Below are 486,420 nucleotides of genomic sequence, written 5' to 3' on the forward strand. Positions count from 1 at the left end.
ACGACCTTCAAAAACATAATATTAAACAAAATAAGTAATTTCAGAAGAAAACTACTGTATGTTCTATTTATATAAAACTCAGCAGTATATTATTGAAGGATAATTAATTTAACTACCAAGGAGAACAACACAATGTTTAACTAAAATTTAAAATAGTAGTTGAATGGGGAGGGAGAGGGAAGGAATTCAGGAAGGCCACAAAAATAGCATCCAAAGTGCTACTTATTTTCTCTTTTTTGAGTTGGCCACAGATTACACAAATATTCATTTTACTGCTATTTTTAATATATACATATGAATTTATTCACTCTTTGGAATGTGTCTTAAATTTTATAATTACAAAAATTAAAGGTTAACTAGGCAGTAGATGTGGTGGTCTGGCATTGGAAATAATGGCTATCAGCCATGTGGAGCCCCTACATTTTTGCATCCCTTGTTGTGTATTTATAGATGCCTTCTTAGGGTTGAAATGTTGAGGACAGCTTCTCACATGACTTTCCCAACGTTTGGGAAGGTTTAACAGCTCTTTATTGAAGGAGTTGGGAGTGGGGGTAAGTGAGTGGTAAGTACTAATAGAGAGGATATGGGTTTTGCATTCCTAATCTAGTTACTAGTTTCCTTGCAGTACCATTACAGTGTTACTCTCTAGGCTTTTTGCGAAGAGTGTGGTGTGGATGATCTCCAGCTCTTCTTCCTGTCCTCTCCCCTGGGCCTTCATTCCTTACTCTCTACTTTCCTTATCTTGCCAAAGCACTCTTCCTTTAACATTTTCTCCCTCCTGTGTCTCTAGTATTTCCATCTCTGCACTGCCCCCTAACCTTAACCAGAGTCTGATTCCAGCAATCTCTTCTGCATTTAACAAATTTGCCACCTAGTGTGTTAGATTTCATTTATGTTTCTCTTCCATCCAATTACTGCAACTCCATACAGAGGTATGACTGGTTTCTGGCTGGATGTACCTTTCTGCTTTTGGGAAAAAAAATGGCAGAATATGTTTTAGTCCTGTGGAGGGTAACAAGCCTATGGGGCTGCAAGGGAAAGGCTTTCCCTCTGGGCTGCAGCTGTTCCTTTCCTACAGTATCCAAAGTCAAACATATCTCACTACAGTGCAGGTGGATTTCCTTCCAAAAACTTCATCTAGTGTGCATGAAAAATTCACATTCAGCCCATAGTGTAACTTCAACCTTTTTTTCTGCCTACCAATATGGGATACTAGGGACTAATTACACTAAGAGAGGTTTGCCCCATCTTTGCTCTGAGCTGCATCATGAAGCACTATCCGTGAACTGACACTGGATGTTAAGAGGAAGGACAGCTAAGGGGTAGATGTACAGCTTTTAGAATCAGGTTGTCTGGGTGTGAATGCCAGCTTCCCTCTTTCCCAGCTGGCTATCCCAGCCAAGTGATCTGACCGCCCTGCATCAACTTTCTCCATCACCTGGAAATAACAATACTTACCCCCACCAATTAAATGAATAGTCCATGTAAAGTACCTGGCATATGGCCAAGGTTCAATGTTGGTTATTACTATGTCATGTGCAAGCCACGTCTATCTAATTACAGGATTTTTCCTTGTGAACAATGAAGTGTGTGGGTGGTGGGAGGGCAGAGCCAGGCAAGGCAGAGAAAAGTTAAGCACTCCTTTTAGCATGGGGTGTTTTTATCTCAATTGATACGTACTTTAGAAATACAGCGCTCATTTCTCTGGAGGGACAGGGTGTTAGATGTATAAAAAGCACAGGAAGATGAGTAGTTTTAAAGTAGAAGTGTTTCTTGGATATAAATTGGACCACTTAAAAAGAAACAATCAAATCTTTTACTTGCTTTTTAAAAATTTATGCCAGAAGCCATTTAAATCTGCCTGCTTTTAGAAACAGGCTTACAAATCTGTCTTCATTCTAAATTTTCCCCTGAAGAGCAACAAGGAAAATGTAAATAGTTAAGGGTTTCTTATTCCTTGTGTGTTTTTTTTTTTCCTGTCAAGAAGACAAGGCCAACACTTGTTAAATTTCAAATTGGATTTGGAACACAGATTTTGGAACTGTACCTTGGGTTCTGTCAGCTCTCAAAATTTCAAGAGACTACTGGGAGGTAAACATGAATTAGGTTAGGAGGGCACACCAGTGCTGCCAGACCTGCCCACAGCAGCAGACTTGATTTTGCCCTGCTTTGCCAACATTGGAGAGAAGAAGCTCACTGCTGCTCTAAGCAGAAATAGACAATAGCATCTGACAGGAAGGCAAAAGTGTGTATAATGAAGGTGCGGTAGAATATGATGCTCCATTCTAGAAGTTCCAGGAAGTACCTCTAAGGTTCTTGTAGAACTGTACATGTTAAAGAAGATATTTTAATGCATTGTTTGGAAAACTCTTCTCTAGCCAGTGCTTGTATTTGATACCTCTTTAGTGATTTTACCCATAGACAGTAGCTTGAGAATTATGAGGTGATGATCTTAAGCTGCTTTCTTTAACTTTCTAACTTCCCTGAGGTAGTACTTTGGCAGTCTAGGGTGATAATAAATTTTTTCTGGAAATGTATTTCTCCATCTCACTCTATGGACATTGAGAATTGAATGTACATGAAAGGCTCTGGCATAAACTGTGAAAGGAATCCAGACAAAAGAGGCAGAAGAAAGAAAAAGAAAGAAAGAAAGAGAAAGAGGAGAGAGGGAGAGGAAGGAAGGAAGGGAGGAAGGGAGGGAGGAAGGAAGGAAAGAAAAGAAAAGAAGGAAAGGAAGAAAGAAAGAAGAAAGAAAGAAAGAAAAGGGAGAAAGAGAGGTAGGAAGGAAGGAGTAAAGAAAGTGAGGGAAGGAAGGAAGGAAGGAAGGAAGGAAGGAAGGAAGGAAGGAAGGAAGGAAGGAAGGGGCTGTCCTCTGCCCACTTGCCGAAGGTGCGCTGGCAAGGAGCTCAGAGGTAGTCACAGGATGCTCCTAACTTGGGAACACAAGTTCAGCACTGGGAAAACAGACCTTTTAATATAGCATAAAGCACTGTTATCCTGAAGAGCTTACTGAATGGAGCTGGATCCAGATTTCCAAACTTGAAGAGAAAAAAATACCTTTCAGGAAAGCCAAGAGATCAAATGGCTTTCTTGCACAATATTTGGGCCTCAGATTCTCAGAGAAAATAAAGAGACTGTGGCACATTTCTTAGCATGGAGGTGAGGTAGAGGCATGTAAGCACAAGCAGCCATTGGTGAACTTGTGCTGTGAGACCACCAAAGAAACAGCTTAGGAGCTCCAGCTAAACACTTTTCTGATTATGACCCTGAGATCCTTCACTTCTATAACCAATGTGGTCTCAAAGACACAGAAATATATAGGAATATATTGATCAGCATAATGTATGGTCTCAGAGTCAACTCTGGGAATATTTTAAGCCAGACATATCTTGGATTTGAAAAAGTATAAAATGGGGCCGGGTGCGGTGGCTCATGCCTGTAATCTCAGCACTTTGAGAGGCCAAGGCAGGTGGATCACCTGAGGTCAGGAGTTCGAGATCAGCCTGACCAACGTGGAGAAACTCCGTTTCTACTAAAAATGCAAAATTAGCTGGTGTGATGGCACATGCCTGTAATCCCAGCTACTCAGGAAGCTGAGGCAGGAGAATCATTTGAACTCGGGAGGCAGAGGTTGTGGTGAGCCTAGATCGCACCATTGCATTCCAGTGTGGGCAACAAGAGTGAAACTCCCTCTCAAAGAAAAAAAAAAAAGAAAGAAAAAGTGTAAAATGAATATTTATTTTCTTAATATACCTGAGGTAAGATGGTTGAGATTTATGCTGGGTATACTAAGAATTAAATAACTGATTCCACAGATTCTCTTTGGCTCTTCTATAGATTTGACGATATGTAAGTGGTTACTATGCAAACGTATTATTCATTTATTTCCCCAACTCTTATTGTGGGCATTCTTTACAGTTTGCTAATTTAGCCAGGTCCATTGCCTCTCCTTTTCCTGGACATCCATATTAGTGAATAAAGTGGGACAAGTCCATTTCCACAGCCTAAACCAAACTCACATACACATTTACACATGTAAACTTCTATGCACACATGGACACATATTCATTCCCATCCCAGTAATTTGGTACATGGGCTGGGAGGCAGGAAATATGGACTCTAGACCTGGCTCTCTCACTAATAAATTGGATGACTTAACATGTTTGTGATTGTTTTTTCATAGTGGAATGAGTGGGTTTGGAGTACCCAAATACAAGCTTTTTTTTCCCCAAGAGAATGTAGATAAAAGGGGGTAGAGTGGGAGATGGATAGGCATTTAAGATGTTCTAAGCAACAGAGAAAATAGAAATATAGTCACCTCATAGGAAACTTACACATTCAAACCCATGCAGTAACTATAAGTCAAATTATAAAATTTTGGGGCCCTACTATTGATAGACTCTTTCCTTAAAACTCTTCATTTTATAATTTTTAATTGACACATAATAATTTTACATATTTATGGGGTATAGTGTGATATTTCAATGCATGTATACAATATATAATGATCAGAACATGGTAATTAGTGTTATCTATCACATAAAACACTTATAATTTCTTCTGTTCTCTATTTATACGAGATCAATAATTTTGGTTTTCACATATGAGTGAGAATATGCAGTATTTATCTTTCTGTGCCTGGCTTGTTTCACTTAACATTATGTCTTCCAAGCTCATTCACATTGCCACAAATGACAGGATTGTATAATTTTTTATGGCTGAATAGTATTCCATCGAGTATATATACTGCTTTTCTTTATCCATTCATCTGTTGGTGGACACTGAGGTTGATTCCATATCTTGGATATTGTGAAATAGTATTGCAGTAAACATGGGAGTGCAGATATCTCTTTGATGTACTGACTGCCTTTCCTTTGGATATATACCCAATAGTAGGATTGCTGGATCATATGGTAGCTCTATTTTCAGATTTTTGAGGAAACTTCATGCTGTTTCCCATAATTGCTATACTAATCCACATTCCAATGGACAGGGTATAAGACTTCCCCTTTCTCTGCATCCTTGCCAGCATTTGTTATTTTTTGTCTTTTTGATAATGGTCATTCTAACTAGGGAGAGATAATATCTTATTGTGGTTTTGATTTATATTACACGCAAACATTGTCCCAATTTGCAAACAATATAATCTTAGAAAACCCTGAAAACTTGATAATTAATGATGTTGCATATTTCTTATATACCTGTTAGCCATTTGTATGTCTTCTTTTGAAAGATGTCTATTCAGCTCACTTGCCCATTTAAAAAATCAGATTATTTTTATTTTTTGCTATTGAGTTCCTTGTATATTCTGAGTATTAATCTCTTGTTAGTTGAATAGTCTGAACATATTTTCTCCCTTTCTGCATTGACTATAGTTAACAATAACTTAATTGTACATTTTAAAATAACTAAGGAGTATAATTGGATTGTTTGTAACTCAAAGGATAAATGCTTGAGAGGATGGATACCCCATTCTTCATGATATTATTAGTTCACACTGTATGCCTGTATCAAAACATCTCATGTTCCCCATAAATATATATACCACTGTGTACCCACAAAATTTTTAAAAAGAACATGGTATGTTTCTACATTAAACCAAGGTATTTTTAACGTTACTCAGTATGAATTTGTAATTTTTTTCATGCAGTTGTTCCTTAAGGGTTTAAAAATTATTTTGCTGCTATGGGGGAATTGGATTGTTTTCCATTATATTTTCTGCTTATTGCTTACATACAAGAAATAAATTGATTTTTGTGTACTTAAAAATGTAGTTGTTTATTTGTTCTGTTTGTCTTTCTTAGGGGGACAAGCGTTAGGTGCTTTTATTTGGCCATCTTGCTAATGTCGCTTCCCTGATAGAATCTTGCATGTCATGGAATTATAATGCTTAAATAGCCATATTTCTCTTCTATCCATCGGATATTTCATTCCCCTCTATAGCTTCCCAAGTCAGCGTATTCATTGTTGGTAGCTCTAATCATTGTAAAATTCATTCTTAAATCGAGATAAAGTCTGCCTATTCTCAATTCTTCTCATTATTATTTAAATCCATTCTTTCCAAAACAGAATATGGAATTGTAGGGAACAATAGTGGGTGACAAAAATGGATAAAAGATAGCTTCAAAAGAGAAAATCCAAATAGCAAAGCAAATGAAAACATGCATACCCTCTTAGTCATTAGGAGAATGCAAAATAAAACTGGAATAAATTATCTCTGCACAAACATCAGAATGGCAAAAACCTAAAAATCTAACAATACCAAGTGTGAGTGGGAATATATGCAACAGGAACTCACATACATTGCTAGTTGCAATGCCAAATAGCACAAGCACTGTGGAAAGTTGTTTGACAATTTCTGCTAAAGCTAACATATGCTTGTCTTATGATCTAGCAGTTCACACTTAAGTATATGTACACCCAAGATAGATAAATATCTATGCCCACAAAAGTATGTGCATGAAAATGTTCATAGCAGTTTTATACACAATAGCCCCAGACTGGAAATAACCCAAATATCCATCAACATGAGAATTAGTAAATACTAGCTCATTCATACAGTGGAAAACTACACTGTGGTTAAAAAAAAAAAAAACTACTGAAAGACACAACATAAATTAATCTCACTGAAACTATGTTCAATGAAAAAAACCATCACAAAAGACCTCATACTCTATGATTACATTCATTTGAAGCTCAAGAAGCATTAAAACTCATCAATGATGATACAATTCAGAACAGTGGTTATCTCCGTGAGGGTGGAAGATGCCTATAGAATTGGAAAGTGTATGACAGAAACGTATGGGATGCTGGAAGCATTCTGTATCTTGATCTGCATAGTGATTATAGAAAGAGATGCATGTGTACAAATCTCTAAGTGTATATTTATTATTAGTGCACCTTCTGCACTAATGTTTATACTTAAATAAAAATAAATGTAAATAAAACAAAAACGATATGAAATATGAAGGAGGGAGGACCAGGTTAGATACGGAGATGAAGATAGGGAGACTCCTATGTGCCTTGGGTCCAAAACAGGCAAAGAGGGAGCTGGAAATGTCAAACATAACTAAACCAGAACCAACCTAGAACATGCAAATAACATAATGAGTTAGTATATTTCTCTCTAGTGTTTCACTCTGACTAAAGGATGAAGAAGTTTAGAGTTGTGTAAGGCAGGTTCTCTGGGAATAGGCTCTGAGATGGAGATTTATGTGTAGGAGTTTCATTAGGGAGTGTGCTTAGTAATAACACTGGTAAGGAAGTGAAGGAAGCAGGACTGGCCAGAGGAAGAAATAGAATGGTGACGTGATGCATCTTTAATAGAGGTCTCAGCTAATTCACTGGGGACCTCTGGAGCTTGGGTGGTCCTTCAGTGTTCTGAATTGAGACAAACGGGCAAAGCCTTTCCACTCTGCAGCTACCATTTATGCGATGCGGACTTCCCTGGGAAGGGGTGTAAACTTGGGTAAGGTACTCTCTTTGGTCAAGAGAGTACCCAGAGAGGCAGCCAGCTATGAAGTATCAAGAGTCAGCCCTCCTGGCAGCTGGGAAAACTATTGCATTAGTCTGAAAGGGACAATCTGACCAATGCACCAGAGTGTCTACCCCCGGCACCATTTGTTCCTTATAGTAAGTTCACCCCATCTGGGACCAGCTGCTCTAGAGCTCAGAATCCTAGATTCTGATTGGTCTCATTTCCTGGGTAAGCCCACAATAAGAAGGTTAGTGGGATGAGCTACAGACACTAACATTCTACTTGGCTTCAAGGTTATGACTGATTCTCATCATCTCTTTATTGCTAGCCATTCTAGATTATCTCACTGTTGGCTAGCAGCTATACTGGTCTGGGTGGCTTTCCTTATGGGGCGACTGGGACCCACATCCTTGAGGGATTTGAACCCCCAGCCACCATGCCCATCTCAGACTGACTACTTAATGTGCCCATTTACTATTAAAATTAGATGGGAATGTACCAAGACATATCCCTGGGAGCAAATCTATTTTTCCTTGCCCTACTGGAAAATGGAAGCATAAAGTTCCAAAGTGGTCATATTGGTAAACAAGGCCACTGCTACTTCAGTCTCCTTGGATCCTGGTCCATACACTCTACCTATTGAAGACACGGCACCATATAATGTTCCTTTAATTTAGTGTATACTCAGCTTCATCAAAGCTGGCACTCTGTCCTTGCAAGGTGTCATCTTCAGATTGGTGCTTTAGCTTCACCTTTACAAAGTCATTCCATCATTTTATCCACTTTGCAGTTCCTGAGTGGTGCAGTCTATGACAGGATCAGCGGGTTCCATGTGTTCACAGCTGCATCCCTTTTGGTGAAAAGTGGGTCTCTTGGACCGAAGTGATGCCTTGCATTATCCCATGTCAGCAGATCAAACATTCTGTAAGTCTTCAGGTTTGGTGCTGATTGGGACCCAGAGTGAAGGAAAGGTAAACTCATACCTGTTACTATTCCAACCAAAATAAATCCATGCCCCTTCCAGGGTGGAAGAGGTCAAAAGTAGTCAATTTGCCAAATGACTGATTTATTCCTTCTAGGGATATTTCTGTATCGGGGTCAGGGTTGATCTATGTTGCTGGCAGTTTGGGTGTTCAGAGTGACAGAAATTTAGATCAACCTTATGTGTAGGAGTCTATGCTTTTGGCAGCCTTCTTCTCTGACATCATGGGTACTCAACACATGCACTCATTGTGCCAGAACAGGACGGCTGATGACAGAAACCAGCGGACACCAACTGAGTTATTCGGTTTACTTGGTTGTTTGGTGTCTTTTCCATGGGGAATGATCCCAGATGGGTGTTAGAATGCAAGACAAGGTCTTTACACCTTGCAACCACTCCCACAGGTACGCCTACATGCCTCTTCCAAGCCCTCATTCTACCTGTGCTTCTCCTTCTAGACTCCCGACCAACAAGCCTTTGCTATTCACCAAGCCATTCACCGCAGCCATTCATACACAGTCATAGTCCAGATATTTTTATAGCAGAGCACTTCTCTTTCCTGACAAAGTAGGTGACCAGGAACACTGCCCATATCTCTGATAACTGGAATGATTTCCCTTCACCTGTGTCTTTCGATGCCATCTGGGAACGGGGCTATATGAGAGCAGCGGTTTATTTTGGCCTTGCACCCAGATACCAAGCCAACCCCTTCTTAAGCCTCTTTCCTTTTCTGTCAGCTGTCCTTAGGGGACCTACATATGTAGCCATAGATACAAGTTGAAAGAGAGGCAGTTATTGTAGTAAATAATCTAGGGGTCAGGGTTGCTATACTTATACTCTCTGGCTCTGGCTCAGGTCCAGAAACTGAACAAGGATCATAGCATTTTATTGAGATATCTGCCTCAGCTTCCTAATCTTTCTCATTGATTTCTGTTGGTTATACAGAATGAACAGTACACTTGCTGGTTGTCTGTCTACCTTGTCCCGAGGGATTACATGTATTATCAACCAGCGCTCTGTAGGGAAGGCTCCCCTAGTTGCCACTTGACCTTGGCACTTCTAATGATCATTTTATTCACTTGCTTTTGGCTATTCAGCACCTCCAACTTGCCTCAATTATTTCAATATTCTATTGTCCTTGCCGCTATCAGGGACAGAGTTCTGTGACAGCATCACCTATCATCACCCTGGCCTAGAGAACACAGACACCACTGAGCTTCTCGGCAAGACTGGTTTCTTCTGGGTCCTGCCATTGAATATAAAGTCAACTTGTGGGCTTTTAACTTCTATATAGCATGTAAGCATTTTTTTTCTAATATGCCTACTTCCTTGAGTATTTTGATTCCTTACACCACTGTTTGCCACAACCATCTGGTGTTTTTACTTGTTTTTTTTTTTTTTTTTTTTTTTTTTTTTTTTTTTGAGACAGTTTCGTTCTTGTTGCCATGGCTGGAGTGCAGTGGCGTGATCTCGGCTCACTGCAACCTCCGCGTCCCAGGTTCAAGCAATTCTCCCGCCTCAGCCTCCTAAGTTGCTGGGATTACAGGCATGCACCACTATGCCTGGCTAATTTTTGTGCTTTTAGTAGAGACGGGGTTTCACCATGTTGGCCAGGCTGGTCTTTAACTCCTGACCTCAGGTGATCCATCCACCTCTGCCTCCCAAAGTGCTGGGATTACAGGCGTGAGTCACAACACAGGCTAGTGTTTCTACTTTATACAGTGTGGACCATCATTTTCCCTAGGCTTTCCAGAGCCAGCCTACTGACATATGGGCATTGTCTCGTGAGATCTCTGCCATGGTGTTACATTCTGTGCCCCAGAAGAGTACTCCAGTACATGACTTGATCAGCACTCCCTGGACCCAGTCCCATCTTACTCTCCCAGCTCCTGTGGTCTGTGCTTCTTCAGGGTATAGTCCTTTCCCTCCCTTAGGAGGTTCAGCACTTGCACTGTCATCAAAAAGGTTGGTGCTAGCATTTAAAGGAAGGAGTGGGCCACTTCTGCAGGCCCAAAGTGCAGAGAATGACCTGGGGTTTCAAAGTTGCTGAGTGCGTTGACCCAGATGTTCAACCCAAATTCCACCCTCCTCTTCCTTCCTAATTAAGGCTCTGACCTTGGCATAGCAGACTTGCTGAGGTTGATCATTTAATATTCTCTGGACTCCTGAGGCTGATCATCAGCTTTGTTCTGTCCTCTAGCTATAGAGAAGATGAGAGTCTTTTAAAATGTGATAAAGGGGACCCTCTGACTTTTACAACTTACCTTAAATTAGTGATTCATCATTCCGATGGGTTTAAACATATCAGCAGATTTTGACATCTCGGCCAGCTGTTGTGGCTTACTCCTAACAAATATAACGCTGGTAGTAAATGCTGCATGATCTCAGAGGCAAATTCATAAAAGGCAATGCAGCTTCCACGTCACTCTCTTTCCCCTCTTGGGACTTTTCCCCCTAAAAATTCAGCTACCGAGGTGTGATAAATTGAAGCAGTCATGTGAGAGGGCCATGGGTAGGTGTTCTAGCTGAGAGCTAGCATCAACTGCCTGACATGTGAGGGAGCAAGACTTTGCATGATTCCAGATTCTAGCATTTAGGCCACCCCGCCTGAGGCTGATTTATGAACAAAATTAATGTTTTGGTTGCTACTAAGTATTGAGTTGGTTTGTTACAGAGCAATAGATAGCTCTGTAACATTTTTCCCATCATTTTTCTCCAGCACCTCAGTAGCCCTTAGTAACTGCCACCCAGTTCTGCAGGCTTTATCATTACTATTTTCCTAGTATCTTTCGAATGCTTGAGATATTATACCAGCTAGCACCTTCTCTTCCACTTGTATCCCTTCCCAGTTCTTCATTAGTGAAAATCTTTTTTTTTTTTTTTTAGAAAAATAGAAAAGTTGACTACTTTGAAAAGGAAACTATGACAAACAAGTATATATTCAGGAAAGGGACTCCTAGAACTTGAGCAACAAAAAAAAGAGTTCAACCTCAGCACAGTGGAGTCTGCAGTGTCTTTGCAACTACAGAAATGAACTTGTGTTCCTCACATCCTTGAGAGTCGAGATTTGCATTTCTCTACAGAGCTCGGGCTGAATGAAGCAAAGAGACCTCTGCCACCCCCACTAGCTGGCCCAGTCCTGGAAACGGAAGCAGTCACTTGCGATCTTCCACACTGTATTCCTGGGTGAGGCCTGGGCGGTCAGGATGAAGTTCTGGTTGAAGTCCCATTGTTTGTTCCCCTTCAAACTTCACTGATCCACAGATCACAACAAGGACCGTGGTCTGGCTCATTGTGGCTTCATCATGAACAGGCTGACAGTCTACCACGCTGATTTGGAACTCGCTGGAAGGCAACATTTCAAAAAACTCACTCAAAGATTCTTGTCCTGAAACAGCATTGCCGTTCCAGACCAGGGTGGCTGTGCCCATGTACAGGCGGGACAGTGCACAGCTATAGCATGTTGCATGCCAAGGGACATAAGGACTCCACCTACTGCCAGAAAAAGGATCCTCATTGTCATCTGGGCAGAGAATGACACAGCTCCAAAATCCCACTTTAAATTCTGTTTCCAAGGACCACTTGACCACCTTTTGACACAGAGTCCCTGGAGATGAGCTTTGTCTGAGAAGAAAATTTGTGTACAGAAAGTTTATTGGCAATCACACTCAGAAACAAGACACTTAAGAAAATGATGGAATAAAAATTGCGTAGAGATAGAAGCTGACCTGCGATACATACTCAAATTAAATCTTAGTTAATAACATGAAGTTCTCTGCAGCTGAGATGGCTAATGAGAATTGTTCTAAATTCAGAAGAGGAAGCTTGGCCTTTGACCCTTATATCAACATGGCAAGGGGCATGATCTTGAGTGAGGCGTCTCCCAGAGGGCAGCCCCCGGAGAAGGGCGCAGGACTAGCCATCAGGAGCCAACACTCCTAGCAGCTGGGTGAACAAACTCCAGAATGGGTCCTGTAGAGAGGACCTGGGTGATGCACCACAATGCCTGCGACAGGGACGATATCTCTGGGTTAGAGAGGATGGGGATGAAATCGTGAAAACTGGAAGCTTAGAAATGTTTACGACTGGGTGAAAGGAGGTAGTCAGTGGTTATACATTATTTACATGATCAATTCATCCCAGATCATGGAACCCCCTGACGCTAAATCAAACAGAGATCAAACAAATGTGTTTTATTTTCTGCCAGCTAATGAATGCTCACACACATATATATGTAATCATTGTTGTAAATTATTCAGTCTCCTGCCCTGGTAATGCACCGCTGCTCTCTGAGCATGCTCAAGAGTCATTTATCACATCACTTTAGAATCAGCTCCTCCAGAAGATTTCCTTTAATATCTTTACTGACTTTTCAAGAGTTCAGCAACAACCGATTAATTCCTTTTTATCCTGCCCCAAATGTCCCAAATATTTTCATATTGCCTTAAAATATTTATCTTGGGCCAGTTTCCAATCTTGCTTGATTCTTCATCTCATCTTGCTTCAAGGAGAAATTTCCTTTGATGTCCATAGTAAACTACTTCCTTGAAAGGCTACATGTGGTTGTTTAAGAGGATTAGAAAGAAACTTGGTCAGATCACTCTGTCAAGCTGTCAAGGCTTTCATCTTTTCAACCTACCTCCTGTGAATTCCTTGAGACCCTCTAACCCGTATGAATATGTTTTCCATTTTTTTGTGGAGGGTGGTAGTTTTTGTTGTTGTCTGCCCTTTAAAAAATTATTCTCATCACTGAATGGCACCATGGCCCCAAATATCTGCATTAGAAATATTTACCCAAAGGTAATCTTCTACCACATGCTCCCAATTTAGTGTAAAATTACATAGTAAATTCTGACTAATGACTGTGTTTGAAATAATTTTTCTTTGCTCTTTTATTTTTTTTAACACATTTCTACTCATCTTTCCATAGCTTCTACAAATACCACTCTCTCTTGTAAAACCTTTCTTTATTTCTCCTGGGCAGAATTAATCACATTTTCTTCTGGATACCTCTACTAGTTCATTCATTCATTCATTCTGCAGTTGCTTATTGAAGTCTACTATACGTCACATATTGTACTGATTCTGAGTACAGATATAAGAAAACTCCCTGCTTTTTTAGATCAGTGAAAAAGAAGAGTAAATAAATAGTTATTACAGTGTCATAACTTCGATGATAGAGGAAGCAGAAGATGCTGTGGAAAGAGAATGGGGGAACTCAATTTGGACTGAGTCTCAAAGGATGAATGACGGTTTTCCAGTTGTAGGGGGCAAGATGGACATTTTGGTGAGAGGAAGCAGTCTGAGCCGGGCAGGCCTCTTTAGGAGAATTATATGTAGCTGCAAAAGGCTAGAGCACGATACATGTGCAGGTCTAACTAGGCACTTGGAAAGGAAGGCAAAGCCATGCTGAGTCACTTGGGAAGCCACTGAAGGTTTATTCCTAAGAAAGTGACATGATATACCTTTTCATATTATCTTTCTATAAAAGAGTTAACCAAAGGGGAAGAAAAAAGACAATATAAGGAAGTAAAAGCTAAGAGTAATATCTGTAACAAATAAAATACGTGGATTAATATTCTTAATAAATGCCTTAAAATCAGTTAGGAAAAGTACTAACATTCCAGTAGTAGGCAAAGGACACATTTTTTGCTTATATTATTCTTTTTAATTGACACATATTAATTGTGCATATTTATGGGGTACAAAGTGATATTTTGATATGTGCATACGATGTGTAATGATATCCACCACCTGTAAAATTTATGATGTTTTGTGTGAGGAACATTCAAAATCCACTCTTCTAGCTATTTAAAAATATACAATAATTTATTGTTAATAATTGTCACCCTACAGTGGTATAGAACACTAGAACTTATTCTTCCTCTCTAGCTATAATTTTGTATTCCTTAACCAATTTCTGGCTGCCCTCCCTTTCTTCTACCATTCCCACCCTCTAGTGACTCTTATTTTACTCTCTGAGATCAATGTTTTTAGCTACATATGAGTCAGACCACACAGTTGTTTTTTTTTTTTTTTTTGTGCCTGGCTTATTTCATTTAACATTACGTCCTCCGAATTCATCCACATTGCCATAAATAACAGGATTATCTTCTTTTTTATGGCTGAATATCAATAGTATTCCATGGCATATAGAGAGAGTATATTTTCTTTATCCATTCGTCTGTTGATAGACACTTAGGTTGGTTCCATATCTTGGCTATTGTGACTAGTGCTGCAATAAACACGGGAGTGCAGATATATCTTCAATATTCTGATTTCCTTTCCTTTGGATATATACCCAGTAGTAGGCTAGCTGGATCATATGGTAATTCTATTTTTAGTTTTCTGAGGAACCTCCATACTATTTTCAATAATGGCTGGACTATTTTTCATTCATATCAAGAGTGTGTGAGAGTTCCCCTTTCTGCACATCTTCACCAGCATTTTTAATTTTTTGTCCTTTTGTCTACAGCCATTCTGACTGGGGTGACATGGTATCTCATTGTGGTTTTGATTTACATTTCCCTGATGATTAGTGATGTTGAGCATTTTTTCCTATTCCTGTTGGCCATTTGTATGTCTTCTTTGGAGAGATGTCCATTCAACTAATTTGCCTATTTTAATTTTTTTTTTTTTTAACTGTTGAGTTGTTTGAGTTCCTTGTATAGTATGGATATCAATCCCTTGTCATGTGAATAGTTTGCAAATATTTTCTTCCAGTCTGCAGGTTGTCTCTGCAATATGTCAATTGTTTCCTTTGCTGTGCAGACACTTTTGTTTGATAAAATTCTAGTTGTTTATTTTCTCTTTGGTTGCCTGTGCTTTTGAGATCTTCTCTATAAAATCTTTGCCCAGCCCAATAAAAGGAAACATACTGACAGTTCATAAAACGTTAACATGGTTTTTCTTTACATGCTGGAATTAATGCCTTATTTTTAGTGTCTTCTGTATCTATTTCTGTACTTTCCAAATTATCCATAATGATCATATATTACTTTTAAAGTTCTTTCTTAATGGAAAAAGAATAATTTAAAGGATCGCTCTGGTAATGTAAACAAATTTGAGGAGAGTCAGATGAAGGAGTGAATCATTTTGCAAAGCAATGAGCATCTCAAAAGAGGTGTGGCTGCAGGGTGAAGAAGGGGAACCAAACTAAAGAAATGTTTAGAGAGGAAATAAGATATGGTGATTAATAATATTCGATGTTGTATATATGGATTTGGAGTTTGGGAAAATGCTTATGGATTTATCAGCACTGTTGTTTCCTAAATTATTGTAGAAGGATCTATTTGTATAGGAGGCACATCAATAATCCAGATCATTTTCAGAAATCTGGTTTGAAATTAAGTGATCAAAGAAGCACACAGCACATGTGATTACATCAGTGTTTTCTATGAGATGTTAACAGATGTTACAAGATGAAGGACTTCCCTGGACAGAAAATTGGGGGAACATCAGGTTAACAAACTTTATATATGTATTTAAGGCATAGAGTTTCTCAGATTCTTTAATATGCTGAAGTGCACTATGAATCATTAATAGTGGCATATAGTATGCAGCATTTCCCAAAACTGTTTTACAGTAGGCCACTTTTTTCAGACTATCTCTGGGAAAAATGTTTTATAATAGCAACCAGAAACCATGGATTACACATTTGCAAATGTATTCTAAATACAAAATTTTCACTGGAACTAGAAGTAAAAATAATAAAGTAAGAAGAAGCAGGGAACATCTATTATACTACATACAATAGTAACAAATCTAAAGAAGGCTTATGTCACGAGAAGTGAGATGGTTACCAATAAAGCATAGAAATACAGACAAAAGAGGAATAGTTAAGAATTCATAAGGGAAAAGAATGGGGTGGCCTTCTCTATGGACTTGCCCAATATAGTCTCTAGAAAGAATTTCCCTGCTTTAAGGGTGGATGCATTATGAGGCTATCCCATTAATTAAACCTGGATTCAGTGTGTAGCAGTATCTCTCTTTATAAAGTAATATATTAATGAATTAGCGTTCTCCTTGTATATAATATACTTATACACCTCCATGAAGTATGCATGTATGATTAAATCAATTGAGCTTGCTTAATTCTGGGGTTTGAAAACTGAGTTTCTGGATTTACAAAATAAGGGTCAAACAATAAAGCACTTATTTATTTATTTATTTATTTATTTTAGAGACAGAGTCTCTCTCTCTGCCACCCAGGCTAGAGTGCAGTGGATGATCATGCTTCCCTGCAGCATCAAACTCCTGGGCTCAAGCAATCCCCCCATCTCAGCCTCCCAAGTAGCTGAGACCACAGGTGTGTGCCACCACGCCCAGCTAATTTATGTTTTAATTTTTGGTAGAGATAGGGTCACTATGTTGCCTAGGCTTGAACTTCTGGCCTTAAGCAATCCTTTCACCTCGGCCTCCCAAAGTGTTGGGATTACAGGTGTGAGCCACCATGTTCCACCAATAAAACACTTTAAATCCTCCAAGATAATTCAACTCACTTTCCTCTGCCAGCACCCTCTACTTTCCCACAGGCTTTCTTCTGAACTTCAACAACATCTTGGGGTGGAGCTTTTTCATCTTGATATCACCACTTTGTAGAAAAATGATAGACACATAATTGCTACCAGAAGAACATAGCACTTTATTTGTCATGGAAAATTGTAGCAAGAATAATTGTGGTCTTTGTTTTTAAGAGTCTTGTCTGTGATAAACAGCCCAGTGATAGGCTATGAAACCACGAAACATATGATCCAACTGTTCCTTTTAGTCAGGATATTTCTTGGCTAGCTCCATAAAGGATATGATCCTATTTCTGGGTTGTACCTGAGTTATGGTATGAGTCTTAAATAAATAATGAGGCTGTTCTTTGATGCAGAATTTGCCTTTGATTCATCTTCTAATAATTTTCACTTTGTTAACAGATATATGCAGCCAACTGCAGGAAAAAGAAAGTTGCATTTGCAGTGCTTCCAGCTCTCACATTGGCCATTGCCTCAAGAATGGATGATAAATGTGTCACTTTCTGTTCTTGTTGTAATCTCTGTAATAAGAGCTGATTCGTGTTTTTCTGTTTTGCATTCTCCTTGTATTCTCTGTCAGGAGAAATGGTCATTTGTGTTTTTCAAAATGGAATATGAGCACCTATGCACTTTTAATAGGCTGATAAACAGTTGTATTCCACTTGGTAAATATTTCCTGCTTTGAGTGACTGTCCATTCCAGCTCATCCCCATTCATGTAGCATGAGGAAAGGCAAGAGCTAGGTGAGCTGGAAATAGACAATGCATCAACACTTAAAAAGCTGAGGTCAAAGCATTAGTTTATTACCATCATGTTTCACGGAATGTATGAACCATTAAAATTCTAGCATTGTGCCATATTATCGTGATAAAATTTGTAATGGGAAAAAGGAATGATACCAAATGAGTATGTCCTAATGGTACTGGTGATATCATAAGCAAGAAATGGTCCAAACCAAGACCATTCTTTCTATAACACTAAAGTGAAAAACTAATGCTCCCGATCTAAAGCCCAAGACTCTACCTATATACCAGAGACAGTAAAAATAACATCAGAATGATAAATAATGTCATATGTTAGTGGACAATGGGAGGCAAGTAATTGTTCTTAATCCAACAACATGATAACTATTTTTAACATTTTTTGCCCAGTTTTAAATGTGTCTCTTCCATTTCTTTTGTTTGTAATACAACAGTAGTAAGAATTTGTGCTATGTATACTATATTTGTTAAACATTCAGTCAGACATTGGTGTCAGAAGTCTAGTTCTGCATTCACTAGTGGTACAATCCCTGTATTACTTGCTCTTTCCACATCTCCATTTCCTCATCTGTAAAATGAGATAAAGAATATATCCACTTCAAAGGGTTGCTGTGAAATTAAATATAAAGCATAGCTCATAAGAACTGAAATAAGCAACAATTACTATTAGTAATAGCAGTCATCATGTAATAGGGGGAATGCTTTCATCATTTTCCCAGCTCAGTAGGCAATTTCAAGGCAATTTTATAGGGTTGCACTTTGCTCAAAGGCAAAATTCACCCTTTACATCAAGGTGTCCCGACCTCCCCACCTTGTTTGGGAAGGTGGAGTATGTAAGCATGTGGGCATATCTGACAGAGATTGCCCACATGAATGGGTCAGATGGTGAGCTGGGCAAGCTTCCAGAGCTCAGTTGAGGCTAACTCCCAAGGAGGCAATTGATGGACAAAGTGCTAACTCTTGAAGTTCAGTGGTCATAAGTGGCCACTAAGACCAGGGTACTGTGCTAGATTGCACCTGCCCCGTGGTCCTGCTAGTGAGGGAGACTTCCAGCCCTCTGTGCCCTCTTGGCCTCTCACATGCTGCTCATGCACACGGGCTCCCTATCTTCCACACTTCCTTCTCCTAGACACTGAAAGTCATTTAGCTTCTTGGTGTGGAAAAACATCACTATACAAGTATACAACCAAATATTTATTTCTTTTAGGTCAGATAGCTGTTTGCTTGTCCATTTTGTTTTACTGTTTTTGCCTTGCTTTGGGGCCTCTTTTCTGACTCTGCTGTGAATGACTGAAACTGATTGTGGAGGAATAAAATAATTTTCAGTGAACTCAGAGACATGCAAAAAATTCTCCATGTTAATACTTTAAATATGATCCCATGATAATAAGAAATAAAGATTTCTACCTTCAATCCAGATCAAAAACCAAATATAAATATCCTCTTTAACATATATTTGGTATTTTGACATATGGACAACCCCTTGTAACAGGATTTTAAAATAACTTTCCCCCCTAATCTTAAGAGTAATACATGTTCATTGTTTCTTAATTTGAATCCCCCAAAGCTGACCCCGATGCAAGAATTGAGATGCAAGTTGTTTATTTGGGATGTGATTTTAGGAAGTGGGAGTGATCCTGAGGGAGTAGGGGAAGAAGGCCGGTGAGGGATCCCAAGTTATTTATTTGGGATGTGATCTTAGGAAGTGGGGTGATCCTGAGGGATTGGGGCAAGAAAGCTAGGGGAGGGAGGGAAGCCAATAAGGAGTGCGTTCATGAGTCAGTTTCTCACGTGGGCAACTGGACTTAATCTCACTGAGGACTCTCTCGGAGATGGTATCAAGCCCCAGAATCAATCCAGAGGGACAAGAAATGTGGGGTCTTTACCCACTTATCGTCACTCATAGAACATCATCTCTCCAGCAGTTCTGACCCACCACATTCAAGCCAAGCATATTCCCACGTTAGAGGCTTGAGGTAGGAAGCTGTAGGTGTGTTATGAAACCGTTTATTGAAACCACAGGTGATCCCAGGTGGGCCAATCAGGTATAAACAGTGAACCTACAGCATCTGCTACATTTGTTAAAACAAGCACACAAAGCACCGTCATTTCATTGCACAAAGATCACTACTATTCACGTTTCTTTTGGGTTTGTTTGTTTGTTTGTTTGTTTGTTTTTGGGGACTGAGTTTCACTTTTGTCGCCCAGGCTGGAGCACAATGGTGCGATCTCGGCTCACTGCAACCTCCACCTCCTGGTTCAAGAGATTCTCCTGCCTCAGCCTCCTGAGTAGTTGGGATTACAGGCGCCTGCCATCACGCCCGGCTAATTTTTGATTTTCAGTAGAGATGGGGTTTCGCCATGTTGGCCAGCCTGGCCTCGTACTCCTGACTTCAGTTGATCCTCCTGCCTCGCCTCCCAAAGTGTTGGGATTACAGGCGTGAGCCACCACACCTGGCCTATTCACATTTCTTATATGCCCTTCCAGGAGCATTTTAAAACATAAAATGAGGTGGCAAATGCAATCTTTTTAAACTTGCCCTTTCCCCGATAGTAGGACCTGACAGTAATAAGCATGTGTTATTCTCAGTAGAATAATATTGTACAACTGAGTCAGGACCTGAACCTTGACTTATACCAGTTAGTGTTCAAGTTGATAAAGCTTCGGCTTCTGTGGTATTTAAAATGAAAGAGATTTAAAACTGGAAAATAGGCATTTATAAAAGTATTGGGTGAGTGCAAAAGTGAGTGCTAGAATGGGCCTCCCGGAATAACTTTCAGAAAATCACCACTGAACTGGCTCACCAGTGGAGTTGCTACCTCTACCTCAATCAGGAAGGTGGGAAATTTAGAAAACACTGGAACTTCAGGAATGCACCTCACTAGCAGCAATCTAGGGACCAGGAAGCTGATATCACTACAGTGAAGTCACACCATATCTGTCAGATATATTTCTTTTAAAAAAAGAAAAAGGAGGTTGCCACCCAGTCTCTATCCCTATAAAGCTGATAACTAAAATCTACTTCAGAATACAGCCTATTGCCAGGGTTGTGCTGCCAACTAAAATGGTAGAAGTATTCCAAAACCTAGTCTTTTACATTATTTCTGCTTTCCAAATCTCCCATAAATGCATCTAATTGGCAGAAACTAAAGCCTAGCTGCAAGGAAGCCTGGAGATGTAGCTTTTAGGTTTATTATTCTGAAGTAGAGGAAATTGCACTAGAAGGGCCCTGGAATGATGCAGAGGAAGCAAATCCACAGTGTCCTCCACAGATATTTTTTCTTCAAAGTAAATGCATCTGTACTCATTCAACCACACTCTCTTGATCCACCGATGATCAAAGGTATAGCTTAGACTTAAGATGCAGCCTGCATAAAGTCTTAGGGCAATGTAAAGTTAATTGGCCCACAAATTGATCAAAATTTTAACTTTGGAATCATTAATGACACTAAACATATTTGCATACTTTAATATTAACAACCTAGTTTTTAAATCCATAGATTTAGGCTTGCAGAATTGAATGAAGATCAATTCACTTAACAATATTATCTAGGATATATTTGAGGAATCAGGAAAATGACTATCTTCCCAGAAGACTAGAGAGATGGATCAATATTATACCTGTTTTCAAAAATGTGAGAAGGCTGGATTCCAGAAATTTGCCACTAGAAAGTTTGATTTCTATCCTTGCAAGAAATAATGGAATTTAAGTACAGCTTGGTTCCATGAGAAGAGGGATGCTGTTAGGCCCTAAGTAAGTTCTTCTTTCATCTCTGTCTTTGAATCTGTCTTGTCTCTCATCTCTGCCTCTTTCGGTACATCCTTTTCATTCTTTTCACCTGTATTTATTTCTTAAGGCTGCCATAACAATTTGCTATAAACTAGGCTGCTTGAAACAATTTATTTTCTCACAGTTCTAAAGGCCAGAAGTCTAAAGTGAAGGTGTTGGCAAGGTTTGTTCCTTCTGGAGATGCTGAGGGAAAATCTGTTCCATGCCCCTTCCTGGTTTGTGGGAGTTGCTGGCAATCCTTGGCATTCCTTGGCTTATGGATGTATAATTTTAATCTCTGCCTCTGTCTTTAGGTCACTTTTTCCTCTTTGTTTTCTCCCCTTCTCTCCTCTTGTAATAGCATTTGTTTTTGGATTTAGGCCCAATCTAATCCACAATGATCTCATCTCCAGATCTTAATTACATCTGCAAAGACGCATTTGCCAAATGTCACACTCACAGGTTTGGGAGGACACCTCTTTTGAAGGACCTCCAGTCAACCCACTACATTATCAAAGATGGGTTTCCTAAGCATGCCCATGGGGCTTGATTCCCTGTAACCTGAATTCACATGTAATTCTTTGGTGACCACAGTTAAAACCAACATTCTATAACTCAAGAACTTTGTATCCCTAAATCTACATGATTCAATCAATTATTTGTTAGAGCACTGCATTCATATTTTTTTTCTAATTTGTTGTTTTATAAACTTGTTATTATGGAAAATTTCCAACATCCACAAAAGTAGAGAGAATAGTATAATGCACTCTGAATGTACTTAATGTTCAGAGTCATTCTTCCTTCATTTTTCCCCTCATTGTCCCATACCACTGGAATATTTTATAGCCAAACCCAGCCACCATCACACTTGAAAATAACAAATTCCTTAACATCACCTAATGACCGCCATTGCTTAAATTGTTTTTTTTCTTCATTTGGTTTATTTGAACCAGGATCTAAACAAGGTCCACACATTGCATTTGGTTGATATTTCTCCTATGTTTCTTTTAATCTGTGAAAGTGCCCTTCTTTCTTTTTTCTCTTGTCATTTATTTGTTGAAGAAATGGGGTCATTTGTCTGATAGCATATTCCCCTGTTCTGGATTTTGCCTTAGTGTTTTTGGCATGTTCCTCTATCCCTGAATTTCCTGTGAAGTAGTAACTAAATATTTTACCAATAGTTCGTTCTGTGTACTTCCTATTGCAACACATTGAGAGTCACACAATGTCTATCTCACTTTGTGACAGAGAGTTCATGTATTGTCAGACTGATCCATCAATTATAAAGTTCTTCATTAGCTTCTTATCTAATGGTTTCAGTCATCATTTCATGATTGTTATCTAAGTCCATTATTTCTTTAAGGATTGCAAAATGATGATATTCTAATTCTAGCATTGGTTTTTCTTTCTTTCTTTGTCTGATTTTTTGAGATGGAGTCTCGCTCTGTCACCCAGGCTGGAGTGCAGTGGCACAATCTCAGCGCACTGCAACCTCTGCCTCCTGGGTTCAAGCAATTCTCCTGCCTCAGCCTCCCGAGTAGCTGGGGCAACAGGTGTGTGCCACCACGCCCAGCTAATTTTTTGTATTTTTAGTAGAGACGAGGTTTCACCGTGTTAGCCAGGATGGTCTTGATCCCTTGACCTCACGATCCGCCCACCTCGGCCTCCCAAAGTGCTGGGATTACAGGTGTGAGCCACCATGCCCACCTGCTTTTTCATTTGTAACTGTCCTATTTTAAAAAAGGACTTTCCCTTATCAATGAATTGCCCTGAAATGGAGTTCACACAGGAAAGCAAGCAATGTATTTTATTACTTTTCTCATCAATTGTCAGCATAATGACTTGATCTGGCAACTTCAAAGAGTCACTATTTTTAAGTGTTATTATTAACTTATGGATTTTAACATGTTTGACTGTGTTTCAATCCACTTTGATTATTATTCTTTTGGCTACTCAAAGTGCTTCAGCTTTGGCCAGCAGGAGCCCTTTCCATTTGGATCCAATACCTTTTTATACGTCCTCAGAAATCTTTGATTATTAATTTTTTTCTTTCTGCTGTAATTAGATATTCCAGGTTAATCTTATACACTTTCTTTCTCATTCTCAATAGCAAATAAAAGAGACAAAATACCTGACATAAACTTAATAAAAATGTGCAAAATTTGGTGATTAAAACTTAACACCCTCCAGGCGGATGTCTAAATGGAAAGATGTATCTAAATAGTAAGATATACCATATTCTTGGATAAGTAGATCCAATATCAGAATTCAACTCTAAGTTGCCCTAAATTAATTTATAATCACTAATTCATACTATCTTAATGAAAATACTAAGACTTTTTCTGAAGTCAGGAAAACTGATCCCAAGTTTACTTGGAAAATTAAATAAGCAAGGAAGACCAGAAAAAAATTCCTTTAAAATCTGAAAGTAGTAACAGAGCACAGGCTTACATAGATATTAAAATATATCATAAATCCTCATTAAGTAAAGCATTATGTCATTAGCACATGAATAAATAGACCAATGGAACAGAATAGAAGGTTCTTAGCTAAATCTCAAAATATGCCAAAATTCAGTATATGGATGAACATGACATCTCAAGTAGGATAAATATGGAATTTGTAATAAATAATCTTGGGATAGGAAGTTATCCATTTGGAAAAAGACAAAAATGAATATATACCTCGCCTTACAAACCAAGAAAAACTCCAAATTCGTCAAATATATAAGAAGGGAAATGAGACCATAAGATAACTAAAAGAAAATCTAAGTTAATTTCTTTATAACCTTGGACCTATAAATTTGATGCAAAATGCAGAGACCATACAAAAGGAGATAGAAAATTTGACTAAATAAAAATCAAAAACTTTTGCAAGACAAAAGAAAAAACTGTAATCTGAGGAAAAAACACAAAGGGTAAATAGCGACCATTTCTTTGCGATTTATACTACAGACAAATGGCTAATCTTCCTTATATAAACCAGTCCCAGAAATTGAGATGAAAAAAAACCCAATAACTCAATAGAATAATAAGCATAATGTATAAATAGATGGTTTACCCAAAAATGCAGATGATTCTTAAATATATGAAATCATGCTCCTCCTCTTTTATAAAAAGAAAAATTCCAATTAAAACTAGACTGACAAATCTTTTATTACCTGTGAAACTGGCAAAATCCAAAAGTATGAATCTATACGCTGTGGAGCTGAGGGAAAAAGATGACTCTCTTGCATTGTTAGTAGAAGTACTAGATGGTACAATACATACAGGGGGAATCTGGCAACATCTAACAACAATTAAGTACGTATTTTGTCGACTAAGTAATTTTGCTTTCAGAAATCTATTCTACCAATACATAGGAATAAAAAGACATGTGTGCAAGGTTGTTTGGAAATAACTTCAAGTTCAGCAAGGGAACAGATTTAATAAACAATCCATAGAATAAAATACTATGCATCCGTCAAAAAATGAGTATGGGCTTAGTAAAGTGATTTGAGAAATCTCCAGAATATATTTTAGGAGGAAAAAGCATAATGTTTAGGTAAAATACAAGATGAGTATGGAACATCTATTTGTGCCAAAAAGTAAGACAGTATTCAAAGACTAATGGAAATAGGTGAACTGAATATAGGATCAGGTCAAATTTAAAACATCGAAGTTTGAGAATCAGAAAGAATAATGACAGTAATGTACTATAATATATGAGTTAAAAACATCCATGGGACCAAAATGTTACTAAATTTAATAATGTGTATATGGAAGGCAGCTCTTGTTAGTAAGAATTTTAGCTATAATAATTGTAGAAGGAATGACAGAATTTGAAAACTACCATTTTCCCGCCTCAATGCGATAATTAATTCAGACAAGAATCATCAAAGAATAGTAAGAATTATTAGATGAAAGTCTGGGCCATGGGAAACAGGATAATCATAGAGTCTTAAGGGAAAAGTTAAAAAGGGAAAGGTGACCTTTACAATGGAGAAATTCGGTGAACAACCTCAACCAAGTAATCAAATGTAAGGAAATCAATAAAGGAAAAAACTGGTTCAGGACCTCCTGATGTGCTGCATGGGAAGGACATAACATCACCTATGTAGTAGTCTTACCAAAATAACTGTCCTAAATGTAAAATAAGAAAACCATCAGATAAATAGCATATGAGATGTTCCACCAAACATCTGGTATAATATCAGGAAAGACAAGAAATTTGTGGTAAATTTTTCCAGGTAAAAGGCTACTAAAGAGACATAAAACTAAATGCACTTTGTGATTTCCTGAATCAGAGAAAACGTAGAGGACATTTGTGGCACGATTGGGGAAACCTGAATAAGGATTTTATATTAGATGTTATTGAATCAATATTAACTTTGCAAGGTATAAAAAGGTATTTTGCTTACTTAGAAGTTACACATTGATGTATTTAGGAATAATGTGTCATATTTGCAACTTACTTTCAAATGGTTCAGTAAAACAACAAAAAAGATGACTAGACAGAGAAAGGTAAAGGTGGCAAAATGTTAAAAACTGGAAAATCTAGGTGAAGTAGATATGTGTTTATGCTGACATTCTTTTCTGTTTTCTTTACTACTGATTTTATATTCTTTCAAATAAACACTGAATAGTGAATATTTAAAACTATGACTCTTTTTCAAAACAAACTGAACAGTATATCTAAAATGCTGCCTTTGTGGCAGAAATAAAAAGAAACAAAAATATTCGTATTTACATAAAGAAATCTTGGAAATATAAATTTTAAAATCTAATAAAATTTTTTTTAATAGGGAGGAGAGTGTGAGGATAAGATTCTCAGTATATCTCAGTATATAACTTTTTACATTGTTTGCTTAAGTATGTAAATGTAATACCTATTCGGAAAGAAAATTAAATGTAAAATACAATAAATTATAGAAGAAAGAACATGGACTCTGAAGTTCAAACTTCTTACGCTTCATCCAGTTCAATTACTTACTGCTTCAGGCAAATTTCTAAAGTCTTGCTTCAGTTTCCCTATCTGTAAAATGAAGATAATAATACCCAGCTGCTAGAGTTGTTAAAGTAAGTGTTAAAGTACTTAAACATGCCTGGTATTCAGCAAAGGAAGTTTCCCAAAGGAAAGAGTCCTCAAGCCACTAGTAGATAAAATAGAAAATGTCTCCTTCTTTTTTTTTTTTAACAAAAGCTAAACTTAGTATCCTAAAAGAAAAAACAATTCTAAGATTTTAGAATTTCCACAATGGCAGGGGCTGCTTCATGGCATGAGTTTCCTAGAGTCACGGAGTGATGAAGCTAGACATGTCTTTAAATATCACAAAGCCTACCCATTCTTTAACAAAGTTCCATGGATGGTGGCAGAGATGGGCCAAGAACTCAGACATAGGTTTCTCTGTTCAGCATCTTGTTATGTGTTACGGGAGTCACTCAGGCTGAGACCACACTCTTTCATTTAATAAATGGGTTTTGAATGGCTACATGCTGGGTGCCTGGATTTAGCGATGAATAAAAATGTCTGCCCTCTGCGGAGAAGTGAGGGGTGGGGAAGGGAGAAGAAAGAGATTAAAAGATCACAAAGGGGCATGATGAGGCTTTTGGGGGTGATGGATATGTTCGTTATTTTTACTCTGGGGTGGTGGCTTTACAGGTATATGCTTATGTCAAAATACATCAAAAATACGTCAAACTTAACACTCTAAATATGTGCAGTTTATACCACAATAAAGATGTTAAAAATAAAAGTAAATAAAAAGAACTACCAAACAAACCAACAATAGAAAAAAAAATCACACTATCCAAAATTCAGTGCCAAACACTATTTGGGAATGGAATATGTAATTGAAGGAACACTAGAGACATGACTTTGGTCAAGTTGCATAACTGCTCTAAGTTTCAACTTGCCTATCTGCAATGGGAAAAATAATATTAACTCACGAGATTATTAAGAGCATAAGTGAGAGAAAGCGAGAGAAAAATCATCACAGTTAGCACTGTGATTTTGTTTTCAGACCTCAGTTGTTACACAAGAGTGAATCACCCCAAAGAGAGTCAATTGTAACCATAACTCACTCGGTGGAACTAACCATCCACATTCATTCAGATGCCAACCCACTCATTTAGAGGCAACCATTGCATATAGAAATGCACATGCAGCCACATCCCATGCAGAGGATTCAGGAAGGAATTGTGGCCCTGGAAACTTCAAGTTTTATTTGCTGAAGAATCTTGCGTGGTGGAAGTTTTGCCTTTTTTGATAGCTCATTTAGAAAGGCATTGTGATCTCCAAGACCTATCATCTTTGCTTTCCACCTGGGCTAATCATTATACTCGGCTTTATCACATTCAACAAATGGTCCTTTTAGCTCCAGAACCCACCATCTTCAGTAACTCACATGTATGCACCTTGAGGCCATGCATTTGATTGATCTATCTTACAATAATCTTAACCACAGTCAATACCAGTGATCTGTATAAGCAAGACATCATCACGAAGTAAATCTGTGTGCCCATGCCTGCCATCTGCAAATGCATGGGATTGATTTTTTTTAAGTCACTATGGAGATAAGTGATAAAATACAGGACATGCTTCCTCATTATTACAGAAAAATGAGTGCAAATGGCCTAATAATAGTGGCTAAACAACATCATAATTATATTCCAATTACATCTGGAAATATATCCTCTGCTCTTGAGGCTTGCTTGTTTTTCTTATTTTCCCAGTCTTATGATCATTGACTTCAGGGGTTGGCAAACTTTTCCTGCAAAGGGCCAAGTCATAAATATTTTAAGCTTTGCTGGCCAAGCATCACAATCAAAGACATTACGAAGGTACTTATGTAACCATTTTAAATGAAACCATTTAAAAATTTAAAAGTCATTCTTAGATCATGGGTCATAAGAAAAAAAAAAAGAACAGGTGCAGGCTGAACTGGCCCCCTAGCCATCATGTGCAAATCTCTGATTTAGTTGCATGCGATTTGGCTTCAGAATTTAACACTAGTTGAATCCAGTTTTAAAGAGTTATTTTTTCTAAATTAATTAGAACATGACAACCTTTTGGTGTGTCTTGGTGATTTATTTTAGGATGAGAAGGGTTTAAACCTCTGACAAATCTTACTGGACTTATTCCAGTGGAATTACTGGGAAATTGGAGTCCCTCTACTGTTTCTGTTGGAAATGTTTGTTACTTCAGTATTTTTGGTTTTCTTCCATAACCTATTTAACAGAAAACACATTTTCATCAGTGCCTTTAGTCTTTCCCATACTTGGCATCCTTTTAGATCTTAAAAAAATAAAAAATTGTTGGGCTAATTAATTATAACTATTTTGTGAGCAGATAGAAACCAGCATTCGTTGGTGGATGTTGGCCTAAATTATTAGAATTCTTTTAACATATTAATATTTCTTAGACGAGTAGATATTTCTTTAGAGAAATGCCTTTTTGATATCCAGACTTTTCTCGAGGGAGAAATGTTCACAGGGAAACTTATTTTTTTTAACCTAAGTATTTAAAGTGAATGAGATAATTTTGTGTTCACTCTTTTTCCATATTTGGATCTCTACTCCAGTGTTTATTAATTCTTATTTATTCCCCTATTAATGTTTTCCCTTTTTGTTTTGTTTTGTTTTGTTTTGCAACCTGATGTGTTTAAGAATCTTTCCTACTCTAGAATCTTAAAGTTATTATCTTCCAATGACTTGTAATTTTCTTTTTAAAAATATTTTGGTCTTCAATACATTTAGAGTTTATTTTTCTGTATCATATTAGTTAGGTCCTAATTTTATCTTATTTTCCCACATGGAACTTGAATTATACCAACAGCATTTATTGAACAGCTTATTATTTTATTTTGCTTGGATTGTCTTCTCAATTCTACATCAAGGAACTAGATATGCTTGGGTCTATTTCTGGACTCACTATTCTGTCCTAATTTTCTGTTTGTCTATTGTTAGATGATGGTGCATTGTCTTAATTATAATATACATCTCTATATTAATAAATTTTTGACATCTGGTAAGGGATGTCTCCCTTCCCTATTTTGCTTCTAAATACTTATCTTGATTATTATTTGACTTTTTTCATCCATACATATCTTAGAATATCTGCTTTATTTCATGGAAAGCACATTTGGAATTTCTATTGGAATGACATTTATTTTGTCAATTAAGCTAGGGAGACTTATCTGTATGATATTGAGTCTTTGTGAACATGTATATTTTTCTACTTATTTAGATCTACTTTTATGCCCTTCAATAATGTCTTATAATTTTCCCCATAAAAGGTTTGTAGTTTTAGTATTAGATTCATTTTTAGATTTGTTTTTGTAACTATTCCCTATTACATTTTCTTACTGTTTACTGCTTGTTTATAAGGCTGTTAATTTTTATGTTGATTAAATATCAACTGGCCTTCATTAAATCTCTCATTAGTTTTGATAGTTTGTACACATAGATGATCCAAGAGAATTTACAATCATCTTGTCAGGAAAAAAAATGTTAATTTTGTCTTCCCCTTTAGAGCATTCTATAGCTTCTGTGTTTTCTGTTATTATTGCACTGACTAGAAAAACCTATATATCGAATGGCAGGAATGACAGTAGACATACTTGTCTTTTTTCTTACTTTAATGGGAATCTTTTTATTGTTTCATCATTAAAATTTATGTTTACTGTACATTTGGGAAAATATACTTTATCAAATAAGTGAAATTTATGAAATTTCCTTCAATCCTAGGTTTCTAGGAATTTTTAATCTTTTTTTAGGTTTTTCTTTTTTTTTTCTTCTATTATACTTTAATTTCTGGGATACATATGCAGAACATCCAGGTTTGTTACATAGGTATACACGTGCCATGGTGATTTGCTGCACCCATCAACCCATCATCTACATTAGGTATTTTTCCTAATGCTCTCCCTCCCCTTGTTCCCTACCCCCGACAGGCCCCGGTGTGTGGTGTTCCCCTCCCTGTGTCCATGTGTTCTCATTGTTCAACTCCCACTTATGAGTGAGAACATGTGGTGTTTGCTTTTCTGTTCTTGTGTTAGTTTGCTGAGAAGGATGGTTTCCAGCTTCATCCATGTCCCTGCAAAGGACATGAATTCATCCCTTTTTATGGACGCATGGTATTCCATGGTGTATATGTGCCACATTTTCTTTTTTATTTTATTTTATTATTATTATTTTTTTTGAGACAGTCTCGCTCTGTTGCCCAGGCTGGAGTGCAGTGGCACGATCTTGGCTCACTGCAAGCTCCGCCTCCCAGGTTCACGCCATTCTCCTGCCTCAGCCTCCCGAGTAGCTGGGACTACAGGCGCCCGCCACCATGCCTGCCTAATTCTTTGTATTTTTAGTAGAGATGGGGTTTCACCATGTTAGCCAGGGTGATCTCGATCTTCTGACCTCGTGATCCACCCACCTTGGCCTCCCAAAGTGCTGGGATTACAGGCGTGAGCCACCACACCTGGCCAACATTTTCTTTATCCAGTCTATCATTGGTGGACATTTGGGTTGATTCCAAGTCTTTGCTATTGTAAATAATGCTGCAATAAACAAACGCATGCATGTGTCTTTATAGTAGAATAATTTATAATCCTTTGGATATATACCTAGTAATGGGATCGCTGGGTCAACTGGTATTTCTCGTTCTAGATCCTTGAGGAATCGCCACACTGTCTTTCATAATGGTGGAACTAATTTACACTCCCACCAACAGTGTAAAGGCGTTCCTATTTCTCTACATCCTCTCCAGCATCTGTTGTTTCCTGACTTTTTAATGATCACCATTCTAACTGGTGTGAGATGGTATCTCATTGTGGTTTTGGTTTGCATTTCTCTAATGACCAGTGTTGTTGAGCTTTTTTTCATGTTTGTTGGCAACATAAATGTCTTCTTTTGAGAAGTATCTGTTCATATCCTTCACCCAGTTTTTGATGGGATTGTTTTTTTTCTTGTAAATTTGTTTAAGTTCTTTGTATATTGTGTATTAGCCCTTTGTCAGATGGATAGATTGCAAAAATTTTCTCCCGTTCTGTAGGTTGCCTATTCACTGATGATAATTTCTTTTGCTGTGCAGAAGCTCTTCAATTAGGTCTCATTTTTCAATTTTGGCTATATGTGCTGAGGCTAGAAGATCTTCAGCTAGAGGAAGAATTACTTTTCTAATTCAAACCAAGGAACTATTTGATACAGGATGTCTACTTCTTTCCTTAAACCTAGTAGAAGGACGATCAACAGGAGTACTCTGAGAGTTTGCTATGTGTCACCCGAAGTTAGCAGGACAGAGGAGGCTAATGTCTCATTCCCACCTAAAAAAAATCTAAGGGACTAAGATGGGCTGGCTTGCTGCTGACAGCTGAGGCTTCCAGGGTCAGCCTTCCTCCAAGAGTCAGTCAGGGCAAGCCCTGTTGTATGCAGGACAGAGTTGATGTGGGATTACCTTAGGTGATGCAAAACAGGACCACCTGAAGGGCACATGAATGTCAGCAGAAAAAAAGCTTAAGGTATGACAAGATTCCTAGGGCTACAAAAGGAGTAAGTGAGAAGCTGAAATAGAGACATGTCTATCTGCACCAAGAAAACTGCAGACAAGAGGTCTCTAGCAATAGGTAAAGGGAAGGCACTACTGAACACACACACACACACACACACACACACACACACACACACACGAAAACCTCACAAGACAAAGCATTAGCTTTAAACATCCCTTACGTCCAGAGAGCACATGGCCAGGTTACAACAGTGACAGGCATAAAAAAGAATGCTAGGGTTCTCTTTATCTCCTCTTCTCACCCTACTTTCTCAACTTCAGATCGGCTATTAAATTATGAAAGTACGGAAGACAATGAATAAGAAAAAGAATGAGCCAATTCTGTCTCCCCTCCCCAACCTTTGGTTCCTTTTCTTTTTATTTTCTTTTTTGAGACAGAGTCTCTCTCTGTCACCAGGCTGGAGTGCAGTGGCACGATCCCGGTTCACTGCAACCTCCGCCTCCAGGGTTCAAGCGATTCTCCTGCCTCAGCCTCCAGAGTAGCTGTGGCTACAGGCACCCACCACCTCACCCTGGATAATTTTTATATTTTTAGTCAAGACAGGTTTGCCATGTTGCCCAGGCTGGTCTCGAACACCTCAAGTGATCCACTGACCTTGGCCTCCCAAAGGGCTGGGATTACAGGCATGAGGCATGGCGCTGGGCCAGATTTATCCTTAAAGAAAGTTTGAGTTTTAATATGAGACTTAATATCCAAATTTCTGAGTTGAGACAATATCCAAATTTCTGAGTTGAAATTATGTTTGATTTAGGGTTTTTAATTACCAAGGAATAATCAGAAAAAATCATGAGATTGCCTGAGTTTTTATCCAGGGAATGTTAAGCAATCCATCTCTCCAAACACACTTTAAAGGAACAGAGGGGAAAAAAGTAAAGATATTTTGTGATCACATCCTGTGATTCCTGCTTGTTTCATGTACTGGCTATACCAGTACTATATTTAGGATTTTTACATTTATGTTCATTGATAATATTAATCTTCAGTTTTCCTTTCTGATAATGTCTTTATCTGGTATCTTATCAAAGTTATAGTAGCCTCATAAGAGAAGGTAGGTAGCTTTTAATCTTTTAAAAAATGTTCTTAATTATATAAAAGAAGCATTACCTGTTTCTTGAAGATTGGGCATAGTATTTTTCAGTGGGAGAAAATTCTTGACTACTGATTCAGTATCTCTAATAATTTTGGCTATATTTAGGTCCTCTATTACTTTTTAAGTCAATTTTAATAATTTGTTTTTTTCAAAGAGTTTGCATTTCATGTAAATGTTTATCTTCATTGTCATAAAATTAGTCATAATTTGGGTAGGCATTATTAATGTTTGTCCATATTTCCCATTCTCTTCATCTCAGTGTGCTTTCAGAGGTATTCTATTTCCTCCCACCCCCCTGACATCAAGCCTGGCAGGCTGACTTTGTTTTTCCTGTGCTGTGTGAGAAGGAGTGGTGTATTGTCTCCATTTGCCAGTGTGTGGTTCATAGTGGGTATATCACTGTCTCCTACAGGGTGATCATGGAAGCAAATGTCAGAAGAGCAAAGCAACGTAGAACGCTCAGCCACCTCAGGAAGAACCTTGAAAAGTCACCTGGATATATTTTTGTGAACGTAAATCAGCTTTTGCTTTGTTAAGCTACTGAAGTCTTGGTATTGATTTTACTGCAGCACAAACTACCTTAGCTTGACTAATAATGTCTTTCCTTTTCTTGCATTTCATTTCTTTACATTCATACTAGGGCCTTCTCTCTCTTTTTCTTAATACATGTTTTTAGAGATTTACTAACTTTTTAATTAGTCTCTTTGAGCGTTTTTATGGCAGGTTAACTCTATTTTTTTAATTTAGTCTTTATTTATTTATTTTTTGAGACAGGGTCTTACTCTGTCACCCAGGCTGGAGAGCAGTGGTGCAATCTCGGCCCACTGCAACCTCCACCTCCCGGGTTCAGGCAATTCTCCTGCCTCAGCCTCTCAAGTAGCTGGGACTACAGGCATGTGCCACCACGCTTAGCTATTTTTTTTTTTTTTTAATAGAGACAGGGTTTCACCAAGTTGGCCAGGCTGGTCTTGAACTCCTGACCTCAACTCCTGATCCACCCTCCTCGGCCTCTGCTTCCAAAAGTGCTGGGATTACAGGCATAAGCCATGGTGCCTGGCCTGTATTGTAGGTTAACTCTAAATATTATTTTTCTCATTGCTTTTTAGTTCTATCTTTATTATTTTCTTTGTTCTGATTTGTGTTTACTCCACTGTTCCTGCTGTAGCTTCTAGAGTTGAATATTTAACTGGCTTATGTTTAATTTTTCTTGCTTTTTAAAATGTTTATAAATATACCTTCAAAGCTATAAATTTTCTCTTAAGTACTGCTTACCTATATCCTACCAGTTTAAAAAACTTTCTTTGGAAATTATTTTTAAGAAATTCATGGCTGTGGCTCATGCCTGTAATCCCAGCACTTTGGGAGGTTGAGCCAGGAGTTTAAGACCAGCCTGGGCAACAAAGGGAGACCCTGTCTCTACAAAAAATCAGCTGGGCGTGGTGGCATGTGCCTGTAGTCTCACCTACTTGAGAGGCTGAGGAAGGTGGATCGTTTGATCCTAAGAGGTTAAGCCTACAGTGAGCTGTGTTTGAATCACTGCTCTCCAGGCTGGGTGACAGAGCAAGACCCTGTCTCAAAGAAAAGGGAAAAAAAAAAAAGAAAGAGAAAGAGAAAAAGAGAAAGAAATTCATAGTTTCCACTGTGATTTACTCTTTCCCATCTTTTATTGACTGATAATGAATCTAATTGCATTGTAGCCAAAGGACATGGGCTATAGGTTATAACCTGGATTCTTAAGAGCTTAAAACAGTCATTTTCAAAACTTTTCATGGATGTTTGAAAGGGACATATATTCTCTATTTAGTAGTTCCATAACTTATAGGCAACAATAGATTAAGTTTGGGACTTGAATTGATTGAATCTCCTGTGTCCTTACTAAATGATCCTACTTGATCTTAATTTCTGAGAGAAATATGTTTAAATCTTCCTACACGACTATAGATATATCAATTTCTATTCTGTGTGATTTTGCTTTATGCATACAATTTCATGAGAATTCTATATTTTGGCAGATTGTTCTTTTATCATTAGTAGTGTCTTTCTTTAACTCTAGTAATACTTTTGCCTTTACTTTTCCCTGATAATAATAGTTATATCTTTGTCTATGTTCCAGATATGTCTTTTTTTACATATCTTTATTGCCTTTCTGTTTTATTTTTCCTTAAGTTTGATAAAAAGCATGGTAGAGCTGGATTAAAAAAAATCATCTGATAGAATTTTCCCTTTCCTATAGACTTGCTGTTATTAATTTTAAACAAAAATAAAAGTGGTATAATGAATTCCACAAGCTCATCACCCAGACGCAACACTGATAGGTTTTCCATATTGTTTCATCTATCCATTCCACATACTACTTTCTTTCTTGTCCTTGTCCTTCTTCACTTTCTCGTCCTCATCCTTCTTTTGTGTGAGTTTTTAAAACCAATTCTACTGCTAACTAATAAGGATTTTTCCCTCAAGCATAACCTTGACTCCATCATCAAATCTGAAGAAAAAAAAACAATTATTTTTAAACAATATATAATAGTCTGTATTCAAATTTCCCAAATTGCCTTGAATTTATTTAAGAATGTTTATTAAGGTTGTCAAATAGGAGATTACTTTATAAAAATTAGCAGTATTCATATATATATATATTTATATACATGCATCAGCTACAACCAATATTTTTGTCAAAGAAAACAGTACCTATGAAGAACCAGACCTAGAGAAAATGAAGATGATTATGGCTGGAGTGCATGAAGTGGTTTGACAGAGGGGATGATAGTTGATTGGGCTGGAGGGAAAGGTAAGTGCCACATTATCAGAGAGCCATGCTAAGTCATACCAAGGAGTGTGAATGTAGTACTGAAAACAACCTGGGGCCGGGTGTGGTGGCTCACGCCTGTAATCCCAGCACTTTGGAAGGCGAGGCAGGTGGATCACCTGAGATCAGGAGCTTGAGATCAGCCTGGCCAACATGGTGAAACCCTGTCCCTATTAAAAATACAAAAAATAAGCTAGGCATGGTGGTGCATGCCTGTAATCCCAGCTACTCAGGAGGCTGAGGTAGGAGAATTGCTTGAACCCGGGTGGCCAAGGTTGCAGTGAGCCAAGATCGCACCACTGCACTCCAGCCTGGGAAAAAAGAGCAAAACCCCATCTCAAAAAAAAGAAAGAAAACAACCTGATATCCAATGAAAAGTATTAAGGAAGAAGCAAATGATCAGATATATTGTTTTAGAAAGACACATTAGGCTGAAAGATATAGGATTAGAGGAGTCAAGATTGAAGTTAGAGAGTTATGAGAAGGCGGGTAAGAAATGCTGATGGCCTTAAAGTGGACTGTGGAAGTGAGGAAAAATGGGAGGGCAACTACTGGAAAATTGTAGAGGAGGTAGAATTGATTGAGAATGAAGTAAGGGAGGAATCACAGGTAATGACCAAGATTCTGGTGTAGGCAATTGAAGGAATGGTGGGGTCACTCCCAGAGAAGGATCAGCATCTAGTTTGGCACATGTTGAATTGGAACATCCTGTAGGACTGCTGGGGGACAATTTAAAGAGAAGCTTGATATGTGGAGCAGTAGCTCAGGAGAGGGATGCAGATTTTCAAACTCATATTGGGAATAACTGTACACAGATGGTGCAGTGGATAGAAACTGGGCCTAATGTAGATGAAAAATAGTACATTTGCAAGACAAGAAGAGAAAGAGCTATCAATAAACCATTTAAAAACGGGAGGTCAGAAGAATTGAAGCAAATCAAGAAAGTTCATGTAACTAAAGCCAACAGAAGGAAATGCTTCAAGACTCATTTTTCTCCCCTACTGTATTCTCAGCACACAAATCAGTGTTTGTCTCTTAGAAGGTAATCAAGATATATTTTCTGAATAAATGAATGAAGAAAAGACTAGTTTTCAGAGGCTGCCTAGAGGCCAAGTAAGATAAAGACAGAGAGATGTACATTAAATTCACTATCAAGAATTTTGCTGGTGACTTTGGCAAGAATTGTTCCTGTGGAATGGTGAGCCCCGAGTCCAGCCTGCAGGTGTGTTGAGGGGTGATGAATAGCGCTGAAGTGAAGGTGGAAAGTATAGGCAATTATTTCCATAGAAAGAAGGAGGGAAATAGCAATGCCTGGAAGGTATTGTGTGTTGAGAGACATTTTTATTTGTATGATTTTTAAGATCTGGGACATTTGACTGTTTAAGCGCTGGTGGGACAGAGCCAGTGAGCTCAGACCATGCGAGAGATAGAAAATGAAGATTGAAGATCAGAACAAGGAAAAGAATAGTCCTTCAATAGTATAGTCCTAAGACGGTGGAGGGAATAGAGTTCAAAGAACAGAGGAGGCAACAGTCTTAGACAAAGGAGGGGCACTATATCCCCTCCAGGTAAATGCAAGCCAGATACGGTCAGGGAAGCTAATGAAATTCCCATTTGATGATACCTCATTTTTCTGTAAAGTGGGAGTCAAGACCATTTGCTGGGAATTAAGGAAAATGATTAATTTCCTGGGTTGCCTGGAATTTCTTAATTTATATTTCCATAGAACATATGTCATACCCTTAGGACCTCCCAGGAACCATCACTAATTAAGGCTTTTTAATAGGCCAACTGTAAGTGCTGATTTTCATTATTTATTTCCTAATTTATGCTGCTTTCCAGCAAGAAAATTGTCATGTTATTTAGCAAAGAAGACATTCATCCCTCTCCTTGAAACTGTTGGATATGGAAGTTCCTAAACTGTTTACCACCAGGGATGCCTTTTAGAATATGTTTTTCATTAGCCCTTAGGTATTTGAAAGATGCTGTCTAGCAAACAAATCATATTTATAAAGTAAAAAAATAGACTTCTATTTTTTATTAATTTGATGTAATATTTGCTCTTAGCCTTAAAAATTAACTGATCACCATGCACAATCATGTTTGATTAATCTAATTCCAATCAAAATCAAAGGAGTACGACATTTCAGTTATTCTGTGAAATCTTACTGAGGGGGAGTGTATGATGCTTCTTTCTTTTTAAACAATATTGAAAACAACTTTTGGACTCATTATTTCTTAACAGAATCTTGTGGAAAAGACTACTAGTATACTGCAACCACTTGAGCCTTGCTTTTCATTGCATTTTTAATTGCAAATCTTAAGGCATTCAATACCAAAGTGTTTTCTTTCCCAAGCCGAGAATGTGAACCCCCATTTTTCTTCATGTATATTAACATTTTAAGTGGAAATTTTGATTTATGAGTCTCAAACCCTGAAAATAAATTGGTACCTATTCAGCAAATCAAACCATCATTTACAAAATTACTTTGTTCTTGAAAGAGGTATGTCAACAATCCCAGTACCTAGAAGTAATTGAGAGTGTTTTGTTTCTCTTTGAGAATAACGGTGAGTGACAACTTTATGAAAAAGCTACCAAGGGTGTTCTTATCTACCTAAATTCTAATGCCTTAAAATAGAAGATATTAAAATTATGTAAAAAAAGTCTATTTAATAAACATATCTTGAGCTTCATCTAATGAGCCACAGAACATTCTGAGATACAGGTGGGGATATGATAGATGCAAACCCTGTTCTTGTGTATATTACATGAAACAAATAATAATACAAATAAGCATGGTATAAATTGCTACAATATATAGGAAAATTATAACAAATTGCAACATGAAGGGAAAATATAGTGTGCAATGAGGGATTATAACAAGACAGCCTAATTTAAATGGATCAGAAGGCCCCAAGGAAGTGTCATTTAAGCAAACGTTTTAAGTGGTAGTAGATTTCAGTTGGAGATGGACAGGGGTGGGAGGGATTTCCAGGCAGAAGAAATAGAACCTTTGAATGCTGCATGGTGCAAACAAGCTTTCTTTACCCGCTCTGTGCCCTCACCTAGAGCACAAGAGCCAGATGGGTACTTAGGGGACCTCAGGAGATATGAAACAATTACAGTGAATTTATTTCTGTTAGGGTTGTATTTGCCAAAATGATTTCAGCAAAGGGTGACTCACTTACAGTAAACATTTTCCTTTTGACAGTATCTTAAATTAGATTCTGAAGAAGGACGTGACAAAAGAAGACTAAGTAACCTGCTTCAGCCACAAAGAATGCACAAACTCCTTAGTGCACACTGTGTTACAAAAGCAAAACCCATTAGCTTCAGGAAAAACAGAAAACCAATCATGATGATAAAAAATTTAAATATAACTATTTCTTTTCCTCGTATATTACTAGTGAGCCACACAGGTATTCACTTTCAAATCATCACTACCAGAAAGGTCTCATGATTCATTTGTGTGTTCATTTCCATTTCTTATTTTGACTAAGGAAATGAAATGAAAACATTCGGTTGTCAGCTTCATTCTGGTTCATCATTGCCTCTGGAGTACTCTGAGGATGACGTAGTTTCCTTAGCACCAGCTAAAGCATCCTCTTTAGGAAGGACATGACCCTAATTATAGATGTCACATATCTTCAATTTAAAAGTTAAATTACAGAGATCAGTGCTAATATTTATAAAAGAAAAGCAGCACAAAGCTAATGCAAGTAATATTTTCAGTGTATGGTATTTAAAAGACACTTCCTCATCCCCTGAAAACCTCAATAGACTTTACTGTCCCACACTTGAGCCATTTATAGCACACTGTTCACTTCCTGAGAGAGGAGTAACTCTGCTAAGCCATAGGAGTATTCCCTGGTTAAGGAAAGGTTTACTAAAGAGAACTTCCTGAGAGAGGAGTAACTCTGCTAAGCCATAGGGGTATTCCCTGGTTAAGGAATGGTTTACTAAAGAGAACTTTCTGAAATGTATATGTGCTTTCTAGTGGGATTCAGTCTTACCATTCCTCATACCTCACTTTAGACAGTTAATCTCCTTTTTAGACAAATAAGTTGCCAGATATATTTAAGGCTGGGAACCTAAGACCTTATAAGGCACACAGAAAGAAACATCCTTCTCAACTGTTGCTATGCTGTTGTTGCACTCCCTGGGGAGTTCATAAATTAATTGCAAAATATCTACAAATGTAACATAGGCAAAGTACGTATTTTGCACATAGATATACACTACTATTTTTCCAATGTGCATAGGCCACAGCGATAAAATACATTGCCATTTTCAATAATTACTGAATTCATAATATTCTATTTTTTCAAACAATATGTAGAAGGAACATTATTATTATGTCATCAATTCTGATGATCCAAATATTTAGAAATTAGTACAGTACTACATGTTGAGTTGATTGATTATAGCAGTATTTTTTTCAGGTTTTGATCACACAGCACTAACAGTTTTTAAAAAAACTGAGCTCATACAACTTAATATATGTATATTAATAGACAACATACATGCACTGCTATACATATATATTATATAATATATACACATACATGTTGTATATACACACACATATATACACACAGCCAATAATATTTTGGACAACAACAGCACATATGATGGTGATCCTATATGATTTCAGTGGAGTAGAAAAACTCTTATTGCCTAAGGATGCCATAGCCATCATAGCATTGTAGTATAACACATAACTCACAGGTTTATGGTGGTGCTGGTGTAAACAAGCCTAGTGCACTGCCAGTCACATAAGAGTATAGCACACACAATTATGTACAGTACATAATACTTGATAATAAACAACTGTGTTACTGGTTTATGTATCTATTAGATTGTTTATCATTATTTTAGAGTGTACTCCTTCTACTTTTATATACTTTAAAAAGTTAACTCTAACACAGCCTCAGGCAGGTCCTGCAGGAGGTATCCAGAAGAAGGCCTTGTTATTATAATAGGAGATGACAGCCCCATGCATGTTATTGCCCCTGCAGACCTTCCAGTGGGACAAGATGTGGAGGTGGAAGACAGTGATATTAATGATGCTGACCCTGTGTAGGCCTAGGCTAATGTGTGTGTTTGTGTCTTAGTTTTTCACACACAAGTTTATACAGTAAAAAAATAAGAATAGAAACAAGCTCCTAGAATAAGGATATTAAAAATATTTTTATACAGCTGTACAATGTAATTGTGTTTTAACCTGCTATTACAAAAGAGTAAAAAAGTAAGGCCAGGTGCGGTGTTTCACGCCTGTAATCCCAGCACTTTGGGAGGCCGAGGTGGGTGGATTACGAGGTCAGGAGATAGAGACCATCCTGGCTAACACGGTGAAACCCAGTCTCTACTTAAAAAATACAAAAAAATTAGCTGGGCGTGGTGGCGGGCGCCTGTAGTCCCAGCTACTCGGGAGGCTGAGGCAGGAGAAGGGGGTGAACCGGGGAGGCAGAGCTTGCAGTGAGCCGAGATCGCACCACTGCACTCCAGCCTGGGTGACAGAGTGAGACTCTGTCTCAAAAAATAAATAAATAAATTAATTAATTAATTAATTAAAAGTTTATAAAGTAAAAAAGTTACAGTAAGCTAAGGTTAATTTATTATTGAAGAAAAAATATTTTTATAAATTTAATGTAGCCTAAGTATACAGGGTTTATAAAGTCTTTAGTAGTGAACAGTAATGTTCTAGGCCTTCACCACTCACTCACTGACTCATCCGAGAGCAACTACCAGTCCTGCAAGCTCCGTTCATTATAAGTATCCAATAAAGGTTTACCATTTTAAATATTTTACACTGTCTTCACTACACCTTTTCTATGTTTAGATAAATAGTGATGTGCCACATAGTAACATTTCAATCAATGAAGAACCACTATAAGACAGTGGCCCCAAAAATTATAATACTGTATTTTTACTGTACCTTTTCTATGTTTAGATATGTTTAGAGACACAAATATTTACCATTGTGTAATAATTGCCTACAGTATTCAGTACAGTAAAATGCTGTACAGTTTTGTAGCCTAGGAGCAATGGTGTTTAACACTAGGTGTTTAGTAGGCTGCACCATCTAGTGTGTAAGTATACATCATAGAGTGTAAGTATACTCTGATGTTCACATAATGACAAAATCACCTAATGCATTTCTCAAAATGTATCCTTCTCGTTAAGTGATGTGTGATAATATATATATAATATTATATATAATGTACTTTATAAAAGTTCTGTAAAAGGAAGTTTAAAACAATTGGCTAAAAATAAATGTATGTGTTAAAAATTTCTTCCAGCACCCCTGAAATCTGGTGGCTTCGTTTTGTAAGATCATTGACAGAAAGAGGGAAAGATATTTAAGGGCTGTCTATAGAAATAAGTGGAATTATGTCATCACTTCCTGGGAGAAACTGTACAGGTCAGTCAGACCTTGTGTAGAGGGCTGTTGGTTACTGCTGACTTGTTCAATTTTTTACTGACTCTGGCCTTTAATACAGCAATAAATCACAAAGTCACACATCCACATTGTCTTACCTGCTAAACATATCAGCACTGCTGGAAAGAATTATATGCTGGAAAAGGCAAAAACTACTGTCCGGGTGCCCCATAAAAACTGACCTGTATTTGGAGCAACCTTGGCAGCCTGCTGCACCCTTTGATTGCTGTTCACACTTGACCATGGCTATAAGGGCTGGGTCTGTTATAGACACGGCAGAGTGAGCAGTGTGTGCTTAAACTGGTCTCAATGAAGACACACTAGGGCTGAGAGGGACATGCCTGGCATGATCTCATACTATGAAATTTCTTACAAGGACACTAAATCCGGTTGGTATAAATTTGATTTATCCATTTTCAAGTTTTGGAGAGAGGGAACTATTTTATAACCTTCAAGAAACTTGACAGTGGTGTTATGGGGGTGTTCCTAGTTGTAGAATGCAAGGAGCTATCACTAGATGGGGGTGGGGGTGGGGAGGTTGAAAAGCCAGGGGACCAGGAAAAAGGGAACCTGCTGCAGAGGTTAGCCACAGAGGCAGCCAGGAAGATGAAAGTTTTGAAAGCTGATTCACCAGGACGAGTGGACTCTTCCAAAGAGTTTGACCCAACGTATGGACCAGAGGAGGAAAATGACTTAGAAGCAGGAGTCTTAAGATAAGAAGGCTCTTCTTTTTGATATGGTCAGGGTAAAGGTCAAAACAATGGGAAAATGAGAATACCCAAGTAAGATCCCTAGCTAGTCTTTTCTGGCTGGCGTTGGAGCTATGCCAGGCTTGCAAAAAAGCTTGGGAAGACAGGAAGCAAATAGACTTTCTCATGTTGGTTTGTCACCAAATACGGATGGTAACTGCTAATGTTATGGGAACTGTGATCACTAGGGGATACAGCAGGAAATAACTCCTCATTTGCAGATCACAGCCACTGCCACATGCAACTGACCTCAGACTCAAGGGTGAAAAATTGGGTTTGTCAGGGAAGGCCAAGTTATATCTGCTAGAAAGAGTTTGCATGCTTAGAGATTAGGGCTCCTGAGCGATTACCTAGGTTCTGTTTCACGCCTTCTGGGCATTCTTTAAACTCAAAGAGCCAAGAGAAAGATAAGACTAAGGAAGATAAAAGAACTGACTTGGAAAAGGTCTGGCACTTCACAACAGATCCTGTCCTCAGTGGGAAGTGACAAAATCTCTCGGTAGGCAGAAATGTTGGGACCACTCAACAGGGGAATCGTAACATTTAGGACAATGAAACAACACATATTAGGACAAAATTGGCCGTCAAAAAATAGCTTCTCAATGCTTCTAAAGAAGTGGATGCAAATTTTCAAATAATTACTGGTTTTTATGTATCAGGATTTAGCCTTAGTGAACAAATCTAAAGAAATTTAATTAAAGGAATTAGATGCTTACAGAACCCTTAAAGGCTGAGTATGGAGGATTAACTCCAAGAATAATACCACAGAGCTGCTCCTCTGGGATAAGAACTACCTCTAGCACCATCAGGGAGGGTGGGAGTCAGGAAGTTGCAAGAGCAACTGATGACCACAAGACCATCATGTCTCAGCCACAATCTAGGAAGCAAGGACCCAACTCCAAAACTGTTAGCTCCAGAATGACACCTAACCTCCCAGACTACCTCAGAAACACAGGTGCTTGTACGCCTTTTTCTCTTCATTTGACTTGGTTTCCAATTTGAATCATGCACAGGTACATCTGAATGGGAGAAGTCAAATCATTTAATATAATTAGAGCTTTTAATATTTTGCCTGATTTTTGTAGGAAAAATTATATAAGTAAAAGGAATATTATTATTCTGGTAGTGTTATAGTGTTTTAATAACAAATACATTAAAGAAAAATTAAAATGACAGTAACAAAACCACACTTAAAATTGTCCTTAATTAAAAATATGAAAAATAAAGAGATATAAGTAGGGTGTGGGGAATATTGAGTGAGAATTATCAAATAGGGGGATGATTATTTTATAGGAGGTAAAGCTCCAACTAGAATTTTAAAAAGGATTTGTTGAGCTAGTAGTAAATGTTACAGTACCAGTCAGACACACCTTGTGGAGGTGGCATTTGGGTGCAGCTAATGGGTTTTTTGTTTCTTTTTTAATTTTTGAGAGGGAGTCTTGCTCTGTCGCCAGGCTGGAGTGCAGTGGTACCATCTCAGCTCACTGCAACCTCTGCCTCCCGGGTTCAAGCGATTCCCCTGCCTCAGCCTCCCAAATAGCTGGGATTACAAGCACGTGCCACCACACCCAGCTAATTTTTTGTATTTTAGTAGAGACGGGGTTTCACCATGTTGGCCAAGACAGCCTCGATCTCCTGACCTCGTGATCCGCCTGCCTTGGCCTCCCAAAGTGCTGGGATTACAGGCATAAGCCACCATGCCCGGCCAACAGGTTTTATCTGTCAATAACTCTGGGCAATGCACTGCTGGCAATAGATCATGTGATTACACATTTGCATCACCTTGCCTGCTTTTCTCATCACATGTGGGCTGAAAGGAGTCATGGAATGAAAAAGGCAAAAACTTGCCCTTCTAGTATTTGTAGAAAAAAAATATATAATAAAAGCATCAGTATTCTTCTGGTAATATTATAGTGTTACGTTGTAACGGCAAATAAATACAAAGAAAAATTAAACAAAATGACAGTGACAAAACTATAGAAGAAGTTCTCTTTAATTAAAAATATGACTTTTTTTGTTATATCTTTATATCTATCCCTGGGTTTCAAGCATTACATAGTACCAAAGTCTTCAGTATGGCCAGAGTGGAGGAGAAAAAAAAACTCAACAAAAATGCTTGCCACTTGGAGTGGATGCAGGAGTGGGCCATACAAGTCCCACCTTCTGGATCAAGGCAATTATTCCCCCAGTGGCCAGGAGTATTAACTAGAGACTTCCTCTTTGGGAATTGCCCTCCAGTGAAGGCAGCTGCCTTGCCCAAGGTCCTACCCTTTCCGGGGGTGTGACTGGCAGTCCACATGCAATGACTGGTAGATTCAGTTATACAAAAGTCTGACCTCCTTGCCTCAATTCTGGACAAATCTGAAAGACCATCCCAGCTTCAGAATTCCCCATGGAATTGGCTGTAGTCTCTGTTGCAACCACCTTGCAGTTTTCCCCTTGCATTCTTCCCTATCTTGCCACCTTGCTTTCTTACAAATATTCCCAAGAGCACCCCCAATAACTCCAGCAATCCGATCTTCAACTCAGAGTCTGGTTCCCTGAGAATTCCATTGAAGATATTACACAAAACTCAGGATCGTTTTAGTGATGTCAAAGCTTCAAGAAGACAAAACATGAATCTCCGCACATGGCTCTAGATAATATATCTTTATCCCATTCAGAATATTCTATTGTATCTGAAGGGTTGGCTGAGTTACCCCACCAGGGTATATTTAAAGAAGAAACAGAAATTGGGAGGAAAGAAATATGAGTGAGCACCAAGAAGTCGACTGTCAGCTTCAGATTAAGAGGCCATAGCTCTTTTAAAAACAAGAACCAGCCAGGCACAACGGCCCACGCCTGTAATCCCAGCACTTTGGGAGGCCGAGGCAGGTGGGTCATGAGGTCAAGAGATCAAGACCATCCTGGCCAACGTGGTGAAACCCTGTTTCTACTAAAAATACAAAAATTAGCTGGGCATAGTGCCGCGTACCTGTAATCCCAGTTACTCGGGAGGCTGAGGCAGGATAATCGCTTGAACCTGGGAAGTGGAGGTTGCAGTCCAGCCTGGTGACAGAACGAGACTCCATCTCAAAAACAAACAAACAAAAATCAAGAACCATCCTCCTATTTTTCCATGCCCTCTCTCCTAGCCTTCAATCTACCAAATAGGGAAGGAACTTAGATGGAAAAGAGATGGGAGAGAGACTCAGGGTGTATGAGATTGGTCGAGGTGAAAACTCCTGAAAGTATCGCCTGAAGGCCAGCTGCAGACAGAGGAACAGCCTGATTCATTAGGGAGGATGACAGAAACCTAAATGAGAGGACGCATAACTGAGAGTAGTCTCTACTACTCACTAAAATTTCTCATGGAAACCAAGAAAACTTGTGACAACCCAGAGTTTAGTCCTAATGGTTTTCTCCTTTGATACCACTTCTGGAATTGTTGGAATGGACAGAAGCAACTAGAAAAAGGAGAGTCCCACAGGCATCAATGTTGGCACTCACTGGCAGTAACAGCAATGCTTCAATCAACTCCATTTGGAGCATCAGGACCACTGAACACCAAGAGTATGAGGAATAGCTTAGTATTGCCATAGGGATTCAGAAACCTGGGTAGATTTAGATAGGACCGGAACTCCAGGCATCTACCTAGATGGGGTAAACGAGGAATAAATTGGTGAGTGCCTATGTTCTTACTTTATTGTATCATTACACTCTGGGACTGCTAGGTGATACCATTTTACCCCTGATAGGAGAATCTTAGAGGTTCATCTCTAACTGTTTTGACTGACCTGCCTGCAAACTTTTGGAGGCTTAATCAGTGCGGACATGGGACCAGAAAGATGATTGTTCACAAGTTCACTTTCTCTCTAAAGCAATTGTCAACATGGCAGTTTATGCTACCTCTCAAATTCCAACTGCTCAAATGGTGATTCCATTGCTGAAGCCAGGATTAAATTTACAAATTGCATGTTGCTGCTGGATGGCTACACCCTGGATGGGCAACAGCAGAAAAAAAAAATTTTTTTTTCTAAGAAAGGATTTTTCTCTGTCACCTAGAGCTGGAGTGCAGTGGCATGATCACAGTTCACTGCAGCTTTGAACTCCCGGGCTCAAGCAATTCTCCCATCTCAGGCTCCCAAGAATCTGGGACCAAAGGCACATGCCACCACACCCGGCTAATTTTTGTATAAATTTTTAAATAAATAAATAAAATAATTAAAAGGCCAGCCAATTTCTACAGTCTTGGAAAGCAGTGGCTATGACCCCCAAATAGAAGCAAATCTTATCAGTAACGTTTTTACTACTTAAAAAAAAAAAAAAAAGACCAAATTCCTGACTTGTAAGCAATGAGAAGTGTTACAGAAGCAATGGGGAGTTAGGTAGTTGGCATCACAGGCTCTGTGACTATTTTGGAGCTTTATTACTTGGAACACATTCATCTAATTGCAATCAACTTTCTATAAAATACAAGCATAGCTTCTTGAAGAGAAGAGTAAACATGTGTAAGTTGAAGGGGCACATAAACAGAACCAAGAAATATGAAACATACTGGGAAGAACAACAAGAGCATCCTACCTGAATGTGTACCCTTGCTGCTGTCCTGGAGCTGTTCCCTGAGCTGCACTGTGTGGACCGACATCACTCCCTGCATCCTCTCCTTCCCCATGGGCCTTACCAACACACCAAACAGGAGTCATTGCTTGGTGACTCCTTCTTACTTTCTGATTACCTGTTTCTTTGTGTCTTCTCTGTACCTTCTTGGAGTGCTCAGAGTGTCTCATTAGACTTTTACTTTGAGCTTGTGGTTGTCAATCCCCTGCTGATGACAACTCACTTTGGGCTGGTAAGGTGGGCCACTGTTTGCAAACTCATGGCACAGCAGGTCTGGATAAAAGAGGAAGTTCTGTGTGCAAGTGAGAAATGGGCAACATGCGCAGAGGAGAGGCTGCTGATAGATTGCCTCTCACACTAATTAGCTGGACAACTTCAGAGAGCACCACAGCACCTCTGGGGGGCCTCAATTTCCTTCTGTCTAAAATGAAAAGGTAGGTCTTTTAGGAGTCTCCTTAGTGCTAACATTGTATGACAGAAGACTGCTTTTTTAAAAGTTCTTTTATTATTATTATTATTATTATTATTATTATTATTATTATTATTATACTTTAAGTTCTGGGATACATGTGCAGAACATCCAGGTTTGTTACATAGGTATAAACATGCCATGGTGGTTTGCTGCACTCATCAACTGGTCATCTACGTTAGGTATTTCTCCTAATGCTACCCCTCCCCTAGCCTCCCACCCCCTGACAGGCCCTGGTTTGTGATGTTCCCCTCCCTGTGTCCATGTGTTCTCATTGTTCAACTTCCACTTATGAGTGAGAACATGTGGTGTTTGGTTTTCTGTTCCTGTATTAGTTTGCTGGGAATGATGGTTTCCAGCTTCCTCCATGTCCCTGCAAAGGACACGAACTTATCCTTTTTTGTGGCTGCATAGTATTCCATGGTGTATATGTATATGTGCCACATTTTCCTTATTCAGTCTATCATTGATGGGCATTTGGGTTGGTTCTAAGTCTTTGCTATTGTGAACAGTGCTGCAATAAACATACGTCTGCATGTGTCTTTATGGTAGAATAATTTATAATCCTTTGAGTATATACCCAGTAATGGGATTGCTGGGTCAAATAGTATTTCTGGTTCTAGATCCTTGAGGAATCACCACACTGTCTTCCACAATGGTTGAACTAATTTACACTCCCACCAACACTGTAAAAGCGTTGCTATTTCTCCACATCCTCTCCAGCATCTGTTGTTTCCTGACGTTTTAATGATCACCATTCTAACTGGCGTGAGATAGTATCTCACTGTGGTTTTGATTTGCATTTCTCTAATGACCAGTGTTGATGAGCTTTTTTTCATGTTTGTTGGCCACATAAATGTCTTCTTTTGAAAAGCGTCTGTTCATATCTTTCTCCCAGTTTTTGATGGGATTTTTTTTTCTTGTAAATTTGTTTAAGTTGTTTGTAGATGCTAGATATTAGCCCTTTGTCAGATGGATAGATTGCAAAAACTTTTTCCCATTCTGTAGGTTGCCTGTTCACTCTGATGATAGTTTCTTTTGCTGTGCAGAAACTCTTTAGTTTAATTAGATCCCGTTTGTCAATTTTGGCTTTTGTTGCAATTGCTTTTGGTGTTTTAGTCATGAAGTCCTTGCCCATGCCCATGTCCTGAATGGTATTGCCTAGATTTTCTTCTAGGGTTTTTATGGTTTTAGGTCTCACATTTAAGTCTGTAATTCATCTTGAGTAAATTTTTGTATAAGGCATAAGGAAGGGGTCCAGTTTCAGCTTTCTACATATGGCTAGCCAGTTTTCCCAACACCATTTATTAAATAGGGAATCCTTTCCCCATTGCTTGTTTTTGTCAGGTTTGTCAAAGATCAGATGGTTGTAGATGTGTGGCGTTATTTCTGAGGCCTCTATTCTGTTCCATTGGTCTATATATCTGTTTTGGTACCAGTACCATGCTTTGTTGGTTACTGTAGCCTTGCAGTATAGTTTGAAGTCAGGTAGTGTGATGCCTCCAGCTTTCTTCTTTTTGCTTAGGATTGTCTTGGGTATACGGGCTTGTTTTTGGCTCCACGGGAAATTTAAAGTAGTATTTTCTAATTATATGAAGAAAGTCAGTGGTAGTTTGATGGGGATAGCATTGAATCTATAAATCACTTTCACCAGTAAGGCCATTTTCACAATATTGATTCTTCCTATTCATAAGCATGGAATGTTTTTTCCATTTGTTTGTGCCATCTCTTATTTCCTTGAGCAGTGGTTTGTAGTTCTGCTTCAAGAGGTCCTTAACATCCCTTGTAAGTTGTATTCCTAGGCATTTTATTCTCTTTGTAGCAATTGTGAATGGGAGTTCACTCATGATTTGGCTCTCTGTTTGTCTGTTATTGGTGTGTAGGAATGCTTGTGATTTTTGCACATTGATTTTGTATCCTGAGACTTTGCTGAAGTTTCTTATCAGCTCAAGGAGATTTTTGGCTGAGATGATGGGGTTTTCTAAATATACAATCATGTCATCTGCAAACAGAGACAGTTTGACTTCCTCTCTTCCTATTTGAATATGCTTTATTTCTTTCTCTTGCCTGATTGCCCTGGCCAGAACTTCCAATACTATGTTGAATAGGAGTGGTGAGAGAGGGCATCTTGTCTTGTGCTGGTTTTCAAAGGGAATGCTTCCAGCTTTTGCCCATTCAGTATGATATTGGCTGTGGGTTTGTCATAAATAGCTCTTATTATTTTGAGATATGTTCCATCAATACCTAGTTTATTGAGAGTTTTTAGCATGAAGGGGTGTTGAATTTTATTGAAGGCCTTTTCTGCATCTATTGAGATAATTATGTGGTTTTTGTCATTGACTCTGTTTATGTGATGGATTACGTTTATTGATTTGCATATGTTGAACCAGTCTTGCATCCCAGGGAGGAAGCCAACTTGATCATGGTGGATAAGCTTTTTGATGTGCTGCTGGATTCAGTTTGCCAGTATTTTATTGAGGATTTTCACATCAATGTTCATTCGGGATATTGGCCTGAAATTTTCTTGTTTTGTTGTCTCTGCCAGTTTCAGTCTGCAGCTCCCAGTGAGATCAACGCAGAAGGCTGCCTTTAAACAAAGTCTGAGAGGTCAGAATGTTAGACAAAGACCAAAAATAACTGAAGGGAGAAATGCACAAGCAGATCAAAGAGAAGGACAAAACTCAGGCCCCATTCTCTGTTTCTCCTATTAAAATGAACGATAATGGAGAAATGAAGCGCAAACAACATGCAGGTGTAGGGGCCAAGGGAAAATGTCCCCTTCACCCTCTGAAGGTTTGCTGAAAATCAATTGACAAAAAGCAGATTAATAGTAGAAAAGGCACACAAATTTATTAACATCCACAGGGTGAACCACAGTGATTACCTCATCACACAATGGGGTACAGATGCTTCTATACACTTCTCCTTAGAGAAAATGGAAATGGGAAATTGTGGATTATTTCAGCACAGTAGTAAATAATGTTTAGGGCAATTCAATGGGCTTAAAAAACATACAATGATCTGGGACAATGATCTGTTGGGCCCATTGAGCAGACGACGGTTTGTGACAAAAGTTTGTCTGGGTGTGTTAACAGACTTTAATCTTTCTTCCTGTAAGAGGAGTTTAGTTAATGAAAACCCAGGGAAGGAACCAGGGATCATTGTTTTCATCTTTGATGGGTCTGGACTTTAGGCAGATGAGGGAACTTCAGGGAACAACTTTATGCTGCACTTTAGGAGAGAGAAAGGATTGAGAGGCAAGAAGTGGGGAGGTGAGAGAGACCTTGATGTTTCTTCTTCAGTTTAACATCTCAAACCACCACATTTTGGGGGAATGACCTTCTCAGCCCCATTACAAGTTTAAGCAGCTCATGTAGATGGTCCAGTCTTTGGCTTGTGGGTCCCTGTTTTCATGGCTTATGTGTACCATTTTTTATCGATTAATTGAGCCACTTCTTATTTTTAAAAGTGCTCAGCACCAGGCAGCCCTGTTGCCTGTCACTTTCAGGGGCCCAAGGCTGTCCATTTCTGCCTCCTGAAAGTTAGGGGTGGGCTCTGATTACTACCCAGTATTCTGTCCCTGTCGGAGCATTGTCAGCCTCTATATGTACTCAAAGCTTGGGCCTGATCCTCTCCTCCATGGGCAAGAGCCAACAGAAACCATGAATTATGTTGATAGTGAGGAATGGAATCCTGCCTCCCTGGAACAAGCCCAGATGATGTCTTTGCATGATTTTGATCCCTAGATTTCTGAAGCCCATGCCTGAAGAAATACTTATCCTAGTAGCATTTCCAGTGTTATTCATTCCCTCTTGCTTCCTTTCTTCCTCCTCTCACAATTTTCTTACCTGTCAATCAGTAAAAAACAAACATATGAGGAAGATATCTTTTCAAAGAAAGGTAGTTCTTTTTTATCTTTTCAGGCTAAACATGCAAGCTGGAAGTATTCATGAATACTTCATAAAGTCATTTATACTGGGCCTTCAGCCAAAGTTCTCAAAGGGATTGGTAAGCATTAGCTCACAAATTTTCATCCAAGAACATTATTATTATATCAAAGATGAAAAAAACAAAACAAGAAGTTGTTAAGAGAATGTCTCAATGTTCCATGTTGAAAGAGATCCCAAAATGCTTAAGTACTCTCTGTACCCTTAAGCCATTAAGGCAATGGAGAGAATGGGGTCAGTGCTGAAGTCAGCAGTGCCAGGCTCTGGTCTCTTCAAATGTGGCCTGATGTCCCTACACATTCACAGCTCACATTCTCTTGGAAGACAAGGTCTCCCTGGAAATCTGCTGCCTCTCCTGAATTCCCTATCACCAGATAGTGGATTTCCAGACATCTGGGTAGTTCTTTAACTTCTCTCTCTTCCCTCCTCTCCTGTGTCACCAACTCCAATGAATCCTACTTCCAAAATCTCTCTCAAACTCCATTCCTTTTCTTTTAACTTTTGCTGCCTTTGATCAATCCCTTATTATCTTCAATGTGGACATACTATAAATATCCTAATTAATTTTCTACTATTCCTGTCCTCTCTGAAGCATCTTTTATTCCACCTCCTGGAATGACACTTCTAAAATGTAAACCACAGCATGTCACTCACCTTCTTATAAAGAGGTATAGTCTACCTGTAACCTTAGCAATCCATTGAGCTAGTGAAGTTGCATTAATAGTATACACCCAAATATTGCAAGCTTAAAAAGGCTCTTTCTCTTCTTGTTTTCTGTGAGTGCCTGGAAATGTTACATTACACATGTGCATCATGTGGTTCATCTTTTGGGCTACCACCTACAACACCAGACTTTTCACAACCAACATACCTCTATTGCCCCAGGCACAACTGCTCCCAGACCACTGTCCGGGCACTGTCTCATCATTCCACTTGGGCCACCACCCATAATGCCTGGTCTGCCATCATTGGCTCAGAATTACTCATACATTTCTTTGCTGTGATATGTATTGGAAAGTGAATTCCTGTGATGAATGTTAGGCTCTGTCATAGGGTCCTATGCTTGTTTTCTGATGTTTTAACATTTTGTTGGCTTTTCACACAGTGTTTGTACTCTATCTTCTACCTCTAGAGGGCCTGTGCACCCCTTTAGGGTGGCCAGGTCAGGGATACATTTATCATATACCTGGAACCACTTCTCTCCCATTCTCTCATTCTGTTACTAGTTGGACTCAGAGAACCAAATCTTTCTTCTCTTGGGGTGGATTCTCTGTCAGGCATCCCTGCACCTTCTGTGGTTAGCTTCCACTGGTTGTCTCCAGTGTGTTAGGCATTCCTGTAGATGTCTAGAACCCAATAGTTGTCATTATTTGAGATATTTTCTCAGAAGTTTCCTTAGCTCCCATGAATTTTAATCAAATCAAGTAAGTCTTAAGAGGACTTCCATCAAGGGCTTCGCATACCTTATCTCTTAGGTTCAACTGGGTCCCATAGTACATTTTCATTTCCTCAAAGTATTTACAGGATTAAAATCCAAAAATTTCTCAGATAATATAGAGTCCTTTAAAATCTAGCTCTTCCTGACTGGGTGTGGTGGCTCACGCCTGTAATCCCACCACTTTGGGAGGCCGAGGTGGGCAGGTCACCTGAGGTCAGGAGTTCGAGACCAGCCTGACCAACATGGAGAAACCCCATCTCTACTAAAATACAAAAATTAGCCGGGCGTGGTGGCATGTGCCTGTAGTCCCAGTTACTTGGAAGGCTAAGACAGGAGAATTGCTTGAACCCAGGAGGCGGAGGTTGCAGTGAGCCGAGATCACACCATTGCACTCCAGCCTGAGCAACAGAGCAAGACTCTGTCTAAAGAAAAAAAAAAATCTGGCTCTTCTTGTTTCCAGTTTTGTCTCATTCATTGTCACTGTCCTGACTCCCCAGCCTCAAAATATGTCTCCACTCATCTGACCCTTCCTGGATGCAGAGCCTTATTTGTGTTCTTCTTCGACCTGGAGTGCCTTTTCTGAAACCCTCGTCCACCAAACTCTCACTCCAATTTCAAGACCCAATTCAAGTGTTAGGTCCTTGTGAAGCCCTCTGAGACCCCTCCAGGCGGTGCTCATTGCTGTTCACTCTGCGTTTACTCTCTGCCTGCATCATCTTGCGTTCATCCTAATATGGTATCAGTATGACACTGCCACACATCTTGTCCACCAGCTGTGAGCTCCTTGAGCACAGAGAAGAAATTCGCTTTTGGGAAACATCAGCATTGAAAAAAAATTGAGAAAGAATAGTCAGAGAAATAATAGGGGAACCATAGAAACTTTTCAGCTTAAGTCCTCTGTGGAACAAGGCAGGTATAAAGAAATGAAATATGTCACATAAAGAAACTTTAAAAAATATTAAAAACAGTTTTGAGAATAAACTGGGATTTCTTTTAGCACTTTTAGTAAAAAGATAAATTTTATATAGATGCTAGTGATGGATTAGCAAACAATAGCAGGATGCCTGCTAGTGATTAATATAACTTCTTCAGGATGAAAGGAAACTGTCTACGCTGATAACTTCTCTCTTCAGACAAATCGTGTGGAATGAGACTATAATTACACTGCACTAGTCTTCAAACCAAGGAAACCCATTAGTAACCAAGGATCTTGATTAAATCCTGCAACAGAAAAAGGGGTGATGGAACTGCCTCAAGGCCTCAGTGAGAGAGACTATTCTCCCCAAATCAAGTGTTGGGATGGAGAGACTTGTTTTACGGAAAATCAGATCAGAGAAAGATCTTTTAGATTAAGATTACTACTCATCTTCATGTAAAATTTTTTATCCCCTTAAATAGTTTTGTCAACTCTAATTTATTGTTATGCTGTGGTTTTAAAAGTTATATTTTGTATGATTGGGAAAGCATATATAGCTAGTGTTGAGTTAATTGCTTCTTTGTGAAAACTAACTTTGATCATAAGGCCAATAGCCCAGGCGTCACTATAACCTGTTTGAGCATCACATCTCAGGTACATTGCTTAGGAAGGAAAGTCAACATGAAAATGTACTATTTCTGTTTCCAATTCTGGTGAACCCAAAGATCTCCCTTTATTTTTTCTAAAAACCAAGCTTAAGCAACCAGCTTTATGTTTGCTTTGTTTCTCCTAAAACTTCAGTCCTCCAAGGTCAAGATCATCTTTTAAACAGAAAGTAAATTCAATCCAATTTTATACCCCAAAATCAGGACACAAACAAGATCTTGAAGGAGTAGGAAAAACCCTAGTCTTCAGCTCCTTTCTCAAAAACTCTAACCCCACAAGGGTGGGGTTAGAGTTTTCTTTATGATTCTCTTTGCCCCTTGGTGACCACAAGAGTTGGATAGTAATGAAAGTGGCAGTGGCCCTAGTGGTGATAACTACCGTTGAGACTCAGTTATATGCAAGGTATAATGTCAAGCATTTCCTCTTTCAAATTTCTTTTTTTTAATTGACAAGTAAAAATTGTATAATTTTATGGTGCAAAATATGATGTTTTCATGTATTTATGTGTTGTGGAATGGCTAAATCAAGCTAACTAGCATAGGCATTACCTCACATGCTTATCTTTCTTTGTGGTGAAAATACTTAAACTCTACTCTTTTAGTAATTTTCAGGTAGTCAATGTATTGTTATTACCTGTAGCCACCATGATGTACAATAGATCTCTCAAACTTTTTCCTCCTGTCTAACTGAAATTTTATGTCCTTTGACCAACATCTCCCCAATTCCCTCCTCTCCCAGCCTCTGGTAACTGCCATTTTACTTTCTGTTTCTATGGGCTCAAGTTGTTTAGATTGCACATAAAGGTGAGATCAGGCAGTATTTATCTTTCTGTGCCTGTTTTATATCACTTAACATATTGTCCTCCGGTCTCATCTATGTTGTCACAAATGACAGGATTTTCTTCTTTTTAAAGGGTGAATAGTATTCCATTGTGTATATATACACCACATTTTCTTAATCCATTTATCTGCTAAGGGACACCTATGTTGATTCTGTATCTTGGCTATTGCGAAAAATGCTTCAATGAACATGGAAGTGGAGATTAACTCCTTAACACACTGATTTCATTTCTTTTGGATATATATATATTTAACAGTGGGATTGCTGGATCATATGATAGCTCTATTTTTAATTTTCCAAGGAACCTTCACACTGTTTTCCATCATGGCTGTACTAATTTACATTCCCACCAACAGTGTACAAGGGCTCTTTTTTCTAATGTCAGGCATTTCTAAGACAACAACTCTAACTTTTTTAACAACACTGCAAAGTAGATTTTAGTATCTCTATTTTATATAATACAATCATCTGTGCTTCAAATACACACACACACACACACACACACACACACACACACTGTCCAATTTAATCTTTACAACAATTCTCTAGGGTAGATATTGTTATTTTTATTTTATAGCCAAAAGTAATTGAGCGTCATCGAGGAGAAGTAACTCATCTTGGCTCATTTAAATATGAAGGAGCAAAATGAGAATTCACACTTAAGTCTCTATGATGACCTAGTCTTAAAAACCCAAATCCATACAGAGTGGTCTCATCACTGTATATCTGAATATGCATCCTCATCCTTCCTTATAAATTTTGAAAGTCCTTGAATATAATTGGAATTAGATAACATTTAGTTTAGATTGTTTTTGAAGATGAATGAATTAGTAATAATGGCAAACAAATGAACATCCCTATGTCTTTATCTAATTGTCAAAACTTATTTAATTTTGAGTTAAATAGAATAAATATTTAAAAGTCAGTTAAGTGTAAGAAATCATTCAACATTTTTATAATTTAGACAAAATGGCAGTTATTATTTGACATGGCAGATGTCCTGTGTACCAGGCTGTCTCACCCCTTGCCATGTTCCTGCTTAGTTTTGTACTTGTAACATGTTTCTCCACCTCCTGCCCCACAGTGCTTGGCATATGAGAGGAAATAACTGATCTCTTGTTTTACACCTGTGTTTGGCTGCATGCTTTGTCTGTTTGCAGAGGGTCTTGCTTGGCTGCTCTTGCCAGTGTTCCCTGGTTTGGTCCAGGGCCACTACTAACTCAGGTCTTCCTTCTGTCATAGCAGGTGTAATAAATTTCTATGGCTGCTATAGCAAATTGCCACAAACTTAGTTGCTTAGGCAATACAAATTTACTATCTTTCAGTTCTGGAGGTCAGATATCAAAATGAGTCTCATTATGTTAAAATCAAGATATCAAAAAGGCTACATTTCTTTTTTGGATGCTGCAGTAGAGTGTATTAGTCAAGGTTTTCCAGAAAAACAGAACCAAGAGGAAATATATATGTAGTGAAAAATTGGCTCACACAAGTATGGAGGCTGAAGAGTCTCACAATCTGCTGTCTGCAAGCTGGAGACCCAGGAAAGCCAATAACGTGATTCCAGACCAAGTGCAGAGACCTGAGAGCCAGGGTGCCAATGTTGTAAATCTCATTCCAAGGGCGGAAGACGGCATGTCTGCTCAAGCAGCAAAGCAGAGCCAGCAAATCCTTCCTTCCTCTGATTTTTGTTCTACTCAGGCCCTCAAAGGATTGGATGAGGGCCACTCACACTGAGGAGGGCCATCTACTTTACTGAGTCCACCGATTTAAATAAATGCTAATCTCATCTGGAAACACCCTCACAGACATGCCTGGAAATAATATTTAATCTGTGCACCTCATGGCCTCAATCATGTTGACACACAAAATTAACCCTCACAGAGAGAATCTGTTTTCTTACCTTTTCCAGTTCTAGAATTTGCCGGCATTCCTTGGCTCGTGGCTCCTTCCTCATTCTTCAAAGCCAGCATGGCAAGTTGAGTCTTTCTCACATAAAATCACTGCTTCTGTCATCATACATTTTCTGACTCTGTCCTCTGCCTCCTTCTTCCTGTGATCACCCTGGACCCACCCTGATAACGCAGGATAATGCCCCTATCTCACGATCGACTGGTTCGCAAACATATTTCCACCTGCCACCTGAATTCCCTGTTGCCATGTAACATAACATATTCACAGGTTCTGGGGATTAGGATGTGGGTGCCTGTGGGTGTTTGTTATTCTGCCTACCACAGCAGGGCACATGGTCATGCAGACGGAGAGGCTCATCAGGAGTGGGTGGCAGGTTGGAGTTGCGGTTGGAGAGTGTAACATATAGACAGAGCATGTGGTCCCTGCACTCAGAACCGAGCTCAGATGCCAGCCTCATGATTTGCAGCCGCATGACATTCAACAAGTCACCTCACATCAATGAGCTCAGTTCCATCATCTGTAAAGTTGGAAGGGACCATGTTAATAAACGATATGATACATTTAAATTGATTAGCACAGAGCCTGAAACTTAAGAATAATTATAGCACCTAAGATTTTTGAGCTCTTGTGAAGTGTTCAATGAAATTACAACTATGATTTGGATAACGATGATTTTGATGATGTAGCTGAGAGCCTGAGGTAAAGTTTGGCCAGTCAACAGTTGCAACAGGGACTTAAATCAAGAATTAATACAGCAGAGCTCTGGAGTCTGGGGTGGTCTTAGTAATAATTATTCAAAACTGGCCAGACAGCATTTGCTGCTGTTAAAGCCTAGGACAATTTGCCCTTTCTGCTAAATCATCTGCTGTGTCTTATCCTCTTCTCCCTGCCCTTTTAGGACTTCAAAGATTATTGTTCACCATTTAGCTGACTCTTCAAAGTCAGTGTCCCCTGGCAGCATTTTAAGATGCATAAAGAAGTTCAAAAGCAACTCCAAATTATCAGGGCTTGGGTCCTGTGTCTTCAGATGTCTCCTTTTACCTACATGGTTCAGTAGAGACCATAGCCTTGAAGTCCTTAAAATGAATATCCCTAGGTATAATACACCCTCTTCATCTTAGAAAGAATAACCTTGTGAAATAGCTTAGCTAATGACACACATATTACCTGATAGAAACAATTTAGCAACTGTCACCATATAACAAAATAATGACATCCTGGGTTTCAGGGAGAGACTGACTTACTAAGGGAGAGTATCTCAAAACTAGACAACGCAGACAATCAACTGATTATTACATACACATATCATTTAATAGCTTAATAGCAAATATTTCCAGTTTTGTTTTTGACAGTATAAAATAGGTTTCTTATTTAAAAATTAGTCTTAGGTGCTAAACTATCAACCTCTTCTCCCTGGCCCTGGGATCATTTAAAATAGTGTAATACAATTATAAAGTCTAAGTATCTAAAGCAGAAATGGTCACTGGTTGGCATTTATGATGTCCCTCTGCTCTCCCAACCCCCATCTCCATGACAATCAGCACTGATAAATCAGTTCCAAAATTATAGTCAACGCTCTTCTACAGGTAGGCATGAAAAATCAGCTGGAGATGGCCCACGAGATGAAACCTCGCAGACCTCCTTGAGCTACAATGTTTTAGTCAGATGGGGGGAAGGTTGCTGAACTCTGCAGTTATTGCTACTAAAGAACAAAGAGCCATTCATAACTTACAGAAGCCAAACTAGCAGCTGAAGTCATACAATGAACTAGAATATTCCTTTGAACAATCAATTTTTAATTAGTTAAATACATAGACAATTAAAATATTTCATGTAAGCTTGAAAATCTCCTTAGCCACTCACTCCTGTAATTTCAATAGCTTCTCATATTTCTTATGTATCTAAACTTATAAATCTATATGCAAGGAAATGTATGTTGTTATTATATATTAGTTGGAATCCTAAATACCAAGTTGTAACTCTAAAAAGTTAATGAAGAAAGCATAGAGACATAAGTTACAAAATAAGAAATACAGATGGTCAATAAACATTTGAAAAATATACAACCTTTTAAAATCAAAGAAATGTAAATTAAAATCTTTTCATTTTTGGCATCAAATTTCCACAGGTCTGGTTATACTGTTTTGCTGTGTATTTCATTATGCTGACAAGAGCACAATGAATTGGGTACTCTCATTAAATATTGATGGACTGGCAAATTGATAAAACTTTTCCAAAGGCATTTTACAATAGACATCAAGGAACCAAATATTTAGATCTCAGATTTATTAATTTTTAATAGATATTTGGTAGGTGTAGTTCAAAATATATGTACATAAATACTCATCTCACGATTTAGAATAATAAAGAATTACACATCATATATACAGTATTTATAATGGCCTCTTTATATGTTCTGAAATCTTAACAGAATACATAATCACTAAAAATAAGAGGCCTTTGAAGAGTTTTAAATAATATAGGTGAATGGTTAAAAAAAAAGAGCTTGATACAAAAGTGAGTATGTACATGGTCCCCATTATGTAACACACACATACACACACACGCACCAAAGACTAAAACTAAAATGATAATTGGTTGGGCACGGTGGCTCACGCCTGTAATCCTAGCACTCTGGGAGGCCGAGGAGGGTGGACTACCTGAGGTCAAGAGTTTGAGACCAGCCTGGCCAACATGGAGAAACCCTGTCTCTACTAAAAATACAAAAAATTAGCTGGGCATGGTGGCAGGTGCCTGTAATCCCAGCTACTTGGGAGGCTGAGGCAGGAGAATCACTTGAACCCAGAAGGTAGAGGTTGCAGTGAACCGAGATTATGCCATTGCACTTCAGCCTGGATAACAAGAGCAAAACTCCATCTCAAAAAAAAAAAAAAAAAAGGATAATGGTGACTGCCTTCCTGGTGGTGAGAGTGCTATTGATTTTTATTTTCTTCTTTGGACTTTTCTATTTCTTCTTTGGACTTTTCTAAATCATACACATTTTCTATAATGAAGAGTTTTTGTTTTATAATTTAAAACATTTGCAAAACTAGTTAAGATATCTTGTCAAATTTGGAGTAAGTAAAGATTTCTTAAACAGGATACAGAACAAAACACACTGAACAGAATATGAAAAAAAAAATTGATAAATTGAAAAACGTTAAAACTAAGAATTTACACTTATAAAAAATGTAATAGTGAGTAAAGAATGGAATCTACAGAGTGGGAAAGTATATTTTGCAATACATATCCAACAAAAGAATATGTCGAGAATATACCCCAGAATACATAGAAGATAATCAGTAAGAAAAAGTCAAACAGTTTAAAATGTTAAAATGGGCAAAAGACTTGAGCAGTTACCTTACATAAAAGGATATTGAAGCTGGACATGGTGGTGTGTGCCTGTAGTCTCAGCTACTCAGGAAGCTGAGGTGAGATAGCATGAGTCCAGGAGTTGGAGGCCATCTTGGGATTCCCGCCTGTGAGTAGCCACTGCTCTCCAGCCTGGGTAACATCGTGAGACCTCCATCTCTTAAAAAAGTATATCCAAATGATTAATAAATAAAAAATGCTCCTGACTGTAGACTTCAGAAACAGGTACATAAAATGCAACAAGGTGCCACAACACACTCACCAGCATAGTTAAAATGAGAAAGATGGAAAGTATCAAAAATCTATGTAGAATAACTGTAACTCTCACACACTGCTAATAGGATTGTATGTTGGTAGAATGACCTTGCAGATGTGTTTGGTAGTTTCTATTAAAGATGACTGCATGCACATTCCATGACTTAGTAAGTCCACTACTGTAATATATAGTCAATAGAAATGCGTATATAAACTCACTGAGATACAAGTGCTGGAATGCTCAGGCCAATACTGCTCCAGTGTCCTCAACCATAGAATAGATAGATAAATTTTGGAATTCAGGAATAAAAATAAACAGTCACCCACCACATGGACAAATCTTATAAATGTAAGTTTGATTGAAAGAAGCTATTCTCCAAGTAGTATACTGTATGATGCTATATTAGTCTATTTTCATGCTGCTGATGAAGACATACCTGAGACTAGGTGATTTATAATGAAAAATAGTTTTAATGGACTCACAGTTCCACATGGCTGAGGAGGCCTCACAATCATGGTGGAAGGCAAAAGGCACATCTTACATGGTGGCAGACAAGAGAGAATAAAAACCAAATGAAAAGGGTTTCCCCTTATAAAACCATCAGATCTCATGAGACTTATTCACTACCATGAGAACAGTATGGGGGAAACTGCCCTCATGATTCAGTTATCTCCCACCAGGTCCCCCCCACAACACATGGGAATTATGGGACTACAGTTCAAGATGAGATTTGGGTGGGGACAAAGCCAAACCATATCAGATGCTATTTACATAAAGTATAAAAACAGACAAAACTAATAATGATGGGGAAGTGATTGGAAAGGGATATGGGAGGTTTCTGCGCTGCTGGTAAAATTATTTTGTGAACTGAGTAAAGATACAATACATAGGTCTTTTTAGACTGGGAAAGTTTATGGAGCTGCCTTTTGTAGTTATCATGTCATGGCTTCAGATCTGGAAAGAGTATAAGTTTTGTTGCTCACAGTATCTAGTCTCAGTCAACTCAGTGACTCTTACTCAGATTACTTGATTCAATTTTACATGTCCTTGGTTCTGAAGAAATGTACAGGTATTTTCTGTCAAAATCTAAAGAGCTTTGAATTTGATAGACTCCTAAGATGCATATGTGTTTTCTATCAGCATGATAAAGAATTTTGAGCCAGATGAGATTTTACATTTTCTCCTACATTGTACATTTTTCCTACATTTTGGGGACCATACAACCCTTCTGTCTTTAAGAGATAAACAAATAAATTTGGACAGCTCCAAGGGTTTCCATAACTGTGGTGACAACTTAAGATGCCACTCTACCGAATGAGAACAAATTTACGTCATAAATGCTTTTGCTTAAAGTAAGTTTTGTCAAAACTTATACTGCAAAGTATTTTTTAAACTAAGTTACTTTGACTTTTTAGAACAGTATATAGTGGTTGTGACTTAAGCTTAACTACAGAAATGGATTCAGATCCAAGTTCTATTATTCAAGAATTATATAGCTTGGGGCTTTCTTTTTTCTCAGCTTTAACCAAGATTCATCTATTAAATTAGGATAATAACATCATTTTATTTTATATAACTTTTAAATTTTATTTATATATTTTATATATGTAAATATATTTATATTTACATATTTACATATATGCAAATATGTAAATATATTTATATTTACATATTTACATATATGCAAATATGTAAATATTTTTACATTTACATAGAGAGAGACATGGGCTCCCTCTGTCACCTGTGCTGGAATGCAGTGGTGTGATCATGGCTCACTGCAGCCTCAAACTCTCATGAGCTCTAGCAATCCTCCTACATCAGCCTCCTGAGTAGCTGGGACCAAAGGTGCACACCAATATGCCTGGCTTTTTTTTTTTTTTTTTGGTAGAAATGAGGTCTCACAATGTTGCCCAGTCTGGCCTCAAGTGATCCTCTCACCTAGGCTTCCCAAGTAAATGAGACAACAGGTGTGGATGACCATGCCTGGCTAATTTTTCTTTTCTTTTCTTTCTTTCTTTCTTTTCTTTTTTTTTTTTCTTAAGAAGTGGTGTCCCAGGACAGATTTTCAGCTGAATTCTACAAGAGGTGACAAAGTAGGGCTGGTATCGTTGATACTGAAACTATTCCAAAAAATTGAAAAGGAGGCACTCCTGCCTAACTCATTCTATGAAGCCAGCATCATCCTGATACCAAAACCTGACCAAGGTACAACAAAAAAAGAAAACTTCAAGCCAATATCTTTGATGTACATAGGTACAAAAATCCTCAATAAAATACTGGCAAACTAAATCCAGCAGCACATCAAAAAGCTTATTCACCTCAATCAAGTTGGTTTCATACCTGGGATGCAAGGTTGGTTCAACACAACCTCACTGTGATCAATAAATGTGATTCATTACTTAAACAGAACTAAAGACAAAAAAATCAATAAATGTGATTTATTACTTAAACAGAGCTCAAGACAAAAACCACATGATTATCTCAATAGATACAAAAAAGGCCTTTGATAAAATTCAACATTCCTGCATGTTAAAGACTTTCCATAAACTAGGTATTGAAGGGATATACCTCAAAATATGTAAGAGCCATATATGACAAACCCACAGCCAATATACTAAATGGGCAAAAGCTGGAAGCACTCCCTTAAAAACTGGCACTAGACAAGGATGCCCTCTCTCACCACTCCTATTCAACATAGTTTTGGAAATTCTGGCCAGGGCAATCAGCAAGAGAAAGAAATAAAGCGTATTCAAATAGGAAGTCAAATTATCTCTGTTTGCAGATGACATGATCTTATGACTAGAAAGCTCCATCTTCTCAGCCCAAAAGCTTCTTAAGCTGATAAGCAACTGCAGCAAAGTCACAGAATACAAAATCAGTGTGCAAAAATTGCTAGCATTCATATACATCAACAACAGGCAAACAGAGAGCCAAATCATGAATGAACTCCCATTCACAATTGCTACAAAGAATAAAATACCAAGGAATATAGCTAACAAGGAAAGTGAAGGACCTCTTCAAGGACAACTACAAACCACTGCTCAAAGAAATCAGAGAGGATACAAACAAATGGAAAAACATTCCATGCTCATGGATAGGAAAAATCAGTATTGTGAAAATGGCCATACTGCCCAAAGTAATTTATAGATTCAATGCTATTACCATTAAACTACCATTGACATTATTCACATAATTAGAAAAAAAACCCTATTTTAAAATTCATATGGAACCAAAACAGAGCCTGAATAACCAAGACAATCCTAAGCAAAAAGAACAAAGCTGGAGGCATCATGCTACCCAACTTCAAACTATACTACAAGCCTACAGTAACCAAAACAGCATGGTACTGGTACAAGAACAGACACATAGACCAATGGAACAGAATAGAGAATTCAAAAACAAGACCACACCTACAACCATCTGATCTTTGACAAACCTGACAAAAACAAGCAATGGGGAAAGGATTCCCTATTTAATAAGTGGTGCCCAGAGAACTGGCTAGTCATATGCAGAAAATTGAAATTGGAGCCCTTCCTTACACCATATACAAAAATTAACTCATGATGGATTAAAATTTAAATGTAAAACCCCAAACTATAAAATCCCTGGAAGAAAATCTAGGTGATATCATTGAGAACATAGGCACAGGCAAAGATTTCATGACAAAAAATGCCAAAAGCAATCACAACAAAAGCAAAAATTGACAAATATGATCTAATTAAACAGCTTCTGTACAACAAAAAAAAACTATCATCAGAGTCAATAGACAACCTACAGAATGGAAGAAAATTTTTGCAATCTATCCATCTGACAAAGGTCTAATATCGAGAGTGTACAAGGAACTTAAACAAATTTACAGGAAAAAAACAAACAAAAAGTCGTTGAAAAGACAGTTCTCAAAAGAAAACATACGTGTGGCCAACAAACATATGAAGAAAACTCAATATCACTGATCATTAGAAAAATGCAAATTGAAATCACAATGAAATACCATCTTATGCCAGTCAGAATGACTATTATTAAAAAAGTCAAAAACCAACAGATGCTGGCAAGGTTGCAGAGAAAAAGGAGTGCTTTTACACTGTTGAAGGGAGTGTAATTAGTTCAACCATTGTGGAAGACAGTGTGGCAATCCTTCAATGACCTAGAGGCAGAAATACCACCTGACCCAGCAATCCTATTACTGGGTATATACCCAAAGTAATATAAATCATTCTATATGTTCACTATAGCACTATTCACAATAGCAAAGACATAGAATGAATCTAGATACCCATCAATGATAGACTGGATAAAGAAAATGTGGTTCATATACATCGTGGAATACTATGCAGCCATAAAAGGCATGAGATCATGGCCTTTGCAGGGACATGGATGAAGTTGGAAGCCATTATCCTCAGCAAACTAACACAGCGACAGGAAACCAAACACCGCATGTTCTCACTTCTAAGTGGTAGTGAATGATGAGAGCACATGGACAGATGCGGGGAACAACACACACTGGAGCCTGTCGAGGGGGCGGGGGAGGGAGAGCATCAGAAAGAATAGCTAATGGATGCTGGACTTAATACTTAGATGATGGGATGATCTGTGCAGCAAACCACCATGGCACACATTTACCTATGTAACAAACTTGCGCATCCTGCACATGTACCCATGAAATTAAAATTAAAGTTGAAAACAAACAAACAAAAAAAATGGGGTCCCACTACGTTGCCCAGGCTGGTCTCAAACTCCTGACCTCAAGTGATTCTCCTGCCTTGGCCTCCCAAATTATAGGATACAGGCATGAGCCACCATGCCTGGCCTATACGCCTGTTTTGATGATTAAATGAATAGCATAATTTTGGTCCACTATGGAATCTTAATAAATATTAGCTATTATCACTATGATATTCTCATTACAGAAAACTTGGTAGATCTGTTTTCTAAAACAGATAAAGAAAAAATTATTTTTAGTTCCATGATCATAGATCAGTGTAGCTACGGCTTTGATCCTTTGCCCAAGATGGCAGTGACCATTTTCAAGACCCCTTCATTTGTGCTCTTCTTCTTTACACCCTCAGCTGTATTGTACCTCCTCCACCTAATGACTACGACTGCCACTGTGATATTGAGTGGTAACTACAGGATGAGAAGGCTAATCAGGAAATCCAAGGCCTTCTTTGGTGTCTCAGAAAAGTACAAGTTCAAAGCTGGCCAAGTCATTCATATTCTTAAAACCCCTTCCAATTATGACATTCCATGATTCTGTCTCCTCATCTATCGGTAACTTTGCCATGGAAAAGTCAACTTATGTCCTAGTCAAATCAATTCCCTGGCATTTTCAGACTAAACATGCATTTGATGGATGGAATCCTTTTCCATGATGCCAGACACCTGGTTAGAAACATTTCATGTCTGTTTGTTTTGGCTTCATATATGCACGGCCTGAATTAGTCACTTTGTAAACTTTTTGTTGAGGGATTAAGAAGGGATACATTTGAATGACTAAAAAGGTAAGGCTCCTGAGATCTTTATCTCGTATTTTCAACAAGATGTTCAGTATCTTAGCCTATTTTTCCAAAAATAAAAGTCTTAGATAGTAAACGTCATGATAAATAACTACATTTTAGTTTATGTTTTACAAGGAAATTTTCTTTTTTATTCCTTGATTCAGTCACTCTCTTGTTATATATGCTCTTGGCAATCTGCATATCTGCTTCCTAGCACTTTATTAGTTTTAAAAAATGAGTAAATTTTGGATTTCGTTCTTGTCACTAGACTGTGGCTCCAGGAGAACAGCAATTATGTCCATGTGTTTATTTTATCTCCAGAGCACATTACAGTACCTGGCACATAGTATAAAGCTGATAGTGTCTCTTTCAGTAATATTTATAGTCCTCTGTGCTGAGGATACAAAGATAAATCATGAATAGTACCTGTCCTCAACGAACTCACAATACAGTAGAAAAACTGATCATTGTATTGATAAAAACACCCACAGGGATTATAAGAACACAGAAATGGAGCATCCAAGATACAGACAGAAATGTAAAGAGGTGCTGGGGAGCGCTTTTTCGAGGCAGTAAAACCTGAGTTGTTTGTTGCAAACTGAACCAAGTCAGTTTAGTCATGTACAACTCTTAGGTACTTTTTGGTAGATATATGTAGCTACCCAAAAAGTCTGAGATGGGAAGGGTTAGCCACCCTCCCTCACCCTTGCTACCAGCTCAGAAAGCCTCAGAACAAATTCAACCACAATTTATTAGACACAACACCCTTGAGCAACGCAGATACAAAACATCCATACAAATGTCCTGTAAGTCGGTGAAGTTCTGAAAGTTTCATTCCAGGAAGACAGGAAAATCTTCCTAGAGCAGGATTCCATTGCTTTTTCTCTGCACCATTCAGTCAAAACACATCCTAAACCAATGCTGGATAGAAGGCCACTGGAGAGTACGTAGGGCACCATGCCTAAGAATACAGGTTACAAATGTGCTGTTTACTTAGAGCCTGTTCAGGCTAGTGCAGAGAGTGGAGCTCAACTCTTTTAGTGAATCCACATAATTAATAGTGTTAATTTTGTAATGAAAGCTCATTTCTAACAGTCATCATGGTAATAAGTCACCAGCTTTTCTTGACACTCATCATGGTAAAGCGGTATCACTTATGGATCGAGAGAGTCCACAGCAGGCTTGTAGTAGTTTCCCCGGGGAGGGAGAGCTACTGACCACCCTTAGCCTGGGCGTTTGGGTGACATGTTAGCTCCCCATTCCACAGTGGAAGCATAAACTAACTGGCACATACATAATATCACTTTGATAAACTGAAGCATTTTAAAATGAATTTGTGATACTGTAACAATCTGTCCAATGCTAGTGTTAAAAAAAGAGTAGGAACTCCCTGGGGTGGGGGAAAGTAGTGCCGTCCAGGCAGAGAGGAACATGTGAGGTGCCTCAAATAGCCCAAGCTCATTCCCACAGCAGAGCCCTCCCACGTGCTCCTCCCTCTGCCTGGAATGCTCTGCCTCTATGTGTTCTCATGGATCCCTCTCTTACTTCACTCAGGTATTTGCCCAAAAGAAAAGGATCCCAGTCTTTACTATTGTAAATAGTGCTGCAATAAACATGCGTGTGCATGTGTCATGGACACAGGGAGTGGAACATCACACATCGGGGCCTGTCAGGGAGTAGGGGGCAAGGGGAGGGAGAGTATTAGGACAAATACCTAATGCATGCAGGGCTTAAAACCTAAATGACGGGTTGATGGGTGCAGCAAACCACCATGGCACATGTATACCTGTGCAACAAACCTGCACGTTCTGCACATCTATCCCAGAACTTAAAGTAAAATAAAAAATTTTAAAAAAAGAGAAAGGGATCCCACAGAGAAGCTTTTGGTGATGAATAAAAATTTTTCCTACCGTAACTATTCTTGTATCCATTTGCATTTTCTTCAGATCACTTTTCCTATCTGAAATTACCTAATTTTAAAAATTGTACTTTTCTCTATCTCCCGCTCCAGGATAAGCTTCATGAAGGAAGGAACTTAGTCTTGATCATTTGTGTCCTCAGGGCTCAGTATAGTGGCTGGGATACAGTAAGTGCTTAATAAAAAAGAATCTATGCCTCTATCCTCTCTGAATATATGCATAGAGAAGTGTCTAGAATGGTGATCATCTAATGTCAATGATTCTTTTGGAAAATATATTTAATATATTGAAATATAATACAATACATTGTTGATGCAGTATATTAAAAATGTCTATTTAAGTACATTTTGCTGTGGTTTTAAATTGATATAAAATAGCTTTCATTTCTGAGAGCAATATCTGAAGGTCAGGAAGTCACTTGCATTTTTATTATTTTAAACATATTTTTCATTAAACCATATAGCTGTGCTTTGCCATTAATTAGACATTAACCAAAGAACCTATCACATTCAAGCAAGAGCTATACTTAGCAAAAATCAATATTTTAAATCCTAGCCTCTAGCTCTTCATGTAGAAAGGTCTTGGGATGCAAGCTGCCTTACACTGGAAGGAAAATGGAATGCTGAGAGAAAAATCAGAACTAGCTGTGAAACTGTTGCTGCTACTTTTCAAAATCTTTAATCTTTGTAATACAGTTGACCCTTGAACAACACACGGGTTAGAGGCACAAATCCCTGCACAATCAAAATCTAAGTTTATCTTTTGACTCCCCAAATAACTACTAATAGCTTACTGCTTACTGGAAGCCTTACCTGTAACATAAATTGTCAATTAATACATATTGTGAGCCGAGATCGCGCCACTACACTCCAGCCTGGGCGACAGCGAGACTCCGTCTCGAAAAAAAAAAAAAAACGTATTGTGTATGTTACATGTGTCACATGCTGTGTTCTTATTATAAAATAAGCAAGAGAAAAAAATTATTAACAAAATCTTAAAGAAAAGAACATATGTTTACAGTATTGTACTGTATTTATTGATACCATAAGTTTATGTTGACGACAAGATGAATGAATTATCTATCTGAAATGGTGGCAACTACAGTTGCAGATCAATCTACAATATGTATCAAGCAATTAAACTTTTTCTTGTAATGTCATGACTTTTCTCTGCTTCTTTAGAGCACTGCAAGCATAACTAGTGGCACTTTGTATAGGTCCCACGTTGTCATTCAAGGTGTAAAATATGAAAAATATGTGAGAACCACAAAAGATCACTTTTGTTTGTTTGTTCTTGGTTTTGTTTTTGTTTTGGTGACAGAGTCTTGCTCTGTCACCCAGGCTAGGGTGCAGTGGTATAAACATTGCTCACTGCAGCCTTGCCCTCCTGGGTTGAAGTGATCCTCCTCCCAAGTAGCTAGGACCACACGTGCACATCACTTACAACACTTGAGCTCACTGCAATAGCAAGAGGAGGTAGCTATAAAATTCTTAGTAGTACAACATGGACTACAGTTAATTTTATGCCATTTTCATTTAATACTGCTTCTTCATGTTTACTTTTCTCTTGACTGTGAATAGAGCCCTGTACAGTCTATAAGGGTGTGTGTAAGTTTTGATAAATTTTAGCTTTTTATATAAGATTTGTGTTTACTTTATGGTAGGAGATGATAAAATAGACTCATATTTGCATTTTCTACTTCGCCAGCTGCAGCTTCGACCTCCCCAGCTCAGGTGATCTTCCTAGCTCGGCCTCCCAAGTAGCTAGGACTATAGGAGTATGTCACCATGCTTGGCTAATTTTTGCATTTTTTGTAGAGATAGGGTCTCACCATGTTGCCCAGGCTGGTCTTGAACTCCTGGGCTCAAACCATTCTCCGCCTTGGCCTCCCAAAGTGCTGGGCTTATAGGCATGAGCCATAGCACCCAGCCTAGTATCTGCATATTTTATGCATCTGTGACATACTTAAGTTTTTCTTAATTTTTTTGACATTTGTAGGCTACCTGGTTTGTCTTCAGGTTTTTTCAAATTGTTACAAATCTCCAAAACATTTTCCAATTTATTTATCGAAAAAAAATCCACATATAAGTGGACCCAAGCAGTTCAGAACAAGACTCATGTTGTTCAAAGGTCCAACGAAATTCACAGAACTGTCTCCATATTGTAGACCTCCAGGGAATTTGTGATATCTAACATAGACCCAGGTGATCCTATCTTACAGATTCATTATGGTTTTGTTGATTCAATCTTTAAAAAAACAAACTGATGCATATAGTCCAGTCTACTCATTTCGAAGGGTGGGGGCAGAGATAATGCTTAGAATGTCAAGGACGTGCATGAAGTCACATAGCCAGAGAGTTACTAAAATGATACTAAACATGCATTATCTACTTATCAGACTAAAATTGTTTCCTCCATCCTGCAAATACTTAAGATTTGCATTTTAAAACGCCCAATTCATTTTTAACACTAATTTAATTTTTTTCCTAGAGACATTTTGTTCTTGCCTTGGTTAATGTTATTCATCAAATTGGCTAGGCTATGGTGCCCGGTTGTCTGGTCCAACAGCGTCTAGATGTTGCTGTGAAGTCATTCTTCTTTAGATGTGATTAACATTTAAATAGTAGACTTTGAGTAAAGCAGATTACTCTTCACTGGGTAAGTCTCATCCAATCAGTTGAAGCCTTTAAGAAAAAACTAAGGCCCATGAAGGAGAAGGGAATTCTGCCTCCAGAGGGTCTTCAGACTTAAGACTGCAAATCAACTCTTGCTGAAATTTCCAGCCCATCGGTTTGCCTTACATTTTTGAGACTTACCATTCACAAAAACCACATGAGCCAATTCCCTAAAATAAGTTAATTCCTTCTACACACACACACACACACACACACACACACACACACACACACACACCCTATTAGTTCTGTTTCTCTGGAAAATCCTGACTAATACAGTCCCCAATATAGGAACAGATGAGCAGAATGAAAATGCTGTTGGCTGTCTGTCCCTCATGGTTTCCTTTCATTCTTTTTTTCTTTTTAATTATTGTTTTGCTCTTTTTTCACCTCTACACAGAGAACAAAATGAAGCTAAAAAGGGGAGGGGCTTTCAAATTCCCTGCTGGCTCTTGCCTCTCAGCCCTTATAGAGGAATGGGAACCCTCCATCTCTGAACCCCAGCCAGCCTTCTTTATGAGAGAGGGGGCACACCAAGCAGTTTTCTGGGCTCTGGGTGGTAAGAGGACTTCAGGGGTCATCTTAAAGAGTTGTGAGGCAGAAAAGGGACCATGCTGTGGCCTCAGCTTGAGGTGGATTGTGCTGAATGTTATACACTCCACCAGGCAACATCATGAAGAGTGAAGTGGTCCATTCTTTTGCCTGGTTGCCTGGACTGGCAGTCCGCCCTCCCAGATCTCTGGCCATGTTGGGGGTCCTTTAATCCTTATCTTTCTACAGACCCTCTTTACCATCTTCTCAGGATTCTGGGCTCCCTCTTTCCTGATAGAACACTTTCTGTAATTTTCTCTAGAAACCATCTCAGCTCCAAATTATAACTAAAATTTTTCACTAAAATCCTTCCCTTTCGTTATAGTAAGCAGTTTACATAGGTGAATTTAAGCCGTATATATATATATTTTGATGAATACAAATCCGTCCCATTTAAGGATTTTCACAAACAGCAATCCATACACATTTCACAGCACCAAACCAGAGATCAAATTATTCTATAATTCAAGAAATGCAGAAGAAGGGGCTGTGAAGAGCAAGAGTCCACCCCTACTATGCAATTTCCTCATTATTACAATATAGTGACATCTCAACTTAAGTAGAAACTGTTGGAAACCAGCCCATTGGCATAAACAAAGATTTTCCCTATTCAGTTGGTTGCTTAGGTAGATATAGCATTTGTGAGTCCTGCTAACCTCTTGCAAAGCTAGCTTTCCCCAACCTCAGAACTGCAGACTGCTACCCATCCCAGAGACGATCTATAATAAATTTCTGAAGCAAGCCCATTATAGTCCTTTAGGCAATGATCTTCCAACAGCACCCCTCTCCCGGGAGACCACCTGTGAAAGTACCCTCTTAGCCCAATTCAGCAAACTTGGACTAGGGATGAAATATGAAAATATTATTTTCCTTAGAGAAGTAGTTTTCTCTCCTCATTACTCCAAGGATGTCAGAGTGACTGATAGCTGCTAAGTCCTCATCAGCAAGTCAATTTATCTCAAATCCTGAAGCAGCCAGCAGCCTGGATTATAAGGTTTACCTCCAGAGAGCAATCTTTTTCCTTGATCAAACTTCTGTGTGATCTACAGACCTGCCGGCGCTCATGATACACAGTGTGATTGCTTGAACTTCACCAGAAATAGAGAGAAAAGATTGTACTCCCACAGAGAAGAAACAATGAGAATGAAACAGAAACTCACCATTTCTCCTGGTCTATAGCGCTGGTCCTAGATGTGCTTTGCAAACCTTAAATCTGAGCTCACTCACAAACAATAATCCACACACACGGATTTTAGCTTGTCTACACTGTACACATGCACATGATAGCATGCAGCCCAGCCTTGCTACATGTAAACATGTACCACAGAGATCTCTACTCCCCTTGGCTAATGGCACCAGTATATGAGTAATGAGGGCTACATGTTTAGATACTGTATTAGTCAGGGTTCTCAAGAGGGACAGAACTAATGGAATATATATATATATATATATATATAGCAGAGTTCATTAAGTATTAACTCATATGATCACAAGGTCCCACAATAGGCCATCTGCAGGCTGAGGACCAAGGAGAGCCAGTCTGAGTTCCAAAACTGAAGAACTTGGGAGTTCTATGTTTGAGGGCAGGAAGCATCCAGCCTGGGAGAAAGATGTAGCCTGGGAAGTTAGGCCAGTCTCTCTTTTCAAAATTTTCTGCCTCCTTATATTCTAGCCGTGCTGGCAGCTGATTAGATTGTGCCCACCCAGATTAACAGTGAGTCTACCTTTCCCAGCCCACTGACTCAAATGTTAATCCCCTTTGGCAATACCCTCACAGACACACCCAGGATCAATACTTTGTATCCTTCAATCCAGTCAACTTGACACTCAGTATTACCCATCACAGATACATACATATTTTCCCTAAATGCCAGCTTCTAACACTGATAGCAGATGATTTTATTTCAAGTTTATTTTGTTTCTTAAAAAAGAATTTCTTTAATCTGCAGGAACTTTTTATTTGCATGTGCTACTCAGCAGGAGAAATATAATGGACTGGAGATCTTCAGCAGTTATGCTCAGAGAAAACAGCTTATGGTCTTATAGACACTCAATATTAGGATCATTTGTTATACAGAGTTTCAAATTGAGTTTTTATTATTCTGGTTTATAAGACAAGGATACTCTTATTGAAAAATAGTCAATGTGTTGCTACCAAATAACTACCTAATCCCTTGTATCATTAAGGGTTTATCCAGAGAAGCAGAACCATTAGGTCTTATATATCAAGAGATTTATTGCAAGGGATTGGCTTGCACAGTTGTAGGGGAGAGCTAGACAGTCCGAAATCTGCAGGCAGGTGGCAAGGGCAGGCTGCAAATCTCAGGCCTGGAGGAGCTGCTGTCCACTGGCAGAATTGCTTCTTTCTCAGGGAAATCTCAACTTTGCTTCTAAATTCATTCAACTGACTGAATCAAGCTCACCCAGATTATCTAGAATAATCTCCCTATTTCAAGGTCAGCTGGTTAGCAAACAATTTCATTGCAACCTTAATTCACTCCTGTTGTATAACATAACATATGACAGATGGTAGACCTCTGTGGGGACTGTTATTCTGTCTATCACATCCTTTTCTGAGAGAATCTCCCCAGCCAGTTCAAGAAGACTACTCCTAGCACCTTTTCTCAAATGTTCCCAAATATGTGATCTTGACTTGTTTTCTTTCTAAGATCCCTACTGAAGATACCACAGAGAACTCATTACTCCCCTTGGCTAATGGCACTAGTATGTGAAGAAATCTGTCAGGATTTTCTCTACCTTCACTCATTCTGTATGAATGATTACTTCTAGTCTCCTGGGGAAGTATTTTAAACTGTTATTTAATTTTGGAAGAAGACAACATTTTTAAAAAATGGATTAAATATTGGTACAAGGTTGAGAAATGTTCTGATGTGGGGAGACATTAAAGCATTTGTTTATTTGGGCAGTGTGGGCTGTAGGTCTTTCAGTTCAAAGTTCAAAATAATAATTTGCCAAGAATGATGATTAAAGGTTAAATTATACAATATACATGAAAATACTTTTAAAAGGTTGAAATTCTATAATATCTCTAGTCCATGAAAAAAGATTTAAATTTTAGAGTTTCAAAGCAACTAGTGATCATCTAATTTAATTAAAGTTATGATAGACACATTTTTTTCCACTTCAATACTTTTTTTAATGAGTTTTCTGATATTTCAGAGGAAAGTTTTCTCCAGAGGTTTGAACTTTTTCTAATGCTTCATATCCTAAGAAGTCAATCTTATTTTAAAAGCAAAATAACTTTTATATAATTCATTTTTATATTTCTAAAGTAATAAAAATGACTTTTTTGATTTCCAAAGATTAGTAAAAACAAAGTAAGCATTGCGTACATTTCAACATATCCATGCCTTTTAATGTTCCTGTAAATTTTTATCTCTTAGCCAACTTCCCTCATTTTACAGATAAGAAAAGTGCAGCAAAAAGAAATTTTGGTTTAGGGCCGAGCTGGAGTGCATATGTGACTTTCCTGAATTCTATTTCAGAGTTCTTTTTTATGCTATCATTTTGTGTAAGTATTTATTATTGCTCCCATTGTTTTTCTAGCTCTTCAACAAACCTGCTATATGCGGGAGTTGTGTGTTTGGAGGTGGCCTTTGAATGGCATTATGTATTTTTGCTGAGCAATTCATAATCATGCCTGGTCTTTTATGGGCAGAGGGACCAATTTCAAGGCAGTCATTCAACTAAGTCTATATGTTCAGAGCTTTAAGACACATCAGAAAAACCCAGCAAAGGCAACATACTGCTGCTTCTTAACTTTCATAATCATGTCAATCCCTATTTAAGATCCTTTGTGGCTCCCATTTCCCAAAGGTTAAATTGCAAACTCCCTAGGCAGCCTGCAACACCTCCCATGCACTGGCCCCTGCTAACCACTCCATTATCATCGTGTACTCCCCTTTCCTCATCCCAACCCCAACCTGTGCTACAACCTCACAACACCACAGCCAAGCCTTGCACCTTAGACCTCAATGCCTAGAGTAGCCTTCCTTACCACTTGATCACTTGAGATAAGTGCCAGTCATCTTTCAAGTATCAGGTTAAATGTCTCCTCATCTAGGAAGCATTCCCTGACCACTCTTAAACTGACACAGTTTCATCTCCTGTATGATCCCTCAGCATCCTGCCTTATCTGCCTCATGCCTTATCTGGCCCTTGCCAGTGCATGAACATTTCTTTTCTTTTTCTCTGTCTTCTCCACAAAGACTGTAGTATCTTTCTATCCCTAGTGCCCAGGACAGTGCGTGGTACATAGTAGGCCCTCAATACATATTGTGGAATAAATGAGCAAATGAGGAATGAAAGAAGGAGGCATGTGGTCTAACACCCCGGCCCTGTCCATAAAGTTGTCACACCTCCACTTACTTCTCTGCTCCTTTTGAGAAGTGTTTGCAAATGCTGCATTTATTACACATGTTCCGTAGCCAAGAAGAGTACATCCAGAGACCTGAATTTTGTGTGCACCTCTAGTTTGCAGGTGACTTTGCCCTGGAACTTTCAACATTACCTGTGACTCATAAGAGATACTGAGAGCGTGGTACAAGGAGTTAGATGTCATGACACATGGAGCTTAGAGCAGTATGCACACCAGGTAGGGCATGAGTTGTAATTAATACCATCTATAGAGTCCCATGAGAAATCAATTTACATAAGGCTTTTTAATAAGCTTAAATTGAGAGAGACAAAAATCAGGATTTGGGTCTTTATTTGAGGAAACATTCTATAGCACCTAAACTGTTTTTACTTACAATGCTTCTGACACCAAATGTATGGAGATTTTTTTTACTACGCCAATCAATTCTCCAACTCTCCAGCACCAAGTGGGTGTCCAGCAATTCAATTCTGTCACTAACTACCGGGAGTCAACACAGTCCTCACAGGTTAATGGCTCAGTCCCACAAGACTTCCCCCTCTCACATGTCAGATGCCAGTTGCAAGTCTCAGATTATCACCTGTGCTTGTGACCGACTGGCTATAAATCGGAGGTTCCTATGACTCCCTTTTCAGGATTGATAATTTGCTAGAACAGTCCACAGAACTCAAGAAAACACTTTACTTACACTTACCAATTCATTGTGAAGATTATAACTCAGAAGCAGCCAAATGGAAGAGATGCATAGGGCAAGGTTTGAAAGGGGCTCAGAGCGTTCATGCTGTCTCCAAGAATACCAGGCTCCCAACACCTCAATGTGTTTACCAACCCGGAGGCTCTTCAAACCCCATGACTTAGGAGTTTTACAGATATTTCATTATGTAGGCATGATGGATTAAATCATTGTCTTTTGGTGATCAACTCAATATCCAGCCCATCTCTCCTGCCTGGAGGTCAGGGATGGGACTGAAAGTTGAAACCCCCTAATCTTTCCTTAGTCTTTCTGGCCACCAGCTCATAACATGAAGCCACCTAGGGGCCCCAACCACCAGTCATCTCATTATCATACAAAAGACACTCTTACCACTCCAGAAATTCCAAAAGTTTTAGGAGCTGTGTGCCAGGAGCCACGGGAAAGACCAAATATATATTTCTTACTATATCGCAGAATCTTAGAAGCATCTTCTTTTAAGCAAATTACTGGAAAGAATTGCCATTGTGTGATATACAATTGCAGTGTTGAATAATGTTGCCCTAAAAACCGTTTTTTTATTGTCTTCACAAACGCAGCGCTGGTCCTTAGTAGTTTTTCCTCATTAATCACATTTAGCCTGCCTGGTGTTGTGTTTAGCCAGACTCTTGTGAAACACATTCTTTCTTTCTTTTCTTTCTATTCTTCCCGCTTGGGGTAGAAGAAAGAGAAATGTAGGAAGAAGAAATAGATTTTTGTTAGTGATTAATGTAAGAGAAAATCAGTCTCTCCCTTGCTTAATTTGATAGTAGACTTTTTTTTTCATCAGTAGCACTGATTTATGTTGTAAACACATGCAATTGTTTCAAGCTTTCATTCTTGATTTTGGCATGCAGGTGACAGGAAAATCCAAATGACAATTCCCAGAAAGCCTTTCTGAAAATGATCACAAAAGTCTCTTTGGTTACTATTTGACCAATACAAATTAGAAAATTTAATCTTCCTGTTTTCTTTCTTCTGTTATTCATCTGTCAGCTTTTGGAGAGATCCTTAATTTATTTATGTTTTTAAGAAGTATTTATTGGGTGCCTGCTCTATGTCAGATTCTGTGCTGGGTGCTGGTGATGCAGCACCTTCTTGGTTACCACATGTAGGTTTTAGTGGTGAAAAGATATTTTTAATCACATAATAACCCAACTAAATCTAAAATTACAACTTTTGCAAATACTGCAAAAGAGAAATATATGGTGGTATCAGTTATTGCTAATAGCAAATAACAAAATACAAATTCTCAGCAGCAAGGAATAATAGCCATTTCTTTAGTTCTGTAGGACAGCTAGGGTTGGCTTATCAGGAAGGACTTTGTTGCGGTGGCTCTACTCTCATGCTTTTTATCTTCCTCCTGGAACCAGTAGGCAGCCTAGGAGTGCTCTTCTCATGGCGAGGGAAGAGGCAAAAAGAAGACAAAACTAATTGTGCAAGCACTTTCCAAAATTCTTCTATGTTATATATGCTTTCATGACACTGGCCGAGGGAAGTCAATACTAAGTCCAACATCAATGGATGGGGAGCTATATTCCTCCCTTGGAAATGTGGAGGGGTATATTTCTGAACAATAATCCGACCTACCACAATGGTTCATGGAGAATATATAGTGGAAAATTTGAGTAGGAACTAAGTCAGACAGAGAGGGAACACTTTTGACTAAATGCTCTGTAGTGAGAAGGAGCATGGTGGGTTGGAGATACAGAAAATATGAGTGGGGCCAGAGCTCAGAGAATGAGCAGCAACATGGAGCAAGCTGAGCCTAGAGAGATTAAGAGGAGCCAAACCACAGGGTGACCTGCAGGCTATCTAAAGGATCTTGAACTTAGAACAAAAAGGAAAGCATATAACTACTATTAAATAAAAGTACAAAAATGAAATAAAGGATCTAAAGGATCTTGAACTTAGAACAAAAAGTTTACTGATTTGCATATGTTGCATATGTTGAACCAGGCTTGCATCCCAGGGATGAAGCCAACTTGATTGTGGTGGATAAGCTTTTTGATATGCTGCTGGATTCGGTTTGCCAGTATTTTATTGAGGATTTTTGCATCAATGTCAATCGGCTATATTGGCCTGACATTTAATTTTTTTGTTGTGCCTGCCAGGTTTTAGTATCAAGATGATGCTGGTCTCATAAAATGAGTTGGGGAGGATTCCCTCTTTTTCTATTGTTCGGAATAGTTTCAGAAGGAATGGTACCAGCAATTCTTTGTACCTCTGGTAGAATTTGGCTGTGAATCCATCTAGTCCTGGGTTTTTATTGGTTGGTAGGCTATTAATTACTGCATCAATTTCAGAACTTGTTATTGGTCTATTCAGGAATTCAACTTCTTCCTGGTTTAGTCTTGGGAGGGTGTATGTGTCCAGCAATTTATCCATTTCTTCTAGATTTTCTAGTTTATTTGCATAGAGATGTTTATAGTATTCTCTGATGGTAGTTTCAATTTCTGTGGGATCAGTGGTGATATCCCCTTTATCATTTTTTATTGCGTCTTTTTGATTCTTTTCTCTTTTCTTCTTTATTAGTCTGGCTAGTTTTCCATCTATTTTGTTGATCTTTTCAAAAAAACAGCTCCTGGATTCATTGATTTTTTGAAGGGTTTCTTGTGTCTCTATCTCCTTCACTTCTGCTCTGATCTTAGTTATTTCTTGTCTTCTGCTAGCTTTTGAATTTGTTTGCTCTTGCTTATCTAGGTCTTTTAATTGTGATGTTAGGGTGTTGATTTTCGATCTTTCCTGCTTTCTCTAGTGGGCATTTGGTGCTATAAGTTTCCCTCTAAACACTGCTTTAAATGTGACCCAGAGATTCTGGTACATTATGTCTTTGTTCTCATTGGTTTCAAAGAACATCTTTATTTCTGCCTTAATTTCATTTTTACCCAGTAGTCATTCAGCAGTAGGTTGTTCAGTTTCCACGTAGTTGTGCCGTTTTTGAGTGAATTTCTTTATCCTGACTTCTAATTTGATTGCACTGTGGTCTGAGAGACTGTTTGTTATAATTTCCATCTTTTGCATTTGCTGAAGAGTGCTTTACTTCCAATTATGCAGTTAATTTTAGAATAAGTGCGATGAGGTGCTGAGAAGAATGTATATTCTGTTGATTTGGGGTGGAGAGTTCCGTAGATGTCTGTTAGGTCTGCTTGGTCCAGAGCTGAGTTCAAGTCCTGAATATCCTTTTTAGTTTTCTATCTCATTGATCTAATATTGACAGTGGGGTATTAAAGTCTCCCTCTATTATTGTGTGGGAGTTTAAGTCTCTTTGTAGGTCTCTAAGAACTTGCTTTATGAATCTGGGTGCTCCTGTATTGGGTGCATATATACTTAGGATAGTTAGCTGTTCTTGTTGCATTGATCCCTTTACCATTATGTAATGGCCTTCTTTGTCTCTTTTGATCTTTGTTGGTTTAAAGTCTGTTTTATCAGAGACTAGGATTGCAACCCCTGCTTTTTTTTTGCTTTCCATTTGCTTGGTAAATCTTCCTTCATCCCTCTATTTTGAGCCTATGTGTGTGTTTGCACATGAGATGGGTCTCCTGAATACACCACACCAATGGATCTTGACTCTATATCCAATTTGGCAGTCTGTGTCTTTTAATTGGGGCATTTAGCCCATTTACATTTAAGGTTAATATTGTTATGTGTGAATTTGATCCTGTCATTATGATGCTAGCTGGTTGTTTTGTCTGTTGGTTGATGCAGTTTCTTCATAGTGTCGATGTTCTTTAAAATTTGGTATGTTTTTGTGGTGGCTGGTACCGGTTGTTCCTTTCTGTTTAGTGCTTCCTTCAGGAGCTCTTGTAAGGCAAGGCCTGGTGGTGACAAAATCTCTCAGCATTTGCTTGTCTGTAAAGGATTTTACTTCTCCTTCACTTATAAAACTTAGTTTGACTGGATATGAAATTCTGGGTTCTTTAAGAATGTTGAATATTGGCCCCCACTGTCTTCTGGCTTGTAGGGTTTCTGACAAAAGATCCGCTGTTACTCTGATGGGCTTCCCTTTGTAGGTAACCCGACCTTTGTCTCTGGCTGCCCTTAACATTTTTTCCTTTATTTCCACCTTGGCGAATCTGACAATTATATGTCTTGGGGTTGCTCTTTTCGAGGAGTATCTTTGTGGTGTTCTCTGTATTTTCTGAATTTGAATTTTGGCCTGTCTTGCTAGGTTGGGGAAGTTCTCCTGGATAATATCCTGAAGAGTTTTTTTCCAACTTGGTTCCATTCTCCCCGTCACTTTCAGGTACACTAAGTAAATGTAGATTTGGTCTTTTCACATAGTCCCATATTTCTTGGAGGCCTTGTTCATTCCTTTTCATTCTTTTTTCTCTAATCTTGTCTTGTTGCTTTATTTCATTAAGTTGATCTTCAATCTCTGATACCCTTTCTTCTGCTTGATTGATTCGGCTATTGATACTTGTGTGTGCTTCGTGAACATCTCACACTGTGTTTTTCAGCTCCATCAGGTCATTTATATTCTTCTCTAAACCGGCTATTCTAATTAGCAATTCATCTAACCTTTTGTCAGGGTCTTAGCTTCCTTGCACTGGGTTAGAACATACTCCTTTAGCTGGGAGGAGTTTGTTATTACCCACCTTCTGAAGCCTACTTCTGTCAATTTGTCAAACTCATTCTCTGTCCAGTTTTGTTCCCTTGCTGGCGAGGAGGTGTGATCCTTTGGAGATGAGGTGTTCTGGTTTTTGGAATTTTCAGCCTTTTTATGCTGGTTTTTCCCCATCTTTGTGGATTTATCTACCTTTGGTCTTTGATGTTGGTGACCTTCAGATGGGGTCTCTGAGTGGATGTCCTTTTTGTTGATATTGATGCTATACCTTTCTGTTTGTTAGTTTTCCTTCTAACGGTCAGGCCCCTCTGCTGCAGGTCTGCTGGAGTTTGCTGGAGGTCCACTCCAGACCCTGTTTGCCTGGGTATCACCAGCGGAGGCTCAGCTGGAAATGCAGAAATCACCCACCTTCTATGTTGACCTTGCTGGGAGCTGCAGACCAGAGCTGTTCCTATTCGGCCATTTTGCCAGCAAATCCTCCACAACTTGTATAGAGTTATTGTGAAATTTTGATGAAATAATACCTAACACACAGCACTCAACAAGATTACTATATGCATGAAATGCAAAAGGATATATAAAGGATTATGAAACCAATTTCCAGCTCCTTATTAGTAATAAATCTGGTGATAACCCTTAAGTGACCAAGAGACAGTAGTCTCTGGTATGGCCCCCTGGGTACCCCATTCTCTTTGTCCCCTGAATCATCTGTTCAGAGACACCTGCTTCTTGATCAGAGGTCTTATCATTCATTTCAGGAATTGCCTATTCTTTATATTGCAGATGTTCCAAGTAGACACTGTTCACTGAGTCTTTATGAATTGCCATTTCTTCTCTCTAGCATGCTCTGTAGAATACTGGCTCCCTATGCCACCTGAGGATGGAACCATTGCCCTTTCTTCTAAGATCAGAATTTGTTGCAAGGTGGAGCTGCAAGAAGGTTTTCAAACCTATTTTGAAGGATATTTTAGGCTTAGATCCACTGAAAATGGATTCTCTTATACAGCTCCATGATACCTCCTGATAACACATTAAATATGCTCTAATGATAACAGCTCAAATATATTACTGTTTACTTATTTCCTGCCTCTACATTTAGGGCTAAATTATGCCTACACCTAGTTTTGTTATATAGTCATTCTCAAGGTGTTATCAGATACTCAGATGCCTGCCAGGATTTCTCCTAGAGGTACCATGCTGCTGTCTGTAGTGATGTTTCCAATGTATTCAACAGAGCACTACCTTCCACAGTGCACCCACTCTCAAGGTCAGACGAGGTTGCTATATATTATAGCTTCTTCTAAGAGATTCATAAATTATTAGCATATGAAAAACTGATATTTCTCACAGTAAAGAAATCAGTTTAATTTTGTTTGACTCCACATTAACCCATACATATTTGACCATGGGACCCTTTAGTCATCAACAACTTTTAACACCCATGGCACTAGTATTTCAGGGAACACCTTTTGGAAACTGCTACTCCATAGGATATATTTCTATTCCTGTTCATTTCAGATGTTGTTTTTGTAAACATTCTGTTTTTGAAACACCATGCAGAGGTGATCTGCTTTATTCCCCCTAGAATGCATATAAGATTAAGTAAATTTAGCTCCTAAGTGGTTTACATGATTATGTGATAAATCTTAAGCACATGCAAATTTCCCTGGAGTCTGTACAGCATTAGACCTGTCATAAAAGAAATCATGCTATGGGTGAGCAATTAAGTAGTTTAATAAAATTTGTAGGCAGAATGGATAGCACAAGGCTACCAACCAGTACTCAATTCATCTATTACACCCTCGTCTCCATGAAAGGGATAAGCATGATGTAAATATGAGGTTACAATACATATTATCCCTCTTACCATGAGACAAATCTGTAATTTAGGAGACTGAAACTGGGAGTGGGCTGGTCAAGTAGATGAAGTTAGGATAATCATAGACCATGGTCACACCCTCAGCTTTACACGTTCAGAAACTTAACTTTATTCATTTCTCTAGGAGAAACTAAATTCCAAGGGATTTATGCAGATTCATGTGTCTTATAGACATAAATCTAAATATAAATGTATTCATTCATAATTGGGGTTATTTATTTTAAAAACGGGAGTTTTTGTATTATGAAGGTAAAATTTGTAGAGAGTGAAATGCACATGTCTGTGGCATACTGTTGGATGAGTTTTGATAAATATATTCCTAATTAAACCTGAATTCAGGCTTCCTTTCTCTACCTCTTCCTTCCTGCCCCCATTCCTTCCTATCTCCATCCCCCATTTAGCTCTCCTCCAATTCTGCTACAAAGAACAATTCAACATGTTGTAGTATCTAAGCAGGGGCAAGAGTAAAGAGAAGCTTGTAATCTTATAATTTACCTCAACTGTTGCAAAATCCAAGAAAATATCACTTATTCACTTTTTTAATGACTCAAATGTCAAATCTTCCATATAGCATATCTCTTCACTGGAGATGGATAAATACTAAAAATTCCTTCCTATGACATTTTATTTTTTTATTGTCCATGCAGACAGACATCAGTCTCACCCCTCAACACACCCTTTTTTGCAATTGATGATTTCAGAAACTCCCAGTTTCGTCAACAACACATTTATAAATAATTTCAGATGATAACACTGTCATTTATTTACTTATTTATTTAATTGCTCATTTTATTGTTGTTTACACTGGCATCAAGCTCTCAGGATATATCCTGTGGTAGACTTGAAGACCGTTAAGTAGTAACTAGAGTAATGTTCTCTTTTATTTGTTAGAACATTCTCTTGCCAATAATGAATCCTAAATCAGTCACCTTTGTTCTACTCAGGTCATCTGATATCTCTTTAGAATAATTTTTTTAAATTTTAATATAGTTTATTAGAAGATTCACTGGGAGTGGTGAATCTAGGTGGCTTGTTGCAAATCTAACTTGCACTCACTCAGTTCTTTGAAGAATCAGACTCTGATCTGACGTTACCTTTACTAAAAGAACAGATCCCATATTTCAACAATTAGCATCACAGAATTTAAATTCAATGAATAATATCACAAAATTTAAACCGAATGAATAAGTAAATGGTGATTGGAATTCATGTGTGAAACAAGCAGAACTTTGAAACACCAGTGAATTTTAAGCATTATTTGGTTAATTCATTTGAATCCTTGGCCAAAAGTGAAATATATTCTAAAGACCCATTATTAATGTAATTTATGTCATTTCTGGAAATGGAATCATTTCAGGCTCTAATGTTATTTAATGATTTGACAAAGGAGATAGCCAAACAGGATTTTTTCCAGGCAAAATTGAAGGAGCGCAGGGTTAACAAGTAACCTTGTCCTTGTGTTACTGATACTTGGTCCAAGGATGAGAAATAACAGCTGCTTGCATTTTTAAAATGTTTATTATTTTTGTTTTAATTTGAGATGGAGTTTCACTCTTGTTGCCCGGGCTGGAGTGCAATGGCACCATCTCGGCTCACTGCAGTCTCCGCCTCCCAGGTTCAAGTGATTCTCCTGCCTCAGCCTACCCAGTAGCTGGGATTACAGGCGTGCACCACCATGCCCGAATAATTTTGTATTTTTAGTAGAGATGAGGTTTCACCATGTTGGCCAGGCTAGTCTTGAACTCCTGACCTCAGGTAATCTGTTCGCCTCAGTCTCTCAAAGTGCTGGGATTACAGGTGAGCCACCGTGCCTGGCCTTAAAAAATGTTTCAAAGTAGATGCAGGAGCTGGGCAATGTCTGGCATGCACTTGTTTATAATGTTGCAGCTGTGCACTGTAATTAGAAAATCTTTGGTGGAAAGTTAGTTAAGGCTTTTCCAGATGCAGTATGACATTCGTCAAATGAGAGAAAATGTCCCCTGTACTTTTGAGAAGTGTAGGAGAAGATAATTCCCACAACCTTGAGCTGGAAAATGGCTTTATACTATTAAAGCCTCCTTCATTTCCTTAAGGAGCATATTCAAAGGACACAGCAGCTAACACCACCAGCGTAAGTGAAGGATACAACAAAAATAAAATACATAAGTCTAAAGATCATTCTTAGCACTCTCAAAATCAAAATAGACAACAAAGCACATTTATTGTGTCCTGTTTTAAAAAATGCATTTGAATGGATTACAGGTGGGACTATTGAGGTGATTTGTGTGAGCAAATCCTTACTTCCATGGAGGAATCTAAAACCTCACATGCCACAGAGTGCATGTCTGAATTGAGGAGACATTCAAATTTCCTTTCTCAGAGCCCAGGAGAGAAGATATTTGGAGCAGTCATTGCAGGACAAGCTGCCCGACTTTGCCTTTTTATGATTTACATTGATTGCTGGCATTAAATATGGTTGGCCTGTTAATTCTGGCAAAACTGAAATTATTTGCACTGCCAATTCTGTCAAACAGGTTTAATTCATACAGAGATACAATTGACCTCTTCTTAACTGTGATGTCACGATCACATGATCACATGATGATAATTCCTTAAAAGTATATAGTACTTTAAAAGTTACTGAGTGCCTTCACACCTTCTTATTTACTCCACTTCCAATAAATAAGCATAACCAGCAGCGGACACCAGGAGGAGGAGAACATCAATCCTTGGCGTGTTATAATATTCTTGGCCCACAATGACCTGGCCTCTGCCAACCTTCCAACATCATCTTCTTTTACTCTCTGTAAACACCTATGTCTCAGAACTGCTAAATCGCTCACGGTTTCTTTAGCAGGCGCTGCTCTCTGTGGTTTTCCTTCCGTGCATCTCTGATGATAATGATGTTTGTCTGGCTTACCACGATATCCCAGTCCCTAACACAGGGCCTTGCACACCACAGGAGCTCAACAAATATTTGTTGAAAAAATCAATGAATAACTGCTTAGAATACACTTCCTCTCCTGGTCCTTTAAAACTCAGCTGAGATATTAGCTCTTCAAAGACTCTCGAATCTCCCTCATTTCTAATCAGGCACCCTGCTCCATGCATAAATTTAATCTAGCTCATAAGGCACTATGATGTCATTACTGATTTATTTCTCTCTATTTATCTCTCTCTCTCTCTCTCTCTCTCTCTCTCTCTGTCTCTCATTCTCTCTCTCTTGCAGATGTGACTGCCTGGTGAGCAAAGATTGTATCTCATTCACATTTGTCATCTGCAGCACCTAAAAAGTCAAATAGGAGGCTCCTGAAGACAGGTTGCTAATGGAATATGGGCCCCAACAAGTAGCCTTTGGTTTATATCCCTCTATTGGTGAAATCACTGAAACTTCAGCCTCCCAGGTCCCAGTCTTTATAGGGGTCCCCAGAATGAGTCATGGGTGCCACTGGGTAAACTTTACTATTTACCTCTTCTCCTCCTTTTAATGGCACTTGCCTCCCCTCTGCCCTGATGTGTACCAGGGCTGAGCGCTTTGTAACGTACATCTTCTGGGCCTGGCTCTGCATCCAACAGTTTTTCATTATATCATTGGTGTTGATTTTGTCTTAATCAATCTTTCTGCCATCTTTTACTGCACAGACTTGGAAATATGCTGAATCTCACCAGTGTTCAAAACCTTTTCCTTCCATCTCAGCAACGGGACTACCACATGAAGTATAGCCTGCTCATTTGACTCAGTTTATTCAAACCTTTTTCTCCAGGACTTTGATGAACCTTCCATGGGTGCTGGGCTCCATGTGTTACTTCATTTAAATCCACATGCCTCACTCACATTCTGGTTTCCTGGACCTGGCGAGGACAATGACCTCTTGCTCCCCTGAGGGTGAATTTTGCTTCCATAAAAGTTTGCTGCCTGAGAAGTTAAATGGCAGCCCCTTGTGCTATTTTTACTTGAAAACCTTAACCCTGTGGACAACTCATCAACGAATCCAATCACTGCCTCTCCCATGAGACTCATTTGTCCTCACATAATGGGAGCCCCTGTCAATCTTTCAGCTGGTTGGCACAGACCTGCCTGTACATGCCTGATTTCACAGCCCATAGCCAGTTTAAGTCCTCACTCAAGGATCCTAGGTAAAACAGTAAGGAAAATATTTAGCTAGTTATGGTTTCATCATCGTTAATTACAGCATTGATAAATTTGGAAAAAAGCACTGAGACGTTCTAGGGCAATAGCTATCATACACAATTTCTTCCCCAGAAGTAATTAATGTTAGACATAGTCAAGTGGATGAGTGTCAGTTTTCTCTATACACACATAATAGCATGTATGACATAGCTTTGAAACTGAGTTTTGTGTTCACCTAGTGTGCTTCAGAATAAAAGATGAATTAAGCCACTTTTACCTGTCTTCATTTACAGCTTTCATCTTCTGAGTCTTTTCATCTTATTCTTATCTCTTCTTTTCAACCTGTACATTTTGAATATGAAATTGTGTGTTTCTGAAGAAGTTCCTAACACAGCTGTAAATTAGCCACACATTGTGACTATGTGATAGTAAAGTAGGAAACGTAAGTTTATTTTCTAGTGCGAGACATTACCAAAAGCATGTTAATGCAGTGCATGAAGACAAAGGGAAAATTTTGGGGGCAAATACAGAGCTCACACATGTGAGTTCACATGTGAGCATAAAATATAGCTATTCCCATCTTCCTGGGAAACATATTAGACATCCTCATGCAGGTGTCCATGCAAAGAACAGGACAATCAGGTGTGAAAGGATCCCCCAGACCAGCCCCACACCAAGCTGACCTACAGCTTCCATCCCCACTTTGAAATAGAGCTGACCTTCTGGGGTCTGTCTTTACCACCAGCACTACTGCCCAGACCACTAGGTCTGATAAGCTACCTGTGGTCGAAGATCAAGGCTTATTCTGTAAACTTAGGAATAATTCAGGCATAATTCAGAGAGGTAAACTGAATCAGTGGCCAGAGGTAATGCATAGAGTTCTGGTCAGGAAATCTGAAAACCCAGGTATTCTTACAGGTCTAGTTAGTCAAAATTTCCAAATACTTCTCTACTAGATTGAGGTTAGGAATAAACAAAAAAGAAAAGACAGTCCCTACCTATGAGGTGTTTCTATCGGTGGCTACCGAATGATTATTTTATTTATCACCCACTGTATCTAGGCCTGAATTGACTCATCTGTTAAATGGGTTGCACTATCCTATCCTTCCTACCTTGTGAAGTAAGGTGACTAAAGAGTGAATAGGTGTAAAGTGCATGGAGTGTAATGGGAAAAAATGTGCCAATAGATTTTACTTTGGATATAAAATGTCTACAGCAGCCCTTCTGCTCCCAGGAAAAAATATAAGAAACTAACCATTCCACTTATAAAATAACTCGATTGCAAGCACAGTAATTGAATACTTTGTATGATCTAGAAAATTAACCTCAATTCCTACATTATGAATACAGCATACTTAGTGATGAGAAGCAGCTAACAGGCCACCAAGACTTTCAAAACAACTAATAGACTTTAATATCTGAGTGAAAAAGTATGTAATAAACAACAAAATGCCACTAAACACCTATTAGAATGGCTAACGTCCAAAAGTTTGACAATACCAATTGCTGGCAAGGTTGCAGAGCAATAGTAACTCTCATTCATCAATGGTGAGAATGCAAATAGTACAGCCACTTTGAGAGTTTGGCAATTTACGATAGAGCTAAACATAGTCTTACCATATGATCCAGCAATCATATTCTTAGGTATTTATCCATTTGATTTTAAATCTTATGTCTACACAATCTTGCATGTACACAAAACTAAACAAAAATGTTGATAGCAGCTTTATTAATAATTGCCAAAACCTGGAAGAAACAAATTCTTCAATAGATGAATGGACAAACTGGTACATCCATGCAATGTAATATTATTCAGCAACAAATATATGAACTACCAAACCACAAACATATACAGATGAACCTTAAATGCATATTACCGAGTGAAAGAATCCCATCTGAAAAGGCTGCATACTATATGATTCCAAATATATAACATTCTGGAAAAGGCTAAACTATAGAAATAGTAAATTGGTCAGTGATTGTCAGAGAAGGAAGGAGGGCTGAATGGGTGAAGTACAGGATGTTTTAGGTGGCGAAATTATCTTGTATAATACTATAATGGTGGATATATGACATTATGCATTTGTAAACACCCATAGAATTTTTCACCAAGATAGCGAATTTTAATCTATGAAAACGTTTTAAAAAATTATTTAGGAGGCCAGAAATCCCGGGATGGAACACAGAATGTGCTAAAATAGTCTAACTTTATTGCAAATGTTTGGAACAACCTCACTGAAAGGAGAGTGGCCAATAATTGTGATATACTATACATGTTTACTGAAAATTAACAATTAATCAAATGGATGGCAGATGGTGGGAGCCATGTTTCTCACTGTTGGAGAGTGAAGTTACAGGTACGCAAGGGGAAATGGCTAGAATGATCTCTGCTGACGGCTTAGGACTGAGATATTAGAATGACATATATCTATACATCATATATATATATACATATATATATGTGTGTATATATATATATAGACACACATAGGCACAGGTTAGTATACACAGGGCCTAGAAGCAGCCATACCCCAATATCAACAAACAAACCTACCACACAGATCTTTGTTTCTAATGCCATTCTGTAATAAAAGAAACCAGGGTTCTTTGAAGAAATGTCTAGGATCTGGGCAGGAAATACATACGATGATCCTAGTGCATCTTGTAATGACAGAAAAGCTAAAGCAAAGAAAAAACCAACCAGACAAAAAGCCACACGCTAATCGGAGTATAACACAAGGACACAAGAGCCAACTAAAAGATGTCCCAAAGGCCAAAGCTGGAATAATTTGACCAACGAAATAAAGTATTATTGGATTATAACTCAAACTCTAAAATAAATGTCCATGAATCCATACTGGTGTAAGTAAATGATTGAATAAAGAAATAAATGGCAAAGAAAAGACACATCTCTCATATAGAATAATTCCAAATAACGTATGTAATTGCTTTCCTTCTCCTTAAGTGTGCATGGCACATAGTGACTTTCTTCACAGGAGTACACTCTGGAAAGGAGAACAAACAACTGAACAGTTGAGAAACTCCAGGCCAGACGCAGTGGCTCATGCCTTTAATCTCAGCACTTTGGAAGGCCAAGATGGGAGGATCGCTTGTGCCTAGGAGTTCAAGACCTGCGTGGGCAATAAAGTGAGACTCCATCTCTACCAAAAAAAAAAAAAAAAGAAAGAAAAAAAAAAAAAGGAAAGAAAGAAAAGAAAAAAGAAAAATTAGCCTGTGTTGGTGCGTGCCTGTAATCCCAGCTACTCAGGAGGCTGAGGTGGGAGGATCACTTGAGTCCAGGAGATTGAAGCTACAGTGAGCTGTGACTGCACCACTGCACTTCAGCCTGGGCCACGGTGAGATCCCGTCTCAAAAAACAAAAAAAAAAAAAGAGAAACTCCACAAACTCTACCTCAGTCAAGCGATCGAGGTTAACACTATTACATCAGTCACGTTGATGGCACGTACCCTTGATAGGATGTAACGTGGATGGCACTTTTCTTTTGTGGTCTTCTTCCCCAAAATTTACAACCTGTTTAATCAGGAGAAGCACGTTAGGCAAATACCACTTGAGGGGCATTCTACAAAATATATAACTAGCACTCCTCAAAACTTCTAAGGAAATTCTGACAAACTGTCACAGCCAAAAAGAACTTAAGGAGACATGATTACTAACTGTGATGTGGCATCCTAGATGTTTCCTGGAACAGAAAAAGGACATTAGGTAAAAACTAAGGAAATCTGAATAAAGTATGGACCTTAGTTAATAATAATCTATTAATATTGGCTCATTAATTGTGACACATGTACCATATTAATGCAGTATGGATAATAGGGGAAACTGGCATTTACGGGAGCTCTCTGTACTATATCTATAATTTTTCTGTCAATCTAAAACTGTTCTAACACAAAAATTTTATCCAAAAAATATATGTATATTTCTTCTGGTGCCATATTCCGTGTCAGATAAAAATCACCAGTTACTTATATATTTTTTTCAAGTAAGAAAATGAAATGGGGGTCGGGGTGATTGTTTCAGACAAGCAGGAGTAGAAATTATGGAGTCTCATGGCTGGCAAGAGGAAGGATACGCGCTGAATGCAACATGCACACACACGGCCTTGAAAACCAAAATCAAATGTCGTATGACATAAATGCGCATGGCAGAGGAAAAGGAAGCAGATCACCCCCCTGCCGAATGCATGATGTCTGCAGCTTCTCGATGGCTCCAGGACCTTTCCAGACCTCCAGGGCAGCAGATGACAGATCATTTCCATCACCACAGAGCATTTGGCAAAATCCAAAGAGCCCGGATTTGCACTTTTTAAAAGTTGTTTATCCACTCAAATTCTTCCCATTATTCTCAGAGAAAAACTTAGAAAATACTAACATTCTCATAAAATATTTAATTATATAAAATTAGATAAAATATTTCATTCTGATTGGCAGAGATTTGATATATCCCTGCTTTCCCCATTTCTGTAACTTTAAAAGGAAAATTTAAAAAGAAAAACAACAGTGCCTTAGAAATGCTCCAAAAATTATAACTCTGATTAGAGTAGAACCATATGTCCCTGCATGAATGTTGGATCATTAATGGCCACTTCTTTTCAGGGCTATTTTTAAGCCAAGATAGTGAGGGGTTGTCACTGCAAATACATCACAGTGTTGTCCTTTACCCTCTAGCTCGCCCTTAGGCACACTGCTTGTGAAAGCTGGAATCTCAATCAGGGCATTTGTGTTCCATTTGAGTGAGTTTGGCAGAACACTATTTAACCCTACGGGCTAATTACTAAATATCTGTCATGTAATCGGTGGAGACTAATCCATCTATGAATTCAGGTCAACTTGGCAAAAAAAAAAAATGAAGGTCTTTTTCTAAGAGGTATTGGTAAACCACTGAACACAGCTTCAACTTCAGGCATATTGTCAATGGTTCATGCAACATCACCAGTCATATTCTGGAAACAAAACAGAAAACCTTCAAGATGGGGTGGCAGAACTCCTAGGCTGTGGCCCTGGCTCTGCCACTAACTTTGCCTATTTGGACCTCAGAATCTTCAACTGTAAAATAAGAGAGTTAGTTTAGATGGACTATGAGAGCTTCACAAACCTCACTCCCTAAGAGGAACATGAACATTTATTCCCAGGGTCCTAGGACTTTGTTGCCTAAGGGAACCTCAGCAAGTGGATAAAGTCTGGGAATTCTTAGGTTTTATTTGAAAATTTGTGCAGTTTATATACTTTTCATAGTATATATCAATATTTTTAATATAAAAATGTTTCAAATTAGTTACTATTAAACTAGCATCATTAAATTATTTGCCATTTTCCTTCTACATAACAGAGTAAAATTGATATTTATGGGAGATCCATGCCATGCATACTCTACGGCTCCTCCGATGCTTACGGTCTTTCTCTTCCGGTTTGAGTCGGCAGGACCAAGGTTTTCTCTAGCTCATAATTTCCTGACTCAGTAAAAAATTTTAATGATTTATTACATTCTGAAATCATGACATAATCAGACTTGCAAATTACAACTGTACCAAAGAACAGATGAAGATGTGTCGCAATGTCTGTGCCCACCATCAGAGGACATGTGTAGTCTGAGCCTCATAGGTTCTAAGTGCCTCACCATCTTTGAATGCAAATCAATGAGACTTTTCATCACCCGATAACCAGAACATTACCACTTTTACAGTTTAAATGGCGTTGGCCAATGTATTTGAATCAGGTACAAGTTTAAAGAGTTTATGGTTATTGAAGAGTTAAAGAACAAAAGAGCCCAACTTATTCAGTCAAAACATCCCAAGCCATCCTATTAAGCACCGCATTAAATTTCAGAATTTATTATTCCTCTTTTAAAAAACAACAGCAAAAGAGCATCAATAAATAAGTGCTCTGAAGTTGTGCAGAGGGCTTCCCATACAGAGACAACTGTTGGGCCAACAGCTCTTAGTCCTTTGAGTGGCAATAATGATAGTATTAACTATTTGCAAAAATTTTAAAGTACTGTTTATGAGCCTTGTCTCCTCTAAACCTTACAATAGCGATAGGTTGTGCATAGGATGGGTTGTCTTTCTTTCTCTGACTGATTTGTAGGAGTCTATATTTCAGGATAAGAGTCCTTTGAGAGATATATGTGTTCCAAAAACCTCCTCCCAGTTTACAGCTTGTCTGTCCATTGTCTTAGTGGATCCATTCTCTTAATGTTCTTCAACAAACAGAAGTTCTTAATGTGAATAAAATCTAATTTTCCTATATTTTCTTTTATGATTAATGCTTTTTTGTGTTCTATTTAGGAAATGCTTGTGTGCTCCAAATTCATGAGGATGTTCTTCTTTGTTGTCTTCTAGAAGCTTGATTCATTTAACTCTTCTTATGACCCATGTTGAATTAAGTTTTGTGTATGGTGTGAGGTGGTGTCAGTATTTCTTTCTTTCTATATGGACATCCTGTTGATTCAGCACCTTTTATTAAAGATATTGTAATTTTCCCCACTGAATTACAATAAAGCATTAGTAATAAATCAGGCGCTTGTATATACATGTATGGACGCTTCTCTCTGTTACACTAGTCTATTTATTTATCCTTAAGCCAGTTAATTTAGAGTCGATAATAAAGTATATGATTTGTAGCAGGTAGATTTATAATAACTCTTGATTTTGACATTTGTTTTATTTTTTAAAATATTGCATTGGCTATTCTGGATCCCTTGTTAGGCTACAAAAATTTGAGAATGAGCTTGTCAATTTCTACAAAAGAGCCTGTTGGTATTTTCCTTGGCATTGCCTTAAATCTATAAATCAATTTGGGAAGAATAGACACCTAACAATATTGAGACTTTCCATCACTGATTATGGTATATATTCCCTGCATTTGTTACTGTTTTATTGATTTTTTTCTCAGTAATATTTTGTAGCTTTCCATATCTTGCATACCTTCCGCATCTTTAGTTAGATTGAGTCTAGATAGCTGATATTTTCTAACGCCACATGCACAGGATTGTTAGTTTCTCTTTCATTACTTATTTTACCATTTCCATTATTGTAAAACATTCAACTTCCTTCAGAATTTTTATTTTCTGATTAATGTTATGATGAAGATGTTATAGTTGTGGAGCTGCAAAGTTAGAGGTTCCTGGGGAAAATCTTGGGACCTCCACTAAAAGCAAGCAATGGAAGTTATAAATATACATTTCAATGGAGGGTAAGACTCAGGACTATGGAGACATCTGAGCTTATATTTCCCCTGGGGACATTTATTTTCATTCCATAAAATTAGAGTAAGAACCCAGGATCCTTACCAAAGAGACTTTCTGGAGAGGGGAAACAGCTGCCTTTCCTATAATAAAAATTAGGATTATTTTCTTTCAGGGTTCCTCACCTACAATCCCCTTTATGTATAGGATGCATTTGGCTCTCATTTTGTCACACTAGATGTAAGAATTAAGGCACAAGGGAACCCTAAAATTATATGCCATGAGTAAATAATAATAATATTCTTAGCTCCAGAAAACCTTGTTTGTGCATTCAGGTTAATATTAATAAATATGGATATTTAAAACTTAATAATAGTTTTTTTTTCATGAGGATGAAGTATTTGTCTGGTTTTGATCGTCACAGTGTATTCCCTGACATCCCTTAGCACACAGTAGGAACTTGGTAAATATAGGTTACGTGATGTATTAGTTATCTATTTCTGTGAACAAATTACCCCAAAGTTTAGCATATGAAAACACAAACATTTATGATCTCATCATTTCTATGGGTCAAAAATCCAAGGACAGCTTAGCTGGGTTGTTCCATTTCCGGTTGTCTCATGAAGCCCCAGGGTATCTTGGGGCTGCAGTTATCTGAAGATTGACTGGGGCTGGAGGAAGTACTTCCAAATTCACTTATGCAGCTGTTGACCAAGGCTTTGGTTCCTAACCACGTGGGCCTCTCCATAGGGTTATTTGTGATGAGGCAGCTGACTTTGCCAAGAGAAAGTTATGAGAGGAGAAAGAGAGCACGCTGTTTTATGATTTAATCTCTGAGTTATGTGCATACCATCATTTCTGCTTTTTTCTATTTATTAAAAGCATGCCACTAAGTCCAGCCTACATTCAATAGGAGGAGATTACATGATTACACAAAAGCATGAATACTTGGAGGCAGGGATCACTGGGGCTTTCTTAGAGGCTGACTACTACACATCAATAAATGAAGTACAAGATGTGATATTATTTATCTGTTTGACTAATTATGCACCTCCTGCTTCAGCTCTAAACTCTGGATTGAGTAGAATTTACATAGGCATGGAAAAGAACAAAGGGGTTCCCACTGGAAGAAACACTGTACAAAATAACAGAACATAAAAGGGCATGTTCTCTGCAGGGAACTATAAGTAGATCTCCAAGGGAACACAGGATACTGAATAGCACTCCTCCATCAGAGGACGTGTATAGTCTGAGCCTCATAGGTTCTAAGCCACTCACTAACTTTGAATGCAAATCAATGAGACTTTTCATCACCTGGTGGCCAGAACATTATCACTTTGATAGTTTAAATGGCATTGACCAATGTATTTGAATCAGGTACAAGTTTGAAGATTTTCTGGTTATTAAGGAGTTAGAAAACTAAAGAGCCCAATTTACTCAGTCAAAACATCCCATGACATCCTATTAAGCACAGCATTAAATTTCACAATTCATTATTACTATTTTAAAAGACAACAGTAAAGGAGTGTCAATAAATAAGTGTTCAGAAGTTGCGCAGACTGCTTCCCATACAAAGACTAAACTATTGGGCTGACAGCCAAGGTGTTTGCCTGTCTCTGCCCGTGACATCTAACCTCTTTGTAATCTAAGATGGGTTCTGTCCTGGGCAGCACGTACACAAGGAAATGCACCTCAAGGGGCGTTTTCCTCGTGCTGATTCCCTCTTACTGCTGTTTTTTCATCTCTATTACCCTAATGCCTTTGCTTTTGTTCTCAATTTTATATTCTAAACTATTGATTTCTGCTGCTAGGTCTTTTGGATGCTAAAACACATTTAATGAATCTACAGTTCCTGCCTAACATTCCTGGCTTTGCCTGGCTCAAATTCCTTCTAGCCAAAACTGCAGTCTAGATTTAGGCAGCTCTCTCTTTTTAGGTCCCTAGGAGTGGGAGGTGGAACTGATCTTCCTTTCTCCATGGGAATCCAGGAACTCTGCAGAAGATAACAACGGCTTCCATGATAAGTGTAAAGTGTGTGTGTGCACACGCATGTGTGTCCTGCACAAGTATGAAAGTATGACTTTCCACTTTTCTTGGATATCATCTACCCGGTTTATGTCTTTAGTACCTCTTAGGACTCACTCAACAATTTAAGTGTCAAGGCAATGTCACCAAAAACTTTATTTAATGTCACAACTCTGGCAGCTCCATTCTTGAATGATGAATCTTGTAAAGGCACTCCAAGCGTTTTTCAAAGAGAAAAGAGAAATGGAAAAATCTCAACTGTGCCCGCATAGAGGACTCTAAAGTCCAGGGCTAGGCCACAACATTTACTAAAGTCTACTGCGTGCTGGGCATTGTGCTAGGTGCATGGAGAAAGTAATAATGCCTTCGCTCAAAGGAAGTGAAGTCCAGGAGAAGACTAGACATCAGTGAAACAATCACACATATAAACATGTAAAGTCAGACAGCCACAAATTGTACAAAGACAAAATACCCTCATAGGAATGCAGAACTCTGCACATTACTGCAGCCTCTCAGAATACATGAAAACTGTGTGTGTGTGTGCCTGTAGACATGTGTGAGCCTACGTGCCCATTTGAAGTTGTACTGGGCCAGGAATGAGAATAAAAACATCGATAATTCAAAGATTCTCTAAGAGACAAGGAATTGGGGCCTGCTTGGGGCCTTCTTTTTGTCACTTCTTTGACACTCCATGGTATGACTAGAAATGCTGGAACCAGAAGCTAATTCAGAATTTCTTTGCTTGGGCTTGGCATGTGCTTGTAATGAAAGTGAAATTAGGAGTAGAGGACATGCAAATAAGTTTGCTCTCCATCAACCTTGACTTCCCAGTGCATAGGCAATAATAAAGTCACGGTGAAGGAAGTTTATAATAAAATTACTTCTCAAAACAGGTACGTTTGCTAAATAATGTGCCATTGAACCAGTTTTGTTGAATTCAATTATGTGATATTAAGTCGTGTGCTGCATGCAAGGCCCTGTTTTAAACATTCCTGTGAGCAAATGCGGAGGTTTACAATCACTCTCTGCCCTAAAGAAGCAATGATTTGAAACAGAATTGGCATCAGAACAAATTACTGTAAAGAACAATTCAACCCTACCAGTTAGTTTTAATAAATGTGTTTATCAAGTTTTTAATGGGGCCAAGTGGAAAGGCAGTGCCTTATGTGCAGCCTTGTGACATAATGGAAAATATAATTTCATAATGAGTTAATAATAAATGTGTATGGGCTAAGCAAGAGCACAGTTCATTTTAAAGACTCATTAAGTAGAAGATTTGACCGTGTCTCTGAAATGAAAGTGTGCACACACTGTTTCAAAATGAAGTGGAGTTGAAAGCCTGGGATTGCATTGCTTGATCAACTCTTCCTGGAAAAGCAACAGAATTTGTAACACTTGTTTTGTCACTCTTGCTTTACTCTTTAGAGAGTGATAAAATTATTAATGCTCTATTTTTTTTTAACTAAACAGAAACTTCTGTTTAGGACAGACTACATGGAAATGTTCAGGAAACTGATTTCTGCATAAGCATATGTGGCTGCCTCTAGGGCAAGAAGACTGGGGATATCACCATGGGCTCAATGTTCATTGTGAAGAAGCCTCAAGGAAATTGTACCTTATGATTAAAATTTTACAAATGACATATTTCACAAATTATAATGTTGCCAATTAAATGTACACATTTCTATGCAAACATGCATTACTTGAGTTGTTCTAAGCTCACACCTTTACAGCACTGTGCATATGTGTACTTGCAAATTTGAAACTAAGTAGTATTTCAAGGATACAAACTACTCACGAGGTGCAGTTAGAGGGCTTCTGTTGCAGGGAAGGCTTCCTGGGAACTTAGTGAGCATGATGTTTCTTAGGGAGAGCCCTTAGTAGCCACACCTGTGGAAGGGTGGGGACAGAGGCAGGCAGAGGGAGAAGTGAGTTGTAATGCAGGCCAAATGAGCTCCAGATGACCTCACTGGAAGCTATGAAGGTCAAATAACCCATCAGAGTTACTTTTGAGTTGAGTCAAAATAGCCAATGTTTATCCCTCTGCCTTGGTCAGTCATTGGATACAGACCACCTGGAAAAGGGATTTGACCTTGAGTGAGGGAGTTGTCTGCAGCCAACTGAGGCAATCCCAGAAAAGCCTAACAGGGGAAGCCTGTCAGCTGACAGCATGCCCAACAGGTGGGGGAACAAGTCCTTGAAGTGGGATCTAGGCCGTGTATCACGGTGTCCACATAGGCCATGTATCACAGTGTCCACAAAAGACCAGAGGCAGGTCCTGCTAAACAAGTGATCCCATGAATCTTTTCTCATGATTTAGCAGATCAGATCCCAGTACTGCTCACTGGTAATACAATATCCCAAACAGGCGGCTCTCATGCAAGGCCTCTTCTTCTCTGCTACTGAGAAACAACATGCAATCTTGGAAAATTTCAAACACAACACATCCAATTCAGGGGAGCACCAGAAAACCAGCAAACCTGCAGCAAGCGTGATGTAACTACAGTGTTGTACAAGCCACGACTCATGCATTAAGGTCAAAATGTAGATTTATTTTTGTCACTCCCTAACCCTTCCCAAAGTCTCCTCATAGCTCCAGGAACAAGCTCTACATTTATCCCACATTATCTCTTCCCTGCTCCCAAGGGTCTGTCCCTGACCAGGCAGTGCTCTCTCACACTCAAGGGTGCAGTGAATCTCAATCGGTCCACAGTCAGCTTTAGTTTTCTTAGGCAAGAATTGGGCCTCCTGAGGTTGCTACTGAGGAGAACACATTTCAAAGCTCTCCAAGTGGCTTTCCTAAAACTCTCCTCCCTAGGCTTGGAGCTGAACCACAGCACCCATTGCACAGCACAGAAAGGCTTTAGCTTTCTTCAAAGAAGTCTGTCTACGAGTCTCATCTCAAAGTTCTCCCTGGGACTTCTATCTCTGGTCTGGCTGAGGCAGTCAAGGGTTGAGTTGTGGAAAGGGGTCTTAAAACCGTTTGCTTTGGGTATCTGAATATATATGGTGGAGGCCTGTTGTATTCTGACTTTGATATCTTGATATCTATCCTGTGAGGCCTTGGTATCTCCTGAAGCAGGGAGGAGCCCCAGTAACACCTCCTTCTACACTATAATGAGTAAAGTTGCCAGTGGAATCTGGTGGTCAGTGAAGGGCTGTTGGACGGGCTGAGAGCTTGTGTTCAGATCCAGCTACCACATACAGAGTCTCTCCATTGCAATCTCCTTTCCGAGTACATGGAGTTCTTAGCTTCCATGCCAGCCAAATATCTTCTAAAGAATAATTTTCACTAAGTTAACATAAATAATCAGAGAAATTAATTGAATTTTTTCAAAAAAGGAAATTGTGATATTTTAGAAGTTTCTTTGAGCTCAAAAGTACTTTATAGAACATCTAAGTACACATCTTTATTTTATAAATAAGGAAATTGGTCTCCCAAGAGGTTTTTAAATCATCACTCATTTATTCAAAATATTATTTAGTGTGTACTCTTTGTCAAGTATGATACTGTGATATAAGAAATATATTTCACCTATAAGTGAGATCATGCAATGTTTTTCTTTCTCTGTCTGGCTTATTTCTTTTAGCATAATGTCCTCCAGGTCCACCCACATTGTGCAAATGGAAGGCTCTCTTTCTTTTTAAAAGCTGCATAATATTAGGTTGTGTGTAATGTACGTGACATTTTCTTTATTCATTCTTCCATCAATGGACATTTAGGTTATTTCCACATTTTGGCAATTGTGAATAATGCTGCAAGGAGCATAGGAGTGCAGGTGTCTTTACAAGGTGGTGATTTTATCTCCTTTAGGCATATATGCAGAAGAGAGATTGCTGGGACTTTCGTTAAATAAGTAAATTTTAGCTGTTCTTGTCATTTTGTTAAATAAGTAGATTTTAGCTGTTTTGTGTGTTCTTGCCATACACACAAAAGTAACTATAGGAGATAATATGTTAATCTGCTTCACTATAGTAACCACTTTACTATCTATATGTCTCCCATAACATGTAGCCCTCATATATATGAAATAAAATTAATTTTAAAAATAAAATGATACTAAAGAAGAAAAAATAGACATGTTTGTATGTATTTTGGTCTTGGTCCCCAGCTCCTGGCCTGAACTCCTAAAACCCTTGTAACTTCCTAAGTGATAAGAGTGATAGGAATATCTTTTATTATATTATTTGTTTTGTTTTGGGTTTTTTTTGCCTCCAATTTCTGAAACAGCTCTGGGGAGATAAAGGTGAAAGGAACAGCCTCTGTTGTTCTAACAAGCTCCTTTCAACCACATCTGAGGTTCTGTTCATCAGGCAACATCTGGAAAGCCCCTAAGCATGAGGCAGTGAGGAGGGGGTGGTTGCCAGGGGAATCAACCATGATTAAAGGGTTGGAAATTTCAGTGACATCCCCTGAACCCTGGGGGGAGGGAGAGGTGTTGAAGGCTGAGCTGATCACCAATGGCCAATGATTTAATCAATCATGACTATGTGATAGATCCTCCATAAATATGCTAACCAAAGAGGTTCAGAGAGCTTCAAGGTTGATGAACTAGAATGCATCTATTTGTGAAGAGGGTGACACCCCCAAATTCCACAGGGACAGAAGCTCCTGTGCTCAGGACACTTTTGGGCCTCACCCTGTGTATCTCTTCATCTGGCTGTTCATTTGTGTTCTTTAAAATTTCCTGTTTAATAAGTGAGTAATGGTATGTAAACTTTCCTTGGATTCTGTGAACTATTCTGGCAAATTATCAAACATGAGGAGGAGGTTGTGGGAACCTCTGACTTCTAGCCATGTCAGACAGAAGTTTGTGGCAACGTGGGGACTCGCTACTTGCAATTGACATCTGAAGTGGGGGGCAGTCTTGTGGCACTGAGCCCTTAACCTGTGAAGTCTGGGCTAACTCTGGGCAGTTAGAGTTAGAATTGAGTTAAACACTCACATTTGGCTCAGAATAAATCTCTTCAAATATTATCAGAGTTTGACTCTTTTCATCGACAATCCTTAGCTTCAAGATGTCAATTCTTGGTATTTGATTGAAATTCCTAATTAAGGAAAGACACATTCATTTCAGGACTTAATTCTTAGCTGAATGCCACCTTCCAGCAGACATTAAAGAGAAAGCTCTTAAAACTCTATAATACTGAGAAAAGTACTAGCAGAGATGAAGTGGTTACCTCAGATTCTGAAAATATTTTCTATTTAAGATACATTTTAAACTTCTTAGAAAATATGAATCACCAGATTTCTACATATTGCTATTGTTTATCAAGGCATCTGGAGAGGACTTTGTTAAAATCTTCTGCTTCCCTTAGTATTGTTAATATTAATTGAAACTTTTTGCAATAAAGTGCCAGTCATGAATATGTATTAGATGAATGTATACATGTCAATGGAACTCTGTTAGAAATGCACTTTTTTTCATTCATTGCCTGCTTTGGATGTTGTATAAAACAGTTTTCTGGGCTGATTATATGCAACATATACTGAGTTGATGAAATTGATTGGTATTTGCTCTTTTTCACAAGGAACTTATTTCAGCTAGCTAGTGAGGGTAAAACTATATGTATCTTTGCAAAACCATCCACATTTACCCTTTGAAACAGATTGTCTCAAGGATTCTGACTCCATCTAAGAATATATCCATATATTTGGAGCTATGCACCTTGGAATGTGTGACTTTCTGTCCACGCTTTGCTGGGAGAGCCTGATCTGAAGGGAATGTCTTAATGCAAGTGCAGGCTCAGTGATGTGCACTTGGGAGAAGGGAGGGGTCAGTAGAAACTTCTTGACAATGACAAGATGTTGAAATTTAAAAAAAGGATTTAAAACCACCGAAGTGTCTGGCCTCCTCTCTTAGTGAAAGTTGATTACCACAGATGATAATATTTAGTTATATTTTAGTTAAAATACTATTTAATTATTAATAAAATAGTAAGAAATGTGATTAAAATATGCTGGGCTGATAATATATTATTGGTTTCTGTTTCATTAATAATAATTTATAAAAATGGATGAATACATCATCTCAAATGAAGATATCAATTCCTGACACAAGAGGTTTCTTTATTCACCTTTGGCTGCTTCAAGGTTTAATAATAGAAAGCTAAAGAAACCAAGAGGACAGAAGACTTTTATCACCTTCTAAATTTAGGGCTTTGAATGATAAGGACTTTATGTGTCACAACACTAAACAATTTCACCTACAGAGTGCTACAGTGAAATTACCACTTATTTGGGGTCCCCGAGATAGCACATTTCATTTTTACCTTGTTTTATTTTACCTATTTCCTGGGAGCAGGCTTAGTCCTACAAGGGAAATACAAAAGCTCCCTTCACACTATGATATGAGAACTGTAAATAGCCCTGCCTGGGAAAACTGATCTTATCCAGAAAGTTTACTGGGCAGACATCTGTACTGTTACATTAACTATGACTACATAGAAAAGCTCCAGTCTAAAATGTGTAAATACCATCTGACCAAGGCCTTTGGGCCCTCCTCTCTCACTAACACCCTAGGAGACGTTATCCTCCACAGTTAAGATGCTGATTTCCTGATGATGGGATGGGAATGGAAAGAAACATGAAGGCCAATCCGAGGAAGCAGCCCGCAGATGAAGAGAAATCTATTTCCATTAATATTTGCTAGGGCCAGGCTTGCAGGGAAGAAACTGGGTTTTAGTAGTTTCTCTGCTGATCCGTACTCATTATCAGCTGTAACAGACAAAAGATGAAGATGGGAAAAAGAGAAAAAGAAATTTAAAAGATGCAAAGGCAAACCATCAATACTCAACTTTCAAGATACTACAAACCAGAAATTGTGTGAGGAGCTTCTAAGAGCTGCAGTTTCCTCTCTGATTCTGGAGAGAAGAACAGTTCAGGAGAGATCAGAGTATTTTCTCATTTAAAAATGATGTAGCAGTTGCTAACTCTAAAATATTGCTGGGAAGATAATGATGCTCATTTGCCTCAGAACCAGACAAAGTGAGATTGGACTCCAACAGGAGGACCCCACGGATCCTATACTGCTTTAGGTAATATCACAATTCCTATATTCCCTTAAATTTTATTTTATACTTTAAACACAAATGCCATTGAACATCATGTCTATTCAGAGCTCACTATTTTTCTGACTCCTCATCAAGCAGCAGAGTTAATGGATTTTGCAAATCAACTGCATCATATGGCAAAAAGATTCCTGAAGTTAGAACCAGAACTAGGCTTGGTTGATTGGTATTGATTATCTTTGTAACCTTTTGTAATTCATATAAACTCATTGAGTCACACATAATATGGTGAATATCCTTATCCACATTAAGGATTTTTTTTCATGAACATTAAGTTGGACCTGGTATTGAGCAGAATACTTAATAAGTTAAATACATTATGTTATAAAAGTTGGGTCCTCCCTAACTACAATTTAGCCTATAATCAAAGGCGGAACATCAGTCACTGACTCTGTCCTAGAGTGTGGGAAAACACTGGGAACATTATCAATCCATCCAAGTGTCCGAGAATAACAGAAACCCCCGCTTTCAAAAAACTCTTTAGAATGAAAAACGTCACATAGAATCACATCGGCATCTTTGAGGGGAGATTTTTCCTGCATATCCTCTTCTGAACAAATTAAGTAATAAAAAGTAAGGCAGATGGGAAATCAAAACTTCATCTTTATAACTAGAAGTGAAATTGGGAGATCATAGTTTAGTGGGAGAGCCTGGTATAGCTGCTGGCTGAACCCACTAATTAGAAACACTTACCCACCCAATCAAAAGAGCACTGAGGCAGATCTTTTGCCCTTTCACCCTTCATGGGCAGAGCGTGTCCCAGGAGGAGCAGAGCAGAATGCATGTTTCCTGTAAATGGCTTGCTTTCAAGAGAAGGGTAAAACTGGGCTATGTATGCTCAATGTAGTTATCCATAATTAACCAATAGAACAAATCACCACACCACTGCCACCTTGGGGTGAAATGAGTAAATGGCAGACAGAGACCAGGAGTGAGCATATTTTGTCCCACAATCTAGGACAGAGTCAGAGTCATTTAACTGTGTTCCCAGCATAGGAAGGAAACATCAAAAGTAGATTAGGAAACATCCCTCGTAACAATTCTCTTTTTGATCTCTTGACCCCTTGGGCTTAACTCTCAATCCCCCATGGGAAAGGGACCAACAATCCTTCAGGATATTTTTGTTCCCATCTTGAGGCCATTTCCTCAATAAAACCATTGTTCCTTCAACTGACTAGAGTTCATATTTATTTACAGTGTGTTTAGATAAAATTTATATACACTACAAACCACTTTTGTGTTTGTATTCTAAATTTTTTTCTGCAACTAAAACTGTTGCTTTTTAAAGAATATCAACAAATAACATTTCTCTTTTCTGCCCCAATTCTGAGTAAATTGAGAAATAAAACAAATAGTAAGGCAGATGGAAGATCAACACAGAGGTAGCTTAGTGATCGAGTCAAATGGGCTTGCCAGATGAACTCCAGAAGTGGGCACAGTTCCTTGCCCAGCCAGTGCCAATCCTGCAGGGAGAAATCCTGTCCTGGAAGAAATGGAGCAGAATGCCTGCTCCCTGATGGCATTTTATTTCCAAGGGGAAGAGGAGCTGAATTGGGCAATGTCTGCAAAGTCAGTCTCCCCAGGTCGATCAATTAGTACATCTTCTAATCCTACCTTTCATCTTGCCTTGGGGTGAGCAAAGGGGCAGGGATAGTCTAGAAATTATATCAGCTTCCTTCACAGAAAGAAAACAGCAAATACTAGGGAAAAAAGTGCCCCCACCACACTATTTTAATACTGTGTTTATTTAGAAATTTTATATATTTCATTTTTTCTCAAATTCCAGTGGTAATTCATGCTACTTGCAACAAGTAAAACAATATAATACAACACTATATACGGGCAAAGGTCATCACTGCTGTTCCCATGTGCCATTACAGCTCTTCCTAAGATGATCAAACTTGTCAACCTTTCGATGTATGTATCCTTCTAATCATTCTGATTTTTCCTTTTCTAAAATATTTTCTTCATTTTGTTAATAATGCTTCTGCTATCCATGGGTAGCAAACGTATGTTCCTTGATATTCTTGCAAGAAATAACAGTTATTTCCCAGTTTCTGTTGGTCAGAAACTCAGGCACAGTTTAACTGGGTCTCCAACTTCATGAATTGTCACAGGCTACAACCATGCTGTTGGCCTGGGCTACTCCATCTCAAGGCTCAAGTGAGGAAGGACCTACTTTCTTTTTTTTTCTTCTTTTGAGACGGAGTCTCGCTCTGTCACCCAGGCTGGAATGCAGTGGTGCGATCTCGGCTCACTGCAAGCTCCGTCTCCCAGGCTCACGCCATTCTCCTGCCTCAGCCTCCCGAGTAGCTGGGACTACAGGCACCCGCCACCACGCCCGGCTAATTTTTTTGTGTTTTTAGAGACAGGGTTTCACCGTGTTAGCAAGGATGGTCTGGATCTCCTGACCTTGTGATCCGCCGGCCTCGGCCTTCCAAAGTGCTGGGATTACAGGCCTGAGCCACTGCGCCCAGCCAGGAAGGACCTACTTTCAAGCTCACTCAAGTTGTTGCTGGAAAGAAACAGATCTCTGTAGGTTGTTTGTTCCTCCCTGGCTGTTGCCTAGAGCAGCACTCTCTGACCTTTTTAGCACCAGGGACTGGTTTCATGGAAGACGATTTTTCCATGGACCGGGATTGTGGGGCATGGTTTTGGGATGATTTAAGCATGTTACATTAATTGTGCACTTTATTTCTACTATTATTACATTGTAATACATAATGAAATGATTATACAACTCACCATAATGTGGAATCAGTAGGAGCCCTGAGCTTGTTTTCCTGCAATGAGATGGTCCCATCTGGGGGTGATGAGACACAATGACAGATCATCAGGCATTAGATTCTCATAAGGAGCAAACAACCTAGATCTCTCACATGTGCAATTCACAGTAGGGTTCATGCTCCTGTGAGAATCTAATGCCACTGCTGATCTGACAGGAGGCAGAGCTCAGGTGGCAACGCGAGTGATGGGGAGCAGCTGTAAATACAGATGAAGTTTCACTGCCTCCTCCGCTTCTCACCTCCTGCCATGTGGCCTGGTTCCTAGCAGGAAACAAACAACTACTGGTCCATGGCCTGGGAGTTGGGGACTCCTAGTCTAGAGGACTTCAATACAGCAAGCAAGCAAGAAGAGTCAAAGAGAGCAAGAGTGCTAGTAAGACAGAAGTCACTATCTTTTGTAACCCAGTCTTAGAAGTGGTAGCCCATCATTTTTGCCATATATTTAATAAAATTCAAAGCAAATCTCTAGGACCAGCCCAGACTCAAGAGAAGGGAATTGCACAAGGGTGTGAATTCCAGGAGACAGAGATTATTGGAGACGATATTAGAAGTCAGTCTACCACACAGCCCTAAAACATTGTTGCTTCATTGTTTAAAGCAGGCGTCTTTGGCTTCCAATTTTAGTGTCTTACCATTCAGAGTAATACTTGTTTTTCTTTCATAAATAGTGTTTATCTATTCTTATATAACTTAGAATTTTTACATTAAGGATACCTGTTGCAGACCATTAAATACATTTTCAGCATCTATTCGTGTAATCATATACTTTTTCCTTTAATTTAAATGAATTGAGTTAGGTTGACAGATTTCCCAATAATAAAAATAAAATAAGACTTGCATTCTTGGAATATGACTCCACTTAGTCATAGAATATTAATCTTTTGCTATACTGTTGATTTTATTGGTGGCTTTTTATTTATAATTTTTTAATCTACATTTAATACAAATAATTGTTTATAGCTTTCTTTTGTATATTATCTTTATAAAATTTGATATTCAACTTAAGCTGGATTTATGAAAGGAATACTTAGTTTTCCATCTTTTTCTGAAGTTGAAAATGGTTTTAACAAATGATAGAATCATCTGTTATTTTAATGGTTAGATAAAATTCAGCCTTGAGCCCATCTGGTTCTGACATCATTATAATGGAAGTAGTTCTTCAATCATCTTTTCATTCTCTTCTATGGTAATTGATTTAATCATGTTTTTTATGTGTTAATTTAATTTAGGCATTTTATATTTTGTCAAGAAGTTTTCTATTCTATATTTTTCAAATTTGTTACTCTGGAGTTACATATTATTTTCTAATTCTTATCTTTCCAAATTATCACACTTCTACTTGATTTTCTATTCCCCGTTTTATAATCACATTAGATGCCAAAGTTCTTTTGGGAATAAAGTAGTGGATAAGTATACACACACCTACATAGATGCATAAATGCATTAATGAATCAATCACAACACCCTGGTCTATGGGATCCAATATGTAGCATAGTACTTAGCACATGGCAGTTCACTGAGAACTACTGAATACATAAATCACCTCATACCTGCTGTATTAGTCACCTCAGGCTGCCATAGTCAAATACAACCAACCAAGTGTCTTAAACAATAGGAATTTATTTCTCACAGTTCTGGAGGGTGGGAAGTCCAAGATCAAGCTGCTGGCTGATTTGGTTCCCTAGTCAGGGCTCCTTTTTTGCAGCCTTCCTGCTGTGTCCTCACATGGTAGAGACAGAGAGAGAGGAAGTAAGCTCTGTAGCATTTCTTCTCATAAGGGCACTAACCTCATCATGATCAGGCCCCACTCTCCTGACCTTGTCTAAATCTCATCACCTCCCAAAGGCCCCATGTCCAAATATCACCACACTGGGGATTAGGCCTTCAATATATGAATCTGGGGGTGACACAATTCAGTCCATAGCACTTACATTACTACCTAATCTTCATGTTGTGGGTTTGTGTCTTCTAAAAAAGTTTCTTTAAGCCCTAATCTGTGGTACCTGTGAATAGGACCTTATTTGGAAATAGGACCTTTGCACATGTAATCAAGTTACAATGAAGTTATAGCAGATTAGGGTGTGTCCTAATCCAATGAACGATGTCCTTAAAAGAAGAGGGAAATTTAGATGCAAATATAAATAGGGAGAGAGCACAATGTGACCACAAAGGCAGAGACTGGAGTGCTTCATCTACAAGCCAAGGAACACCAAGGAGCGCCAGCAACTGCCAGAGCTTGAAGAGAGGCATGGAACAGACTCTCCCTCAGTGCCTCCAGGAGGAAGCAATCAAGTCGGTATCTTGACTTCAGACCTCTAGCCTCTAGAACTATGAGACAATAAATTTGTGTTGTTTCAAGCCACCTAGTTTGTGGTACTTTGCTATGACACCTCTAGGAAACTAATATACCTCATGTCTATTGTCCTTAATTCTAGCTGTTCTACCTTTGAACTATTCAGCTTAATTCAGACAGAAAAATCTTTCCTAAAAGTTATTCACATGATGTCCCTTCTTTGTTCAAAATGACAAATGATACACCATTTCCTCCAATTATTACTAAATGCTTGTTTGCCTTATTTTCAAGATCTCGAACAGTTATATATTTTTCCATGCTTTCCTCTTTTGAACCAAGCTAACTTTTTACTGTCCCCAAACACTCCACATTCTCTTCTGCTTTCACGGTTTGCTCCCTTCATGCAGTCTCTCTACCATCCTTCTGTTGAAATCACATGCTTTCTTTAAGGTCAACATTAAAATTAAAATCAATCTTTTCATTTATCATGCCAACACTTCTTATCTCTTTGCTTTGAATTCAAAGAAACGCTATCATCTATACCACAAAATTTGGCTTGTTATTAAATATTGTAATTACAAGGGTTTTATCTGTGTTTGTCTTGATGACTACTCTTTAAGGTGAACACCATTTTATACTTCTGAGCATCTTTCATTCCTAGCACAGTAATAAGATATGCAAGAAAGAGTTTCTAATTAATGTGTGCCCACCACATGCATACTAAATATTGTTCCCACCCCCACATACATAATAAATATTGCATTTAATCATACATGCATAAGTCCTGGCTAAAGACAACTCTGTTATGACCTACTTCATTAGTAATGCCTTTGTCCTAAATTTTTTGCTACTTTAGAAAAACTCAGAGGAAAAGAAGCTTCATTTAGTCAAAATTCAAAACAAGATCTCAGGTGTGGGGATGATCCAGCAGGTCATTTTGAAAGTGCTCTGGTTTGAGGTAACATAGTGTTTCTTTCACAAACATAATAATCCATTATAGTCAGAGAGCACGATATGGAAACAGAATTTCTCTTCTGTCATTCATGGGAGTCGAGAGCTACCTTGTAGGAGATGTGAACTATCTGCTCCTATGTCTGTCCCTAGTTTATGCCTTTGACAATAGTTATTCAGTATCTGGAAAAGTGATTATCTAGATTTTGCCTCTCCCCATTGACAGTCTAATCACTGGCAGTTTCAAATGAAACTCAGCACCTGTGCTCACGTTAACCACTACTGCAGCCTCCTTCCTGATGGATCTGTAGTGTTCTCTCCTTTGCTCACTCAGCTCTGACCACAGGGCCAACCTGCTGCTCCTCAAACTTGCCCACGAGCACATGCAGTTCTCTGACTGCAATGTTCGTTCTCCACATATCCTTAGTCTCCTTACTTCATTCAAGTCTCTCCTTCAATGTCACCCCCTCTGTGTTAAAATACAGTGTATTAATAGAAATGTGGAGGTATTGTAAGGGCAATAGACCAGGAGGTAAATTCCACTGAAAGGACAGTTTGTTACTCACAGTTGCCAAGAACAGGGGCATGACCCACCATGGTGGACCCAGCGGGGAAACACTAGGGCCAATCAGGAGGCAGAAGGTTGTGGGGACAGCTGTGGGTAAAAGCTTCTATTACAGTGTCCAGGGGAAGGGAAGCAAGTTTAGGATGGACTAGTTTGAATAATTTCAGTGGGGTTGTCCCTAGTTATCTGGTGTCTGGCCCTGAGGTGATGAGAGCAGATGGATAGTGGACTAGAATATGACAAACGATAAAGGAGGGGGTTAGGGTCTGGGATCTGGATTCCTTGGTTTGGATTTGGAAAGCACATCCATGAGTTGTTTACTATCTCTAAGACTTGGCTATCCCTGAGAGAGGCAGTCCCTCCAGGATCAGCCAGGCCCCAGGGATGAAAGCATCAGAATACAGAAAATAAAGGATGCAGTTAAGGCAACCCTCAAAGAGGCATTCCCTTATACCTTAAGGAAGCATCTCACTCCCCACCACCAGTCTCCATCCTCTGCTCTTTTATTCGACTTTATGGCACTTCATGGAATGTATCTGATAAATATTTTTCACGTCTTTCTTCAGTAGAATAACTTCATCAGAACTTACATTTCAATGCAAGTCAAAACCACACCAGTAAGAATGGCTATTATTAAAAAGTCAAAAAACAACAGATGGTGGTGAGTTTATTGAGAAAAGGGAATGCTTGTACACTGTTGGTGGGAGTGGAAATTAGTTTGGTCATTGTGGAAAGCAGTTTAGAGATTTCTCACAGAACTAAAAACAGAACTACTTATTCAACTCAGCAATCCCATTACTGGGCATACACCCAAATAAAATAAATCATTCTACAAAAAGACACATGCACTCATATGTTCATCACAGCACTATTCACAATAGCAAAGACATGGAATCAATCTAAGTGCCTATCAATGACAGACTGAATAAAGGAAATGTAAGTACATATACACCATGGAATACTATACAGTCATAATGAAGAGCAAAGTCATATCCTTTGCAGCAACATGGATGCAGCTGGAGGTGGTCATCCTAAGTGAATTAATGCAGGAACAGAAAACCAAACACCACGTGTTCTCACTTGTAAGTAGGAGCTAAACATTGGGTACTCATGGACATAAAGATGGGAACAGTAGATACTGGGTACTACTAGAGTGGGGAGAGGGACAGGGAACAAGAGCTGAAAAACTCTACCTATTGGGTACTATGTTCACTACTTGGGTGATAAGATCATTTGTACCTCAAACCTCAGTATCACACAATATACCCATGTAATAACCTTGTACATGTACCCCCTGAATCTAAAATAAAAGCTGAAATTATTTTAAAAACCCTTTTATTTCAAAAGGTTATTACTGTCTTCACCATAAGAAGAGGACTTAAGCTCTGTTCCCAGCCCACAGTACATACTCGGCAATACTTATTAAATAAATGAATAAACATATAAATGGGTACTTATAGCTCAGGCTATAATTTTCCATCCGTAATAGTATCATATGTGAATTCTGTTTCACAAAATATTACATGAAAGTAAAGATGAAATACTCCAGAAAAATGTGTTTGATGATACTAAAATGTGTTTAGTAATGACAGAGATTGTTATAAAAAGTATATGTAAAGGGTTCAAATAAATTTTTTCAGAAAATGTAAGAATAAAAAAGCAATATTTCTAAATTAAACAACACTATGATATATATTATGCAATATTCTATGTACTTATAATACAGACGTGAACTGCATAAAAACATTTTGGTCAATGATAGACTACATTCACTCTGGCGGTCCCATGACATTATAAAGCTACATTTTTACCATACCCCTTCTATGTTTATTTCTATGTTTTGATACATAGATACCATTGTATTACAATTGCTGCAGTATTCAGTATAGTAACATGCCATATATTTTGTAGTCTAGAAGCAATAGGCTGTATCATATAGCCTAGGTGTGTAGCAGGCTATACTATTTAGGTTTGTGTAAGTATACTCTGTAATGTTTGCACCACATCAAAATCACCTAATGACACATTTCTCCAAATATGTCCCCACTGCTAAGCAATGCATGGCTGTACATGTTAATTAAACATTATTTTATTTATAATTAACATGTGTACCACAAATTAACACATCAAGCATTGTAAAAATGCATATATTCAACTTGGTCAAAAAATTATCCTTGGGAAAATTATCTTATCAGGATTACGTTATGTTCAGGCATATAAAGTATTCTTTGAGTCTACTTAACTTAGGATTATATTCATGTCAAGGCATTGTTTTAAAGAATTTTTGCTGGAAAGTCATTAAAATGTCAAAAAGAGAAAAAATTCTTTCCAGAGTCAATGAATGTCAGTCATGGAAACAACACGTATATCATCAATGCCCTATCTCCTTTTCTGTTCTCATCCCAGAAGTGAAGAGATCAGTTCTTCTTTGCAGAGCACCAGAAGCAGTAATCACTTGCAAAACAAACTAAAGTGCTAAGAAAAGAATTACCTTCCCTTCAGTACAGCTATGCAAGTAATTAAGAATGACTTCTTGGGTTTTTTAAATTAAGAACTTTTTTTTTTAGAGACGGGATCTCTGTTTTGCCCAGGCTGGAGTGCAGTGGCTTTTCTCAGGGGCAATCATAGCACACTGCTGCCTCCAACTCCTGGCCTCAAGAAATCCTCCCGCCTCAGCCTCAGCCTCAGGGATAGCTGGGACTACAGGTGGGTACCACCCAGCCCAGCTTAAAGGCTTCTTCTTAAAAGTCCTGGAGGAAAAAAAAACCTTAAAATTTGGAGGCTCGATGAAGCCCGAAAGAATGATAGTCTGTTGGTGAAACTGAGATAAAAAAGGAAGGTTTGGGAGATGGTGTGTCTGATAACTGGATCATATATTTTGAGTCTGAAGTGGTGTGGTACAACTAACGGGCCCTGAAAAGGAGTGTGTTGAGCAAGACTGAAGGTTCTCAAACTTAAAAGCACATTAGAATCAATCGCAGAACTTTTATTGATGGCAGCCCATCTCCCTTCTCCAGAAGGGGAATTCAGTGGGCCTTGGGTGAGGCAAAGGCATTTTTTAAGTGCCCTGGCTTAGGGTGGTAAATCTCTTGGACAGATACAGAAGTCAGGTTCAGTCTGTTGAGGTGGAGTAATTATTCCCAGCTTAAGTCAATGTGGTTGGTTGATAAGAAAAATGAGAGGGGGTCAGACCCAGGTTTACATTCCATTCTGCCACTTCCTGGGTGTTGGGATCTTTGACAAGGAAATTAACTTTTCTGAGACTCCCTTCCCCTATTCTGTATTATATAGATAATAATATCTCTTTTATAAGACTGATGTGAAAAGATGGAAGGCTGCTGGCTTATGTCCCCAAATATTTTTATTCTTTTTTTCTCCTGTTCCTACATTGAAGTCTTGGAAAGGTGGTTATTTTTAAGCCATTTGGATAGTTACTGATTTGTAGCATGTACTTACTTTTCTGTGAAATAAAAAAGTTAATGACCAATTATGATCTTCTGTGCTGACCATGTTGCACATTCTATTTACTGGATGCCAAGGGGGCAATGATAGCCATGGTACTGATTAATAGAGTCTTGTGACAGATGGGATTCATTTAAACTTCTAAGACAGTAATTGCTTACATTCAACTGTGGAAAGTCTACATTAAAAATCCAGATGGAACATGGAACTTACTTTCAATGTGCGTGTATAATGTATACTGGTATTAAACATGCAGACACATACATATCTCTGTGGCCTTCATATATATCTATGAAGACTCATGTGTACTTCATTTCCTTGTACACATCATAGAACTCAAAATTCTCCATTTTCCAAGTTATGCAGGCTATTTTGACAGAAAAATAATAATATTGTAACCAAGAAATAGTCTGTGAGCCTTAGTGATGAAATAAAGGATGGAAAGGAAGGAAGGAGGGAGGGAAGGAAGGGAGGGAGGGAGGGAGGAAGGAAGGAAGGAAGGGAGGGAAAGAGAGAGAAAGAGAGAAGAAAGAAAGAAAAAGAAAGAAAGAGAGAGAGAAAAGAAAAGTAAAGAGAAAAGAAAAGAAAGAGAAGAAGAGAGGGAGGGATGGAGGGAGGGAGGGAAAAATGTAAAAGAGAGAGAAAAAGAAAGAAAGCAAGAGAGAGGAAAGAAGGAAAGGAAGGAAAGAAAAAAGCCCAGTGAATTGGACCAGAAAGAAATATCTAGGGAGGCCTTTAAGGTAATTTGTGCTAATGATGTAGTTTGCAAATCTAGCTGAATTAAACATTCAATCTGCCCACTCCCATATGGAAATGTTTCTACTGACATTGTTCCCTTGGCAAACACCCATCTTCTCTTAATCATTAGAATTTATTAACTACAGTACTAGGAAAGAGAGCCAAACGCATGTGGCCACAAAAATGCCTTCTCATTGTTATTCAACTTTAAATAATAATGTACAAAATTATATAATATAATCCAATAATAATCATTATTATTGTGGTTTTCAAACTTGGCCTTCCAACTCCTCATTTTTATTTTCCCTGTCTTGAGTTCCAAAAAACCAAAGCTGAAGACAAAGTTCATATGAAATTGATTTATTAAAGGAATGCTTATGGGGGGATACTTTTTCACTGGTCTCTCCTATTTCTGTGTATGTTATAAATAGAGACACTGGCTGCATTTATTCTTAATTGTTTTTTCAACGTATTTATATAGCAGAGCCATGGAAGCTAGAGACACTGTCTTCATCCATAACAAAAGGTAGGTGTGTTTATTGTTTAGTATAGTAAAGATAACATTTTCTTCCAAGACAAAGGTTAGGCAAGTTTGCTTAGTTCTCAATATAAAAGATTGAGGTTCCCTAAACTCAAGTTTTCTCTTCTGTAATGCAACCTACCGTGTATCCAAGTGTCATCCGGCTCTCTTTGCATCACCCTGTGGATAATGCCACTTGCCATAAACTGTTCTTTGTCTCTGACACAAGAGTCTCCTTTCTTCTTCTAGCATCCATGAAACTGTGGCAGGTTAACTTATTAGCTTGCAAGTAAAAACCAATCTCAGACCTTTAAAGTCCTGACCGCTTTAGCAATAAGGATGGGGTTCTGCTAAAGACATGATTTCTGAAAGGGGAAGAATGAAGGCTTCTTGAACCAATTAAGAGAATGTGAAATACATTCAGGGGAATCTGTAGTGAATATCCTGACCAAGTTGTATGGTCAGCCAGGCAAAGAGTAGTCCTCAATTTAATACCTGGTAATGAAAATGAGGAAGGTGGTTGCAGGTCGAATCCTGGGAAGTAGGTTAAAAGACAGCTGCCAGGTGGCGCCTTTGTTGTTGCTAATTTTCCTCTGCGTGGTGAGACTTCCTTAGCAATTTAGCCGTCAGCCTCAAGTCCACCCCACTGTCACAACTAGTATAAAAATGGGCAGCAGAAATTTCCAGCACTCTACAGAAAACAGTTATAAAGATGCACCCCTACACTAAAGTGTGAAAGGAGAAAAATTCACAACCACTAAGGGAAGAAATCAGTTGACTTGTTAGAACTTTGGTATACATACTGGGAAATTCTTCCAGAAACCAGGAGGTTGTAGAAATGAGAGAATTGCTGAGTGACAGTTCTCTATGGGTCTCTCATGTTTCTCCATGTCCTGGGAGCAGAGGCATTGGTTACCAATGCTCTGGACTATCTTTTACGAAGTGTTTGTATAGTGAACAGCTTTGGAAGACAAAGAGAGTAAATCCTTTCACAACAAAGTGCTGGTTTGCTTACTTCCTGTTATAAAAGATTCAGAATCCTGAAGCTCAGAGTGTTTGTAATGGAACTGCACGTGCAGTTGTCATCTGGCCCTGTTTGAAAATAAGGGCTTGGGGAACCTATGCCAAAATAATGATACTCTGGCTACTGCTATTGCTATGTGTACAAAATTGTTCTTTGTTTCTGACACAGGAGTCTCCTGTCTTCTTCCAGCATTGATAAAACTGTGGCAGGCTAACTTAGCTTGCAACTAGGGCAACCTACCCCTGTTCACAGTCCTTGACAGTGCTCTCAGGAGAAAACTGCAGGGGAGGGAGAGAAGCAGAATGGGGAAGGGGCAAGACAGTGAGTTCAGATGGAATCTATGCTTATCTCAATCTAATGGTGGACAAGTAGAGTTTAAATTGCACTTCAGAGTTCATCCTACTAGTGGTTTGAGTGGGTCTTTTTTATCCCCCGACCCCAGACAGTCATTGGTTTTTGGCCACCCAGGAGTGATACTGGGGAGAGCACACCATCCAAGCACCGCCTAACAGGAAGGCTGCAACATCCAGGGGAAGTCCTCCAGAGACAGCTGACTTATGGATTAGCAGCAGCACCCACAACAGCCTGTGAATAGAATCCCTAGGCACCAATTGCATCAGGTACACGGATATTAATTAAATGCTCCTAATGTGGACAGCAGTGTTTTAAGGTGAGTGTAGTTCAAGCCAAGGTTGCACAATGAAAGGAAGCAATTTTGGATTAGTATGATGGCTCTAGACAAGGTCAAATCAAGGGAGAAGCAATGACCTAGTGGCTCTAGAAGCTGGCCAGCAGCCTGCCAAAAGACAGTCATATTGGCAAAAAAAGAGAAAAGCTAGAGAAACAAAGATTTGTTTTCCTGCCTATGTGTTATCCTTCTGTTCTCCCCCTTTAGAATACGGTCCTTACAAACCATGGAAGAGAAGATGTGGCCTCTCCTAATTTGGAGAGAAGGGCAAGACATATCTTTTAAAAAGAAGATTTTAAAATTACATCAAATATGAATAAATTGCTGGGGTAAACTGTAGGGCCACTTCTGTAGTACTGATTTGTTGTGTTAGACAGAAGTTTTAAAATAAAAAAGAAGACATAAAATAAAAGATGTTTTTTTAAATAGGCATTCAGAGCGAGTTTTTAAAGCTTCAGAGCTATTCCGGGATAGCACCCCACCAAAGTGATAAGTCATGCTTCTGGAACAAAATAGCATCTTTGGATTGTGGCAGCCCCACGTACCCAATGTTATGTACTTTTGTCCAAATAACTTTTGTAGAGCAAGAAACTCTCCTTAAATCACACTAGTTTCTAGTAACTGTACTTCAGCAGTTACATGAGATAAAAAAATTAAAATGTCAATAGCAAATGTCTCTGCTAAGGGTGCCTTCACAGTTGATCAGCTTGATAGTGCTGTAAAAGGCAGCCTGTGCTTTGGGCCTATTTTGGGTCAGCCATATGATCATTTGTCCACATTGGTCCAGTAAATACAACCTAGAAAAGACTACTTTCTGTGGTAGAAATGAACAAAGAGTGTGAGCAGTTAGCGCAACATCCAGAAAACTCCTTTTGTCTTGTAAATCGTAAGTTAGATTGGATAGATGTAATTGAGAAAGTTCAGACTTAATAGGACCAATCCGAGTCATAGAACTTTAGGGGACATTCTGAGCAATGACAAACCTGATGGGCATTTATTGAGTTAACTCTCTACAATCTGGTTTGGGCATTTTTTTTTTATCAGTCTGTACTACCTCTTTTCTTCATTTTTGCGGGGAACATAAGGAAAGATCGTGATAGCTTAAATAAAGTTTCTGGTAAATTTTTGAGTGAATAAAGCTACATTTTCAGAAATGTAAATATATGATGACAACTATACAACAAATAGAGAACCCAGAATTAAACTGGATTATGCAAAATAGCCTGGCAGATGCCACATTCTTTGAAAGGATCAAAAATATTTGCCTCTCTTCTATTTGGCTCAAGAGTATGTTTTATTTGGGTGTTTCACTGACTCTGCAATATTTTAAGTAGTTATTAAATACGTTTGCCATAAAAGCTTAGCGGTCTTGTCCTGTAACAGGCCCTCTTAACTCATTTGTGTTAGTTCTTGGACTCTGAGAACTATTTGGGTTTATAACCTTTGATCTGTTTTTTTCAATATCAGAATCAAATGAATAGATAGATCCTAATAAATGATTTCATATGAGTAAGGTCTGAATATGCTGAATGCTCTATGACGAAGATATTGTGACAATTGACTTCAGGAATAAAAACATGATTTCATAATAAAAATAATTATTATGGAAAAGTAACTCTCAATAATACATACATTCTTCAGAAAGTATTATAGCATTTTCTTACTTTAAAATATTACATATAGATGGAAAGATAGATATAGCATGTATTTTAAATTAACAAATACACGTAAGGTAAAAGTTCATGAAAAACCATGGAGGTCATGAGAAAGAACTTGGGCACTATCCCCATAAACCTAAGTCCCTATAGCCTTGCAAATTATACTCACTACCTGCCCCACTCCGTAAAATGTAACCACTCTTCTAAATTTTGTGACAATAACATCTCTTTTTTTATAGTTTTACCATGTGCAAATGACATTGATAAAGTAAGATTTTAGTTTTGCATGTTTCTGAACTCGTGAGATCATACTGCATATGTGACTTTGTGTCTTGTCTTTTTAACTTAGCAACATATGTGTAAAATTCATCCATGTTGATGTTTGCAGCAATAGTTTACTTGTGTACATTTTATATAAATTTTATAGATGTATCATAATTTATATATCATGTTGACATATATGGTTTTCAGTTTTGAAATAACGCTACAGGTATTTTAGTGCATATTTGCATGATATTCTTCAGGTATGTACTTAGAGTGGATTTCCTAGATCATAGCATGATTTTTCAGTCTTATTAGTTAATGCCAATCTGTTTCCAATTGGTACATGCTGGTATCAATTAACATTCCCACCAGCAGACAATGAGAATTATTGTTTACATTCTCACCAATAATGGGTTAGTCAATTTTATTTTTAATTTTTGAAAATCAGTTGAGTGTTAATTGCATAATATCTTTAAGTTTTGTAATAGAAAAATGTTTATAAGCATACATTAATATATACAGAAACATATAAATCATAGCTGAACAGTTCATGAATTATGAAAAATAGACCCAACTGTGTAGCTACCACACGGGGCAAGAAATTGAAAATTATCAGCACCTCAGAAGTCCTTTTCCTGTCCCTTTTCCCAAACACCACCCTCCCTTTCCTTCTCCCCAAAGGTAATTACTATCTGGATTTCTGACACTATCGATTTGCCTAATTTTGAATTTTATATAAATGAAGTCATGGGTGTGTGTGTGTGTGTGTGTGTGTACATATACGCATATATATAGTCTCTGGTTTTAGTCACCCAACAATATGTTTATGAGAGTCTTCCATGTTGTTGCATATAGCATTAATTTACTCTATTCTACTCCACAGTATTCTATTATTTGAATAAACCACTATGTATCGCTTTGTCTTTTGATAAGTGTTTGGCTTGTTTTTCATTTTTTGGCTTTTATAAAACACACTTCTACAAACATTTCTGTACATGTCTTTGGGTACATATCTGCATGTGTTTCTGTTGAGCATATACAGACATGGGGTAGAAATGCTGGGCCATAGAACGTGCATATGTTTACGCTCAGTGGCTAATTCCATAGAAGTTACCAATTTACACTCTCATCAGCAGAGCAAAGGCTGCCTGTGGCTCCACACCACGTCCTACACTAAGTCTTAGTTACTATATAGCCCTTTTGGTGGATATATTGTGATATCTCATTATATCGTTAATTTTAAGTTCCCTGATTACTAATGAGGTTGCACATCCCTTCACACATTTATTAGCCGTTCAAATATTCCTTTTGTGAAATATCTGTACAATTTTCATGCCCATTTTGCTACTGGGTTGTCTGTCTGTTACAGATCTGTAAAAGGTTTTATGTATTTTGGATATGAGCCCCTTTCATATATGGCTGGATTCATTTTGTTAATATTTTATGTAGAATTTTTGCATCTATGTTAATAAACAAAGCTAACCTATAAGTTTCCAATTTTTATTGTTCATTCCAAGTTTTAGAATCAAAATTATGCTAGCCTCATAAAACAAGTTGGAATATATTCTTTTTCTTATTTCTGCAGAACATTGTATAAAACTGGTGAAATTTCTTCTTTAAATGTTTGAAATGATTCACACATGAAGCCAAATGTGACTAGAGTTTTCTTTGTGGGAAATTCTAAATGATGGATTCAACTTCTTTAATAGGTACAGATTTATGCAGATTTCAGATATTCTATTAATTCTTGTGTTTATTTTGATAAGGTATGTTTTCTAGGAGTTTACATTTTATCTAAATTTTCAAACTTTTGGGAATGCATTTGTTCACAAGATGTTATAATTTTTGAGTTTATAAAAGATATTTTTTCATTACTGATACTAGTTATTTGTACTTTTTTCCATTTTTCTTGAAAAATTCCACTAGGAGTTTATCACTTGTATTATGTATGTCAAATGACAAACTTTGCTGATCCTCTGAATTCTACTTCTATTTTTCTTTCCTTCTACTTTCTTTAGACTTAACTATTGTTCTTTTACAAACTTCTTCATTTATATGCTTAGGTCATCAATTTTTAGACTTCCTTTTTTTCTAACATATGCATTTAAGGTAATAAATTTCCTTCTAAGCACAACGATCATTATATTCCAGACGAGTTAAGTATTTTTCATTACAATTCAGTTAAAATATTTTCTAATTTCCATTCTTTCTTGACCCATGGGTTATTTAGAAGTATAATCCTGATTTCCAAACATATGGAAATATTCCAATTAGCTTTATGCTATTGGTTGTTATCTTAATTGCACTGTGATTAGAGAAAATGGAACGCACTCTGTATTAAATTCTCTTAAATTTGGTAGGATTAACTTTATGGACTGCCGTATCTTTTGTAAATGCTACACATGTGTCTGAAAATAATGTTTATTTAAAAATCATGAGTGCACTCTTTTAGAGGTTTCCATTTGGTCGAGTTTGTCAACTGAAATGTTCGTATCTTCTGTATTCTTACCATAATTTTGTCAAAAACTCCCTGTTTATTAGTTACTGAGGCAGTTGTATTAAATTGTCTCACTGTGTGATATGGTTTAAATGTTTGTCCCCTCCAAATCTCATGGTGAAATGCCATTCCCAAAGTTGGAGGTGGGGCCAATGGCGGGAGATTGGATGGGGGCCAATCCTTCATGAATGACTTAGCACCTCCCCTTGGTGATGAGTTTGTTCACATGAGGGCTGATTGTTTTAAAGAGGCTGGCCTTCTCTTCTCACTCTTTTACCCCCACTCTTGCCATGTGACATGCTGCCCCCTTCACTCTACCCTCGTCACTTTCCACCATGATTGTAAGCCTCCTGGAGCCCTCACCAGAAGCCAAGCAGGTGTTGGCACATGCTTCTTGTACAGCCTGCAAAACTGTGAGCCAATTAAACCTCTTTCTTCATAAATTACCCAGTCTCAGGTATTTCTTTATAGCAATGAAAAAACAGTCTAATACACATTAATATTTGATTTTATCTACTTATTCCTTTAATGTGTGCAATTTTGCTTTACATATTTTGAGGTTATATATTATATGGATACATATTTAGGATTGTTATATCTTCCTGGTGAGTTGATCACAAAACATCTTTCTTTTTCTTTAAGAATGACTTCTCCACAAAGACTATTTGTTTGTTATTAATACACTAGCTTTTTTTCCATTACTATTTGCATGGTTTATTGTTTGTATACTTTTACCATAAGTCTTTCTGTAACCTTATGTTTTCGATGTCAGATTGTAAGCAGGAAATAACTGGATTTTTTTAAATTTGCATGGCCATCTTTGTTTTTTATAGGAGTCTCTAGTCAATGTAAATTTAATGTAATTACCAATCTATTTGGGTTTAAAGGTAGATTTCTACTCTTATTGAGTTTACTATCCTTACAACCCCCTGTACATTTGCAGTTGAGAATGCTCTCCAAACCTAATTTTGATTTGATATGAAGGATATATGAGAATAGTCCTCAGAAAAAAATGAAGAGAAGGAATTGAAGCCTAAGATGAGCAAAAAATCATGTGATCTGGGCAATTTATGTCTCAGAATACTGAGATCACTTTCTAAAAGATGCATGAAACATTGTCAATGATCTTTCAAGAACTATGGAGAAAGAAGTGCTAAAAGCATAGGACAATATATAGTTTTGATTTTTCATTAAAAAAAAGAAAGATTATTTTCCTCTGGACAGAAATCTTGGAGAAACTTCTAAAATCAATGTCTTAGAATGGTTTGTGAGGCAATCTTCAGAAGAAGAAATGGTGATAATCAAGCCAGAAGATGTTCATTCAAAACATCATGTGAAATTATTTACATTTTCTTTTTGTGAAAGGATAACTAAGCCCACCAAACAGACAGTGATAGATACAATGATTCTGGAATTTAAGCCATCTGACATAATATCCATTGGACAGGCTGGAGAAATTTGGGCATTATGACATTACAATTTGGCTAATTAAAACTGATTAATCAGTGGTTGCTAAATGTGCTGATCAATTTCCTTGGATCCAACCGATTCACCCTTTCAAGCAATCACTTGAATAAATACATAGAAGAGTGCTTATAAGATAGGTGGGTGACATGAAGCTATGAGAGGTGCAATATGTTTTGAATGACAGAACAAGTTTCAAAAGGATCTCTCAAGCCATACTTCATTTATGACAGGTAAAGTCAAGAACTTGAATCCAAATATAAAACTGAGGAGATCGGGCTTAACAGCAGCATGTGCGAAAAGAGTTCTTAAACCCTTTAGGTCCAAGTTGAGAGTAAGTTCAATATGGGGCAGCAGTGCAGTGGAGCTTCCAGAAAGTATTACATATCAAACAAAGAAACAGTGGCAGTGGTCAGATATACTTGTAATGTCAGGTTTATTTCACCCCCTCAGTAATCCCATGACACTCACTGAAATGTGGTATGTCATCAGAATTTTAGAAGCCAGAGTCTTCACAAAGCAATGGAAAACTCCAAAGGCAAAGAAATTCCAAAGCAAAGGAATGTAATTTGGCAGTGTGCTTGATGAATGATCATGGCCTGTGTATCTAGAATACTATCACCAAAGACAAGCTGTTGATATGCTAGAGCAAGATAGGGTTTTACAAAGACTTTCCCATTCCCCTTAGTGAAATTCACAGAAAGTTGCTCATCTGACCGAAAGCAGGGGAAAGAGGAGGAACTGTAAGTCCCTCATGGATAGTGCACTTGGGTTCTTTCTTTATCAAGACTTCCTTTTCCACTAAGCACTTATGTAAATAGTTCAAGGACATAGTTATACATGTAATCCTCTGCAGAGTTTTTTTGTTGTTTTCTCCCTGTCAGAGCAGTTTTTCTAAAAATGAAATTCATAGATCATTTGTCCCTCAAGAGCCAGGAAAAAAAGTGATCTGTGGTCAAATAAGTGGGTACATTTAGTTAACAGTGGTTTTCTATTCTGCTTTTAAATTGAAGATTTATTTGTTATCGAGTAACAAAAGAACATAATTTTTAAAATTAGGTACTACTACAAGCTTACATTTAAAAGGCTCTTCATCCCATTCTTCCCCACACCCAATCCCCTTTGTAGGAGATTTGTCATCTACTATTTTTTAACCTCTCTGGAAGCTTTTAGGAATTTCTTTTTGTTCCTTGAATTCTGAAACTTCACATTGTTGTGCTGTAGTTTTGTTCTTTGTTTTTCCAACTAATACATCAGACACTTTAAACTCTTTTTCTGTTTCTTCTGCTACTTACCATATGCAATCTATATGACACACTTATCTCCTATTTCTTGATCCTTTAGTTTTAGATATCACCTATTGCTGTCTGTGAAACAGGATATTGCTGTACTTTGGATGTTTGTCCCACAAACTTCATGTTGAAATTTAATCCCCAGTGTTGGAGGTGGGGTCTGTTTGAAGGTGTTTGGGTCATGGGAATGGATCCCTCATGAATGGCTTGGTACTGTCTTCTTGATAATGAGTAAGTTGTCGCTCTTCTAGTTCCTGCAAGAGATGATTGTTAAAAAGAGCGTGGGACCTCCCCACTTTCTATCTTACTTCCTCTCTCTTCGTGTGATCTCTGCATACACAGCCCCACTTCTCTTTCCACCACCAGTAGAAGTTTCCTGAGACCTCACCAGAAGCCAAGCAGATGCTGGTTCCATGCTGCTTGTACAGCCTGGAGAACCATGAGCCAAATAAACCTCTTGTCTTAATAAATTACCCACCCTTGAGTATTCCTTTATAGCAACACGAATGAACTAAGACATTATATCCACTTTAGGTGTGTCCCACTCTTCATTTCACTCAGTATACTTATATTGTGATTTGGGTTTAAATAAATATAAGCAGTTTATCTTACTGTGGCTACACAACTATTATTCACAGTTGAGCCACAAGTACTACCTTTCCTTTATTTAAAATTTCTTATATCAACTGGAATTATAAATGACATTTTATGTTTGCTTAGTTTTCTATGTCAGTTAATAATTTACTACTGAACTCTCTAACATAACTGAAACTCTCCTTTGAATTAGTTCAAACATTAAATATTCTAACTGTGTAGCTTTCTTCTTGAAGGCATACCCCTTGGAGCCCTCTGTCCTCTTGTGACAAGCAGTTCTGCTGCTCTCTGGAACAGCTGTAGCCGTGGGACATTCTTGTCATCAACACAATCCTCTTTGCTTCTCTGCTTCCTGGAGCTTAGAACTCTCTCTCTTTCTTGTTTTATTCTGTTTATTTTGCTGGAGCAGATGTTTCAAGGACCTCCTGAACAAGCCTAGGTGAAAATATGTTGAGACCTTAAACGTCTACTAATGTCTTCATTCTAACCTTGCATCTGATTAATAGCTTTTCTGGCTATAAAACTCTAAGTGGAAAAATATTTTACCCCAGAATTTTGAAGGCATTGCTTTGCTGCTCTCTAGCTCCTATCAGTACTATGGGGTTGTCATCCTGATTCCTGATGTATATTCTCATTTCATGAGCATAGTTTCATTGGTGGGCAGAGGACTTGTCCACTGGGCTGTACTCTCAAGTGATGTGGTGGCCATTTCCTTGGAGTATCCCAAACTCTGTCTCTAGGTATTTCTCATGGTCTCGTCAGCATCCCCAGAAATGAATACCCCCATCTCCTGCTTGGGGAGTATAGGCCTGCTGTCAGTATCCTGGCAGCTAAATGTGAAAGAGGGTGTGGAGGTGGACCTCAGTCATCAGTGTCAACTTTCACTGAAACCTTTCCTTTTTGTTTTACCTTCTCCTTCTCATAAAGCTTTCAATACCAGATCCCTCTGGCTCCATTTTCCCAGAGACTAAAACACCCATCTTCTGACACAGTGGCGGAAAGACAGTCATTCTGCTGCATGGGGTAAAGGAGGAGGACACACTGGCTCTAACTGCTACTTATTTTAAGCTTTCAAACCCACTTACTACTTGCAGATTTAACCATACCCCTGGCTTCAGAGGTATCTTGTGCCTTCAGTTTTGAATCTTTGGGAGACTGAGGGTTCAAGTTGATGTGTTTCAGACTTCTCCCCACTGTTTGCTTAGATTTCTTTCTTTGGTCTAGAAATTTTAGATATACATTCTTCTGCTTTGCAGCTTCCAATAAAAATTGTTTTCTTGAGGCAGGGCCTTGCTCTATTCCCCAGGCCAGAGGGCAATAGTGTGATCATAGCTCACTGTAGCCTCAAACTCTTGGGCTTAAGAAATCCTCCCACTTCAGACTCCTGAGCAGCTTGGACTACAGGTGTGTCCCACTATGTCCTGTTAATATTTTTATTTTTTATAGATGGTGTCTTGCTACATTGCCTAGGCTGGTCTCAAACTCTTAGCCTCAAGTGATCGTCTTACCTTGGCCTCCCAAAGTGCTGGAATTACATATGTGAGCCATTGCACCTAGCCAGCTTCCAAGATTTTGATGCCATCTCTTATCTGCACTTCACTTATTTCCTGTCTTCTTTGTACTATGCCTTCTTTGTTTAAAATCCTTTTAACTGACATTTAACAGTAGTTCATGAAAGAATAGATGTAAATATATGACTGTTTAATCCACTATGTTTTTTTTAAAGTTTTTTTTTTAATGTAAGACTTCTCAGAACCTAAAATATGCTCAGTTTCCTTGTGGATATCTGAGAGGGAGATACACTATGCAGTATTTTTATATGAGTTAACATTGCCCCATAACAAACAACCTCTCAATTTCAGCAGCTTATAACACAACAAAGCTCTGTTTCTTACTCACAACACATGTTACCAGCTGCTGGTCATCACGGCTCTGATCCACATGTTTTCTCATTCCAGGTCTCAGGCTGAAAAAATAGCCGTGTTATAGAACGTGCCAGATATAAGAGTAAGAGGAATGGTAGAAATGTCCCAAGGCATCTTAGAGTTTCTGCCTGGGCGTTCACGTTCCATTGGAATATCACATGCCAGACTCAAAGGCGATGGGGCATGGGAGGTCTCTCTCTCTCTCTCCTGCAGGAGGCACTATGCTTCACATGACAATCCTCAGGGATGCGTAATTCTCTTATAAGGAAGTGGGGAGTGGATAATTGAGAATAGGATCACAATCTACCGACATATTGAGTACTTGTTTGAGTATGGAACCCCTTTTTTGTAACAGTTGCTAACAGTTTATGTTTCAGGGAGCATGGCTTAAGAAAATGTTTTATATGTGCACCAAGTATATTGGTAAGGAGGTAGAGTGAGGTAAAGGGGAAACCTCAGAATTTTAAAGCAAAACTTCATTTCAAATGATGGTTCTATCACATGCTTAACCATGTAGCTTTGGGAAATCTAATTTCTCTAAATCTCTTTTCTCTTGTAAAATGGACATAATAATCCCTACTTCTCAGCTTTGATAACAGGATTAGATATAATGTATGTAACGGGTCTGGAGTGCCCTAGTAGGCCATTAGTAAATATTTATTATGGTCAGGCACAGTGGCTCACACCTGTAATTCCAGCACCTAGGGAGGCCGAGGTGGACAGATCACCTGAGTTTGGAGCCTGGCCAACACGGCAAAATCCCATCTCTTCTAAAAATACAAAAAGTAGCCAGGTATGGAGGTGAGCCCCTGTAATCCCAGCTACTCAGGAGGCTGAGGAAGGAGAATCGCTTGAACCCGGGAGGCGGAGGTTGCAGTGAGCCAAGATTTTACCACTGCACTCCAGGCTGGGCAACAAAGTGATACTCTGTCTTAAATTTTATATATATATATATATATATATATATATATATATATATATATATATGTGTGTGTGTGTGTGTGTGTGTGTGTGTTTGTATAAAATAAATAAATGAATAGATGAATGAGTTAATGGCTGAATGAAATATTTTAACTGACAAAAGTGTAACAGCCTAGCCTAGTTGAATTTGGGTTGGCTCTCCAATTTTAAACTTCTGATATCTTGAAGAATTATTTGAGTAACCTATTGATGAATCATAGTAGTTAAAATATTTTAATGTTATAATTGCTTTTAATAGAGTTCCTTCCCAATAAACATTTGCATTCTTCTTCTTGCCAAATTTATATCTAAACCTTGAATCTTCAGGTAGAGTATAAATATAAACTGTTCCCTACATGATCAGAAGTAGATATGTCTCAGCTGATCCAAAGATACCGGGAGACGCCAGGCGCGGTGGCTCACGCCTGTAATCCCAGCACTTTGGGAGGCCGAGGCAGGCAGACCATGAAGTCAGGAGATCAAGACCATCCTGGCTAACATGGTGAAACCCCGTCTCTACTAAAAATGCAAAAAATTAGCCAGGTGTGGTGGCGGGCGCCTATAGTTGAAGCTACTCTGGAGGCTGAGGCAGGAAAACGGCACGGATCCGGGAGGTGGAGCTTGCAGTGAGCCGAGATCATGCCACTACATTCCAGCCTGGGCAACAGAGTGAGACTCCGTCTCAAAAAAAAAAAAAAAAGATACCAGGAGACAGGAATTCCCTGTGTACCTGTGTCACACTGTTGGCAAATGTCCTCAGCTATATGCTATGGACATTTAGAAGCTGTTTCTTAAAATCTACAAAACTAGTGGAAAACATAAAAAAGCAGGGGTTGCAATTCTAATTTCAGACAAAAAAAGACTTTAAACCAAGATAGATGAAAAAAAAAAGCAAAGAAGGGTATTACATAATGGTAAAGTGTTTAATTCAACAAGCAGAGATAACTATCCTAAATATATATGCACCCAACATAGGAGCACCCAGATTCATAAAGCAAGTTTTTAGAGACCTTCAAAGAGACTTAGACTTCCACACAATAATAGCAGGAGACTTCAGCACCCCACTGACAGTACTGGACAGATCATCAAAGCAGAAAATTAAAAAATATATTCAGGAACTAAACTCCACGCTTGACCAAATGAACCTGAGAGACACCTGAAGAAGATCCAAATAAATGCAATTAGAAACAACAAAGGGAATGTTGCCACTGTCCCCACAGAAATACAAATAACCATCAGAGACTACTGTGAATAGCTCTATGCACACAAACTAGAAAATTTAAAAGAAACAGATGAATTTCTGGACACGTACACCCTCCTAAGACTGAACCAGGAAGAAATTGAATCCCTGAACACACCAATAACACTGAAATTGAATCGGTAGTAAAGAGCCTACCAACTAAACAAAGCCCAGGACCAAATGAATTCTCAGCCAAATTCTACCAGATGTACAAAGAAGAGCTGGTAACATTCCTATTGAAACTACTCTAAAAAAAATTGAGGAGAAGGGAATTCTCCCCAACTCATTTTAGGGCTAGTATCATCCTGATGCCAAAACCTGGCAGAGAAACAGCAAAAAAAGAAAACTTCAGGCAAATACCCTTGATGAACATTAATGCAAAAATCCTCAAGAAACAAAACGCTAGCAAACCAAATCCAGCAGCACATCAAAAAGCTGATCCACCATGATCAAAAAAGGCTTAATGTCTGGAATGCAAGGTTGGTTCAACAGTCACAAATCAATAAACATGATTCATCTCCTAAACAGAACTAAAGACATAAAATACTTTACTATCTCAATATATGCAGAAAAAGCTTTTGATAAAATTAAACATCGCTTCATGTTGAAAACTCTCAATAAATTAGGTGTTGAAGTAATATACCTCAAAATAATAAGAGCCATCTATGCAAACTGACAGCCAACATTGTACTGAATGGGAAAAAACTGGAAGCATTCCCCTTGAAAACCAGCATGAGACAAGAGTGCCCTCTCTCCCCACACCTATTCAACATAATGTTGGAAGTCCTGGCCAGAGCAGTCAGGCAACAGAAATAAATAAAGGGCATCCCAATAAGAAACAAGAGAGTCAAACTCTCTCTTTGTAGTAACCTGATTCTATGTCTAGAAAACCCCATAGTCTTTGCCCAAAAGCTCCTTCACTTGGGATACAACTTCAGCAAAGTTTCAGGATACAAAATGGATGCACAAAAATCACTAACATTCCTATACACCAACTGTAGCCAAGCTAAGAGCCAAATCAGGAAGGCAATCCCATTTACAATAGCCACAGAAAAAATAAAATACTTAGGAATACAGCTAACAAGGGAGTTGAAAGATCTCTACAATGAGAATTTAAAAACACTGCTCAGATAAATCAGAGATGACACAAACAAATGGAAAAACATTCCATGCTCATGGATAGGAAGAATCAATATTGTTAAAATGGTCATACTACCCAAAGTAATTTACAGATTCAATGCTATTCCTATCAAATTGCCAATGGAATTCTTCACAGAACTAGAAAAAAACTATTTTAAAATTCGTATAGAATTAAAAAGAACTTAAATAGCCAAGCCGATACTAAGCAAAAATTACAAAGCTGGAGGCATAACATTACCTGATTTCAAACTGTACTATGGGGCTATAGTAATCAAAACAGCATTGTACTGATATAAAAACGCACATCCAGACCAATGGACCAGAATAGAGAACCCAGAAATAAGGCCACACACCTACAACCATCTGATTTTTGACAAAGCTGACAAAAGCAATGAGGAAAGAATTTCCTATTCCATAAATGATGCTGGGATAACTGGCTAGCCATATGCAGAAGATGAAGATGAAGATAAAAGTGGACCACTTTCTTATACCATATACAAAAATCAACTCAAGATGGATTAAAGACTTAAGTGTAAAACCCAAAACTACAAAAACTCTGGAAGATGACCTAGGCAATACAATTCTGAACATAAGAATGGGCAAAGATTTCAAGATGTAGATGCCAAAAGCAGTCACAATAAAAGCAAAAAATTCACAAAGGGATCTAATTAAATTCAAGTGCTTCTACACAGCAAAAGCAAATATCGACAGAGTAAACAGAAAACCTGCAGAATGGGAGAAAATATTTGCAAACTCTACATCTGTTATAAAGAACTGCCCAAGATGGGTAATTTATAAAGGAAAGAGGTTTAATTGACTCACAGTTCAGCATGGCTGGGGAGGCCTCAGGAAACTTACAATCATGGTGGAAGCCAAAGAGGAAGCAAGGCATCTTCTTCACAAGGCAGCAGGAAGGAGAAGTGCTGAGTGAAGGGGGAAGAGCACCCTACAAAACCATCAGATCTCATGAGAACTCACTATCATGAGAAAAGCAAGGGGTAAGCTGCCCCCATGATTCAATTACCTCCACCAGGTCTCTTTCTTGACATGTGGGGATTATGGGAGTTATGGGGATTACAATTCAAGATTAGATTTGGATGGGGAAACAAAGCCTAACCACATCAGCGTCTAACATAAGTCTAATGTCCAGCATCCATACTGAAACACATTTACAAGAAAAAAACAAACAACCCCATTAAAAAGTGAGCACAGGACATGAACGAGACTTTTCAAAAGAAGACATACATGCATCCAACAAGCTTATGAAAAAAAGCTCAATATCACTGATAAATAGAGAAATGTAAATCAAAACCACATTGAGATATCATCTCACACTGGCCAGAATGGCTACTATTAAAAAGTCAAAAAATAACAGATGCTGGCAAGGTTACAGAGAAAAGGGAACTCATTCATTCTCAGTGGGAGTGTAAATTACTTCAACCACTGTCGAAAGCCATGTGGCATTTCCTCAAAGAGCTAAAACTTAAACTACCATTTGACCCAGCAATCTTATTACTGGGTACATACTCAAAGGGATATAAATTGTTTTATCATAAAAACACATGCCTATGTATGTTCATTGGAGCACTATTCATAATAGCAAAGATGGAGTCAACCTAAATATCTATCGATGGTAGACTGGACAGAGAAAATGTGGTATATATACACCATGAAATACTATACACCCATAAAAAAGAATGATATCATGTATTTTGCAGAAGCATGGATGGAGCTGGAGGCCATTATCCTTAGCAAACTAATGCAGGAACAGAAAATCAAATACTGCATGTTCTCGTTTATGAGTGGAAGCTAAATGATTACAACTCATGGACACAAAGAGGAGAGCAACAGTCACTGGGGCCTACTTGAAGGTAGAGGGTAGGAGAAAGAAGATGATCCAAAAAAAAATAACTGTTGAGTACTAGGCTTAGTACCTGGGTGGAGAAATAATCTGTAGAACAAACCCCCATGACATGAGTTTACCTAAATAACAAACCTGCACATGTATCCCTAAACCTAAAATAAAGGTTTAAAAAACAAAGAAGATGTTTCTTGAATTTTGAGCCGTGTTGTAAAATAGCTCTGTTATTTGGGTTCCTTTTACTGGACAGTTATAAACAATTTATTTTCTTCCACCAAGACATGACTTTGGAGAAATTCACCATCAACTCCAATTACAAAGCTATCCCATAATATATCATCTAAAAGTCAGCAACATGCTGGTATAGAAACAGATCATTTGGTTGCATAATGTAATAAGTATTGCCCTCACAAAATAATTGATTCTTTTTTATCAGATATTTATCTCTGAATAATTGCCAATTGTATTGGTGAGAAATGCACCTTAAATAATTCCAGTAGTCTTTCAAATGGCCAAGTTTGAAATGATGAGCCAATGGCGATGAAGCAATCCTCACAGGGTTAACAAGCATTCTGGACAGAAATATAGTTATAATTTAGCATTAATCAGGCTGCACTTTGATCCACTTCCTTGTAACTGAAAGTCACATTGCACTAGCTATTCACCATTTGCATCCCCATTTTTCCTGTAGATGAGATTTCGGACTTTAGAATCATAAGGCTTTTGCTTAAGAATTGCTTAAGATGATTTTCAGATCCCAAATTACAGCAAAACAGTTGACACAAACCAGTTGGAAGACCCCCACAGAGGAATAGAATCAGCATGAGAATACAGCTTCTTGTCTCCCTGTCCCATCACTTCACCCTACGCTCTTCTACCACTCAATGGTCTTCACCCTTCAGCCCACTCCAAAACCCTTAAAAACCCTACCTCCAGACTCCTCGGGGAGACAGGTTTATTTGAGGTTTCCTCCTGTCTCCTCGTTGGGCAGCCCTACAATTAAACCTCTTTCTCTGCTGCAACCTGGTGTCTTGGCATATTAACTTGCTGTGTACTTTGAGCAACAGACCCATTAGGGTTACAGTGAGACATTGTGTTTTCAGAAAACTTTACACTTCACAAATTGTCACCAACGCAATGCATCTGGTTGAGAACACTCAATTCTGTTTTCTTCCAGACAGATTGAAAGCCTATCCTCTACACGGCTTGCAAGAAGTTGGTTGACTAGCCCCACATTTATGCAGATGCCCCATATGGTTATTTATAGCAAAAGTTCTACTAAGAGTCTCTGGATGAAATCATATTAATTTACTTACCAGTTGGTTTGTTTGGGGTTTTGTTTTTTCAAAAAAAAATCCCATTTATTTAATGAGTTAAGAGATCCTTGGATGGAGGAAAAAAGAGTAGTCAAAGAGAACAGACATTCAGTGAGAAATTTCTTTGTTGTGCCACCACTATTCTGGCCTAACTTCACAAATCATTGAAGCATGCCATCCAAAAACTCAAAAAGATTGAGAAACACTAACATAACACTAATGTGCAAATTATGTGTTTCTTATATATATACATAATAGGTTTCTCCACCTTAAATGGTTTGAAACAGAAAAAAAAATGTCTTGGAGTTTGCCTTTATAAAAACATTTCAAAGTGTTCTTTATCATTTCGTGGGAAAAAAAAGTTAACAGTAAAAGGAAAATTTCCACAGAATCCAATACCAAAGGGATCTGTTCTTTCATGGATTCGCCTCTGAAAGTTCTCCTGCTATGGAAGGAAATGATGCAGAGTGATCCAATAAATTAAAAGGCAGAATAACTGGCTTTCTGGAAAAGAATAAATGAGGAAGACCTCATAGACTTGAAGAACAAAGGAAGATGTTTTTATGTGCAACCTATCCGGTATTCTAAAATAGATGTTTCACTGGTAGATCAGGCAGCCATGGAGCAATTTTCAAAGCTCTAAGGGTGCAATCAATTGAATGCATTTTACTCTTCCTTGGTGCCCATTTGGGGACTCCACACTTCTGTCACAAGCTACCTGGCTCATCCTGCAAAACACCTTTTTCATCAGATGAGGAAAAATAATCTTGATTACCATTTGACCCAGAAATCCCATTACTAGGCATATACCTGAAAGAATATAAACCATTCTACCAAAAAGACACATGCACATGTATGTTCATCACATGATTATTCACAATAGCAAAGACATGGAATCAAGCTAAATGTCCAACAGTGGTAGACTGGATAAAGAAAATGTGGTACGTATACACCACGGAATACTACACAGCCACAAAAAAGTGAGATCATGTCCTTTGCAGTAACATGGATGGAGCTGGAGGCCATTATCCTAAGAAAACTAATGTAGGATCAGAAAACCAAATATTTCATGTCCTCACTTATAAGTGGGAGCTAAACACTGAGTACACAAGAACACGAAGAAGGGAACCATAGACACCAGGGCCTACTTGAGGGTGGAGGCTGGGAGGAAAGAGAGGATCAAAAAACTACATATCAGTTACTATGCTTATTACCTGGGTGACAAAATAATCTGTACACCAACATCCCATGACACATAATTTACTTGTATAATAAACCTGCACATGTACCCATGAGCCTAAAAGTTAAAATAACAATAACAATAATAATTATTATTATTATCTGGGTTTCCATTAAAGCCAGGGGGCTAGAAAGACGTAAGTGGGAAATAATGGTTTGTAGCCTTTCATCAGAAGACTGAAAATACTTTTTCATCGTGATCCCTTTTCATCTTTTCCCAAGTTCTTGTGTGGATTGAGATAATAGCAATGAAATTGTTGCATAACTAGTGGGCCATACTTGACATAATAATGGATGACTCCAGAAGAGTGAACACACAGTGGGGCAAATGTAGAAGTATACTGTCATCTGTAAGAATAGAAGTAGCCTTTGTTTTATGATAAACTTGATTTCATTATAGTACTTGATTTCTCTCTCTTTCCATGAAAGTGAGTTTTGTAAAGGCTGAAAATCGCATGTGTACACTTTCACTGTTCAACACAGAGGATCTCTCAATGCCATTTTTGTTTTAAAGTCTTTAAAAGAAATTGCCCAGTGCTCCTTTGGATGCCCATCCAAATGCTCAGAGGAAACTGCATGAAAAAATTGTAAATTTTAAATCTTTCTCCTGTAAAGGAACTCTTTGGATGAGAAATAACCAGCCATCTAAATATAGGCTTATGTAAAATTTGTTTTTAACATGTATCTCAAACTTCAGGTATTTTCTCAAGCCCTGTGTTCAAAAAATTAACAAAAGAATATTCTTTGGAAATGTGCTTTGAACTTGTGCTTACTGTAAAATTCAGTACAAGGAGCATGTTGAAACTGTAACTTCTGGGAGGGAGTATGATAGTTTGTTTAAGAACTCCAGGGCTAATGAAAGTAGTAAGAATGAGAAAGTCAAGAAAATGTTAAGGTGTTTCATTACAAAAATGATCAAATATTCAGAGTTGATGTTGCAAAAAAAAAAAATAGAAAATGCAACAACTAATGAATTGGCACAGCCTTTTCAAATGATTTGCTTTTCACCAACAAGCCTGACTGAGCAAGGTCAAGATAGCACAGCACTGTCCAGAAGTGACAAATTTATTAGGATTTAAAATAGCAACACATGCATGTCATGAGAGATGGGCAACTGTGACTTATTCTTTCCCCTAGGAATGTACAATTTTTAAAAAATCTATTGACAGAACAGCTGAAACATGAACATGCAAGTTTTAAATTGCACGCCTAGGCCTATATTAATAAATGAGAGTAGAGACAGCCTTCTCTGTGATACTCTCCGAATATTTTATATTGAATCACACAAACAAGGATTAGAGGGCTATCGTCACAATAATAGAGAGATGACACAAATGAAAACCAAGGGAAATTTAAATTATGATTTGCCACTCTAATAACTTGAATATGTTCCTCTTATTTTAGAGTAAGAGGCCATAACAGAATTAGAAGAAATGGAAAGGCTTTTGTACAATAGTTTAGGGAAGAAGGACATGACAGTATTTTACTTTGGGTCAAAATAATCATATTCACTGTCAGTAATTAATTAGGACAAATTAATTACTGGAGTCCATTTGTTTATAGCCAATTATGAAGTTCCACTATGTGCCAGTAATGTAGTAGGAGTTGGAGATGGAAACGAGCATGAAAATAAATCATTACAATTATAACAAGATACGTACAAGTGCCAGGCAATGCTTGACAGCCCTCAATATGTTTGTTGAGTGGCTGAATGGCTGAACACAGAGAAAGTAATGTCAGACCTAAAAGGATGATGAAAGACTTCTCAACTGTCCAGCGTCAAAGAGTCATTGATGTCTCACAAGCCTACATTTATACTGCTCTCTTCTAATCAAAGTGACCCCAAACCACTGTTTTTTGGGGATGGGCATATGCTGTTTTGATTCCCAATCCCGACTTTGAAGTTGAAATAAGTCCTGATAACCCATCATCAAAGGATTGCACCAGGTATCTGTGCATGAGTTGAAACATGCAGATGTGGATTGGGTGCCAGGTAAGTGAACCACCTCTGTGACATCCCTCTGTAGTCATTTGCTTTGGTGCCATAATAAATCACCACAGTTTAGTGGCTTAAAACAAAACTAATTTATCATCGCAGTTTCTGTAGGCAGAAGTCCCAGAACTGCAGGGCTCAACTGGGCATCTGTGTAGAGTCTCACAGGGCCAAAATTAAGGCAGCAGCAGGGCTATGACCCACGTCCACATTTTCTTGTTGGCTGTGGACTGTGGACCAGGGCATTCTCAGACACTAGACCTGCCAATATTCCAAGGCTCATGGTCCCCTTCCTCCATCATCAAAGCCCACAGGTGCAGGTCAAGTCCTCCTCAGGCTGCCATGCCTCTTCTGCCTTCTCTTCCATTAGCGTATCTCTCTGACTGCCACTTCCTTCTTCCTCTTCTAAGGGCCCAAGTGATCACAAACTTCACCTCACAGGCAAAGTCTTTTTCCAACTATGGGAACATATTCAATGGTCCCAGGGATTAGGGCATGGACATCTTTGGAAGCTTGTTATTCTGTCCACCACAGCCTACTTTCAAACCTCCACAATATATGTGTTTCATAGCCATAGAGAGTGGCAGCAAGCCACTGCCATTGATCTTTAGTTTTTGGTGAATGAAAAGCAAACATACTCCATTTATTACCACTAAGAATGCAGGGATATTTTTCCAGTTTACTGTGAAGCTCCCTGATATGGTTTGGTTGTGTCCCCACCCAAATCTCATCTCCAATTGTAATCTGAATTGTAATCCCCATGAGTTGAGGGAGGAACAAGGTGGGAGGTGATTGAAACATGGGGACAGTTTCTCTCATGCTGTTCTCATAACAGTGAGTGAGTTCTCACAAGATCTGGTTGTTTGAGAAGTGTCTGGCACTCTCCCACCCCACCTCCTGCTGCCATGTAAAATGTGCCTGGCTTTCCTTTCACTTTCCACCACAATTGTAAGTTTCCTGAGGCCTTCCCAGATATGTGGAACTGTGAGTCAATTAAACCTCTTTTGTTTATAAATTACCCACTCTCAGGTAGTATCTTTATAGCAGCGTGAAAACAGAAAATTGGTACCAGGATAGTGGGATGCTGCTATAAAGATAAACTAAAACTGTGGAAACAACTTTGGAACTGGGTAATGGGCAGAGGTTGGAACAGTTTGGAAGGCTCAGAAAAAAAAAAAAAAACAGGAAAATGTGGGAAAGTTTGGAGCTTCCTAAAGACTTGTTGAATGGTTTTGACCAAAATGTTGATTGTGATATGGACAATGAAGTCCAGGTTGAGGTGGTCTCAGATGGAGACGAGAAACTTCTTAGGAACTGGAGCAAAGGTCACTCTTGTTATGCTTTAGCAAAGAGACTGGCAGTAGTTTGCCCCTGCCCTAGAGATCTGTGGAGGTTTGAACCTGAGAGAGATGATTTGAAATTGGAACTTATTTTTAAAAGGGAAGCAGAGCATAAAAGTTTGGAAACTTTATAGCCTGACCTTGCAGTAGAAAACAAAAACCCATTTTCTGAGGAGAAATTCAAGCTACCTGCAGAAATTTGCATAAATAATGAGGAGCTGAATGTTAATTTGCCACGACAATGGGAAAAATGTCCCCAGAGCATGTCAGAGATCTTCAGAGGCAGCCCCTCCCATCACAGGCCCAGAGGCCTAGGAGGGGAAAATGGTTTCATGGGCTGGGCCCAGAGCCCTGCTGCTCTGTGTAACCTCTGGACTTGGTGCGCTGTGTCCCAGCTGCTCCAGCTCCAGTGGTGGCTAAAAGGGGCCAAGGTACAGCTTAGGCCACTGCTTCAGTGGGTGCAAGCCCCAAGCCTTGGGGCTTCCATGTGGTGTTGGGCCTGCAGGTATGCAGAAGACAAGATTTGAGCTTTGGGAGCCTCCACTTAGATTTCAGAGGATGTATGGAAATGCCTGGATGCTCAGGCAGAAGTCTGCTGCAGGGACACAGCCCTCATGGAGAACCTCTACTTGGACAATGCAGAGAGGAAATATGGGGTTGGAGCCCCCACACAGAGTCCCCAGTGGGGCACTGCCTAGTGAGCTGTGAGAAGAAGTCCACCAACCTCCAGTCCCCGGAATGGTAGATCCACCTACAGCTTGCATTGTGCACCTGGAAAAGCCACAGGCACTCAATGCCAGCCCGTGAAAGCAGCCACAGGAACTACACCCTGCAAAGCCACAGGGGTGGAGCTGCCAAAGGCCTTGGGAGCCCACCCTTGCATCAGCATGCCCCGGATGTGAGACATGGAGTCAGAGGAGATCATTTGAGAGCTTTAAGATTTAATGACTGCCCCTCTGGGTTTCAGATTTGCATGGGGCCTGTGACCCCTTTGTTTTGGCCAATTTCTCCCATTTAGAATGGGAACATTTACCCAGTGCCTGTACCCCCATTGTATCTTGGAAGTAACCAAATTGTTTTTGATTTTACAGGCTCATAGGTGGAAGAAACTGGCTTGTCACTCAGATGAGACTTTGGACTGTGGACTTTGAGTTAATGCTGAAATGAGTTAAGACTCTAGGGCACTGTTGAGAAGGCATGATTGCATTTTGAAATGTGAGAAGGACGTGAGATTTGGGAGGGGCTGGGGCAGAATGACTTGGTTTTACTCTGTGCCACCACCCAAATCTCATCCAAATTGTAATTCCCACATGTTGAGGGAGGGACCTGGCAGGAGGTGATTGGATCATGAGGACAGTTTCCCCCATGCTGTTCTTGTGATAGTGAGTTCTCACAGGATCTGATGATTTTAAAAGTGGCACTTTGCCCTTTGCTGTCTCTCTCTCTCCTGCTGCCATGTAAGATGTGTCTTGCTTCCTCTTTGCCTTTTGCCCTGACTGTAAGTTTCCTGAGGCCTCTCTAGCCATGTGGAACTGTGAGTCAGTTAAACCTCTTTTGTTTATAAACTACTCAAGCTCAGGTAGTATCTTTATAGCAGTATGAGAACAGACTAATACAGGAAAAAAGGAGAAATAATTATTTCAGGAAGATAGCACAGTTTGTACAAAAACATGTAACTGATGAAATTTATCTTACTTTTTGCCAAAGAAGAAAAGAGAAAACATGGGCTCCAGGGAACTGGTTTTGACAACTACAGAAGTGATTGAAACAGGAAAACAAACCAGCAGTGGATCTAAGTCTAGCTGCAGTATGTGGATGTGTGTGAGTTTAAAACAAATACAGCACTCAGAAAGTCCAAGTATGAGACTTACTGCAAAATTTGTAAGTCTCCCAGAACTCCAGTCAGACCAGAAATTCCACAGGCCCAGATCATCACATGTTTTTTTCTGGTATTTCCACTTTCATTCTTAGCATAATCTGGAATGTCCAGAGTATGGGAGGGGGCCTGGTCTCATTGTCCCCAACTCGCTCTAGCTACTGAAAGTAAATCTCGCTCCTCAGAACTTGTTCTAAAAGAAGCAAAATAATGTAGAAAGTCACTTCTTGTTCCCTGTCACAATCTTGCAGAAAGGCAATATATTAGGTTTCTCCTGAAAAACAGAACTAACAGGATATATATATGTGTATATAGGGAGAAATTTACATTAAGGAATTTGCTCACATGACTATGGAGGCTGGCAAGTCCAAAATCTGCAGAATAGGCCAGAAGGCTGAAGCCCCAGGAAGAGCTAGTGCTGCATTTCAAGCCTGAAGGCCAAGTGCTGCAGAGTTCCCTCTTGCTCAGGAGCAGTCAGTCTTTTGTTTTAATTGGGCTTTCATCTGATTTGATGAGGCCCACTCACATTAGGGAAGGCAATCTGCTTTACTCAACGTCCACCAATTTAAATGTAAATCTCATCCAAAAACACCCTCACAAAGACACCCAGAATAATGTTTGACCACTTATCTGGGCACTGTGGCCCAACCAAGTTGACACATAAAAGTAACCATCACAGGCAAGTCAGCAATCATTCATCAACCTTGAGTCTCATCATATTTGTGTTTTGCAATCTTTCTTCTACAGGTGTTTGATAAACTAGGTGGAGCTCAAAAAATCCAATTAAACTTCTGGAAATGCATTGTAGAGGAAAAATATTGTGGCCTCTTTCCAAGAGGTTAATTCAATACATCAGAGAATTCTATAATCTTAAAATGCAATTAGGAAGAACTCTGGGGCCCATATGATTCAATTTCTAGTCATAGTCAATGAACCTGCTACAGAGACTAAAAGATGAGATACATGAGGCGAAAAGCTGAAGAAGCTCATGTTTTCTGAGGACAAAGAGGAATGCAGAGAAAAGAAATTAAATTATCTGAACACATTTAAACATTTTCTTATACACATTTCCTGTGTATACACACAAATTCACCTGAAAAATTTTAAAATTCCCTTAAGTAAATAAATACATGAGTGTGGTGTGTGTGTGTATATATATAGACATATATCTAGCCTGAGAACTTTGTGTATTTAAATAAATACATATTTAAATCTGTACATTTGAATACTTCCTTATAAGTTTCAAGCTAGCCTCATACTTGATGCTAAAAGTGCTAGAAGCATTCTTATTGAGGTCAGAAGCAAACCAAGCATGATTATTATTTATCAACACTCTTACTTAACTTTTTAAAAAATGAGTTAACATAAGGAATATAAAAAATTAAGAGATAAAATTTTAAATTTCTTTTTTAGTTAAGTAAAAATATATATATTTGTGACGTACAGTATGATGTTTTGAGGTATGTATACATTGTGAAATGACTAAATCAAGCTATTTAACATATGTATTACCCTTCCTATCATTTTTTGTGTGTGGTGAAAACACTAAAACCTAGTCTCTGAGGAATTTTTAAGTAGACAATATATTGTTATTAAATATAGCCATCATGGTGTACAATAGATCTCTTGAACTTATTCTTCCTATCTAGTTGAAATTTTGTGAACTTTGACAAGCAATAAGATAAAAAATTTTATATAAGTGGAAAATTATTTTTTAGATTTTAAAGAACTCAAGAATATAAACTTAATAATATGTAAACAATAAGAGATTTCTATAAAGTGGCTGGGTTCAAAATGAATATATAAAAATGAATAGCCTTACTAAATAGAAATAACCACCAACTAGGAAAAAAAAGGAAGAAAATAACCTACTTACAAAGTAACCACAAACAAACAAACAAACAAGCAATAGGAATAAACTTAAAGTTATGAGTTAGACCTGTGAGAAAAAAATTAAATACTTCAAAGAAGACTTGAATATAATGTAAAGGATACTCTGTTCTTAAGTAAGAAGACTTAATAATTATAAGAATATCAATTCTGTATAAATTAATCTATAAATTTTCATCCCACTGTCAAATGTCACCACACACAAAAAAAGATAGGCAAAAATTTTTAACTAAACTTATTTTAAAATTCATGTAAAAATAAACATCCATGTATAACTAGAATAATTCTAGAAAAAAATGAAGACTAGATATTAAAACATTTTAAAACAAAAATAATTTAAATAATGTGGTATGTAGAAAAAGACAGTCTAAAGGAAGAAAAAAATGGATACTAGAAATGTACAAAAAAACCATATACTTGAATTTATAGTACGTTAAAGGAGGCATTAGATGTAAGTACAGGAAAAGATAGAATCTTCAGTAAATGAAGTTTTGATAACTTGATAACATTTTGGAAAAAAGTTCATCTTTCACTCCAAAATTTCTAGATAAATCTAATATTAAAATAAAAAACAGAAGAAATTACAAAAGTATTGGAAGAAAACATGGGTGAATTTTTTAACATAATATTGGCAAGGGAAAGACTCCTAAGCCAAAGAAGATTCACAACTTTGACTACATTAAAAAGACAAAAATTGAGAAAAACATTCAAAACATATGTCTAACAAAGTTTTAATTTTCTTAATATCCAAAGAACTATAAAGCAAGAAGAGAAAGATTTAATAATTGTATTAAAAATCAAGCAAAGGTCTTGGCCTGGCACGGTGGCTCACGCCTGTAATCCCGGGACTTTGGGAGGCTAAGGCGGGTGGATCACCTGAGGTCAGGATTTCCAGACCAGCCTGGCCAACATGGCGAAACCCTGTCTCTACTAAAAATACAAAAAAATTAGCCGGGTGTGGTGGTGCATACCTATAGTCCCAAATACTCAGGAGGCTGAGGCATGAGAATCACTCGAATCCGGGTGACAGAGGTTATAGTGAGCAGAGATCATGCCACTCTACTCCAGCTTGGGCGACAGAGCAAGACTCTGACTCAATTTAAAAAAAATTGATTAAATTAAAAAAATAAAAATCAAGCAAAGGTCTTGACCATGTAGTACTCAGAAATCTGCAGCTTAAAACTCTATGGAGAGAATATTTTTTCGCTTGTCAAATGAACAAAGATCAAAGTTTGATGAAACATTCCATGTGGAAGAAATGGGCAACAACTCTAGTGCATTGTTGCTTGGGGTGTACATTGGTGCAAATTTATAGAGGTTAACTTGAAAATACCTAATAAAATTCAAAATTTATATTGCTTTGACTCAACAGTTTTATTTCTTGGAATTTATTCTACACATAGTGTCTCACATGTGCACAAAGACATGTCAAAGGCTATTTATTATAGCACTGCTTGCAATAGCAAAATGTACCTAAATGTACATCAATAAGTCAACTACAGTACACAGTAAAATACTAACAGAAAATTTTAGAAGTCATTTCTATATCTACTAAAATGGATAATTTCCAAAATATAATAACGAATGAAAAAAATCAAGATATAGAAAAGCATGTGCAATATTCTAGTGTGTGTGCAAATTAAAGGGGAGATAGGGTATGTGCTTGTCTGGTGTAGGCAGTGTGTCTGTAGCATGATGCTCAATAAAGTGGGTACAGTGATGAGAAACCAAGGTTATAGAACAAGATGGGAAGAAAACCTAATTTTCACCACTATATATTGTTCTGTAATTTTTAAAATTGTGCACCATATGTATACATTACCTCTTCTAAGTGAATAGATAAATTCAAAGTCATTGGAAATTTTGTGGGCAGCTAATTCACAAAATCAAATTGTAAAAGAAATATTATAACAACAGGAGCTAGTGATGATAATATTATATATTGTGCTCACAGCATTCTTGAATAGCTAAAAAGTCAATATTAAAAGTCTTCATATGTACATGTTCATATGTGTGTGTGTGTGTGTGTATTTGACATAAGAAAACTTAAAGACAATGGCCAAGCAGTTTTAAAAATGTATTAAACACAGCTATATGTCAAGCAATAGGAAGAAAATACAAAGAAGAAGAAACATTCCCTGCCCTTAAGCCACTTCATACTTAATAGAATAAATGGGTCCAAGATAATAAGAAAGAAAAAAATTAATGAGCAGCTCAGACTGAAATAACTTAGGGTGGCTCAGGTAACACTAAAAGATGATTGTAGAGATATCTTTCAGAAGGAAAAAGGTAATTAAAATCTTGGCCCTCTCTGACTTCCAAGACCTTAATAATTCTCTTTAAAGAACAAAGTTCCAGCTCCAATCATCATCAGCTGCCCACAATTGCCGACACCATCTCTGTTAGATGGGAGTATTCTGTTCTGACCTGGCACATAACATAGATGTGCAGCTGTCAAACAGCCAGTAACTCAGCCGACAGAGACCATGAAGGACACAGAAGGTAGAATAAGTACCATAAATAGTGTACAAAATGTTTCAGAAAACACTGTGTCATCACTATCAAGAACATCACTTTACAACTCCAAAAGGTTAAAGAAAATAACAACTGACTAAAGGTACTCTTATATGTAACGCCCATCTGGAGAACATTCCACATTCTCTTCTAGTTTATTTTTATGCATATCAATCCTCTTCTAGGATTTGTAACTTAGTAGATCAAAAAGAACCTCAAAAATGACGTTTCTAAATCTACATTTTTTTGATACTCTCTACATTGATTTACACATTCCATTGACTTACACGTATTCTGCTGAGTCTTAGAAATTTATAAAACCTTGAGCTTTGGTTTAAAATTTGGATCTTAAAGTATCATCAACAGTTCATTGAGATACGAAATTCTTTTCCAAAAACTCAAAAAGACCCAAATATGATCACCTCAGATCTGTAAATCAGGGGTCAGCTAACTACGGCCTGGGAGCCAAATCTAGCCCACTGACTAATTCTGTAAATAAAAATTTTTGGAACGTACCCACTATCATCTGCTTGCATGTTGTCTATGGCTACTTTCACACCGTAAGAAGCAAGTACAGTAGTCACCATGGAAACCATATGGTCTGCAGCCTAAAGTATTTACTGTCTAGCTCTGAAAGAAAATGTTTTCTGACCCCTGATTGAGACTCATGGAATCACGGCCTGAAAATCCAGAGAAACTTTTCTTTCTTAGCTATGTGATTACATCAGCAATAATTAAGATTCTCACTCAGATAATAGCATAGGCTTTCAAGCTGAACAGCCTCAGGTTTCCATCCTGTATTGACCATGTTTTGTATACTTAGCCAAGTTGCTTATTCTCTTGGTGCCTATTTTCTCATCTGTAATATGAGGATAATAATATACATAGTACAAGATCATTGTGAGAATTAGAAAGAGATGTTATTTGTAATGCCTTTTACAGGGCAAAGTAAAAACACCAATGGACAAGAATTCAACTATCTCAAAGGACATCCTTTCTATGTGTTTGATTATTTATCAGTCTTAAAACAACCACCATTTTATTATAGCACAATTTTATGGTTAAGGGATTCAGGCAGGGATCCTCTGAGTGTCTACTGTTCCATGTGGTGTCAACTGTGAATGGACTGGTCCGGAGGTTTCCAGAGAACTAGACTCTACTATGACTGGATAGGTTGTCCATAAAGGCTGAGCTCAGGCCAGGTGCAGTGGCTTATGCCTGTAATCCCAGCACTTTGGGAGGCCTAGATGGGTGGATCACTTGTGCTTAGGAATTTAAGACTAGTTTGGGCAACATGAAAAACCCTATCACTACCAGAAAAAAAAAAAAAAAGGCTGGGCTCCGCTAGGACTATCAACCGGAGCACTGACATGAAGCGTCTCAAGCATGGCAGTCTCAAGGCAAATGGGCTTATTTTAGAGCAGCTCAGGGCTCCAGAGAGAGTGTTCCAAGGAGAAAAGGCAGCAGCGCTAAGACTTGTTGTGACCTAGCCTTGTGAGTCCCATAGTGTCACTTCCACCACCACACTCCATTGATCAAGCAAGTCTCCGAGGCCAGACTCTAACTCTCAATAGCAGGAGTCACAGAGAATTTACAGCCATCCTTAATCTACCATGACATTAGACTAAAATCAGGGACTCCCAGTTTCAAAATGGCAGAGTGTAGAGGCAAGCTGGCTTCACTTCCTCCCACCCCCCACCAAGAGAAAAGCAGAAACAAATATACACACTAAGATTATCACCAGCAGTAGCTCTGAACTCAAATAGGAGGATGACAGTTCCTCAGGCCATAGAGAAGTGAATTTTACTAAAACAAACCACCAAAGCAACAGGAATTTGATTCAACCAAAGAAGTGGTGGGTTTAGGATGGCATAAAAATAAGGGCTAGTGTGGTGGCTCATGCCTGTAATCCCAGCACTTTGGGAGGCTGAGGCGGGTGGATCACCTGAGGTCAGGAGTTCAAGACCAGCCTGGACAATGTGGCAAAGCCCCACCTCTACTGAAAATATGAAAATTACCCAGGCATGGTGGCACACGTCTGTGGTCCCAGCTACTCCGGAGGCTGAGGCAGGAGAATCGCTTGAACCCAGGAAATGGAGGTCGCAGTGAGCTGAGATTGTGCCACTGCACTCCAGCCTGGGCGACAGAGTGAGACTGTCTAAAAAAAAAAAAAAAAGAGAGAGAATTGTATAAAAATTAATTACACTAATTTTCCACTTTTCTTCACATTGTTTTGGCAGTATTTTAACACAACTTATTCTTTTCAACAACCAAAATGGCTGGAATTTTCAATGCCCTCATTTTTATTTTGTAGAATCTATCAGATTAGCTAAACCACCATTCTAATTACACCTATAAAATAACCAAAAAAAGGCACTTTCTTCTTCCGAGGGAAATAAGTACAGTGTTGCTAAAAATATGAAAGATGATAGCTATATTTGAGAAGTATTTTGAGCAATTTGAAATGGAAAGTGATAGCCATCTACTAACCTGTTTCTTTCCTCAAATATAGAAATATAATTTGTATTTACATTTTTTAATGTATGTTTATTGCAGATGTGTTGGGAGGTAGGGGTGAGCCCAAGATGCAAAGGAATTGTGTAATGTGTCATTTGCCACATCCAAGTGGGTAGTTCTACCAAGAAATGCAATGGAACTAAATTGAAAAAGTGAAGTGCAATTGGCCCTCATGTGCTGCACAGATGCTAGATCCAAAATAGATACAAGGGCCCCAGAGCATAGCTGAGGCAGAGCTCTCTGGAACAAGCTAACAGCTTCATTTTCTGTGGCTCCTTGCAAACAGTGAAAACTTCAGAATTGGAGTGGGAGGGAGGATCAAAGATTGAAGTTTTTGTGTGAGAAAGAGTATAATAGTGTAAATGAGAAAAATAACTGAAATCTATTTTAGAAATTCTCTTTTTGTGCAAATAGAAAACTGTCTTTATAAAATTTATGATTTTCTTTTTAAAATGTCACTCTCATATACAAAAGAAAGAGCTTTTTAATAGTGTTTATTGTATTTGTGTCACTTTAATGGACATATCTTGGAGGCTGGATGGGAGAATGGCCATAGAATCCTTGTAGTACACTAGACTAGAATCAGGCTCATTTATTTTAACCACTAGTATTTTACTTGATGGGCAAACGAGCTCTTTAAAGGGATACTTTAAGATCAGTGGCACTGTTTCCATTTCAAAACAATGCTTCCTAAAAGAACATCCATTAATCAGATTAGCAACTAACAATTTTTGTTTAAATAAGGCAAGTTTGTCTTTCTATATATATTTTTTCTTTTGGGAGTGTGACCCACTGAAGAAAATACACACACAATCAAACATACTACAATATTAACAAGTATTTAATATTGTTATTTCACAATTTAAACCATTAAATTTGTTAAGTTTATCATTTAAAATATGATAAAATCAACTGGAGATAAAATCAACATTTGTCATTCAACCATCGTGGAAGACAGTGTGGTGATTCTTCAAGGATCTAGAACTAGAAATACCATTTGACCCAGCAATCCCATTACTGGGTATATACCCAAAGGATTATAAATCATTCTACTATAAAGACACATGCACACGTACGTTTACTGCAGCACTGTTCACAATAGCAAAGACTTGGAACCAACCCAAATGCCTATCAGTGATTAACTGGATAAAGAAAATGTGGCACCTATACACCATGGAATATTATGCAGCCATAAAAAAGGATGAATTCATGTCCTTTGCAGGGACGTGAATGATGCTGGAAACCATCATTCTCAACAAACTAACACAATAACAGAAAACCAAACACCGCATGTTTTCACTCATAAGTGGGAGCTGAACAATGAGAACACATGGACACAGGGAGGGGAACATCACACACCAGGGCCTGTTGGGGGGTGGGGGACTAGGGGAGGGATAGCATTAGGACAAATACGTAATGTAGATAACGTATTGATGGGTGCAGGAAAACACCATGGCACGTGTATACCTACCTATGTAACAAACCTGGACGTTCTGCACATGTATCCCAGAACGTAAAGTATAATAAAAAAATTAATAAAATTTTAAAAATCAACATTTCTTGACATATTTATTTATATATTTTGTTAAATAAACTTTTATTTAATAAAAAGATGTTTTGGCTCTGAGGTTGTTCTTCTCAGTGGCATATCTACATTTGCCATGCAATATATATCCTCAAGCCAAGGGACGCCATTCATGAGAGCCTAAATACACAGGCGTGAAGTCCTGGCTTCTTAGAAAGGAACCACTCTTCAAGAAGAATGAATCACATCCATTAATAATGACTCATAATTATAACATATTGCAGTTTATAAAATGCTTTCACATAAATTGCCTCATCTGATCCTCACAAGATTGTGAGTTAAATTTTACTCTGCCCATTCTATAGTTAGAGAAATAGAGGATCTGAAAAGACAGGGTTTTTCCTTTCCCCCACAAGTTTCTGTCCAGCCCCGAGGTGAGGTGGCACTTTGAGTATGCGCTTTCCGCTGCGCCGTCCTCTCAGACTCCACACTACTCAGCAGCACTTTCTGTTCTGGTCACAGGGATTTTCTTTCTGTCTCCATTGAAACCCCCTCTCCAGCCTCTGTCTGTTTAAATGCCACCCACTTCTCTTGCTTGCCTGAACACCTTTAGCCCAGAAAGACTTCCCTAAACACTTCAGCCCACACCTATCTCACCTTTTGACAATATTCCACATTACTTACTATCTGTAGTGCTCCACGGTATCCGGCTATGCTATTGCCCCTCTCCTTCTCTAATATATGCAAGTCTTAGAGGCATCCAAGTGGCATATAAATACCTTGAGTTAAGGGGCTGTGCCATCCCCTCTCCTTCCCCCAGGTGCCAGGCACAGTTCTGTGTACAGAGGCGAATATTTGCTATTCAAATGAGCAATTTGAAAATCTCTCTTCTTCAGCCAGGTGCCTGGTGTCATTCCTCTTCCTGAAAAGCCCCCTGTGCTTCAACCTCCCCAACTCCTAATTATCCTTAGGTCTCAGCTCACGTCACCGTCACCTCCTTTGTGAAGCTGCCCTGAATCGTCAGGGAAATTTTAGTCACTGTCTCCCAGTATTTGTCACACTCTGGTAATTATTTACGTTTGTCTCCCCCACCAAACGACCTGGAAAACGCATGCAACAATCGATACCAGCCATAATGTCAAACACCTCCCGTTTTCTTCTCCAATTGTTAATGGAAGGAATCCTTAAAACTCCAGTTAGATTGTAAACTCCTTTGAATATGGAGTATGTCTTGGTAGATATTTGTGGAGTGAATGCAGATCTTGGGAAAAGATTAGGTCTGAAGCAGTAAAATCATCTCCAATGAAACACATTCAACACTGAAGAAGAATAAACTAATTGCACAAAGCCTTTTAAAAATCACCCAAATATTTTTTCAGAGAAAATTAGTATATATTTATCAAATTTTATTGTCATAAACAAATCATTAAGTTCACAACACATTTGGCACAAACCTATTGGAAGAAAATTGATGGGAAGCAAAGAAGGCTGTCCTGTGAATCTTGTTTTTTTTTTTTACAAAAAAAAATCGGATACAAATATTTCTTACAACTCTAAGATGAGCTATGTGCTCCATAAAGATTTTGTCTAATTCCTAAAATATATGGAATTTGACTTTCCATAGCACATTTTACATTCAGGATAATGAGAAGTAATGAACTGAATATAGACTATTATATAAAAGTGAATACTGTGATCATTCAGCTTGAACATTAGAATCCATTTTAATTATGTCTTAGTAAATTTAGTCTATTTTAATTATAGCCTAGTGAATTTCATGGTATGAAAAAGTATTTAGAGTCCTTGATCTGGAATGGCAATGCTGTTTATTCAAGACTGGCCTTGTATGGGAATAAACATGGGAACAAGAACTCAAACTACTGGATCAGGATCACCTGGAGAAACTTGCTAAATGCTCTGGCCTCAGCCCCAGAGATTCTGAATCAACTTTTCTACTTTTAATAATAGTAATAGTGATTCATACTAAAATTTGGAGACCAATGTCCTAGGGGCATAAACTCAGTGATGCTGAAGCCAGCTCCTTCCCAACTCTTTCTCCAGTGATGACACACTGGAGACTAAATCAATCATGGTGGCTATATTGTTAAACATTTACCAGCACTCCACTGGATAAGACATCAGAGTCTCTGGTCTTTCCCAGTAAGAGAATGTTTTGGATAAATCTGGTCCTGCTGAAATTCTCTGATAAGCATTCTGTTATGAGTTTAGGAAGAAGTATAGTAGAAACTCAAAGTTCCCAAATTGTCAGACTCAGCACCTTCCCTTAGCAAAGTAAAAATGGAAAGGCTTAAAGAAGTGAGCTCATAGTCATTTTAAAAGCAAGGAAAAAGAAAATTTCTTGTGGTGGTACAATTTTTAGGGATTTATAGCCCAGGTTTTACTCTGGATAAGGTGAATCCAGAAGAGGGAGAGTGAGGTGACCCACAGATCTGCTTTGCCAACTTTCTTATATTTCTTCAGGTCCAACTACCCTATTGTGTTTCAACTCCAAGCCAACTCTTACCCAAATATGGGAACCTGATAGGGAATATTCCATGGCGTACACTCTCCCATCCATCCTAGATAGGAAGTGTGCATTTATGCTCACCTATTTACCTAAACGCAAACCAGACCTTGATAGATGCAGCCTAATTGAAAATGTTATTAAATAACACAGGAAACTCAGAGATTTGAGTTTTGGAATGATTGGGTTGACAATGAAAGTCCCACGACCCTGAGGCATAGTCACACTCTAGAGCCTTATGTGTAATATCTCAGGGTGGAAAAACGCAGTTCCGAAAGAGGAAAAATATCTTGCAGCTTCACTCACTGATGTAAATTGAGTGATAAAAGCCTCCTTTAAAAAAACGTGGTAGAGCAGACTAAGCCTTGGTTCACAAGAGAAATACAAAGAATTCATCCTTTAAAACAGTACAAAAGGCACCAAAAATATTCTTAGGGATGATTTTGCAAGCTAAACATTGTGTGAACTGAATCACATACATTGAGCACTATGTTAGATTTTCTGGTACACTTATGATTTTATGAAATTCTATTTTCTCTAACCAAGGCACTTCCATTACTGACTAGCTAAATGAAATTAATGTACACCTCATAAAGAGTAAGTCACCTCACGGAAAGAATAACAATCCTCTAGCCAGGGAATGTGTCCCAATTTGAGATTTGGAAACTATGATCACCATGTTTATAGATTCCATGATAATGCTCTCCTTACAGCTAAACGATGTGTCCAAAATAGCTTCCATCTTTTAAATGTAAGGAAATGCACATGGAAGTTCCCAGCATCTTTGTTTAAGTGTAAAGCTTATTTCTCAGTGCTTCCTCTCCCTTGAGTCAAACCCACTACCTCAGTAAGGATGAAAGTCAATTGAATTAAGGAAAGCAAACAACCTTCAAATGTCACAAAGTTAGTTGATGCTTCTGGGGCCACTGGTTCATCTGTGGAACTAAATGAAGAAAGGAAAAGAAAAGAAAAAGGATAAATAATATAAGTACTGTGGAAGAACGAGAATGTTTTCCTAAATGCTTTACTGCCATTTCCCCCATATTTCAGCCCCTTGTCTCTTAGAGGAGATCCTGAGAATTGAAGGAGTGCTGTCAGGGGCAGACTTACTATGAGGCCTGGAGATTTCAACTCCGGGTGGTCCCTGCTGGGACTGTGAAGTTATGTGGTACCTAAACCACACAGATGCCAAGGAATATTCCAATGCCAGAAATTGCTCCCCTACATCTGATTTTCCATGAGAAACTTGGCAGAATATTTTCCTGTTTTCCCCCTTAGATGGACGATTTGGGTAATATTGGAATTCAACACTTATGAATCAACTTGTCCACCCCCATGGAACATTTTAAGTTATCATGTCTTAAATATCATTTCTAAACTTAGATATTTAAAATATTTATCTGGAAAGAAGATAGGAAAAAAGACAAAGGCGTAAAAAGTGACCTATATGAGTAATTTCTACAGTACATTCTATTTTGAGAAAACATATTTTACAGTCTCATTTCAAATAATATAGCACTCGAGTGTAATAAACGCTCTGAGATATCCTGCAGTTAAAACAAACATTCTTAGATTAATTTTTAGTTTAACATTTCTCAAACTTTTAAACTGCAGAGCACTGTTTATATCATGCCTCTTGGTTCAGACTGTTACCACAAAGTAACATAATGTGGGTGGCTCAGAAACAGAAATTGATTTCTCCTGATTCTGGAGGCTGGAAGTCCAAGATCAGGGTGCCAGCATAGTTGGGTTCTGGTGAGGGTTTTCTTACAGGTTGCACACCATTGACTCACATGATGAAAAGAGAATGAGAGAACTCTCTGGGCTCCCTTTTATAGGGGCATTAATTCCCTTCATGAGGGCTCCACCCTCATAAACCAATCATTTCCCGAAGACCCCATCTCCAAATACCATTACATTACAGATTCAATTTCAACATACAAATTTGAGGGGGGTGGACACAAACATTCAATCCATAGAAATCCCCGTTAATATCATAAGAAACTCATGTTTATGGCCCACTAGTTGGAATGTCAGTCAGATTTATCTTTTTTTTTTTTTTAGAAAAAAAAACAGAACACAAAAGCGCTGAAAGAGGTCCCTTCTCTTGTTCTGTGCATAACCTTGTACACAAGAATTCTTGACCAGACTCACCCGGTTCTGAAGCCTTTGGCTGTGTCAGTCAGTTAGGCCGTGCACATGGAATCTGGGGATTATTGGGGACAGCAGAGCAAAATATTTCTGCTCAGGAGAGAGGGAAGCAAAGCTTCTATTTCTAGCACTCAATACTTTGTACTCATGGGATGGTATTGCTGTTCGGATTCCAAATTCTAAATGACAACTTGTACTTGAAGGCACTGATTTCCTTTGCTGGGGAAGATTTACTATCTACCACATATGCTTCATCTTTATTGTGTATTTGGCTATTGAATTATTCCTCATAACTGTTTTTCTTACCAAACTATTTCTTAAAGAGCTAAAGTTGTTAACACTTCAGCCCAAATCCTTTGCAGCAATATGCAGAACATACAGGTGCTGCAACTCTCAGCAATAAAAGGAGAGTTGCTAATGTAGACATAATCATACATTGTAAAGGAGCTGATGGGTTATAAACTCAATTCTGCAGGAAGTGGGACAGTGCTGGCCTTAAGGATTTCCTCACTGGGATTTCTAGAGTTGATGTTACTAACAGCAAACACATCCCTTTCTGTCCAACTGTACCTAAGATTCTTCTCAGATCCCTGGTATTTGAGTTCCTCCCAGTATTACTTCTATGTCCACCCAGCAAATGCCAAGGAAAAGAAACCACAGAAAAGGGGAGGAGGAGAACAGTCTGTGCTGCAGCTGGTGAGGGAGCCGAGGAAAGGGGGCACAGTCACTGTAATATCAAGCACTGAGCTCTGCAGGAATTTGCATTCCTTGGGGTTGATCCAAAAAGGACGCCCTTTGGCTTCCTGGTAGCTGTCAGGGCCTCTGTGAGACGAGCAGGTTCCTACACTCACAGGTTTGGCATCATGGTGACTGAACAGGACACAAGGGCCTCGGGCTGGCTAGAGTGACAGAGCATGGAGAAGCCTCCCTCTCCAAAGCTTGGTTCTTTCTACCAGCAAACATGATTAGCACCAGACATTCAAGGTCCGTCCTATGGACTCGGCTCTGGCCACCCACTTGCCGTGACTCTCCATGAAAAAGAATTCCAAGGTACTAAGTCCAGGCCACTCTCCTCTTCTATACCACACTCCAGGGACCCGAGATCATGGGTTCCCAATGCAAGGGCTCAAGCCATGGCCAGGTCCACAAGAGGCTCTGCCCTGGGTGTGTCCTCTGGAGGGCCCATCTTTAGAACTAAGGTGTAGCCAAGGAGCAGCTGTCTGCAGAACAGGAAGGGGGTGGGCTTGGACACAACTTCAATGTGCAGACTAGGATATCACACACTCGTATGAATGAGGCTCCTTAAAATGAGCGACTCCGTGGAAGGAGGAAAGATAGCAGGAGTGGGTGCACATTTGTAGTCTTGCCCCCAAGCCCAGCAAATGACTGAGGTTGGCTTACTGACATCTGTCCTATTAAGCAGCATCAGGAGACATCTTCATACACTTAAAAAAAAATAGGCCTCTTGCTTTTCTGGGTACTGTAAATAAAAGCTACTAGCCATTAATGTGTACTAGACTTTGTGCTGAGAAGTTTACACTTATTACCTCATTTAATCAACTATAATATGTGAGGAATAGCATTATTCCCATTTTACAGACAAAAAAATGAAAGAGGAGAGAGATTAAGTAATTTGTTTAAGTCAACACAGGTGGTAGGTGGTGGCCTGCAGTTGATATCTCTAATCCTGTGCAAGTGATGGGAAGTGGAGAATGCTGAATAAATGAAGGTGGGGCTTTGGTTCTCTGAGATGGAGAAATATCTGCAGACGCCCAGGAAGGAAGCAAGAAAGAAGCAGAAACCCTCATAGAAAACAAAGTAGCTTATAAGGAAGAGGGGCAAGTCAGAGGCCAAAGACAATGTGTTGCCAAGAGCTCCAGGCCACGTGAGGGCTGCATAAAAATCCCAACCTTTGCTGTGCAGCACCTGAACCCCACCCAAATCTTAAAGCAAATCACTCAGTTAATTACACAGCATACCTTATCATGAGCTAGACCAAAAACAAATTCAAAAGGAGGTTTACATTTCAGAAATAAGCGAACTGCTGGCTTTAAATGTTTTTAGTTCAAAGGAGTAGGGGTGTGTGTGTGTGTGTATGTTTGTGCATTAACTAAATATATTTGGAAAATCTATGAGAAGCCCTTGGAATGGGCTTCATTACACAGTTTCAAGAGCTGAAGTCTGTTTTTGCTTGTTGTCTTGTAGCCCTGGGGGATCTGTAGGGCTGAATTTCTGAATAAGAACTTGCAGCTATCAGAACCGCTAGGATCAAGGCAGCTGAGCACAAAAGTTCTGGATGTGAATTTTTTTAATTAAAAAATGTTTTTCACTAAGGTCCCTTCAAAGTCAGCTTGCTGAGTTTTAGGAGAAATTAAAAGTAATAAAGAATAGCGACCAAATTAATTTAAATATCTCTTCTACCTCCTTTCATAATTGTGGGATAGGTTTATAAAATATGTGAATAAAGAACACCTCATCACTTTTCAAAGACATGCCAAGTTTTAGGACAATAAATGAGTATAAATAAAATAGGTTGTATCAGTGTCGTATACGATAAAAACAGGAAAAAGTACACAGTACTCTCTCATTACTTTGCCCTTTCGCTCTTGATGTTGTATCCTGTCTGTTCTCCGTTAATGAGATCTCTAGGCAAAAACTTCACTCTTCCTTGTCGGACTAGGCAGACTGACATTTCTCCTCCTGGTAGCTGCAAAAACCGAAGTAAAAATCCCTGCCACAAGAGAAACACAACTTTTTCAGAATAAGAAATGATTACAGCAAGAATGAAGGAGTCTAATCAAAGCGTTCCAGCAGGCCTGTCAGTACCTGCCCACCGGCAATGAAGATTCCAGCTCCGTGTGTCTCTGGGGTTCTGTTCCATTCACTCAGGCACTTTACATAGGTTAGTACTGCAGAGGACTCACACAGTCCACTTAGGTTACTACCCCATTTCACAGACAGGAGATGATTTATTGATTAATGTATTTTTACATCATTTAAACGTTTTCTCAATGTTCTTAAACTTGAACTTTTATTGCTACAATTATAATTTTTTTAATGTGTCAGTGATTCAGAAGTCCTTTATTGGCCAGGCATAGTGGCTCACACCTGTAATCCCAGCACTTTGGGAGGCCGAGGCGGGTGGATGACCTGAGGCCAGGAGTTCAAGACCAGCCTGGCCAACATGGCGAAACCCTGTCTATACAAAAAATTCAAAAATTAGCCAGGTGTGATGGTGCATGCCTGTAGTCCCAGCTACTTGGGAGGCTGAGGCAGGAGAATTGCTTGAACCCAGGAGACGGAGACTGCAGTGAGCCAGGATCGCACCACTGCACTCCAGCCTGGGCAAGAGAACGAGACTCCATCTCAAAAAAAAAAACAAAATCCTTTATTAAGGTGTAAAAATAGTCATGAAAATAGAAACAGTCGTGTAACTTAGACTAACTTCATAATAAATAGTGAAGAGGTCTCCAACGTAAATAAAGAGTTTGTCTCTGCACGTGTTAGGATAGTGAATTTACAAGTGAAGATTTTTCACAAGAATCCAATGAATGACAAACATTGGAAAATTTGATTTTATTGGATTGACCTGAATCCTTGATGTGTTTTTTTTTTAATGTCATATTAGGGCATTACAATCATTGATATTTTTGCATCATTTTTCAAACAAAGAACAGTTGCTTTTATGGTGAACCAACTGAGTTTCTCCAGAACTTTTCAGTGCAAAACTGATGCTTTTGTTGCTACAAGTGGCATGGTCTGATAGGTTAGGGCACAGGCTTTGAAACTGAACATCCTATGTGTATATCTGACCTCTGTCCCTTACCAGCTTTGTCACTTTAAGTTACTTTGGATATAATGTATCTTTGCCCCACTTACCTTTTTTGTCCAGGGGTACTATTAAGTGTCTGATCTTACAGAGTTGTTATGAGGGTAAAATGCATGTAAAGTGCTGAAATGAATGCCTGGGAAATAATAAATACTCAATAAGTATTAGCAATTATTAAAAATAAAGAAGAGTCCAAATTCAGAGAAGCCAACCTTGGAGTCGCATTTTTGGGCATACACAGGTACAAAGGATTTTTTAAAATTTATTTTCAGCACAATAGTTTATTGAATTCAAAGTAATATGAAAGGAGGAATGAAACAATTATTTAAAGATATTTTCCTTTTTTGGTTGACAAAAATTATATATATATATTTATTTTGTAAAGCATGTTTTGCTATATGTGCGCATTATGCAATGACAAAATCAAACTAATTTACTTATGTTTTACCTCAAGTACTTAACTTTTTTGTAGTGAGAAAAAGAATTATTATCTTAGCAGTTTTTCAGTATACAGCACATTGTTATTAACTATAGTCACCATGTCATACAATAGAACTCTTGAACTTATTCCATCTATGTACCTGAAATTTTGTATTCTTTGACCAACATCACCCTCAACCCCTGCCCCGCTAGGTGCTGGTATTTACCATTCTACTCTCTTCTTCTGTGAGGTTGACTCTTTTAGATTCCACATATAAGTGAGATCATACAGTATTTGTCTGGCTTATTTTATATAGCATAATGTCCTCCATGCTCATCCATTCATTGCAAATTACAGGATTTACCCTGTTTTTAAGGCTGAATAGTATTTTATCAGATATATATCTGGTGATATATATATATATCATATATATATATCAGATATATATATATCAGATATATATATATATCATATATATATATCAGATATATATATATCAGATATATATATATATCAGATATATATATATATATATCACATCCTCTTAATCCAATCATCTGTTAATGAACACTTAGATTGATTCCAGATCTTGGCTATTGTAAATAGTGCTCGAGTGAATGTGGAAGTGCAGGTACTTCACCACACTGATTTCATTTCCTTTAAATATATACCCAAAATAGAATTGCTGGATCATAGTTCTATTTTTAATTTTTTGAGGAACTTCCATACTGTTTTGTGACTGTACTAATTGACATTCTCACCAACAATGTACAAGGGTTCTCTTTTCTCCATATCCTCACCAACATTTTTTTATTTTTTGCTTTGATTATAGGCAGCCCAACAGGTATGAGATGACATCTCACTAATTGCACTTCCCTGATGATTAGTGATGTTGTATTTTTTCATAAAGCTGTTGGCCGATTGTATGTCTTATTTTGAGAAATATCTATTCGGGTCCTTTGCCCATTTTTTAATCAGGTAATTTGTTTTCTCGCTATTGAGTTGTGTTTCTTATATTATATTTTACATATTAATCCCTTACTAGATATATGGTTCATTTCTTTCCATTCCATAGGTTGTCTCTTCACTTTGTTGGTTATTTCCTTTGCTGTGCATAAGTTCTTTAGCTTAATGCAATCCCATTAGTTTATTTTTACTTTTGTTGTCAAGTGCTTTTGAGGTCATATTAAAAAAAAATCTTTGCCTAGACCAGTATCAAGAAGATTTCCTCTATGTTTTTAAATGATAATAATCTTGGGCTCAGAGAAATAGCTTAGTAAGATATTGGCAAAGGCTTTTTATCAAGTGGAGCCATGGAGACTACAAATTATAAACAGCATACCAGCAGGAAGGCAATGATGAATACACACACTGCTGGATGAAGTTGCATGTTGTATATGAATTTGTCTGATCTTTGACCTAGGTTCCTGGGATGGAGCTTCTAAACACTTGGAATTTTCTGAGTAATAGGAGTACCTTTGCTATTCATAGTAGGCTCCTTATGAGGTTATGCTAACAAGGCAATTTATAATGGACCTTTAGATAGTTTCAGAATGGAGGCTAGCCCATGCTGGAAAGGCCAACTATGCCATGAGAGGGCTGGGGCTTTGAGCAGCCATGTGATATCAGACCTACCTCCTGGGAAGGGCTGGAGGGCTAGAGATTAAGTTCAGTCACCTGACTAATGATTCAGTCAATCATGCCCATGTATTGAAACCCCAGTAACATTTCGTTTTAAACACTGAAGCTCAGTTGAGTTTGCCAATTGGTGAACAGGTTTATATGCTTGGAGGGTTATGCAGCCTAATTCCGTGGGAAGAGAACAGAGAAACCCCACATTCAGGACTATCCCAGATCTTGTCCTCTATGCCTCTTCTTTTGGCTGGTCCTAATTTGTATTCTTTATAATAAATTGTAATTGTAAGTATGGCATTTTCCTGAGTTTTGTGAGTTTTTCTAGCCAATTTTCAAATTTGAGGGGGTTATGGAAACTCCCAAATTTGTAGCCAGTTGGTCAGAAGTGCAGGAGGCCTGAGGATTCCCAGACTTACAGCTAGCATCCGACACAAGCACAGTCCTGTTGGGGATCTGTCCTGAACCCGTGCAGTCTGCACTAACACTGGGTAGTTAGCATCAGAAGTGAACTGCAGTGTTGTGCTGTATGAGTCAGCTCTTGGCACTTGTGCACTGTGTGCACGGAATTGATGGACTGGAGGATGCTTTGACCTATTTGGCACTGAAACCATGTTTTTGAAAAAAGAACTTTTTAAAGTTAAGGATTATTTTATGGTGGTGTAGACTGAAAAACAATGTGTTGATTTCAGTACTGACAAAGCTTGAGCTAAGGGCTCTATAAGGAAGGGTCTCTGACACCATCATCCCGTGAGCACTCTACTCATGGGCAACAGTTAGCAGTCAACAAATGACTCCTCATCTTAATTCAGTGGTATGGTGAGAGGAACAATTGTGATGCAGACAAATTGAGCCGACAGAATACATTCATTTTCAGCATATTCTGCAAATAAATTGGCAATATATATCTGCTTTTACACTCTGAGGTTTTCTGACCATCAAGAAGATGCTCACCTCAGCTATTGAAGTTAAAGTTATTACAAAATCAGCTCACCCTGACACTTACAAGGCTGCCAAAAACCATTTCTACGATTCAATGAAACTTGCTCATGTGTCATAGCTCAACAATAGAACATGAACTCTAGATAGCCTAAAGCTGTCACTTCAGAGGTGAAATTTCAAGATGTTACTGCTGATGCTGTAATATCAGGATTTTATAAGAAAGTCAAAATATGATAGACTAATTCCTGAGAGTTTTCCTTTCTCCAAAAAGTCTGTGAAGTTCTTCACTCAACCAGAGAATTAGTAGACTTCATATTAGTCAGTTACATTTTAAAACCATCTCCACATGAGGCAATAAAAATGGGAAAAAATTATTTTCCAGAGTAGAATGTAATAAGAGAGTAGATTAGGAAACCATAAGCTTCTTTATCCCATGCTGAAACCCTCCTAATCCTGCTGGCTTTACACCTGACAGAGTGCCAGAAGTCATCTTCAGAGAGAAATCTCCCCAGAAATTCTGAGCTCTTGCCTTCCCCTGAAATCTACTCAACAGAGCCAGCAACCACTTGCATTCTTTTTTACTTAGAAGTTTCTAATTTAGCAAAAAAAAAAAATAATAATAATTTTGAAAAGAAACATAACAGACTGTGCGCAGTGGCTCATGCCTGTAATCCCAGCACTTTGGGAGGCCGAGGCGGGTGGATCATGAGGTCAGGAGTTCAAGACCAGCCTGACCAAAATGGTGAAACCCCGTCTCTACTGCAACTACAAAAATTAGCCAGGTGTGGTGGCGCATGCCTGTAATCCCAGCTACTTAGGAGGCTGAGGCAGGAGAATCACTTGAACCTGGGAGGTGGAGGTTGCAGTGAGGCGAGATCGTGCCACTGCACTCCAGCCTGGGTGACAGAGCAAGACTCCGTTTCAGAAAAAAAAAAAAAATACCAGATGCTGAGTCTGACTTGTAGCTGATGTTATCACCACCATGCTCAATATAATAACTTGGTAAGATGTTATCCATTTAACTGATATGGATTTATCATTTTAAAATCATTTCCATTAACAATAACAATGGCATTTCTTTGATGCTTTTGCAAAACTGACAGCCTGCTTGCTGGGTGGCAATTAACACAGCCCCAGATTTCAAAACTTTATAAATGGCCTAATAGGAGAAGGGACATGGGGAATGAATGGCAATGTGAGGATCTAGGTGAATGCTTTTCCCAGCAAAGAAAGCATTTAACTGGTGAAAGGATAGAAAAAGAAAACAAACAAAAAAACCACTTTACAACTCCAGATGTTTTCATAGGAGTATGCAGCAAATGGAAAAAGATTTAGTCGAGTTTTACTAAATCTTGATGCAAACGATTGAGTCTCTGGCATTTGAGTGATGGCTGTTCCCATCACCCCACCCCAACTCCAGCTCCATGAGGTGGAAGAACTACTCCAGGTGGGCACAGGCGAAAAGCTGGGGTCTCCTTCTCTCCCCAGCTTCTACTCTAGGACTATAATTTCACCCTGGAAGGGATAGGCCACTAACATCTCTCATTCTCTACAGTCTCACATTGTGGAAGCACTGTTTTGAGCAGGCATGGCCAATGGAAATGGGGATCCCTTCTCCCACCCAGCTCACATTCAGAGGGTGAGAGCTCTGGCCCGGGTGCAGCAAGCTGAAAGCACTGACTGTCTCTACTACAGCTTGCTCATAGGGAGGAGGTTCCACACCAGTGAAGCAGCCAAGAAAGTAAAAGGCAACCATCCACTCAGCCCTGCTTTAGAGTGGGTGCCATTCTGGGAGAAGTGGGATTTTATCCCTAGCTCTGGTATAATGGCTCTGAGGCTCTCCCAGGGGAAGGAGCAGGTTGTAAGAATAGAGAACTCCACAGCTCTGCCTGAGGCAAACAACTTTGGAACAGAGCATGGAGCAGTTCATGCCTAAAGATATTGTCAAAAACAATGGCAGTAGTGGTGACAAGTAATGAAGAGGGGGCTGGTAGTTCCAAGATACTAGTAGCAAAGAGCAAAAGGGCAGAACAGCCAAAAAATAACAGAGAGAAAGAGTGAAGAAGTCAGCCAAGAAGAGCCCTTCCATGACCAATGTTATCCTTGGGCATCTAGAAGGCTGTGCGCATGCTCTACGCTGCACCCTCTCAGAAACAACTGAAGCAGGATGTGGGGCAGCCTCAGAAGGGTTCCCAAGCCATGCACCAATCTACCTGCAAAGATTCTTTTAGTCTTACTGGATCAAAGGGCTTAGCACAACTTCTGACCAAATACTGGCTAAAAATAAGCTACTCTGACCCAGGGGTATGTCCTAGAAGCCTTGGCTTAAAAATGAAACCATTATCATCCCTGGGGGACTGGAAGTCTGTCCACATGTCCAACACCATGTCCTGTAAGGAGGGACTGGAGAGAATATCTCCAAGCTTGTAGCCCCTGGATGAACATGGGCAAAATGGTAAACTCCCCAAAATGTGAGGGTAATCTGCAAGCCACACACGTAAGTAATTTGTGAAAACAGGATGAGAATATAACTGGATACGAGCTTAATCATAATCTTCCACCAATATCTGATTTATGCAGACCCATATGGAACCCCCAGGAAGCCAGGACAAAAGGTCCTGGAGAAAATATCCGAGCAAGACATTGGAGGCTGCACAATGTGGGGTAAATTGACTCCACAGAATTACTCCAGCCCCACCTGATAAATAAGTAACCACACTAAAAGAAAAAATACTAAGTTCTCAGAAATGGGAAGGGGAATAACATTCAAAATGGCTATAATAATATGTTATCTAAGATGCTCAATTTCTAATAAAAATTTTGAGACCTGTAAAGAAACAGAAAAGTATAACCTATTCATGAGAAAAAAAAAAGGCAGGTAAAAATCACTGCCTTCAAAAGGAGCCAGTTTGGAATTAGCACACAAAGATTTCAAAGCAGCTATTATCAAAATGTTCTAATAAATAAAGGAAATCATGTTTAAAGAATCAAAGGAAGACATAACAATAATAATTCACCATATAGAGAATATTAATAGAGATAATATGATGCTTAATTGTATGTGTTACTTTCACTGGGCTGATACCCAGACAGCTGGCAAAACACTATTTCTGGGTGTGGTCTTCTGGGAGAGGTTAGCATTTGAATCAGTAGAGCGAGTAAAGATCATGCTCACCATATGAGTGGGCAATATCCAATCCACTGAGGGCCTGAAAAGAACAAGGAGCTAGAGAAAGGATAAATTTGGTCTTTCTGCTAGATTTGGGAAATCCGTCTTCTCCTGCTTTCAGATGTCAGCTGGGCTCCCAGATCTTTGGACCAGGACTAAGACTTATACCACCAGCACCTACCCAGTTATCAGGCCTCAGGTTTGGACTGGAACTACCCCACAAGCTTCCCAAGGTCTTCAGCTTGCACAGGGTAGATTGTGAGACTTCTCAGCCTCCATAATCATATGTGCCAATCCCTCATAATAAATCTTTCTATATACCTATACATACCCTATTGGTTCTATTTTTCTGAAGAATCTAGTCTAACGCAGGTAGTAATTACTATTTAAAAAAAGAACCACAGGAAAAATCTGCAGCTCAAAAATACAAAAAGCAAAATGAAAAATTCACTTGAGAGGCTGAACAGTATATGTGAGTTGGCAGAAGAAAGAATCAGCAAACTTGAAGAAAGATCAGTAGAAATTATGTACTTAGAAGAGAGGGAAAAAATTAAATAAAATAAACAGCCTTACTGAAATGTAGGACATCATTCCATGCATAAACATAAATATAGTGGAAGTGCCCAAAGAGAAGAAAGAAACAAAAGGGATCAGGAATTAAGCAACTCACCAGTTAAGCAATCCTGGCTGTGTTCATAAACATGCCTGCCATCAGGAGTTAAGCGGCAGATTTGGCCCTTGCACCACTCATAGCCTCATTCCCTCTGGGCCCACTCTCTCACTGTAATGAACCATTTCCAATTCTCCATCAGAACTGACTATTCCTTTGCTGATGCTTTCCCTGTTTCCTGGAGTACCCTCTTTTACCACTCTGCTGAGATATCTATCCATATTTTATTACTAAGAAAGAATTTGATGAATATCCATTTCTTCTGATTGAGAAAGAATTTGCACGTAATACCTGCTATATATGTTACCAATAGTAAGTTAACCAAAATCTGTACCAAATCTTTACAAGTCTAACAATTTTCCCCCAAAAAAACATGACAACAACAACAAGAAAAATACTACAGCAATGAATATGTATGTACTTAACTGCCCCAAAGTTGGGTCCTAAAGAGCTGAACTTTACAAAGACTGAGGCAATTTGTTAAGTATCGTGGCTAAGCATTCAGTCTTGGGTTTTGGTAAACAATTTTTTTTCTTGTTCTGTCTAAAATCCTATTCTAAGATTCTAGAGGAGTCTATTTCTTTACTGGCTGTGTGTATGTGTGTGTGTGTGTGTGTGTGTGTGTGTACATGATTGTAATAAAGACTGAAAAGTGCTCAATTCAGTTGCTGCTTTTTCTTTAACAGAAACAAAGCTCAAGTGACAGCTCCTTTAGATAGCATTCCCACACTTTCTAAATAAAATGACCACTTCCTACTATGTTCCTCCCAGGACCGTGCACACACTTCTGTAATTATAGCTCTATTTATTAATATGTCTGTCTCCCTTTAGACTGCTTCTTAAGGGCAAAGACCTTTTGCTTGTAGTGTAGCCTCTCACATACAGCACAGCTTTTCTCACTTACAAATAAAATGGAAGAAAGAAGGAAGAAAAGGAGAGAAGGAGGAGAAGATAAAGGGCAGAAGGGAGAGAAGGAAGGAGGAAGGGAAGAACAGAAAAAAGAAGGAAGGAAAGAAAGGAAGAGAGAAGGAGGAAGGGAAGAAGGAGGGAGAGAAGGAAGGAAATTGTATATAGCATGTTTCATAAAGCTATGTTGCTCCTAATACTTTTTTAAATAAGCATTTATAATTAACAATTACAGTTTTCCTAAAAAAAATGATAGCCCCAATCATTAAAATACAACAATCTATTCACTTGCTTAACTAGGTCAAAACAATGTTTTCTTATGTGCTGTATCTTCCCAAACAATCCAACCATTTTCTTTACTAACTGAATAGCTCAAAACCACTTGCCAGAGGCAGAAAAATGAAATCAAGTGCCTGGAAATGTCTGCTTCAGCAACCTGACACTTTTAGCAAAAGCTCATGGGAATGGCTCCTTGAGAGCCTAATCATGTCCCCAAGCAGCCCCCAGTGTCTGAGAATGACTACTGACAACTTGCAGAGGCAGAGGAGGGGAAGATTGGGCTCTAGAGAAATGTCTAAGATCCCGAGCTCAGGAAACAACAAAGAACTCATCCTAGACACCAGCTCTGGGGTCCTTTGCTTTGTGCTGAATATTTCTTCTTCACATTTGTGAATACTTCAGGCAGTGTAACAACACTCGTAGCTTTTCATATATACTATCTCCCAAAGTAATGAAAGGCTTAGTTCTCTAATGCCTGCACAGTGAATCGTGTTCACAGTAGTGTCCTTTCATTACTCCTGCTGGCAGATCTCCTCCTCCAGAGCCTGACTGGATACATGTAAGTCTGAAGGGTTCCATCCCCAACTGGGAAATGTAATTTAAAGTAAACACCATATCCAATGTGATGAGTGTTGTGAGGTGTTATTAAAAATATCAGTCCACAGAATAGATGTGCAGCGTTCTTCATTGCATAATGATCTGACAAAATAGGTCTTCAGTGTGTGTGATAATACAATTAGAGACCACTTCATAGACTTTAAAATGTTCTCCAAGGAAGCTTATTGCCAGAGAAATCTAAAGATGAAGAAGCAAATTTCCAATTCGGAGTCAGATGCAGACTCTTCACTTTATGTTAAAAAGATGGTTCTTGTAGGCTCCTTAAGTCATAACAGAGCACTAGTCACTTCAAAATGTGAAAATATTAACAGTGAAAAAATAATACATTTATTGAACACTCACTATTTGCTAGGTGCTATGATGTGAGTTTCCCATTAAGTACTCTTTTCACCTCCAGTTAAAGGTGAAGAAACAAAGTTTTCATGATTTCAACACTTGCCCAGCTAGTAAGTGGCAGGAATGAGTCTCCAATCCAGACTGTTTTACACTGACATATACTGTTACTGTTCTATGGCTTTAAACTCCAAGCATAGCTAGAGTTTAAAAGAAAACAACAATGGAAGAATGATTTAATCCAAAAAGGAACCAAAGAAGCAAAATCATGAAGCAAGAAAGGTCAAAGCAATCTTGTCCAGGACCCTGAGAGTGAGCAAGTGGGACTCCTGCCCCACTTGCAGGAGTGGGTCGAAGATGAATGTTCTAGAGAAACTTGCATATACCCTGCCTCTTCTGGTGTCACCTCCAGAACCGTGGAAGAAAAAACGCGTTGGCAACAGCTGGCATATGCTTAGGAAGAAAGAACAAATGTCCCATGTCAGACACTCAGAACTCTATATAATCATTTTGCCTTTGTGACTCAAACTGTTGTAATAAAATCAGAATTTTATTCTCCTATTTGTCTGGCTTAACTTTTGCCTCTAGAAAAATCAGTTATAGAGAGAATGAAGATTTCCAATAGCCCAGAGGGAATTACTAGACACCCCTCACTCCGTCCACACAGGGCTATTATCCAAATTAATCAAATCTATACGTACTATTCCCACCACCCATTCTGGTCTCTGAAGCCTGGCTCAGAATTCTATTATATATTTTATTGCCACCCTTGCAAGAGTCAGCTATTTATAATTAAACGTTTTCTGTCATTCCTTTCTGTCACTGTTGGATGTCAAAACTGAGGAAAATATGGAAATATTGAAAAATACTGACTCTTATTAACCTTAAACTGCCTATGCCCATCACTACACTTATGCATGTGTGGGCGCACACATATACTTGCACACACACATGCAGGCCAGGCACATGCACACACACATGCATGCACACACACAGGCATGTACACATACATGCCCACACACATGCATGCCCACACATGCAGGCACACGTGCATGCAAACTCATGTACACACATGCATACACACACGGATGCACACACATGCAGACACACACATGCATGCACACACACGTATGCATGTGCATATGAAGGCACACACATGCACACACACATGCAGGTACACACATGTATGCACACACCCATGTTCATGCACACACACGTATGCACACACACTTGCACACACACATATCCAGGCACACACACATGCACACACACATACATGCACACACACATATGCAAGCACACACAAGCAGGCACCCACAGACATGCAGGTACACACACATGCACACACATGCAGGCACACACTCATGCAGGCACACACATACAGGTGCAAACATACATGCACATACATATGCAGGCACACACACACATGCAGGCACATAGACACACGTGCAGCCACGCATGCCTTTTCTCCCTGAAAATGCATCCACTCATGGTTTTTGGTCAAATTTTTGGAATTTTTCAATTTCCTTTTCTTTTCAGTTCCAATCTAAGACTCCAGATTCAACTATGTTGTAAAAGACTCTTAGTAGCCTCCTCCCCGTTTCTCTGGAAAGTTCTGCTCTTCTGAGAAGTCTCAATCCTCCAAAGAAAATGAGGTCCTAGGGAGTCTGAGAGTTAAGAGATCTGAATTCCCTCCTGACAGGTTCCAAAAGACAATTGATAAAGACCTATTTATCTGGCAACTCAAAGCTATCCACTCCTGGTCACAATTCACATTCTTCTCCTCAGCCTTGGTTTCTACCAAAAAGTCAAAAAACATATTACATTTCTAAATCCTGACTTCATACCAAAATATATGGGTCATATGTTTCAAATAGCAGCTCTGTTCAAGAATGGCCAAGTGAGCAAAATTTTGTTCTTTTCATTTGAAAGTAGATTTACAAGTGGATCTTTCTTTGGAAAGAGGGTGTGTTCCTAAGAAATTTTGAGTCAGAATATTGTAAGTACATTTATCTAGTAAATGTGTTAGAGAATGCCATTTTAATTATTACCCATCACTTATTTGTTATAGAAATTCAGATTTTTTTTTTCTAAAATAAAGAAGTAAGGAAGGCACATCTATGCTAGTAAATTGTACTGAAAAAACAATGCAGTCCACTGCTTGGAGGAACAAAAATCTACCTGTTTTTTATTCCCTCACTTGTAACAGTATTCACTTCCACTTACAACTCAAGATGTCCCATTTCCTCAGCAGGAGATCCACAAATACCCTCCAGCATCACCGATCTCTCCTGTGGAGAGGATGTCATAGGATGGAACTTTCCACAGTAGATAAAAAGAGTGACCCAGGTCTCTATGAACCAAGAGGATTAATATGTGTTTGGTCTATTTTCCTGATGTCTTTCTCTATCTTTTAATGTCTTAACTTATTTTTTAAGTGCTGAATACTGGGCCCTACACCTTGTCTCCTGAATAATAATCTCTGTTAGGCCCAAGCATCTGCTTTGTAAATAAACCATACAAGTTGGGAGAAAATATATGATCATTTTAATGCCTGAGAGATTATTGGCAATCGTTCAATGCATAAATTGTTTCATATTGCCTCCAAGACATTGTGGAACAATACCATAAAAGAAGCTCAATCTTCGCAATATAAACAAATAGACTTCTAATTTGTGTTTACTAGAGCAAAGCAGACAAATGGATTTTGTGTTTTGTAAGATTTCCCCATATGGAGTTAATTCTTGGCAGTTTTCAACCTAGTTTGCTGGGAAAATTCCTTTGAGTCCCATTTTAAAGGTCTTCCTGTGGTCACCTTTGACCCCTGCTTTGCTTTCCTAAGAAGGGCCTGAGAAAAAGTGATGAAGAAACTTCTTCCAGACATGATATGCGATTGTTTGTCTTCATTCTTGTCCTAAATGTTGTTTTTCCTTCTGAAAGACTGCTAGGAGCCAGCAGATAAGAAGGATTTATGATTTAAATTTCACAGGACATCAGATGTATGTATTCTCTGTATATCTAGTTTGAGGAATTGATGTGTCATATCATTTTCCAGAAAATATCATTAAAAAGTCAACACCAACACCAATTGATATTCCCAGACATAACTACCAACAAACCCACGTTCCAACAGGACACACAACGTAAGCATGTGGCTGAAATTCCTCAGATACAATATAGCCATTACATTCACTCAGTCATGCAGTAAATACTTATTAAACACCCAGACAAAGGCAGTGCTAAGTGAGTAAGAGAGACATGAAACTTGTCCCTGTAATGACAATACTTAAGTGAGAAAACAGACAATTCTGTAATTAATTAATTGCAACTTTGTCCTAGGTGGGTCTACCAGGAAGCTCACTTCCTCTGAACTGGGGAGGAGTCAGCAATGTTTCCTTGAAGAATGGGCTTAAGCTGTGAACTCACTTATGCAGAGGATTACATAGGCCAAGAGAGGCGAAGAATGATGTTCTATGCAAGGGAGGACAGAAGTGCAAACACTACAAGACACAAGATGTCTTGGCAAGTTGAAGGAACAAAAAGGAGGACAATGATGTAATCAGGCCCAATAGATAAGGAGGAGAGTGTCATGAGACAGGGTGGTAAGATACATATGGACCAGTCAGAAAAAGAGAATTGAGAATCATTGAGGCAGAGGAATGAGATTTATGATTTTTAAAATTGATTATTTCACTACTGTGAAACACGGGTTTAGAGAACAGAAAGCCAGGATGCAGGATGACGAATTAGGAGTCTGCAGATAAGGAATATATTGTCCTTAATGAAATTTTAAAATGTGATATATAAATGTACATATATGTGTCTGTCTACACATACCCACATGCGCACATATATATACATATATGTATATTTTACACATACCCACATATGCATATATACATGTATATATGTGTATCATATACTATAAACATATGTATTTATAATATTCTACACATACCCACATATATATACGTGTGTGTATATATATATATGTATACATACGTAGGTACGTGTACTCAAAAATATACCTTTTGAGTACAATTACATATAATATTATATGTATAATTACATACAAATATATGTAAATTCTTTTTAATCTCTACCCTGGAGATTACTTAACATTTAATATATCCTCATCAGACAAGACAGTTACAACAAATGACTTCAAATATCACTGTTACATCTTCACCAGAGCATTTGTTAATTGGTATAAGGAATACTAGATAGAATATTTCATTAGTGCAATGAGTAGCATTTAAAATAAATGAATTGATGCTGGTGAATTATACAGCCACTACGTTTGCATGAACAGTGTTCTGAGAATCTGGCAAGCCCAGTGGCCTCTAAATTTAGGAGTGGTACCATAGGCCTAGAGACCACTTGGTTCCATGTCCCACCACTTCACAGAGAATTCTGATCCATAAGAAGGTGAGCTGCATCCCGTTGCTAGACTATTGCAACTGCTCAGTGGAACTTCTCATGCTGGGTACTTTGCAAAGTGCCAAAGTACAAACAAATGGAACGGACTATATGGCAGTTTCTGTGCTTACTTGCAAATGCCATGTGGCAGCATCTGGTCTGAGACTTGCTTTCATTGTAACATCCCATGTGGCGGCAAGCTTGTGGAGGAAGATACTAGAGCTCTCTTCGATCTCCATATGTCTTAAGCTAGTAATACTGTCAACATGAACCTGAAAATGAGATTGATTGGCCAAGTTGGCTCAGGTTAGTTGACAATAACTGGATTAAGATAGCAATGGTGGAGATGGAGGAAAGTGAATCTACTGAAGGGATGGATTGAGGGAGAGGGCAGAAGCAAGAATGTCGGTTTTCTAGCATAAGCAACTTGGTACATGGTGGTGCAATATACAGAGACAAGGAACACTGGAGACACAGCTGGTTTGGGAGAAAGATTACAAATTTGGTTTTGGACAGATTGGGTTTGATAGATTTGTGAGTTTGCTAAATGAAGATATTACTCATATGTAGTTGGATACAAGAGGTCTGGGGTTGAAGAAGTACTTGTGGGAGGCTTTAGTAAGCAGAGATAACTAAAGCCACGGGAGACCATGAGATGGTCTAGGTAGATAATGATGTAGGAAGAAGGGAAAAGGCCCTGAAGAACGCCAACATCTAGAGGGTGAATATTGGAGCAACATACATCAGTAATGATTTTGGTGTTGTAACTCTAGCAAATATGTGTCATTTTACATAATTTTAAGAACTGATAGCAAAATGTATTTTCAGATAAGTTGGCTTTATTTGGGAAAACACATCGATAAGCCAACTGAGATAGACTGCACTGCAGTAGGCTCAATGGCATACTTATGCTGTGAAATAACATCACAGAATGGCTATGCAGCAGATTAAATTCCTTTGTTTTGCTTTTTAAATATGAAAAGAGGACAGAGGAGGCAGCCCGATGGAGAGATGCCAGGCTGGTGGGGTTACTTAAACATCACAATGGAAGGGCAACTGAAGAAAGGTTGCCTACTGTTCCATTTACAGTTGTTCATGACGCTGCATTGTAACTGAGTTTTTCATTTCTTTGTTTTGTTTTGTTTGAAACCAGAGAAGAAGCTTATCATGAGTGACGTAAGGTCAGAGATAACCAGGTCCATGCATGTTTGTGTTTTTCCACAATGTCAGACTTTTATTGATGCTATTTCAATCATGAAAGCCATGCGCTCCACAGAGTTCCCAAGGAGGTAATTCTCCTTAGTACTTCCTGTTCACTAGGTAATCAGAGCCACAGGCACATAAGCGCAAGCCATCTCACAAGTCAGTCAATATTGCAAACCATACATAATAGTATACTTCATCAGTACATAAATGATATAAATTAAACATTCCACAACAAACAAAGTAACATTTAACATCAAGAGAAAGGGGATAGAAAACAAACTAGTCCAAGAAGAATGATGTGAACAAAAAGAATATCCTGATCTGGGCCTAAAGGTCCCTTGGTCTTGTAAGAAAGAGCCTTTGATGTGGGCAGAGTCTTCAGCAGCAGATGCTTGGTGTTTATCACAAGACAGCAAGATGGTGTCTGTTAACATGGCTATTTCAAGATGCTGAAATCCTGCTTTTTATGGCCACAGGGTCCTCTGATGAGGACTGATGGTGGAGGAGCATGCTTGGTTGTGTCCTTATGTGGTTGGATGCAGTCCTTATTGATCAGGCAAAACATCTGGTCCTGGTTGGTAGAGTGCCTTTTGAAATGTAAGATGGAGTCTTTTTTCTAATGTGGAGTTACTTATGTCAAGGGTGCTCTATACAAAGCTAAGTTTCATGTTGGGGTCAAAGTGATAAAGAACAAAGGCAGGATATGGATATATAAGAATGCAGTGGTTGAGACAGTCTTTGAAAATAGCACTCCCCACCCCAGGAATTTGCAGAAATTTGGGGACTGGCCTTGAACTCTGATAGGCTGTGAAATTGAAGGGCTTATTTACTAAATATTTTGAAGGATAAGCATATCTATCATCTTATGTCTGGGTTATATATATTTCATATATTATACCTTATCTCTGTATTATTTTCAAGTAGCTAATAATAGTCACAAGTTCAACAATACAAATGGCACATAAAATAAGTCTCCCTCTCATTCTATCTCTTATCCAGAGGCAACCATTATCATCTGTTTCTTATTTATCTTTCCAGAAACATGCTATTTGCAGAAAGCAAATACATGTATAGTCTTTTAAAATGTTATCAGAAGCATTGGCATACTGTATAAATTCTTCCACATCTTGCTTTTCTCTCATAATAGGCACTGAAGTGCTTTCCATATCAGTACAGAAAAGCTGCCTTTTACATGGCTGTATCATATTCTACATATGGATGTACCATAATCTATTTAAGGAATTTCCAATCGATGGTCATTTGAGTTGCTTCCAGACTTCCACTATTGTTGAAAATGCCTCAGTGAAAACCTTGTCCATAATTACTTGGCGCATGTGCAAACCAAAATTATTCTTCTTGACAAAATAGTTTAAAATTCCCTTCTCATCATGAAAAGGGGTAGAACAGGGAGGAGGCAGGTGCCAGGAAGAACACAGATAAAGGTTCAGAAAGCTCAGCTTGAGATCTCAGCGAGCTGCAGCAGCAAAATTGCAGCCACATGTTTCTGGGCCATTGGAGGAAAGCAAAACATTGCAGAGAAATACACTGATAAAGACTTAGGACTAGAGATCTGTGTTTTGGAAGAAGACATTCTAAAGCATATCAGACCTCACAGGACAAAGCCATGTGGATCACAGAGAAGATAAACTAAACCAGCAGGAACCATTCCCTTAGCTTCCATGGAAAAGGGTGATCAACAGATCTTCAGAAGAATTGAAGACAGGGGTCAGAAATTGTATTTTGTGTCTAGCTTTTATCGTCAAGTGTTGATTTAGTATTTATAACAAATATTTTTACATACTTTATAAAGTCTGGAGTTCTTCTAGAGAAGCAAGAGCAAACATATTCAAAAGCTAGCAGAAGACAAGAAATAACTAAGATCAGAGCAGAACTGAAGGAGATAGAGACCCAAAAACCCCTTCAAAAAATCAATGAATCCAGGAGCTGGTTTTTTGAAAAGATTAACAAAATAGATAGACTACTAGCCAAACTAATAAAGAAGAAAAGAGAGAAGGATCAAATAGACGCAATAAAAAATGGTAAAGGGGATATCACCACTGATCCCACAGAAATACAAACTACTATCAGGGAATACTATAAACACCTCTACACAAATAAACTAGAAAATCTAGAAGAAATGAATAAATTCCTGGACACATACACCCTCCCAAGACTAAGCCAGGAAGAAGTTGAATCCCTGAATAGACCAATAACAAGTTCTGAAATTGAGGTAGTAATTAATACCCTACAAACTAAAAAAAGTGCAGGACCGGACAGATTCTCAGCTGAATTCTACTAGAGCTACAAAGAAGAGCTGGTATCATTCCTTCTGAAACTATTCTAAACAATAGAAAAAGAGGGAATCCTCCCTCATTTATGAGGCCAGCATCATCCTGATACCAAAACCTAGCAGAGACACAACAAAAAAGAAAATTTCAGGCCAATATTCCTGATGAACATTGATGTAAAAATCTTCAATAAAATACTGGCAAACCAAATCCAGCAGCACATCAAAAAGTTTATCCACAACGATCAAGTCAGCTTCATCACAGGAATGCAAGGCTTGTTCAACATACACAAACAAATAAACATAATCCTTCACATACACAGAACCAATGACAAAAACCACATGATTATCTCAATAGATGCAGAAAAGGCCTTCAATAAAATTCAACACCCCTTCATGCTAAAAACATTCAATAAACTAGGTATTGATGGAACATATCTCAAAATAATAATAGCTGTTTATGACAAACCCATAGCCAATATCATACTGAATGGGCAAAAGCTGGAAACATTCCCTTTGAAAACCAGCACAAGACAAAGATGCTCTCTCTCACCACTCCTATTCAACATAGTATTGGAAATTCTGGCCAGGGCAATCAGGCAAGAGAAATAAATAAAGGGTATTCAAACAGGAAGACAGAAAGTCAAATTGTCTCGGTTTGCAGATAATATGATTGTATAGTTAGAAAACCCCATCATCTCAGCCCAAAATCTCCTTAAGCTGACAAGCAACTTCAGCAAATTCTCAGGATACAAATTCAATGTGCAAAAATCACAAGCATTCCTATACACCAATAATAGACAGAGAGCCAAAACATGAGTGAACTCCCATTCACAATTGCTACAAAGAGAATAAAATACCTAGGAATACTTACAAGGGATGTGAAGGACTTCTTCAAGGAGAACTACAAACCACTGCTCAAGGAAATAAGAGAGGACACAAACAAATGGAAAAACATTCCATGCTTATGGATAGGAAGAGTCAATATCGTGAAAATGGCCATTCTGCCCAAAGTAATTTATAGATGCAATGCTATCCCCATCAAGCTACCATTGACTTTCTTCACAGAATTGGAAAAAACTACTTTAAATTTTGTATGGAACCAAAAAAGAGCCTGTATAGCCAAGACAACCCTAAGCAAAAAGTACAAAGCTGGAGGCATCACACTAACTGACTTCAAACTATACTACAAGGCTACAATAACAAAAACAGCATGGTACCGGTACCAAAACAGATATATAGACCAATGGAACAGAACAGAGGCCTCAGAAATAACACCACACATCTACAACCATCTGATCTTTGAAAAACCTGACAAAAACAAGCAATGGGGAAAGGATTCCCTATTTAATGAATGGTGCTGGGAAAACTGGCTAGCCATATGCAGAAAACTGAAACTAGACCCCTTCCTTATACCTTATACAAAAATTAACTTAAGATGGATTAAATACTTAAATATAAAACCTAAAACCATGAAAACCCTAGAAGAAAACCTAGGCAATGCCATTCAGGACATAGGCATGGGCAAAGACTTCATGACTAAAACACCAAAAGCAATGGCAACGAAAGCCAAAATTGACAAATGGGATCTAATTAAACTAAAGAGCTTCTGCACAGCAAAATAAACTATCATCAGAGTGAACAGGCAGCCTACAGAATGGGAGAAAATTTTTTCAATCTACCCATCTTACAAAGGTCTAATATCCAGAATCTACAAGGAACTTAAACACATTTACAAGAAAAGAACAAACAACCCCATCAAAATGTGGGCAAAGGATATGAACAGACACTTCTCAAAAGAAGACATTTATGCAGCCAACAAACATATGAAAGAAAGCTCATCATCACTGGTCATTAGAGAAATGCAAATCAAAACCACAATGAGATACCACCTCATGCCAGTTAGAATGGTGATCATTAAAAAGTCAGGAAACAACAGATGCTGGAGAGGATATGGAGAAATAGGAAGGCTTTTACACTGTTGGTGGGAGTGTAGATTAGTTCAACCATTGTGGAAGACAGTGCAGCAATTCCTCAAGGATCTAGAACCAGAAATATCATTTGACCCAGCAATCCCATTACTGAGTATATACCCAAAGGATTATAAATCATTCTACTATAAAGACACATGCACACGTATGTTTATTGCAGCACTGTTTACAATAGCAAAGACTTGGAACCAACCCAAGTGTCCATCAATGATAGACTGGATAAAGAAAATGTGGCACATATATACCATGGAATATTATGCAGCCATAAAAAAGAATGAGCTCATGTCCTTTGCAGGGACATGGATGAAACTGGAAACCATCATTCTCAGCAGACTAATACAGGAAAACCAAACACCGCACGTCCTCACTCATAAATGGGAGTTGAACAGTGAGAACACATGGACACAGGGAGGGGAACGTCACACACCAGGGCCTGTCAGGGGAGTTAGGGCAAGGGGAAGGAGAGCATTAGCACAAATACCTAATGCATGCAGGGCTTAAATCCTAGATCACAGGCTGGGTGCAGTGGCTCATGCTTGTGATCCCAGCACTTTGGGAGGCCGAGGAGGGTGGATCACAGTGTCAGGAGTTTGAGTCCAGCCTGGCCAATATGGTGAAACCCTGTCTCTACTATAAATACAAAAATTAGCTGGGCGTGGTGGTGGGCACCTGTAGTCCCAGCTACTCGGGTGGCTGAGGCAGGAACATCGCTTGAACCCGGGAAGTGGAGGTTGCAGTGAGCCAAGATCACGCCACTGCATTCCAGCCTGGGTGACAGAGCAAGACTCCATCTCAAAACAAAAACAAAAACAAAAAAAACCTAGATGACAGGTTGACGGGTGCAGCAAATCACCGTGGCACATGTATACCTATGTAAGAAACCTGCACGTGCTGCACATGTATCCCAGAACTTAAAGTGTAAAAGAAAAAAAAAAAGTCTGGAGTTCTTTTACTCCTCTTGGTTGTTACAGATGTATACATAGAGTGTGTAAGCCTTCCTCTACCATTAGTCAAAATTCTGGGCCCCAGAGTGAAAGGAACCAAAAAATTAATGATGTTAACAAAAGTTAACATCATTGAGTGCTTACCATGTACTGACAACTACAAAGCGTTCTCCATGGATTATCTTGTTTTATCCTCATAAAACTTTATTAAGAAAAATTATTGTTCAGATTTTACAAATGAACAAACTAAGGTTAAGAAATGTGCTCAGGCTGGGCGCAGTGGCTCACGCCTGTAATCCCAGCACTTTGGAAGGCCGAGGCGGGTGGATCACCTGAGGTCAGGAGTTCGAGACCAGCCTGGCCAACATGGTGAAACTTCATGTCTACTAAAAATACAAAACTTAGCCAGGCATGGTTGCACTCACCTGTAATCCCAGCTACTCGGGAGGCTGAGGCAGGAGAATCGCTTGAACCTGGGAGGTGGAGGTTGCAGTGAGCAGAGATCATGCTGCTGCACTGCAGCCTGGTTGACAGAGCAAGACTCTGTCTCAAGAAAAATAAAAAAAGAAAAAGAAACGTGGCCAAGTTTACACAACTAGGGCATGATGGAATCAAGATCAAGATTCAAACTTGGGCACTGGGAGTCTAAAGTTTTTAATCACTGGTGTATTCACAAACTTTCAGCCAAACAGCAGACTAAGTTCATTGCTGATAACTAGCCCTGAACTATCCATCTCCCTAGCTTAGCTGTATCCTTAATCTCAAGGTTTCCTTAAAGACCTGCTGTTTGTCAGTAAAGTGGGTTGAAAACTAATGACTTAATAACTCATGTCAAGCAAATAAAAATTCATTAAGTACAGAAAAACAGCCTTTTACAAAAATGTCCCTCGTAATGAAGGCTATTTCTGTTGTGCTATAAGTTAAACATTTATTTTAAAAAATTATTATTGGCATTATGATCTATAATATGCTTAAATAATTGTAACAAAGAGTATTTGTTTTAAAGAATTTAGATGAGTAGAAACATTTAAAGGCCATAGTAAAAGGCAAAATATGTCAGTGGTAGATTCTATCACAGTATTTGATGCATAAAATGTGATAAGTAAACACTTGTAAAGAAATAAATAACTAAAAGAAACATACAAGGATATCAGAAGCCATATAACAGAGTTCTAGGTGAGCCAATGTAAACATCTCGGGCAATCATATATAGAAGGTACAGTATAAGCTTCTGAATAGGACAAACAACCATTCCTCCCCATTTCCCAGAGGAGTGGCAATTCTGAAAGTTGTTCAGGAAGCATACATGAGCAGAAGGATTTCCAGATTCAATTGCTCGTGGAAGTAATTAAGCTTACGTGGTCACAGATGGCCTCACAACACTAAGCTCTCTCCTTGCTCCTGTTCATATTAAAAAAATCTTGTTTTTCACTATGCTAATAATTTATTTTCACATGTAAATATTTACTTTAACCACCACTTGATTACATGAAACTAGGATAGGCACTGAAAATACAGAACTAAAGATGATCTGGATTATGAGAATATTGTTCACCTTTTACAAGAGATGTATTTCTCCAGGAAAAAGTCATTTTCTCATCGACCTATTAGTGCAGTGATCCAGTTCATGGTATCGTCTTGCCTTGCAGTGGAGAAATAGTCCAATTCAGTTTCCTCAACAATTGCTGTTGAGGTGAAGGCAGTTTCTTCTCGGTCCTGTGGGCTTGCTGGAACCTGGTAACAATCTAGTGGTCTTATCTCCATGAAGGCTGTCTGGAGTTACCCACTCCATTTTATGAGAATCAAAGAAGGGTGTACGAACATTTGTTGATCTGGCAAATTCACTCTGGTCACCAAGGATTGCAAAAATGGTTTTTACTCAGAGGCTATTTTTGCTATTAACGAAAATGCAGAATGAATTTCATCTTTTTCCTTCCCTTCACAGCTAAGGTTCTCGAAAGATTATTCTATAATTCTCTGTTCTTCTTTATCCCTTATTCACTCTTTTACCCTTACTAATGTCATTAACACCCCACCACTCTACTAAAACCACTCTTTCCTGAGGGCATTATTAACCCTCTAGTTACCAAATCAAATAAGTGCAACTTGGCTCCCTGGAAACATTTTCCACAAACACTACTTAGAACTCTCTTCCTCTTGAAATTCTCTTCTCTTCCATTGGTGTCTATGACAACACCTTTTAAAAAATTTCCTCTGACATCTCTGATTGCTCCTTCAACAAAGATCCTTTTAATGGTCTATCCTTTCAATGATGTTGTTCTCTAAGATTTCTTCTCCTGCATTAATTCCTTCCTGTTGTCTTCATATTCACCAGTATCACTTATATCCATTATCTATGTGGTCATATGCTGTAAAAAGACATTTCAGTCAACAATAGATCACACATACAACAGTGGTTCCCATAAGATTATAATGAAGCTAAAAAATTCCTATCACTTAGTGATGTCATAGCCATTGTAACATCATAGTGCAATGCATTATTCATGTGTTTGTGGTGATGCTGGGGTAAACAAATCTACTGCATTGCCAGTTATATAAAAGTATAGCAGATATGGTAGCACTCTAGGGTGACTATCATTAACATTTCATTGTATATTTTCAAATAGCTGGAAGAGCAGATTTTTGAATGTTCCCAACACAAATAAATGATAAATGTTTGAGGTGATGAATACGCTAATTATCTAGATTTTATCATCATACATTGTGTACATCTACTGAAATATTACTCTGCACTCCACAAACATGTATGATTGTGTGTTAATTAAAGATAATAATAAAGCAAAAAGACAAAAACAAAACAAAAAATGTATAGCACAATTATGTACGATACATAATACTTGATGATGATAAATGACCCTTTCTGGTATATGTATTTACTATACTCTACTTTTTATTGCTATTTTAGAATATAGTCCTTCTACTTCTTAAAGAAAAAGTTAACTGTAAAACAGCCTCAAGCGACTGCTTCAGGAGGTATCCAGAAGAAGGCATTGTTATCATAGGAGATGACAGCTCCATGCATGTTAATGCTCCTGAAGACCTTTCAGTGGGACAAGATGTGGAGGTGGAAGACAGTGATATTGATGATCCTCACCACGTGCAAGCTAGGCTAATGTGTGTGTTTGTGTTTTAGTTCTTTTAAAAGATTAACAAGTAAAAAAACAACACAAAACAAAAAAACTTCAATAGAAAAAAGCTACAGAATAAGAATATAAAGGAAGGATTTCTGTACAGCTGTACAATGTTTTTAAACAAACTTAGCTTAAGCTAAGTGTTATTTCAAAAGTGTCAGAAAGCTTAAAATTAAAAAGTTTATAAAGTAAAAAAGTTACAGTAAGCTAAAGTTAATTTATTGTTGAAGAAATAAAAATATTTTTATTAATTTATAATAGCCTAAATGTACAGTGTTTATAAAGTCTACACTAGTGTATGGTAATATCCTAGGCCTTCACATTCACTTACCACTCACTCACTGATTCACCCAGAGCAACTTCCAGTCCTGTAAGCTTCATTAATAGTAAGTGCCCTATATGGGTGCACCATTTTTAATTATTTTATTTTTTATTTTATTTTATTTTATTTATTTTATTTTATTATTTTATTTTATTTTTGAGACTGAGTCTCGCTCTGTTGCCAGGCTGGAGTGCAGCGGCATGATCTTGGGTCACTGCAACCTCCGCCTCCCAGGTTCAAACGATTCTCCTGCCTCAGCCTCCCGAGTGGCTGGGACTTCAGGCACGTGCCACCATGGCCTGCTAATTTTTGTATTTTTAGTAGAGATGGGGTTTCACCATGTTGGCCAGGATGGTCTCGATCTCCTGACCTCGTGATCCGCCCGCCTCGGCCTCCCAAAGTGCTGGGATTACAGGTGTGAGCCACTGCGCCTGGCCCATTTTTAATTTTTTATACCATTTTTTCACTGTTCCTTTCTATTTTAGATATGTTTAGATGCGCAGATACTTGTTATTGTGTTACAGTCACCTACAGTATTCAGTACAGTAACACGCTGTACAGGTTTAAAGCCTAGGAGCAACAGGTCATACCATACAGCCTAGGTGTGGAGAAGGCTGCACTATCTAGGTTTGTGTTAGTACACTCTATGATGTTCCCACAATGACAAAATTGCCTAACAACGCATTTCTTGGAATACATCTCCATCATTAAGCAATGCATAATTATATACCTAAAATTTCTCCTGAGCCTCAGCCCTTAATTTTCAACTACCTGCTAAGCATCTGTGTCTGGATATCTCACAGGTAATTTACACATACCAAGTCCTTAATTACACCAATTTTTGTGTGCGTCTTAAAAGGCCTTTATTTTTATTTGAAGTTTGTTTTTGTTTTTGAAGGATTTTTCTTGGGTATAGAATTTTATTTAGGTTGATGGTCTATTCCTTTATTTTTGTTATTTTTTAATTGACAATAATTGTATATATTTACTGTGTACAATGTGATGTTTTGATGTATGTATGCACTGTAGAATATGTTCTTTTCATGTCTTATCTCTATCTGTGGCACCCTCATCCACCCAACTCTCTTCCTTCCCTCTGTCTCTATTCCAAGGACCTACTGAGTTTATCCTGTTCTCTCTAATAGTTTCCCAGCCTCTCCATCTCTATTAATTTGGCCCAGTTTGGCCCTATCATTTCACACCTTGACATCCCCCTATTTGTTCACTTCCTTTTCCCAATCACTTAGACCATAGTAGATGCTCCGCTTTCTGTTGGTGGAATGATTACACTGTAACAATCTCTCTCCCCACTTCTGCCACCCAGTGTCTCACAATACTTCCTCCAGGGATCTAGTTAAGAAACATAAGTTGTTCATGCCACATCTTCCCCTATGTCAGATCCTCCCACTGCCTCCAATATCCATTTTAAATTTTGGTCCTTTTAGCATGGTACCCAAAGCACTGCCTGCCCTTCTCCCACCTCATCTTCCACCTGCCCAAATGCACCCCAACTGCTGCCATGTGAGATGACCCACAGTTCCATTAACCTTTAAGGCCCTCCATGCTTTTCTCTTTGATTAAGGCGCCATTAGAACACGATAAAGTGCAGTCTTTAAATGCATGTTATCAGTGGATTTTTGGCAAGTGTATACATCCATGTGGACACCACTCCAATCAATATGTAGAACATTTCCTTCATCCCAGAAAGTCCTGTTTCGTCCTCACCAGTCAATTCTCCCACCCACATAAGAGGGTAACCATTATTCTAATTTCCATGACCATGTATCAATTTTCCTCTGTGCTTCTTTTGCTCAACAGAATGTCTGTGGGATTCATCCAAGTTGATGTGTATACCATGTGTTCATTCCTTTTATTGCTGAGTAGTATTCCACTATCTAAATACACCACAATTTATGTATGTGCTGGTGAACATTTGAGTTGCTCCCAGTTTAGGGTTATTATGAACAAAATTGAAATGAACATTCTTATGTAATCTTTTTGTGAACATAGTTTTGTTTTGTTTTTTTGGCACAAATACCTAGGAAGGGAATTACTATGGTTCACTTAATAAAAATGTACCTATTGCTTTTCCAGCCATGTGTCCACATACTCAGCAACATTTGGTGTTGTCAATATTTTGTTTTAGTTGTTCTAGTGTATGTTAAGCAACATTTCATTGTGGTTCTGGAAGTTTCATTTTCTTCTCAACTAATGATGTTGAACACCTTTTCAGTGTAATTGGCCACTGGTATATTGTCTTTTGGGAAATACCCCATTCATGTTTTTACCCTTTAAAAATGGATTGTCCTTTTTATTATTCATTTGAGAGAGTCATGTATGTACTCAGAATACAAGTTCTTTACCAGATATATAACTTTTTCCAGTCGTTGACACATCTTTTTATTTTCTTAATGATGATTTTTGAAGAGCAGAACATTGTAATATATCATCTTTCATCTTTCTTTATACCTTTTTAATTTGTCTGTGCAGAATTCTTTACTTGGGAGGAACTTCCTCCCTGTCTTTGAGAATTAGTTGACATATGATTTGGTAATCACTGATGCTCCTGTTATTTTTTTCCATGAGCTTATGACTGACTTGAGAGCATGGGCTGTATTTTATTTAGCGTTTTATGTCTAGTAGAATACCTACCAAGTAGCAGGTGTTCAATGACTAGAGTCAATTAAATTTCATCAATTCACTTCTTTGCATGTCATTTTCTCTTCCTAAAAACAAGGTAAACTCCCCATTTACTGCACAGGCATGTGCAAGCAATGAAAGCTTTTAAGGTTGTGAAAATTGAGCTTTTTATTGTCTCTCATGTGTATATCAGTAAGAATGCTGTGAATATATACTTTTCACTGACTTTGTTATTGTTATTAGCTTATGAATTGTGATTTTCATTTCAAAAGCAGTATATGTAATTCTTAATAACTTAGATGTTCCTATTAAAATGCTGGGACATCTTGAGCAAAAAAAAAAAAAAAAAAAATGATATGACTAGCCAGAATTTGCCATTGCCATATAAGAGTTTGTCATTTGACTTTACCAGTAGAGTGGCTGATCTTTTATTCCAGTGAGGCTCACTAATGTCTAAAATCACATGAACTACATAAAAATGACAATGTCATCATTAAATCTGTCCAAGGAACTAGATCTTAATGAATTCCCTAGAGAACTCCAACTTGATAATGGGAGCTAAGAAGTCACAACACTACTCTACAGGAAGGTGCAGTTAAAAGAAATTTGAAAAGCACCAGCTATACATGAAAATAATGGGCTAATTGAGGAAGCAAAGTGCAATCTTTTCTTCTCTGCCGGAAACCACAGAGTGGAGAAGCCCCTGCTCAGCAGACAATGAGACACAATCAAATCACATTCAGCACAATATGAATTAAGCATCTGAGAGTGGAATGACTTTCTCCACACCAACAAAGCCTCAGAGTGTAGAATTTTATTGGTCAGATCCTGTATTGTTCTTCCAGAGCAGCATGGCTTCTCATCCTGGAATGATTAAAAGTACCAGAAGCAAGTGGAATAGTCAGATATTCAAACTAAATTGATAAATGTGTATAGATAGCATAGAAAATGTACTTACATGAATAAATAGCCAGCATGTTCAATTGCCAAATCTGAAAAGTACAATGAATGTAGAAGCTAACTGAAACTGAATTCTTAAGGATTTGCTACAATATCTCAGGCTTACTAAACAAAAGGCTAGATCCAATATTCAGAATGCAATCTTTGCTCCTGAAGGAGCTAGTTTTTGTTATTTGTTATTATTTATTTATTTTTTTGGTGGGGACAGGGTCTCGCTCTGTTGCCTAGGCTGGAGTGCAGTGTTGCAATCTCGGCTTACTGCAGCCTCCACCTCCTGGGTTCAAGCGATTCTTGTGCCTCAACCTGAGTAGTTGGGATTACAGGAGTGCATGACTATGCCCAGCTAATAATTTTTTTTTTTTTTTGGTATTTTTAGTAGAGATGGAGTCTTGCCATGTTGGCCAGGCTGGTCTCGAACTCCTGGCCTCATGTGATTTCCCCACCTCGGCTGGGATTACAGGTGTGAGCCATCACACCTAGCCCTGAAAGAGCTAGTTCTGTTAAGGGGCCATGTGAGGGTCCAAACCTTTCTCTTTGGTGAAGACTTTCTGCTGGAGGGGCAGGGCTGTTGAGATAAGCTTTTTCAAATGGCCAACATCCCTGAAGGGCAGTGATATAAAATTTTCCCTGACACAGAAGTACAGAAGAAACCCAGCACTTTGTAGAAGCTGGAGGAACAGCAAGTCACTGGCAACTGTAACAGTCGTGTCACCATGCTGGTGACTGTCAGTCCAGTCACCTCCTGAACCACAGTCTAGCTCTTGTTGCCCTAAATCACATCTGAATACCACCCATATTCTCAAACTTAATACAAAACAGACCTGAAGTTCTTCTGTCCTCAGAATTTGGTTATGATTGAAATGTAACAAGCAGGAAGTTAGAATTCTGGTTGCAAAGAATTCACGTTGAAAGCAGAAACTGTCTTACTCATCTTTAATACACTTGTGCCTAGAACAATGCCTGGTTGATTAGTGAGTGAATTAATGAGAGGCCTTAAAAGAGAAAAGGAAATTTTACAGGACTATAGTAGTTGAAGAGCTACATTGGAGAAATTAAAGAAGCAAATCCGATGACTGAATTAACACTCCATGACTCATCTAGCTATTGATCAAAGAGAGAATTTATTCACAGAGATTTTCAAATACAAACAAAATAGCACTTTTAAATTTTTTACAAAATGAATATAGAAATAAATGTGGTACAGCACAGTACAATAATGGACAAAAGAAAACACGATCCAATGACTGGAAAATGTCTCTCATTACTCTCATATCTTCGGCTGAATTCTCTCCTATAGTGGACAGAAAGTTGCCCCTTTTCTTCATAAGAATATCATAGCAGAAGCTACTCAGAGAAATATTGCATATTGTGGAATAACATGGAAATACAAAGGCTTAACTCTAAAGGTCTGCATAAACACTGAAAATATGTTGAGGAACTAAATTAGAGTTTATGCAGGATATACAAAATACTGATAGTTTGGCTTATTGGTCCATTTATTAGGCTTAATGTATGTTTTATAAAGTGATAATACTGTATTTTAAATGTATATTAAAAAGAAAACAGAGGAGAAATGCACCACTAAACCTCCCAGTCTGTGCGATAATCCACGTTTGTGCATAGGCGTGTGTGGGGATGCATATGTCTGTATGTGCTTGTGTGCTTTTGGGAGTGCCGTGACCTACAGGGAACATCTTTGGGGGTACCCTGCTTCCCAACATAACACTGTTTCTACTAGCCCTTTGATTTTCTGAGTCCTCACCTTAAAAAAAAAAAACTAAAACCCAAACCCTTGTTTGTATATGTAGATTTGTTGTGTGTGTGTGTGTGTGTGTGTGTGTGTGTGTGTGTGTGTGTGTGTTGTACATTAACAATACTCTGTGGAATAGAAACACCCGATGCCCTGCAATATTTTTAGCCTTTGGTCCATTTTTCTCCATCATTCTATACTCTCCTTTTTTTTCCCCCACAAATCTCCTACAATCCTTCCTTCCTATATCATGTTCCTGATTTTATCGGGTTTCATTTTATTAGCATTGTATTGGATTAGAACTACTATCCCACCTTTTGAAGGTAGGTGGATGTTTTGACCTCTCCAAGCCCCTTTGGCCCATCTTCTCCTCTGTCTGCTCTTGGTAGCTCCATCTCAGTATGGGTAGTGCTTCTGTTTCTTGCCCGAAAAGCAAGCCAGCCACGTGCACAGCAGCATGGCGGCAGTGGCACCTGCTCCCGTGCAGTAGTAGGCCCAGCCGATTTCACACTTCCCTAAGGACAAAGGAAGGGGAAAGAAGAAAGTCACAGATGAGGATGATTTTGCAGCAGGGTTTCTTATTGCTTCCAGTGTGTGGGTTCTGAAACACCCTTTAGGAATATGGTATCCTCGCTTAAATGGAATAATAATGTGCTGAAAGTTATCTTGACAGTGAAGAAAGCAAGAATGGCTGGATGCATTTCAGAAGGATCTCAATGTCTACCTCTCACACGGGCTAAGAGAAGTCTAGTCTCCTCCACCAATATCCACACCCTGGCCAAAAATAGAGAAGAATGGCAGCAACCAGGATAGGAGATGAAGGAGTTAATTGTAACTTACATCACCCAAGCTCACCTGCGTAACAAAGTACTTTAGGGAAAAAAATATAAATGTTGATGCAATCCTTCTGCAAAAGGGCCACTTTGAGGAGGCAACCCATTTGAAGGATAATGGCTAATGCTAAGGTGAATACTGCCATTTATGTGGAATGGTCAAGTGACTTACTCTCTACTGTCTGAATCAGAAAACAAAAATTCCCAGATTCTTCTGGGATCAACACTCACCTTGAAGATAAAGTGTCATTTAAATGAAAATATAATGACAAGCATCCAAGTGGGTCCTGATTTCTCAGAGTTGGATTAGTCTTAATATTCATAACAAACCCAAAATATTAAAAATATGTAAGTAGATTTATTTATCTGTATTGTCTTTGTCAATTCTTTTATCAACATTATAAGGTAGAATACTAGCTCAACATGGTTGACAAAAAAGCTTCTCAGCATTTAAAGAAGTTGGTGACTTACCCATAGTCATATGCTTATAATTTGGAATAAAGTGAGCCAGGGCTCAAATCTGGGTTCTAGATCCCAAGAATAGGTCGGTGTCCCCAGATGGGTTAATGGAATGGATTTCTGCATTCATTAGCTTTTTCTTTCTTAATGACATCCAAGTTATTCTTTTTGTGTGCACAGTAAAGAAGGCCTCTATATCTTATACTGGACACTGTACTTTCTGCTTCAATTCTAATTCATTTTTCAGCCGGTCTTACCATCTTATCAGATGATGCTCCAACAGCAACCATGTTCCTCCTTTTGGTTCTTGCTTTGCATTACATTAGATACAAACATAAACACCAAGACATTTGGATTTCACAGTCACTGAACATAAAGGCCATAGATTGAAAATCACGGGGCTGGGCGCAGTGGCTCATGCCTGTAATCCCAGCACTTTGGGAGGCCAAGGCGGGTGGATCACCTGCGGTCAGGAGTTTGAAACCAGCCTGACCAACATGGCAAAACCCCGTCTCTACTAAAAATACAAAAATTAGCCAAGCATGGTGGTGGGCACCTGTAATCCCAACTACTCAGGAGGCTGAGGCAGGAGAATCACTTGAACCCAGAAGGTGGAGGTTGCAGTGAGCTGAGATCACACCACTGAACTCCAGCCTGGGTCAGGGAGCGAGACTCCATCTCAAAAAAAAAAAAAAAAAAAAAAAAAAAAGAAAGAAAATCACATCCCTTCTTTTCACAAGTCAGTCTGCAGGAAAACAGCCTGTTGCTTGGCAAGAGTGACACTGAAGTGAAACCTCAATGACAACCAGCGTTTGACTACTGCATACCGAAGTGTTCCCACAGCGTAGATAACCCCCCATAAAGAAACAATGCCTATGGCATAGATAACCTTTCATAAAGACGTTTATCTCATCTCCCTAGAGGTCACAAGTTTTGGCAAGGAAGTGTGAGATGTGACCAGCTGCACTTGTCTGTACCCTAAAAGCTTGCTATGTAAAGGCTGCTTTCTGGAGGGCAGGTGCAAAGATCCACCATCTCACAGCTGCCAGAGACATGGCTTCTGTTTGTACGTCCCTATCAAATGTTTCTTTCTGAGAAACTGGACGTGTCAGCCTCTTTCCTCACCTCTTTTCTCAGCCTCTCACCCTGTGGGGTGGGGTTTGCATAGACCTGCTCACCGCGGAACACAGCCACTTTTACCTTGTTCATTTGTGAAAAATTAATAACTTCCCTGCTGAAAATTTCCAAGACTGTTAGGTACAATGTGCAATTAAACTTTGGATCTTCACTGGACGTTTACTGGAGAAGTAGTTAGCATGTGCCCCAGGCGCAGATAAAAAGGCAACGCAAGACAGAGCTAAGGGAGTTATTGGCTTGTGGTCACCATGAGTCAACAGCAGCAAAATTTGATCAAGAGCCTCCACATCTTAAAAGTTCTTAGGCCATTACCTAAGCACACAGACATCAAGCTATGTTGTTCAGTCCTCAACCTAGGTGTCATCCTTGATTTCTCCCTTTCCACATCCAATGAATAATTAAAAAATAAGCAAATGTGTATTGATTACCATTTTCTCAAAATTGTCATGGAGCTTTACATGGAGTAAATATTAATGCTTAAATTCTCATAGGAACACAATGTGGTAGGTATATGAGTATCATTCTCATCTTTCAGAAGGGAAGACTGAGGCCAGGGAAAGTTTAATAAGCTGCTCCAGGACTTCTCCTTAATAAGTAGCAAGTCCTCTGCCACTCTCCCCTATATCTATCCTGTGTCCTGCCCCTTCTCAAACGCCCGATCATCCCCCAGGCAGTCTCGTCTGCTGTCATTGCTTTCTTGTCTCTCTGCTTCTACTCATATCATCACCAACAGCAAAGTAGGCAGCTGTCTTTTTAAAAATCAATCAGATCAAGCCATGCTCTTACTTAAAACCCTGTAATGACCCAGCACTTTGGGAGGCCAAGGTGGCTGGATCACTTGAGGTCAGGAGTTCAAGACTGGCCTTGCCAACATGGTGAAACCCCATCTCTACTAAAAATACAAAAATTAGCCGGGCAAATTTGATCAAGAGCCTCCACATCTTAAAAGTTCTTAGGCCATTACATAAGCACACAGACATCAAGCACACAGAGCAAATTAGCACAAGTGGCCCACCCATAAGAATCACTTGAACCCGGGAGGCGGAGGTTGCAGTGAGCCAAGATTGCACCACTGCACTCCAGCCTGGATGGCAGAATAAAACTCTGTCTCCAAAAAAAAAAAAAAAAAAAAAAGCCCCGTTAATGAATTCTCAAAAATCAATGTCCTTCCTATAGCCTATGAGGGCTTAAATGTCTGCTGACCTCTCACACTTCATGACCACTCTCTCCTGTGTCTTGTCTCTGGCCACACTGACCACTTTTTCTGGAGCACATCAGCCTTGTTGCTGACATGAGAGCTTCACACTTGTGATTCCTTCCACCCAGAAATTCTACTTCCAGATCGTGGAAATGCCAGGCCTCTGGTAAACACCTAATAAATAATTGTTGAATGAAAGGCAAGGTAAAAGAAAAGCAGAAAGGAAGCAAACCGGGCAGGCAGCTAATACCTGAAAAACAGTAAGTCTAGCATTTTAAGAGTAACTCGTGTCCTGTTTTGGCACTGAAATTTTGGAGAGAACTTCCCAAACCAAGTATGTATTTCCGGCCTCATCTAGAGAGTGTGCTAAATTTAACGGGGTAACAGATTCTGAAAGATCACCTCTCCACCTCTGGGTAGGTCTCACTGGCACAATGACCTCCATTAATACAGATAGAATAAGCATTTTTCACTGGTAACCGAGTCCCCCTTCACAGGTCAGATTTGCTGACAACCATGAACTAATGTGGTTGTGAGTCTTGGGAATAATCTCCATTTTGAATTATTCTTTAGCTAGATTAAATACACCTATGAGGGGGAATTAATTAATAGGTAGAGAAGAGATGGCCAATCGTGTAGAACATTTCAAAGAGTTGGCAAAATTTGTGGTCCATCTGTTTAGCACTGGGCTCATAACACAGAATACAATCAATTGTTCATTATTAATAATGTATTGACCTATACATAGTTCTATGACCTAACATGAAAAGTAGAGTATATAATTCTTTATTAATTATTTGGCACTTAAGAAAAAATTGCTGAGGCTAATTATTTGAAAACAGTGTATGTGACAGTAGACACATTTATTAAACAAAGATGGAAAAAGAAGCTAGTAAAGGGTTGGCTATCAGAGGACAATGAGAGAGAGGATAGTATTGGTTTTGCTTTTGTTTTTGGCAGAGAAGTCAATAAAATAGCAGAAGTTTAAGCTTCAGGGTCTCGTAAGTGGCAGGGGAGCTACAGCCGATGCTGTAGATTCTCCAGCCAGTTCCTCTCTGTCCCTTTGCTGGTTCTGGACTCTCAATCTCCAGCTTCTGTTCGTGCTTTGCTCCCAATAGCTTATATTTGCAACGCTCTTCAGAGGACCCATGAGTGACTGGCATTACTCTGTCCCAGCTCTCTGACAGCTGAAGTGCCCCCTGGTGTGACCCACAGCCAGCGATGTACTTGTACTGGAGTGTGCACACCGGGCTTTCTTCCCTCCGGGTGGAACAAAGTCTGCAGTGTAATGATAATGAATGTTCCCAGCCCTGTGAGTTCAGGCTGAGGCTGAACCCTCATGACAAACTGCACCCTGCTGGGTGTTTACTCCTTCCCTACCTTGCTTTTCCACTTCCCCACTGTTTTTTCCTTGGCACATTTCCTCAATCACTTGAACTCAAATCCTCATCTCAGGATGCACTCTGGGGAACCAGATCTAAGGAGTGAATGAACAAAGACTTTCTTGCTTTTCTTTGTCAAGGGATCTGTAAGTTTCTACCATTGTCAGAAGCTAAGCCACCCCACCCGCCTACCCAAGCCCTGCTATCCCCTGAGAGAGGCAGAGCAGAGCTTTCGGCACCAGCTCTCTCCCACTCTCCCCACACTACCCTCTTCCTAGGGCAAATCCTTGTCTTGCTCAGGTGTAATTGTAATTTCTAGTCATTGTTATCTGGATCCATTCCTGTTTATGTCATAAAACAGGTAGTTAACGTATCAGGCTAAATGTCTATCAGATGAAAACTGGCAGAAAATTAAGCAAAGATCTTTAAAGAGTGTAACATAATAGCAGAAAATGTTTGAGGATATAAGAAAATATGGCCACCAATCAGACATATATGCAAGTTTGTGTGTATGATTTACAAAATTTGGGATTAAAATTCAACAACTGGTTAAGGTCCAAAATGAGCTGTTAATGTTCAATGTGATTTAAAAGAAAAAGAGTCCTTCATTTAAGACATGAAGGCTTTTTCATTTACTAAGTAATTTTTAAAATAATTATTAATTCAAAAAGTGATTTAATATGAATTTGTTCTAGTATTACAAATTATATTGAGATATAGCCAGCCAATCAAAGTAGCCTCAAAAAATATACAAAAGTACATATGCATACATGTCTTTTGAGAAAAATGGTCAAGATCAGTCTAGTTAGAGTAAGGTGTGTCAATAGAATTTAAGCAAATCTGAAAAAATACTGTCATCCAACCCTGATTCTTGATTTTCTTCTTCCCTTCCTTTTTCCTTTCCTCGCTCCCTCTCTCAATTTATTCATTGATTCAACAAACATTCAGTGAGTGCCAGCTCCAACTATGAATGAATCACTGGGTACTGGGAGCTTTGTTGGGAATAATATAATTCCTGCTATCAAGAAGCTTATTGTCTAGTCAAGGAAATAAGCATTAAGCAATAATGAGACATTTCTATACTGATAATTGTGATATGTGCTTTGAAGAAAAAAATCCAGGATGCGAAGGCAGCATATTGCAAGTGATCTACGTAGTGCGGTCAGGTCAGTGAAAGAGAGCCTTAAATTAGAAGTGAGATCTAAGCCAAGACCTGCAGATGTTCAGGAGTGAGCCAAGCGTGAATGTGGGGGGCCAGGGAACAGTATGCTTGGAGTGAGGGGATGGGAAATATAATGGAGAAATGCAGACAGATTTGGGTCTTGCTAAAGTATTGCTCAAGTAAGAGATGGATCCCATTTTGGGTGTAAAGCAAGGGATGGGTTTGGGTATGACCACCTCTAGAGTTCGGAGCTTGAAGCCTGAAAATTCCCTCTTTGAAACTGTCATTTGTATTGTTGGGTAGGAATATGAGGTATTTAACAGTCACAAATAAATCTTAAGCTCCTGCTACCTGTTTTGCTATGTTATAGAAGCTGGAAACGCAGCCGGGAACAATACAGACAGAGTCTTTGGTCTCATGAAGCTTACTTTCCAGTTCATATCACTCACATCAGCTGTATTATTCTGAAACATTCCTTGTATATTACACATGTTTTGTAGAAATTCAGTTCAATGAAATAAACCAGATACAATAGGATTTTTTCATAAAACTATAAATGTGAAAGCAAAACATCCAGAATTCTGTGAGAGATTAAAGGTTTACCAGGCACAGGCTTGTCACTTTGAACTTCTCCAAAGGAAAAGGAAAAATAGATTTTTCTCTCTGAGCATGATCCTATTGTTAAAACCTATGTGCTCAATAACAAGAAATTAGCACCATGTTTTACAGTCATAGAAAAAAAGTGTTTCTGCATACTCTTCATGAGTAGTAATGAAACTAAATAAAACCAGGAAATACAGGGCCATTCTTCCATGGCCTCCCTCTATGCCTGTCATGGCAATAAATGCTTGTTATTATAATGCAAACAGAAAGCATTTTTCCAGAGGGCAAGTTTTGTCTGTGATCCTTTCAGGAAATTAGAGAAGGAAATCTGTTTAAACTTTCCCTTTTGCTCTCCGTAATGCTCCATCAAACAGGACTCCAAGCTTGCTTGGTTGGCAAATTACTGCTTTCAACAATGGGGAATACTATTCTTGACAGATAAAATAGAGGTTAATGGGACAGAAAGCAGCATACCATAGCCACCTGCCAAGTCGACAGAAAAAGACTGTGGCGGAATTCCAGGGCAGCCCCAGAGTAGAGATAGGGGTGGGGAGGGATGTTGCTGATTTCTTACGGTGGCTCAAATTAGTTTTTAGTATAGCTTTTGGAAGTGATAGAGACAGAAAGAGAGGTACAAAGAATCCAGTCTTATTACATATAACAATGGAATTCCAGTGATCGTTTCATCTTTTAAGGACACTGGAGTTTAACCTCTGCCTTTTCATTAATTTGTTCAATTAACAATTTGGAGCCTACCAAGTGTGACTGTCTGCTTATTTCAATGTTCTATTCGGGCACTCAGTATGATGACCTGATCACAACAACCGATACACATTTGTGGCATGAATGGATATCAGACGTTATACTTGTGCTAAGAATAGAAATACAAAATTAATCGTCATATAACAGCTGTCATATATAGACAGCAAGTGAAGGGCTACAAGTTATGAAGGGGTCTCTCCTTTAATCATTTTTGTCTAGGATCCTTGATCTGTTTATACTTTCCAACATTATTCTCACTTTGAAGATGCAGAAACTGAAGGATAAGTAACTTACCCATTATCTCAAATAAATAGCAAAGCTTGAACTCGGAACTTGGGTCAAACTGATTCCAGAGTTTTTTCCTGTGCTCAGATAATGTATAAAAAAAGATCTTAATCAAATGCATTTTTCTCATTTGTTAAATAGTACTTGTCTTGGCACTTATATGCCCGAGAAAAAAATAAAACATATTTTACCTTACCCCTTCAATTTGCCAGTCTTCTTAGAAGACTACATGCTGTTAAAGTGAACTAAATATGTCCTGGGAATAACTCTGTACTTCTATATTTGAGTCCTTGTGGATGAACTATAACCTAGCTTAATAGGCAGACAAGATTGAAAACCTAACTTAGGAGTACGCACCCGTAATAATTGCTGAGTCTTCGCCAGTCCCAGCAGCCATAGTTCAACCACTCATATACTGCTGAGTGTTCAAACTATATTCAAATAAAGCAAACACCAAACTGTACCCAATCCAGTTGTTTCTGTACCTCACTTCTGATTTTTGTATGTTACGTTCCTTTTTTGTCTATAAATTTGTACTGACCATGAGGCACCCCAGTAGTCTCTCTGAATCTGTTGTGATACAGGGGGGCTGCCTGATTTGCGAATTGTTCATTGCTCAATTAAACTCCTTTAAATTTAATTCAGCCAAAGTTTTACTTTGACAATGCCCATGTTCAACAGCATGGTTTCAATTGCTAAAGGTCTGCACCTTGCAAAGACTTGACAGCCCCAATTCCTGAGGCAATGAAACCACACTTGGCACCTTTGGCAATGCATCTTCTTTAAGGATGTGGAAATGTGATGTCTAAAATAAGCTTGCTTGAGGAACAGATAACTAATGCTACCTGCAGGAGAAACTGCCTCTAGATATGGTCCCAGACTGAATGTTTTTGACCCTACCTTGACTCTGTGTGAGCCCTAGCTGATTAAGAGCTTCAGCTCCTGGATACACTTTAGTTCCACTCCAGAGCTGCTGTCTGCCTATGAACCCTCAGAAGTTTGGCTGGTGCCACCATACCATCCTAACTTTCACCCAGAGACTCCATGGTAGCGCCCTCCACTGTGTACTGTATTGCTCTGGAAAGCGCAGCACAGGACACTGTAACTCGGGCAGTTCCTGCCCTCTGACTGCATGCCATTTATCACAAAACCTCCATGTTTACAGTTTCTTTTCTTGAACTTGAGCTCCATGGGATCCCCATTTCTCTTTCCCCACAAAGTCACTGCTGAGCACCCATAATGCCTTGTAGCCATAGTGTCTGAGTCAGGATATGATAAGCTGACTGACTTCATTTATCCAGGCAGAATATCTTTTGTCTGTGATATTTTGAAAATTTTAACATGTTAATATTTAAATGTAAAGTTTGGGTAAAAAAGGATACATATTAGATTGTATCCTTGTTGCTGTATTAATAATGAAGGCAGGAAGGTTGAAGGATCAGTAGAAAGAGGGAAAACATTTATATATATATATGTGTATATATATATAAATGTATATATATGTGTATATATATATATAAATGTATATATATGTGTATATATATATAAATGTATATATATATAAATGTATATATATGTGTGTATATATATATACATACATACACACACACACATATATATATATATATAATTTTTTTTTTTTTTTTGAGACAGAGTCTCAGTCTGTCTCCCAGGCTGGAGTGCAATGGCGCTCACTGCAACCTCTGCTTCCTCCCAGGTTCAAGGTATTCTCCTGCCTCAGCCTCCCAAGTAGCTGGGATTACAGGTGTGTGCCACCATGCCCAGCTAATTTTTGTATTTTTAGTAGAGATGATGGGGTTTCACCATGTTGGCCTGGCTGGTCTCAAACTCCTGACCTCAGATAATCCAGCCGCCTCGGCCTTCCAAAGTGCTGAGATTACAGGCGTAAGCCACCACGCCTGATCCTAAATAAAACTTTTAATGAGACAAGTAGTAAAAATGATTTGTCATATGCCTATAAAGAGAAGACCACCCAAACTTGGTTGGTGGGCAGAAAATGTAGAAGTAAAACGGCTGAGAGAAGAATGTTTGTGGGGTGTGGTGCTTTTTAAAAGCTACTTTGCGGCCGGGCGCGGTGGCTCATGCCTGTAATCCCAGCACTTTGGGAGGCTGAGGCGGGCAGATCACGAGGTCAGGAGATCGAGACCATCCTGGCTAACATGGTGAAACCCAGTCTCTACTAAAAAAAACCAAAAAATTAGCCAGGTGTGGTGTCATGCGCCTGTAGTCCCAGCTACTAGGGAGGCTGAGGCAGGAGAATCTCTTGAACCCGGGAGGCGGAGGTTGCAGTGAGCCGAGATTGTGCCACTGAACTCCAGCCTGGGCAACAGAACAAAAAACAAACAAACAAAAAAACTCCTGTTTCTTTATGTCTGCTTATTACAAAAAGTATAAACTCATATTGATTGTCAGGGCTGTCCTATACACAACTCCAAGGCGTCTATTTATTTTGCATTCTATGGGCTTCCTAATGGATGTGCCCTGGGGGTGAGGTGCTGCACACATGCATATAATGGGAATACCGCTCCCTGCACAGTATTCCCCAAAAGAATAGGTAGTGAGAAGGTGTGTGTAATGGTAGAATCTCACAAATCCCATGCATTGAGTCTATTTTCAAAATATCCCAGGAGGCCATCTTGATGCTTCCAAAGTCACCAGAGCAGCACTGCAGTGGGTGGGACCAGTATTTCCTCTCAAGAACTGCAGCTCTCCACTGCTGCTGTGAATGCACTGAAATATGAAAGAAGTGTGCCACTGAGTAAGAGCCTATCTGCCAGCCCTTACATGTATGCACCGTCCACTGGATTGCAGCCTGAATTACACCATCAAACAAAAATTCTTTCACCACACATCACTGGTGAAGTGCAGGAATCTAGCCACAAATAAAGATCCTGCACAGAGTCTTGGGCCTCTGAAAGCACCCAGAAGAAGCCAATTGACTGTACATGACATACACCACAGTCAAACCCTCAGACAAATAAAGAATATAAAAAAATAAAAAGCCCCACCCAAGCAACAACAATTTCAAAAAGATAAAAGAACACCAGCCCTCTCAGATGAAAAATAATCAGGCAAGAACTCTGGCAATTCAGAAAGTCAGAGGGTCTCCTTACTTCCAAATGACCGTACTAGCTCTCCGGAAATGGTTGCTAACCAGATTAAAATGGCTCAAATAACAGACACAGAATTCAGAATATGGATGGGAAAGAAGTTCAACAAGATTCAGCAGAAAGTTAAAATCCAACCCGAGGAAACCAGTAAAATAATCCAAGGAAACCAGTAAAATAATCCAAGAGATTAAAAAGACACGGCCATTTTAAGAAAGAACCAAACTGAACTTGTGAAATTGAAAAATTCACTGCACGAATTTCGTAATACAGTTGGAAGCATTAATAACAGAATAGACCAAGCTGAGGAAAGAATCTCAGAGCTCAAAGACCAGTCTGATGAATCAACTCATTCAGGAAAAAATAAAGAAAAAGGATGAAAAAGAATGAACAAAACCTTTGAGAAATATGGGACTATGGAAAGAGGCCACACCTACGACTCACTGGCATTTCTGAGAAAGAAGGAGAGAGAGTAAGCAATCTGGAAAACACAGTTGAGGATATAGTCTATGAAAATTTCCACAATCTCACTAGGGAAGTCAACATTCAAATTCAAAAAATTCTAAAAACCCCAGCAAGGTACCATACTAGATGCATAGTGATCAGACTCTCCAAGGTTGACATGAAAGAAAAAAATCTTAAAGGCCATTACATAAAAGGGTCAGGTCACTTACAAAGGGAGCCTCATCAGGCTAACAGCAGATTTCTTAGCAGAAAATTTACAAGCCAGGAGAGATTAGGGGCCTATTTTCAGTATCCTTAAAGGAAACAAATTCCAACCAAGAATTTCATTCTAGCCAAACTAAACTTCACAAGCAAAGGAGAAATAAAATCCTTCTTAGTGAAGCAAATGCTAAAGAAATTCATTACCACCAGACCAGCCTTACCAGATGTCCTTCCTCTAAACATGGAAATGAACGAGTAGTACCTGATACCACAAAAACACATTTAAGTACCTAGTACACATATCCTATAAAATAATCACACAATCAAGTATAAAACAACCAGCTAACAACATGATAACATGATCAAAACCTCACATATCAATATAAACCTTGAATGTAAATGGTACAAATGCCCCACTTAGAAGGTACAGAGTGGCAAGTTGGGTAAAACAAATAAGACCCAGCCATCTGCTGTCTTCAAGAGACCCATCTCACATGTAATAACAACCATGGGCTCAAAGTAAAGGGAGGAAGAAAGATGTATTGTGCAAATGGAAAACAAAAAAGAGCAGGGGTTGCTATTCTTATGTCCAATAAAACAGACTTCAAACCAACCACAGTGAACAAGGACAAAGAAGGGCATTACATAACGATAAAGGGTTCAATTCAACAAGAAGACTTAACTATCCTCAGTGTATAAACACCCAACATTAGAGCACCTCGATTAATAGAAGAAGCACTTCTAAACCCATGAAAAGATTTAGACAGTCACACAAAAATAGTGAGGGGTTTCAAGATCCCACTGACAGTGTTAGGCAGATCATTAAGGCAGAAAACCAAAAAAAGAAATTCTGGATTTAAACTCAACATGACCAATTTGACCTAACAGACACCTGCAGAATATTCCACTTAATGCACATTATTTTCATCTGTGCAAGGAACATATGCTAAGATTGACCACATGTTCAGCGATAAAGCACGTCTCAATAAATTTTTAAAAAGTAAAATCATACCAAGCACATTCTCTGACCATACTGAAATAAAAATAGAAATTGATACCATGAAGATCTCTCAAAACCACATAATTACATGAAAATTAACTTACTCCTGAATAACTTTTGCATAAACAATGAAATTAAGGCAGAAATTTAAAAAATCCTTTTAAATCAATGAAAACAGAGACACAACATAACAAAATATCTGAGATGCAGCAAAAGAAGTGTTGAGAGGACACTTTATAACGCAAAATGCCTACATCAAGAAGTTAGAAAGATCTCAAGTTAATAATCTAACATCATATCTGTGGGAAAAGAAAAACTAGAAAAAACTAACACCAAAGCAAACATAAGAAAACAAATAAATCACAGCAGAACTAAACAAAATTGAGATGTAAAAATTCATACAAAAGATCAATCAAACCAAAACTTGGTTCTTTGGAAGGATGCACATGATAGATAGACTGCTAGCTAGATTAACAAAGAAAAAGCGAGAGGATCCAAAACAGCACAATCAGAATTGACAAAGATGACATTATAACCAATCCCACAGAAATACGAAAGACTCTCACAAACTATTATGAACATCTCCATGCACACAAAGTCATTAATCTAGAGGAAATAGGTAAATTCCTGGAAACATACAACTTCTCAAGATTAAACAAGGAAGAAATTGAACCCTGAACAGACCAATAATGAGTTCTGAAATTGAATCAGAAACTTAAAAAGCTACCAATCAGGCTGGGCATGGTGGCTTGCACCAGTAATTCCAGCACTTTGGAAGGCCAAGGCTGGCAGATCACTTGAGCTCAGAAGTTCGAGACCACCTTGAGCAACATGGTGAAACCCCATCTTTATTAAAAAATATAAAACGTTATCTGGGTGTGGTTGCATGAACCTATAGTTCCAACTACTAGGGAGGCTGAGGTGACAGGATGGCTTGAACCTGGGAGGTGGAGGTAGCAGTGAGCCGAGATGGTGCCACTGCACTCCAGCCTGGGCAACAGAGCCACAGCCTGTCTCAAACAAAAAATAAATAAAACAAAACAAAACAAAAAAAGTAAAAAGCTACCAATCAAAAAAGCCTTGTACCAAATGGATGTACAGTCAAATTCTACCAGACACTCAAAGAAGAGTTTTGTACCAATTCTAATGCATGATAAAACCCTCAACAAACTAGGCATCAAAGGAACACACCTCAAAATAAAAAGAGCCATCTATGACAAACCCACAGCCAACATCATACTCAATGGGCAAAACCTAGAAGCATTCCCCTTGAGAACTGGAACAAGACAAAGACGCCAACTTTCACCACTCCTATTCAACATAGTACTGGGCTCCCTAGCCAGAGCAACCAGCCAAGGGAAAGTAACAAATGGCATCCAAATAAGAAAAGTATAAGTCAAACTATCTCTCTTTGCTGGTGATATGATTCTATACCTAGAAAACCCTTAAGACTCTGTCAAAAGCTTCCTAGTACTCTTCAATTACTTCAGTAAAGGTTCAGGATACAAAATCAATGCAGAAAAATCAGTAGCATTTTTATACACCAATCATATTCAAGTTGAGAGCCAAATCAAGAATGTGATCTCATTTAAAATAGCCACAAAAAATAAAATACCTAGGAATACATGTAACCAAGAAGTGAAAGATTTCTACAAAAAGAACTACAAAATACTGTTGAAAGAAATCATCGATGACACAAACAAACGGAAAAACATTCCATGCTCATAAATTGGAAGAAATCAGAAACTTAAAAAGCTACCAACCATTAATATCAATATCATTAAAATAACCATGCTGCTCAAAGCAATCTACCAACTTTGTAGGTTGGTAGATACTGCTCAGAGCAACCTATCAACTACTAACATCATTGTTCATACAATTAGAAAAAAAATTCTAAAATTCGTATGGAACCAAAAAAGAGCCCGAATAACCAAAGCAATCCTAAGAAAAAAGAATAAAGCTGGAGGCATCACATTACCTGACTTCAACTATACAACAAATTTACAAAAACCAAAACAGCATGGTACTGGTACAAAAACAGACACAGAGACCAATGGAACAGAATAGAGAACCTAGAAATAAAACTGCACACCTACAACCATCTGATCTTTGGCAAAGTAAACAAAAGTAAGCAATGGGGAAACGATTCCCTATTCGATAAATGGTGCTCGTATAACTGGCTATCCATATGCAGAGGAATAAAAGTGGACACCTTCCTTATAGCATATGCAAAAATTAACTCGAGAGATTAAAGATTTAGATGTAAGACCTCAAACTATAAAAATTCTAGATGAAAACCTAGTGAACACCCTTTCAACATAGGTGTGGGTAAAGAATTTGTGGCTAAGTCCTCAAAAACAATTGTAATTAAAAAAAACAACATGTGGGACCTTATTAAACTAAAGAGGTTTTGCATAACAAGAGAAATGATCAACGGAGTAAACAGACAGCCTACAGAATGGGAGAAAATATTCACAAACAATGCATCTGACAAAGGCCTAATATCCAGAATCTGTAAGAAACTTAAACAATTCAACAAGGAAAAACCAAATAACCACATTAATAAGTGGGCAAAGGACATGAACAGAAACTTCTCACAAGAAGATATACAAGCGGCCAACAAACATGTGAAAGAAAAAATGCTCATCATCACTAATCATCAGAAAATTCAAGTCAAAACTACAAGATACCATCTCACACCAGTCAGAATGACTTTTGTTAAAAAGTGAAAAAATAGACTGGGTGTGGTGGCTCCCGCCTGTAATCCTAGCACTTTGGGAGGCCGAGGAGGGTGGATCACAAGGTCAGGAGTTCTAGAACAGCCTGGCCAACATGGTGAAACCCCATCTCTACTAAAAATACAAAATCAGCAGGGCGGGCGCCTGTAATCCCAGCTACTCGGGAGGCTGAGGCAGGAGAATCACTTGAACCCGGGAGGCGGATGTTTCAGTGAGCCGAGATCACACCACGTACTCCAGCCTCGGTAACAGAGTGAGACTCTGTCTCCAAAACAAAACACCTAAAAACATAGGTGTTGGCAGGACTGTGAAGAAAAGGGAAATTATACGCTGCTGGCGGGAATGTAAATTAGTTCAGGCATTGTGGAGAGCAGTCTAGGGATTTCTCAAAGAACTAAGAGTTGAACTACCATTCAACTCAACAATCTCACTGCTAGGTATATGCCCAAAATAAATTGTTCTACCAAGAAGACACATGCACCTGTATTGATCACTGCAGCACTATTCACAATAGCAAAGGCATGTGCCCATCCATGGTGGATTGGGTAAAGAAAATATACAAATACCCCATGGAATACTACATGGCCATAAAAAAAATCAACATAAAGGCCGTTTTCCTAAGCAAATTAATGCAGAAACAGAAAAGCAAATACCACATGTTCTCATTTATAAATGGGGGCAAAATACTGGATAAACATGTACATAAAGATGGGAACAATAGATATTGGGGAATACAAGGAGAAGGAGGTAGGACAAAGGTTGAAAATCTACCTATTGGGTGCTATGCTCACTTCTTCGGTGACGGATTCAATCATACTCCAAACCTCTGCATCACACAATATACCTCTGTAACAAACCTGCACATGTACCCCCAGAATCTAAAATAAACATTGAAAAAGAAAAAAAAAACTGCAGCTCTGCTCTCTAATGTGACTCTAACATACAAGGCTCTTTTGACCTGTTCTGTTATTTATTATCAGATTTAGAGGACTGCATGGTAGGATTTGGACTCTCTTAAAAGTGGGATAACACCTTTCCCCAAAGCACGCAGTATGCCTCGATGTATGATGTTCTAGCTTAGAGTATTGGAGCCACTTCAACAGAAAGAGGAGACAGGATTTTGTTTTGTTTTGTTTTGTTTTGTTTTTGAGACAGTCTCGCTCTGTCGCCCAGGTTGGAGTGCAGTGGCACGATCTCTGCTCACTGCAAGCTCTGCCTCCCAGGTTCATGCCAATCTCCTGCCCCAGCCTCCAGAGTAGCTGGGATTACAGGAGTCCGCCACCACGCCCGGCTAATTTTTGTATTTTTAGTAGAGACAGAGTTTCACTGTGTTAGCCAGGATGGTCTCGATCTCCTGACCTCGTGATCCGCCTGCCTCAGCCTCCCAAAGTGCTGGGATTACAGGCATGAGCCACTGTGCCCAGCCAAGACATTTTTTAAAGACTCCCTTCATCTTTTTTGTTTGCCCTACTTTCTCCACAGAGCTAACCAGAAGATAAAATGCAGATGTGTTCATCAGTAAGAACTGACACACTCAAGCTATGGCATTAAGCGCTCTCCATAACCACGCATGTCAAAGGGAGCAGAGATTTATGCTCTAGAAAAGATAAGATGTGTATTGGCAAAGAGCTCATAACAGAACAGTGCTATGTCTAAGGAGATATGTTAGGGGTGAATTTTGATGGGAAAATATATATCAGCCTTGTCAATTTTATCCAGTGTAGGTTAATCCATTCTGTAGCTGGAGTAGGAGGAGTAAGGAAAGAGCTCTACAGAGACATGCATTAGAGGGCAATGACCAGCTGTTCAAACGCTAAGCTCAAATAGGAGCACATGTTAGATGGGCCTCAGATTGTAAGGGGACAAAAAAAAAAAAAAACCTTTCTGAATTACAAATGCATTCTTTTATATTCAATGGTATAAGTTTCCCTTCTGGATTCCCACAAAAATTTTGCTGAAGAGCCATAGTTTTCATTTGCTCTGTTGAATCTCTCTTGCCCGCCCCCTCAAATGTTTTAGCTCCACTTTCAAGGTAAGAGACTGTGGGCAAAAGAAAATAACAGGTTTGTGCCCATTTATTTGTACCAGTTATTGTCCTCCAAAGAAATGGTGCCGGCCATCATCAACACAAGAATTTACCAGAAAATACCTATATGAGATCTCATACTTGCACAGCTGCTCAAATCTGTGAAAGGGCAGGACACACTGACCAGTAGCTGGACTTGACACAAGGGTCAGCAGTGCTGAGCCCAAATTATACAGCAGAGGATGGAAGACATTGCTAGCCATCATTATTATTACTAACGCCGTCACTATTAATACTTTTCTGACATCTTAACAATTTCTAACATCAGAATGAAGTTAGTGAAGAAAGCAACTTTTTTTCTTTCAAATTTTGAGCCTCTGAAGAATTTTTTTTAATTTTTTTTATTTTTTTTTATTTTGAGATGGAGTCTCACTCTGTCGCCAGGCTGGAGTGCAGTGGCGTGATCTTGGCTCACTGCAACCTCCGCCTCCCAGGTTCATGTGATTCTCCTGCCTCAGTGTCCCAAGTAGCTGGGACTACAGGTGCATGCCATGACACCCGGCTAATTTTTCTATTTTTAGTAGAGATGGGGTTTCACCATGTTGGCCAGGATGGTCTCGATCTCTTGACCTTGTGATCCACCCACCTCAGCCTCCCAAAGTGTTGGGATTACAGGCGTGAGCCACCGTGCCTGGCCCTTGAGCCTCTTAAGATTTTAAATGTGCTTTTCATTTGTTATATTTTGCAAGTCGCAAACCGTAAGCATAAAGAAAGTCCATGACAAACAATACCCAGCACAAGGAAATGAGTTCCATTTCTTTTATTAATAATTCTGTATGTAAAATATATCGGTATAAGGTCTGTAGATTAGATAATAGCATTTTATCAATGTTAATTTCCTAATTTGGTAATTGCATTGCCAGATAAGAGAATGTTATTGTTAGGAATTACTCACTTAAGTATCTACGGTTGGGAGGGCAGCATGTCTCAGAAGGAGGGAAAAGGGCAGGAGGGAGGTAGGGATTGATAAACCCAGTGTGATGAAATCAAACATTAAGGGAATCCAGGTGAAAGGAATATAGGACTTCTTTGTATTATTCTGTAGCTTTTCTATATATCTAAAATTACTCCAAAATCAAAATTACACAAATATAAACAAGAATTTGAAGATATCTATGTGACATGGTTTGGATTTTTGTCCCTGCTCAAATCTCATGTCAAACTATAATCCCCAGTGTTGGAGGAGGGGCCTGGTGGGAGGTGACTGGATCATGGGGGTGGGCTTCGCCCTTGCTGTTCTTATGATAGTGAGTGAGTTGTCACGAGATCTGGTTGTTTAAAAGTGTGTAACACCTCCCCCTTTCTCTCTCTTCCTCCTGTTCCGGCTAGGTAAGACGTGCCTGGTTCCCCTTTGCTTTCTGCCATGACTGTAAGTTTCCTGAGGCCTCCCCTGCCATGCTTCCTCCACAGCCTGTGGAACTGTGCACCAATTAAACCTTTTTTCTTTAAAAATTACCCAGTCTCAGGTAGTTCCTTATAGCAGTGTGAGAACGGACTAATACAATGGGTGTATGTATATGTATAAGTATACACAAAATCAGTGGGGACTTTTACTCTTGTAAGTTTAAGGAGCAAGAAATCAATAAACATATTGACCATATGATATGCAAAATGAGACACCTGCATAATGGCCATTTTTATTCTGTAATTTTCCTCATGAAAATACTCAATGACCCTCTTACACTCTGTGTGGCTCTGTTAAGCACAGCACACGGTGAGGCAGCTCAGTTGGTTCCTGCCCTCTGGCCACATCCCATCTAACACAAAACTTCATCCCATTCCTGCCAACCATACCCAACTGAGCAAACAACCTACAAATTGAATCAATTAAATAAAGATGACACACCAGCACGAATCATACAATGTTCCCGTGAGACAATTCAGGAGATGAATAAGTGTGCAGGACCTGTGTCCAGTGGGGAAGGAACAGAGTGTCATCCATCTTCTCCAGCAGGAGCTGCCCAGAGGATGAGGGAAACACATCGGGGCACAGAGCCCATTTTCCTCCACAAAATTTCCCCAGCCTGGCAAGGTAAAGTGGTTATATATTCGATGTGGGAAACAATATTTCCCACTGAAAAAAGGGGTTTTTCCAGCTGATACATTTGAAGGATTTTATACAAGCAAAGCCTGTCTTCCAAAGAGAAAGACTATTTGTGCAATCAAAGTCATCCCCAGGCAGCTCCAGCTGTGAGTGCTCCTGGCAAGACAGGAAGGCAGAAGGGATGGGAGGCAGGGATTAGAGGAAAGGGATTAGACCTGAACAGGACAGAGCCTCTTTTAAATTCAAGCCTTGTCAAAAGCCAGTGCATCACCCCTCTGTTTCTGCATCCTTTTGATTTTATCCTTGTCACTTCTGCCACCCAGAGCATCATAGCATCACAGACTTTAGAGACAGAGGGACCTAGGAGAAGGATCATTTAGGTCATGGGTTGGCAACCTTATTCTGAAAGAAGCCAGATAGTAAATATTGTAGTTCAAAAGCAACCACGGTCACCAAATAAACACATGAGCATGGCAGTGTTCCCATAAAATTTTATTTACAAAAACATGCAAACTAGATTTGGCCCATAGTTTGCCAACCCCTGATGTAAGCCATCTCCCGTACTTTCCCAATGAGAACACTGCTCCCCAGGACACCGACAGGGCTTTCCCATGTCTCTTGAATGTGTTCTCTTCAGTAGCTGAGTCCTATTCTTTGTTTATAATTTGTAATTTCCTGGCTCCCAGTCTAAAGCAGGCCGGTGATGCTGGGTTACTCTAATCTAAAAATGCAGTCCTGACTCTTTGGGTACTTGCACCACATAATTACCTGCCTGCTCTTTTAATTTCACACACCCAGAACAAAAAGCTATAAAGTTATGGGAAAAAAACAAATTTTTCATCAATAAACCAGGCCGTTGGGATATATATACACATTGGGACATATATTGCTTAACAATGGAGATACACTCTGCTAATGCATTATTAGGTGATTTTGTCATTGTGCAAACATCATAGAGTATACTTACACAAACGTAGATGTATAGCCTACTCCATTACATAGCTCCATCCTCATCTGGTGGGTCCACCATCACACATGCGATCCATCATTGACTGAAACATCATTATGTAGTGCGTGACTGTACTTCATGTCAATATAAGTAAACTACTTGTGGAAATGAGATCGTTAGAAAACAAAAGGGGCAGGGTTATGTGGCAGGGAAGAGAGTAGAGATGGGCCAATCAGAGAAACCGGCCCTGGAAGATCTGAGAACTAGATGTCCAGGTGATGTTGCTGGGTATGGCTGCACAGGAACAAACTCTCTGCACTTCCCCTCTTATCTAGAGTCCTGTGGGGTTTCCCTTTCATACCACACCAAACCTAATTATTTTTCCTTCCATCAGATCCATCCAGGGTCCTTCCTCCTAAATTCCACTGAGTCAAGGCCCTGTGTCACCCCATCCTGAAATCCCAGTAGGAAGCACATGCCATGGAAAGGGTGGCAGATGCTCTGCCTATTTAGCATTCCCCCAATGCAGAGAAATGGCAAAAGAAACAGAAATACTCTGGCTTCTCCAGAAACATAACCACATTTCAGCAGGACGAGTGGAGCGGCTTCTGAATTCTTATGATCACACCAATCAAATGGACCTCTGTTCTGTGGCCCGGTGGATAGTTTTCTTTCTTTTCTTTTCTTTTTTTTTAATTAACTGTAAAAGTTCTGGGATACACGTGCAGAACATGCGGATTTGTTGCATAGGTATACATGTGCCATGGTGGTTTGCTGCACCCTTCAACCCCCCACCCAATAGTTTTCTTAACATACACATTTGTGCCACTTACACACAAAAAATGGTTTACCCTTTGTCTTGTCTGGCCAGCTGAGTATCTGCTAGCACAGCTGCTATCAATCCTTGCTTCTTAGCACTGAATCCATCCTAAAAGTTTCCTTAGAGATGATGTACTGTTAAGATGATAAAGCAAACATGTTGGCTCAATGTATAGTGGTGGCCTTTGTGTTCACACTGTGAACTGACACAGAATCTGATCTCCAGGTGGGGGTGGCTAAGATAACCAATCAGGCTTTATTTAGTGTATGGTGATAAAGATTATCCTTCAGTTTCTGTCTGTAGCTGCTATTTATAAAGGCTGGAAATACCTGAAATCCAGCTCCTCTGACTCATGGACTGCCCAGAAGACAGTGTGAAAAGAACCAGTCTGTCTCTAATTACTGCTCCTCCATGTGAACTATGGCTGCAGCCATTTTCCTATAAAACCCATGTGAAGAGGTGCTGCATTTCCTCGTGATGTTATTAATCTGCCCTCCCTGTCTGTACCGGTCATACTACCACTGGCCACCAAGCAGTCTCTGAATATACTCTCTAGGTATCCGGTTACATACCTAGAGAACCGGAACGGAACTGCAGCAAGCACTGCTTTGATGTTTGTTAGCTGCCCTCAATCTAAAAGGTTTTCCTTGATGATCCCTTTTTGCTTGTACAGTAGCTCTTGGGAACGAACCTCATTCAATTTGGGCAAGCATAGCCTTGAGACTCTTTTTGGTAAATTACAATCTGTTGAAAAAGTGCAAGACGTGGTAAGATACTCTTCCACAATCTCATTTCCAACTTATAATGAAAGCAAGTCTCGGAACAAATCCTCCTACACATACAGACACTTATTCAACAAATAGCCATCAAAAAGCAGGCACAAAACATCAAACTGACCTGGGAGCTAGTTAAGTCCTAGCTCTCTTTTTAGGTATTTGGACGACCAACTTCTTGAATAAACTGCTAGGGAAAATGCAGCAAGGTTCCATGGCAGGATTCTGTTCTCTTTGGCAACAAAAAACCAGAAATCTTCCAAACCAGAGACTAGAAACTGAACACTTTAGGGATGATCAAGCCGTGGATACCATTCCTAAGAATAGTGAGGGCACAGATGGAATGCATCAGTAAGGCTGTACTGGGTATCAAAATACTAAAATATGTACCTCTGTCTGTAGGTAAACAGCCACTGCCCCAAGTTCCCCCAAAACCCTTTCTTCCCTTGAAAACCCTAGGGAATCCTTGCCTCACATCCCAGAAACCAAAGGGCTAGTGCCTGGCAAAGGAGGGCCCCATGGGAGCCTCTGCACATGGCCAGTACTTGTTTTAGCTCACATTTTTCATAGCCTATGACATATTGATTATTAAATATTTTGAATATCACTCAGACTTAGAGTGATAACACTATGACTGGATGGATGCTTAAATCCTTGCAAGCAAAAATAGGGAGTGTCTCTAACTACTTATGTGGATTCTACCAATCCACAATCTTGAGTATTTTTAATTTCACCAATGAAAGTCCATTTTTAATATTCATCATGCTATTTAATAAGATCTAATTCTACCAATAAAAGTCCATTTTGATCATTGCTGTGCTAATTAGTAAAGCTTCCAGTGTTAGTCAAGATATGAATAACAGAACCACTTGTACTAGCACCCATGAGTATCCAGTCCGGAATATGCACTCGAGTTGTGGTTTCCCTTAAATAATACCCATATATCACTGTCTATGATGAAGTATTTTTCAAGGAACTATAGGCATTGTAACAGTAGTCTTAAGAACTGTGAAGGTTTGATATTTTACTCTATTTGCAATGTAACAAGTTATACTATCACAATTTTGTGGACGCTGGCAAAAGATAGGAGACTCCTGGATCAGAGACAAAGGACTGTATTACTCACAGCACAGCAGGCAGCATGAGCTCCATGTTTATGTCCACTCCCTTTGTTGCCCTCTCCTCACAGGGGCTGATGTGAAACAGCCCAGATGAATGCAACAAACATAGTGGGTTTGTGTCACAGTTGAGGAACCCAAACTAAGGGAACTCAAATCTTTTATAATGGACTGCAATAAAATCTGCCCAATCTTTATTTACCCCAGAGAAAGGCATTATTTTTATTATAATGGACACTAAACACACCTATCCTCTGCTCTACTTCCAAGACTGTTTACTACACAAACATCTTCGAAATGATAGTTCAGAATAGAGTGTCTGTGCTGACAAGTTGTGCTAACACACAAGAGATCTGTGAAGAACAATCTCCAACAGCGGCACTAATGAAACTGGCTAAGATCCTAAGTGGAAGCATATTCAATTCACTAGGAAGGCTGAACACTCATTTTCACAGATGTGATTTTGAATTAGAACTGGTGCATGGCATGGATATAAACATGGGAACCACAGACACAGGGGATCACTAGAGTGAGGCAAAACAGAGAGGGGTAAGGGCTGAAAAACTACCTATGGGGTACTATGTTCCCTACCTGGATGATGGTATCATTTGTACCCCAAACCCCAGTGTTACACAATATATCCATGTAACAATCCTGAACATGTATCCCCTGAATCTAAAATAAAATTTGAAATAATAAAAAAGACAAAAATGGCTTAAAAAATAAAAATACAAAGGAACTATTGTATGGTAGCATTTATTTGCATAACACTTCTTGTAAGCAGAGGTGCGTTTCTGTATAATATCCCTTAACAAATACTTTCGTAGATAATGAAATCAAGTCAAAGGGGTTCAACTGTGTTCTAGCTTTCTGGAGGAATTTGAGGATTGTTGGGAGGTGAGGTCTAGAGTTCAGATCTCTAAGCTTTCCCATGTAAGACTTCCAAATGTTGTTTACTATATAGGTTCTAAGTCTTCAGGTGTCAGGAATCCATTTGAATAATAACAAAAGCTATGAATATTCTCTCCAGAAAAAAGCACATGTCCAAAAGCCTATGAAAATTGCAAAGCATTTCAGTAGATTCTGAATTTCTCTGAAGCCTACTGATGGACTATGAGCCACTTAAACGGTCTGGAGACCTTAAGTTAAAATCAGTCTGAAGATCAAAGGTTACCATAACATTTAACTCTTCTACCAGTGTCATCAAAACATCCAGTTGCTAACCCAAAGTAGCTTACTTAGCCAGATATCAATTAAGTATTAATAACATCTCCACCTATCCAAAACATGACCCCAAATCAGGAGGTTAAAAACTACTAGCCAGAACATATAAACATCAATGCTTCAAAGATGTAAAATCCAGCCAGGCATGGTGGCTCATGCTTGTAACCCCAGCACTTTGGGAGGCCAAGGCGGGTGGGTCACTCACTTGAGGCCAGGAGTTCGAGACCAGCCTGGCCATCATGGTGAAACCCTGTCTCTACTAAGAATTACAAAAATTAGCCGGGCATTGTTGTGCATACCTGTAATCCCAACTATTTGGGAGGGCGAGGCAGGAGAATCACTTGAGCCCAGGAGGCAAAGGTTGCAGTGGGCGGTGGAGGAAAAAAAAAAATACAGGCTGGGCATGGTGGCTCACGCCTGTAACCTCAGCACTTTGGGAGGCTGAGGCGGGCAGATAACGAGGTCAAGAGATCAAGACCATCCTGGCCACCATGGTGAAACCCTGTCTCTATTAAAAATACAAAAATTAGCTGGGTCTGGTGGTGCACGCCTGTAGTCCCAGCAACTCTGGAGGCTGAGGCAGGAGAATCTCTTGAACCTGAAAGGTGGAGGTTGCAGTGAGCCAAGATCACGCCACTGCACTCCAGCCTGGCAACAGAGTGAGACTCCGTCTCAACAACAACAATAACAACATCAAAAAAGACACAAAATCCTCAGAAAAAAGGACTGAAGATTGTTCCTTCATAGCATGATTTTAAAATGATTTATGATCTTTAGAAAGGGCACAAATTAGAAGTGAGAGAATAAAAAGAGACAGGCATCATTAATGACTGCAATGAATAATCAATAACTGTGACATAAAACAATTGCAATGCAACAACAAAACCAGAAAGAACAAAAAAATTATTTCAGTCTTGATTTCTTATTAAAATGGCAACAGCATTCTATAAATGTCCACAGGTCTCAGGAATGACTATTTGACAACAGAGCCACTAATGATAAAAAGGGGCTTCTTTCTGTTTTATATTTTATATATTCTGGCTGAAATGATGGGAAAGAATATAATGGTTGAGAACACATAATACAAAAAATAATTAGAATGAAACAGCTCAATTTCCTAAATGTCCTTAAGTACTTTACATCTGAAAAGGCAAACTCAGGTACGTCTTTTTTTTTTTAAACTAATAAAAGGACAACACTGAAAAAAAAAAAAAAAGAAGAATCTTTAAAAGAGAGACTAGCATATTCTCCCCAATAGTTTTGTAACCATATCTCAAGAAATCTTATTTCCCACAGGTTTTCTAAGAGATTTCCTTTTTCCCACAATTGCTTGAATTTCCCTGCTATAAATCTCTGCAAGCCACTGAATGAAGCTTTACAAAGGCATAAATAAAAGAGTAGGAATGATCCACACTGAAATAACCAAGCCAAAATAGACTTGAGAAAAAAAGAATGTAGAGCAATTTTTTTTCCACCTATCAGGGTATCTGGTTCTTTAAATGATTACCCTGACTTGGTTTTTAAATTTTTTTTTGGGAGGTGGTTAGGCCATTAGTCCCTTAAAAAGTGATGCCATGATTCTTGGTAGGATATCAGTGGCCAAATATATACAGAAACATGATGGCAGCTGCTGTTTCTGTGATCAAAAATTCATAGTAGGTTTCCTTCCTTCCTTCCTTCCTTCCTTCCTTCCTCCCTCTCTCCCTCCCTTCCTTCCCCCTTTCCTTTCCTCTCATTCTCCCTCCTAATTTTTTAACCATTCAATAGATGGCAGATATATGGCATGCCAGTAAGAATTATGTCTATCTTCTTCACAATTTTGTTTGTGGCACAACTTTTGTTGCCTAGAATGTGCTTAATAAATATTTGCTTGAGGAAGTAAGTGAATCTATTGAACACCAAACACCAAGCTAGGCACCGAAGTTGAAAAATCCTATCCCACAGGTTCATCTGGGATCTGCAAAACTGTGTTTAGGGAAACAGATCAAATTGAATCTATGATTGTACAGAGTGGGGTCCTTTTTCCCAAAGCAGGACAAGAGGTGTTTACTAAGTTATAAAATAGAAATGTTCTGGCTCTGATTTTGAAAACGTGGAACCTACTGGAATGGGCAGGTTGAATGAACATCCCTGAAAAAATGTGGCATTCTCCCTACTTCTAGAGTAAAGGCAGAAAACTCTTCATCTGATGGAAAGAGGCCCCTAAGAAAGGCTGAGTGACCAGAAAAGCTTATTATTGTTGCCTTGCGGGTGCCTGAACACTTTGCTCAGTCATGTCATCACTGGCCAGGGTGGGCTCCCTTGGACGCGGAAGTTTCCCTGCATCATTTGGAGCCAAGTTCCTGAGTGCCCCCATGGGTTCCTATACAATTTGGGTCTTTGTTGAATTCACAGCAGCTGCTTGGCTTTCCTGTGATTCTGTGCTAGAGCTCTGGGTGAGGAAATCCAGGCTCATGCTGGACCTTCTAAATGACTTCCAGTGACTTGGATTTAAGTGTCAAAAGTTTAGAAAATATTCAGTTAATAGTCATTTGGGAGGTAGGACATCATTGCTGCATTAACGGCCTTAAATTTGCCTACATTTCAATGCATGTTCAATACCTTACTATTAACCAACCTCCCAAATAGCAATCTCAAAATGGAATAATCCATTTACTCTAAGCAATGACCAGTGCATCAAGTGTTAGGAGTCTCTTCCTGAGCTGAGTGACAGACACTTTAACTGCCGCTCTCTGCAAACACTTGCTGCTTGAGTCAGGAGAACCCTGCTCTGGCACACAACGCAGATGCCTGCAGAAACTGCACAGAGCTGCCTGGCCTGCCTGAGCATGAAGCAACCCGAAAAGTCCACAGGAGTCATAGGAGCTTTCTAACTTCTGGACAAAATGAAGCGAGTCATATTGAATGTCACAGAGACCAATAGCAGGTTCTCTTGCTTGAGAAGCATCCACTAACACCAAGAGCTCAAAATTTTTTTAAAAAATTATACTTTTGTTTGCATTTTTACCCAGCTGACCTAGCCAGAAATTGCAAACAGATTTTTCTCAAGTATGATTAGATTTGAGAGGCAAGACGGCATGAGTCAGGAGTCAAAGAGCTAAAGGATATGTGTCTAAAGAGATGTGGGACAGTCAGTGTTCAGATTAAAGTAGAAGAGATTTCTTCCTTTGATTGAAAATTGGAAGAAACAGACTCTCATCTTTATCAACACTGGGAGGCTCTGAGTTTCCAGTTTACGGCACTGCTCTTAAGAAGCCACCAGCATAATTTCAAGAACAGGAACCATGATGGCTTCTTAATCAAATTAAATAGCAAAATGAAAGCAATAATTACTCAAATTTACTTGGCAAAATAGCGAGACAAATTAATTGAAACACTACTTTTGATCACAAGGATATAATTAGAAAAGTCTTTGGTGGATGAGAATATCTCTGAGGCATGAATTAAATCAATTGGATAACCTGATTATAAAGCCCTTATGCTTAATGGGTAAACCCAAACTTACTGTTGCGGAATGTAAAAGGAAGAATAAAGATTGATCAGCCAATATGCATTTAAATGGTCCTGTCCAACTGCAAACATTACTGGGCTTTTATTATGTGCCAGATGCTGTGACACTATGTATTCTTATCATTTATACTGTTTTATTCTCTCAAAAAGCAATAAATAAAAATCAGCATTATTAACACCTGCCACGACTGTCCCTCTGTCCACAACCACAGGCTACACTGATGATAGGACCACAGACAGTGAAGTCTGACAAAAGAAAGAAAAGACTAAAATGCCTTTTCTCCTTTTTATCTCATCTTCCTCTTACAAATCCCACTACTTCTCAGTAAAATCAAATCTTATAAAACTCTAAGTGCATCTAAGCTGAACCATAAGAAGCACGTGGCATTCCCTGGCAGCCATTATCCCTTTGAGCGGACACATGACAAAGCTGGCCCAATTAGAGTGAGGAGAGAGACTCTGATTCCATTTCTGGGGAGAAGCTTGTCCTCTCCTTTTGGCATGAACAAGGATGTTTAAAGCCACAAGTGCCAAACGCTCTTACAACCATGGGGAGAACTAACGTCAAAATGAAGCCAGCCTACAGATGGCGGATGGTTACAGCCAGTCTACAGACAGTTCTTCCTGAACATGGGCCCTGGAAAACATCTTTGAGCTCCTGAGTCAGTCAAGTCTGTAGCTGACCTTAGCTCCTGCCTTGCTATAATAAGAGATCTCACACGTTCTTCCTGAACATGGGCCCTGGAAAACATCTTTGAGCTCCTGAGTCAGTCAAGTCTGTAGCTGACCTTAGCTCCTGCCTTGCTATAATAAGAGATCTCACACGTCTTCTTTGTTTTGGCCTGTTTGAGCCAGACTTGTATAACCTAAACCTAAAGCATCCTAGTCTATACAAAACATAATGAATGTTTGTTAAGCAAGGCAAGTACAAAACAAAAATACTTTTCTATACAACTAAGGACGATTTTTTTCAAGTATGCTCACTGACCACTTACACCTAAATCACACTGGATACTTGTTTAAACCGCAAAAGAAAGAATTATGCAGCCTGTCTGAATTCTTGTTTCTCTGTTTAAAAAAATGTGTGGATTCACACCTACTCCTTGCTTCTTCATAAATTAGCGTGATCCAAAAGTAAGCAGAGTAACAGACTTTGATTTGTGAAAGTGAATACTTTTGCAAGATTGCTTCAGAGCGCTGCACTTAATAAAATATAAAAATGCTTGAGAATCAATCGGATTATAAGATTGTTTTTAAGGCATATAAAAAAGTTCTCTCCAATTCTCCTTTCTAAGGAAAAGAGGTATTTTTTAAAGTAGGTTCTTTCAGATTCCTACACATTATACTACAACTACAAATGTGAGGTTTTTATGAAATCCTTCTTGCCTAACTATTACTTATATTTTTGAACTCAGTTTAAATGTTCTGACCTTGGGAGGCTCTTCAAGTATTATTTTGTACCATGGCTGATACTTGGAATTAAAACCTGTCCAAACAGGGAAGCAGTACATAAAGTAGCCTCCTTCCTGACTTTTCCTCCTGCCCTCTCTGCAACCTATCTCTCCATGTCACCCCAGACCACATGCAGACTCAAACCCTTTACCTACCTAAAGCCTACAAGGGCTGAGAGCTCCGCCTGTATAATACTTCCTGAGGAAGCTCACAGGTGAGGTTAGGTCCCCTTGAAATATGAGATAGCAACTAAATACAAGTCAGGCTACTTTCATTTGCGAGAGTAAACAGGCCTCAAACATCACCCAATATGGAAACAAATTACTGTGTTTTTTGTTTCCATAAAACACAGGCTGGACGTTCCTAGGGAAGGCCAGCTTCAGGGATGACTGCTCCACAGACTGGTTTCTCTGCCCACTCCTCTGCAGGCTGCTTACTCCTGCAGGTCCCCATGGTCAGAGGGGGCTGTCAGAGGGGGTGAGCCAGGAATGTGTGGCCTCTCCCTTAGGCATAGGATCCCTTCTTCCCCAAGATGCCTCTAGACTCACTGGTCCAAATGAGGCTACGCATTCCCATTCTATGTCAGTGTTAGCAGTGGGCTGACAAAGGCTGAGGTACAGTGCTTGCCACCTTCCTTCCCACTGCCACTCAACAAGAAAATTGTAGTATTTATACAGCGTACTAGGGTAATTGGATGGGGCTGCTCAGTGCAGTCTTCAACTATCCTGGGTCCTGACCAGCTGCCTTGAGAGCCGCAGGGATCAATAAACGAGCACAGCTGAAATGTAACCATTTCTGGCACACCAGAGGTATTCTTTGCTTGAGATCAGGGATTGTCAAACTATGGCTCCACTGCTTGCTTTTGTAAATAAAGTTTAATTGGCAAGCAGCTAACAAACATGAGAAAATGTTCAACATCACTAATTATCAAAGAAATGGAAAACCACAATGAGAGATACCCTTTCACACCAGTCAGAATGGCTATTATTAAAAAGTCAGAAAACAACAGATGCTGGCGAGGCTATGGAGAAAAATGAATGCTTATACACTGTTGGTGGGAATGTAAATTAGTTCAGCCACTGTGGAAAGCAGTTTGGAGATTTCTCAAAGAACTTAATAAAGAACTACCATTCAACCCAGCAATCCCATTACTGGATATATATACAAAAGAAAATAAATCATTCTACCAAAAAGATTCATGTACCCCACATGTTCATCAAAGTACTCTTCACAATAGCAAGGACATGGAATTAACCTAGGTGTCCATCAATGGTGGATTGGATAAAGAAAATGTAGTATTCCACACCATGGAATACTACACAGCCATAAAAAGGAATGAAATAATGTCCTTTGCAGCAACATGGATACAACTGGAAGCCATTATCCTAAGGAGTAAATACAAAAACAGAAAACCAAATATTGCATGTTCTCATTTATATTAATAAGTGGGAGCTAAACACTAAGTACTCATGGACATATATGTGGCCAACAATAGACACTGGGGACTACTATGAGGGGAGGGACGGAGGGGGCAAGGGTTGAAAACTAACTCTTGGGCATTATGCTCATTAGCTGGGTGATTAGATCAATCATACCCCAAATCTCCGCATCAAGCAATACACTCATGTAATAAACTTGCACATGTACCCACTGAATCTAAAATAAAAGTTGAAATTATAAAAAAAAAAAAGTTCTATTGGGGCCATCTATCTTTTCTGCAGAGTTAAGTAGCTGCAATAGAGACCATATAACTCACAAAGCGGAAGATATTATCTGACCCTTTATAGAAGTGTTTGCCAACCTCTGGCTTAGATGCAACAACTAGTGTGGAATAATGTCAGCAAGTCAACCACAATTTCCATTCTAGCACCCAACACTTTTCCTTTCTAACATACTTCACATTTATATTATCTTTTTGAACATCTGCCTCCCTTGCTAATTTAAGTTCCCTGAGGGCAGTGAATAGTGTCATTTTTTATTCATTGCTGATGCCACATCCCCAGCACCTAGCCCATGGGCTGGCTCATTATAAGCACTCCATAAATATTTGTTGGCTGACTAATTGAGATAAATGCACTACTTAAATAATCTTCTATGTAGGAGTAAAAGCAATTATTTCTTTCAGGATGCTCCAGATCAGAGAGTAACAACATATCAAAAACAGCACGTCAACAAAGAGACACGTATTCTCCAATAAGAAGGGCATGAGCTTTAATAACATTAACATTTCACAACCCTTGGGAGGAAGATGTGTCTACGTGCTGTCTCCCTTGAGAAGAGGCAGAAACAAACTTGGATTCTCAGAATCTGAGAGGCAAGGTGTGGCAGAGGCAAGCAGCATGTTTGCTGGAGCCATCTTAACCAAGAATGCTCACTCATGACCTCATGCTGCAGCCCACCAGCTACAGTTCCAGGTACGCTCCCTATTTAACTTCATAATTTGTGACTTCACTAGGTAACTGAAGCTCAACTTTCATTAGTGTTCAGGGGAACAGTAATGATTTCTAAAAGGTAGAAAGCATAGAGAGTGAACAGGGATGGGCCAGGCAGGGTGGCTCATGCCCATAATCCCAGCACTTTGGGAGGCTGAGGTGGGTGGATCACTTGAGGTCAGGGGTTCGAGACTAGCCTGGCCAACACGGCGAAACCCCATCTCTACCAAAAATATAAAAATTAGCTGGGCCTGGTGGCGGGTGCCTGTAATCTCAGCTACTTAGGAGGCTGAGGCACGAGAATCGCTTAACCTGGGAGGTGGAGGTTGCAGTGAGCTGAAATCTCTCCACTGCACTCCAGCCTAGGCGAGAGAGTGAGTCTTTGTCTCAAAAAAAAAAAAAGGAAAGTGAAGTGGGATGGGCCTAGAGATATCTCTATGCCACACTTTCTCTTTAGGTCTTCTTTTCAAAGAATAGATAACAGAGTCCACAAAGATAACAGTAACCTAGAGAAACAGACCTTGATAAACCCCAAAAAACTTATGCAGTGGACCTAGAACTCATTTTATCTGTGGATGATGCCAGTTTTTTTTTTCTCATTAACCAATCTAAGGAAATTTAGAAACGCATGATCAGAAATGAAAACAACTTTATAGTTTTTTAAATTGCCAGAATGGTTTTAGAGTGTATAATAACATTAAAAAACAATTACCACTAGTAAAGAGGCAAGTATTTTTCAACGTTTAGTTTGACATTCAAAGTTTTATTCCACAATGCTGGGGACATACAAAATACTGAGGTGCAGTAATGAAAATTGCAATAACAGGACCTGAACTTCATTATAATCTGCTAATTAATATAGCAATACACAATAACAACAGGTCAGCATACACAGGATCATGATCAAGTTGAGGCCTGTGTTGAACAGCCAAGAATGCCTCAAACACCAGGGAAAGAAAAATGCCAAGCACTGTATTAAAATATCTCCCCTAGACACAGTTTGCTTTCCAAAAAAAAGCTGGCAGTCAGCTTTGCATGCCAGCATTTCAGTATTTTTCCCCCTTCTCTACATTTATGGCAAACCCAAACTAAACCAGATTTAGGAAAGCCTTGTCATCAAAGAGGGAAGAATAGGTAAAAGGAAATCTCTTATTTGTTTTATCCATGCAAATTAGGTGGTATTTAGAACAGTCTTCTCTACCAGAAGAGCCAGTATTATATTCGACGGAAGTAGAGTGGTTGTCACCCATGAAGTCAAATAAAAATTGCTTCATTTTTTCATTTTCAAATTCACAGACCTTTAATACTTTTTTTCTGTCCCTTTTTCTCAGAATCTAACAGAATTTTTTTTCATAGATGTTCTAACATAAAAATTTAAAATTAATATTTGGAATATAGTAATACTGCCATTAGATCAATTCCCTCACAATTTTTCTTCTTAAAGTATTTAATGTAAAAAGTAGATGTCTAAGTTAGTAACTGACTATGTACTAATTATGAGAATCTCAGTCTGTCCATCCATATAGTAGGGGAAAATATATTTGCTATCACTTGGCAATGATGGGCTTCAGGACATGCTACCGTAAAATGCAGCACCTTGACATTTGAGAAAGCAGCAGAAGCAGGAAAGTCTCTCTCACCTTCCCCTGCTGCTCTTCTCTCCTAAAGCAGATCATAAAACCTAGAAAGGATTATCTGACCTTCCTCTGAAGCAGATCATAAAGCCACCACTGGAAAGACGCTCTCACCATACCCAGAAGAAAGGAATATTCTTACCTCCGGCAATACAAGGACACAGAGAGGAGTCTGAACAAACAGGTCTTGCTAAGTTCTGCAGTTTATTACCACTAGATCATACCCTCTTTGTCCAATCATACTTTTCCAGAACAATCCCACTTCTTCATTAAACCTAGCATAAAAAGTATACAGGTTTACCTGCCTCTCCAAGTCTTCATTTCTTTACGAAGGGTCCTATGTCATGAAAATTTTATTTTAAACGAATTTGTATGCTTTTCTCTTGTTAATCTGCCTTTTATTATAGGAGCCTTAGGTCTGAATCTAGCAATGGGGAAGAGAAAATACATTTCTTTTCCCATACAATGATAAGTGTTTTATGGGTTCATATTCTTTGATCTAGTAATACCAATTCTAGAAAAAGATTCTAAGAAAATATTCAGTAGGAAAAGCACTTATATTCATTAAACTACTCATCATAACATGTCTTAAAACAACAGATACTGGAATAGACTAAATGCCCAGCTAGAAAGAAATAAGAAAGTGGTTAAGTAAATGTAGGTTTATCAAGCAAGTGAAATATTACCCAATTATTACAAATTAAAATGACGCAAACCATGGAGTATTCTGCAAAATATTTTATAGATCGCAACATAAGTAAGTAGACTACACTATGGTTACAAATGAAAACTAACTGAAATTTTCTTATTAGTCTGCAGAAAAACAAATTTGTGAGTTAAGAGCCTTTTATCAATGTGCAGACTCTCACCCAATCATCACATTTATCAGAGTAGCACCTGACTCTTCCTGTTGCTGGAATCCCTGTGGTCTCCTGATGAGCTTTTCCCATTCTTTCCTTGTGCCTTTGCTATACTGTATTCCTCACCTGCAAAGTGCTTCCATCTAATCCTGATAATCCATATGTAGCACTTTGTTCAAGACTGAACTCCATTCTCACCTCTTTCACAAAGTGGCCTTATTAGACCAACGATGTGAAATTGCTTTGAATTGCTTAGCTTGTATTATCATTTCCTTGACTATTTTGTTGTCACCTCTTCTCAGACTGCAAATTCTACAGAATTATTTTTAGCCCATGCAATGGGTAAAAAATACATGATTTTGAAAAATGAAGTGATCAATGAGTATAAACTCTTCGGGGCAGGGGCCATTTCTTATCTTTGTATCTACAATACTCATCATAGTACTGAGCAAACAGTAGATTATCAATAACTCTTCACTAAATAAATGGATACATTTATATTGTTACACGTGACTACTGGCTGTAATACCCAGGGAGGTTTTTCTTATCTGTCCCCTTTCCACTTTCTGCTTCTATGAAACATCAGATAAGGTTCTTTTTCTAAAAGGAGTGCCATCCATGAAGAAAGCTTACCCAGGTCAAACTGGCCAGAAGTGTAGCCACAAGTCTGCCGGACTTCCTCACTGTCCCAGCCCAAGGGGTAGAGGGCACAGCCAGCACCAATCAACAAGCCTGCAAAGAGATAAGACAAGAGGGCTTTACCAGTGCTTCTCTGCATCACTAGATAAAGGTGGTGGGATCAATATTTAGCAATATAACAAGACCATAGCGTCTGCTTTTTAGACAGCACCAGCCACAACTCTTTTAAGCAATCTAAGGTCAGTTTGACTCCAACAACAATTTCAAGTCAGCTTAAAAGAAAAAAAAACTTGACAGCTCAGTTTGGGTCCAACTTTGCCTTTTAAAGCATTAAAAGCCTTGCAAATCCTGTTTAGGAAATACAATTCAGAAGCTTTTTAAATCATTCTTGCAAAAAGCCAACCAATTCCACCATTAATCCATGCAAACAAGTATTTCAAGAGCAAGCAAAAGTTCCTAATAGGTTATGATTTCTTATTCACTAGATTTTTGTTTCCTATTTAAGAATAAAATAGAATGATTCAGTGTTGTCAAATTTTCCCAGGGGCAGAAAGAACATAAAGAGTTTCATGAATGGCCTCAGCACATTCATCAAACCTCTGAACGGTACTGCCCATTATTAGGCGATGTGGAGAATCACTGAGCATCCACGCATCTCAGAAAGTCTCAGGAAGACAGACATTTATCATAATCTAAGCACCCCTTGCTGCTAAAACCAAAAGTTTTGATGACTAAACCAAAGAAAGTGATGGTTTTCTCTTAATATAGATTAAGTTATCCTGGCAGCACTCTCTGAGCTGACAGCTTTCAATTGGTGAGTCTTTAGTTTGCATCAAAGCCTAACATGGTTTTACAAGAAGCTAAACGAGATTTAAGCACTCACTATTTGAATTTGTGGGCTAATCTGAAAGTAAGATCTTGTTGTGTCAATCACAGGTGTTATCAACATCTGTGAGTACCACAAATGTGCTGAACCCATAGGACCAACAGATACATAGTCTAATGTTGGGGAAGTGGCTTATCAGGTGCTAAATGACAGAGCCCCCTAAATAGGAAAATCCATTAATATGGTAACGTGGAAGAGGATGGCAGGGCCCGGAATGTATCTAGGAAAGGAGATCTTCAATATTTCTGCACCAAGTCCCTTCCGGGCCGTCTTTTGTCTTTTTCCTCCCTACCCCAGTCAGTCACCCCTGGTGGATAAATTGACCAGTAGTAATCCATACAAATAATCTGTTTCCTTACAGGTAACTAAAGGAGAGCTAGCTACTTTCCATCCCTGTCCTCAACTACCCTGAGGAAAGGCCTCCCTAAGGAAAGGCCTCCCTCACCCCCACACCCATCCTGATACATTTCCTACCCTGGTAATGCTTTCCCCAGTCTGCCCCTTGGTTGACATGAAGGGCCTTCTATATGCAAGGCAGAGGGCCATCTACTTGTGGGAGTGCTAGAAAGAATGATTGAAACTATGAATCACTAGTCTCAGGATGTCCTACATGCAACTGCATAAATATGAATTATGTTGAAGCTGAAGAATAATCTAGAAAGAAGTTATACAAGCTTTTGCTGACGAGGCAAATGTCCTAGTGGCCAATTTCCTTAGGCTTTTCCCCTTGGGATAGAATGTACAGCATTCTAAAGACAACTCCAAACTAGTTTTGGGCACCATTAAGTAAAGAAATTATTAATGAGGATGCCAAGCTTTGTGCAAAATGAATTCCATGAATGTTTAATAAACAATGAGGTATCATGTCTGCGATACTCAGTTCTTAAATTAATAGGTAGCACCACTTTCTGAGAAGATCTTGTGAACAATTTTTTTTAAAGGATGACAAATGCAGAAAGGCATCTGGACAAGAAGTATTTAAGTGTAAGAAAAATAGTAACATTTAAGCCAGGGGGACCCAACCCCCGAGCCATGAACCAGTATGGGTCCATGGTCTGTTAGGAAATGGGCCACAGAGCAGGAGGTGAGCAGCAGGCAAGCAAGTAAAGTTTCATCTGTATTTACAGCCACTCCCCATTGCTCACATTACCACATGAGCTCTGCCTCCTGTCAGATCAGTGGTGGCATCAGTTTTTTTTTTTTTTTTTTGAGACAGAGTCTCGCACTGTCATCCAGGCTGGAGTGCAGTGGTGCAATCTAAGCTCACTGCAACCTCTGCCTCCCCATCTCTGCCTCCTGAGTAGCTGGGATTACAGGTGGCTGCCACTGCACCCAGCTAATTTTTGTATTTTTAGTAGAGATGGGGTTTCACCATGTTGACCAGGCTGATCTAGAACTCCTGACCACAGGTGATCTGCCTGCTTCAGCCTCCTAAAGTCCTGGGATGACAGGTGTGAACCACTGTGCCCGGCCTAGCATTAGATTCTTGTAGGAGCACGAACCCTATTGTGAACTATGCATGCAAGGGATCTAGGTTGCATGCTCCTTATGAGAATCTAATGCCTGATGATCTGTCACTGTCTCCCATCACCCTGAGATGGGACTGTCTAGTTGCAGGAAAATAGGCCCAGGGCTCTCACTGATTCTACATTATGGTGAGTTGTATATTTATTTCATTATATAATCACAGTGTAATAATAATAGAAATAAAGTCCACACTAAATGTAATGTGCTTGAATCATCCTGAAACCACCCTCCTCCACTCAGTCCGTGGAAAAATTGTCTTCCATGAAACTGGTCCGTGGTGTAAAAAAGGTTGGGGATTTCTGACTTAAGCCATCAGTAATTTCCTCTTTACCTGACAAGTAAATGAAAAACAGTTTTATTTGCTAATGTTCATTACGAGTAAAAACTATGTGCCATGAAGTCATGAAAACACCTAGTCTGGCCCAGTCTTATGCTAGTCACTTTGGGACACTAAATAGAAAGGAGCTTACATATGGAACACTTAGGCCAGGGGCTCTCCAAGGGGCAGAACACTTGGCAGTCAGAGTCTTTTGTGGAATTCTGGGTTGTTTTTGTGATACTGTAACCAGGGACCTTGGTTTTAACAATCACCCACTTTCTTTTTCTTCCTTCTCTCCCCTCTCACCCTTTCATTCCTTCACTCTCTAGATACTCCCCTCCAACAACGCATGCTTATCTAATTGTGCTCTTGCTCTTGAAACAAACCAGGCTGGAACCCCATGGCAGAATCCTCCCACTTAGGAAGAGTTCCACCATTAGTCCACCATCACTGAAGTCAAGATAATGCCAGCCAGACTTCTGGACAGGCAATTACCCAAGATGGCCATCAGAATGTTAAAATAAAACTTTAGACAAATTAAATTTAACAGAGTTTAATTGAGTAAGGGTTAAAAAAAATTCACAAATCAGGCAGCCTTCAGAATCATGGCAGATTCAGAGAGACTCCCGGGATACCTTCTGGTCAGAGCAAATTTATAGACAAAAAAAAAAAAAAAAAAAGGAAAGTGACATACAGAAACCAGAAGTGAGGTACAGAAACAGATGGATTGGTTACAGCTTGGTGTTTGACTTATCTGAACACAGTTTGAACAGTCAGCAGCATATGCGTTGTTGAAGTATGGATGCTGGGATTGGCTGAGATTGCAGCTATTGTTACAGAAGCATACTCCTAAATTAGGTTTTCTACTAAGTCTACTTACTTGTCTACCTACTAAGTTAGGTTATGGTTCATCCTCAAGGACTTACGTATGGAAGTATGGAGGTTTTCTCAGGCCACATTTAGTTCAATTTAACAAGAACAAGATATACAGACTGTGTACCCTGCACTACTCCGGAATGTCTCCTATACCAAGTTTCCCTTTAAAAGTCCTATGGTAAATTTTAAAATGTAAGATGGTATTTAGAACACTAGATTGCCATCTTCTCAGGTTGCTGGTTCTCCGATTAAACCTGCTTTTCCTCCCACCAAACTTTGTCTCTTGCGTTCTGTCTGGCTTTCTACCGGCAAGCAGCCAAACCTAGAGTAGGTTACATTACTTTGTTTTTTGTTTGTTTGGTTGTTTTGTTTTGTTTTTTTGAGATGGAGTCTTGCTGTTTCCCAGGCTGGAGTGCAGTGGTGTGATCTTGGCTTACTCCTGGGTTCAAGTGATTCTCCTGCCTCAGCCTCCTGGGTAGCTGGGATTACAGGCGCGTACCCCCATGCCCGGCTGATTTTTGTATTTTTAGTGGAGACGGGGTTTCACCATGTTGGTCAGGTTGGTCTTGAACTCCTGACCTTGTGATCTGCCTGCCTCAGCCTCCCAAACTGCTGGGATTACAGGTGTGAGCCACTGCGCCCAGCCACATTACTTTGAAATGTAGATTCAACCATATAAATTAGGAACAATTTTATACACAGAAATTTGTGGTACATGTATGAATTTTAAAAACATACCATGAACATATGCTCACATGTTTAAAAAGTTGTTCAGTGGAGGGCAACTAGCTTATCTGAATTTTTATATTAATATTTATGTAGCTCTTGTTTTGTCACCTGCTAGTATTTGCTAGCAGGAAAGAAACTGCAGACTCCAAAAATTTGAGAAACATTTCTGGGAAAAAAATGTACGTTACAAACCGTATGATCAGGCTAATTGGCTATCACAGTGATTAGGATATGTAGGTAAACATTTCAGTGGCCTCCCCACTAACTTGCTACCACCGTATGTTATGGTAAAAGGGAGTTTCAGACCAAATTTGGCCAAATATGCAACAAATGTTTATTAGTAAGCTGGCACGAAAAAGAGTCAGAAGACCAATTCTGTAAGCTCAGTGAAATCCAGTGACCTGCCCCCCTGCCCAACACAACTCCATCATATAGTCATTGTAACAAGGACCTCACATGAAATTTTCAACACTCAGTGGACAAATATGAGACAGTTCAGGGAAACTTTAGGTCAGATCAGGCCACAATATTTTCCATTAAATGGAAGTGGAGAGGGAGCACAGGTCCAAAGAGAAAGATCTTAACCTGGACTGCCCCATGCAGTAGCCAATAGCCACAGGTAGCCCTTTAAGTTTAAATGTTAAGTTAATTAAGATTAAATACAACTCAAAAATTCAATCCCTCAGTTGCACTAGCTACATTTCAAGTGCTCAACAGCCACCTGCCACTAGTGGCTACCATATTGGACAGTGTAAATTAGACCATTTCCATAACTGTAGTTCTACTGGAGGATGGCTGTGCTAGATATAAGACACACTTTAAAAGAATGCTGGATTTGTCAGGTTCTTAGGCCTTAAGCCTGATGGTGCTTGTTAAGAATCAAAATCATCACTGCTCTTTAAAGTTCTTCCTTTTAGGTAGGGCTAGAGGTCAGGAAACTATATTTCATAAACTAGTGGGAGTTCTGGGTCATACTCTGTCAATAAGAAGCTCTCACGTGGAATATAAAAAATAAAAAGGATAAACTGGTATTCCACATTCACACCTGCAGCCAGGGGCAAGCCTTTCTGCAGACAGTAGACAGTGACATTTTGGGAGTGATTTCCAGGTGTCCCCCTCCTCATCACCCACTAAGGGTGGATTATCAGCTGTAGCTTCTTTTGATCCCAGCACTTCCTGATTTCCTGAATTCTTCAAAACAGCTTCTCTGACCTTCACTTTCTCAGACCTCTTAGTAGGTCTACAAAAAACGTTAAATCCCTGGGCTACATCCCTTCCTGCTGGAAATATCTGGAGTGGTTTCTCTTACTGGTCAAACTCTGACTGGTACATGCCCACTCACAAAAGGGCAGAAGAGCCAATACTGATCTTAATACCCCACCGTATTTCTTGAACATCATCCATTTCCTTAAGTAAAAATTATCTCGAAGCACAATTTATGCTAATTATTAAACTTCTGGGGCAAGTGTAGAGAGCAATATTCTAAAGCTTTGCCTTTAAGCATGCCTGTGGTATGGTCTCTCGTTAGGAAATGTAACAGGCTAAGTAACCTCCCCTGAAATGTAGATTTCTGAAGAGGATACTTCAAATGTTAACTAATTGTCTTCTGGGGGAGGACTGAAGTCAACTAGTATTTTGTTGTCTATACTGAAGTACTATTTTGTAAAGTAGAGGCAATTAAATGTAAAAGTGAGAACATCTTTTTAATGGAAGAAATCTGCCATTGTTCATTTCCAGCAGTGTTAAATCTTAGCCCATGTTGTGGAAATCAATGTTTGATGGAAGCACAGTTTAGAAATCCCTGAATTAGATACCGCTTGGGTATTACACTGTATGCAGAAATAGAGCTCAGAAAATTTTCTGGAATTTGAAGTAATTGCCCAAATGATGTCTTAGTGACCTGACAGATTTTAATAGCTCTAGTTGCCTAATTTGCTTCTGGGGAGTATATGGCTCAATTAGAATCTCTAGCTCACAAGCTTTAATATTATTTACATGGGTTTTATTAGATTTCTAAACCCTGTGGTTACCACATGGCCTTAATTTCAACCAAATTCCTTTGTCACCGCCATAAAAGACAACATAAAAAAGGCGTCAGTTTCACACATTTTGGAAATTTGTGCATACGAGTGGAAGTGAGGAAAGATGTTGTGAAGCAAGTCAGCAACCAGAGGAAGGTGGGAACCAAGGTGGGTTGCAGGAAGAGGTGTGAGATCATTTGCAGCTACAAGCTCATTTGCAATTAAGAAGCAATCTATTTCTGCGACCCCAAGGATGTGCAACTTTTAAGGGGTCATAAGTCAATCACAAATTACAGCAAATTAGCTCAATCTTTAGTTTCTACCAGCACTTTGCTGCAATCAGCAATCTAGAGGCAAAAGGCCATGGGGAAGATTGTTTTTAAAGAGGTTTTAGGATTGTAGAGAGATGCTGCCTCCTAAAAAAGAAAAAGCAATAATCCAACAGATGACTTGATAATTCTTAAATTTGAAAAAGTTCATTTTAATAATGCATTGACTACTACACCATTTCCTCCTGAGTGCCCTGCGGTTTTTGGGTTCACCCTGTTCAAGGACAATTAAAATATTTTAAGACTAAGTCAGTGGAATGACCTCTAAGGAGGAGCCAGTGGGAATGGAAAAGAGCTGGCATAGACAATTACAAAAAGGTGGGCAATGCTGCTGTGATGAAAGTCTGTTCTTTAGCTCCAAATGGGCCCTTGGGCCCAAACGTGAGCTTGGATACACTGGCCGTAAACCACCTACAGGAGCGTTCCTAGTAGAAACTCTTCGATTTCACAAAATGCTAGAAATATCAGCATGATACTAATTGTTTCTTTGAATTTGAGTGTGTGAAGTCTGAAGTCTGTAAAGAGCTCAGTGGTCAGAATAAGAACCTGGGGCTGGGAATTTTCCCTTCTGCAAAACTCTTTCTATTCAAACACAGTACTTAACACTTAGCCAGCGGACTATTAACATAACAATTCAGCTCCTGCCAAGAAGGCAAAACAAACCTCTAGTCAGCCAATGCCAATTACTCTCCACAGGTGGTAAGAATAGAGTCCTCATGTTAAACTCATAAAGCCTTATTTTTCCAGGCCAATCTTGAAAGTTTTTTTAATGTGATCTCACTTTTTTCCAGGACTATGGCTCCATTCTTTTTCCACTGTTTATTTTATTTTTTTAATGGAATGACTTTTTCCACCCTTGGCCCCTTGAGTGGTCACACCAGTGTTTCCCATCAATTCATCTTTTATGTTTTTTGGATACTTTTATCCATCCTCCAGTTCCTTTATCTTCCTTTCTGTGGTAAGCACCGAGGGAAATTGTTTTCTTTACTGTTCTCATGAAAGCTGCTCAATCTTGCAGTCTGTTATCTGAACTTCTCTTTGGAAGAGGCTGGCATGTTTCCATCTCAAATTCTCCATATGCTAATTGATGTACACGAGTTTTGTCCATTTTCATCCCTAGATAATGGCCCCTTTACAAAATGTAAGAACAAGAAATGTAACAATAAAACAAATACAGTGGTGGGGAAGGAACAAGAGCAGGGGTCAGCAGTGTAATTCTTCAGACCCTGGAAACTCAAGGAGTACATTCTTTAGTCTACAAAAAAAAAGGCTTGGTTGCATTCTAGTAAACCACACCTCCTATCAAAGTGCTTTCTGGAAACTGAGGCACAGAGGATGTAAGAAGCCTGTCCAAGGACACAGAGCTCAGATTAATCCCGGGCCTCCTGGATCCTAGGCCAGAGCTCTTTTTCCACCTATCATGATCTCAATGCTTGGACATAAGTCCACTCCACAGTCACACACTCACCACCCATAATCTGAGTTCAACCAGAGACATGTTGTATTTGACCATCATCATGTTTTACTAAGTGGGACTTGGTATATCTAAGTCCAGATTTCTTGTATCTCTTGAATAATTGAAACATATGTCAACACAGAGCCTGCAAGTGGCTGGCTGGAGCCAGGTCCTGGTCATCCTGTTAACTGCCTGGGTGCCCTGGCCAGACTCAAAGACATTTCTGACTGGGGATCCCTGACTTACTGCACCTATTACTGGTTCTTTGAATATATTTTGAGCTTTTTCATCTCTGAAAGTCAAATCCCTTCTCTTTGACTGAGACACTCACTGCTTACCTTAATGCTCAGAAAATACTACCACTTAAGGTCTACGAAGCCTCAACACATTGCCTTTCCTGGTCATCCCAGCAGCGAGCTATAGGTTTTGCCTCTCCTGTGAGCTGCTATTTTGATGCACTCTCTACCCTTTACTTGAGGCTGACCATACATTGCAGTTATTTGTAAGTATTACATGTCCTGGAAGGCCAGACACTCTATGTTTACTTGCATCCAGCTCACTCATTCACAATATTTGTTAAATATTAAATATAGTAATATTATTTAGTACTTTAAAATCCTCAGAAAAATGTATTTTTGTACACACATGTTTTTGAAGTCCAGATATCGACTCATAGTTATAGAATATATCAGCTGGGCACGGTGGCTCACGCCTGTAATCCCAGCACTTTGGGAGGCTGAAGTGCGTGGATCACCAGGTCAGGAGTTCAAAACCAGCCTGGACAATAAGGTGAAACTCCATCTCTACTAAAAATACAAAAATTAGCTGGGCATGGTGGTGCACACCTGTAATCTCAGCTACTGAGGAAGCTGAGGCAGGAGAATCGCTTGAACCGGGAGGCAGAGGTTGCAGTGAGCTGAGATCACACCACTGCACTCCAGCCTGGGTGACAGAGTGAGAGACTGTCTCACAAAAAAAAAAAAAAAAAAAAAAAAGAATATATCATTACCCCTGTTTAATAGGTGAAGGAAACCAAAGCTTGCACAAGCAGGCCTATGCTCATAAATCTACTCAAGTGGTAGATCCAGGGACAAACATCCAGGTTGAGCCCTGAGCCAGTGCTCCTAACCCCTCTTCTCCAATGCCTCCCAAATCCCCAAGTGTTCACTGTCCCATCTCTGGGCTTACTTTCCATAGCCACACACACACTGAACCCTGTGTGTAAATGGGAAGGAGGAATGGGGTAGAAGATCAAGCCAGATTTCCAGTCACCATTTGTCTAAGAATGACACTGCTTTAGCCACAGGGAAGTCTCCCACTGCTGCCTGTGACTAACGACAAGGGATGGGCTCTTGGAAACCCTGCAAATCCCTTTCCTGGGGGCCGGTGAGTGAGAACCCCAGTTGTGAGCGCTGGCACACAAAAAGCTTCTGTCCAAAGAGAGCACATGGAGGTATAAAGATGAGAAATGGGTTATTATCAGAAGCTTAGCCAAGGAAAGCATATCTTATTCAAACACTAAAATATAAAACAGAAATATGATAATTTGACAACCTATCAAAAATATTTTAACAAATCACAATAAGGCTATTTCTTGGCTGAAAACATCCTGCAGAAGAGAGTATACTTCGGGTTTCCTTAAAATGTTTTTCAAAATGGTGCCTTGATTCTCATTCTTCTTTTTTAATTCATGTGACAGAAAACACAAAAGACATGTACAATGCGTTATGCACCAAAATACTTGCTCCTTAGCTCAGAGCAAAAATTCACAAGCTAACTTCAGTCATGAGTGACTTGTCACTTTTTATCTTCCTGGGGTCCTAGGCAATCATTGGGAGAAAAAAAATAAAGTTGTTTCAAACAATGAAAATTTGGGGAAGATTTTGCAATTTCTACGTGACAGTTTTCTGGGAAATTACATCTGATTGAAAGCAACACCTTTCTAACCCCAGTAGTTAAGGGCATCTTAATTCTACCATTTCACTTCTTTAGGACTCAGTTTTCCTTATCTGTAAAATGGGGGAAAATTATGAGGAGGGGGAGGTAACACCTTGAACATTTATTTTTATTTCTGTAACAGTGACTTTATGAAAACAAAGTAGACCATCATTACATTAGGATGCACAGTGTTGTGGGAGAGATTTGCAAAACTTCCACTGGAATTGCAGGGCAGATGATACTGTGTGTTTGAAGTCTCACAGGCAACACACCTTGGCATCATGAAGTAGAATGCCATCCCCAGCCACCTCCAAGCCTTCCCCTGACATCTGTACAGATCTTTGATTCCTGTTAGAGCCCTAACTCACAGTTTCCTTCCCGGCAGGCTTGTAGAGCGATTTACACTGGCCGTGGGAAATCACGTCTTTTCTACCGATTGCACTCATTGTGCGATCCTCTCAGGGATTCTGGGTGAGCTGATATGAGGGACATTTGTGATGGGATTGAAAGCCAAGCCGTGCATAGACAGAGTTAGCTGGAGAAGAGACTCCTGCAATACACTATCTCCTGCAAAAACTGGAGCAGATTTGGGGGTTGCATTCCTGTCTGAATGGAGACAACGATGGAACCAAGTTGCCCGATTCTGTGCAGATCATATGAGGAACTACATTGTTTGTCATGCTAATTAATACACAGCTTCTACACTGGATCCCATGACCTCAGGGGAGGGGCTGACTGGGTGGGGAACTAGTGGGGTGTGAGTAACCAAATTCCCTTGGAAGAAAGGAAGAGTGAGCTTGTGGGTTGAGAAGGGTCCCAGCGAATGTACCTTCTCATATGGCTGTGAGAAATAGTAATTCATTATTTTTTAATCATTACCTAAGGCCAAAACGTATAAAGAAGGGGTATGGCCAAGCTTTAACTCAAATGGGGTCCTGAAATAGGAGCCTGCTGTAGAGGAAGGGCCATAAGCTTTGGAACCAGAGAGTGATTGGTCTGGAGCCAGGCTCTGCACTGGTGAGTGGTGGCCTAGGCAGGTCACTTGTTTTGAAACTTAGCCTTTCTCTCAGGGCCAGTGTGAACAAAGCCACCTGCACCTCTTGGGGATGGTGTGACCATCAGAGCAACGCACACCAATTCCCCGGTGTGTGGCAGACAGTGGCATGTTATGTTTGCATATGATGACAGAAGATGTTCTATAGGAGATCACTCAGGAGAAGCACATGCAGAGAAAGCAAACTATTTGAGGGAAAATATCTCCCTCCTTAGTTTTGATATACTAATATCATAAAATTACCCAAGACAGTGCAGAGCTCAGGTAGAGAAATCTTACAAAGCAGTGATGAGTTCCCTGGGGCTTCTACTTCAGCTTCTCTCCTGTGTAAGTTCTATTGCAGAAATTGTTTCAGTTCTAACATAACAATATTTAGGAGGAAGAGTTAAACCTCTCTCCCCACGAGTGCCCTTAACCAACACATCAAGAGCACAAGCACCAACAGACTCCCAACTACCTTCATTCATTTCTACTTAACTTTTTTTTAAAAAGTTTGGATAAGAAATAATTCCTCTTCTTACATATTTCTAAGGGTCTTAAGTAAATCAGGAGCCCCACACCAACAGTAAAGTAGGATGTCAGACATATTTTTAAAAAAGTAGTAAAATCTACATTTGTTGAACTGGATAGTGAAAGAAGGACTTTCTACAAATTTATATAGACTCTGTGTAGTTTGCCCTGCCACAGTGAGCTAACTGAAGCCTCTTATACAGATAAATAAGAAAAGTACCAGCCTGGGCAACACAGCAAGACTCCTTCTCTTAAAAAAGAAAAAAAAAATTAGCCACGCGTGGTGGTACATGCCTGTAGTCCCGACTACTAAGGTGGCTGAGGCAGGAGGATTGCTTAAGCACAGGGGTTCAAGCCTGCAGTGAGCTATGACTGCACCATTGCACTCCAGCCTGGGAGAGAGAATGAGACTCTGTCTCTAAAACTAAAAAAGAAAAAACAAAGGAAACAAGATTTTACAATGTAATAAAGAGTGGGAAGCAGGTGAGAGACGAAATACTACCTGTCAGGTACAATGTGCACTATTTAGGGGATGGCTACCAGACTTCCCCACTACGCCATATAACCATGGAACACAACTGTACGTGTACTCCTAAATCCATACAAATAAAAACTTTTTAAAAATCCAATCCAAGGCCGGGTGCAGAGGCTCACACCTGTAATCCCAGCACTTTGGGAGGCCGAGACGGGCGGATTGCTTGAGGTCAGGAGTTCGAGACCAGTCTGGCCAACATGGTGAAACCCCATCTATACTAAAAATACAAAAAAATTAGCCAGGCGTGGTGGCGTGCACCTGTAATCCCAGCTTCTGGGAGGGCTGAGGCAGGGGAATTGCTTGAATCAGGAAGGTGGAGGTTGCAGTGAGCTGAGATCGCGCCACTGCGCTCCAGCCTGGGAGACAGAGCGAGACTCTGTCTCAAAACTAAATAAATAAATAAATAAAATAAGAATCCAATCCAAAAACAGTAATGCAGAAAGTATCAATTGAAAAGCCTCAGTACTAATGAAAATAAGCATATCATGCCTTGATATAGCACATTTCTTCAAGTCCTAGATACTCTGATGGCAGATACTACTTATCCCTAGCTTGCAAACAAGAAAATTAAAGCATGAAACTGCGTAGATTTTTGTCTTGACACACTAGAGGACAGACTTGAATCCAGGTCTTTACTACTGATTTTGATACCACAGCAAACCAAACACCCTGTGAATTTCACAAACACTACTGCCACGTTGTATGGTAATGAAAAGGGTGGCCTTAAAAGTGTGGCTATGTTCCCCTTTGGCGTTGTGATCATGGGCAACTTTCTTGCCTTTCTCTTGAGTATGTTTCCTCATCAGTTAAGAAGGAATAAAATCCATATCATAGAGCTCTATGTTGTAAGGATTATAAGGATTTATGTGTGTGTGTGTGTATGTGTGTATAAAACATACAGACATATACATACATATGTGTGTATCAAACCTTATATATAATCATTCATTTTTAATAGAATATATAAGCCATTTATAACAGATTTCTACTAACTTCTACTAACTTTTCAGCTTAGGATATATATTGTTTTCACTATTTATGCTCATATAGCAACTTTTTCATCACTAAAAATTTAGAGAATATGAACGTATCATAAGATTGCTGATATGCACCATCAATACGGTGGTACAGGTGGCCAACTCACTTAAAAGAAACAATTCTTTAAAAATATTTTCCCCTTCATCCTTTTTCTGGGACATCAGGAAAGAAGAACCTCATCCATTTTCCTCAGGTCTTTTTAAAATACCATCACTTCCACTGAAAAAACAGTAAAACCATCTGGAATAGCTGACAGACAGCAGTATGGAAGCAATTTCTTTCAAGACAGCTATCATGATTTTCCTTTCCGTTTTCTTTCTCTCTTGAAATGTCAAGGATAACTGCAACTTTTTACTTTTCCATCTGTGATGTACTGATCAGTCCCAAACAAGTTTTGAAAGTACTTGAGAATTCTGTTTCCAGTAAGTTCAATACTTTTTTTCCACTTTGACTTAATTTAAATCACATCTGTCTTTAGTGTTTTTTAATATTAAAAGATATAAAAACGTACCTTGAAATATGGTTATAAAGTATTTTACAAAGGAAGAAGTATTTAAAATACTACCACAAGCGGTCACAATGACTCATATCTTTTCAAATAGATTATCATAACCAGCACAGTAAAATGAAAATAAAAAAAGACTCCAAAATCGGTAAAAGTGGCCGGGCGCGGTGGCTCATGCCTGCAATCCCAGCACTTTGGAAGGCCAAGGCAGGTGGATCACCTGAGGTCAGGAGTTCGAGACCAGCCTGGCCAACATGGTGAAACCCTGTCTCTACTAAAAATACAAAATTAGCAGGGTATGGTGGCAGGCACCTGTAATCCCAGCTACTTGGGAGGCTAAGGCAGGAGAATCGCTTGAACCTGGGAGGCAGAGGTTGCAGTGAGCCAAGATTGCCCCATTGCACTCCAGCCTGGGCAACAAGAGCTAAACTCCGTCTCAAAACAAAACAAAACAAAACAAAACAAAAGAGTAAATGCTGCATTTCACATTATAGAACTAGCAGAAGGTAGAATCAGGAATACTCATTTTCAGCCTGATCTTTTAATTATCTCAATATGAATTTTCCACAAACAAAAACCTGAATACCAGTTGTATACCCAGGAATCAAAGCACGAGATACATTTTAAGGTATTTTTTATGTAGTTATATATAATATATAATAAAGATATATGTGTAAAATATATTTATAAGATACAATCGGCCCTCTGTATCCATGAGTTCTGAATCCATGGATTCAACCAGCTGTGGATCAAAAATATTTTGAAAAAATTTACGTTCACACTGAACACGCAAACTTCTTTTCCTTGTTATTATTCCCTAAACAATATACTATAACAACTACTTACATTGCATTTATATTATATTAGGTATTACAAGTAATCTGGAGGTGATTTAATGTATACAGGAAATGTGCATAGGTTATATGCAAATACGGTGCCATTTTACATGAGGGACTTGAACAACTGCAGATTTTGGTATCTAAGAAAGGTCCTGGAACCAATCCCCCAAGGACAATAAGGAATGACTGTATATTTTAAAATATATTTGGCAGAGAAAACAGTACTGATTAATGTCTGTTTCATGCACTGAGCTGGTGGGCTTTGACTCTGTGTCAAGCATGGGACTTCTCACTGTGGAAACATTCAAAACACGGAAGAAGTGGTCTTTTTACTCTGGCATCTGAGAGGAAGAATAATGCAGAAACAACCCAAAGACAAGGCTATATTTGTGTCATGTTAGCAGCAAAACCAACAGATACCAGATAAGTCAGTTCATTTTAGGCTGGACCTGAGGGGAAGGAGGCTGTTAGGGGATGAGTACATTCTGAGAAGTAGACGTGGTCATCTCAGGTGAAGAGAACAGGCTGGGAGATGGGGAGGCACAAAATGAAAACAAGAGCAAGTTAGAATTCAGGGAGTAGAGGACAGTGGTGGCTAAATGGTGAGGATGGGGTCAATGACCCTCGCAGAAGGTCATTAATTCTGGGCCAAGGAAGTTGGCCTTTACGTAGTAGCCAAAAGGAACCTGTAATGTTTGCTAAGACTGCAATCACAAAACACCACAGACTGGGTGGCTCAAACATTCATTCATTCATTTATTCATTCATATATTTATTTATTCTCGTTCTAGAGACTCAGAAGGCCTAGATCAAGGTGTGGGCAGTTTGGTTTCTTGTGAGGCCTCTCTTCTTGGCTTGCAAATAGCCATTTTTCACGGTATCCTCACACGGTCTTTCCTCTCTAAGCAGACATCCCTAATGTCTCTTTGTAAGTCCAAATTTCCTTTCCTTTTTTCTTTCATAGAGATGGAGTCTCCCTGTGTCATCCAGGCTGGAGTATAGTGGCCTGATCCTAGCTCACTGCAGCCTTGAACTACTTGGGCTAAAGCAATCCTCTGGCCTCGCCTCCCATATAGCTGGGACTACAGGCATACGCCACCACACCCAGCTAGTTTTTTATGTGTTGTAGAGATGGGGTCTTGCTAAGTTGCCCAGGCTGGTCTCAAACTCCTGGCCTCAAGCAATCCTCCTGCCGGAGCCTCCTAAATTGTTGGGATTACAGGTGTGAACCACTGCACCGAGCCCCAAATTTCCTCTTGCGATAAAGACACCAATCAGATTAGATTAGGATCCACCTTAATGGCCTAATTTTAACTTAATCACTTCTTCAAGGCCTATTTATGCATAGTCACATTCTGAGGTACTGGGGAGTAGGGCTTCAACATTTGAACTTGTGGGGGGCAAGTTCAAACCTCAGCCCATAACAGAGGTTTGTGGTTGAATCCTCAAATGTAATAGTTGAAAGGCAGCCTCAAGATGATCTAATCTAGTGCTTCTCAAACTTTGCCATGAAAATATTCCTAAAATCAAAGAGTAGTGAACTCATACCTTAAGTCAGTACTTCTCTGAAACAGGTTTTCCTTGTACCTACTGAAAAATTGTTGTGAAGTTCTCCATTCTACTCCATGGGTAGCCTTGTTTCTCATATAAAAATGCTTTCCTCAAAATGATGGAGTAAAATTGATGCTCTTAGAAGATATTTTGGGTTTATCTCGTGGCTTCACATATCTGGAGCCATTTCCCTTTAAGTACATGGATAGCTCAGTTTTAGAAGAATGAATCTAGGCTGCAGCTCAAAGAGATTAGGTGGCATGCTCAAAGTCACAGTTAGTAAAAGAATCAGAAATGGAATGAAATCTTTTGTTGCTCGGTCCAAAGCATTTTCTGCAGCACCACGCTGTCACACAGAAAAGAAGAAAGTACTTGATCTGCCTGGCACAGACTATATCACATTCAAAAAGTTCTGAGGTCACCCAGCGCTACCCTAAGCGTGAGACACCGGCTTCCCCAATTGGCCCCATGGACTCCCCACTGCTCCTTCCCACGGGGCTCCAAACAGAAGTGTCCAGAGGTGTGAAAGAGGTGGATCAGACCAGCTTCCTCCAGGGAAACTATCATCAGCTGCAAATTCCTAGCTTATTTATGAAGGGAGAACAGTGTCTCAGATAAATGCCTCCTTTTTTCAGCAGAATGAGCAGCTGCTAATCAAAGGTTGTCAAGCACAATTTATACTACCCAGGGCTTCAAGGGAGGCATAAAAAGAAAGATCACAACATCATGTTTATCTCCCTTTCATTGCTGTTTCTGGCAATAGTATTACAGTCAGGCAGGCTGAGTAAAAACAATTTTCTAAAAATATGGATCAGCTGAGACCATTTAAAGCCGCTTTTTATGGAGTTATCGTTAGGACTTTTCCCCTTGGGCTGCTTTGTGTACTATTTCCCAGAGCCTCCTCTTCCAGGATCTAGTTATCTAAAAAATATAATTCTTTCTCCTTGCCAGGGAGATCACAGCCTCCCAAAGACTGATAAGGACGTCTGCATTCCTCCCCGGAGCCTGGGCAAACTATTCCCAAGAGTTCCATCACTCCGGGCGGGAGGTGCCGTGGACCTCAGTCAGGGTTTCTGCTGTGGAGTCATTGGTTTTGTGGGTGGACCCTGTGCTGCTCAGCAGGTAGGACTGGCTGTGACTCCCTCTGTTTCAGTCTTTACAAGAATGAATTTCCCACTTTCCCAGTCTTTATGAAAGGAGGAAGTCACATTCTAGAAGGTGAGCTGTATGCTACCATTCTCCATGGACGTTAACATTTAGAAGGGAAAAATCAGCCCTCAGTCTGTGGTAGGCTTTTCACCCAACTCTGAATGGCTGCTGGTGGCAAAGCAAAGGTGACAGTGGAGGAAGTTTGCTTTCAGTATAGATTCTATTTCCTTTACATTAAAACCAACAAAGGAAATGCGATTGCTTTCTAACAAGCCTTATAAACAGACTATTTTCACAATTTGTGTGCCTTAAAGCTGCCTGCTATGAAGGCATAGGGTTTTACTTCAGAAAGGAAACCAATGGAACATCTAGTTTTGCAGCTTTTTCTGCTGTGACCCTTGAACCTCTGCAGGGTGTTGGGGGTGTCTCTGTGGTGTCTAAAGAACATGTGCCCAGGTGGGATGGAGCAAGGTGAGCTTGGGGGATGCAGAGCAGAGATGTTGCCCTCCACTGCTGCCCCCACCAGGATGGGGCTGCTCTACCTGCTTTCTGATGGGGCTGCACCTGATATTGTATATAAGGGCAAGGTTCAGCTCCTCCATAATTTTGAAAACTATCCTAACCTGGTGTTATTGGCTAAACTGCATCGCCCTATCTCCAAAACAGAGGTATATTGAGGTCCTAACCCCCAGTACCTCAGAATGTGAACTTATTTGGAAATAAGGTTGTTGCAGATGTAATTAGGTAAGATGAGATCATACTGGAGTAGGGTAGGTCACTACTCTGATGTGACTGGTGTCCTTATAAGAAGACAGCCAGGCTGGGTGCAGTGGCTCACACCTGTAATCCCAACACTTTAGGAGGCCAAGGCAGGAGGATTGCTTGAGCCCAGGAGTTCAAGACCGGCCCGGGCAACATGGCAAGACACCATCTCTCCAAAAAACAAAAATTAGCCAGTGTGGTGGTGTGTGCCTGTGGTCCCAGCTACTTGGGAGGCTGAGGTGGTGGGAGGATCACTTGAGCCAGATAAGTCAAGGCTGCAGTAAACTGTGATCATGCCACTGCACTTTAACCTGGGTGACAGAATGAGACACTGTCTCAAAAAGAAAAAAAGACAGGAAGACAGGCAGGTGAAGACACACACACACATACATACACACACACAGAGGCAGAGTTTGGAGTCACGCTGCTTTAAGTCAAGGAATGCCTAGGGGAACCAGAAGCTAGGAAGAGGCAAGGAGAAACTTCTCTAGAACCTTCAGAGGGAGCATGGCCCTGCCAACAACTTTATTTCAGACTTGTAGCCTCAGAACTGAGAGAGAATAGATTTCTGTTGTTTTAAGCCTCATGATTGGTGGTCCTTCCTTATACCAGCCCTAGGAAACTAAAACACCTAGTTAAAAATATATTCTTCTCTCATTTAATTTGTTTTACCCTCTTAGGCAATAAGTTAATAAAGTAAATTGAAAAAAAAAAGTAGATTTTCTTAATTTACTAACTTCTGTTTCCCACCCCATCCTCAAATGTCTTAAGAAAATGGCCCCAAGAAGAGACATAGATAGAGGCTCTGGTTTCTCCAAGCACAACATCACGGCTCACATGCCCTAGACTCAGATGCCACACATAACACCATCAATCTCTGTCTTACCACTGTGTCAAAGAAGGGAGGTCGATCCAGGATCCTCACTGCTATAACCTGGAGGAAGCATAACTTACACGTCAGACATAGTTAACCATGCATGCCTGACATGTGAGATGCAAGCTGCATGATCATAATTTATATTTAAATAGCTTCTTTCTCCAAAGAGCTTGAAGAAATTTACCGACTTTTACTTAATTAATTCTTGTAAGTCATCCGTGACGAAGGTAAAGTAAGGTCATATATCCCTCTTTCCTCTGGCATCTCAGGGTTTGGCTACTTGTTCTCCACTTTTTGTTTTTAGAATTGTGGAGTTTCTCCTCTCCAAATGCACAGACTGTTATTCTGAAGCCAATGTTTGTATTTCCATATAAACTCTATTTCTGGGAGCTTCGGAAAGAAGCTCTTTGGAAAGAAACTTGTTCCGGGAGCCACGGAAAGAAAATAATTTCCGTTGTCTTCCTTTTGTTGGAAAGGGGGGGTTACTCAGAAAGGCCCAATCTATTCTGAAATTACCATTTATTTAGAGCCGTAACTAATGAATTATTTTGAGATCTAGGAAAGTCAGACTTTGTGTGTGTGTGTGTGTGTGTTTGTGTGCATTTGTGTAGAGAGAGACAGAAGCAGTAACTCTGCTGAACAGCATTAGAATGACATAGTGTTTTAGGGTGGAGGCAGCATCTCAGCCAAACTTTTGTTCACCACACACATCTTTAGTGACACTTTTGGCCAGTCTTCAGGGTGTGTTCCGTGGGCCCTCCTCCGAGGACTGCATGGCTGGGACACATGGAGACAACATAATCAAGGAAAGAGAAGAAGGAAGGACTTCGGAGGCAAACTCCATTTCAACCAGGGCTGCTTCTCTTTGCCTGTTTTCCTACTGAGTTTCTGAATAAGCTCAATGAAACAAAATTTTAAAAAATTGTAAAATCTCCTAAGGAACTTCCTGGATGTTACATGAAGATTTAAGAAAGAATAGTAAATTTCTTTGAGCTCTTTGAAGAACAAAGTTATTAAACATTCTGGCATTGAGTTCTCTGGACCTGACTTGAGAGGATCTTCCTTTAATTTACCAAATAGTAAGAAAGATGTATTTCCAGAAACCTGTATTTCTCAACTCCCTAAAGGGTAAAGCCTTTCTGCAAAGGGCAGAGCAATGGTAAGCTGCTTCAGTCTTCACTAGCCCAAACTTGAGGTGACTCTGCAGAAGTGATACATTTTACCAGCCTTGGAAGCTTTGTTGGCACTAGTTTGCCTTCTTGGATATTGTAAATTTACTGGATTTAACCAAGTGCCACCAGCCTCTAAAACAGGGGTCCCCATCCCCTGGGCCACAGACCGCTACCAGTCCCTGGCCTGTTAGGAACAGGGCCGCAGAGCAGGTGGGGAGCGGTGGGCAAGTGAGCATTACTGCCTGAGCTCCGCATCCTGTCAGATCAACAGTGGCATTAGATTCTCATAGAAGCACAAACCCTATTGTGAACTGTGCATGCAAAGGATCTACGTTGTGCACTCCTTATGAGAATCTAATGCCTAATGATCTGAGATGGAACAATTTCATCCCCAAACCATCCTCACTACACCCTCCTGTCCATGGAAAAATTGTCTCCACAAAACAGGTCCCTGGTGCCAGAAAGTTAGGGTTTGCTGCTCTAGAACAGCAGAGTACGTTTCATAATCATTCGACACAAGTGTGGCCAACCTACCCTACAACTCCAAGTCTTTCCTAGTGCCTTCCTAGTGCCACTGATTAGTGCAGGAATTCAAGTTTTAAAAATCCTATGGTTATCCAGACACCATAAAAGGGGCTTTCAAAGTTTCAACATACATGTTTGTAAGCCAAAAGAGCATAGGGTCAATCTGGTTTATTCTGCTGGCTTCTATTAAAATATATAACCATATTTCTATAGTACTTACAGCTATCTTGTTGAGAAAACACAGACACCACAGTCTAAAGTGGTTTTACATATTCATTTCTGTTTAAAATGGTCTGAAGAATTCAGGGAAAACTAAATTTAGCCTCTTTACACAGAAGAATATTAAAACAGAAGGCTCTAAACCAGCAAGAAAAGTATTTTAATTAGCATTTATTAGAGGAGGAAAATGATAAGTAGGAAAGAGACAAACTTGGAAGCAAGAGTTGAACAAGCTCTTTCTAAACTCCTATGACAACACTTATGTAGGTGTATCTTAATTGGAAATTTAGGATAGCAGAATTGGCAAATCAGGACAAGAATTATGAACTCTTTTTAGTGGAAGAGGGAGAAGCATGGGACTTGAAAGGATAGCGTCCTATAAAGATCACGCTGTGGAAAGCAAAGAAATTCACTGAGAAGCCAAAATGTTATGACTAATATTGCCTCTTACATTTGTGGTAAGATAAATTCTGGCATCATCGGCACCTGAAAGGAGATGAAGGGGATCCAAGATCAGAAAACTCTGACTGCCAGGGTTAAATAAGAAAATTCATAAAACTAGGCCAGGTGCAGTGGCTCACGCCTGTAATCCCAGCACTTTGGGAGACCGAGGCAGGTGGATCACCTGAGGTTGGGAGTTCGAGGCCAGCCTGACCAATATGGAGAAACCCCGTCTCTACTAAAAACACAAAGTTAGCCAGACCTGGTGGCACATGCCTGTTATCCCAGCTACTCAGGAGGCTGACACAGGAGAATTGCTCGAACCCAGGAGGTGGAGATTGCGGTGAGCCAAGATCGCACCACTGCACTCCAGCCTGGGCAACAAGAGCAAAACTCTGTCTCAAAACAAAAACAAAAAAGAAAAGAAAATTCATACAACCAAATTTGATCCAAGAAAGCAGGCCTAAGTAAGGTGAAAATTATTAATAGCCAAATTTAAAATGAAGGGTGGCAATAATGTGCACCTCAGCATACCTTCACTGCAAATTGGTATTTGCTGTTGATACTAACTTGGAAAAAACACTGACGTGAGTTCAATCAAAATCTAAGTCTCTAGAAAATAATCAGGTGTTTGGTTTCACAGCCATACAAGCCCCATTTTCCATGTTCAATAGCCACATGTGGCTGGTGGCTTCCATACTAGTCAACACAGATGGGAGACATTTTCATCATTTGCAGACAGTTCCACTGGACAGTGCTGTGTTAGACAGAATGGTTTTCAGACATTTCAGACTACTGTAAGAATGGCAAGGCCGGGCGCGGTGGCTCACGCCTGTAATCCCAGCACTTTGGGAGGCCGAGGCGGGCGGATCACGAGGTCAGGAGATCGAGACCATCCCGGCTAAAACGGTGAAACCCCGTCTCTACTAAAAATACAAAAAATTAGCCGGGCGTAGTGGCGGGCGCCTGTAGTCCCAGCTACTTGGGAGGCTGAGGCAGGAGAATGGCGTGAACCCGGGAGGCGGAGCTTGCAGTGAGCCGAGATCCCGCCACTGCACTCCAGCCTGGGCGACAGAGCGAGACTCCGTCTCAAAAAAAAAAAAAAAAAAAAAAAAAAGAATGGCAAATATTAGTAATACTCTTATATATCTTCCCAGCACCAAAATGCCTGTTAGCATCAACTACTATGTTTATTCTAAACCTTTATCATTCCTTTTCACTACTAAGTACCAGTTTCAACTATTTTCAAGCTTAATCACCAAAGAAATAAACAAAGAAGTATTATAGAAAATTATAATTGAAACCATAGAGCAAGCCATCCTATAATTAACATATAGAAAAGTGATTTGAACTATTCCTTTATAGAGCTTATGTGACATTAAATTCCAGTCTCATGACTATGTTGAGCGCAACTACAAATATCCATAGTAGACACACTGAGTAGTCTAAGTTCAACAATTACATAACCCCTGAAATCCTTTCACGTGGCTTTGGGTGGTGATTTTACAATGTCTTTTTTAATTTTTAGAAATGCGCACACAGACACCAAAGTCATTTGCATGAACCTGTTACATAACAATGAAAGTAGAGGCTAGGCAGGAAGAAAACAAGTACAGTTTGTTCCTCCCTCTCTGTCTCTCTCCTTTAAAACTGAGAGTTCACTGTTTCCACTTAAGAGGGGAAATTCATCAGTTTCATGATGATACAGGTGAAGGAGACTTGGAGTCAACAGTGGGAAATGATGACCTCACTGTCTCATGCTGTCAGATTCAATAAGGTGTGGAGAGGGAGGCATCCTCCATTTGTGTCTGTTCTTTCCAGCAGTCATTACTAGGCTGGCACTGAAGCAGAAAGATAAGCAGCATGAGTATTTATGAGCTTTTTGGAGATACATATGCTCAGTGTTTTCCTTCTGAGTTGTTAAAATTCAGGTTTCACAAAAGTACCATGAGTTCTACCGCTTAATCATTCTCACACCTTTCCTAACTTGCCAATACTCCACTACCATAAGCAATTAGTCTACTTCTATCATTTTTATATCACTGTGAACAATTAACCAAAATGGCTAGGGCATGGGACTCAAGACTTTTATATATTTGAATTTCAAAAAGCCAATTAGCTGCTCCCCAGTAATGCCCTTAACCCTGTCATCTCAACAATAGGTGCCTTGGTCACGACAACCACTAGGAAGATAGGGAATGATCCAGGCCTGTGCTTTACAAAATGAACAATGGGTTATTTAGATAACAGGTTTCTTAGTACTTTTAGACAGATGTATACCGTCCGATATGGTAACCACTAACCACATGTGGATATTGAGCAACAGAAATGTGGCTAGTCCAACTTGAAATGTGTTGGAAAAGTAGAAAATACACACCAATTACAAAGACTCCATAAGAAAAAAAGAATGTAAAATACCTCATAATATTTTTGAACTGATTACAGGTTAGAACAACAATATTTTTGATATACTTATTTCTATAAAATGTAAGTTAATTTCATGTTTCTTTTGCTTTTTTAAAATTAATTAATTAATATTTTATTATTTTTTGAGTTGGGGTCTTGCTCTGTCACCCAGGCTGGAGTGCAGTGGCACAATCATGGCTCACTGTAACCTTGAACTCCTGGGCCCAAGCAATCCTCCCACCTCAGCCTACTGAGTGGCTGGGACTATAGGCACGCACCACTATGCCTGGCTAGTATTTTTGCAATTTTTTTGTGGAGATAGGGATCTTGCTATGTGGGTCAAGCTGGTCTTGAACTCCTGGCCTGAAGTGATCCTCCAGTCCTGGCCTCCCACAGTGGTAGGATTATAGGCATGAGCCACTGTGCCTGGCCCTTTTTGCTTTTTTAAATATAGAAATATAGCTCCAAGAAAATGTAAAATGGCATATGTAGTCCAAACTATATTTCTATTGACAACACAAATACAGACCAGGATCACAGGCTCCATCTGTAACATAAAAGAGCACAGAAAATGCAGACTCATGAAAAGCAACCCTAAAAATGATCTGCTATGAAGGCAAACGAATCCTCTGGCAACAAAAGCAGAAGAGTAGCTGGAAATGGAGAAGGCTTCATAAATATCTCTGCTATTGAGAATGGCATAAAGGCGTAGCCAGCAGCTTAATCTATGTAATCCAGCAGTATCAAAAAGAAATCAAACACAGATTTTAAAATCCCTGCCTTGTCTTTTGAACTGGCTGTGGGAAAGTAGCTCTCACAGTCTGCTAGAGGTTAGGGCTGTGACTCCCACAGTACTCAAGTCCTCACTTTGATTTTCTCTTGATCAAAGATGGAACCTAATTACTGAAAAAGCACCAAAGGGTCCTCGAAGGAATTCCCTCAACGGGACACACAGTGACCCAGGGAGATAACAAGATAATTTAATACTTGTATCAGAAGTTTTCTGATTAATATTTAGACTCCCATCTATTGAGAAATAGGGAAAAACAGGGATCAATACATTGTGTGAGGTATGGGAGAAGCAATGCTTTTGTCAAGTGGCAATTCAAGTCATTCACAGAGCTAGACAATTTGCCTGTTTATAAAAGGGAACATCCAAGCAGCTCTCCATTTCCTCCTTATTTCCTTGCTCTCTATAGGCTCTTGTGTTCTATAAATAGGCAAGAAAGAAAGTTAATTAGTGTCAGCTTTCTCACCCAAGAAGAATTTTATCATTGCCTCCTTTCCAATCTTTCCAGGCTCTGAGATGGCCATTACTCTTCTGTTACAGTCTGTAATCTACTTTAAATTACTGCAGTATAATCAATGTGATATTGTGCATATACCAGTTGGTTTACACTTTCATGTTCAGGAGTCATCAAGGAAACGTGCTATAAAGGAGGCAAGACTAGGGTGGCAAAGTAACATTCAATCAGTAAGAGCCACACTCCAGAGGCAGCGACTACAAGCCCTTTTATTATCTCTATATCGATCAAGAGCAGAAACTTTGCCAATAGCCAATAAACATCAACATTAGATTTTTATTGGTGAAAGTAGTGGTTCACTAATTAGCATGATAGATGTAATAATGAAATTTCATTAGGTGATGTTTAAGATATTCAAAGTATGTGCATGGGTAAAAATATGTTGGACATACCCCCACCACTGTATAAACATGTAAGAATCCAGCCAGGCCTGTTATCATGTATCCCTTAGGCTTGAATCCCGTACCTCTTAGAAAAATGGCGTCTGTGGCTTGATACCTAGTTGGATATGTGCCCAGCATTGGTTTAGGAGAATTTCTGATTTATGAGGCCAAGTAGAAGGCCTGGAATCATGCCTGATAAATGCTGTTGTTTTTGCCTCAAGTAAACCTTTGTACAAGGCAAGGTCAACTTACCTGGACGTATAGAGAGCTGAGACTTTGTGGAGCTCAAGGAACACAGTGTGTGAACTGCTTTGTGCCTGCTTTGCTAATGGCTGCTTATTAAATAAGCACGTGATGGAATTTTGTTTGAAATTTACATGTTTTATAACCTAGTAGCCAGGTGATAAGGGAGTGGCTTTCTCTCACCTATAATACTTTAAACTTCTTAGTTGCTAACTAATAAAATCAATCTAAGTGTTGTTCATGACCAAACTAGTTTAGTCAGTAGTCAACAGCCCCATTTTTCACCCTGATCCAACAAGCAAGCCTTCTTTCAGTCCTTTGGGTGTACAGTCCTTCCAACTCAAGAACACTATATTCCCTCAAAATTCTTCACCTGGTCAATTCTGATTCACTCTTCAGGTCTCGGCCTAAATCACTGGCTCTCAAACTCTGCTACATATTAGAATCACCCAGACAGCTTTCAAAAATCCCAATGCCCAGGCCACAGCCTATACAAATTAAATAATAACAACTGGAGGTGGGAGCTTCAGTTTTAAAAAGCAATGTTTTTAAAGATTCCCTAGATGATTTCATTGTGCACCAAAGTTTGGGAACCACTGGTTTCAATGTTACTTTTCCAGCAAAGACTTCAACAATCACTCCAGCTAATTTAGGTTTCTCTGCCATTTATGAGCTCCATCTCATAGCTTTCTGTACTTTTTCTTATTTTATCCTTAGCTATGCCATCTTTGTTCTGATCCTCCCTATGCCTCCTAGATGGTGTACCCTATGAGAGCCAAGACCTAGACTGTTTTATTATCACAGCATCTAAGCATCTGGTACGGTACCTGGGACAGGACAATATGTATTTGTGCAAAATGAATGGTCAATAAATTCAATGTTTACCTTTTCACAGATACTTAATCCCCCAAATTAAAACTAGCCAACTAACCAAATATTTGAGTACTATGTGATCAGTTTTCTAACAGGTACTGTGGAGTGACAGAGAAAAAACTTGTAATCTCTTTACAAGCATAATTAATGCATATGTAACATAAGAGAGCTGGATAATGCAGAATATACAAAAACAAAGACCAATAAAATTGAGTGTGAGGTGATAAAGAGTAATACACATATGTGGACATCTGTCCTCCTTGACTTAAATGAGTGAAACTGAGCATGGACGGTCTAATTTATAAATCACGTAGTACAGGCTATCTATCCATCCCAACTCTGCCTTCTGTCTCAGCCTTGAATTTCATTACCCAGCAAGTCTTCCTGAGCTATATGAAACATTTGCATAAGTCAGCAGCCTTTTGTTTATCTGAGTCAGAAAACCAGATTCACTCATAAAATGTGAAAGAAAGAGCTCCATTTTGAAAACTGTCATCTTTACTTAATTTTGATCAAGCATTTGGGATAATATTTAAATGATTAGCCTGATGAATCAAAGAGCTGTGCTAAAAGAAACAGATTGGTTTATGTGCTCTAAAATATTTACCCTCTTCCCATTTTTATCTTCCACCCAAATCCTTGACGATATAAACATCTTCTGGGCTGTCTCCACAAACTACCATTCCTACATTCAGCATGAACAGACAACTTCTGAGCAGAAACCCAGACTGGGGGCAGGGGACAAGAAACGTTCTTGCTAATTTCAAAAAGCTGTCATACAAACAAACAGACCAAAAGAAGCTCTCAGGCACTTTTGCCTAATAACAAAAGCAGGTGCTGCAAATTAAGGTAGTGTTCACAGGCCACATCAGAGACAGAGTACGCATAAATTCTAGGGAGCTCCAGGGTGAAAACAGGCATGTGGTAAAAGTACTAATGAAGGACACACAAGATTAGTCCGAGTTGCTCGAGGGCAGAGACAGCTCTTTTTCCAAATGAAATCTGAGTTAACCACAGGACTCATCCTATTAAAGCAAAGGACGGAATTTGTCCAAGGTATTTTTGCAATGGGTAACATTAAAAGAGTCCTCATGGGTGTGACTGACATTAATTTATTATTCTGTATTGTAGCTGAGCTCACCAGAGTTCGGGATGAATGAGAAAATGAATAAGGATTCACAGTACAGTTTCGCTCCCTGGTCCAGCTCAGTCCTGTGCCACAGAAAGTGGCTGATAACTCTTTTCCAATAGGGGCTTGACCATAATAATGTGTTAGATGTGTTTTACATAACAATTTACATTGTTATGTAATACAATACACCATTTGAGGAAGAATTGTGTCAGGATAGTATCAATGTATGACTTTTTGTGCACAGGTAAGATTACCTAGAATTTATTTTTTTCAAAATAAATATTCTCAAAGTTTCTAAATCCAACTTAAAATATTTTAAAATTCTCTTTTGAAATTTAGGAAATATTAACAATTGCTTTTAGGGAATCTTTGATCAATGTCTGGTCTCATGTATTTAATCAAATTCCTTAAAATTTTAAACTTATATTTATAAAGTTTCTTTTCAATTTCCTTAATTGCCTCAATTGTTTGAGTAAAAACAAATACTACCACATACATAAGTAATTCTTGTAAATGCAACAAATTAAAGTACAAACACGGTGGATCCTAAGTTATCTCAAGTTGTTCAATATTTTTGATAAAACATTAAAATTTCAACTTAAAAACCCAACTCTGAATAAAATAGTCAATTATCCATTTTAATGTAATCACAGTGTTCAATGAAAATACTCATACATTAAAATGCCATATACATCCAGATTTATTAATACAAAAGCATTTAATATTATGGGGTGATTCTCTTAAACACTGTACATTTAATTTTAAGTCTTATAGAAACTACTGAATCACCTGAAACAATTTTGTGGTCATGCTGACAAGCAAATGTTCAACCACTGGGAGTGGTTGAGTATCAACTGCAGGTTTTAGCCTAGAGGTAAGTTCTGAGATTGCAAGAGATCCAAGGTAATTTTTCTCACCACCATCATCAACACACCAAAGAAACCCTGTTTGACAGTCATTAAACCAACATGGGTCTACAGACTTTGCCTGGTCTTGCAGCACACATGGCTAGATTAAAGCCGTATCTTTGTTTAATTTTCCTCTATTGGCAGAATTTTGCAACCCACATGAAGCTTTGAGCTAACATCCTTCATTGCTTCAGTTGTATTAATTCAAATTTATTTGAGTTTCATAGATAATTAATTTCTCCATTGGATTCCAAGGGTTCCCTGCCCATTTAAAAAAAATTCTGTACTGACCAAGTAATTAATGATTTTCCTAATCTCTCCAATCCTTTTATAGATACTCTGCCTGAGAAAGAACTCCCAGGGCAGAGTCTGATTCTTCCAGACCAAGCCCTTCTGAGTACCCCCACCTTCTGGCCATACTGCAGTTTGAAGTTCACCTTGATGCAGGCTAAGGCATTTGTCTGCAGCAAGTAAGTTTTCCATTTTCCAGACTTTTAGCCACAAACATCTTCACTAACTATTCTTGATCCTTCCCAGGTAAGTGCCAAATGGGACATGGGCCAAACATCTTAGAAATTGAAAACTGGAAGAATTAGGTCATGTCATCAAAACTTGCTATTTGCTAAGGAAAATGACTTAGAAATGCTTTAGAAGATATCTGCCTGTAATGGAAAAAATATCTGAGCCATAAATAGGAGTTAAATGTAATGAACTATGAAAGTGATGCTCTACTACCTAATAAATATTTTTTAAAAGGGTGTTCCACTTTAATATTAACTGAGCCATTCATATACAAGTACACAGAACATATACCTTTGCACATAATTTTTAACAATGAATTTATGACCTGTCAACTTTTTTCTTCAAGAACCACGTTATAAAAGTTGACTCATTTAATTAGCCATCAATAAATATATAAAAAACAATTTTAGAGTCAGATAAACAGTAGTGGATTATCTTGGAAAGAAACGGGAGTTTTCCTTCTGAGAATGAATGGAAGGTGGCAGACGCTGTCTGGGACACAGTGTTCAACGCTTCCCTTTCCTTCTGCATAACAGCGTAACCAAAATGGATGCCAGAGACTACTTACTCATCTTTGTACCTGACATGGTCTAAAGCAGGATGTTTATACTCAGCTATCTCAAATCCCTTTTGAAATACAGTGGAAATAAAATAAGTAAATACAACATATATGCATTCCCCAAAGTGTCAAAAACTATTGAATAAGTTACTCAATTTTGCTAAGAAATAGCTGAGTTTAATGTAAATTTATTAATAAGTCAGACATAAATTGAAATTGCTATTTGATTTATGGAAATATCTTGGCTAACTTGTAGACTAAACTTAACTGCCCTAATGCAGGCAGAAGTCTTTCCCCAGATTATCAGACCAGAAGGCCAGGGAATTATTCCATAGTAATGAAGATATCTTTTCATCCCCAAATTGAAAACAATGTTAGAAAGTTCCTGGTATAATCACTTTAATTAAGTGCAATTCATTTGATCCTTACACAGATCTTCCAGGATTACTGCTTACATATAGACAATTATAAATATCCAGAGACTTCCCAGTTCTTATTACAGGAAACTAAAATGACTTAATAAACAATGCATTCTCCCATAATTTGGGCCGATTCTATTTTCATTATAGTGCTTTCCTATATTTTGTACCAAACAAAAAACAAACACTTATTCCTTATTGTTGAACTGCTATGGCTTGAGCCTTTGAAAATAAAAGTCAGGTTCAAATATAAGCGGACCATGGAAAACAGCCGATGCCTTCTGTCACAATGACACTCTGCCTGTCAACATCCAAAACAGAAAGCAGATCCAGTTTGGAGCTTCCAGCAGCATGACCAGAAATGTAATTTAGAACAAAATTTGTAATAGTAATAGAAGGAATGAGAGGTTTGTGTTGTTATTATTATTCTTTAATTGACTATATTGGTCATCTAAGAAAGTAAAAACTCCTTTTTTGGCTTTTTCCAACCCAAAGCCACCTGAATGTTTTGTAAAGAGCCATCACAATAATCAAAGTAGTGGTCCATTTGTGCAGGATAGTGGGAAAGTAGCTTAGTGCACTTTAAGATATGAGGAATTTGTAGCGTTAAGCAGGTAACTTTGACATCACCTAAATCTATGCGCCAAATGCCTTTTGTTTCATATTTCTAAATGAATTTTTCCTTCAAGACATTCCCTGAGTCATCAGACCTAGCTCAAATTGAAATGTACTGCCAGACGCGGTGGCTCACATCTGTAATCCCAGCACTTTGGGAGGCTGAGGTGGGCGGATCACTTGAGGTCAGGAGTTCTAGACTACCCTGGCCAACATGGTGAAACCCCGTCTCTACTAAAAATACAAAGATTAGCCGGGCGTGGTGATGCATGCCTGTAATCCCAGCTACTCAGGAGGCTGAGGCAGGAGAATCGCTTGAACCTGGGAGGTGGAGGTTGCAGTGAGCTGGGATTGCACCACTGCACTCCAGCCTGGGCAACGGAGTGAGACTCCATCTCAAAAACAAAAAAAACAAAAAAACAAAAAAAACATTTGAAATGTACTGAGATACTACGCATGACCACCACTGATAGGCATTATTTGTTGTCACAGTGTTCTCATCCCTGAAGGGTTTCAGGGACTTATATGTCTCTGGGCCAAGCTGTACTTATTGATTCAAATGCCTGCCTTCCACAGTACACAAATTTGACATGACAGTTCAATATATGCACTTACTTCTTATGTTTCCTAAAGTAACCATTGAATTATTTGGGTAAAACTTACCAGAATGTCTTCAGGTAACAGTAATTACAAATGTCATTTGGTTAGGGAAGATATAATGTGAGACAGGAAAGGAAAGGAAGAAAGAAAAGGAAAAGAAACAATTCCAAAATAAATTGTTCTGTAACAATAGCTTCCTTTTAGCTCAGTCATCTAGAAAAAGAATAATTCAATAGCATTCAATGCTATTCAACAATATGGCAAGATCTCTAAGCCAACTTCTACAGAGTTTATCATTTTTGTTACAGAAGCAATAATCTTTTGTTGGATCATGCCCAGCACAAAATCCCAGACAAATGTTTAAAAGGGGAGCTTTCACTTAATATAAAAACTCTTAAAAGACTTACCTAGCCTCTGCAACTCATTTGTAAATCATGTGTTAAAATTGTCTACCTACCTTCATTATACATCAGATTTTGGATAACAAAGATATCATCTGAAGAAAAAATTTGCTAGTGGTGATTTGAAAGAAAAAAAGAAACCTAAGACACAAAAACTCTTTCACAACAGTTCAAAAATCTTGAGGCCAAATTTATGCATTCATTTGGCTTTCAGCAGGCAACTGCTTTGTCCTCAGCAGTATTATGCAAGCTTACTTAAGAATGCAGAAGAGCTCAGAGAGCTGAAAATTCTATTCCCATTGCCATGGTGAAAACCACAATGAATGAAGATAGCAGCCCCCAAGCACAAGTAGGGTGGTCTCCAGTATCCCCATGGAACACCACCACTAAACTTGAAAACAATGTTATTACACAACTTAGAAGTGAACTCTCCATCTAGGATCTAAACACATACTTCAAATATCATTTCAGAGAAACAGATCCTCTTTCTCCCCATCCCACCAACAATGACAAAACCAACAAAAGACAGTCACGAAAAACAGGAATTTTTGAGTATCCAAAAAAAATGTATGAATAACATTCACAACAGATATTTCTCATGTTCTGGAGAAATGCAGCTCCTTATTGCACAATCCAGGAGTATTTTGTACAAAACCTCCCAGAGGACACCCCCACTGAGATGATCAATCAGCCCACAGTGGCTTCAGGATGCTTTTCAAAAGTCAAGTCTTTGAAGAATGTTAACATTTCACTACTTCCTTTTCCGAAGGTTATTGAATCAAGAAGTCATTGTCCCCTATCAATCTTTGCAGGGAAAAAGAGAAATCTACAACTTCCTGATCACACAACTGCTTGGCTTACGGACAACATTCCATATTTCAAGCAATTATTACATATTAAACCATTGTATTATAAATAAGCGGTTTATTATAGGGGAGCCTTCCTTAGTGACAATCTCTGTCAGAGGGATATTTAAATAAAAGGCTAAATTTACCTTTTATAATATTTTGCTGCCTATAATAAACACATGTCTGCACGGGTAGTATGATATGTATGCGTGAATAACCTGTTTATTCCTGGGGGCAGTGAGTTGCTCTATGTACGAATATGCACATCAACTGTAGTTGCTAATATTTCATCAAAAGGCCACACTCCAGGGTGGCTGCTACAGATCTGCTTTCCTTATTTTTATGTCCACACCAACCTGAGAAGTTTTTCTAATTGGCAAAACGGGTATAAGAGGTGGGGGTTTTTGTTAGTAAAATTATTGGTGCTCAATATATGTGGATTTGGATAGAATCTAAAGACATTCTTCCCTTTTATGTGTAACACTAGAATAATCCAGGGAGCTAAGGAGGTGAGCCACTTTTTGGAAGTGAGGTGCTTTTTGAAATGGTTGCTGAACTTGATTCCAAAATAGTGGTATATCCAAGCATGATTCACAGGACTTCGGTTGCCTTATTCCTTCTCTAAGCTTAACCAAGTCCTGCCCTTATAATAGTGTTGTGTTTATCTCACGAGGACCCTTTCATATCAGCTGTGATTGAAGCACCTACAGGGACAGAGACCTGGGACTTTCATGAGCTTCAGAAAAGGCGCTATGATTACTGGGGCCTGATTGCTATGACATATCTGTGTGGGAATGTTATGAGTATGCTTCTGTATTTGCAATGGAATTGTCGGGAAGTAGAACTATAGCCCTTGCCTACCTCTAAATAATGACAAGCACTGCCAGCTATTTACAAAATTCAATTTCTCCTTCTGAGGCACATACTTAAACTGTATTTCCCAGTGTCTCTTCAGTGGGATGTGGCCATTAAGTGAAATCTAGCTAAGGAATATGGGAGTAAGTGATGTGTGCTGTTTCTCATCATGGCTTTTAAGAAGTAGATGGATACAGCTTCCCATACTCTCTTTCACTTCTGTGGGACATAAGTATTAGAAGAGACTTAGGGGATGGTATACCTATCAATAGAACCTGGATTCTTGAATCATCATATGGAAGCTGACTGGTAATATCTACTTGGGCTGTAATGTGAGCTAGAAATAAACTTTTACCGTGTTTCAACCGTTATACATTTTTAGGTCTATTTATTACCATGGTCCCACCTACCTAACTGAATCAGGAGACTATCGATACTTACAAGAAATAATCTAGTAATTGTTTATGACCAGACTGATTTAGAACACTTTGAAAATATTCAACTATAAATGATCAGTGCACTTTATTTGAAGAACATTTGAGAAAAAAATTGTATTGGGGAATTAGCAGACAGAAATTTTACCAAGCAATTTTAGATTTTTACATATGACTTTTGACTGACCACTACTTCTAAGTCTTTCTAATTTTTTTCTTTTCTTTTTCTCATTCAGGAATCACAGCAGGAATCTTAATTATACTACCATGCCTAAAAATAGCAGCTAGCAATTCTTGAGAACTAACTATGTTTTGGGAACTGTCCTCAGAGCTTTCTGGCGATTGATTAATTTCACAACATTAAGAGGCAGATGCCACAATTGTTCCCATTTTATAAAGAAGAAACTGAAGTACAGAGAGACTACTTCCCCAAATTTATACAAATTGTAGGCCAGGTGCAGTGGCTCACGCCTGTAATCCCAGCACTTTGGGAGGCCAAGGCGGGTGGATCACGAGGTCAGGAATTCAAGACCAGCCTGGCCAAGATTGTGAAACCCTGTCCCTACTAAAAATTAAAAAATTAGCCAGGTGTGGTGGCGGGCTCCTGTAATCCCAGCTACTCGGGAGGCTGAGGCAGAGAACTGCTCGAACCCGGGAGGCGGAGGTTGCAGTGAGCCGAGATTGCACCATTGCACTCCAGCCTGGTCAACAGAGCAATACTCCCGTCTCAAAAAAAAAAAAAGAAAAAAATTGTAAATGGCAGCAAGGGAACCTGAACCCATGTCTAGCACCAGTAGGCACTCTCTTAACATCTTCACTATATTACACCTGCCTTCTGCAGATATCACAGTAGATTCAAAGATGAACGAGCCCTAACTCTACCCCAAGGAGTTTATAAAATTAGACATAATACAAAGTAGTACAATATATGCATCGCTAAGTGAAATACAACATATTGTGGACTTTCAAAAGAGGGAGAGATGATATCTAATCAAAGAAATCTGGAATATTTAACGAAGGAAAAATAGCATTTGTTATTCATTTTAATCCAATTTAACATACTTGTATTATGCAATATTTTATGCCAATTCTTCAGAGCCTGTGGTCAAATAATAACTATGAAATGTATCCACATTGATATGTACTCAGGAAAATATCCTAATCTTTAAAGTAGGAAAATAAGATTAAAATATTCGTAAATTATGTTCTTATTTAAATGTCAAACCCGAAACTACTCAGGATTTTTTTTTTTTTTTTTTAGGAATTGGGGGTAGGGGGGGTGGGTCTCACTATGTTGCCCAGGCTGGCCTCAACCTCTCTGCTCAAGAGATCCTCCTGCCTCAACCTCCTGTGTATCTGGGACTACAGGCGTGTGTCATCACAACCGACTAGTTTTTTTTTTTTTTTTCTTTAAGTAAGTTTTAAATGAATTTTTCTGTTGTGTTGCTGTCTTTAATAAGTGAACATATGTTTGCATTTGCACAAGTGTATTAAACTCTAACATGCATATTGACAAGTGTACATATAAGGTCAGAGCTCAAGGAATTTTCATAAGCTGAAGACACCATGTAAACTTTACAAACATTAAAAAGAATCAACCAGCACCCCAGTAGCCTTCCTTCTATTCCTTTTTAATCACCACCCCTTCCCAAGGGTTATCCTACCTCCTGACAAAATAGATTGGTTTTGCCTCTCTTTGTACTTAAATAAATGGAATCATAAATTATGGACTCTTTTGCTATGGCTTCTTTGACTCAAATTTATGTTTACGAGACTCATCCATAGTGATGAGTATAATTAGAATTGGTTTATTTTCATTGCTGCATAGCATTTCATTATGTGAATATACCACAATTTATCCACTCTACTGTTCATAGGCATTTGGACAATTTCCAGTGTTTGATTGCTCAAAAAAATAATTCTGGGAACATTCTCATATGCCGTTTCATTCACATATCTATACATTTTTGTATGGACTATATGGAGGGGTGAAATTGCCAGATCACAGGGTATAAAAGCATTTAGAAAGATATTACCTATTTGGAAATCAAGCTCAATAAATAATGTTATGAGTTAGTAGTAGCACAAACCAAATGAGAAATGCTTAATAAAATAAGCATTAGCTGTGAGAATATGTGTCAACATTCACACAACATCTTCCTAATTCCATCTTCCATCTTCCTCTTTCCAGTATCAGATTTTAGCCACAGTTCATTAGAAGCTTATCTTGTCATTTTTCAGGAAATTTATTTTATAATACCACATTATGCTTCAGGGCATGTGTTTCAGGACAACTGAGGGAGTCTTCATGGTGGATTTGGGCTGGAGTTGAGGTAGAGCAAGGGCCCCTGCATTTGGTGTTATCAGTCTTCTGGGACTTTCTTGGGGTACTGTTTTCACTTCTTCTTCTTATTTCTAGTTTAGTAAATTTCACATATAATGCTTCAAGCTGCTGTGGGCTTATTTTTTTTGCCATTTGTGTTAAAACATGCTATGAAATTCTTGCTTACAAAACTTGGATAGAAGGCATGATAACACCAATTATTTGTCTTATCTCTGCCCAACCACCTAAATGATATAATTACTGGCAACTGAGGTTTTTTCCTATGCCTGTTGGCATTTAGACCCCTAAGAGTATTATACAGGCTAGGGTAAATTAACCTGAGAGAAAATAGCATGGTAACTTATTTCAAAACACAAATCATTTTTACTAGAACCAGGCCAAATCAATGTCTTTGAGAAGCTACAGGGTCTTGAGTCAAATTACTGGGGGTGGACATGGTACTTTTTCCTAAACACACAATGAAAAGGATCACTCTGATTATAAAGTCTGAGTTTCCCTTTCTAACCCGTCTGTGGCACATGACCAGTTTATTTGGTGGAAAACACATTCCTCAGACCCCAGGACAGGCCAACTTGTCCTAGTTTAACTTGTGCTGTGCTTTTTTGTAATAGCAACCTAAGACGGAAACATCTGGAAAAATACCATGACTGAGCTGGTGGGATCAAAGACCAAAGTGAAATGCTCTATTGTTAATTTCCAGGAACTGACACAGAACGCAGAGTGAAATAACTCAGCTGGGCATGAATCCCGTTGGATTTCTGAAAAGCTTGCATACTACTATATTGCCTCAGCCGATAACTGAAGGAAAAGTAGTTCAGCAAAGTTGAGGAAAAACAAATTTTTGTGCATGTGTATGCACATGCATGTGTATGCATACGCACATGTGGAAGAACTCAGGTCTGTGTTCAACATGTTAATAGTGTATTCCTCTGCTGGCAAAGACAGCTTGCCATAAAAATACTGAAAAAAAAAAAAACAAAAAACAAAAGCAAGCTGAAGAAACACTTAAGTCCTTCATGAATTGAAATTAAGAACTGTGCTTGCAAAGAAGCATCCCGGTGCCCCACCAGACTGAACTCCAGGGGGCAGTGGCTTTCTGGCATATCTTTGCTCCCCTTGGCAGCTGGGGCAGTGTCTGGCTCATAGTTTTGCAGTAACCGAAGGTGTACTGGATGAAGGATTAATAAATGCATAAATGAATGGGAGAATAAATACAACAAGCAGCAAAGCTTCATAGTCTCAGTGCTGAATTCAAAGTGAGAAGTCTAAACCTTGACACTTTTCAAGCCTTTCTCATTTGCAGCCAGTTTGCCTCCTTGAACTTTGTTCAATACATTACGAAGAAAGAAAGAAAACAATACTTACCTACCTTGAGTAGACATTTGATGCTTAGATATTTGCAGAATCAGGACTAGAAAGGTCCTTCAGACATCACCCCTAGATTCTCTGTCCATAGCAAGTGTATAATGACAGAATGGATGTGAAATGAAGAAATGTCCAAGAAATGAGATTATGCAGTCTCCTTGGGTAACGACTGAAGTTAGAGTACTGAGCAAATGTAAATTGCAACAGAAATGGTAAAGAAAATTAATATGAACTGACGTCTTTGATGAGAGTAAGAGTAGTAAGACTATGTGGGGAAAAATAATCTGAACAATTTGAATCAGGTTCTATTGACTCAATGATCAAGCCCTAGAATATAAACCCAAGGAGGGCTGATATGTTTATCTGTTTTGTTCATTAATGTATCCCAAGGGTTGAGAACAATGCCAGACATATTACAGATGCTTAGCACATGTTTGTTGAATGAATGAACCTTAATATGTTAAAAAAAAAAAAGAGGAGGCATGAAACTCCATTATATTAGGCCAATTCATTCTCCAGTTCATTTACTCTATGTTTTCCCCAACTGTGGTGCCACACAATGATACTTTTGATCATACAGTTTAAAGGACAAAAAGGTAGAGAATAAAATGCCTTTTCCCTTCCCCTACCTTGAGCTCCTTTTCCATACAACCTCTGAATATTTGGGCAATAAAGTCAAAAGTCTGCAGCTGGAGAACAGTGGTATCAGTTTCATGTACTTAATGTGTGAATGCAGTATGTAATTGCAAGAGAAAAGAGAAAGTGCTAGCTTTCTCTCTTTTACAGTTTGTGTGAACATAAATCAAATACAGGAAAGTTATAAAGTCATTGTGCAGTTTTTTAAACATTTATAATTCTGATGTCAGAGGTGGTAGAAAAAATTTGTAAATGGCATGCAAATCAAATTTTCCTCCTAAAGTTGTTAAAACCTGAGTTCTGCTAGTCCCAGCACCTATTTTTATCTTCTTGTCTACCATAGGCATATGAACATTTGTCACAGGTACTTGAATAATGAATACATCTTGTACAATCACATAAGGGTTTTCTTCTTAAACATGAACATGTTTTTGTTTTAAAATGTCATCTGCAGATTTCTTCTAGCCTGCCGATACATTTAGGTTATTCCAAGTTTAGAAGAGCCCGAAGGTGTAGGGAGACTCCTCTTAACTCCAGGAAGAAACAAAGGTGGGATAGGCCAAGTTGCTTTTATTACACTTCTTACCAGTGTCCAGTGTCTTTTCTCTTCTTTGGAATCATCCTGCCTTATTCATATCCCTCTTGAAACAGGACAGGACTGGACTCTACCAAAAAGACTAACTACCCAAGCTTTTTCCCAAAGGCACTGTTGGTTAACAGACATGTTGCAGAAGAATCTGTGTGAAGCCCTCAACTGCTCTGACTTGGGTGCCCCCAGAGGCTAAATTAGGTCACACCAGCTGCATAATATTAAATGGGGCAGGGGCGGCCGGAGCAACGCTGTGAGAAGCTGACATTCCTCAAAGCATGAATTGGAAGCCAAAGTGGTAGTTTTTGTTTTGCCTTTTGAAAATACATCTTTCTATTTCCCTCTGTCATTTAACTAACAGCTCCTCTAACTTTCCACCCGCTCAAAAGGCAAAAGAGACGGAGGGAAGGAGTCACATCAAGGACCAATTTTCCTTAAGCAAAATTCTTCCTTGTTAGCCATTCTGCAAAAATTCATTAGCTGAATTAACCATTCTCCACGGACCTCATCTTTATTCCTCTCTTCTTTCCCCTCCCCGCTTCTTTTTAACCTTTCAGCACAGAATTAAGTCTTTGTGATATTCAGCACATCAATGAACTCACCCAGCCAGGCGGAGCTCCTGGGCCGGGGCAGGGGCGACTTTGTGGGCTGCATTCCAATTGACTGGGGTGGTGACAAGGAGACCCAGCCCCAGCCATCAAATGGGCCCTGTGTCTGAGTATGATTCATAACACAAACATGTTTAGAAAGCGAAAGAAAGGAAGAAAGGAGCATGGGATTTGAAGTCATTGAGTCAGTATTGTTGCAAGATTTAGAGCATTATGTGGGGAGAGAAAGAGTGTTAGTCTTGTGTCCTAGCACCCAATCCACAGACAGATCTGCATCAAAACAAGGCATTTCACATCTTCTAAGATAAGCCCAAATTAAAACAAAACCAAACAAACCCCACATCTACTCTTCCCACTCCACCATCCCACTCCCACCCTGTCCTGGTAAAATAAATGAATGCATGAAATAAACAAGTAAGTCCTGGTCAATCTTACTTACATATTTTATCTTATGAATACTGTAGTATGCCAAATTAGCTGCTAATTCTTTACATGGGATTTGAAAAAAATGCTGCAGGGATTTTTAAATATTCAATGAACTTAAAGAACAAATGGAATATAATAGATTCAAAATGAAATGATTGCCTAGAAGTATGCTCTGATTCCTAAAATAAGATTTTTTTTTAAAGGGTAAAGTTTTTTTGGTCTTTTTTTTTTTTTTTTTTTCCAGAATGCCATATAACTAAAATCTGAGTAAAAGGAATTGGCCATGTCTAACTTTTCTCTTACTCCCTTATTTTTAACAGACTTATGTACATTTTATCCAGAAATCTCCTAACAATGCAAGTAGCGTCTGGGGGAAGTAAAAGCTGCATATTAAAAGTAGGGTGGAAGAGAATGTCAGCTTGAATGTGTGCAGCCCCTAAAGATTATCATCCACTTTAAATGATAAAGATCGGCAAGGCCCCTCATTAAAGCAGAATTCCTTGAAGCTCCCAATAGCGGTTGTGCATTTTCTTCATTTATAAAATACAATATCTGATTCAGTCACAGAAACCTCACAATATTGTCTTATCTTTGACAAAATTAAACAGCTTTGCCTTTCCTATCTTCTACTCTAGTAATCTTTGGCATTAACATGAAATTTCTGCTGTGACCAAACAGCCTTGCCGACTTTACAGCATGTAAAGAATCCCATTCATCCTGAGCTGCCTGGGAGATAAAGGTGGGAAATGGGTGTAATGTTTAGTGATACACAAATATTGCTGCCCAATGATCAGAATACAGATTCCACAGATTCACCTTCCTTAAACGTTTCAGTAATGTTTTCCTTATTTTATTTTATAATATTTATTTTTTAAGAAATGGTTAGGGCATGGATTTAGCTTCCCAATTAGTAAGTAGGTGAATCAGTCTACATTTCAAATGTGGGCTGTACCAGTCCATCTACTTAGCTTCTGGAGACAGCTTCAACAAAACCCAGAACAGGCTGCACTCCCTTTTGTCCTGACCCCAATCTTGCTTATGAAAGAGAACACTTTTAGATGTGAAAAAAATGGCAAATAATGAGTTGTTTCTCTACTCTGGACTTCTTGTGAAATACAACTACAATTCCTTCATCTCTCCCTAGTCCCTAAGTTTAAGCTGATGTCACTAATGTGATCACAGTGCTCTAAAGTTACAGTGTTTTACCTATCATTGAACAAAGAAAAAGAGAAACATTTCCAGCCAGCTTTGGATGAAATGGTTTCAAAACATATTTGGTATTCCCATCCTCTTCTCTGGATAAGTAAGGAAACAAAAAGTGAAAAGCTTTATAACCAATAAATGTCTCATTCATTATATGTGAAATAAGAGTTGAATTAGTCTTCTGAAATGAATCAAAATGTTTTAGCTTTTACTAAAGTTGTAATATTCCTAATTGAGCAAAGTAGTTTAAGTTCATGATTCTTTCTAAATCTTATTTTTTTAAAGGTTTTAATCATTTCAGAAATGAAGGACAGATGAAGAAATTTTTTTAAAAAATTTAATCATTTCGAGTTGTATAAATATTAGGCCCATATAGATTTTTAACAATCATATTCTCCTGCTTGCAAAGAGTTCATAAGTTATTTTTCTATCTTTTCCTGAGAGTCTTTCCCTAAGGTAAACCTCACCAATATAGGTTATGATTGACTAAATTTTTTTTAGAAATATATTTAAAAATCCAAGTACTTTTTATAACTCTTAATAAGATACATATTTCTTTTACAGAAGTAAAAATGTCGAGAATAATGATTTTCAATAAAGTGAACAAAGCACAAAGCGCTTTTATAGAAAATGCACAGCCTAACAGCCTGTGTGTTCCTAGAAGGTCTGGATCACCAGCTGTGTTTGCACCTGCTTAGCTGCCCCTGGCCTTTACGCTAACAGGCAAGCCTCCTTCAAATCAGGCTATCTGGAGTCTGTATTCACTCTTCTCCCACAGCTCTTTTCCTAATTGAGGCACATCACACTCTCAGAAATAAGGCTTATTTTCCAAAGACTTTGGAGTGTCTGAAGATTAAGGTCTGGGTTACTATATAATCCTCAACTTACAGAGTACGCCTTTGCCCATCAAAATGTAATCCATACCTCAATTTGAACCTCTTTAGGTAGGTTTGGTTAATGGATCATTCATCCTTTGTGTCTTCTTTCTGTAAGTAGCAATGAATGTTGCCAGCATCATGGGGGAGAAATAGTAAGACAAGCACTTAAAAGAACTGTTCTAAAAGAAGCAAACAGGAGAGTGCTTACCAGCCAGAAACTGGGAACAACCACACCGGTTTCCTTAATGTATCAAAATGACAAGATTTTTAAAATACATGAGTATAACCCAAGACTCCCTTCCAGAACTGATTTGTAGATACTGAAGGAAGTGGGGTTTGTGACGTTTGAGTAGGGAAATTAATATCTCAAGACTTTCAGTAGGGAAGAAGGAGGTGAACTTGGTCAAAAGTTAGAAAACTTTCAAGAGGCTGTTTGAAAAGTGTAAATAATTTTATTTTCACTTTCCTTCCTTGTAAGAGATACTTGAGGGATATGAATTTGGTGAGAGACAGGAAAAGAAGACCCTCATGGTATGCTGTCGCAAACAACAACAGTAGCAAGATAAAAACTGTTATAAGTTCTATAGATTGTATTTGCCCAGAAGTTTCTCAATTTGTACCAGAAGTCCTGAAGTTACGTGTCCTGGAAAGAACTTCCTTCATATAGTTCCGTTCTTATAGACAGCAATATCATATCTTTAGGTTCTGAATCTGTGTTTTTCCCCCCCCTCAAAACTAGGAAATACTTTGGTAACAGAATTGAAAAGGAGTTGTGCTTTATCATTTCTGTTTTGCCAGGAAGGCATTCTTATTCCTAGTGGTAGCAATATCCAATATCTGTCTATCAGATAACAACAACAACAAAAAAAACTAAATCACAAGTGTGAATGCCCGTTTACTCTCCTGTTATATCCCCTAAAAGAAAGCCTTCCCATCATGGAGAAAAGGCAAAAGATTGAAAGTAAAACTCCAAAATTCACCAAAGTGATGCTCAGGTATCATATTTGCTTATTGGTTTAAAATTCTTCAATGATAAAAATGTTTGCTTTAAACTTTTCATAAAATATAACCAATAATTTAAAAATTTCTCAGAGATATTACTAAATGTTGAATTCTACAACTTGAAGTCTTAGGTTCATAACACAACAAACACACACATACTGTGATGAAATAGATTCCAGCATTATGACTGATCCTGCATATTGAAATAATAAAAAAATTAAAAAAAATTCTCATTGTCATTTAGGAGATTTCACTGGGTGGATGACAGTCTACTGTTCCACTTTTTGGTTTACAAGGTATGAAATCAGATGTTTCATGATAAAAATTATCATCATTTCCAATTGAATATTCAAATGGCAAGATCCCACATTAACGGGTGGACAAGTTCAAGGTTCCAAGTTCATTCCCACTGGTAAACAGTGGAGAAATTAATGGGGACTATTTTGGAAATTCACAGCTGTCATCTGTTTCTACTTCCCCAAAGCAGTCCAATAAAAGGATATTGGGGAGAGGATGGAAAAGGCTGAAAAATGGTTTCAGACTGTCACATTAATAATTTGAAGGTTGGCTATATGAAAAAATCTTTTTATATGACATATTTGAATTCTGTTCCTTTACCTGGAGAAATGCACACCTACAAAACCAATGTGAGGAATCTGTACACTCATAAAGAATGGTCAGGTAGACTAGTTGTCTTAATACTTGGCTAGCCCAGTAACACAAAGAATGAGGCAATCATAAACAATTGGTTTGGGTTTTTTATTGTTGCTACCATTACTATTATTACTAATGATTAAGTCTTCAGGAGATGATCATATCTCATGCCCTTTTTAGCAGATTTTGTTATTTCATTGTATTGCATTTAAACATCCAATTGTTCTAGCCTTATTTGTTAATCACAGGTCAATAACCTGGGAGCAAGTACCAGGAAATGACAAGTTATGAGAGAAGCTGTGCTGCTATCATAATCTTCTATGTAAGTGGCAGCAGACTATATGGTATGTTCTAATGTTAGGTATAATGAATTCTAAAATAATTATGCTGGTGCAGTTAACGTCAAGAAGAAAACACAGGCCGGGAGCAGTGGCTCACGCCTGTAATCCCAGCACTTTGGCGGATCATCTGATGTCAGGAGTTTGAGATCAGCCTGACCAACATGGAGAAACCTCATCTCTACTAAAAATACAAACAATTAGCCAGGCATGGTGGCACATGCCTGTAATCTCAGCTACTCAGGAGGCTAAGACAGGAGAATTGCTTGAACCTAGGAGGCGGCAGTTGCAGTGAGCTGAGATGGTGCCATTGCATTCCATCCTGGGCAACAAGAGCGAAACTCCAACTCAAAAAAAAAAAAAAAAAAGAAGAAGAAGAAGAAGAAAACACAATGCGCAACAGCTACAAATTCCTTATAAAAATACACTCTTTTATCTGGAAAGTTCTCATGACAACTCCTTTCCTTCAGCAGTTTATTTTGGGTTAGGAGCCTCATTTGTGTGGCTTGTAAGGAAGACAAGTGTATTAGTCCATTCTCATGCTGCTAATAAAGACATACCTAAGACTGGATAATATATAAAGGTAAGAGGTTTAATTAACTCACAGTTCCATGGGACTGGGGAGGCCTCAGGAAACTTACAATCATGGCGGAAGGGGAAGCAAACACGTCCTTCTTCACATGGCAGCAGCAAGGAAAAGTGCAGAGCAAAAGGGAAAAAAGCCCCTTAAAAAACCATCAGATCTCATGAGAACTCACTCACTATCACGAGAACAGCATGAGGGTAACAGCCCCATGTTTAAATTATAATAGCTCCAACCAGGTGCCTCCCATGACATGTGGGGATTACAGGGAACTACAATTCAAGATGAGATTGGGGTGGGGACACAGCCAAACCACATCACCAAGAATCAAAGAAAGGATGCTACTTGTGTATAATTCTCAACAAATCTCTTGTAGTACTCAGATTATCTAAGACATTACACAAAGATTTACTTGGTTAGAATATCAACAACACTTCTATGTGCCAAATGGCTTTAGTTAAATCTTGCTTCAGGAGTATTTGAAGCATATATTTTTCAACTACATAATGCAATAAATCTAAAGGATCTGACAGGAGGAATACAGGATGTTTCGCAATGCACAAAGGCAAAGCATCACACTCAGCTTGGGGAAAGAAAGGCTTCTTTTTTTTTTTATTTTTTGAGATGAAGTGTCACTCTTGTTGCCCAGGCTGGAACACAGTGGTACACCCTTGGCTCACTGCAACCTCCATCTCTTGGGTTCATGCGATTCTCCTGCCTCACCTTCCTGAGTAGCTGGGATTACAGGCACCTACCACCATGGCTGGCTAATTTTTCTCAGGGAACATAATGCAAAAGCTGACACACAAAGGATACATGAGAATCATGTGAGGTGAGGAAAAGTGATCCCAGGCATAGGAATCAATATCTGTGACAAAGACCTGAAAGAATTTCAATGTAGAAAGAGTCAAGCATGAGAAAGGAAACAGAGCAAGTGAGATAAAGTAGTGCCAGGGCACACTGGACCTCACATAAGTCATGTGGAGTTGTCTGGATGCTTTTATCAAAGCAACATGGAATTGGGGAAGGATCCTCTGCAGTACTGTGACATGCTTATATTTTAACATGCTCACTCTGGTTAGAATTGGATTAGAAGTAGGAGAAATTCGACCCAGTAAAACCAATTGAGAAACTGCAACAGTACAGCAGGTGAGGGATGGGAGTGGCAGGAGCTACAGTAAAGGCAAGGGGAAGGAAGAAGGTAAAATCTCTGTATTGAACTCCTATGAGCCAGCATATGTATTATTTATATTATATATGATACACAACACATATTATATATTTTTAAAGAGCACATACAAAATAGTTATAGAAAATTATCGTTTTTCCTAAAGTAGCTCATGCATTAAAATGAAAGTGTAACCCAAATACTGTGAAAGTGAATAATACAAAAGGTTTTAAAATAATTTGACCTTAGATCTGGAAAGTCAATGAAAATTAGAAGTAGATTTCCATCTTAGGGTCTGAATCACACAATAAAGGAATAAAGGAATCACACAATAAAGGAATAAAGGAATCACACAATAAAGGAATAAAGTTGTAAGAAAGCTTAAATAAATGAAAACTGTGAAAAATGAGAAACACCAGGTAGGTATGAATAGGTTATTGAATAAAGCTGTCAGCAACTGCGCCAGGAGCTCAGCCTCGTATGGTTGATAATGTGGGCTATGAAGGAAACATCCCTATTGTGTGAATGTGAAGTAGAAGGGCACCCGAGTAAAGGAAATTGCAAAGTGGAGCTACAGAAAAATTTATCACCTGTTTATGTGCCAGTCCACAGTCACATAAACAGGTAGTAAGATAACATCCAATTTAATATTACGGGGATTGTTACAAAGTGAAAAAAATGGTACTGCAATTTTTCAAAATGAGGAAAATGTACTGGTATAATTTCAGAGATCTGGAATCTCTGTGGCTATCATATCTCATTTCTGTAATATATTAATGTGAAAATTAGAGAGAGGGCACTGCACATTTCTAGACTATTTCCCAGAAGTCTTAAAAGTAATAGGGCAAAGAATCGTAGCATTATTTGAGTACTAAAGTTACAGTTTTATTTTGTACTCTTAAATTGTTTTAGACATTTTCATTAGGTACAAGCAACATATAATAAATGCCACGTATTTGAAAGGTACAATCTGATAAGGTTAGGCATATGTATACCCAGGAAGCCATGGCCACAATGAAGATAATGAACATATCTATCACTCCCCAAAGGTTCCCATTTGTAACCCTCCCTTCCACCCCTGCCAGCACTTCTCCCTCCAATCCACAGGCAACTATGGATTGCTTTCAATCATAACAGGTTAGTTTGTATTCTCTGGAGTTTAGAGAATATAAATGAAATAATACATATGTACTCTTCATCTGGCTTCTTTCACTCAGCATAATGATTTTGAGAGTCACCCTAATTGAGCATATTATCAATAGTTCATTCATCTTTATTGTAACAGTCCATTGCATAGGTATATCACAATTTGCTTATCCATTCACCTGTTGATAATGTCTGTGTTCTTTCCAGTGCTTGACTATTGCAAACAAAGCTGCTATAAACATTTGTATACAAGTCTATGTATATATGGACATATATTTCCTTTTCTTATGGGATAATACCTAGGAGTGGAATGGTTGAGCCATACAGTAAGTGTTTAACTTTTGAAGTCACTGCCAAACTGCATTAGCAGTTTATGAGAACTCCAGTTCATCCTCGCCCATATTTTGTATGGTTTTCCTTTCTAATTTTAGCAATTCTAATACGTGTGAAGTGGTAGTGTATTGTGGTTTTTGATTTGCATTTCCCTAATATCTAATGATGTGGAGCATCTTATATGCTTATTTGCTGTCCATATATTGTTTTTGATGAAGTGTCCAAATCTTTTTCCCATTTTTGCTAATGGATTATTTTATTATGAAGTTTTGAGAGTTCTTTATATATTCTGACGCAAGTCCTTTATCAACATACAATATGCTAATATTTTCTCTTCATCTGTAACCTGTCTTTTCATTCTCCTTTTTAAAAAAAATATGAGACATGGTTTCACTATGCTGCCCAGGCTGGTCTCAAACTCCTGCCCTCAAGTGACCCTTCAGCCTTAGTGTTCAGAGTAGCTGGGATTCTAGGTTCAAGCTACCATGGCCCACTGTCTTTTCATTCTGTTAATAGTCTTTTTTAAGATGGTGGTAAAAAATATATATCATAAAATTTGCTATTTTCACTATTTTTATGTGTACAAGTGAATGGCATTAAATAGATTTGCAATATTACGTGACCATTACCACTATTTCCAAAACTTTTTCATCACCTCAAACAGAAATTCTGTAACCATCAAGCAATAACTCCCTATTCTCCATTCCCTCCAGCTCCTGGTAAGCTCTAATTTACTTTCTTTTCTTTTTTTCTTTTTCTTTTTTTTTTTTTGAGATGGAGTTTCACTCTTGTTGCCCAGGCTGGAGTGCAATGGCACCATCTCGGCTCACTACAACCTCCACCTCCCGGGTTCAAGCGATTCTCCTGCCTCAGCCTCCCGAGTAGCAGGGATTACAGGCATGTGCCACCACGCTTGGCTAATTTTGTACTTTTAGTAGAGGTGGGGTTTCTTCATGTTGGTCAGGCTGGTCTCGAACTCCCGACCTCAGGTGATCCACCCACCTCGGCCTTCCAAAGTGCGGGGATTAAAGGTGTGAGCCATCGCGCCTGGCCTAATTTACTTTATTTTCTATAAATTTGCCTATTCTAAATATTTCAGGTATGTGAAATTATACAGTATTTAACCTTTTGCTTCTGGCTTATTTCACTTAGAATAACATTTTCAAGGTTCACCCACGGTGCACCACATATTAAAACTTCAATCTTTCTTATGGCTGAATAATATTCTATTGTACGTACATAAAATAGTTTGCTTACCCTTAGAAATATTTTAGTGAAGATAATGTTTTAATTTTATTATCTCCAGTTTATCCATCTGTTCTTTTATTGATTGAGCATTTGGTATCGTATCTAAGAAATACTTGACTAACTGAAGGTCACAAAGATTTTCTCCCATGTTTGCTTATATATTTTTATAATTTTAGGTTTTACATTTAGGTATTGACCAATTTTGGGTTAATTTTTGTATATGCTGTGAGATATGGATCAAATTTCATTTTGTTGCATTTAAACATCCAATTGTTCTAGCTTTATTTATTTAAAAAAATATTCTTTCTCCACTGAATTGCCTTAATTGCCTTTGCATCTTTGTAAAAAAAAAAAAAAGCTTGCCCTATATGTGCTTGTTGATAATATATTAAAATAGAAATACTTTTTATTTGAAGTGATTTTGTATCCTGAAGTTTGCTAAATTCATCTATTAGTTCAAGAAGCTTCTTTGAGGAGTCCCTCTTGTTTCCTATACGGACGAACATGGCATCTGAGAATAAAAATAGTTTGCCTTTCTAATCTGGGTTTGTCTTCTTTCTTTTCCTTGCTTTATTCCAGTGATTACAATCTCCAGTTCAATGTTTAATGAAAGATAGAGAGGACATCTGGCCTTGTTCCTGATCATTGGAGAAAACATTCAGTCTTTCACCATAAAAATCATGTTAACTATAGGTTTTTCATATGTGTCCTTTATTGAGCTGTGGAAGTTCCCATCTATTCCTAGTTTGCTAAGAGTTTTTATCAGTTATAGCTGTTGGATTTTGTAAAATGTTCTTATTGCATCTATTGAAATGACCAGATGATTTAATTTTTAAACTTCTAAAAACACTGTCATTTAAATTGATTTTTTTTCAATGTTAAATGAGCCCTGCATTACTGGGATACATTCCACCTCATCATCAATATGTAAAAAAATTTTTTTACACATTATTGGATATGACTTGCTAAAAAGTGTAACGAAATTTGGCACTAGGGTTCATGAGTGATACTGATTTGTAGGCTTCGGATATGCTTCAGATCTATGTCCCCACCCAAATCTCGTGTTGAATTGTAATCCCCAGTGTTGGAGGTAGGGCCTGGTGGAAGATGACTGGATCACAGGGGTGGGTCCTTCATGAATGGTTAGCACCGTCATCTTAGTTAATTTGATAGAGTTATCAAGAGAACTGGTTGTTTAAAAATGTGTAGCACCTTCCCGCTCTCTCTTCCTCCTACTCCAGCCATGTGAAGTGCTGGCTCCCCGCTTCACCTTGAGCCATGATTGTAAGTTTCCTGAGGCCTCCTCAGAAGCAAAGCAGATGCTAGGATTGCGCTTCCTGTCCAGCCTCTTTGGAACTGTTTACTTGGCTCATTGGAACTATAAGCCAATTAAAGCTCTTTTCTTTATAAATTACCCAGTCTCAGGTATTTCTTTCTAGCAGTATGAGAATGAACTAACACAGCTTCATTTCTTGAATGTCTTTGTCTGGCCTTATACATAATGCTGGCCTTATAAAATGAATTGAGAAGTATTCTCTCCTATTCAATTTTCTGCAAGAGATTTGTAGAATTAATATTACTTTTTCTTAAAAGTTTCATAGAATTCATCAGGAAAGTCAACTGGACATGAAGCTTCTTATAGAGAAGGTATTTTACTACAAATTGATTTTTAAAATAGATATAGAATTACTGATATTTTCTGTTTCCTTTTGTTGTTTGTGTTTTTCAAGGAATTTTCCACATCATCTAAGTTGTCAAATGTATTGGTATGCAGTGATTTATAATCTTCCCGTATTATCATTGTAATCTATAGCATCTTTAGTGATATCACCTTCCTCATTCCTGATATTTATAATTTGTATCTTTTCTACTCTTCTTTTTCTTCATCAACCTGGATAGAGCTTTATTATTTTTATCAATCTTCTCAACAAACAAGCTTTTGGTTTCATCAATTTTCTCTATTGTTTTTCCTGTTTCTATTTCATTGATTTCTATTGTGACATTTATTTCCTTTACTTTGAATTTCTCTTTCTTGTTTTTAAAGTGCAAGTTGATTTGAGACACTTCTATTCTAATGGAGCAATACTCTTTTAGACTGAATTTCCCTCTAAATATTGCTCTAGCAGCATCTCACAAATTTTGATGTATTTCTCTTTATTTTCATTCCATTCAAAATACTTTCTAATTTCCCTTTTGACTTCTTTGACTTACGGGCTATTTAGAAATGTCTTATTTCATTTCCAAATAATGCAGTACTTTTCAGATATCTTTATAATACTTACTTCTAAGTTAATTCCATTGTGGTCAGACAACATGACTTGAATCTTCTAAAATTTACTGAGACTTGTTTTATCATACATATTCCTCTTGCACTTGAAAAAATGTGTATTCTGCTGTTGTTTGGGAGATTACTGTGCAAATGTCAATTAGATCAAGTTGACAGTGTTGTTCAAGTCGTGCATATCCTTACTGTTTTTTTTTTCTATTGTTCTATCAATTCTCAAGAGAGGAATATCAAAATCTCTGACTATAATTGTGGATTTCTCTATTTTTCCTTGCAGTTTTATTAATTTTTGTCTCATGTATTTTGAAGCTCTATAAATAGGTACATATTCAGGATTATAAGGTATCCTGATGAATTGACCCATCTATCTTTACAAAATCTTCCTGATAACAATCTATTTTGTCAGCTATTAATATAGCCACTCCAGCCTTCTCTTGATTAGTGTTAGCATGGTATATCTTTTTCCATCCTTCTATTTTTACCCTATTTGTGTCTTTAAATTTAAAGTGCATTTCTTATAGGCAACATATAGTTAGGTCTTACATTTTTATACAATCTGACAATCTTTGCCTGTATTTCTATTTAATGTGATTACTGATATTGATTTTTCAATATCAATATATTGACCATTTATATTTAATGTGATTATTGCTACTATTTTTTCTAATCCTCTTTATGAAAAAAACTCTAAAAAGAATTATATACACTCACAGTCTCCAAATCCTCTTCTCCCATTCTACTTTGAACCTGTTTAAGTCTGGTTTCCATTCCTACTATTCTATTGAAACAAGTCTTTGTCAAGGCCACTGACTTCCTCTATCTTGCTAAATCCAAAGGTAAATTCTCAATTTTCATTAAACTTGACCTCTCTGCAGCATTTGACATATGTGATCACTGTCTCCTTAAAGCATATTTCTTTCCCTGGCTTGTAGGGCACCATACCCTCCTTGCAATCAATCAGCAACACTAACTACTCCTTCTCTGAGATCTTTGCTTTTTCCATCTTATTACTTCAACTTCATAACTTAATAATGCCGTAGGGCTCAGGGCTCAGCCCTTGGGCATCTTGTCTAAGCACACTCATTTCTTTAGTGATCTCATCCTTCTTGTGGATTTAAATACTACTGCAGTGTATGCTGGGTGTACCACTCAAATGCCTGCCCTTTAGGACTGAACCACTCATTACCCCCACTGCTGAGAATGTTAATGGTTGATTTCTCAAAACTTATTCCCCATCTTCACCAAGCAACTGCCATCAGCTGAAGAAAGTTGACTCACTCAAGGTCACAAGCTTGGGCATCAAGTAACTGACTGATGTAGGGGGTATAAATTATGACAATTCTGCGAGGTTTTTCCAGCTCTAGAGCTCTCCATGAGATTGGTGGAAGGACTTACTTCTGATCTTATGGCAGCCCAACTTTTCCCTCTGTCCATTCCTACTTCCTTTACTCCTCACAGTTATTAATCTCAAAAGTCCTTGCCAATACATGTCTGAGTGCAAATCTTCATCTCAGTTTCTGCTTCCTGGGAAAACTGATCTGAGACATCATTTACATGCTGACATTGAGAGGTGAAGCCAGCTAGACTTCCTGGGTTGAGTGGGGACTTGGAGAACTTTTCTGTCTAGCTAAAGTTTTGCAAACGCACCAATCAGCACTCTGTAAAAATGCACCAATCAGCGCTCTGCGTCTAGCTAAAGGTTTGTAAACACATCAATCGGCACTCTGTAAAAATGCACCAATCAGCACTCTGTGTCTAGCTAAAGGTTTGTAAATGCACCAATCAGCACTCTGTAAAAATGGACCAATCAGCACTCTGTAAAATGGACCAATCAGCAGGACATGCGCAGGATCAAATAAGGGAAGAAAAACTGGTTATCCAAGCCAGCAGCGGCAACCTGCTCAGGTCCCCTTCCACGCTGTTCAAGCTTTGTTCTTTCACTCTTCACAATAAATCTTGCTGCTGCTCACTCTTTGGGTCTGCACTACCTTTATGAGCTGTAATACCCACTGCAAAGGTCTGCAGCTTCACTCCTGAAGTCAGAGAGACCACAAACCCACTGGGAGGAAAAAACAACTCCAGACACGCCACCTTTAAGAGCTATAACACTCACTGGGAAGGTCTGCTGCTTCACTCCTGAAGTCAGCAAGACCACGAACCCACCAGAAGGAAGAAACTCTGGACACATCTGAACATCTGAAGGAACAAACTCCGGGCACACCATCTTTAAGAACTGTAACACTCACTGCGAAGGTCAGCGGCTTCATTCCTGAAGTCAGCAAGACTACAAACCTACCAGAAGGAAGAAACTCCAGACACATCTGAACATCTGAAGGAACAAACTCCAGACACACCATCTTTAAGAACTGTAACACTCACCGCCAGGGTCCACGGCTTCATTCTTGAAGTCAGCGAGACCAAGAACCCACTGGAAGGAACCAATTCTGAACACAACACCTACAAACTCATACTTCCAGCACATACCTTTTGTCTGAATCCCAAGACTGAAATATCCATTGTTCTTCTCAACCTTCCAACTTTTCTTATTACTTTGATGTCTAATGGAAATCTCAAACTTAACATATCTGAAACTGAATACTTGATCAATACCACTCCCTCACTTAAAAAACTACCCACACACTGTCTTCTCCATCTAAGTTGATGAGAACTCCAAATTCTCATTGTTTATTACATAAGCCAAAAGCCCTGTAGAATTTGTGGGGGGGGGGGGCTTCCTCTCATATTCCACATCAAATTTGTCAGCAAACCTGTTTGTTCTATTTTAAAAATATTTAACCATTTCTCACCACCCAGCTATCACTCCAGCCCAAGTCACCCTTATCTCTCACCTGGCTTAACTGCAATCCCTCCCATTTTTTTTTCCTTGTGTCTGTCCCTACCCCCTGCTATGGTCTGAATGTGTGCCCCAAAATTCAGGTGTTGAAACTGAATCTCCATTGTGGTGGTATTAAGACGTGGGGCCTTTTGAGAAATGATTAAATTAAGGGGGCTCCACCTTCATGAATAGATTAGTGCCTTATAAAAGGGCTGGAAGGAACCCAGCTTGGGTCCCTTTTACCCTTCTGTCCCTTGCACCACGTGAGGACATCTAGATGAATGAGTCTGTACCAGACACCTAACCTGCCAGCGCCTTGATTTTGGACTTCCCAGCCTCCAACTGTGAGGAAATGAGTTTCTTTTATTTCAAAATTACCAGTCTGTGGTATTTTGTTATAACAGCACAAATAATTTAAGACACATCCAATACAGTCTTTTTAAACCAGTGGCAAGAGTGATTCTATTAAAACATAAGGCAGATCACTTTACACTGTGCTCAGACTTTATAATGGCTTTCCCCTCTGTCCATTCCCTCCCTCTTCACTCCTGTCTCTGACCTCACATTCTACACATGCTACCTTCCCTGCTGTCTCCCCTCAATGCCTCTGCATGGGCTCATCCCTTGGCCTGAAATGCTCCCCTCCTCTGCAGGGTTCAACCTCTCTCCCTTCCTCTGCAGGGTCCACCCCCTCTCCTATGTCATCTTTGTTCAAATCTCACTCTCGATTAGGTCTTCCTCAACTGCCCCATTAAAATTGCAACCCACCTCCATCCCAGGCAGTTCTTGTTTCCTTTCCTGGCTGTATAAGTTTTTCCTTCCTTTGCACTTAGTATCTTTCAATGTGCTTTATGATTTACTTAAAAAAAATTGTTTCTCCCTCCTCCCACTCCACTCCCAAAATGTAAGCCCCACAAATTCAGATATTTTTATCAGTTTTATTTATTGATGTTTCTGTAGGACCTAGAACACTGCCTACCACATAATAAGTAGCCAATACATGGTCATTGAATCAATTAATCAGTCAATCAATCTATCACTGAACTGATGACTAAACATTTTTGTTATACCCCAATTTTATGGCTGAAGTATAGAATACATACCTTGTTAATATGAAAACAAATACCAAAACAGAAAATAAATTATTTTCAAGTTATCCTCCTATGAGGCTAAGAAATACATATGCAAAAATCCATTCAAGCTATCCAGTCACTAGATCTTGCCTTCTGATGCTAAAATCAACAGATTGGAGCCTTATGCCAATTTAGAGGTAGGAGAACTAAGCTGGCCAGCTAAGCTCTTCTACCTCTAAATTGTTATAAGGCTCTGATAATTAAGTATCTATCAGTGAGTTGTTAAGAAACAACTAATTTGGTGAGTAATGCTTTTTTTTCTAAATAGCACCTAACTTTCACCATGATGTATATTTAACTCTAGCAAACAAGTCAACCAATCAACTAAAAAATAAAACAAAAGAAATTCTAACAAAGCTAAGTACTGGAAGTGACTGGCATTTTTTGGGGATCAAGAGCTTTATAACTTATATGATAGATGCACATGTGCAATTCTATCTTTAATACACTTTATATAAAGTAAAGAGCATGTAACACACATAATCCTTTGATGATCCATCATGTTGAGGAGTGCTTAATAAATATCAAAAAGCACCGATTAAGCCAGAGGAAACTCCTGACAAGGTTGCAGACATCTGGACATGTACATCTGTTCAAAGTCAGTGATCTGTACAGAAGACCCCAGAGAAAGAATTAGTGTCAATCTGATATTCAGTGATAAACAATTATTACCAAGAATCCAATATGACACTGGAAATAATAATAAAACTGGCAAGTTAAGTATAAATTGAGTGACCTCAGATGTTGTGGAAATTTGAAGCCCTTGATTGCTGCTCAAAGCTGTCATGTTGGCAAGAAAATTCTTATTCAGCCTAAAAGTATAAGAATTCCTATCCATCCCACCCTGGCCCTGTAAACCAGCTCTCTCAGCCAAGAAGTTTGAATAATCCAGCAGTCACCAGGAGCCTCCTTTGGGATGAAATTTGTTTCCTCTACTCCCTTCAACCCATCGATTTCCTGCTCCTGTTTCCCTGGCTCTCTGGGAGAGGATAGCAAAGAGCCTGCTATCTGTGACCCTCTTTCTGTTTTGATGACTCTTACAGACTCTTGTATCAGGCTTTTGGATTCCTATTTTTCTTCCCACCTCCTGCAACCACATCTACCAATGGATTCTTTGATTTGCATGCTCAGAGGCAGCATGGGTCTAGATAAGAGACCTCTTGGCCCCAGCCCTTGATTTGGGGAGATCTTTTCTCATTAATAAAAATATAATAGCTTCTAGTTAAGGAAGACCTACTACATGTTGGGTACTATATCAGGCACTTTCCACATAGTCTTGTTTTGCCTTTACAACATCTTTGTAAGAAAATATATTATTGACATTTTACAGAAGAAGAATGGGAAATTAAATGACTTGTCCAAAGTCATACAGCTAATAAGCATGCAAAGAAGGCAGCAGAATTCTAACCCCAGAATCCATGTTTTCTGCTCTGATGCTGTTTCTCTATCAAGCATTTGCAACATGAGTGATTCTAATTTCATTTTTTCCTTTGCATATTATATATGTTATAGATGTTATAAAACAATCTCAAATTGTTATAAATATGTCAATCATTTTGGTGCCAAGTTAAATTGTTTTTAAACTTGCTTTCATAGTAACATTGCAATGTTACTACCCATTTTCACCAAGCTGACATCCTCACTGATGGCCCAAATGAAATGGTGGGTTAAATTGCCTGGACTTTAGCATGAGTCATGGTTGCAGCACCAAACTGTACTACTCCTGGCCATGTAGACTTCACCTCCACGCTTGCAATAAAAAAATGCCAATGTTACTTAAGAATATCCTTGATAAAGAAGTAAATCAGGCTGGGCGCGGTGGCTCACGCCTGTAATCCCAGCACTTTGGGAGGCCGAGGCGGGTGGATCATGAGGTCAGGAGATTGAGACCATCCTGGCTAACAAGGTGAAACCCCGTCTCTACTAAAAATACAAAAAATTAGCCGGGCGCGGTGGCGGGCGCCTGTAGTCCCAGCTACTCGGGAGGCTGAGGCAGGAGAATGGCGTGAACCCAGGAAGTGGAGCTTGCAGTGAGCCGAGATTGCGCCACTGCAGTCCGCAGTCCGACCTGGGCGACAGAGCGAGACTCCGTCTCAAAAAAAAAAAAAAAAAAAAAAAAAGAAGTAAATCAACCTCAGCACATATCTTTTTCATATTCTGTGACAAAATGAGAAATATGCACATAGAAAGATGATGGCTATCTTGAGATACAGCACTTGTGTAATGAGTTTTTGGGTTTCAAGCCAAATTAACCTTTTTTTAATGAAAATATTTCACTTGAAACAACAGATGACAAAGTATTGTTGTCCAGACTTGAGCATTGGGCTAACGTTTTATCCAAGAGGAAAGTGAACCCACATTGACAGTTGCCATTGTTGCCAATGGTAAAATTTGAGCTTTCAAGCAAATATAAGAATTTTGGAAGATTTGTTTCTGTCACAGTATGCTTGGCAGCTTCTCAATACTTAAAGACCTTTAGATGAGGTCATTAGTGGTATTAATAAATACCATATTTTCTATGTTATAAAGTAAAATGTATCAACATTTAGAAGTTCTATATAATTCAGAATGTTATTTTCCAAATGACTAATGTACAATGTTACAGAATTATGCGTGAGTAAATTCTCCATTGAAAATGCAAGACAGGATGGTGGATTTAATACATACATATGTATATACTACATACATAGACAGCGAAATACGAAGAACTCATGGATTCCACATTTCCACCAACCTTTAGAAACAATTACCTGTCAAGTTTTGGTGTGACATCAAAGAAGAATATTCAAAATTATCTCAAAATGCTATTAAAATACCACTTTAATAACTACATATTTGTATGAACCTGTATTTTCTTCATATTTTCAATCAAAACAACCTATTGAAACAGGTCATATGCATACATATGAGAACTTATTAACTATTTTCTATTAAACCAGTCACTAAAGAAGTGATGTTCACAAAAAACTGGAAAACAATGTCACTCTTAACTATTCTTTTGTTCTGGAAAATATATTTATTTATATTAACATGTATTAGGTTTAATATTATTTTTAAATTAATAAATATATAAATATGTTAAGCTTTTCTCAGTTTTAATTTTTACTAAGGTAAATATCAATAGTATAAACCAGAATCCTTTGGAGTCCTCAACAATTGTTAAGCATGTAAAGAAAGGGGTCCTGAGGCCAAATCATTTGAAAACCAGTAATATAAGAAAATTTTGTGCAGCCACTGAATATTCTAGAGGAGTACATGCAGAAAGATCCCAAAATAAAATATAACATGCAGAGAAAAATAGCTGAAGAAAGATGTACTTCAATGTCAACTATATCAGTAAAGTTGTGAAATTATGAGTAATATAATTTTTATTTTTGATGTCCTGTTAAAATTTTTTAAATGAGCATAGCTTGCTTAAATAAAAAGTAACAAGTTAACAAACAAATGAATAACTGAATTATATCATACATGACAGCAGCTTTAGTCTAGAGAAACATCTCTTCCTTTTTCATTGCCCTATTCATATTTATTCAATCCCTTCCTTTCTTCCTGCTCTGATGGCAATTCTTGAGATACATATTTCTTCTCCATAGCCCCTGTCCCGTCAAGAGTTTTTAACCTTCTAGTTCCTACCAATACTTATAAACTATACTACCTTATAAAACAACTTTTCCCCTCATCTGCAGGTTATCAACAAATATTAAATCATTGTTCTCTAAAATTATGTATTATAAAGCACAGCAATGTTATGGTTTGTGTGGTCACACCTGTTGCAGGTTACACATCAATATCACATTGATCACTGTGTTTCCTGAGTTAGTGTGGCTTTTCAACATCCCAGTGTGTGCCTAACAATAGCTGTTAAATACAGCTATGGCCCCAACAATGGGAGGTGTATGTGGATCATAAGAGTGACCTACACATTGGGTCCACTCAACCACTTGATCGCACAGTAGTTAAGCCACTGGAACTCAACAGACCTGTGATGAAATCCACAGCTCTAAATCCCCAGATATATTTTATAACCTGCCTAGACCTCTCCTCATTCAAAAGGTGACAAATTTTACAGACTTATTATAATATAAAAAGGCTTACATATTCTGGTAGATGGTAAGTGCTCAAAACATGTAAGCTGCTGTGCTTTTATAATCATATTATTAGTATCGTTGCTATTAGTGTAATTCTAGATTTTACCTCTCCATTTAATCCTGCTTTCCTTATACATCATTATAATGGGTAATGAATATGGTTTGGATCTGACTCCCTACCCAAATATCATGTCAAATTGTAATCTCCAATGTTGGTGTTGGGGCCTGGTGGAAGGTGATTGGATCATGGGGGCAGTTTCTCATAAATGGTTTAACACCATCACCCTTGGTGCTGTACTTGTGATAGTGAGTGAGTTCTCATGAGATCTGGTTGTTTAAAAGTATATAGCACCTCCCCACTCCCTCTTTTCCTCTTGCTTTGGCTATGGGAAATGCCTTTCTCCCCATTTGCCTTCACCAGGATTAAAAACTCCCTGAGGACTTCCTAGAAGCAGAAACTTCTATGCTTTCTGCACAACCTGAAGAACCACGAACCAATGAAATATTTTTTCTTAATAAATTATTGAGTCTCAGGTATTTCTTTACAGCAGTGCAAGAATTAAATAGGCCAGGCGCGGTGGCTCACGCCTGTAATCCCAGCACTATGGGAGGCTGAGGCGGGCGGATCACGAGGTCAGGAGATCAAACCATCCTGGCTAACACTGTGAAACCCCATCTCTACTAAAAATACAAAAAATTAGCTGGGCGTGGTGGCGGGTGCCTGTAGTCCCAGCTACTTGGGAGGCCGAGGCAGGAGAATGGCGTGAACCCAGGAGGCAGAGCTTGCAGTGAGCTGGGATTGCGCCACTGCACTCCAGCCTGGGTGACAGAGCGAGACTCCGTCTCAAAAAAAAAAAAAAGGATTAAATAATATAAAAGTTTGTACCAAGAAGAGGGACACTGCTATAAAGATACCTAAAAATGTGGAACTGGGAAACAGGTAGAGGCTAGAACCATTTGGGAGATCCAAAAGGAGACAGAAAGATGCAACAAGGTTTGGAATTTCCTAGAGACGTATTAAATTGTTGTGACCAAAATTCTGATAGTGATATAGACAGTGAAGTCCAGGCTGAGGAGGTCTCAGATGGAAATCAGGACAGGAACTTATTGGAAACTGCAGTAAAGGTCACTTTTGCTACGCTTTAGCACAGCCTGGCTGCATTGTGCCCCTGCTCTAAGGATCTGTGGAATTTTGAACTTGAGACTGATGATTTAGACTGATGATTCCACTATCCAGTGGAAGAAATTTCTAAGTAGCAAAGCATTCAAGATGTGACCTGGTTGCTTCTAACCACCTATGGTCATATGAGTAAATAAATGAACTGAAACTGGAACTTATATTTAAAAGGGAAACAGAGCATAAAAGTTTGGAAACTTTGCGTCTTGGCCATATGGTAGAAAAGAAAAGCCCATTTTCAGGGGAGGAATTCAACCAGGCTGTAGAAATTTGCATAAGTAAAGAGGAGCCAAGTGCTAATATCCAAGACAATGAGATAAAGGCCTTGAAGGCATTTCAGAGACCTTCAAGGAAGCCCCTCCTATCACAGGCCCAGAGGCCAAGGAGGGAAGAATGGTTTGTTGGGCTAGGCCCAGGGCCTCACTGCCCTCTGCAGACTCAGAACCCTGCTTGCTGCATCCTGGCCGTTTCAGCTACAGCTGTGGTTCAAAGGGGCCCAGGTAAAGCTTAGGCCACAGTTTTTGAGGGTGAAAGCCTTAAGCCTTGGCAACTTCCATATGGTATTAAACCTGCAGGTATGCAGAGTACAAGAGTTGAGGTTTGGGGGCCTCTACCTAGATTTCAGAGGATGTACAGAAAAGCCTAAATGTTCAGGTAGAAGCCTGCTGCAGGGATGGAGCCCTCATGGAGAACCTCTACTAGGGCAGAGCAGAGGCAAAATGTGGGGTCGGAGCCCCCACACAGAGTCCCCACTGGGGCACTGCCTAGTGGAGCTGTGAAAAGAGGGCCACCATCCTCCAGACCCCAGAATGTTAGATCCATCAACAGCTTGCACCATGTGCCTGGAAAAGCCACAAAGACTCAATGGCAAACCTTGAGAGCAGCCAAGGGGGCTGAACCCTGCAAAGCCTCAGGGGTGGAATGGCCCAAGGCTTTGGGAGCCCACCCATTGCACCAGTGTGCCCTGGATGTGAGACATGCAGTCAAAGGAGATTATTTTGGAGCTTTAAGATGTAATGATTGCCCTGCTGGGTGCAGGACTTGCCTTTATCCCCCTTCTTTTGACCAATTTCTCCTTTTTAGAATAGGAGTATTTACCCAATGCCTATATCCTCATTGTATCTAGGGAGTAACTAACTTGTTTTGATTTTACAGGCTAATAGTTGGAACGGACTAGCCTTGTCTCAGATGGGACTTTAGATTGGATTTTTGAGTTAATGCTGGAATGAGTTGAGACTTTGGGGGACTTTTGGGAAGGCATGATTGTATTTTGCAATGTGAGGGGGACATAAGATTTGGAGGGGTCTGGGATATAATAATATGGTTTGGATCTTTGTCCCTGCCCAAATATCATGCCAAATTATAAATCTCAATGTTGGAGATGGCGCCTGGTGGGAGGTGATTGGATCATGGGGGCAGTTTCTCATGAATGGTTTAACACCATCCCCGTTGGTGCTGTTCTCATGATAGTGAGTGAGTTCTCATGAGATCTGGTTTTTTAAAAGTCTGTAGCACCTCCCCACTCTCTCTCTTCCTCCTTCTCTGGCATGTGAAGTGCCTACCTCACTCCCCCTTTGCCTTCCACCATGATTAAAAGCTCCCTGAGGCCTCTGCAGAAGCAGAAGCTGCTATGCTTCCTGTACAGCCTGTAGAACTGTGAGTCAACTAAACCTCTTTTCTTTATAAATTACCCAGTCTTAGGTGTTTCTTTATAGCAGTGTGAAAGTGAACTAATACAGTAACTAACAGTGGCTACTGTTTTCTCTAGTGCAACTTCATTAAGTAACTGTTTTTAAGTTTAATCAGTTAATACACAGAGCCTGAATGGTGAAGTATGTATTAGAGGAAGAAGTCTCATCATGGTTTAAAAGGGTAGAGAGAGAGAGATCACATAACTGTAGCTCAGATGAGCAGAAGATATTTTAGAGAGTTATCTGGAGAGATTGTGCAATGATACATCACATCTCCTAAGGAAGAGTTAATTATAAGGACTGGGTGAAGGTGGTGGGTATAAATTTAAAGATAAATTTAGTCAACTCCATAGTTTTACTCTGGGTTAGCTCAGAGCCCAGAGCTTTGGTGTGGTCTACACTCTGTTTAAAAAACAGTGAGCAGGTCAGGTGTGGTAGCTTATGCCAGTAATTTAAGCCCTCTGGGAGGCCAAGATGGGAGGACTGCTTGAGGCTGAGAGTTCAAGACCCACCTGGGCAACAAAGTGAGATACGAGTCTTTATATAAAATTTTTTAAAATGCAACTCAAACAAACAGAAAACAGAGAGCAAATACATAGGCACTTTCTTTGACTTTATAATCTCCAGTTACATAGATAGGCCCTTTCTTGGAGCTTGATATGTGCCTTGTTTTTGTTGTTATTGCTGTCATTTTTGAGACAGGGTCTTGCTCTGTCACTCAGGCTGAAGAGCAGTGGTGCACTCATGGCTCACTGCAGCCTTCACCTCCTGGGCTCAAGCAATTCTCCTGCTTCAGCCGGATATGGTTTGGCTGTGTCCCCCACCCTAATCTCATCTTGAATTGTAACTCCCACAATTCCCACGTGTCGTGGGAGGAACCTGGTGGGAGATGATTGAATTACGGGGGCAGATCTTTCCTGCCCTGCGCTGTTCTCATGATAGTGAATGAGTCTCACGAGGTCTGATGGTTTTAAAAATGGGAATTTCTTTGCACAAACTCTCTTCTCTTGTCTACCGCCATGTTAGATGTGCCTTTTACCTTCTGCCATGATTGTGAGGCCTCCCCCCCAGCCATGCGAAACTGTAAGTCCAATAAACCTCTTTCTTTTGTAAAATACCAGTCTCAGGTATGTCTTTAACAGCAGCATGAAAATGGACTAATACAAGCCTCCCAAGTAGCTGGGACCACAGGCATGTGCCACCATGCCAACTAATTTTTTTTTTTTTTTTTTTTTTTTTTTTTGGAGAAAGGCTCTCTCTGTTGCTCAGGTTGATCTTAAACTCCTGGGTCAAACTATCCTATCCTCCTGCCTCTCCCTCCCAAAGTGTTGGTATTATAGGTGTGAGCCGCTGCACCTGGCCCCTGCCTTGTTAAATGCATTGTTTATTAGGCTATTAGTTGATCAGGAAGTCAAAAATACCTAACAAAACACCTAAACTACCCTAGACATAGGGATTTAAAATATGGCTGGGGCAGCAATTTGTAGGACCACCATGGAGGAAAATGGAGAAAAAAGTCTACCGCCTTCCTGATATATTGCTTCAATTTTGTCATCAATTAAATTCAGAATTTCTGAAAAAAAATACTTTATTATTATTATTATTTTGAGACAGGGTCTCACTTTGTCACCCAGGCTGGGGTGCAGAGGCATGATTATGGCCCCCTGCAGCCTTGACCTCCTGGGCTCAAGTGATCCTCCCACCTCAGCCTCCCAAGTAGCTAGGACTACAGGCACATGCCACCATGCCCAGCTAATTACTGTATTTTTTTGTAGAGATAGGATTTCAGCATGTGTCTCAGCTGGTCTTGAACTCCTGGGCTCAAGCAATCTGCCTGATTCAGCTTCCCAAAGAGCTGGGATTAAAGCTGTAAGCCACTACACTGCACCTGGGCTAAAACTTTTTTTTTTTTTTTTTTTTTTTGAGACAGAGTTTCACTCTTGTCGCCTGGACTGGAGTGCAATGGTGCTGCCTCGGCTCATTGCAACCTCCGCCTCCCAGGTTCAAGCGATTCTCCTGCCTCAGCCTCCCAAGTAGCTGGGATTACAGGCATGCACCACCACGCCTGGCTAATTTTGTATTTTTAGTAGAGACAGGGTTTTACCACGTTAGCCAGGCTGGTCTCAAACTCCTGACCTCAAGTGATCCACCTGCCTCAGCCTCCCATAGTGCTGGGATTACAGGCATGAGCCACCGCCCCCAGCTGGCTAAAACTTCTTTAGGTGTCTCTACATATCAAATAGTCTTCTATGATCATGGGAAAGAACTGAGTTTAAAAAAAAAATTAGGTAGTTGAAAAATCTGAATATGTCAATAAGTATTCTGTTAAATTGTTATAAATGTCATATCACAAATTCCCTTTATTTCTTATCAGGGTATATATTTTTAGCTATTAAGAGATGATGTGTAAGTTTTTCAGTATAAGAAGCTCTTGAGCAAACCTTAAGAAAAATATGTTTAATACTTACATTGCCCCAAACAAGTTTCCATGTGTGGAGAAACTTTCTGGTGAGATTCATGTTCACATTTAAAATATCACTATAATCAAAACTTTGGAAAGTGCTAAAGGGTCTGATGGGCACTGACTAGCTGCAAAGGGAAGGGAAGGCATGAAAGAAGAAGGCATAGGCTGGGAATCTGGAGACAGAACCAATTCTGGGAACGATTGCTGATTAGCTATGTAGCTCTAAGTGTCTATCTTTCTTGATCTTAGTTTTCTGGTATGTGTATTGTATTAATGAAAATCTCAGAGGTTCTGTGGGCTCTGTAATTCTATTCTTTTTTTTCTTTCTTGCACTGTGAATTTTTGCCTTGTCTTTGTTCTCCCTCTTTTGGACTTCTCTGCATCATTTGGCAGTATTGAGAACAATCTCCTTCTTAAAACTCCATCCCTCGCTTTTATGGTGAGAACAACTCAGGGACTCATTTCAAATACTACTGTCCTCAATCAGAGCTGACCCTCATGGCTCAGTTCCTGAGCTAACTGAAGCTTCTTGTCTCTTTCTCTCTCTCTCTCTCTCTTATTCTCTCCTTTTTCAGAGAGTTGAAAATATCTAGTGTCTTCCATTAGTCCCTGCTGTGGCTTCAATGCATCCTCCAAAGTTCATGTGTTGCAAACTGAATCCCCAAGGCATGGTGTCTAGAAGTGGGACCTTTAAAAAGTGATTAGGTTACAAGAGTTCTACTCTCATAAATGCATTAACAATGTTACTATGGGAGTGAGCTAATTAACATGGGCATTGGTTAGTTATTGCAGGAGTTGGTTCATGAGAAAAGGATGAGTTCTGTCCCCTTTTCTTCCTCTGTCTCTCATATGCACTCTTTTGCCCTCCTGCTTTCTGTCATGGTATGACACAGCAAGAAGACCCTCACAAGATGCAGTCCCTCAGTCTTGGAATTCTTAGCCTCCAGACCATGAGCAGAATACATTTCATTTCTTTATAAACTCCAAAATCTCTGGTGTTGTGTTATAGCAGCACAAGCAGAAAATTGGTACAGAGAATGGGGTTGTTACTGTAACAAATACCTGAAAAGTGGAAGCAGCTTTAGAATTGGGTAATGCATAGAGGCTGGAAAAATTTGGAGCAGCAAGCTAGTAAAAGCTTGGATTGCTGTGAATGGAGTGGTAAGGGCAATTCTGGTGAGGGGTCAGAAGAAGACAAGAGCTGTAGGAGAACCTAAATCTTCCTACGGATTACTTAACTGGTCATGGTCAGAATGTTGGTAGAAATATGGAGTGTAAGGGCCATTCCAATACGGTATCAGACAGACATAAGAAGCAAGATATAGATGGTCCCCAACTTAAACAATTTTTTTTACTTTATGATGGTGTGAAAGTAATACGCATTCAATAGAAACAGTTCTTTCAGTACCCATACAACCATCCTGTTTTTCACTTTCAATATAGCATTCAATAAGTTACATGAGATATTCCATACTAGATTATACAATAGGCTTTTGTCTATAGGCTAATGTGAACATTCTGAGCATGTTTATGGTAGGCTATCCTAAGCTATGATGTTCAGTAGGTTTGATGTGTTAAATGTATTTTGACTTATTGTATTTTCAACATACAATGGGTTTATCAAGATGTAATCACATCATAAGTCAAGGAGCATTGGAAAGTGGAATAAAGGCCATCCTTTATCCTAGTTATACAGTTGTAAAGAACTTCATGGAATTATGTCCATGTCCTAGAACTTTGTGGAACGGGGGACTCAAGAGTGAGGAACTAGGATATCTGGCAGAAGAAATATCTAAGCAGCAAAGTGTTTAAGCTGTGCATAGCTTCTTTTAGATACTTACAGTAAAATGAAGGAAGAGAGAAATGATATAAAAATGGAATTTATAATTAAAACGAAAGCAGAATGGAAAGATTTGGAAAAATATCAGCCTGACCATGTAAAGAATAAAAAAGTTTGTTCAGCAGAGAATACTAAGGGTGTGGCCAAGAGACGTTTGCTAAAGAGATTCATATGGATAGAAGGAAGCCAGGTTCTACTCATCAAGACTATAGGACAATGACCTTGAAGGCATTTCAGAGATCTCCAAGGCAAGCTAGAACTTCAAGGGCAAGGTTTCCAGAGAGGTACCTACAAGACCTCAACATTCGCTGCCCTACATTGCCTTGGGACTCCACTCCTGGAATTCTGGTACAGCACCCCTCAGCTGCTCTGGCCATGGTTCAAGTGAGCTGAGGTGTGGCTTCACCTGCCACTCCACAGGGTACAAGCTATAAATCTTGATAACATCCATATGGTGCTAATTCTGAAGGCACACAGAATGCAAGAGTTGTGGGGCCATGGCAGCCTCCATCTAGGTTTCAAAGGATGTTACAGACAGTCGGGGGCTCAGGCAAAGACTTGTCACAGGGGTGGAGCCACTGGAGACAGTCCCTGCTAGAGCAATGCCTAGTGGAGCCATGGGAATGGTGTGGCCCCTGAGACCATGAACCACAGAGTCACCAGTGTGCAACTCCAGCCTGGAAAAACTGCAGGCACAAGACTTTAACTTGTGAGAGCTGCTGGGTGGACTGAGCCCAGCAAAGCCACAGGGGCAGGGCTGCCCTTATTAATTGGGTTAATGTCATTACCTCAGGAGTGAGTTTGTCATTATCACAGAAGTGAATTCAGTCCTCTCTTGCTATCTCTTGTGCACATTGTCACCATGTGATGCTTTCAGCCTTATTACGATGCAGCAATAAGGTCCTCACCAGATACGTCCCCTTGATCTTGAACTTCCCAACCTCCAGAACAGCCCAGTAAACTTCTATTGTTTATAAATTACCCATTCTGTGGTACTCTATTATAGCAGCATGAAATGGACACAGTCCCTTTACCTTGATAACTTATAAATCTCTATCTCTATGCCATATGACATCACATCACACAATGGAAAGAACATGAATTTGGGGCTTTAACAATACTTAGGTTCTTTAACTCAGGACTTTGTGAAGATTTACTGAAAATAACTTTTCCAGTTTTACAAATTAAAAAACACAGGATGAGAGAGGTCAGATGAATTTCTCACCCAGCTCCTAAATTGGACCTGACCCAAATTACCAGGAGAATGCTCAGTCTTAGTATAGAACAGATTTCAATAGACGTTTAGTAAAGTACTCTGGAATCCCTGCCCAGGAAGGGTATTAAAAGAAACAAATTCTGAGCTGAGTAAGTACTCAGGTTGGTGGTTATCTAATGTTTGCTTTTCATAATTTATTTAACAATTCTTTCCAAATAATTATTCAGTTGTCCATTAACTACATATTTGGTACAGCAGAATAAAACAAACAAAAAACAGTGGTACATCAGAATAAACTGGTCTCTTCAAATAGCAACTCAGAGTCTTTCAAGTAGACATCCTACCTTAGAGGACATCAAAGTTTGTTTGAAATGGAAACAGCCTCTCCAAAATGAGTCTTCAAAGGTTGCAAAGTACCACAGAAGAGCTTTAAATTTAGGCTTTTTTTCCTGTGGTACTTTAAGTATAACAGATGGGTCTTCATAATTAGCATCACATTTGCATTTTTCTCTCCACAAAAAAGAGCTAATAATCTTAGAAGGAGAATTAAAAAGCATCATTCCATCATATTTTTATTGATCTTATTTATAATTTGTATGCCAAGTCTTCTTTAAGATACCTATTACTTTCAACTCTCTCCTGGGAGATGAACAAATTTACAAATGAGGAAATGAGCATGGTAGTTAGGAGCACAAACTTGAAAATGACTTTGGGATGATAACTCACTGGAAGGCCCTGATAAAGTGGAAGAAATATGAAGATTCAGATACAGCCTGAAGCCCATCTATGTAATCTCCTCCAACAGAGTAGGCCTACTTATCTTTTGTGTATGTATCTATGAGACTCCCATCCTCTCCTGTGCACTGTAACTCCTACCACTCAGAACCATTTAGTTGAAAGGTGCTATGAAATAAGAGGAATCATTGAACAAACTGTCCTCATAGGCAAGCTCTCAAGCTCTCCCGATGTACAGCTGGAGACAGCTATTGATGAACTATGGTGGGTGCAGAAGTTAAACAGATACCATCTGCAGAGCACAGAGTAAGCAGAGGCCCTAGGACATTCAGCATGGGACAGTATACCCTGAGAGAACTGGGCCAGGGTAAACAAAGATCGTGTCCCAACTGTGTACCACAATCAACGTCGTATCTGAGGATCTCGGTGATCCTCATAGCTTCCCTATGAGGCTGATACCATCTTCATTCTGTAGCTAGAGAAACTAAGATTTAGGAAAGTAAACCATATTGCCCAAAGTACTCTAGTTAAGTGGCAAAGCCGGTATTTTCATTTAGGTCCCGTCCAATAGCAAACTTCACGATACTAAGTGGCATGCCATTTTGACCTGTTAACTATATGCAATACATTTGCTCTGGTAAAGGTTTTGCTTTAATTTGTCCATATCCAATCCCTCATAATCAATAACACAACTTTGTAAGTCACCTGAATACGAATAAGGAGTGTAATCAATGACCAAGAAACAGAAAAGATAAACTGGTTCACAGGGAGATTGAGCCCTCGACCTTAAGCTCTCTAGAGCTGAATTCTAACCAACCCAGTTAATTAGCCACAGACTATTAAATGAACAAATTAGAGCCCAAATCCTTTCAAACCACAAATCTAAGTTGGCCTTGTATAGGAACACAGAGTTAAATATGTACTGATTTTGTTTCATATCAGATGGGTAATGTGCCAACATCCTAATAAGGCTGAAGAAGGCACATCTCACACGTTACTGTGAAACCCAATCATCACGCTTATGAAGCACAAAAGGATCAATATGCACTGAATTTGAGTGTGCCCATTTAGTACAGTGCAGACTCTCTTGAGTGTCCCCAAATAGATGAAATTATAAGGGAAATTTTCATAATCTTTTTTTAAGCTTTCTCTTGCTGTTCATAATGCCTATACTTCACGATATTTTTTTTAAATTGATATATCTAATTTAGGAATCAAGTCTTTAAGAGGATCCTGGTTGAACTGCCAATTTTTCATCAGATTCATTAAACTCCACCCCATAGGTAAGATCAGACCTGGAATTCTTGAGTTGGAGAGTACTCCATGAAAGATACTGTGTGTCCTAAATGAAAAGCAGTAATACCACAAATCTAATTGATAAGATCTGCAAGCCCAGAGAGCCTGAAAGAGGAATTCCCTTTTGTTGCTACTGGACTTCAGGCCTCTTCAACAACACATGGAGTATATTCTGCACCCAGGGCTCAGTCTTACCCATCCACTTCTCAGTGGCACCAAGGTCACTCAACGGTTGAGTTCTCACACAGCAAGAGAGGAAAAGGGAAGGATGCAAGAAGAGGGAGATCCATCCCCGACCTAGTATAGTATTTGGGCCATTGCTCTTCTCCACCCTTCATAAATTACTGATAATTTTGAAAAGTCTGGAAAGTGAGAAACAGGAAGGATAAGGAGAAACTATAAGGAAAAAGGAGGGAATTCATCTGGGGATGTTCTTCCATTCCTCTTTCCTCATCCAGACCCTTCACATAGTCCTCCCATCTTCATTCTAATTCCTTGACCCTGAATATTTGTGCTACCCTCTTCCCAAATCCTAATCTCCTTCATTGTAGCCAGGCACCAGGCCAAATCAATCACACATTCAGAACTGTGGGAGTCTCCTCCCAGTTCTCAGGGGTGGTGGGAAGGCACAGATCTCAAAGCTACAGAGTTTCAGTGAGAGCAGATTTGTTGCTTGCATTTAAATTTTTGGAAGCCTCACTTTTCATGGAAATAATGTTCTCCAAGATGACTCAGTTTGATAGCACTGTTATTCAGGGTACATTTTGTGTTAAATATGCTCTTGTCTATTGGCCTCAGATCCTACATATCATAATATAATATTCTGAGGTCCAAACAAATACATTATGGAACACGACCTGCTTCTATGCAGGAGCTTTGTCTGTACTGCACATTTATTCATCAGGTAGGAAAGTGGGGAAGTTTGCAAAATAGAGAAGGATTCTTTAAAGAGGCGGGAACAAGGTTATCTAAAGAATCTAGCACATTGGCTAAATTATATAATTATGAAAAGAGCAGACATTAGGCACAAGAGAAATTCATCATTTTTGTATCTCTACTTTCATTTTCTGTAAACAATGTACAACTTAACGTACAAAATTGCTATGATCAGGTCTGCTGGTAGTTCTAGATTTAAATATGGAAAAGCCTCATTAACAGAAATCACATGCCTACAATTCTTTTTAACAGAACTTTTGGTTGTCCAAACCATCATTCATGAGAGAACTCTAAATTCAGACAGGTGAAATACACTTTTAATTTACTGATGTTAATCCAACCAGATCATTTGGAAATATTTAAAATGCCTGTAACAGGAACCATTTACTGGAAGACTATAATGAATTACTTAATGTGCTTATTTCAGGACAAAACTAAGAGTAATATTCTACTTTGTAAAGGGGATTAGATTTGCAATGAAAGGAACTTACTGGGGAAACTGGCCAATTGAAAGCTGGCAAAACAATGTGAGCAGATGCATTAGAAGTCATCTGATCTGGGGAGCTAATCCCAATGCTGTCAGACCTTCTAAAACTGCCTCAACCATGTCAATGCACAAATGGAAACTTATTGCTAGTCTGCAGCTTTAATAGGGCAAGGGAGGTGCTACTGGCCTCACAAGCCAGGGAAGCTTTTCCACTGCATCTCGGCTGCATGGGCCTCCAGCACTCACAGATACAGACGTCCACATCAACTGTAAACTGACCCTCTGTTCTGAATGACCAGTGATATTCCTCACTACATTTCACGACAGTTACTTGAAATATGCACTAAACACATATGTGTAAAATGTACTTAAATGGCAAACCAAAGAATTAACACCTGATTCTAAATCTGACAAATTAATAAAGTAATATTTACTTATACGGTTATAAAAGGTTAGTGTTATAATAAAAAATGTCCTCATTTGTCCTGGTCAAGGGTGTGAATGGATATGAAATAAGAAAATATGAAAAAGTAGTATTGATAGGAAAAGTATTTTCCAACATTGCAATTGTTATGATTTTCCCACAATATTATTTACAGAAGTAGATTTACAATTTTGCCATTTGAAAAATATTGTAACTGTGAAATAGTTAACATTCAGTTTAAAGTTTGGGATTTAAAATGAGCCTAAATTGACGAAACAGACTGCCTTACCTTTAATTTATATGATGGAACTTGTTTTCAGGACAGAATATAAGATATACAGATTGAGCCAAATCATCTAAGCAATTAAGATTTCATTATTGTGGATACCACTGGAGCCCACACTGAAAACTGAGTGCTATTAACCTAAAGATTTAAAGTCACGATATCTGTGACTCAGTTGCCAAGTCCATCCAAGGTCAATGGTTAAGAGTTCAATGATTCTGAAAGTAGCAAAAAAAAAAAAAAAAGGAATTTCAAACTAAGATTGAATAGTTTGCTAATTTCCACAGCTCTGCATCAGACTTACCTTCCCTGGCTTCTTCTTATAACATCTCCTTTATCCACAAATACTCATCTGACAATCTCATATATTTGGAACACAACTGAGAATCAATTAGCCAAGTCACAAAAGTCAAGCCATCAAATTCTTTGCTCTGTCTTGGAGGAGAAACTCATACACCATCAATTTTACAGATTATTTGCTTTTATGCTTTACCTAAAAATATTACAAATTTGGCAACCTGTTTTCTAAATCTCTAAAGAGTCTAAATTTCTAAAGAATGTTAGAAGCCATAAATAAATGGGGTTAGTACTTGTTATAGGTTCTATGAGAGCAGAGATACAATAGTAGACAAAATAGAAAATCTGTCAAAACTGACTAAAGCTTAAAAAGCACAATAGTCTGGGGATACTGCAGTGAGAACCAATATAACTCAATAGGTCCTGCTGGCATCATGGTACTGCATTCATAGTAGAAGAGTTGATGTTCATTCTGATGTCTGATTCATTCAGAAAGTTCCTATTTTGTTTGGTTTAGTCAGTTTAATGAGTTATGAAAGTACTAATTCATTTTAGAAAGCTATCCATTTAAAAGGCTTAAAACAATATGTATGTGTATGTGGGTGTGTGGGTGTGAGATATCTACCTAGATATGGCTATATAAAGAGATATCTGTGTCTCTCTCTATCTATCCATGCTTAGATTCTAAGAACTTCAAGCTGATTTTGCCTACACTCAGTAGGTGCTGCTAGTACACCCAGGTGTACTAAGTGGGTGGCTTCTTGATTTGAACCACTAAATAGTGGGGTTTTGGTAGGTCTGAACCAAGTGAATTCCGTTTCTGTAGGTCAAAAACAGTCAAATATCAGTCATTTCATATGGCTCCAGCTAATGTTATTATGGGCCATTTTGTGATATGTATAATATTCCCATACAGTATTTTACTTAGCTGAATTATAAAATTAAATTAGACTATAAACATACAGTAACTGAGCAGTAGGGACCCTGAACTGCAAAGAAAAATGTGATTAATGTCACAATAGAAGTAAAAATAATAAAACAAAACCTGATATTTAAGAGTTCACATATTAGGACCCTCAATTACCACAAATTTACCACGAAGAGTTTTATTCTAACTCACAATAATACTAGGTAATATTTTATTTCTACTCTCCGGAAGATAGCTGGATTGTAAACACCAGTTGCTGGCTTATGATTGCCCAGGAAATGTGCACTGAAGCTAAAATGGAAACTTGTCAGGTTTTTCTCCCAGTCATGAGATCCATTTTGTTTGTTTATTTATTTATTAAGGGGGAGATGTGTGATTAAAAATAGTTTACAGAGTCAATGGAAGATACTATTAAGTTTGTTCATATTTCTGTTAAAAACAAGAAAACCTGAACTTTTGTTTTATTCTGCAGCAACTAAGATATTGGGTGATTAACAATGGGTAAAGGAAAAACATCAATTGGCAGTATGATTTTATTATAAGTAAATTTATTTCCAAGCTGGGAATATGCTTTGTGATTTCAGAAGATCAGGGTTTATAATCATTGTTAACCTTGCTGAGAAACAGTTGGCCTGTAGCCAACCTATTACATAACCTAGCCAAAGAAAGAAAACTGTTTCACAAAAAGCCACTAAATCAAACTCGCACTATTGTTGGCTATTAAATGAGCTTGTTTTGAACTCAAATGTATGCTCTTCAGAAGATTAAAGTAGTATGTTTAGAAAGTACATAAAAGCTGTTTATAACAAAGCAGGGTCTTATAATGATAGTTTAATTCCTTACATGTCCTATCAGCATATGTCTCTACTGTTAATATTTTCTTTTTAATAAGTCTCATAAAGTAGGTTGAGCCAAATAGATTCTCCTTTCCTGGTCTTTTTTAAAGCATTATCAAGTTACACCCTTTACTAATATTCCTAAAGATCTAAAGATTCTAGTATATATTCAAGTAATTCCTGTTAAATATTGTGAGAAAAATCCTATCTAAGCATAGTAATAAAACTATAGAAAGCAGAAGTGTAAAACTACAGGAAATATGTGTGTGTGTGTGTGTGTGTGCGCATGCACGTGCATAAGACAAGCTTAAAAACTATTTTTGGACCAGGGCCATGAACTGAATGAATATGATCTTCATCAAGGCCCAAGAGGAACCTTACACTTTAAAGGAACAAAAACTTTCTATGGACAATTTGTTATGTACAGCTACATCAAGGTTAAAAAAAAAAAGGATATAACAGAGAGTTTAAATGAGGTCAACAGAATTACACCAGCTGGTCCCACTCCCCACTGGGCTGCGGAGGGAAGTGAAGCAATCCACAGGACACAGGTTTAATCCAGACAAGGCTTCACAGAAAAAGAAAATCAACACAGCACATTGCACTGAAAAACAATCTTCAGCCGGTCCAGATTATGGAGTACTAGGAGGACTCCATATTTGAAATGTTTGCCCTTCAAAGAGAAACTCTTACATACTAAGCCAGTTAGCCCAGGTTTTGATACAAATCACCAAATTCAGAAATACAGACTTCAACTTAGAGAAGAGAAAGGGAGGAGGGGGTCATACATTTTGGTGAAAGCAAATGGAAAACCACAATTGCCTATGTTACGATAATGCCTTAAAAATGTAAAGTGGAGCAGTAGGGAGATGCTCCTCCCTTTCTTCACAGATCCCAGTGCTGTCTCACATGGAGTGTGGGGTGACAGGAGGACTTTGTGCAGGGCTCTGCTAGACTCATTATGATGATACCCAGACACCGGGTGTCTCACACACATTCCTCTTCTGCTGCCTCATTCAAACACCACAATTAAGATGCTGAAGACTGTAATTCAAGCTAAAGGAAGAGCCGCAAGAATAATGGCCAATGCATAAATTTAGATGTGAAAAACAGACATATCCATTGATAGTATTATTGGGACAGCCACTCCATTTAAAAATAGGGCATCCTAGTCTTTTTCCCTTTATAATGCTCTCCTCTTGCTTAGCTGGCTCTGTTCTCTATAGTTCTGTACCATCCTCTGGTTTTGTCCATCTGTCTCAGTTTCCTTCCCCCAGAGATAGTGATAGAGATTGTTACTTTTGCCAGAGGCAGCCTGGAATAAACTGAGATGCCAGGAACAAAGAGGCCTCCCTGGAATCCTGACCTTTCAAAAGCTTTTTATGAACACTTGAGATAGAGAGAAGCCTGCTGACTTCACTCACCTGCATATACCAGACAGAAGAACACAGAAGGCCGTTCTTTTTTTGGCCTTACCCTGAGAGTTGAGGTCATTCTTGCCCCTAATAGAATACATTTTCACTGGCTTTACTTGAAAAACTACATTTAAGTGATGGCATGGCAGTTACGGCTGAAAATAAGCCTAGTTTATTCAAATAAAATAAGCAACATTTCATTGAATTTACATTAGAGCAAAAAATAAAATGAAAGGTAGCATCAGGCAAATTAAGAGGATGAATGAAGCTATATCAATGTTAGGCTTATGTAGTATTTCTACTGTGAGTAGCCTTGAAGTATATCATGATGGGCATTTAACTCATGCAGTACCTTTTGCCTAAAAATAGAGAACCCTTTATCTCAAAAAGCAAATAAAATACTTTGTGTCATGTTTTTATAATGTTGAGATTTGTAAAAACTTATATTGATTATCTCATTTAAATTTCATTAAAATATTCAACATTGGCAAGGCAAGTATTAGTACCCCAGCTAAGGAATCCAGACTGATAGAAGCAGCAGCTAAGTGAAAATCAGGCCACGCTATTGGTAAGGGAGTGTTTCTACTTCCACCTCATGACTAACTACCTGATATAAAGTGAGTCCCTTGCCTTCCCTGGGCAGGTAGTCCATTCATTTGTTCTTTAACTCAACAGCATGGGTGTGAGTTGAACAAGACAGACAAATTACTGCAATGTGTATCATGACTGGAGAAAGAATTCAACAAGCAAGTCGTGTGTGATATGGTTAAGGAAAAGAAGAATCTAACTTTCTCTTCAATGCAGTTCTAGCCCATCGGCCACCTGAGAGCAATGGGATAAGGCCAAAGTCAAGGTCAGGCTCAGGGGTTTTGAGTGTATACGTGGACTTCCTAAGATACACTTCGATTGAGTTCTTTTATTGCATCCCCTAGGCAAATGCAATTGATTTCAGAATTATTGATTGTTTTGGATGTTCCAACCCAGTTTCCCTTCATACTTGGGGATAATCAAGAGCTGATTTCTGATTCTCAAGAAAAATGGAGAATTTAAGGAATATTAGATCTCAAACTATCGGTATAATCTTCTAATTTGTCTCATTATAAAGTATTCTATTTCTATAGGACAGGTTAATAATCCAGAAAAATGAAACTAAGATGATCAAAACCTGTAGTTAATACTTTAAAATACAATCCAACACCATTTAATCTTCTGAGTTGGTGACACTCCAATTTCTTCTCTCTAACGTTTCCTTAAGAGTTGTAATTGGGGCCGGGCGCGGTGGCTCACGCCTGTAATCCCAGCACTTTGGGAGGCCGAGGCGGGCGGATCATGAGGTCAGGAGATCGAGACCATCCCGGCTAAAACGGTGAAACCCCGTCTCTACTAAAAATACAAAAAATTAGCCGGGCGTAGTGGCGGGCGCCTGTAGTCCCAGCTACTTGGGAGGCTGAGGCAGGAGAATGGCGTGAACCCGGGAGGCGGAGCTTACAGTGAGCCGAGATCCCGCCACTGCACTCCAGCCTGGGCGACAGAGCGAGACTCCGTCTCAAAAAAAAAAAAAAAAAAAAAAAAAAAAGAGTTGTAATCAAAGGATGCCTGGGTAAGAGCTGGGTTTGGTTTTGGTACTTAGGTCTTTTGGTAATTCCATTTTAGCACCACTGAATTATCATTAGTGCTTTAAAGAGCTGCCTTTTGTGGATAGAATGAATTATTATACATATTCATCATTTTTGTCTTCCTACTGATACATTTAAGGAGTGGAGATACAATATTTTCATCCAATAGGTCACAATGCATATAATTGCTGACATTTTAAATGCATCTGGAAAAATAAATGTTACTATATTATTGTAGATTATAGAGTGTCCTTCACTTTTTTACTTTTATTATTTCCACTTTGGAGATTCTGTCAATAAAAGTCAAGTGCCATTCCACCCTGTGAGGGTACAGGGAGAAGAAGCTGTCTTTCAATCAGAAAATGGGCCCTCACCAGACACTAAATCTGCTTGTACATGGGTCATGGGCTTCCCAATCTCCAGAATTGTGAGAAATAAAGTTTTGTTGTTTAGAAGCCCCCAACTCCCTCGAAAAAAACCAAGTCAAGTGGTTTCAGCTGTTTCATGTTTAAATCATTTAACAAAATGTTCTGGGCGCCCAGAGCATGCAGAATACTCCCCCTAAAGCAGCTACAGCCGGGCCGGCGGCAACCCCTCATCCTGACCTGAAAACTGGGTTAGTCATGGAAGAACACAGGGAGTGAAAAAGTTGAAATTTCACAGCATGCTCTGAAATAACGGAATATAAAGGTACACACTGCTCCCATCAAAGGAGAAAAGGTGTGGTTTTATTTCCACATACCATCAATATTTTTAGCATAAAAATACCTAAATCATTTGAATACCAAATCCCATCTTCCATTTTGTCAAAAATAATGACCTTTATTCTAAATTGCCAAGAGTTTCATTAGTTCTAGAGAGAGCAGAAATGCTTAGTGCAGCACCAATGACTCCTGCTCAGAAGCCTAAGGAAGAGAAATGCCTTATGAGGACAATAACCTGATTTTATTTCACTTGGGAACAAGGCTTTTGAGTCTCTTGTTGCTTCTCACAGTTAACGTAATGTATTTATCAGATGCTGCGAAGCGATTACTTCATCTGCTCCAGTCATCAGAGGCAAATAAGATTACCATGTGAGACAGCAGAGAAAGGAACTTGTTTTTTCTAACCACATTAAAGTCACACAGCCTATGTTGTTTACATGAACAAAACACATAAGAAACAAATAAAAAAATCAGAAATTTGATTAAATTTCAGATGAACCATGTTATGAATACGGAAACACATACATTTACTTGAAATCCATATCATTGTCATCAAAACAGGACACAAATGTATTGACTTGACTGCCAGAGGCTGGAAGTAAGTGATAAGAGCTGGAATGTGTTGCTCAGAGTGGTTAACAAGGAAATAGAAACAATCCAGTAGCAAGCAAGAGAAGGACACAATCTTCCTGAGGGCAAAAGCCATTGCTAACTTATTTGGACTCACATCTAGACAAGTGTCAGTTTCTTAAAAGTGCCTATTAACCAATCTGGGCCACATCTTCCTGGGGATAATCTGCAGACTGGCAGAAAATTGACTCTTTTGGAGATAAATGTATATGCTCTTCCAAATTTCAGAGGATTGTTTAGAAAATAACTATTCAAGGATTTGACTTTACTCCCAAATCTGTAAAAGGATGATATTAGATAGCACTTTACTCCCAAATCTGTAAAAGGCTGATATTAGATAGCAGAAATACAGATTTTCACTTTTGATAAACTGCGAAAAGTCAAGAGATCAATGTATTTCCTGGCTTGAAGGAAATTAAACCAAAAACAATTCTTCACAAAATATTAATATATTGAATACAACAATATATAATTAGGACAATATATTATGACAAAGTGGGGTTTATCCCAGTAATGCAAGGCAATTAATGTAATCCACCATACTAATAGATTTTTGACAAAGATGCCAAGGAAATTTAATGAGAGAAGAGATAGACTTTTCCACAAATGGTGATGGATCAGCTAGATATCTGCATGGAAAAATACAAAAGAACCTCAGACTGCATTCAAAAATTAAGTTTAAATGAATTATGAATCTCAACATAAGAGCTAAAATGTTAGAAGAAAACACAGGAAAAAACATTTGTGATATTGAATTAGACAAAGATTTCTTTTTTTTTTTTTTGAGACAGAGTCTTGCTCTGTAGCCCAGGCTGGAGTGCAATGGCGTGATCTCGGCTCACTGCAAACTCCATCTCCCGGGTTCAAGCCATTCTCCTGCCTCAGCCTCCCAAGAAGCTGGGACTACAGGCATGAGCCACCACGCCCGGCTAATTTTTTTTGTATTTTTAGTAGAGGTGGGGTTTCACTATGCTGGCCAGGCTGGTCTTGAACTCTGGACCTCAAGTGATCCGCCAGCCTCGGCCTCCAAAACTGCTGGGATTATAGACGTGAGCCACAGCACTTGGCCAAATTAGACAAAGATTTCTTAAGCACAAATTATAAAAGAATGATAAAATGGATTTATCAAAATGAAAAATCTTATATTTGAAAAAACACAGTTAACAAAAATACAAGCAACATACTAGGAGAAAATCTTTGCAATACATATGTCCAACAAATAGCTTGTATCTACAATATACGAAGAACTCTTATAATTCAAGAAGACAATCTAAAAATGAGCAAAAGATTTGAACAGACACTGCACAAAAGAAGGTATACAAATGGGCAATAAGTACATGAAAAGAAGTTCAACATCACTAGTTATTAGGGAAATGTGAATTGAAATCACAATGAGATATCACTACACACCTACTAGATTGGCTACAGTTGGAAAGGTTCACAATACCAAGTGCTGGAAAGGATGTGGAGCAAGTAGATCTCTCATACATTGCTGGTAAAAATGCAAAATCATACAGGTACTTGGGAAAGCAGTATAGCAATTTCTTACAATATTAAAGGTACATTTACCATATGACTCTGCAATCTATTCCTGTTTGCGCAAAGGCAAAACCACAATGACAAAAATCAGGTATGTGGTAAAGGGAGAAGGTGACTTGGTGACTTTTTAAGATGAGGAAACTGTTGTATATCTTGATAGTGGTAGTGGCTAAACAATTGAATAGCCAAAATTCCTCAGGCCACACCCTTAAAATAGGTGAATTGTATTGTATAAATATACTTTAATAATAAATAAAAGTAAAAATTACATAAATGTTCCTATTTATCCACTGCCTGTTCATATAGAAAAGAACATAGAAAATGGCCACAGAGTAACACAGTGAAATTAAGATTTTGAGAAAAGAGTGATCAGAAATCCAGATCCTAAAATGTCAAGTCCAGCCCAAAGAAACTACCTTTCACCACTATGAATATCATCCAGGAGCTTTTATTATATTTTTGGGAAAAGTGTTATTACCTGTAAGACAGTAATAACAGCTGATTCTGGGTACATTCAATTACATAATGGAGAAATAGTTTCATCCTGTAACAGATTTCCAATGACAGTTTGCCTTTAGTAAACCTTGAAGAAGGCGAGAGAAAAGGATGGGAGGGGAAAAGAATGGAAGAAAGAGAGCTAAAGAGGAAAATGAGAGAGGAATGCCAACCAGGAGAAAGAACAGCTGACCAAAAAACAAAACAAAACAAAGCAAAATAGTAGAAAAGTACAGGCTAAGAAAAGAGGTTACGGGAAAAACAGGGGAAGAACTGAGCAATACAAATGGATACACACCTAGGAAAACAAGAGATGTGAGAAAGAATGTTGAGGTCAATGAAAGCAAGCAAGCCAGGCGCGGTGGCTCATGCCTGTAATCCCAGCACTTTGGGAGGCTGAGGTGGGTGGATCACTTGAGGTCAGAAGTTCGAGACCAGCCTGGGCTACATGGCAAAACTCCTTCTCTACAAAAAATACAAAAAAATGAACCAGTCATGGGGGCCTGCATGTGTAGTTGCAGCTACTCAGGAGGCTGAGATGGGAGGATCACCTGAGGCCATGAGAGGCTGCAGTGAGCCGTGATTGTGCCACTGCACTCCAGCCTGGGCAATACAGCAATACCCTGCCTAAAAAAAAAAAAAAAGGCAAGCAGAGTCCAAGTCAGACACCAGGTACAATGGGTGGACAGAGAAAAAGTAACTATAAATGAGGAAAGAAAAAAAAAAGAGGGTTAGGAAGTCCACATTTGGATGGGAACATGAGACATGAGAGTGCCAATATTATTTTGTTGTAAAATTAAAATATTGTAAGGAAATACCGAAGAAATAACTTGAAGAATTACTTTCCAGATGTTTTCAACACACTTTTTTTCCTTCTATGAACTGTAACCTTCCTGGGGCCTTTTAAAATCTTACTTGGCTCTCTTAAATGTAAATACCTCAATTTAAGGCATGGTTTCCCTTCCAAGGACTTTTAATTTATACATTTTAATAATTCTCTTCAAGGCTTTCAAAATGCCCATGAAATGACTTCCCACTATGAAGCACAGGGACAAGAGGGAGATAGATTATAAAGACCTGCCTGTGTTCTGGTTCCAGGTCTGTCAGTAATAGCTGGACAAGTTCCTTAATGTGTGTGTGTGTGTGTGTGTGTGTGTGTGTGTGTGTGTGTGTGTGTTCGTGTGTATTGTGTATGTGTGTTAACAAACCAGTTTTCCAGTTCCACTTATTTCACTCCCTTTTCTTTCTTCTTTACTCTTTCCTGTTTTCCTTCCTTTCCTTAATTCTATTTCATGGTTTTTCCTTTCTCTCTCCTTCCCTTCTTTTTCTCCCTTCCAACAAACCTGAGAACATGCTGCAGGCTGATCACTGTGCCAGCTGCCAGGGACACAAAGCCACAAGCGGTTCCACCCTGCTCAGGATCTGGGCTGGCTGGAAGGTAGCTGACTCGTCAGTAATTTTCAATACTTTAACATTAAGGAGAAACAACTACTGACCATTCTATCCTCCAATATTAGTCCTTGAAAGCAAGACTTTCTTTCCCATGGGAATTTAAACCTTTGGGATATGACATTTTTCTTGGTTATACACTCTTATTTATCTCCCCATTCCCTAATGTCATGTCTTCGCAATTCAGTTTGGAATTTTAAAACTCAGCCTGACAAGACAGCCTGAGGGTCCCGCAAAGTTGAAGCTATAAACATGATCATGTGAACTTAGGGATAATCATTTGTGGCAACAACAAAAACTCCAGCAACCTGAAACATAAACAACTTCAGAAAAATGTGCCTCATTTTAGCAGGGTTTTGATGTGTAAGAAATCACTAAAAATAGGTTTGAAAATATCCTAACTGGTGTTGACATATTAGCATACCTTACAACTCTTCTAGATTTCCACAATTATTACAAAGAATGTGGAGTAAGAGGATCTTTTCTTTAAAAAAAAAGATATATGTCTTTGTATCTTAATCCCTCCCCTTCTTAACTTACCTTACAAAATTTAATTAATGCCTTGAATATCTATAGAAATTTCTCTTCTCATGCTATGACTAATTGATCTCTGCAAATTAGCAAGTGTTTCAACCAAAAAGCTCACACCATACGATGCTTAGTAGTTTACTTGATACAACCCATAAAACATGACAGGCTCAAGAAAGAGCAAAGCTCACATCCACCTTAATACAAGTTAAGGTTCAAGAATACAATGGTTTATTACCTAAAGTAAGATAGTTAAAAGAGCTCTGATCAAATTACTCAATAAGAACTCCAATCCTTTCCTTAGTCTCAAGAGGCGACACAACAAGAACCATGGTGGAAATGGTTAATTATGGTGGAAATATTAAAGGTGCTTTTGACACAACCTGGGCATTGGTCTAAGCTTATAAGAGAACAGAAAACAACCCAAACAAGCAGCTGGCCCAGGATTCACAGCATCCCTTTCTCAGCAATTCTGAATTATGATTTCTTAAAGAGAAATAGTGGGTTCTTTCAAGTTACTTGGTACAGAACCCAGAACATGTGTGCATACTTAATAAACAGTATTTGATGACAAAACAAATGCAAACAGTGTTGGCTATTTTGAGAGTCATGCTCCTTAATGACTTGAACTCCTAACAGATGCTCTAGGTAGGAGTTAACTAGCTCCCTTGGAGCAGACATTTCATTTGCTCTTTGAAAATATTAATAGGGAGAAAAGACTTGCTCTGTGTTTCTGCCAGTGCTTTAAAACAAGACGTCCTTTCATCTGTGCGTGTTTTTTTCTTTTTTTCCTTTCCAACTTTTATTTTAGGTTCAGGGGGTGCATGTGCAGGTTTGTTACATGGGTAAATTACGTGTCATGGGAGTTTGGTATACAGATTATTTTGTGACCCAGGTGATAAGCATAATACCTGATAGGTAGTTTTTCAATCCTCACCCTCCTACTACCCTCCACCCTCAAGTAGGCCTAAGTGTCTATTGTTCCCCTCTTTGTGTCCATGTTTACTCAATGTTTAGCTCTCATTTAGAGGGGAGAACATGCAGTATTTGGTTTTTCTGTTCTTGCATTAATTCGCTTAGGATGATGGCCTCCAGGTCCATCCATGTTGCTGCAAAGAACATGATCTTGTCGTTTTTATGGCTGCATAGGAGTCCATGGTGTATATGTACCACACTTTCTTTATCTAGGGTACCACTGATGGGCATTTAGGTTGATTCCATGTCTTTGCTATTGCGAATAGTACTGTGATGAACACACGTGTGCATGTGTCTTTTTAGTAGAATGATTTATATTCCTTTGGGTATATACGCAGTAATGGGATTGCTGGGTCAAATGGTAATTCTCTTTCAAGCTCTTTGAGAAATCTCCAAACTGCTTTCCACAGTGGCTGAACTAATCTCCATTCCCACCAGCAATGTATAAGCACTATCTGTATAATGTTTACTGCTACATTCACAAGGGCAGGTAGGGGAGGAATCTAGTTCCACAGTCCACAGACAAACCGGAGAACTTTAACATCATCACAAATCATCACCCCTTAAGCAAGTTTCTCCTGACAGCTGAGACATTATCAAAGATGATTTATATTCAGAGATGCTAAGGCTAGTCTATGCCCAAAAGGAAAAAAAAACATGACCTTTAACTAGTTATACCTGGGGAAGGGAACCAAAAAGGGTGAAGGTGAAGGGACAGCTGGGAAAGTCAAAATAAAAATCTACCCAGAAACCTGCTGCTGAAGTATTTGCATTAAACAGTCTCAGCCCAGCATACATTGGTACATCCCATTGGAATTTCTTCTTCTCTAAATATGAGCCTACTTCAGGCATTTGCCATGTCATCAACTATCACTATTTTTTTAAATTCCTGAATTCTTTAGGGTTAGAAATCTCTCACAACAAAGACAAAAAAGTAGACTAGGATTCACTTTAAAAAAAAAATGCCCTGTGGCTGAGTCTGTCACCTGGGAATGTTTCAAAGTCAGCTCTCATCTTGGGGCAGTGCTTAGCAGAGGTGGGGCTGACTATACTGGGTCTCCTGCCTCCGACAGGTTCCAGTCTCCTCTCACTGAACTACAAATTTTCTAACTCTTTATGGACAGAGCAGACACTTGGCAACTAACTCCCTTTCTCTTATTAGGTCTCTCTTCAGAAAGGCTGGAGATGACACTGCTAACACCACCTTTAGAAGAAGAGGCAGCTCAACCCTCAGAAACACTCCCCTCTAAGGATTTATTTATCAAAATGTCACCACAATAATTGTTACAGCCAGCCTTGCTCCTTCAAAACCATGCTGCCTTGATAGACTACAGTTAGTTAAAATTCCTTTGCTTTGGTTGCTTTTAAAAAAAAATGTGTGTGTTACTGTATCTCACACACCACAGCTTTAGGAAATGTTAGCAAACTGCAAATAATCTCTCACTCACATAATTGTCAAGATGTTTAAAGTCATTTCCTTCTACAAATATGTCCAAACTCTGTTATCCTATCCCTATAAAGTTATATATCATTCAAGGGCTTTTAAGGAAAGTACACAAACCTGTATTAAGCAACAAATAAATGCCACAGACCAGGCTATGTGCTATTCATTACCCTCTCACTCTGTGAAGTGGGCAGTGGACATTCCTGTCTCTGTTTTACAGATAAGAAAACAAAGCCAGGCAAGTCCAAAGCAGTAGATGGCAGAGGCAAGAATCAAATTCAAGTCTGCGTGATTCCAAGTTCCAGTGATGTGCTTTCCTATGTTATTGTGACCCTCAAAAAGCCTCACGCATTTAAGTTTTGTGGGAACAAGGTGAAAATTGCCCCTGAGAAGCTTGGATTCATTCTTCGGGATGGGGCTGGGGGTGCTGGCATGGTTAACTTCAAGGAAAAGGCTTAGTCAAACCAGGCTGTAATCATACAAACTCATGCTCTCCAGTTCTCCAAAAAGGGTGCCATGAACATGTTCAGGAAAGAAAAGTAGCTCCCAAGAAAAACCAGCATCCTGAGGGAACCGCATGGCTGTAGTCTTCCTCTACCTCACCCATAAGGCGATCTCTGGCAGAGACAGGAAATGGGCTTCATCGCTATTGCCAGCCCAGATTGAAAGACAGTTGGAAAGATTCCGGGCTATGGCAAGAGTACAGAATCAACTAGCAAATGCTCATGGCCCTCCCTTCATTTATATGTTTGGTATGAGTCTGGTCAAATTATTTCAACCCTGTATGACTCAATTTCCCCTACCATCAACCCTACAACTTCTCCCCAATCATGAAACCATTTTGTTCATTGTTAATTTATACACTGTGAAAACGGAGGTGGAGAAAGGTACAGCCAAAATCTATAGTGAATCTTATTGTGTTTATTCTACTAGTTTTTATATAATTATTAAAAACTGATCAGTGGTAGTCTTAGAAGAATAATATTGATTATAAAACTATTCAGCATAACAAAAGAATATCCAATATAAAATAATCTATTCAAACTTTCCTATTAATGTATATCTTGCATACAAAGATTTATTTGAGGTAGGGGCGAAGGTCATAGTACCTTAATCTCCAGGTAGGTGCCTCCGAAAGTCCATGAGTCCCACTGTAGGTGTAGAGGCTCTACAGTTGGATGAGAAAAGTCTGAATATTTCAGCCACAGACTTTCAATTAGGCAAGTGAGGAGAGAAAAGGGCAGGGAGGTATGAAATCTCATAGTTTTCATTCTTTATAGTGGGGAATTCTCTTGCAGTAATTGATTTACTGAGGATTATGTTGCAGCACACTCATGCTATAATTGGTTGCACGCAAGTTAACAAGCCCTGATTTGTAGACTGCAAATATGACACACTGCAGACAGTCTGCTATTCCTGCCCACCTCACTACAGGTTTCTAGATATGCAAATTGAGCAAACCTAACATATTGATGCTGATTAGAAATGAAAGCCCTTATTATACAGAGGTAGCCCTTGTGTTGCTGTTGACAAGGCTATGCCAGAATTGAAATTTGGAGCCATAACTCATACATTCTACATAAGTAAAATATGCAAGGCACAGAGGGCATTGTAAACTAAGGAGGTACTCAAAAAGGTGAGTTTTCAAGTAGGTCTGTGACTTACATTTCTTTTTCATAAGCTCAGCAATTAAACAGTCCATGAATTAGGACTCAAAAGAGTGATGAGTTAAAAAAGTCTTCAGTACAGCATAGAAACTCCATGAGGATGGGTGGATTATATAATACTAGAAGTGATATTTGGGGGCCAATTAAATCTTTCCAATGATAATTTTGATACAAACCAATAAATTGAGGTGCTGATGGAAATAGATCCTATATAAAACAGCAAAGGATAATCATTTCATATTTGACCCAGACCAACAAAGTGAAAACAGCTAAACAGAGAAGGAAATCAAATGAAACTGAAGATAAACCCATAAAATGAATAGTTACTAAAGACAATTAAGATGGAATTTGGAATGAACCACAGTAGTTAACTCTCCATGAGAGAACACATGTAAAAAACATATTTTAATACCAGTCCACTACAAAAAATGTAGAGAAGCTCAAATCCGCACTTCTTTTATTCTATTCCATGAAGTCTATTAACTAACAGTGTAGCTAAATATACTTTTATTTTTATAACATTTGAAAGACTCAATGTAGATAAATTTAACTATTGGGGGAAAAAGCACAGTCTTTTTTTTTTTTTTTTGTCTGACCTAACGTCTTGACTTGCATTTTGAATATTTGGTTACTATAGAAATAAAGTATATGACCTATTCCAGAGAACTGGGAATTGTGTACTTGTTTCACTTCTTAATCAATAACATACAATGGGGGAAAATATGGCCTTAACTGTTATTCAGGTTAATTATACTGCAATGAAATCTCAGACTCACATACTGAAGAAGTCCTTCAGATAATTCAGTGTATATTATATCTGGGAGTACTGTCTTCTAATAGGGGCACTTATTAGCCAAAGAAGAACAAAGAGCCAGTAATCTTCAGGGATGGCAGCTGTCAAACAGCATAAATCAGAGACCACAATTGATTAACTAACTTGAGCAGTAAAAACAGACTTACTTGCTATGGCAATAAAGAAAAAATTGAAGATTTGATCACCTGAGAGATTCTTTATTCTCATGGGATTTCAGAGAAATCAGAAACCACAAAGAGAAAATGCCCACCAGCTTATCGATTGTAGTCTTAAAATAATAATATTCTGTAATAACTTTTCTTTTGAAATGTTAAAGTGGCTGTACCAATACTAATTTCTAGAGTGACTGAGACTGCTAGCGGCATGCCAACCTATCATTAACAAGACATTCAGCAAGGTGACTCCTGGACAGAATATGAGTTAGAGCTAAAAAATTCTAGGCTCTTGCCTGTCTCTGTGACCTCCAAATAACTCATTCCCCTAATTTAGGAACTACTTTTCCAATATATTCAGACATTTCAAATTATGACTATTCAATTAATGAAATTTTAGGTTTAAAAATTAGACTCCCACCGTCTTCAGATCATATCCCACCAAACTGCCACCCGCAGTGCCGGGCACCCAATTCCTAGGGGAAGCGTTCAGAGTTGAGCATGTCATATAAGTAGGGCTGCTTGTCTGGAAAAGGCAAACTGGAAAATGACTTAATCATCTTGTCTGAAAATATTTGAAACGTTCATCTGTAGGAAAAAGAAGTCTCAAGTCCATCCCACATGGTTTACAGGGGTAGAATTTCAGGGTGGCCTCGCAGAACAGAGGTAGCACATTATAAGGATCCTGGCTTTGAATGAACATGAAGAAAACGAAAGGAGGCAGCTGCATGGTGAGAGAGAGTTCCTTTCACTGCAAAAGAGTCTAGCAGCAGCTAGCAATGACCTAGCAAGGTGTATGTCTGGAAGATTTCCTTGCACCACTCAGAAGACTGAACTAGAGAGGATGGGTGGCGGCTTCCTCCACCATACTGTGACTGGGATCCTAAGTGTGGCACTACTGGGTAGAACGTTCATGGTCTTCCCTGGAGCCCTGCGCTCTTGGAAAATCACTCCCTTCTTGAATGCCAGCCTTTGGAGTAGAGTGGGTTCCTCTTCATGAGAGAACAGCCACTTCGGTCTATTCTTCAGCTATCTTTCACTAGGAGAAGAGATTTGGGGACATGATTTAGTAAATCTTAAAAACGTTCAGCCTAAATGTTTGGATCTGAGTTTGTTTGTTTGATTGATTTTTCTAAGGTTCTCTCAATATTGCCACATAATTCTAGATACTCCCAGGTAGAGAAAAATGGAACACTAAGGCACAATGAGCCAAGAGGGGAAGAGGAATATCTCCCAATTTAGATTCACCTCCACTTGACATCAGCATGAATTCAAGTTGAAAAATATTGATTATGCCCTGGGCAATGCAAAGACTGCTGCATGTTGTGAGAAAATCAGGGATGAATATGTCTCTGTATTGAAACTTTGTCATGTTATATAGAAGATTTGAAGCACCTTAAGAGTATGGCTACTACACAGGTCTTGACTTTACAAAGGTCACAGACTAGAAAGATCCAATTAGTAGTTTGGGGCCCTGGCTTTAGAATCAGATGGCCAGGTCTGAACTATTAATCAGCCAATGACAAATTATGTGACTCTAGGTAATTTGAAATACCTTCTCATTTTATAGCATTTACAAAAGAAATTAAAGCCCCTGCTCTTCATTCTCATCCCCATATACAACAAGGAATAAATGAGGATATATTAATATAGAAGACTTTGCACTTCATCGGCAAACACCTTTCTAACCAGATTTCCTAAGCATTTACCATAAAATGACACTGCAGAATAAATTACATTTGTTTTTCTGATGTAGGTTTTTCTAAGTAACTTCAGGTAAGTATATGTCAAATATATAAGAGCTAAACATAGAAATTCTACACCATCATTATTCATCTATTTGCTTTGTTCTATAAAGTCTTACATTATTTTGTATACATTGATCTTTGTTACTTAGTGATAAAGTGATAAAACACATGGGTGTGCCACGCGAATAGAAAAACAGACAAGTTCTGATAAAATTAGACAAGGAGCTACAGCAAATATGATTCCAATTCACAGAGAGAACCTCAGTTTATTATTTTCCATCTTCTTTGTGTCCCCATCTTACTGTTCCCCTTAACTGCCGTTATTCATCTGTTCCCCTTAACTGCCCTTATTCACCTATGATTCCCATCTTTCTTCTAAATCCTAAGTCTCCTGAGTCTGGGTGCCACGTCTTATTTGTGTTTTTGGTACCATGCCTGACATATGGAAAGCATTTCATACACATTTGCTGAATGAGTGAATGAATGAATCAATCTCCTCCCAACTATTTTCAACATTCATCTTTCATAATTTTTGAAAGGTGTCTGCAAGTCCACAGGGTTAAGGAATCCTCTTGCCTGTGTTGGGGCTCAGCAAACAATACCCTGAAATATGGCCCTCTGACATGCTGAATTAAAGAAGCAGCCTCAAGGTCTCTCTAACCAACCCTGCTCCTGTCGCTGACTCTTTCTCTCCAAAAGCACTGGATAAAGCTGTTCTCTGAAGTTCCCTTATCTACCTGGAAACTAGATCCACCAATGAGAAATGCAATTAGCTTTGATCCCCTCCCTAAAATTTCATTAATCAGAGAAGATTAAATTCATATCATAGAGGAAGAGACTAAAAATTAAACACCACACCTAGGGCCCAGGTGAACTTTGTCCCCAAGTATTGTCTGTTTAATGCACAAAAAGAATTATTTACTAATCATTGTCTGGACATTTGGCTCATTCACTCCCCCTAAAAATTATTTACTGCTCTTGAAATTGCCATATTCTCCCCATCTCACCTTTCCCTATGAAGAAGGGTAAATAAGCATCTGGACCCCATTGGGTTATTGAGTGATCACTTTCCCGTGATTTTTCCCCTGTGCACATTGAATAAGTTTGTGTGCCTTTTCTATTTATCTGCCCATTGTAAGATCATTTTCAGGGAAGCTTCAAAAAACAGAGGGGAAGCCTTCCTCTTTTGCCCCATGCCTGTCAAATTAATATACTTGTTCCTCTTGGTTCCACATTTCTTCCATTCAATGCCAATAAAATCTTTCTCAATGGTACCACTCCACTGCTATCTTTTTCACCGATCTACATAAACTCAAGTCTTCACATTTATTTTACATAATGTAAACCCATTGTGATCTGTGCAAGCCTATGTATTTGATATTCCTTTAATCTTTTTCTCCTAATTCCTTTCTGAAAATTCATTACTTCTTTATTCTTACTTATCCTCTCATTTTTCTATAATAGAAAATGAACATTAAACAGTTCCCTTTATAGCTGTTTTGGAGTAATCATGCATTTTTCCTGGCTTTAATCATTTGATCCCAAAGAATAAGCTGGGTGTGGGCAGCAGGAACTGTGTGCTTTGATATCCTTGGTGCTCCAATCAGCTGGAGAACAATTTGGTATTGAGCAGTTCCTGAAAAAAAAAATGCTGGCTGATTTTTTGAACTGGGCCAAGAGCCATGAAATATCTTAACATTTCTGTCAGTGGCATAATGCTTCCATGATGTATCTCTTCATCCTTGGCCATGTCCTAAAAGTAATGTCATGATTTGCACTCTGAAATCCATCAGGATTATTCATATCCCCAGGAAATGGTCTGAATACACCTTTCTGATCAAAAACATCTAATATTACCCTTTTACATTCTCATTAACAACCACTTATGACTTCTCTGCATATGATTACAATTCTCAGAAGAAGCCAAGTCTTGGACTGTTTTTAATGTATCGAAAACTCAATCTTGATTTCATAGGGGAATTAAGGTTATGGTCAGCATCCTCATTTCACCACTTATACAGCTGGAAGATGCCAAATGTAAGAAAAAAAAAAAAACCTGTATCAGGTTTGAATTGCAACACTGTATCAAGTAAACCCCAAAGCATTGTTTCTAATGCTAGAAATATTTTAACTAAGTTAGTATGCCTCAGGCTAGCCTAACTGTATAAGGCCTAGGATAGCAGTAACTGTTTTAGGTGAAAAAATAATCCTATTCACAAGGATTTTAACTATAAGGCACCAGTCACCAAAGCAAGACACTTCTTAACTCTCTTGCCAGTAGAGCTGCCCTGAAAGTACTTCAAGTCACTCTACTTTTGTCTCCTGGCCTCCCAGTAGGTTATTTTCCTTTCCTCCCCACCTCTCTCGCACACGGGTAACCCTGCAACACAGGCACTGTGTGCTGCCAGCCACTTTGTGTTCAAAATGCATCTGAGATTGGGATTCTTGTGGCCATTCAGTTCATAGCTCTATCTCCGCCCTCTCCTCTGCCATCGGCAAACTGCCCACCACCACGCACTTTCCCTCTTTACCAGTGTAGTTCAAATAGCCCTGGTTCCTTTCCTCCTTCAAGGTGGCTGATATCTTTCTTCATGGCATTACACTCACATCCACTGTGGAATATAGGCAGCTCCCCTGATGCTTTACATCAGGCTGCCCACACCTGGGCATGACCCCCAAATCCTCCCTATGACAGCCCTGTTTCCTTGCTCACCTTGAGGGAAAACAAATGGGTTAGTGCTCAGGACTGAAAATAAATCAGAAAAAAAGGTCATCAAGAGCATACAGTAAACTCTGTCTTTAGAAGGCCAGACAGGCTCATGGAATAAACTTGTAGTAGATGTTTGTGGGTTTTGATTGACCAAGTAAGCTACATAGAGCTTCTCAACAATGTGAAACATAAAATCAAAGGATAATTAGAGTAATTTCTCAAAGCATTTGCTGAACATCTGCTGGGTACAAGGCACTAGGGAAACAAAAAATGAAAATGCAATATGCTGTCTCTTTCTATAAGGCTATTACAACCAGTTGTAGTCCCAGAGGCAGACAGGTACAATCACACTGAGATGGCATCGCTACTACACTAGAGACACAGGCAAAGCACTAGAGGGCTGAAATTACCAGTAATTACTTACATCTCGGAAAAGACGAAGATGTGAAGGAACATCAGGAAAGTACTGCAAGAAGCAATATGTATCTGCAGAACTTAGAGGGCTTGAATAATCCAGCTAACCATTTCATCTCTCCACTCGCTTAAAAAATATATATATATAAGCCACAGAAAGTCAAAATAGGCTAGCTAAAATGGAAAATTCCTTTGGTAAAACCTTTGCTAAACTAAATGGTCAAGAGGAACTCTTCTTCAATATTTCTTCTCTATCAAATATAATATTTTGTGCTGGATATATTCAAAGAAGTGCAAAAACCCCCAAATCTAATATGTTTAATTTGTTAAGAAAGCTCTTGCCAAATTTTGAGCAAAATTAGCTTCAATTTTAATTTAATAACATTTAGCAATTCATTCTTGGTTCATTTTTTTTCACATTATCAACTTTCTAATCATTATTATATGCCAGTTTTTATACGGTAATTAAACACTGGCTACTAAGAGCTAAATTAAAAAGAGAACTTTTTAAATTATAAACACAGACAAAAAATTTAAGAAGTCAAGATGATTTCTTTTATATGACTTAAATTATTTTATTTTGGGATGTAATGTATCGCATTTCATCTATGCACACTGCTTCTAACTTACTAAGCAAAGGAATGAGTACTCCCATAAATTAATCTTCCATAATATATGGATTAGTTATTTATAATAAATAGTTAATAACATAGACAAACATGTAAAACTACAGAAAAAAGCCTGATTCTTGGTCCAACAAATTTCTGAATTTGGAAGTTAACTTTTAAAAGAATTTGAGTGAAAAAAACCCCACTGATTTCAAAACAAGTTTAATAGTAACTCAAGTTTTAGATAATGCTTTTCGATTTATCTAATGTTATGGAGAATACTAAACATTTCCATTAGCGGCCCATCATCACCGTGGTTACCTCCTTCTCCCTCTCTCCACTTCAGATATACAGGCATTTGCTCAATCAATATTCAGTGGACATCCACAGTGAACAAATCTCTCTTCTAGGCACCATGAACTACATAGTTGAGGAAAACCATGAACTACATAGTTGAGGAAGACGGGTTTTGTCTGAAAGGATTTAGAGACCAGCCAGGGAGACAGCCAAGAAAATCAACAACCATCATGCAGTTATGGTAGAAATAGAAGCTGGATGCTAGCTACTGCAGCATCCCAGCAGACTGAGGAAGGTTTGTTGGAGGAGAAGATGCCTGCACTGAATATAGAAAGACTGAAGGATGCAGGAATGTTGGCCAGAGGAGGAGAGAAAGCTACATCAGACAAAGGAGGCATGAATTTCTATCATTTCCACCTTTCCACCCTGAGCACATCACTGAAGTCTGTCCCCTCCTTTCCATCCTCACTGCCATTGCTTTATTTCAGACCTTCAGTATTTTCTCCTGGAAGATATTAATCAATTAATTTCCTAGAGTGTTTTAGGTACCATGATAAGCGGAGGCCAAGTGAGAGCAGAAACAAGAGGGTAATCCCTTTGCTGTGGCAGGCAGCTTCTTTAATCACACACAGCCCAACCAGGACATTCTGTAAAAGTGGTTGCCGTTAGGTCCCAATCCCTCAAGGAATCTCTGCATACCTCTCTGTCTCCCAGTGTCATTTCTGAACCCCCACATACTGATTTACCAAGAATACATACAGCTGTGTTGCTAAGTTGAATTGTAACTGGCTTTATGTTATCCATTGGTACTTACACGTGTATTGTACCACATGTATCATGTGTATCATTAGAGACCAGGATGTTCAACCTTGTAGAGAAATTAACCAAGGAACTAGAATTCATTTTTATGGCATTTGAATTTATTCTTGTAGGAAAAAGCTTTAACCTCATGTAAACATGATAATCATTCCCATTTATTGTTATCCTAGAAAAATCCAGTTACTTTTCACAAAAAAGGAATTCACCCTAACATTTTTTTCAACAACTAATCACCAAATGATTCTTATCCTGTCTCCAGAAGATGGTGTGGATAGGATACATGGAATGCATTTATTCTTTTCTATCTGTTATCACAGGAAAGAAATAAATACTCCAGACAGGTATTCCCAAAATTACACAGGAAACTGTGACAGAGCAGAGACCAGAACCTGAGATTTTCACCTCCTCTAGCGCTCCATTCATTTTTTTCCATCTGATCTCCCTGGTCCTAGACGTAGTAGTTTAGAAACATGCCTTCTCCTTGTGGCTGAGTGTGCATATCATTTCCCAAATATATACTACCCGGCCATTGCACAGGAGAAAGGACTCAGACACTAACAAGTAAAAATCACTGATTCCTTTCCATCCAATCCGAGATGCCTTCCCCTTCTCACTTACTAGCACTCTTACAAGTCGCACTTCCATTCACTCTCTTAAAGGCTCTTCTCCTTGGATGTTTTCAAGGAAGACAACTATAATGAGTCCACCAAGTGAGGTCCACAGAAGTGAATCTGCGTCCTTTCTCATTCTCTTGGTGTCTTCATTGTTACAGGACTTGTGCTCTGAAGTCTGATGAACAACATACAGCTTCTATTTGTTTTATTTCCTGGGGAATATGCCCGGGTTCAGCTGTGAGAGCAGGGACTTTCCCTCTTAATGTATTTGAAAGGTTTCTTCCCCTCTTTATTTTATCATTTTAATTAATTTTTTTGTGTGTGTGATGGAGTCTCACTCTGTCGCCCAGGCTGGAGTGCAATGATGCAATCTCGGCTCACTGGAACCTCCGCCTCCTGGGTTCAAGTGATTTTCCTGCCCCAGCCTCCGGAGTAGCTGGGATTACAGACACCCGACACCACGCCCAGCTAACTTTTGTATTTTTATTAGAGATATGGGGTTTCACCAGGTTGGCCAGGCTAGTCTCGAACTCCTGACCTCAGGTGGTCCACCCGCCTTGGCCTCCCAAATTGCTGGGATTACAGGCGTGAGCCACCGTGCCCGGCCCCCTTCTTTATTAACAACAGGCCTTCACTAGTATAGTCCTTTCCAAAACTGCAGCTGAAATCCCTTGAATGTATGAGCCCTTCAATAATTTTGCACTGTGAGTGGCAATTACAGAGTAAACCAGGCAGCTGAAGCAAAGGTGGGGCATGTGTCTCCGGATAATGGAGCACTCACAGAACCCTCAAACCACTAGGTGATAGCTATGCAAGCTCGGGTTGGAGGGTGGAGATGCAGAGTGGGAAACAGGTTTCCATGGAGGCCTCCTTTTAAGTGAGAGTTCTAAAGATGGCCAGGTCCTCTCTATCTACACCAGCCACCTTTTGATGCCGCCTTACTTGACTCCTTTGAACAGGTGTGCTTTAAGAACCAAAGTTCTCCAGAGAAATGCCCATTTATTCCAGAATAAGAACAGAAGATACTAGATCACACACAAACACACACACACAAACACAAATACATTTTGTGTTTACTAGTCCAATATGCCATGCTGAGATATATTTTATAAAATATGCAGGGAATCACTGGGTACCTTAGGGACTCCAGAGTGAAAGACTGAAAGCCAACGGTAGTTCAGGTGAAGGATGTGGCATTTTTTTTTTCCTCCACAGTGCTATTCAGACTTAGTTTAATTTCTTCCAATATAAATGTGTCCAATTTTACTTATTCTGCTAGATTATAAGGTTTTACATAATTGAGCACACTCAGATCTTCTTTCTTTCGGATACATTGACAACAGTCCCCCTCAGTTTCTACAGAAGTCCTACCTGAGTCACTTTATGTGAATCTGCCACAAATAACCCTTGGCCAATTGCGTTACCAATGACAGGGTCTCACAGAGACAAATTTATAATTAGATGTGTCACTTGAAGTGCTGGCAAAGAGCAACTTTAAGACTGAATAAAACCATCAATGCTACTTCAGAATCTCCTTTGGATTCTTCTTGTATGACTACAGGACACATTAAGTCTAATTTATTTCTTCTTCTGCTCCTCTAGAGAAACAAAAAGAGAAATGAGGAGGAAAAAGCTCCCAGAAATAAATGACCATCCAGTAAATTTCCAATTACATAAAATGTCCTCAATATGTTAGGACAGAGTTTGGGGAAAGGGTAACTATTCAATACAGTCATTGATTCGAGGCCAATGCTGGGTGGTTTATCTTCCTAAATAAAATTGCAATTGCAACACCAAAAGAATTCTGACACAAAGCCTCTGCTAACAGATATTTTATGGGTATGCCTTTTTTATGACCCTGTATTAAATATTCTGTAGCTTCTGGTCTGTGAAAATGTAATACAAAATGTTTAAGCAATATCACTTTGGAAAGAAAAGGAACAAATTGTCTACTTGTTGTAATAATACAGCTTTCCTATTTTATGGGTTTGTTTAACATAACAATACAAATTATTTTTCAGTTTCATGAAGAGAATTTCACTTGTTTTTATTTTTCCATTTTCTTTGATCTGTGTCAATGTTCACTTTTCACATGAGAAATAACCTGGCATGACAAATTGGTAACAAGTTACTTTTATTCATATTTAGCTTTTAGTTCATAATTTAAAAATTATGATATTGTTTTCCCCTTCAACTGTTTAAACAGGATCTCTTTTTCAAAAGAAGAAAATGTTTCCTCACCTTTTTTCTTACCCTTGTAGAGTCAAACTATGAAGTCATTATGACTTTAATTTAAAAATACTCTTAGGTTAATGTAATGCCATGACACACTAATTCTGAATTGGCAATGAACAAATTATAAACATTTATTAAACTCTGCTTTTTTTTTTAATAAGGCCTTGAGATAAGTACTGGACAAGTGGAGCTGTCAGAAGATGTCCCAGGCCACAGGGAGCTCACGGACCCATGGTGGGGGCAGGCCAGTACCACAGACAGCGATGCATCTCACACAACACATGAGGCTGGAAGAACAGGAAGGGGAGGAGAGAGGAGAGACCCTAACAGCCCATGGGGAGTAGGGGAGGGCCTTCTAGGTGGCAGTGGTGGAACTGATTCTTCAAAGAAGGATGTTGTTTGGTAGATCAGTGGTTTTCACATTTTAGATTGAACTTTTTAAACACAGAGTCCAATACTGCTTTCCCAGAGAATTATAAGCAGCGTATCTCAGATGTGACCCAGAGCCTGTGTTTTGAATAAGCTTCCATCTGATCTTGATTCAAGTGGTCCCAGGACCACCCTCAGAGAACCACACAGCCGACAGACAGAGCTGAGTAGTGGAGCTGGGAGGGGCACATCAGGCAGAAGAACCATCTGTGAGACCAGAGTAGGGCAGAAGGCACAGGCACAGAAGGATCGAGAAACTGGAGGGTGACAATCTTAGACATGCAGGCAGATGTCTGATCATGAAGGCCTTGCTTATCATGTGTAGATGCTTGTACATGATCCTAATCAGTTTAACTATTTAAAACAAATGAGAAATAAGATCAGATGTGCTTAATAACTTTCAATGTTAGTAACAAAAAATTGAGGTAACAAATTCTTTCCATTTGATTTACTGCTCCATCTTTTTTTTTTTGGAAGGAAGGAAGCCATGAAGAAACAAAAAACACCTTTTTGTTGTTGTTTTTAATGCAGGCACTAATGTCAGAATACAATGATTTAACATGCCCACCAAAATTGCAAGGATGCTGTGGTAGCAGCACATCTTGTAACAGACGATGCCAGGTGGCCCATAAATACTGCAGACACCACCCATAGCCACACACAAGGGGGCTTCCCAGACAGCACCCACATTCTCATTAGCACCATGACAGTTTTGTCATCACAGCTCTGCGGCCCAGGAGAGACTACTGCTGGGAGATGCCAGTGTACACGAGAAATAGCAGTAACAGGATGCCGTGATCACAGCACACCCAAAGAAACATCAGTTATCGGTTCCAGTAAAAAGTCTAAGGATCACTACTCTCTATCCCTCCCCACCGTAGAGAAAGCACAGGCAATGATGTGTAGCACTGTAGCTGGCAGTGAAGGGCGGAGTGTCTCCCTATCCCCAAGAAGATCATCCAACCCAAGGAAAGAGCTCCACAATGAAGGGAATAAAAAATAATGTAGGTAATGAGTATGTGCATATATTTGTGTCCTGACTATATATTAGCAGTAATTTTTTTTGTTATTTCAGGTGAACTAAAAGAATTAATTACCTTTTCCATAAACTGAGTATTTACTATTTCTATAAAAACACATGATTAATATTGTACTTAACCCAAGGAAACACATATCCCATTTTTCTTTTAGTTTGTATGAAAACATCTATTTGTTTAATTTTAATTTGTATTACTTATTTTTAATAGAGACTGTGTCTCGCTATGTTACCCAGGTTGGTCTTAAACTCCTGGGCTCAAGCGATCCTCCTGCCTTGGCCTCCCAAAGCGCTGGGATTACAGGCATGAGCAACCGCGCCCAGCCTGAAAACATCTATTTTTATTTCAGCACATGTTAATTAAATTTAAAATAAAAATTTGAACTCTAAAAGGAAAACTAAACTCTAAATTAAATTACACAGATACTATTTGAATAAAGGCTGGCACCTAAAATAACATAACATGTGCCAAAGAATTATTTGGTCCTTGGCATAAATTCTTTTAGTAAAGATCTAGTAACAATTTGGGAAGGTAGCTGAGCCTAAAGAGATTCTGCTGAAGGTAAGTAAAAATGTTAATAAAAACTGAATTAAGGGCAAAGTGCATTCTTATTGCATTTCCTCAAGCTTCCAATATAATTTATATCAACTACAACATCTCTGGAACATAAGTCTGGTAAAAAGAAAATATTGCAGGTCTGAAGAATCTGTAAACCATATTTACCAAGGGACACCAACAATACTATTTAAGAATGTATGTACTCAATAATCTAAAACCTGTGAGGAGCCTCCTCCCTTCAAGATGATGGCAAACAGACTCACAAGCTTAAAAGCAGTGTCCCAGTTTAACAAAATATGTGGGTTTTTGGGGCCTCATTAAATGGGAGGCCCATTGCTCCAGTGCAAAGTGGGGATATTCTGCATGGTCTTTGTGTGATTACATAAAGCGAATGTTTGATCAGCTGTTGACAATATTTGCAAATAGTAACAGATTGAAGATGGGTAGTAAAACAGAGGTTTTGACATTTTATAAATTCAAACTCACTGTCCTTCACTCCCTAGCACTCATTCTGTGATTTCTGAACCTGGTCTTCTCCCTGTGCCACAGATCCAACCCTCCCCCATCTCTAGTGACTTTACCTCCCCCAGGTCCCTCTGCTGCAACCTCTGTTTCTGAGCTGATGATGCTCTTCATGCCCAGACTCCTCCTTCGTGACTCTGAAGCCTTTTCTAACTATTCCATCTTTGTCGGGTTCTCTCCTTTCCCCAAACCACTGCTGCATATACAGTCAGAGCTACCCTATTTGGCTGATAGCACTTTATGCACTTCTGAATCTCTGTGTAAGTTTCTTGGGAGCAGGTACTTATTCACAAGTATTTTTAGAATTCTATTTGCATCTCTACCACAAGAATTATAGAATATCATGCTAAGCACTGAAATCTTTTTTCAGTAGAACTTGATCTGCAAACATATTCTTTGTCCCAGGAATATCTGTAAAGAGCAACGTGACCCTGTTACTGAATCCCCTGGGTGCCTGCCTTTAGATACTGTCAAGGAGAAGAGAGTTCTATGTGTTAACCAAGGGGCACTTTTAGAGCATGCGAGAATTCATCCTTCGATAAAACATAATGCCTTTTGTTTGCCAGTGAATAACCTGTATCTCCTCCCTACATAAGGAGATAAAACATGATGTCTTTTGTTTGCCAGTGAATAACCTGTATCTACTCCCTAGTCAAGTGAGAAGAGAATGTAACTTTTGGGAGAATAAAATACCACATAAATTTTTGGTTCTAGTTTTAGCTCTTCGTATGGTTTATGTCAAGCATCTAGAAGCATATCATAGAGTCAACAGATAGCTAATAAATAATGATGGTGTCACTGAGTATGAAATATCTGTATATCAGTTTCCACAAATGACAATCATGGTTAAACTTATCCAAAAAGAATGTGATACAATTAGAAGGTTACAAGCCAAGTTACTGCTAATTTAACAGCATCCATCTGGAAACCAATGTCCAGTTTTGAGAAGAATTAAATCAAGAAAATGTTCCAAAATCAAGACAGTCCTCTCATTTACAAAATCAAGCTAAAGCCTGAATAGTGTTTACTGAGCACTTACTGTGTGCAGCACTGTTCTAGAGACGAGGGGGCAGAGAATTTTCTAAGAAGTGAGGATCCCTGCCTTCAAGGAGTTAATACATTCCACCTAGAGATTAATGGAAGCTATGACAAGTGATATCTAAATAGATATTTTCAGATTTTCCTTTTGGAAACCAGCACTATAAACATGTTTTGAGTCTCTGTGGGTTGCCAGGCACTGTGCTAAATACTGGAAATATAATAATGAGTAAAATAACAGTTGAAAGAACTCACAAACTAGAAAGGAAGCTAGACATGAGCACACAAACATTCCTATATAGTTTGCATATTGATAGCACATTAAATGTACTTTGTATGGATATAGTGTCTCTCTTAAATCTAGCTCCATTATCCAGGTGTGATGGCTAATTTTTTGTGTCAACTTGACTGCCCCAGGAAGTGCGCAGATAAAACATTATTTCTGGGTGTATCTATGGGGCTGTTTCTGGATGAGATTAGCATTTGAATCAGTCAACTCAGTAAAATAAAGTAGATGGCCCTTCCCAGGGTGGATGGGCATCATCCAATCCATAAGCACCTGGATAGAGCAAAAAGGCAGAGAAATAAGTAATTCACCCCTCTTGCTTTTGGTCTATTTGCATGAGCTGGAATATTGGCCTTTTCCTGTAACTGCCTGGGATTTACATGATCAACTCCCTTGGTTCTCAGGCCTTAGGAATTGGACTGAAATTACACCATCAGCTTTCCTGGGTGTCCAGCTTGCAGACAGCAGATCACAGGACTTCTCAGCCTCCATAATCACATGAGCCAACTCCTTATAATGAATCTCTTTATCCATAATATATCGATATGTCTCTATATATAATATATACATATATATAAAATGAGATTTCTTTATTATATATAATGAAGCACCAATGGGAGATAGATATAGATAGATAGATAGATAGATAGATAGATAGATAGATAGATAGATAGACAGACATAGGTTGATCTCTACCTATCTATCCATCCATCTATCTATCTATCTATCTATCTATCTATCTATCTATCTGTATATATACAATTCTCTTTCTTTGGAGCACTCTGACTAATACACTAGGTTTTGAGAGGATCCCACCTATAATGGTCATGAACAGAGTAACAGCAAGATGGCACAAATGCCTTTTTGGAGTAAGTGACAGGAAATAACAATTCCAAAAACACCTTTTGAGTACTGGGAAAACTCTAGGCAGAAGTTGGCTGAGAAGAACTTTTTCTAAATTCACAGAGGCAGTCTCTGAAACCCTTCTACAGAGGAGCTCCATCACCATGATGTAAGCAGGCCCTGCAGTTCTTTCCAGAGTGGTCTTGGGATCACTGCAAAGCTGCTGAGTGATAACAATGTGAAACAAAAACACAGAGACAGGAATAAAGAGAAGAATAAAATAGGAATAGGGAATAGAAAAGCATCAACAGTAATGTCAGAGAAATCATAGCTAAATTGATACTTACCAGATTTTTCTTTTGGAAATCGGCACTATAAACATGTTTTGAGTCTTTGTGGGTTGCCAGACATTGTGCTAAATGCTGGAAATATAATAATGAGTAAAATAACAGTTGAAAGAACTCACAGACTAGAAAGGGAGCTAGACATATAAACACACAAGCATTTTTATATAGTCTGCATACTAATAGCAAACTATCAGCTAAACTCTGTGTAGCTGAGTCAGAAAACATAGTTTAAAGGCAGATCAACATTGACAGTCTCCAACAACTGACATGACCATATTCCTACTTACAAGTGCCAGGGCCGGGTGTACCCCCGAACAGCCAAGAAACCAGTAACCTGAGTCTGAGCATGTTTACATACTATTTCATAGCGCGACTTCTTTTTTCGATCCACATTATAAAATTGGCATTTTTCCATATTGTTGGAAACTCTGCAAACAATTCAACAAACTAGAAAATGTAGAAAAATATATGAAAACATACCACCCATAACACCACAAGCATGAATAACCCCCATTAATATTTTGGCACAGATTCTTCCATGTGCCAGTTTGAAGAAGGTCTTGTCTGAGAAAAACAAAGTGTTAGAAAAGAACAAGAAGAAAACAATCTGAACCTAGACCTGGACTATGAGGGAGGTACTGTTAACCTCCTGGATAAAAGTGTTAATGTATATTTAAATGAAAGCACTTATTACTCAAAACAAGATAGTTGAATTTGAATTTTATACTAGCATCTTGATACAGAAGCATCTATATATGAATATATTAATACAAATATGTATAGTTCATAGAGAGCATCTATTACTAAATTCCTCCTCAACTGGCCCTGTCATTTGTTTACTGTTGTCCCAAGATAAAAGTTCTCTTCTGATATTGTAAGAAGGAGATACCAAGGCAGAACCCCCTGAGATACAGGCCATTTACTGTTACCCCAAAAGCATGTGTCTTGATTGGTAGCTTGTGAATAGGTCTTAGAGAAAATGCCATAATGGTAACATCTTTGTGTGGGCTGCTCATGTCCCTCCCTCTCATGGGGACTCCTTGGTCTAAGAGGCCACCCTTTTTTACTCAAGAAAAACTTGTGTAGAAAAGGAAGTAGTAAGTCAAGGCAGAATCAGGCAACTATGACATTATTATACCATAATTTTTACCATGGCACAGACACAACAGTGACTGCAGGCTTGTCTTTTACCAACAGTATTGAAAGAACAAATCTTTGATCTATAGAATTTGAAATCATTTTAAGGTCAAAAAATGGTACATACTACATCAGTATTTAATATTGAAAAACTGGAGTTAACTAAATGATCATAAGATACTAAGTGAATTATGACATATTCATAAGAACAAAACACAAGTTACTAAAATTATATTCATTAGCATGCAAACTTAATGTGTTATATATTTATAAGTCTACAGATGATGGATTTTTGGCAAATTATTAATGAATATCATGGATTGGTTTTCCCCCTTATTTTTCTCCCTGTATTTTTAAAGTTTGCCCAATTAACTTGTATTAGTTTTATAATAAAAAATATTGCTTAAAATGCCTTAACAACACAGGAAAATGTTTAATTTTATGATGGTAATTGAAAAAACATCAGGCAATAAAATACTATATATGACTGAAATACAATGACTTAGTTCACAGTAAACAAGGATTAGAGGAAAATACTTCAAACTGTTTATTTCATAATCACTCAACCCATACGAAGCACCTATATTCCCTGAGTACAGTGTGGTAATTAAAACAGACAAGGTTGCCACTTTCCTGGAGGTTACACTCTAAATTAATAAGATATAATGATCAAATAATTAAAGAAGAAAGACCTTTTCAGATGCTACTAAGTGCTGTGAAGAAAATACGATAGGCATATGTAATGGAAAGTCATTGTGAGGTGGGGCTTCTTGACACTGTACAATCAGGGATTGCTTCTTTGAGCAAAGATATCTGGGATGGAGCCTAAATAACACAGGAAGGCCAGCACATGAAGATGTAAGGACATAAAGGACTTTAAATAACAGCAAAGACAAAGACAAAGACCTCCTAGATTCAATGAGCTCATTGGGACTGTAACACAAAAAGGAAGGGGGCGGGAGACTGATTCAGGAGGCATCCGCAGGAACTGGCAAGGATCCGATCATGCAAGGCCAGGGTAATGAGTTGACATTTTATTTTACTTAATAAAAATTCATTGCAAGATTTTCAACAGGAGTGTGATATCATCTGAGTACTTGCTGATGGAGTAGAAGTGAAGTTTGAGGGAAGAAGAGACATCAAGCATGGATTGAAAGTTGAGAGCTGGAGCAGTAGAGAGATGATGGTGCCTGCTCTGATGACTGCTAAGAGGGAACAGATTATAGGGTGAAAGAACATGGATATGGGGAATCAAAAGTTCATTCCGGCCATGTTTTGTTGGATGTAAAGTGCTTAGTAGGCAACTGGCTATATGAATCTGAAGCTGCTGGGTAAAGAGGATAGGATTGGTGCAAAAGTTGCGAATTATTGTCATATGGATGTCATTTAAAGCACTGGATGGAATCATATAAAAAGTATAAATAGCCACCGGGCACAGTGGCTCATGCCTGTAATCCCAGCACTTTGGGAGGCTGAGATGGGCAGATCATTTGAGGTCAGGAGTTTGAGACCAGCCTGGCCAACATGGCAAAACCTCATCTCTACTGAAAATACAAAAACTGGCCTGGCATGGTGGCACATGCCTGTAATCCCCACTACTCAGGAGGCTGAGGCAGGAGAATCATTTGAACCTAGGGGTGGAGGTTGTGGTGAGCCAAGATCGTGCCACTGCACTCAAGCCTGGGCTATAGAGCAAGACCTTATCTTAAAAAAAAAAAAAATTAAGAAGAACAGTCTTACCCAAATTAATAGGTCAAGCACAGGAAGATAAGAATAGCTTGTGATTTATCAAGAAACTGATTGGCATAATGTCATAGAAGATGAACAGAAAGATTGTTGAGGAAGGAGAAATAATCAATCGTGTCAAATGCTGCAGAGAGATATAGTAAAGTGGACAGAGAATTAACTACTGGATTTGGCAAAACTGAGGTCATAGGTAACTTCAACAATGGCAGTTTTAGGAGAATGATGAGAAGGAATACCACTGGAGGAAGAGAGTAAGAGGGAAGCACAGACAGCAAATAAGAAAACTCAACTGTATGAAAGCTACCAAAGCAAGAATAGTTGGAAGGGAAGGTAGAGTTTCATTAAAGGTGGGTGATACAAAAGATGATGAAAAGAAAAGGCATTAGATACAGGACTCAAGTGGAGGGGCTGCCCTTCACTGTTGTAGCACAAGGTAAGGCAGAGTACACAGTACAGATGCAGGTAAAATGGAAGACATTGCAAAGGATGGATAAAGGAGCTTTCATCTTTTATCTTCCCAGTTTTAACAGTGATCTCAGATGCTGTTGGTAAATTTTATTTTACTGTTGCAATACTTTTTTTGTATTTCCCACTTTGGGAAATTCTACAGTGAATATATATTATAATCATAATTTTAAAAACACTACTTTTTGAATGAAACTTAAAACCACACTGGAAACACATGTGGACATTTTAAAACTAGTAATGTTATACAAGTGATTTATTTGAACTTACATTAAAAAGAGGAAAATTTTTTTGTGGCACAGTCTCTGCCCTGTTCCAGCTTTCTAGCTGTCAAAATGTGTACCCTCCTTGGCTATTTCTTTCTAAGGCTTGTGCTTGGAGCAAGGACTTGAGAAACTGTACTAATATTGTAACTTTGGAGCTTAACCAGAAAATGGAAGTTTTCTTTGCCCCCTATCTCAAGTCTAACATAAAAATGTCATATATACAAAAACAATTGGCCTAGAATATTCCAAACTCCTGTCTTCCTCATTACAATTTTTTTTTTTTTTTTTTTTACAAAACCATTTCCTGCTCTTTTTCATCCAATTCTGCCTCAGGCAAAGGGCATTCTAATGATACCATGAAACACACAGTGTTTTGCTATAGATTCCTTTTCCTTTCATTTTTTGATGAAATACTAAGGCAGTTTTCTTCATTGGTTTCAGAAGCTAAGTGGATGCAATTTAGGAGTTTACAGAAGCACCAAAATCAATGCAGAGAGGAAGAAGATGGGGCCATGAATGTAAATAGCTTATTGACTGAGCAACAGGAAGAGGCTAAAATATTCAGCCAGCACTTGCTTGTGATTATCTGCCACCCTCTTCCTTCCATGGGGAGGGAATGGCCTAGTCTCACTGAGCTCATATTGCTTTTAACATGTATAAGAGACCAGACAGATGTTTAAGGTTTAAAACCTGGCATTCCATAAGGAGAAGGATATTACTGATCAGGATTACAAGTATTACTTTTCTTCTTAGTTGAATAAGTTATTTTTCTTAATTTAAAAAGATTCTGTTGGAAGAGGACAATTCACCTCATCTACATAAGTATTGGCTCTTCTCAAATACTCTCTATTTACACTTCCTATGTGATTCCATCCAGATCTGTGCTTTCAATGCCATTCACGTGACAATCATTTCCAAGTTTTTCCCCAATCCTATCTTCTCCACCCGGTTTCAGATTCACAGAGCCAACTGCCTACAAAAGCACTTCATATCCAACAAAGTGTGGCCGGAATGAACTTTTGATTCCCCATACCCATGATCTTTCACCCTAAAATGTGTTCCTCTCTTAGCAGTCATCAGAGTAGGCACCACCATCTATCCACTGCTCCAGTGAATAGATGTCATGCTTGCCTCAACTTTGGAGTCATGCTTGAGGTCTCTTTAGTTTGCTGCTGTTGTTAGAAAATTTAATGAGAGGAAACCCTGGCTGAACAGAGAAACTCTTTTTTTCAATAAACATGATCCTGATTTGTAAACAGTGTGAATTCTCCTGGGAAAAATCATCCACTGATGGAAAATTGACAGCCCTTCCCTCTCTCTTTCCTTTGCTCCCCTCCCTTTCTTTTTATCTACCCTCCTTTATGTACAGGAATAATTTATTTTCTCTTTTGAAATCCTTTCCATTAATGAGAAATCCCTCAGGAAGGACCAAGCATCTACGCAGGAGGCTGTAGTCAGTTGTGAGAATTTTAAGTACTTGGTGGTTTAAGCTTTCACCTCATCTACATTTGTAATAAACCACTCTGAGAAATATCTTTTGTTATATGCAGTGATTCTCACTTGCGGAGGGGGATGAATGAGGAGGAGGTGAGAAATGTGTGCAAAATGAGGAGGTGCGAACCTGTGTGTGGCAGATGAGTTCCCCAGAGATTTGTGTAGGTGACTGCCTACCATCTTCCTAATCTTCAGAAGGACTGATGGACTTTTCCCCCCTTCCTTGAATAGCCAGAAGAAACTTTTTTTTTATTTACAGTGATGAAAACAAATGCCTGAACAGGGCAGTTTTCATCTATAGAAGATTCTCATTTATCCTGTGGATTTTCTATGGCCTAGTTTCAATTCTATAAAGGTCTCTACTAATGCTTTATAAATTTCAGGCTCACTTTGCCCTCATGAGTCAGTGACCACTCAGGAAATACTACATTTAGTACCAGATTAAGCAAACTATAAAGAGAGATAAATCAGCGGGAAAAATCATGCTGCATACAAAAGACAAGGAGAAATGTTTTGGGCTGTATCTCATAGCCTGGATTATCAACATCACTATTTTCCAACAAAACAATGCCTTAGAGGCATTGTAATACTTTCTGAAACTTCTACTTGTATCTCAGATTCAGAGAAATGGGTTCAGCCATTTTGAAAGTATTGTACAATTAATTATGTAATTCATACATGATTCAAGAGAAATCTCTTCTTCTCCTATCTGATAGCCATCTTTAAGTCATTTCACAAGTCATTAGCAACCCTATGGGTCAATGGGAAAGAAATAGAAGGAAGATAAAGGACAGTTCAGTTTGTTGCTTACTAGAGCCCTGATAGAATTCTGGTAAATGCAAGACTAGAGAAGAAAACAGAGTAAAATAAGGTTTCCCAGCATTCTACCTTGGAATTTCAATTATTTATGTGCTTCTTGGCTTCCACCACTATGAATAATCAAGAGCTAGCCAATATGAAGGCAGCTATGAAAATAAGTACATTTTCAGGGAACAAAAGAAATCAGGGTGGAACTAAAGGAAAGGATGAATGAGCCCAATTTTTCAAATCTAGAAATTGTAGTGAAAGAAATTTAATTTGCTTTGACCTCCTATAACATTTATACTTGTACCAACGATTTTGCACTTAGCACACACTGACTTGTGCCATTATTATTGTTAGTAATAACAATAGTAATGGGTATTAACTGATCTTTTACTAAGTTCTAGACTATCCAAAGCACCTTGCAAACAAGGTTTCCAATCCTTTCAGCAACCTCCAAGATAAGTATTATCATTCGCATTTTACTGAGAAGGAATCCAAGGCTCAAGGGTAAATAACCTGCTCAGGGCCACAAAGTCTGCTGGGCCAGTAAGGGTCGAACCTAAGACTGGCTGACCCCAAACCCACTCCACACAGTTTTGCCAACATCTGATAGAACCATTTGCAGGTCTCACTCTCTTTCTTAGTAAGACTGTAAGCATCCACTGGAGAGTGGAAGTGGAATTTCTAGTGGGACAAGACCTGGAATTTCCATATTTCTACATCACTGATTTCCAGTGGAGTACTTAGTGAGTCTCCATTGTATCAGGAGATTTTTGTTTGTTTTCATGTCATTTTTTTATTTCCACAGAAGGGCTAGCTGCAGCAAGGCAGTTACTGTGTGGAGAGATAGTAATGTTTTTGCTACCAACAGTATAGGCTGGGTCAGCTAACACGGTATTTAAAAAAATGTATTGCAACCCTGTCTTAGCACTTACAAATGGGTGGTATACATACACACCTATCCCAGGGAGCCCCACAAACCTGAAATATTTGAGGCAAATAGTGGTTACTTATAGGTCACCAATGGGAGCAGACACAGGGGTGTAAACTGTATCACCCCAAGTGGTTACTATTACCGCCAATATGATGACGATGGTCAGGGTGTCTTCTTCCACTCTAAAGACAGATTTACCAGTAGAAGAGGCATTGCAACCTGTCATTACAAAGGGAAGTTCAATCCCACCAGCTTGAAAAGCAGGGGTCACTTTGAGCCTCCTTTTAGAATAAAGGAAAATGCTAACCTATCAGGATATCTAATGTCAAAAGAAAAACAGTGTAGTTCCTTGCTGGATTACTCTGCCTCAATAATTTAGAACAAGTGAGTAGCTCTAAAGAAAGGATTGAAATTGTGTCTTTGCTTATGAAAAATTACTAAAAATCATTTGCATATCCCTGTTAATCCATTCAATGGTACTTAATCAGCACACAACAGAGACTTCAGCACAAATGCTGCTATCTTCTGAGGCAGCCACAGCTTGCACAAGGGTCAAAACTGAACTCAAAGAAATGTAAATTTACCCTTTCTATCCAAAGAAAGATGTATTTGACTCACTGATAAATGAAATGTGAGCTGTTTCTCACAAACTACACATATAATCTTAAAAATCTTTTGGAAACCATCCAACAGACAAAATCAGCTACTCTAGAAAGAATTTCTTCCAAAAATTGTTAAAAATTATAAATGCACTATCAGTCAATTTGGGCAATATTACATACCCCTCCAATATTATTCAAGAAACAAATAGAGATAAAAAAGAAATTCTTCAATTCCCAAAATTTTATAGTGCCTTTTTGGCTTAATTTTTAGTAGACAAAAGAGCAAACTCTCCCTTTTTAATAGATAAAGGGTTGTGCTTCAGCCTACAGCTCTCCTGTCCTGCTCTAGCCACATCAAGGGATTCCTAAGTGACCTTGGCTAAAGCAGTTAACCTTCCTGCATTTTAGTGTGGCCAACTGTGAAATAAGAAAGATAATGACAACAAAAATAATAGGGCTCAGCATCTATATACCTCACTGAAGTGTTCTTACGAATTAATCATACTGAGCTTTGAAAGTGGTTTTATGCTCTAAAAGCATTTGACAACAGTTAGCAAATTCCCACATTAATGTACTATATATGGTCCATAGGATTATGTCAGAGACTTTGCACGATACAGTGCATTCAGGTTATTTTGTGGACAAGACTTTAGGTGACATTAAAAGAAATATGTTCTCTAGGCCGGGTGCGGTGGCTCACGCCTGTAATCCCAGCACTTTGGGAGGCTGAGGTTCACACCTGTAATCCCAGCACTTTGGGAGGCCGAGATGGGTGGAGCACCTGAGGTCCGGAGTTTCAGACCAGCCTGACCAACAGGGAGAAACCCTATCTCTGCTAAAAATATAAAATTAGCCGGGCATGGTGGTTCTCTAATTGCTTTTGCTATTTACCCCAGGGAGGAACAAGAAAGTTAATTTTAAAAATTGCATCCAGTGCTATGGTCTGAATGTTGATGTCCCCCCAAAATTTATATGTTGAAACCTAACACCCAATAAGATGGTATTAAGAAGTGGGGCCTTTGGGAGATGATTAGGTCATAAGGGCCCCACCTTCATGAACGGGATTAATGCCCTTATAAAAGAGGCTCCAGGGAGCATATTACCCGCATGTAAGGGCACAGTGAGAAGGCACCATCTGCAAGGAAATAACCTTCACTAGACACAGAACCTGCTGGCACCTTGATCTGGGAATTCCCAGCCTCCAGAACTGTCAGAAGTAAATGTTTGTTGTTTATAAGCCACCCAGTTTAAGATATTTTTGTTATAGCAATCCAAATGGACTAAGACATCTAGTTTAGTAAGAATTATAAAAGTATCTAAGTAAAAGGTCAGGCCTTGACAGTTTAAATGTGAGCTCTGCGAACAGGTGATGGATAGCTTGTGAAGTGAGGTGACTCTCCCTTTTACCCCAGCAGTCTGTTCCTTTTCCATTCCTGTCCTTTACAAGGGCCTCCTCCCTTACTCTCCACTGAATCACATCCTTCTCTCCTATCAAAAATGCAACTTCTAAGGCAGACTTTTCTGATTAGACACACTCTCCTCACCACGTGAAGAAATTCTTACTACCAAATGAAGCTATAATTGTGTTTAATTGGATCATGTAATGCATAATTATTAATCATTATAATGTATTTTATAATCAGCGCCTAGTAGCCAGGCTCAGGACTCCCCTTCCTGAAAACATGAAGCAAAGTACATCGCTCTTCAGTTCTATGGTCACCCAATGAATGGTGCTAATTAGATTTAAAACATCTTTAGATATTTATCATAGATAGCATAAGACGTCAAAAATCAATTGTTATCAATACATCAATAACCACCTCTTGGATTCAACCATGGGACTTTGCAGATACAGCTTTAGATTCTATCTCCTTCATCATGAACTCAGAGGGTGTGGACATAAATGCCCCAATAGAAAACCGTCTGCTTTATGTGGCTCCTTTCCTTCATCTGTTGGCTTTCCCGCTTTACTCCACCTCACAAATGATCTGAACAATATCATTTAAGGACTCCCATCTCTCCTGTTTTACATAAGATCTACCAGCAAAATGTTCAGTCCTGACATGTTCTTTGACACACAGTTTTGTGGCATCTCATTAAGTAGTTGTGTTTGATGTCCACATCAAAACTGGTGTGCAAGTCACTGAACAATGGTATGAGAACCTAAATACTGACCGTACTGGGAGGTCTAGGAACCTTGAGGAATTGTTTTGCACAGCTGATACTTTCTTCTTTTTCTAGAGTGAAAGAATCTCTTTGCTGGAGCACGAACCTGGAAGTCAGGGGGCCCAGGTTCCAGTCCCAGCACTGTTCCTGATCAGGAGTGCTTCCTTGGACAAGGTCTATCAGTTGTCTACACCAATGCTTCATCAAAAGGGTTAGTCTTGATCATCTCTCAGCTCCTTCTTAATCTTAAAATATATAGAAAATAATATGATTCCATGGCTTTTCATACACATGTTTGTGTTAAAGGTATATCAAAGGAATGGAGAAGTATGCTGTGGCTTTTTTTTTGGAGGGGAGCGGGGGATAGGGTCTCGCTCTGTTACCCAGGCTGGAGTGCAGGGGCATGATCTCGGCTCACTGCAACTTCCACCTCCCAGGCTCAAGGGATCCTCACCTCAGCCTTCCAAATAGCTGGGACTACAGGCACGCACCACCATGCCCGGCTAATTTTTGTATTTTTAGTAGAGACGACGTGTTTCACTATGTTGCCCAGCCCAGTCTCGAACTCCTGAGCACAAGTGATCCATCCGCCTCAGCCTCCCAAAGTGCTGGGATTACAGATGTAAGTCACCATGCCTGGCCTGGCTTTTTGAATTTGAATTTACTATACAACTTTTGGATTTACTACACAATTTCTAAAGGGCTGGAGTAAAGTTTAGACCTCTGTTTAAAGATCCACAAAACTAACAGTCCCCATAAACAAGAAAAGGTAACAGATGAAATTAAAAGCAAGCACCAATTCAAATCAAATCCAAACTGCTATTCTTTTGCCTACAGTTGGAAACCTGGAGACAACAAGTAATAACAGATTAAACAAACAAACAAAAAAAAAAACAGGAAACGTCACAGAATTAAGAAGATCCTATACAGAACTTCTGCTTCTCTTCTTCCTCTTCACTGAGTGCAAAACACGCAGGAATTGCTTGGATTCTAAAACACGGAATTCCGAAACACAAGAATTCCAAAACATGCAGGAATTGCAGGAATTTCTTATGCAGGAATCTCTCTCTTAGAGACAATAGAGCCACAATACAAGCGCAAACCAAGAGGGAGGTAAGTCTCTAAAAGCCTGATAGGGGAACAAAGCAGGGTAGATAAAAATCATAGTCTCTAAGTGGGTGTATGGATAAATCAGCCTTAGAGGACACCCAAAAGAGAACAGTCCTGGTTTAGCCACCGGTAGGCTCGCTCTCAGGTACAGCAGTCTCTGTGTTAACTCCATCTCCACTCTGGAAAAAATCATGCTGGATGCAATGAATGCAGGTTTGCTGGAGTCTTTAGGAAAAAGACAGGGCTACAGTAAGTCAGTAGCTACTAATGCTACATCTGTGGCCATGTAATCAGCTGTACTGCTAAGCATCTGCCACAAAATTGCCACTATGACATGTGAACTGGTAACACCACAATTAGAACAATAACATCGCAAAGTCTAAAGGAAGCTTTAATTATTCATTTAATTTGAAAAGTAAAGCTGGAGGGGACAGCTGCTAAGGACACAGTTTTTCTTTACTCATTGCTACTTATTTGGCTTTGGGATTTTTCTATTCTTAATGTCACTCTCTTCCCATTTAATGAACCCTGATTTTCCTGGAAGTCCTATAGAAACGAGCAGTATTAAATCCAAGTACTTCCGATTATTTCAAGCATGTGGGCAAAACATTAGCTCTCTGCAACAGATGACCAACTCAAACTCCACTGGAATGAGGGTCACTCTGCTATTTAATGCACTCAAATGGTGTAATTAAAATAAAGATAGTGACTGCAAAGTGCCTCTAAGTTTAGACAACAAAGATTTGTGAGTCTACCATGGCACATATACACTACTCCAAGACTTTATAGTATAGAAAACGAGAAACGTATTTGCAAGAAGTACAAGGCAAAATGTGAAGCAATGATGCCACATAAGGTTTACAAATTTGGAGCCATTTACAAGGAGGAGGAAGGGGTAACTTATGATTGGGGATCAAAGAAGGACTCATGGCAGAAGTGACATGTGAAGTAATTCCTAGTCTGGGCCATGAGGGAAAATAGCATTTCTGACAGCTGGGTTCGCGTAAGGGATAACTCAGAGGCAAGAAAGAGCGGAGGGAGCTTCAAAGATGGGGAATGGTTGCAACTAGCTGAAGCAGCAGAGAGAAGGCCTGAAAGAGAGTGGAAAATAGGTTTTAGAGGGCTCTGAAGGCCTGCCTCAAGAGTCTACATTTTATTTGGAAGCCAAGAGATAAACCAACAGTTTTTAATTAGAAAGCCATAAATTCACGATGGTTCTTTCAAGATTATCTTTCTGATGAGGATGTGCAAGATTAAATTCAAGGGAAATACCTGGAGTTCACTTGGGAAGCCACAATTAAATCCTCGGAAGGACTCGGTAAGGACATGGAGTGGGGACAAGGGGAAAGGAGATAATCTCTCCTTCTAAAGTAGGGCTGTCCAATACAAATTTCTGCAATGTGAGCCACCAGCCACATGCAGCTACTAAGCACTTGAAGTATGGCTAGTTCAACAGAGAAAGTAAATTTTTAATTTTATTTAACTTTGATTAATTTTAATTTAAATAGCTACATGTGGTTAGTTACTACTATATTGGACATACAGTTCTCAAGTAAAAAATATGTACAGGTAAGAAGTCAAGAAAATCAGGCAAAATGACATTAAAGATGTTTAAACAAGAGATGGCAGAAATTTACATTACTTTTGATAGTTTCTCAAAATGTTTGGCATGAGCCAAGGGCCTCTTAAAATACATTAAGCTGTGACCTTCTGGCAGATGGGAACGGTTTTCATTCATCTTTCTATCTCCTTATCTCTAGTACAGTGCCAAGCGCTATAAGTACTCAATACTGTGAATGACTAAATGAATGAGTTAATGAATGAGTACATTGTGAATATGAAGTCTAGAACTCACCATTAAAGAATTACTGATTTAGGGAAATCTGTTTGTAGGTGAAGATAGCAATTGTGGGCTGTCTCCATAATGTCATTCCCTGAGTGACCCCAAAATAAAAACTCTAGAGCATATGAACTAAACAGGCTGAATGATTAGCATTCACTTTCTTAGTAAAATAGGTAATGTTATTTTTGTTCAAGAGCATTAAAATAGCCAAAAGAATTTATACGAATGCTGGAACCTTAACATCAACATACATTTATAGTTAAATGCTTTTAGAAATCAATTTTCTGATTATAAAAGGAATACATATTTCTTGTAGAGACTTTGGAATGTATTCAAATAAAAGAGCAAATAAAAATTACCTACAGTTTTTAAATCAAAGACATTCATTGTTATTGTGTTTCCTTTATGCCTTTTTTCCTGTGTGTATAATATACATATTTTTTCCAAAAAAAGGTAAATTTTTATATTATAAGCAATGTCAATATTCTTTTTTATTTTTATTTATTTATTTATTTTGAGATGGAGTTTCACTCCTGTCGCCCAGGCTGGAGTGCAATGACATGATCTCAGCTCACTGCAACCTCCGCTTACCTCAACCTCTGCCTCCTGGGTTCAAGTGATTCTCCTGCCTCAGCCTCCCGAGTAGCTGGGATTACAGGCATGCACCACCACGTCCAGCTAATTTTGTATTTTTAGTAGAGATGGAGTTTCTCTATGCTGGTCAGGCTTGTCTTGAATTCCCGACCTCAGGTGATCCTCCCACCTCGGCCTCCCAAAGTGCTGGGATTATAGGTGTGAGCCACTGCGCCCGGCCTCAATATTCTTCTAAAACAATTTTAATAGCTGTATAATGTTCCATCATGTGAATATGCCCTAATTTCTATAACCATACTCCTGCTGTTGGTCATTCAGGTTCATGCCAATCTTCTAGAATGCCATTTGGTGATTTATATTAAGAAACTTAAAATACTTATAGCATTGACCTAGGATCTCACTTTTAGGAACATATTATAAGAAAATAGGCCAGGCACAGTGGCTCACACCTATAATCCCAGCACTTTGGGAGGACAAGGTGGGCAGATCACCTGAAGTCAGGAGTTTGAGACCAGCCTGGCCAACATGATGAAACTCCATCTCTACTAAAAAAAAAAAAAATAGGGAAAAAGAAAAGAAAAGAAAAAAAAGAAAAGAATCCTCAATGGGCACCAAAGCATTATTCGTAATACAGTAAGACTGCTAAAAGGCTTTAACATCAAATAATAAAAGAATCATAAATTATGTCACGTGAATTTTATAACACATGTAAAAGTTGTTTATGAAAAAATTGAAATGAGATAGGAAATACTTATAAAACAAAAACACACAGAACCAACTTACACAGATAGGATAATCACCACTTTTTAAGACAAAACCAAAACCTGTTGCATAGAGACAGAGAACAAAAGCCTGGGAATGGCAAAATACTAGCAATGGTTGTCCTTGACTAAAAAACTGTAAAGTAATTTTATCTGCTTCTACCCCAGCCTTCCCACATATGAAATGCTCTATAATAGACGCAATTTTCTGTTAGTGAATCAAGAGTGTCCTGGTTAAGAACACAGGGTGCTCTGACCCTATCATCAATGTCCTCAGGAAAGACATCAGGGCTCATGGTGATATCTAAGACCTTCTCTCTTATTGTTTAGGACATCAAGAGACAAGTTTCTCTCTATTTTTATATAGAAAAGCAAACAAGCATGATTTCTAAGCAAAGAAACACTTCACAAGAAGTTTGCACACTACATGTTTTCATCCCTCTTCTTAGAAGGTGCAAGGTGACCTAGCTTTAAACCTCAGACCATAGTCAAAGAATGTTAATCTCATCAGCTCCCCACTAGAAAGAAAAACATTACATTTCCATGTCAGTCTCAGGCCTCATGTAGGGGAATCTGCCAAGGGTACCCCATAATACCATTCAAATGTCCTGGGCAGGTGGTGTTCATTTATAGTCATGACCATTGTGCTGAAGCAATTACCCCTGTGAAAAGGCAGGAAGCACTGTGAAAGCACACTGGCCTCAAATGCCATCATTACATTTGCAGGACTATTGCTAGTCGCAGCTCTTAGCGCTGCCCATAAGGAAGGCACTGTGCTAAGCAGTTCGTGGCATTTTTTACCATTCATTTCCCCTGTGGTAGATAGGGAAATAATCATTAAGGACTTGTTAATAACCCCATTTCATAAATGGGAGATTGAAGGATACAGAAGGTAAGTGGTCTGAGGTCCCTCACTTAAGGAGCATCAGAGATGGGATTCCACCTTGGCAGCCTGACTAGGTACACAGCCTGACTCCTGGCCACCCCGCTCACTCCCATACAGCCCACCATGCTCATAAACTCTGCTCTGAATGTTATTTATAAAATCAGGTTGGAGTTTATATCCTTATTTTATGCAAACAGTTTCTAGCTAATGTGCAAAATTATCCTAATCATGTCAAAGTAAAAGGAAAATAATTCACAGAAGCCCCTTTCTATAGCTACAGCTCACAAAACTACAGCTTCACTAGGGTATTTAACTGGAATTAAGCTCTATAGTCATTTAAGATTTAATTGGAATCAAATGTGCCACACTTACCATACTGACATAGTCACAAGAGAATAGAATTGTGCCGTGCCAAAATAAATGTTTCTCTGACTGAGATTATGGGCATTCCTTTTCAAATTAATTAGTTCAGAATTTTCCATTTTTATTAACAGATTGCTTATACTACCGATCACATGAGCTGGCAGCTGGAAAGTCATTTAACTGTGTGACTGTGAGCTGCCTATACTGCCCCACCACTGCATACGCCAACCTCAGGCCTTGAGTTAGAACATGAAATGACTGCACCCCACTCTCCCATCTCACTTTCTCCGTGCTCACCACATTCATATCTATAGGTAGAAGGTAGCAAGTGGAAAACAAGCAAACTTGATCAACTTCCAGGCTTAGGAAAACAGATGTGAACCAAACAGGGAAAAGTCTATTTTCCAAGTACATTCGCTATGTGTTGCTTTGAGACCTTGTAACACATTTTATTAACATGAAAATATGCCTCAAATTAATGAATCTATTCAGATTTCAGGGTACTGGTCTTTCAGAACCTCTTTATTAGGCTATATTTGCCATTTATAGCCTCTCTCACGCTGACCGGTTGATTTCATTTAATAGGATTCAGTGAGTCTAGTCAATCATGTATGGAATTTCTCTTATAATTCATTTTATGATAATACCTTTCATTTGTATTGTACATTGTAGTTCTCAAATCATTCATTGAGTGATCACAATATTTCAGTTATAGGCATCAAAAGAAATCATGCCCATTTTAGAGGCTAGCAGTGAAAAGATAAGTTGTGGTACTGCATGGAGCAACTCAGTTGATCCATCTGGATATCTTTCCTTTCAACGACCATACTAGGCTTTTTTTTTTTTTGTAAGTATATGATCGTGTAATAACTGAAACATTATAGATTCCTAGATTGTATTATTATCTCTCAAAACTGTTGTAGTAAATCAATATGTATAATATGCCTACTAAGTGCCAGATACCAACCTTGAAGCTGGGGATATGAGAAGCTTGGGATGTAACTCAATAATTTTTTTTTTTTTTTTTTTTTTTTTAGTAATTCACCAGATTATCCTGCTGCATGGCCAGGGTTGGGACCAGCAGTGTTGTAGAAAGACTTCAGGCTTCAGGAATTCAAGGGCCTGGGCTTAAATCTGGCTCAACTGCTAGCCAGCTAGGTGACCAAGGCAGTTATTTTACCTCTCTGAGCTTCAGTTTGTCTAGAGTCAAGGGAAATATGGATAAAATAAAATAGTGGATATAAAGGGTCTGGCACATGGCAGGTATTCTGTCAATGGTAACTCTATGGAAAAGGGAGATTAGAGAAGAAGAAAGAAAAAAGACAGCTCAGCCAACTTGATCCCTTGCATCTTTGTCTGGGCTGCTGTGACAAAATACCATACCCCGAGTAACTTATAAACAACAGAAATTTATTTAGCACAATTCCAGAGCCTGGGAAGTCCAACATGAAGGTGGATTTGGTATGTGGTGAGAGCCTGTCTTCTTTTTGTGTTCTCCCATGGTGGAAGGGGTAAGGTAGCTCTTGGAGGCCTCTTTTATAAGGGAACTAATCCCATTCATAAGGGCTCAACCCTCATGACTTAATCAGCTCTTAAAGGCCCCATCTCCAAATATCATCACCTTCAGAGTAGGATTTCTATATATGAATGGAGAGGGGCACAAACATCCAGACGACAGCACCTTGAGACCATAAGACTAGTTTTATAAAATGTGATGTAACAAGACCCTAAAGAAGGCTCTTTCAAAACCCAGCACTTACTTCAAAAATGCAGGCATGCAATGACATTTATACTTCCCAAATGCAAAGGACCAGATGTCTGAGTGTCAAAGAAAAACATCCCTTCTGGAGAAAACAGGCTGGATAATTCATCAGTAGAGAGATATAAAAGAGCATGCAGCTTCATGAATGGCTAGACCAAAAATACTCACCACAGGAAGGCAGGAAATCTGTTATTAGTGAAAAGGCTAATTACATCTCATTTTAGAGAATGTTTGCTCTACTGGCCACCACAGGGATCCAGGGGTGGCAGGTGCCAGAGGCATTTCCAATGACCAACTGGGAGTGAAGTGCTGTCATCATTCTCCATGATACCCAGGGGTATAGCTCAGTCACTAGGAGAGATGACCACAGTATTGGCCACATCTCTGATGTGCAGGCTGCAGGTGGCTCCATGAAACCTCTGTACTAAAATCATAACACTCTGCAATCAAAAATGCAGAAGCTTATCCCAGATCTAACTGCTGGCTGTAAATTGTGGAGCTAGAAAAACAAAATTGAACTATTACCTTCAGTAAGGAGTATGGATTCAATGATAGATCACTTTGCTCATCATCTTGAGCAAGTAAACTACACTCAAAATCTACTAATGCGCTTTAAGCCAACCCCCACTTATTACAATCTCCACAACAGGCAGACTGAAGGCATGATGTCAGGTTTTATGGTAATGCTTAGAAAAAGTGAGTAAAAAATCGGCTATCACAAAGCCACAAGCACTGTACTTACCGGCATTGACTTTGAATACCATGAGGGAAAGGTCAAGGTGAGAGAGGCATGAAAGAGCTGATTTTATTCTCAATACATGAGCTCAAATTTAATAACTTTGCCATAATTAAGGGAGAGAAATGCAGAGAGAACGCTCCTATTTATAGGGACTACCGAATTCCCAGTAGGAATTTCATGTCATCTCTGGTGCTACCCTCATGCTAAGAGGCACTTGGAAGAAGATGCCACTCCTTAGAACAAAGTGTGCATTTTTAAAAACACTCGGCTAACATTTACTAGCATAATTTATTCCTCTCTAGCAGTAAGATTTTTCTCTTTTCATTTTGTATAGATATGGGCAAAATTAATTTGGAACTAATGAACTGGTAATATGTGTACAGGAGTCAATAACTGATAAGCCTTTCTGCTTTGATTACATATTTAATCTTCTGGGTTTATGATAGCAATTCCAAAGATGGGGGGGAGGAACACACAGCTGTTTAACTTAGGGTTTATTTTCTCCTCTCTCTTTATACTGTTGAGAGTGCCAGAGATGACAGTAATAGCATTATCTGATTTAATTTCAGTAGCAATCTTTTTAATTTAATAACTCTGATGTCAGCTTCTCTGTCATGTTGCCAAGTTTAATTCCCACTTCTACACGATTAATACTCTAATGAAGACACTGATTTTAGTGCTAGTATACACTTGTAAAGCTTTGCTCTTCTTAGCTACAACTGAAGCCTCTGCAGCGAACTATGATAAATTAACCCCACCTAGAGTCCCTATCAGTCACGAGATTAAAAACCATCGAACATTTCCATTTTGCTCTAAAACTTTATTACCATATGGCACATTTAACATTTTAGTATCTCTTTAATTTCCAAGTATTTTACTCTGCTTCTGGTGATTACTCCCAAACCACTCCACAAAAAGTAAGTGGTCCAGTTTCTAATTAAACCTCCAGAGAACAAGTGACTTTCCCCTAAGACCGGACTTACCCCATGCCCAACTCAGAATCAACTGAAAACCTTTTTTGTTTCCTAGTCACCTTCTCCATTAAAGTAAAGAGCATTTACCAAGCACCTACTCTGTAGAGGGTTGTGCTAAACCTGGCTGACACAAGCTAATCACATCCTATTTGTTAAAGTACTTCAAATGATTTGCACGTTTTCTATCTACACATAGAACAGTAGGGGGTATCAGGATCCTTTTTAATTCTAAAAGGCATATTGGCCCCTTTTTCTCGTTCAGATTTATTTAATACAAAGTTTAAAATCAGGGAGAGAAGATCAGTAGAGACTGAAAGTCTGAATAATTCAAGTATGCAGCTGTGGTTGGGAAGTCCAAAACACAGCCCAGCTCTCAAAGCGTAAAGCTACATTAGGAAGAGATAAACAAGCCCCCAAATATCTAATTTAACAAAGGTAACAAAAAGGCACTGCCAGCTCTCTGTGCTAACAATTCAAGGATAAAGGGTGCAAGGAGTGAAGTCCATAGTTCTACCTCTCTGTCCACAGAGATGAACTATGCACCTTGGATCTCCCACCAGCAACTACAAAAACCTCCCATGGTGATATTGTGAGGCTTTGCCTTTTCCCCAAACTTCTTTTTCTTTTCTTTTGTGAGACAAAGCCTTGCTCTGCCATCCAGGCTGGAGTGCAGTGACGCGATCTCAGCTCACTGCAACCTCCACCTCCCAGGTTCGACTGATTCTCCTCCCTCAGCCCCCCAGGTAGCTGGGATTACAGGAGCGCACCACCACGTCCGGCTAAATTTTTTTGTATTTTTGTGGAGACGTGGTTTTGCCATGTTGACCAGGCTGGTCTTGAACTCCTGACCTCAGGTGATCCACCTGCCTAGGCCTCCCAAAGTGCTAAGATTACAGGCGTGTACCACGCACCCGGCCTGCCTTTTCCCCAAACTTCTTAACCTCATGATGACTATTAAGAGCACCAACCAATCTCTTTTCTATACTCAAGGCATGGCAATGAGCTGTTTTTCTTTTATTAACCCTGTTAGAAGTCATAGTGATTATTTGTTTACAGTGATGGTCAAAGTTTGTCCTCTTGGGTTTTACAGAAATGACTCCAAGCCAGGCCTTCATTACTTTGTACCTGGATCATGGCAGCAGCCTCCTTGCTGGTCTTCCTTCCTCAGTCCTCTCCTCCCTTCACCATCCCTTGAGAGAACAGACCTGCAGCCCAGGCATCCTCAGCGCCTCTTTTCAGATAACCACATTCCTATTTAAAACAGAACCAGCCCATGCCCACTCTCAGTCCACGAGGTCCAGGTGTAGATGGCCCTATACGCCACCCTTTCAGGAGAGACGTGAACCTGGTCTAGCCTGTCTGAAACCAGAGGCTCAATTCTAGGACACTACCTGGGTTTCTGAGAATTGGATGTAGGCCTGGAGCTTCTAGCCATCAGCTTAGTGCTGGAGAAAGGCACCTCCCTGAGAAAGGAGCTGGCACAGAGATGGTAAGAAGAGACCCATAAATCGTGACTTTGCCAGAGCCCCTGGATCCAGCAGGCTGAAAGCCAGGCTATCTTTGGTCTTCAGTAACTTGAGCCAATAAATTCTTTTTTGATCCAACTACTTTGAATTGGGTTTTTGTCACGTGCAGCTGAAACGGTCATGCCTGACACAATCACACACATTGTTGACATGACACTCTTACTTGAGAATCCTTCTGTTGTGCTATTTTGTCCAGGATTCTAGAAAGTTTCCTGCAAAATCCAAATGAGTTTATTCTTTTTTTTTTTAATCAAACTCCTCTCTCTTACCAGTTGGGTCCTTTTTACCCCCAGATAAGCCAGTTTCTCTCTGTCTTGACCCCCAAGGTCCTGCCTCAGTATGTTTCTTCAAACCCTTCATCATCTCACTTTCCAGGTATAAGCCCTTTGCATTTTGCTTTTTTTATTTTATTGGGGTTGTTTGTTTATTTTTTTTGTTTGTTTTATTTTGAGACAGGGTCTTGCTCTGTTGCCCAGGCTGGAGTGCAGTGGTGGTGCAATCACAGCTCACTGCAGCCTCGACCTCCTGGGCTCAAGATCCTTCCACTTCAGCCTCCCAAGTAGCTGGGACTATAGGTGCATGCCATCATGCCTGGCTAATTTTTTATTTTGTGTCTGGGACTATAGGTGCATGCCACCATGCCTGGATAAATTTTTATTTTGTGTAGAGATGAGGTCTCTCTATGTGGCCCAGACTGCTCTCAAATTCCTGGGCTCAAGCGATCCTCCCACCTCCCAGACTCCCAAAGTTCTGGCATTATAGGCATAAGCCACCGTGCCCGGCCCCCATCTCAATTCTTCTTTCTACTTCCATCGGCACTAGCTCATTTCCTGTATTCCTTATTATGCACCTGCTGATAGATTAACAAGGATGTCATTCCCTCAATTAAATCATAAATTTCTTAAGAAAAGGCCCATGAATTGTATATTAAATGTTCTCAAACCTTTTAAAATGTATACTACGCCTCTTGATAAGTATAAAAATTTGACACCTCTTTTAATTTCAAAATAAATTAAGTATTCTGACCAAAAGCAAACCCAGTATTTCACATAGTATTAAACATAAATTAAACTTGGACAAGAAATTTGGATTGTGTCTCTCAGACCAGTGATTTTCAGATTTGAGTGAGCATGAGAATCACCTGGAAAACTTAGGAAAACACAGATTGCTGGGCTCTACCTCCACAATTTGTTTTTCAGTAAGTCTGGGGTGGGGCGTGACAATGTGAATTTCTAACACATTCCCAAGTGATGTTGATGCTCTCCTTTGGGGACCACTGCCCTGGAGTCTCATCCTTTCCTCTATCTTAGTTGTTGAGAAAAGTGTGGGCACCTTTGAGGTCTAGATTCAGAAGCCCACATCATAGGTGCCCGATCTGTTCTGTTATTCCCGGTGTTGTTATATTTGCTGTTAGCAACAGGAAGTCGGTGTCTAAAGCTGGACTAGTAAGCAGGCCTTTTGATTCCCAGTCCAGGGTTCTTTGAACTCTGCCACAATACCTCCTATGTGGATACACCATTCAGTATAGTGCCAGCCTCTCACGCTATCCTTTCTCGTATCTTATTCTATTACTTTGCGCTACAGTGTTTGAAATTATCTTTCTCTAAACAGCCCAGAATTTTTTTTTACATCATAGAATGTATTTTTTCCTTCTGCCTCCCGAATTCAATTAAAATTCAATGTTTAGAGAGTCTGTGCTTTAAAAGAAATTAGACAATGGGCTTAAACTTGCTCCATTACCTTCCCCCCTAACAATTATTTACAATTTTCCTACAAAACATATTGAGGCTTCCCCCCAGGCTCTATCTATGGGATTCTCAACTTTATTGACACTGTTGAGGATGGTTATTTGTGGCATTTCACAAAAAAAGAGGGGTTGGGGGTGGGTGAGGTATGGAGAAACAAGATTCATGAGTTGAAATGTTTTCTCTCCATTTACCCCATGGAGAGGGCAGGCTGGAACCCCTGCTCTTAGTGTGGTCATGGAGTTTCTAAAGAGACATCAACCATGTGTTCAAAAGCTTGACAAGAGGCTGGCCCAGAGCGAACCAGGGCAGAGAAGCATGAGGCTAAGAAAAAGAGGAGCCAAGAGTCAAGCAATTAACATTTTTTCCATGCTTCACTATAATTAGCCAGATCAAAGGGGACCTGGGCTCACAGATTTCACCAGGCCACATGACTCTCGCAGGACAGTGAGCCAAGGGCCCAGGAGGTCTGCAGTACAACTAATTGTTCATGGGCAGAACTCTGTTTTCTTGTAAATCACTCTCTTGTGGATTCCTTATCACTTGTTCTGATTCTGAAGTGCCACACTGGGGAAAATCCCCAGGCCCTACATGGCTCCCATTTACAGTGTTTGCTGTGTGTGTCACAGATGGTGCACAAACACCTCAAAATGGCCTTGCCAGGAAGGCTCTGAGGCTAGAGGTTAAGTAGCTTGGCCAATGCCTGACTGCTAGGAAGTGGCAGAAACTGAACTCAGATTTTTCAAAAAATCAGTGATTCGCAAATGCTCCTCCTGATCATACAAGAGTCAACTCAGCAGCATATTAAAAATACACATTTTGGCCAGGCACAATGGCTCACACCTGTAATCGCAGCACTTTGAGAGGCCAATGCGGCAGGATCGCTTGAGCCCAGGAGTTCGAGACCAGCCTGGGAAACATGGTGAGACTCCGTCTCTACAAAAAATTAAAAAAAAAAAAAAATAGGCATGGTGGCGCGCCTGTGGTTCCAGCTACTCAGGAGGCTGAGGTGGGTGGGTCACTTGAGCTCAGGAGCTTGAGGCTCCAGTGAGCCATGATCAAGCCACTGCACTCCAGTCAGAGCAAGACCTTGTCTCTAAAACACACACACACATACGTTTTGAGCTAGTAAGTCCAGGGTGAGGGTGAAGCTGGAACACAGGATCTTTAAAAAGCCCCAAGTGATTCTATTTTCCCTCAGGTTTGGTAAACCAGTATCAAAAGTTAAAAGACCATTTGTGGAACTCCCAACATACTAAACACAGAAACTCCATTTAATGGGACTTTTACAGATTCCTTAACATGACAGTCTCTTCTAGTCTTTTCCAGAGTAATAAATACATTTTCTTTTTTAAATTTGTATTTATTATTGTTGTATCTTATTTATTTATTTTAGAGACAAGGTCTTGCTCTGTCACCCAGGTTTGAGGGCAGTGGTGCGATCATAGCTTATGGCAGACTCAAACTACTGGGTTCAAGCAGTCCTCCCACCTTGGCCTTCCAAAGTGCTGGGATTACAGCCACAAGCCACCACACCTAGCCAATAAATGCATTTTCAATTACAATCCATACATATGTGAGTCCTATGCCCAGAACTCTGGGTGGTTCCAAGCTGCACTCAGAACAGCCAGAATGCTTACAGTGACTTATAAATGCTACCTGACCCGGCACCCTCAACCACTGGACACATCGCTCCCTCCCTCATTCCTCACAAAGGCACTAGCCTCCCAGCCATTCTACAGACATTCTAGGAATTCCCACCTTTGTGCCTTTGCACTGACTGTTCCCTCTGCCTCTAACACGTTTCTTCCAGATATCCACATGGTCAACTCTCTTGCCTCCTGTCTCTGATCAAACAGCAGCTCAATAAGGCCTACCTGACCATTTTATTAATATCTAAAATTGCAACCATCCCCCCCACATACTACCATAACTCCCAATCCCCTCCTGCCACTTTGTTTCTTTTTGCCATAGCACAATCAGCTTCTAACATACCACACAATTTACTTATTGTGCTAATTATTATTTATCTTTCCCACTACAGAGAAAGCTCCATGAGGCCAAGGATTTTTGTCAGTCTAATGATGTATCCCAAGCACCTAGAACAGTGCTTGGTATGCAGTAGGTGCTCAATATTTGTTGAATTAATGAATATAATTGAAAGAAATTTTACACAATACGTAACCTTACTATGTCTGTACACTGATATTCTCTATCCAATTCTATTCAAATTTACTTTATTAAGTCTTGGCTGCAACTCACTAGTAGGTCACCCACAGTTTGACAAGCAGACTTATTTTGCCAATAACTTGCTGAATGCCTATTTAGGGCCCAGATCAATTTCCCAGAATGTGCCTTTTGACAAGTCAAATACAAAAAGCTTCCTCCAAAAGTTCTTGAAGAGTCTAACAATTAAACATGCTGGCAGACCATGTATAAATAAGAAAGATGATAACATGGTAAAATTAGAAGTTTTGGTATATCATTCCATTGCCAAAAATGTTAGCTTTGATAGTGCCATCACTTTTAATGGCAAAAATTGCTTTTGCACCAACCTAAATAATAAATATATGACTGTGGTGAGGCAAGGCATCAGTGAGTCACCGGAAGGATCACTAACATGTTTTAAATTATATTAATATATCTGTAGCACAGAATAATGTTTTAAAGCATATAGTTTAATCACAATGTTTTATAAATTTTCCTTTCAAAACTTAAATGGGAAGGACTGGTATTATTTCAGATTAATAAATCCAGATGAATAAGATTAGTAGATCCAACATTATCATTAATGACCAAATATTTGTAGTTATATCTTATGGGATCTTAAATCTTTTCTTTAATCTTAATTCGACTGCATATTTCAGAATTTAAATTAGAAGATTTCCTCGCTGTATTAGTTTACTAGAGCTCACATATGAAGTATCACACACTGGGTGGCTTAAACAACAAACATTCTTTTCCCACAGTTCTGGAGGCTGGAAGTCCAAGATCAAGATGCTGGCAGGTTTGGTTTCTCCGGAGGCCTCTCTCCTTGGCTGGCATTGCAGGTGGTCCCCTTCTTGCTCATCCTACATGGTCCTTCCCTCTGTACTTGTCTGTATCCTACTCTCCTCTTCTACTAAGGACACCAGTTACATTGGATTAAGGCCCTCTCTAATGACTTCATTTTAACTTAATTAACTTTTTAAAGACTATCTGCAAATACAGTCACATTCTGAGGTACTGAAGGTTAGTGCTGTCACACATGAAACTGGGGAGGAAACCCCACACTTCTAATTCTAGTACTTATGCTCAGGAATAAGCATATTCCCCTACATCTTTGCCTGCTGTCATATATGCTGCCAAAACCGCAGAGGAAATTGTATAATGTCATTTTCAATGTACATGACCTTCCTGAAATAAATAAAAATGACCTGGCTCATTACATAAATGAATGAATTAAAATGAATTTAACTACAACTACAATTTCTAGTTTTTTCCATCAACTAGGAAAGATGAAAGGACTTGTATGTTCCCCCAAAGCTTAGGCTTCTTTCCTAGATCTTTCATTTTAGATTCATTTACACAAACACACCTTTTTCTCTTAAACATTCTTCTCTGGGAATTGATGCAAACGCAAAAGAGAAAGGAAGGGAGGACCAGTCAACCATTCCAGGAGGAAACGTGAGGTCAAGAGAATGGTTTAACATCAATCAGGTATAGATGTTATCAGCATGAAAACATCCTCAGAATCACTGCTATTTCCACATTCTAGAGAGCGGAATCGGAGTAGAAGACAGTTGTCAGTAGAATCTCAGTGGAACTCAGAACATAATTGATGTCAGGAATCTGTCAACTCAAACATTCACTGAAGGCCTACTATGCATAAGGAATTGCGCAAGACCCCAGAGGAGGTTGAGTGACAAACTACTGAAAGAAATGAGGATTATGTTACTTGGTGGAGGAAAAGAGAACTTCAGAGGAGATACGAGAACTGTCTAAAAAAAAAAAACACATGAAGGGCTTCCTGGCAGAAACAGATTTGATTTATCCTCAGAGGCTCCAGAAGGCAGAGTTTAATCAACTAGTTCAATTCCTGAGAGGCTGATTTTGGCTAAAAGAAGGATGAATTTTCTGATATAACTATCCAGTAACAGTGAGGTAGCAAGTTCCTTCTCACCGAATGTGTCAAACAAGGTTTGGGGGTGCTGTGGAGGGATTCACAGGTGAGACAGAGAATAGCTGACTCTCTTGGTTCCTTCTAAAGCTGAGAAACTTCATTAGGTCTGTACCCACTACAGATTTCCAGTGATAGAGTGAAGGGTATTATCCACTTTTATACATTTTCTAAATGACATTTTGTCTATATTACAAATGAAAATATTATCCTCTAAACAAGGATGCATTATCTTACTGCCACAGAGGAGCTATCAATAATTTCTCAGTCCTCATCATTTATTATAAAGGATCTGCGGAACATCTCTCCTTTTAACCTCTAACCACTCAACTCAGATAAAGCCTGCATTCAAAACTGATCACCTTGTCATGCAGGTGATCAAGCAAGAACTATCTCTTTTTACAGACAAAACAGCCCCAAGTATAATAATATGGTTTTATACTACACTATGATCTTTTACATTACTTCCTTACAATAACAGTTTCTAGGGAACAATATGATTTCCAATATTCAGCTCTGGCTTCTGTGGACGTAATATTCTGTGATCAACAGTGCGGTTAATAGATGTGATTAGGAAAACAAGAAGAGGCTACCATAAAAATGTATGTGAAAGAGCACCTGAGGGTCCCGCTGCTAATTCCTTGGCCAAGTTCTTAACAAGGGGTGAGGATCCTAATGGTGTTCAGTGATGAATACGAAGACCAACTGTGAGAAAGGACCTCAGAGAAGATAGTAAACATTTGTCAAAGTTGAGTCCCATGGGATTTCACGCTCTTCTGAGCAGTGGAAACCAAAATCACCTAATTTTCTATCCAGCCAGGCTAGGATGATGATCCACAGTGAGAAACATTTCACACTAAAGTCATTTATTTTATTTTATTTCATTTCATTTTTTGCTTGTGACCCCTAAATTAATAAGGGCCACCGCCACTCAGCAGCTTAATCAACAGAGCTCCATCATTCTGTCAGCTCCTTAAGAAGCATAAGAAAGCAAGTCAGGGTGGGAAAGGGTTGAATGGCAGAGAAGGAAGGAGGTGGGATAGGGAGGTGGGGGGGAAGGTGTGGAAAAATAATGTGAGATCTCACATATAAGCTAAAGCTGAGGCAGCTATGTAATTATAAAGCTAGCTTTTCTTTCACTTGACAGCACAAGAAAAGGAGGTGAAGATAAGCTTTTAAATGAAACATGACATTCCCTTATTAAATTCTGATTTCTATTTTAAATGGCTTAGTGCTTTGAGTTTACTTCCACACTCTGAGCTAGCCAAGAAGGAGATGTTTAATGGAAAGAAAAACTGCAAATTTTTTTGAACAGTGCATGCATGTTTCTAAACAAGTTTGTATAAACACGTTTGTGCTTATAAAAGCTGTTCGGGTTATCCAAGCAATAGTTGGCCACCTTTTGGTAAACATAAATGCATTCTAGCTTACTGGGAAAATGCAAGGTATGCCTTTTGTTTAAAAATAACATGATGCGTAATGTGTGCAATGCATTAAGAATTTATTGCCCATTTCTGCTTCAGTTCCTCTCCATCACGGGTAGCCAACAGAAGCTACACGTCCTTACAAGCAGTGCTCTGTGGCCCACATGAAATCAGGCCATTGCATGCTAGGACCTGTAGACCCCAGACAGGAGGGAAGCTGCAGTGCATTTCCTGTGCCGTCAGAGGTCTAGCAAGTTTGGGGTTTTATTTTCCCTCTCACAGAAAAAGATAAACATTCTTGCTGCTTCTCTCTACATCACATCCACTTTAACACCCCCTCCCATCTCAAAGGACTGCAGGCATTTCTCCCCAAAGTATGTGGGAAATGCCCCAAATTGCTGCAGTTTGTATCTGCTTGTCAAATACCATCAGTAATATTCATAATAATGCCAAATATTGAAATTGCTGCAGTTTGTATCTGCTTGTCAAATACCATCAGTAATATTCATAATAATGCCAAATATTGAAATTGCTGCAGTTTGTATCTGCTTGTCAAATACCATCAGTAATATTCATAATAATACCAAATATTTTTTGAGCAATCTGCATATAGAAAAATAGTTTTACCTACAGTATCTGAGTATGTGGTAGATATTATTAACTTCATTTTACAGAAAAGAAAAACTGAGTTCAGAGAGGCTATGCAGTTTATCCACAGGTACACAGCAAGTAAATGATAAATCCAAGATTTGTCTCTGATTTCAAGTCCAGGCTTTATCTTGCCTCCCCTCCCTTCCTTCCTTCCTCCCTTCTTTCCTTCCCTCCCTCCCTCCCATTTCTTTCTCTTTTCCTTCCTTCCCTTTTTTTCTCCCCTCCCCTTTCTTTTCCCTCTTTTTCTTTTTAATAGTGTTATTAAGTTGTAATTTACTTTTTTTTTTTTGAGGCAGAGTCACGCTCTGTTGCCCAGGCTAGAGTGCAATGGCGCCATCTCGGCTCACTGCAATCAATTTCCGCCTCCCAGGTTCAAGTGATTCTCCTGCCTCAGCCTCCCGAGTAGCTGGGATTACAGGTGTGCACAACCACGCCTGGCTAATTTTTGTATTTTTAGTAAAGGTGGGGTTTCACCATGTTGGCCAGGCTGGTCTTGAACTCCTGACCTCAGGTGATCCACCCGCCTGGGCCTCCCAAAGTGCTGGGATTATAGGCATGAGCCACTGCCCCAGGCCATAATTTACATATAATTACATTAACATACCTGAAGTACACAATTGATAAATTTTGATGCACATACAATGGCAAAACCATCACCACAATTAAGATAATAAGTATATCTATTACCTGATCACATTTCCTCATACTACTTTGTAATTTCTTCCTCCCCGATTCCATTCTATACTCCCCATCCTAGAAAACCATCCATCTGCTTTCTTTCACAATTGATCTGTTTGAATTTTCAAGAATTTTATATTAATGGAATCATACAGTATGTACTCTTTTTGTTTTGCTTCTTTCACTCAGCATAATTATTTTGAGATTTATCTGCATTGTTGCATGTATTATAAATTCATTCCTTTTCACTGGTAAATAATATTCCAGTGTATGGATATATCCCAATATTGTTTATCAGTTCACCTACTGATGGACATCTTCATTGTTTCCAGTTTGGGGCTAATAGCATTCCTAGAAATATAGCAACTAACAAAACTCATACACAACTCTTTATATGAATACATGCTCTCATTTCTCTTTAGTAGATACCTATGAATGGACTGGCTCGGGTAATACAGTATATATGTATTTAACTTTTTAAAGAAGTTGCCAAATTGTTTTCTAAAATGGTTGTACCATTTTACATTGCCACCAGCAGTGTATGAAACTCCCAGTTGATCCACATTCTCATTTATGCTTCGTATGGTTAGTCTTTTTAACTTTAGTCATTCTAGTAAGCACTGAATGGTATCTCACGGTGGTTTTAATTTGCATTTCCTAAATGATAAATGATGGTGAACATCTTTTTATGTGGTTATTTGCCATCCATGAAACGATGGTGAACATCTTCTCATGTGGGTATTTGCCATCCATATATTTGTCCAAACATTTTGCCCATTTTTAATTGCATTGTTTTCTTATTATCAAGTTTTGAATATTTTTAAATAATTTGGATACAAATCCTTTATCGGGTATGTGATTTGCAAATAGTCATTCATTTTTTTTTCTTTTATCCATCACACCTTTAATGTCATATCTAAGAAATCTTAGCCTAACACGAGGTCATAAATATTTCCTTTTTCTCTTTTCTTCTAGAAGTTTTATAGTTGGGGTTTGAGATTTAGGAACATACTACGGTTCAGATTAACTCTGGATTAAGGTATGTGCTGAAGTTGGTTTAAGGTATGCGCTGAAGTTTTTTTTTGTATATGCCTATTTTTAAATTTGATTTTTTTATTTTGCTATTTTATATTTCTTTTAAAAAATTTTTTGGACTATTTTAAAGCTTTCTTCTATTCCAGTATTATCAATGCTTTTTCTTTAGGAATGCCAAAATGACCAATAAAGAAGGGGCTTTAAAATAAAGATGGGGCCAGGCACAGTGGCTCACGCCTGTAATCCCAGCACTGTAGGAGGCTGAGGAGGGAGGATCCCTTGAGTCCAGAAATTTGAGACCAGCCTGAGCAATATAGCAAGACCTCATCTGTACAAAAATTTAAAAAATTAGCCAGGCAGGGTGGCATGTGCCTGTAGTCCCAGCTACTTGGGAGGCTGAGAGGAAGGGTGAGGCTGCAGTCAGCCATGACTGTGCCTCTGCACTCCAGCCTGGGTGACAGAGTGAGACCTGGTCTCAAAAAAATAAAATAAAAATACTACAACTGGCATGAACCAGACGATATAAAAGTAACAATTTACAGATTACAAGAAATAAAATAGGCTCTAAGACAGAAACTCACGGTGCTCAAAGAGAATCCTGCAGGAAGACTGAATCCCACTCAATTGCCCATCTGCTGATGGTTACTGACTGCTCTGCAGATGGTAACAATGAGGCGTAATGATAAATATGCATTGCTCTGGAGTCCTATACAATCAAAGCACTTCACGTGAGAGTAAAAACTAATTAAACATTGCAGCACCACCCACTGAAGGTAGAGTTAAATCTGTCAAATTATATATTCTGAGCAGCACTGGTTTATAAGAAAGATTCACCAAGTTTCCTTTATTTTTTTGTCCTTAATTATAAAACCTGTTTTCACCTGACACTTTTCCAGCAGTGTAACTTTTGCCCTGGGGCAAACTGAGGTGGCGATGTCTGTAGTAACTGCCAAGAGAGCTGTTTGTTTCTCCCCAGGGGTAGGTCATTAGAAACTGAAAGTCCAGAACCAATTTTCTCCAGCTGCTGCAGGTGTTTTACTTTTAGCATTGTGGGGTGGGGATAGCAGATGCCTGAGAAACTATAGTGTTTTACATAAGTCTGAAATCATTGGATCTATAACCTCAGTTCTTCAACAAACCTTATGTCAATCAAGAGATCAGAACACATCTTTCTAGAAAGAGAAAACACACACACACACAATGGAGAAGCAGGTAGAAAGTCAGGAGTTACAGAACTAGCTAAATGGAAATATTACAGAAATTTACAGAAGTGGACAACTTTGCTTCCTGAGTGAAAAAGTTATATAAAACAAAATAAAACAAAAAATAATTGAAGAGGAAAACTACAGTTTGAAATATACAACTTAAACCTGAAATTAAATTACTGGTATTTGTAATCATTACTTTAAATTTTTTTTTTTTCTTTTGAGAGGGAGTTTCGCTCTTATTGCCCAGGCTGGAGTACAGTGGCACCATCTCAGCTCACTGCAACCTCCGCCTCCCAGGTTCAAGCGATTCTCCTGCATCAGCTTCCCGAGTAGGTGAAATTACAGGTGCCCACCACCACGCCCAGCTAATTTTTGTATTTTTGGTAGAGACGGAGTTTCACCATGTTGGCCAGGCTGTTCTCAAACTCCTGACCTCAGGTGATCCGTCCACCTCAGCCTCCCAAAGTGCTGAGATTACAGGCGTGAGCCACCGCACCTAGCCAAAATATTTTCTTACGCAGTCTTTCAAATGGACAAAAAAAAAGTCATGGGTATTTAATGTAATGGCTACTTCTGTATCCACTTTCCAATTTTTCAAATCTTAACATTTTGTCAAATTTGTTTATTTCTTAAAGTAATACAATATTATACATACAGTCATTTTTGGCTAAAAAATTGCAAATGAGGATGAACTAGAAGGCATAAAAAATAACATATTTCCTCCCATTTTGGCTGACATCAGTAATCAATCACAGCATTCTTTGTTCCTAACCCCTGTCAATTGATTTAAATTCTTAAAAAAAAAAAAAAAAGACAGAAAAGAGATACATTCGCCACCTCTGATGAATACCTAACAGCAGTAAACAAAGGATTCAACTAAAGTCAGGGGTAAAAATTAAGCATTCCAGGCCAACTAGCTTGATTTTATGAACAAAGAATATTCTAGAATATACTATTAACAATTACAGAAGTTTTCCTTTATGAAAAATGAATAACCCCAGGCCACTAATTTTCTTTTTGGAATCAATCACCAATTTAAAGTCTACTTTTCTCTCGATCAAGAATTAGCCTGAAAAGATACCTGCTATGTATTTTTCTGTAGCTGGTGCTCTACAGTAAGATTACACCTGTTTTTAGGTATCTGCTTTGTGGAGCAAAAACAAGTACAGAGCTATCCTTGAGAAATGCTCTTGATAATAATCCTCACATAGGCACCCTCCATTGTAGCTTCCTATCATTCACTCAGGATTTTCCAACACCTTCTGAAAGTTATATTTCTTACCCATCCCAGTAAATGCCTCGAAACATTTTCTGACAGGCAGTTCACAAGTATCCATGAGACGACCTATTAACACCTAGAATTTTCTGGTTCTGAAGTGGGATGGATGGTTAAAATGGGTTTTTAATACTTTATTTGTAATTTAAAGACTTTTAAGGTATAAAGATAATGTCAAGTCTTAAACATGTGCCTACTGTTTCAACAGCTTCCCAAGCCTTACCTTCTTCTTCCTGCTTAACACTGATTTCCTGTTCTCTCTCATCTCACCGTCATTCTGCAGCTCTATGTGAAACGTTTTCTTGACTAAAACCCAAGTAATGCCTTTCCTTCCTTATTTTCAAAACAGGTCAAACATACAAGAAATCAGACCAGGCTGGGTGCGGTGGCTCACGCCTGTAATCCCAGCACTTTGGGAGGCGGAGGCGTGTGGATCACGAGGTCAGGTGATCGAGACCATCCTGGCTAACACGGTGAAACCCCGTCTCTACTAAAAATACAAAAAATTAGCCGGGCATGGTGGCGGGCCCCTGTAGTCCCAGCTACTCGGGAGGCTGAGGCAGGAGAATGGCGTGAACCTGGGAGGCGGAGCTTGCAGTGAGCCGAGATTGCGCCACTGCACTCCAGCCTGGGCAACAGAGCGAGCCTCCGTCTCAAAAAAAAAAAAAAGAAAAGAAAAAGAAATCAGACCAAATTTCTCTTCCATCAGTTACAGAATGATTAGCCAGTTCTGTTCCCTTCTTAAATTGTTCTGCTGTGTAGTTGTTTTGGAAAATATTCATGATGTATTCAGACAATTCTTCAATTCTAAAAGCAGGTAGGACAGCTTGACCAGGCCTGGCATGCTTGGAATCTGGGAGAAGACAAGATAAGTATCTATTAAGAGAGTCTCTCTCTCTGCCAGTTTTGTGCTAAGGCCCATTCCTGGCCGTTGGAGAGGTGAGATGGCAGGCTTGAAAGACGTGCCCAGGCACGCGCGACACTGTCTGCCTTTCATTCCTCTGCTATTGGCCACTGTCATGACTGATGACCACGCTGTCCTGGGTGTTATTAGAGAAGAACATCCTCTCCATTTGCTAGCTGTGTATCTGTACCTTTTCCCAACTCCCATTTCCTGTCCTTTGGAAGCATCAAATGGGCATTTTCTGAATAATAGCAAATAACCTTAAAATTTTACTAACTGGAAACAGTTGTTGTGAGAGGTTTTGTCCTAAGTTACATGGGATCATTTTAGAGCAAATCAAATAACTAGTTAGAAGAACTGTTTTAGTTGTTCTTTTAAAACAGTTAAAAGAGCTGCTTAACTGAATAAGAAGGGCATGGCCCTTCTTATAAAATTACATGGGATTCTGACCTAAAACAATTATTGTGTTCTAATCATCAGGATAAAGTTTTCTCAGCCTTCATCTCTTATACTCCCAAGTTTGTATTATCTTCTACATTCAGTCTTACTTTTGGCTTCTTTTCCTATCCTATGCCTTCCAGTGGCCTTTATTTGAATTTTTTTCCCAAAATATTCTCTGGAAATCTTGAAGGCTAAAACTATACAAAGATAGAAAGTTCAGAAAGTAAAGAAATAAGTCTACATGTTCTAGAGGGTGCTTACTAATCTAAGCCATGGAGAAATGTCAAAATAAGAAAAGTAAACTGCATTTTATTGAGTACCTACTATATTCCAGTTACTATATCAGGAGCTTTTATATGTTACCATAGTTATTCCTCACAATAAGTCTATAAAGTAGGTATTATTTCCTTTTTACAGTTGGGAAGCTACACTTCAGAGAGGATAAGTTTCATTGTCCAAGGTTATATATCTTTTCAAGATCCAAACACAGGCCTTTATGATCCTACAACATGTATATGACCCTCATTAGTTCACATAATGTCTTTCTATTTATTAGTGTGTATAGTGTGATCCCTACCGTACTGGATATTTTATGAGATAAATAATACACACAATTCAGTCCCTTCTAACTCTGAGAACCAGTCAAAAAAATTGATGAGCCCATCCTCAGCCCACTCTGCAACTTGACTCTGGAAACCCAACAATTATTCCTAATCCCTGCTCCTGGTCACTGTGCTCATCTCAGGGAGAACCTGAGTGATGGAGTCAAAGAAGGTTTTAGCTGAGGATCACGAGACCCATGTTCTGGTTTAGTCCCAGCTACTGATCATTTAAACTGGCCAAACTAAAGTAACTGGGTTCACTCCCTTCATATGTAAACTAAATAATCAGAAGGGACTAAAGTCTCTTAGAGCTTCAGAATTTTACAATTCCTTCTTATTTCCCTGGTTATGAATGAATTAACAAGCAGAGAAGGGCGGGGTCACAAGTGACAAAGCTCTAAGTCCAAGGGTCTCTTCCGAAAGCACACAATGAAAGCCCCAACCCCTCTCCACATCCAGAGCTCAGCAGTGCAATGACTGGAAGTCTGTTCTCTTGATGATGAGGGATTAGTGTACTCACTGTTTACACCAATAAAGGAAAAGTGCTCTGGCATCAACACAGGTCCCTAGGCAGTAGGTATTGTACCTGCTCTGAAAAGCAGCTTATCATTCTGATCCAGTCACGAATGAGCACCACAATAATCTAGGCAGGAACACCAAGCTACCCATGAACACAAAATTCACTGAAGAAATGTGAGCCCCAAACTCCACCTGGGCAGTGCATTATTACCCAGCCAAAGTTAACTGAGTGCCAGGGGATGAGAGGCGGGCAAGGTTACATCCCCAACCTGAGCACAGCTCCAAAAACAGGAACAGGGAAAGGGAAGCAAAACACTGAATTCAACGTGAATGCATTTCTGCACTTACATATAAAAGAAAGAGTTTAATATTCTCAAAGTGGAAGAAGCCAACCAAGGACATGATTGACGTAGAAACTTTAATTCCAGCCAGCCAAAACCCAGAAGAAAAATAGCGAAGTGCTAAAGGCAGGGACTCTATCCCCCACGTAATGCCACATATTGGAAAACAAGCTCCAAGAATGTGTAAGATGAACATGTGAGTTTTCTAGGCATTCGCAGGAATAGATCAATTCAATAAATAACTCCCAAATCAGCCCTACACATTCCTTTGAGGACCATCCGAGCCACTGCTATTGAACTGCGTTCATTGGATCCTGATGAGACCTGAATCCCCTTTAAGTGGAGTGGCTGTACCTCTAACAGCTCTGCCCACTTCACCTGGCAAAGAACCTGACTCTATTTTACACTTTATGGTATTTCTGACAAGACACTGTCCCTGCCTGTTAGTTCCACTCACAAAGCAATCCAAGCCAGGGATGAGCTGCGCTGCCTTCAAGAAGCAATGCGCCTTCAGACCTCTGCAGCTACTTCAGGTTTGCCACTTTCCCATCAAGGGTTGAGGATTTTTTCATGAAAGAAAATAAAGCTTGAAGCACATCAAGCTATAAATCAGCATCAGGAAACAAGGTCATGCATTTTACAACATATGATCCAAACACGCTGCACCAAATTGGCCTTTAGTCACTTGAATTGACATAAAGTGTGCCTGGGCTGACACTTTATTCTTACCATTTGCCCTTATTGCTAGATAAAGGCTGTCGCCTTTCTCCTTCCTGGGGATTTCTCTTCGGCTTAACAGCTTGCTAAATGCTTGCCTTTGTTTGATAATCATTCTAAGGCATTGGTTTAAATCATCATTCTCCCTTTCTAATTTATCTCTGCCCGACAGCAAAGCAGCTCCCAGCTATCTGTGCTGGGGTAGGTGATTAACTGGCTCGCTGATTGCCCTTATATTAACATTAACATTGTCTTCCCTGCCATACAGATGTGTGCGTGATGATGAGAGACAGAAGAAAAGAGACACAAATTACAGGAATTGCTTAAAATAAAAAGCATTATTAACTAAGAGAGGAGGCCAATAATAAAAACTATTTGTTTTCATTAAAAAAGAAAATTACTATGGAAATACAGTTTCACCAGGGAGAAAAAAACATAGCTTGAATGTAGTTTTAGATGAATTCATACCTCAAGAGTTATACATAATTACAGTATACCCTTCTCTTTATTCATGGTACTCAACTTGATATATTTAAATTAAATTTCAACCCAGGAATTTTTCAAAGTATTTTGCATTCTAGCATATCCTATAAGACTCAGGACTGTGGAGGCTAATTACGAGTTCCTATTGTCTGATCCTTCTGGAATAGTCTCCTAGCTGGATTTCTGTACGCTTCACATTCTGTATCTGGGCAGACAAAGCCCTCAAGCAACAAAAATCTAACAGCTATGCCACACTTCCAGTAGCCTCTAGGAAATGAATGCCAAACATTTCTATCCTGGCAAAGGCTTCATGCCCCTAAAATGAAGTAATTTATTTGCAGGCCATCCTGCCTTCTACCATGCCAGCTTCAAATACCAGTCTATGACTTATCATTCCACTCCGCTCAAGCGTCCAAGTGGTGAGCCGAGCAGCCCCTGGCTTGATTTTGCTGTCATGGGGTAACAAATCCCTCGAGAGCTGCATCTGCCATGCAGGAGATTATCATAATTGATCTCTATATGTTTCTCGTTTTCAGATAAAAGATAATGCCTGGACATGCAGACTTCCCATAAATCCCACTGGTGTGGAGAACCCTTAAACACAGCCAGTTCATAAGGAGAGCAACAAGGATGACTGGATGTTAATTACCAGACTGATGAATATATAATGCAGGAATCAACAGGGACTGAAAGAAAACTCGTCTGAGCTAAGATATTAACATGCTCGATAACCTTGGCCAAGGCACTTGGCCTCTGTACGCCTCAATTAGCCAAACAGTAAAGCTGAATAAAATAAAAATCTTGATGAAAATTAGATGTGGATTTACTCTGATGAGCTTTCCTGAGTAATTTACAGTCCCAAAGACAACAGTCAAAACACAAAGCAAACATCCAAAGTGCCAACAGTGGAGGGAGTCGTACCAATGCAGCTGATCAACTTATTATACAAAGCCTCTTAAATCAGCTCATGTAGCATTCTATTAATTTAATGCACGCCACATGATGGTGATTAAATCTTCCACGTTGGAAGCAGAATGTGCTATATAGTTTCAGAAGAAGAGGTTAAACAAAAATTCTGATCTCCCCACATGACCCAAAAATAATACCTTTTCTAGAAGTTGCTTTAAAGAAACCCACCATGGTACTAAAGGGAAAGGGTTGCCAAATCTCTAAAGGTTTGAAAGAAAAATACTGTGGACCGTAGGGGGGTAATGAGAACTTCTGAATTATATAATTAGTTCCTGAGTACCCAAGACTATTTAAAATGCAATTTGCTGATTGGAAAGAAAAGAAATAATGAAGTACAAAGAGGATAAATGAAGACACCACACGTTAAGCCAGTGAACTTTCATAGTATGGGAGAAAAGAAAGAAGGACAAACCCTGTCTGTTCACGTTCTAAGCATTCATGATTTTCAAGAGGATCAGATGAACAATACTTTTTTGCTCTGGTTTTACAAATAGGTACAGGATCCTTGGCTCTCTCCTTCTTATCCCAATTCTTAAATGAATGTAATTAATCCAGACATCATCCTTTATCACTATTGTCTATACTGAAGATCCCAAATACATGTCTTCAGCCCATTTTTCCTGAGCTCCAGATACAAATTTCTGTCCAGCTTTCCTCAACTCCTTGAAAAATCCCTAGAAGTTGTCCTTGTTCTCTCCACATTTAGCACCATTATATGTCCCTGTTTGTCTGAGACAGTTTCCATGTACACCTTTTGTCCTGGGGTTATTATTATAATTTTTTAAAAATTGAGATAGGGTCTCTCTATGTTGCCAAGGCTGGTCTTGAACTCCTGGGCTCAAGGATCCTTTTGCCTCAGCCTCCCATGGCACTGGGATTATAGGCATGAGCCACCATGTCCAGCCTGCTGTTACTATTAATTGTACTTCCCTTTACTCTCACAGTAGTCCAGATTTAGAAGATAAATTATGTGGAGATCATTTCCACAACTCCCACCTTCTCTGTTCCACCCACCCCCAGCCATGGGTGGGCCTGTGCCATCTTCTCTAGCTCAGACTGCTGAAATAAGCTACTGGCTGGGATTCCAATCTCCACACTGCCCTTCCCTTCCTCTAATTCATCCATTCCCGCTAGGTGATCTTTCTCAGGTGAAAATCTCATCAGGTCACCCCCTGCTTCGATGGCTTCCCCTGCTTTCAGAATAAAGTTTAAACACTTTCGAATAGCGACGCTCAAAGACCTCAGAGACCTCCATAATTTCACTTCATCCAATAAATCTCCCATTAGATGTTTGTCTAACTCAACTGTACTGGTACCTCCCTATTAATAATAATAATGCAAACTTAAAGTTAGTTTTCCCAGATCCCAAAATATTAAAGTACCAACACTTTAGGTCTCAAACAACTTCTTTTCTGGGAAAATATAAGAGGTCTGAGACATCCTGGCTACTTTCCCCAGTTAGATGTGTTTCAAAAAACTGTATGTCAATCTTGTATTTTTTAACACCTTATATTTTTTAATCAACTTATATGTAGAATGTGCTAGAGACTCTATTTGAAATAGCCCAGTAGAAAATCCTTCTTACTGGTAAATAATTCTACTATAATGTATATTTTTTCTTTGTTAACTTCATATGTTTGTAAGTTTCTAAATCTTTCCAAAACTTTTTGACACTTCACACTGAATCAACCTATAAGGAAACTCAGGGTTGGAAGCATCTCTAAAGGCCACACCTGTGTATTTGTATCCTTCTACAATAGTATTTCTCAGCTTTTGCATCTACTAGAACCACCTGGAAAGCTTCTGAAAAATGCAGACACTCAGGCCCCTACTCCCATCCCCCGCCATCCCCCTGCCATGATTTAATCAATCAAAAACTTCAGAGATGAGGCCCAAACACGTGTCTACTGATGTTCCCTGAAGTTGGACAATTAATGGGTAGCATCCAGTCCACGATGGAACACGTCGAAGTGAGAATGAGTTAATAAGCCAGATATTAAGCAAAGTAGCTGCTTCAAAACTCAGAGCCCAGGGCTAGGCATGGTGGCTCACACCTGTAATTCCAGAACTTTGGGAGGTTGAGGTGGTAGATCACTTGAGGTCAGGAGTTTGAGACCAGCCTGGCCAGCATGGCAAAACCTCGTCTCTACTAAAAATACAAAAATTAGCAGGGCGTGGTGGTGAGCGCCTGTAATCCCAGCTACTCGGGAGGCTGAGGCAGAAGAACTGCTTGAACTCGGGAAGTAGAGGCTGCAATGGGCCGAGACCAGGCCACTGCACTCCAGCCTGGGTGACAAGAGCAAAACTCTGTCTCAAAAAATAAAAATAAAAAAAAAATCAGAGCCAAGTAAGTGAGATACAACTTGTATAAATACACTTGAGGAATTTGCTTACAGTAGAAATTCTATAGTAAATCCACCTATTTGACTTAAATTTGACTTTTGAACATAATTTTTCAAGGCAGCTCATAGGGACATCTTCCTCAAATAATGCTGATGCTGACCAGGTCAGCATTAATGTCCCAGATCACTGAGTGTTAAAAACGTTACACGCATTAGTTTGTCTCCCTCTTCATCTCTCCCTCAGTCTGCAATTTATTTCAGATCAATTAGACCAGGGAAATGATCTAATTTCCTGGTTTTAACAACAAACAAAATCTTCAATTATTGAACACTAATAGATTTTTTTCTTTTTCTTTTAAGACAGCTAAAATTGTGAAGCTAAATATGACACACAAGAAATATGTAATCCAGGCCGAGAATAAAAGTTACAATCTATTCTTTCTCTCTGACCTTTAGGTAAGCCCCATGCTTTCTCCTTCCATATCAATAAAAGAGTGGGCACCTGCAAATCCTAATTCCCAGACTTCTAGAAGACAAATGAGGTAATAGATGAAACACTCTGGGTATTACTAACCAAGGGGGGAAAAAAATAATGAGGTTAAATCTACCCAAAGCAAATCTTTAACATTCAAGCCACTGTTTGCAGACATATAGTCCCCTGGTTCACACACTAACCACCGGAGCCACCAGATGTAGGGATTCATAGGATTGGTCCACACAAGAAAGGCTTCCTAGACGTGTACATTAGTGATGTCAGTAGGAAGTGGGATGTTTCAGGATCCTCAGAAGGTTCTGATCCACCCTCCATCTGGGAGCCCAGTGCCCAGCAGCCTGGTCTTCAGAATCGGTTCATCTGAATCAACACCTTTTGTCATGTAAAAGGCTGTGTAAGATTTGGTGACCTACAGTTAGGGCAGATGTAGACATGAAGGGCCTGTATCAAGAACCACACCCAGCCTCTACACTGGAACAAACACTGGGAAAAACAGAACGGGACCCAGCCAGAAACGCAGCAGGTCAAGTCAACCAGCACAAAGCTACCCTGAGAATGTGGCCCTCGGTGATTGCTCTGACCAGCCCTCCTATCAGGGACACCCAACCCAAACAACCCAAACAAGAGTGTGTCCTAGGAGGAGGAATACTGAAAGCAGGCATTCAGGAAGAGTGCTGTATGGAACTTTCAGTTAGCACAGGACATTCTAGTAGCAATTCATCAAGCAAGGCTTCAATCCCCATATGTAAAAAATAAAAAAGAGTCCAAGTCTTCCAGACTGTGACGAACTGGGCAAATTAACAAGTTGTGGAATTGGCCACAGGAAAAGAAAGCAGGACTCCTGTTATCAGAACTGTGGTCAAAGGTGGGATTTGAGTCTTTGACGCTGGTAGAGAAATGAGCTATCAAATAGTGGAGCCATGTCACGGCCAGACAACAACAGCGATGGCATCGCTGAGCTGAAGAGCATTCACCTCAATCTCCTGAAATCTCTCCTGCCTGAGGTACAAGCAGTCTCTAGAGCAGAGACTTTCAACCCTGACTGCACATTAGAATCACTGATGCCTGGATCCCCTCCCCATTTAATTAGATCAGAATCTCTGGGTGTGGGTCTGGACGTTGGTATTTTTCCAGTGCCCAAGGTGATTTCATTGTGCAACCAAGGTTGAGAATGACTACAGGACTGGGAAGGGACTACTGATGGGTCATGGACAGCCTCAGTTCTGGGAAGAAGGCAACTGGAAATGCTGGCACCAGGCATGATCTGAAAACACAGGTCCATGTCAAATTCTACATAATTCTAAAATTATGACTACTTGGACAACAATTATTCTCCTTTCTTTTAACATAGGTCCTACCTTCATAGGTCTGAGGTAGCATAAGGTACCTGCAGCCTTTAAGACAGATCATTCCGACAAATCAGAAATGGAGATAAAGGCCATTCCTCACAGCTTCAATCAGTACTTCTTCCAAGTTTGAAGTAGACTACCTATTTTTAAACTACCTCGCTATCCAGGGTTGCATGTTACAATACCTATGTGATCTTTCATCTTGAATTGAATCTTAGCAAGCAGAACTTCACAGTGTCCTGAAATAGCCATTATTATATATAACCAAGTTCTACTGTTAACCTATCATTTGCTGTATGTGCATTACATGTACATTTCATGTGCTGAAAGGGAGATTAGTGGTTTAAGATTAGAATTAGATTTCCTCTAACATATTTGGAGAACTTCTGGCTTGATTATCAGGTTTATATTGATTGGTCAGTAGCAGCTAAAAATTTTTATATAGCAATAGGGCTGCTGATAAGATATCCAACGGGTTGGGTTTGTTGTTGTTGTTGTCATTGTGTGTATGTGTGTGTGTGTTTATTAACCACACCTACAGAGAAAGCAATGAATTGTATGCTTTCCTCAGATTACAGAAGTAAAATGTAGTCACGATAAAGAGTCATTATCTATCCAAATTTTCAACAACATGTCTTACCATGCCTATTGCACAGCATCTGAAAGATCCTTGCTTTGCAGATTACTTTTTGGCTTGCTTTGCAGATTATTATTGGCTTGCTCTGCAGATTACTTTTTTCAAAAGGCAGAAGGGAGCAAAAAGAGAGCTTGTGACCAGCCAAAAAGGAAAACCAATTAGTGACGTGAAAGTTAATGGAATCCCGAATGAAAGTGGCCCTGTCACTATTCTCTTTTACATCCTGCCCATTCCATTGGCTTCCCGATTGCTTTCACTACAACCCTTGCCTCACCCCAAACCCCTAGTACACACACAGCCTCTTACTAATCCACTATGTGCACTACCCCTGCCATGACTGCTTTGATTTCCAACTTTTGTCACATCACTTTCCTCTCCCAAAGACAAAAATCTATCTTCTCCTTAACAAGCACTTAGCACTTACCATATGCCAGGCACTGTGCAAGTGCTTAACAAATATTAATCCAGTAAACCCTCACAAAAATCTTAAGAGGCAGTTGATATTTTAACTTCATTTTGCAGACAGATAAGCTGAGGCACAGGTTTTAGTAAATTACCTAAGGTACCTAAGATTACACAGCTAGTAAGTGGCACAGCAGGATTTAAACTCGCGTAGTCTGGCTCCAGAGTCCATGCTCCTAACCAGTACACTGTTGTTAGCATGGCCAAGTCCAAGTTTTAAACCCAACTCTCCAATATTATTGTGTACTGCACTCTCCAAAGCATCCATGCTGTGGTGATAGCCAATAACTTACTGTTCCACACACACAGCCTGCACCAGTCCCGCTCCACGCACTCAGCTGACAATCTCATGGCCTGCACAGCCTTCCACATCCCTTTTAAGGTTCAGCTTGCACACTGCCATTAAGATACAGACTTCCTATTTCCCCAAACAAGATCTATTTCTTCCCAGTTCAAATTTCTCTTGGTCTGTATATATTGGAGAGAAAATTCATCATGGTTTATACATAATGATCTGTATATTTGTTTGTTCCCTCCTCCCAGACAGGCAACCACAAGAAGAAACCACACCAAAAAAAGTGTTTTGTTCTTCTTGTCATCTGCACAGGATCTAATATAGTGTCTCGCTCTTGATTTCAGTTGCATTAAATTCGTATGGACAGTGTAGAAATATGAGCAGAATGAGCACATGATTAGATGGATTCATAGCTGGTAAATCAACCTTAAAGAATGGGTTGAAACTAACATGGTTGGAATACCATATGAGTAGGTATCTGAAATCAGCAATATTCAAATGTAAGATGAGGGAAATACTACTCAAAAGTCTTTGTAGGAAAAAAAGAACCATTTGCCTCAACTCTCCCTAATTGTATGACCTTAGACAATTTACATAACCACTTTGGGCCTTTATTTCATCCTTTATATAATATTATGCTTTACGACTGATACATGTAATGTGCCGGTTTATGCAGAAAGCATGTGGTCTCTGTTAACTCTTATTATTATCCCTATTATGGAGGGTTAGATTTCTGAAAACTCAGTAAACACCGACAATGTGACACAACTACTAAAAAGTTAGTGCAGGCCAGGCGCGGTGGCTCACGCCTGTAATCCCAGCACTTTGGGAGGCCGAGGCGGGCGGATCACGAGGTCAGGAGATGGAGACCATCCTGGCTAACACGGTGAAACCCCGTCTCTACTAAAAATACAAAAAATTAACCGGGCGAGGTGGCGGGCGCCTGTAGTCCCAGCTACTCGGGAGGCTGAGGCAGGAGAATGGCGTGAACCCGTGGGGCGGAGCCTGCAGTGAGCCGAGATCACAGCGAGACTCCGTCTCAAAAGGAAAAAAAAAAAAAAAAAAAATGGTAGTGTAGGCTTAAGCCCAACAGATATGAAGACCCAGGTCATAAGAAGAATGATCCAACTGGACTCTTCACTGGCAGTTCCAGAGAACTTTGCAATGAGATGTAACAGCCTGAGAAATCTTAGGTACAGAATTTACTATTTTATCATTGCCTACCACCACTACTGCTCTGCTCTCTAACTAGGTATATCAATACAACACCCATTTATTTTACAAAAGATTTAAAAGTGAGTAAAACTTCCAGAATCAAGGCTGGTATTAGAATAAATAAGACAAGAAAGACGGAAAAGAGGTTAATTGCATAGACGTTAAGAGCTAAAGAAAGATTCCATAAATAAGCTGGCGAGCTTCAAAGGAAAGTTAACATTATCTTAACATTAAAAAGAAAAAAAATGAAGATTTGTATTATGGAGCAATAGGAAAAGATGGCAGAGTACCAATAAAAGATAATGAAAAGCAATGCCCAATGCCAGCATGGTTAAAATACAAATAGGTCATACTTTAAAGAGGTAAAGAAAGCACAGATGATAAAGATTATGAAATAGAAGCCTAGATAAAGGGAAGAAAGGGGCTAAGGGACATAGGAATGCCACTGCGCTCAAGAAGTAAATATTCAACAAATATCAATTTAGTATGTATTTTGAGAAAAAGCCAGTCTATACTCATTTCCTATAGACTGGATTACACTCAGTGTAAGCATGGTTTAATCAGCAGGGTTTTGGGGGTTTTGTTTTTGTTTTTAGGAAAGAGGTGACTCACTCACAGGTAAGGCCTAGAAAAAAAAAAAAGGATGAGGGAAACGGAGCTGTCTCTAAGTGGGTCCATAAAAACCACATTTATTTATACACCTTTCAAGATTAATTACAATTTCTATCACATAACTTGCAGGAACTAGATCTATTTGAAGCTGGTATGAATGTATGGCTCAAAGGCTCACTGAAAGAGAAGGGAACAAGGTCTTGATTCAACCCTCTATAATATTTTGCAGGTATCTTTTGATCTGCAGGAGGTATATTGTGCAAAGGGAAGAGGTATCCGGTCATTTATAAAACCCCTGTCTTCTTTTAGTGAAAGCACTTTGAAAGAATGGCACCAATATCAACCATGCTTGATTGCTTTGCTCCAAACCAACTATGTAGCAGTGGACTTAGGGGAACATGAGACAAATAGGCCTCCTGCTATTACAGAATTTACAGGCCACTAGGGGAGATGGACTTTAACAAAACTAAGTGCAGAAATAATTAACTACTTTTGTGCTAAATGTTATGAGGAAATAGAAAATTGCACTAAAATTGCATATAACTGAGGGTTCTAACCAAGTCTGGGGTATAGGGATGATGAGAATATAAAATCAGCAAAGGAAATAAAACTTACTGAATTATTCCATTTTCTGCCAGGAGTGACAACTTTGTCATGCTGCTGATGAAAAAATGGCAAGAAAATAAGCTCATCTGACATAAATGGAAGAGAACATGTCTGGCAGAAAAAGAAAAATGTATTTGAGGGCCACCTATGATAAATGCTCAGGGCGTTTGAGTTCGATACAAAGGAACCAGAGAAGACACACACAGTCCACGGGCAGAAGGTGGCAAGAGGTGCTGCCAATTGCTTTCTTTCCAATCTCGATGTCCTATTCCTAACTCTCAGATTCGTTTAAGAGTCATTTTCATTACAGACTCTAATCATGGGTTTTGTTTCTGAGGTCTCCGCCTGAGAAAGACTATTGTCTTTTTTAACACTCAGGCTTCAATAATGAAAAGCATTGTGACATAGTTCTCCTTCTGACTTAAAGTTTATACTGAAGAGATAATGAAATAACTAATTTTCATAAAAATATCTTTTGTCGTAATATCGTATTACTGGAAAGATATTATCTAACTTGGCAATAAATCTCTCTGCATTTAATATTATTTTAAGACTTCATGTGAGTGGTAATAAATGTAACGTCACTCACTAATTTAAGATCAACTGCTAAAGGGTTAATGTAAATAGCATGAGGCCACTGGAAATGGAAGGTGACCAGTAAATTCACTTAAGGACCTGCATAGCCTTGCATCTTCTTTTTGACCTTGAGGAACAGTGACAATAAAAAAAAAAATACTAAGGATGGCCAAGCCAAAGAAATGTGGCCAAAAGCCATATCATGAATTCAAGGAGCTTTTCCCTTTTTTAAGCTCATCCACTAGGAAATGTTCATAACTGTATGCTGAAAACCAGTGCATGCAAAAGGCATTTATTATCAAACACAGTAAAATCATAATCCTCATAAAAAGTCTTGAGGTTACAGATAATTTTTCCTTTTTTTTTTCTTTTTTACCTAAAACTCAGTGGACAAACTAAAACTCAGAAGGTCAAAAAGAAATAATCAGTCACAGAAACAGAATGTTATCTAATAGGCACTAACCCATAACAAAAGCAACATCTTAGACAGAACCAAGTCCTCCCAGTTAAAATGAAGGCTCTCACCTTCCTCCTACTAACATTGTTTCATAATATTATTGTGTGATGGTTAGGAATAAATACATGCATTATCATATCCCCAAATAGATAGAAACCCAAAAATAATCTTGTTCAATAGACAGTAACCCTATATTGACTGATGTAAGCCCCAGGAACTTATTCACTGTTATATCCCAAGCCCCTGGTACAGGGATTAGCATACAGGGTACTCAATAAATTCTAGTTGATCTGAAACGAACTGAACTACCTTGTAAATAGTAGGCATTGATAGTAGACAGGAATGTAGATACAGATATACATGATACAGATATACATGGCAGGGGTTGGAGGGAGAAACTCGTTTTTGTACCAGAAAGAAGAAAACAAAAATCAAGCTACACTAAAAATGACACAAATACCAATGTTTTAGAAATAGATGGAGTTAACGCATAATCATGATTTTAAAATATTGCAATTGCAACCAATAACAAAAGTAAATCTACACCTAACAAAATGAAGATGCAGATAATTCACTGGACTTGCAATCTAGGTTCTTTCCACCGGTCTAGTGCTCTGATGTGTTACTCTGCATTCGGCCAGCCATTTCAAGTTAGTGTTCAGCATCAGATGGGCTGATTCCACACGACAAGGTTACAGACTAGAACAGCATCTCCTGAAGTCAAAGATTCATTCATCCTGCCGCAGCTCACTCAGCCTTCAGACACATCGAGCTACCTCCAGAGTAGGAATTATAGCTACTGACATCACGTGCAACCTCATTTTACATCTGTAATTTCGAAGGCTTTAAGTGACGCTTCACTTAGGCAGAAACTGAAATGTTGAAATGCACATCAATCTTGAATTCTGAATACCCTCAAGAATCAAACAGTAGACTCTGAGAAAACTTTGACTTGACTTACTTTTGTTCAGAAAAATCAACCTTCGAATTACATATTTATTCCAGTTTCAAAATGACATAATTAACAAGGTCAAAAATCTGTTAAATGGTACTACAGGTTTTGCACATCCTCTACTTTTAGAGAGCAGCCTTTATGACTCCGTCTCTGTAAGTGCTGGTACTTACCTTGCTCAGTGACTTCTGATACACTAAAAAAGTAAAAATCACTAGAAATTTGCATTCTAGGTTAAAGGGCGTTTATGTTTTCCTTTGTCCAGTCATAAAGATTTCTTACTGAATGATGACTGTAAGATGCTTGCATTCTCCTTCATGTCTTTTTTTCCTTAGCTGGTCCCCAACCCACCACACTTTCACATACATCCCTGAGAAAGAGGCCTTTGGCCCTCATGTGTCACCTAAGGTGATGTGCTTCAACTAACATCAAGAAAATATCATGTGATAAGCAAGGTGACCTCTGTGGACCACTAGCACAGTCCTCAGGAGAACAGACAGCTGCAGTTGGAGCTGACTTCAGGTTGATAGATTTCTGTCTCCTGTCCATCTTTGAACAACCGACAACATGGTTCCATCTGTTGTCCAGAAAAAAAAAAAAAAAGCGTTTTCTACAATCTAATGAAACCATGTCAGGTTTCAAGTCTTGCACTGAACCCAAGAACTTCCTGATATGGGAATCAAACTGAGTGTTCCTTCTGGTTATATACTCATCATTTTTTTGTTTCCTCGTTACTTAGCTTTTATAGTACCTGGGCTCCTTCTGGTTATATACTCATCATTTTTTTGTTTCCTTGTTACTTAGCTTTTACAGTTGTTTTTAACCTTCTCAAATAGACTACAAAATTGGCTGGACAAGGAAAAACTCTCATACTTCTGTTATTTTTTAATCACAGAAACTTTTCTGCATATGCCAGGGATTTAACCAAGTTGTCAGAAGTATACATTTGAGAACTTCTAGCAACTTCTATTTCTAACTTAATCTTAAATCTTTAATTTCTAAGTTAACTATGTTTCTATAAGATTCATGATCATAAAACTTTAAGCTAGAAATATGCTATTTTATCTGACCTGACTCCTAGTTTTTAGATTTGGTAGCTCATGAACTAGTACTAAATCAATATAGAATCTCATCTCCTTCCGCTTCATATGACCCTCACAAGAAGGGCTTTTGCTGGTTTTTGCTAAGAAAAGAGATCTACTGATTCACACTATGATTCATGCCAGCTCAAACAGATGGAATCTCTGGCACATTCCTCACTCTGGATCTCAGCGCCCAGGCCAGCTCCATACACACTAATATGTTCTAGTCCTCTACCGTCTCCCCAAACCAGGCTGCATCTGCCTCTGAATGGGGATGCTTACTGTCCACTCCTCAACTCTATCCTTCCTCTCCCCTCTGACTGAAAAAAAACTAGATATCTGTATTTGCACAAGCCAACTTAGAAAGAGAAATTAAAGCTCATCTAATAAGGTCCCATGGTCACCTCCTAGAGAATTTAAAAGCAGCCTGGAGACCCCAAAGAGGAACAGCAATGACAAGCTCAGCAGCATCCCAAAGAGCTCCAGTGCCAAGCTGTAGGGCATCCCTCTCTCCCAGAGGCCAGCTGCTAAAATAGGCCAGTGTCCCTGTGAATGCTTGCTCACCATAGTGCCACTTTTACAAATAAACTTCCACGTTTCCCATCTCGCTCTATGATACTAAAAATGATTTCCATTTTAGGGAAAGTGGCAGGCAAGATAAAACATAGTGGAAAATAGAATTTATGAGTTGCTTCCCGCACATCTGGGCTACAATTCTTACACTTGTCACCCCTGTTGACAAGCTTAAAATAAAACCATGATTTTTATTTTTAGGTCCCAAGATATTCTTCCAGGAATTCCCTGTAAATTCATTTTTCCCCTCTGGCAGGAAAAATTAACACAACCCAGAATGAATAATACATTTATTTATTTTGTTGCTTAGACACTTTCGAAGGAAAAAAATGTATATGGCTTGATTTTCGAAGAATTACTCTATCTTGTCAAAAGACAGAAAGATGGTTAAGGCAGTGCAAGTCAGCTTCTGTTTAAGACAGCTGGAGGGCAAGTTTACTCTTTCCCAGGACCCACTGTGCAGAGATACCACTGCCAAAAAATAATGTACAAAATTCATGCCAATTCCCTTATTTCTTTTTTTTTTCCTTCTTCTTGAGGCAGAGTCCCACTCTGTTGCCCAGGCTGGAGTGCAGTGGCATGATCTTGGCTCACTGTAACCTCCACCTCCCAGGTTCAAGTGATTCTCCTGCTTCAGTCTTCTGAGTAGCTGGGATTACAGGCACCCGCCACCATGCCTGGCTAATTTTTGTATTTTTAATAGAGACAGGGTTTCTCCATGGTGGCCAGGCTGGTCTCGAACTCCTGATCTCAGGTGATCCACCCACCTTGGCCTCCCAAAGTGCTGGGATTACAGGCATGAGCCATCACACCTGGCCCAATTCCCTTATTTCTATCTAAATATATTTAATGACAGAGATCTTGAGTGCATTTATTTAATAGATATTCATGAGTTCCTACTATGTTCAAAGTCCTAGGCAGGGGATATAAAGAAGGCTACTAATGGATGAACACCTTAGTAGGTTCATACTTAGTGTGTAAGACACTGTACTGCAAATATACAAATATGTTCTCATTTAAAGTCTACAGACACAGTAAGAGCAAAGAATAAACTTTGTTGGGCTGATTTTGTTGGATATTCTTACCTCCAACACACAAATGGGGAATCTGGGATTTAGAAAAATTAATTAACTTGCCCACTAGTAGGAGGAGATGCTTCAAAGTCTATTCTACTTGCACTTTTGCTGTTTCCAATTTACTGAGCTGTTTGTTGGGAAGCAAATAAAAAGGTTTTGGACTTGCATTTATAATCCAAAAGGAGGAAACACACGGATAAAGTAATCAACAACAACACAATGCGAAAGAAAAAAGTGATAATGTAAAAGAAGTTTTGCACGAAGTGTCAAGAAGAAAAAGGTTTTATGAAAGAGAAAATTTTATTCTGAAGTTCATCCAATGATTAATTTATCCAATCCAAAACTACAAATGGGCACTGTGTGCTTAGTTCAATGCATTGTGCATAGTAGGTACTCAGTAAATAACTGCTGAATATTGGATGAATGTGTAGGGTTCTTTGAGTGAACATAAAGTGGGAAAAGGAATACTAAAGAAGAGAGTAACTAGCTGGGTGCAGTGGTGCACACCTGTAATTCCAGCTACTCAGGAGGCTTAAAAAAGAGGATCCCTTGAGCCCAGGGACAAGCCAGCCTGGGCGACAAAGTGAGACCTTGTTTCAAAAAAAAAAAAAAGTATTAAAAAAAAAAAGAAAAGAGTAGCATATGTAAAGACATGGGGACATCCAAGATGCCCAGATCCCATTCCATGAACTGAAACAGAGTGCGGAGGGGAGTAGGAAGAGAGGTGCCTGGAGGTATGAGCGGGGGCAAACTGGAGCACCATATCTGCCTCTACTTAAGGGCTTGAACTTAATTCCACTGGGTATGAGGAGACGTTCTGTTACCGGAGAGTTTCCAGTGCAGGTAAACAAGATCAGTGTCATCACACTGCACAAATTCAAAGGGCACCAGCCTCTTTATATTCTAAATGAATAGTGTCACCCTGGAACTGCACAACTCGTAAGTCCTAAAAACTTGGATTGGATAAAATAACCATTGGATGAACCTCAGAATAAAACTACGTGTTTCATAAAACCTTTTCCTTCTTGACACTTTGTACAAAATGTCTTTTACATTATCACTTTTTTTCTTTTGCATTGTGCTGTGGTTGCTTATTTCACCTGTGATAAGGCAAATGAATGATATTGCATATCCGTGACTGAACCTGGGGAAGCAGCATATGGAAAAGGACCTAAAATTAGCCATGAGATTCCAAACTCCCAACTACATAACATCATGGACAAAAAAAAATTCCCCAGAGGATGTTCATTGTCAAAGCTACAATGCTGGTTACAGAATCAAGCAGAAACTCCACCGAGATCACTACCTCCAGCTTGCTACAGATAGGGGAGATATTTGGTTAAGAATTGTAACAAAGGTGACATTCATGAGGTGTCTACACTAATACAAGCAATACACACTTAACTGGCTCTACTTTTCACAGAGTAATTATTTGCAAGTTAACTCATGCCAAGGTCATGAATTACAGCTAATAAACAAACTTCAGCTTTTTCCAATGATTCGTTCCTATGACAAAAGTTTTTTGGCAGAACTTAAGAGTAAGTATTAAAAGCAATCTGAATGTAGACCATACCCTAGTGACATGACTATTAGGAAACATCCTTTTCTGAATATATTGCATGTCATTGTAACAGAAAAATCGGCTGTGCTGGTGGAAATGGCTTTTATGCAGATGAGAATTAATGAGCCTCATTGTCTCCCTGTAGATAGCCATGCTTACATTTTGTTACCCTTTGGACACATAAAATTTTAAAGACAATAAAAAAATTAGGGTGTGCTTAAATAAAAGGGAAGAGGTTATTTTAAATTAACAAAATGTACTTTGGGGGTCTCATGAGATTCCAGACAATGCAAGCCAAACTATTCTGGGGCCACCAAAGCCTATACGCTTGGAAATAAAAGGGTACAGAAGTACCAAATTTAAACTGGGAATTCCAATGGTTGAGCATTAGGTTGTAAAAGCTCCTCAGACTTCAGGTAGATTCCTTCTAAGATCCGCAGCTTCCCATCAGCCCCTGAACGCTAGATGTGGGTGGCCCAGATGCTGTAAAAATCTCCTGACAGAAGTGTGACCACCGCATTAAGAGCATAGACAATTCAACTAAAGAGTAAATACCTTTTGCTGGATAAATATCATATTACAGAACATAATTGCATAACTCAACCCTTCTGCCACAAGTAAGCTGAAGAAAGGAGAGTCATGGGGGAAAAGGTCACGTGATATATGCCAACACCCTGAAAAGCATTTCAGGGTGTCAAAAGCAGCCACGAGACAGGTTTGGCTTTCGTGTTTTCAAGTATAGTTCATGTGCTTCTAATTTTTCATTTTCTGTTATTGGTTTATGCTTCCAAAAGCCACATTTCAGCTGTATGCAAACTATAATGCCAACAGCAGGAATGTAAAACAGAAAGTCTGGAAATTACCCCTGAATCATCTTCCCTTCGTTCCTCTCCCTGGGTGTTAGTGACCTCCTGCCTAATAATCCTGCTTCCCTCCAGCATTCACCTACCCTAAACCCTTTTCTGTCCTGCTGTCAGAATCTCATTCTGAAAGAACAACACTAATCCTACTCCTGCCCTAACTGCTGCTCAAAAACCCTTAGTGGTTCCCAAGTGCCTACCAAATGGAGTGGACATTCACAGCCCTCCACAAAACAGCCCCAACTGATGTTTTCCATCTCACAACCACCACCACTCCTCGACAAACACCAACTTTTTGACTTATTTTTTGACTTATTTTTGTGGCTGTATCACTATTTTTTCCAGTAAAATCCTACCCATAGTCCAAATAATTCAAAGCAGATAAAAATGGTTCCCTATTAGAATGTTATTTCATATATTCAAATTTATATCATTTTATTTTCATAAAGAAAATATCAGTCCTTTTTACTTGTACCATGTATATATCCCATGGGACCAAATATGCCATATTCCTCTAGACCTTTAAAATAAACATGGTGTCTTCTATGAGTTAAAGTTTGAATCAATCAAAATAGATGAGATATAGTCATCCTTAATAGAGACAGAATGTTTTCTAGACTAGTAAAATACAATATAATTGTAACCCTATAATGCTGTCATTCCAACTTATGTTTAGAAGAACACTAGGATTCCACAAAACATTACTAAGTGTTCCAAAGAAAGAGATTCATGGCCAAATTATATTGGACCACATTGCATGCTGTATCCTCCCACTGGAAGATTAGGGTATTCATTTCCCACTAGAGGCTCTGAAGAAACTAGTTAAAGTTATATGACCCGTTATTTTTCAAACATACTGTCTTCAAATCATCTCCCACACCTTTTTTGGAAGAATTCCCATTAATATATGTTTTCTGAAAAGCACTTTGGAAAATACTGCTATCACCAACTTTACACTAACCAGTCCCATTTTAAGCCATAGACATTTCTCAAGCACAGACTTAAATAAAGGAAACAAGAGAATACATTGCAACCTTGGACTCTAGACTGCTCTAAAACTAGTCATTTGTATCTCCAATATTTGATTCCAGAAGATAGTTAAAACATGTGGGTGGCCCAAGTCCTTACCCATATCTGGGTATGTGGGTATATTTGTTAGGACACAATCTAAGCTGCTGAAACAAAGAATACCCCCAATATACAGGGGCTTAAATGAGACAATAGTTTATTTCTCTCTCAAGGAATATTCCAGGGTGGTAGGATGGCTCAGCTATCTTCAACATGTGGCTTCCCTCTTGAATCCAAGATGGCAGCTCCTGTTTCTACCATCACATGCATGTCTGAATAGAGAAAAGGAAACAGCAAAGGAACTCACACCTTTCTTCTAAAGGTATGGCCGGGAAGTGCCCCACATCGCTTTCACCCAAACCTCATTGACCAGAACTTGGTTAGCTACTACACTTAGCTGCAAAGGAGGCTGATATAAACTCCCTAGCTTGGATGCTGATGGAAAACCACTCATCTCTGCTACCACATCTCTGGCAAACATATAACCAAGTGAAATGGAAGGGAGTCCTCCCCACCACTGGAGTCCATGCCAAGAACAGAGGTCTTCTAGTGTGCTTTCAGAAGGACTCATCTACCCTATTTCTATGGCAGATTGGAAGACACGTGGTCTTCCATATTTCCATGTCTGAAGCAAGACAATAATGCTACAGATACTTACCAACTCCTTTGCCACCATACACAACATTCCACACATTTCTAATTCCCAGCTGTCAAGTTGCCAGTGAAGAACCCGTATTTGAATGGTGGGTGGGGGGTGACAGTCATAGTAATTTTAGGGTAGAACATTGGGTTGTACATGTGATTGGCTCACATCCTCAGTATAAAATACATATGTACTCTTGTTGTTGCCATCCTAGTTAGGAACGTTCAGAAATATCAAAAACAGACTGCTTTCCTGGCATAAGTTCTGTAGAAAGAAAAATTAGATCTATAACACCAAAGAAATGATGTTTTTCAATGATGACAAGTAAAAAACAAGAGATAAGTTTTTTACCATGAAACTAACCTTGAGGCAATTTGGCAGTATTTGGAACTACATATATAAATTTACTTTTTTGTTTTTTAGGAGCCTACAGCAAAAATGGAACTTGATCCTGTTCCAATAGCAAACATTTCTTTTTATGTTCTTTAGGCAAAGGAAATTGAAGCTTTCTTGTTAATCCTCCTGCCCTCACCCAAGATAGATTAAATAAAATATGTAAGCCATTTTGCATAGTACCTAGCAATGGCAGTTTTCAAAATGCAGTGGTGTTAAGCATCCCATATATGATTGTGTGGTACACTAACAACGGAAACTAGAAGAAGGCAATTACTGGGCTTCATATATAGGTCAAATTTAAATCTTCCCTATTACAAAATAGCTGTGTAAGTGTTAATATTCCCAAATCTCAAAATATATTGTAAGTGAAAAGTCAAGATCCAAAATGTGTAAATAGCACATTGCTACTTATTAAGGAGAGATGGGAAAGGAAGGTGGAAATTATTAAATGCTTATAAATGCATTGCACACTTTTTGAGTGATACTCAAGAAAATGGCTAAGAGTGGTGGAGACCTGGGGAGGTGGGGGAAAATGTAGTAACAGAGATGCTTTTACTATATACCCTTTTATGCCTTTATAATTGTGGACCATATCTATGCATTACCAATTTACATAAATTGAAATTAATAATTATAAGCATTTTCTTCTCATTGCCACCTGTGCAACCATCACCCTCTCACTACCCATTTTATTTTCCTAGGGCTTCTATAACAAAGTACCATAAACTGGGTGTTTTAAAACAACAAAAATTTGTTCCCTCACTGCTTTGGAGGCTAGAAGTCTGAAATCAGGATGTTGGCAGGGCCATGCTCTCAGCCAAGCCTCTAGAGGATGATCTTTCCTTTCCTTGACTAGCTTCTCACACCCCCGGGCCTTTCTTGATTTGTAGCAGCATAACTGCAATCTCTACTTCTGTTTTCATGCAGCATTTTCTCTGCGTATCTCTGTCCAAATTTCCTTCTTCTTATAAGGACATCCATCATATATTGGAGAAGGGCCCACCCTAATGACTTTATCTTAACTTGATTACATCTAAACAAGGTCAAATTCACAGGTACCTGAAGGTAGGACTTTAACATGTTTTTGTGAGAGGCAATTCAACCTATAACACTAACATAACCCACATCATCACACACAACATTTTATAGAACTTGTTTCTCTGTCTCCTCTTTTTGCTCCAAGCTCAACACAGCAGAGTGGCTGGGTGATCCCAATGATCACTTATCTTATTCCAAATTTCATTAAGGAATAACTATTACATTATTAAGTACAACAATTTTAAAGATTAATGGCTGGCATTGTAAAAAAAATTAAAATGCATTTTTTGGTGGAAGAAACTTAGATAAAAATTCAAAAGAACAGAAAGTGGCTATTTTTGTAGGAAATCAAGGTCATCACATATCACCAAACAGGAATTTCAGGCACTGATCCAGGATGTTCTATGAATTCAGGGACAGTGTACACATTCTGCTTTACTAGCTATCATTTTTTACCTGGTTGAAGTTGACCTACATAGACATGTGTGCTATTACATTTTATAGCTAAATTAAAGCAAATAAGAAATTAACTTGAAGATTTGTTAGAGACAAAACCATCATTCTTCTGCTGTGATTTTACCTCTTCTTTTGAGAGTCATAATCACCTGTTCCTAGTTATTATAGTGAATAAACAATCAAGCTCAGGACATAAATGAGCATGGGGTCTGGCAGAGACCATTAGCATTCTAAATAAATAACTCAAGCAAGGAGAGATCAGAATAAATGTAATCAACCACTCATGAAGCCTATTTGATTACCTGCTTCAGCTTTCTATTTGACACTACATAGGAAAGGAAAAATGAGACACACTAACCTCACCCCATTCAACTTATACATTCAATGTGTTTTCATTATCTAGTTGGTAAAATATCTGTTTGCCAGGTCACAGCTCCAAGTTCACAAGCAGCAAGTAGTAAGCTTTCAGTATCAAAATATTTTTCCTATAGAGCAAGTTCTAAAATTTTAAAGAAATGTACATTGCAAGGCACCACTCTTTGACATTCAAACACTCTTATTCAATTTAATTACACATCAAGTGATTGCTATGAAGGTAGGGGAAAAAGAATGCAGAGAAGGAGGAGTCATACCACTTGCTTTTGATGGCCACGGAGTTGTACCACTCAGATCTCCCTTCGAGAGGGGAGCAGTTAACAGAGTGGGCATCAGTTGCTACATCTCCAGGCTCTCTGCACTCCTACCAAAGCCGTGCCTCTTCCAAGATGCTCCCAGCCAATGACTGAGCACTGTGAGGTCACTAGATTCAGCCTTCCTGCCCAACTCATGGCTCTCCTAACGCGCAGCTCCTGCCCAGGGACTCCTGGTGGCCTGGCTGAGATCTTTTCAGAACCACACTGAAGTCTGGAGCTCTTCCTGCCCAACTTTCTTCTTTCCTTCTCTCCTTCCACAGGTCTCAGACTATTGTCCAGTCCAGCAGCTCTCCCTATCTTTTCCGATCCTTCCCCCTTTATCTTTCATCAGTATTTCCCTCTCCTCACCCAAATGTCTTGCACATCTAACCAGCAGAATGCAATTAAAATTCTACTTGAACTAGTTTAATAGTGAATCAGTCAGTAATTAATCCAGTTCTGATTTACCTCTTGTCTACTTAAGACCTCAAGGGCAAATAATAGGTAGTTTCCTTTTAAGCAGTCATTTTTCCTAAAGCAATGAAGCATGATTTGTTATTTTTCAACTCCTGACCCTTAGCTGTCTCCTCTCTGTACCTATTCTAATACATCCATATCCAAAAGAAGCTCAGACATTTCCCTGAGGTATTACGAAGCTGTTGAGAACGTTCCCTCCATGGGGCCTGTTCCTCTGCCCCTGTCATTTTGATTAACTGTCTTCCTACTGATGGCAACCCTTCAAGCCTTGTGGGAATTTTTAAAGTTCATTCATGGTTCTCTGTTTGCAGTGTCTTCCTGCCTTTCACTCTAGCGCTCCTCTTGCAAAGGCCTTAAACACATTCCTGCCTGAGAATAATGGAACCGGTTGGGCTACTGGCAGCTCTAAGTTCACAGTCCTCGGCACGCACACCACACAAGTCCACGTGGCTTTATGGATGATGCATCAAAACCTAGACCTTGGGTATAAAACACAAGTTTATGAACCAAGGAAATAATAGGTATAAAGCAAAAGAGGAAACTTAGACTAACACAACAAAAGTCCATTTTAGAAGGTCACAGGTCCCAGCATGTGTCTGCCTCTGGCAGATTTATCCTTACAGCTCCGGAATATTTCATGCCAGGGAAGTAGACTACAACCATCCACACTAGGAAATTTCAGGGCTTTAAAACTGCATTCAAATTTTTTAATGGTGATAATTACCTAAATGTACTTGTTAACTTACAGCGTGGGGTTTTCTATTTAAGTCTCAATAATTACAAGTCCTTCAGATTTCTTTCATGTCTCATTATCAAGCTTTACCATCTTTAATCATTTTGTTGCTTTTTGCTGATATTCCTCTACTTAAAAGGAAAGAAATGCAACAAAAACAAAACCCTCAACAATCACAGAACCCAAACAAAGCACAATTATCAGGAAAATAGGCCTACCCCCATTCTGCTAAGCCGCTACAAAATTTCATGGAGTAAGAATATACTTCAGGCACAGAACCACTAAGAAAGCAATGGAGAGTCAAGATCAGGTTACCACACAGTCTAGAGGGCACCCTGGAACAAAAAAGGGAGCAAGAAATCAACGTCAGGTGGCTAGTTCAACTTCTAGCTCTTTACTTCTCATACCCTGAATGCCATTTTTCTTTCTTTCTTTCTTTCTTTTTTTTTTTTTTTTGAGACGGAGTCTTACTCTGTCGCCCAGGCTGGAGTGCAGTGGCGGGATCTCAGCTCACTGCAACCTCCGCCTCCCAGGTTCAAGCGATTCTCCTGCCTCAGCCCCCAAGTAGATGGGACAACAGGTGCACACCACCACAGCTGGCTAATTTTTGTATTTTTAGTAGAGACGGGGTTTCACCATGTTGGGCAGGCTGGTCTCGAACTCCTGACCTCAGGTGATCTACCCACCTTGGCATCCCAAAGTGCTGAGATTACAGACGTGAGCCACCACGCCCAGCCCATTTTTCTTATCTTTAAAATAATTTGTTGACTAAGCTAATGGTCAAATTTAGTGTCACTAATAGTGACACAAATCTTCAGATCTGATGCAGATTTTAGGATCCCTTTGCACGATTTCTTGCCAACCATGTTTAACCTGAATTCAATTGAGATCTAACTTCCAGTTTAAGTAAATCCGGGTCAGAGAGCAACATACTAGATGACACCACTCAAAAGCAATCAAATATATTTCAGACATATTCTATGGGACAAATGGCATGGCCTTTTCAGGAGTCAGTGTCATGACGAAAGGTACATATCTTGATTAAAGGAGACTTTGGTGACACAGACACCAAATGCAAGGAATAATCCTGAATTAGATCCTGACTTGGAGAAACCAGTTGTAAATAATATTTTGGAGGCAATTGAAATTTTTATATGACTTGATATCAAATTTCATTAAGGAAAAACTATTACTTTATTAAGTATAACGATTTCAATTTGGTTATACAGCAACATTATTTTTGAGATATTCAATAAAGAAATTAGAAGTAAAATGTAAGGATACCTGCAATTTACACTAAAATATCTTAATATAAAATGTGATTTATTCATCTACCATGGAGTTATTCATCTACTCCAGATGGCAAACTTTTTAGGGTAAGAGTAAATATTTTAGGCTTCGCGGGCCATATGGATTCCATTGCAATTACTCAACTTTACCATTGTGGCATGAAAGCAACCATAGACAATACAGAAATGAATGTGCATGGCTGTGTTTCAGTAATGCTTTATTTATAAACACAGAGGGACTCACAGGCCATAGTTTTCCCACCCCTAATCGGCCCTTTCAATTAAAAAATAGAAGCTGGGCTTATGACAAATACAGTCCTTGGCCCCAGTTAACAGCATGGCATTACCTTAGCCTTTTAGTTCTTTTTCTTTTGCATTTCGAAAAGCAGGAACATATGGTTTCATATTATCTGCCAAGTGTTTTCTTGCACAGCTAGTCTTTTCTCTATCATGTGACTTGCAGATTTTATTTTAAAAAAAAAAAGCAACATGCTTATAAAATGAAATAACCATATGAGCAGGAAATGGAACTCTTCAAAGCCTCTTTCATCCAATGAACCAAATCACCAGTGATCTCTGGTCCTGGAGCTGATTAGTACTTGAACAGCTTTTGACGATAAGTGGACGATTGGGCCCTTCACCTCATTTTACCACTGCAACCCAGCTCATTCTTTCAAGTCCTCTGGATACTGGCTATTCAGCAAATCAGTATTTTCCTGAACAATATGCTGCACATGCACGTGACTGGGAGAATAAACACAGGTGCCACTGGGGAAAATGAACTCAATTAATCAGCGTAAGGCATAGGTGAGGTCAGTATCTCTTACCAAGCAGGTGCAGATTCAATTAAAATGTGTGTTTGTCTGTCTGGATGCTCATAAATGAGCAATCCTTTAAGAATGATTTCCACAAACCCAGACTGCTCTTCAAGATGACATTAGAAATAGAGAAGTCAGTATTAAATATTTAGAGGATTAATTAAGTTGCCCCTTTGGTTCAGACTGCCTATTAAAAGTTTACCTATAATAGAAAGCTTTCATCAATTCAGTTTTGTGCTCTGCCATTAAAACTGCATGTAATACACTTTTATAGAATATGGCATATCATGAAACCCAAACAGACTTAGTTCTTAAAAGAGTTTCACACGGATGATAAGTAAAAACTGAGAGAAAATTCATGTTATATAGATTCTCTGTTAATAAAAAGAAAGCTAAATCATGATTCAGATTTTTTAAAAACCCACAGTGTTAAGATAGCCTATAAATTCTTTGGAACTGAAGGGTAAGGGTGGAGGGGTGAAACTCCTGCCAAGTTTCAAGGTCATAAAAGCAGTTGAAATAGAATATAAAGCTATATAAAGAGCCACAATTTTCATGATAATATATTTTATGGTTCAAACTAGGCAGTAAAGTAGGATACTCACGAAAAAATACCATATTAGAGTCTTCTAATTATTTATGTATTAGTTAGGAGTCTTAATTTAAATTGACCAGAAATGATATAAGAAAAAATTGCTAATTTTAAGTCTTGTTAGAAAGTTGTTTACAGAAACATTATGTATTTTTACCTGCTTTTAAGAATCTTATCCACCTCGGGACACAATATGTATATTACTAGATATACTACTGTATTTCTACAGTAATTTGTGCCATGAAATGTATGCTAATTTGACAAGAGAAGGGGAAATTTATCTCTCCTCTAACATAGCAGAAAGGATTTTCTGATGGAATATTAGGAATATCTGTAATCTGCTTACCATAACAAGTATTTAACCCACTGTGTAAGTTTTGGGGGGCTAACAATTAATATTATAATTATAAAATAGTCTTATGCTTCTGTAAAATAGGCTTCCATTGGACAATACTTCCCTAAGAGTTGAAACAACTATTTTAGTGAGAAAATAATAGAAACACACTCCTTTCAAAGTATTTTAAGTTGCCAAACCTCTGTTTAGCTAAATTGGGAATACCTCTTTCTTTATTAACTTGGATAAAGAACAGTTTACCAAAGAGCAAAAACAAATGCATTTAGAAACATTTTTTCTCTCAAACATTTAGAACACGTTAACAGAGAGAAAACTATAAAATGTACATTTCAGTGTTGAAGAGAAGTTTAAAATGAAACAAGAATAGTTAATACTTAACAAGTACACTGTCACCAAGAAACAATTATACTAGACATATACTTTCTATACAAGAGAAGTAAGCCTGACAAGATTAGTAAAGGTTTATTTCTCCAGAAATGTAGCCAGTGTTTTGTTAATGATAACCATCAGAGTACACAGCATGGGAACATAAGCCACCTCTGGGAAGCCCAGTATTGCTCCTGAAAACATCCTCCATCTCTCCACTCCAGCTGGGCCACTACTGAGTAAATGGATCTCATGGACACCCCAAAGGAGAAGAGCTTGGTTTGGGTTGCTTTAAAGACATAGTTTGAACACCAATGAAGTCCATTTTTCCATGTTTGCTCTTTATGAAAAAATTCAGGCAAAAAAATAAGCAAAACTCAATTCTGCAGACATACTGCCCCATCCTAGTGTTCAAAGCTCTCCACAGGCCCTCCCCTAGCTGTGCGACATTATGTCATTGATGATGCAGCCAGGCACCCTCCATAACCTGGTGCAGGGATTGTTCTTGCCATTAGCCTTCACTCCCTACCTGCAGGCCTCATCCTCTAACTCTGCTTCTGTAAATCTTATTATCCTTCAGGACCCAACTAAAGTCCAGTGCACAGACTTTACTAATTACTCCAGCTCATGAGGATTGTCTCTATTCACTCTCACTGACCTTAAACACACATCTGTTGGAGTATTTAGCCCTTTCTTTTTCTATGTGTCTATTCCATCTCTGAGCTATGATATGCTACAGAGCAGGGATCACCGTATTTATTTTTGTGTCTGATCCAATGCCTAGAACATTGCCTGACACGTAGCAGAATCTCATTTAAAATGCATGGGACAGGTTGGCTGGGTGCAGTGGCTCACGCCTGTAATCCCAGCACTTTGGGAGGCCGAGGTGGGTGGATCACGAGATCAGGAGATCGAGACCATCCTGGCTAACACAGTGAAACCCCGTCTCTACTAAAAATACAAAAAAAATTAGCCAGGCATGGTGGCAGGCACCTGTAGCCCCAGCTACTCGGGAGGCTGAGGCAGGAGAATGGCGTGAACCCGGGAGGCAGAGCTTGCAGTGAGCCGAGATCATGCCACTGCACTCCAGCCTGGGCAACAGATAGAGACTCTATCTCAAAAATATAATAATAATAATAATAATAATAATAATAATAATAAAATAAAAATGCATGGGACAGGTTACCAAAGGCATGTGAGGGAGGCTGAACAGAAGGAAGGATTAGGGAGACTCCTGGGATGCTGACAATATTCTGTATCTTCACCTGAATAATAGTTATGTGTGTGTTTGCATAGTTAAAATGTATTGAGCTGTGGAAAAAAATTGTGGAAGAAATGAAAGAATGAACTAGTGACAGAAATTACCCAAACTAATAAACGTTGGAAATGTGGCCACACGCTCACTGTTGTTTCAGGTAGCACAATGCCAGCTTCACCATTTAGTAATAATGAAATATTCAAGTTACAATGACAATATAAGCACAGATGCACACACAGACACACACACCATAGAATGTCTTTCCCATTTGGCTCATCGCTCCACTGTGCCTCTTCTGCACCTGCCACCAGCCCAGACCATCTAAGAAGGCTCCAGCCCTGACTTTGTAAGACTGTTTAACAAGCCACTCCACTGTCAGGATGCCAAACCTCTGGGAGAATCTTTTTGCCATTGTGGGAATCCACCCTGCCTGAGTAAGCTGAAATCCCCAATTCTCTGCAACCCCCAACATGATTTAATCAACTTTCTCTTCAGTTCCTTGTCCTCTGGCACTTGGTTCAATTCAGAGTTCAACAAATACTTGTCGAGCCCGTTATGTGCTAAGTCGCATGGGTCATAATGATGAACAGGACGTGTCTCCAAGTTTTTGTGTGTATGTGGCAAAATATACGTAACATAAAATTTACCATTTAAACCATTTTAAGTATAAATTTTAGTGGCATTAAGTATGTCCACGATGGTGTACAACCATCACCACTATCCATTTCCAGAACTTTTTCATCTTCCCAAATGGAAACTCTGTACCAGTTAAACATGAACTCCAAGTTCCCCTCTTCCTCCAGCCCCTGGTAAGCACCATTCTCCTTTCTGTCTCTATGAATTTACCTATTCTAGGGACCCCATATAAATGAAACCATATGATATTTGTCCTTCAGTGTCTGGTTTATTTCATTTAATGTTTTCAAGGTGCATCCATGTTGAAGCACTTATCAGAATTTTATTTCTTTTTAAGGCTGAAAAATATTCCACTGTATGTATATATCACATTTTCCTTAGCCATTCACTCTTTCCTATTTTGGAGGAATTTACTGTCTAGCAAAGGAAAGCATGCCAGTTCTTGCCCACTAGTTTGCAGACCTTAGTCCAGAATCTGTTTTCTCAAACCTAGAACCTTCCACCAACATTCTTTGTGTTTGGTTTTTGCAGGGAACACATGTGACTCTCCAACTTTTTATCCCACCATCTGTCATGGTGCTGGCACATAATAAGCACCCAATTAACAGCCGTTTATTAGTGCATGAAGGACGTTCCCTGGGGTTTTCTGAGAAGTATCTTTCTGAAGTTTCTTTTACTTCGTCATAGTCCTTACTTTTGACCTGCCATTCATTTTCCCTGCATAAGACTAATGGATCTGGCCCCCCGCAGACAAAAATTTTTACCAAACTCCTCAGCTCAGAGAAAAGAGTATCTACAAGAAATTATAAGTACAAATAGTGCTGGATTGGGAGTCAAGAGATGTGAATTTCAGTCCCAGCTTTACTATGACATAACTATGCCAAGTCACAAGCTCCTCAGGTCTCAGGAATCTACGACTGTAGCCTAAAATAAAGGTGTTAACTGGTCCTGTTCAGTTATAAAATTGCATAATGCCAATTTGTGTAAAGCAGACAAAGCAGTATCTTGATGACATGTCTCAGACACATCTGGAAAATGTCCAAAAAGATTCCTAAAAAGTCTTGCGATTATGAAAACAGTTTACCTACAGCTTCTTTAGCAATTCTGCTGTGTCCTTTCTTTTATATTTCGACTAGTTGGAAAACTATCATAGACTTTTATTTCAATGGGCAAGAGAGGTATAATTTCCAGTTGGAACTAGGCTATTTAGCTATTATCATTGAAGAGTAGAAGAAAATGAAGGAAAATAATATTCATTTTGTCTAAAAACTTAAAGAATGGAATGAAGATATTACCTCTCTTTTGGCAAAAAGAGGGGGAAATTGATAACAAGTACAATTTGAAAGAAAATTGTCTGGGCTCGTTCACTGAGGAAGAATTTGTTTTGCAGTCATCTTTGGCTAGTACATTTTGCCGCTATATAATTTTTTGCAGTTCTAGAAACTTCTCTGAATTCATGAGCAGGAAATTAGCTCATTTGACACCTTTCTAGCTCGTACAATGCTATTTCAGCTATTTGCAGGCAACAGATATGAACTGAGAATATCTGAAAGTGGGGAACAAAAATCAAAAGGCTAATGAATAGAAGATAGCCTCCCAATGATACAGAACTACCACTTGTCTTCACTAAGCTCTCCCTTAACCCAAGGAGCTCCAAGTGGCAATCCTGAGAGTACACTTGTTCTCCTCAGTAGGTGATGACAACGAGATAATCATTGCCAACAAAAGTAATGCAACTTAAATGAACAGAAACCCTCTCAGACTACATTGAATGGGAATGATTCTTTCCTTATAAAGTAAGAAACATTAATAATTCACATGCGAAGGACAAAGAAACCTACAAGAATCTGGTAAAAGTAGACATACTAAAATAGAACTATCAATGGGAAAAGTCCTAAGGAATGAACTGGATGGCAAAAACTGTTACAGTACAAAAAGTTTCAAGTATTCTTTCATGGCTAATTTTGCATTGTTCATTGAATTAATTATATAAAGGTTATTTAATAAATAACACCAAACTTACTACAAATAGGCAAACATCCAACTTAATTTTCAAACCAAGATTACTAAAAAGGAATAAAAAGTGACCAAGGGGGCCGGGCACAGTGGCTCACACCTGTAATCCCAGCACTTTGGGAGGCTGAGGCAGGCAGATCACGAGGTCAGGAGATCGAGACCATCCTGGCTAACATGGTGAAACCCCTGTCTCTACTAAAAATACAAAAAGAAATTAGCTGGGCGTGGGGACGGGCGCCTGTAGTCCCAGCTACTCGGGAGGCCGAGGCAGGAGAATGGTGTGAACCCAGGAGGTGGAGCTTGCAGTGAGCCGAGATCACACCACTGCACTCCAGCCTGGGTGACAGAGCGAGACTCCGTCTCAAAAAAAAAAAAAAAAAAAAAAGTGACTAAGGGTAAGTGGTCAGAAATCTAACAGAACAAGTGCAGAGGGAAGGAATCCTAGTTGGTATTGGCTCTCTCACCACCTCCCTCCAGCCATACCATATTGTGTCCATTCCTAAAATGCATCACTTTTACACCCTTGAATGCTGTCCACCACACAGACAGTAAGTGGCTCTGAAGCCACTGAAGGCAATCACAGATAAATAAGAACCCACTTACTAGCTCTGGGATCTTGGGCAAATTACTAACCTCTCTCAGTTTCATCACCTTGACAACGGAAATAATAATAGTAGTACAGTCATCCCTCCCCATCCATGGGGGATTGGTTACAGGATCCTTGCAGATACCAAAATCTGGGGATGTTGAAGTCCTTGATATGAAATGGCATACTATTTGAATATACCCTACATACATCCTCTTGTATACTTTAAATCATATCTACATTACTTATAATATGTAATATAATGTAAATGCTACCTAAATAGTTATTATACTGTATTTTAAAAATTTGTAGTATTTTTAGGCTGGGCAAGGTGGCTCACACCTGTAATCCCAACACTTTGGAAGGCTGAGACAGGAAGATCACTTGAGGCCAGGAGTTTGAGATCTGCCCTATCAACATAGTGAGGCTGCTTCTCTGCAAACAAACAAATGAATTAATTAAATTAAAACTGTATTATTTTTATTGTTGTATTGTTATATTTTATTGTTTTTCTTTTCCCTAATATTTTCTATCCAAGATTGTTTGAATCCACAGATGTGGAACCTATGGATATGAAGGGGCAACTCTATCTCTTTTGTAAAGTTTGGCAAGCTTTAAATAAAATTGCATATTGTAAAATGATTAGAGAATGCCTAGCCCATGGTAAGCCCCCAATAAATAATAGCTATTAGACTATGAAATCTCATGATGAGATTAGATATAAGAAATTTGGGGCCAGATGACCTAGCTAGTAATACACACCTAACTCACGCCATAGACCGACCCTTAATCTAAATGTTGCTTAAAATGTGGCCTATGTTCTCATCAGCATTACAAACCACTTCTGATCCTTTATAAAAATGTAGATTCCTGGGCAATGCCTACAAATTGGAACTCAATTAGTTTTAGGGCATGAGAATCTACTTTCTTAAATAAACACTCTAGCAGATTCCGATAGACATTTTAATTTGAGAACCAATAATCCAGTTGTTCTCAAGTTTTGGTATCTGCATCACTTGAGATCTTGTTAGAAATGCAAATTCTTGGGTCCACCTGACCTAGTGAATCAGAAACTTTAGGATAAACCAGCCATCTGGGTTTTACAACCCTCCAGCTGGGTTTTACAACTGCACTAATCTGTACCTTCCCATTCAGATACAGCCAGAGACCCAGACACGAGAGCCAGCAATCAGGGTCACCCTTGACTCCACCCCATCTCTATTCCTCACTTATGGCAGCCAATCAACCACCAAGTATTGTCTATTTTATTTTGTCCTCTTTGCATCCCAACCTCTATTTCTCTATTCCATGTCTTTGTCCACTGCTTTTTTACTGCCACAAAGGACTCCTACCAAATTTCTCTGCTTCCAGTCATGTCACTCTCAAATCCCGTGCTGCACCTAAATTGCAAATCTGACACTATCACTCTCCTGCTTAGCACCCTTCAGCAAATTCCCATTGCTTTGAAGACTAAAGATCCTTAATATGGCTTATAAGTCCTTTCAGACTCTGCCTCTGCCTCTTCCTAGTATGCTGGTTTCGCTAATAACCACCCCCTGCCTCCAATTTTCTGCCCTAACAGCATGAAGCCTCTCAGAATTTTCCTCCACAAATTCTATTTCCCACCTGCAAACTTTAGCTCCTGCTGCTCCTTTCCTTCCACATTTCACTCTCCCCATTCCAGTGCCCTGGCTAAATTTTACTAGTTCTAATTTTAATTTATTTACTTATTTTATGGGGAAAAAAATCCCAAGCCCTTTTTACCTTTCTCCCAAGATAGAGTTACAGCCCATTCAGTGGTTTCCAACACATTGCCTCATCTCTGGTTGCCTGCTTCCTTATGTCTATTTCACCCACTCATTGCTCCATTCATCTTGTATCCCCAATACCTAGCAAGGGGCTTTGTCACAGAAAGAAATCAAAATCAATTTGCTGAACCTTTTAATCCACCAGTAACAAGATTTACTATGTTGTTGGCTGAGATCAGGGTTGTGGTCTGCAGCCAGGTAATTTTCTGTGTAGTGAGTCTTTCCAAGGAACTGGTCTTAAATTCATGATTATTATTCTCAAATTAACTAAATTAGAATGCAGACACTATATTCTGAACATTTTGCAAAACAGTGAGATATTGCAGCAAATCTGATCTGGACCAGCTCCTGAGAATTGAGGATTCTGTGCTGCATGCTGCTAAACCTCAGACAGAAGGGCTCAGCCAATTTTAAATCATACACTTTTTACAAATCAAAGACCATACTTAATGTTTCCAAGCTCTTTAAAAAATTTATTCCTTTTTTTCATATTGTAAGGAATGATTTTCCTTATAATAATTTTCATAATATTGTAAGGAATGAAGTGTTATTCTGATATATATTATGTATTTAAATGATCAGAATCAGTAAGTTAAGTGGAGCTGAAATGCCCCAAAGTGAAGAATGTTAGGTAATGTTATACCTTAGATGCAAACTTAAGTCACTTTCTTTTAGGAACACAATGGATTTATGTACCTTATCCCACTCCCTGGAAAATCAACAAAATTTAAAGGTCGTAAAACTCAGTGGGACCACATTGTTCTACGTCAAAGACAAAATAATTACCATGGCAAGATAAGAAAGACTAGGAGATGTTCACAAAGTATTATAAAGGACTGCTTCCAAAAGAATACATATATGTAATAAAACTAAGTTAAACAGAATATTATGAAAACATAATATTTCCCAGGTAATACCTGGGAAATTACCTCCTTCCAAAGATTTAATAATAGAATATGCATTGGGAATTCAAAGCAGACATTCCTCCCCAAAGGCAAATTTAGGAATCAGAGACTGTGTCCCCTTATGGTTGTTGTTACTCTGGCAAGGTGAAAGAAAATCTTTTAAAAACAATAGATTCTAATTCAAATTAAAGAACCACCTGGATGTCTGTAAAATGTGGAAAAGACTAGTGACCTTTTCTGTTGTAGTCTCACTATTTGGGCAACAACATAACTCCCGATGGTCAGCAGCTGCCGTAGACTAGGCATGGGACACATGGAGATCTGTCTTCAAACAACTCAGAGTTACTGATGATGAGCTTTTTCCCTTATTATTTCTTGGTTTAAAAAAAAATCATATTACCTACCTTCAGAATCAAACTCATGTCCAAAATCATAATGCAGAATGACTCATAAGTCTATGGTGCATGTTAAGGCAGAAAAGAGATAGAAAAAGTTTTTCAAAATTCTCCCTCCTTAATACCATGCCTCAGTAAAAGAAACCGGGGTTTGTCCATAGAAATGGCTGATTCCAGGGTAAGGCAGGGAAAGTGTAAAGTGAGGCCTGGAACACCTTGTTGTTCTAGAAAATGAGGAAGTACTTGAATAAAAAGATGGGATTGTGTCATGGAAATGCAGGAGCCACTCTGGAAGCATCAAAAGCATAATCCACAAAGGTAAATATTGATAACTTAGACTTGATCAAAATCAAAACTTCTGCTCTTTGAAAGACACTGTTCAGAAAAAGATGAAAAAACAAGTTACAGACTGAGAAAATATTTGCAAAAGGCATGTCTTATCAAGTAACATATCCAGGATATTTAAGGAACTCTCAGAACTTAATCATATTAAAACAACCCTATTACAAAATGATCAAAAGATTTTGAAGAGATGCTTCATCAAAGAAGATGGATGGATGGCAAACAGGCATATGAAATAATGTTCACTGACCATCAGGAAAAAAAAAATTGAAATCACATATATGTTCAACTGATTTTCAACGAAAGTGCAAAGGCAGTTCTATGGTGAAAGGACAGTTTTTACAACAAATAATGTTGGAACAATCGTACATCCATATGCAAAGAAAACAAAACAGACAAAAAACAACCTTGACTTCTAGCATATACAGAAAATAGACCAATATGTAAAATCTAAAGCAATTAAACTGCTAGAAAAAAGTATGCTAGAAATCTTTGTGACCCTGAGTGAAATAACGATTTCCTAGATACAACACAAAAACCACAATGAAATACCATTATACATAGATAAGAATAGCTAAAATTAAAAAGACAGACTATACAAAATGTTGGCAAGGATGTCAAGCAACTACAATTGTCATATACTGCTGGTAGAAACAAAAAATGGTACAGCCACTTTGGAACACAGTTTGGGTTATAAAGTTCAGCATACATAGACCATATAACCCAGCAGTCTTAATCCTAGTCATTTACCCAGGAGAAATGAAAACTTAAGTTCACCCGAATCTTTCAAACAAAATGTTTATGGTAGCTTTATTCATAATCACTATAAACTGAAAAGAAAATAGAACAAATGTCCTTCAACTGACACATATGATACCAAAAATGTGATATAGCCATGCAATGGTATACTACTCAGCAATAAAAGGAAACAAAATAATGTCATACACAACAACATGGATGAATCTCAAATGCATCATCCTGAGTAAAAGAGGCCAGACTCATAAGGCTACATTAGACACAGAAAGTAGATTAGTGGCTTCCTGAGGCTGGGAGGTTGGGAGAAAATGGGGAAATGAGAATGCCAATAAATGGGTGTTGAGTTTCTTTCTGAAGTGATGAAAATGTTCTCAAATTGTGAAAAAAACTGCATGATTTTGTGAATATACCAAAAACCATTGAATTATATATTTTAAAGGGGAAATTGTATGATACATAAATTTTATCTCAAGAAAGCTCTTTTTAATAAAAAAGTTACATATTGCATGATTCCATTTATATGGCTTTCTGGAAAAGGGAAAACTATAGGCACAGAAAACAGGTCACTGATTGTCAGAGCAGGTGGAAGGGTTGACTAGAAAGGACTTGAGGGAACTGTCTGGGAGTGATGGATCCATGTTATATCTTGGTTGTGGTGGGGGTTACACATTTGTACGTGCTTGTCAAAACTCAACTATTATAAACAGGATTAAATTTACTGCAAGTAAATAATACCTCAATGAACTTGACTTTTAAATATCTGTATACACATTTTCCATCAGAAAAACTGTGTTTTGCTTTATGGTTTTAATTTGTATATTGGAGTGATAAGACTATTCACCAACCCTCCCCCACCAATACTGTATTAGTGCACAATCATAATACCTTTGAATTCATGATGTCATTCCATTTTTTACCATGAAAGTAGTTCCATTCCACTTTTTAAATTGTTTTGAATAAACATAAGAGGTAATGCAGACATGTGCATTTCCAGTCACAATTATAAAGCTATTAACTAGACCTGAATCCATTTATTTTGGCTTTATGAATAAGAGAAATTCAGTTTACATACGCTTATTATTAAGTTAACAATGGGCTTTACATTCTGAAAAAGCATGTGCCTAATTAAGAGAAACATTCCAAAATTTAATTATTTCAGTCTTGAATGCTTTTAAAGAGTATGTTAGGTTTTTCTACTAGGAAAGTTGTATTTTTTTAAATCAGAAAAATTGTGAAATACAGAAAGTTTGCAAGAATCAGAATAGTATAAAGAATTTCTAAATAACATTTACCCAGATTCACTGACCTTTTACCCACATGTTGTCATTTGCTCTCTTTTATATGTATGGGGCTAGTTCTGTGCTTTCTAGTCTGTTCCATTGATCTATCCTTTGTCTATTCTTTTGCTAATAGCAACTGACCCTGATTAATGCAACAGTCCATAAATCTTTGTCTTAGTCCATTTTCTGTTGCTCTAGCAGAATGCCACAGAGTGGGTAATTTATAGAGAACAGGTGCCTATTCAGCTCATGGCTCTGGAGGCTGGCAAGTCCAAGAGCATGGTGCTGGCATCTGATAAGCATCATCCCATGGGGGACTGGTGGGTGGCAGAAGTGAGTGAGACAGGGCAAAGCACCAGGGACCAGATTCACTTTATAACAACCCACTCTTGAGTTAACTAACCCACTCCTGTGGTAATGGCATTAATCCATTCCTGAGGGCTCTACTCTCCTGACCCAATTACCTTTTATTTGGCCCCACCTCCCAACACTGTTGCATTGGGGATTAAATTTCCAACACATGAACTTTTGGAGAACACATGCAAAACATAGCAATTTTGAAATCAGGTAGTATGGTTTTCCAACTTTGTCCTTCTTTTTCAAAACTGCTTTTACTATCCTAGCTCCACTGCCTTCCCTTTTAAGTTTCTGAGTCATCTTGTCAACCTCTACAAAAAGTCCAGCTGAAGTCTGATTGGGAATGCATTGAATCTATAAATCCACTAGAGAAGAATTGATTTTAACAATATTGACGACTTCCATGCAAGGACACAGTATCTCTCTCCACTTATTCAGATACTTAATTTTTTTCTAAGGAAAAAATTAGTTTTTATTTCTGGCATCTTCTTTTTCACCCCTGCCTATCCCTCACTCAATTCTTCAAAGTCAAGTTTCGACATCTGAAAGAATGTGCTTAAAACAGGGACAAAAGTAATATTTTTATATTTTTAGGTTTTCAGTTACTAACATATTAATAGCCCTCTGTATCTAAAAGTTTCGACTGAATAATGACTCAGAATATCTTGGCTAACTTCCTTAATTATGAGTGAATTAGCTATATACTGCTGGCCTATTCTTTTTTATTAAACAATGGTAATTATTTCAAACATCAGAAAATAATCATGAGAACATAAAATCTAACAAATCAGCACCCTCTGTGCCAGATAGCATTCCCTTCATGGATCAGAAATTGTATGTGATTATCTCATTCACAAGGTTCAAAATAAATTGCATACATGGATAATCTAACCCCAGTATCAACAGGTCAGTTTAAACACATACCCTTGAAGCCTGTAACAGAGGCAGGGGTCAGCATTAATATAAGGAGAATCTATTAACTGAGAAGAACACACACAACCATATTCAAAGACTATGATTGTGACAGCAATTGGTAAACTGACTATTTTTCAAAAAGTCTCTTTGTTCTTAATGGCACATAAACCATTGTTGGACAGTGACAGTGACACACTGTCACTGTCATGAACAGCAGGAGTGAGTACTGGTGCATGCAAGGGATCAAAGGCTGTGATGAAAGGGTCCGTAATTAATAATAATTGCTTCCCAAGTGTCTATTTTACATAAAGATTCCACTTCATAAGGGACACATTCAAGACCACTGGATAGGCGTAATATTTTCACTGTGGGTGGTCCTTTCTTGGAATGATATTCAAAGGCTCTGCATGGGACTAGCAAAACATCATTAATAAGAATGATAGAGAAGAACTGTAGGGACCAAGCACACCTTGCCAAGGGCAACATCTTGCAATGCACCAGCAACAGTGAAAAAACAGCCCATGAAGCTTCTGAAGTGAAGGTCTCCACCCAAAGACAATGAAGGCACAGTTACATATTTAGCCAGTTTTTTTAATTTAATGGGTGCCTTTTTGGAGGTGGTGACCAAGAATGAGGATGATGCTTTGGGATACCTTACTTGCAGGATTTGTTGTATACTTATTCTGGAGGTGGTGACCAAGAATGAGGATGATGCTTTGGGATACCTTACTTGCAGGATTTGTTGTACACTTATTCTGGAGGTAATTCTGAATAAAAGAGAAAAAAACTTTATTAATGCTTTTAAATGAAGTTAAACTTAAAAATGTAAAGCATCAGGAACCCTGCAAAGAGCAACCAGAATAATATCCCACAAAATGAGAAAATTGAAATATGTCAATACATTTAAGCTAATATTAGAAAATCATTCATTTTAGTCTTCATGGGAAAGCACAGAAATACAATTAATGGAATACAATTTAGAAATTATTTTGATAATCATCTAATAATTATGAATCACTGTGGTAGACTAATTACAGCAAAAACCCCATTCTTCAACCTTTCCTATACCCAACTCCCTGGAATGTAAATTTGCAGCTTCACCCCATGAATTTGGACAGGCTTTGAAACTTCCTTTGGCCAGAGAAAATGCAGTGGAAGTGACACTATGTCAGTCTTGAGACTGGATTTCAAAACTTCAGGCACGGCCAGGCATGCAGGCTCACACCTCTTATCACAATACTTGGGGAGGCGAAGATATGAGGATCCCTTGAGCTCAGGAGTTCAAGACCAGCCTGAGCAACATAGTGAGACTTCATCTCTACAAAAAAAAATATTTTTTTTAATTAGCCAGCATGGTGGTCTGTGCCTGTAGTCCCAGCTACTCAGGAAGCTGAGGTGGCACTTGAGCCCAGCAGTGTGAGGCTGCAGTGAACTATGATTGCGCCACTGCGCTACAGCCTGGGTGACAGAGCAAGACCTTGTCTCAAAAAATAATAAAATAAATAAAAAAGGCCAGGTGCACGTTGGAATCCTGACCCACTGTCATGAAAACAAACTTTACCTAGCCTGCTGGATGAACAGAAACAGATAGTGGAACATCATTCCAGCTGAGGCCATCCTAAACCAGCCAGCCACCTGCCAATTTCCCTGCCGATGGCAGACAATCAGTGAAAAAAAGGTCAGACTAACCTAAGCCAGCCCAGACCTGATGAACCACCCCACCAACCCATCAGCTCACAAGCTTAATTAATATATGGTTGTCGTTTTAAGCTATGAAATTTTGAGGTGGCTTGTTATACCTTATGAAAGGCTCATCTACCTTTCAAAGTTGCTCCTTGGATTTCATTCTATAACTTTCTTTTTAACTCTCCTTGTGTTTTCTCAGCTACCAATAACACCATTACTTGTCCTATGACTCTGGATTAAGCAATCTACTTTGACTTCTCCCTCTCCTGTACTTCCTATAATCAATCACTTAATCTGGCAGCTTCTATACAGATGTAGATCTCAAAGTTATCTACCAGTCTCCATTTTTTCTGCCATACCACAAGTAAAAGTCTTCATCATTTGTCTTCTAAAAGGTCTCCTTTCCTCATTCTTTTGCCTCTTTAATATACTCTTTAATCGCTAAAGAGGAATAATTTTCTTACTAAATCAAAATCATTGTTTTATTAAAATGCATGTCAGGACATATCATCCCATAAATGCAAGTCAGACACTTTAACAACCCCCAGTTTCCTACAGAATGTTCTGAACAGTTGAGCATGGAATTCAAGATGTTTCATTATCTGATCCCAATTTTTCCTTCTAGTTGTTTCGCCTGCATCCCTGCATACTTCTACAGTCACATCACACCAGAATCAATGCCCAAACAGACCAGACTTTTTCACATCTCCGTGTTTTCAAATGTTGTTGTCTTCCCCCTCCTCCCCACCCACTGAACTTTCAACAAGCTGATTCAACTACTGACAACTTTCTGACTGTCTTCTCCAATAGGCGTGTGTCCCCCCAGCCATTCACATCCCCATCTACTGCCCTTGGGTAGATCTGTCCTTTTCCCTGAACACCTTGAATATGCCTCCATTGTTATAGTAAAGTTTTCATTAAAGTTTAACCTCTACTTAGTCAAGTACTAAAGGTTGTAAATTTTTGACAGCATGGCATATGAACCTTTGCATCCCTCATACAACAGTACAATGCTTGATAGGCTAAATGCAATGTGTTGTGGATCTGGGGTCTTAGAAGTGGGAGGAACTCTTCAGAAAAAATTTTCTTTTCTAGCCAGAAGTCAAGTCCAGATGTGGTGCAAATAAATACTCTTGCTCCATTATCAAAAATAAAAGATTACGAACAAGGCCAAGTAAGCTTTTGGCTCCTTCAAAATTCTAACAATATTACAATACAGCATCAGCTACTTCACTCCTACTCGGAAACTGACAAATATGACTATGTTAAATTCAATTAGAATCAGGACCCAGAGGTGCTCCAATCCCTTTGTATTCTCATCCTTGTCTGTCTGACATATTGGGCAGAATCAAATAAGTGAAAGGTGGCTTCTGAATACAGTAAAACTTTGAAAAACAGAGCTCTCCCCGCCCTTTTTTTTTTTTTTTTGCATTCTGCTGTGAAATTAAGAAAGAAAATAAGGTGCTACCAGAACTCATGCGATAGCGCTTTCTTTTAGGCACATATTATAGCATTCAGATGAAAGTTCTGTAATCACACACACACTGTGCCTCTAACAACAAACACGGTGACTCTGAGCAAAGTCTCTCAATTTCTCTGGGTCACTATTTCCTCATCTGTAAAATGAATGGCTGAGGCTAACTTAGCACTAAACTTTAGTGAGCTTATTAAGCATCAGTTTATTGAAACTGGTGTTCACAATAATAAACATAAGTGAAGGCAAGATATTTAGTAACAAAAATTTAAGTATTAAATTATACATAGCATATAACACGTTTATAAAGATAGCAAAAGAAGCCAACATAATTTTGAAAGATTTTTAACAAAACTGATAAATATTTTCATGGCCTTCAACAAGAAATTTCAATTAATAAGGACATTCCATCCATACATGATATGGTTTGGATATCTGTCCCCTCCAAATCTCATGTTGAAGATGTTGCAGGTGGGACCTAGTGGGAAGTACTGGATCATGGGGGCAGGTCTCTCATGAATGGCTTAGTACCATCCCCTTGGTGGTAAGTGAGTTCTCACTCAATTAGTTCACATGAGATCTGGTTGTTTAAAAGAGTCTGGGACCTCCCCCTTCACTCTCTCACTCCCACTCTTGCCATGTGACACACCTGCTCCCCCTTTGCCTTCCACCAAGATTAGGAGCTTCCTGAAGCCCACACCAGAAGCTGAGCAGATGTCAGCGCCATGTTTCCTGTACAGCCAGCAGAACCGTGAGTCAATAAAACGTCTTTATTAATGATCCAGCTGCAGGTATTTCTTTATAGCCATACAAGAACAGACTAACACAGAAAATTGGCACTAAGGAGTGGGGTGCTGAAAATGTGAAAGCAGCTTTGGAACTTGGTAATGGCCAGAGGTTGGAGGAGTTTGGAGGTCAAAGAAGAAGACAGGAAGATGAGGGAAAGTTTGGAACTTCTTAGAGACTGGTTAAATGGTTGTGACCAAAACGCTGATAGAAATATGGAAAGTGAAGTCCAGACTGAGATCTCAGATGGAAATAAGGAAGTTATTGGGAACTAGAGTAATGGTCACCCCTGTTACACCCTGGCGAAGAACTTGGCTGTACTGTGTTTATGCCCTAGGGATGTGTGGAAGTTTGCACTTCAGAGTGATGACCTAGGGTATCTGGCAGAAGAAATTTCTAAGCAGTAAGACATTCAAGAAGTGGCCTAGTGGCTTCTAACAGCTTATAATCAGATAACGGGACCAAAGAAATGACTTCAAATTGGAATTTATATTTAAAGAGAAAGCAGTGACTGGACATGGTGGCTCATGCTATAAACCCAGCAATTTGGGAAGCTGAGGTGGGAAGATTGTTTGAACCCAGGAGTTTGGGACTAGACCTGGCAACATAGTGACACTCCATCTCTACAAAAAAATAAAAATCAGCCAGCCATGATGGCACATCCCTGTAGTCCCAGCTACTCAAGAGGCTGAGGCTGGAGGATCTCTTGAGCCCAGAAGATTGAAGCTGCAGTGAGCCATGATCACACCACTGCAGTCCAGCCTGAGTGACAGGGCAAGATCCTGTCCCTAAATAAATAATAAATAAATAATAGGAGCAGAGCATAAAAGTCTGGAAAACTTGCAGCCTGGCCCTGTGGTCGAGAAGGATTCCAAGCACACTAAGGAGCAACCACCTGCTAGAGAGATTACTATGACTAAAAGGGTGCCAAGTGTTACTATCCAAGACAACAAGAAAAAGGCCTAGAAAGCATTTCAGAAATCTTTGAGGCAGCCACTCCCATCACAAACCCAGAAGCCTAGAAGGAGAAAGCAGTTTCAGGGGCCAGGCCCAGGGCCCCACCACCCTGATCAGCCTTAGGATACTGCTCCCCACATTCTGGCTCAGGACACCACTTTAGACGGGGCGAGCCATCAGCCTTGGTGGCCGCCATGTGGTGTTAAGCCTGTAGGCCTATGGAATGCAAGAGCGAAGGGGGCTTGGTGGCTTCCACACGGATTTCAGAGGATGTATGGGAAAGCCTGAGCGTCCAGACAGAGCCTGCTGCACAGCCTCTACTAGGGCAGTGTGGAGGGAAAATGTGGGGTTGGAACCCCAGTACACAGTCCCCACCAGGGCACTACCTAGTGGAGCTGTGGCAAGGGGGCTGCCGCCCTCTAGTCCCACCTGCAGTAGATACGGTGGCAGATCTACTACTAAAAAAGGATGATTGTGTTTTACAACGTGAGAAGGACATGAGATCTGTGGGGGCCACATGCAGAAAGATATTGTTTGGATATCTGACCCCTGCATATCTCATGTTGAGATGTGATCCCCAGTGTTGGAGATGAGGCCTCATGGGAGGTGTCGGATAGTAACACTTGATACCCTATTAGTCATAGTAATCTCTCTGACAGGTGTTGCTCCTCAGCGTGCTTGGAAGCCCTCATGAACGGCTCAGCCCCAACCCCTTGATGATGAGTGAGTTCTTGCCCAGTTAGTTTATGCAAGATGTGGTTGTTTAAGAGTCTTGGAGCTCCCCCTTTGCTCTCTCATTCCTGCTCTGGCCATGACACACCTGCTCCCCCTTTGTCTTCTGCCATGATTGGAAGCTTCCTGAGGCCCTCACCAGAAGCTGAGCAGATGCTGGCACCATGCTTTCCGTACGGCCTGCAGAACAATGAGCCAATTAAACCTCTCTTCATAAACTACCCAGCCTTAGGCATTTCTTAATGTAATGCAAGAGCAGACCAACACACTATCACACCGTTCAGTTAATCAAGGTACTACTGTGAATATTAAAATATTACACTAGTCTCACAGAGTGTAGAATAGTAACAGACTTTGTAGATGAGCTGTGGGGCCTTGGACAGGTCACCTAACCTCCAATTCATTACATGAAAAATAGGAATAATTCCTGCCTCGCGGTAGGGAACAGATAAGGTTATAAAGATTGAATGAGATAACATACATGCAATGCCTATAATATAGCAGTTACTAAATAAATATTAGGTGTTAATTACCCTTTCTCCACCATCTCCAGCAAAGTTCAATAGGACATTTTGACAACACATAATTGGAAGTTACCTCTCAACTGTATAATGCGCTTCTTTATTTTTCATCATTCAATGTTCTCTCATAATGATGAAATATTTTTTCACCAATAGAACTTGCTTCAAAGTCACTTACTTCCTCTGCTTACCAGATGACACGATGATGATATCATTTTTAAAAGGCCACTACAAATATATTCATTAAAGCAGTTCTGACACAAGTTTTGGCCTAAGTTGTATGCTGGCGTATAAAATAAAATCAGGGATATCTGACAATGACTTTGGGAAGCAGAAATGCTATAGAGAGGAGAAGCCCTTGACCTGCCTACTCTCTCCCCAGCACCAGGCAGGATACCCTATTTTAGGAAGGGAAATCTATCATTTTCTTAAATAATGCTTTCCAATCTTTAAATACCACTCTGTTTGCATATATTTAAGTAAAGCTGACCTTTTTAAAATCCTTACTGGAAATGATGAATATCGTTAGAAAATTCCATTCTATGAAATTCTTGTTCATTTCATGAAATCACGCCTTTGGTCTTGGCCCATTCAAGTTTAAATGAACAAAGCAGAGTAGGAGGGGCTAGAGCCTCCCCGATGGAGAGGTGCTGAGAGACAGGTTCTGTTGCAGGCACTGAAATAAGCCCAGTCTATCAGACCAAAGGCAACATCCAAGGAGACAACAGCAGACAGCTGGCGGAAGTCTCACTGACCGCCAAGAGTCAGGGAAGATACCAGTTTTGAGGCCAAGGGAGGACTCAGTGCCTCTCCTCCAGGGACAGGTAGAGATGTCCTCACCCAAAGGCCACATTCAGCAGACATGGGAGAGGCCCACAGGCTCCATTCTTTAGGCTGGGATTCAGAGGCAGCGGCTAGTGTCAAAGGATGGGAGTTGATCAGAGGAGACAAAGTGTTTATTCTCATGTGACTGACCTAATGAACAGGAAGCATGATGCGGAGGCAGACAGGGTTAAAGAGGGGCACTTCGATCTCAAAAATAATATCCAAAGTAGGGCACAGAGTCAGAATTGACTAATTAACAAGGACACTGCAGATCCCCAGAGTGATGACGCGGAGCTCCGTAAGCCCCACTTCCTCCAGTGCCATTCCTTTCTACCAAGGATAACATAGCTCAGAGAATAAGTGTGTAGATAAAAGCATTTAGTGAAAGCCAACGATGTGCCTCTGCTCCAGGCAGTGGGAAACCAAAGATAAAAAGACAACTGTCTGCCTCAAGAAGCTCAAATCTAGAAGAACGGGTGAAAAGTACGGATTATATTAAATGTGAGGAGTGCCAGGCTGCAAATGGCCACTGCATGCTGTAGCACAGAGAAGGCCACCTAACCTACATGTGGTTATGTCAGGAAAATCTTCTCAACTATATTATTAATAATGTGTTTTATTGAATTAAATCCTTGGGGAGTACTACGGCAGTCCCCCATTTTCCCTCCTCTAAAGAGAAAACATTTATTTGTCTTTTTTTATTTTTAAACATTTAAGAAAATCCTTCCCACCCTTTACTGAATGAACGCCCTCTCAATTCTCTCACAGCATTGCTGAATCAGACAACTGGTGCAGCATGCCACCCACAAGACCAACTGAGCTTCCAGCTGATGATGGCATCAGAACCCCACACATGAGAAAAGGCACTTGGCAATCTATCAACATGGTAACTATCCGATCTACCAGGTCATTTCCTAGGCAAAAATTCATGGGAGCTCCAAATCAACATTAATAATAAGTTAACAAATACCTCCTGTTATCAACAAACTGCATGCTTTGCCAAAATGTAGTGCTTCAATGAATTAAATGAATGACTTCCTCTTCACAATTCTTTGATGAGACAGGATTTATTGCATCCTTTCTACAGGTGAGAAAACTAAGATTCAGAAAGTTAATTAATTTTCTTGAGGTTATATAGCTAGAAAGCAGGGAACCAGAAATCAATTTCTGTTCTGTTTGTCTCCCAAGCCTGTGGAAGTCTAAAAACCTGCCTCTCAACTACAGTCTTACTCCTTTGCAGATTATTCACTGCCTGGGAGTGTTCAAGCACAATCTCCTTTGGGTTATGCAAATTCTCTTTTTTTTTTTTTTTTTTTTCTTTTTTTGAGACGGCGTCTCCCTCTGTCGCCCAGGCTGGAGTGCAGTGGCGCGATCTCGGCTCACTGCAAGCCCCGCCTCCCGGGTTCACGCCATTCTCCTACCTCAGCCTCCCGTGTAGCTGGAACTACAGGTGCCCGCCCCCACGCCCGGCTAATTTCTTTTTGTATTTTTAGTAGAGACGGTTTCACCGTGTTAGCCAGGATGGTCTCTATCTCCTGACCTCATGATCCGCCCACCTCGGCCTCCCAAAGTGCTAGGATTACAGGCGTGAGCCACCGCGCCCTGCTGGGTTATGCAAATTCTCTAACATGATGTAGTATTGGCTATTTTCAAAGCAGTTTGTCATGTCCACTATAACCAGACCTCTATGAAACCTCAAGACTCCCTGCTGACTGGAGTCTTAGGTCTTACCATGGCAAACAGAGCTGACCCTTCACCATCCAGACCCTGGTGAGCTTTCCAGCCTCCTCTCTGGCCATCGTCCCATCACCTTCCTCTGCATTCTTCACTCTATGCAGGAGCCAGCCGGGGTCCACATCCATGGTGCTCCCTCTGACCAAAGGCCTTTCCTACTTTTCTGCTTGGTAAATTGACTCACCTATTCAGGGCCCAAGTCACTCACTTCTAGGAGGCTTTGCCTGCCTCCTCCCCACTCCCCATACCCCTCTCTGTCTCACTCTGCTTTTAGAATGCCAGTAGAGCAGTACTCACCCACCCTGCATTATTACTTGTCAACCTCTCCCTAAACCCTTTCTATCCAAGCCGTGGCCCATGGACCAGCAGCATTGATGTCTCCAGGGAATCTTGAGTCGTCTTCAAACCTACAGCATCAGAATCATCATTGTTAATAAGATCCCCACAACTTAATGTGCATTTTGGACTTTGACGAGAACCTCTCTCAGTGTCTGAGTTTTGGGAAGAGAGAAGTGGCATTTGGTTTGTTAGTTCTGAATATTTTTAAGAGATGGGGTCTTGTTCTGTCACCCAGGCTGGAGTGCAGTGGTGCAATTTTGCAGCCTCAAACTCCTGGGCTCAAGTGATCCTCCTGCCTCAGCCTCCCAAGTAGCTGGAATCATAGGCACAAGCCGCCATGTCTGCTTTGTTTGTTTGGTAAAAACAGGATCTTGCTATGATGCCCAGGCTGGTCTTGAACTCTTGGCCGTAAGTGATCCTCCCACCTAGGCCTCCCAAAGTGCTGGGGATTACAGGTGTGAACCATGGCACCAGGCCAGGAGTGGCATCTTATTTATTCTCAGAACTTACCCCAGGGCCTAACACTGAGTGACTACTCTGTAAATGTTTGTTGAATCAGAGTGAATATGGGCTTTCACTTGATTCTCACAACAATCCTCTGAGTTAGAAACTATTATCTCTATGTAATAGATGAGAAAACTGAAGCTAGAGACTTTTTAAAAAATTTCCTAAAACTCATACATAGTCAATAATTAGCAGGATGAGGGCCAAATCTTCTAATTTCAAGTTCTGTATTCTTTTCATTTCTCTAAACTATTTCCCATGAGTTATAAATAAGAACAAATATTTATGCAATAACTCCTACAATATGCATTTTAGCATAAGAATATTGCCCCAGGCAGGATTAGCAGCCACTCTGCTTTCATGTTCAGGAAGTGAATGTACCCTTTCATTCCTCTAGGTAGGAATATCTATCCAGCATGAATGGTGCATTGTGTGCAGTACTAAACATGGAGAGGAAAATGAATCGAATCAGCTCCTGCCCTCATGGAGACACCAACAAATAAAGAGTAATCCTCTTCCAGTGTGAGAAGAACCATGTTCTGAGTGTGTGTGTGTGTATATATATACATATATATACATATACATATATACATATATACATATACATATATATACATATATACACATATACACATATACATATATACATATATACATATATACACATATATACATATATACACATATACACATATACATATATACACATATACATATATACATATATACATATATACACATATACACATATATACACATATACATATATACACATACATATACACATACATATATACACATATATACATATATACACATATACATATATACACATATATACACACATATATATACACATATATACACACATATACACATATATACACACATATATACACACACACACACACATATATATATATACACACACACACTACGTGTATAGAATAAAGAGAAAAACATGAGGAACGGCACTTTACCCAACCAATAGCACCTGCTGCAAAACAAAATCTAGTAAGGTAAGACACAGAAAAAGACCCACCAGAGCGCCATTCAGTTTTCAATGCTTCAAAGATTTACACACTCTTCCTATTATCATTAATGGCTATTATGAACATAATCTGTCCCCATGCACCAAGGGGAGAATAAATTCCTCACAGAGGGGAAATAGAGGGTATTCAAAGAAAAAAAATATTTTATGCAGAAAGCTGATGCCTGCTAGTTGATAATGAATGCAGTAGGAGTAATAGTAATTTGTTTAAATTCCTCATTAAATGAGTCATAAAGGTCATGGGGCAATACTAGAAACACACACACACACACACACACACACACACACACACACACACACACACAGCATCTCTGAATTATCCAGCAAAGCAACAATGTTAAAAATGTCTTTTTAAAAAAATTAGAGCTAATTAAATTAAAAATAAAAATCAGGATTAAACTAAAAATAAAAGGGAGCTGGAATTCCAATAACTTTAAATTATATAGATCATATAAAAGCAGAAAAGTAGAAGAATGGATCAAACAAGAAAACCCCTCTGTGACAGTCCATGCTGCCCCAAGTCACTAAATCTGCAGATGACAGAAACAAAATAGAGAGATACATCTTGTGCACAGGAAAAAAGCAAGCATATTCCTAAGTGACTAGAATACATGAGTCTGGTGGGTTGATAAGTGACTTATACAGATCAAATAGGTGTTAGATAATGAGGCAAGGGAGCAAAAATATTCTTAGAGGGTAAAAGCTCACAAGTCAGCAGTATAGAGGCATTCTCAAGAGCAGAATCATTGCATATTTTAACGCCTTCTTGGCTAATAAGAATAAAACAGGCAGGCAAAGTGGAAATATGGGACTCAGAACATAATTTCTACTTCCCTGGGAGCAGCATTTCTTAGGGTGATTGGGAGGTTTTTGCTCCTCATCAGATCTTTATTAATCCATTGTCATGTCTCTGTGTTTTATTATTCCTGCCAGGGTAACAGATTCTATTCATGCTTTCAGGTCATAAAGTGTACCAGCTAACTCAGGGGACTGAAAACAAAATTAAGAATGAGGTATGGCACGTTCCTTTTCTTCTCAGAGCCTCGGCTTTTTCCCCTGAAAATGAGGCTAATAGACACTATCCCCTAGGGCGGTTATGTGAGAGAATAGACACTTGTTGTATATCCCCCAAAGGTGATAAAAATGGTGTAAGTCTCCCCGTATCACGTTGAGCCCATGGTGAACACTCAGTAAACATGGACTGCTATTATCATTGCACTGGAAGGCTTCCCACCATCGAGAGTCATTAAATCCAGGAGATTGGGAGCTGTTTTCCTCTGGAGCATTTTATTTTTGTTCAAAAGAAATACAGCACAGATTTGGCCAAATCCGCAGACAAATTGTCAAGGCCAGGAATAAAGTCTGTTTAGTACACTCTGAATATAGCACCTAACACACAATTATAAATATAGAGTGCTTAATGGGGAGTATTTGATTTAAAAAATGGTAAAATCTATTGCCAAGATTAAATGAGATGACCTCTTTGGAGTCCTTCCACTAGAGGCAATAAAGAATAAAAATGAACATTAAATATGTATGTGCTCTCTATCTCAAACCCATCTGGCCTATGATATCAATACTGGGCCAGAGCAACAAATATGTGCATCTTCATATTTCTAAACTTCAAAAAATGGCCCATGCAGTACAAAACCCAAGAGCATTAAAAATGGCCTTTGACTCTGCTTGTGATGCACCACCCGTAGCCACCATACCCAGAGGTGAACTGTAGATCAAAAAGAATTACTATGGTGCCAAAGAGACTCCCATAAAATTGCACTACGCTATTATACCATTTTGGTTGCCTTTGGGAAATATGTAAGTCAAAAGTATCTAACCATGGGTAAATAAAGTCAGTTTGCACTTAAGAAAATAGAAAAGCTGATGGAAGAATTAAGTTTGCTTATTTAAGTAGCCTTTTATGTAAAAGGGTTAAGAACACTACTTCCACCTTCTGCCAATGAGCTATGTTCTTCTGAAAATTGGAGCAGTATACTAACTCTGATGTGACAAAATTTGAAAATGCTAATGGGGCAAGGTTCTGTAAACTCTGTCTCTATACCTTATTATATCTTGCTATTGTATAGTGGACATCGTTCAATAAGAAGTAAAGTAAATATAAAGGGCAACAAATCAAAGATTGTATTCTCACAGAGGAGTGGCTCTGGATGAGTGGCAATCCCAAGGCATAAACATCTCTTCTACATTCCAATGCTCTAAGAATGGAAGACCGATCTCCAAAGATCAAAATGACCATTGTTGTTTAAAAACTACCATTTGCTTAGAATAAAAAACAAACTGTCCTGAAATAAGCTTGCCATCTATATCATCTTATATCCAGGAGGACAATAAGCCAAGAAAGATAAAACAGAGAAAAAGCAGTTGAATTAGTTGAATTACAGTATATTTCATCATAGAATGATAGTGTACCCTTAAAAAAAAAAATCCAGTACAGTTCAAAGAGAACATCATTTCTAAACATTACAGGCAAAAAGAAAGGTTTTTTAAATTTCATTTTGTGTTCAAGTTTACTGCAAATTACATACGACAATACAGTTCTTAAATAGTACAAAATGAAGCTCCAACTTCAATTTTGGTGCTGTGGTTTTTATATTTGTGTAGTTGTTAAAATAAGATGGAATGTTGGCATAACTATCAGACAGCAGAAAACAAGCTGCTGAATGAGGAGGAAAGAACCAAAGAAACAGTGGAGAAGGGAATTGTAGTTTGAATGGAATTTTGGTGCAAATGGTGGCGATCTGTTGTACAGTCTGCATTAATTGGGTTATTTCTGAATGAACATTTGATTATTATAACAGAACATTCTATGTATAATCTCGTAAAACTGTAAATTCCTGGCAGAGTCACTTTGAAAGTATGAGGCTGACAAGCCCTTCTTTTGAAAAACTGAGAACTATTTGCATGAGAATTATCACTCTGAAGCAAGCAAATTCCAGTGCTGTTGACTCACTGCCTCAGCCACCTACACTGGGGCTCCCAGGCAGAATGGGTTCCAACCCACTGTACGTGGGGATTCCAGGACCCACCAGTTCACGGGAGTCACATGAGAAATAACAACAGGAAGAAACTTTGCTGCCAAATAAAAAGAGACCAAATCAACAGAAAAACAGTAAGGACATTTTGTTTTATGGTTTAATTGGATTTTTAAATTATTATGCCCTAGGATCTATCTGAAACATAGACTCAAACAAATGAAGAAAGGACTTTTAGGAACTTGAAAAACCATGTATACTTATTATGGCAAGTATGTGCCTCTCAAGTTCAACATGTCAAACACATGATTTTATCCTGTTGGAACAAAAACAGAAAAAGGAGGTAGAAGTCTTCATACAGAACTCTCAGCCCCTCATTAAGAAGTTGGAAATTGTATTTAGCTGTACAGAACAGAGGAATACATGACTGCTAATTTTCTAACTCATTCATTTTTGTTAAGTTCTAATAAGGCAACTGGATTTTTCTACTTGCTAGGCATCAAGCATCATTTTGAAATATTAATAAATCCTTAGAAAGCAGAAACCATGTCTGAATGACTCAGTATACATTGTCCGTTGTGGCATCACTTACAAAAGGTTACTGAGATTGACGAAGTAATAAATGATGAGTTCAGCTGGGCGCTGTGGCTCTCACCTGTAATCCTAACACTCTGGGAGGCTGAGACAGGTGGATCACTAGAGCCTAGGAGTTTGAGACGAGCCTAGGCAACACAGGGAGACGCGGTCTCTACAAAAAATTAGCTGGGCATGGTGGCGTGTACCTGTAGTCCCAGGTACTCAGGAGGCTGAGGTGAGAGGATCACCTGAGCCCAGGAAGTCCAGGCTGCAGTGAGCTGAGATTGCACTACTGCATTCCAACCTGGGCAACAGAGCAAGACCCTGTCTAAAAAAAAAAAAAAAAAAAAAAAAAAAAATTTGCTTTAAAGGGCATTGTAGGAAAATTGAAAGTGACCTCTACTTGGCGGAACTCCTCTAAAACCTAGGTTAAACCCCATTTCTACCACTATCTGGCTGTTAATCCTGGACAAATAATAATACTTAATTTCTCTGTGTCTTGATCTCTTCAGCCTTAAAACCAGGTTTATAATCACACATGCCTCCCAGAATAGTGAGAAAATAATGTTAAAAGCATTTAGCATGGTGCCTTTCACATAGTTAAGCACTGAATAAATGTTAGCCAGGGTTTTTTTTTTTTTTTCATTTTTGTTTTTGTTTTTTGCTAACATCAAACAACGTTACAATTATTGAAAAGGTTTTAGCATAGCTAGAGCATTCTCTGTCCCAAACACAGATCAGAAGACTCCAAAGTTCAGGCACAGAATTAAGCAGGAACACATCCTTGTTTCTTATATTCCCACTTAAAAACATTTTCAAGACAAGAGAATAATATACATTTTCAAAATTTCTTATAAAATCTCAAATTTCAAAAGAATAAAGTGACACAGAAAGCAATCAGTATTTTTTCTGATAGCCAATACATTACCAAAATTTTAAATTCTGTATTTTATCTGACTAATAAACTTACTTGCTTCATATTACGAAGACTATAAGCATAGGAAAATAGAAAATGAGCACAAAATCAAATCCGTAAGTTGAAATTATCAAGGAAGTTACAAGTAAACAATCTCTCAGAGCAAGATCTAACAGACTTTTTCCATAGAGGTCCAAATGGTCAACTTTTACGCTTTGTGGGCCACATAAGGTTTTCTTCCTCTTCTTCCTCTTCCTATTTCTCTCCCTTCCTCTCCTCTTCTACCTTTTCCTTCCTCTCCTCTTCCCTCTCCTCCTTTAACAACTCTTTGAAAACACATAAACCATTCCTAGCTCTGTGGCCAAACAAAAACAGGCTTCAGGCTGGATTTGGCCCTGGGGCATAGTTTCCTACTCTTTTTATAGAGCAGGGATGGGCAAACTACAGAACACAGGCTAAATGCTGCCCACAGCCTATTTTTGTAAATAAAGTTTTATTGGAACACAGCCATTCCCATTCATTTACAAAGTGTCTACTGCTGCTTTCCCACCCCAAAGACAGAGTTGAGCAGTTTTAACAGAGACCCTATGGCCCACGAAGCCAAAAGTATATACCATCTGGCCCTTTACAGAAAAATGTTTGCCAATCTCTGTTCTAGAGTAATGAGAATACTTTGTTACTATCACTCTTCTCTATCTCTTTCCACTACAGGAAGAACTAGAACAAGTGGTCTTAGTTACTTCATTGGGAGTTATTTTTTCTTGCCAATGTTAAATACCATAGAAACCAAACATCATAAATTTTATATGTGAAAGTGTTAGGTAGAGAAAACTTCCAGACATCCACCTGTTTCTTTAAATGAGTTGCATGTATTTTCATAGTCTTTGTAACAGCAGAGAATAGGAAATACTACTTCTTACAAAATGTTGAAAGAGAACAATATAAAGTGGAAATATCCAGAAAAAAAAAACAGAATATGATATAGAATATAAACTTAAGCAGGAAAAACACCCTTTTGTGGTATATGAATATTGGGTGAGCTTGCATGGTGCCTGAGAGAACACAGTGGCTCATTTTATTCAGGACAATGACCAATTCTGAAAATATTGCTTCTACCTATCCATTTCAATTTAGTATATAAAAAGGTATAAAGCTATGTAAACAGAGCAAAACACCATATATATCTGCCTATATAAATAAAAAAACCTAACCCAAATAAAATCATTTCCAAAAGTCATATTTCTCAATTAGCTTTCTCTCAATTCTGTAAGCAGAATATTCATTCTAGAAATTAAACTTGGAAAGCACTGTGAAATTGTTTTTATATGTATTTACATTTCACTTTTTCTCTGCATGATGCATAACTCAAAAACTCCTTCCTGCCCATCTCAGAAGCTCCAGGCTCTGGCTCCTTTCACCCCTACATCCTCTAATGTTCACACTGTCCAGTTTAGGTGGAGGCCAGTGCTACCTCCAGAGATGGACTCTTGCTTTGCTTTCCAGCAGCAGACCAGAATTTGAGTTGATCATATCCAGTGACCTCAACCCTAGAGTTCAGGATTCGACAAACACAGAGGGATTTCTATTGAACTTTCACCCACACTCCTCAATCATCCATCCTTCAACCTGAGCAGTTAACCCTTTTCATTGGTGCTTAAAACCATTTCCCATATTGGTTTGCATTACTGCTTGGAAATTGAAAATCCTAGCAGAATAAGACCCGTGAGGGCAGCGATCATGTCAGCCCTGCTCATCAATGTATCTTTGGCCTTAGCTCAGTTTCTGGCACACAATAGAGGCTTAGTAAACACGGATGGATGGATGGATGGATGGACGGACGGATGGATGGATGGATGGATGGATGGATGGATGGATTGATGGACAGATATAAACTGCAAACATCAGAATTGTTATTGGTTTCTAAACCATACAGAGCTTATCCGCAAATGTCTTTGCAAACCTATTTGAATAGTTGAAACATAGTGGTTCTGGAGTTCATAAATGTAAGGGATCTATTAGCAATTAATGATGACAAGGACTTCAGCAAGCATAAATAGGCTAGATAGCCAGGTCTTGGAACCCATCAATCTATTGGTCTCATTTTCAAAAGGAGAAAATGTTAGTTTTTGGAAATACAGGTCAATAATTTTATGTTGAGAACCTGAAAAAATTGCAAATGGTATTATTAACCAGATGTCCTAAAAAACTTACTCAAGAAAAAGTAGATTACCAGCAAGCAATACTATATCACCAAGAATAAACGGTGTTAAATTTACCTCAACTTTGGTTTTGACGAGAAAATACTACAGGTATAAAGTGTCTTGATTTTTGTAAGATATTTGATGAATTAATATTCTTTATGATCAAAATGGAAAAGTCAAGTTTGGATGACAGGACAGTAAGGTGTATTCAAACTATTGAAAAATTATCACTAAAGGGTGCTATTAATAAATTAATATCTTCACTTTCTTACATATACAGAGTGCCCAACTAGAACTAGCAGAAATGAGCAGGAGGCACAAGCTCATTTGGAAAATTATGAAAATGCTAACAATTCGAAACGTTTTAAAATGGATGAAACAACTTTTGGAGTCTTTAAGCACCTGTTCAAGCACATGGTGACTCTGACTGTCCAGAAGGAATGATTTAGAATGGTGGAAGAAAAGGAAATTCTTACATTCTTTTCACTTCAAAATTCTGAGAGTCTATGAAATATCTATATACAAGGGAAACAATGGCCTGAGGAAAAGTCATATGGGCAGGTTCTGACTCCAAGTTAGCTTTTCAAGCTTAATCTTTCTTTACTCTTTTTAAATTTATTTTATTGTATTTATTTATTTTTAGAAACAGGGTCTTGCTCTGTCACCCAGGCTGGAGTTCAGTGGCACAACCATAGTCACTGTAACCTGGAACTCCTGGATTCAGGCAATCTCTCATCTCAGCCTCCTGAATAGCCAGGACTATAGAAGTGAGCCATCACTTTAAATTTTAAAATCTTTACATCTTTAGTAGAGACAGGGTCTCACTATGTTGGCCAGGTTGGTCTCAAACTCCTGGGCTCAAGCATCTTCCAGCCTTGCTGTCCCAAAGTGCTGAGATTACAGGCATAAGCCACCACGCCTGGCTAATTTATGTAATTTTTAAATATCCAGAAGGATTCATTAAAAACATGGCAAGAAAAGAGGATGTGGGAGTAAAATAATAGAGTAATATATAATAGAATAATAATATAAAATAAAATGATAATCTTATATAATACAATATATAATGTATATATTAGAATGATATATAGAATGATAATCAAAGAACTAAGTAAGAAGATTGCCATGCAATTACCATTTGCAGCAACAATGATTTAATCATGATTATAGCTCTGGTAGATATAAAATAGTTGTACTTTAAGTATTAACACTATCAACGGTCAGTATGGGGCAACAGTGTGTGCATGTGAGTGCGTGTGAGTGAATGTGTGTGTGTGCATGGGCATGCCACGTGTGTGTTTTTCTCCTAAATATTTAAGGCAAAAGCCTAAAGCAAATGAGGCTATTTCTTGAAGATGAATGTTCAAAGTAAGAAGAACCCTGTAATTTCTTTTACCCATGGATAACATTCTTTATCTCCCCATCCAGTCAGATTCAGTAAGCGAGAATCCTTAATTTCCATTAATCTAACCACTACTAGATTGAAAGTGTGAAAAACAACAATAAACTAACCACTTCATGTAGTTCAGATTTTAGGCAAGCTTATTCTTTTTAGGAAATGCTGAAAGATGCCTCAAACCACAAATCAGGCTTTATTTCAATAAATGTTTGTGACCACATATTGATAATGATAGGAGGCAGCCAAATGCCTAGACAGATAGGGCAGGTCCCTGGTGAAACCCCACCTCCAAGCCAAAGACAGTTTAAAGCCTGAAAGCCAAGCTACAAGTTAAATCCTCCGACCAGATTGAGAACTTGTCTTCCTGTTCGATGCGCTTTCCTCTTATTGATCCCCACCCTTCACCTATTTTACATATCCCTACCCTTTCCTAATTGGTCTTCTACACCGTCATATCCAACTTTGAGTGGTGTCTTTGCCTCAACCTTTTGCCTATAAAGACCCCAGACTCAGTCAGTAGAGGAGGAGACGACCTGACTTCAGGGAGGTGACAGCCTGACATCAGGGAAGATGACCTGCCCTTCTCTTCCCCTCTCCAGCTGAGAACTGTTTTCATCACTCAATAAAACTACCCACCTTCACCATCCTTCAACTATCTGTGTGACCTCATTCTTCCTGGATGCCGGACAAGAGCTCGGGACCCACTGATTGCGGGTATCCAGTAAGGCTGTCACACCGGCCCTTTGCCCTTGACGGCGGAGGGCAGCCACCCCACACAACAAGGCAAGAGGCCAACTGAGCTGCTAACACACCGCTGTCCGTGGACAGTGGAATTTAAGGAGCACTGTAACATCCTCTCTGGGGCTTTGGGGTCATGGGCACCCTCACAGGGGCGCCACCACATTCCCCTCAAGGTGACATGCCTGGTCTGGCCACGGGCCCTGCATGGAGCTTGCTTCTGTGTCAGCACCCAGAGTGGCTGGCCGGATCCTACGCTCGCTTGCTCATGTGCTGCCTCCTGCAAGGGGTTGAGTGTGACGAGCCAAGTAGAGGGGGCTCCCCTGCCGTGAGTTGGTGAAGGGGCTGAGAAAAATCCTGCATCAATATGTCCAAGGTTATAAATGTGACAATTAAATCAGGGGCAAAGGACATGAACTGGCCAAGGATACTGTATCACAGGACAAGAATCTCCTAGAATTGTACTTGTGTCCTACATAAGTAGCAATCAGATAGCAACGTAGTAAGCTTTCATAAAAATAAAGACACCTAATATTGCATACAATCAAATATAAAATAAAGCATTTAAGATAGAAAAATCTAAAGAGTTAGTCATTTATGGCTCAGAGCCGTGGTAGTATATTTTTTAAACTCTGTGTGTGTGTGTGTGTGTGTGTGTGTGTGTGTGTGTGTGTGACAGTCCCCAGTGAGAATCAGTCTGAGACCTCTTTCCAGAAACATATACACGTACACAAATGCAGGGCCCAGACATAGATCTTCTATGAATATATGTATAAAGCCATAATTCAGAGGTTCCAGTCCGATTCTCAATAAAGGGTATTATACAGTACATCCATCTCCTATTACTCAAAAACCTCTCTTTAAGAAGTAAAAGCTTTATCCCTAATTGTTACAGCTTTTGAAAAGGAAAACACACCACAGTCCAATTTTCTACGCAAAGTAGGCTTGGCCACCTATCTTCCTTCTGCTCATAACTAAAATGTGTTGGCGGTTCTGTGTCTCCTCCACTCTTGCTGCCTGCCTCTCCTGTCCTCTATTTCCTTTAATCGTCACCTTCCACTTTAAGACTCAGCTGTTGCACAAATAGCCAGATCTTAACCTTCTGAGTTTGCATACCCAAGCCATCAAAAACTGGTAGAAAAAGCCATCTTTCTCCTAAGTGGAAGGATTCTGGATTTGTGAAATACCAGTCAATGACCATTAGCTTCTCCTCCAAGTCAGCCAGTCACATGGTCTTTGGGTCACAAGGCTGAGGGCAAGGGGATCAGAATTCATAGGAAAGTAATGAATAATGTTATTGAGGTTAAAGGTGAGATACGCAATCTAATATCTGATGATGGCAAATTTCCTAGCTTATTTCCACGTAAAGAAGAAACAACCAGGATTGAAACTAAATGTACCGCATACTGTTTTTTAACCTAGCCAATGCCGTAACTTCTATTGTGTTTTGAAGATTTGTAAAAATGTATGGTATAGGACTCCAGATACAACAGTATTTTAGGTACAAAACACATTTGATAGAGATTTTCCCCTATCAAAATAGGTGAAAATGTGGAATAGAGATTCATTCTTGCCTAAATACTCCTATTTCTACTAAGCAAAAAAAACTAGGTGAAACAAATTAACTCCTGAAATAGATTTTACAATTTAAATGAGTATGTATCAATAGGTCTTAGCCTTCGAAAGGAAGGCATCTTTTTTTAATGTATGTTTTTAAAAAGAACCGTTCACATGGAGTTTGTTCTGGGACCAGAAAAATAATTGGAAGATCTTAATGAAAATATAGAATAAAGAAAACTATTTTAATAGAACAATAATCATCAAAATAGATTAAAATTTATGAATGCATATCTCCACCTAAGGAAAAGCAGCCATAGTTGTAAATAGAAAATTTTCTGAGCTTGAAGGTTAGAACTTTAAATGCCCTTCTTTTACATGGTATAACTTTTTACAAAATACTTTCGGTTTAACATCACAAGTTTTTTAATTACAGTGTTATCTTTATTCTACTTTGCCCCACACAAAAGGGACTGGAAATAATCTTGCATCTAGGAAAAATAACTAAAGAAAAAAAAAGAAATAATATTGCATCTAGTAAATTCCTTCCAATATTAATATTTATGAGTAGGCTAATAGTTAATCACTTTGAAACTTTATAGGAAATAATTATAAAACATAAAAAGGAAGCTTGAAATATTTTTCCTCTGTTTATTATTTTTGAAATATTTTTCCTCTATCATTTTTGCAAACCATATATCGCCAGGTTTACATACGGGTCCAAGGCACCTTCTCTCATCATTCCAGAGAAAAATGAAGTATCTCCCAACAGAAAGTATATAGCTTCACTATAATTCATCTGTGTGCGAGACAGGGAAGGGGCATATTATAATGGGAAGGAACAGATTTTGACGCACCTGATCCATATTTGAATTCCAGCTCAGCCAGTAGCCTGCTGCATACTCCTGACTTCTCTAAACCTCGGCTTTCACATCTGTGAAACAGGGCCCACACTATCTTAGAAAGATATAGTAAAGATTACAAACAAGGCCGGGCGCGGTGGCTCACGCCTGTAATCCCAGCACTTTGGGAGGCCGAGGCGGGCGGATCACAAGGTCAGGAGAACAAGATCATCCTGGCTAACATGGTGAAACCCCGTCTCTACTAAAAATACAAAAAATTAGCCAGATGTGGTGGTGGGCACCTGTAGTCCCAGCTACTCAGGAGGCTGAGGCAGCAGAATGGCGTGAACCCCAAGAGGCGGAGCTTGCAGTGAGCTGAGATCGTGCCACTGCACTCCAGCCTGGGTGACAGATCAAGACTCCGTCTCAAAAAAAAAAAAAAAAAAGATTACAAATAAACATGTTCCACCCATGGTGTGTAAATAATAGGTCATATTTCATATTATTTGGACTATTCATTAATTGATTATTCAACGATTTTTGCGTGTTAAAATCTTGTTCTCCTAGCTGCACTGCAGAGCAAGGTCTCGCATCCATAGTTAGCTGGATGATGACATACTGAGATTTCTGCAAATTGATATGGATGTACAAGAGGCTGGATGTGCAAGGCAAGTGTACTGGCAAGTGTACCAGCAAGAATGAGGCAGTGTGATTCCTTCATCAAAAAACAGGTGGGGCCAGGAGTGGTGGCTCACGCCTATAATCTTAGCACTTTGGGAGGCCGAGATGGGTGGATTACCCGAGGTCAGGAGTTGGAGACCAGTCTGGCCATCATGGTGAAACCCTGTCTCTACTAAAAATCAAAAATCAGCTGGGTGTGGTGGTGCACGCCGGTAATCCCAGCTACTCAGGTGGCTGAGGCATGAGAATCACTTGAATCTGGGAGGCAGAGGTTGCAGTGAGCCGAGATAGCGCTACTGCACTTTGGCCTCGCGACAGAGCAAACTCCATCTCAAGAAAAAAAAAAATACAGGTGGGTCTAAGAAATTTCCATTCTATTCCCCGCCTGTCCCTCTCTGTCTTTGTTACAGGATACCTCATCAAATGAAAACACAATGATGACCACATACACGGGTAACCAGAGCTATACTACCTTTCCTGGGAATAGCAGAGCACAGATGTAAAGACTGAAAGATGACGTGTTATATTTTGGTTTGTGATTCTGCTAATACCCCCAGGACAATCATTTCTGAAACTATTTGTACCCTTACTTGTATTTCAGACTTTAGCGCACAGTTAAGGAACGATTTTTAATACATTTTCCTCCAGACTACTAGCATTTCTTTATCTATATTAAAATTAAAGATTAGTGTTAAAATTAAAAACTAGTATCATGAAAATCCACAAATAGTCATAAGATATCATTTTAGTCACAACTCCTTGCTAATTTACTATGACATCTCTATGTTTCAAAATTAAGAAGTCCAAGTGGCCAGATTTATTTTTAGCTTCATTTTAATTCTAAAAGCCCTAGCTTTTAGTAACAAGTGATAACGCTGTGAATCAGGCAGTCAACTAAAGGAAAAGAAGCAGCAAAGAACTGGGGTAGCAATTTGCCGGTCAAAAAGTTCAAAATTCCGAAGTGGGAAGGACATGGGGACAGCTGTGGAGTGGGGAGCTCCTTCCGCTGTGGGGTCCGGTTCGCTTCTGCCCGGGTGTGCACGGTTTCTCCTTATGTCTCACTTCTAACCACAGGACAGCCCTGGTGCAGACTCTAGCCTGCTCCTATCTTCAGATTGACGTTCAGCAGCTGAAGGATTATCTGTGCTGACACGTCTGATTAGAAATTACCAGTTTACTTTCAAATGTGTGGAGACCACAGAGGGGCCAACATTTACTTTCTATTCAGGTTTATCTACCTTGCAAGGAGCCCTAGAGGAGGCATCTCTTCCTTCTGCTTTATTACAATTCAATTTTACTTGTAAACGAAACCTACCCCAGGGGATTTCTTAAATGTGAAGGTTTCGCTTACCTCTTCCTGGGACCAGTGGCTCTTTGGCAATTCCATTTGGGACTTGTTCCTATGTCTCCAAAAGTAGAGGAAATAAGCCCATTTTTCACTGCTCTAATTTAAAATCATTTTAACAGAGTTCATACAGACTAGGTTTGGGTCAAAATGATTTACTAGTACAGCACAGTTAAAGTCAGTAAAAATACTGGGGCCATGAATGAGAATAGATTGCTTAGGTTGGTAGAGTTTACTGCTTTAAATTTTGTGCTAAGAAAACTGGTGGAGGCTGACATCAAAGATGGTAAATTAAGCATTAGTTCCAATTTGTGGTGTGACAGGTACTAGTATTAAATAGCTGTTCTCCCTATTTCACTAGGAAGCAAAGAAGCAAAGCTTTCATACTATTAACTGGAAAACAAAGAATAAAGTATGCTTACTTCACAAGCAAAAATAAAAAATGGGAATTCAAATCTCTGGCTTTTTTCTGCATTACAAAAGAGTGGCTTCATGATTTCTGACCCGTGCAGCTCCAGAGGGTCACACTTGTTCTGCTGTCATCATCTTGAAATTCTTAATAATTTTTTTTGAGACAGGGTCTCACTCCATTGCCCAGGCTGGAGTGCAGTGGGGTGATCATGGCTCACTGCAGCCTCGACTTCCTAGGTTCAAGTGATCCTCACAACTCGGCCTCCTGAGTAGCTAGGACTACAGGCATGCACCATCATGCCCAGCCAATTTAAACAAATTTTTTTTCTAGAGACAATGTCTCATTACGTTGCTTGGGCTCTTAATAATTTTTGAACAAGGAGCCCTGCATTTTCATTTTGTATTCAGTCTCCCAAATTATATCACCAGTCCTGCATTAGATATATGAACATTATTATTCTATTACCCTTACCTTCTTACCAACAGAATGTGTTTATTCATTCATTCACCCAATGTCCTAATCTGTTGAGACCTACTGTGTGCTAAAGATGCAAAACGCTCCAATAAGACAGATAAACTCACGATCTTCATGGAGTTAAAAATGAAAAGAAAAAACAAAACAGTGAAAAATGATAACACTTAGAAAAATACTTAAGTGCTAATGTGACCTTTAAAACTTTAACAAAAATTTCACTGGGCAGTTAAGAAGGTTACAGTATTCCTAAATTGAACAAATATACCTGATTTTGCTGCTCCTCCTGGTCTTCCAGAGCACCCCCGCCTTCTCTCCAACAGGCTACACCCTAAGTGAGAAAGCAGTGTTCCTCCAAGGAAAATTGAAGTAGCAAGTACTTGAGGGCCAAGTGTACGCATTTCAGGAAACTGCTTTTCAAATTTGGAAAGGTTAGCATTTTAGAAAGGAGCATATGTGCTTCCAAGTACAAGTTAAAAGAATGAAACTCAATGTGCACACACATTCAAGAGCTCCACTTGTCTCTAAGTATCAAGCTCTAAGCACCCCAGTGAGCTATTATCCCATTAGATGTATTTGGATCATCTATGAGAGGCAGTCTGGTGTGATGGTCTTAATGAAAAACACAACATCTGCATTAATTGGTGGCTTATGAGTATCTTTCCAACAACTCAATTTTTTTTTTTAAGACAGAGTCTCACTCTGTCGCCCACGCTAGAATGTAGTGGCGCTATCTTGGCTCGCTGCAACCTCCGCCTCCCAGGTTCAAGTGATTCTCCTGCTTCAGCCTCCCAAGGGTGGGACTAGCTACAGGTGCATGCCACCATATCCAGCTAATTTCTGTACTTTTTTTTTTTAGTAGAGACGGAGTTTCACCATGTTGGCCAGGCTGGTCTCAAACTCCTGACCTCTAGCAATCTGCCCACCTCAGCCACCCAAAGTGCTGGGATTACAAGCATAAGCCTGTAATCCCATGAGCCCAGCCCCAACAACTCAATATTAATGCTGACATTTGATAATATTTTAAAATAGAAATGTCTGGTAGCACACAAACAAGCATGTCCTGGCAGCTTGCCAGAAAAGACACGTTATCCATCAACCAAGACTGAATTGAAGAGAAGTGTTCTCAGTGCATTCACCACCTTTAAAATACACACGGGCAGCATGTCTCAACCCATATCACTGGAAATTTCTCTTTTCCTTTCCAGGAAAAGAGCAACCAAGTTAGTTGTTATCTAAAGTAAATGGTTGAATCAATCATCATGGAGTGATAGGACAAAAGCACCCTACTAAAGACCCCTGACAGAAATGATTAAATCAGCATAAAGCAACAGCCGCGGACTACCTCACAGTAACATGTTCAACTGTTGGGCATTTCTGTGCTGTCTGTATGAGTGCAACTAAAGTAGGAACAGATATAAGAAAATCGTCTTTTGAAATTAACTTGACCAGAGATATATACATTTAAACAGAATTTTATTTTAAGCATTCAGTCATTGGCATCCAAGACAGAAAACTGCATAGAATCTGCATTGTGCCATGAGGTGTGAGAGTGATGGACACAAGAAGTGACTTAGCCAAAGGAAGGAAGGAAATTACCAGCACAACACAGAGGACACGGGGCAAGCAAGTCATGAACCCCAAATCAGTATCTTGCTCAGGTAAACACCTGAATTCAAAAGTTTCCAGAATACGTTTCAACAAGTCATCATTCAAATGCATATAAAAATTGTGACAGGTACAGGTTATGCTAAGAGGCCACAGTCGGGGGCCAGGGGAGCTGACAGTCATCTGTGGTAGATGGTGCTCTCCCAAATCCCCACCAAAAACATTGCTCATAAAGTTTCCCAGGAGCTCAGGAAAGAGAAGATTCCCTCCAGCTGGGCAATCAGAGGAGACTTCATGGATAAGTCAACATTCAAACCAGGCCTTAAAAGGCAAATAGGTTTGGGGTCTGTGAAGAGAGGAGAGAAAGGTGAAGGGAACAGCGTTCAGCAAAGGCACAACAATGTTATTCTAATCTTATGTAACCTCTCGTGTAACTAGTGCACAAGAAACATCAGAAGATTCAGTGTGGCTAAAGTAGAATAAACAAGACCGGGGTGAATGGATGGTAATATGTCCAGTAGTGCCTGGGGTAACACTGTAGGAGGTCTTTATCTTACAGGGAGCAGCCAAGGTATTTTGAGCATGAAAGGGCCATGCTCACACCCAAGAGGATTACTCTGGCAGCAACATGAGGCTGCATAGGAGTGAGGCAGGCATGCAGGAAGGGAGCCCAGGCCAAGGGCAGATACTCTCCACCCACCACAAGTCTTCTGAGCCATTTTGAAACAAATGTGATAGTGCATCAGGACACTAAACGAGAACAATATTTAATGCCAGAAGGCTTTTTAAATGGTCACCCAGCAGGTCATGACCCAGCAGGACATGACTCTTGTAACAGCATGCTTCCATGACATAGAGGTATATACTACATTAAGTAACTCTCTTATAGTAAATTCAAGACAATGAAATTTCTTGTCATTCTATCAGATTCAGCTTCTAGTTTCAGATTAATTCAGTTTTACAGCACATTCTTCTGTCCCATTTCTGACATCAATTTCAAAAATTTTTTTATCTTTTTCTAATAATATACTTGTTACAGTTTTTAAAGAATTATATACAACCATCAAAGATATTATTTTCTTTTTATTTTGCTCAATTCCCCCGAGGATCAGAAATGAAAGCTCCGAAACCCCTCAATTGAGCCCTAATCTTAGAAAATATCACTTCAACATACACCTGCAAATATCACTGGCAAGTTTCATTTTGTGAAGATAGAATAACGATCTAGCAATATAACATGATACTGAAGCTTGCTGTTGGTAGAATAACAATGGCATCTTTCTGAGGAAAAGAGTCTACTGACCAAAGCAATGAATTTATAAACTCCTCAGGGTCACAGCCCTGTAGTACATTTACTTCTTTGTTCCCATAGTACCTATCACAGTTTCAAGCACAAAGCTGCAGCAGAATCTTAAGATTAAATGAGAAAATGTATATAAACATTTATTGTATATTACGAAGTGCCATATTAAAAGCAGCTGGCATTAGTTGACTTAGAACTCTAAAGAACTAATTGTACTTTTAATTGGTCTCAGTGGTTATGCAAAAGAGATAAAAATACAAATTTATGAACAGGTAGTAATCAGACTATAAACACATGAAAGCATATGGGAAGAGAGATGGGGAATTAAAGATGGGGTCTCACAGAAGGGACAGATGATATTTAAAATGCCATCAGAAGTAAGAAAACCCATTATGTGGTGACAGGTGTTAAAAAAAAAACTTGTCCAGACACTGAGAACATGCATAAGGATATCTGCATGGCATCTCAAATTATGATCTGTGGAGGTCAAATATATCTAGTAACACAGTATATTTACCACGTCCTGAATAAGAAGTCACCTACTAATAAGAATATTACAAGTCCAAAAATCAGCTAGCTAAGGAAATGCAGTGGGAAAGCAATAGAAAACTAAAAGTAGATGAAAATAGAACCAAAGTCCTTTCTTTGTAGTTCTTCCTTTACAGTTCTTTATAATTCTTTACTGTTCTTTCTTAGTCTGCTTCTGTTCATTACGTTACCCCCAATATCTAGAATGTTTCCTGGCACAGAGCAGGATTCAATAAATATTTATGTAACCAACTGTTGGTAATAGCGACCATTTATTGGGAATCTACTTTATCATGCCTGATATTAGGTAACTTACATGTTTTTAAACTTCACAAAAATTCAAAGAGTTAATATTACTATTAGGACCTAATATTACTATTACATCCTGTAAACAAAGGACCTGAGGCCAAGAGTCTGTAACTTGTCCAGAACCAGGAAACTGATGAACAGCAGAATTTAACCCTGTCTGTCCAGATCCTCTGTTCATTTGCTTTGCACGACAACACATGGCCATAGAGTAATGTGAACACACGAATAAAGGTGGTACTTTAAGACTTGCTAATACAAGAAAAAAGTACTAACACTTCATTTTACTTACAGACTTGAGGAAACAGTTTTTTCTGGAATCTGACTGCATGTAAAATCCTAAAGCATCCCACATGGGGGGAAAATGTTATTCTAATCCCATGCTGTAAGTAATGCTACAGAAACAATCTGCCAAACCCTACAAGCCTAACAAGCTAAATAAGGAAAGTATAGAGAAATGAAAATATTTCCCTGGTCCAATATTTTCCACCATCTTAGAATCCCATCAGATTCAGAGTTCCAGATCTGCCTCATCTGGACTGCAAGATTATTATGGTAAAACCACTCCACACAAAGTACAATTGTCTGAAATTACACTGAAGTCAAATGTACATCAAAAGGTGCCACACAGGGAAGAAGAGCTCACCGCTGTGTAATTTAATGAAACCTACTGAGCACCAAGGGCACAGACAGCCAAATTGAATTTTAAATGTTTCCTACCAGGAGGCTATAATCAGGATAGCCACCAGTGGGTGGATGAGATAAACGAACTGACTTTCTTCCACCAGGCGATCAAAATAGAATACCATCTTTATGCATGAGACAAAAAAAAAAAAAAAGAAGAAGAAGAAGAAATTAAAATATTCAGCTTTCACAATCTCTCTCTCTCTTTTTTTTTTTTCTAACTACATGGTCACTTCTAGATTCTGCTTTCCCCCAAGGTATCTTTTGTTAATGAACATCATAATTGTTTTCCTACTTTGATTTTTATTGCAATCTATTCCAGACCAAAAACAAACCAAAAAAAAGTGCTATTCCTATAAAGTACAAACTTCTCCATCATCCTGGTCCACCAGCGTAGTAACTGTTAAGCAGCTGGCACTATCTGAGGGGAGGCTTAAAATTATGATTAAAGTAGACACAGCTAGGAGCTTGCCTTTCAACCAGCACAATCAAATGTAAAAGAAAATGTCAAAATTCAAAAGCCATGTGTTTTTAAGAGTAAATGAAGTAGTATCTACCCACGTGAAGGTTTTCAAAACACTGTTTTCATAAATCTATGTATTTTACCCTGATCTTTCTCATGAGCTCTATGCCCAGTGTTTCCAACTGTCCATTTGGCCTTCCACCTTAAAGTCCCTGCAGAACTTGAACCAAAAGCTGTCCAGAACTCAACTCATCCCCTTGCTTCCTAAATCAGGCCTCCTGTAGACACATCAGTCTCCAAAAGCAGCGGCCTCATTCTACGAGGCTCATGGACTTGAAAAGAGAGAGCTGCTACTGATGCATAATCTCACATGACAATCAGTTGCCAAGTCACGTCGACTGCATTTCTCATCCCATCTTTCATCTCGCTCTCTTTCTGTCTTACATGTCCCAGAGTCCAGGGTCTCATTCTGCAAATCGCTAAGAAGAGGGTAACAAGACCCAACCATGTGAATTGTAGTCCAGTGAGACTTTTATCAAACTGGGGTATTTGGAGGGTAAGGCCATTAAGGAAATCAATGCAGAGCCAATCCTACAAAGCAGGATCAGGGGAGAGGATGGAAATGTAATGATCATGTGGCTACCACAGCTAACCCGCAACCAATGGGAAGGCATTTCACAATGCAGGAATTTGATCAGTAGCAAAATATTCAAGAGATCTGAACGTACCCTTGCCTGGCCCTTTTGTGGGGGTGTGGTTTTAATGGCAATGCTGAAAATTCAGGAGAAAGGATTCAGGGTCTGCAGCTGAGTTTGGCTAAGACAGACAGACGATGACCTTGTTCCATAGCTTACCCAATATGTGTATCTTACAGGATCTTGAGGATATCAACCAAACAGCAATCATCTTAGCAGCTGCATCATTCATCTGTACAATTCCACACACCAGATTTTGAGCCTCCTGAAGACAGACATCGTCATATTTAAGTCATTATTCAACACAAGGCCTAGCATCTGCCATTCTGCAAAGTAGAAATTGGATCAAAAGCTGCAAAATTGAACTGGGTTAAAAGTATATATACAACAGCTTTTCAAGGAGGCCATATTATATTAAGTCTCAGGTGGAGAGCAAACTATTATTGCATTCTCTGTCAGGCACTTTGGTAGGCTCTGGAAATAGTGCGGTGATTAAAACAGACCTCTGACCTTGGGGAGTTACAATCAGAGAAGAAAGATATTATACACCTAATTGCAAAAATTAAGTTATCACAAGCATACAATATTTTATGAAGAAAATGTACAGGATGCCAAATTCTTTTTTTTTTTTTTTTTTTTTTAAGACAGGGTCCTGCTCTGTCACCCAGGCTGGAGTGCAGTGCACAATCTCAGCTCACTGCAACCTCTGCCTCCCAGGCTCAAGTGATCCTCCCCCCTCAGCCCCCTGAGTAGCTGGGATCACAGGCACATGCCACCATGCCTGGATAATTTTTATGTATTTTTTGTAGAAACAGGGTTTTGCCATGTTGCCCAGGCTGGTCTTGAACTCCTGGGCTCAAGCAATTCACTGGCCTCAGCCTTCCAAAGTGGTAGGATTACAGGTGTGAGCTACCACATACGGCTGGGTGCAAAACTCTAACAGTTGTACCTCCCAATCAAATACCTAGACACCAGTGTTAACTTACACATTCAAATAATATGTAGAGAAATTCCAGAATGACATTTTCTCTTTCCAAATTACAATAATGGTTACCTCTACCTCACAAGGACTAGCATAAGTGAAAGAATCCAGGTGCCTTCCAGCCAACAAACCTTCAAGTTAACTCTTCCACGGTTTGCCTAAATGAACAAATTTCTCATGCAAGCAAGTATAGGGATAAACAGCAACTCCTGGTTCATACCTCTTCACCTCTTCATTGGCTTTTAATCTCATCAATATCCTGAACAAATCCTCAATGCAAGTCCTTCTGGCCACTGCCTCCCTCTCCAGCTTCACCTGACCCATCCTCCCTCGTGTCCTCCGGTCTAGTGTGCCTCGAAGGCAACTTGCTCCCTCACACCCAAGCGCCTCGTCTTGTCCCTGCTGTTCCCTCTCTGAGAGGCTCCCTCCCCTCCTCCTCCGTGTCAGGCCTCGACTCCAGCCTGACTTCCTTAGGAATGTCTTCCTTGGCACCCTTCTAGGTCATGCCTGCCTGTGACATATTTTCTCTTTCTAATGTTTATCATGTCTGTAATTTTACTTTCATTTTGGGGAGAATTTGATTAATGTTTGTCTCTCTTGCTAGATTTAGATTATTAGTAGGCAAGATCCAGACTTTTCTGAGCAGCAATGTATCTCCAAGGCCTAGAGCAGAGCCTGACACCTAAAATACATTTGTTGAATAAGTGAATAAAAACAAAGAACCAATGGCCGGGCACGGTGGCTCACACCTGTAATCCCAGCACTTTGGGAGGCTGAGGCAGGCAGATCACCTGAGGTGGCCTGATGAACATGGAGAAACCCCGTCTCTACCAAAAATACAAAAATTAGCTGGGCGTGGTGGCACATGCCTGTAATCCCAGCTACTCAGGAGGCTGAGGCAGGAGAATCACTTGAACCTGGGAGGCGGAAGTTGCGGTGAGCTGAGAGCGCCATTGCACTCCAGCCTGGGCAACAACAGTGAAACTCTGTCTCAAAAAAAAAAAAAAAAAAACCATTAATTTTTTTCTTTATGTTTTTATATCTAGTGTGTACCAGGGTAACTTCCTTTAAGACTAGAGTTAATATTCTTCTTTGGAGTAATTTTATGGTAGTAATATTCTTACGTAGACCTGACTATAGAGTCTATAAAGGAACAGGCTTAATGTCTAGGATTATAATTTTCCCTTTAGATTGGGTAATGCAAACCCAAGTAAGAAGGGCAAAACAACAAAAACAACATTCCAACATATACCAAACTGCAGAAAATAATGACTCCATTGTAGTTCCCTTCTAGACATGAAGAGAACATGGAAAACCTCATACTTTTACCCAAGACAACTGTGCACACACAGCCAGGAAGAAGAAATAATACAGGGAGCTTGGATTGTTATGGGGAGCCAAATCTTGCCAAGAACGAGAAGTCTATGGTGACTCTGACCATGTACCTAGATTCCCACTTTCTAGCCACACACATGTTGAAATGACATAGTCCTGTAAGGAGTCCACTGCTTTATGTGTGTGCCCAATTGCACCCCACAGCACCCCAATACACCCATATGGAAGGTGCATTAGTAGATTACTGAGAGGGCAAACAGGATAATCTCATCATAAGATGGCATTAGAGGCATGTGCTTTAATTCAACTTCTAGAGCTTGAGGGAATACACAGAAACAACTAGGAAATCCATGCCTCATACATAGTGAGTCTTGCTAAGGAGCACAATATCAAATGAGGATTATATTTTATCACAGAATCATAACATTTACAGCTTGCAGGCACATTGCTTTTCCCAAAAATGTGATATGGCAAATATATGAGAACTATAAATTACACTAGATTGACAAGAGTACGTTTTGTGTGTCACGGCCTTCAATGCAATTGGCTCTTGGGACATACCATGAGCATTAACTCATAGACAACAATCAAGGGATAGCTAGTTTATTTGCTTTACTCTAATACGTAGCTGTAACACAAATAACATAAGCTGTGAAAGCAATCTATTAGGTCTCCAGACTAAAAGATCAATTTACTACAGGTGACTGACAGCAATTTTCAATGGTAAACAGGTTGATAAATAACATTCATTTATTTCTTTATAAGTAAAATATAAGTATAATTTAAAATATCAAATTATTGATCAAGCTGTTTCTGTACCTCACTTCCGTTTCTGTCTATGAATGCTCCCTGCCCACCTGTTTGCCCAATGGGACTCTCTTAGCCTCCTTTGGTTCTGAGGGCTGCCTGATTAGAGAATCATTCTTTGCTCAAATAAGCTATTCAATTCAATTTGTCAAAAGTTTTTCTTTTCATAGTATTATGTATCACGTGTTATGAGACATCCTTCTTGGGCAAAAAGGAAGCCATTAATGGTTATTGCAGGATGCTTAACCTAATAAAATTTAGGACATTTTAACTTTAGCTATGATTAAAATCTACTAGATTTTTCTCAAAAAAATATATGGGGCACCCTCACCCCATACCTTGTGGTAAATCTGTTTCCATTCCCTGAACTCCCATCAGATCTCTAGACTAATAAAATAAGAATAGATTCATTAAAACATGGAGGGAAAAAAAGAAAACGCCAAATTGTTTATGAAAATGAGATGTATAAAATCACTCTTACATCTAATTATTGTGTGTATATATATATATATACACATACACAGCATTTCCTGCATTTTTAGGAAGAAAAAAAGAGTGTCTTTTTGTGTGAAGCAGTGAAGTTCAGTGACACTGTCAGCTGCTTTAGTTGTCATCAGTATTCCCCTTTTAAGCCCCCAGGTGTGCTGGACAGTTAGTAACACATGCTTACATGCAGACCAATATGCAAATGATTCTAAAATCAGAGATATGCACATTGTAACACTGTATGATAAACCACATCTACATACCATGGTAACGACAATATTTACTACTTTAAAAAATAACCCACTGAAAGCCAAAACAGTTGTAATTTATTGTATTTTCTTTCCCCCTTTTCATTAACTTTTGAGGAACTAGAAAGAAAAAAAGAAAATGCTGGCTACTTATATAAACAGAGATATAAAATTACTGAGATATTCATTCATTCATCTATTCATCTAAAAATATTCATTGTGACAGCAGGTCTTGACTCTACTTCAGAAAATTCTTCAAAATCCTTTTCTTTCTATTCCCACAGCTTCACTGAGATTCTCACCATCGCTGGCCAACATTGCTATAACAGGCCTGTAACTGCCTTTCCTGCTTTTGGTGTTCCCCAAGCCAATCCTCACTGCTACTAGACTATATAGTTCCTAAGTCAGGTGCACCCATAGCCACTGAAAAGCTTCAATTTAGTTAAGTACATAATCCTCAGCTTGGGGCCAGGCACGGTGGCTCACGCCTGTAATCCTAGCACTTTGGGAGGCCGAGGTGGGTAGATCGCCTGAGGTCAGGAGTTCAAGACCAGCCTGACCAGCATAGTGAAACCCTGTCTCTCCTAAAAATACAAAAATTAGCTAGGCATGGTGGCATGCGCCTGTAATCCCAGCTACTCAGGAGGCTGCAGCAGGAGAATTGCTTTAACCCAGGTGGCAGAGGTTGCAGTGAGCCGAGATTGCATCACCTCACTCCAGCCTGGGCAATAAGAGTGAAACTCCGTCTCAAAAAAAAAAAAGAATCCTCAGCTTGGAACATAAATCAGGGCCTTCATAACCTGACTCCATCTGTCCTCTCCACGTTAGTCCCTATCACATCACTCTCACCTCATACCTTGTAGTAAATCTATTACCATTCCCTGAACTCCCATCAGATCTCTTTACAATTCCTTGGCTTTGAGGACTTGATGTTCCCCTGTCTGAAGGCTGAGGAGGCTGTCTGCTCACCAGACCCAGGTCAACTAGCACCTCTGCTGTGACGCCTTGCCAGTCACAATGTCACTCCTGCCCTGCACACCTGCAGCATTTTGTTCATACTCTAGTGGACCCTGGACATTCCTAGATTAAACATCTGTGATTTTGGTCTAGTCACCAAAAATCCTATAAGTTCATAGCAAGACACAATCCTCCATACTGCCTTGGCAGCAGTATGAATTTGAATTATGTATTGTGTTTCACCCAGGATCCATCCAGGGAAGCCGAAACCATCCTAGATATTTCAAACACAGAGAATTTTGTACAAGAAATTGGTTCTACAGATGACGAAGAGCTAAAAGGCCAAACAGGAGCTAAAGAGGCAACCCAGAAAGTAGCATCAACAGAAAACTATTGCTGTCCATTAGATAGGAGTGATATTGACAGAAGATGGCATTACTAGTGATGAGAGGACTGGGCTTCCTGACTAGGGTAGGATCATGTTGTGATTTTCTGATGAGAGCTGGGATCATGAAGGGCAGGGCTTTCTAGGAGGAGGAACCATGCCCACGAAACTGCACAAGGAAAAGCAAGAGAAGGAGAAATAACCTGGATTCTCCCAGTCTCCTTCTGTCTTCTAAAAGTGCCTCCCACTGGCTGGATATCCAGATGCCAGATGCTAAGTCTTCCAGGAAACGTAGTCCTTGTGATTTACAGCCAAGCAGGGAAAGGTCGGGATGGAAAATGAGTGGCACACAGTGTGTGAGGCTGCTGAGCCCCTCACGTGGCTGCCGAGTGAGCCTCACCAGCTGATCACCGTCTGAGCAAAACACAGAAGTGTGTGTGCTACATATCATGAGTCCTTGGACTGTAATTATACCTTGCATGTTGGTTTCCTCTATAAGACTGTGAGCTCAGCAACAGCAGGAACCCAATTTTTATCCCAACACGTAGCACATTATTTGACATACAGTGGGCACTCGATAAGTAAATGCCCTTAACCACCAATCCCCTGGATTTACAACATACTTGAACTTGGTATTTCCCAAAGTTTGTTCTGTTGACCATTAATTCAAAGAGATGTTAATGCATATTACAAGTAAATAGGGCCCTGCCATTCCCAAATAAGTTTGTGAAACAAAGTGTTAAATAAACTTAAGCTGGTTTGTTTATTGCAGAATTATTCAGAGCTTTTAAAATGTGCTTGAAGAGGGAACTGTAGTATGACACACCATCGTTTCAACATGCATGACGACTAAATACTTTTTCCAAAGAACTAACATTATGCAGGAACCTCAGTTCTAAGGGGACATTGCTTAAATATCTTCACATTGGTAGCATTACTTCCTTTTATCTTTGAAATATTCCCATGAGGTACAGAAGAATAAGGTCACATCTTGTAGATAGAAGTGTTGCTAATAAATAATTAAATCTAAAGAATACATCAAGTATTAATTGGATATATAAAGTGTCATTTACTATTCTAGTCACTGCAGCATTAGAATAAAAATATAAGTCATCGTTCCTACCCTATTTGAAGAGATAAGAAAAACAGAGAACCATAAAATGAAACTTTCTTTTTTATCCAACAATATTTTTATACATGCTTTGTACATCAAGATACATGGTGCTATTTGATTATTAAAAATCTGAGACCCATGGAGGGTAATTATTTACTGAAGTGATAAGCAGGTCAGCTCTGGAGCTTACAATTTCAATTTCATGAATTCTAACAGCAAATCACTAACTGGAATGACATCTACCAGATAAATTTTTTTTTATTTTTTTGAGATAGAGTCTTGCCCAGGGTGGAGTGCAGTGGCGCCACCTCGGTTCACTGCAGCCTCTGCCTCCCGGGTTTAAGCGATTCTCCTGCCTCAGCCTCCTGAGTAGCCGAGATTACAGGCGCATGCCACCACACCTGGCTAATTTTTGTATTTTTAGTAAAGATGGGGTTTCACCATGTTGGTCAGGCTGGTCTCGAACTCCTGACCTCACGATCTGCCCACCTCGGCCTCCCAAAGTGCTGGGATTAATTACAGATGTGAGTCACCGCACCCAGCCCAGATAAAGAAAATTTTTTAAAAACTAGATCCCCAATAATAACTTAACCAATATTAATGACCAGAACTGAGCAATGTTGTATCCAACCCGACGAACCTCTAAAAATGACCATTTAAAAATCTCTGAGAAATTCCTGGACTTTTTTTTATTATGATATAGCTAAAATTTCCATTTGTTTCTACATTTTATTGATCCAGATTGATAAAGTAGGACATTATCCTTCATTTTTAAAGACAGACACAAAGCCTTTGGTTTTGTTATTTAAGAAATATGTCCTTTGGAATTAATATTATCATTAACCTTAATAAAGGATTATTACAAAGGCTTCCAACAATGGGTGTCTACACTAGAAAATTTAGCCAGCACACGATCGTCTGTTAAATAATTTTTAAAAGACAGTATGCTTGCTTTGGTCAGATATTTTGGCATTCTCCCCAAATGGCCTCTCTATTACATATTACATTATTAATATTAACATGTAATACAATTTTTGAATATTGGCAAAAAGTTACTATATCATATTACCAATATTTCTATCATACCAGAAGCATAAACTGAGGGCCAAAGAGACAATAAGAATATTCCCTTATGTTGAGACTTATTCATGGTGAACAAAAATTCTGATTTCTAAATATAATATAAAGTAGAAGTTTAATCAACACTTTTAATATTATGGTGATAGTATTCATAGCCTAATCAGTAACTAATGGGATAACTTTGGTTTTCATGCTCTAAAATTCAGTGTTCTCAGCTGTTAAAAAAAAATTAATCACCTGCTTCACTGAGGTGAAATGAAAACTGAATAAGTTCTACAGATCAAGGGTCCCTTCAGGGTGCAGGACCCAAATAAATTAGGAAAATATTGAATCCTATATTCCTCCCCATTTTATCTGGGAGATTGGCAATATGCATCAACACACCAAAAGCTCTGTGAAGTTCTGCCGCAATGAATCTATTAACTTTCCAAAACCAAGTGCTTCTCAAACATACTTGTCCCTAAAACTTGTTTTTCTTTTTCCTGGTAGCACCTATTGGTACACCCAGGAATTAATGTTCCTCAGAACTCACTTAAGGCTGATGCTTCAAGGGAGCAACAAGATCAATTCTTGTGACATCCAAGAATAAAAGTTTTGAGTTGCTGCTTTTATTCTTTCTGATTATAACCAACACCCACAATAAGACACCCTTGCCAACCTGGAGAGTTCAAATACAGAGTGTGTAACAGTGATGACTTTGTGTGGAGTGCAAATTGTATGCATCTCACGATATTTACATTGAATCATGTAAGTATCATTGATATGTAAGTATGATATGATACACAGAATGATGTAAAGATCTCTTGAGTGTGGTTTTTGAGTTCTTTCTATGGAAATGTTTATGAATTTACATTCCTCAGTTGGTTTCCTTTGTGACTAACAATTTGTTTTCACAAGATAGGTCAACAATTTGCATTTCAGTCTGTTAGTGAGGTTAACTAATCCATACTGACCATGGCCTCAGGGGTATCTGGCTACGGCTGTGTTTGCTGGTGAAACTAAGGGAAGTAAGTTAAAAATCAAACAACTCTCTTAGAAAGACTCTACTCTGCCTAAAGTAAATGGAGAACTGAACCAGGTCAAAAATAAATAATTCTAGCGAAAAAGTGTTGCATAGCTGCTAATAAGTCCAAGTATAATGGAAAACTCTATATCCCACTATTTTAAGACTTACTATGATTATTATTTTTACTTCAAAAATACAAAGTTAAAAAGTAAAAAATAGTAACTCAAAACGGGGAAAAACTGATAAATTTGGCAAAAAAGAAACTAGATCTGAGCCTACTCTACCAGAACATGTAGCAGCAACATCACATTGTTGCAGGACGAAGGAGGAAAAACACAGCATTGGGAATGATGGTGGGGTTTGCAATTTGTAGCTGGAGTCATACATCAAAATATGGTCCTCATCTAAGTATAGCATGGAAAATATTTCATTCTTTTTTATGAGTGTATATACAAGGCTAACCATCACCTAAGGTCAGCAAGCAATATAAAAGCAAAACCAACAATAAATGCATCTGTTCCTACACCAGTTCTGATGTTCTGCAGCTCAAATCACATCACCCCCAAAATGACCACTGCAGAGGTAACAATGATTCACTCTAAGCTTAACAGTGGTGTAAGTCTACATGCCAATACTAGTACAATATGAGGTTTTAGGCAAATAAAATTGGTTTGTATTTCTCCAAATATGGTCTGTGGACCATCTGTGTCTAGAACACGTGGGGAGTTTGTTCAAAGTGCTCCCTGGGCCCCACCCAGACCTTCCCAGCAGTCTCTCTGGGGCTAGGCCTTGGACTGTTTACATGGAATAAGCTCTCTGGTGATTTTTAAGCCTACTAGAAAGCTAAAAGAATATTGTATTGAGGTTGGGTGCAGTGGCTGACACCTGTCATCCCAGCACTTTGGGAGACTGAGGCGGGTGGATTACCTAAAGTCAGGAGTTCAAGACCAGCCTGGCCAACAAGGTGAAACACCGTCTCTACTAAAAATACAAAAATTAGCCAGGCATGATGGCAGGCGCCTGTAATCCCAGTTACTAAGGAGGCCAAGGCGGGAGAATCGCTTGAACCTACGAGGCAGAGTTTGCAGTGAGCCGAGATCACACCATTGCACTCCAGCCTGGACGACAAAAGCAAAACTCCGTCTCAAAAAAAAAAAAAGAATATTCCATTGAATCCTGATATGGAGAACTTAGAAACTTCACAGGAAAGCATCAAAACAATAAAAATCTTTCCCACGTTAAGGCTTAGAAAACAAGCTTTTTAGAAAAAAAAAGTATGTAAAAAACTAAACTGGTGACCATGACAATTTGGAAACATCATTTAAAAACATTATTAGATATCACCACCGATCCCACAGAAATACAAACTACCATCAGAGAATACTGTAAACACCTCCACACAAATAAACTAGAAAATCTAGAAGAAATGGATAAATTCCTCAACACATACACCCTCCCAAGATGAAACCAGGAAGAAGTTGAATCCCTGAATAGACCAATAACAGGCTCTGAAATTGAGGCAATAATTAATAGCTTACCAACCAAAAAAAGTCCAGGACCAGATGGATGCACAGCCGAATTCTACCAGAGGTACAAGGAGGAGCTGGTACCATTCCTTCTGAAACTATTCCAATCAATAGAAAAAGAGGGAATCCTCCCTAACTCATTTTATGAGGCCAGCATCATCCTGATATCAAAGCCTGGCAGAGACACGACAAAAAAAGAGAATTTTAGACCAATATCCCTGATGAACATAGATGCAAAATTCCTCAACAAAATACTGGCAAGCTGAATCCAGCAGCACATCAAAAAGCTTATCCACCATGATCAAGTGGGCTTCATCCCTGGGATGCAAGGCTGGTTCAACATATGCAAATCAATAAACGTAATCCAGCATATAAACAGAACCAAAGACAAAAACCGTATGATTATCTCCATAGATGCAGGAAAGGCCTTTGAAAAAATTCAACAACCCTTCATGCTAAAAACTCTCAATAAATTAGGTATTGATGGACGTATCTCAAAATAATAAGAGCTATCTATGACAAACCCACAGCCTATATCATACTGAATGGGCAAAAACTGGAAGCATTCCCTTTGAAAACTGGCACAAGACAGGGATGCCCTCTCTTACCACTCCTAATCAACATAGTGTTGGAAGTTCTGGCCAGGACAATCAGGCAGGAGAAGGAAATAAAGGGTATTCAATTAGGAAAAGAGGAAGTCAAATTGTCCCTGTTTGCAGATGATATGATTGTATATCTAGAAAAGCCCATTGTCTCAGCCCAAAATCTCCTTAAGCTGATAGGCAACTTCAGCAAAGTGTCAGGATACAAAATCAATGTGCAAAAATCACAAGCATTCTTATACACCAATAACAGAGAGCCAAATCATGAGTGAACTCCCATTCACAATTGCTTCAAAGAGAATAAAATACCTAGGAATCCAACTCACAAGGGACGTGAAGGACCTCTTCAAGGAGAACTACAAACCACTGCTCAATGAAATAAAAGAGGATACAAACAAATGGAAGAACATTCCATGCTCATGGGTAGGAAGAATCAATATCGTGAAAATGGCCATACTGCCCAAGGTAATTTATAGATTCAATGCCATCCCCATCAAGCTACCAATGACTTTCTTCACAGAATTGGAAAAAACTACTTTAAAGTTCATATGGAACCAAAAAAAGAGCCCACATTGCCAAGTCAATCCCAAGCCAAAAGAACAAAGCTGGAGGCATCACACTACCTGACTTCAAACTATACTACAAGGCTACAGTAACCAAAACAGCATGGTACTGGTACCAAAACAGAGATATAGATCAATGGAACAGAACAGAGCCCTCAGAAATAACGCCGCATATCTACAACTATCTGATCTTTGACAAACCTGACAAAAATGAGAAATGGGGAAAGGATTCGCTATTTAATAAATGGTGCTAGGAAGACTGGCTAGCCATATGTAAAAAGCTGAAACTGGATCCCTTCCTTACACCTTATACAAAAATCAATTCAAGATGGATTAAAGACTTAAACGTTAGACCTAAAACCATAAAAACCCTAGAAGAAAACTTAGGCATTACCATTCAGGACATAGGCATGGGCAAGGACTTCATGTCTAAAACACCAAAAGCAATGGCAACAAAAGCCAAAATTGACAAACGGGATCTAATTAAACTAAAGAACTTCTGCACAGCCAAAGAAACTACCATCAGAGTGAACAGGCAATCTACAAAATGGGAGAAAATTTTCGCAACCTACTCATCTGACAAAGGGCTAATATCCAGAATCTACAGTGAACTCAAACAAATTTACAAGAAAAAACCACACAACCCCATCAAAAAGTGGGCGAAGGACATGAACAGACACTTCTCAAAAGAAGACATTTATGCAGCCAAAAAACACAAGGAAAAATGCTCACCATCACTGGCCATCAGAGAAATGCAAATCAAAACCACAATGAGATATCATCTCATACCAGTTAGAATGGCAATCATTAAAAAGTCAGGAAACAACAGGTGCTGGAGAGGATGTGGAGAAATAGGAACAGTTTTACACTGTTGGTGGGACTGTAAACTAGTTCAACCATTGTGGACGTCGGTGTGGCGATTCCTCAGGGATCTAGAACTAGAAATACCATTTGACCCAGCCATCCCATTACTGGGTATATACCCAAAGGATTATAAAACATGCTGCTATAAAGACACATGCACACATATGTTTATCACAGCACTATTCACAAAAGCAAAGACTTGGAACCAACCCAAATGTCCAACAATGATAGACTGGATTAAGAAAATGTGGCACATATACACCATGGAATACTATGCAGCCATAAAAAATGATGAGTTCCTGTCCTTTGTAGGGACATGGATGAAGCTGGAAACCATCATTCTCAGCAAACGATCGCAAGGACAAAAAACCAAACACCGCATGTTCTCACTCATAGGTGGGAATTGAACAATGAGAACACACGGACACAGGAAGGGGAACATCACATACCGGGGCCTATTGTGGGGTGGGTGGAGGGAGGAGGGATAGCATTAGGAGATATACCTAATGTTAAATGACGAGTTAATGGGTGCAGCACACCAACATGGCACATGTATACATAGGTAACAAACCTGCACGTTGTGCACATGTACCCTAAAACTTAAAGTATAATAAAATAAATAAATAAATAAATAAAAATAAAAACATTATTAGATACAAACATATAAAATTTTGTGTTCTCTATATTATAAAAGATTTATTAATTCCTCAACATCCTTGCTTTTAATAAATCCTGAGCTTAGAGTGCATGCTCTCACTGGTGCTCACTGTCAGCCGCCTGTAGTGTATCTTCCTTTCTTTCCTTTTTTTTGAGACAGAGTCTTGCTCTGTCACCCAGGCTGCAGTGGCACAATCTCGGCTCACTGCAATCTCAGCCTCCTGGGTTCAAGCGATTCTCATGCCTCAGCCTCCAGATTAGCTGGAACTACAGGCACACGCCACCACATCTGACTAATTTTCGTATTTTTAGTGGAGCCAGGGTTTTGTCATGTTGGGCAGGCTGGTCTCGAGCTCCTGGCCTCAGGTGATCGGCCTGCCTTGGCCTCCCAAAGTGCTGGGATTATGGGTGTGAGCCACCGCGCCCAGCATGCATCTCCCTTTCATTCCTTCCTGGCTGGCAAAGCCCCACTCCCACTGTTTCACCATGTAGGCCTCCATCTGAAGCTTGCTCCTTTATATTATCAGTGTTCGTGGTTGTGATGAAAGGCATGGTCTGTGGCCCTAAAAAGTATGACCACTGAGCAAGAGTTTCTCATCTTCTTCCCCAAAGGTGCTGAAGACCAGGAGATCTTTTCATTAGTCAAAGCTGATTTAAGTGCCATTCTACCTTGCAGGAGAAATTCAGAAGGACTGGCTCCTAGTGTGCCCTTCTGGCCTAATCATTCTATGTTTCCAAGATGTACATGACTGTACAGAGTTGGCCAAGGGACGTCCAGGACCATCCCTGTGATCTATAGTACGGTCTTCCTATCTTTCAATTAACAATTTCTTACTGAAAATCCACTGCATGCAAACTTCAGAAGTTGTATTAAGGTCTTATTTTGAATACTTCATATCCAAAATCTTGTGTCTGGTATAAAAAATGATAAATAAAAGGAAATGTTATATATAATTCATATATTATAACATATATATGTATGTATCTATATATAATATGCACTGAGAGAGAACTGCAGACAATTTGTTGTGACAAGAACTAAGAGAAATGGAACAAGAATGTGCTAAATCAATACCAAACTACAGCAGCAGACCCCCTTTATAGCTCAATTTTAGAGAGGTTTATAGCAGATTATGACACAACTACACTTTAACTCAGTTCTGAAAGTAAGCCATCTACCAGAAGTCTCATCTTCTTAAATAGGAAATGGTTAACTCAGAACATGGTTTTCAAGGTGTCATCTCTGAACCAGCAGCAGCAGCATCACCTGAAAACATGTTAGACGTGCAAACTATCAGGTACTCCACCAAATCTACTGACAGAAATTCTGCAATCCGTGTTTTAAAAGGTCCCACAGGTGATTCTGATGCATACTAGAGTTTAAAAACTGCTGGCTAAAAACTCAAGACAACTCACCTGGACCTTCTATCATAGGTTAGAGTGAGCCAAATAAAACAAGAGTAGTTATTATAGTAATCTATAAGGCATAATTTAAAAAAAAAAAAAGAGCCCTGCCTGCTTCCCCAAGTGACCTAAGAAGAAGTCTCTACATTTCTTTAAATTAGAGCAACTGTTTTCAGTTAAGACACTGTCACAGAAAGCCACTATGCCCATTAATATGCCAACACTCATTATTTAGCTTATTACTCAGCTGTCACTTGGCAGAGAGCTTGGATATAAAGAAAAGCATAACGTGGCATATCATATGACAGGTCAGGTTTACAGTAAAGCAAGGGAACAAGAGTCCCAAGCAGTCTCCCTCAAGTCATGAAAGACAGGCCCAGGTGGAACTCTACAGTAAGGAGACTCTGAAAAGGCAATGACGCTTTCATAACATAGAGCAAGGGATGCTCAAAGAAACATTCTGACATCATTACTGTCTTCAGCAGCACTTAACTGTCTATTAGTTGAGATGATCTCCGGCTTCTTAGAACAGAACAGTGTCTAAGCAGGAAAGGTAATGGTTTACTGCTGATTAGCATTCCACACGCATTTCATATGTATATATGACTAACGATCAAACTAAACATGGAATAATATAAATATGGGACTCTCTTTGGTACTTCCTCATTACTGCACCAGCAGTTTCTTAAGATGAAATGTACACATTCAGATTCTGACATTTGCAAGCACCACCTGACAGAACTTAACAAATACGCTTAATATGTCTTTACAACATTCTTACGTGTATCATTTGCAGGGCATGTAAATCTTACTAATACGTGCACCAAAAAGTTTGATATTAATTTTTTAAAATTCTGTTAAAGTCCTTAATGACTAAAACGGTATTTGAAAGCACACAATTTTATATTCACCAATCAAAAACATTAAAGCCTCTATTTTCTCCTAGCATCCTTACCACACTATATACATGTTAACATTTTTATTTTACATTGTATTTCCCCACAGCCTTTCTACATGCCTTTTAAAAACTCAGTTGAGGGTAACTCAACCCACACTGGTTCTTTAAAGTTAGACATAAACATACCTTATAATATGAAATGGAGATGGTGGCAATTAAAGTTTCTGTACAGATTACCACAGGAAAAGTGATAGTCACTGACTCCTTGAGGTATTCCTACTATAGGTAGAAAATATCCATGTATGGCAGCCCCATTTTACATTGCTCTATCAGTTGACAGCTGACATTTTAACCTCTAACCAACCATAGCAAGAAGATTCAGAATTAAGTTTGACAATTTGTCCTTTAACTTGTTCCAAAGTACTGCAGGGGTTTTACTGCCTGATGTTATACCATATGTACAAACTCTAGACACAGCAGGCGGGGTTAAGCAGGATGCCTCTGTATTTTGCCATTCTCCTGTTTCCTGTTGTTTTTGGAGCAGCCTAACTTTAGCTAAACATAACCCTCCTGGGCATATCATTTTTAGCAGGAGAATCTGCCTCATAGCAAAGTTCCCTGTATGTTGATTACATTTCTGAAGCATGGCAGTCTATGAGATTCATAGAACTCACTGGTTTGGCATTCTGCCGAGTCTTTATGAAACCCAACTCATCATAGGAAAAATTTATTGAAATAAAATTACTTACTGCATAAGTTTTTGTGAATAAAAACCCAAACAATTATGAAATGAACAAGCTACCTAGGGAATTCTTTTTGAAACTTTTTTTTTTTTGGTCATCTGGTCTCCATTAAGTAACAGTGATAAACAGCAGATTCTTTAAAACTTTTTCCATATTTCAAGTTATTTTTTAATTCTAAATTTACTGTTATCTTTGGTAATGGGTATGTTTACTTGTGCCCTCGAGAGGTGAGATTCTGTAAAACCCTCTTAGATTTTACATCCAGAATTATTTTTGCCAGTATGAGAAATATTTTTGAGAAATTAGAGAATATCAGCTGCTACTAACAAATTTTATTTATCTTTATTTATTTTATTTATTTATTTTGAGACAGAGTCTTGCTCTGTCGCCCAGGCTGGAGTGTAGTGGCCCAATCTCAGCTCACTGCAAGCTCCACCTCCTGGGTTCACGCCATTCTCCTGCCTCAGCCTCCGAAGTAGCAGGGACTACAGGCGCCCACCACCACGCCTGGCTAATTTTTTTGTATTTTTTAGTGGAGACCGGGTTTCACCGTGTTAGCCAGGATGGTCTCGATCTCCTGACCTCGTGATCCACCTGCCTTGGCCTCCCAAAGTGCTGGGATTGCAGGCGTGAGCCACCGCACCCGGCCAGCTGCTACTAACAAACTATACTCTTAGCTTAATGTCAGTAACTCTTACCAAGCCAGAGTTCATGAAAAGTACTCACAAAGAAAAAAACATGGTTCTTTAAAAATATATATAATTTCCCCAATTGTCTGTCCCCTTGGGTATTCTGTAAAGTAGAACATTTAGCTCTATATAATTCAAAAAAAATCTATACATAGCTTAGGGAAGGAACCATAAATCTCATGGGTCTCAGATTCACTTCCTGTTGCCTTCCTTCATTACACGTTTAAAGATAATCAATAAAAACTGATTTCTCTTTGTAAGCATTTTCCTGTTCTGCCAGAAATAATAGCAGGCCCTGCCCTAAAATGAAGGAAAAATGGAAAGCAATATTTACCATAAGAGGAGAAAATGAAACTGCTTAAGCATTTTTCCTGAGCCAAGTGAAACACAAACAGCAGACCAACTTTATTCTTACAGAAAAAAATTTTAAATACTCTTGGCATTAATTCTATTCTTAAAATCTATTCTTAAAATTTGTAAGTTTTCAAACTCTGAATTTACATTTCCACTTTCAATGACAACTTCTTTAGGTTTCCTAATAGTTTTAAGTACATACCTGTGTAAATATACATATCACATGCAAGACTTTTGTCAGTGTTAAACATTGAAGCTGTAAAGAGATGACAGGTAGGTCCCCCACACTGCCTCCCGGGAGGGACTAAGGTGCAAACCCAATGGGAAAAAACCCAAATGAGAACAAAGTTACATCAGTAAGGAAAGAATGGACAATTCTATCTCACTTTAAAACAAAACTTTCTATCTCATTTCAAAACACAAAACTTTGCCACTTGCATTTTCAGCACAAGAATTAAACTTTACTGAAAATGTTACTTGAAAGTTTTATATTAAATACTCTGAAATAATCCATTGGGGTTCTCTAATATGGGGAGACTGTCTCACAACTACTCATTTTTAATTCATTTTTCTTCTTCTGGATTCTTCACAAAAGACTGTAAGAAAACACCAAATGAGGGAGTAACAGACCTTTACTTTGTAATGAAGTTCCAAATACATTGTATAAGTTTTCCAGGCTTCCTATTTCCCTTCACTCTGCACTATCTATGGAGGTTGTCATATTTCACCAGGGTGGACTGTAAATCAGACAAGTTCAGCCAGTCAGGTTGAAGAATGGAGGTGAAAAGCACAGTGGAAAATACATAAAGTACAATTAAAACCATATGACCAAAGATATTGAAGCAATACTTGCTGGAGGGAATCCAAGTAAAAATCAAACCTTTTCTGGCGTTAGTGAAACTATCCAGTCCATCTGGGACAAGCACACATCATTTGCTAAATATCCCTTTTCTTTTTTTCCACAGCAAGAGCACCCAGGAAAGTTAAGACCTAACAAGGTAATTAAGTGGATAGCTATCTCTGTAGAATAGTTAAGTTCATAGTTGTTATATAAAACTGATCTCTCATTTAAAATAGTTAACATTTATTTAGAAATAGAGTTTAAGATTGGGCAAGAGTAAATTTTGCATCCACCAAAGTGTATTAGAGGTTCATGATAACAATGTTGAATCAAAAACCTTTTCCACTTTTCTGTGAAATCTTTACCTTTAAAGACCCGAGGATTCCATGAAGACAAAGATAATCTAATTGTCTATTGTTTAACATAACGAACAAGAAGCTATAAAATCCAAACTGTCGCCCCTACTACACCTCAAACAACCTAGATGTTACTGTTTCACATAGGTGGCACTTAGCAGGCCAGTGATGTATATGTACAGAAATTAAGAACTCTTGAAGTTGTAAAGCAGCAATTCTGACAATAATCTTGACTTTGGCAACCTATCATCAAAGCCATTCCAAATCTATTTCTCTTATGCATTCCAGGTGTCATTTATAATAATCTCAGTAGACAACTGAAACATAACTTTTAATACTGCTTTGGGATTCCAGTAAACAACTCAAGCTCAGCAAGTCACTTACCCCCAAGAAACTGAATTCCTCCAGCCACTCTTCCCACTGTCCTGGAGATGAGGTCGGAAACACAGCAACCCATGAGGGCAGTGAGCGCCACCAGGAGGAGGAGGCCACAACCCAGGCCGGTCACTATGGTGCAGATCCTCCATTCTGCGCTGGGGATGCCCTGGAAGGAGGCATAGCGCCCACATTCCTCCACCATCACCATCATCTGCCGACTCTCATCATGCACAGGATATGAGCACCTCCGGAAGGTACCGAAGGACACAGGCTTGCCCAGCTGTGATCCCCAGAGCCAGTAAGGCATAAAGAACCCCACGCAGGAGGTGGCAGCACAAAGAAAAGACAGCAAAGCCCAGATTACTCCAGTACAAGTCAGGCTGGATGCCATCTTTCACCAGATAGGGCAATGAGGACCCCAAGTAAGTGTTCAGGGACTGCAGGAGTGAATGAAGGTGTGAAATCACCAGGGACCCACAGATAATCCACAGTTCCGTAATGCAGAATGGATCTTCAGTCTTACTGGGCATCAACTTTCCATCCTCTGCACTAAAGATGATGGTCCCTGGTAAAACAACAGGAAACATTAAAAATTAAAGGCATTAAAAGAAGTGATAACACTGTTTCAGCTAGTCTACAATTTTCAATTAATAAACATTGAGACTTGCCTCAACACTTTAAAAGTGGGAAGAACTAATTCTCTCTATGAGCTTCATAACTCGATTTTTGTCAAACCAGCTCAAAGCTTTTTCATGTCTTTATCTTCCGTAAATATTTCCAAATTAACTCTGACAGCTATTTACTTAAAGAAACGCCCGATTTTTATTTGACAGGCCAATGAATTCATTCTATATATTATATACTCACATTAAAAGTAATGTAGCACTTTCACTGGGCAATAAACAATTAAAATAAAATGAACCATGCCATGATTTCCATTTTTTGGCTTGCAAGTTCATGCTCATAGTTTGTTGCAACTTTTCTATGTCCCTTTAAGGGTGCATTAACTCTCTGCATGAGCCAAACAAACTAATTAGGATAATTTTTCACAATTGCAGAGTACCATAAATTTAACAAGCATTATGGTCTGCGGAGGCACCCACAGTACAGAACTATTACCAGACACTCTTTGTACTCATTCAGCAGCATTTCAGAATTTCTTTAGTCTTAACATCTTCTAGTGTAAAAGAATGCCTGTGTATGACTTATTTTGAGTCTGCAGTTTTGATTCATTGATTCCAACAGTTCTATTGCAATCATTTCTCCCACTGAATGATTGTCTAATTTGAACAGCAATCCATACTTCCCAGTATGCTACATCAAACCCCAGTCATCCAAATGGTTCCAGGGGCATCTACTTCCACCCCAGCCTTTCAAAAAGAGTTCCTTAACCATTTCTCACACTTTCCATAAAGAAATGAATACAGAAGCACAGAGCCCATCCACCCTAGAATTCCACCCCCAGGACCCCTAACTCCAGCTTTCAGGGTCCATAGCAAATTTCCCCCTTTCTTCACCTCGCCCCTACCCGTTTTTTTCTCTAACCACCGCCCATTTTCAGTTCTGGATGTCACTCAAACGGGAGGTCGGCTACTACTTTTTTTTCTAATCTTGTCAACTGCAGTCAGGGCTGAAGTTGATCTATCTGGGCCACGAGGCTGGGGAAGACCAGCAGGGGGTGGCCTGCGGGCAGGGGGCCCCCATCTCCAACTGCGGTGAGGCGCCCTCGCCAAGACAAGCCCATATTTAGCCCCCTGCCATTGCCTCACCGAGCCACTCCACCCATGGAGACACACAATGATCCCTCCATTCTAAAAGGGGGCAAGAGGCATTTTCCAGCCGGCTCTGGACGAAGGGAGGGGATAAGGATGGGAAGGCAGCACCCCCCGGAGGCAGACGCCAAGAGCGGACGCGGCTGGCAGGCAGAGCCGACGGATCCGCCGAGCTCAGGAAGTCCGGAGCCCGGGAGCAGCCCAACTCCGGCTCCGGGGCAGAGAGGGAGCCCGGGAGAAAGCAGCGGAGCCCACGCCCACGGGGCAGCCGAGTGATTTACTTACATGGCTGGCGGGCGGCGGCCACCTTCCCTCCCGCGTCCCGGGCGCACACACAACTTGCTGTCTTTCTCGGGCGGGAACATCCACGGGAAACCGGACCGTCCTGCCCTTCTTTGCCTCTGTCCCTAACAGCCGCAGAACCCCGGGGCCCGACCTGGAAGAGCAGGGGTTGGCAGGAGGCGGAGGGTCTCCAGAAGCGGGCTGGCACCAGCGGAGACCCCCACTCCCGGCGAGTCCGCGGCGGCAGCTCTGGCGGAGCGCTGTGGGCGCGCGCGGGCGCCGGGGATCGCACGCAGAGGAGCGGATCTCCCTTTGGCAGGCGAGGCACGCACCGCCTCCTCCCCTCCGCTGCCCGGCCCTCCTCTTTCTCCAGTCCCCTCCCCTCGCGCCCCGGGGAACTCCGCGCAGACAGACCCAGGACGCACCGGGGACGTTCCTGGAGCGCCGGGAAGGGAGTGGGGGGGTGCCCCGCTGTCCGCGCGGGTCCAGGCCCACCCCCGGGGGCAGCTTTCGCGGCTCCTCCCCTAGCCCCGAGCCCCCTCGCGCCCCCTCTCCCTGCGTCTCATTCAAAGCTGAGTGGGGAAGGCAGACAGACCGAGAAGTATGGGAGAAAGTTGCTTGTCTTCCTGGGTGACCCCGAGGAGCCACGGAAGATGACACACTTTGCCTGTTGGGGCTTTTCTGGGTTTACTGTTCGGGTTTATGCTCCTGTTTTCCTGCCGCCGTTAAAAGAAGCCGTAGACGGGAAAGAGGGCCTTAAAGAGTGGGTAAAGTGGCCCCTTTGAGATTTGAGGAGGCTTTTGAGAAGTGGTCACTTTGGAAGGCGGTGAATGAGGCGGTTGTGGACGTGGGAATTAAAGCACAGCAGACAGCCCAAGGCTCATGTATGGCATGGGGGCAGCTGCCTTTCCAGACGAGCCAGGGAGAAGGCAGGGGCGGACCTCTAGCGAGCCTCTCCCAAGAGATACACTCTTTCAAAGGTCTCTCTCTCTCTCTCTTGCTGTTTCTCTGTCTCTCTCTCCCTCCCTCCCTCCCTTTCCCTTCACTTCCTCCCTCCCTTCTCCTCCATCCTGCCTCCTGATCAATTTTGCAATTTATTCCATCGTTTGATTTCTTTTCTGAGAAACAACTGATTTTTAGTTCCCCTCTGGACTTGAGGACTTTTTCCACTTGTCATTAGCACTAACCCCTTTAGAAGTTTAGAGCTAGATTCAGTAGATGACTGTGGGAGTCTCTGCTGAACACAGTATTTTAAGAAGTATGCCATCTGGGAACAGCAGTTTTTGAAGTAGACAGTTTCCCAGATATAGTTTTTGTGAGGTGTCTTTTTAGAGGAGTTGAAAGTAATAAATTGGTAGGTATATATTTCATAGCAGATTTTCAGACTGCACCATTTTAATTAGCCGTGATGGTGTACATTTTTCCCACAACGACAGCTGGAGATATGTGTTCTTTTATTATTATTTTGAAAGACCTTAAGTGATTGATTCCAAGCCTTTTGAGGTCACAGGTCTTTTAAAAAATACGATGAAACTGATAAGCCTTCCAGAAAAAAAAATGCGCGGACATATAAAGCTTTACCACAGCGATTCTGAAGAAGGAAAGGGATATTTGGCAAGGTCTGAAGATAATTTTGATTATCATAACCCATGAATGGGGAGTATTACTGGCATCTAGTTGGTAAAGACCCGAGATTCTGCTAAATACAGTGCACAGGACAGTCCCCAAAATTACCTGGGCCAAAATGTCAATCATTTGAATGAAATATCAGGTGGTTTCCCATTCCCTTAAAGCCCATCCATGAATCCCATATTCAGAATCCCCAATTTAAGTGTTTTTGTTTTTGGTGTTGTTGTTGAGTTTAAGTTGTTTTAACTCTTCTCTTACAAATCACCGGTTACTGGTTTCAGTGACAGCATAAGAATGATTGGTCTGACTTCCAGTTAGGTACCACACCCTTAGTTATTACACAGAGCCTTCATACCTATATAATATGATGGTGGAAGATATGATCATAAAAGACAAAAGAATAATAGTGAGAATCGGAGTCACCTCCGTACAACCTGCAGGGGAAATTGCTCTCAAACACTTTCTTAAGTGTGAGAAAGCTTAAGCGCAAGTGCTGGCTGGAGACATATTAATGATAATCATGGTTACTACAGATTGACTCCTTGCTGTGTGTTAGTACATTAAGGTCCCTTAATAGATTACTTATCCAGTCCTCAAAAAAGAAAAGAAAAATTATGAAGAAGGAATAATTATTATTTTACCGCAAGGATAAGAAGTAATTTGCCCAAAAATTTACAGCTAAAAAATGACTTTTAAAAAAATCTCATTATTTGCACTCTCTTAAGCAGAGTAAATGCTATCACAGAGATTCTGCCTAAAATGAAAAAAAAAATGACAGAAGAGGCCAAATTTTTAAAAATCTTTCAGGATGCAATATCAATTATTTGTGAAAGTATAATACTGGGACTCAAATTTCTAACTTAAATAAGTGAATTCAGACAAATGGTGATCTTCCCAAGCCCTAAGTTATCTCATTGTTAAAAAGAGATTGAAATAGGTTATTTTAATTTTTTTTAAGCTCACAACTTCCAGCATCATGGTTATATGGGTCCTCTTATCTTTGAGAAGGAATTTAGAGATCATCTAATCTTGTTCAAGTATGTAATTTTACAGCTGACAAAACAGAGGCTCGAAATTCTTCCAGTGTCTTACCCAAAGCTGAGGCTATAATCCACATATCTTGATTTCTCTTTCTAATTATCTTACTAAACTATAATATCTTCTGAATTACTCCTTATGTTCTTCCATGCACACTTTGTAAGCAAAATGCATTATAATTTATTTAAGCCCCTTTGCATTAAATTTGTACCTTTAAAGGACCATTAAATTACTTCACAGCCAGAAGTTCCCACATAGCAGATGCCACTTATAACACCTATTCCAGGTTTGGGTTTCCAGTATGTTTGGATAGTAGTCTCATTGAGTCACAAGATGAGATCATGAATGCGACAGTATATGGAAAGCTATAAAGTGTTTATGACAACACTCTTGGTTGGCTACCCAGTATTAATTCACAATCCCCTCTCCCTTCTCACCAGATACTCTTCTAGCATCCCTTAAAGCAAGTAATGGCCACTTGATCCTGCTGTAGCCAATGAGTTTGCTAAGGAGGCCTCTGGGGAAGATTGTATTCTCTGATAAAATAAGGAGACGTGAGAGAATAGTTCTCTCACCATCATGACTGTCTTCGGGCACATTCTTGAAGGTGTTTAGAGCTCTAGCAGCCTTCTTGTAACCAGGTGGGGGGTCACAGAGACATACTCCCAGTGATCTAACATTGTAGAGCTTCTCACCTCCATTTGAATTATTTAAAAAGTAAATTATAGATTTTTAATATGGTTTAAATCACTATGAGTTGAATTTTCTCCTTTTAGTAGCTAAAAGCATTCCTAATTGATAAAGCATGGTATAGATAAGACATTTTCAATGAGAGGAAATATACATCAGTGAACATTGTATCTCAGTGCTTGGCAATGTAGACAGATACTCAATAATCAAACAGTAATTGTGGGATTTAATGAACAAATCAATATCATCGTGATTACTATCCTTGTTCTAATGCAGCCTACAGAGTGGGTATTTAATTTTTAAACAAATGGTATGCTATGTGAAATTAGGGAAGGAGCATGATAATGAAATATCGAGAACATAATGAAATCAATCACTTCTGACTACCAGAGAGAGATTGGAAAGGGATTTAGTCTGTCCACAATTGTGGCAAACACTACAGTTTGGCTGATATCATTTCCAACTCACTTCTTTTACATTGTTATCTCCTACGAAAGCAGTGAAAGCTAAAATCTCCACGTCCTAGCCTCCCTTGAAATTTGAGGGGCGATGTGTGTGTTATGATATATATTAATTTTTGTCTACAGTTCCTAGCTCCCAACACCCATAGCCCTTGTTACAGTATTTTGTTACAGTGTTGGGTATGTTAGGCCTCAGGAACAGACCTCAAGAAACAGAACCTCTCTAACCTGCTTCTGCTCTCCTTTCACCTGCCCCAAGGCAGTACTCTAATCTTTCCCCCTCCTTTCTGACTGTGGGTCTTAGGACCCTCCCCTGAGAGGGACCCACCCCATATCCTGAGGAAAGCAATGGTGACATCATGAAGCTTCCATAAAAACCCAAGAGGGCAGGCTTGGCATGGTGGCTCACACCTGTAATCCCAGCACTTTGGGAGGCCGAGGCGGGTGGATCACCTGAGGTCAGGAGTTCAAGACCAAGCATTGCACTCCAGCCTGGGCAACAAGAGTGAAACTCTGTCTCAAAAACAAACAAACAAACAAACAAAAAAACTCAAGAGGGCTGGCGTGGTGGCTCACACCTGTCATCTCAGCACTTTGGGAGGCCAAGGTGGGCAGATCACCTGAGGTCAGGAGTTCAAGGCCAGGCTGGCCAACATGGTGAAACCCCATCTCCACTAAAAATACAAAACTTAGCTGGGTGTGGTGGTGTGCACCTGTAGTCCCAGCTACTCAGGAGGCTAAGGCAGGAGAATAGCTTGAACCCAAGAGGCGGAGGTTGCAGTGAGCCAAATCGCACCACTGCACTCCCGTCTGGGCTACAGAGCCAGACTCCATCTCAAAAACAAAACAAAACAAAACAAAACCAAGAGGACTGGAAGTTCCTGGAGGATGGTGTGCCCCAGGAAGGCATGGAAGCTCCACACCCTTTTCCCCATACCTCGCCCTGTGCATCTCTTCATCTGTTTCCTTTGTAATATCCTTTTATAATAAACTGGTAAACATAAGTGTTTCCCTGAGTTCTGTGAGCTGCTCCAGGAAATTAATTGAACCCAAAGAAGGGGTCATGCAAACCCCAATTTGAAGCCAGTTTGTCAGAAGTTCTGAAGGCCCAGACTTGTGACTGATGTGGGGTGACAGGGGCAGTCTTGGGGACCGAGGCCTCAATCTATGGGATCTGATGCCATCTCTAGGTAGATATTGTCAGAATAGAACTGGAGGACACCCAGCTGGTATTTGCTGCGGAGGTGATTGCTTGTTTGCTGGTGGGGAAATATCCCATACCTTGGGGTCACAGAAGTCTTCTGTGTTGACTGTTACTGTGTTGGTGTGAAAGCAGAGGAAAAACCTGGTTAGAGATTCCAGAAACACCATGTGACAGTTCTGGCCATTGAAGGGTGCTGGTACCATCACCTCCACCTCTTCTTTCTTCCAGCCCAGAGAACAGTTGTGATAGCACTTTGCAGCCCGGCATTCATTGTGCAGCCATGAAGCAACAGGCATGAGGAGGAAAGCCAGCACACGAACCATGATGGAGCAAAGTGGTGAAAAGAGTCCGCTTCTTCCCTATCTGCACTAGGCTGTTGGACTTCTCTTGGGGTAAGATCAAGAATCCTCACCTGGTTAAGTCACTGTTATTACCTGCTACACTATTCATACCAACTCTTCTGTTACACTCAAGAGGCCAGCACCACAACAAAGGCACAGAGTGTGGGGACATGAAACAGAACCAGGAAAGAACATAACAGTGTTGAGGGAGAATTTCTCAAGCAAACAGTGGCTGGGGAGGCATTCATTGTCCACAGTGTGTATTGCAGAAGATGGACCCTCCTTAAAGTGTGGCAATAGAAACAGGAACAGCTATGAAAATGGCTTATAAAATGTTTATTCTTAAAGTCTCAACTTTGAGCAATTCAGAGAGACAGAAATTCTCAGCATTATAAAATAGCCTGATACGAAAAGGTTCCTCTTAAATACAAACCAGCAAGAGAGAGATGCAGACAGGTGGGAGGTCCAAATGAGAACCAGTAGATAACAAAAGAGAGGCTTTAAGTAGGGGCAGGGAGGAGAGATTTTTTCCTTAACTTCTCCTGGATGTGGAGCTCATCATTTCTTTGTCAATAAAAAAATACATGATTTGTTCCTCGACACATGCTGCGAGATATCCCAAGAAATGCTCCACCAGCTGAAAACCTACCATCACAGTTTTCAGTACAGATGCAGTGAACAAGGTTTAAAAAAACATAGTTGGAGATCATAGTAAGTTCCTCCATTCTGCCATTTCCTTCCTCCCTTCATTCCTTTTTTCTTTTCTTTTTTTTTTTTTTTTTTTCTTTTTTTGAGACGGAGTCTCACTCTGTCGCCCAGGCTGGAGTGCAGTGGCGCGATCTCGGCTCACTGCAAGTTCCGCCTCCGGGGTTCACACCATTCTCCTGCATCAGCCTCCCGAGTAACTGGGACTACAGGCACCCGCCACCATGCCTGGCTAATTTTTTGTATTTTTAGTAGAGATGGAGTTTCACTGTGTTAGCCTGGATGGTCTCGATCTCATGACCTCGTGATCTGCCCGCCTCAGCCTCCCAAAGTGCTGGGATTACACTTCTCTTCATTTCTAAATTGCCCTTTCCCTTCACAAATCCCTTCTCAAGACTAATTTAAAGGGGCATTGATTGCTATGACATTTTACTGCAATGAGTCCATTATATACATGGGGGAAAAATCTCAGGGGACAAGTGATCTCTCAGATTTCCTGCACTCCATCTCCAGTAGTCTATGAGTGAGATAGTGCATTGCTTTTAGAATGCTAACTCTCCTATTTGTATGCATATATTTACCATAGCTATCTCAACATCCTATTAAATCGGAGTTGCCCATTTCATTTTCGATGAACTTTCTTTCATGTGTTTGATAGACGCAAGACACCCCCCACCCCATAGAAACTGTATTTGTCTAGTTACATACAATTTCTAAACATAGTGATTTGTATGACTGAATTCCCCAGGAGCTTTCATGGAAATGAGGTAGATACCGTCTGTGACCTGCTCCCAGTGTTGCTGTCTGCATTATTCATTTAAAGTTTGCAAATTACTTTGGACTATGAAGTGCCATAGAGTTTCTATGTATTATTCTTTTATGAATTAAAGTAGCATATAAATATTAAATTAATAACTTATTTATAAGAAAAAAAGTGAAGCGTTAAATCAGATTTAACATAGCAAATACTTCATATTAAACCATCAAAATTGAAAATGTCCATAATACGTAATATATATACTTTTGCTACGTGACCCAGTTTGCATTTTAAAGCAGTACATAATTACGTTTAATACTGAATCAGGGTCATGCTTCTGCTGCTTTTAAGTTATTTTTTTCTTCCAGGGTCAAAAATCATCTCTGTTTTTTTCAACATTATGACTATGTTTTTTGGTTTGTGTTTTTATTTTTCCATAATATGTAGAAAGATGAATATTATGGGTATATAGATTAAAAAAAAGTGTAATATTTGCTGAAATATTACTGTTTATTGACCAATATGCCGGCTACACCAGGGCTGTACTATGGAGTCATGTGGAAAAGAGGGAACTGCGAGGCAGGTGGATCACTTGAGGTCAGGAGCTAAGACCAGCCTGGCCAACATGGTGAAACTCCATCTCTACTAAAAAAAAAAAAAAAAAAAAAAAAAAATTACACAGGTGTGGTGGTACACACCTGTAATCCCAGCTACTCGGGAGGCTGAGGCAGGAGAATCGCTTGAAACCAGAAGGCAGAGGTTGCAGTGAGCCAAGATCACACCACTGCACTGCACTCCAACCTGGGTGATAGAGTGAGACTCCTCCTAAAAAACGATAATAAAATAAAATAATTTAAAAAAAAGAAAAGTAGGAACTAATTTTTAGCAGTTGGCACTGAGTTAAATTGTCAAAGATTGCATCTTAAACACTGTACTTGGTTGATTTGCCAGTTAGAGTGAATGACTGGATGAAAAGAGATGCTATTATATTTGGCTACTTTTGCCTTTGAAAGATCTATGTCTGTGTGACAAAAAGCTAAAGAGCAAGGGTGAGGTGACAAGAAGCAGAAGATACAATAAGAGTAGAGTTGAGAGCAGCATACAACATCAACCATATCAGCAGTTAGACAGCAGAGTTGGAGAGGAGGGAGAGAGAGGGAAAGGAGACAGAGATGGAGAGAGGGAAGGAAGAATAGAAGGAGAGGGAGAGAGAAGACTAAAATTTCATATGCTACCTTGACTTTGAGCCTAACATGTCGCAAAGGCCTAACTTTGGGTCAACTTGACACTCTGCAGTAGCTCACACCCCTATCCGGTGAAGCCCCTGCACTTCTGCAGATTCCTTGGAGAAACCCTGGTCTCCTCTCTCTGAGCTGTGGGTCTCACATCTGTCTCATCCTAGAGTTATCCTAGTAAATCCCAAGTGGTAACAGACTTCTTTATCTCCCAAGTAAGACCATACCAGGTAGCGGTTTTCCTAAAGGCTTACAGGATGACAAGGGAGGGGGATTGCAGTTTGGTTCTTCATAGCAGTTCACCCAAAATGGAATACTGGGCCTCCTAATCCTAGAACCCCTGCCATGGGGGATTTCACACAGGCTGCTGTCTCCTCAGGGAATTCTGCCTACTGCCAATTTGTACAGCCAGGCCAGTCCCTCTCCCTCCTTCAATGACTTCTCCTGCACCCCTAACTTTTTCTGAGCCCCTTGGCACCTCTCTCTTAGGCTGCGCTTGGAAAGGTAAGTCTTTCTTCTGTTCTCTGTATTGTTTGGCATTTCAGCATTCACCCTGTGTCTCCCTGTTGTTCACCCTCTGGGGGTGATCATGACCAAAGGCACTATAAGAGTTTTTCTGAGCCCCACCCCTTGCCCCAGTTAAAGAACAAAGTTATCTTGCTAAGGGAGTTTAGATTTGTGCCTTTCTAAAAAAATTAACTAGCTCAAATGTCAGTCTCCTTTTTAAAAACATAAAGTAATCTTATTTAAAGTATATTATTAGAAAGGAAACCTCTTTAAGAACAACACATTTTCATCTATTTAGCATGAATTCTATATTGCCTTAAAGAGATACGTTGAGCCAAAATGTTAAAATAAGAATCCCACATAACTCCTGGTCTAAAGAAAAGCATATAAAAATACACTGCTCAGCTGCCTTCAGAGAGATCTACCTTTTCCAAGAAGACTCAGAACGGGCTTCTGACCATCATAATCAGAATGCACTGCCTTCAGGAGCGGAAGGAACACTACATGGGGAGTCAGAAACCTGAGTTCAAATTCTGAGACTGGATCTTCAACATGCTAATTATGACTCAAATATCACGTCTATTATAACCTATTTACTCTCAACAGTGTCTTTATCTAATAAAATTATTCACCATTATATATGATCATTTGCCTTAGATGACATGAATCAGTTCCTTTATTCATATTAGCAATTGGTAGAGCTTGAATTAATGACAGTGCTTGGATTGTAATGCAATTTTCCTGACTGTTAAGTACTTGTTTCTTTATACCAGGCGCCTCCTAGTGGCAGAAATGCAGCAAAAAGGAGATTGAATCTTCAGTAATTTCTCTTCTAGGTGTAGGGATACAGGTTAGATTTCAGCTTAATTTTGTCTGACTTTTCTGTTAATTGATTAGTATCTCAAATGTCTCTACTCTTAACACATTAACATGGGCACAGGCTTGGCTTAGTATAGGTATATTGAAAGTGGCATTAAGTCAGGAGAAGCCCACGTTCTATCTTTGCTATAAGCTCCCTGTCGCTTAATTATATTTCTTCCTTTGCCTTTGTTTTCGTATATGTGGCTATTATTTCTTTCATGGTCATGATTCTCAATCAGAAATTATGTAGAGGTATTTACTTCACAGTTTTAAGTTTTTACTTACACTGCTTTTGATCTGAAAACATTGCAAGTCTTATTTCAACCTGGATATAACTTAGAAAACAAATAATTATGGTGCAGCAAAGAGAGGAAAAGCCTGATTTCCTTGATTCAAAGAAGCCTTTGGGTCTGGCTAAATAGACCGAGAATAAACATCCGGCGTTTGATTGATGCCTCCTAACTTGCAATTTTGTATATAAAGAGACAGAAAAGAGGGAGACACAAAAAGAAGCTCAATGCCACATCTAAACACTAAGGTAGAAGTCAGGAACACCCACTTCTGAGTTTGATGTAGCTGTTAAATTGTTGCTTGATTTTGGACAAGTAACAGTATAAAATGAGGAATCTGATCATCCTTCTGTTCTCTGCTCCCAACAAAGCTGTATGGTTGTCTTAGTTCCTTAGGGCTGCTGTTAGGTTGGTGCAAAAGCAATTGCAGTTTTTGCCATTACTTTTAACGGCAGAATACCATAACAGAATACCATGAATATATGTAACAGAATACTTAACACAATATAACAGAATACCATAAATCAGGTGCCTTCTAAACACAGAAATATATTTCTTACAGTCCTAAAGGCTGGAAAGTCCAAGATCAAGACACTGGCAGATTCAGGGTCTGGTGAGGGCCAGCTTCCTGGTTCATAGACAGCTGTCTTCTCTTGTGGTGTCCTCACATGGCAGAAGGAGCGAGGGAGCTCTCTGGGATCTCTTTTATAAGGGCACTAATCCCATTATGAGGGCTCTGTCCTCATGACCTGACCACCTCCCAAAGGCCCTGCCTCTGAATACCGTCACATTGGGAGTTAGGTCTCAATGTTTGAATGTTGTGAGGGTTATAAACATTCAGCCTATAGCAATGATTTACATAAAGTTTGTGGAATGAGACTGATAAAGTAATTACCAATAGCCAGTCAGGTTGGTATCAGAAAATTTCTTGCTGTAGTATGTTAGCTACGTGAGATAAACTTTTTGAAGATTAAACAAACCACAGCAGGGATATAGGTGAATGAATGCACCATTGTGCCACTGATTAACTTTTCTCCCATTTCTTATTCATATACTACTTAGATAAAATAATACTCTTTAATTTTTTTAAAGCCATAATAATAATTCCATTACACTAATCAGTACTAATCAGTGCTGGAGAACGATGAACAATCTGATGTCAGGCATCCAAATGTACTAAATTCATCCAAACCATCAGTTTTAAATCATTTATTTCCCTACCCAGGTTCTTCATAATTTCTATTCTGCCATCTTAGAAGTTATTTAGTTAAAAACAGTTCAATACATTCAAATCTACAGTAAATGTCTGACAATCTCTTTTAAGATGAATTATAGGGGACAATTGGTTTGCCAGGAGCATGCTAAGGTCAAGACCCTAAACATAACATAGTACAATGAACATAATTCCAATTGCTTTTTTCTGTTTAATATTAAAAAGAAAAGATTTTTTTGTCTACGTGCTTTTTTCAGATTTTCTTCAAGTGTTGACATGTAATAAACTTAAGTAGAAGCATCAGAAATAGCATAATGATTTGCTGCTACCAAGACAGGATTGATCTGAATTTGATTTAGCCATAGAAATACCTCCTGTGAGAGGAAGGCCAGGTGTAGTTTAGAGGAGGCAGATTTGGGCATTGCCACTCCCTGGTTTTCTTATCTCAGGTAAGTTACTTAGTGATATGGTTTGGCTGTGTCCCCACCCAAATCTCATCTTGATTTGTAACTCCCACAATTCCCATGCGTTGTAGGAAGAATCTGGTGGGAGGTGATTGAATTATGGGGGTGGGTCTTTCCTGTGCTGTTCTTGTGATAGTGAATGAGTCTCATGAGACCTGGTGCTTTAAAAACAAGAATTTACCTGCACAAGCTCTCTCTTTGCCTGCTGCCATTCATGTAAGACATGACTTGTTCCTCCTTGTCTCCCGCCATGTTTGTGAGGCTTCCCCAGCCACATGGAACTATAAGTCCAATTAAACCTCTTTCTTTGTAAATTGCCCAGTCTCAGGTATGTCTTTATCAGCAGTGTGAAAAGGGACTAATACACTTAGCCTGTGTCTAAAACTCAATATGCTCATGGGCAAGGTAGAGATAATAATCTCTGCCCATAGAGTTATTCTAAAGACTAAATAAGATAATATATGTAAAATACTTAAAGCCATGCCTGACATGTAGCAACTGCTCAATAAATGGTGGCTATTATTGTATCAATAATAAGTTTTCTCTTTTATTATTCTAGGATCAGTTAGCAAGAAATAATCCAACACAGTCAAACTTACAATAAATGTCTGACTTACCCTTTTAAGATAAATTGTTATATGAAACTAATATGAACCTTCTTTTAAAAACATGATTATTCAACATGCAATCTATTATGTTTTCCACAGTTTATTTTCAAAGAAAAGACAAATTCTGACCAAGTTTTTCATAGAAATAAAAACATCAAACAGTACCCTAATTTTGATGTATTGATCAGCTTACTATCTTGAACAAAATGGTGGCCAATAAAGACTTCTCAATGGACATGATGTCTGATACTTTGATACATTTTAATGAAAATCAAACAATGGAGAAGTGATAGAAATATATGTTTACTCTGAGCTCAAGAAATCTGAGAGAGGGCTGGTCACGGTGGCTCACACCTGTAATCCCAGCACTTTGGGAGGCCGAGGTGTATGGATCACCTGAGGTCAGGAGTTCAGGACCAGCCTGGCCAACATGGTGAAACCCCATCTCTACTAAAAATACAAACAAAATTAGCCTGGCGTGATGGCAGGCACCTGTAATCCCAGCTACTTGGGAGGCTGAGGCAGGAGAATCACCTGAACCTGGGAGGTGGAGGTTGCAGTGAGCCGAGATCGCGTGATTGCACTCCAGCCTGGGCGACAAGAGCAAGACTCTGTCTCAAAAATAAAAAATAAAACATAAAAAAGAATTCTGAGAGAAAAGCCTCCAAAAGTGAGATTTTTCTTGCTCTAATCAAGTCCAACTCTAACTTTGTTTTCTTTCTGCCTCCCTATTTCTGAGCCTATCTTGACAATCCAGTTTAGCAGCCACCTTAGCAGAGACAAAGAAAATACTGGACTCAACAATTTGAGGCCCAGATGGTCCTACTAAGTAACTTTAAGATGTGAAAGCACTTTGGGTTCCATAGAGTACTTTGGGTTCATTAGTACAATCTTGAAATCCTTCTTAAATAACATTAACTCATACATGCAATCAATAGCCCTAACTGATTTATATCAATTCTAACTAACAATTATTTTTGAAAATGAGTTTTGTGGATAGAATACAAAACATACTGTCTCAAAAGTATCCGTGACCTTCTAATTCTTCATATTGTTGTCCATATTTATCATTGCAAGAATAGAGATACATCTGAGTATCAAATGTTTAAGAAAGTCTACTGACAAAACAATAAATTAAATGGAATACTTACCCATGTTTCCACTAAAATAGTCTATATCAGACTTTAGAATTGATATAGAAACCCCCACACAGTGTTTACTTTGATCAGTTTGCAGAAACTGAATAAATATTATGTTTCTTATTTAAATTTTAAAATATCTTCCAGGGAAGAATTTAAATGATAGGTATAGAATGTTGCTTCTTCAGTCTACAGCAAGAGCTTAGTATTTAGGCAAAGACCCCGTGAGGGAGAAGCTACACGGCCGTTACTCAATAGCGACATCTGCTGTTATCACAGGAGTATGCTTTCCCATATTAGGAAGCTCTGCTCTTTGGCAATGGGGTAGCTGGAATGACAGTCAACTCTCAGGCATAAAGAGGCTTATTCTCTAATTTGTGGGTTTTCTCGGTCTTTAGTGACTCTTCATTCCCCCACCTGCACTCTGCCTATTGTCTGAAAGGTTAATCTTAGCTTTCTTACCAGAAGTTAAGTAAGCAGAGAATAAAAACTGAACCTCATATCAATCAATATTGTTCCTGTTATTCGATGGTTTAAAATATACTGTTTCCTGGCCGGGCATGGTGGCTCATGCCCGTAATCCCAGCACTTTGAGAGGCCAAGGTGGGTGGATCACCTGAGGTCAGGAGTTCGAGACCTGACTGACTAACATGATGAAACCCCGTCTCTACTAAAAATACAAAAATTAGCGGGGTGTGGTGGTGGGCACCTGTAATCCCAGCTACTCAGGAAGCTGAGGCAGGAGAATTGCTTGAACCCAGGAGGCGGAGTTTGCAGTGAGCCAAGATCGTGCCATTGCACTCCAGCCTGGGCCACAAGAGTGAAACTCTATCTCAAAAAAAAAAAAAAAAAAAAAATACTGTTTCCTTACAGAAGAATTCCAAATAATATAGGTATATATTTCCCCATCTCCCACTCCACCAAAGAGGTGGAATTTATCCCCCTAACCCTTGAAGATAGACTCCACTGAATGACTCACTTACAAAGACTAGAGTATGGAAAGGGAAAAATAGTAACTTTTCGGTGGAGAAGGCTGGCAGATGCTACCTTAACCCAGTGACTCAGGTGAGCATTGCCAATAATGTCATATGGACACCAACTACACCTGATATTATATGAAAAAAGGGCACTTCAGCATCATGGTTTTCCTTCCAAAATCCCATGACTCCAACAGACCAACCCGGATTGGGGGCTGTCCTACAAAATACCTGACCAGAACTCCTCAAAACTGTCAAAATCATGAAAATCAAGGAATGACTTAGAAACTGTTGCAGAGCAGAGGAGACTACAGAGACCTGAGGATTAAATGCAGCATAGTATTCTGCATGGGATCCTGGAGCTGAAAAAGGACATTAGGAGAAAAACTGGGATATCAGTTTGGTGAAAGTATAGGATTTAGTTAATAGTCCTGTATCAATGTTGGTTTTTTTCATTTGGACATATTTACCATTGTATAACAATGATAACATTAGGGGAAACTAAAACTGAGTGAGGGGTGTATGGGAACTCTTCGTATTATCTTTGCAAATTTTCCGTAAATTTCCAAGTATTCCAAGATACAATTTAAAAAATATATGTATATTAAGAACTTGCTCTATGTCTTTCTCTGTGCTGGACATTCTTGTGGATAACACTTCACTTCTTTTTTTTTTTTTTTTTTTTAATAGAGATTGGGCATCCCTATGTTGCCCAGGTCTCAAACTTCTGGCCTCAAGAGATTCTCCCTCCTCAGCCTCCCAAAGTGCTGGATTATAGGCATGAGCCAATATGCCCACCTACACCTCACATTGATGGACATGGCACAGATTAGAATGTGTTTTCAGATATTTTTTTCTCATGTAAACTTCCACAACAGCCATGTGAGGCAGGCCAGATGGGATTATTTCCATCTAGAGATGAAAAAACAAACTCAGAGAAGTTTTATCCGGCTAAAAGTCATACAAGGAGTTAAATGCAAAGCCAGAACTCACCCACAGGACTTGGCATCATCTTCAAAATGTTTTCTACTCCTCACAACAAGTTTCTTATCTTTAAATTCTAATAAAGAAGAGAGAGGAGGAAGATGGAGGATCGGAGACAGGGCTAACGTGCAGCTCCCATTTGGAAAGACAGAACATGTGGAGACTCACGCCATGGACTTTTGCTCCAGGAACCACCACAGAAAAGTACCAGGAAAACCAAAACAATTCACAGATCCTTTGAAAGAAGTAGCAGGCCACTGCAAATTCCATGAGACAGGTGAAAAGCTGTGAGTTCCCAAAGTGTGAGAGGAGGGGCAAACCTGCCTCCAAACACACATCCCCACTGGGGAACCTGAAAATCCAGATTGTGGGAGAAGGATTTAACCTTACCTAGAGCCAAAACAGATTTAGCATGAATATAAAAGCAGAAGCAGTAGTGGAAAGAGCCATGTAGGAACTCCCAGCCTCCAACTCAAGCCCAGAGGAGCCATCCTTGACTATATCTCACGGGGGCCCTCAGGGAAGGCAGCCAGCAGAATTTGAGAGGAGGTCACAGGGTAAAATAAACTTCCAACTGAACTTTGTAATAATTTCGGCTGTGCACAAAGTGTTGAGCAGAATCTGGGTAGTAAATGGGAACTGCTGCAGAAAGAAGAGCAGAAGACATAGCTGACAGTGTGGGGAGATGGGGAGGGGTGAGGGGCAAAGCCTGAAAGCCATGCTTGCTTTTTCAGCAGAGAAGCTTATAGCCTGGGGCAAGGTCTGAGTCCTGCACTCAGGCTTCCTGGAGATAAACTCAGAGCTGTTAGCAGGGCACACCCAAAGTGAGACCAGCATCACCAACTGTGTGGAAGCTGGGTGAGGCCTATTGCTACCAGCTTTCCCCCACTTCCCTGGTGAAAGAGGCAGCCATAATTCCCTCTAGAACATAACCCCATTGGCCTGAGAATCACCCCCCCCATCCCCCACAGTGGCCACAGCAAGACCCACCCAAAAATAGTCTGAGCTCAGACCCGCCTAACCCTGTCCCCACCTGATGGCATTTCTCTACCCACCCTGGTAGGCAATGACAAGAGACATAAACCCTTGGGAGCTTTATGGCCCTGCCCATTGCCTGAGAAACCTAAATACTGATCCTGGCCAACTTAGGGCAAGCTTACGTCCCCCTTCTACTATGGCAGCTGGTGCTCTTTAAAGCACCACCTCCTGGCTGGAGACCAACCAACTCAGGATATCACAGCAAGTCACGACAGAATAACCTTGCTCCGAGGAAGAAGAAGCTAATTCCATTGCCTGCAACATCCTGGCTAACCAGAGGTCCTGAGTCTCTTCACATGACAACTTCTCTGCTAGCATAATCAGCATTCAAGAAAGCCAGCACATTAAACATATCTACAACCAAGGACTCTCACACAGTCTATTTCACCCCCCTGCCACCTCCACCAAAGCAGGTGCTGGTGCTAGTATCTATAGCTGGGAGATCTGAAGATGGATCACATCACAAGACTTTTTGCAGAAATTCTCCAGGACCAGCCTGGAGCCCACTGGGTGGCTAGACCCAAAAGAGCAATAACAATCACTGCAGTCTGGCTCTCAGGAAGCCCCATCCCTAGGGGAAGGGGTAGTGCACCACATCAAGGGATCACTCTGCAGGACAAAAGAATCTGAACAGAAGCGCTTGAGTTCTAGATTTTTTTCACTGAAATAGTCTACCCAAATGGGAAGGACTCAGGAAAGTAATTCTGGTAATATGACAAAACACGGTTCTAGAACACTCCCAGAACACCACACTAGCTTCCCAGCAATGAATCCAAACCAAGAAGAAATCTCTGAATTGCCAGATGAATAATTCAGCAGGTTGATTATTGAGCTACTTAAGGAGATACCAGAGAAAGGTGAAAACCAACTTAAATAATTTTTTTTTGACAGAGTTTCACTCTTGTTGCCCAGGCTGGAGTGCAATGGCGTGATCTTGGCTCACCACAACCTCTGCCTTCTGGGTTCAAGTGATTCTCCTGCCTCAGCCTGCAGAGTAGCTGGTATTACAGGCACCCGCCACCATGCCCGGCTAATTTTTTGTATTTTTAGTAGAGCCGGGGTTTCACCATGTTGGCCATTCTGGTCTTGAACTCCTGACCTTGTGATCCACCCGCCTCGGCCTCGCAAAGTGCTGGGATTACAGGTGTGAGCCATGACGCCCGGCCTTAAAGAAATTTTTTAAAAATACAGGATATGGATGAAAAATTATTCAGAGAAGTAGATATCATAAAGAAAGAACAATCATAACTTCTGGAAATGAAAGACACACTTACTTAGAGAAATACAAACTGCACTGGAAAGTGTCAACAATAGACTAGAACAAATAGAAGAAAAAATTTCAGAGCTCAAAGACAAGACTTTCAAAATAACCGAATCAGACAAAGACAAAGAAAAAAGAATTTTAAAAAATGAACAAAGCCTCCAAGAAATTTGGGATTATTTTAAGCAACCAAACCTAAGAATAATTGGTATTCCTGAAGAAGAGAAATTCAAAAGTTTGGAAAACTTATTTGAGTTAATAACTGAAGAAAACTTCCCTGGCCTTGCTAGAAATCTAGACATCCACATACAAGAAGCACAAAGAACACCTGGGAAATTCATTGCAAAAAGATCATCACCTAAGTACATAGTCACCAGGTTATCTAAACTCAAGACTAAGCAAAGAATCTTAAGAACTGTGAGGCAAAAGCATCAGGTAACCTATAAAGGAAAACCTGTAAGGTCAACAGCAGATTTCTCAGCAGAAACCCTACAAGCCAGAAAGGACTGGGGTCCTCAAACAAAATAATTGCCAATCACAAATTTTGTATCCAGCAAAACTAAGGTTAATAAATGAAGGAGAGATAAAGTCTTTTTCAGACAAACAAATGCTAAGAGAATTCACCACTACCAAGCCAGCACTACAAGAAATGCTAAAAGGAGTTCTAAATCTTGAAACAAAACCTCAAAATACACCAAAATAGAAGAACCTTTTTAAAGCAAAAGTCTCACAAGGCCTATAAAACAATAATACAATTAAAAAAAACAAACACAATGAATAAAGGAGTGCCTCACATCTTAATACTAACATTGAATGTGAATGGCTTAAATTACCCACTTGAAGATACAGAATGGCAGAATGTATAAAACTTCACCAACCAAGTATCTGTTGTCTTCAAGAGACTCATCTAATGCATAAGGACTCACATAATGCATAAGGACTCACATAAACATAAGGTAAAGGGGTAGAAAAGGTATTTCATACACATGGAAACCAAAAATGATCAGGAGTAGCTACTCTTATATCAGACAAAACACACCTTAAAGCAACAACAGTTAAAATAGACAAAGAGGGACATTATATAGTGATAAAAAGATGAGTCTGAAAGAAAAGTATCACAATCCTAAATATATACGCACCTAAGACTGGAGTTTCCAAATTTATAAAACAATTATTACTAGACCTAAGAAACAAGACAGAGAGCAACATAATAATAGTGGGGGACTTCAGTACTCCACTGACAGCACTAGACAGGTCATCAAGACAGAAAGAAACAATGAAGAAACAACAACAAAGAAACAATGGCCTTAAGCTGTACCCTAGAACAAACGGACTAAACAGACATATGCAGAACATTCTACCCGACAACTGCAGAATATACATTATTTTCATCAGCACATGGAATATTCTTCAAGATAGACCGTATGAGAGGCCACAAAACAATTTTCAATAAATTTTTTAAAAATCAAAATTATACCAACTACCCTCTCAGACCACAGTAGAAAAAAACTGGAAATTTACTCCAAAAGGAACCCTCAAAACGATAAAATATATGGAAATTAAATAATCTGCTCCTGAATTATCTTTGGGTCAACAATGAATTCAAGATTGAAATTAAAAATTTATTTGAACTGAATGATAACAGTGATATAGCTTATTAAAACCTCTGGGACACAGCAAAAGTGGTCCTAAGAGGAAAGCTCATAGCATTAAATGCCCACATCAAAAAGTCTGAAAGAGCACAAATAGACTCTCTAAGGCCACACCTCAAGGAACTAGAGAAGCAAGAACAAACCAAACCCAAACCCAGCAGAAGCAAAGAGATAACAAAGATCAGAGCAGAACTAAATGAAATTGAAACAGCAAATAAATAAATTAAATAAATAAATAAATAAATAAATAAATAAATGAAATTAAAAGCTGGTTCTTTGAAAAGATTAAAAAAAGATAGACTATTAGTGATATTAACCAAGAAAAGAAGAGACAAGATACAAGTGAGCTCAATTAGGAATAAAACGGGAGATATTACAACTGATACCACAGAAATAACAAAAGATCATTCAAGGTTACTATAAACACCTTTATCTACACAAACTAGAAAATCTAAAGGAGATGCATAAATTCCTGGAAATATACAACCCTCCTTGATTAAATCAGAAAGAAATAGAAAGTCTGAACAGACCAATCATAAGTAGCAAGACTAAAACAGTAATTTAAAAATTGTGGACAAAAAAAAAATCTGGATTCACAGATGAGTTCTATTCAAAAAATTGGTACCAACCTTACTGAAACTATTCCAAAAGATAGAGAAAGAGGGAATCATCTGTAAATCATTCTATGAAGCCAATATCACCCTAATAACAAGACCAGGAAGGGACATAACCAAAAAAGAAAACTACAGACCAATATCCCTGATGAACACAGATGCAAAAATCCTCAACAGAATACTAGTTAACTGAATTCAACAGCATATCAAAAAGATAATACACCATGATCAAGTGGGTGTCATTCCAGGGATGCAGGGATGGTTTGACACATGGAAGACCACAAATGTGATACACCACATAAACAGAATTGAAAACAAAAAACTTATGATCATCTCAATAGATGCAGAAAAAGCACTGGACAAAAGCCAGCATCATTTTGTGATCAGCAAAATCAGCATAGAAGGGACCTGCCTCAAGGTAATAAAAGCGATCTATGACACAACCACAGCCAACATTATACTAAGTGGGGAAAAGTTGAAAGCATTCCCTCTGAGAACTGGAACGAGACAAGGATGCTCACTTTCACCACTGCTATTCAACATTGTACTGGAAGCCCTAGCCAGAGCAATCAGACAAGGGAAATAAATCAGAACATCCAAATTGGTAAGGAGGAAGTCAAACTGTCGCTGTTGGCTGGTGATACCATTGTATACCTAGAAAACCCTAAAGACTCTTCCGAAAAGTTCCTAAATCTGATAAATGAATTTAGTAATGTTTCAGGATGCAAAATCAATGTACACAAATCAGTAGCACTGCTACACACCAGCAATGACCAAGCTGAGAATCAAATCAAGAACTCAACCCTTTTGCAACAGCTGCCAAAAAAATGAAATACTTAGGAATATAGCTAACCAAGGAGGTGACAGATCTCTACAATGAAAACTGCAAAACGCTGCTGAAAGAAATCAGAGATGGCACAAACAAATGGAAACACATCCTATGCTCATAGATGGGTAGGATCAGTATTGTGAAAATGACCATACTGCCAAAAGCAATCTACAAATTCAATACAATTCCCATCAAAATGCCATCATGTAAGAGACAAGATGAGTAATCTTCCTTCCATTCATTCATTCAACAAATATTTTAAACATCTGACACTTATCACACACTGCCCTAGGCACTTAGGATACATCATTGAACAAAAGAGACCAAAAGCCCTTCTGTCCAAGAGCTTATATTTCTAGAGAGAAACTACGTTAAATTCAAATAAACATTTTTTGTTCACCATAAAGGGTAAAAATATGGGCCACAGGCTGAGAAAAGATATATAACCAACAAGAATTTGTATCCAGAATACATAAATAATGTGTACAAATAAACTAAAAGAAAAAGAAAAGAAAACAAAACAAAACCTCATGGGCAAAAGAATAAGCAGTTCCCAGAAGTAGAAAGCCAAATGCCAGTAGACATGAAAAGATGGGTATTTCATTAGTAATTAAGGAAGTACTAGTTATAATATCAAAGAAATACCATTTTATAACTATGAAACTCTCAAAAATGAGAAAGCCTGACAATATCAATCATTGGAGATAGTGTGGTACAATGAGGATTCTTAATTGTTTAGTTAGAATAAATTGGTGCCATACTTTGCATAATAGTTTTTACAATAGCTAGTAAACTTGAAGATGGGTGTGTTATTTCCCCTAGCAACTCCACTCCCAGACATAGACCTCACAAAAATGAACGTATATAAAGAAGATATACATAATTGTTAGTAAAAACAAAATTGAAAACAACTAAATGTCCAACAAGATAACAAATAAAGGTTTGATGCTTTCAAAAAATTCTAATAGAAGTGATTCTACTAGGAATGACTGACTCTATAATATAAGACTGTTGGATTTACTGGATCCATATTATCCTGGCCTATCACTTTGAGAGAACAGTAATGAATGCTATTAGAAAAATATTGAAGTGGGAAAGAATAAAATCAAAGTTCTAATATTTATTCCCAGACTTCATCATGAAGTAATAAATTTCTCTCTGCCAAGGAAAATCCTTATCCTTTAAGGCTCAGTTCAAGAATTACTTTGCGAGTCCTTCTTCCTTGGTTCTCCCCTGCCTACTGAAAGTATACTCCTATAACCTCTGTATTTGAGTAACACTTTTCACTGTTTCCTTTGTTTTTTTATGTTGGGGGTGGAGGGGGCATAAATATTAGAACTATACATTTATATTTTTACTGCATATAAAATGACTGACTGTCCCACCTCTCCTTTCCTTAGAACCTCTTTTTCTATTCAAATTGAACACTCAAATATTTCTTCTAGCCAAAATGACTCAAGGTGGTTGGGCAGTAATTATTAAATTACTTAAGTTAAAAGTCTCAAATTCCAATGCCTTCAGAGACCAGATATGGAGCATGAATGGGTAAAGGAGGACAAGTATAGGAAAAGTCAAGTGGCCTTCCCCATCATTTATTTTCCCACTTTTGGAAGATTCATAAAAACTGATGTTTTTTTTCTACTGTAAGAGAAATGGTAGCCAGGCTTGGTGGCTCATGCCTGTAATCCCAGCACTTTGGCGGGGCCAAGGCAGGAGGATTGCTTGAGCTCCGGATTTCAAGACCAGCCTAGGCAACATAGTGAGACCCCATCTCCACAAAAAGTAAAAAATTTGCCAGGTGTGGTGGTGCATGCCTGTGGTCTCAGCTACTTGGGAGGCTGACGTAGGGGGAATTGCTGAGGCATAGGAGGTTGAGACTGCAGGGAGCCATGATCGCACCACTGTGCTCCAGCCTAGGTGCGAGAGTGAGACCCTGTCTCAAACACACACACACACACACACACACACACACACACACACACAGAGAGAGAGAGAGAGAGAGAAATGGTGCTTGATGATAAATGGCAATTGACATTTGACCTCAGTATTTGATTCCACTTATTATATGAGGTAGCTAGAGTAGTCAAAGTCATGGAGACAGGGAGAAATTTGGGGGAGCAATAGAGAGTGATGTGAATTGAGGCAAACTGGAAAGTTTATGGCCTGTTTAAAGGGAAAGTATGAGATGAGGCCAGGCTATCTTATTATGACAGAATGCAAGCAAATAAGCAAAAAAAAAAGATGGAAACATAGCAAAAATGCACAGAAGCCAATTTGGATGGCCTCCTACTGATGAAGTCCAGTCCAATTTGAGCATTAAAAGAAATAAATATAGCAATGGGTTATGACTCATCGAATACAATAAGAAACCATGATGAGAAATGGGATATCACCAAGTTACAAGTTACCTTCCCATGAAACACTTCTTAAATAGAAATGAGGCCGGGTAAGGTGGCTCACACCTGTAATCCCAGCACTTTGGGAGGCCGGGGCAGGTGGATCATCTCAGGTTAGGAGTTTGAGACCAGCCTGGCAAACATGGTGAAATACTGTCTCCACTAAAAGTATAAAAATTACCTGGGCATGGTGGTATGCACCTGTAATCCCAGCTACCCAGGAAGCTGAGGCAGGAGAATTGCTTGAACTTAGGAGGCGGAGGTTGCAGTGAGCCAAGATCATGCCGCAGCACTCCAGCCTGAGTGAAAGAGTGAGACTTTGTCTCCAATAAATAAATAAATAAAATGAGAAAAGTATAAGTTTACAGTGAAGAATCCTGGCAGACACTATCTTAATCAAATTATCAAAGTGAATATCATTAGTAATCAGACAAATTGAAATTCTGCACCACCTGATAAGATGCAATAAGAACACAGCATCAACTTTAGTGATATACCTAACAACAATGCATACTGAATCTGATTATGAGGAAACCAACATCTGCCTCCACTATCAGTCTCTGGAACCCTTCATCTTGCAAAACAGAAACTCTATACCTATTAAACGATAACTTCCCACTCTGCCATCTTCCCAGCCCTGGAAACCACCATTCTACTTCCTACTATGATTTTTACTTCTCTAGGTACCTCATATCAGTGGAATCATACAGTATTTGCCTTTTTCTGCTTGATTTAATTCACTTAGCATAATGTCCTCAAAATTCATCTATGTTGTAGCATGTGTCAGAATTTCATTCATTTTTAAGGCTGAATAATATCTCACTGTATGTATATGCAACAGTTTGCATATCTAGTCATCTGTCCATGCACACTTGATTGCTTCCATGCTTTAGCTATTGTTAATAAAGGTGCTATGTATTTTTAGTAGAGACGGGTTTCACTATGTTGGCCAGGCTGGTCTTGAACTCCTGACTTCGTGAACTGCCTGCCTCAGCCTCCCAAAGTGCTGGGATTACAGGCGTGAGCCACCGCGCCCAGCTCTACTAAAAATACAAAAAAAAAAAAATTAATACAAAAAAAATTAGCTGGGCATTGTGGTGGGCGCCTGTAATCCCAGCTACTCGGGAGGCTGAGGCAGGAGAATTGCTTGGAGGCAGGAGAATTGCTTGAACCCAGGAAACGGAGGTTGCAGTGAGCCGGCACAGTGCCACTGCACTCCAGCCTGGGCGATAGAGCTATACTCTGTCTCAGTAAATAAATAAATAAATAAATAAATAAATAAATAAATAAATAAATGTGCTATGAACATGGGTGTACAAATATTTCTTCAAGATTCTGCTGTCAATTCTTTTGGGTACATGCCCAGAAGTGAAATTGCTGGATCATATGGTAATTCTATTTTTAATTTTTTAAGGAACTATATCATACTGTTTTCCACTGCAGGTATATAATTTTACCAAAAATGCACAAGGGTTTCAATTTCTCTACCTCCTCATCAACATTTGTTATTTTTAGGTTTTGCGTGTGCGTACTTTTTTTTAATAATAGTCATCCTAATGGGTCTGAAGTGGTATCCCAATGTAGTTTTGATTTGCGTTTCCCTAATGGTTAGTGACATTAAACATCTTTTATGTGCCTTTTTGCCATTCATATATCGTCTTAAATATGACATATGAATGGCAAAAAGGCACATAATCCTAACAAATCGGATAATTAGTTTTTTAGTTGTTGAGTTTTAGAAGTTCTTTATGTATTCTGGATATGTTAATCCCTTAACAGATAAATGATTTGCAAATATATTCTCTCATTCAGTAGGTTACGTTTTGATTTTGTTGGTACTGTCTTTTGGTAAATGGAAGTTTATCATTTTCCAGAAGCCCAGTTGGTCTCGTTTTTTTCTTTGGTTGCCAGTGCCTTTGGTTTCATAGCCAAGAAATTATTGCCAAACCTAATATCATGAAGCTTTTGCCTTGTTTTCTTTTAGGAGTTTCATAGTTTTCGTTCTTATGTTTAGGACTTTGACCCATTTTGAGTTAATTTTTGTATATAGTGTTAGGCAAGGGTACAACTTCATTCTTTTGATGTGGATATCTACTTTTCCCAGCGCTATTTGTTGAAAAGATTTCTTTTCCTCATTGAATGATCTTAGCACTCTTGTCAAAAATAATTTGACCATATATGTAAGCAATTATTTGGAGGCTTGTTCCTTCTTTCTATTGGCTTAAATGTCTATCTTTATGGCAGCACTACACTGTTCTTATAACTGTAGCTTTTTTTTTTTTTTTAATTATAGAGATGGGCTCTCGCTACGTTTCTCAGGTTGGTCTTGAACTCCTGGCTTCAAGCAATCCTCCTGCCTCAGCCTCCCAAAATGCCGAGATTACAGCCATGAGCCACCATAACTGGCCATGAGTGTAGCTTGGTAACAAGTTTTGAAATCAGGATGTATGAGTCCTTCGACTTTGTTCTTTAAGATTGTTTTGGCTATTTGTGATCCCTTGAGATTTCATATGAATTTTAGGAAGTATTTTTCTATTTCTGCAAAAATGTATTGGGATTTGCATTGAATCTGTAGATCACTTTGGGTAATATTGACATCTTAATATTAGGCCTTTCAATAATTGAATAGTGCCTTTTCTTTATTAGCATCTAATGTATTTCAGCACTTTTTATAGTTTTTGTTATACACATCTTTCACCTCCTTGGTTAATTCCTAAGTATTTTATTCTTTTTGATGTTATTGTAAATGGAGTTTTTTTTTTTAAATTTTCTTTCCAGATTGCTTATTGTCTACTTCTTTTAAGTTATTTAATTCCTTGGCATACAATTTTCAGAGTGCTCTCTTATAGTCCTTTTTACTTCTGCAGAGTCAGTAGTAATATCTTAAACTTTCTGATTTTAGTTATTTGAATCTTCTCTCCTTTTTTCTTAGTCAATACAGCGAATGGTTTGTCAATTTTGTTGATCGTTTCAAAGAAACAACTTTTGGTTTCATTGATTTTTCTCTATTGTTTTTCTATTCTCTCGTGTTTCTCTCTTAGTTTCATTATTTCCTTCCTTCTGTTATCTTTGAGCTTTGTTTGTTCTTTTTCTAGTTCTGAAATTGTAAAATTAGGTTATTGATTTGAGATCTTTCCTGTTTTTTAAAATGAAAATGTTTATGGCTATGAATTTCCTCCTTACTACTGCTTTCACTATGTTCCATAGGTTTTTGGTACATTGTCCTTTCATTTTTATTTATCTCTTAGAATTTTCTAATTTCCCTGTGATTTCTTCTCTGATACATTGGTGTTTTAAGAGTGTGTTGTTTAATTTGCATGAATTTGTGAATTTCCTAATGTTTCTTCTGTTGTCTATTCTGATTTCTAAGTTCATTCTGTTTTGGTCAGAGAAGATACTTTGTATGACATCCATGTTTTAAAGCCTAGTGAGACTTAAGTTGTAGCTTAACATATAGTCTAAAATGTCCCATGTGCACTTAACAAGAATGTGTATTCTGTTGTTGAATAGACTGTCCTGTATATGTCTGTTAGATCTGCTTGTTTTATTGTGTTAAGTCCTCATTTTCTTACTTATCTTCTATCTCATTGTTCTAGTCATCATTATTATTATTTATTATTATTCTTTTTGAGATGAAGTTTCACTTTTGTTGCCCAGGATGGAGTGCAATGGGGTGATCTTGGCTCACTGCAACCTTTGCCTCCCTGTTTCAAGCAATTCTCCTGCCTCAGCCTCCTGAGTAGCTGGGATTACAGGTGTGCACCACCATGTCTGGCTCATTTTGCACTTTTAGTATAGATGGGGTTTCACTATGTTGGTCAGGCCAACTCCTGACCTCAAGCGATCCACCCATCTTGGCCTCCCAAGGTGCTGGGATTACAGGTGTGAGCCACCATGCCCGGCCTTCTATTTATTATTAACAGAGATATATTGAAGTCTCCAATAATTGTTATAGAACTTAAAGTATAATAATGAAAAATTAAAAAAATTTAAAAATCTAAAGAAATAAAAAAGGAAAAAAGAAATGTCTATTTTTTCCTTCAATTCTATCCATTTTTGCTTTATATATTTTTATGGTCTGTTATGAGGCATGTAAAGGTTTATAATTATTATATCTTCTTATTGTATTAAAACTTTTATTAATATATAATGCCCTTCATTGTATCTTGCAATCTTTTTTTAAATCTATTTTATCTGATATTAGAATAGCCATCTTTGCTCTCTTTGGGTTTCTATATCCATGGAATATCTTTTTCCACTTTTTCACTTTTAACGTATTTGCCCCTTTGGATCTAAAGGGAGTCTCTTATAGACGGCATAAAGTTAGATCATTTTGTGTGGTGTGTATGTGTGTGTGTGTGTGTGTGTGTGTGTGTTTAAATCCATTCTGCCAATCTCTGTCTTTTGATCAGTGAGTTTAATTCACTAACTTTTAAAGTAATTACTAATATGACCTCTACAATTTTGCTATTTGTTTTCTTTTCCTTTTTCTTTTTTCTTTTTTTTTTTGAGACAGGGTCTCACTCTGTCACTGATGCTGGAATTCAGTGACATCGTCATGGCTTACTGCAGCCTTGACCTTCCAAGCTTAAATGATACTCCTACCTCAGCCTCCAAAGTAGCTGGAACTACAGGTGTACACCACCATGCCTGGCTAATTTTTGTATTTTTTATAGAAATAGAGTTTTGTCATGTTGACCAGGCTGATCTTAATCTCCCGGGCTCAAGCGACCCACCTGCCTCTGCCTCCTAAAGTGGTAGGATTACAGGCATGAGCCCCATACCAGGCCACTATTTGTTTTCTTTATTCCTTATAGCTTTTTTTGTCCCCCATCATTGTCTCTTTTTGTCCTCTACTTCACTGCCTGTTTTTAGTTAATTTTTTGTAGTAAAGCATTTTAATTGCCTGTTAATTTCCTTTTTAGTATATCTATAACTATTTTCTTTGTGATTGCCCTGGGGATTACATTTAACATCCTGAGGTTATAACACTATAATTTAAATTTATGTCAATTTAACTTCAATAATATATAAAAACTGCTCAATTACAGTTCTGTCTCCATCTGTTTTATTTTTTGATGTCACAAAATTACACCTTTGGATGTGGTATGCTCAAAAATATAAATAAATAATTGTTTTCTTAATGCATTAGTCTTTTGAATTGTGTAGTAAACAATATATGAAGTTACAAACCAAAGTTACAATGTTGTAAAATTGTACAAAGTTACAATTTAGGCTAATAATTTTTTAAAATGTATTAGTCGCTTAGATCACATAGAAAACAAAAAGTAGATGTACAAACTGTTGTTACACTAATACTACCTTTTATAATTGCCCATGTATTTATCTTTCCTGAGATTTTTATTTCTTCATATGACTTTAACCTGCAAGACTCCCTTACAGGGCTGGTCAGGTGGTAGTGAATTCCCTCAATTTTTGTTTATCTAGGGAAGTCTTAATTTCCTTCTCACTTTTGAAGGATAGCTTTGCTAGATGTAGAATTCTTGGTTGACAGATTTATTTTTTCTTTCAGCATTTTGAATATATCAGTTCACTACCTTCTAGACTCCAAAGTTTCTGATAAAGAAATCTGCTGTTAATCTTATTGAGGATCCCATTTATGTGATGACTTGCTTTTCTCTTGCTGGTCTTTGTCTTTCAATAGTCTTATTATGTGCCTTGGTGTGGGTCTGTTTGAGTTCATCCTACCTGGAATCCATTAAGCTTCTTGGATGTTTATATTCATATCTTTCATCAAATTTGGGAAGTATTTTGCCATTTGTTTTCAAATAATCTTTCTTTTACTCTCTCTAAAACTCCTATAATGCACACACTGGTACTGTTGATAGTACCACGGAGATTTCTTAGTCTCTTTTCACTTTCCTTCAGTATTTTTTCTTTGTGTTCCTCAGATTTGACCATTTCAATAGTCCCATCTTCATGTTCACTGATTTTTTTCTGCCTACTTCTAATAAGCTTTGAATACATCTAATAAACTTTTCATTTAATTCATTGTACTTTTCAGCTCTCAAATTTCTTTTTGAATTACCTTTAAGGTTTCCATCCTTTATTGACATTTCCATTTTGTTCATACACCATTTCCTTTCTTTATGCCATCTTTTAGTTATCTGACCATCTTTAAGATAGTTGCTTTAAAGATAAGATAGATGTGGCATCTTGTCTTCTTCAGGGACGGTTTCTGCTGGGTTTTTTTCCCTTTGGATAAGCCATACTTCTCTGTTTCTCAGTATATTTTTGAGTTTTTCGGTTGAAAACTGGACATTTGAATCTAATAATGTGGCAACCCTGAATATTATATTCTACTTTCTTCCCCAGGGCTTGTTGTTTTTGTTTTTGCTTTGTTTTGTTTTTGATTGCTGTAGGCTGTCTCTATGCCAAGGATCAGCCTGAGATGTAAAGTCTACTCAGGTCTTTTTTGAGCCTGCGTCTTTTCCTGGGCATGTGTGCTAACTTTTTTGCTTTGAATATTCTAGTTTTTAAGGTCTCGCATCCAAAAGTGGGGGGGAGAGAAAAATAGAGGAGAGAGGTTAAAGGGCACCAGCCCTTTAAATCCCTTGGAAGTCACTTCAGTTGGAGGGGGTGAAGCTTGCAACAATGAAGGGAGGATGCAACAGTGGCTATCCCCGCTCCATACTGAACTTCCATGATCAGAAACAGCAATCTGCAATTAGAACACAAATCCCTGATATTTGGAGGACAGAGTCCTTATTGCCCACCTTGGCCTCTCACTGGGTGCATACAAGATGCTCCAAAACTCCTCCTCACAGCTGCCTGCCACAGGCCTGGGGTTGAAGGATGGGTATCACTACTGAAGGAAGAGCTGAAATTTACCAAAGTTAACTGCAATTTACCTTCCAAGCCTTCCTCTGGAATTTGCAAGCCTTGAATACACTCCAGAGTTCCAAAATAGTTACATCAGACAAACACTGTACAATTGTTTAGGTATATAGACTAATTCCTGATCCTTCCTATTCCTCTATCTTCCCAAAATATGCTTTCTTGGAACTATTTTTTATGTCTAATTTTATACTCACACGTTTTTAATTTTACATAAATAAGAACACATGCTTTTGTTTTAGTGAAGTCTTTTATTCTGTGAATCTCACCTTCCCCTACATGATCTCTCTCATTCCTTGAACAATCTGGTTTTTTTCTTCATGTTTATGTAATCATTTATATATATCATGATATAAACAATGCTTGTTTATATCATTTATGCATATAAACAAGCATTTACATATAAATGTATAAAATATGCTTATATTAATATTCCCATACTTGCTAATTTAATATTTATACAGTGTTCTATTCCAAAAATACATTTAATGTAGCTCTTACACTCATTGAATAACCAAAGTTCCATATAGTGTATGGACAATCAAAAATGTTATAAACATATACATAGCTTTTGCAAGCACAGCATTTTAAAATAGTAGAGAGTAGTTCTATTTCTAATGATAAATCAAATATTATCTGAGGCATTTTGGGAAATAGTCCTTTCTTTGAATTAAAAATAATGCTTTGATTGTCAGGGTATATTGTTTGCACCCTACTGGGAACAAATGGAAATATTAGGCTCAATAATGTGTATTTATTTTTCTGTGCAATGTCTATATTTTATGCTTCTCTTTCTGACAGGGAAAACCTCATTATGAAATTATTAATGTTCGCAGGGCACAGTGGCTCACGCCTGTAATCCCAACACTCTGGGAGGCCAAGGTGGGTGGATCATGAGGACAGGAGATCGAGACCATCATGGCTAACATGGTGAAACCCCGTCTCTACTAAAAATACAAAAAAATTAGCTCATTATGGTGGCACGTACCTGTAGTCCCAGCTACTCGGGAGGCTGAGGTAGGAGAATCGCTTGAACCCGGGAGGCAGAGGTTGCAGAGAGCCGAGATCGCACCACTGCACTCCAGCCTGGGCAACAGAGCAAGACTCCATAGAAAGAAAGACAGGAAAGAAGGAAGGAAGGAAGGAAGGAAGGAAGGAAGGAAGGAGAGAGGAAGGAGAGGAAAGAGAGGAAGGAGAGGAAGGAGAGGAAGGAGAGAAGAACTAATGTCATTGCTTATAAAAAGTTACTGGCAATTAACTTTCTTTCATTATACTTAATTTAAATGATTTATTACCTTTTGAAGGATATCATAATTTCAACAAATAATTAAGTTTTGCTTTTTATTTTTAAGAAAGTTACCCTGTAAATTGACATGTATTTCTTCAGAAATAAAGGTCACTGAACATGTAAAATTATAATACATCAAAAATGTCTTTTTTTTTTTATTTAAGAAAAAGACGATATTAGCATCATTAGAGATTACCAAAAAAGACTTTGCCAGGCCGGGTGTGGTGGCTCACACCTGTAATCACAGCACTTTGGGAGGCCAAGGCGGGTGGATTGCCTGAGCTCAGGAGTTTGAGACCAGCCTGGGCAACATGGTGAAACCCTGTCTCTACTAAAATACAAAAAATTAGCTGGGCATGGCGGCATGCACCTGTAATCCCAGCTACTCGGGAGGCTGAGGCAGGAGAATTGCTAGAACCCAAGAGGTGGAGGTTCCAGTGAGCCGAGACTGCACCACTGCACTCTAGCCTGGGCTACAGACACAGCAAAACTCCGTCTCTAAAAAAAAAAAAAGACTTCCTAAAGTTGAATAGAAATGAGATACATTAATTCAATGACTTTGAAAGAAAATTTCAATTTCATTATCATAACTTTATGTCAGACATGGCAAATATGTAGACACATACTTTATAAGTAATTTAAGTAATTTTTATTTTGATGTCAATTCCCTGTCAGAGGCAGGTGACTCATAAGCTTTTTATTACGAATAACAGCAATAACGATGCTTATCCTTTACTCTAAAAAATAGAGAATAGTTTTTAGACACAGCATTCTGAGGAGCCATCCTGGACTTATGCAAGAGAAAAACAGCATTTCTCCTTGTATATTGCCATCCACCTGATATGCTTTCTAGGTCAGAGGTCCCAGAAAGAGAGACGCTCTGGTTTAGGGGCACTGCCAGGATGACAATTCTGGCTACCTTTTGTTCTCCGTGTTCTGAGACATGTAAATTAGGCTTTGGAATCCTCTCATCTTGATTAAAGAGCTGCTCCCCGCCCCTTGAGAAAGGTGAAAAGTTTTCTCTACTTCAGGATGATTAGAATATCCTGTCTTCACTCCATCAGCTCTAAAGAGTAGGACTAGGCTCAATAACATGCTGTCCAGTGTTTATCAGGCCTCTCATGTCAAGATCCTGGGATGTCATAAAGGTTGGTGGGGGGGCTCACCTATTGTCACTGCTTTCCCAAGCTTTTCTTTCTGCTCTTCTCTCCCCTGGTACAAAGTGCCGGCTGGTTTTCATGGCTCTGTTCCTTGGACTTAAGATTGAATTACTTGTTCAGAATGAATCACTCCATCTTTGCCACCAGGCAGGTCTTTAAACAGACTGGTCACAAACTGCAAACCAAATAACCCTGGGGGTCAGCTATTCATTATAAAGGAAGTAATCATTCACAATCATCTGCTAATTGCTAGAGAGTGATTCCAATTTTGCTAACCAGTCACTGTTGACAGCTTTGCTCTCAAATTGCCTATGATAGGGTCTCTCCTGACTCAGGTCTTGTTGTTTGTTTGAAATTATTGCCTAAAGCTGACAAAAAAATCATATTTCATTAATATTTAAAATTAAAATTAATGATTACTCTAACAAGTGACAGAATGCTGCTGCTGAATGCCATTGAATTTCTCATTAATATTAATTTGCAGTTTGTAGAGAAGTGGCTTAACAACTGAGCTACCCACACCTAATTAAAATATTGATTAACTGAGCCATAAATCTGTGCTCATGAAATACATTACTTTTAACTGTCTATGTTTGATTTTATGGTCTTTCTTAGCATTTTCAAAATTTATCATATTTTGGTAATATGTACTTTTTCTAGTCGGTTAATTAGCAAATATTTTCTAATTTGCTGATCAGCATAAATTTAACTTGCCAGGAATGACATAAAATTTTCCAATGATTTCTTACCTAAAGACCTTAGAGCCCTAATATCAATATTATCATCATTAACTATGATTTACTCAATATGTTTTAAGAACCTGGGACTGACCTAAGAATATGATTTTCCTTAGTATGGGGAAATTATGCTGTTGATTGGAAATTAGTAGGATATTTAACTTGAATTGTTTTTCTTGATTGCAGTCATTAACTTCCTCCGTGTTTAAGATATTAACACACGTCATGTTTTTATTACTAGATGAAAATGTTACACAAATTTTAAAAAGTAATTTAAAATTCACCACCTTGAACTGGATACTTTTGCACATTCCAACCACAAAACCTGCTTCCCATAAGAGAACAATTTAATTTTTCTATTAATAAGTATTTATTAAATGCATAAACCATTATACAGATTGTTGCTGTGGAGTGTATAGATGAATAACATGCATTCTTAAACTTCAAGGTATCTTACTATTAACTAGGAAAATAGATGAGGTATGCATGCAATTACCAGAATGCAAATTCTGCTTTTTATTCTTCATTTATTTTTATAAATGTGTAATCTGTGTAGGCTTGTGAGAATCCGAGAGAGACAGAGTAAACAAAGTTATTGTAGAGATAAAGCTTCTTTTAGGAGTCTGTCATAATTGGATACTCCTTTACTGAAAAACCCACATACACTATACCAAAGCAGAACGCAAATTTTAGTGTGTGTCAAAATCATCTGGAGGACTTGTTAAAATATCCCTTCTAGGGATCACACTTCAAAAACATTAGATTAGAGACTTTCAAAATTGGTCAGCAGTAAAATATTACATAAGGAACATTTTTTTTTCTTTTTAAACTATTTTCTTTTTTCCTTTTTCTTCCCCCTCCTCCTCCTTCTCCTTTGTAACCTGAACTTCCTCCTCTGCACTCTAATGAGACTCAGTGGATCTGTGCCAGAGATTAAAAAATCAGGCTGGGTGCGGCGGCTCAGGCCTGTAATCCCAGCACTTTGGGAGGCCGAGGTGGTCAGATCACTTGAGGTCAGGAGTTCAAGACCAGACTGGCCAACATGGCAAAACCTCGTCTCTCTAAAAATACAAAAATTAGCCTGGCGTGGTGGCTTGAGCCTGTAATCCCAGCTATTCGGGAGGCTGAGGCAGGAGAACTGCTTGCACCTGGGAGGCAGAGTTTGCAGTGAGCCAAGATCACGCCACTGCTCTCCAGCCTGGTCAACAGAGAGAAACTCTGTCTTTAAAAAAAAGTCACTTTTTAAGAGTTTATGCTGTGTTTTGCTGATTTCTGGGTTAGTTAATTTTCCTTTTCACTATACTGGTGAAAATTAAATCGGTGAAGAGAATTGGGCAAACATGGTGGGTAAGCATAAGATAAAGGTATTGAGGTATTGATTAAAGTGGAGAATTAATTTAGACTCTTTTTTTTTTTTGAGACGGAGTCTCACTCTGTCACCCAGGCTGGAGCTGCAGTGGCGCCATCTCGGCTCACTGCAAGCTCCGCCTCCCGGGTTCACGCCATTCTCCTGCCTCAGCCTCGAAAGTAGCTGGGACTACAGGTGCCCGCCACCACGCCCGGCTAATTTTTTTTTTTTTTGATTCGTTGTTAGGCACGTAAACTCCCCTTCATATACCAAGTGAGGTTCCTTAGGTGTCTACAGGCGGCAGAGTTTAGAATACTGCAGGATACAATGAATTTCTCTGAGTTGCTCTTCAAAAGTTTAGCCTGCTAACTTACTTGTTCTTTGTTCTGAAACCTAACTTTCTTGTTCTACATGCCTCCTTGCCTCTAGTTACTGTAAACAGCCTACCCACTTCCCATCAGCTCTAATCAATAACTTACATCTGTTCCCTTAGTCACCTGTACCCATTATTTCCCCGAAACTGCATGTCTCGTAGGCTTCACCACTGTACCTCACATCCCCCTTCCCTTCCATATTTAGAAAAATATTTACAAGTAGCCAATTGGGTCAGTTTAGATTGTGTGGTCCCACTCCAGCCCATGGGGTAGTGACACAGAGATAGGGATTGCCTTAAGAATAAAACCCCCCTGCTTTCCCTTGTTCCCTGTGCTCTTGCAATCCTGATTGACATGAGCAGCACCCTTGTGCAGAAGTAAATTGCCTTGCTGGGTAAACTATTGCCTGAGTGCTGGTTTCACTTTGTGGCACTGAGCAATTATTTCTGAGCATTTTTATCTCCAGCGATCCTCTTAAAGGCCAGTTCTGATTGCTGACAGGCCATGTGCTTCCGGGGCTGAGGCTCATCAGGAGCTAAGAGTGGTGCTGCACAAAGGCTGGCCTGAGAGATGACTTTGCATTTCTGTGCCTTATGTTCCACCTCCTCTTCATCATGGATCTTTGCATATTTTTAAGCAACCTCTAGTTTCTATGCTATTTTTCACTCTCACCATCCCTAATCCAGTAACATACCTGTGTGTTTCCAAAACTGGAATAAGAGGATATAACAAATAAGGGGCCGGGTGTGGTAGTGCATATAGTCCCAGCTATTTGGGAGGCTGAGGCAGGAGAATTGCTTGAACCCAGGAGGCAGAGGTTGCAGTGAGCCAAGATTGCACGACTGCACTCCAGCCCGGGCTACAGAACAAGACTTCGTCTCAAAAAATAAAAATTAAAAAAAAGTAGGTGGAAGCATCTTCCAGAAGCTTTGGCTTTAATTAAAATGTTAATTGCCACATTATCTCTCAGAAGAGACTCTAATGCTGAATATTTCGTGCACCATAAAAGTGTGTGTGTGTGTGTGTGTGTGTGTGTGTGTGTGTGTGTGTGTATGATATTTTTGTTCTGGTAGGATATTAACAGTCACAGTCACAAACAATGTTTGCCAGTATTTTTTATGATTACTAAATGGACAAAAACTTGGTGTGGAAGATGGCAAAACTAGTCCTTCAATAAAGTATGTAACTTTTATTGCACAATTTCCCCAGTTATCTGTACCTACTGAGGACTAAGCTCTGATTTTTATCTTGCCCAAATTCCTATCTAAGGGTTCTGGGGAGACGTGCCCTAGAAACCATAAATTTTCATCAGATGGGTTTGATTTAACCCTGTATATCATGACATAATCTGACTCTGGCATAACATGGAAGAAAATCAAAATGTTTTACCCCAAAATATATTTCCTTGACATTCCTTGAAATTGCCCTGCAAAGTCTCTTGTGGGAAAAATCCACATCCTATAGAGAATCCCTTTTCCTTTTGTTTTCCTTCCTTCCTTTCCAGATCCAGGATATAATCAACTAAGAGCCAGGCACCCTTTTAAGTCCCATAAGAAACATTTTACAACCTGCTCTTTCTGAAGTTTGCTATCTGACAGCTTCCTCTGCACAATAAAACTTGGTCTCCACAATCCTTTATCTTAACCTGAACATTCCTTTCTATGGATCCCAGATCTTTAGACGAACTCAACCAGTTGTCAACCAGAAAATGTTTAAATTTCCCTATAGCCTGGAAGCCCCTGCTTTGAGTTGTCCCACCTTTCTGAATGAAACCAATGTATTTCTTAAATGTGTTTGAATAATGTCTCATGCCTCCTAAAACATATAAAGCCAAACTATACCCCGACCACCTTGGGCACATGTTCTCAGGACCTCCTGAGGGCTGTGTCATGGGCCATGGTCACTCATTTTTGGCTCAGAATAAATCTCTTAAAATATTTTGGGCTGGGTGCAGTGGCTCACACCTGTTACCCCAGTACTTTGGGAGGCTGAGGCAGGTGGATCATCAGAGGTCAGGAGTTTGAGACCAGCCTGACCAACATGTAGAAACCCGTCTCTACTAAAAATACAAAAAAAATTATCTGGGCATGGTGGTGCATGCCTGTGATCCCAGCTACTTGGGAGGCTGAGGCAGGAGAATTGCTTGAACCTGGGAGGTGGAGGTTGCAGTGAGCCGAGATCACACCATTGCACTCCAGCCTGGGCAACAAGAGCAAAACTCCGTTGAAAAAAAAAATGTACAGAGTTTGACCCTTTTCGTTAACACTACAGAACATGGCTGTGGCACTGACGATCTTATACTAGAAAAGCCTGGCATAGGCTATTCTATTTTTAGAGGACTGATTTGGTTTGCTGGAATTCTCATACTAGAACAAAGTATTTTAAACTTAACTATAATGGTATAAGAGTCTTGGAAAGCCACAGCAGCAGCCATTGAAAATCAGCAAAAAAAATTTCATTTGCTTGTAGAGGTAGCTTTGCAAAACTGCCGAGCTTTAGATGTAATTACTCCAGAAGCAAGAGGAACTTGTGCTTTATTAAATGAAACTTGTTGTTTTATATACATACATCAGTACAGGTAGTACAGGTAGAAGAAAATATAAATAAATTAAAAGAAAACCTACAAATCATTGACAGGCTAAGAGAACAAGTTGGGGCTGAACCCAGCTGGCTAAGGAATTTGTTATCTCCTTTTTAAAATTGGCTATTACCAATAATATTACCTATATTAGGACCTTTAGTAATGATTTTTGTTTCACTACTTTTAGGACTTTGTATCCTGAATTGCCTCGTCTGATATGGAACCAATAATTTATCAGCTGTCAAATTCCAGATGATACTCACCCTAACTGCCCAAGATGGACAACTAATCAAAACAAGCTCAGGCCTCCTATTGTTACAGAGAAGGGGTCCCGACGCAGACCCCAAGGGAAGGTTCTTGGATCTCATGCAAGAAAGAATTCAGAGCGAGTCTATAAAGTGAAAACAAGTGTATTTAAAAAGTAAAGGAGTAAAAAATGGCTACTCCATAGAGACAGCAGCCCCAAGGGCTGCTGGTTGTCCATTTTTAAGGTTATTTCTTGATTATATGCTAAAAACTATAATTAGATATTATTGCATTGTGAATTATTTATGCCTCCCGATAAGAGAAGCTGGCTGCCTTCAGCAAAATCCTTTCCTGAAGCTTTTGTAAAACCTCCTGGCCTTCCAAGAAGGTTTGCATCTTTCTACGATTTTTCTCACCATCCTGACCGATCTCCTACACTTTATGACCTGTATCTTGTGCCAACCTCCTATCTCATCCTGTGACCTAGAATGCCTTAATGTCTGGGAATGCAGCCCCGTAGGTCTCAGCCTCATTTTACCCAGCCCCTACTCAAGATGGAATTGGTCTGATTTAAACACCTCTGGCACTAACATCTCCTTTAGACAGAGCAGGGCGAGAGTTCTGTGGTCACAATAGGTAGGGACTATGCCCCAATCAGCATGAAGCAGTTACAGAAGGAAAGACCATCAGTCCCTCTGCCTCCCATAAAGATTTCCCACCCTGTAGAATGCTTTCATGTTTGAATAAATCCCTGCTTTCACTGCTTCATTCCTGTTCCTGTGTTTTATTCCTTTGTTAGTTTGTGTGTTTTGTCCAATTATTTGTCCAAAACACCAAGTTCCTGGAGAATTCATACACAAGGCCCTCCTTCTGGTAACAGCTGGATGATATTACATTTAATTAATAGGTTTTTTTTTTTTAAGACAGTCTCACTCTGTCGCCCAGGTTGGAGTGCAGTGGCATGATCAAGGCTTACTGCAGCCTCAACCTCTGGGCTCAAGTGATCCTCCTACCTCAGCCTCTAAAGTAGCTGGAAGCCTCCCAAGTAGGTGGGTGAGCCACCGCACCTGGCTGGTTTGATATTTCTTGTTGTCAGCTTGACAACCTCCTCTAAAATAAACTTGAACCATAATCCATTCCTGAGCTGGATCACATACAAAAAGATGACCAACTCTATTAAAATCTAAAACCTATCAAAATCTAAGATCACTTTTCATTTTTTAAACGGTATTTTGTACATATGTTAGTCAATAATAACATCTGAGATGGTATATTACAATTATATAATATAATTGAGACACAACAGGCGACTATAAAATGTAACACCATTCTACTTGGAAGTAACCTTTAGAAATGTGGCATTTCTTTCTGCTCCAAACCATAGATTCCTGCTGTTGAAAGGAACTTCAGTTTGATCTTCCACCAAATGGAGAAGTCTCTTCCTTAACATCTCTAGGTTTGTCAGCTGGCCCTTGCTTCACTTCCTCTAGTGAGAGTGAATGTATGACCACCCTCTTGTTGGACAGCTCTAAATGATAGAAAGTTCTTCTTTTCCAAAGTTTTCACAATTATGTTAATCTTTTGTCCATGAATTAGGTATCTCTCATTCTAAAACCATATATTTTCATTTTATCATACTGCTTCCAAATGGATATCTGCTATATGCCAAAAAGTGTGCAGGGTAATTGTTGAGAACAGAAAAATTAATGAGACCTGGTGCCCCTTTTTTTAAATTTTATTTTATTATTATTTTTTTAGATGGAGTCTCGCTCTGTCGCCAGCCTGGAGTGCAGTGGTGCGATCTCAGCTCACTGCAACCTCCGCCTCCCGGGTTCAAGCGATTCTTCTGCCTCAGCCCCCTGAGTAGCTGGGACTACAGGTGCGTGCCACCATGCCCAGCTAATTTTTATATTTTTAGTAGAGATGGGGTTTCACCATATTGGTCAGGATGGTCTCCATCTCTTGAATTTGTATTCTGCCCACCTCAGCCTCCCAAAGTGCTGGGATTATAGGCATGAGCCACCATGCCCAGCCTCTGGTGCCCCTTCTTAAGGGCACCTTATGTTTATAATCTACTCATAGAAGAGATAATACATGTGCATAATTATTTCTACCTCAGATGTCAAAGAGAACTTTTCAATTCTATGAATCTTTGTTCAGATGAGGTTAAAAAAAAATGATACCCCAGACGGAAGGAGGTTTAATGAAGGAGAAACCTGGTAGGTGGTGATACAGGGGTAACAGGGGCAGAACATTGCAGGCAGAAGAGAAGGCATGAGCATGGTGAGGAGGGCAAGCACTGGGCATGTTAAGAAACAGGATTAAAACTCTTGGAGTATAGTAGAAACTAAACATAGGGCAGCAGTGAGAGTGAAATATAGGCCGTGCTGGGGTTGGTTGAGGTCAAGTTATAGAGCACCTGGAAGCCAGAGAAAGCAGTGTGGATTCGATTCTCTACACTAATGTCCTCCAAAGTGGAGCATAAACTCCAGGATGTAGGTAAGAGAATGCATGGGGGTGTGAGAAGATGTCAAAGCTTCTGCTGAGCTTTAATTTTTAATCTTAAAGGTAAAAAAAGCAGTATGAAATGTACTCTATTGGTTGAATGCCTTCACTGTCTACATTTCAAGGTCACATGTTGCATTTCATGTACAGTAGAGGAGGCTTCCTGAGGGTACCGTGGAAGCTCCATAATGCTGAGAGGTTGAGGGGAAGCTTCACTTTTTGTTGCCTTTCATTGAGTTTTCAGGTTATGAGGGACCCAGTTAGTTGGCATTATAGATTATGTCATCTAATTTTAACTAAATTCGTCTTTACAAAATTACAGATAGATTTAAAGAGATTCCTTTAGAGAAGCCACAGATTGAAAATAATACTCAAGGTCGGGTGCGGTGGCTCACGTCTGTAATCCCAGCACTTTGGGAGGCTGAGACAGGCTGATCACAAGGTCAGGATTTCGAGACCAGCCTGACAAACATGGTGAAACCCCGTCTCTATTGAAAATAGAAAAATCAGCCGGGTGTAGTGGCGCGCACCTGTAATCCTAGCGACTCAGGAGGCTGAGGCAGAAGAATGGCTTGAGCCTGGGAGGCGGAGGTTGCAGTGAGCCAAGATCACACCATTACACTCCAGCCTGGTCCAGCCTGGGCCACAGAGTGAGACTCCATCTCAAAAAAAAAAAAAAAAAAAAAAAAAAAAAGAAAAGAAAAGAAAATAATACTCATAATACAATTACAAATAAAATATGGTACAGCTGACCTTCCTTTGATTCCAAGTACAAGATATTCAACACCCACATTACAAGAAAAAAACAGTGCTAATCGGATGAGGTCTGACAAGAAATACTATTCTAAAAGTGACAATGAAATATGGCTATAGATGCAATTTTATTTAGGTGAACCTTCTTATAAGTAGTATTCAGTAATATATATTGTGACTTTGTGAAATGTTGAGACGTTTCTTTCTCTGTTTTTTGCCATGTTAGTGTTCAACTTGAAACTAGAATAGCTACTTTCCGTTGCTGTATCACAAAGTATTAAACAAAGGCTTTTAAAAACATACATACAACAAAGCATATACATAGGTTTAAATACGAATAGATATATAAAAATTATATGACTATAAAATATTTAATACATATATTATGTGCACATTATAATATTAATGATAAAAATTTAGAAAGCCAAAAAGTTTTTTGAAACATTAATAAGTAAAAAAAAATCATTGAAAATATTTTTATTTTCACTGTATCTCAACCATTAAAATTTTTAGGCCTGTTTAAGAATGTACCTGAAATGCTATGTTTTCAGCTTCATTTAAAATAGAAGAGACCAGGTGCGGTGGCTCACACCTGTAATCCCAGCACTTTGGCAGATGAATAGCTTGAGCCTAGGAGTTTGAGACCATCTTGGGCATATATTTTTAATCAAATATATATTGAATAAGCAAGGCAACACCACAGATAACTTATCGCTACCAAAACACAAAATTTAGCTAGGCATGGTGACATGCATCTGTGGTCTCAGTTACTCAGGAGGCTGAGGTGGGAGAATCACCTGAGCCCAGTAAGCTGAGGCTGTGGTGAGCCATGATGGTGCCACT

General features: G+C 39.0%; 2 protein-coding genes, 5 long non-coding RNA genes, 1 other non-coding gene and 1 pseudogene across 10 annotated transcripts, besides 15 other annotated features; 2 read left to right on the forward strand and 7 right to left on the reverse strand.

The window, feature by feature from the left end:
• Window positions 1-11,386: 11,386 nt before the first annotated feature.
• Window positions 11,387-11,905, reverse strand: NXT1P1 (nuclear transport factor 2 like export factor 1 pseudogene 1; annotated as a pseudogene).
• LOC105370168 (uncharacterized) lies at window positions 51,036-70,119 on the reverse strand. Of its 2 annotated transcripts, none has more exons than XR_001749842.2 (3): window positions 69,784-70,119; window positions 61,290-61,460; window positions 51,036-58,446 (listed from the first exon to the last, which is right to left on the reverse strand). It is a non-coding gene; the product is annotated as an uncharacterized LOC105370168 (long non-coding RNA). The 2 variants fall into 2 exon arrangements; XR_007063763.1 differs by having other exon boundaries at window positions 51,036-52,059; window positions 57,919-61,460.
• Window positions 70,120-91,289: 21,170 nt separating this feature from the next.
• Window positions 91,290-103,118, reverse strand: LOC107984579 (uncharacterized). Its single transcript, XR_001749843.1, has 3 exons — window positions 102,093-103,118; window positions 98,945-99,036; window positions 91,290-91,452 (listed from the first exon to the last, which is right to left on the reverse strand). It is a non-coding gene; the product is annotated as an uncharacterized LOC107984579 (long non-coding RNA).
• Window positions 105,153-105,202: a silencer, noted in NCBI's record as "silent region_5276". NCBI's record gives its function as "represses an Ori minimal core promoter by ATAC-STARR-seq in GM12878 lymphoblastoid cells {active_cell/tissue: GM12878}" and the evidence as "EXISTENCE:reporter gene assay evidence [ECO:0000049][PMID:35858748]".
• Window positions 124,125-126,382, reverse strand: LOC124903161 (uncharacterized). The gene is made up of 2 exons (XR_007063764.1): window positions 125,256-126,382; window positions 124,125-124,673 (listed from the first exon to the last, which is right to left on the reverse strand). It is a non-coding gene; the product is annotated as an uncharacterized LOC124903161 (long non-coding RNA).
• Window positions 124,532-124,651: an enhancer, noted in NCBI's record as "active region_7598". NCBI's record gives its function as "activates an Ori minimal core promoter by ATAC-STARR-seq in GM12878 lymphoblastoid cells {active_cell/tissue: GM12878}" and the evidence as "EXISTENCE:reporter gene assay evidence [ECO:0000049][PMID:35858748]".
• Window positions 126,383-149,740: 23,358 nt separating the features above from the next.
• On the reverse strand, window positions 149,741-179,674 carry LOC107984580 (uncharacterized). The gene is made up of 2 exons (XR_001749845.1): window positions 178,226-179,674; window positions 149,741-155,755 (listed from the first exon to the last, which is right to left on the reverse strand). It is a non-coding gene; the product is annotated as an uncharacterized LOC107984580 (long non-coding RNA).
• Window positions 170,735-171,365: an enhancer, noted in NCBI's record as "OCT4-NANOG hESC enhancer chr13:39902917-39903547 (GRCh37/hg19 assembly coordinates)". NCBI's record gives its function as "activates a minimal SCP1, AML or CMV promoter by ChIP-STARR-seq in primed H9 embryonic stem cells {active_cell/tissue: H9 hESC(primed)}" and the evidence as "EXISTENCE:reporter gene assay evidence [ECO:0000049][PMID:30033119]".
• Window positions 171,366-171,995: an enhancer, noted in NCBI's record as "OCT4-NANOG hESC enhancer chr13:39903548-39904177 (GRCh37/hg19 assembly coordinates)". NCBI's record gives its function as "activates a minimal SCP1, AML or CMV promoter by ChIP-STARR-seq in primed H9 embryonic stem cells {active_cell/tissue: H9 hESC(primed)}" and the evidence as "EXISTENCE:reporter gene assay evidence [ECO:0000049][PMID:30033119]".
• A 5,172-nt stretch (window positions 179,675-184,846) lies between the features above and the next one.
• On the reverse strand, window positions 184,847-445,148 carry LHFPL6 (LHFPL tetraspan subfamily member 6). Of its 2 annotated transcripts, none has more exons than XM_011534861.2 (4): window positions 444,989-445,148; window positions 442,787-443,345; window positions 220,383-220,481; window positions 184,847-186,009 (listed from the first exon to the last, which is right to left on the reverse strand). In XM_011534861.2, the coding sequence occupies exons 2-4, from the start codon at window positions 443,169-443,171 to the stop codon at window positions 185,891-185,893; spliced, it is 603 nt and encodes a 200-aa protein (XP_011533163.1). In that variant the 5' UTR covers window positions 443,172-443,345; window positions 444,989-445,148; the 3' UTR covers window positions 184,847-185,890. The 2 variants fall into 2 exon arrangements, with proteins under 2 accessions (XP_011533163.1, NP_005771.1); NM_005780.3 differs by having other exon boundaries at window positions 444,838-445,148.
• Window positions 258,998-259,940: an enhancer, noted in NCBI's record as "H3K27ac hESC enhancer chr13:39991180-39992122 (GRCh37/hg19 assembly coordinates)". NCBI's record gives its function as "activates a minimal SCP1, AML or CMV promoter by ChIP-STARR-seq in primed H9 embryonic stem cells {active_cell/tissue: H9 hESC(primed)}" and the evidence as "EXISTENCE:reporter gene assay evidence [ECO:0000049][PMID:30033119]".
• On the reverse strand, window positions 289,070-289,171 carry LOC124903266 (small nucleolar RNA U13). The gene has a single exon (XR_007063965.1). It is a non-coding gene; the product is annotated as a small nucleolar RNA U13 (small nucleolar RNA).
• Window positions 340,198-340,842: an enhancer, noted in NCBI's record as "OCT4-NANOG-H3K27ac-H3K4me1 hESC enhancer chr13:40072380-40073024 (GRCh37/hg19 assembly coordinates)". NCBI's record gives its function as "activates a minimal SCP1, AML or CMV promoter by ChIP-STARR-seq in naive H9 embryonic stem cells {active_cell/tissue: H9 hESC(naive)}" and the evidence as "EXISTENCE:reporter gene assay evidence [ECO:0000049][PMID:30033119]".
• Window positions 340,843-341,487: an enhancer, noted in NCBI's record as "OCT4-NANOG-H3K27ac-H3K4me1 hESC enhancer chr13:40073025-40073669 (GRCh37/hg19 assembly coordinates)". NCBI's record gives its function as "activates a minimal SCP1, AML or CMV promoter by ChIP-STARR-seq in naive H9 embryonic stem cells {active_cell/tissue: H9 hESC(naive)}" and the evidence as "EXISTENCE:reporter gene assay evidence [ECO:0000049][PMID:30033119]".
• LOC105370170 (uncharacterized) lies at window positions 347,261-358,530 on the forward strand. The gene is made up of 4 exons (XR_007063765.1): window positions 347,261-347,678; window positions 351,358-351,421; window positions 354,251-354,342; window positions 358,445-358,530. It is a non-coding gene; the product is annotated as an uncharacterized LOC105370170 (long non-coding RNA).
• Window positions 354,423-354,922: an enhancer, noted in NCBI's record as "H3K4me1 hESC enhancer chr13:40086605-40087104 (GRCh37/hg19 assembly coordinates)". NCBI's record gives its function as "activates a minimal SCP1, AML or CMV promoter by ChIP-STARR-seq in naive H9 embryonic stem cells {active_cell/tissue: H9 hESC(naive)}" and the evidence as "EXISTENCE:reporter gene assay evidence [ECO:0000049][PMID:30033119]".
• Window positions 357,104-357,785: an enhancer, noted in NCBI's record as "NANOG hESC enhancer chr13:40089286-40089967 (GRCh37/hg19 assembly coordinates)". NCBI's record gives its function as "activates a minimal SCP1, AML or CMV promoter by ChIP-STARR-seq in naive H9 embryonic stem cells {active_cell/tissue: H9 hESC(naive)}" and the evidence as "EXISTENCE:reporter gene assay evidence [ECO:0000049][PMID:30033119]".
• Window positions 405,438-405,938: an enhancer, noted in NCBI's record as "H3K27ac hESC enhancer chr13:40137620-40138120 (GRCh37/hg19 assembly coordinates)". NCBI's record gives its function as "activates a minimal SCP1, AML or CMV promoter by ChIP-STARR-seq in primed H9 embryonic stem cells {active_cell/tissue: H9 hESC(primed)}" and the evidence as "EXISTENCE:reporter gene assay evidence [ECO:0000049][PMID:30033119]".
• Window positions 405,939-406,439: an enhancer, noted in NCBI's record as "H3K27ac hESC enhancer chr13:40138121-40138621 (GRCh37/hg19 assembly coordinates)". NCBI's record gives its function as "activates a minimal SCP1, AML or CMV promoter by ChIP-STARR-seq in primed H9 embryonic stem cells {active_cell/tissue: H9 hESC(primed)}" and the evidence as "EXISTENCE:reporter gene assay evidence [ECO:0000049][PMID:30033119]".
• Window positions 406,992-408,191: an enhancer, noted in NCBI's record as "CDK7 strongly-dependent group 2 enhancer chr13:40139174-40140373 (GRCh37/hg19 assembly coordinates)". NCBI's record gives its function as "activates an origin of replication core promoter dependent on BRD2, BRD4, P300/CBP, MED14 and CDK7 cofactors, with strong dependence on CDK7, by STARR-seq in HCT116 cells {active_cell/tissue: HCT116}" and the evidence as "EXISTENCE:reporter gene assay evidence [ECO:0000049][PMID:35650434]".
• Window positions 413,128-413,695: an enhancer, noted in NCBI's record as "H3K27ac-H3K4me1 hESC enhancer chr13:40145310-40145877 (GRCh37/hg19 assembly coordinates)". NCBI's record gives its function as "activates a minimal SCP1, AML or CMV promoter by ChIP-STARR-seq in primed H9 embryonic stem cells {active_cell/tissue: H9 hESC(primed)}" and the evidence as "EXISTENCE:reporter gene assay evidence [ECO:0000049][PMID:30033119]".
• Window positions 413,696-414,262: an enhancer, noted in NCBI's record as "H3K27ac-H3K4me1 hESC enhancer chr13:40145878-40146444 (GRCh37/hg19 assembly coordinates)". NCBI's record gives its function as "activates a minimal SCP1, AML or CMV promoter by ChIP-STARR-seq in primed H9 embryonic stem cells {active_cell/tissue: H9 hESC(primed)}" and the evidence as "EXISTENCE:reporter gene assay evidence [ECO:0000049][PMID:30033119]".
• On the forward strand, window positions 443,279-450,951 carry LOC112268119 (protein SPT2 homolog). Its single transcript, XM_035861111.2, has 4 exons — window positions 443,279-443,348; window positions 444,405-444,495; window positions 444,599-445,597; window positions 450,085-450,951. Exons 1-4 carry the CDS (start codon window positions 443,279-443,281, stop codon window positions 450,152-450,154), a joined length of 1,230 nt encoding a protein of 409 aa, XP_035717004.1. The 3' UTR covers window positions 450,155-450,951.
• Window positions 445,043-445,342: a silencer, noted in NCBI's record as "silent region_5277". NCBI's record gives its function as "represses an Ori minimal core promoter by ATAC-STARR-seq in GM12878 lymphoblastoid cells {active_cell/tissue: GM12878}" and the evidence as "EXISTENCE:reporter gene assay evidence [ECO:0000049][PMID:35858748]".
• Window positions 450,952-486,420: the final 35,469 nt, after the last annotated feature.

Source organism: Homo sapiens, chromosome 13 (assembly GCF_000001405.40).
Source record: "Homo sapiens chromosome 13, GRCh38.p14 Primary Assembly".
Lineage (NCBI taxonomy): Eukaryota > Metazoa > Chordata > Mammalia > Primates > Hominidae > Homo > Homo sapiens.

Coding starts and splice junctions, on each gene's coding strand:
- LHFPL6 (XM_011534861.2), bottom strand. CDS start 443,171: ATGGCATCCAGCCTGACTTGTACTGGAGTAATCTGGGCTTTGCTGTCT. Junction 220,482..442,786: donor AGGAATTCAGTTTCTTGGGG/GTAAGTGACTTG, acceptor ATCTCTTTGCAG/GCTTGTTGATTGGTGCTGGC. Junction 186,010..220,382: donor TTCTGGCCAGTTTGACCTGG/GTAAGCTTTCTT, acceptor CTTTGTCCTTAG/GGAAGTGTGAAATCGGCTGG.
- LOC112268119 (XM_035861111.2), top strand. CDS start 443,279: ATGCAGAATGGATCTTCAGTCTTACTGGGCATCAACTTTCCATCCTCT. Junction 443,349..444,404: donor ACTAAAGATGATGGTCCCTG/GTAAAACAACAG, acceptor TGTCAACTGCAG/TCAGGGCTGAAGTTGATCTA. Junction 444,496..444,598: donor GGCCCCCATCTCCAACTGCG/GTGAGGCGCCCT, acceptor CCATTCTAAAAG/GGGGCAAGAGGCATTTTCCA.